The following is a 568,296-nucleotide window of genomic DNA, read 5'->3' as shown; positions in this document are numbered from 1 at the left end:
GTTCATTATCTACATAGCTTCCCAACATTTTGCTCAAAGCGCCGGAAACATGTTCTCAATAGCCATGTTTTCAAATATCCCTTAAAAGTCTCCTCGGACTTGATTTCCCCAAGATGACACTCTACCTTGTAAGAAAACTGAAATCAGTGCATTCACCAGTGGCAAGAATGCTATCAATCTGGTTTTACGCCCTTGCGGTACAGAAAGTGGGCGGGAACCAGAGGATCCTTGACAATAAATGCATCATTAGTACTTATCAGTATAAAAAGAGACTTCGGGCAACGTGGTCAATTTTGCAAATTGACCCTATTTATGTCTCGGCCTGTGGGGACAGCACATGACAAGTGCCAAGAGTATCAGGCACTGGCCTCGAGTTTCATGTTGAAAGTTAATAGAAAAAACAATGGGCAAGAACCGGGTAAGACAGAGTGAATTTCACGAAGTCGACTGGATGTGTCCCCACTATCACGGATCTGCTCTACATCCGTGACACTATGTGCATGGTTGTTTCCGAAAAGGGGAACAGTAATGGAATTTTAGGTCAATAAAAATGAGTAATTCAGCTTACCAAGATAGCAGGGTAGTATCATCATTACCAAAATAAGAGTCACAATAACTGAGCATCCAGTGCATTACCCCGATTCTCCACCTCTCAGAAATGTGACTCTCAGTAAAAAGAGTCAATTTGCAAATTTGGACAAATTGGCTGTAATGTTGAGTGCGATGCAGCGAGTATCTTATCTTTAACATTATATACTGCAGGGCATGCTGTTTGTTGCAGATCTCGAGATGGCGAGGGACGTAGTTAAGATTTCATCTAGTTATCCGACAGGGTGAAGCAAAATGATGGTGCAGATCTGCGAATTACACGTAAGGTAAGGTGGTGTATACAATAGACCTGCTGCAAATATGCCGGGCCGATTTGATAAAACATCATCAGTCCCAAAAACTGTTTGGCTATGAAAATTGTTCAGAATTTTGAACTTGTGAAAAAAATCCATGACTGGCCGTGTTACCGGGGTTCCACTGTATTTCGATGAACCTTTCCAACTGGATAGTTCATGGAGTTGTCAGGTCTTGAGAAATTTAGAAGGCTATTCCACGGGAATGGTTTGACTGAATTATATTTTAAACCATAAAAGGTGTCCAAATTTGTTTTATCTTTGACATGTTTTTGAAATAATAGTGTTACAGTAAGACCTTTCGACACATTATTCTGGTTTCTTCATGAGAGACATGAGGTCGATGACAAGGACGATCTCCTTCAAGGAAACATCTCACCCAGAAAATGGTATTAAAACGGTATCCAAAATCCTACACTGAACGTATTTTGTAAAAACGCAGATTTTACCACTACATATCGCAGAGATCTTTCTTTTGGCTGGTGACTCTTCTTTCTAATTTGTTTGCATACAATAAGATTATTACGAAGAAATAAGATGGTCTTTACCTTTACCGCCCCTTGACCGTGTTGACATATTTCCCCTAATCTGTCCCCAATGATCGTATGACCCACTAAATCTGGTACTCGCTGTTCTGCTCGGAGATCACAGGGTAACGGTAGGTTATCTTTTATAGGCCTACAATTCAATTTTTCATTATTTATAGAACATTCTTGTTGAATTTCATCATTTGATAGATCCTACGTGACTGTTTTAAAGCCCATTTGTGTCTAATTTATTGCAACACGGCAATTACTTTGATATTATTTGAAGCTCTTAAAACACCGTCACTGCACTGACACTGGATAGCCGGCTTATCTTGTCAGCAGGGTTTTGGGAAACATGGCATAGTAGGCAGAATTGTGTTTCTCAATACATCCATCAGATGCAAGCTCTATCCTTTTTGCCCCATCTAAATTTGTGGACTTTTTATTGGGCGGGATCCACCATAGTTGGACTTGTGAGCTATCAGGTTATTTCTAGCACTGGCCTGCATGGTGTGATGGGACATATCACGTTAGCAGCAACAGACAATGATATTGGCCTCAGTTCTGTAGAATATAGGATTGAGGGCTTCTGGTTAGTTGATGTGACAGGAAGTCTTAAAACGATTGCTCGACTGAGGAAAGTGTTGAATTCAAGAACTGGGAACTCCAAGTTCAAACTGGTTAAATACACATGAATTTATATCGATTTAAGCAAGATCTTGAGTGGCGCCAATGTGTCATTGACATTTGATGACATCTGTCTGTCAAACACGTCAATTAAGCTTCGATGAGTAGTCCAAAGGTGACAACGATAGGTCTTGTTCGATGATATTACTCCATCAGTCAATCTAAGACATGAAAGCTAAGGCCCTCCTAGGGTTGGGCGGGATGTACCTTTGAATCAGTGTGTGATTGAAACCGAGAGCCATTTAAATCACATCATCCTTTCTCTATCGCCATCGGTGATATACTATACAACGCATCGTTAAACTGTAGTCATTAGTCCATAACTGAGTGCATCCTTCTTTTTCGGTTTTATAGAGAAAAATGTTGAAAGGCTCGGAGCAAATTGTGATTTTTGCAGAACTTTGAAACTGTTATCGATCTACTTTTTATGAAAAACCAGCGACTACTTTTTGTTTATGCTGAAATTTCTCACAGAATAGCTCTCTGAGTGATTAAACAAAGCACAAACACAAAAATCTGATGATCGCATCAAAGTCATATGCAATGTCACATTGATTAAAAGGCTCTTCTTCTTAAATGTTTTCTTTGAATTTCCCTGCGTGACTTTGATACGAAATCACCTGCGGAGGTTTCTTTGTGCCTAGGATTGCAGCTATCATTCGCACCTTTCTTTGATCTTTACTGAAAAGTTTCATGTTAATTTGTTTTGCTGCATTTAGTAGAGGACGGCAGTACAACTAATTGAAATGTTGGCACCAATTCGACGAAATTTTGAATAACTATAATAAAGTAGTGCGACTTGATGTAATTTTCCTATCAAAAAAGCTTTCACTACGCCAACGATTCGCAAAAGTACATTATTGTGTGTACATTTCGATCTTGTGAGAAAGATTTTAAGGATTTTGTTCGGTGGTTTTGAATATTTTCAGGTGAAGGCTGTTGATGGGAGTGTCTGCTTGAAAGCAGAGTAGGCGTCTTGCCTGGAAGCGGTCGAAAGAAGAACTCTACCAGAAAAACTAAAGATGGATGCAGACAATAAGACGCTTCTTCCTGCTAACCAGAATGTCAAGGCCACTGAAGCGGGCGTTGCGAATGTAACCGCCAATTTGAATGATTCGACACCTAAAACACCAAATTCAAAACTATTGAATACAAATCATGTTGCTTCCTTTGGAACTTTCGGCATCGAATCTTCCTCAACCCAAAGAAATACTCTTAAAGACTCAGATGAAATCTTAGAAGGGATTATAAACAATGGATACTCGCATAAGGGTGACATCACATTGCAAACTGAGAGCCTGGATGTAACTACAGCGCCCCGTAGCGGCAGTTTTGTAGGCGACGAGGGGCCATGTGCGAGATCAAGTTCGCGTCGCTCCACCCTTGACTGGTATCAAGCATCTGCTGGGAATGTCAACCTCGCCAACATTCAAGATGGCGGGCCACGTGAGCGTAGAACGAGCAGCAATATCAAATATGTCGTCTTGAAGGAAGAGGATGGTAGCGTAGATTCTCTACCGTCAACAGAGTCAACTAAACCACCATTATTGAAGAAGTTCAAAGTGCGTTGGTAAGTCCAAAGACGGCAAAGTCTTTGAAATGAATCATGTCAAGTTGAGATTGTCTTAGATCGTAGGACAGTTAAATTACTCGGGGGCTGAAACTAGCCCAAATTTCGGACTCCGGTTAATGAGGAATATAAACCTCTTCAAGAAGATCAGTGGCATCTCTCCTGGAATACAGCTACACATAAAGACTCAACAAGGTAATGCCAATACGATTATGTTACAGGAAAACTGAAAGCCGGGTCGGTTAAAGCCCACGGGTTCATTATATCTTTAGATTATTGTATTATAGTAAACTAACGTGATTTTTCTTCAGGTATATCATCTTTGTTTTCTCAGTGGCAAACTTTTGGATAGGGCTGGCGTTTTCTACTTGGGGACCGATAGCGAACTCTTTGGAGTTCGTCTTCAACTTTACCGATGCACATGTGGCTGCCATGTCCTCTCTGGGCTTGGCTGGGTTCATCCCCATGTTCCCGATATACAACTGGCTTTTGCAGAAACACGGTGAGTGGCCGAGTAAAGCAGTTTCTTAATATCCTCCAACAACGCAAGGCCATACTTTGTTCTCGGAGGGCGGGAGGGGATGTACTGATGGCAGAGCGTTATGTAGTTACGGGTAGATCAGTCCCTTGTGTCACGGCTCAAACCTGTATCTGCCCTCAGGCTACGCCCACTGGATAACTGGCTGGTGCGGATTCTCTGGCCATGACACCAGGACTGATACGGCTCTGCTCATATGATGCCTTGATATGATGCACTGTTTTTGCTGGTTTTCGGCACCCCGGTAGGCTCAAAGCCTCTATTTCTAAGACCGATGGCTTCATCGTAAGTGTGGGTGATGGTGGTCAAGTCGTGAACATGACCACCTCTCCTACTACTTGTTTTGGGAGGAGGCCTATGAACAAGGCAATGAACTGACAATAAATGAAGGGAAATCCTGCTAAAGTTTCAGCTACTGCCTCAACATGTTCGAAACGATGCTCAAATTTGCCCTACGGAATTGGCTTCTCACTGAATCGATTTCGGCGTAGCCAGGTACAGGTAGGCCTATCGGATGGAAATATTTGCTCAGGCGGAACATGAAAAATCTGTCGCACCTGCATTGGATATTAACTGGTAATAGGACAGGAAGAACATTTTAATAGTTTATCTTTGAGTTTGAAAAGGACTTGTAATGGCAATTTGCATTTCAAGGTTGCGATTAGTTTTGCATGGTTTCATGAAAACTCTCGAGAACGCATCAGCTTCCAGACCTTTACTGCGCGGTTATTGTCGTTTCTAGGATTGCGGGCCCCAATGTTAGTCGGGACAGCTGCTATGGCTTTAGGAGGACTATTTAGATGTGGTACCTACATTAATATAGATTTTTGGTGGTAAGTCCAAAGTTACGTTCTGTCAAACAGCCACGGAATATACTAGATTCCGTGGCCATGTTCGGATGAAGCTCCGACCTCATATCTAACAAAATTCAGAAAGAATTGTACTTAAAACACACTTGTTCAATCTTCACTTCAAAAAATGGAGGAGGTAGGCTTTGAGCAGGGTGACCTGGAAAGGCGCTTTACAAATTTTTTTTTTTTTTTTTTTTTTTTTTTTTTACTAATGAAAATAGTCGGTTTGGTTTGTCGCCATAGTCGGTCAGATTCATTGCAACAGTCGGCCAGGTTCAGTGCAAGAAAGCTGAGGTAATACGAACAGTGGAAATTCGAATATGATAGTCGATTTCCAACGATATGGTTCCACTTCAGGTTGCTCTTTGTTGGACAAGCAGTTACGAGTTTAAGTGTAGCCATCCAAGGCACTCTCGGGGCAAGCCTTGTTGCCCAATGGTTCCCCACCGAGGAACGGGTCCTAGCTACAGCGCTGATCACACTCACGGCGCCTCTTGGCCAAGCGGCTAGTTCTGTTATTGGTAAGTCTCTAGAACTCCCTCGGCCGAGTAAACGGCAAAGGAAGGGGTCAGGCCGGGTGGAAGATTACACTTGTTCGAAGACCTAAGTGGCGATTATAGTCATGCCGGAAGTCATACTAATTGACAACAAATACGAAACGCCATGTCTTTATTCGGACCAGTCTCAGTTGCAGTCGCGCCAGGTCCGGCTGTCGTGTATGATGAACGAATCAAAAACCATGATAACACGAAGTAACTACCGGTTAAGTGCTTACTTTAAAGGTTAGTTTCCCACAGGCATTTCGGCAAACACAACAAAGCCTTTATCTTAAATCTTGAACATCCTTTCCCAGGGCCTTGCCAGATACCAAGCCACCCTGACATCAATGCCCAATTGGAAGTGGGCTCATCGGTACCGAGGGAACAGAAAAGAAAAACATGTTTCCTGCTCTTCCTGTCGATCGGAGGAGGTTTTTAGAGATGAACCACACATAATTATACTCAGTAAACATTACATTGATCACAGTCATCAATTTTCTCTTTCGTGTAGGTCCCCAGGTTGTTCGTGATCACCTCAAAACTGTTGTGACACCTGACAATTGCACGGACGAACTCCTAAAACAATACAGGTGAGGACTTATCTTGTGAGGTTGCACGGCGTTTACTGTGATTCATTTAGCTTTCACTTTTAACTTAAAAGTCGTTGATTAGATAATAGTTTCCTTAGGCGGTCCATTCGTTATCAAAAACATAATCTTCCTTTCTTATGTCATATTCAAGTTTAAAAGTTTCCCTGACGAAGCTGGACTTTCGTAGAATTGCTGGGTGATGGGCTATCAAATTCTGAATTAATACTAGCAAATTCAAAAGCCAACTGTTTTTTCCAGGAGCAACTTTGAATGCATTCAGCTGGGTCATGATCTTCCTTCAGGTATTGTCGATTACATCAAATATTTGTCAAGAATTCCAAGGCATTTTTCAAGAAAACAAGCTTTTGTTTTCAAAGCAAAGATTAACCACCGGAAATGCAATGTATTTTAAAGATAGCAATGTTCTACAATGAATACACGAGCACTTTCTACTAATGACAAGCCCCACCTTGCTAACGATTTCCTTAAATGAAAATGTAACTGAGGATTACAAGGCGTATTACTCTGTAGATGTTGGCGATTTAAATTTAAAGATACTATAAATCCTGCCACTTGGGGTATTAAATTGTCACGAGAGCATAACAGCAGTATGATACAAACGTACCTATTTTTGTTAAAAACTAGTCAAATTGGATTAAACCAGTTAACTGACATCAACGATTTTTAAAAAACCAGTTGCATGTAATCACTTATTTCAGTGTGTATATACTGGTACTTAGAGAATCCCTTTGCCAAAATGTGCACGGTTACTTGGGCCATGCTCTTTCGCTTCCTTTCTAACTACAGCATGCGCATTCTACGTTACGTTATCATTATTTCAATTATTCCTTCCTTAAGCTGAAGTTCACAACCGACACGACCTTTACATGGATATCAACATTTTTCTTTTTTCTCGTAAGTGACACTTCATACATAACAATTACAGCTCTTTAACAAAAACTTATGTTCATTCGAATTGCAAGTTTTAGAATCCATTATGGCCACTGGCTCTTAAGGTAAATTTAACGTCCCCCCATCCCAAAGAATACCTTCGCATTCCCGCCCCTAAGGCGGCGTTTATGAGAATGATCTCTCACAAACAAACAGCGCAGTTATCCAATATCCAATATCAGAAGATTGCTATAAAGAAACAGGTGTTTCTTCTCTCAGTCGTCTCGTTCTACATCTAATTATCATTTGTGTTGCAGAGATGGTTTTAGCTGTCCTCATATTCATCTTAACCTTGGTTTACTTCCCTCCAAGACCTCGCCTGCCGCCAACAATGTCTGCAGCCGGAGATAGACTGAACGCAAGGATCGGTATACGAAAAATGATAAGGTACATGTACCCTGTATGACATCCTGACAATATCAGGCCATTTCACTCGATACATACTTACTTCCTCATCGCGTGAGGAGAAGTCGTGTTGTAGGCCCTGTTTGCAAGAGGATGCCTATATGATAGTATTGACATCTTATATATAAGATGTCAATACCATCACATGGTAAGAGTCTAAAATCCCCATCTTACCATCCTGGCACCAATGGTTTTACTCCGCCTCTCTAACGAGGTAGGGGTACCAAAAACCTGAATCTCAGGATGCGGCATCTTACAGACTTACGATCTCGCAGTGCAGTGCATTTGGACGTGCTTGCGTCGCAAAGTACTTTGAAACGATATTTGCCAAACGGCTGCATCCGGTACGCGGTTCATTAAGAATTTGAAAATGAAGTTGATGTTTTGCAAGTACATAAATACACTTTGATATATATATATATATACCGATGAACGACGTTGACATTTGTGATGAAAGTACAGCGGCATCGTTTATTTTTATTCATATGTACAGGAAAGGCGACAGGCATTTGTAATTACAAAGTCCTTTATTGGCGACAGGACAAATAACAACGATACTTTATTCTAAAACGTAGCTTAGCAACCAATAGTTCATTTGAGGTTGTCGGCCGACAGTTTGTGTCCTTTTCATATTTTATATAATTTGTCAATACAAATGTACGTGTCTCAGTGCACCTAATGTTTTGTATTGCCTTTAGATTGTCATCATGCATTCCATTGGCACTATTCTCTGTCAATGATCATTCTTTTGGCCATGAATATCATTCCATTGTTTATTTACACAGATCCATCACCATTTAACAAGATAGAGAGCGGCTTTCATTAAACGCCTGGATTAAAAGTTTCCGCGTACTTTCATCTCGCGCTATAAAACATTGTGCTTTTTTCTTCAGGGAACACGTGTATCAGAATATATTGTAAACATGACAAAAATAGTCATCCAATCTCCCCTGCTCCTTTACATGTAAGAGTTCCGGTAAGAGGCTGAGTGCGCATTTGAAAGAAAATCCCCGCGGGATGACCTCGGCCTTGACCCACCCTACATGTAGATGGATGATGTTGCCGGACGATACGCGCTAGTCATAGGCCGGTCACCCATCCAATCGGTGACCGCGCATGAGCTAAGTTGGTGTTTGCGTGTCAATTCGATATTCATTTCAGAAATCGTGACTTTTGGTGTTTTTGCATTGTCGCCTCTCTTCCGTATGGATGCTTAACAGGGTGGATACCGTTACTGGAACCGAACCTACGACCCCTTGGTTACTCGCAGGTGAGCCACAGAGTGCTATGAACAAAAGATAAATGGATCCGCTAGCACTTGATTACATGCTACAGGTAGCCATGGTTGGATAGCCCCCAAAAGTAGCAGTATTTTTACGTAATACTCATAGCAGTAGCTCGGACACTAGGCTATACACACCACTAATAGATTTTAAGCCGCTTTCCTTCAGACATCAGCTGCCATAACATTTTCCCAATATCTCACTCGAACCTACTACTTTCCCAGGGTATAAATCCAAACTGACCGGTCATCACCATGATAAATTCATAATTCAACCACGGGGTAGTTCTTTATTAGGGGGGTTTGATGACAATAACCGATTGAGTGGAAATCTTCTTTTGGCTTTCCAGAAAGAAGCTGGTCTAATCTCCTTCTTCAGTCTGACTGTTGGCGCCGTAATGGGCATATGCTCAGGATAGTAAGTTGATTTCACCAATTTTTATCTATAAAGGTCGCAAAATGTTGGCCGTGGTAGAGGAAAGTAGAGTAATTGTCCCAGATTCTCATTATGAAAACCAATCCTCTCAATAGTCAGCAGGTTGTTAAAAAACACCATTGATTGAGGTTCGCAACGAATAAGTGTTTTGTCTTTTTTAACGCACGGTTGGCCAGATAGACTTTGTATTCTCTTTGCGATTCTCGAGTTGACGTGAGAATGACTTGACTAGATAAGACCAGAAAACAATAGCAGAGGCTATAGCCCTCCCCTTCATTCAACATTTTCTCTCTCTTCAGTGTCTTGAGTCGTCTCCGTCGACACACCAAACGCATCCTTCTTCTCCTGCTGATCCTCGCCGCAGGGATGGTCACATGGTTTACCCTCCAGTGCTGGGGAACTGCGCCTCACTCTACGGGTAAGTTTACTAAAAAAAGAAGCTCGGTCTCGGGATGGCTCATCAGAAATTGGGTGGCCACACTCCAATCTAGGTTACATTCGCGAATGAAAGCCCTGCATGCCTTGTACCTCCACTCCCAAACTCCGTTTGTGCATCTGTGAAGCCCCACCAGCAAGTCCACTTTTGGGGAGGACGTTGTTGATACTGTAGTTGGTCATGCGGACAGACGATGTAAAACCTTTGGCTTCAGCGTACCAACCTTATTCTTGAGGTAGATTAAGATGGCCCACCAATATAGTATTCTTCAGAGTATTGAACTGGTGCAGCCCGAAGAGGAATAAGACGAAGCAAAGAAAATAACCTCCGTTTTGGTTGAAATCAATTCAAAAGGATATTACTTCTCAAAATATATACCAGTATTTGTTTTCCAGCTACCCTCTATATCTCGAGCATATCTATAGTAGTCTGCCTCTATGTCCTGACCACCGCGGCCGTGGACGTCCTATGCGAAGTCTCCTACCCTGTTCCCGAGAACTTCCTCATGACGGCCAGTCAGCTCATCATTGTAATGATCGCCATTTTGTTTTTGATTGCAACTTTTATTCCCGGATTCGGTGAGTAGAGAGCTAGCAGTCAGAACTCATGTATAAGCTATACATAAATCATGTCAGAAATGATCATCTCGCAGTACAGGCTGGATGTCGGGTATGTCGTGTTTGTATATGTATTAGCCTCCCAATTGGGACTCGGTTGCATGTAATCATTGACCGCTTCGAAGAGAAGTTAAAGTATGCTTTTGTGTGTGCTAGTAACCTTATGATACTTCTTATAATGTTTTTTTCATTGCTTTCAGTCATTGGAATCACCAACTGGGTTCTCCTCGGTGCAGTCGGTGTCGCCATTCCTCTCGCTTGCTTTGGGCGAGCCCGGCTGCTGCGGTTAGAACTAGATTCACAACAAATCGCCACCTCAGATAAGATTGCCACTGCGTGATAATAAAGCTTTGTCCTATTTTGGTGAACCTATTCATAGGTCTTCGTAGGCGTGGTGCATATCGTCAAGAAAGTGGCGAGGGCTCCTGAATGATAATAGTCAACTCCAACTGACGAGTACACAATAAAAACAAGACCTAGATTTCAACACTAATAAGTTAAACGATTTAGAAAAGTATGAGTTTTTCTTAGGCAGACATATGCGCACGCGCGACAAAAGGAACCTTTTCACGTGCAGAGGTAATAGAAATCGACGCTCATAACAATAATCATAAAAATAACTCATAGACAGGGACTGTGGCCTTTCAGACGTTCCTGCTCCTTTAGGGTTCCAGATCATTCCCGCTTGAACTTGAACTGAAGTCTTCTTTGTCAAGGCAAGCATAACACTTCATCTGAAGAAAAGAAGAGCACCGGTAACACTGCTTGCTGTGCACAGCATCAACGCGACACCGCGTTCAAGAACCACGACTACTTTCTAATCTAGTATACCAACAGCTTTCAGATTTGTTCTATTTGTTGACTGACACGTAACTTGCGGCGTGGTACATGTATGTACCCAGCTGCATCAGTACATCCGATACTCTGTATTGCATCCATTTTGACCACAGTAAACCAGGGGCAAGCAAGGGGCAATCTGGTATTGATATAATATATGCATGATTGCTCGTGCCTTGCTTCGGCCAGGAACCAACCTACCTTTAGATCTTCCCAACATTCCTTGCAGTAAACGAAGTTACATCCCTTCGTCTCGCAGAAGTAAAAGTCCTTGTTCTCCGGCTCCTTGCAGATGAGGCACTGTTTCTTTCCGAGGCCGAGGACTCGCAGGCAGCCGCAGAGCCGGGGGAAAGTGTGGCGCCATGACATCAAAAGACCCGTCTGCATCTATACAGAGGAATCAGTATATTACAAAGTGCTCCTATGTAGCCTCGCTCCCTCAGCCGGGCGTTAGCAGATGGGTGTTTCTGATTTTTGTATGCCTTTTTGTTTGCCTCCATGCCACAATGGCATCAACCTTTACCAACCAACGTAGGGGATTTTGAATCGGCATTTGTTTTTGTTGCTACTAGAAGCTCCAAGTGGTGTGTTGACAAGGAAAGATTAGAAGAGAAAGACTTACCGAGAGCTTATTTTCTTTCGCCAGCGACTTGACCATGCTTCGCATGTGGTGCACATACCCTCGGCGTTTCTTCAACATTTCGTTGTAAAGGAATAAGACACGTTTCTTCTCCCGCTAAAAACGGAAAACAATGTAGTGCTCAGGGACATGAAGGAATAGAAGACTAACAATATAAAATGTTAATTTGGACATTTTCTTGTCTAGATAAAAACGTATGGTCAATGATAAGTCTGCTAAGCATGCTTTTCACCCATTCATCACACATGTAGTTTGAAGAGTAAAGCCACTATTTCATGGCAGGATAAAATGCTTTGGAGATTTTCTACATTCGGTTTTCGGAAACCTTGAGTTAGACTTAGAGATGGCAGGATTGGTCTTCCACTCTCTTTGCTAAAAACTTACTAAAACCTAGCTGGATAATATTCCTAGGTTTGGGCTAATCATTTTAAAACACAGAGCCGAACCTGTGACATGCTTGCTCATACCTTTGGGTAAAAGAATCCAGCGACCACTCTCCGAAGTCTGAGTCCAAAGGCCTGCACAAGCATGAGGAGCCAGATCCCCCCGTAGATTGCGAGGACTTTGATGAGGTATTCCGTCGGCAGTTTGTGGGGACGGGGAAGACATTCTGTTGAACGAAATGATGGTTCGAAATAAAACCTTATCGCGCCAGGTTCCCTACCTCAGGTGAGTAAAAGACAGGCGACCCTTGCTTTTTGCTGTGTGTTTGCCGACGTCGTAGTAAGTTAAACCCGAGTTCTGGTATCTCTCGACGTTCAGTAACATTACGAATATTTGCCCCTGCCGATTTAGGCATATCGACCCCGGTCAAAGCGGTTCCGTGGGGGTCGATGTTATCAAGATTTGCTCTGATAACCCTTTGGTAAGACAGTTGAACAATGGAAATTTAGGCCTACATGTAGGTGCGAGCGGGCTTTGTTCAAAGACAATAGATGTATTGTGCAAGGCCTGAATTCTTTGTACTGCGATGTGGGGGCGAATAACGTTCATGTTCTGTACGTGTGAATACCATTATCTGACTGATTTCGCCCCGGACAGGTGGCCTACTTACTGAAATTGGACGTTATACTGTTGATGGCGTGTTTCTTGTTGAAGCCGCGGAACAGCGTACGGACCAGGTTGCCGATAAATCCGTTGCCGTAAATGGTAAGTTTAATATGGTGAACGCCTGGAAGATAGTATCCTAAGATTGAGGGTTTTCACTCATAAGTCATGAACATATTGGAAATATCGAGAGAAATATATAGAAAAAACCTGGGACATGCGGAATACCGGGTACGAAGATGGGAAGATTGCAGTGGAGAGTATTTAGGAAAATTGAAAGAGTCTGAATCCGCAAATTCCTCTTTATTTGAAATTCCTCTTTATTCAAACTTCTGTCAATCATGGCGCGGATTCATCCTGGAACTGACATCCAGGATCATTACCTGACAGGAATATTTGTCACGTACCTGTTTGTTTATAATCCACTCTGCTGTTAGAGTAGATTATATTCATGATCTCCCAGATGAGATGATCCACGAAGAAGATCACAAGAATCATGATCAGGCGGAGAAAGAGGGCAGAAGATCCAGTCATCTGAAGGAGATAAATATAATCATCTGTAATGACGTCAGTTTAGGATATTTAGTTTGGCGCTGATCAAATGATGTTGATGATGATGGCATAACGACGATCACGAAAAGGAAATCGTACTCACAAATTTGGACTTTTCGTCACTTGTTAGGCTGCATCGTGTCGACGCAATGACATCCTTCGCCTCGATCTGCTTGAGCGGAAGTAAACCGCGTTTCTTTTGCAATATCCGGCGCTTTTCAATATGGCGGAAGTATGACGTCATGTATTTGTTGTCGAATTGTATGAGGCTGATGTAGTTCTTGTGATACTTGAACGATCTACGAGAAAAGAGTCATGCTTAAAGCAATGCAGGGTCTATAAATAATACGATGGCTCACAGGAATCGTCAAGCTACTGACAATTTGGATTTTTCGGTGGCGAATTTAATATAACATTAATTGATTATACTCATTGTCATGTCATCAGGCTCAACTTCACATCGGGTAATTCCTCCGCCTTTCTAGAGTTTTGATGTCATACAAGGATGGGCACTAGTTCTAGGGTATACAATACGTAATCGATATATATATATATCGTAATAATACATGTGGCCGTTTTTCCGACTTGCCGAACCTATAGTTGATACTCACGACATAAATACGCGAATAAACAAAAAGGACATGAACTGCTTGGCCAAGAACACCACGAAATAAAACCATTCACTTCGTGCCTCAAACTCGTGCGTAATCGCTTTAGAGACATCCTGTGAAGTAGTGACGTCTATAGGCTCTTCTGGCGTTTCAACCTTGTATTGCATTTTGACGTCAAAGTTCTTATCGAAGCCTTTGGCGGCATCGTCAGCCGCCTTGTAGCCCTCTCCGAAGCCTGGGTTTACGGCCTCCATCGAGTTGCAGTTGACACCCGTAATCGACGGTAATACTGGAAAATAAAAATTATACGCAATAGAGAATATGGCTCATTTAAATGATGAATTGTATAACTGAACGCACTCGGTAGCTGAAGAGACGAATGACCTTAAACTACTTGACGAACTACTAAAAAAGAATGACGGCGTATTATTCACCCTTCTCAATACGAGTCCTCTTCCTTTTGCTCATTCCTACCTCTCCCTGCAGGCTGCAGTTTCGAAGCGCCCTGACTGATACTTAAAATTCAACGCTGATGGTTATCAAAGTAGCGTCGACGCACCTTACGCGAAGTACTTCAATCTCCCAATGAGAGGATAACTAGCTTTTGCTGCAGAGCACACGGTGCCAGTGTCACCAAGCAATCGTTATCAATGGCGAGGTTTGGATATTGAAAATACTTACGTCTTGTGATTTCGCAAATTGCCGTCATCTTCATTGGCAAACAAATAATAAAGGCGAAAAGAGTAAACGTCATCTTGCAGCCTTGTTCGGCGTTTTTGAAGAACTGTCTGCATTTTAATACTCCAACATTATAGACGTCTGGAAAACAGGAGTACAAAACCACGTTAGCTTAACAGAGTTGTGCAAAGGTTTATTTAAAAGAGAGGCATAACAACTTGGAGGACGTAATTATTGGAGACGAATTTTGTGCTTTGAACAACCTGTACCAACACTGTGACTTACCCTCGCATCTGTAGTCTAATTTCTTCTCATAGTTTTTCTCATTTTTCGTGGCGACGTCTGCACTTGCGAATTGTTTATACTTTTTCTCAATTCCCGAGGAGCGGCTAAAATCCGAGCCGGCAGCGCCGCCATCTACCTCCCCAGTTCGCCCCTTCAAGAACTTGACCTCTTCTTTGTTTTCCACTTCATTTTCTATCGGCGAAAACTCCTTCTTGACCTGCAGACTTGTGTTATGAACAACTTCTGTCTGGCCCTAAAAACAGAAATTTCAAAACCGTGTTCATGCGTTCATAACAGGTAAACGCCCGAGGCAGTTAATTCTTCAAGGTCATTCCAGGACGGATGTCTGCTCCCGATCCACTGGGCGAGAGGGTTTCATCAAGTTTCTCTTGGTAGTCCGACAAGGATCCCCGAACAGCAAGTTGTCGCCATAATGCGGGCGGAGGTCCCATCCCATGCAGACTGCTATCAGGCACCGTCCTATACCTGAGCGCCAGAGCACCAATAAGAGCAGTTAGAGACGATCGCTCGGCGGTGACCGTTGCCATTCCTTTATTAGAACCTCGACGTATAAATTCACCTCTCGCTAAAAAGTACCCTCGGGGTATCTATAATTGCCTCTCGATTCTTAACAAATAGCCTACCCTCAGATCCATCATGATTTCTTGGATTGGCCGGAGTTTTAGCTCAAGCCTCGTAGCGCTATGGTTAGTTGACAACTCTGTGGAACAACCAATCGATCTTGGGACCTCTCCAGCATGGTACACAATGTTCGCGATGGGACCTGCAAGATCACACGAATGTCTCGAGACAATGAAGATGCTTATGGAATGAATGTTAGAATGAATTATAATGGTGGGACAGGATGTACTGAATCAATTGAGGTAGGTTTAATGAAAATCCAAGAGCAGTTGTGAAAATGAGAGCGATTAGCAACATTTCTCAATATCTTGAACCAAACTATAGGAGTGATTAATCGAAGAGTTCCTGATCCCTAACTTTTACCAAACACAACAATCATACCTGACAAAACGAGTGCGATCGCAAACGTCTGAATATAAGCCCTGCCGGTCTTGCCGCAAAACGTAGGAAGCACCAGCAGCGAGATACAGCGAACCTGGGTGGACAAGGAGTAACCAGTAGCAAGGGAGATACAGATCACACCCCCTAGCGACAGTCGGATGAACCTCGGTAGCAACATTCCGTCGATGACGCCCCAGTAGAGAGCTGAAAAAATCGAGGTCATTGCCAAAAACAACAAGAAAGGTTTGTTTGTTAATTGTTACAAACAGAATGTAGATAGAAATAGGATGCGATTTATCTCGGTCTCCTATCGACAGAAATAGGTACAATGTAGGCCCTATTTTATTTGCATACTCTTAGGTTTGATGAAAATGATGAGAGTAAAGTGCAATATTTCTGAACATCTTGAACCAAACTACTGTATATTGTGTGCCCGGTCAACTCTCCCCTGCATAGAGACTCCCTTTAATACAACATACCGACGCCAAGAGCTAGTCCGAATGGAAAGCCGAGCAGTCGCTTAAGGCAGGCGAATTGATTCTGTGGACTGTGGAGGAACTCGTGGAGTTTGGGACAACCCCTTTTGAAGCAACGCCCCACGGCTGGAAAGTTTTTTAAAGAACGGTGAAATTATACATATATATTATATGCGCCAAAGAATAACATTCCGTTTTACAAGAAGGAAGAGACTTAAAAGCTGCCCAAAAAATCGGCATGAGGAATAGTGGCATTTCAGTTGCACTCGGGGTCAGAAAAAAGCCTAAATGGATGGCGTGATGGTGTACATAATTTTGTCTTCTTCTGACTTGTGTCGCCCTTGTGAGACACTAATCCATTCACAATACCCAAGCAACGGACAGATTTTTACAGGTAGAACAGAATTCGCTGTGGAAATATGTCTACAATTCACGTCTCACCTGGCCACCAAGTGTCCGCGCAGCTGATGCAGGGCATTATTTATTATATATTCTTTCTTCTTCAAAGAATTGCCAAAAAGAGCATTTATTGTGATGGAAAATGAGCAAGACGTCCGCGTCGGTCATGAGAAAAATGTTGACTGGCGTTGGCATGGCACAATGTCATGGAGCCTGCAACGTCGTGACGTCAGTTATGTCATAGCCAATCGTGATCAGTTGATACGATGACGTCATAGATCCTGGTGGAGAGGGTGTTGTTGGCAATGATGGTCACGCACCTGTATTAAAATACGAATTAAATAGTTCAGTTTGAGATCAATTCGTGGTCACCATACCAGTTGAAGATTTACCATGCTCATCATGGTAAATATTTCTCACCGTCCCAATTCACCATGGTAAAGTGCTGTCAGTTTACCTACCATGGTGAATTGTGGATGTACCATGGTAAAATTGAGACACATTTTTCGTAAAGGATATCAAGAGAGAGACCAGGGACTTATTCACGTAGTTGGGGACCGGTAGGATTCGAACCAGCGCAAAAAGACCCAAGCAGCGTCGCCCACCGCCAAACCCCCGGGCTGAATATGTAGCGGCTACCGCTCTCTCAATTGCAACTGTACTTCGGTAGCTCTGTGGTCTGAGGCGCTGACCTGATCGATTTGTTTTTCTTTTTGCGCTGGTTCGAATCCACTGGTCCCAACTCCGTGAAATTGAGCAACTTCAACGAGTCAATACACGATTCTGATAAGACCGCCCAAGGATTTTATTTTTTATTCCAAATCCTAGGGTCCTCTTTATTCTACATATGAAGTGCAACTTTTTGTTGGGGATTGAGAAAGTACGTGTAGTCTCAATCCCAACAAAAAGTCCCAGGGAGCGAAACGACTTGGGGCGAAAAGGTCAGGGAGTGAAACCGGATACCTTCATTTTGAAGCGCCATCTGTCCGAAACTTGTTAAACTATTACTTTCACATGCAATGCAATCGCATGTGTGTTCACATCGTGTCTTTGAAACTAGTCGGCGTTATTTTCCTTTTTGCCCTTAAAACCCGATAATTATTGACCGATACTACTTGGTATGTATTATACATTTTCTAAAGGAAATTTTCTTTGCATTGATTGTTTTAAATCATGTTATTGGCATCGTTTGTTTGCATTCTTGGGAACAAGAAGAGGTATGATGTTCCATCAATAAATCCATTGTATTTTGTAGGATGAAGTGTTAGTGTACTGTAACTGTAACACAGAGAGTCATAGTGTAGTCAGTGTACATCTTGCACTGCACAATGCTCCTCTGGCACTGAATAAACTGTACACTGCATCTCGTACACTGATTGTTAAAAAACGTTGGTGTCTTACTCTTTAGTAATAAGTACCACTGTACTGGGGTTCAGTAAGCCTATGGCTATAGGCCTACATTGATTTGACTGCATCCTCCAAATTAGGGCATGCATGCATGCTGACACTCATTATTCCCTAAAAAAACAAATTTCCCAAAAGTTAAGCCACCCGTATTCAAACTGAGTGAGAGGCAGTGACCAAGCCTCAGCAATTGAAGGCCTTTGACTATACAATCTAGGTCAGACGAGAGGATTAGGCCTATAAATAATGGTTAAGTTACCTTGGCTGTGATAACGGGTTAAACTTTCTCTCTGACACCTGTTGTGTTCACCTGTTGAATACATCCTCAGTTCGTTGGTATCATATCATGACATTCTTTTTTAAAAAAAACCTTAACACCTGCACCCTTTTTCTGGACTTCTCGTAGCTGAACAATGCCAATTTTCAATAATAACTTCTTTTGCTGTTCTATTTCAGGTCTCCTGTAATGAAACTCCATGTTTTAGGTCTGTTATTTCTGGTCTGGATGCTGTGCTTTCTGCCTAGCCCAGGGTAAGTCCCCTCGTTCAATAACAACATAATCAGATGGATAAGCAAACTTTACCAACAATTTGTGTGCTCAAATCCAACATTTCATATTTTCAGCTTGAAATATTCAGACCGATGGGTCGTCCAAGTGAAGGCCGCAGCATCAGCCAATCAAATAGCTGGACGCCATGACATGCAAAACCTCGGTCAGGTCATGAAAGACCATGATTATTACACATTCCAACAAACGAATTTTGCTCAAGATCCGTCCGATAATTTGAGGCGAGATGTGGAGGTATGTATTGAGTCAGTGGTACTGATTAGCATGTCAGATATATCTTACGAAAACAGTACTGTGTACTGTCACACTGTAGATCCCTTTCAGCACCCAAACGAGATAATGAAAGGGACTGTGAGATCTCGACTTCAAAAAGACCTGTTGAGAATTGCTTTCTTTAAAATACTGTTGACACAGACTTTTAATGAATGCTATTTCGTTGTCCAAATCTGTAAATGATTTTGTACATTTCAGGTGCTATGGTTTGAACATGAGGAAGTGCTACAGATCGCTAGCCGGGGTGGAGGGGGTGGTGGCGAGGAAACACCGTCAATCAATGCTGGAGGTCGCAGTGAAGGTCTCCAACTCAACGATACAAAGTGGTTAGACGGGATGCAGTGGTACTTGGTAGGTATCCGCCTGGCTTGATCCAATGTGCATGAAATCGGAACACATTTCCAAGTGCAGGCCTTTCGATTGCACAGACTTCGTTAACACCCTCTATTTTTCATTTTGAATTTGAGCACACCTGTGCCCTTGAAAAATCCATTCATAGGTGAGTAAATCATAAAAGTATTTTAAAAAAATGATTCCGTATGATTATGATGTTATAATATGAAGCCAGATAGAATACTCTTACACTGTTATAGCCTCTAAACATGTGAAATCCTGTATTTCTTTCATTTTTTCTCATTTTCACCTTAACTTGGGCATATTTTAAAAGTACTGTAATTTGGGCACCAGTCAATTTGGGCACACCCTAGAGGGTGTAGCCAGAGTGCAATTGAGAGGCCTGAAGTGGGTTTCCATCTTTGGTATCCTTCCACTGCCACCAAACTATAGATGTCCATTTCTTGTTTCCTAGGATAAATCTTCTCAAGGTAGCCTTCCAACCATGAATGTTCGAGCAGCATGGGAACAGTGTGTTCGAGGTGGTGGAGTCACTGTTGCTGTCGTAGATGATGGAATATTCTATGAGAATGAGGACTTGCAGGACAGGGTGGTGAGTTTCCGTTATGTGCACTTTCCGAGTTGTTCAGTTTTTCCCACGGTTAGTCGATGGTTTCATGCCTCAAACTAGGCATGAAATGGCTTGTAAAGGTGACATTGTTGTGCTGGGTGTTGTTAGAGTCCTTCTGCTTCAGGTTGAACGAGTCTTTGTTTTCATTTTATAGGACCTGGAAGCCAGTTATGATGTCTACACCAACAAGAACGACCCAAAACCACAATCAGAGGAGTGAGTACCATTAGTGGGTCCTCCAGACTCACATTCTTGTTCACTCCGCAAATTTAACTGACGTCAAAGGAAGAAGGATGAAGACGAGTCTGTAGGTTGGCTGTACTAAAAAAGGCAGCCCACTTGGTTAATTCTGATCAGTTTTAGCTTGGTGTCCTGGGGCCTTTTCAGTGGCAGCCATTGATTTTCATTGTCGACTCTGACTCTGTAGCCGTCTGTTATATTTCATCCATACCTCAGTTTTGTTAGTCTTCTCTACTTAAAACAAAGTGCCCGTATTGTTCACTTGTTGTTGACATTCCTTCATGTGGTACCATGTTCTGTTTGCAGTTATGATCATGGCACCAAGGTGGCAGGGATTATCGGCGCCGAGGCCAATGGATTTTGTGGAGTAGGAGCAGCCTTCAATGTCACACTGGCAGGTTAGTATTGTGAAACCCATGATTTGCACTCTTCAGAAGGTCGCCATTGAGCGAGGCACTTTATACTATGCATCTGATCGACCGCGTTTTCGCATGTGGAGTATTGTGTAAAGTTGTTCTACATCCTTGATATTGCGCCCCCTTTGCAATCAATGTGCCACTTCCTCTGTATTTTGCTTCCCCTTGCAGGTATTCGTTTATTAGGAGGTGAAATTACCGACGACTTGATCGCAACTGCCTTGACCAAGACAAAAGATAAAACAGACGTTTATGTGAATAGTTGGGGTCCTGTGATGGACGGCACCATGTTGGGCATCGTTGGAGCAGTGACACAGAAGGCACTAGAGACGACATCAAAAGAGGTCAGTACCGGCTACTCATCTCCCTTCATTAACTCTATTGCCTGGTTTATCTGCCACAACTTTGTTCAGGCTTGAAAACTTGCAGTATGTATCTAGTTCTTCTCTTGTCTTTCTCCAGGGTCGTCAAGGAAAGGGTTCCATCTTCGTTTGGGCTGGCGGGAATGGAGGCGGCACGATCGGCGACAGCTGTGCTTATGATGGCTACGTAAACAGTCGCTACACGATCGCTATCAATGGTGCTACAAGATTCGGCAAGCATTTGGCAACGGGTGAAAGTTGTAGCGCTATTATGGCAACTGCGTATAGCAAGGATGAGAAGAGTAGAGATCCTATTGTAAGTGGTTTGTCTATTCTAAAAGTTATTGATTGTTACACATTAAAGTGTGTTGATCTCTGTCAGCATATGTGGCCCCTGAAGAGAATCTGGTGTTTGACAAAACCAAATTTCTTCATAGTACCTTGTTTTATCAGAAGTGTGTTTCTTTAAGGTAACTACGACTGGGCTCGATGGCTGTACAAATGATTTTGGCAAGTCTTCTGCTGCTGCCGCATTTGGAGGTGGAATCATCTCATTGGCTTTACAGGCAAAGTGAGTAACAAAGGCCACACAAGTTTAAAGCTTTGGATAGGGGGCAACCAGGCAAATTTTCTTCGTCAGAAGAAAGGAAAAGACAAAAACATGCATTCATTTATATCATGTTTGTGAGATCTTTTTTGTCTCGCATCAGTTGTTTTTTGCCTATCCAGGGAGGCATGATTGCTAGGTTTACCAAGGCTGTGGTACCTTATGCCGTGGTCACACTGGGGTTTTAACACGAATTGAATTCGAATTAAAACGTTGATACGTATTGGGGCGTCACACTCAATTCGGTTCATACCGATCTCAATTCGCTTTAACCAACACGGTTCTTAAACCGAATTGAATGCGAATCAGCTAATCCGAATCAACGAAACCGTATTGAGATTTCAAGTGTGACGCGCTTGATACGAATTAAGGTTTTCGATCGCACTGCGCATGCGCCCGGCGCATGGAAAGTGACCTTTGACCGCGGGAACTAGTGCTCCGAACTAGTTAACTGATGTATTTAAATGATCTCATTAACTCAAATCGTTTTTCGTTATGCCATAGAATAGGGAAATATCAACTCCCTTGCACGTGACTTGCATTTCCATTTCCTGGCAAGGTATGTTGCCGCCGGTTCATTGGTCAAAGGTACGCTGGTCAGCAACATCGTCGCGGCGGGGTTTTCCCCGGTTTTGGCCTCGTTTTTCGAGGGCGAGGCCGGGATTCTCCGCATTTAGCGACGGTGGTGTTGACTCGCTGAGGACACTCCTCTTTGACCCGAACTTTGGCAATATATGCATGGCCAGGAGATGGAAATGGTCAAGCACCTTACGCGATTTTAACTTGTTAATAATGACTGTGTGATACTGTGATATTATATACTTATATGTTTTGTACTTGTAAATTTTATTCTCCCATATGGGAGGTTAATAAATAATAATAATAATAATAATAGATGGCGCGTTTTAAACCGATTTGAATGCGTATTCGGGCCAGTGTGACGCGACCGTTCTGAAACTGGATTAACCAATTCGTATTCCGGAGAGCGCTCTACGGAGTTCGGTTTCAATTCGCATCCAGTGTGAACACACCATTAGAGTAGACCCTGCAACATATCTGACTTATCACCTGCTGTGAAACCTTTGAAATTGTTGCTGTAAGCTGATATTTATACCGCAAAACAAATTGATATTTTGACCTTTCAGCCCTGCATTAACATGGAGGGATATCCAGCATCTGATCACAATGACTTCTCTCGCAGTTGAGAAGTTTGAACCAAATGATTGGATTACCAACAAAGCAAACAACAAAGGTATGTGCTGGAGGACCAGACATTTCAATGTTTCTTTTATTTCATTTTTTGGGGGATTTCCTGCTAATTTGAAAAAGATATGGCTGAACAAATGAAAATCTAACAGAATATGCTGTCAGAGCACTTTATGAAGGTATGGCCTCGTTGTGATTTCACAAAACCATGAAATAAAACAGCCAGTGGTCATATATCATTGCAAAGTGCACCCCGTAGATGTGTAATCCTGTAATCCGGTGATCTGACCCTTGTATCAGTTCATATTTATACTTCAGTGAGTCCAACCTTTGGCTTTGGCCTCCTCGATGCTGGAAAACTTGTGCGGTACGCCAAGGATTGGAAATCTGTGGAGCCGGCAATTATGTGTGAGGAGGAGACAACATTTCCCAAAAAGTAAGCGACGACTATCAGTCTTTGAGCTCCTATCTATTTCTTTAGGTCGAGTCGGGATTTTTTACCGCCAGTAGGGTGATTGGACTGGTGTCTCTAATTTATGTTCTTTCCAACATTTTCTTCCAGAACTGCAGTAGGCGTCCATGAAATAGAAATCGGCATTGCCAGTTGTAAGAGCGGCAACATTACATATCTCGAACACGTGGAAGTTTCCTTCAGTCTGAACTACACTGCTCGAGGCTACCTGGCAGCTACGCTAACCTCACCATCTGGAACTGTATCGGGTATCGTTCCTGGACGGCGCAAAGACACAACGGAGACCCAGTTTGATTGGTCGGTGACAAGCGTCCATTTCTGGGGAGAGGCCGGTGATGGGAAGTGGAAGGTCGAGTTCAGGGATGCCTTCAGTGATCTTAAGGGTGAAGGTTTGTGTCCAATATAAGTTTAACCTCGCCAGGATGTGTCAGACGCGTATCGAATTTCACAGTGCCCAATCGAATGAATATACTGGTTACAGGCATCAATAGATTCGCCAAGATACCTTTAACAGAGGTAATGCACTCCTTACACTCAATTTCGCCAGGCACAAAACATCTGGCGTCAAAATATAGGGAATCTATTCTCTCCTCCAGTACAGTCATTCTAATGTTAATTTCTACCACTAAAGTACGACGATTGTTTATTTCAGGCATGATATCAAGTCTAAAGCTTACCCTATATGGAACACAAGCCAACCCACGTGCTGGACAAAACACAAGTTACACGGTCGTCAACAATGGCGAAGCAGCCTGTCCCGTCCTTGCCCCATTTGAGCGGATTCTTGGAGAGATGGACTTCACCCCTCTGTATATTTTTATAGCCTTGATAATCATAATAGCAATAAGTCTCATAGGTTATTTTGTTTGGAAAAAGAAACTGCGCAACCAGAAAAAATGTGGTATGTGCGGTCCCAAGTATCAAGTGGCAAAGGAACATGATAGACAGGTGTAGTTCAGGCTCCAGCTGCAAAAAGAATAAAGCTCAAAGAAATTTAAAGAACATCCTAAAAAAGGGCCATTTCAGCCCCTCTTGAGATTGATCTTGTTGTGTATTAAGATGTCCATTCATACGTTATCGGTGTCCAACTTTCGTCATAGAAACACTAGGTTTTATGTAAACCCAGAGTGTTTTCAATAGCTTACAACACATTTGTTACAGCTAAGAATGAATGATTAATATTTTCTCAATGTGAATGGTATTCTTGTTAGTGTGCTCACCTGATCACGCTCATATCTATTGTTGCCATGGCAACTAACGCTGTTATTTTAAGTTGTACCATCAAATCTAACATAACAGTGAATGATCAAAGCACTCTACCTGTGAGAGGTAGACAGAAGATGAAGTAAATCTGTGCCATAAGTGTTAAAACATCTCACGTGTCCAGTTTACAAGGAAAATGTAATCAGGTCATTTTTGACCAAGGCCAATTTTTTTCACTGTCAAAAGATAGTTTTCTATACCGGATGAAATAATACCCCATGTCCATGCCATTAGCTACATTGTTGGATAAATGTTTGTATATAATAGATCTTAGAGTTGTAAGTTATAGTTTAAACTGCCCGATTATTTTGAAATCTCCCTAAAACATTGGGATACTGAATTCATGGTTTGTTTTTTGACCTAATTAGTGCAAACTTTCGGCCATCTTGCTGCAACGTTATCCCAGGGTGGTGTTGGCCTATTTTTTCCTTAAAATTCTTAGGTTTTGCTATGTAATGTAAATATGTGTGTGCTACAGTGGGACTGGTGAGTGACATTTTTTGGACTTTGACACGCTGATGCTCATGTACCATCTCTTATGCACCCTGTATGTATGTTTATCTATGCAGAATGGGGTGTAATTGTATATAATGCTTCTTTAACATGCATGTAGTGACTGTTTCATGATATACTGTTTCATTGGCAGCTACCAATACAACATTATAAAAATAGGTACGCGGTTTGGGAGTTTTCATTTGTTTTATTTTCAAGCATTTATGTTATGAATCTCAACCAGGGACGGCAGCTCATTGAATAGGTAACCAGCCTTTAATTCTTGGACTCTTGGTGGTTATTTTCTTCATGGCTTTACAATTACAAACTGCTTTCACCTGAAGGCCTTGTGGTGAGTGGTATTTCAATGAAATGAGTCGTAAATGTATCAACTGGTTTTCATAATGAATTAGCAGGGTTTTTTGTCAACAGATTACTTTAAAATTGTTTATCTTACAGCAGCAGTTCCCTGCTTAGATTCAACCAAATGTGTATTCTATTTTTTGAAGAGATTTAACAATCAGTTATTGCTTTAGTTGTACGAATGTATCTGTGTATCTTTATTAGGTGGCTGTAAATTCTTTATCGTGTTGTTTTAATTTCGTTGAAGTGTGTTTTTGCGTGTACATAGTGCGTCATAGTAGAACTGTAAAAAGTCTATGCAAAATGTGTTGATCTTTATCCTCCATCATGTCACCATAACTTTAACCCCGAGACCTGAGACCTGATGTATCAATGTTTACGGTGTGTAATGCACTGTGCCTTGTTTTGGTGGCAGAGGTGGCGGTTATGGAATGGTAACCGATGTTTAATTGGAGGTGTTTTAGAATAGAAATTGATAACTCCCTGTTGGGTATTGGTTGGTTCACTAATCAACAGTAAGTTCAAACTGTCATTTTGCCCCAAAACCCAGGGAAGTGTCTCAGTTATAGCCAACATTATTGAATATTAACACCACCCTTGCCGAGTTTGGTGAGACAATCAATACCTTCAGTTCTGTATCAATTCCTAAATTCAGGGATATCTTATCAATTTGTTCCTTAATGAATGTGCTGTCAGGTGTTGTTGTGTCTTGGAAATAAAGTCACTTTAACTATTTTGGCGTTCATTGAATTATTTCATTGGGTATCTCCTGTTGAAGGCTTCAACAGTAATCTGGAGCTTCTTAAGTTCCTTCAAGATCCGATAGGTGGGCAAATGAGAAAATGATGGCGCTTCTTCAGTTCCTTCAAGATCCGATAGGTGGGCAAATGAGAAAATGATGACGCTTCTTCAGTTCCTTCAAGATCCGATAGGTGGGCAAATGAGAAAATGATGGCGCTTCTTAAGTTTCATCAAGATCCGATAGGTGGCCAAAGAGAAAATGATGGGGCTTTTTCAGTTCCATCAAGATCCGATAGGTGGCAAATGAGAAAATGATGGCGCTTCTTAAGTTTCATCAAGATCCGATAGGTGGCCAAAGAGAAAATGATGGGGCTTTTTCAGTTCCAATAAGATCCGATAGGTGGGCAAATGAGAAAATGATGACGCTTCTTCAGTTCCATCAAGATCCGATAGGTGGGCAAAGAGAAAATGATGGCGCTTCTTAAGTTCCTTCAAGATCCGATAGGTGGCCAAAGAGAAAATGATGGGGCTTTTTCAGTTCCATCAAGATCCGATAGGTGGCCAATGAGAAAAATGATGGCGGACGATGGAATGGAAAGCTACTCCCCCGAGCTAAAAATGGGGGGAAATGATGATGATATGGACAGCCCAGCTCCCGCAGGAAGAAAGGTATAAAAGAGTGATACCACAGGCTTCGAATAAAACTAAAATTAGAGCGATCCGTTCTTTTACACGGTCACAAAAAGCCAGAAACTGTCCGACTTCCTGTCCTATTTTACCTTTTTCTCTTCATTTCAGTATAAATATCTGCGTCAATGGATGGATATTACTCTGACAGAACCGGAGAAGAGAATTGGGACGTCAATGAAACTCCAGGAAACATTCATAGTATATCTGGTTGAAACAAGGTATGATTTGAAACTGTGAAATTGGTTCCTAAACAAGTGGCATAAGAGCTCTAGCTGTCCTAGTACTTGTCGTCGTGGTTTGAACTGGAGATCAGATGGACTGGAAGTAATGCATCCTAAATTATGGATGTGATTCTCAAAGCATCACACCTAGTATACTCTACTCTTGGCTAGTTGTCCTCAATGGTTCCATTCTTTTTCTTACAAGGGTGAAAGATCCCACCATGAAGTTCATTGGCGAACCCACCTGTGCCCTCTGGAGGAGATACAGTGAATTTGAGCTGCTAAGGAACTACCTGGACATCATGTATCCTTCCATAATTGTACCTCCGCTTCCAGAGAAAAGGGTATGTATGCAACTGTAGACACAAATAAAGGAAGGGGTGGTCCAGCTGTAAAATTCAAAGCTATGTTAGAGCCATTATTCCATTGATGCAGCTCAATCTTCTGGTGAATAGTTTTGTTTATCAATTTCCTTGCATGGAATATTTTCTGCAGAATCAAGGTGGAGAAATAAGACAAACTTGTGACTTGTTGTTTTTTAGATGTGTTGGAATGGATGAAAGTTTTATCAGATGAAGTGATGTCATTGCTGTACAAGTTAGGCATTTCTCATGCGAGGAGTTTTCTTGCTGTTGATTGTTACCGGATGTACTCTATACTGCTTTTCTTTAACTTTTGTGTTTGCTTTTCTAGACCCCCAATTTGGTAACTCTTACTCTTTGCTGTTTGCATATAATCCCTCCCCCATAATAAAAATAATACCATCGCCTAATGATACCATACCCATCGCTTCCTGTGGTGATCTAAAGCCCATTTGTAAATGTTTTGGCTGAATCGAAAAAAACCTGTTTTGTTACAAAGCACAAATCAATAAAAACCAAATGTCAAAGAAATCCAAACAGTAGTTCACACTCCAGAACCCAAAATGATACAGACAAACCATTTATGAAGGGACTGCATGCATAGTATCCTCTACCAGTTGTTTTTGACTGTCTGATAGGTTATTAGGAAGAATCTTTCGTGTCATTTTCAGTGGAGGTTACCCGCAGGAGGGCATGATAGCTTGGTTCGTGTTACATCATATAGTTGTTATGCTTCCAGTTCAACTTCTGCATTCTGCTTTGCAATCATCGCATTGGAGAATCAATTCCCCAGCCTTTCGAGAATCAGATTGGCCTTCCAACTTGCCGAGCTGGTCTGTCTGTCGAAGGAAAACGCTTGCATATTTTGACTGCTTTACATGTGATCCGCACAATTTCCAAGGCACCATCCAGGGGAATGCTCAGCAAGTTGGAAGGCTTACCTTGAAGACACAAGAATAGGATAATATTATCCATTGGTTGGAGAACTGATTCTCCTTGTTGATCATGTATACCTGCAGGTGTGGCCAGTGTTACAATAGTCGTCATTGTTAGTCTAGTATTCACCTTCATCCCGTTCTCCCCACATCCGTTGATCCCTTTGAAAACGTAAAATGCAATGTAAAAATGCAAGACTTTCGCACTAATGTATTTTAGCGATTTGTGAAAATATCTAAAACATTGACTCATCTATCACATTTAAACCACCAAACACATGTCAAATGAGTATAAGAAAGTCTATTTCAGCCTCAAATTCATCCTTATTTGGACTAAATAATGCATACAATCGATCCCAGAAAGTGTCTTAGGGGTCGATGTGCATTTTTTGCGGCATTATCTCTACATCAGACAATGTCACTTTCAGACACCATCAGCGACAACCCGCTTTGAGGAGAAGTTGGAAACCCTGATACTCATATACGATGAAGTCTTCAGCACCTCTTACTAAGGTGGAAAGTATCAGTTCTCTAGCTAGAGTATTCTAATGTATGTTTCTTTTCAGATGAGTTATGCCTGGCAGAATGTCTCCTCAGATAAATTCGACCCTGATTACATCGAGAGGCGGCGTTCTGGTTTAGAGAACTATCTCGTCCGAATTGCTATGCATCCGACCCTGAGTAAGGATGAGATGTTCATGGCATTTTTAAGACAGGAGGAAGGGTGGAAGGAGTCACTTTATGCTACTGATTATTACAGCAAGGTAAATAAATCAACAAGGTTTTGAGCGCTATTTACAGCATTTTCCTGAATAATCTCAAGAACTTTCTTCAAGATATTTTACATTTGACACATCCCGGCCTCACACAAACTCTCTGCTCCTGCTCTCAACCTCCCAAGAAAACTACACTTGCCATCTTCTGATCTTATGTTTCTTCTCCTTTTCCAGGCTGACTCCCGATTAAAAGCCATAAGTGCTTCATACAGGATACGTAAAGCCGACCGGACATTTGATGAACTGAAGAACTACGCAAATGACCTTCAGACAAATACATCAAATGTTTTGAGAATACGAGCTGTGAGTTGTACATTTCATGAAATAGTATTTCGTTTATCAGTCTAGTGTTTCTCTCCAACCACAACACCTTGCCGCTCCTCATTCCTGGCGAGGCCTTTTATCTTACTCTTCCCACGACTGATGGTATGTTCATTGCTACCTTCATTGACAGGCCTTTCGATTACATCATTTTCACACCGCTATACGGTGTAGGAAATTTGACATGTCCCCAAATTAGGCCCTGAAAAAATGTCCCCAAAATAGAAAAAAAAAAAAAAAAAAAAAAAAATTTTTTTAAGGGGTAATTTGACCCCTGAAGCTTTTTTTGACACCTTAAATGACCAAATCTCATCCTAAATGGCCTAATTTGATACTTTTCATCTTAAAATTATGAGTTTTCAGGTGCATGTGACAATGTCAGTCAATAAGGACGTCGATGTTCAAGCAAATTGGCACGACGAAATGTCCCCAAATTAAGCTAAAAAGCAAAAAAACATGTCACCAAAATAGGCTAAAAAAATACAGGGTGTAGAGGTCTCCATGTAATTGAAAGGCCTGATTGATATTATTTCATCACTTCAGAAAATGGCTGACAGCTTATACGGTATCCACAAGGTTCATGCAAACTACGGCCGAGTGTTTAGCGAATGGAGCGGGATAGAGAAAGAAATGGGAGATGGTCTTCAGCGTGCGGGACACTATATGGACGTGTAAGTTGGGAAAAAATACTGATGAAAGTTACAGTTCAGTTCGGTTACAAATACTGTTACACATGTTGTTCACATCGAAATGAGGCAATTTGACGAGTCATTATAAACCACCTTAGGTGGGTTTCATCAACACAATGCTAGACACTACTACTATAGATCCATGCACTTGATTGGGAACAACGTTTACATGACGTAGTGTTGGCCGTCGTCACGTCACCATGCATTTTACATCAGTGTAACGTGACGTGACGCGACGTTTTCGTAAACGTTGTTCCCAATCAAGTGCATGGATCTATAGTAGTAGTGTCTAGCATTGTGTTGATGAAACCCACCTCTCCTCAAAATTTCGTTTCCCAGATTTTAGTATCAATTGTTTTCAGTTTCTCCTCCGCCATAGATGGAATCCTGGAAGACGAGGAACAATTCGCCGACCAGATCAAGGAATATTATGCATACGGAGATGCACTACGGACGGTGTGCCGAAAACAAGAGCTCATACAACTGAAGTTAGAAAAGGCAGAAGATGCTTTGTCTTACAAAAATACACAGAGAGAACAAGTGGTGAGTTTATTTTAGGTATTTCAAAGCATAAACAACCGGCTTGATATTGTAGTCACTTCAAATGCAGTCCATAAAAGAAACTTTTCTTGGGATCAATTTGGAGTGTAATCTGTACTTGCACAAGCACCTGATGCTAATTTACGTAAAATGAGATTTAAATTTTATTCCAGTCGACTGGTAAGCATGGGTTCTCCTTTAGCGGGATGAAGTCACGAATATTTGGTGGGGACACGCCCGAGGTTCGAGAACAGAAGTTACAAAAAATTGAAGAGGAGATTGATGAATGTGAAAAACAGTTGAAACTAGTCAATGAGGAGGCACAGTAAGTGTTTGAGGTTTTCTGTTGATTTCAAGAACTTGGTCTTCTTCAATGTTCACTCATAGAGTTCCACAGTTGAACTTAGTGGATTAATGTTTAGTCAGGGAGAAGTCAAAAGTGTACAGGGCCATTGTATCATCAGCGGCTTCCATTAGATCTTCACAAAGACTTGCTACCGCACCATCTCAGTTCACTAAACTTATCTTTGAAATGACTTTTCCAGGCTGTTCACCGAGTTAGCCCTAGCGGATATTGAGCGATTCAGGAAGCAGAAAGTCAAAGATATAAAAGAGTCCTGTACCAATTATGCTGTGATGCAAGTTGAAAAATGTAAAAAGGTAAGAGTGACAAGCGCTGGCTTTATTGTAGTTGCAGTCAACTTCAAACAATTGAAGAAATCAGGTCTATCTTGTCCATTATTTGACTTCACTTTGGGGTAGATAATCAAGTCTAGATGACACAAACATTACAAGCATAATTTACATGAAGAACTTTGCACTAGCCCCCTTCAGCTTTCCTTCTTGGGAACCTCCCTTTGCTGACATATCTTCTGGCTGATTAAGATCGCATTCTTGATATCTTGCTACTATTCCATATAGTAATGTGAACTATCTGTTTTTCAGTCTATCCAGATTTGGCAAAATGCTCGGGAATGTTTCCTAAAAATGTGATTTGACTCTAAGGATTCCGGAACTTGTGCAAACGAAATCGATAATTCGATCAATATTTGGATGATATTCATGCTGTATTGTGCTGAAGCTGGCCCTATTTCAATTATGTGCGAGTTGTCAAGATGAAGTCTCTGATGCTGTGATTCTTGGAGTTGTGATCCAAAAACTGACGATAGGGAGGGCGGACTCGGATTGGTCCTCTGTAAATCCCTCCTGGGAAGTTCCTAAGTTATAAGACTGTTATCTGTATTTAGTAGATTTTGTTGGATTGATCCTGTCACATGGTTCGTGGCATAACCGATAGTTACCATCTGATGCAGGCCTGTTGGCAGGGCCTTGGGGCAGGGTTAGGGAGTTTCCTCAAAAAGGTCATGCAAAATCATACGCTTAGTTGTACATGTTCATGGTGTAAATTAAGTTGGTTCTAACTTTCTGGCCTTACAGTATTACTTTGGCCACAATGGTTTTAATGAGTCTTTAGAACTAACCTGTTCTTCTCCAGAACAGAGTTCTTCTTTGGCATGTGCAGAACGGTTTATTTTTAAGCTGTTAAACAGCTTAAAAATAGTCATATTCATAATGATTGCTAAAACATATTGTGTATTGCTAAAATATATTGTGTATAATATTTATCTAATCATTCCATTGTTAATTAGTGCAATACATCTTATGTGCTGTCATTCCAACCTTGACTATTGTACATCAACTCGTGTACACAGTAGGGGGCTGTCCATAAAGTTTGTAGTGGGGGGGGGGAGGGGGGCAAGGGGAGTTGATGCCAGTTGTGTACAGGGGCGGAGGAGGGTCATTCATATGTAAATGAATTTAGACCAAAACTTGTATCGATTAGATATAAAGTTGTATTCAATAAAACATATCTGTAATTAGAAGAACTATTGATTCCATTTATTTTGTTGCTCATAATTTGTAATGAATATCAGCAAATTTCAGTAGTCTGTGCCGTGTCAGTTGAAATGAAAGTGTGGCGACGATAAGCCTGGAACCCAGTGAAGGGATTGATGCCCCTGGCCTGCATTGAATAAGAGGTAGACTCCCTTGGCAGCCCATTGCGTCTCCTAATTTGGTCTCGGTTAGGGTGAGGAACGAGGCCAGTCCACTGCGTCCGGAGTGTACCAAGAGGTGGCTTTTGGATTTTGTCTCCACCCAACTCTGCCTACCATTTCGTTACTGCAGAATGGCAGATTTATTAGAAAACTTTAATTTTGGGCTGAGTCACAGGCACGTGGAAGTAGGAGCTCAATAGGCAACCAATTGACAGTTCTTATTTCCACTTGCCTGTGGCTGGAATAACAGCTCTAATAACTTGCACACTGCCCCAAGTCGAGACCATGTCTCTTGAGGATATGGGTTGAATGAGTCATATAACTTGAGGAGGATATGGTTGCATAATAACACCATTAGTGAGACCTATTGTGAATTGTGAGATAGTCCCTTTAAATCAGGGGTGTCAGAATTGACATTTGTTGCCTACCCCTCTAGGACAAATTGAAAACATAGGCTATCACGCATGCGCAATGTTAGCCTCCTTCCGAAAGAGAGCCCGGTAGGTGTTTGGCGTTGCAGACTCTTGAAATAATCAGTCTTATTTCCAATTAAAGACGAATCATCATCTAATATTAAAGTGTGCATTTGATAGAATACATTCATATAATCCTTTCCAACACTCGATTTTATTGTTACAGCTCTTAGATTTTGTGACGTTTGTGTCAAAACTTGAAGGTCATTTTCGCCGGTTCGCTGTATAAATGTATGTGTAATGTATTTTCAGTGTACACAGTGTAGCGACCGAGAAGCTCCAATAAAACTACCAAAATGTACGGTTTAGCCCGCCTCGTCGCCCCAGTCTCAAGGACCATGGTAAGTTGTTAATCAACGCTGTCTACTTATTTATGATTGAACCTCATCTTACGCTGTAGATGCCTGCAACAACCGTTCGTTTGATAAGGCGGACATTTTTGTTCTGACCTTCACCTTGAATTTGTTTGCCCTTCGGATGCCGGACCGGTGCTGACTGTGCTGTCCAAAAAGCTACCCCTTGGGCCTAACGCACAGCCATGTCAATGCAAAAATATGACTCCTGCCATAAATGGAGATGTATGGTGATGACTTGACTGATGTGGCGAGATGATGAGCTTCTGTTCTGAACTGAATTGTCTCGTGTCACCGTGTGGACGTGATACTTTTCAAATGTCTTAATAGTTAATACACCAACCGGTACTCAACCCCTACTATTACTAAAAGATAAAATATTCTCTCTTCCAGGTTGCCAGCAACCGTGCTGTCCTTCGACCTCTCGGCAGTGTGATGACAACACGAACACAACCAGAAGAAGTACAGTCTAGAAGTCTAATGACCGTCAGCAACAATGTCTCGGGCCTCAATTTATCATTGAACTCAAAAGTCTTATCAGTTCTTAATAATCAGGTACACTATGTCACTATGTTTGTCAGACTCAAACTAGCAATATGGAATTAGTTGTACGTTTTCTGAATTTCCTCAATCAATCTGACGGCTAAAACTCGGGTAAAATTAAAATTTCAAAAAGAGAGTAGGCCTACCCTTCCTGAGGTTACTGCATATTGCTTTGTGGTCTCTTTGAGTTCAATTTATCTCGAAACTATTCACCCCAATTTATATTTTTGTGCATTTCAGATCGCCAATTTCCAGACAACTGCAGCTCAACGAGATATCGATCAGGCCGCAAAATACATTGGTGCTGGTGCAGCCACAGTAGGAGTAGCTGGATCAGGTACGTAGGAGATGTGTTGATAATTTAGATATTTGGAGTGGTGGGAAGGACTACTACAGAATACTCCAGTGATCAATGAACAGAAGTTTACCAATAAGGCAGCCCATATTTGTGAAAGACTAGGTGGCACCATGGAGGTACCAAATCTTCTTTGGTGGTACAATGTTCAGTAATAACAAAATGACTTATGTTTTCCTTTTTGAATTGCAGGAGCTGGTATCGGCAGTGTATTTGGTAACTTAGTTATTGGTTACGCCAGGAACCCCGGACTAAAACAGCAACTCTTCTCCTACTGCATCCTGGGATTCGCCCTGTCCGAAGCCATGGGTCTCTTCTGCCTTATGATGGCTTTCTTGATCCTATTTGCCTTTTAAGTATGCGACTTCTTAGGAAATAATAATTTTGGACGGTTGAAAGTGTGAATATTTAACTATGTAAATGACACTAAGGATCGTAGTTGTCTTCACAATCTTTGGACATTTCTAGTTTGTGCTCTAGAAGGATCCTGTTACAACCAGTTGAGCAGTCACTGATTTTGATTCTTTTTAGTGGACCATTGCCTGTTGGATGTGAAATTTCCTCCTCTGGCCAGCCCCCTTGTCTTGATGAATGCTACCTCAATTCATGGCATGAATGCTACCTCAGTCAGGGGTGCTTGTTGCTTATAAAGACCAATGATGGCTTACTGTTGCATGTCAAGCATGACTTTTAAAAGGGTGGGGGAATTTCCAATCTAACTTGTCTGTAAATTATTATCATGTACATATTGTCTCTGCTCTCGAAGTGGCTGTCGACAGCCCTCGATTGAGGGAGTTTCAACAGTCACTTGACCCTCAATTGAGATTGCCTACCTTAAACTGGAGGCCCTCTCAATTCATAACTTTCTGGGGGTTGTTCTCTCCATGTGCTAAATCCTGTGCAGAAGTCAAAGGATCGAAATCTGTGATTGCACAACATGCCAATTCCAATATTGAGGAACAAGCTGGGTCGATATCATTGTACAGAATTTCTAGAAAACGTTCCTGGTCATAACAAAAGGTAATAAATTGGTTGATTCTGTAGATTTTGTCTAAATACTTCGTTGATTTTCATTACTATGAGAAGATCCAATACCTGCTCGTCCGACCTGAGACAGGTTGGTGGAGCTGAAAGCATCAATTTGGCCTGTGGTTGGGACCAGGGGACAACCTGATTTTGTTAGGTTGTGACCGTTGTTTTGGCAAGACGGACTGCCTGGCCCAGGTCTGTCTGGTTGTGACAACACCTGCTCTGCAAGACTTGCGTCAAGGGCATGATCGGTCTGATTGTGACTGTCCCATCTTTCACTGTTCTGGCAAGACTGGGGCAGCCTGGACACAGAAGGTCTGCTCGTGTCTCAATTCTCACTGTGTTGCAGTCGGGGGCTGACCAGTCTGGTTGTTGTGACATGTCTCCCTCATGGTGGCCAGTCAGGCCTGAATTTGTCTTCCGTGGAAGACTGTCATCGCCGCATTTTGTCTCGGTGGTGGTTGTCCGTTCGTTCCTTCAGAGCTAACCTTTGGCTGGGAAGCCTTGAAGCTTCGACTGATGGGCAGTTGGATGTATGATTATCCCAGTCTAAAATAATATGGAAAAAAGTTCTTGTCGATGCTGCATGTTCCGTACTCAAGATTAGGGTGATGTGATAAATGTAGTAATTCCCAGCAGCAGCCAACCTAAGAGATCACACCTTGACCCGAATGTTATAAGATCGCTAAATCACTCTCGATAGTGGTGACGCAAACGCATGAGAGTCAGGATGAAGAGATCACTACGTGTACCTTATTCTGACTGTCTCATCCTGAGCTGGTTGCGGGTGTTCCATCTCTCTCAACGTGGTTGGCAAGAAAGTGGAGCTGCCAGGTCACAACATACGGCAGCTGATTGCGACTATTCCATCTCTTTCGCTGTGTTGGCAAGAGAATGGTACAGCCATTGTCGAATCGATCTGGTACAGCCATACTGAGTTCGGTACGTCGGGCTGATGAGACGGTGAGGCAATGCGCAATCACGCCCCAATCTTTGGTGGTTTTGACTTTTTCATCGACAAGACGGTGGGGCTCTTCTGTCTCTCGTTGCGACTGTCTCCTCTTCCTCTACATGATGGGGCAGACAAGCCTGTTTCGGTCTGGTTGTGTCTGTCTCACGGCATCTCTGTCTTTGTTTCGGCGGCACGGGTACTTCCCCAGTTGCGGCCGTTTCATCTCTCAATGTCTTGTCGACATGGGGGAGCTATACTCGGTCTGATTCGGCTTGTCTTTGATGTCCAGTATCGATCACCGCGTTGACAAGAGCTGCCATGGCCGGCTCGATCGGTCTGCTGGTCGCTGTCTCCTCCTCATAACTGTGTTCATAAAGGGGACAGAGATGGGAGTCAAACAGGCTCCATTTTGCCTGATTATATGACTGTGGGGGGCAGGTAGGCAGGTGTCAGGCAGGCAGGCTACATTTGGTTTCGTTGTGACTGAGTAATCTCTACCATGCTGTAAGATAGTTGGGCAGTCAGGCTCCGGCCATTCGGCCTGGTTGTGATTGTCTCTTCGCTCTTTCACCGTGAACATGTGTGTTAGCACGGCGGCTGCAAGGCTGGATTTTGACTGGTTGTAGCTTTCCCATTGCGTCGGTAACACGTTGGTGCAGCCTTGGCCGACTCAGTCTGGCAACTGGCACAATGTGTCGTCGACACAATGGAGCGCCCAGGTCTGATTCTGTCCGATTTTGGATGAACCATGTCGCTCACAGAGTTGACAAGACGGAAGAGCTGTCTGGTCCGACTCGGTCTTGTTGGAACATCCCTTCCTCCGGATCCTCCACACTCTGTTCAAAAGACGGTGGAGCTGGCAAGTCTAATTCGTTTTGGCTGACTGTCTCATCTCTTTCCCCTATCTTTGCAAGACGGTGCAGCTGCCAGTGCAGGCCTAATTTGTTCTGATTGTGACTGTTTCATCTCCTTCACTGCGTTTACAAGATAGTGGGGACAGCCAGACTCCTCTTAGTCTAGTTGTGACAGTCTCTCTCTCAGCCACCGTGCACGTTGTGAGGGTGTACAGTGAGGTAGCCTGGATTCAATCAGTTTGGTTGAGATTGTCGCATTCATCTTTCTCAGAAGGTTGGCAAATAACAAACGGTGTGGCAACCAGGTCCAATTAGGTCCAGCTGAGGTAGTCTCGACTAACGTTTTGGCAAAAGGGGTGATGGTGGTGCTGGCTGCCATGGCTGACGTGGCTTGGTTGTGACTGTCTCATCCCTCTCACTGGCTCAGTGGGAGGTGCTGGCTGCCATGGCCGATTTGGTGTGGTCGTGACCGTCTCATCTCTCTCACTTGGTCAGTATCAGAGAAATGTAGGTGCTGCCATTGCTGACTTGGCTTGGTTGTGACTGTCTCATCGCTCTCACTTGGTCAGTGGTGATGCTGCCATGGCCGACTTAGAGTGGTTGTGACTGTCTCATCCCTCTCACTTGGTCAGTAACAGAGAAATTGTGATGCTGCCATTGCTGACGAGGTTTAGTTGCGACTGTCTCATCCCTCTCACTTGGTCAGTGACACGGTGATGCTGCCATGGCCGATTTGGTGTGGTTGTGACTGTCTCATCCCTCTCACTGGCTCAGTGGGAGGTGCTGGCTGCCATGGCCGATTTGGTGTGGTTGTGACTGTCTCATCCCTCTCACTTGGTCAGTGACACGGTGATGCTGCCATGGCCGATTTGAAGTGGTTGTGACTGTCTCACTGGCTCGGTGGGAGGTGCTGTCTTGGGCGACAAGGATAGGTTGTGATTGTCTCACCCCTCTCATGTGTGATAAAGTGGTGCCAACAGGTTCAATTTGATCTGCTTGGTCTGTGAGATTCTGATGAGATTGTACTGGGGAGTCTCTGGGCCTCGGCCACTGCAGTCACATCCCATTTAAACACTGATCCCTCCACAAATGGGTAAACTTGTTGAATCAAATTCAGAACTTTTGTGGATCAAAGTCGCAAAGATGCGAGTACAGACTCAACACGACAAGAAGTGTAGTACATCTGTTATATTGATACAAAGTACTTATATTACAAGCTGGCAGTGAATCAGAGCCTAAAACTAGATGAACTGAGACTATTGCACGGCTCAGTCTCAAATCGTCCACAGCCCTTGGGATTGGAATTAGCGCATTCAAAACAAATTACAATGTTCCAGTTAGCAAGTGATACTTAATAAGACACAAGTGGCAGTGAATAATACCAGAGATAGTCAAACATCTTCAGTCAGATACAGCAGCTTATATCAGCAATTTCTTACTAACTTTGTCGATTCCAAAGCATTGCAACTATGTATGTACGTATGCTATTGCTTTCATAACAAAGTACATGTGTATCACTAACCTGATATTGCACCCCCCGCCCCCCCAAGAAAACTAACACATCTGAGCAAAGAAGCTTTCCCGTGACAGACTTTGCCATTATACAGACAATCATTTATGTACAGGATCAATAGCTAAGATAATTGCAATAATCAGAACTAAATTCTTGATAGGAATGCCTCTAGGATTATGTCGTGGCCACCCCAATCACCACAGAGGACCAGTGAGGCATCAATTTCTCTTCCAATCTACATGTAGTCAAACTAAACTAAATTAAGTACAAAACATCACCCATCACAACTGAGGGGGTCGGAATTCACCACCCCTGACACAACATACATGTATTACAGTCCCTCTGCCTCAGGTCAAGATGCAGTCCAACTGATAAGGATCACAGAGTCGAACTGGACCACACAGTCAAGCACAACACGAATGATTACAGACAGTGAAAATATTCGTCCATTTATTTACTCTCTGTTAGTGTCTCCTGTTTCTTTGCTTCCTCGTCGAATGCCGATCGTCCGAGTTCACTGTCAATGACCTTATAGACTCCCTCCAAACCTTCATCAGCTGCCACATCTGCAACACTTCGTCCTCGCCGTCCACGAATTTTGTCAGCTGGAAGAGTAAAATGAGGCAATTACTCTTTGGGCAAGTCACTTTGAACCTTGACTGACCCCTACCTTAGAATGAGACGAGCAATTATTTGTAATGTACAAGTACTTGGTGTCTGTCGAAGTCGAAACTAGCTTCTGACCGACTCCCTCAGGTTGGAGACGGAGACACTCAACCAACACATTTATTGGCGTCCTACTGTTGTAACGAAAAACCAACCCTCACAAAAGGGACCAAAGAGAGGACCGATGCTAATCAAGGTGCATTGACTCTCGTACCTTCTTTCTTGTCATCCATGTTGTCCAACCAAATATCGTACAATTCCTGCCGATCTAACAGCTTGTTCAGAATTCTATTGCTGATGACATCATGGCCTGATTTGCTCTGTCCGTCAACCACGCTCTGATAGTCACTCGATTTCAACAGTTCGAGGAGCTCCTTTGGGTCAAGCGCGCTGAGTTTTTCCGAGTAGTCCTTCATCCCCTTCTTGAAGCGACCTGTGATACGAAGAATTGTAGACATTTTGGAATCACCGGGGCTTTTAGAGGTGGGCTCGCTATCAGGTCATGGCTACAACATTGGCAAAGACCACCAGTTTTATCTTTGAGTCCCAGAACAATTGAACCAAGCCTACACTCCTTCATTCTCCAAAAGAGATGGAAAACCAAGGCTTCTTGTCCCACAGCAGACAAAAGACCAACACTTCATCACAACAATATAAGAGTAATCAATCATGACACCATACCTTTGTGGATGACCATTTTCTCTAGTTTCCTCTTGGTGGCCGCACGTTCCACTATTTTCTGATCTATAGTTTTTGCTGTAACGAATCTGAAGACTAGGACAGGTACGGTTTGTCCAATCCTGTGACACCTGTCCTGAGCTTGGAGATCTGCTTGTGGGTTCTGCATGAAAAGAAAAAAAAAATTTGATAAATATCAGTTCCATTCTGCAAGATGGTACAAACTCCATTTAGGCTAAAGTGACATTAAAGCGAACTGGAATCGCCAAGCCAGTTCGTATGACCTCGTTTTCATTTCCCGCGTATCGGGTGATCAGAACGAGGCATGAATGAAACATGGCGCCTAGCTGTCAATCATTCAGTGACGTCACTACTATGGAATTTACTATGAAAATTCATGAATGAAAGATCGCATGACTCACGTGATTCTCACATGATTCTCAATAATAAAAAATTGAACTGCGCATGCTCGGGCACTGGGGGCGGAGCTACAAATCTGAACTCGAATAGGAAGTTGGAAGTTTGACTGTCTCGGGCGGTGAAAGTCGAAAAGTTGAATAAATCGCTCGGCGGTTCCAGTTCGCTTTAACCGTGTTCTTGCACGCAGCCCTTCAATTCTAATGAGTCAAGACGACCATCTTACCCAGTCGCTGTCGTATATGATACAGGTGTCCGCAGCTGTCAAGTTGATGCCAAGGCCACCAGCCCTCGTACTCAGCAAGAAGATGAAAACATCTTTATCCTCATTGAACATCTCCATCTGTGTGACAAGGAACAAAATATAAGTAACACGAAAATCACAAGCAGGCCTGCAATTCCTCCAAGAGAAGGGGGTTGCGAAGTTGACATCTGCAAATAAGGGAACAAAACCAGCATTATAACTCTTACAGACTAATGGATCTTACAGAATCAAACTCACCTGTTCTTTCCTGTCCATCACATTCATACTGCCGTCCAACCGTGAAAACTTGTATTTGCGTAGATAACAGAAATCCTCAAGCACGTCCAGCATGCTCGTCATTTGGGAAAATATTAGCACCTGAAACGAATGAATGCATATGAACTACAACCACCAAATTTTTCTTTCTTTCTCTCCAGAGAGCACTTTACTGCAGGCGCCAGGGACTGACACCATGGCCTTACCGACTCACATCTTTGGCCAGGGAGAGTGAGTCTATCACAAGCTTCTCCGGTTTCTGACTTGTCTTTCTTTCTAGTTCTAACTGCTCAGCAGCGTACAAACATCAAAAGGTTGTTCCCCATTACTAACCTTGTGACCTCCTTTCTTGAGCTGTGCCAGCATCTTGTCGAGCAACATCATCTTGCCACACGATGCAACCAAAGCTTCATCGACCTTGAACTGGCCAGCATCATTCAGAGGGTATTCAACGAGATACGGGTGATTGCAGATTCGTCGCAGCAGCATCATCATGTTACGCATTTGCAGGTGGACCACCGATTTCTTGAATTCAGGAGCGGACCTCTTTGAAGAGCTGCAGTTCGAAGATATAATTATTTGAGAATTCGACTTCGTTACTTGTAGTTGTAGGCGACTTGATATGCAGTTACATGTGGGAGTCAGAGATCAAAACTACTCAAGCTTGATGTAAGATATGAGAGACCCCTATGGCAACCCTGTGCAACTTAATCTGCCCTACTTGACTCGTGCCTCTGGTGTACCTTTAAAAGAACAACTCACCTGTTGTTGCTAAACTCAGCCACCTTGTTCACCCAAGATTCAAACTCATCATCATCATCATCATCACCTTTGGGATCAAATTTCGCCCGCCCCTCCCGAGCCTTAGCTTCCTGCGAATTTTCTATCATCATATTGTAATCGATTTCTTTCCTCGACGCTCTTTTTGGACGGCCCTTGTCGTCATATTCGATATTGGTAGCCTCTTCCTGGAAGTAGGGGAGCAAACTGATGTAGATCAAGTGAGGGAGTGTGAGCTCAGCAACAATATGATCTACCCAACACCATCATCAGAAATTTGGCAGGGCACCAACACCAAGGCCACTCCAGCAAAAATAGCCTTCTGAAGTAGGTTACTGACAAGAAAACTTAAAAGGCAGAAGGGCAAGTAAGGCAGACAGCAGGGGCCAATTGCCTACGTGCCTGGTCTGTGTCAAGGAACGCCAGTCTTACTCCAAATAGGGATTTGTAGGTGTTCTTTTTTATCGGTGACCAATGACCGAGGTTATTGTGGAAAGAATGCATTGATAAGAGAAACACCACGTACACACCTCTTTTTCTTCAACTAAATATCGGATCGACTTGTCCACAGCCATCCCATAATACCGTGCCTGCTCCTTGGCAAGGGGCGCATAAACCAAAATTTCACGCTTCGGCGGGATGACGAGATCAACATCGCATTTCAATCTCCGCAACATGAACGGCGTCAAGATTTGATGGAGCATGGAGAGGATGTTCTTCTGTCGTTCTTCGGCGACGATTTTTTCATTGGCGCCTTCAGAGGCAATGGCGTCGATGTCGAACCAGGCTTCGAAGCTGAAATACAGGAGGAAAATTCAAATAGAAATTTAGGAAGAAGTATATTAGACTCAGTCGGTCGGTGATGACGGTCAAAAAGAGAAATATTACTCAAAAAGCATACTCGTTGGCAGGTCTAATAAATTCAACAAGATTAGGCAACAAAACACTTTTTCACAACCGTCTGATCATATGAACAAATGTTAACTAACCTCCCAAGATCATCAAAGATTTCTGGCAGGAGAAAGTTGAGCAGGGACCAGAGTTCTGCTAAGTTGTTCTGCAGGGGGGTACCAGTCAACAGAAGACGATGGGTCGTCTTGTACATCTTGAGCTCTCTGAAATCAACAATGGCAAAACATGTCAATATCTTGCTATCTCTTTCACAACAAATACATGTATCCATCGGCAATAAAGTGTGAACTTCTCAAACAGGCACATAAGTATAGAATGTTAATGTTTAGGGCAAGTTGGCAGAGACACACAGCTGAAATATGCACCTTTTTTATAATACGATCAATAACTAGTTTTCCACTTACTTGATCAATTTGCATTGGAAATTTTTGATCCTGTGTCCCTCATCAATGATCAGGTATTTCCATGGAAAGTTTCCCATGTGTTTCCGGTCGTTCATTGTGACTTCATATGATGTGACTACCACAGGGTAGGAGACGATATCGCCACGGATTTTGACGGCTTTTACGATTTTCTCGCGGAGGATTTCTCGTTGGTCTGCGGTGCCGTGATACAGAATCACCGGGACCTGAAACATAAATTGTAGAAAAGTTGTAAAAAGCAGACTATAAACGCCAACCTCGCCCAAGGGCCTGAATGAGAAAACTGCTGAGAAAAGACGCCATCATATTTCTAATATCTTACACACAAAATCCAATTTACCTTTGGAGCAAATCTCTGGAATTCCGACACCCAGTTTGGAATGGTAGACAAGGGTGCTACAACTAAGTATGGTCCAAGAACCCCCATATTCACGAGATGGGCCACGGCCGCTATACACTGGATGGTCTTTCCTAGACCCATCTCATCGGCCAAGATACCATTGATACCATTCTCATAGAGACACTGAAATTACAAAAGAATAAAATATTTAGAACACAGGATCGAATTCATTCCAAAGAACTTGCAATTGTTGAAACCTACTGACAAGACAACTGCCGAGCTTTTGATCAGCGTTTTTTTAGTGCCCCGTGGCCCCATCTGTGTCACAAGTGGTGTCAGCCTCAGGAAAGCTACCACATTCATGAAAACAAATCCAAGTAAGATGAAGGTTTTCAGTAGACGCGTCACTCACCCTGAGCCACATGTATCCATCCACCTGATAACGTCTCAATACGCCACCAACAAACAAGTCCGGCTGCTCTTCCGGTGCGACTTCCCCATTTATTATCCGGACTGTCTTCTTCACTGCTTCACTATAAATGGCCGTTTTGTCGAACTCCACATCATCAGCATCAGTACTCATTGGGATCTTTCCTCCATCTACTTCATCAACACCCAATTTGTCATCAGGCTTATCAATACTGTCCAATTTGTTATCCTCAAGATTACTCTCAACAGAATCTGATTTGGCAGGATCTTTGTCGGTATCTTCTTGTGAAACTAAGATATCATCAGATTTTTCACTTGTTCTGTCAGGTTGTGATTCCTCCGCCTCCATTTGAAGTTTTGCTCGTTTTCGTAATTCCTCCTCGTCGAGAAAATCCACAAGTGTTTCAACCTTCCTTTTTTTCCCGCGCTGCTTTTTATTTCCCGAATCACTACTCTGACTGCCCGGCACACATAAATCTTTGGCCCCATTGGCCAAAGAATTGCGTGTCTTTCTTCGAGGAGAAAATATCGGTGCTAGTTTTACTTCTTTTTCAGTCTCAGGTTTTGCATCAGGAACGGTAGCGTCTGTTCTTGCTAGTGACTTCCTCCCACTCCTACGAGGAGCTAGCTTTTCTTTAGGTTGTGTTTTTGGTTCCGGTTCCAGACTCGCCACCACTGGTTTTGGATCTGCAGCAACTGGTTCTGGCTTCAACGCGCTACATTCATCTTTCTTGGTGTGATCACTTGTCGAGTCTTTTTGGACTTTTATTCCGGCCAGGCACTGAAAAGTTATAAAAGACGAAATTTGGACTTGGCGAAATATACAGTATGTACCCTAGCGCAGCACCAGCAGTGCCACGAAAATGTTAGCATCACAAAAGTTTTCAGTGCAAATGGCCATGAATTTAACCTGCAGCAAAGAACACCCACCTCTTTCCTCTTCTCCTCGAACTCTTTCTCTTTCCTCTCCGCAACCTTCGCCAATCGTTTCTTCAGTCTCTCCGCTTTTCTTGTCTCCTCCTCTTTCTGTCGTTCCATCCGAGTCAGCAGGAATTGCGTGTACATGGTGCTCTTGTTGAGTAAGAACTCTAAACGCCTGTAGCGCTGTTGGCTGATCTCATCATTCAGGTTCATCAACGCCTGCAAATAAAGTTCATACTCCTTGTAAATGCAGTAGTTGGGTTGAATGAATACATAAGGAATACAGACAAGAGGCACAACAGGACTTAAGCTAGTTTCAAGAGCGTGAATGAACGACCAAATGTCATACCTCGTCCCTTTTCTTCTGCAGCTCTTGCTCCTCTTGCGAAGAGATCTCGTTCATTTTCTTCTCCTCCACAAGCATGGCATCAGTCAGCACAATGTTTTCACCACTCGTCCCATCCTCTTCCCCAATGCTTGAGATTCGATCCTCTGTGCCAGAGCCTTCACCCTCCTTGTTAGGGGTTCCATCCTTGATGGTTTGAGCACCATCCCCTGTGCTAGTGGCTACCCATTTGTTTGGCTCAGTGAGGGCTTCCTCTGAAGGCATCTTGGCCTCATCAAGGACCGGCTGGAATGGAGACTCGATTCGCTCTTCTAACACGGTAGCCCTAGAAGAGAAATACATGACTGATTCTGGCTATAAATTTAACCCTGGATTAATAATGAGAAACATTTAGAAATTCTTAGTTTGAATGAATCTTTGAGATGCTTTCCACAGCAATTAAAGAGGTGTAATTACGCTTCTAGTCCCACTTCACCACACCCCTGACTGAGTGAATCAAATATCCCGCAGGAGAGCTCTCCGGCTATTTTCAAATATGAAATCCTGCTTCCGAGTGGTATATTCTCATCTCATGTCTCTTAATGATAACAAATACTGCCTACAGTTACTGAAACTCACATATTTTGTCGTTTTCAGAAATGGTTTCCTGCTTGTCGATTCCAAATCAAGTTGCAGCCCACTCGGCACAAATCACCAGAGTTAGAGTTGACACTGCTGGACTGCACTGAAACAGAAGATTCACCCGGATCAATTAAAAAGGCCTAGGCCTAAAATGATGCAATAACAATATAGGCCTACATCTCAGACTCACGGTCACAGGTTAGGATCGTTGGCATTGGCAATTGAATCAATGAAAAAGACTAAAATCAAGAATGGAAATGGGGAAATGACCATCATCATTTACATTGTTGCGCACCGTGCGGCCTAACTGCAGAATAGCTGGGACAGTAGTAGTGGAGACATGCGGAGCACACATGGCGGGTGTTGCTGTCAGTGTCCGGTCACAATCACCACGCAAGCACTTCTCTGGAGTGGAAAATCCAGATACTGAACGCCGACCGCAAAACGCAGTTTCAACAAAAAACGAACGCTTCAGCAGGGTCAAAATTATGTCAGATTTGTTTCAGAATATCATAGGAACTGTTGGTACGAATATTTAGAAAATCGGACCAAGGGTTTACCAGAAATTTGACATAAATCGTTCCTGTTCCGCCGACTTGTCACTTCCAGAAATTACGTAAAATTTCCCGCCATGCCCATGGAGTGATTTGCGGCCGATGCCGACTGATGTTTAAAAACAACGTGGTGAGTAACGACGACGACGACGACAACAACAACAAAAACAATATTCTCACACTTCCGGTTTACAATTTTGTCAAAACACGTTTTTTTACCTCTAAATAAACTTGATTTTCGCCCTTAGTATGGGCTCTTGAAGGCCAGCATTGAACCCCCTTGTCAGTTAGTTTGTATATATCGGCCAAAATGCCGCCAAAACATAGGAAAATCGCCGTAATGGGCTTCCGAGCGGTCGGTAAGCAACCAGATTTTTCCAGTTTTTCTGTTCACGATCATGATGATATATACAGTGGAACCCCGGTCGGCGACCACCTCAGTAACGCGACCACCCCGCGAACACGACCAAAATTCTCCGGTCCCGAATGGTTTTCTCTCTAATTCCCATTAACTGGCCCTCGCTAACACGACCACCCCGGTACCCAAACCGCGACCACCAGCTTGGTCGGTCCCAAACTGCAAATTAACCCCGCTAACGCGACCATGAGGCCTAATTGCCGTAATCAACCATGACCGCATCGTATCAATTGGCACCTTCTCGCAAATCCGTGTTGATAGTTAGCACCTCGAACACAATGACCATGGGAATCCATATGAAAATAAATGATGTGTAAGTGAGTTTGATCAAATGTAAGCGCAAATAAAATGAAGAATAAACTTTCTTTTCGACTCACGGTTTGTTTTTCATCATTTAGTATTAAATGATGTCAAGAGGCATGCACACGTAGTTTTTAGGACAAATAAATTATGTTGATTAGTAAGAGTACCAATACTCAAAGTAAAGAATGCTTACTACGTCGTAATATTGATAAAATACGTTTTTAAAAAGATGATTTAATCAGTACCGGTTCAAATTGGCTGAAGTTAAAGCAGGAAGACATCAGGAAGAATTCTCAACATCTTCTCACATCACCTCTCTCAATGTTAGCGGGAATATTAGCTTGACATCAAGAAGGGCAGCTGCCGATGGTGTGAATAACATGCTTGCTCTAATTAGCATGCTCAAGTTTTAATGTAATGTTTGGTCTAATTAGCTCTCGTCCGTTTATTTACTCATTTACATAAGTTGTAAATTAAACGCAAAACACTCAAGAAAATGATTTTTTATTCGTAATATACACACAAAATTATCGAATCACCCGGTGGCGTAGTCATTAATGCATGTCAATGTACACACAGCATATCTGCTAGGACGATGTTTTGGCGGGAAAACCTACTTATGATTCTTAAATTCACTAACGCGACCACCCCGGTAACACGACCACTTCGGCTTAGTCCCTTGGGTGGTCGTGTTACCGGGGTTCCACTGTAAAACATGTTAAAGTGAGTTCGTCGTAGTCTAGGCCTACCTCTCAGTACTCGAGTATTGTAAAGCCTAGATTCTAGATTAAGATTGATTGAGAACTGCTGCATGGAGTGTTATGAAATGAAGGCTAAGTTTCATATCTTGGAACTTTCAATTCATTGCCTCATTTCTATTTCTTTATCTTTGTCTTAGACTTAGACTTAGTATTTTTCTCAGTAAAGAACTTACTGTAAACTTGTTCACTAATTAATAGGCTATTGAATTCATTCACCAGTTCAAATTGGTGCTATTTCTTTGCAGGAAAGTCCTCGCTGACCATTCAATATGTGGATGGATTGTTTGTGGACTCGTATGACCCAACCATCGAAAATAGTAAGATACCATATTTCTGTAAAAGTCAAGGAGCACACATTGTCCTAGTAGTACTACACTCGGCCATTTCAGGCCAGTTGCTACCTTACCAGTCCTAGATTTATATGTGAAATCCCTTTCTACTCCTAGAAAAATTAGGATCCAATTAGACAAGGAATATAAAGCATAGCAGTTGAGAGACCCTTCTCTACATCAGGTGACAGTCAGTCTTTTATGTTTATTGTAAAACCCTTTCGTTGTTTTTGTTTGCAGCCTTTCAGAAGCAAGTAAAAATTCGAGGGCAGGATTATTGTCTCCAGCTGGTGGACACTGCAGGACAGGTGAGCATTTGTTTTTGCTTCACAACTTTCAGGGTGAAAGTATACATGTAAATCCTTCAAATGTTGAAGACTTTGGCCCATGAGTTTTGATTTACTCTCTAAAAACGGTGTATCGCAGTGACTTACACAGCAGGATTCTCTCAGATGTGTTGAAGCTTTTCTCATAATCCCACAGTCAGAGGCCTCGAGCTGTAGTATCCCATGAATATTTCAGGATGAGTATTCCATCTTCTCCTCTAACTACTCCATGAACATTGATGGATATGTTCTTGTCTACTCTGTCAACTCAAAGAAGAGGTAAGATTATTGTTCACTGTTCATACGTGACCGAGCAAATTTTGCTAATATCGAAAGGCTGGACGGCATCTAGGAGGTCATGTGACCAATAACAGAAGCCCCAGGGGTGTCAAATCAGAATAGGTTGCACTTTACAACTTTACGCACATATGGCATGGGCCCACTAGACTGCTGATCCCTTAACACTTTCAGCGCCCAGCCATATTTAGCGTACTTCCCCCAGGGGCCAAGGTTACGCCCCTTTTTACCCTTTTTCAAAATTATGAAAACAATAGAAGGAATAAAGATAATTACATGAAATTTTCTGTGTTGGTTCTTCTTTGTTAGATCTCTTTACAATGCTAATTTGGAATGATAGTCAGCAAAGCACTTGATTTTGCACAATGGTACCCCACACATAGAACAGTAATATCTGGTGTCTTTCCGAATACCCACTTTTTGGCATACTCTCGGCTACATCTGCCCCCGTCATCAATCTTCGACCCGCCATTGCGCCTATTCGAATGCAGACAATCTTGGCTATAAATAGCACATTGGCTGAACATCATACTATCACTTCAAGCGCTGTATAGTTAAATTGTTTTCCCCTATACTGCGCTGCTAGTCGCCTCGAAGACAAAGCGGGAAATTTAAAAACGCGACGTAATATTACGTCGGATGGCTCAACCGTGTGAACTTGCAAGACGTAAAATTACGTCAGATGGCGCTGAAAGTGTTAAGTAAGGGTGTCGGTACTGTCACCTTTGTTTATTGCTGAAAGATGCCTAATCCTGAGAACTTTGCTCTAATATTTCCTTTTTCCATTGCAGTTGGGAAGTCGTTAAAGTCATCCATGATAAACTCTTGGACCAAAAGGGAATGAAGTAAGTTTAAATCAATCAATAAGTGTGTAAAATCCCCCTGAACACTCTGGGAGGATAAAGCACTGTTGAGCAAGGACCTGTCCATCAAAAAACGTTATAGAAATGGAATTTCGAAAGCCCTGGTAAACTTGAGTTTTGAAGATTTTGCGGATTAGCATTATTCTACACGTGTGTTTGTGTTATTTCCAGTGTCCCACTTGTTCTCGTTGGCAACAAGACAGATCTTCGTATGGACAGGGTCATCAGCACAGAAGAGGGCAAGAAAGTGGCCGACTCGTGGAACGCAGCATTTCTAGAGGCATCTGCAAAGGAAAACCATGTGAGCATTAATTGATGTGCTGGAGTGATTTGGTCAGTTTTTTGACATGGTCAGATCAGACTTGAATAGTTTCGATTTCCACTAACCCCAACTTCACAGCAACCCCATATTGCACAATGAAAATTGTCTACTAACACCGTAGAAACATGACGAGAGATTACGTGGTTTTAGAGCCCTGTCTTGATCTTGATGACAATTTCTCCATCTTGTTGCAGAGTGTACCTGAGATCTTCCAAGCCCTTGTCATGCAGATCGAGAAAGCTGAGGGAAATGTGCCGGAGAAAAGTGGCTGTGTTGTCTCGTAAGGCAGTACCCAATCAGTTCAGTGCTGCGGATCTCTCATCTTTTATAATGGCTTATCATTCTGAAAAGGGCAAGGGCAAGATTAAAGTGTTCTATTTTACAGCTGTTTTGATTTTAGAAGGAAAAACTAACCAAAGCTTTTTCAAGGAATGTAATTATTAGTAAATTTTACTCGCAAGTTGAACTTATGCAAATTTCAACATGTATCTTATACCCCCTCCCCCCTCAGTAGTAGATTTGCCTTGATTGTTTAGAGAGTCTTTGATAACCTTTCATGTACTTGCAGTGATTATATGGTGAAATTTCTGTTAATTTTGGTTGGTGTTACATTGATATTTTACGTGGTTGTGGTTTCCTTTGCGGGTGTTGCTAATTTGACGAATTGTAATTGAGTGACGAGTTGTCGATGCTTGGCCCCCTAGAAATGATATCAAGATGAGAAGGTGTCAATCCCTTGTGGGGGAGGGTATTAGATACACATTGATACTTGCATAATGATTTAAAGGAAAGAACTTGGATTGAGAGGGATTCGAAGTATAGAATGAACATGTGTGGCACACATCACCTCGGGATCATCTTAAATGAATGGTCAGCAAAGCAACGCGCAAACAAATGATTGAAGTCGCTGCAATCTGTGATTATAATCAAGTAGCTTTTGTCTCGTGCAATCATGGTTGCTGGTGGCGGTGATTTAAATTGTTTGTTTGCATGGAGCATGCAGAAGAGAAGAGTGATCTCTTAGGTGGGCTATCGTTCCTTGAACTTTTTATAATATTTGTCTTGGCTTGTGACTTGAAGGGACTGCGCTGGGAGAAGATAACTCAAGTTTGGTTATTTATCATGGGCATTGTCATTGCTTAATTCAGCTGCTGTGTGGCCATGAGAATATATCATCGCATTATCAATGCAACATTGAATGCATAATGTATAGTATGCTCAATTTTTAACAAGTTTTCTACCTTAACGTGGTCATTTTCTGAGCTGCCATCCTGTGATCATTACATTGTTAGTATGGTTACATTGTTACCATATACCCTGTACTTCATTCATAGAAATAAACCCCTATTAGCCATGCTACTTCATACCCTGCTGTCACAAGCTATTCTTCTCACAGTGCAGTCTCTGAAGTGTCAATCGCCAAGTTACGTTTTTAACTGAATTTTTCTTGAAAGTCAGTTTGAGCAAATACTATGTCTGGTATAGTGCATTGGGTATAGTGTAGTAGGCGTTCAGAGCTCTCATAGTTTGTAAACCTCAACTAATAGGAGAAAACTATATTCTTACAAAAAAAGTTGTTTAAGTTACAGCCAATGGACAAGACTCTTTTAAATGAGGACTGGATCCAGGGGCGAGGGCGTACAATTGATCGCCTCCAGGTGACTACTGTAGAACCTCTCTATTAAGGACTCTCTTGGCTCCTGCCTTTAGTCGCTCTTTAAACCCGATCCCCTAATGTGAACCTGCTTAAATATCACAGCAGATTTTACAACAACTACAGGGTCGTGATGCAAACGAATTTGACAATCTCTGCGACAGATATGCAACATATGTATGAATAATACTTTCATTTTGTAGACCATGAAATCCCTCTCTTTGCACTTCTTTGGATATTTTATCGAAATGAAGTGGCTTGTGAAAATGAGAGATGAAAGAGTTTTGGTCATTGAAATAATTTCATTGGTTGATTTCTACTGTGGGTTGGCGAAGTATGACTTTTTACATCCCGAGCATAGTTATATTACGGGATTCAGTTATTTGATTTATCAGTTGATTTTGTAGCTTATACATACGTATATCCCTGTGTATTGTTCTCGTTTAGTGATATTTCAGTGTTTGCATGGCCCCTACTTCTGTCACATGAAACAGCCAGCTATTTGTTTTGGCCTGTACACACTTGACAATGTAGAATGCTTCAGAGGAGCGTGCAAGTGTTCAGTACTGCACTGCCCCCTCCTTTCAGCATTGAAATTGACCAATAGCTTTCAACAACATTTTGAAATCAAGTTGAAGATGTGTGGATTGCAAAAACAGTTGTAGGGTTTGGAGTAATCTGGCGTATTGAAAACTAAAATTCCCAAGCTTCTATATTTTTGAAAGTCCCAAATATTTCTTTTTGACGGCTAAGTTTCCAATTTTCCAATCATAAAATATCTTTTTGTGTTGTTTTGGCAAATTGTCATTGTTCGTGCAGTTGCAAATCTAAAAATGAAAATTTCGCAATTGGCAGTAATTGTTCAGTATGAAATATTTAACTACACTAAACTCATGTGTAAATTGCCATCGTTTTGTATCATATCATATAAACATGTGTATATTCTGTAGCCCTACATGTATCATAGCCCATTGTAACTGTTATGTATATCAAATGACCTCAATAAATTGTGCTATGATTCTAAATAAAGGAGATACCATTTGTTTGTTTTCATATGTTTCATGAAAATGTTAATGAAAGACTGCTTGGGGCCAACCTTGCCTAGTCAATGTTTCATGTTCGCATTGCTAGTTATGTCCCTGAAACCTCAAAGATGCCTCTTTTGACTACACTCCGGAGGTAGTGGGCCGACCTCGTCCCTCACCATAAGGAGATCTAATTAGGATGATGCAATGGACTGCCCTGGGAGTCCTCTTTTGACCCAAAAATGTGTTGCCTCTCCTTGGGAACTGGAGTTCCTATATCCTAAACATTCGTGTGTCATTGTGATAAAGTCACAATCAGGCTGGGATAAAGACACTTATGCCACCCTGAGCTTCTGAGCCTTTCACTTGGCACTTGGTGAATAAATGCCCCTTGCCAAATTGTCGAAAGATCAGTCCGGCCTCATCGTCTCCTATGAATACTGGTCTTATATAACCGGTTATTCCGTTACACACCGTCGCAGACAGCTGGTCTCTAGTGATGTGGTCCCGTCACAATCTGTCCCAATCTTGATTGTGACAGGGCCCGGATGTCAACTACGTGAGTGACGTAGCCAATGGAGCTGAACGTTTTTGGAAGCTAAGTCATGCATAGTTCTAAAGCAGAGCACAACCCGCATTATCATTCAAACATCGGATTCAACTTCATTTTATGTACGTATTGATACAACGATCCAAGCTAATAATCCTTTCAACTTAGGATGAGACTGTCCTGGTTTTAATGCTGGCCAATGATGTCATCACATCGATGCCGCCTGATTGGACGCCCTGAAGACAATGTGATGACGTATATCATAATTTATCCACGGATGAATTGCTGTGAGGAACGAATGGTGTTAGATGAGTATCCATAGTTGAGAGCACAGGAGTTCGTTTCCTTGGAGTCTGCAGGAAATTTTTACGCGGAGATATTCGGAATTCGTCGGATATTTTTCATCTTTAGACACCCATGAAAGAAAAGGTGAGGCCATTTTTTTCACAGTCAGACCCCTCATCATCAAACTCTCCTCATCAAGCGCATCTTGTCATAAAATATAACATCAAATATAAAGTCAACTGTGGAATAAAACGTCCCCTACGTCTGGGAAACATAATTTCATTTTCGATTGGGACGAGCAGGTCTGAGCAAACTTGATGGAGACTTTTTTCCTCAAAGGCCGGTACATCTGTCTGTGTGGCAGAAGGTGGTTCCTGCATGTTTTTTAAGTAATAGTTCTTAAAGATCACTTGAAACCAACATATTAGGTCTAAAGATCATTTATAACTACAATGTTCATTAATTTTGGGTGCAAAATCAGTTTTCTTCGCAATGACAGCTTGGATATTGGGTGGTTGTGCATTTCTGCAGTTGGTCGGCAGCCATCTTGCGTTACACACCTTGGTTGTTAAAACAGCGGTCATGGAAACCCATGATCGAAGCCGCATTTCACAACCTGAGTGGTCGTAACTGTTCGTACTAAATTCGCTTCATGCAATGCAATGGATCACATTGCAGTCAAAATCGGACTGGGACAGATACTAGACATGATTGAAGCGAGACAAACTCGTCGCATCCTTTGCACCTTTAGTTTGAAGTCCGTGTTTGTCCAACTTCATAGACATTTTGTGATAAATTCATTGAATTAACAACAAAATTCCATTGAAGAAAAATGTCAAAATCATGATGGGTATACCGGCATGGATATCATCTAATCATCTCTGTCGATGACATGTCCCAATCCTCATATTGTACAAACATGACTAGGTCTACATGACTATGGTATAAAACATTGAGGAAATAATTATAATTGACACAATTATCTGACTATTTGCCTTCCTGTACCCATTACGATCATGCCGGCAAATTATCCAATATATTTGACGAGGAAATAAAAGTAGAGCAAGCGAGCAACCAGGAAAGACAGAACCATTTGCACATCCGAAAAAAAATTGATTTCAATTCCCAGACATTCTGAATGCTCAGTCTCATTCTTATCACTTCCCTTCTTTTTGTTTCGATGAAGTTTCTCAAAAACCCGCTCAACGCATGGGGGAATGTCGGCAATCTTTAGTCCGAATCTTTAGTCAAGACAGACGTCTCATCAGTGTTTTCTTTCTGCTGCGGCAATACCTCTTTTCTGAAGATTCCATCCATGGCAGCCATTTGCAATTTGCCATGGGTGGGGATCAATACATGAAAATATATGTACAAATGTGTTTAGCAAACAAAATGCTTACAACTAGACTGAAAAACACTTATTAGTGGCTATACAAAACAACCTGTAACTCTGTCTTAGTTCTTAAATGATCAGGGGGGGGGGGGTGAGACACTTCTTGTGTCCATGATGTGGCAAGGCTAAAGATTGTGAATTAATTATGCGAATGACAAGTGGTTGCAGCCATACGGATGAAAACAATGATAATAATGCTGCATTCCATTTATATTATTGTGCAGGTGAATGTAGTTTATCAGTGTGAAAACGTTTGTCAGTTCAGTTGAACCGAAGTTGTCATTAGACGACGAATTCACTATCAAGTCAAACTTGAAGTCGGATTTCGTGACTAACAAAAGGCTTAAAGACTTGATATCGGACAAGCGCTTGAGTAATTTATAGATTTGTCTCATGTTTTCATTTTGAAGTGTTGCTTTTTCGACGCCGTGTTATTGGGACACCCTGTTATCCTAAACTCCCATATTGCAGCTGCACTAATACTTGCATAGGCCCTGGTGCACAATTATTCTAGCACAAGTTTATAGATGAGGAAGTGATAAATATATTACAAAAACACCCACTGCATATACATTGCTATTTAAACAGCTACAGGGCGCAGTTCTCACATAATTCATTCTGTTCAAAATAATTTTTCTGTCACACATACCCAAAAGACCTCTATGCATCATTTTATTGATATTCTTTTAGGCTTTGTTATCTATCCAATTAATTTTATCTCCCCTTATAGGCCTTCTATTGTACGTGTTCACATCATCCCAGACACCACTTATTCAGGCCAATTATGGCCTTTTTGTCGGGATGGGGGCCCCAGATCAGATCAATATGTGTCATAAATATAAACGTTTTATGTAGAGGTTATTGAGTTGCATGAATCAACCCCCATCTACTAATATCAACACGTAGATATCTTGCCGTCAGGAATAATTTCACAAATTACTGCAAAACCGTCTCTGAACGTCTATTTCGAAGATGAATTTCAGCCAGCCTCCCGACCCCGTTGTTTTTTCATTACATCCGGGGTGTTGGTCTCATAAACTGCTTTTGATGCAGATTATTGGGTCAGAATAAGAATAACTTTTTCCCTGCCTGGAAATTTATACTGCAACACTCATCAGTAAATTCCCAATGGTATCTCTATCACATTTTATTCTATTTCTTCTCCATTATTACACCCGGTTATAATCGAATAAAATATGCAGCCAGTGACACTCGGGATGATGGAGCCGACAAGCCATGCGGCATGATACAATGATTTGAGCGATTGTGATAATGTCCTCTCGGACGTATTTGCTGAACGTCATGGTCCTCCTAAACATTACCTTGGCAGTTCGGCGTGGGGCGGCACGAACATCACCATGGTCGCCTTTCGATACTCGGCAGTAATATTACCCACCCCTCAATATTCTGGACAATAATAAAAAGAATCATAAAAGTTACTGGGGACTCCACGATGAGTGGTGATAATTCCCCCAGCGCATCCTGTGAAGTCTTGGTCAGATTTCACTGATAGGTCATTGTGTTAGCACGTGCCCTCAACACGGCCGCGTGGGCACGTGGGACATCCCGGGGATTCTCGCTCCAAAAGAGATATCCTGCGTGAAGGGTGTGGTGGACACGTGCTGATGATGATCTATCATGTTATCATGTGATTTTCAGTCATTTCAGTCTTCCAGAGAGAAAAACGGGACAACTTGGGAGTGGGATTTAGGTGTAAGGAGGATCATACCTCTGCTCGCCAACAAGCGTCGCCACATGTGGCATCACACTGAATTGGTTGACTATGGCCTTTAATCTCATAACATCATTGCGACAATCAATGCATTTGGTGCATTGTCTTTGGTGTTCACACGACTGATATCAAATATTAAATATTAATAAGTGGTCTGTGCATTGCAAGAATAACAAATCATAGGTCGGCGCAAAGACGATCAGAGCGTTTTGGTTACATGTGTAATTGCTCAAGATAATGACTATTGGCTGACAAAAGATGGAATTGCACTGTCAATAACTCAAGTTTGTCTCCGATACATAAAACATGAGATGACAATTACCGTTATTGTTTCTCTGACTCACGTCCGGTAATTGTGCATTCTTTGTTTTGTGTGATTTCTTCGTAAGGCGAAATAACTTTGTTTTCGCAGATGCAATGTCTTCGTTAGACAGGTTTCGCAAACCCGATGAAGACGTACGAACTGCAAAGGTCCGTCTTGTATCCGATTCATGTGCCGTCTATTGTGTCGTGGTGTAATAACGGCGTTCTCAGTGTTCGTTTCGGAGATTAGTCCCATCAAATCAAATACTAGTATAGTTTGACGTATTTCACTTACATTACAATCAACTTTTAGAATTATCAATAGTGAGTACTAGGAACATTACTCCCGCTTCGAAATCAACCTGGCATGGACATCTCTGCAAATCACTTGGAGCTTATAAAGGTGCTATCAAAAGAAACTATTCCACATTTAATGAATGTTAAAGGTGTTTTCTCACCTTTTGATGATAAATATCGAGGTGTGGGCCTCAAGCAGCCACATGTGAGAAATTAACCCCTTCTGGCTTATCCCGCTAGAAATGCAAGATGCTGGTTTTAGAGTGATTTGGATTCCACAAGTTAACGTATGCGCAGACGTAAGCCGGGACGTAAAAATGTCTTAACCCTTCCCTATATACGTCATTCGTCAAAACTGTTGGTGTGGGAGAGATGAGTGCGGTGGGCTCGTGAGGGTATATTTGGGGATCAACGATTATCCCTCACACTCTGAAGGGAGTCTATAGACAAGGGCAAGAGCAAGATAGGTCAGATTAAGTTACAGCTAGTAGCCAATACGGGTCTCCCCCACTGACAGTTCAACGAAACTATTCACGCGTGTACGAGGAATATTTGTTATGCTGAATCAACCATGACCCAGTCCTTGACAATTCTTAGTTGTCGCATGGAGATGACCAATTTGACCCCCTTGCAGAGCACCTGCCAGTAGTCTCCATTTTAAAGCTTTTTTGATTTAGTCTTCGAAGGGATGCTGCACCGTTGTATGTGGGTCTTGACTGGATCTTTCACCCCGGTCTCTCACAGTACACCTGCCGGAGTGCAAACGTGTTGAAAGAGTCGATTATCGCCCCAAACTATAAATCATTAGCATCTTTAACACATTAGCCTGCCTAAATCACCTGTGCTTACGGCTTAACCTCAGATAAAAGTATCAAAAGCGAATTAGTGTGTTCCTCAGCAAAGAAGAGAAAACATGCAAAGTCAGCCTCTAGCGTCTGCACTTGGTTAGGTCACTGTCTGAGGTTTCTATCAGTGGATATAGATGGATAGGCCTACGAACCACGTTCTTGATAAGTTAGGAATTTCGATAGAGTTCGGTTGTGCCGGTGTTATTTCAGAGTCCAGAACAACCGACTGACAGTAGAGACATCTCGTAGAGAAACCTAAAACTACACTCCTCTAAAACTTTGCAGACAACACACTGACACTTAGTGACATCTAGAAGAAAAACCAATAACTATACGTTTGATGAAGACTGTTGGATGCGTCTTCGTTTCTCGGTAACACCACCTACCGTAATGATTTATCTCCCCACCCAAATTGCAGGTAACCGGTTGATAGTAGAGACATCTAGTACAAAAACCAATAACTAAACGTCTCATGAGGACGGTTGGATGTGTCTTCGTTTCTCGTTAATAATTTTCTCCACTCCACTATTTTGCAGACTCCAAAAATGCCAGCAGGAGGAGTAGTCGATGTAGAGGATATCATTCTCCAATACGCTCGCAAATGGTTTGAAGACCTTGAACAGCGTCCGCTGGAGAAGAAATTTGGGAAGCTCCCCTGGGAGCAGCTGTCTGTGGAAGTTGATCGGACTCGTCTCATTGTTGAGCACGACAATGCCCTCCATGAGAAGGAACAAGAGGACCAAGCCGTAGGAGAATACTCCCCACGCCATTCTGTCCTCTTCAAATCAAATTATGAGAACACGACGGGCAGTCCTCTAAATTATCAAATCTGTACAGAAAGGCGCACCAGGACAAGTGTTGCACTGACTATTACGAAAGGATTCTGTTTTGGTGCAGGTTTTGAGATTAAACTCGGACCCCCTGCCCTGGAGGCCAACCTCGGGCTTTCGTCCGAGTTAAGTTTCGAGAAGAGCGTCCAGACGACTAAGGAACAGGAAGTCTCATGGACTTTGAACACTCAAGTAAACGTACCGCCTCATACTCGTACAACAGTGGAACTAGTCGTCAAAGATGATGAGTACAAAGGAACTTTTGGTATCCGGAGTTATTTTTCGGGAAAGATTTACGTGGATGTGAGCAAGGACAACACGCAATTGACGCGGTTGATTATTGGTGATTTGAAACAGATTTTCAAGGAGGAGATGGGATTTAAACGATGTCCGAAATCAAAGAGGATTTATTTTGACACACATGGCATTTGTAATTGTCGCTATGGTGTTGAACAACAGGTGAAGATAAGCGAGACGCCAATACCCATAGAGGGCGAATGAGAGATTAAGAGCAGGAATTTCAATTTGCTGAGCTAGAACTATAAATCGAATTTAAACTTCTTGGTTTAGCTGTTGTCACCTCTATCATATCGGGGAGATTTGAGAAAGACACATTTATGACTGGGACTGTAACACACCCAACGATGTGTCAAAATACCAAAAGGGACATTTCAATTCTATTTTGTCCTCCAAAGCTCGGACACCTCTCTTTTTCGGACCACACACAATCAGTGATTGTGAGGTCAAGACCACACTGGAAATGTCCGAGTATCAAATCAAAACGGCTGACATAAAGCAGGTTTATTTTATTTAAATAAATTAACAATTTCATTTAGGGAGACCTTAACCTCCCCAGAATCATAAATAAGAAGCAAATCAAACAGAACTACAGATATGTCTCTTAAAATAACTATCCTGTAGACTGTGGATCCACACTGCCGTGTTGTGAAGGAAAACCATCCCTTCGAGGACAAGCAAGTTTTGGCAGATGATAATCTGAAAAGATGTTCTACCCTTCCCTAATAGAGACAGAACTGTGAGGACCGTTAAAGGGACTATAGGCAAGAGCTAGGGGGTCAAATTAGTGATTGCTCACCATCTGTTTCTGCTAATATGCACACTTAATGAATGGACCGAGTTTTGTACAGCGATGAATATATTCTCTGTACAAGCATCAATAGTTTCTATACATCATGTAATAGGAAAGACTGGCAACTCTGTGCAATCTAATCAGACCCAACTGGCTCCTACCTAAGGTCTCCCTTTAATTACTAACTTGATTCCCTGGCTAATGTAAAGTGGACAAAAATTAGATATTCTCGGACCAACCACTTTTAAGAACAGACCGTTTGCAATCTGCATTATAAAATGATGATAGAAAAAGATATGTGAATTTACAGTCTACTGCTACATAAAATAAGTCCATAATGAATCAAGGGATTCGTCAGCTGAATTTCGATTACGGGTTGGTAAAGTTGTGTTATCACAAGCCGTCTTTGAAACAGCGGCCACCACATCCTTTGTTAAAAAATCCGAGATGACAGTATTTAGACAGCTCTGCACAGCACAGATGGTGTCAGCACCATAAAGATACACCCCTGATATTGCCACACAAATATCATATCCGATCAAGTCCAGTCTAACATTTCTTCACAAATATTCGAACAATGTTGTCCTCCACCTGAAAATATAGAAAATAAACAACATTTTATAAGTCATTTTTATTCAAAATGTACTTTCAATAGAATTGTTCCAACTGTCCTTGTCACCTTGAGATAGGCACTTTCGCTGTAAGCTGATTATCACCACCAAGAGTACAAGGAAAGAAATGAAATAGAATCAAATTTGTTGAAACCTCACAGGGATACATTTTGTTTTTGAAAGGACTTAAGATGTTTTGGTCTGCATTTTCGGTCTACTCTGGGCACACTTCGTACTTGACAGCCAGCTGGGTATTAATTCCTTAATCCAAGATGATAGTTCACTCTAAGATCACATACCGTACCTCGTATTTACTAGCAGGCTCTGGCCGTACATCGGTGACATTAAGGTCCTCTTTTTCAATGGAGAGTTCGTACTTCGTGCCAGCTTTTGTCCCCTTGAGGATTTCAGCACTCAGGTCTAACGCCCTGAAAAGATGAGTTAAATAACTATATATGTAGAGTAGAACCTATCAGTTTCTGCATAATTACTTTTTGGACACACACAGTAGGCCAACTGACATATGCTCTTTATATTGAAGTTACAAAGTTTAAAGGAATATGAAAAACAAACTCTTCTTTGGTGCGACCGAGGATTTCTCTGTGTTTTGGGTATGAAACAATACCTAACTGTAACGAAAGACAATTTAATACTTACATGTCTCCAAATACTATTTCGAGGCTGCAGAATTTTGCATCAACAATTCTTTTTCCACCAACCAAGCCTTTCTTTTTTGTCTTCAAGTCTGGAATTTTGACTGTCACTTGCACAAATCCATCTTTCGCATGTTGATTCACACCTGAAGTAAAAAATATACAGGGCAATCAAGAGGCGAATGGTCTCTTTCGGAATGTGCTACATCGCCAGCCACCTTTTTGATTCACCCAGTACATCACATGGCCACCATAGCATAGGGACAGGGATAACAAACTCTTAACAGTAGCGTCCAATGCCTGATGGCCAATAAATTTGACTCCTCAAACGCTCAGTCACTATATCGAACGATCCCCGTCAAGAAAACTGCACAAAGGTTTCTGGGTGGGTGGGTGGAGAGATCATCGGCCCTGCTGGAGGTCATCAGTTTGTAAATAAAAGAAATTTTCCCCCAAGTTTAGACATAGAATTACGAAACATTTAGAAAACGCAATTAAGTCAGACTGAGCTTAGAATAGTGTTGAGAATACGCACTATAATTCGGACTAATCGGTTCATTAGAAGTAGATGCCATTGTGGCGAAATTTGAGATATAGCATGAAGTTATGCTCTGGAATTTGACAGAAACAAAACGAAACTGAAAAAACAACAATGTTGTGGTAGTCCCGAAATATTGATTAATTCGGTATTCCCCGGGCTTTTCTCATTTCTCGGCCGCGAAGACAAATCTCCAGGACGCGTCGAAAAGAGCGACATGGACATATCAGCTTTTTGTGCAGTGGTGGTGGTGTTGGTGGGGGTGAGTGCAGGGGGTGCAAGCCATTCTTTTGCAGAGTCCGCGCGTGAACATAGGTACGGTAATCTCTCTGAGAGTTTTTTCCAGGCATTGTCTCTATTACTCAAAGGAGATGCGGAGGATTTATTGGCACAGCTTGACCGTTCTTGAATATTCCCGTTACGATATACATTGATGATCTTGCATCACTCAACAATCAACCAACTTACATCTGCATGAACCCTAGGCCTACCGTTTACCCAACGAGCCTTTTACCCTACAAGTCCAATCCCCAGTGACCAGAGCTCGGGGAAGGGACCTGTGGTAGGTACAATGAAGAGGCCGTTTTGTAAACAATACTGTAAAATCGGCCATGGACAGATTATGAGCTTCGCCTCCCAAGTGGGTTTAATCCAATAGACTATAGAGACACTCATTGAAATACTTATCTATGTGTATTTATCAATAGCCAAAGGCGAATTGGGGTTATTTTCGAAAATAAATAACTCACTGCTTCGTGCGCTAAGAGGCGGACTCAGAAACCTTGGACGGGGAGAGGTGCAACCCCAGACGAAGTGAACCGAATAGGTGTGATCTTTGAAATTCGGGTGTTATGAAGAGCCTTTCCCAGAATGCAAATGGAAACAAAGCATAGGGCTTAAACTTTCGGCAACACTTTTACGTTACCAGTAGGCCTACCAAGAAAAATTGAGTTTTTCGTCAACATTACGGAAACAATGGTTAACAATCATGTTGCTGGACTTTTAAGCTCTGAAATCGCTGTATTGATTGAAACAAGTGGATGGGTAAGACTGCTGTGATGTCCCCAATACCCGCACTTGTGCATCTACAGAGCGGACCAATCACGAGTGAATACGATGTCCTGTTTCTTTGATAGATTCTTCTTTCAAAGTTTCGAAGTAGGAATGCATATTCACGAAAATACAATGACAACAAAGGGATCATTATGGAAATCCGTTATCACCAACAACATATTTATATCAACAACGATTCATGGCCCACAGATTCGTTTAACATTTGCAAATCCTCCCTTTCGCAAATTCAAGAGTATTTATTACAACACCAAGTGTGCCTGTGGGATTCTGTCCTCCTTAAACCTTTCTTCACCAAAAAAGGTTTATTGATGACCAAACCAAAGGTTCTTCACAGCTATCTCAAAGAATACTTGTCTCCACAGTTTATGCCGAACCCTCATTACTTCACTAATTTTTTGACTATACACATGCCACCCGCAACAGTGACTTCAAACACCTCCAAAGGACAGGTTTGAGGATATCTTCGTCTATTTTCGTTGGCATTATCGGCTGTAAAAGGAATCTGATCCACAAAGGAATCCGATCCATAAATGATTGATCCGTGGCTAAACCGTTAGGGATAAACTAGTTATTACATTATTCGCGCGCTTCTCTCGTGAATGTCCTTGGTACAGCTGTGCTATAGCCTGCTCAAACTGTACCGGTACTACTAACTTGTGCTGATTTGGTAACATTTTAAAAACAATTTGTTACATTTAAACAATATTTTGCGCTGATATGATTACAATTTAACAAGAATTGAGCTGTATTGGTTATATTTCAACGATAATTGAACTGATTTGCTTATGTGTCGACAAGAATTGTGCTAATTTGTTCATATCTCAACACGAATGGTTACATTTCAACAATAACACAGCTTATTTGGGACATTTCAACAGTAATATTGTTGATCTTGTTACAATTCAAGAAGAACTGTCGTGATTTGGTTAAGATTCAACGAGAATTTTAATGCTCTATATGGTTACAATAACATAATTTGTGATTGGAACTTCGCAGCAGAACTCTCACAATGGAGGCGGCGTCCCTAGTTTTGGTCGTGATAACCCTGTGCAGCGTATTCCACGGAGGCAGAGCGTATAATATTACGCCGCACTTGCTGAAGTTACCACGTAAGTTTAAAGCTTTTTCGCTATTTGTTGAGTTTTCGCTTCAAACAAGGGAGCAGCTGAACAGAAGTGTCGAACATCAGCTGATATAAGACGAAGGGACAGGTGGCAAATAGTAAAGGCTGTCCACCAAATAATTTGAGTTTAAACCATCATGAATAGCATTTATCCAAAAAATACACCAGCTTGGTTCGATGATGTATCATTATTTTATCACAATCAGTCAGTACTGTGATATTTACCTCGGATAGAATGTTTCATCCATACACTATGATACTGACGAAATCCTTGGTGTATATGGATAAATTTCCTAATCAATGTCCATTTTCTATTGATTGTGATAAAATAGCTGCTATATAATGATTATCATGAGTATCAAAACATTGACCGTTCAAACAATTAAACTTTGATGCTATTCCTTTACAGATATCGAAGGGTTCGAATGGCGATATGGTTACTGTAGCGGGTATTATTATCGTTATTATAAAACGACCTTGGCCACGTGCGCTGCAGAATGCCTCAGGACTGCAAAGTGCCTTGTGTTCACCTACAGGAGTTACGATACTTATTGCTTCCTCCAGTACAGGGCATGCACCACGCCATATACTAGTGCAGGTCAGGATACATTTTACAAGATTGGTAAGTAGTCTGCAGCAAGATGGCAAATATATTTAAGTGCCAGACGTGAAAGAATGGCCTTGTGACAACACTATAATGTACAAACCGTTAAATGTGAACCTTTATGTAAAGACTTTTAACGCTTAATGTTAAAATAAACAATTAATAATTAATCACATTGCAGTATTATCATATCATCAGTATCAATTTTAATTATAATCACAATTTCACGAGCTTGTCCCGCTTTCAGCCTGGTCGGCTGTTTCCTACAACATCCAGTCACCCGAAGCAAAAAACGGTAAGTGGAAGAGCGTCGGCCTCATGATCGAGAGGTTGCGGGTACGACAGCAGGCCGAGTCACTTCTTGGTTCCCATACTATAGAAATGAGCGCTTCATGGCCCTGCATTGATATTATGGGATGGATTTCTGTTGAGACCGGGGTAACACTCATTCCCAAAAAGCGCTTTGAGCAAGGTTAAAGGTACATGTACCACAGGAAAGCGCAGTACAAGTGTGAAAGCTATTACATATTATTATTACCGAGATATCGAAAAGTGTTGAAATATTTTGTTAGTATCTTATCTCTTTCAGTAAACCTTGCGTACCACAAAGCAGCCGGAGCCTACAAGTTATATACTAAGGACAGTGGTCCTAAGACAGCAGTGGATGGGTATAGAGAGGGATTAACTACGTACAAGTCGTGTGCCCTCGGTGGGGCCAATTGGGGATCAGACAACTTCTTTTACGTAGATCTTGGAGCTACGTATGATATTGACAGAATCATACATACCAACCGACTCGGATATGGTAAGAACATTTTTTTATATCACAAATAGGACTGTTTGTTTTAGAAGAGTTTATTTCAAAAAAGTGCTCCAATCCATTTTGAAAAAATCTATCAAATTTATTGGAAATTCAATCAAACACTACAAAATTTCATACGAAAATCAAAATGGCCGAGATTGTTCAAGATGGCCGCTTGCAGATCACGTGATGACCTTATTGCAAAGCCGCTGTGTCTTGTACTGCACACAATCAACTACACAAAATCCCGCAATTTTGAAATGAGTCCCCACTTAGTTACAATTTAAGGTGTTTTTTATAGCGTATCGCGGAAAAGACTTCTGGATACTGGCGACAGACATGTTCTTTGCTCACGACACCCGCAAGGGGAACCAAACACGCTGCATCTACCAGGCGGAGAAACTGAAAGACGGCGTAGTCACCCAGTACAAGTGTCCCCGGAACGTGAAAGGCCGGTATATCGTCGTCTTAAAGTACCCAGGCAATGATTATCTTCAGGTGTGCGAGTTGGAGGTTTATGATAAGAACACCTTTGGTAAGTTTATGCCCAATTCGGGCGCTGGAACATCTGTATCAATAGGGAGTTTTCGCAAATCGAAATTCCAGATGCTAGCTATACCTGTCCGCAATTTCATAGTTACATGTATGGTCAAGTTAGCACCCAACCTAAAGTTGATCGCATGACGCAGTCCTGAACGGCTGAGAAGTCTGACCAATCCGAATAATACATAATACTATATGTATATGAATGAATAAAAAAGTAAACGAAGAGACAAAAATGTTATGGATACACGGAGAGTCGAACCCGTGACCACCAGATCGAAAGTCCAACATTCTAACCGTTGAACCACTGAGATTTTGATGTTAGGGTGGAGATTTTCATTGCCTGTAATAGCCAAGCTATTACAGGGGACAAAGTTGCTTATTTATCCCAAGCTTATCGGAAAATCTGTAATTTCAGAGAATCTTTCCCTTGATAAACCAGCCAGCTTCAGTCACACGTCTACCAAACCAGCCTCTTACGCAGTGGATGGATATTGGAGGTAAGCAACTGCCGACCACTATGCTCAATCTATAAGCCTTTATCGTGCTTCTTTATTTTGCGATTCGCGCATTAGTTTTATACATCCATTATATCATTTTCGCCAATTACGGTTTTTCTCTCTCCAGTTTTCCCGATTTTTCCCAAACGCTCACAAGTGTGGGTGCAGAAGAGAAGAGGATTAGTCTCATTCATAAAAACATGGTCATCACGGCCATCTACAAGCGGCCATCTTGAACGATCTAGGCCATTTTGGTTTTTGTTTTGAAATTTTTGCAATGCGATTTTCAATGAGATTGATAGAATTTTTCAAATATGCGTTTTGAGCGCTTAACCTTTTTGTGATATACAAATATAACCTGAACATATACATGTATACGAATCGATCGTAAGATATAACTCCTCCTTTAAAGGTACTCGACCACCCTAACCCCTGGTTGTGCCGTCAACGACAACAAGCAGATTAACCGGCTGGAGTGGTGGGCAGTTGATCTACAACAGATGTACCATGTCAGGTATATGCACATCGGAACTGCCGATGTGGCCAGTAAGTATCATGACGTCACGTCCCCTTAAAGGGATACGCCGTTCATACTGTTGGTCGAGGAAAACAGAAATGCATACCCAATGCCACCGTAATCCTGATTGACCAATCATCTGTTTAATGATGGTTCGCTCTCTTTGTCTTTGCTTCGTACAGTGCCTCCTTTTTGCGAAATGGCGTATAGTGATATTCTCCTGATGAAACTAAAATGACATAATACACATTTCAGAAACACTTGCTATGAATAAGTTGAAGATTGCGGTGCAAAAGAAATTCCAGAAGGGCATGCTGGATTCTGATTTTGTCATATGCCTCACTGTGACCAAGGCGCTGACGGCGAAGACCGCGTATACTGTGTTCTGCCAGGACCGGGCGATAGGCCGTTACGTGGTGATTCAGAAGGACAACGCGGCCGCAACTACTATAGTCCCGCTGACATTGTGCGAGGTCGAGGTTTACGGTGATGTTCCCCATGGTAAGCAATCAGCCAATGAGAGGGCGAGCTCCATTTGCCCCTGAAACCGGAAGAGACTAGATGTACGCTTGTTCCTCTCCCACATTTTGGCACAAGATTACCGGAATACAGAAATATAGTGTGCATACTTGATAACAACAATGATGTGTCATTTTGAGTAGCCAAAATCCCACATATAACTCTGTCGACATTGCCAAGCCGTGTCGTCTTCTTCGCATATTACCGTAACTATTCTCTGATTGAGTCTTGAGTGAGCCTCAAGCATGCAAACATGCTTAGATAATTATATCTAAAAATTGTTTTAAATATCCTTTCCAGAAAATGTTGCGCTAAATAAGCCAACGACGACAGTGGGCGGTGGTCTTAGAAAAGAAATAGCTGTCGACGGAAGCCATAAATCTGGAACATCCGTGTGCTTTGCATCGCCAAAGAAGGCAAATAATGAATGGTGGGCGGTGGACTTGCTCGATGACTACATTGTCAACACAGTAACAATCTATTTCCGTGAGTTACCCACTTCTGTCACAAAATGTCACATAGTAAGTTTGCTAGCGTTTTTAGAACAATAAAGAATTCTATTATATGTGGTTTAGGATGTCTTCATTTTTTGTAATTTTCAGAAACCGACCAGGACAATTTTTCTGTCTACGTCAAAGCTGGTACTGTGAACCAGCTGTGCCACAAACAGACCAATAAGTTAAAAGCTGGCTACGTGTACCCGATCCGCTGCGCTAAGCCTCTGGTTGGTGACGCGGTGTCTGTCGTGAAACACAACTCGGGCAGCGCGGCGCTGACTCTATGTGAAGTCGAGGTATACGGGGATATCTTCGATGGTGAGTAACATGTATAATTTTGTTAATTATCGTTAAGTCTGGACTCTTGGATCGTCCATAGTCCGTGCAACAGCCCTGTAGGATTTTTCAGAAGTAAAAGTCCCTTGAGCCGCTGTGCGAAAACTCGGCGGCCGATTTCTTCAACGTTTGTTTAAATGTCATCCGCAGGCTCCGATCGATTGCAATGGGCGTATATTAGGCAGGTGAAGGCGCACAAGCATCGATTGCAGGCTTCACCTCAGATATGCTTGGTCTTAAAATTGAAATATTTCTTACTGTTGATATTTTCGACAGGCAACTTGGCCTTGGGCAAAACGGCGTACCAATCGACAACGTATTGGGATTACAAGGCCGACCTGACCAATGATGGCTTGGCTCTGCCGAACCTAGCAGATGGCTCCTGCTCGCAGACTCTCTCTATCCAGATGGATGATCCGAACAGACCAAATTGGTGGGCCACGGACCTGGGAGCTACTAGAAAGCTTTACAATATGAAGATCGTTAATAGCGACAACTGTGGGAGTAAGTGAGCGTTCCCATCCAGTAAGATACATTAAGGGCTGCGTGCGCGTTCCAGGTGGTCATTTGAGTTCCAGATAGGGGGTAGATCCCCGAGAAAATGAAAAAGGGTACTTTAAAAAGATTTCTTACAACTTGAGAACATGGGTGCTTCTTCATTAAATGCAACCACTTCCAACTCCATCTCATAACACTAAGTCGTTTGGCCACGTTTTTCTGTCGCCGCATGAGTCAGTTTGCCTTTAAAACAACTGTATAGCATTTTGTTTTCGATCCATCACAGCCAACTGCCTCCGTGACTTCGCCGTCCTGGTAACGGACAAGTTCGACACGACCAACTTTCACGCCAACAAATATGAGACTTGCTACGATGAGCCGATATCGCTGATGGGAGGTGTGGTTTTCTCGTTCCACTGCCAGAGACAGATGTCGGGAAGATACGTCGTGATAAAGGCTCCGTCAAGTTATCAGCTGACCATTTGTGAAATGTTTGTCTACGATGTGAATTATCTCGGTAGGTGAACTCAGGGTTGACCACCCTTGAACTTGGCATGTGGGACCTATCGGTGGTCAAGACACGACACGACAAGACCATACATTTAATGCTTCGTTGTCCCATTCAAAGAAAGTGACCAAACGATTCTAGAACTACTATCTCGAGTTTTTTCTTGTTCCGACATGCCGTCAAGGTCTTGTTGTGCACTCACTAAATCGTACATTTGTGCATACTACGCCACGTGTTTACGTACTTGATGACTCAGAAGGACCTTGGAGTACCGCCCTTTGCTCCGGATTCATCAACCTATTAGCCTGACACATACTAATTTTCAAGCATATTAACAACATCGGGATGTCAGTTATTACAAAATCTGATCGGGGAGTTCTAGATGTTCCTCTTTCTTCAGTTAACGTAGCCATGGGAAAACCGGCAAAGAGCTCACCAGAAGATGTTAAAAACCCCGCGTACAGGGCAACAGACGGACAGACTGACGGTAATATGGCGGGCAAGGCCTGCAGCGCCACCTGTGGGTGGAATACAGAGGAGTGGTTGAGCATCGACTTATTGGCGAGGTACAGAGTGTGGGAGGTCGTTGTACACAGCAAAATAGATAAAACAGGTAAAAACGACATTCACATTTGGAAGTTTTGTTTTACTCAAATAGATGGCTGGTCCCTGTATGATAAGTGGTGACGGAGTTCCTAGTTATCTAGTCTCATTGACTTGGGGAACACAGCTAAACGACTGGAATTATGTAGGCACTCATATCTACATGTGTATAGTGAAATTGGGGCTGGGGTGGGGTGGGAGCTCGTCCTTACATCGTGTTGTATTCTCGACTGCGTCGGCGAACAATGGCGTGGCTACAACTTTCCCCGGGGTTATATTCTCATCACCTAACGTGCCACACGAACCATTAAAACCTTCAAAGGCTGTCCCCACATTTGTCAACATCAAAATGCGCAGTTTGTAGCACGCATATTTCTATTTGGCATACAGGCACTGGACTCCAAGACTTCGACGTGCACACCGCCGACACATTCGACTTGGATACCTTCCAGAATTCGCCACACAACTCCTACATCTGCCACAGCCAGAAGGAGGAGCTCGACATAGGATCCAATAACCTCCGGTGCCAGGGTGAAGCAAGTGGCAGATACGTGGTATTTTGGAAGGACAATAAAGCTAAATCGCCTTTGGTCTTGTGCGAGGTTGAGGTGTTTGGGACTCTTTTGCAAGGTATCACTACGCTCGTTCATCTTGACCCGAAATGTCTTAACTTCGCCCATCGTTACTTTACATGCTCTCTCAACTCGGCGCGACGACCTTTGAGTTGTTCTTGAAAATCGCAAAAATTACCTCCACCCTGATTTAAAATACGCCTCAGAATCGAAGTTAAAGTAGGATGGTCCACTCTTGTATTGCCATTGGATCCTGACGACATCATTAATATTTGCTATCTAAGTAAGGGTGTTCTTGGTAGAGTAGAATTGTGACCAAATGCTTGTATACGTTGCTTTACATTCATCTTCAGCTGGACACAACAACGTAGCGGTTGGAAAGGCGGTCACCCTGTCCGACAAGGGAAATGGTGCTCGTGCGACAGATGGACGGACCCACCCCAACGATGTATTTGTATGCGCCAAGACCTCTGGGGCTCTTGACACAGAATGGTTGGCTGTCGACCTTGGGCAAACATATGAAGTGTCCGGAGCGGCTATAGTAAACAGACACTCTTGTTGTGGTAGGTTGCTGAAAGTGTTTTTAGTTGATCAAAGTTAGGACGCATCTGACACAACGGCAGGACTGGGAGAATTTGTAATTCTTCGAGGCTCTTCCATGTTTATCCGGTCGAAGCTTGATCCGGAGTAGTCGGGAATACTGGTTGACATGTGCTACTGTTTCGTCGTCGTTGTGGTTACGGGATATACTTGCAGATGTAAATGTTTCGGTCATGTTTCTCGTAGACGCCACGAAACCTCTTTTTATACAAACGACAAGAACAGCGATGAGACACGTGCGTTTCTACATATAATCCGTAGTAGCAAAAATTGGTACTAGTTATCTCGCACACATTTCGTGTTCAGTTACCACTGACTTTCTACTTTTAGACAAAGCACAACTTGGAGACATCGAACTCATAACGACCCGTGACCTTCACATCGACGATGTGAAGAAGGGTGCCTATTATCAGTGCGCGGAGCGGACACACCCAATGGGCAAGGGTCATGTCATGAACTTCCCTTGTGGGAGGTTTGTCAGGGGGAGGTATTTCATCGTGATCAAAACAAAGGCAAAGACAGCACCACTGGTGGTATGTGAGGTGGAGGTTTATGGGAAGGCGGTTACTGTCAGCGGTAACCAAAACCTCGCACTTAACAAGAACGCCACCCAAAGCTCGGAGGTTTCCAAAACGGCTCGAACTGCCGCCACGGCCGTGGATGGTAACCTGAAGCCTGACATTGCAGGCGGAGCGTGTGCGAAGACTTCTGGGAATCAGGATTTCGAGTGGTGGAGCGTGGCTCTGAATGATACCTATATGGTGGAGAGGGTTGTTGTCGTGGCGGGTAGGTGTATGTTCACATGCCGCTTTCGTTTTTTTCCATCATTTTCCTTGCTACTGAAGTTGATGTCAAAACGTCATGTAAACTCTAGCAACCTACCAGGTAAGAAATGAAATACCATGATCATCGAAACGGTAATTTGAGTCTGAATGGCAGGTTACTATTGGAATGCATGGAATCCGTGTGTAGTTAATCAACACTGCATTATCTATGATTCATTACGTTGTGTTGTCCTGCAGATACCGCCTACAACAACCTTACAATCCTAGTGGCCTACGACGACTTCGAGCCAAGGGACCTGAACGTCAAGTTCCCTGGTGCATTTGTCGCAAGTAACTACGTATACGGAGCAGTCTCCGCTGCAACTACGGCGGGGCCAACCACTGCCGGTTCCACTGATTCTACTGCTGCTTCGACCGCTTCTACCGCGGCTGCATCTACAACGACCACGGCTGCCCCTACGACCACGCCATACGTCCCTGTGACCACGTTTTCAGCCTGCGGTGTTATGACTTTCACTGCAAAACTAGGCGAAATTAGAGAGCTAGATTGTAAGAGTGGCGTTATCGGAAGGTAATACATGATTTATCATCGTACTGAACTCAGTTCGGAAATGCGCTGACGTCACGCTGGCTGATCAGGGAGACTTCACGGACAATCCAATGTAGTATGACGTCATGAAGACACGTGATGCCCCTTTTCCTAACAGTCTGCGCTGGCCTCGGATATCTTTTACCGAATTCAAATGTAAATATACAATGCAGCATCAAACAAAGGTATCACGGGGTTTGCTATAACAAAATTCCGACATGTGTTGGTGTGTTTCTTTCAGGCATATTATAGTGGTGAAGGATAAGACAAAGGGAAAACCATTGATTCTATGCGAGTTTGAAGCTTATGGAACAGTGCCGCCACCTACAACGACGAGCACCACGACGACCTCTTCGACAACAACGATTTCAAAACCAGCAACGACAACAACGACTACTGTCAAACCCCCGGACACCAGTGAGTATGGCACGAAAGATAGAGAAGCCTTAACATAGTTATCTCTTGAACTCTTTGTCAACATATTTCTCCTTTAAGAAAACGCAGTCATCTTAGTCTAAGAATGATGATAACTATTCTTTTGAAATTGAGGCTTTTGGTGATCGAACTGACAATGTACGGCATGTTTGTGAGTGGGGCAGTACGCGATCGGCAGAAGTTCGAACAAATTTCATTTTTTAAATTCTGGAACTTTGATCATTTCATTTCAGCGCCGGGTGGCCAAAGGAGTGGGCAGGCATCTGGGACAAGCAGCAACAGTGTGGCTATCTTCATTTTCCTTGTCGTCGCTCTCGGGTTTGGCTGTGCTCTCTGACAGAACGTCAGTTCTGACTCTTCCCTTGATGCCCGGAGTGTTGAAAGGTTTTCATAATGGACTGGAATGATAGCTTGCCAAATGTGTACCAGGATTGATCTGTGACTTCGTGTACTTTTGTTCTGTTGCACTATTTCAATAACAGGGACTCAATCACCATGTAACTACATGTACGTTTGGTTTTCCTCACCAAATTTTCCTTATTAAATAACAGATCCTTGTGTTTGAAAACTGAACGTGTTACTTTTTACTTTTTGAACCCCACCTCAGTGCGCAAGAAGAACAAAAGTAGTGAGGAGGTTTTTAACTAAAGTTGATTCAAGTGTCTGCTACAGCGAATGGCCGTTGGGGTTTTTCGGTTCAGGTATCCACCATTACATGCACCACTCGGCTTAACCAATAGAGCGGAACGCCCTCCGCCCACCGAATGCTAGTGAGAATCGAGTGATAAGTGACATTTGTTTCATTGCCACGAACCATCCGAAATATGTGCCTGACCAGCGTGGTGGTGTAATACAGATATCTATTGCAACACTTCGGCCTGATCTTCCTGAACTTCAGGCCAACACTCGGGCACAAAACGACCGAGCTTCAGTAACGCGTGCTGTTCTGTATCATTACGACAAAGGGAGGTATCACCAGCCATACGAACGACGAAATAAAACGTACGAAGGTCTATGGTCAGTCTCCTAATGAGAGGATAGTTTCTTCCTAATCTGCTGGTCTTCTCCCAATTAAAAAAAACAGCGATGCTGAAATAGAATTTGAACCACACTCTCCCAGGAATCAGGTTGCTTCCCTGCCTGATACACCCCCTCTCATATCGATATGTCTCATTTTATCTTCAGGGTCTTGGACCAACTGCCTTCCCACGACTGACGCCGGCATCCTCTCATCGATGTACACAAGACGCCTGTCCTACTCGATCCCACGTTACGAGATCCCAGTGGAGACGAAAATAACTCTGGACCAAAAGTACGGATAAGTCAGACCGAGGAATGGTATTGAAGGTCATTGGTCTCAGTTGACCAATGGGGAAGGACTCTTTATTTCCAGAGGGACATTCTGAATTGCGAAAGGAATGGGTAATGTACACATCGAGAGATCAAGACATCGATGTGTCAGGATAGTGACCATTCGAATTTGCCCCGAACATATCAAATAAAGAACGGAAAATTTCACAATTTAGGTTAATGTTCGTTGTTTATAATCTGGGACAACATTTGATACGTCATTCCTGGGGCCGGTTTTGCAAAACAAAAACAAATCCACTTCTTTGATGATAGCCTTTAACGTGGCGTTTTGCAGTCCATCAAAAAGTTAAGTAAACAATTCATGTGGTCCTAATGATAATTTATCAAACATAAAACCAAAAACTAAATCACTCGTGCGGACTGCGGAAACTTCCGTCTTTTGAAATTCGTTACGTTGTCGCTTTCCGATACACCTGTCTACGGGACTCCAGCGGCGCCGTCCTGCCCCGGCACAATGGTCTTCACTGACGACACCGACCTGGGCCGGTCATCAACACTCTCAACAATAGATTGCTGGTCCCCGCTGTTGTTGGGCTTCACATTAATGGTCTTGGCTGCTCCCTTGTTGGCGAAGGGTCCAAGCTGCTTTTTCTTCATGACGAAGACAGCGGCACCTGCGCCACCTCCGATGACCAAGAGGCCAACGACCGCCCCGATAATAGCCCCGAGGCTACCACTGCCCGATTCTGTAAAACATATCATAGATAGTATCATCAGCAAGCAATAGTTGAAGGGCTACAAGGCAAAACGACCTAATCATATGTAGTTAATGCATAGGACTTGGTCATCACAGAAGCTGGTTTACCATACCCTGAACATTATGATGAAAACGCTTTGCCCAATTTCGATAGCACATGAACTTCATCCCTCAACACTATGGTTTACCTGGTTCTGGTGGTGGTTGAGTCTTCTCTGGCTGAGGCTTAGGTGGGGCGGTGGTGGTAGTTGTGGGTGGTGGCGTCGGGGAGCCAGTAGCACCACCAGGTGGTATAGGTATCTTCGTTGCAAAGACCTTCAGATCACACAACTGAAGGGAGTTACTGATGGCGTTTGTTTTGGCAATAACCAGGAATCGGCCGGTGACATTCGCAGCGCAGTTCATCTGCCTGTCCTCCCCGACCATCAGGGTGAAGGTCTGTTTGATGCACGTATTGTGTGTTATTGGTGTTGACCGTTTGGTGCCCTGTGGAAGAAGAAATACGCAGATGATCAAGTAGGTCTATTTGGCTAACAACATACTGTGGCCATGGACTCGATAGAAGTTTAGGGGCAGCCACATATTTTGAATAGATGCAAGTCGACTTTGAAGGGCCCACTTACCGTTCCAGTAAATGATCCAGGGTAGATGTCATTCATGTCATCGGGTTGAAACTCGTCGAGAGTCAGAATATGAAGGTCGGATGTGATCTTCTTGCCTAGGAAAGGAAACACCAGTGTCCATTACCATTGCGGTCAATATGTATTTTCCATATTATCTTCAACAACTTCAAGTCCCCCCACAGCTAGTTTGGAATGTGTCGGGAGCTACGACGGGGAGAACTAGTTGACGACTTTGCGCCTTTAAAGCCAAGGCGCCATAATCCTGATCGTCAGTACGTCCTTTTTTTAGTATCACTAAATCTTCGTTGTTGCTTTGCTTTCTCCATACACTGAGCTGTTGATTTTTACACGACTCTGGTCCACAAGAATGATTGCTTCGTAACAGGCTCGTATCACTCCATGATCATGCCCTCAAACATCAACCTGTCTTCCCCCGAAGCGCTAGAGGCCTCAAGTCCACCACTTACCATACGTGCCTCCTCTTGTAGTAAACACCACGCTATGTACGGTCCAAAATGTAAATAGATCTACGGCGTACCATTCCACTTTCTGTACGCCTGTGGTGTAACCGCAAGGATAGGGCGAGGGGAGGCGGTTACTCATGTACACGCTGGCCCAAGGATGCTTTGCGTCAACTGTAACACAAAATAACCCTTATTACAGGTCTCAGAACTGGAACAGAATTTAACATTATGAACAGCATAGGTGCATCTTAAACACTTGAGACGGACATACACAGAGACATACAGGAAAATGTACACATTGTTGAAATTTCTACAAGATTGACTCAGCCAACCAAGATAGTGGCCAACTCGATCGTGTACAACTTTGAATTTTGGAAAATGGGCCTTGGATGCTAGTTCTCTCTGTGTTGTCGTGTCAAACTTTAGCTTCAGCTTTTGATGAAGGGAAATGGAAGTTAAATGACCAATCACATGGTACTGGAAAGCGATCGTTCGGTTACGGCCTCATTTCTTACCTCGTGACTCAACGTAAGCCTTCCCATAGACCTCTAGCTCGCAGATGGAGAATGGGCTATCAATTGCGTTAAACTTCATCAGGACCACGAAACGACCTGTCACGTACGGATTGCAGCCAAACTGCTTGTCCTCGCCTGGCTGCAGGTGTTGGTCTACTTCAGTGCAGAGGAAGTAGGACTGTTCTTCGTATGATTTCGGACTGAAGTCATTGTATGCTAGAACTTTTGTGTCGGCGAGGCTCCGGTCTGAAATTAAGGCAGAGGTATTTCAACAAGGGTTTCCAGCACGTATTGAAAGCTTACATGCATTTGATAGTGAATGTCCCAGCAAACACAAGAGACCAGCTCCGCTGCAGACAATTGATATTCATGTGTTCATTACTGTTGCAGGCAAGCGTTGCCAAAGAGAATGCTGCATTATCGAAGAAAATTTCTCCTTCTCCATTTACGTTCCCATCTTATTGCTCGCCGGTTAGGAATGCCCTTGCTTGCGCCGCCCAGTGTAACATCTAGAAGAAAGTATCGAGGTAGTCAGTTTGCACTAGCTGGCCGTTTTACTGAGCCAGCAATGATGGATCCATGCTACCAAAATAGCTCTACGACATAGACATGTTTCAGCCTGGGAGAAATCTCGAGATTTTGACAACACTTACTGAAACGTCCTTTGCTGTTGAGCAGAACCACCTTTTCAATGGTGTAGTTCCCTGTCAAGTCAACAGCAAACCATTCCCTTTGTAGAACGCCGGCTGTGTTGGAGCAGTGAGCCAAAGCAGTACCCGAGACACCGTCGACACCATTGCCATAGGTTAGTGCTGTGGTTAGTTCATTACTCTGTACGGATGTCTTGTAGGCGGCCAGATTATCTATGAAATGGAATAACGCAGTAGTTAGCTTGCCCGTTGCTGCTTAGGATGAGTAGGCACATTTGTTAGTTTAAGGTTAATTTATCTACAGTGTGACTCGATCCTCTTGTGTTCATCAACTATAGTTGCTATCGCCGAGTGCAGGGGACGAATCTGTTCACTTAAAGAAGATGTCTTCCCGGGGATGTCGCTTACCTTGTGCCAGAGTGCCATATATCTCAACCTCGCACAACCAGAGTGTCTGTCGCCTGTGGTCGCGCCTCAACAGCAATACAAGCGCCCCGCTGTGAACTCTGGAGCACAGGATATCTTGTGTGGCAGGGCCATAGTCTTTGTACATGCCGCAAGTGTTAGAAACTGTTTTCAGAGGCTTCGTCGTGACGAAATCGGCCTTCTTCTTTAGAACGTTGATTTCAAGAGTGGACTTCTTCTCTAAAAAGAAGAGAGACTACTTGTTAGTATTCAGCTAAAAGTAGAGATATGGTTAGTGTAACAACGCTTACTGAGCATTTTGTTGCCCAACAGTTTGTACAGAGTGATGAAATAAAAATAATTTGAAAGTCTTAACTTACTCCATTTATTTTCAGGCTGTGTTATGAGCACCCTCCTTATATTGTGTGCCTTCACCAGATCTGCGTACCACCATTCGGCATTGGCTGCCGAACCGTCAATAGCTGCTACGTTGGCAAGGCAGCTTCGACTCCCGTCATGGGTGTACCTCAGGTCCCAGACCGACTTGTATCCACTGGCACTGATGCCTTTCTTGCCAAAGGCTAGGTTATCTAAAGTGTGAATGGGAAAATCTTAGACTGAAATTTCAGCTATCTTTCTTCTAGAATGATGTCTTAAGCAGTATTATTGCGAAGAGGCTATCGTTATATCGGTACTTGTTAACACGTTTCCGAGGACTATTCACCCCGTGGCAAAGAGTAGCATTAGGTAGAGTAGCATAAATAGCGTTCTCCCTACCGTACATATAAAAACCATAGACGCCAAGTTCACATATCGTCAGAGAAATGGCCGCCGAGCTCTGAATGACTACGTGACGTCCAACACTCTCTTTGGTGCAGTAGAATGTATTGGTGACCTGGTAATCCCCAGCGGCGAGGGAGGGTTGTTTGGTATGAGTGTAGCATGTGGTAAATTTGGTCGGGTCTATCGGAGTTTTGAACGTTGCACCCACTAGGATCTTGAAGTCGTTTTTGACGAGGCAGGCGGCTGAAAACGCGAGGAATTTATATAGGATGATATCTCCAAAGGGATTACTGTGTCATAGCCATGTAGGTAGCAGTGTTCAGGACGGCGAACTCATAACGCTAAGCATTTTACCTTTTACGCTGTTGGGTGTTGCTTACATGTAGATAATACACGTACTAAATAACCCGAGTTCAAGATCACGCACAGAGGTTAAGAGAGGGTTTGGGGTATATTAGTGATTAGGGCTCGATATATGGAATAAAGGTAATTAAGACTTTCGCGAAGGCTAGTTTTTCAACCAAGCATGAATCTCCTCTACTACACTAGTGTCCAAACTGACGGAGATACATACTTCCGCACTCCTTTAGGTTTGACTGTATGCTCACAGCACTGACATTATAGGATGCACTAAGGTCGACCTGGAACCATGAGTTGGCTGCAGCAGTTGTCAATGCGCATGAGCGGTATCTCAGTTCCCAATCCCACTTCCCGTCGACGGCTAGATGGCTCTTGTAGTCGGAGAGGGTGGCGCTGTGGGATGTTGCTTTCCCCAGTGCCAGATTATCTGGAATAGATCAGGTTGAGAGTTACTGATACCCGACAAGTTGAATTGTCTGCTTCCTTTTGTGATGTCATTTCGTCTCAATGTTAAGCACGTATTTAGGTAAGCTCATACTTTCACCCACAGTGATGAATAGTCAAAGAATTGACACGTAGGAACATGTGTTTGAAAAACCTACCTAAATATCGAGAACCAAAGACCCCAACGTGGCAGAATTGAAGTTTTTCTTTCAAAGTCTTCACCAGGATGACATAGCGCCCATACACCCTGGCGGCACAGTGGATTCGTCGGCCGTGGTTGCGAGCTATCTCTGTCTTCTGTTCATGACATTGCATGTAGTTACTTTTCATAATATCAGTCGTAATAAGATCAGTTGAGGCCAGGATTTTGAATTTTCCAAGGAATTTATCTGAAAATTGGAACACATGTATTGATATTAAATCGCCCCTATTGATGTCGTGTGTACATGATAACAACTTGGAGTGTTATTGTAAATGTGTTCTGTTTTGGCCCCCTGCTGGAAAAACCAAGAATCTTATCAGCCCGAAATTTAGCTGATCTTCGGGTTTGAGGACAACGCCGAGATTGGGGTTACCTACATGTGGCGTCATCTATGTTCACAACGTTTATGGCGGTAATCGTATAGAGGGCGCCAAGGTCGACCGCCCACCAATCGTTATTGGAAGTCCCGGATGTAGCGAGGCAGGTCTGGTGCAAGTTTCCGTCCACGCCATATTTGGCATCCGGCGAGTTATCGATCATGAAAGTCGGCTTGCAACTGGCAAGATCATCTGAAAAGGTAGATCCATCACTGTTACAGTATTTGTTCACGTGTGCGGCACGTCCAGTGATCGGGAGTTTGAATTTACCAGTTAGTTGACATCTTTCTTACTAAGCCTTAGTAAGAAAAGAATTACTCTTCTGAAGAGAGTCTGCTGAGAAATTCGTGACACAGATATCACTGAGAAAGGTCTTAGTACTCAGAAAGATTTTACGAAGAAGGAGCTGACCAAGGAAGACAGTTCTAATAACTAAAGCTCATGGTTGGCAGGTTCGATTACCATCCTTCACGCCCTTTGCAAACTACGGCAAGAAAATCATACCCGCTACTGAATAATTTGTTTGCTTGATCATGAAGCTTAACTTCACTTAAACGCAACTGGCAATATTGACCCTCACGCCCTCACCTCGCTCACTGTATTGGAGATCATAGCCAATCACTTCAATCTCACAAACAACTGGTGGATTATAGACAGCGTTCTCTTTCAGAAGATAAACATATCTGCCAACTATTTCCCGGGGGCAATGAGCCGTTATGGTCTTGGTCCCGGCAGGAATGTTCGTCTTCTCGCCGCAAACTGTACTTGGGTCCTCCAACTCTGGGTCGGAGGCACTGTTACTGACGATCAGCTTATAGGTCGATAGTCTTTTCGCTGAAACAGTTGAAAAACATGCTGAAAATTGTTTTCGCTCCAATACTGACAATACTTTAAACATCTTTGTACGCAGATAATCTATTCCTGTAGATGTTGCTCAATTCACGACAGCCGCTACCTTTGTTTTAAATCCTTAAGGTTGTATTGAAAATGGAATACCAAAGGACACTGAGCTGAACTGGCGCTGGCCTTCGTCTTTCACATACCATGTAGATCGAGCAACTGGGCCCTCTATAGTTCTTAATAATCCACGATATAACTGCTGTCTTACCATCAGTCGCTTTAGAAGGCACTATCATGGTGATCGACACGACTCCTCGTTGCCGTTCAAGGTCAATCCGAATCCACTGGTCATCACTGCTGTCCGTCAAGTCAGCGGTTGTGCATTTGGCTTGGTCGGGTAGGCCGTCTGTGACCACCGCGGCTGCGGCACGGGTGTGGTGGATCGCCTCCTTACCAAGGGCGACATTCCCTGAAGCAGAAAGAACGTAAGGAGGAAATCTCTTCTACATGGTAATACAGACCCGTCTTTTATTACTGCGTCGATTTGGCAAAAACAATTAAAGCAGATATCTTTGTTATGCTAAAACCAATACTGATGGAGAGAGACGTTTGATTTTTTTGTTTGGCAAACATGCTAAATGAACTTACAGTACGCGTCCGGCTCATAGGCTTCCAGCTCACATATCTGAAGGTACTCCGTGGCAGCGTTCTTCGTTTTCTCGACAACGATAAACTGCCCGATGCACTTATCTTGACACTTGGCATGGGTGACTTCCTCGGGTCCGAGGGCATTGTCTTGCAGCAGACAGGTGCTGAAAACATTACTGGACCACTTTGTTGAATCGAAAGTAACGGCGCACATGATTTTGAAGTTTCCGGAATGTGTAGCTGAAGTATCAAAGAAAGAAACGAAGTTAGATACATGACCTGTTTTTGTGACTGGCACACAGTACTGTTGTTCCTTACTAGAATAAATCATGCCAACTAGATGGGTAAACTTACGATCCTCCTTTCTCCCAGCAATCACCACCCTTTCGATTTCTTTGACGGTCTTGAGGTCTATAGACAGCCATGTTTTGGTCGCCTTCTTGATTACGGCGCAGTGTTTGTTGGCTGTCATACCATCTCGGAAACCGTCGACTGCTTTCGCTGAAGCACTGTTGGCATTCAGTTCCCCCGAACTCTTGGTCGTCATCAGGCGGGCAACATTATCGACTGAAATGTAATGTTATGAATATTTCCCTTTAATCTGAACCATTGGCAGTTCTTCTTTCAAGGTGTTTTTTTTGCGAGACCACTTTTTTCGTAGTTAGTATGCTTTCTGCTAATCAGAATAACGCCAAAAAGAAGAATCCAAATGGTATTTTTCCAAGTTACACTGGATGTAATTCTTTACTGCCATGTGTGATCAATACATTTATATAGCAAATTAAGAAGATCGAGTATATCAACTTAGATTGTAAAAACGGCCACTTACTTGGTAGAAATGCTTCCACAACGTTTAAGAACACGAGATAGCCCAGTATCCAACACGATAATGAGAATTTTATCATTTTGTAAGTCAAAGTGGTGCCGAGGTTACCCCAGAAATTGTTGTAACCAATCTTCTTGCCTGAAAGCGTTTTTACAGGCACCACCTAAAAGCCCCCACAAATTTTTAATTTGTCGCGTCGTAATCAAAATATGATATCAAAAAAGACCACGATGTAATATAAGATGGATATCCAAAGTTTTTTGTGGGACCGCTGTTATAGATATCAATCCTAGAGAACAAGTAGATGCCTCCTGTATCCTACTGGTATCGTAATTACGAAATATAATATCAAACGAATTTAAAAATCAATGTTTTTTCAATGACGCAAAAAACGGCATAAGTCTCGTTTCTATCGCTTTTCTATATTATGGTCTCCACGAAGGCATTGACGCTTTAGGCATCACCAGTTTAAAATAAGCTTGATTTTGTATGTAAAGTACTTCTTAACCATTATATTATTTTTCACACAATTTTCATCTGATTTTGAACGGTATTTTGTCTGCATTTCATGCACAAAGGTATGTAGAAAGTTTAGGTCAGGTCGATTTGGAAATATCATGTCTTCAAACTGAGGAATCGGTTGGATGTGCTCAGCAGATACTTATCGAAAATTCGGATTTAGAATTCTCATATTGTCCGTTGGCAGTGTTGTCATCTTTGTACACATATAGATAATCACTGTTTAGAATTTAGAAATCGTCTTCATTGTGTGCACACTTCAACCATGGATACTTTCAGTGTACCTGTGTTTGGGCAACAAAGCCTCAGAGGTTTAATGAATTGTCAATATAACCCTAATGTGCCGATCAAGTCCTGTGCCCGGCAATCTTCAGGTTCTGTCGTGGCGAGCAAATCCAGATGGCGGCTGTAGTTATGGCTGACAATTTGAAACCGAGACCTTATCCGACATCAGCGCTCTCCTCGCAATCGCTGTGTACAAGCGTATCGGGCAAAGAGTGATAGGCTTGTCAACAGTGCCAATGAACAGCTGAATGGGAAAGAAATGAGGATAACAGATTTACAACGAATCATATACACTTTATTTGATAAAATTGAATTCAAAATCAGTATCTAAGCTAAAACAATGGCAAGTTCGTAATCACACGACTGTTTAACGTCCTAATTCAGAAAATAAGGCGTATTTTGTGTTATGGACTGGGCTCAACAGATGTTCTATTGACCGGCTCTACACAAAAGCCTATGCCTGGATCCAGAACACAGTATACGCACTGTATCATTCTGAATTAGGTATACGTTGTGATAATATTCAACAAAATAAAGCTTTTTTCTTTACAATATACATGTATTGGTACATTATTTACAGGATCTAACGGCTATGTTAATGAACATCCCTGTTGTGATACGGTTTACTGTCGACGTCTGACTCCCTCCCGTTCCACACCATAAATACTATTAAATCTACATTTCGAAGGACTAATCTACGAAGCTAAGGCAGTTATATATTACCTACAGACAGGAAATCTTTTTGGCGAATCATAACAGCAGTTAATTAACTGTTGATATTAAGAATAAAATCATTTTTTGTTTTGTTGGGTATGCATCTGTGTGTGATGGGTACGCCATGGGCATACCTTAATCCTGTGATGGCGTATTCATCATTATACAATATCGCTATGATGACGAGTTTCCGTTTCCGCTCGTTGAGCTTGCTGACATCACAGATAGAGGGAGCATGTGTAGCGATCGAAAATCCGCCATGTTGTAATTGAATACTAGCACCTCGTGAGCCTGTCCGAGATTCGATTGAGTCAGCACTAGATAACCAGAAGGTGAAAACGCGATACACTTTGGGGAAGTTACACCTTCCCTCGGTAGGATAATCTCCCAGAACCGGCCATTTATGGCAAGGATATACACTGTATTGTTTCCAATGATGATTATATTGTTATCAGAGTCTATGCATAGACCCTGGAGAGAAATAAAGTGCTCTTCGTGCAATTTAAAATCCGCCATGTTGAATGTTTGGATAGGTTGGCCATCAAATGTGAAAAACTTTACACATGTGTTCCCATTGTCGGACACGATAATTTGCTTATTTTTATCGATAGCTACATAGTATGGGTGGTCGAACTCCAATGGTCCATCGCCGTAGGAGCCAAACTGAGTATAGACACCACCCTCGGGATTCAAAACCGTCACATTATGTTTACAGATGTCCGTGACGACGAACCAGCCGTCTGAAGACATGGCCAGTCCATACGGAAAATCGAAAACGCCATCGTCGCCATGTTCTCGCACAAACTCGCCTTCTTGACTGAATATTTTCAATCTCGCGTTAACTGTGTCCGTGACTGCAATGTTTTCATCGGGAGTCATAACAACGCACATCGGGTAATTCAGTTTATCCTGATCGGGTCCCTTCTGGCCGAATTTTAATTTGAACAGGCCGTCGTCCGTGAATATTTGTATCCGATGGTTCTCAGTGTCTGCGACAATGATGTCACCTGCTCGAGAGAAAAAATAACTTTGCTAAATTGAGAAAAGGGCCCAGTTGTTCAGAGAAAGTCAAGTCACTAACTTGCGTTTACTTTGGCTCTGCGTTATCTCGCCCAGTTAAGCCCCTTAATAGAATTAAGCCAAGTTAATGACGAAGCTTGTCTCAAACAACCGAGCTAAGATTAATATGTTGCAGTGCAATTAGTGTAATGCATTTTACGTGTATTGTCAAGGCAAGACTGAAAGCTAATGCATCTTTTCATGACGAATCAATAGCGTGATTGCTTCACCTTGTGGTTTAAATGGCCGCAAATTAAGGGGCTAGAAATAACTGTATGACCTTGTATCTTAATACTGCGTCCGAACTGATTCGTCTAGCTCTTAGGTCTATAAACTGACGGTCCCCTACCTGTTTTAGTAAAGGTGACCCCACACACCATGTTAAATTGACCCTTCGCAGGTCCTTTCTTCCCAAACTTTCGGACCAGCTTCCTCGGTCCTCCAGGTATACGGGTCTGAACACTGTCGGCACCAATCAAACGACGTAGTAAAAACATGGCGTCTGTTTCCATCAATTCCATGTCAGATGTGACTGGAAGTAGAAAGAAACATTTTTTTTAAATTTCTCAAATTCTCAAATCGTACCAGCATCAATTCAACAGAACTTGGTTCACTATCCCGACGTCTTTTTGCTCCTTCGTATCATGTGCAGAAAGTCAATTATTTCTTGTCGAACACTGGAAATAAGAAAGAACGACGTACTTTTTTACGGACTGCAAAATTTCAAATCCACAAATGTTGTTAATTGGATGATGAAATCGAGTAAGTAAAAATTACCATTCGCCACTTTTCAAGCAACAATTGGGAAATGTATGTCAGGTCTTGGCCAATCGAAAGCCCTGTACCTAATTATGGCCGTGCTTCCTTCAACGCACAAGCATAGGACGTGTCTTCTCATTGGCCAATGATTGCTAGGAATCATGACTTGAGGAAAGTGTCGATTTGAATGTGAAACTAAAAAAACCTAGTTTTGAATGCTTCACATTCAAATCGTCACATTGAACCCAAGGGAATAACTGCCCAAGTGCTTTAAATTTTGAAAATGACGCCCACATCACGACCCCTTAGAATGGAGAAGAGTCGTGGCGTATTACATCTAATTTTGCATATTACCCGCTGGAAGCCAATATCCACATTTCGTTTATAAGTTAATAAGATATTCAATCATGATTCAGAAACTATAACATCGCGCTTCTGACAGCCACAATATTGATATCGATTTCCTGACAAGATTTTGGAATCGGTGAAATGTAGTTCTGAGTAAATATTTCGATTTTCGATTTTTCTATTCCAGATATTCCGATGTCTCTATGCAGTAGAGTAAAGCAGATCCAATAAGGTCTTAGAGAATATAAACCAATCAGTTTAGTTTCTCTATGATGGGATGGATCGTAACCCACTGTGACGACAATTCTAGTTTGACAGGCAGTGATTCGCAACCTTAGCGAGAGTCGTAATGAGAATCTCTTAAGCAATGTGTTGGCAGTGGTACACGAAGGACGAGTCCTTTCTCATAGGTAGAATGCCATGCCACACAATGACCGCCCATGCCAGGGTTCGAGCATTACATCCTCGAACCTGCTCAATCGATACCGTAGAAGTCTCCAGAGGAGCAGCAAAATACAATCGTTGGATCCATGTTAGCTTCCCAACACCACCATCGTCGTCAAAGCAATCACCGAGAGCTAGCGAGCATCAAGAACGCGATAGACAGATGAGGGTGGACACATAACCCGAGGCAAGTGTCCGAGACGTTGATATTTGTCCATACCCTGACATCTATCATGCCACTCGGCTCCACACGATGATAAAAATAATGTTGTAGTTGCCATATTGATTACTTCTACGTCAGAGCTTCGTTTGCTCGCAGTCTACATGGCTGGCCACCTTGTTAATCAGATTCGTTTACAAAATCTGATAAGACAACAAACCAAATGTCAATATCCTCATAATCAATTTTCTGTCGCACGTTGTCGAAAGTCAAGATTATTTTGAACTCTGTTGGTGAAAATGGTCATCACGTAAATTCATATCGTTGCCATTGACTTTCAAGTAAGGCAGAATACAAAACAACTGACTACACCCTCATCACAAATTCGCAAATCACGGGCCAGATGCAGAAGACCACAGGCCATTCCGTGACCGCCAAGCCGCTTGATCAGCCATTGATTGTATAGCATGAAGCGATCCTGCTAGAATCAATCTCATCGCTAGGACCAAATCATTTAAAAATCAATCACGGGTGCCATGATTACTTCATCAATCACTATATTCTGTAATCATGGCTTGGGGCACGAACATCTAATCAGGTACGCTCTTAATTACGCACGAAATTAGTATCGACTGAATTCTCACGGTTGGTCGAGTTCTATCGGAGATTCTTCTGCTACGTGTCTCGGATCCGGAGGGGCTGGTGTGGCGTGCTGATTGTCTACGAAGCATATATGTGGGGATAAATAGTCCGCAGTGACAGGTGGTTGGCGTGTCAGAGTAAACGTGTTCTACATAGCTTGAATTAAGTATCATCACGTGCACGAGCTCATTATTCAATGGCTCAAAGCCCGAGCACTCTCCGGGAACACACTTGCCATGACATCCCCAAATCGATTTGGAAGGCCTGTGTGACATGATCACTCAGGCACTTACCTGTTTGAGCTCCGAAGTTTAAGAATACGGTTTTTACAGTAGACTCATCTATTCCCCGAGAGAAACTCAAAAGGAATGAGAGTGCACTGTATGGTAAGGGCTTTTGTACCTTTAGCGATGCTGTTGACCTTCAACGAGGTCTCCCACTGGATCTACACTACAGACAGAGTTTTCAATTCCAAAGCTCATTACCATCAGCAAGCGCTAATGTGATTCTGCCAGCTTCAGCGTCCGTACCAGAATGCCCTTTGATGATTCCACCAGGCACCCTGGGCAATGCTCGCAAACCATTTGAAGGCAACGCATCTCTGAATTGCGTTTGAATGGTCCCGGGGCTGAAAACAAGTAAGTACCACACGTAGATTCAGTGGAACTATGTCTGAAGCAAACAAACCACAGAGAGTTTGAATGTGAATATACCTGCAGCTCAAAACTAGTAGCTCATTTCGACCCTATCATACCCGTTTTTAGATTATCAAGATATCATCTAGCTGAGTGTGGCTTATCACAGAAACCAAACTTTAACAATACGTTGGCTAATTCTACAGCATCCGGTTCTGTGATATTTTGACAATGCCCTTAAGTAATTGCCATAGACTGTTGTCAGTATTAGTAGCCCTTCGAATGAGATTAATGGACATTCGTCTCACTCCTGTATTTTAGCCTGGATCTATATGCCAATGTTTCCAAGGCAGTATGATACGAGGGCGGTGTATTGTAGAGTATAAGGTTTACTCGTTAGCGTATGATGAAATGAATTCATACGGATTAGTAAATAGCTAAATTATACTGATGGGGACAATTTTATTAGCTAGAAAGCTGGAGAGAATCGAAAATCGAAAGAGGCCGTTGGTATAATATCGATTGATGATGAACAACCTTTTCGACTTGAAAAGGAAGTTTGCATTAACTGATGCCGAGGTACTGAGGATAAAGACTGGTGATCTCCTTACACTCAAAATTCCATATACATTTACCTTTAAGTGGGAAGACGTGTTTTCAAAAAACGACGTTTTCTATGCTATATTTCACCTCCCTGACCCTCAAATGAGACAAAAACGCCCTTTCTGATAAAAAACCCAAACTTAAGTACGAAATTTAAGTAAATGCATGCACTGGGATTCATTCAGACCTCTCAGTATCACTGGTCGTGATCATCTTCGCAGCTTCATAGTGTGACTGAGACATTGTAACGTGAACATTTTACAATCAGAATTGCCTACTGATTCTCTGGCACGAGGATAGCATTAGCCTGCTCGCAGAAAAAACACCATTGTCACAGCAATGGTTGGTCTAATTCATTACGGAATTGGACTTTTTTATCGTCTTTTCGCCTGATCCCCCAATCAACAGACATGGCAAAGGCAATATGATCGGATGATCACCTATACCGCCTGGGAAGTATGATTTCCACTGTGGAAACATCTTAGCATTTTCACTGAGAGTGACCTTCATTGTTGATGGTACGACACTGGCAAAGACAGATACTGTATATTTTCATTGACGAGTGGGTTTCGGTGAATATATGTTGACATTCAAGTGCATTATACGTAAAGTCGACACGGCTCTGTCATTCGAGATTGTTGCGCAAATTGAACATAAATCATCCCGACATTCATTAACGTAAGTGTTCCGGAGTTCGGGGGAGTTTTATAATACGGCATAAAAGAGATCACAAGTCTTTAAAAGAAGATGCTCTTGACATTTCAATCTGAAATTGAGTCTAGCAGTATAAATTGGAACCAGCTTTATTACCGCAAGGTCTTCCGGAATTTGGGGAGATGAAATTGAACGGAACGATCTCTCTTTTTACCCAGTCATTGAGGCTCCGTATGAATAAAGATAGACTCAGGAAATGAGTTAACTTCATGTGCATTCAACCAGGCAGTTCTGTATAAAACTGAAATAAAGCATTTTCTTTCATTATCCATTGTTATTATTATTGCTATTGTTAACTATTTTCATTTATAGTACTATTCACATTACCAAACGTTTGAACCATACAACCTATGCTATGTTGGCTGATCAAATCAAGCTAACACGATGTTAGGACAAAATAGAATTGCATCTCGTCTCTGATTGTCTGCGACATTTGACATTCCGTGGATGCGAAGCGCAAATCAGATCAAACACGCCAGACATAAGTCAATTATCATGGCGGGTTAGATTTCATTGTTCAGGCTGCGGTACTATATATTGTCATTATTTATGATGGAGAGAGGTTAATCAGCTGTTCCGATCCTATACTGGCAACGGTTATTAGCTTTTGCACACTAGAGAAGTTTCCTGCACCTTCATATACTACTTTCAATATGGTCTATGTGCTTTTCACAGATTTTGACATTGGCCATCATCCGCAAGTGTCACTGTTTAGCTGGACCGACAATGCGTCAGAATTCTCCATACCGAACCTATTTGCACCAAAGGCCTTGCTAGAGAAGAAAGACATTGTGGTGTACCGTGCTCTGACAAAGACTTTTTACCTCTGTAGGCATTGCATCTTTTCCTCCTGAAGAATGACATACGCCAACAGCAGAGCAAGACAAAGCGCTCCATCCAGTTACTGCCTCTCTGCTATAATTGATCAAATTTTCCGGTACGCCTGCCTAAATGGCTGGTTTGTTTACGTGACAACGGATTCCCTTAAGCTAATAGGTTTTTGTGATTTTTGTGGTTTGTGTGATGAGGCAAACCTTCGCGGACTCATTAGAAGCTAATGTTGTAATATGAAAAAGTGGATAATGGAGAGGTCTTTCTGTTTGCCAACGCGCTGAAAGGAATTGTCAACGTGTAAATAACATAACTAAACGCTCAGTGTTTCGAGCCATTGTCTACAACCCGTGGAGCAACCTTTGTGCATGCATTCTTTCTGACAAGTGACATAATACGTGTAAAGGGAATTCCGCTTTTGGAGAAAAAGGGGTCGCAAAACAAAAGTTCAATCTACAAGGTCATATGGTTTACCGTCAAAAACCTTATTTACTCAGTGCCTCTACGGTGATACCATGTCTCAAATTTGTATTTTTACGGAACTTTCTAAAACACAAAGTTCAAATCATCCCCAGAAAATCTTCTCTCTTCTAAGCTGCCTGCCGTTTGGCTGCTTATCAAACATTCAGTTTCCATTGATACACGCATGCCTCGTTTTCTGTGAACATCATTATTTTTTTCTTTCAAGCCCTGAATGCATAAACCTAGTCTGATTACCCTTCACACAAGTGAAAAATATTCGCCGTCAGGCACACGGCCGGACAGACAGCGGAGAAAAACAGCTCAATCAGTTTGATCAATAGACGAAGGAAGATGTCCTGTTGATTGGCGAGAGGCTGTCGTGCTTACAAGAATGCTCTTGTACACATAGGAAGGCTGTGTTTTCCCGTGTTGGCGCTAGGCTATCGTGCAAGAGGAATGCACTAGATGCTGTAGAAAAAAGCGTGTCCCTGCTCTCTGCTCGTGCTTCAAGAACGCATTGAGTTTGAGGAAGAAAGAGTGTCCTTGACTTGGAGCAAGGTTGCCGTGCCGCAGTGCGACAAAGAAGATGGTACACCCCGCTTGGTATATGTAGTCAGAAAGAATAGCCGTGATTGATGCTGGGATATCATCGACAGGAACACGCCTAGTGCAGAGGATGGGTTCCGGAGTTGCCGCTTGCCTGTCGTGTCGAAGCACAACAAATGGAGAAAGTGTGGCTGTACACCCCGCTAGGAATAGTTTGAAGGAATAGCTTTGGTTGATGTTGGAATATCGTGCAAGAGGAACCGCGTACTTGTTAAGAGGACTGAAGGATTTTTATGAGTAGGCGTGCTGCAGCACGACAAACGAAGAAAGCATGTTCACTCTGCTTGGTAGAGTTACAGAGGAAAGAAAAATGGCTTTGATTGGTGCTAGGATGTCGGGCTACATAGACGCATTGGGTACTTCACGTGGAATGAAAGAGTGTTTCTGATGTAATCGTACACATGTTATTACACTGCATGTAAATTGATGCTCGATTACTAGAAGTTAGTAATGCGAATCTTACAAGAATCGTAGTGGAACTCGGTATACTAAGCACAAATCATGCTTCATCATATCAATACCACTTCTGCCTGTATCTTCCTTCTAACTGCTCACGCCATCCACCTTCTTCCACACAACTGGCTTAATGATATGCGTGACTATGTCGATATTAAGGATAGGGCAAAGTTATCATGACTTCATAACAAATAAGAACGAATAGACGCTAATCAAACCATCAGCGATATTGACACGGTGGGAAAGAATGTAGCGACCGGTCAGATGGGTTTTACTCTGATGACATTGAGGACTCAGGATTGACCTAACCATTCTCACAATTCCCAGGCATACAGATACACTTCGTTGCCTTTACCTAACCATGGCCCGTTACGAATAATGCACACTTCTACCCAGCAAGGAAACAACCTTTTCCTTTTAGCCATGTGTTAAGTCAAGCACCATCCGTCATATTCCTTCCGAACATCATGCCCCATAAGTGTCAGGTGGCTGGGTATTGAGCATGTTCTCAGAACACTCAACGCTCTAAGCACATATGAGGACCCTGGTGGGAAAACAAGTAGAAGCCAGCCGAAATCTCCCTGCTAAGTTTACTCAAGACTCCTGGTATACTGGTGTATAGGAGAAAGTCCACCATGAAAATTGTTGTCAACAGCACAGTGCTAGCTGAGCAAGCATCCAATATCTTGACATTTCTACGAAAGCGATCAATGCATTAACAACGCAATTTCCTGCCCCAGTTCTGTACATGAGGGGTTGATTAGGCTGCTCCGCTGACCCTTCTCTAAGTAAATACCCAGACGTGATCTATACCAAGGCTCCACAGAAAGGAACACTTCGTAAGTGCCTCAGAAGGGAAATTTACCCTTAGTTTCAGCCTTCTACCGATTGAACATCGTAGATCAATATGTTTTAACAACACTATTTCCTGACTAAGATCTGTTCGCGAAGGTTTGCTGATCAACAGACCCTTCACTGAGAGGAGACAAAGAAAAAACATCAGGATTAGGAAGATTCATATTCTCAAAGGGCTATTTCTTTCAAATCAAAAGTTTTCTGCGGCTAAAAGCCGTCGTATCATAGATGCAGACACATTACAGTTCCGTCGCATCTCAGAGCAACCAGACTCTAAGATCGCATGATGTGCTTAGCGAAAATGATTGAATTTGCCCCCATCACAAACGGGTTGTGGCTCAAACGAACCATAAGTAATTCGCCTAGTATTTGACACCAGATCCTATACTAACCTGTCATGCTAGCTACCAATTTCGTGGTTCATTCGAGTGTAAAGCCTCAGCAGAATAGCAAGCTGATGACAGCAGCTTGAAGCAGTCATCGAGGGACGATCCCATGAATGTCAACTAATGAACTAATTCTGGAGAGATGTAGGCTAGTTGGAATATTGTGCCGCCAGCGTGTGAATATGGACATGATAAATGTTTATAAGAGGTTTCAGGAATAGTGTATACCAACGTGGATGATCGCTACTAGCTTCTTAAACGGTAGGCAGGAGCTATATTGAACCAAGTCAGTCATCAAGACTTATAGATATGCTCAGTTTGGGGACTGGGTCCTGTTTGATTCAGTATTTAATATATTCCTCGTACAAGCGTGAATAGCTTCGATGTACCACGAGATGGGAGAAACCCATTGCACCCCTCCAATGTCCAAAATGACTTGGCAGGTTAAACCTGTGCTTCATTAACCATTCGAGAAAGCTGCCCTGGAGTTGGCCATCTGCCGTCCATGGGAGGATAGATGAATATATTCAGTTTGCCTAACCTGCGGTTTCCATAGAACCAGCGAAATTATCAAGAAGGTACGCGACCAGCCATATTCAAATCACCCAGTGCGGTTCATTTACCTTCCAAACAAGGCAAATTTATAGACATTTTCTCGCTTCATGCATAAAGATGAACCCGCCTGCAGACACTGTAATTTCCTTCGGGGATTTTCAATGCAACTCATGAATATTATCTTGGATAGAACAGGCTGCATCACCATGGGCCAAATGTCTCTCAAACTGAGGGACCGATCCTGCAAGCTAATCCAGCACTCGCAATCAAATTTATTTTTCTCGCTAGTTTGTAACAGAGTATGTGCATCTGCTGCAGAACCAGGTTCAGTACTTATGAGAAGAACATTTTGCTCTACTTAGCTAGTATAAGTACCAAGGACAGGATTTGTCATAATCATAGTATAGACATAAACAGTTCTAACTAATCCGCACCGAAAAACCATTGTCTCTAGATCCGACTCAGTTCCACAGACCCGCATTGCATGGTTGTTGCACTGTCAATAGCGCATTTGCATCATGTAACACAATCGTTCTAACAAAAGGTCATGCTCGCTCGAGCTCGATGGCGTAACGTATTAAACGCGTGTATTCAATGTTAGTTGCTGGCTTGAGGAAAAGGTGAACACACATTCTGTGTGGTAGCTCCCAAGCATACGTCTTCTCGAATTTTCGAATTCCTTGTGATATTTAATTCAAATCTTCCTCTGTGTACGCATGGTTTTGCGTGGCCTATACATTTTCCTCGTTAATCTTAATGATATAGTGAACATGTTGGATTTGCTTGGTCAGATTCAGTGATATATAGGGCATGATAGGCTGCTATTCGGTAGGTACTATATGTTTAAGGGCATGTTGTATTGTGTTGTAAACTGCATGTGTGAGTGATATTTCTCAGTATGGTTATAAAGGCATCTATGGATTGCTTATGTAGATGAACAGGTGGCATAACAAAGCCAGCAGTTTACAAAAAAGGTGATACGATATCTCTGTTTTCATAGCCACGGACACTAGAATGTTACCTCGTGTCAGTAGTTTAGCCTGCCCATCCAGCCACGGCCTCAGTGTCTCACCGTACTTTATATCAGTAATGACAGGGCGGAATACATAATCTTTAGATGGGTTGATCTTGTCATAACACCGCATCTGATTGCCAATCTAGAACCACTAGTCCACTTTGTGTGCAGTCTGCACTAGTCATGGCACTGCTGGAGCTTCAACAATATTCTACACCACATCAATCTCATTTCGTCTTCTTTCACTCTCACCAAAGCCTTTCCTAAGCCGCTCTAGGGTCATAGATCGCCTGCTATAATAGTCGAGGTCTTCCGTAATCCCTGGTTCTCTATTATCCCCAGTTCTTTTGATTGATGTGGGAGTTCAATATTGCCCCTCCCGCCGCCAGCAACTGGTGAAATGATTACCACGGACTCCTACAGCAGAATTGCAAACTGAGAAGTCGCGAATACATCCGAATGAACAGACGTTTTACAAACGACAGGAAATTGATTTGGCTCCTGGCTTCGGAAGGCTGATGGAGACAGATGGTTCATGCAATACTCGGGAATTCACCATTTTCGCTTGCCGGTATATCAATGTGTATGCATTATTTCTTCACCCACAATCTCGATATTTCGGGATGCTTTTTTTTCTGCAGCAATATACCTGGGCCTCTGGACGAAGTCACAACCAGAAGGCAGGCCCGGTGTAAGCCTTTTTTGTTAACATTTTTCTCAGTGTTTAACCTCTTTGTTTGAGAACGACAAATTGACACCTTTCTCTCTGTTTCCTCGTTTTGAAAAGTCATGGTCGTTCTAGCTGCCTATCGTATGGAAACACTAAAATATGGGGAACAACCAAAAATGTTAAACCGGTGTAACATCTGTGGTTGTTTCCCATGTGTCAGTGTTTCAAAACAATAGGCAGCTAGAGAGACCATGACTTTTCAATAGGGGGAAACACAGAAAAACTTGTCAATCTATCTTTTAGCGTTCCCAAACAATGAGGGGAAACACTCAAAAATAGAAACACTCAAAAACATTACACCGGGATAAGATTACTGATAAAGACCACAGTAACTGCTATTTAAAATGTCAGAGTTGCTTTGTTCTGACAGAGCTTTGGAGGCATTCTGTCTATCGTGATCTTGCCTTTGTTCATCGTTTCATTGCTTGTTAATTGCTTTTTCATCGTCGGTAATGTTTAATGTCATGAAATGTAAACGCTGTATCCTATTTGATCAACCACCCTGCATCTTTTCGAAACAGACAAACGCCCACATCCACATTCTAGTCTATCTTACCACTAAATGCTAATAAAACAATTTTGAAATGTCACTAGACACATTTCGAAGAAAAACAATACGTGGGTGTTAAAGTTTAGAAATCCATTGGCAAGGTATTAAAAACAGTTGGAACAATTGTGATCTTCGCAGTTGCCAGTTGATGAATTAGTCCATGCAGACTGTGTGTGGGATGTCCTGATTTTTATCCCAAAAGACTACCGATTGAAACGTCTCTTCCTCAAATACTTTTTTGAGGACTTACTCGAAAACGCAATCGTTTACCACAGACTCCACTTATCGATCATAAATTGACCCTACCATGCACAGGGAGCAAACAACTCTGCCAGTTCGTTGCACCCTTAGAAGTGAACATCCCTCGATTACCATCGGAATCTCGTCACAGAGCTCTTCGAGGCAATACATGTAAATCTGCCAATTGAGAAAATTACTTGGACATGTCCACGTAGATTGGTTCGCGGTCCGTCTTTGAAACCAAAGAAGTTTGAGAAGCCGTAAGCCGGCTTGAATCAGAATCTCCCTCTCAGACACAAGATGCCAGCTAAAGAAGTGGCCGCGGCTTGGCAGACTATCCGCTTTGCCGTTCCCACTTTGTAATTTTCTACCAAACGATCTTCTTCTAGCCCAAAGCCATACAATGTACTCTGATACCGCTCCCTTAGAAATTGGATGATGTCTCGTCTCAAAGTGATACCTTTATGCCAGACCAATGAGACTTAGAATCAAATTCTAGGCACATACAATCGTCAAGTGCAATGCAATGTACTTCCTTTGTATCTTTAGTCATGCCATCGAAACCCCTTACCTAGAGTAATTTGGCTGACTTTGTACACTACTGGTTCCCTGTCTCAATTTACATACATTTATGGTAACCGGATATGATATTCTAAGATGTTGTCACATCACAAAACATGATCAGGTGTCTTGGTTATAACTCACCTCCGCCATGCTATCTTTATCATACCAGAACTGTCTAATTTGTTTGTGATAGCGTATCAATTTCATTATTGGGTTACCCTGGACGCCCGAAGCCCTCCCAGGGGTGAGTAGACGCTGACATTCGCCTCGCCATTTTTTTCTTTGACTGTCTGCATTCCCGGGTCTGCACTGTAGGCAAGAGAAAGAGACTCCGGCCATATTTCTCTGAAACCTAATGAACGATAGGCTGGGATTGGTGCATTTGACTACGTGTAGTTTGTCAGTGGGGACGACATGTAATACTGGCTAGATAAGAAACCGCGAGGACACAGCAGCTTTACCGACCACACTCCTCACCGATTCGATTCACTACCCCGGCAAAAACCAATGTCATCCTTAAACGGCTTGGGTCACAGATTGCCTCATATTATAGTCGAGAGCCGTGATAATCCCGAGCTGTCGGGATGAGCAACTTGTGTGATTGATGGCGGGCCACATCAATATTGCTCCAGCTACTGTTGGAATTTCTGATGCGGAATCCGACTCCGCTAAACAAACGGAGAAGCCTGGAATAAATCTGAATAAATAGACGTTTTTGAAAACGAAAATCGTTTTCGTAACGAATGTGTAGGTTACTCTTTGAGTCAGTTTGGTTTGATCTTGGCGACTTGCAACACTGAAGTTCAGATGAAAGCAACTTCTGTTGTTGTCACGAGTCTAGTGAAATGTAGGCCTACTCAAAGTCTTCGTCGTATGAAGGTGCTCAACAGCTTTGCTCTGTAGGTATCATGCATTTTACCCTTATCACTTTGAATAATGTCGTCGGTTCAGTTGGGATTCGCCCCATATTGTACGCACTATGCGTACCCTAGAGCTCGGACACATGCGTAAGTACGCAGAACGATCGTCAGTCGGTATATACAAGTTTCTACCATTCCGCTCAAACATAAGATGAGCACACCATTTGTCTTTTGGTTTCCCATTTGCCTATGACAAGGCCGATTTATCATCTGATTCTCATTCAACATGCAACTCCGCCAGATCCTAGACATGTAAATGGTAATATTAGACGGGATGACCCGCCGTGACGTGGTTTATAAGGCCATGCATTGATTGATGGTCAGCAAGAGACCGCAAAGATAATGGTCAATTTATTGCAAGTACGCTTCAGTCCTGTGGTTGAGAGGAGGCGGTGGTCTGGTCTGTGGGACTTGGTCGACCAGAAATAGGATATCGCCTTTGTTCGGAAGTGAGCAACGGTTTGGATGGTGCTGCGACCATTTGGCATTGCGTCCCATGGTGTTTAGGGGCCGACGCCATGATCTGTAATCCCAAGGCATATAAGAGATTGGCAATGGCCATGACTGAAGCTGCATCCGGTACTGAGGAATTGGATTAATAGTCTACAGTACTGCAGATGGGTTAGTTGAGTGGTAGGTGCACGGCCCAGAGTTGCTCTCTGAGATCTATTGAGATGACACAAACAAGAGCAATACTGTAGACTAGCCGAAGCTAAAGCAGTGATCTTTAAAATATGGATTCATGAAATCATGCTTTATTGAGAAGAAGGGCAGGCAACAGTTGGCCACTATGGATAGTGCCCGAATTTATTGAGAATGATCAGCCTCACATCTTTCAGGATCCGATGTTTTAAAAGCAACAGATAAAAGGAATTCTAATATCGATAGTAAAAACTTAAAGTTGCCTTGCCTGATTAGGCCAGGAAAGAGTTGTAACCCATCTGTGTCAACTTTTAAATGATCTTCCTGATGAAAGAAAACACCTTGCTAAGCTTACGGCTTCATTCATCAAAGACGCAATTGCTTCCCCAATTATTATTGATTGCCTGGTTTCGACTTTGGTAAAAACAAACAAGAACTATCATCAGTCGTCGGAAGTAGACGCAAATTGCAACCTCAAGCTAGCTGATCTGGGGAAGCGAGATATCAAAATCCTGTGGTCGCATGTCGTGTGCGAAAAATAAGGAAACGTCGAAGCTATATGATAGCAGAGCAAACATCCTTTGGTAAAAACTGGCTAGGCATCAGACAGGCTATTGTGCCAAACATAATTTTTTTCTGTACACATGTTTTTTTTCTGTACACTTGTGATCGGGAGTGATAAAAACAAAAAAAATACGAATCCACATATAGTGATATCGCAAATTGCACCTTCAAACTAGAAGACATGAATAGTGTGATTACAAGTAAGCGGGAGATATGAGGTCACGTGACAGCCGCTGAAAGCAAATAACCGGAGAGGAAGCCAAACTTTGCTTCCGCTGGCAAAACAGGCAAGATATTTATCAGCCATCTTGGCTTTGGAAATTGGCTTGGAGAGAAGATATAATTCAGATGATGTACATCATTGATATGTATTCATGCAAGGCCCGGCATCGCAGCAAAAAAACCCAGACACGTCCGTTCCGGCTTTGCGTGGCATCAATCTACAATCTCACCAAGTATTTTTTACCATATCCGACAGCAGAGACGAAAACTGCAAATCCGGCTCTATATACTACGATAAAACCATCAGCGCCCAAGGCTCACACCAGTGTTTTTCTGTCGTGGGTAAGGTACATTACTCTCATTGTGATGTATGTTGGTTGACGGGTGGTGTTGTATCGGCTCAGCCTTCCAGGTACTGGAAACAAACAAAAGAAAGCAACCATATCTGATTGCATTTCCATTGGCCGATCGCATAAGTCTGTATCACCGTATATGCATGTCTAGTCAATATTTTAGCCATCAACTACAGTTAGTCGCCCAGACGTGTCGGTGATACAGCCGGTTCTGACGATTTTTTAATCAAGCTTCTGCCCACGCCTCAGGCCCGCTGGTTATTACTTTCTAATCGGCAATCTTATCATCTTATTTTGCTTTTCTGGTGATATTTCCAAAGTCTAACGTTACGGAATACCTTTTACGAACACCAGATTATGAAAGTTTCTTCGTTTTCTTCGTTGTTTTAATTAGCGCAAAGAAATGGAACCCAGTGGATTTTTCTCACAGAACGATTCATCTATCATCACGGATATAATTCATCAACACAAGCCGCTTATGCATTTCACATGGGGAGCTACTCAATCATCTGTTATGGTGTATCAAATGATGATCACTAATGATCCAGATTTAATTCAAATCACGTCGTAGACAATCAATCTCCCTTTTATAGATCTGATTAGATTCGTTAAGCGTTATTTCAGAAAAGATAGATTGAGATCATTAAAAAGTAAATTCTGAGATTGAGCAGACACACACATGGGTCTCTTGCCTTATAGAAACGACCATATGCAATACTCAGAAGTCTTGTACTCAATCTAACGGCCAATACGCCGCCGCGCTCCCAGAGTGTATTTCTCTTTGACAGCGCAGGCTACTTAATCTGTATCAGTCTCCAGTTTTCTCCTTCATTCCATTGCAAATCACCCGATATTGTTGGTTGAGGGAATACTGCCCCAGCTAACGCTTTCTCTAAACCGAACATTCAAGTACCACACTTGAGTGCCGTGGCAGCTGCCCAGGAAAGGAACTAATATCCATCAACAAGCGGATTGCTTTTAACTATTCATTCGGAGCCCCAATGGGCTTATTCAGCTCTCTGTTGTACATTAAATATCAATGATTGTTATCCACCTTTTCGCGACCGAGACGAAAAGGCTTTGGTTAGGAAGGAAACATTTGAGATTGTCCTCTTCGTAGTATGAAGGAAAACGCCTACATGTATCTCATTTGATCTATATTGAATACGAGACATCGGGATTTTCCGGCGGGTTGGAAGGCTTGGTCCTTCTACATTACAAGCTCGAGGTGATTCAAGAAAGGTCATCAAAGCACAATAAAAATGCTTAGTGCACAAGATCTTCGCAACAGTACTCCCTTTTTAAGTTGTTACACGATTGTCCTCTTCATCAATACTAAGTAAAACATCGCCTTTCACCCATTATTCCGTGATGAGGCAGCCGAACTCCCCGAGAGCGTTTGGCACTGTTCAGCCAGGCAGCTGATGTCGTATCGTCTTACACTAAACTGTCGCATTGTGACTGTTGACTCGGAAGAGGATTAGTCAGCACTGTTCCCCTGGGGTTGAGAAAAAGATGTTTAATGTAGCTCATCGCATATCGCGTGATAGAAATAATATGTTTGTTGCGATGTTTATGGCTGTATCGCGTGAACAATTAAAATGGGCGTATTTGTTGGCGGTGCCCACTCTAGAATTATCCTGTGTAGTTAAATAGCTCTGCCTTATGCATGGTAAAAGGCAAGGGAACCTATTGTATTGAAATGTCTACGCGGGCATAGATGGTAATCAGCACTCAAATTACAGGCTCAGAGCAAAGAAACCACTACGCCTTTAGTTCCATCGAGTTTCATACCTTTTATATGCACCCCTATAAAACGGCCATCATGGTTTCAAACCACTGCCAGGAATGTATCAGCACGCTCAGCGAACACAGACGCGCTTTTAGTGCCTTGTGACAACCCATCTTGTCTTAAACCGCTACATCAAAGAATTTGTATTTTTACGGCGCGTTTGATTCCCAGCAATGTGGGCGTTTTGTTTATCCAAACTAACACAGTCTTGAGCAACGGCGCTTAATTGAAAAATACGCATCTCCACTCAGCTTGCATGTGTCATTTGCATGGTAGCAGCAAACACGATACATCACAAAGCAGCATGACAGTGTGTATTGCCAATGTCTTCCTGGAAGAAGTGTCCAGCCCTATTGTATCCCGACGGATTCTTCTGAATGGTTGTGTAGACGCCATGACCGTAATTAGCTCGGAGATCAAAGCGCATAATAGAATCTTTTGTTCCCTTTGTTAGTTCTTCGCTGATTGCCCTTGCACTATTGTCACACACAAGCGACTGTTACATTGATTGTCTAAATGCCTTCAATTACGAAATAAGCAGTCATCCATTCCTGTGTAAAATTCATTCAAATCTGATTAGTTCCCAAAGCTCCCATTATTGGCTTCCTTTTAGCTGTAATCTATTGAAATTGCAATTCTGCCTCCTGGTTGATACAGGGATCGTCTTCTGGTTTCTACTCTTGAGATGTAAGGCAGCTTTTTAATGAAATTGCCTTACCTCACAGAAGGCAATGGTTAGCAACTTACATCAAGCACTGGTACGCTGTATCGCGCGTCAGTGATGGAATGTCTATAGAAACATTTATAATTGTGTATGCGTCACACATCGTGATCCTAGTTTTTGTCAAAGACTCTTTTATATTATAACCAATGGCGTATGTAAAGTTCCGTCATATCATTTGAAAACACAGAAAGGTTGTATTGCAGTTTTGACCATTTTGCTAAGGAGATCCTTGCAGCAGACCTCATTCAGAGGCTGGAATTTGGGAGTTTTACACATTTAAGGAAATCGACAAGCAGTAGCCAGGCAGGACAGGTTAAGTTACGGGGAACTCGCCAATAGGTGTCTCTCTTATCTCACAGTACATCAAAACCATTCGTGCTTTCACAATGAATATATTTGTCACTAACATTCCCCTGTAAATGTGCATATTATTCGGCCAAATATCACAAATTCTACTTTTAGTTCCCGGTTTAAATATTGGCTGATCTGACCACAATCACTCTTAACGTAGTATGTATGTATCATCTTTGGTACATGGTGATCTAGTACCTGGTGAAAGAGTCTTGAGACTGGATACGTGACCTGTCCAATTGGCCATTAATGCTTGGCCAATGACCCATATATTCCTGTTATTGCTGCCATTACCATCACGGCATGGGTATTCGCTCCTCCATAGATGTTCTCAAGACAACGAATGCATGCAAATGACCAAATTAGTCGGACTGGTTCTGTTACAAGATAAGAATGTCACTGATTGAAAACAATTCTGGAATGTCTGTGGTCTCCTTTCAAAGAGAAAGGTCCTATGTCTCTAGAATTAAAATCACCAAACTCTATTCCCGCGACGATGGAGATGCCAAATAAACAGAATTTCGTATCGATTTCCCCTGACAACGATCTTACCCCGGGGGAAGCTGTCCTCATTTACATAGTTGTTATACATGACACAGTGCGTAATCGGTTCGACGGGGATACCGATCAGTGAGCAGGGTGCAAAGGCAGCAATCTGAGAGAGGATGTCGGCCATCGTGTTTTTTGTGCCACCATGCGAAAACTGTTGATAGCGTAGGCTAATGAGATACTAGAAACAGGTGGTTTTTCTGGACTGTATCAACCAGTCTTGAAAACCCTATGGCGGCCATTCGTGTATATGTTATGTTATTAGATGCGATATTGACGTTTCGTCAAAACCTGTTTTTACCCGCACTCCTTACGATACGATATTTGATACTATCCGTGAACCAGATCAATCCTCTCAATTTCAACCAAGGCAGTCGATCGCAATCTTCAATGTCGATCATTCTCAAACCTCCCAATATCTTAAAAGATCTTTCAAGGGGAATGTAAGGTCTATCGTGGAGTTTTGGTCGATTTCATAGCGTGCACGATCACGCAACGAACCAGCTTCTTGTGAATTGATCAAAAGTAGAAACCGATACTCCAATTATAGCTTCAGTTCTATTAACCTTCGTCTCCAATCTTCTAGTTGAGTGAACATTCTCATACACTGATTTTCATATCTGTCACACTGTAATGCATAATCTATGATATTAATGTAATAACCATCATCCCGTCACCTTTCTTTGGCTTCTGGCTCGATGAAGTCTCGTGACAAGGTGGAGTTCTTTCAGGGAGGCGCTGAGATCACGGCATACTGCGTCGTGATGTCTTGAGGTCCAGTATAGTCAGACTAGTTACTAGTATCTTCAGGCATCAACATTGTCAGTATATTTTTTGTTGAATGCCAAGAGCACTCGTAAAAAATTAAGACAAAAATTAAAAACCGTAGCTTTTCACTTCTGAATAATATAGAAATAGCTTTGGTGTGTTTGTAATGTAATCGAATTGCACTTAACTGATACGTGATAAGTGAATCGATTATTGCACATTGATGTCGTACTAATTTTTTTTAAACTTCGAGCATCCTTCTGATTGATATATTGGGTTTCCCGATCTGTCTATTTGGTAATCAATAACCCAATAAATGGTTACCTGAACACTGAATATCAGGAACCATCTGATCGAAATTTTCATCCCGCGTCATCCCGAGAATACAACGCGACATGCAAAAATCCAAATTCCCTCTTAGCCGCGTCATCGCATTTCGAACACGAAACAATCCGATGAAATGATTGACTGTTATTGAATGTATCAATCAATTCCGATCGGTTTACCTCTCTACCGCGGTCAAATCGGGAAATGGTACTATTTCTCGAATAACCGTTACATTTACCATATTAGGCTGCTCATTCTTCCACTGATTCTCTGCTTGAGGTAGTCTTGTTAAGTCAATATTGCGGAGTCGTAATTAAACAAAATATTTTTTGTTTGTTTGAGCATCAAACGTAAATTTTCTTGATTAGTTAATTGCAGCATGCTCAGCCAGTATCTTTTTTGCTGTGTTTAGCTTGTGGGCAAATTCGCACCCATCAGATTTCACGAATTGTCACCTGAAAGAGTTAAGCCGTTCGTCGAAAATCGAAATCGAATTTTAGAGCTTCCGAATTTGAAAATGCGTGATGAAAATTGAGTTGTTTAGGCATGCGTACAAATACTATGCGTATTAAGTTTCATTGCATCTCCGTTGATTATAACTACACAACGACCATGCTATGATATAAATTACCTGAGGGAAACATTTAAGCAGAATGTGCGAGTGAACCATGCTTTTAGTACATTAACCTGAAGACAGCTGCAACACGCCATTAGTAGACGCCGACGGAAATACGGTCACTAGCTAATGGGCTCCGCTGATTGTCCTGGTAACCTTTACTGCTCTCAAAATGACTTCAAACAGTCTCTAAAGCACTTCTTCTACTTACAAGTTTAATGTTTCCGCAGGCACGCTTGCCTATTAACCTTTCAGGAGCACGGTTTGCGTCTAGTTTGTGTCTATAATGATGGCAACGTAAGACAGAGTTAGAGACCAGGTTCCTTGAGGCAAAATCGTCTATTCGATGAAGGATTCCGGCCTTTTCGTATACTGCCTACCAAAGTCAAGAAGAAACCCGAACCCATAACACTCTTCGTGGCCCTTGAAGTATATTTACACCAATATTTATTATCTGGGTCTAAAACTGAAGTGTTAAATTGGTTTAGGATGAGCCTTCGGAGAGTAGAACAGAGAGGCAATGCATCATATCTAGCTCAGATATGGTGTCGATGACATTAAGGTTGGCGACAGACTAAAAGCTCTGACCTCCCAACGGACAAGTGTGTCTTTCATGTATAGGAAAGTATCTCTCTCACATTTGCAAGTTCCTACTAGATCAAAGTTACCACGACAATCCATTTATCCTACTTATCCTCTTATTCCCTGATGCCCATGACCTTTAGTCTGCCGGCCAATATATGATTTAGGCCATGAAAAGGCTCCTGGAGGTTATGTTGATATACCAGGTAACCGTTTGTCAAAACGAACGTTGATGTCAAGAATCGAGCTAATATCAAGAATAGCCTTTATCATTCAGAGAGTCAAGGTCAAAACTATTGCTGTGTCAAATATCAGTAGAGGTTTGATCGAGGATACGTGATACTTTCAGTTTATTTGATAGTTATCATAAAATTTAAACTTCGAATAACCAGCTTCAGGGTTGTAACTCTAAGATAAACGTTTTGGCAACTTGTCTTTGCACAACGGCATGTTCTGGCTCATAATTACATGTTAGCACTCTCCCTGATAAAAATCAACGTCAAGGACTTTCTTTGCTCTCGGACCGTTGACCAATTCAGCGACCTTAGAAATTTCTCGAACATGTCCACGAGTAAACTGTTCTGACTGACAAGCACTCTTTCTAAATGACAAGCTACGCAGGGACGACAAGTAGTGTCCTTGTGGGATTTATCTCCACAACTCAAGCACATTACCAATATCCACGCTGATGTAGTAAATGACGACCTACGCTCTGAGACCGCTCGCACCAGCGCAGAAAGTAGTAGTCGTCATGAGATTTCTCTTCGGAGTCAAGTGAATTATCCCCGATGCTACTGACTTAGTTAGTACCGTGGGCATTAAGTAGCCAGGCAGCGTTTTCCTTGAGTGGCAGCGAGAGGTATTGATCCTGCTGAAGAGACTGTAAAGACATCACGAATCGCTTGGTTTTGCTAAGATGATATCATAGAATGACTCTCACCCTCAGTGAGGTAAAAATTGCTCCATTGCTCCACCATAGAAAACAATGAGGCTCGAAGATGTGGAATATTGGTATACTACTTATTAGACGTAGATGTAAACGATTTGTTCCAATTCACCTTTATTGATTTAGCGCAATAACGATGACTGCACTACCTTTCCACGTATTTACAATATGTATTAAGAGAATCAAACAGAGCATGCACATATTGTTACATCGGGAAATTAATCAGATTTTCCGTATAAGATAATCAAATTATCACGTAGTGTGTGTGTGTTAAATGGTTGAACGCAGCGTGCGCAGAAATGGCTTAGGGTTGCGGAGGGATAGACTACAAGCCTAATTCTCTAATGGTCTACACTAAAGTATATCATGGATCATTTCACGTTCTCTTTGCCCCTAACGTGCTAATTCCACGGATGAGTGAAAAGTTGTTGATTCGCATGGTAAGAACAATGTGTTAGCCACTGGTGACGTTCTTGATATTGAACCTGTTGGTCTATGTGTATGCGACGCAGGTGATTCTCAACCGGGAGACTATAGGAAATCGACCAGGCACACGATATATGAGTACGGGAATCAAATAGGCGTCTCTGAGTGATTGTGATAATCTTATCCCGGAGGAGGACCCTCCGAGACCATAGTAAACACGACAAGTATGCCAATTCGCATTCTGCAGGGTTGGGTGTTTGGTTAAGGTGTACAGATCAGATCTACTTCGTCTAGGCAAAAGGGTAAGGAGTTCGAGACTATCGTGCTGCCACTTCGGATTCTGCAGGGCTGGGTGCTTGGCCAGAAAAGATAAGACCATATTTGCGAACAGGAATCAAATAGATCGGAGCCTCTGCACACCAATGAGTGTTAGCCTACTGTGATTATCCTATCCCCAAGGGACCCTTTCCGACTCAATCAACGTCAAAAGTATTGCAATCGATGGTCTAGGTGTCAGTGACCAGGTGATGCTTTACCGGACGAATATCGGTAATCGACTCCCCACGATACTTGAGCAGGAGAATCGAACACGAACTTCTGGGCACGAGAGAGTATTACTTAATTGTCATCGTATCCCGTGAGAACCCTAAATCAACTTTACAAATATGCTACCGGAACGCAGACAGGTATATGAGTTGGCCGAGGCGATACAAATAAGCTCATTGACGCCTGTGTCAGTGGTTTCATTGCACTATGACACCCGAACTTCAAAGTTACCACGCCTTCCTCCAGTTGCATTCAGTCAATCGAAAGAACTGTTACTTCGTAACAACGATCATTGCTAGGTTTAAAACAAATCACCGTGCTCCCAAATGAGCCGTTATGCGATATTGCTTCTAATAAATGATGCAATAAAGCCAAACAGTGACAGCGAATTGCGATAGCTCCGGTGACAAATTACACAGGGGAAAAATATGTGTCGTGTTGCGGTCGCATTTATCAGAATTACCGATAAATCGCAAAGAAATAGGTGCAAAGTGGGAAACTTCATAACAATGGACAGTTTAGAGCTCGTTTTTCACCAATGAATTCAACAGAGACTCCGCCGATATGAAGTAGAAAAACTATTCATTCGGAGGCATGATATGCCACTCACTCGTCATGCACCTCAGGTGATCGAAAACCGGCAACGCGTACTGCTGTCCTCAGTATTGAATCTTTTTTCTGTAAAAGCTTCGTACAAATCTTTAATTTTAAAAATGATCAACCTACCTGTAAAAACTGCGGCCTAGCCAAGGTAGCCATGAAATCCCATAAAATGACCACTTTAATTCGAATTCATAATCCACCTAACGTTAATCACAGCAAATTCGAAGCAATATTTCCTGCAAATATAAGAAGTTAAATGTCGATTTGAAAAATTGTGAACGTTGATTTTTTGGCGCAATGTACTCGGCAATGCTCACTACCACATAATGGTTAGAGGTGCCGGCCTGTCGGCCTGACGCCCCTAAGTAAACATGGTCCGATTCAATTGTGTCTAGTGGCGAGACGTGAATCTGTAGACCACAGGTTCAAATGCACTTCATCATCAATGAATTCGTATCGCTAGATGTCTCAGATTCATTCCAACTGCAGACTACACTGAGATGATTCAACAGGGTTCAGGCTGGATGGCGGCGAAGAGGCAAATGCGCCTCGTAGCGGTTTATTTGATCTTATATAAAATATTACCTTCAATGTACTTTGAGCAAAAAATTATCTCTGCAATATCGTTATTGGGTCCTCGGTAGTTTGATCAGCATTTGTGAAGATGTGGGTTGGTGATGATAGACACTTAGAAACACTGCAGCGGACCTAAGTCGAAACTAAGTACACGACCATTGGGTTGAGTCATTCTGAACAGTAAGCCACATCGTTCTGGATAAACAGCAATAAAAACATCGGATATACGATAATGTACTGGTAAACCACTGCAACCGCCGCCCTTTTAATGATTATCTTGATGGATCTAAAACCATGAGACAGGAAGTCACCTCGCGTCCCCCTCAAGGCAAATATGGTTTGATTGCAAAAACATCGTTAAAATCCCCGGGGAAATCATTGTTGGCAGGTTGGAAGCAATAGCGATGGGAGCTAATACCGCGTACTGAATAGAAGCGAGTTTGGTCACCCTATCTCTCTGCGTTTCTCTCTTTATCATGCCTCTTAGCCTTTGAAGAAAGGTTCATGAAAAAACCGTCTGTAAATCTAGATTTCAACTTTCGCGCTATGAAGTAGTCTCTACAACAAAACCGTATGCGCTGATACCCGCGCAGATACAACTGTAAACAGCTTAATTTAAGAGACTTTTTGTGATCCGCGAAAATTTCTTAAAAAAAGATTATTACAAGAATTAACCTTTGGAAAAGATTTAGTGATTTCATATTGAATTGAAAAATGAAACCTACAACTCCTTCTGAAGCAATAACTCCACCAAGGATTATGTGTGTGACGACAGCTTTGACGCCATTCCACCATGCGCACCATCAGAACTAATCATTGTCATCTAAAGCTTCTTATGTTGGCGCTAAGTTGTCAATACCTCATGGAACCAAGGCCGTGTGTGTTCCAGCTTCTTGGCGATAGCTCGTATGTTCATTATGCTCTTAGTCATAGCTGAGAGTCATAGATATGTTGTCGATTTATTGCCCTGTCAGATACGTCTTCTAAAATATCATCATAGGTGCGTTCATGGCCAGGCCATGGTCTTATCCGTTCGAGGTTCACAGCCTACGCTGATGACGTTCATGTCTGGAAACCAGTTTCTGAGCTGTGTTCAGATACCAGAACCTTATTAATACCTCCCTTCCAACTTCATATCTAATTGTACTTTATAGATAGATTGTTCAATCAGCAAAGTTTGATAGATTACTGTCAGTGCCTGTCTTAAGAGCTGTCAATGTTTCTCATGAGTATGACAAGAGCCTCGACAGCGGCTTCAACAAGTGTGGTTCTCTTGACATTTCTGACGTTTCAATCGATTTATGTAAAGAAGTCCTCTATCGTCATTTGCAGTGCTCCGTTTTTTTGCGTTGCAATAGATTTCTGCCGAGATAGAAAAAAGTTCTAGACATTGTTATCAGTTTCAAGCCTCCTGTTTCTCCTGTGTATTAGGAAAACCAATAAATGGCTGCATCTAATGAATAACTTGAAAAAGCATTCCAAGAAATCGACTCTCAGTAAACTCGTAATCGTTTCATTTCCCGCCTTATTTATCTGATCGATTACCATGGTAACAGAACCATTTCCACTTACCCTCTGGTCTTACGTTCAAATCTAGGGATTTTTGCAAGAGGAAGAGCATTCTATTTCAATTATTCAAATCCTGTTACTTGAAGCATCTCATTTATTTAAGTGGTAGGAAGATTGTCCGTCTCATTCTGAAAAATTCGAATTGACTTGTCAAAAACGTGAGGGAAACAGACTTATGTTGCGATTTATTGAATTGGTAGCGATCTGGAGGTATTGATTGTCTCGCCAAATATCTTAAGAGTGGATCTAAAATGTACGCCAAGACAGGTTTTCGCCAAACGCTTGAGCTTCTAAAACCCTTGGCTGCTTTAGGGTTAAGTCTTTTGTTAACTGAGTTCACGACCAAAACGTTCCTGAATCCCACCCCATCGTTGATGATGGATGTCTTGGGAGGACATTAGGAAGGATTCGCTCAATGAGTTTGATCGTGACACGAATAGCTAGAATCAGAATGGGGGCACATGTTGTTTCTAAACTACTGGTAAAACAGGTTATCTGCTACAACATGGTATAATTCGCCCATGAATATCGCATGTAATGTTTTCCTATTTGGAATTGGAGGCTACATTATACATGTTATACGATGATAAATTGCCTGAAGTAACACATTGGGCGCAACACTCGCTTGATTTATCTCAGCCGTGAAATAGCTTTTCTTTTCTGTGCAATCACCGTTATCATGATAAACGACTTGGACTTGTTCTGTTAGGGATATTAGCATTGCTTGAATCTTCGTATACCTAATATGCGCATCAGTTATCCGTAACCGCAAATGCCCCCCAAGCCTCTGCCCTGCCTGCATGTTGTCCCTCTTAAAGGAACATGATAACACAAATTGATAGTTCTTTATCCACTTTCCAAACGTAGCTAAGGGAACAATATAAACAAACAAATGCTAAAACACGATTTAGGCAACGCAATCACTAAGGGTTAACGTGCGCTGATCCAATATTTTTAAATGTAGCTTCCGTCATTTTGAATTCGCCATGTGATCTCAAAAGAACATTTAGTCTATTATTTCCTGCCATCCTTCGCAAAAAGGATTGCAGCTTTCAAATCATTATCAGCTTGTCAGCTACAATCAGTGGATCTTTTAGAAGCAAATCCTCAAATTGCTTTGAGTGCTTGAGCGAAGAAGACGCATGGCAGGCGATTGTTAGTAGGACTTGGAGGTGATGCGTCTGGGTTTATGAGCGGACGTTTACAGTAATCAGTTTATGCAACTCTTACGAATGACATAGGCTAGTGTATACAACGTAAAACGCCTGGGGTGTCATTGGTACCCCGTTAGCCACACTGATGCTTAGTAGTAAGGCGAGAAATAAGGGAACGCGTCGCCGATATAATACATTTACATAATGGATTATACTTCATCGTTAATGACCAGAAAACGGAAAGATTGATGTGTACTCGGTCTAGACTATTTAACAGTTACACATATTATTGCCAATGGTGATTGTGGGGAAAACAAGAACGAAAAAAACAATTCACAGAGATTTTCGATCGATGAATCAAGGGAATTCAACACTGTGCCATATCAAATCGACCACCGAAAACGATGTTTTGTAAAAGAGATAAAAATCTATAGAATATGTGGCATAAACATAACAATGATTGCGATCAATAAGCATAAAACGTTCATATATGATTCAGTAATGTCTCTGATGTTGGCTGCTTACAAGTTCCAAGGAGATGAAGATTTGCAACTGTGGTATACTGAATGAGACATGTAGTACGCTAACGGCACGAGCTTGCAGAACGCAACCTTCTTTGGAAAGCGTAACCTTCTGACGATAGGAAGATTGATGGGAAAAATTCGTTGCTAGAAGTTTAAATACCGTCAGCACCTCTTAGCCGTAAAGTGAGTGATCCAACAATCGAAACGAGAAGGCTCCATCTCCAGGGGAGTTGAGCCTGATAAAGATTAAGAGTAGCCCACTTCGATCCCTAATCCGGACGTCATTCTTACATGTACCCAGTAAAACGATACACCTAATGTTACAATCCTTTCAACAAAAAAACACACCATCCGACGAGTGACCTCAACGCGGTCCATCATAACAAATAAGATAATCGAATGAATCTGGTACATCGATATGTTCAGATTGGTGGTTCTCGCGAGACTCCTGGAAACGATAAGCACTTACTCGAGAAATAAACCTTCAACAGGTAAGCTCTGCACAACATTTTAAGGACAAGGCCCTGAAACGATGACCCTGGGGCTGAGGATGGTCTTTGACGTATTTCGGGCCTTTGGCGTATTTCGAAGACTCCTCAGTCGCAGCCTCTGGTGTGAGAAACGAGACGAGACGAGTCTGTAGTATGCATTTCATGAATGTAGGGCCGACCAAATGAGATTATTTCGAAGGCTTAATGGTGAACAAGCTGATGTCCACCGCCGAGGAGAAGAAGACATTCGACCTTGGGTCATGTTACCAAAGAATAAGGAGCTGCACTGTTTCGTCGTACAATTTCAGTTGAACACCGATTCATTTTACAGCAACTACGAACGCCATGTTAAACAAGACTGAGGAGAAAATCTGGTACAATTTTATCAACCCTACTTTCCCAGTTTTACAAAATTGAACCATTAAATAGTGTGTACCCTGTATTGCTGAGGAGTAAGACAGGGTGATGACTAAGATTAGACTGCAGAAAATGGCTCTTAAAGGCCATATATCAAGGTTTGAAAACATGCTTGATACTCATGAAATATGTTGAGGGTTAAAAAAACAAGATCCCAGACATTAAAAAAATTCTAATAATAAAGTCATTATTTAGTTATTTCAATTTTCAATTTTAAACTATTTGAATTTCCCACCACACACAACTTTAGATTAGTTCCACATGTGGCCGCTAGGGATTTTTTGATGACGTAGATCAGGTCGGTCAGAACAAAGCAAGATGGCTTCCGCATACAGTTCAGAGAGTGAGAGCAGTGAATTTGAGGATGTTTTGGTCGATACAGAAGGATATTTAAACGTTGAGCCGTACATGTTCGAGCCATTAATATCACTAGATCATAATGAGAGTGATCATTCGGACGAAAGTGATTAGAATTTGTGGTTAATCAATTTGCATGGCAGACCTGCCGATATAGCAAAGAAGACATTGATAGACGGTTGCAGATGCATAACATGTATGATTTTTGAACAGACTAATGTTGCACAATATTGTTTCGCCTCGTCAGTGTTGTATCGCCAGTTATGTCATGACGCTGAACTACTATTGAAAAGTGACGGTATTATGCACAATCATCTTGACGTGACGATCAACGTTAGATAGGCCTAGATGTCAGATGACAATAATCTGTCATTGACAGTGGCTGTCACTGACACTGACCTGTGTCGCTGTCACCTTGCTATGGCTGGAACACAAGAAGACACTATGCGGTATCACAGGCCCCAATAGGGCCTACACGTTATGTATAACAACCGTTCTCAGCAGCCTCGGGCATTAAATGCAATTGACATGGTTGGAACAGCTGTTTTTAACAAGTGGCATTTAATATTCGGTTGGATGCAGATATCCGGCTTCATGTGATAATCCGTATCGATAAAGTGATCACTGCAAAGTTTGGCCGAAGGCCCAGGCTTCCAACACTCCAAACGTTTGCACTTCCGAGTTTCCTCCTCTCTTGTTCAACTGACTTTGGAAATTCATGAAAATGGGTCCCATCCGTCAAGGAGGATACCGCGGTGACGTCACGGCTTTTCCAAGATGGCGCTGCATATTGTAAACAAACTCGATCCACGGCCAAGGGAAAATCAAGTCATCAAAAAAGTTAGATTTTTCGCATCAAATCAGAGTTATTAGTACTTTTCTGCTATGAAATAAGTCTTCAGACAATAAGCTATCATTTGAATAATGAAAAGTGCTGTTTTGATGGGGAAAAATAGGGTTTTTTAAACCAAATAGCCGGCACCGATCTTCCAAAATTAGCGATGGTTTCAAAACAGTCTCCCAGATATGGGGCAATCTCTTCATTATCATAATGGGATTTGGAGGCATGTTTACAGATTTTACAAGTTCGAGACCTGTAATACCTAAAACTCGCATAGATCCCCTCTATTTGTCGAGTTAGCGCCCCTGTAAGATCATGCATTTTCGGACACTAGAACGAAATCTTCCTGCGGATATCGCGGTTTCGGTGATGATTTAAGGAGAAATAGACTGTTCTTAGAGTTGTATGGGACAGAAATGAGTTCATACTTCATGAATACATGAATATACTATGATATGGGCGGGCTTCTAAGTCAAAACAATAACAAACTCAACTGCATCTCTACCGTGTATCGCGTAGTGCATTGCCTAGTGTATTTCGTAGTGTATTTTAGCGGAGACATTATTTCCCATTATTTCCGCACTTTGGCCACGCCAAACGTCTTTTTTATTCGTGGAAGTTAATCTGCTCTGTAAATTTTATTCTACACAGGAAGAATCCATACTAGGTATTGCAATATTTCATGTCTATTGGTGTTTTTGTGTACAGGAGCGCACCAGACAGTGAGACGTGGAGATGTGTTCAGTGCTGGTGCTGTCAGTAGACTGAATCTGATTGGCCATAGCGATCACTAATATGGGTCGGGATCACGTGATGTGACGTCACCGCGGTATCCTCCTTGCCCATCCGTTATTCGATTGTTCTTTGTGCTATCCTTGACACAATTCGGAGCCACACAATACACCATAGTGAATGAAACACAATACTTCCAGGTGTGCATAATTAATTAAGGCCCTCCTGCTTTTATGATTGCATGACATGTACAGATAACCTGATCTACATCACAACTTTTGCTGAACCCGCCGCCTGGCTCTAACAAGCCAGTTGCTAGTCTGATTAGGTAATCAAGTTGTCAAACACATAATTGGCTATATCTTCAAAATGGATGGAGCTAATTGCATTTGGTTTTCTGTATTGTATAAAGTGTTAGGTACACTTTTGAAATCGTCTTACAGCAGAAAATGGCAAAAAACCTTGATATATGGCCTTTAAAATTATGATGCAGCTGTTATTTTTCGGGTTAAAGGTGCCATTTTCTACAGTATTAGGAACAGACCCCTCCGAGTGTCAACACCGAGCAACTGGCGTTTGTTCAGAAACAGCCTTTGTCAAAAGAGCTGTGAGAAGAACAACTGTTTTTCAATTGTCTCCTTCAGCAGTGGACTCTTGGTAGGGAAAGCAAATGCATTCACGTCTTCCTAAGCCACAATCCACTGGCCGTCTCCCAAAAAGTAGCTGCGGGGTCAGTAATACACGGGCTGCATATCACAATATTTCTGATTAGACAGCACGAACGGATACCGCATCTAATATGCTATCAAAAACTCCTTAATGGAGAGCACCGGTAGTTCATGCAAAAGGATGAACTTATATCCTTTACATTTTCGCGAGTTTTCTAACGCGCCATTTCACCTAGGTTTTCATACGAATCGGAGGTGCACTATGTTCAATCAGCGGCGTTTGGTGATGTATTGTCATTTTCATGGCAGACAGCCCAGTTAAGAAACCTCGACTTTCATCAAGAATTCACTGTATCCTTTTATGCGAGAATGCGGTGTCAGAAGCAAGCGTTTCTCTTTGCGACGCAACAGAAGTCATTTCGAATTACTCTAGCAATTTTGCATGGTCGGTTAGTAATAACTTATAACGTTGGGCTGGTCACCAACAGGAACGACTTGAAGAAAATACTTATTGCTATCATCAAAGCTACGTATAAGATTCCAACGAACGTATGGCACTTTTTTTCGGTAATTTTGTTTGTGCGTCGTCAGTTGAATATCGTTGTACTTTTAGTAAACGGTTTACTGAAAAAGACACACAAGCTTTTTAACCACTGGGACAGACCAAGGCCGATGGAAAAGAATACAATGCGTATAGGGTGTAATTATAAAGGAGAGAAACGTTTTCTAGGGGAGTTTTCCACCTTTCGATTCTTTCAACACACGCTTACCACAGAACAAGTTAGATTTTTGTACAAAATTGGTAGGTTTTTTCTTTGATTAATTATCATGTTTAACACAATGTTTTGGCACGATATAAAGAATAAGTGGCCACAGTGGCGTGTGGTAAAAACAAATATCACTCCCATAGTGGCCGCCATGTTTTTCTTATTGTCACCACTAGAAGAGTCTGCATATTAGTTTTGAATAATCATAATGTACATGTATTGTTCTCCGGCTACGGGAATTAATGAATCCGTATGCCTATAGCATCTTTCTGGATTATTCCTGTACAAAATTTTCAGAAGTTTTACCAGATTCTTCTTTGATTAGGGCCCAATTTATACGGAAACAACAATGCCACCATCAAACAACTGATGTTTTATCAGTTGAAATACAGTTTTGACATGATAAATAAGGAAGACTACAGCATCGGAGGAGTAAAGTCAAAAATCGAATGTGCAACCCATAGTTTCGTCAGTAAAGAAGAAACTGGGACCCAATCATTCATCCTCAACATTTTCTCGATGTCATGCCATTTGGTGCCGAATGATCACTGTGCTCGCTATGGACCAGGGCTCCCATGGGGCACTCAGTACAGACTAGTTCCATAGCTGAACAGTGATGTACAGCAGTGGGTAAATCTTAAGAAACTGATGTTCTATTTGGTCCCAGAGCCTTGATTTTACTTTTCTGTCATTGCAAAAGGTAAATGCAAAGATGCTGAGATCTAAGGATTTATCTGTCCAGTCATTTTTTTACATTTTACTCTGATATTTAGTATGGCCTTCCTTGGCAGCGATCAATGCAGTGCATCTTTCTGACATTGTGTCTATGTACATGCCTTATTTTATTGGTACTCCTAACAAAGTACTGCATATTTCTGTTGGAGGTTTCCTGGATACGATGACTTGCCTTCCAATACCAGTTAAATGTAAACAAATAGCTACTAAACAGCTTAAGTCAGCTAGACAGATTATGAGTTCAATCCAAACCCAGCTTGCAACTCACGTTGTGATGATTCCTCCTCCAGAGGCGTTGGCGAGCATTGCGTAGAATCAGAATGGAGGGCACATGTTGTTTCTAAACTCTTGATAAAAAGAGATTTTCGATCGATGAATCATGGGAATTCAACACTGTGCTATATCAAATCGACCACCGAAAACGATGTTTGTAAAAGAGATAAAAAACTATAGAATATGTGGCATAAACATAACAATGATTGCGATTAATAAGCATAAAACGTTCATATATGATTCAGTAATGTCTCTGATGTTGGCTGCTTACAAGTTCCAAGGAGATGAAGATTTGCAACTGTGGTATACCGAATGAGACATGTAGTACGCTAACAGCACGAGCTTGTAGAACGCAACCTTCTTTGGAAAGCGTAACCTTCTGACGATAGGAAGATTGATGGGAAAAATTCGTTGCTGGAAGTTTCAATACCGTCAGCACCTCTTAGCCGTAAAGTGAGTGATCCAACAATCGAAACGAGAAGGCTCCATCTCCAGGGGAGTTGATCCTGATAAAGATTAAGAGTAGCTTCCTCCGATCCCTAATCTGGACGTCATTCTTACATGTACTCAGTCAAACGATATACCTAATGTTACAATCCTTTCAACAACAAAACACACCGTCCGACGAGCGACCTCAACGCGGTCCATCATAACAAATAAGATAATCGAATGAATCTGGTGCATCGATATGTTTAGATTGGTGGTTCTCGCGATACTCGTGGAAACGATGTGCACTTACTCAAGAAATGAATCTTCAACAGGTACAACATTTCATTGACAAGGCCCTGAAACGATGACCCTAGGGCTCGGGATGGTCTTTTGTCGTATTTCGGGCATATTTCGAAGACTCCTCAGTCGCAGCCTCTAGTGTGAGAAACGAGACGAGACGAGTTTGTAGTATGCATTTCGAATGTAGGTAAAAAAGGTACTGGTAAAAAAGGTACAGTTAAAAAAGGTACGGTAAAAAAGGTACAGGAAAAAAGGTACAAGTAAAAAAGGTATCGGTAAAAAAGGTACAAGTAAAAAAGGTATCAGTAAAAAAGGTACAGGAAAAAAAGGTACAGGTAAAAAAGGTACAAGAAAAATGGGGACTAGGTAAAAAAGGTACAGGTATGGTGTCTTTGCTGTCAAATGTTATAAATTGCACGTCTTGTTTATTGTATATGAAGTCAAATTTTGGGGTTATTATGATTATTATGTAGATGTTGTGTGGTGGAGGTAACTTATACTGAGATAGGCAAAGTTTAGATATGTTTTCAATCAGTCAGTCAAATGGAAACCATGTTATGTGTTGGTTATTTGTTTTTTGTGTATCCAAACTAATTACTTCCTTGCTAGAGTAAAGTTGATTAACTTCTAATTGCCAAAGCATAATTATGACTACTGTAATTAATCCAATTAACAATCAATCAGAAAATCCCTTGAAATGAACATCTTTAGAGAAATAACTAGAATGTGAGAATCAACGAATTTCATACAATAACTTTTTAAAAAGTGTCTGTACCTTTTTTACCTAGTCCCCATTTTTCTTGTACCTTTTTTACCTGTACCTTTTTTCCTGTACCTTTTTTACCGATACCTTTTTTTCCTGTACCTTTTTTACCGATACCTTTTTTACTTGTACCTTTTTTTCCTGTACCTTTTTTACCGTACCTTTTTTACCTGTACCTTTTTTACCTGTACCTTTTTTACTGGATACCATGCATTTCATGAATGTAGGGCCGACCAAATGAGATTATTTCGAAGGCTTAATGGTGAACCAGCTGTTGGCCATGCTACAAAAGGATAACGAGCTGCACTGTTCTTCGTACAATTTCAGTTGAACACCGATTCATTTTACAGCAACTACGAACGCCATGTTAAACAAGACTGAGGAGAAAATCTGGTATAATTTCATCAACCCTACTTTCCCAGTTTTACAAAATTGAAACATTCAAAATAGTGTGTACCCTGCATTGCTGAGGAGTAAGGCAGGGTGATGACTAAGATCAGACTGCGGAAAATGGCTCTTAAAATTATGATGCAGCAGTTTTTTTTCGGGTTAAAGGTGCCATTTTCTACAGTATTAGGAACAGACCCCTCCGAGTGTCTCTCAACACCGAGCGACTGGCGTTTGTTTAGAAGCAGACTTTGTCGAAAGAGCTGTGAGAAGAACAGCTGTTTTTTAATTGTCTCTTTCAGCAGTGGACTCTTGGTAGGGAAAGCAAATGCATTCACGTCTCCCTAAGAAAAAAATTAATGGGCGTCTACCAAAAAAACTAACTACGTGGTCAGTAATACACGGGCTGCATATTACAATATTTCTGATTAGACAGCACGAACGGATACCGCATCTAATCTGCTAACAAAAACTCCTTAATGGAGAGCACCGGTAGTTCATGCAATAGGATGAACCTATATCCTTTATATTTTCGCGCCATTTCACCTAGGTTTTCATATGAATCGGAGGCGCACTACGTTCAATCAGCGGCTTTTGGTGATGTATTGTCATTTTCATGGCAGACAGCCAAGTTAAGAAACCACGACTTTCATCAAGAATTCACTGTAACCTTTTATGCGAGGATGCGGTGTAAGAAGCAAGCATTTCTCTTTGAGACGCAACAGAAGTCATTTCAAATGTCACTATCATTTTTCCGTGGTCGGTTAATAACATGTTATAACTGTAGGGTGGTCGACTTCAGGAACGACTTGAAGAAAATGTTTTTTGCTATCTTCGAAGTTTCGTGTAAGATTCCAACGAACGTATGGCACTTTTTTTCGGTAACTTCCATTGTGCGTCGTCAGTTGAATATCGTTGTACTTTTAGTAAACGGTTTACTGAAAAAGACACACAAGCTTTCTGAACACTGGGAGAGGCCATGGCCGATGGAAAAGAATACAATGCGTATAGGGTGTAATTATAAAGGAGAGAAACGTCTCTCGGGGAGTTTTCCACCTTTCGATTCTTTCAACACACGCTAACCACAGAACAAGTTGGCTATTTGTACAAAATGGGTAGGTTTTTTCTTTGATTAATTAACTATCATGTTTAACACAATGTTTTGGCACGATATAAAGAATTAGTTGCCACAGTGGCGTGTGTTGAAAACAAATATCACTCCCATGGTGGCCGCCATGTTTTTCTTATTGTCACTACTAAAAGAGTCTGCATATTAGTTTTGAATAATCATAATGTACATGTATTGTTCTCCGGCTACGGGAATTAATGAATCCGTATGCCTATAGCATCTTTCTGGACTATTCCTGTACACAACTGTTCAGAAGTTTTACCAGATTCTTCTTTGATTAGGACCCAATTTATACGGAAACAACAATGCCACCATGAAACAACTGATGTTTTATCAGTTGAAATACAGTCATTTTTTTATATTTTACTCTGATATTTAGTATGGCCTTCCTTGGCAGCGATCAATGCAGTGCATCTTTCTGACATTGTGTCTATGTACATGCCTTATTTTATTGGTACTCCTAACAAAGTACTGCATATTTATGTTGGAGGTTTCCTGGTTACGATGACTTGCCTTGCAATACCAGTTAAATGTAGACAAATAGCTACTAAACAGCTTAAGTCAGCTAGACAGATTATGAGTTAAATCCAAACCCAGCTTGCAACTCACGTTGTGATGATTCCTCCTCCAGAGGCGTTGGCGAGCATTGCGTAGAATCAGAATGGAGGGAACATGTTGTTTCTTAACTCTTGATAAAAAGAGATTTTCGATCGATGAATCATGGGAATTCAACACTGTGCTATATCAAATCGACCACCGAAAACGATGTTTTGTAAAAGAGATAAAAATCTATAGAATATGTGGCATAAACATAACAATGATTGCGATTAATAAGCATAAAACGTTCATATATGATTCAGTAATGTCTCTGATGTTGGCTGCTTACAAGTTCCAAGGAGATGAAGATTTGCAACTGTGGTATACTGAATGAGACATGTAGTACGCTAACAGCACGAGCTTGCAGAACGCAACCTTCTTTTGAAAGCGTAACCTTCTGACGATAGGAAGATTGATGGGAAAAATTCGTTGCTAGAAGTTTAAATACCGTCAGCACCTCTTAGCCGTAAAGTGAGTGATCCAACAATCGAAACGAGAAGGCTCCATCTCCAGGGGAGTTGAGTCTGATAAAGATTAAGAGTAGCCACTTCCGATCCCTAATCCGGACGTCATTCTTACATGTACTCAGTCAAACGATATACCTAATGTTACAATCCTTTCAACAACAAAACACACCATCCGACGAGCGACCTCAACGGGGTCCATCATAACAATTAAGATAATCGAATGAATCTGGTGCATCGATATGTTCAGATTGGTGGTTCTCGCGATACTCGTGGAAACGATGTGCACTTACTCAAGAGATGAATCTTCAACAGGTAAGCGCTGCACAACATATCATGGACAAGGCCCTGAAACGATGACCCTTGGGATCGGGATGGTCTTTTGTCGTATTTCGTGCATATTTCGAAGACTCCTCAGTCGCAGCCTCTAGTGTGAGAAACGAGACGAGACGAGTCAGTAGTATGCATTTCATGAATGTAGAGCCGCCCAATTGAGATTATTTCGAAGGCTTAATGGTGAACAAGCTGTTGGGCTACAAAAGGATAACGAGCTGCACTGTTCGTCGTACAATTTCAGTTGAACACCGATTCATTTTACAGCAACTACGAACGCCATGTTAAACAAGACTGAGGAGAAAATCTGGTATAATTTTATCAACCCTACTTTCCCAGTTTTACAAAATTGAAACATTCAAAATAGTGTGTACCCTGCATTGCTGAGGAGTAAGGCAGGTTGGTGACTAAGATCAGACTGCAAAAAATGGCTCTTAAAATTATGATGCAGCAGTTTTTTTTTCGGGTTAAAGGTGCCGTTTTCTACAGTATTAGGAACAGACCCCTCCGAGTGTCAACACCGAGCGACTGGCGTTTGTTTAGAAGCAGACTTTGTCGAAAGAGCTGTGAGAAGAACAAATGTTTTTTAATTGTCTCCTTCAGCAGTGGACTCTTAGTAGGGAAAGCAAACGTATTCACGTCTCCCTAAGAAAAAAATCAATGGGCGTCTCCCGAAAAGTAACTACGGGGTCAGTAATACACGGGCTGCATATTACAATATTTCTGATTAGACAGCACGAACGGATACCGCATCTAATCTGCTAACAAAAACTCCTTAATGGAGAGCACCGATTGTTCATGCAATATGATGAACCTATATCCTTTATATTTTCGCGTGTTTTCTAACGCGCCATTTCACCTAGGTTTTCAAATGGATCAAAGGCGCACTATGTTCAATCAGCGGCGTTTGGTGATGTATTGTCATTTTCATGGCAGACAGCCAAGTTAAGAAACCACGACTTTCATCAAGAATTCACTGTAACCTTTTATGCGAGAATGCGGTGTCAGAAGCGAGCATATCTCTTTGTGACGCAACAGAAGTCATTTCAAATGTTACTAACACTTTTGCGTGGTCGGATAGTAATAGTTTATAACGTTATGGTGGTCACCATCAGGAACGACTCGAAGAAAATCCTTTTTGCTATCTTCAAAGCTACATATAAGATTCCTACGAACGTATGGCACTTTTTTTCGGTAATTTTCTTTGTGCGTCGTCAATTGAATATCGTTGTACTTTTAGTAAACGGTTTACTGAAAAAGACACTCAAGCTTTCTGAACACTGGAAGAGGCCATGGCCGATAGAAAAGAATAGAATGCGTATAGGGTGTAATTATAAAGGAGAGAAACGTTTTCTCGGGGAGTTTTCCACCTTTCGATTCTTTCAACACACGCTAACCACAGAACAAGTTGGCTATTCGTACAAAATGGGTAGGTTTTTTCTTTGATTAATTAACTATCATGTCTTAACACAACGTTTTGGCACGATATAAAGAATATGTGGCCACAGTGGCGTGTGTTGAAAACAAATATCACTCCCATAGTGCCCGCCATGTTTTTCTAATTGTCACTACTAAAAGAGTCTGCATATTAGTTTTGAATAATCATAATGTACATGTATTGTTCTCCGGCTACGGGAATTAATGAATCCGTATGCCTATAGCATCTTTCTGGACTATTCCTGTACAAAACTTTTCAGAAGTTTTACCTGATTCTTCTTTGATTAGGGCCCAATTTATACGGAAACAACAATGCCACCATGAAACAACTGATGTTTTATCAGTTGAAATACAGTCTTGACATGATAGATAAGGAAGACTACATTATCGGAGGAGTAAAGTCAAAAATCGAATGTGCAACCCATAGTTTCGTCAGTAAAGAAGAAACTGGGACCCAATCATTCATCCTCAACATTTTCTCAATGTCATGCCATTTGGTGCCGAATGATCACTGCGCTCGCTATGGACCAGGGCTCCCATGGGGCACTCAGTACAGACTAGTTCCATAGCTGAACAGTGATGTACAGCAGTGTGCAAAAATATTAGAACAGTGGGTAAATCTTAAGAAACTGATGTTCTATTTGGTCCCAGAGCCTTGATTTTACTTTTCTGCCATTGCAAAAGGTAAATGCAAAGATGCTGAGATCTAAGAATGTATCTGTCCAGTCATTTTTTTACATTTTACTCTGATATTTAGGATGGCCTTCCTTGGCAGCGATCAATGCAGTGCATCTTTCTGACATTGTACATGCCCTATTTTATTAGTACTCCTAACAAAGTACTGCATATTTATGTTGGAGGTTTCCTGGATACGATGACTTGCCTTGCAATACCAGTTAAATGTAAACAAATAGCTACTAAACAGCTTAAGTCAGCCAGACAGATTATGAGTTCAATCCAAACCCAGCTTGCAACTCACGTTGTGATGATTCCTCCTCCAGAGGCGTTGGCGAGCATTGCGTAGAATCAGAATGGAGGGCACATGCTGTTTCCAAAATCTTGATAAAAAGAGATTTTAATCGATGAATCATGGGAATTCAACACTGTGCTATATCAAATCGACCACCGAAAACGATGTTTGTAAAAGAGATAAAAAATTATAGAATATGTAGCATCAACATAACAATGATTGCGATTAATAAGCATAAAACGTTCATATATGATTCAGTAATGTCTCTGATGTTGGCTGCTTACAAGTTCCAAGGAGATGAAGATTTGTAACTGTGGTATACTGAATGAGACATGTAGTACGCTAACAGCACGAGCTTGCAGAACGCAACCTTCTTTGGAAAGCGTAACCTTCTGACGATAGGAAGATTGATGGGAAAAATTCGTTGCTAGAAGTTTAAATACCGTCAGCACCTCTTAGCCGTAAAGTGAGTGATACAACAATCGAAACGAGAAGGCTCCATCTCAAGGGGAGTTGAGCCTGATAAAGATTAAGAGTAGCCACTTCCGATCCCTAATCCGGACGTCATTCTTACATGTACCCAGTCAAACGATATACCTAATGTTACAATCCTTTCAACAACAAAACACACCATCCGACGAGCGACCTCAACGGGGTCCATCATAACAAATAAGATAATAGAATGAATCTGGTGCATCGATATGTTCAGATTGGTGGTTCTCGCGATGCTCGAGGAAACGATGTGCACTTACTCAAGAGATGAACCTCCAACAGGTAAGCGCTGCACAACATTTCATGGACAAGGCCCTGAAACGATGACACTGGGGCTCGGGATGGTCTTTGTCGTATTTCCGGCCTTTGGCATATTTCGAAGACTCCTCAGTCACAGCCTCTAGTGTGAGAAACGAGACGAGACGAGTCTGTAGTATGCATTTCATAAATGTAGAGCCGCCCAATTGAGATTATTTCGAAGGCTTAATGGTGAACAAGCTGTTGGGCTACCAAAGAATAACGAGCTGCACTGTTTGTCGTACAATTTCAGTTGAACACCGATTCATTTTACAGCAACTACGAACGCCATGTTAAACAAGACTGAGGAGAAAATCTGGTATAATTTTATCGACCCTACTTTCCCAGTTTTACAAAATTGAAACATTCAAAATAGTGTGTACCCTGCATTGGTGAGGAGTAAGGCAGGGTGATGACTTAGATTAGACTGCAGAAAATGGCTCTTAAAATTATGATGCAGCAGTTTTTTTTTCGGGTTAAAGGTGCCATTTTCTACAATAGAGAGGTTGCGGACCGTCACCACTCCCACTCCCACTCCGAGGTGATTCCGTTTTGGCGTATTACGTCATCACTTCACGAGGGATTTCCCCGTCTTGCTCCATGAACTCGGACGATTTTACGAGTTGGAGGCCGCAAACTCGTAAGTGTTCTCCCACTTGCATTATCTTAGCTTTTAGACATTTAAATCAAGTGACAATGAAGAAGCAATATCCCTTACACACTGTTCTAGCACGTCACCTAAGTTGTAACAAGCTTTTTGTGTAAAGGACGTAGAAAACTTGTTGTTTTTGAAGTGTTCAAAATTGTGTAGAACGGCCGTGCGATGCCAGGTGGGCATAGGCATCACTACGATATTGGAGACCAGGAAGACTCGCACGTCGTATGCCTGTCGCCCCAAAATATAGTTTCATGAATGAAACTCTGTTCCCCTCTGTACTTTTTGGATCTAGTTATCTTTTGACTGAAGTAATTCGTAGTTTTACAATAGAAATACGCACATGTTACAGAGGAAACGGCTTTTTACTAGCTGTAAATCACCAAAATTGTAGAATATTTCGTTTGCTTTATTTACTTTTTTTCTCGTATGTCGTTAATTTGGTTGATTTCCAGTTTGGCCGAGTGACTCGCAAGCTGGCCGAATGACGTCTCCCAACTCGGATCCCGTTGGTGCGCGCAACCTACTTTTCGACGTCACGAGTTCCGAGAACGACTCGAATTAAACTCGGAGTGGGAGTGGGAGTCGGGACGGTTCGCAACCTCTCTAGTATTTGGAACGGACCCCTCCGAGTGTCAACACCGAGCGACAAGCGTTTGTTTAGAAGCAGACTTTGTCGAAAGAGCTGTGAGAAGAACAACTGTTTTTTAATTGTCTCCTTCAGCAGTGGACTCTTGGTAGGGAAAGCAAACGTATTCACGTCTCCCTAAGAAAAAAATCAATGGGCGTCTCCCAAAATAGTAACAAAGGGGTCAGTAATACACGGGCTGCATATTACAATATTTCTGATCAGACAGCACGAACGGATACCGCATCTAATCTGCTAACAAAAACTCCTTAATGGAGAGCACCGATTGTTCATGCAATATGATGAACCTATATCCTTTATATTTTCGCGTGTTTTCTAACGCGCCATTTCACCTAGGTTTTCAAATGGATCGAAGGCGCACTATGTTCAATCAGCGGCGTTTGGTGATGTATTGTCATTTTCATGGCAGACAGCCCAGTTAAGAAACAACGACTTTCATCAAGAATTTACTGTATCCTTTTATGCGAGAATACGGTGTCAGAAGCAAGCGTATCTTTTTATGACGCAAGAGAAGTCATTTCAAATGTCACTAACACTTTTGCGTGGTCAGATAGGAATAGTTTATAACGTTATGGTGGTCACCATCAGGAACGACTCGAAGAAAATCCTTTTTGCTATCTTCAAAGCTACATATAAGATTCCTACGAACGTATGGCACTTTTTTTCGGTAATTTTCTTTGTGCGTCGTCAATTGAATATCGTTGTACTTTTAGTAAACGGTTTACTGAAAAAGACACTCAAGCTTTCTGAACGCTGGAAGAGGCCATGGCCGACAGAAAAGAATAGAATGCGTATAGGGTGTAATTATAGAGGAGAGAAACGTTTTCTCGGGGAGTTTTCCACCTTTCGATTCTTTCAACACACGCTAACCACAGAACAAGTTGGCTATTCGTACAAAATGGGTAGGTTTTTTCTTTGATTAATTAACTATCATGTCTTAACACAACGTTTTGGCACGATATAAAGAATTAGTTGCCACAGTGGCGTGTGTTAAAAAGGAATATCACTCCCATGGTGGCCGCCGTGTTTTTCTTATTGTCACTACTAAAAGAGTCTGCATATTAGTTTTGAATAATCATAATGTACATGTATTGTTCTCCGGCTACGGGAATTAATGAATCCGTATGCCTATAGCATCTTTCTGGACTATTCCTGTACAAAACTTTTCAGAAGTTTTACCTGATTCTTCTTTGATTAGGGCCCAATTTATACGGAAACAACAATGCCACCATGAAACAACTGATGTTTTATCAGTTGAAATACAGTCTTGACATGATAAATAAGGAAGACTACATTATCGGAGGAGTAAAGTCAAAAATCGAATGTGCAAGCCATAGTTTCGTCAGTAAAGAAGAAACTGGGACCCAATCATTCATCCTCAACATTTTCTCAATGTCATGCCATTTGGTGCCGAATGATCACTGCGCTCGCTATGGACCAGGGCTCCCATGGGGCACTCAGTACAGACTAGTTCCATAGCTGAACAGTGATGTACAGCAGTGTGCAAAAATATTAGAACAGTGGGTAAATCTTAAGAAACTGATGTTCTATTTGGTCCCAGAGCCTTGATTTTACTTTTCTGCCATTGCAAAAGGTAAATGCAAAGATGCTGAGATCTAAGAATGTATCTGTCCAGTCATTTTTTTACATTTTACTCTGATATTTAGTATGGCCTTCCTTGGCAGCGATCAATGCAGTGCATCTTTCTGACATTGTGTCTATGTACATTCCCTATTTTATTGGTACTCCTAACAAAGTACTGCATATTTATGTTGGAGGTTTCCTGGATACGATTACTTGCCTTGCAATACCAGTTAAATGTAGACAAATAGCTACTAAACAGCTTAAGTCAGCCAGACAGATTATGAGTTCAATCCAAACCCAGCTTGCAACTAACGTTGTGATGATTCCTCCTCCAGAGGCGTTGGCGAGCATTGCGTAGAATCAGAATGGAGGGCACATGTTGTTTCTAAATTCTTGATAAAAAGAGATTTTCGATCGATGAATCAAGGGAATTCAACACTGTGCTATATCAAATCGACCACCGAAAACGATGTTTTGTAAAAGAGATGAAAATCTATAGAATATGTAGCATCAACATAACAATGATTGCGATCAATAAGCATAAAACGTTCATATATGATTCAGTAATGTCTCTGATGTTGGCTGCTTACAAGTTCCAAGGAGATGAAGATTTGCAACTGTGGTATACTGAATGAGACATGTAGTACGCTAACAGCACGAGCTTGCAGAACGCAACCTTCTTTGGAAAGCGTAACCTTCTGACGATAGGAAGATTGAAGGGAAAAATTCGTTGCTAGAAGTTTAAATACCGTCAGCACCTCTTAGCCGTAAAGTGAGTGATCCAACAATCGAAACGAGAAGGCTCCATCTCCAGGGGGGTTGAGCCTGATAAAGATTAAGAGTAGCCACCTCCGATCCCTAATCCGGACGTCATTCTTACATGTACCCAGTCAAACGATATACCTAATGTTACAATCCTTTCAACAACAAAACACACCATCCGACGAGCGACCTCAACGGGGTCCATCATAACAAATAAGATAATAGAATGAATCTGGTGCATCGATATGTTCAGATTGGTGGTTCTCGCGATACTCGAGGAAACGATGTGCACTTACTTAAGAGATGAACCTCCAACAGGTAAGCGCTGCACAACATTTCATGGACAAGGCCCTGAAACGATGACACTGGGGCTCGGGATGGTCTTTTGTCGTATTTCCGGCCTTTGGCATATTTCGAAGACTCCTCAGTCACAGCCTCTAGTGTGAGAAACGAGACGAGACGAGTCTGTAGTATGCATTTCATAAATGTAGAGCCGCCCAATTGAGATTATTTCGAAGGCTTAATGGTGAACAAGCTGTTGGGCTACCAAAGAATAACGAGCTGCACTGTTTGTCATACAATTTCAGTTGAACACCGATTCATTTTACAGCAACTACGAACGCCATGTTAAACAAGACTGAGGAGAAAATCTGGTATAATTTATCGACCCTACTTTCCCAGTTTTACAAAATTGAAACATTCAAAATAGTGTGTACCCTGCATTGGTGAGGAGTAAGGCAGGGTGATGACTTAGATTAGACTGCAGAAAATGGCTCTTAAAGTTATGATGCAGCAGGTTTTTTTTCGGGTTAAAGGTGCCATTTTCTACAATAGAGAGGTTGCGGACCGTCACCACTCCCACTCCCACTCCGGGTGATTCCGTTTTGGCGTATTACGTCATCACTTCACGAGGGATTTCCCCGTCTTGCTCCATGAACTCGGACGATTTTACGAGTTGGAGGCCGCGAACTCGTAAGTGTTCTCCCACTTGTATTATCTTAGCTTTTCGACATTTAAATCAAGTGACAATGAATAAGCAATATCCCTTACACACTGTTCTAGCACGTCACCTAAGTTGTAACAAGATTTTTTGTGTAAAAGACGTAGAAAACTTGTTGTTTTTGAAGTGTTCAAAATTGTGTAGAACGGCCGTGCGATGCCAGGTGGGCATAGGCATCACTACGATATTGGAGACCAGGAAGACTCGCACGTCGTAGGCCTGTCGCCCCAAAATATAGTTTCATGAATGAAACTCTGTTCCCCTCTGTACTTTTTGGATCTAGTCATCTTAGGACTGAAGAAATTCGTAGTTTTACAATAGAAATACGCACATGTTACAGAGGAAACGGCTTTTTACTAGCTGTAAATCACCAAAATTGTAGAATATTTCGTCTGCTTTATTTACTTTTTTTCTCGTATGTCGTTAATTTGGTTGATTTCCAGTTTGGCCGAGTGACTCGCAAGCTGGCCGAATGACGTCTCCCAACTCGGATCCCGTTGGTGCGCGCAACCTACTTTTCGACGTCACGAGTTCCGAGAACGACTCGAATTAAACTCGGAGTGGGAGTGGGAGTCGGGACGGTTCGCAACCTCTCTAGTATTTGGAACGGACCCCTCCGAGTGTCAACACCGAGCGACAAGCGTTTGTTTAGAAGCAGACTTTGTCGAAAGAGCTGTGAGAAGAACAACTGTTTTTTAATTGTCTCCTTCAGCAGTGGACTCTTGGTAGGGAAAGCAAACGTATTCACGTCTCCCTAAGAAAAAAATCAATGGGCGTCTCCCAAATAGTAACTAAGGGGTCAGTAATACACGGGCTGCATATTACAATATTTCTGATTAGACAGCACGAACGGATACCGCATCTAATCTGCTAACAAAAACTCCTTAATGGAGAGCACCGATTGTTCATGCAATATGATGAACCTATATCCTTTATATTTTCGCGTGTTTTCTAACGCGCCATTTCACCTAGGTTTTCAAATGGATCGAAGGCGCACTATGTTCAATCAGCGGCGTTTGGTGATGCATTGTCATTTTCATGGCAGACAGCCCAGTTAAGAAACAACGACTTTCATCCAGAATTTACTGTATCCTTTTATGCGAGAATACGGTGTCAGAAGCAAGCGTATCTTTTTATGACGCAAGAGAAGTCATTTCAAATGTCACTAACACTTTTGCGTGGTCGGATAGTAATAGTTTATAACGTTATGGTGGTCACCATCAGGAATGACTCGAAGAAAATCCTTTTTGCTATCTTCAAAGCTACATATAAGATTCCTACGAACGTATGGCACTTTTTTTCGGTAATTTTCTTTGTGCGTCGTCAATTGAATATCGTTGTACTTTTAGTAAACGGTTTACTGAAAAAGACACGCAGGTTTTTTAACCGCTGGTTATGGCCATGGCCGATAGAAAAGAATACAATGCGTATAGGGTGTAATTATAAAGGAGAGAAACGTTTTCTCGGGGAGTTTTCCACCTTTCGATTCTTTCAACACACGCTAACCACAGAACAAGTTGGCTATTTGTACAAAATGGGTAGGTTTTTTCTTTGATTAATTATCTATCATGTTTAACACAATGTTTTGGCACGATACAAAGAATATGTGGCAACAGTGGCGTGTGGTATAAACAAATATCACTCCCATAGTGGCCGCCATGTTTTTCTTATTGTCACTTCTAAAAGAGTCTGCATATTAGTTTTGAATAATCATAATGTACATGTATTGTTCTCCGGCTACGAGAAATAATGAATCCGTATGCCTATAGCATCTTTCTGGATTATTCCTGTACAAAATTTTCAGAAGTTTTACCAGATTCTTCTTTGATTAGGGCCCAATTTATACGGAAACAACAATGCCACCATCAAACAACTGATGTTTTATCAGTTGAAATACAGTCTTGACATCATAAATAAGGAAGACTACAGCATCGGAGGAGTAAAGTCAAAAATCGAATGTGCAACCCATAGTTTCGTCAGTAAAGAAGAAACTGGGACCCAATCATTCATCCTCAACATTTTCTCAATGTCATGCCATTTGGTGCCGAATGATCACTGTGCTCGCTATGGACCAGGGCTCACATGGGGCACTCAGTACAGACTAGTTCCATAGCTGAACAGTGATGTACAGCAGTGTGCAAAAATATTAGAACAGTACGTAAATCTTAAGAAACTGATGTTCTATTTGGTCCCAGAGCCTTGATTTTACTTTCCTGTCATTGCAAAAGGTAAATGCAAAGATGCTGAGATCTAAGGATTTATCTGTCCAGTCATTTTTTTACATTTTACTCTGATATTTAGTATGGCCTTCCTTGGCAGCGATCAATGCAGTGCATCTTTCTGACATTGTGTCTATGTACATGCCTTATTTTATTGGTACTCCTAACAAAGTACTGCATATTTCTGTTGGAGGTTTCCTGGATACGATGACTTGCCTTGCAATACCAGTTAAATGTAAACAAATAGCTACTAAACAGCTTAAGTCAGCTAGACAGATTATGAGTTCAATCCAAACCCAGCTTGCAACTAACGTTGTGATGATTCCTCCTCCAGAGGCGTTGGCGAGCATTGCGTAGAATCAGAATGGAGGGCACATGTTGTTTCTAAACTCTTGATAAAAAGAGATTTTCGATCGATGAATCATGGGAATTCAACACTGTGCCATATCAAATCGACCACCGAAAACGATGTTTTGTAAAAGAGATAAAAAACTATGGAATATGTAGCATCAACATAACAATGATTGCGATCAATAAGCATAAAACGTTCATATATGATTCTGTAATGTCTCTGATGTTGGCTGCTTACAAGTTCCAAGGAGATGAAGATTTGCAACTGTGGTATACTGAATGAGACATGTAGTACGCTAACAGCACGAGCTTGCAGAACGCAACCTTCTTTGGAAAGCGTAACCTTCTGACGATAGGAAGATTGATGGGAAAAATTCGTTGCTAGAAGTTTAAATACCGTCAGCACCTCTTAGCCGTAAAGTGAGTGATCCAACAATCGAAACGAGAAGGCTCCATCTCCAGGGGAGTTGATCCTGCTAAAGATTAAGAGTAGCCACTTCCGATCCCTAATCCGGACGTGATTCTTACATGTACCCAGTCAGACGATATACCTAATGTTACAATCCTTTCAACAAAAAAACACACCATCCGACGAGTGACCTCAACGGGGTCCATCATAACAATTAAGATAATCGAATGAATCTGGTGCATCGATATGTTCAGATTGGTGGTTCTCGCGATACTCGTGGAAACGATGTGCACTTACTCAAGAAATGAATCTTCAACAGGTACAACATTTCATTGACAAGGCCCTGAAACGATGACCCTAGGGCTCGGGATGGTCTTTTGTCGTATTTCGGGCATATTTCGAAGACTCCTCAGTCGCAGCCTCTAGTGTGAGAAACGAGACGAGACGAGTCTGTAGTATGCATTTCATGAATGTAGGGCCGACCAAATGAGATAATTTCGAAGGCTTAATGGTGAACCAGCTGTTGGGCCATGCTACAAAAGGATAACGAGCTGCACTGTTTATCGTACAATTTCAGTTGAACACCGATTCATTTTACAGCAACTACGAACGTCATGTTAAACAAGACTGAGGAGAAAATCTGGTATAATTTTATCAACCCTACTTTCCCAGTTTTACAAAATTGAAACATTCAAAATAGTGTGTACCCTGCATTGCTGAGGAGTAAGGCAGGGTGATGACTAAGATCAGACTGCGGAAAATGGCTCTTAAAATTATGATGCAGCAGTTTTTTTTCGGGTTAAAGGTGCCATTTTCTACAGTATTAGGAACGGACCACTCCGAGTGTCAACACCGAGCGACTGACGTTTGTTTAGAAGCAGACTTTGTCGAAAGAGCTGTGAGAAGAACAACTGTTTTTTAATTGTCTCTTTCAGCAGTGGACTCTTGGTAGGGAAAGCAAACGTATTCACGTCTCCCTAAGAAAAAAATCAATGGGCGTCTCCCAAAAAAGTAACTAAGGGGTCAGTAATACACGGGCTGCATATTACAATATTTCTGATTAGACAGCACGAACGGATACCGCATCTAATCTGCTAACAAAAACTCATAATGGAGAGCACCGATTGTTCATGCAATGTGATGAACCTATATCCTTTATATTTTCGCGTGTTTTCTAACGCGCCATTTCACCTAGGTTTTCAAATGGATCGAAGGCGCACTATGTTCAATCAGCGGCGTTTGGTGATGTGTTGTCATTTTCATGGCAGACAGCCCAGTTAAGAAACCACGACTTTCATCAAGAATTCACTGTATCCTTTTATGCGAGAATGCGGTGTCAGAAGCAAGCGTTTCTTTTTATGACGCAAGAGAAGTCATTTCAAATGTCACTAACATGTTTACGTGGTCGGATAGTAATAGCTTATAACGTTAGGCTGGTCACCAACAGGAACGACTTGAAGAAAATGCTTTTTGCTATCTTCAAAGCTACATATAAGATTCCTACGAACGTATGGCACTTTTTTTCGGTAATTTTCTTTGTGCGTCGTCAGTTGAATATCGTTGTACTTTTAGTAAACGGTTTACTGAAAAAGACACACAAGCTTTTAAACCGCTGGTTATGGCCATGGCCGATAGAAAAGAATACAATGTGTATAGGGTCTAATTATAGAGGAGAGAAACGTTTTCTAGGGGAGTTTTCCACCTTTCGATTCTTTCAACACACGCTAACCACAGAACAAGTTGGCTATTCGTACAAAATGGGTAGGTTTTTTCTTTGATTAATTAACTGTCATGTCTTAACTCAATGTTTTGGCACGATACAAAGAATATGTGGCCTCAGTGGCGTTTGGTAAAAACAAATATCACTCCCATAGTGGCCGCCATTTTTTTCTTATCGTCACCACTAGAAGAGTCTGCATATTAGTTTTGAATAATCATAATGTACATGTATTGTTCTCCGGCTACGGGAATTAATGAATCCGTATGCCTATAGCATCTTTCTGGATTCCTGTACAAAATTTTCAGAAGTTTTACCAGATTCTTCTTTGATTAGGGCCCAATTTATACGGAAACAACAATGCCACCATCAAACAACTGATGTTTTATCAGTTGAAATACAGTCTTGACATCATAAATAAGGAAGACTACAGCATCGGAGGAGTAAAGTCAAAAATCGAATGTGCAACCCATAGTTTCGTCAGTAAAGAAGAAACTGGGACCCAATCATTCATCCTCAACATTTTCTCGATGTCATGCCATTTGGTGCCGAATGATCACTGTGCTCGCTATGGACCAGGGCTCCCATGGGGCACTCAGTACAGACTAGTTCCATAGCTGAACAGTGATGTACAGCAGTGTGCAAAAATATTAGAACAGTACGTAAATCTTAAGAAACTGATGTTCTATTTGGTCCCAGAGCCTTGATTTTACTTTCCTGTCATTGCAAAAGGTAAATGCAAAGATGCTGAGATCTAAGGATTTATCTGTCCAGTCATTTTTTTACACTTTACTCTGATATTTAGTATGGCCTTCCTTGGCAGCGATCAATGCAGTGCATCTTTCTGACATTGTGTCTATGTACATTCCCTATTTTATTGGTACTCCTAACAAAGTACTGCATATTTATGTTGGAGGTTTCCTGGATATGATGACTTGCCTTGCAATACCAGTTAAATGTAAACAAATAGCTACTAAACAGCTTAAGTCAGCTAGACAGATTATGAGTTCAATCCAAACCCAGCTTGCAACTCACGTTGTGATGATTCCTCCTCCAGAGGCGTTGGCGAGCATTGCGTAGAATCAGAATGGAGGGCACATGTTGTTTCTTAACTCTTGATAAAAAGAGATTTTCGATCGATGAATCATTTGAATTCAACACTGTGCCATATCAAATCGACCACCAAAAACGATGTTTTGTAAAAGAGATAAAAATCTATGGAATATGTGGCATCAACATAACAATGATTGCGATTAATAAGCATAAAACGTTCATATATGATTCAGTAATGTCTCTGATGTTGGCTGCTTACAAGTTCCAAGGAGATGAAGATTTGCAACTGTGGTATACTGAATGAGACATGTAGTACGCTAACAGCACGAGCTTGCAGAACGCAACCTTCTTTGGAAGGCGTAACCTTCTGACGATAGGAAGATTGATGGGAAAAATTCGTTGCTAGAAGTTTAAATACCGTCAGCACCTCTTAGCCGTAAAGTGAGTGATCCAACAATCGAAACGAGAAGGCTCCATCTCCAGGGGAGTTGAGTCTGATAAAGATTAAGAGTAGCCTCCTCCGATCCCTAATCCGGACGTCATTCTTACATGTACTCAGTCAAACGATATACCTAATGTTACAATCCTTTCAACAACAAAACACACCATCCGACGAGCGACCTCAACGGGGTCCATCATAACAAATAAGATAATCGAATGAATCTGGTGCATCGATATGTTCAGATTGGTGGTTCTCGCGATACTCGAGGAAACGATGTGCACTTACTCAAGAGATGAACCTCCAACAGGTAAGCGCTGCACAACATTTCATGGACAAGGCCCTGAAACGATGACACTGGGGCTCGGGATGGTCTTTGTCGTATTTCCGGCCTTTGGCATATTTCGAAGACTCCTCAGTCACAGCCTCTAGTGTGAGAAACGAGACGAGATGAGTCTGTAGTATGCATTTCATGAATGTAGGGCCGACCAAATGAGATAATTTCGAAATCTTAATGGTGAACCAGCTGTTGGGCCATGCTACAAAAGGATAACGAGCTGCACTGTTCTTCATACAATTTCAGTTGAACACCGATTCATTTTACAGCAACTACGAACGCCATGTTAAACAAGACTAAGGAGAAAATCTGGTATAATTTTATCAACCCTACTTTCCCAGTTTTACAAAATTGAAACATTCAAAGTAGTGTGTACCCTGCATTGGTGAGGAGTAAGGCAGGGTGATGACTAAGATCAGACTGCGGAAAATGGCTCTTAAAATTATGATGCAGCAGTTTTTTTTCGGGTTAAAGGTGCCATTTTCTACAGTATTAGGAACAGACCCCTCCGAGTGTCTCTCAACACCGAGCGACTGGCGTTTGTTTAGAAGCAGACTTTGTCGAAAGAGCTGTGAGAAGAACAACTGTTTTTTAATTGTCTCCTTCAGCAGTGGACTCTTGGTAGGGAAAGCAAATGCATTCACGTCTCCCTAAGAAAAAAATTAATGGGCGTCTACCAAAAAAACTAACTACGTGGTCAGTAATACACGGGCTGCATATTACAATATTTCTGATTAGACAGCACGAACGGATACCGCATCTAATCTGCTAACAAAAACTCCTTAATGGAGAGCACCGGTAGTTCATGCAATAGGATGAACCTATATCCTTTATATTTTCGCGCCATTTCACCTAGGTTTTCATATGAATCGGAGGCGCACTACGTTCAATCAGCGGCTTTTGGTGATGTATTGTCATTTTCATGGCAGACAGCCAAGTTAAGAAACCACGACTTTCATCAAGAATTCACTGTAACCTTTTATGCGAGAATACGGTGTCAGAAGCGAGCATATCTCTTTGTGACGCAACAGAAGTCATTTCAAATGTCACTAACACTTTTGCGTGGTCGGATAGTAATAGTTTATAACGTTCTGATGGTCACCATCAGGAACGACTCGAAGAAAATCCTTTTTGCTATCTTCAAAGCTACATATAAGATTCCTACGAACGTATGGCACTTTTTTTCGGTAATTTTGTTTGTGCGTCGTCAGTTGAATATCGTTGTACTTTTAGTAAACGGTTTACTGAAAAAGACACTCAAGCTTTCTAAACAATGGAAGAGGCCATGGCCGATAGAAAAGAATACAATGTGTATAGGGTGTAATTATAAAGGAGAGAAACGTTTTCTCGGGGAGTTTTCCACCTTTCGATTCTTTCAACACACGCTTACCACAGAACAAGTTGGCTATTCGTACAAAATGGGTAGGTTTTTTCTTTGATTAATTAACTATCATGTCTTAACACAACGTTTTGGCACGATATAAAGAATTAGTTGCCACAGTGGCGTGTGTTAAAAAGGAATATCACTCCCATGGTGGCCGCCATGTTTTTCTTATTGTCACTACTAAAAGAGTCTGCATATTAGTTTTGAATAATCATAATGTACATGTATTGTTCTCCGGCTACGGGAATTAATGAATCCGTATGCCTATAGCATCTTTCTGGACTATTCCTGTACAAAACTGTTCAGAAGTTTTACCAGATTCTTCTTTGATTAGGACCCAATTTATACGGAAACAACAATGCCACCATGAAACAACTGATGTTTTATCAGTTGAAATACAGTCTTGACATGATAAATAAGGAAAACTACAGCATCGGAGGAGTAAAGTCAAAAATCGAATGTGCAAGCCATAATTTCGTCAGTAAAGAAGAAACTGGGACCCAATCATTCATCCTCAACATTTTCTCAATGTCATGCCATTTGGTGCCGAATGATCACTGTGCTCGCTATGGACCAGGGCTCCCATGGGGCACTCAGTACAGACTAGTTCCATAGCTGAACAGTGATGTACAGCTAGTGTGCAAAAATATTATAACAGTGGGTAAATCTTAAGAAACTGATGTTCTATTTGGTCCCAGAGCCTTGATGTTACTTTTCTGCCATTGCAAAAGGTAAATGCAAAGATGCTGAGACCTAAGAATTTATCTGTCCAGTCATTTTTTTACATTTTACTCTGAATTTTTGTATGGCCTTCCTTGACAGCGATCAATGCAGTGCATCTTTCGGACATTGTGTCTATGTACATGCCTTATTTTATTGATACTCCTAACAAAGTACAGCATATTTATGTTGGAGGTTCCTGGATACGATGACTTGCCTTGCAATACCAGTTAAATGTAAACAAATAGCTACTAAAGGGAACTGAAACCGCCAAGCCAGTTCGTATGACGTCGTTTTCATTTCCCGCGTATCGGGTGATCAGAACGAGGCATGAATGAAACATGGCGCCTAGCTGTCAATCATTGAGTGACGTCACTACTATGGAATTTACTACGAAAACTCATGAATGAAAGATCGCATGACTCACGTGATTCTCACATGATTCTCAATAATAACAAATTGAACTGCGCATGCTCGGGCACTGGGGGCGGAGCTACAAATCTGAACTCGAATAGGAAGTTGGAAGTTTGACTTTCTCGGGCGGTGAAAGTCGAAAAGTTGAATAAATCGCTCGGCGGTTCCAGTTCCCTTTAAGTCAGCTAGATAGATTATGGGTTCAATCCAAATCCAGCTGGCAACTCACGTTGTTTTGATGTTGAGGAGCATGTGGTCAGAGATAGCGTCATTATCAATACTGACATTAACAAAAACAATAACGGCTTGGATGCAAACTCGCACAGTGCCGAAATTAAAATTCAATTTCAGACACTGGAATTGGTAAAATTCCGCCATCTTGGATATCGGCATCCTGAGATTCAGGTGTTTTCAACACTGCGTCACCACCACTTCAAACTCCAAAGTCTTATCCAGGCCTAGTAAGTGCCACCTTCTTTCATAAAATGGCTTGTTTTATAAATAAATAACAAAATATGATCTTTGTAAATAAAACCCGAGATGTTCTGGTGTGTTTTAACGTGAATTTATTGCAAACTATCAATGCAGCGTAGTGCAGCCATCGTGTTCTCGGGCGTAGTGGTGATGCGATAGCCTCTTTGCAATTGTAAAGATTCTTTACATTTCCACATCCGCGGTACTGCTTTTCAAGATGGTGGCAATTTAGCAGTGCTAGAGCCGTTGTTTAGGAACGACATCAGCGCCTCTAGTGTCAAGATTGGGCTTGGATGCTGTTAATCAATGTATGCTGTTAATCGATGTAACGTATTCCCTAATGACTTTGTCTTTGTTACGAAAAAAAATCACGAGATAATTGATTGCTTTCCCGTTGACATCGACACGACATACCATACTTAATACCATCAGCCATGGAATGAGTACTTCCCGCGATTTGGCATGTTGATTGATACATAGACTCCTAATTGATTAATTGACAGGTAACGTGACCATAGGTAGATTTATTGGATTGACCAGCAGGTCCACAATGAAAGTTATGTTGTAGTGTCCTACGATGACTATATTGTCGATATTTCGAAATCCATGCAGGTGGACTCCGGATCCCCGATAGCCTTTATAACGATTCCCTGCTTAGATTGTCCTACTTTATTTCAAGTTATTGTCCTGATTAGGGTGGTTTCGATGACGTACGATGAACGTCACGACGACGATTAGTGGCGTGACGTCATCACTTTCTGTGACGTCATGACCAGCGATATTTTACGACTACTCTCTGGTTCAGTGATAGCAATCAGAAAACCTGCTGATGCTGTTTAGCAATTTGTCTCTCTTCCAAATTGACATATGCCCTATATATCTCCAACAGCATTATCGAACAAAACTGCCATTTCCCGTCCAATGACTACCTCCTGCATGATCAAGCACCGAGTAAACATAAAATCAATCAAGCCTGAATCAACATCCCAGGTACCGGAAATTGACCATCAAAGATGACTTCATTGGTTTTATTTTTATTTGTCAATTGAAAGTGGGTTTTGTGCATCATTATAATCCTGTTCAATTAAGTATTCTTACTCAGTCCGGAGCATGTAAACCACGCTATTTTACATAACTCGTTGAAATCCAGCTTTTTGATTTTGCAAAAACGAAATGATCTTCTAGCGACTTGATGAGCGAATTGGCATGATCGAATTTCCTCTTCCTTCAAAGCTATTTCAAGAACGCATACGACAGTTCTATTTGTTACGTGAAGCCTTTTCATGTTAGGATGAAATTCGATATCAAAAAGCCATTTATATCATTTGATATAAAAATTTTGACGTAATTAGTTCATGCATAAATGATTACAGTGGTAAGATACTTTGATCATATGATGCGTCAAAGAATCCTTTCATAATTTCAATTTATCATTAACCATGTCAGATCAGTAGATTTGAAATAAACAATGGAATTCAGAATAATGCTAGTAACCAAGTCCTTCAACAATTCAAACTTTTCAGCAATAAAAGTATATGTAACCAAGCTTTTCAACAATAAGAGTACATGTAACCAAGCTTTTCAGCAATAAAAGTACATGTAACCAAGCTTTTCAACAATAAGAGTATATGTAACCAAGCTTTTCAGCAATAAAAGTACATGTAACCAAGCTTTTCAACAAAAAGAGTACATGCAACCAAGCTTTTCAACAATAAGAGTACATGTAACCAAGCTTTTCAACAATAAGAGTACATGTAACCAAGCTTTTCAGCAATAAAAGTACATGTAACCAAGCTTTTCAACAATAAGAGTACATGTAACCAAGCTTTTCAACAATAAGAGTATATGTAACCAAGCTTTTCAGCAATAAAAGTACATGTAACCAAGCTTTTCAACAATAAGAGTATATGTAACCAAGCTTTTCAACAATAAGAGTACATGTAACCAAGCTTTTCAACAATAAGAGTACATGTAACCAAGAGTTAATAAAGACAAACACGTAAATATCAATAAAACAACAAAACCTACCTTCTTATTATACCTCCCCTCATGCAAACATGGCATACGATTATCCATGTATAGGTAAATCCGATAGCAAAAGTGATTTACAGGTTATCCTGGCGAGGTGCCGCGACTGACTGAATCAGCAGCAACAGGAGTCAGCGCTGGCTCGATCAATACGGCGGGGAGTGTCTCAGTCTTGGTGAGAGGACACTCTCACTGGTGTCAGTGCACCCTGAACCTCATGGTCTATACTCCCTTTAAACATTAAATCTTGATAAGATGCAAAAACCTTGGTGGTCAATATATGGTTTCAGTGTAATTATAAGTAGTTACCGGTAGCTACTCTTATACGCATAAACTGACAAGAGACCTTCATGATTTGACGAGTGATTCACAGGTTATTCTCACTGGCGAGGTGCCGCGACTGACTGCATGAGACAGCAACAGGAGTCAGCGCCGGCCAACAGGTAATTGAGTGAGCGTTTTCGTGTGACCAAGATTGGTACACAAGTCATACCAGTGAGGAGTTCGCCTAGATGGTAAATTAGAAGGCAACTTGCATAAGGAAGATAGGCTAGGCAACAAGTGATGCAACTCCATCTTCAAAGCAGAATTGGCACTGATGGATAAAATTGAGCGTATGATGTCGACGACCATCTAGTGGCATTTACTCACTAACAGTTCCATGCTTTATCCAGAAAGACTCTGCTTTATAACAATCTATCAACGTGTTTTAACTGCCAAAATCTACCAATAAGTCCATCACAAACGCCTTACAAAAACACATGCTGTTTTTGCAGCTCTACGAAAATTGCTATACACCCAAACAAAAACGGACACGAATTCAATCAGTCTCGGTCTCCGTGCCGACACTAACTCCCCTTGAGACGCCTGAACCAGCGCTGCCTACCCTCGAGCCGATTCCTCCAGAGACCACATCACCTGAGATGGTCACTGAATAAACTTATGATTCACGACAAGGATTTACAATAAATGATATAAAAAATGCTTCAATCATCTCACTAATTTATTTGCTAAAAGTAGTTCACACTGTCTATCGAAGTAGCAAGTCACCTTTATCAGTCACCAAGATCAAAGCAAGCAAGATATATTTTGGTTTAAAATTGATTACCAAAGTCGGCTTTTCACCAACAGTAAATGTGTATTGATAAGCATTAAACGCGTCCCAGAAAGATTCTATTCAATACTGACTCCCCTAAGCAACAAGGTTGGTTTTAGAGGTCGTCCTTCCCGCCATGGTTACCGAGAAAACACCGCCATTTTGTACCGGAAGTCTGTTTTTATTGATGATGGTGACAGCAATGGCGGTGATGGCAACAATGACCAGAAATGCGGCCCCTACACCAATGAGGATAAACTCCCAGGTTGCGAGGAAGTCATTTGAGCCGGATGCATCGTATGGTTTGGTTGGTTTGAAGTCCTTGGTTGGAATGTCGAAGATGGCCTTGCAGAGAACCTCGTTGCCGCTGATGTCAGCAGCGGCAATTATCACTGAAGCGTCACAGCAGGTGGAACTGCAAAAATGATTATATTTATCGGATTTGGTGATCTCGGATCGATGGTATCTAACAGGCTATATATGCACCTTTAAGGTAAGGCAACGGTCGTGTTAAGCAAAATTTGAGATAACTTGATAGGGTCTCTTCCCTTGATGATCCTCAGTTCCTTTGTCGTGTTAGTGAAACAACCACAGGTAAAGTATTAAATCTTAGAAGAATGACAACTAACACGCATTACCTGTAATTTGTCACTACGCGCGTTTTCGTCCCAAGAATGAAGGGCGACACTGAGATTGAAGAATCCTTTCCGGCGTGTTGTATTCTGACGAGCTGGATGCCAGACTCGTCGTCCTGGACTGCAAAGCTACCAGACCATCTCGTGGACTGGAAAAAAGGATAAATTGAGATATTTAGCAGTGGTGAGCAAGTGCCCCCTCGAGGAGGAATACTGTCGGAAGAATGATACCTCCTAGGAAAGAGCGAACGCTGAAGAAGAGGAGGAAGAAAAAGGTGAATAAGAAGGAAGCAATTAAATGCCATCTACATGTAGGCAGAGACCCAGCGTTTTCTCTTCAAAAGGCCGCTCAAGGCTACGAAAACTCATTCGGTGACGAACTTCCCTAGTGTGCAAAGCAATGGTTACTTGTTCATACCTTGCAATGCGTATAAGTCGTGCATCCTCCCTTGACAGCCAAAAGGGTGCAGTATGGAGGGGTGAGATCCGCTAGGTGGGGTGGAGCAGCCACGACGAGGTTCTTCGTGACATAGTTGAAGGTGGCTCCTGACTTACTAGTGACGGTGAAGGTTGCCATACTGGAGTTAAACAAAAGATATACCAAATTTACACATTCCCGTCCCCCAAAACCTTTCTATAATTGCTTGTCTCAGTGTCAGCTCTCTCCCCAGATGGCGGTGTCAAAGTCACACTTAAAGAGTTTGGCACGGGCTTTGCAATCAGTGAAAGAGTAATTTCATATGGAGATCACCTTGTAGTTCCCGGCTGTGTCGCCTGACCAACTGAGAAGGTCACTTGGCCACTTCCCTCCTGGCCTTTCTTGAGCGAGAACGACACCCTGGTCACTGTCTGAACAAAGTTCTGTAATGGAGAATACTCAGCTACGACATTATGTTTTTATTCTCTTAATATCCCATTCAAGCAAAAGTTTGAAACACCTACAGTGTAACGTTGCAGCTGACATTACTTCCTTTGCTCCTTGCCTCTTGCAGTTAAAAGTGGTTAGGCCTCAGTCCAATACCCGCTCGCACCTGGGCCTAAATTCCCTTTGTTCCACTGTCTTACCAAAGTGTTACCATGGCTAATTTTGATACGATAGAACCCACAAAACAGCTCTTAGGGTCCGATAGGCATAAACAGGCGAAAGCAAAGCAACGTGATGGAATTGTCCGCTTGGGACACTTGGCGCATGCTGACGTCAATGTCAACACTCACGTTTTGGTTAGAGATGTTCACATCGAAGTCACCGTCCGCCCCGTAGTTTTTGATGTGGAATGGTACTGTCTGTGTGCTCCCGGCGACCAGATTGTCTGGAATGAAACCCGGTTGACGGAATGGCCGAATTCAGATACATATACTTGAAAACATGGACTTGGTGAAGTCCGTGTTGAAAATAACCAGACTCTGATTTACTATTATTAAAGTGCTAACTTGAATTAACTAACTAACTGATATCAACAACGGGTGGTGCATTCTATGTTCTAACGTAACGTGAAATGCATACATTGCAATCTTAATGGTTCGCAATGTACTTTGGCTGCTGATAACCAGTGCATCATGGACGAAAAAGAACCGCAGATGTCGTATGTCAACTTCAAAACAAACTCAATATTGGTCCCAACCTGATTGTGTGAAGAAACCTTTTCTAACCCGGCTCTACCCTTCCCATGATTACCTGACTGTCTGACTTTACCTGTGTCGGCCTTCAAAAGAGTGAGCATAACATTATCTGGGGTGACTGGCTGGGCAAGGGTGCGGATTACGTCATTACTGGCATTGTCCTTTCCGACCAGCATCAAGCGAAAGTCCTGAAGTGTAAATGGTTCTCGAGTTTATATAAGCGCAGGGTTAAGGCAGGGGTCCCTAATGGCAAAATTAGTATGACGATCACCTCATATAAGACGGAACCTTTCTCTATCACTGACGATTCCACATTCACCATCAGAAAAGGTTAAGCAGAAGGCGACTATCATAGATCTTGTGTTGTCAACAATGGAACATTTCAGATCGGACAACCGAGTCAAAACACTTAGTAGAATGATAGCTGACAAGTAGTTTGACTAGATCTTCGAAGCGTAGGATTGAAATTATGATTTTTCTCTCTGATTCAGCAGTACTTTTGTCACTGTGCGAATGAATTCAAACAAGCCTATACATATACATGTACCTGAGTGGGTAGGGTGAAGACCCCCTTGTGCATATTTGAAGCCTTCCCTGTCCCAGCCTCCAGCGCAACATTTGACAATGCATTTCCTTGCATATCAGTCAAAAAGAGCGTATCTACCGACTTTATCCTGTCCTGGCCGATTGTCTCGATGATGATAGTGGCTTGTTCCCCTGATATGAAATAGAAGGTGGTCATCAATTTTTTATATTCATTTATATGCGCTGCTCCCACCTGGAGCTCTATAATCCACGACATACAGATACAGTCGCGAAGAAGTGTCTAAAAGATATGTTACGTTAACCCGGTAAAAATGATGGAACATTGCTGTACACGTATCCCAACCTGGTCAGAAGTCACCGATGATTTGTCGTAGCACTGATGAGACAAATAATATACGGCCATCAATCACTACCAGTATTAGGTCAATCGCTTTCAAAATAATGTACTTTCTGTTCTTAGATAAACGAGGAACGAGGAAGTGAGGGGAAAACGATACGGCCATTACCAGAACCTCGTCGCCAATGGTTAGGTATAGATTGCTTGATATGGCCACAGCAACCTAGACGGACACGGACTCAAAGAATAAGTAGGATGAGAACTGAGTTATTTACCTGCAATGGGGTTTCCGCTGATAGGGTACGTAAGGCCAGAGGGGAAGACTTTCACAAACTGATACTTGAAGTTGAAAGGACTGTTGCCGGTGATTTCGACAGTGTACGTTTGCGAATCGTTAAACTGGAGTGAATATGCGCCTGAAATCACCATAATTTGTTTTAATTCTTTATACCTATATCAAGAAGTGAAGAATAATATCAAAATGTTGTTCTAATATGTATTCAAATTTAACATCATGATGAAAACCAGAATGCACTAACTAGCGATGGTAATATTGACATGGATGTCTGCGTGCGATGTTTCTTAGACGGGGTTGTCACAAACGTCCATTACAATCATAGGGTTGTTCCGGCTCCTGCGGCAGTCGCATCAACATATTTCTTTACCTGCGATAATTGGTTTAATTTTCATCACCATGAGCTTGTCAATGTTGATGTCAAGCTTGGTTCCACCTGTGCCGAATATCACACGATTAGCTGAAACAAAGAAGCTAAAATGTAAGTAAAGAAGAGATGATTGAGATAGTGATGTGCTCCAACAGACTTCCTTACTCTTAATGCCCTCTACGTAAGTATTGCATGCCGTTGCTGTGGCCGCTGGCAATAGTTTTTCTCTTCAAGTTATTATTTTGAAGTGACTATTCATGGCCATTGTTTTGTTTTAGTTCGTAACATGAGAAATTCCCACGGGGGGCTTTCGTTTTCAGTGACCGAGAAAATTTGTTTTTGACGCCACATTTGGCACAGTCTTACGCCTTTGGCCTCGCAACTCTTCACCCCCTTTTTGCCTGGAACGGTTACTGCTCTCACAGACAACAATACCTACCGTAAATACCCCCTTGATAAAGATCCGCCATGATCTTGCCACTCTCCCCAATGATTTGAATAGATGCTTCCGTGATGGTCTCATCAAAACGAAGTTCAACTATATGTCTAGAAGTTGACACTGTCATTTTGTATAGTGTGACTGGAGAGCCCTGAAAGAAGAAACACTACATTTCATTCAAATCACGATTTAGTGTTACAAGGAACATTATCGGAATGATGATAATTCCGAAGCGCCACTTAATGTGATTCACAGAAATATTTTTGGTATCTAACTCACCACAACATGTTCCGTGATGACACTGGCAGCCGAGCCAATATTATCCTTGTCCGTGGTGATGATTCCTCCTCCAGAGGCGTTGGCGAGCAATGCGTAGAGAGGGTCAATCGCCCGTGTGTTTGATCTAAAGTTATAATCAATAGGCAATTTGAAGCATCAATTTTTTTTCTATCAATTTTTGGCAATAAACACACGAGGTCATTACAGATTTTTAGGTGAACTCAGATTGTGACACAGTTACTGATTTAAAGGTGAACCCAAGCTATACACTGGCTTACAGGTGACCTGAAGCTGTTGTACTGAGGTGTAGGCGAACTCATATTGTGACACAGTTACTGATTTAAAGGTGAACCCAAGCTATACACTGGCTTACAGGTGACCTGAAGCTGTTGTACTGAGGTGTAGGTGAACCTAAACTGATTATAAAGTGAATACTATTCATAACAATAGTAAGATCTTTCTCAAAAGAAGAACTAAACGTGATGGGGCAACAGTACCTAAATGACTGAGTCTGCTGCCCCGCGCTTCTTGACGAACACTGTCCTGTCAGCAAGAACTGAAGCTTGCACTTCTTCGTAGCGACGAGTGAAGCAATGGTAGGGAACCTTTCGGGGTCTTTCGCGCTGGCGTCGGTGAACACATAGATGTCGGAGCCGGGCATAGCGGCCTGCAGTCCTGTACTCGCGAAAATAAAGATAATAACCTGGGGTTTTTTTTCCTGCAATATTTTATGATTTCTTCATGATTGTGATGGAGATCGTCTGGATCTGTGCTCTTTAGAGATAGCCATTGGTTCTTAGATCTGTGAATGTGATCATGACGCCCATGAAAGAGAGATGTTATGTAGAGGGAAGCCATGTGAACATATATTTTCTGCTGAGAAAACTTACAAGTTATCTAATTGGCTGTAAGAAAACCGTCTCAACTGATAGACCAATCACTGCCATGCTGTCAATGTGAACCAATTCACCCTCCACTGAGAGCATGCTTTTCAATTTGCATCTGATGCAGTTTGGCCCGCTATAAAGTTGAATGTTTAGATGAAAGAAATCCAGTTACTGCGTTATTTTGATATCATTTTTAGTTGAGACATTCTAGTCGCTAGAAGCTACCACTTTGTTGGTTGAAAGCCCTTCAGGAGAGTTTGAGAAATGGGTGATGCCTGAAACTGGACACATCGATGTTCCCGACGTTATTACCTCTTTCGATGCCCAACATGGAGAGTTCAGGACAGTCGCCTCCACCGCTGACAGTCAGACCGTTTACCCAGCTCAGGAACACGTTCGCATTCTTGGTCGTACGGACACTTCCCATGGAGGCTTGAAGTGAAATCATAAAAAGGTCAGGTACTTTGAATTGGCATCAATAAGTGAGAGTCGTAGCTAGACAAGTTGTAGAGAGTTTAAAAGGTTAAATAAATATGACTCTCAAGGCAGAATGTGAGATGACTTCGCATAGAGAACCCTTTACCTGGATCACCAAACGTGGACAAGACATAATTGTACGGGGCGTTGACTGTCCCCTGCGTGAGTTTGACTATCTCTGCTGCCTTGGTCTGCACAGCGATGATGTCATTTCCCATTGAACCCGTGATGTCGATGACGAGGACCATGGAGACACCGGTGCCGATGTTGAAGAGCTGTTTCATGATGTCATCGCCAAATTCTTCCCGGAGACCACCACCTGGTGAAGATAGTCGGTCCAATTGGAAAAACTTCGAATTAGTTAAGAGTGAGATCGCTCGGGCAAAAACTTTCATTATATTTTTTCCAAAACAACATCAAGAAATTTTAGACGCGGCATAGCGTTTACGCTTGCGGAACACCAACCGTTAAACGAAGGGCCAGTTTTATAGTAAGTCTGCGGAATTGATAACGGAGAGTGGAACCTTGAGGGTGGAACTCAATAGCAGCCGAGGACGAAGCTTTGGAGGAAATGGATGCTCTACCTGAGGCGCAGCATCCTGATATGTGAAATTGATTCTAAAGCAGTTTAAATTATACGATAAATGCATTCTTTAAAAAGTCATGAATTTACCAACTCCATCAAGGAGAGCTTCAGAGGCCATGATGGCCAGTTGCCCGGCGTCTTCGTGAAGATGATAATGGGGTGATAGTTTAGGGTCGCTGGTCTCTTTGTTGATTCCTCCGATAGGGACAGACGCTGCACTGTTGTCCCAGGTTCCCCCATGACTACATTTGCCTTGGTTTGCAGCAGTTGCTGAAGATAATGATTGAGAAGATTATGCAAAAACTACAATTCATTAGCTCAAAGATTAATGACATAGACATTACACTTTCAACCTGAATAGGCCCTGGTGATTTGCATCGGAGAAGCCAGTACACCTCTTGAAGCAGAGCGTTTGGTGACCATATGCTCGGAAACAGAAGATGGCAACCGTCTTAATTCCTTTGGCGTATGTAATATCTGGGCATCGTCAGCAACAACTAAAAAAGTGATGACGCGCGGTATACATCATGTAATAACTCTGAGGGTTAACACTGGTTGGGACTCAAGAGGCTAAAACGTATACATTTGTGGTCAATAATTGTTACACCAGGACTTGAGAACTGTCTTTGCAACACCGAATAGACTTTGTTGATGTGCACGAACCATTTGGCTTTGCGATATCTTGTGCTGCTCGGTAACCGCTGGTCAACACCTGGCCGATGCTGATGAGGTTCGATGTGCAAGGTGCTCTGGAATCGAGAAAATTTGGGTCAAAGAATTTCCTTCAATGCTTTATTCCAAATTTCATTTTAGTTGTGTACTTTTTTCGGTGGCTTACCACCATGCAGTTGAGGAACTTACGTTGATGATCCAACGGAACAACTCGTACAGGTGTCCATAGAAGGTGGAGGGACGGGCATCATTGGGGCACCAGGGAAACCTGAAAATTGTAGAGAATATTACAAATTGGAACATTTATTGGAGCTCATTATTATGAATGAGGTTTTTGTCCCAAAGTCTCCTCGTAAACTATAAGAGGTCGCATCAGGATCTTGCGTAACAAAGTCTCCGTGCGAGATGCGCACGAACGTGTAGCACATCTGCCGTGCTTTAATATACGATGCTGATAATTTCTTCCTTAAAAATGTCCAAACATTTTGTTTTGACTTTCCTTTATGTGATGATCAAAACATGCCTCAATGAATAGCTTTTGAGAACGATAATCTTTTTAGGATCTATTTATAATATTACTACGCGTGTGCAGGGAGATGCGCATGTGCATAGAAATGTAAAAGCCGTAAGCAGGCAAAGGTGCGGCCTCAGGTTCGGTAGTGCTGAAGGTCTGTGGATACGTGTTGCAATACGCGAAGGCAGACCTTTCATTTTCGAACCACTATTACAAGTGTAGAATGATCGTGCTCTGGCAGCAATATCTGGGAAATTCCCGCTATCACTTTTCTTTTTTATGGGGATGGCCCAATGGAATTTTCCACGGATAATTTTAAGATTAAGTTCTATATCTATGGCAAAACAAACGATCATGATACACTCATCTTCAGTACTTTCTTCGAACTCGAAAGTCGAATAAGTAACTTTGTGACTTTGAAAGGAATTAGGGAGGACATTTTGTGTTAACACATAACATTCGCTCGATTTCGACAGTGTGGCTTCATTATGGCGACCGGAGGAAAAAAGCGGGGACAGATCGTCAAAGAACTGACAGCAAAGGAGCTTCCTCCGCGGAACTTCGAGTTGGTCAGCTGTTACAAAACTGACATGGAAAACAGCGGTCTGGACCCGAATATTTTAAAAAGTGCCATCGTGGATGTCATTGTGAAACTTCAGTTCGCGTTGCTGGCATTTGCCGCTTGTGGAGAGTGGGAAGATCGGAATAAAATATACTACATCGGGTGCGACTCTGCAGCAGTGCTGCGTAATATTGAGAACACGTTTTTCAAGCTTCGCCTCTCGTGTCAGAATGCCAATGAGTACTCAAGTAGTGGGTACTGTTATGCGGCAGATGGTGTGTACGACTTGGCTCAGAAGAACTTTGTTTTGGCTAAGAAGGAGATGGAGAAGTGCTGTGGGCAGTCTACGAATAAATTGTTGACCAAGATCCAGGATGTCTGTAAGAAGATTAAAATGCTGCGAACTCAGTACGTCAACAAAAGGCAAGAGATGCATAACGATTTCGGAATTCTGATCATAAGTAAGAAGGAGACACTTGAAGAGGAAAGAAAAAAAAAAGACAAAGAGTTTGAGGGGAAGTATGAGAAGTTTAATTCAGAGATAAAAAAATTACGTAACAAATGGTTCAGAAAGGACACTTATACCAAATTAGCAGATTATGTGGAGAGCGAACGGTCACAGTCTGAGAAAGACCAACTGGCCAGTAACGACAAGTTTAAGAAGGCCATAGCATCTCTAGACATTGAGCCAGATGAGATGATCTGCCAAGACCCTAAGGGCCGGGCACTCAATGGTGCCATCCACGCATTCCAGGCCTTGGAATTGTATCTTAATGTGCTCCAGGGCCTGCTGACCTCGTTCCAGGCCCACTCTGAAAATGCCAATAATAACGAAGTCATTGGTTTGGGATATTGTGGTGACCTCCAGAGCCTCATCCGGAAGGATTCTTCCCGAATCGAGATCATAACTGGCTACTGTCGGTATGTAGAATTTGCTTTATCTTCTACATCAATAGTTGATAAAGACTCATCATCAATTCTTGGTTAAATGTAAATTTTGTTGGTGATGTTTATCACAGATTTCGATTATTTTCACCACGGCGTGGGTAAATTTTTGTTTTAACAGTCATAAATACCTGTCTACTCCAATTCAATATATGCAGAGTTTAGTTTCGTTCCTTTTCTGTCAGCCAATTTGCTGATTTCATTCAACTCGGCAATGTGCTGGACTCTCCATCCTCTCATGACAGCAAATACCCAACAATCGATATACTACGCATTTGTGTATTGATCTATATTCAATTGCGAGTCTATGTAGAAATTGTAAATATCCGACCGCATTTCCCGCCATTCAATTGCTGAAATACAACGGCCATACAATTGGATGACAGGTTTTGAGATTTCCTGGTAACAGAAGCGATACGAAACTCGGTTACCAAACAAAAGCAGTTTTTTAGCCGGTTCGATTATTCGCGTCGTGCTTCCCCTTGCACTCATCCAAGATTTTTGGTACATGCGCCATAGAGGCGACTTTATGCGCAGCATCCATTTCTCCTTTTCCCCATCATATGGGGAAAAGATCAACTTTGGACGCGGTTTAAGACGTTGCGAATCGCGTCGTCTGCCATGTCGTCGCATGAAAAAGTGACTTTACCGAAGTAGCCTAAACCGCTCGATCAGTTACTTCGGGCAGGTTCCACTGGCCCTGATGTCACGGGTGAAAATGGAAGACTGTCGTGGCCAACAAGTGTAGGCGCAGCGCAAGCAAACGCGCTATTTGCTAAAACATTGTCACGCCCGGCCCTTGATAGACGTCTTGGCCTACATGTAACTCAAACTCATGCTGATGGTACAGTGTAATGTTTTTTAAATCATAATCAAGAGCAACTTTTTTCTACTGATAGATGGATAGCCCTAGGGGACCTCTTCCAAGAGTGTTTAGGTCGAGTCCAAGACCACAATAGCAAGTTGGGTGAAGAGCTGATGGCTAATCCAACACAGGCAGAAGCTCAACAGAAATTGAAGGACGAGGATTGGGCCGAGAAACGCACTCAGTTACTGAAATCGCTTGAAAGTAGGTTAAGGCACAGACTGCTTCTACATCTGTGGTTGAGAGTTGAAACCGTTGCTGTCATGGCTACGATACATATGTTAATGGAGCATTCGATCTGTTATCAACATTACCATGCACGTAGCTTGTAGTGGCAGTGTAGAATACTTGACATGCATTTTTGCGTGTTTGCGTGCAGTAAGCGAAAGCACGAGTTTTAACAAGATATATATTTCTTGGAGAGTTTTTGGTTGTATTATTTCACAGCGGAATCATTTGTCATTTTGATATCGTGATTAAGATTCAGAATATACATGTATACTCATTTCGCTGACATTATTTTCCAACAGAGCCTGACAGGTTGGTTGAACCTCCATCAGGCTATGACGCAGTGGTAAAATATATGCAAAGCATTGATGAAACGCCGGGCACTGACGAAGAAACAGATGACGACCAATCAACACCGATAGAGCCAGCTACCTTTGACCACAAGAATCGAATACAGGCCGCAGACATCCAAAATCTAGGTGAATATTTTGCCATTTACTTTTCCTGTGAGGTTTTCGATGATATTTCTGCAAGTGGTTGCGATGTTGTACTATTTTGCCTGAACAAACAGTTCCCTACAATACAGAACAGAGTTGACACAACCGATACCTCTTTGATACCGCTAAGCTTCATGCAAGCCTTGACCGAGAGCCACCATGCATGAGATGATAATTTCAAGTACATGCATGAATCGTTTCGTGGGCGGCCGTGACGAAGTCCCGCAATGACAAAAATCGTGAGGTAACCGATGTGCACCATCTGGTCAAACTGTATGGAAAAGCAAACCGATCGCTTAGTTTAAGTCATTAATACAGTCAAATTTCATGAAAAAGATTTTTTTCTCTTCTTTTTCATCAGGTTCCGACAGAGGCAAACACGTGAGGCGTGACCCTGGTGACAACCAGCCGCCTCGAGAACCGCTCCGGCCAGATACACTGGACCTGCTGGTGCCCCCTGGCCCTTCGCAAGTTTTCCTGTCTGCTTTCATATTAACGCTGCTGGCAGCTGCGTTTATTCAGTGGTTACTTTCCAAAAATAACGATGTTGGTTTACTGACATAGGGAAAATATATTATTCCCCGTTTAGCCCGAATCGGAAAGTGTGGCCACTGCGGACCTTCAAAGAACATCTCAAACCTGGCTGGATGTTCCTTTTCCTGAGAAAGGCCACTGGTTCTATTTCCTGTCGCGATATAACTTTGGATAGCTTTTAGATGTGATTATCGGTGCGGTAAGCCTATATAAACAGCCTTAACTGGGGTACCTTTAACCGCATTAAGAGGTCAGTTTCGCATCCATATATTCCTGTCTCACACCATACGCAATTTGTATTCTTCCTCGTCGGTTACAAACCATATTGCGCCCATTCCTTACCAAGAGTAGAGTACACTACATTTCCCTTGAGCTCGAGGTAGTTGGTGTTACTATAGAACATCTGCATGGTGTGCATGTAATGTCCGATGGCCTCCCTGGTCGCATCCAGGTCAGGGGTGGAACTGGCCAGCAGAGAGTAGAGGCTGATACGGAGATTCTGGAGGATAGTGTTGCCTGAAAAAGTTACATAAAGAGTTGACCCTATGCACTATGATTTCGGCTAGAACTTGAAATTCAAAAGCAATTAGAATTCTCTTAAAACGAAGTGAATGCCAACATCAAGAGTGGCAGTATGTTCTTTGTTTTCCAGAGACAGCCTACCAAGTTTTTATTTAGCATTCACTTAATTTTGAAGGAGTTCTAATTGCTTTAGGATTTTATGTTCCAGCCAAAATGGTGGTACCAGTGGTCATTGAACTCTTCTTTCAATCGATTTGATGTTACGTGGCTATTTTTTTGATATTGACCATCAGGCTGGGGTAGACTGACTAATTGTTTTTACAAGAGAGTTCAGTCAACTTGTGGCCATAACTTTTTATAAGGGGGGGGGGGGGGGCGTGACCGACGGTCGGACTAGTCTACCATATATGTTTATTGCACCGGCCAATATATACTGATATACACTTAATGTTTACACAGTGATATGCTTTTGATGATAAGATTTGTTTAAACAAGAAGTGCTTGCTTTATTTGATTTTGGCAACGTGATCTTTTGGGACCAAAACTTGGACTCTGAAAACGGAGGGCCAAATTCATAAAGGGTGTTTAAGGGTTAGACGTGTGTAACTTCTCTCTAATCAGTTTCAGGGCCTATTCATATTCTGTGAAGATTTACATGAAGGACCTGAACCTGTCTATTCAGTAGTTAAACACTGTTTTGAGCTAAACGCCCTTTATGAATTTGGGCCTTAATGTTCTTAGATTACTTTTGTGTTTATAGGATTCAGACAATAAATGATCAGTTAATTTTTGAACTTTGCCTTTTTATTTTATTTTATTTCATGTGACAGTGACATTTGGTTCCGTTTATCATGACCAGCAATGAGGAAGTGCAAAAGTCTAACTTAGTCAAATATATCCGTGGGACCGGTGTCAGCGTTTCTGAGTGTTTTCCCTAATGTATGTGGACGCTGAAAGCCATATTGACACGTTTTTCTATTGTTTCTTCCATCGGAAAGTCATCGTCTCTCTATCAACTGTCTATTGTATAAAACTCTGAACTGTGATGAGCAAGTAAGTACACTTTCGTGTCATCTTTCGAACTCACCCTCAACGATCTTTTCTCCATTGAATTGGTAAGCCGCCAGTCCGGGAAACTGGATGTCTACGTCATTGTTTGCCTTCACAATCTGATCAATGGCTGCCTGAAGCTTGGTGGCAGAAACGCCACCTATTGGTCAAAGAAAAACAAAACAGGTAACATAAACATTTTGAGACTTAGACGTGTGAAGTGACTACGAAGAAAACACATCATGGGGTCAGTTTGACAATACGTCTTTCAATCGCTCTTTCCCCCAATGCATCGCTAACTTCGATAGTTGTCGTGCGTGATTCGAACACAGTGGTCTATTTGTGCTCCTTTAATAAGATCAGTGACAGTCTCTAACTTGTCGATTGGACTCGCAAAAGCAATAGGCTTTTTATCCCAAAGCAAGGCCTTCGAAGTTGAGAGAAAAAAATGGTGGCTCTTACCTCCATAGTATCCATCGAACAAGGCCTGAGCCGTCAGCGGGCTGATCCCCGTCAGCGATCCCGGGACAATGGTCGCCCCAGTTAGTGGGTTGTCCTCCAATAACCGGGCAACCATTCTAAGGATAGCAGTCTCCGTGATGTCAGAATGCGTGTAGTCGTTGGCTGTTGCCGGACTCAGGCTGAGGTGGTTTGGGAGGAAGGCCTCGCTACAGAAGGCCTGCAGGAGAACTGCTAGCGCGATGTACGACCACGCGATCATCATTGTCGTATTAACTTAGCTTATTGCTAGTACGCGATATCGGATTGATATTTTGTTAGATGTTATCAACAAGGAAGAGGGGTGACCAAAGGGATAATCATGGCCAAACCTCTCTCTTGATTTTCTTATGCATGGATTAGGGTAATTTGAAAGAGCATCTATCAATCAAATTAGATCAGTCTTGCTTCTTTTCGATTCCGATCGCATTGGCCTTCTGCACTCAACTCGTACACAGTACACCGGTCATAAAGCTGTAGTCATCGTATATGTATGTATTAACATGGTAAACAAAATTAAGATAGCGGTAACCGCAAATCATTTTGATATTAAACAGGGGCACCCCTTAGGTGCCACCATTCCTGATCTCCACCACAATGTACGTTACGTAACAATGATATGTACCAAATGATAATAGTACGTTATCTGAACTCTACTTCGGACCATGTCTTATTGTGGGTCGAAAACGGGGCCAATTCGCCAAAGTATTGTTGGTTGAAGCGCTTGTTGTTGTACATAAAACATAGGAATATATGATTAACAGACACTAAGCATGGTCTGTCTTTGTCTGTGCAAATAAAAGGCGTGCAGGGAATAGCTGGATCGGTTATTACCGCTAATCACGCGTGTACATGTAATCACTCGCACAACGTAGTGAGTGTAATGGTTACGTATGTATAAACTGTATGTAAAGTGTAAACAAAATTCATATAGGCCTATCCATCATGTCCATCGAATCTGAAAAAATTTGTGCAGACCCATGACAATTCTGGTTCCGGTACAGTTTTGTCTCATTCCATATGGGCCGCGCGTTGGCCGATCCTGCATTCATGACGTGCCGCACCCACAGTTACGACGTCGGACGTGAATCCCATTGTTTCCTTCCTCGTGATGCAATTATTTCATGACGTCATCAGCCATTGACCATTCACACAAGTAGATTTATTCACACCGGCGCCACTGAAGTGCGGGTGTGGGACATCATGTATTTAAAAATCGTCTGCTAGGACAAACAGTTGTGTGAGTTCACCAGAGCTTGCTCTTTACATATTATCACTCACACAACGTAGTGAGTGTAATGGTTACTTATGTATACACTGTATGTAAAGTGTACACAAAAATTCATATATCCATCATGTCGATCGAATCTGAAAAAATTTGTGCAGACCCATGACAATTCTGGTTCCGGTACAGTTTGTCGCATTCCATATGGGCCGCGCGTTGGCCGAACCGGCACCCACGACGCACCGCACCCACAGTTACGACGTCGGACGTGAATCCCATTGTTTCCTTCCTCGTGACGCAATTATTTCATGACGTCGTGAGCCATTGACCATTCACACAAGTAGATTTATTCACACCGGCGCCACTGAAGTGCGGGTGTGGGACATCATGTATTTAAAAATCGTCTGCTTGGACATATAGTTGTGTGAGTTCACCAGAGCTTGATCTTTACATATTAACTCACACAACGTGGTGAGTGTAATGGTTACGTACGTATACACTGTATGTAAAGTGTAAACAAAATGCATATATCCATCATGTCCATCTAATCTGAAAAAATTTGTGCAGACCCATGACAATTCTGGTTCCGGTACAGTTTTGTCGCATTCCATATGGACCGCGCGTTGGCCGATCCTGCATTCATGACGCACCGCACCCACAGTTACGACGTCGGACGTGAATCCCATTGTTTCCTTCCTCGTGACGCAATTATTAGGGGGGGGGGGGGGGAGGCTTCACGTAACTCTGCCAAACTCTAAAATATTCTGCAGCGAAAATATTCTGCAGCGGAAATCTCTTGTTTTTTTACCACACCCAGACAAATGGCTATTAAGCAGACGTTGCCTACTACATCCGTAGCAACAGGTAAAGATAAAATGGCAGTCATGATGATTTGATTTCAAAATCATTTCGAAACAGTGCCTTGGTATTTTTCCATCCTTGGACGTTTACTCCTGTTTTGATAAACACATCCTTCAAGATCGTTCTGAAATCTTTATTATTTCGTTCATTTGAAACATCCAGTAGAATGGTTTGTTTTCCTCGGGATCAGGCAAGAGGTCATTCCTATGACCGATATATCAAGTCGAGGAGAAAAGACTGTATTATTTCCCGCGAAGAAAGGAAATACAATGTATGTCGAACCATAAACGATGAATACGTATTGTGATTAAACTCTTTGAAATACACGACTTGTATTAAAGTTTATGGTTTCTGAATATGAACGCGGTGATGATTTATTCAAATTGCTACATGAAGATAATTTAATGTCGGCATATATAGGCTATATATGTACACCATGCTTAGTATGTATGATGTCAAATGTGTCAAGAGAATGAAAAGATGATGTGATCATAATCTGGAATGTTTATCACACGACTATAACAAAACTTAGAGGAGTGTTATCTGAGGATTTGAATTTGCATTCCTATAAAACAACATGTCAAAAGGTCAGACTCTGCATAATAAGTCACATCGAGGTATGTCTATTGAGGCGATGCATGATCGTACAAGTTTGAACCGAAGTAAATGAAAGGGTGTTTTCGCAACTTGACTCGAAACAGGTTTACGCACGTTGGCGTTTGCTCTGTGTTGTTGTTTTTTGCAGACGCGAAGTATGTGTACACCTCCGGTCAAAAGTAAATGAATACTTGAAATTTCCATATTGTATCTCCTAAAATATACACTACCCGCAAAAAGTTTGGAAACACTTACGCCACATGTACAGTGCATTTTTTATTCCGTATAAAAGTATGGTTTGGTTGAGTATCACAGTTTGGTATAGGCTTTTACAAACACCACATCAAAATGTCCATTTCAAGAAAAGTCTTGTCAATTAGCACGTATGATTATTACCCCTGACAAACACAAATTCCACACCTCTTGAACGACCGTTGCATAATTACTCGTATTATATACCCATTTTTGTGTACTACATTGGCCTACCCGACACAATGAGACATGTTTACAGTGGATTTGAGTATTCTAATATAGCCATCCAAACTGCAACGCCTATTCACTATAAGAGCTCTATGTCAAAGCAGACAATTTAAATTTGATTAGAAAAGATCTTGATTCGCGAAAATATTCTGCAGCGAACATTTTCCGTTCTACAGTACTCTATAGACTGACCGTTCTAGTCATACCGTTTTTGAATATGCACGCCACGATATTATGCGCATTGTCGTTATATGCCATTCAAAATTGTTTGAGTGAATCAAAGATGGACAATGGGTTGGCGATACCAGTTTGTCTAATGGTTGTACCATTCGCCTTTGCATCAATATCTGTAAGGGTTCAAGATCGGCCGATACGGCTTTTATTTTAATGCGATTTATTTTATTGGAGATCGTCAATAGACCTAACAAAACCACACCATTGGCCTAACCACTAATTAGAAGTTAGGTCACAAGTGATCAGTTGATTCGCAATGCCAACCACTGTTCATCAACTTACCACGACCTCGCTACAGGCAGCGAAAAGTTTTCGCCAATCAGTGTGAAGGGGCCTTGGCCTGATCAATGCATATCATACTGGGGACGGTCATGCCTCAAGTTAATGAACTGTCCAATGTAATCAATGCACGCCAACTGTTCTTAAAGCCCCCGGTTACAGAGGGGGGACCCTGGTTATTTGCTTTCAGTGTATGTCTACACTAGACCACAGGCGCAAACCCTACACTTGAAATATCTCATATAGCTATTGAACAGTTTGTCTTTTACTTCGCTTTGCTGGCAACTTTCCAATTTGGCAAACTAACCAACAATTAACTTAGTATCGTATCTAGATTACCCCGAAATCCCTTTGCGAAGTAACCATTCATCGACTAAGTACCGGTAGATAGAGATTGTTCGTATAGTTGACGTCAATGATTGAATGAACGGGAAAGAAAGGAAACTGAATTCTTTGATGAATTATTGACAGACGTGAAGCATAATATCTATTGAATACCTCTTCGTATAACGCACGTCCCTTTCGTTTTCTCTTGTTAAAATAGGTATCTGTCATCAATGTTCGGTTTGTTGTGCGGATATGTATATTTACTATGAACTCAATGCATGCCAACTGGTTGCTAACTGGGAATATCCCCGTTTACGGAAGGGGGGGGGACTGGTTATGCTTTTAGTGTATGTAGGCCACAAACGAAAACACCCTACGCTTGCAATAGCCTATACATATATGAACAGTTTGTCTTTACTTTGACAACTACCATTAACTTGGATTAGTTAACTTCCTACGTCGAACACTGCAGCAGCAATCTGTTTGAGTCTTAAAGGGACAATATAGGCAGCAGCTAGGCAGGCAAGATAAAGTTACACAAAGTCACCAATAGGGGTCTCTCACATCTCACAGTACGTCGAAATGATTCACCTTTGTACGAGGAATATATTTAGTGCTGAATCTGACATGACCCAGGGCCCTCACTGTGTATATTAATCACCTGAAGATGGCCAAATTAGCCCCTCTGCTCCTGCCTATAGTCCCCCTTTAATGACAAGATGCATTTAATTTAAGAAACATACACAAATAGGCCTATCTAGGCTAGCAGGTGGAAAATTCAATCATCATTTCACCACAAAGAGCTGCTTCTGTCAGCAGATATGGGACAGCTATACCGGGGCGGGCGGGGACTATTTCTTGTGGGGCCTTGTGGTTCAACGTCTCCAAGGAATTTTATTTTTAGAGTCCAATGGGGGGGGGGGGGGGGGTTGGGCGCCTCCCCCAATGTACTGGCTAAACCTGTCACTTTCAGAGAACGGGGGAGGGGGTTTGGGGGACTCATCCCCCAATGTACTGGCTAAATATGTCAGAAGGACCGGCTGTTATAAAACGCGGATTCCGCAGAAATCCGCAGAAAAATCTAACTTGGCTACAGGGTGGCTACCTGAACCGCAGGTGAGAGTTTTTCATATTAGTAGTGTGCATTGTTGTGCGCATGAAGTACTCCTGGTGACAAGGTCTTTGGGAATCCCCGTTGGTGCGCTGTATCCGCCGTAAATCACAAGCACCTTGTGGTTTGAAATAAACTAATATACTTTGGACGGGCCGCGAAGTAAGTTTTTGTGATTGCTTAAAATAGACTCCAATGTGCAGTCGCATATGGTTGGTTAGGTTCGAGCTGCAAGGAGATTGTCCTAAAAAATTTTCGTAGACCAGAATTCAGTTCGTCATCGACTTATATTTGAAGGAGGCATATACCGTAACGTACATCAATCCGGGCATCAATCACACTTGAAAGCATGCAGCCTCGTAATGTGTTCCGTTAGGGAAGGAACCACGGTGGTGTCGAAGATAACATGCAAAGTTTATCAACACCAAGAAAAAAAGGGGGAAGAGTCGATCGGAATGGCATGAATGGCGCTCCAGAGGATTAAAATCTGACCGATGAAATGTGCAGATAACTGGTAGTTCTTGCCTCCGATTTATGATTTATGTTGTTATTTGTATAATATAATTATCATTAAATATTATGCGCGTATTTACTGGCGGCTCTGTGATTTTTCCGAGGATTTCCGCGGAATCCGCGTTTTATAACAGCCGCAGAAGGACGGGGGTTTGGGGGAGCTCCCCCATGTCAAACAGTTGTGTGAGTTCACTAGATCTTGCTCTTAACATATTATACGTATATCTGGAGCGATATTATTCGTAGGGTATTGAAGCTATCAATCGCAGGGCGAGGTGCTTCGGTAAGGCCTTTGGTGGGCCAATTTGAAGTTAAAGCACCAACAAAGTGGAGACGGGGAGAAGAAAGAAGGGAAAACTCGTGATTGACGTCATAATTTATTTCATTAAGATATGCATAGTAGATCCATTGCATCATCCTGGTCGTACAACGGTACCATCGGACACAGCCCTCCTTCACTACTCTGTATTTTCATTCATCTCTTCTTCTTCCGATTCTGAAAATAGTAACACCATCATTATTCAAACTATAGATCGATGCACTTATAGATCCATGCACTTGATTGGGACCAACGTTTACGAAGACGTCGCGTCACGTCACGTTACAATAATGTAAAAATGGGTAGTTGATAAAGTATGGAATTAGTGAAACCTTGGAAACACTGATAAACCTTGGAATATTCAATGTAAACCATGGAATCACTGTGCAAATAGCGCGGGAAATCGGGTGCGTTCCTTCCACGATTTATACCCTCCCAACTGACAGTCTCGTCCCAGCTGACTTTATTGATAGCAATTTGCCAGTTAGTTCAGAAGCCAACATTTTTAATGTGGAGGATGACGTCATCAATTGGCAATGCGCTGTGGTCGTTAAAATATTTTATTTCTCTTCAATGGAAGCAAAAATTAGTTTTTATGATTGTTTTGTATTCCATAGACGATAAAGTATTATGCTCGGTACTAGATGCACGAGATCATAGGACAAACACACACGTGAATAAAAAAACCCGCTTAGAACTGGTGACGTCACAAAGATCTCTGCATCCCTCGATGCGTACTGGAAGATGTAAGAAATCGCTCACGGCGAAGGAAATTTTCATCCGCAAACTTCGGTAATAAACATACATGACTAGGCTTCTTTTATTCATCGTTTGTTATAAGATATCAGTCAATCATAGACAATTAGGCCTATACATAGTCGTCAACTTTATCCATGCATAATGCATGACAGGCCCCCAACTTCCCAAGCAACTCGTCTGATCGAAAAGGCCCCGTGTGGTGTTGGCGTATTTATAAGCGGAGCGCTATTGGTCCATATTATGGGTGTGTGGTGGGCGTGTCTTCCCATATTTGGGAGATCGGTACTGTACACTGGAGGCGAGGTACAACTGGGTTGTTTTAAAATATAGACTATTGAATCGGATATGCGACAGATTTCTAAATTACCATAAAATTCCGATCTGATCATGTAAGAATAAGCTCCAAATGTTGATTCGTAACCACGTTAGGTTCGAATGGCATTATTTCATGTTTTTATGCATTTTTAGGACTGATTCCAAGGTTTATCACTGGTTCCAAGGTTTCACTGATTCCAAGCTTTATCAACTACCGTAAAAATGCATGGTGACGTGACGACGGTCAACACCACGTTATGTAAACGTTGTTCCCAATCAAGTGCATGGATCTATAGTATTGAAGTGCCCGTGTTAGATTATTCCACATGACATTGATCAGCCAATAGCTCCATCTCTTAAAATGCATCTGAACGATATATACTGAATATGAAAACGTGGATTACTTCTCTGATACATTCGACAACGTTGGGCCCATATCCATAGTGTATGGAGTCACGTGGGCTTAATAAAGGTCAAGGGTAAAACAACTCTCCTTACAATGTTGCCGTGTATGCAAGCTATATCTATTTGTCAGTCATACCCGATTCAGATGTCGTTGTTTCGTCCGAAGATACGGTAGAATCATCATCAACGTCCTCATCTTCAGGGGCTGCAGGGGTTCGAGGAGTCCGTGGCGTCAGAAGCGGCGTGACTATCTTTCTGTGTCTACGGTGAAACGTGAAAGCACCATTATTGGTGTAAAAAACAAGCGATCCTGAGATCGTGTGGTGGCGATAGCAGCCCATGACTTTATATTCACACCTTTACTGTCTTTGCCTTGCCACGTGCTGACTTATATAAACTCAAAGGTTAAGAGTGGCGCTAACTGAATGGATTCGTTTACTCGATGGATAGGCCTACCCTCGTATTACCAAACAAAATGTATGGATACCCTCGTATTACCAAACGTAATGTATGGATACCCTCGTATTACCAAACGTAATGTAGTTTTTGATGTGTTTTGTGATCAAATTGCTCACCTCGTGTCTTTCTTGCTGATGTAGATCTCCAAACCAACCGCACCAGACACAAGTAACACGAAAAGTGTTATTATGCAGGCAAGAACTAGAAGAAAGAGATGCATGAATCAAATCTATAATGGTATTTGGAATTTAAGACAGCCTGAAAGAATCCTAGCTGTCGCTATTTCTGTAATTTCTCAGGTTCAGGTGGATACGTTTACTCGAAACTTACAGGTTATACGCTATCACAATGTCTTGATGTCATATCCCAAGTTCAGATTGTTTGGTTTCCTTGCAAAGTAACTTACATATCGTTCTGTCTCTACAGTCTCGGTAAAAACATTTGTCTTGGAGTGTCGTTGGGTCAAATGGAGGTTCCGGTACTGCAAAGTAAGTGAGAGCAAAACAATTGATAAATGCTTGTATCTACGTGTTGCATCAAGTAAAAAACACTCAAACAATGATGATGAAAAGTCTTGTTTTGAACACATTTGCTCTTTGACGCTGAGAATTTGACCTTAAAGGTGAAAATCACCGGCCTTCGTATAGACTGACCTGTTCTTGGTAGTTCTTTGAAACCATTTGTCGATTCACGTTCTTACCTTCTAGGCAGCCAGTCAACTCGTCCGAGGGGTAATATCCTCTAACGCAGGTACAATTATAGAAGTCACCACAGGTACTGTTGTTGATGACGGTGGAGCAGTCTTCATGTGTGAGGCAGGCATCTCCGATCAGACCTGGAGAAGAATAACAAGTCGTGCGAACGATGACCAATGTGGAAGATGACCAGTCGGGGGTCGCTCAGTAGTTCTGCAATGGCCCATCAGGACCTGCCACACTTTATTAAACGATGATCGAACAACTTTCGACTGCTACATCGGGAACGGCTACCCAACCAATCCTAAGTGTGATCATATCTTCCTCGGTAACCAAGCATAAATGTGGGTGACTCACGTTTCTTGCAGGTCGTCCCGCTGTCCTTCGCATAATGGCCACTCTCGCATTGGCAGATACCCTTCGGGCAATAGCTGGACCCAACTGCTGCAGAGCAATCCACATCAACTTCACACTGGTCGCCAATGATACCTAACGAAACAATGTCTTTAAACAACTTTGTGATAATCGTTCTGAGCAGGTTTTCCGGTAATTGCGGGAAGGCCGAAATGAGAGAGGTCATTTGAACGGTACTTACTGATGCATAAAGCAAAGAAAGCAGTCCAAAATGGGTCGGGGCCCACTACATAACAACCATTTTCTTACCCCAAAGGTCGTACTGGTATGTTTTTTTGTAGTGATTTCAACTTTCAGTACGCCGACCGACTGACAATGGCTTGTAGCAAACAGAACCTTGTCAACGATTTCTTGAAATCGAAAAAAATAGGATGTCATACTCACGTTTTTTGCAGAATGTACCATTGTTCCTTACCAAGAATCCATTTTCACATGTGCAGTTGCCTTGGTAACACATGCTGTTTCCTACCGCGTCTGCGCAGTCAGTATTCAGCAGGCAAGCGTCACCAATGATTCCTGTAGATTGCGTTAGTTGTAATATCTTAAACTAGATTTAGACTGATTAAAATGTCAAAAGGGAATGAAACAGTTCAGCTTTAATACGACCTCTTCATAGCTGACCTATTTCTGTTCAGCTGACCTATGTTGACCTACATCTGCAAGGAGAAATATTGATTAGTGACCTAGACGGGTGCGCAAGAATTAGAACAAACCTGCTGTATTTTCCGAGTTGTCTAACGAATCTTTGTTCTGTACATATGTGATATGTGATGGTGGAGTTTTGCTCCGATGCAATAGCGTTTTAGTCGGTGCACCACATGATGCCCCGAAAAAAGTAGACAGCATTTGATAACGCAGGTTTGTTCCATTCCTTTTTGGTAGCGCAGCTCATTTGCTTGTAACTTAGTGGAGTGCAGAAGTGCGTATGACGTCACATGTTTACATACAAACTTACGTTTCAGGCAGGCTGTGCTGTTACCCTTCTCCTGGAACCCACTGTTACACTGGCAGATGTTGTTTGTGCAGTTGCTATTGGTTACGGCATCCCTGCAGTCTGTGTCAAGTGAACACGTGGCATCTCCTATTTTTCTCAACGTGCACGTGGTGTTGTCGGCGCTGACGTAATATCCGGTGTTGCAGAGGCAGGTTCCGCCTGTGCAGTTGCTATTGGAGACGGCATCGGAACAATCAGAATCAAGGTTACAAGTAGCGTCGCTGATTTTTCTCAAGACACAACTTGTGTTAGCTAGGTCGACTTGGTAACCGCTGTTACACATGCATACATTGTTGGTACAGTTGCCATTGGTAACAGCGTCTGAACAGTCAGTGTCAACGGAACATGTTGCATCGCCGATCTTTCTGATGACACATGTGTCATTTCCAGTATTAACTTGGTAGCCGCTATTGCACGCGCATGCTCCGTTCGTACAGTTGCTATGGGCGACAGCATCGAAACAGTCACTGTCCAAACCACATGTAGCATCACCTATTTGTCTTAACACACAAGCGGTACTGTTCAAATTCACATGGTAACCCGTATTGCAGGCACACATGTTATTTGTACAGTTGCTATGGGGAACGGCATCACTACAATCTGTATCGATTGAACAGCTGGCATCTCCGACCTGTCTTCGACTGCATGTGGTGTTATCGGCACTGACCTGGTAACCTGTGTTGCACATGCAGACATTTTGTGTGCAATTGCTATTGGCAACCGCATCACTGCAATCCGTATCCAAGGAACAGGGCTGGTTGCTAATCAACCGTTTTGTACACGTGTCCTGTCCAGCGTTGACATGGTAACCACTGTCACACATGCACGTTCCGTTGGTGCAGTTACTATAAGTAACAGCGTCTGAACAGTCCGAATCCAAACTACACGTTGCGTCGTTGATCTTCCTCATGGTACAAAGAGTATTGTTACCGTAGACTTGATAACCGCTATCACAGAGACAAACACCATTGGTGCAGTTACTATTGGCAACTGCATCACTACAGTCTGTGTCTAAAGTACACGTGGCGTCAGCAATTTTTCGTTTAGCACACGTGTCGTTGCCAACTGATACTTGAAACCCTGTGTTACACATGCATACGTTTTGAGTACAGTTGCTGTTGAGTACAGCGTCACTACAGTCCGAATCAAGATTACAAGTGGCGTCACCTATCTTTCGTAAAATGCAGCTGCTGTTACCATTAGCAACGTTGAATCCAGTGTTACATAAACATATGCCGTTTGTGCAATTACTATTAGTAACAGCGTCTGAGCAATCGGTATCTATGGTACACGTCGCATCTGATATTTTTCTCAGAGTACACATGGTATTGTTGGCATTCACATTGAAACCCGTGTTGCATTTGCAGATTCCTTGACTACAGTTACTATTGGCGACAGCATCAGAACAATCAGTATCCAAGGAACAGGTGGCGTCACCTATCGTCCGTCGATAGCAAAAAGTGCCGTTGCTGGCATCCTGGTACCCGGTGTTACATTGACAAACGCCCCCTGTGCAGTTACTGTTCGAGACGGCGTCGCTGCAATCAGTGTCAACAATGCACGTCGCATCCCCTATACTTCGTAAGTCGCATCCAGTGTTGTTGTTTCCAACAAAATAACCGGAATTACATAAACATGTTCCGGAAGTGCAGTTACTATTGGCAACGGCATCATAACAATCGGAATCAAGAATGCACGTAGCGTCACCTATTTGTCGCAAAATGCACTGGGTGCCGCCATTCTGGACGAAAAACCCAGTGTTGCAGAGACAAGTCCCGGATGTACAGTTACTGTTTGCGACTGCATCGCTACAATCCGTATCAACGGTACAGGTGGCGTCTCCAATTGTGCGCAGTATGCACTGCGTCCCATTTCCGTTCACATTGAAGCCGGTGTTACAGAGGCACGTGCCTGATGTACAGTTACTGTTGAAGACTGCGTCGGAACAATCAGAATCTAATGTACACGTGGCGTCGCCGATTAGTCCTGAAAAAGAATGGCAGTAGGGTTACAGACTAAGTGTGTGACGGCGGAGTTCTTTCCGCATCTCAGCCATCACCAGTAAGTTGTCCGCTGTTGCTGTTTTGGTAAAAGTATCTCGTTCAGTTCAGTTCAGTCATACAACAATTCTCTTAAAATGTTTCTTGATGGTTATTCATAATTTGATACTTACTTTTTACACACTGTGTCTTATCAGCACTAACATAGTACCCCGTGTTGCAGAGACACGCCCCTCCTGTGCAATTACTATTGGTTACGGCGTCGCTGCAGTCAGTATCAACACTACAGGTGGCGTCACCTATTAGTCCTGAAAAAGAAAGAAAATGTTTGGTTAGATTTTGAGGGAGACCTTAACATCTTATAAGTGTCAGAAGGGCCCTTCCATACTAAGAAATCCGTTGTTTAGAAAATACAGTAAGGGCCTACATACTTCTTACTTCGTCTTTCGAAACCTACCGACTGGTCTTCACACCGGACAGAATGACGACATAATCTTCCCAATTTCGCTTGGGTTCATGACTTATGATCCTTATAAAGCGGCATCGTCCATACTAATGAGACAATTATGAGATGCGTAGGCCTAAGACATATAGTCATTGATTAACCGATGCTCACAGCTCTAAAAATACTAAACAGCCACATTTCTAACGTCAGAGCGAATCATGCCGAAGTCCCCGTCGCCCAACGACAGCGATGAAACGCGTCACCACCTCAGCAATTATCGATTCTCGTCGCCGGTAACACTGATACCTGATTTAGTTATTAAGTCCGAATTGCTGAAAATTACTAAATGAAACATCTCATAATCGAGACGATAGGGTGGACATGTTTAGGCTCCGAATGAGACATTAGTTATCACGCTTTATAAACTAATGACCTCTGGTGCGAGCCCGAGGCGCGAAAAACACTTAACGGTTTTTCGCCAAATAGCGTCGAAATTTTAAGGCGTCATCATAACGTTTCCAACACATTTGAAAAAGTATATGACACAAGTATAACTTAGCTGATTCGAATTTGTACACTGCGATTTAGTTTACCTTTTCAAACATTCTGTATGTTTCAAATCAATATCAAGATATTCTTAAATTCAGGACTATTACATGTATTCAGAGCGTAATAAACTTTAAATACATGAACATAAGTCGAAATCGTGCAAGTGCGTGCGATTTATAATAGTGAGGTTCCGCACAGCTCACAAACTACGCTTAATTACAAATTCTTTGTAATCGACGAGGTAACATGTACAGATACAAAGAATTTGTCTTTGAACCGTAAGTTGTGAGTGATGAGGAAGCTCACCATTATGGCAAACAAACAAGCAAATGAGCATTATGGGGAAAGGAAGGATTATTAGTCGTCATTCTGTCCGCACCTGAAAACATTGGCGGACTTAGAAAACGATTTAGTTAATTCACAATAAACACCGCTAGAAAAAGGAAAATACCTACTGGTATAATTATGACATTATTTACATTACACACAGCGAGATGAGAGCAATGAGTTTCGGATGACATGAATTAAAATCGGACTCCGTGGAATAGTAACAAACATCATTGAAAATATATTTGTATCTGTTTTAACCAATTTTTCTTTGAACATTTTGCATTTTCGACTGATTTCTTGAGTTAAGTTGAAATTATTCAGTCCTGACTATCGACAGAGCGTCAAATGTCCATTTCAAGTTTATCTCATACGTACTTCTGACACAGCCTGTTCTATTGGCGTTCGTGTAGTAGCCCGAGTTACATGCGCAGTATCCCTGGGAGCAGTTACTGTTCGAGAACGCATCGAAACAATCGGCATCGACGGAACAGCTGTCGCCAAGGACACCTGAAAGGAGACATTTGGAAGCATGAGAGATATAAGCAATATACACCTGGCGTTAGCTTTTAATTTCCTTTGTTAGATCTTGCGGCAAGCACTATGCTAATGCAGATATGACACAGTGCAGTAAAAGTACTAAGTAAAGCGCTACCAAGAGGCAGTGTTCAAACTAAGTTTCACAAGCTACATGTACACAGCTCGCAATGGAAGATGATACTTACGCCGTGTACAGTTGGTCAGCAGCGCATTGTCGTAGAAGCCAGAGACGCATTGGCACGTGTCTGACCTGCACTCGGAGTCGGGGACATAGATGGAGCATCCACAACACGTCTTCACCATGGAACAGTCGGTAGTGATGATCTTTTCTGCAAAATTTAGGAAAGATTGACAGAAAATTCTATACGTAAATCATTTGTCTTACATGTATTGCCTTCGACGTTTGAAATGTGACGTGTAGCATGCAGCGTATCAGCCATGCTCAAACTATGAAATGAACTAGATGCAATGACGCCTTATTTGATTATCATCATCTGAATTTGTTCCGCCCCCAGTCAGAACTAGAAGTCAACTTACGTTCATCACTACCATCTCCGCAATCGTTGTCTCCGTCAAGGTACCATTCCACATTGATACACTGGCCCGTGTCGCACGTGAAGGCGGGAGCTTTGCAGGGTTCAGCAACTAAAATTTAGAATGGAAACAAAGAATTTAGACATCAGTTTGTTCTCGTGAAGTGTGATGCATTGTGAAATGTATGTGTCCTGCTCATTGGAAATGACTTGTTCGTTCTACACGTCACAAGCGACAGGCTTAAGGGCTTAAGTGTTTCCAAACAAATGGGGAAACATTTCCACCGGATTACTGATATCCTAGCTTCAACAAGTATAAAGCAGACGGCGCTTCCAAATAAATTGGGAAACATTTACACCGGATTACTGATATCTAAGCTTCAACAAGTACAAAGCAGACGACGCTTCCAAATAAATGGGGAAACATTTACACCGGATTACTGACATCCAAGCTTCAACAAGTATAAAGCAGACGGCGCTTCCAAATAAATGGGGAAACATTTAAACCGGATTACTGATATCCTAGCTTCAACAAGTATAAAGCAGACGACGCTTCCAAATAAATGGGGAAACATTTACACCGGATTACTGATATCCTAGCTTCAACAAGTATAAAGCAGACGGCGCTTCCAAATAAATGGGGAAACATTTACACCTGACAGCCGATATCCAAGCTTCAACAAGCAGGCAGACGGCGCTGCCCTTACGGTTTATTCCTTGATGAAAGAAAGAAAGCCTACACGAACCTTCGTCCGAGTTATCGCCACAATCGTTGACCGTGTCATTGAACCTGACCCACGGGATGCACACCCCGTTGGCACACTCGTACGACACCAGTGAGTCACATTTTGATGACACTGAAAGAAACGAATAAGTTATTTCAGTGATCTACGTGAGAGCCGAACCGTTCAAAATCGTGAAAAAGTCATTCTCGTCATCGCAACTCAGCCCCGAAATTAAGATAAACGCACTTACCTCTTTCTAGACAGGTTAGATAAAATATTGAGACAAGGAATAGGAGAGAAATGTTGTTACAAATCATTTGTTGATTGAGAAATATCTTTGGAAGTAGATTCGTTTCGCTTCTTTCTTTCTTCTCAACTTTCCGCTAAATGTCTTCAAGAATTCCAAGTGGTTGGGCTCAATTCACACAAAGGGGTGACAGGTCCTGTATCTTGGCGACTAGAACTTATTATGTTGCGCTAGGTAAATGATCACCCCTCTTTTTTGTAATAAATTCGCCCGACATGGAATTGTCAAAAAGGTGTATTTCACACGAAAGGTTCGTTGAACAAGCGTATGATTTTCCTGTGGTAAAGTGTGATACACCGTTATAAACTTGACTTATGCAACTCTCGGTCATGTATGTACTGACATGTTCAAATTATATTGTCAGAAACAAAACTTTGGCTAAAGTGAAGTTTTCAATTTTACGTCATCTATGCTGCTATTCAGATTCTTTTTTTGGCCACGTGACTGATATAACAAAGCCTGATCACCAGTATATATGTATTTCAAAAATTCAAAAACGAAGACCAAGTCATTTTTTCAAATCTCCTTGACACATCGTCTTGAACACGTTTAGCACTTGATATCTCTGAAGGGTATGTTTGAGGCAACCATGACTACGAGATCAACGCAAAAGATGTGTTATACACACCAGAGTAGATTTCCATAATAACAAATAGTGTGAAAAACTTGAATAAAATCTCCATTGTATAACCTCATAACACTGCAAAGTTGATAACATGTCTATGGCTAAAGGGTCAAATGATTTTATTAGTTTTGGTGTAGGATTGAGAGGATGCTAGGATTAGATATTCTCAATAGAGCGTGACTTTAAGAGAGTGTGTCTGACAGATATTGATTTGAAAATTGGTGTTGGATTCGGAACAAATTCACCATACCTGCATCCTTCGCTTACAATTTTTGTGGAGTATTATTTTCTCAAATGACGCTTGATCCGGACGCTATATTACACTGGAAGTTGTTGGCACGTGTGTCATCAACTTAGAAGGAACACTTAGGAGCCGTCATAAGTTGATAACCACCCGCGATGGATGACCTGTACTGACAGAATATAACGAGTAGGTGATCAGATAAGTTTATTTGAACAGATTTGTAAGTGACAAATCGGATTACACAGCTTCGTGTCTATATCTTAGCTTTTGTTGCGCAAATTTCGAGAATGTGTTTACTGTTTCCGGACGGCAAGGAGCTACTCCATGGCCGAGTGCGACCGTAACATGTGTTCACATCATCAGCGCCAAAATAATGCTCGCACGCGGATAAGATAATATAATCAGATTCAATACATAATTTTTTCAACCGTATTCCTTTAGTGAATTGAGATGTGTTTGGTTTATCTTCAGAGTTTATTTCTTATCCGCTCATTGTCATTTCAGGTCGCCATGTTACCGGAAGTAGCTGGTACCAAAGCGAGGCTCCTAAACCAGAGTGAAACACAGAATAATGAGTCCAAGGCCAAGACAAAGGTCAAAGGAGAAGAACCCAAGGACGATAATGGTCACTTTGAAAAACCAAGCAAGAAATCAAAGAAGAAATTAACGATAAAGCTACCGGCCCTCGACAACGAGCTTACGACGAAACGCGAAAACACTTTCGAAGTAAAACAAGCCCCTCGGTCAGGAAGTCCAAAGAAAGACTTCAAGATTCGACTTCCTGTTCTAGTTGATAGCATTGTTGCGACGGAACGGGGTCTCCGGAAGTCTAGGGATTCTCGTGTTTCACAAAGTGCGCATGTGCCAGACAATGACATCAAATCGAGGCAGGCTTACAGCGCACATGTCGAAGGTTTCAAGGACTCCGATTCATCCAAGGTTGCGTTTAGTGCTAGAGTTCGGTTCCCGGAGCCCGCACGACTTGGTTCGACTTGCGGTCACGGGACGGGCGATGCAGCAGGTCTGAATATTGGGTGGAGTAGTACAGGGATGTATTACACGAAGAGGCAAAAGCGGGAACACAGGCATAAACATAAGAAGCATGCTTTTAGGGAGGTCAAGGTACAATCAGATGTGCAACATTAGATATGGACATGATAGAGACTGGTAGACCGTTGTAACCTTTTTTGATGTTCCTTTGTCTGAGTAGTACCAAATAATAGATATACCTGTGGGAATGTTGCTGCTTGTTTGTTCGCATGAGAAAGGGGACTTATAAAGGAACATGTTGATATATTTTCAAGCTCGTTCTTCGACGACAGAAAAGATTTGACCAAAGGGAATACGCGAAGATACCTTTTGGACGATTCGTTATATGGTAGGCCACAGTGAGTCGCGATTTTGATTTTCGCATGTCTGTAAAAATTTAAATAGATACAAAGCTTCTTATCAAATAGTCTTTATTAACTTTCGAATTTTATCATGCAAACCAAATACAGTATGCACATCAACACACAATTCATAGAAGAAAATGATAATAGCAATTACTTTAAACTCTTATCTAGAAACAATAACAAATGAGCATCGCTTTTTTACGAGTAGGAATCGCCGCAACTAGTGAATGAAACCTCGCCGAAACGAAACTACAGAGTGACAGCGAGACGAGAAAGTAGATGAGTCTCTCGAAACCCAAATATCGCAATATTGGAGTTCACACCATGAATCGAGAAGATCACGAAACTTCCATTCAAGTGTGACGTTTGAATGACAATTCCTCGGAAACATCACCATCTAAGAATCACGGAGAGCACACAACCCGGACTCACACGCACATACATTCCTTCGATGCATCCATCACACTGTCAACCTGATGCTACATGCATCATGGTTCCTTGCACATCACCACGCATACGTATTCGGTGCAGTGGCGATGGAGCAGTGAGCTACGGAACCCGTGATATCTTCAGCAGGTGGCTCACTACTCGCAAACCGCCTTCAAGTCATCAAGTGCTTCTAAGTACCTATGATTACAAACAAATCATTACACTTGCCCCGGTGACCATAATCATCGAATTTCGAATGGGATATTCTCTCAACCTACGAATCACGGAACAATCATTAAAAAGCATAGAACAGTGCTAATTCTCAATGGAGATGGAGACTAACTTTACCACCGCATCCGAACGCGGTTGAATAGGTAATGGCTAATTCACGTTTTATGCTCGATGTCATCTGGTCATCCGTAGTCTCTAATGATGGGATGACCCAGCGCGAGATTACAAAATATCGCGTGAGAGGCATGTCCGGATATCGACAGGAGTATTGACCATGCATAAAAATGCCAGGACGATTGATACTAATGTCCTAACGATATCGAGAATATCATTTGTTGCCGTAATGATTAAATGCCTCGTCATTACTTATCTGTTGACTCCATCAAATCGACAATTTTCTGCATTTAGACTTGGTCTCAAATAACTATTGGATAGGGATATGAAGCAATACAAAAAAATAATTCAAAAGGGGAAAAAATATCCTGCACCCTGGCTGAAACATAGACAGACAAACAGACTCATACGCACGAACACTCACCACCAATACTCAGGCACTCCCCCTCCATCAGTCAAGAAAAAGGTATGCATGATACGGCCTGAAGTGTTATGGTTGCTTCTCGAGTCGATATAGGTCGATTGTCGGATGAGCGCACTCATTTAACGGACACTCTGATACTCGATTTATAGGCTTTCGCCCTCAATATAAAATCAGAAATTCGAAATGGAATCGGCGATTACATGTACGCAAATACACACTGAAGAGATTTCAACGTACTGTAGTGTACGCTGATATGATAGATATACTCTGTATAGGTCAATTTTCACCACGTTGACATGAGTAGTTTTAATACCGTACAGTAACACGATTATTTTATTTCGACCAACAGCGTAGGCCTTCAATGTAAAACATGTTATAACAATATGGCCGTTAAAGGCAGCACACTAACAGTATGACCCGTATAGGTAGTGCTAGGCCTATAGGATCCCTACAGGCGGCGCTACGATACTATAGAATATGTGGCGTGTAAGCATTATACCGACAGGCCATAGCATCCGTATCATACATATGTCTGCTGACAGTTATTAATACTCGTCGCCGTCAGTTTAGTTCTCTCATTGGCGTCGTTATCAACAATAGTGCTTCCTTCCTTGTCACGCACTACAGAAGTCCGCGCTTCACGCATTGCGCGCTGTTCATTTAACTTCTTTGTAAAGCACTTCAGGAAAATCTCTATGAATATCCCTCGGAATATCGTACTGAAGGTACAGTACAAGACGAAGTTAACCGCTGAGTTGATCTGAAGCAGAAGGTCCGAAATCTCACGTATTCCGCGCACTAAGTTATTCGCGTCGTAATATCCAAATTTGAAGAACGTCGACAGGATTGCATCTGGCGTTATACAGATTAGAAACACGAAGACCACAATGATAAGCATTATGCTTATTCTGTTACGGGAAGACATGGTTTTACCTTTGATGCGTGATTGCCACAGGGCGTAGATTATACAAGAGTTAAGGATGACCAAGACGAAGAGCGGTATAATCGATCGCAATAGGTTCTGTATCCATGTGTATGCCGTTTTGAACAACTGGTGCTGCCCAAAGACACTGAGTTCTATTGACACAATACTTTGATTGGTTTCATTCGAGATTGACCAGCGGTTTTCGTAGCGTAAACCTGATGGTAAAGCTAGAATACTCATGCCTATAAACACGCACACACTCACAATCCGTGCTCGTTGGATAGTACACATGGTTTTAGCTCTGGTCGGATGACAGACGCTGATGTATCGCTCCACGCTGACTGAGACTGTCAACCACGCAGTCACACAAACTGACATATTGAGAATATAGTGCGCGGAAGGATACAGCAAAGCCATTGCACGTTGGCCTGTGACTGTGTCGTATCTTTCTATCACAACAACAATGAAATACATAACGTCATTCACAAGTTTTATGAGGTCAGACACGGATAATGCACTGAGAAACACATTTGTTGATGACGACATCTTTTTATGACTTAGCACAATTAGCGACAAAATATTCCCTGTTATTCCGAATGTGCATAAAATCGGGTAGAGAACAATTCCTGTAACGAATTTTGCATTCCTATAGAATTCTGCGTATTCCTCGTGAATTGTTTCTGCTAGTGTCGTCACTTCCGGTCTGTCGTCGTAACCCGGATGTTGTATGATATCCAAAACGTGGGTGTTATTTTCGGCGACAAAAGGCCCCTCGCCAGCAATAGCGTACGCCATTACATAGTCCTAAAATAAGAAAAAAATGAAATTTCAGAAATAATTGATGATTTCAAAGACAAAGAGAGGCTTGCAGATGGAGATGATGGAAATTCAAACTGCAATGGAAAATATGAAAATTTGACCCCGATGTTAACCTGTCAACAAGAAAAAAAGGGTAGGCTAAGTAAGATTCATGCAAGAAGCGAATGGACGACTTGAATATAGGGTAGATAACTACCCGCCCGGGAAACTCCATGGACAGTGGGGTCACTGATTCGCCGATGATATCCAGATCCTCATCTAAAAAGTGAATTATACCTGGCTGGCGTGCTACTGGAAGAGTGGCCGGTGCGAATAAGGAGATGATATGAGAGTCACAAATGGCAGCCAGACTGCAAGGGCTCATGGGAAATAAGAATAAACTGGATTATATCGTCCAATTTAGTTTGGTGATACTGTTCAAAATATTGGTATTGTTGATGAATAACAGTGAGTCAATGTACTCTATATCTGGCGTTTGTTTTGTCATCAATATTATTACTAACAATTTGGACGTCCGAAATGTGGATCAAGCTCCAAAATACTACCACGCAGGCGAGTCTACCGGGCTCGGATTGAGAGTCATTAACAAAAATTGATCGGAACCTTTCGAATAATTGACCATGGGGTCACACCGACTTTTGTTATTCTTACTGAAGAACAAATATCGGTGACCACTCAATAACACTTATCAGTACCAAAGATATTATTGGATAAAGCTCGCTGATAGCTAGACGGCCGAGGCCGACACTAGCTAGTATCACGGGGATACATCCGTACTAACAGTGTTGTATGATTATGGGGTGCAATGCTGCGCCAATGCTATGGAAGGGCATGTGCCAAGGAAATGTGTCGTCGGCGTGCATCAAAGTTGATACATGTACTGTGCTTTAAACGTAATCGCAATAGCGTATCGATATATCACAATTGATGCTTGAAGTTGCTGTCATTCTAATTATGAAAGCAGCTGTCGGCGTTTTGTTATCTTGTGGTTTTCACGCGAACTCCACTCGCACGCACTCCGGCAGACTGGTGAGCTGCTTTTAGCGCCATCTGTCGAGGCATTGGATTGGTTTGTTATCCAAAATAAAGTAACTCTTCCGACCGGAATGTGCAAGGTTCACCTCCTCACCGACGCTATGGTCTGTGATCTGTTGTACTTCAGACGTCTTTCAGTGAATTTAGGATAGCATTTACCCGATAGAATGATCGGAGATGGAGTGGATAAAAAGATTGGCGACCTAAGCCACGGCTAATATCCACCGGAAATTTAAGCCGAGGGGACAATCCCGAACCGCCAGCTTGGTGTGACAGCCCTGGTCTGCGCGGTTAAATAATTTGATTATAGCTATTGACCGCCGCGACAAGACGTGTAAAGTGATATAAGGAGACCGTCGGCGAGAAAAGGAAGATGAAAAGGATATAAAACACGTTTGCCACTGATAGAGATCGATGTCCTGTGCCGGACATATACGGTCTTTCTTCTTGGTGAAACATCGACTTTTGACGGCATGATACAAAAACGGCCTGCTCTCAACGACACGGATGTACTGAGCGACTTGTTCCAATAGATAACATTTCTTTGTAAAGTTGGTTAGTCAAGTTTGTTTTAAAGTTTTAGAGAACGAGCCTCTCTCCCTCCTTTCTTATTCTAATATGTTCTCATAACTTTACAGTTATGTTTTATCCTGTGCCGTTTTACTAGAATCACTGTATGCAAGCAAGACCCGGCAGATGTTTCACCGGAACTTTCTGCAGGCGCTTCAATTATGATCTTATGTAACCACTCTGACAGTAACATGCAACCACCTCGAGACAGTATCAATAATGCAAAACTAATATCATCATATTCCATCGACGAAATTACAAGGCATTGATCAGGAAAGGAAGGAAATTAATAATTAACACACCAGTTCATGACACTTTCATCCAAAATGTATAGATTATTTGCTGTCTATACCCGAAGGTGTTTAGACAGTGGCTCACGGTAGAAAAACGTATATGTTTAGTTCTACCCTGAAAAGACCTATAAAAGAGGCGGAGTTTACCTCAAGGGACGTGAGGCTGCCTGCAGTTCATTTTTATATATTCATTTATCCGCCTCTAACGCTATAATGAGAGGACCTAGTTCTTTTGTATTGTAAAGGTAAATCGATACATTTATCTATTGACGATGTTTTCTGGCTGTAACGCTGGAATTCTTGTTTTACTTAAGCTGTGTTGTGACATGACATTTCGTATAACGCTAAAAGAACAATATAAAGTGCAAGCTCCAAGTACTTGAGTAAAGCATTCCGAAGGAGTATGATGTAAACTTGTTTTCTTTCAAACAACATTCTATAAGAATCTTCTGATGAATTCTATGTCATAACAACAAGGTATAAGCCACAGTCAATGCATTGTTAGAAAAACTGTCTTGTAAACGCTGTCAGAAATGATCAAAACAAGGAGTGTTACGTCACTGTCCATCATAAGTGTCGAAAATTGCAATGTGCACAGGTCTTGCATTATTCTGATACTGACGCATTTTAATTATCAAAATCAATTATATTCAATTCCTAAAATGTCCGCTGATCTAATTGGAGATGACGTGAATTTGGCAGCTGTTCATTTGATTACAGATGGCATGAATTGATAGCCTGCAAAAATTCAATTTTAATTAACCAAGAGACTGTCAAAGCTTCAAGTGTGATTATTGAAACTGTTCAAACCCTTTTTTCAGACCGAAAGAGATAAAAAGAGATGAACGATGCGACCTTTTTTAAATCGATCATTCCAAACCTTCGAAACGTTGGTCTCTTTTGTCCAAACGAAAAAAAGTTCAAACACCATAAGGCATTGGGTGGTTAGCACCCATTGCCAGCACAGCGGCACTTCAACAGCGCAGCAGTTTTGAATCATGATAGCGTATCTTCAGTAACAACAGCCACATAATTACAGTTACCTTCCTGGCAGTAAATCCAATTTCAATCTAATCCTCTTGGTGTTAATAAAACCTATACCTAAGATTGGTTGCAAAATCGAATTCCCCTCGAAAAGACATCCACACGAATTGCTTTAAATTGAATGGTTCAAATCGTAAAAAACAAGTAGTGACGCTCAAGCGTGTACTTGAAAGATAACAAAATGGAACATTCGGGCGGGCTCGTTTGCTTCCGCTGTCAATCACGAAGACAAGGTCACCTGCTTCCTGGATATGTCTTACAATCCTAACATACAGCGGTTCCACTTTTTAACGTCAGGATTCAACTTCCAAGTGCTATTCCTGTGTGTGGCACCAACCCCGCTTGTCAATCCCCAATGCCCTATCACCAAGAAAACAAAGGTCATGATTTGCAGTATCTATATCAACGATAAGGCAGAGTAAGATTGCAGGCAGTTTTCTAAAGGAGATACACCACGTACACTTACATGTACTTCTGTTTTTAGTAAGATTAGCTATCAAGGAGAAAAAACCTACCGCGGCGATTTGTATCAGTTTCTCTATTTGCTCGTCAAAGCCGTATTAGATTTCAAGGCTGAGCTTAGAATATAACGGGTGGCACCTTTCATGTAAACACAGCCCCAGTAACAATCAAATGATGCCGGTTTTGATTTCAAATGTTGTAGTTTGGAACATCTTATTACATCAATGCATAGTCATTGGATTGCTGGAATCAGGGTTTGTGCTGTGGTCGCTGTGTAGCGCAGATGGGAAGGCGATGTGTAATTACGTGACTGCCAGGATGCAATCTTCGCTAATAAAGGTGCACTGCTAGGGCTTCACTCCAGTCACATGGAAAGAGGGTCTTACTTTATGTTGTGGCTTTGGCTTCCGTTCTATTCCAAAAGACACACGGGCACGCGAAACACATGGAGTGCACAGCTCGTTTAAAGGATTCGGCGAATTTTTACAGAAGGATCCATCTTTCTTGATGGAAAAACTAAACAAAAAGTCAGATAAGCCGGCAATTAAGCGAATTATTCTTTAATAGCAAAACCACAAACGTATAGATTCGCTGCGTTCATACTGGGTTTTAAATTACTTGGTCAAAGACTGTTTCACCATCTTTTAAATAGGCATCATGTTTTAATAATGACTTTGTCATTGTCTCTCTGCGATGACTTGAATTTCAACATGGGACAACCTTCTCAGATTATTGAAAGCTATTCATTCTATAGATACTTTTCACTGTATCTCAATTCCTGAGCCTCTGGAACATATGCTATGTACTACTAGTACCCAGGTAAACCCAATACATGATGTCGTATTCGAAGCACATTTTCAATCCCGGCTTGTCCTTTTAAATGCCGCCAGTAATTAGCTAGCGTCTTGTCGATTTTTCGAATGATTGAAGTGTGAATTCAAATGTCAGTCTCGGGAATCATTGGAAGCTTACTTAGATGTCCGGACAGTTCCAATCAAAAGCAAATGAACCTATAAGTTTTTTCTTGCCAGGCTTCGAAAAGTTACCTTTTCGCCAAGACAGCCTTGTTTCCTTTTTCATGACATTCTGATCTACATCTTGAAATGAACATGAATCATCCCATGATTTAATCAATGAGATATTAATTAAGGGGGGGGGGGGCAAATAAATATTTCATCCACAGACAATAGATTCTTCCATTGTAGGGAATGATTCGCTGATATGCTAAAACATATGTGACTCGTCACACCAAAACCAGGCGCATGTCGCACAGAAGATGAGCCTAAATGACACCAGAAGATAATGGGAGAAATTGATGTGCTCATATTTCACAAAAGGCAGACAATAGAGAAATGAACAAACAGTCCGTCTCAACCTGCCAAGCTCAGAGCGACATGCGCCTGGTTTTGCTGTGACGGATCACATATTCACTTTTGACCTAGAGTGCACAGCTATTGCTATTAAATCGTATAATATGCGCAGCGCTTTTCTCCGTTTGGGTCAACTCGTAATTTCCATAAATGTTCACTTATTCGGCTTTATCACGCCATCATGCGCCAGTGTGAGACATTCCCTGAGCAGTCTACAACAAGGAGGTGATAAAACATTATTTGATATCGATTTGAAGGCAAGTCGAACGAAATGGGCGGATGTGGTATTCATTCGTTTGGTGTTCTCGTTTGGCGCAATGCGATACATTACGTATTGTGACCAGAGAATTGCATTTCATATTGCATGTTTCTTGACTATTTTTCGCCTTCACATATTTGAGAACTCGATAGAATTTTGCCGACGCCAAATTCACAGCCTCTTATATTAATTCCTGCCATTGTTGATGTCTCAATGGAACAGGAAGTCAGTAAGGTAGGTTGGTTTTTCCTGCGACGAAAACGGCTTCCAGCAGGACCGTGACCTTAAATACCATGGACTATGGTACAATTGTTATTACCGGGAAGAAGAGTCCATTGACCGCGTCTTTTGTTGTTTAGGGTGGTTAGTTCCAATCTGCTCCAAAAACCTCCTCCCTCAATTATGTTTTTAATCTCGGCCGTATTGTTCCTTTTATTTAACACAGTAATCTCGTTAAATGCTAGACGTCATTTAACTGGATATTAAGCTCATCGATGCGGTAATGTACATGGAAGTACATGTATATGCACTTTTCACCGACTCGTTTGCTTGTAGTGAGTTTAAAAAAGTACAATTCGATTCACCTGATACAAAATATCGCGTCGTAGGTTATCTTAAAAACAAAATTTATTTTGAACAATGGATTGACGTTACTTGCACACTGATACTGACATAAATGAATACTGAGAGCTTTCTGTGGTCACTATACTACGTTCTACTCATTCTTCTAGGTTCTAAACACAAAATCCGGCCTGAAATTGACTTGAAGACTGTCAATAGGGGGGCACTTATCGAGATATTTCAAGGGACCGTTTCTGAAATGTTTTATAAAAGGAACTCAACTTTCGTATTCAAAACACTTCTCGCTACTTTATGGCCGAACCCCGAGGGAATGGTGTATGGCATTCATGTTTACTAACGTGTGCATGAGTTCGCGTCCTGCGTCAAAAGGCTACTTAGTATTACACACGAAAGTTATCACAATTCTTTACAATTTCACTGGAGTGGTTCCTACCAAAGTTCCGCTTAGCGCAAAGTTGGATGTAATCTGTCATGAAAAATTTCTAATCGGAGCAATTGATATCATGATTATGCGAAAAGCCTGCCTTTCACTAGCAATCTTGTGGAATGGAGAGGCACTCTGTCATGTCTGCCAGAAAACATCAAGACTTTTCAATTAGAAAATTATGTTTGGGCGGGTAGAAAGGCTCAATGAAAACCTGGCTTCAAAGATTTCACCATTCAGTTCGCACCCCAGAGCCCCAAACGATGCGGACAATCGCGGACGCTTTAGTCATAATGGCTTCAGTAAAGCTATAGAGTTTTATACCCTTGTCGTAATTGGTTTCCCTAACGTGAATCCTCGACAAACAGGATATTCGTATTCATCTTACACAACATCGAGGAGAAGAATTCCTTCAGGTCCGGCGGCCAGAAATAATTAGCCGCGATGTTTTATACGAAGAATTCGATGAGCGCACCTCTTTTCTTCAAACGGGAAACCCTTTTGGGAATTAGGACCCATTAGGGGAGATAGCTGCCTAATCACCCAATTCTATAGGACATGTCGATAAGTGGTAAGCAGGGACTTCTTTTGGACTGATATGTCGGGCTGCTTTATAGCCTGGTTACTAAGCCCAAAAGATATTCGCTAATGTTATGTCGATTGGGAAAAAAATCATGCGGCTGTGGAACTGGAATAGACAATCGAGAGACACACCACTAATGAAAGTCTCAATGAAAGGCTTTTCACGATGGTTATCCCTTTTACGAAGCCGATGTTGGTCATTCCCTCTACACCTGCTACAGGATCACAGACGTCGTACGATAGACAACAAATGGCCATTATCAGAAGACAGATTAGCCCTCCTTCATTTACACTGAGTCGTGTTGTGGTATCGAACACAGATAATCTGCAATCACGGTTGTAAGGACTTACGGGAAATGGCCCCACACGAGCAATTAGGCCAACACAGATGAATTGCTGATGTGGTGCCATGAGAAAGAGACAAAGAAATCACTACAGGTGATTGCATATTCTATATGTTTTGCTTTGGCCACGGCGGTGTTTTTTTGTAACCGGTGTCGGCGTTGTAACCTTTTACGCGAATCTTCATTAGATCATTTCATATCCAAAAAACGGGTTGCACAATGACATGCTCAATTCCAAATCAAACCTGTGCATAAGGGGGGGGGGGAAATGGAGTCGTATTTTCCATGTTTTAGGTCGTGCATGGTGATGGCCTTCGACTTGGAGAAAGACTACGTTATTTCCGTATCATGCACATATCCAATTTGAAATTTAAAGTACTATTGTGAAGTTGCAGGTGAAGAAGCAATATGAAAACGTTCGCCAATTAAATGAAATGGAATATATCACTTGTTCTGTAATTAAACATCGGTGATGACGTCGGCGTGTATGTGGGAGTGAGCAGGGTGGACAACCTCTCGCTGTAAAACAAGATTACGGGGTAAAATTAACTCCATGTGTAATTACTCATCAGGCAAAGAATACCACTGTCCTGGAAGAACACAATATTAAAAGTAGGAAATTGGGTTTCACAAGCTTTCATCATCATTGCACCCTTTGAAAACATAACTCTTCTCTGACAAGTTCACTTGCATGAAAGCGATGTTTCTTTTACCCAGCCTAATTCAATCTTGCTGTCTCGAGCGCAGCACATTTTGGCCCAGAATGGAATTAACAGGATGAAAAACTCACTTTGTCTTCGTGATGGAGGAAGCCACTCAGCAACGACGAGATGTCATCTAGGTGCCGAAGGGTGTTGGGATGTAATTACCAGGAGGCGTCAGGCATGCAGACAGAAACCAGATGGGTATGACATATCACACGTATGCATATTGTCAAGGGTAAACGATATGTGTGATAACTGAGTTTTAGTTTTACAATGTAGTTTTGGTGAAGATGATATTGAAGTATATCATTGATACCTTAATCGGGGTTGAATTTAGGTTTTCATCACTTACTCCAAAAACGACCTAGATTTTAGCTGTCCCAGCTGAATATGATTGAAGGGTATGTTTCTGACAACCTATCGCCAATTTCCATCAAACTGCAGGGTTAAAATATCAATCTCTAGTCCAATTCACTGGCATTATATACTTTTATTCAATAAATCTTTCCACCAAAGAAAAATCGCTAGTTATAAAGAGCTCTTAACACTCAATAACGCCCGTGAGGCTTTCACGCGACAAATTTCCAGCAATTCAAACAAAGTTCCAGAACACTAAGAGATTAATGAACCATTTCTCACAATCGATTGAAAAGCATGTGTCAAGATCGAGAATCAATGTCCATACTTTCGTAAGCAATCGGACATAGGATGTGACCAGCTCGCCCGCACCATTGTTCGAATACCATGAGCTTGAATAAGGAAAGATGATTGGGATCAAGTAAACTCAATCCGTTGGGATGCGGTTGCTTAGAAACATTTGTCGGGTCTAATTCTACATACTTGGTCGTATTCCTTTGGTTCTTTTGGCGCTAAATGGCTTTTCGTCTGACGTCTGGATCTGACAATACTTTGGTAAACATCGTAAAGATCATGTTGTTGAAAGGAAAAAGTCAAGAAAAACCTAATCTTTTTTCCAGTCAAGGTATCCTGAGGCCATACTCTTTCAAATATGTTTTGGAGCCACCTTAGAGTTTGCCTCAAATCCAAGATGGCCACCGAAATCCAAAACGACTTCCAAATAGCATGAAATTGAGTCGTGGTAGAAGATTGGTTGACCGTGAGACTTCGTCAGTAAAGTGATTTATGTAGCACGCGTAGTCTGCTTTTATAGTTTTCCACCTTCAATCGCATGTTGTCGCTACCACTGCGCCAATTAAAATGAAACGATGTTGCAGAAGTGTTACTACAGTCCCAGTGGCCTACTCGTGGTGAGCTGACTGCAAATATGTTACGGATCATTCCCTAACCGTAATCCTTGTACTGGTCATAACCGCAACCCGACGACAATCAAACTTTCCTCGACAGCCATTAACCGTATTAAAGGGGTATTTCCCAACCCTTCTGTCACTTCGTGATAAACCTTCAATAAATCAGTGCCGGACCAATCTCTCTAATCCATTATGATTCCGCATACTCTATTGCCATGAAGACGTCTGCATTGACCTTAAGGGAGAACTTAAATCCCCTCAACAGATTAGTCTAGAAGTTGCTGATGCAATTTACCATGTTAATGTCCATTCACCGATACCCGACCTAAGCTGCATGAGCAACGAAAGTGACCAGTCAAGTTTTATCTCAGTCAAGTTTTACTAACTACAAAATTACATGTATGTGGTGTCGCAAAGTTCATGAAACAATTGCTCGGGCTATGAATGGGTTTTTAAGGCGTTGCGCTGTGGAAAAATGAACACTCTGATCTGGGAAAAATCTGGAGACATTTAACCATTACTTTTAACAACTTATTATTGTAAGCGCATTTATGTGGCAGGCGCGTTTGATATTTTCGTTTTTCATATTTTTCCTCTTCATCATTGGTAAATTACAGGTAGGAAGAGTAGGACAAGAGACACGTTGAAAATGTTAGTGCTGTAACATAGATGTTTAAAAATAAATAACATGCGGTCGTGTCTTCATATAAAAGAGCACCTGGGTAAGGATATGAGGTGTTCGTTCCTAAGACTGGTCTGATGACTTTTATGATTAAAAATACGATATTGACATGAACGCCAAAGCTCGGCAAAAATTCCACCTGCGGCAATACATGGTGTATTAACAAAATTGTTGCTCTCCGCTCCGTTTTACCGAGCAGTTGACATTATGGGTGATGTTGCATAGTAGTTTTTTGATCAGATGCTAGGCTGTTAGCAGTGCGTTTACAATAAGCACCGTTCGCTTCAAGCGCTATCATAACAAAATCATGAAAATGATTCACTGTCATATAAGAATACACTGGAATTGCTTTCAGCTTTGGCCAAGAGCGCAAGCGTTTGTCGCGATTTCTATACATGCTGGCCTACTATACAAAGAAACGAACAATGCAAACGATAACAATGTCTGTCTCATCAGTACGATTTGCTGTTAAGACGCTACAACTGATTCAACGCAGATAATGTTCCTTGAACAGCCGACACTTTAGGTGCGTTTTATAACATCCTGGATCCCCCATCGCCGTTATGTTATGTGTTGTAGTTCCGGTAAAAGTTCCATAAACAAAAGCAAAGTTTACAGTAAAAAATACCCCTACAACCTTAGAGTGTCAGGTACAAAGGCGATTACATATTCTTTTAATTAACTTCGCCTTAGGTGCGGAATTGTGACACAACAATGTGAGGTATTATTTGTTTGTAAGTGTTTACATAAACAATAAGTAGTACTCGCGTGGTATTTACGTAACAAGCGATGATGCTGTAATCGCATTGTCAATTGTTAGACTGGGTAAGTATAAACGAAGACTCAAATACCAAAGGTCAGTCAGAATTGGCGTATTGTAGGGTAAGGGTATAACAATATATACGTGACATTTACCAGGAAAAAATAGTTGACTAGAGCTCCCCAGATGACAATTACATCAACCCATGTGGCGCTGGGAACCCAGCCCCATGTCACTATAGAACAACATGGCTAATTAATCAGAAAAACATCCGCATTAATTGGAGTCTCGAGGCGATAGCTTTCTAAATCTAACTATAAAATGTGGCACGAAAAATAGGTGTGCTAGAGGGTTCGATTTGAACATTGCGCTGTCATGCTTGGATGCATTAGGAACAATTAGCAGGCAATGCATCCGAGATAAGCTTAGTCACTTTCTCCCCCACGGCTTCTATCCGTCTTAAAATGTAATTAAAAAATCAAAACCCATTAGGTTCATTAAGCATTTCTCACCTGAGGGTGATTATTAAGCGTTTTGACCCTGGGCTGGATGAGACTGCGACAGGCTGCTAAGATATCATTAAGAGGAAAACACCATGCCTAATGTTGCAATTGCCGTAAGTTCATAACTGTGCGGTTGGCCTTACAGGATATATTTCATTGGAGGTACCCTGCATACAAGGACTCGGCTACGTAATCGCAATCATTATGTCAATTATCGACCCCCATGAAAGAACTCTCTCCACTCCACGTAAAACATTATGTAAAGTACCACTTACATGTGCTAGGTGCTTCCCCACAAAAGGGTAAATGCAATTTATGCAATTAGCCGGAAAGGGTTGTTTGACAGCGTGTGCATTGGCGACAAAGCATGCCATTTTACGCCGAACTGCACGCAAACAAAACAAGGATCGCATGCGTTGTGAAGTATATGTACTTACATGTATACGCATTCCGCACGTCAAATCGCATTCGGCATGTTCAGTGAAGCAAATGTGGCGTTTGGTGTGCGTGGATATATATACATACAAGCCTAATCACTTTCTAGAGAAGAAGCGCTTAGCATCACATTCACATCCGATCATATCGTTCGTATCATTGGTGAAATATTCAAATAGTTATACAGAACAATATACGTAATCATACAGGCAGAGAAGTAATGGCGTTATGGCCATTTCGGGGGAAATTTACTGCAAATTGAGTGACCCCTGTGTCGACTACATGTATATGATAGTCTTGCTTCTAAGTATATGCATTACCAAGCGGAAGGAACATCAGTAGGTCGTTTCTAAATCGATCCCGGCGTCTCGAAAAAGGCAACCCATCCGCCACATCGGCCTTTTTCGCAATTGCTGGTGTAACACCAATGGTTATTCCATATTTCAGTGTATCATATAACAGACGGCTAAAGAGACCACGGCTTTTCAATACGGGGATACACAGAAAAACGCATCAATCTGTGTTTCTGCGTTACCAAACGATGAAAGGAAAGACTCGAACACGGAGACACTCAAAAACATGACACTGGCAAGATGGCGAATTGATCGATACTTAAGTGTCAGGTGTTCTGCCCTCGACCTGGCGTATGCCAAATGTAGACTGCGCCTGTGATTTTAGCTGCGTACCTGTACAACTGAAAAACAACAAGTGATTGGGAAATACGTTTTTTCTCATCGCTGCGAGCACGAAAGTACCCGTCAAATTAATCAGCTGAAAGTAAACGAAATATACAATGTCAAAACCATTTCCGTTCGAATATATCAAAAGAAGAATGTATGTCTTTTTCTGAAAGGCTTACTGTCAATCATTTACCATTTGCTTTTCTGTATTAAAAGGTTTTAGACAAGTATTTCAATAGTTATTCTTTTGTTAAGGTATCTCAGGGTCTTTTACCGTTTGATGTATTTTCAAGATTTTATTTTTCTCCTGAACATCAGAAAATCTGATTTGGTGCGTGGGTTATCTTAAGATAGTGGTGAATATGGTCAACCCATAACTTGACGATAATTGAGGCATCCTCGCCACACCCGCACACACAGAATGGTCAGCCAGCCGGGTCAGTGGCGGCCAGCCGAGGAGATAATTTCGCACGCTATGTGATGAAGCCGTAATTTGACTGTCACTTCGAGGGAGCCGAAAGTGTCTGTCTATAGCTACCTTTGTCTCATTAATTACAACTGGTTAGCTTTCTGGCATGGTCAACAGCCCTTAGCTTTCTTTGCATCTATCTGGCAGTTTCTATCCATGCTAAGGTAACTGAAATTAGATGATAGATCAGCACTTATATTGTAATCATCAGAGCCATTGACTGCTTAGACGATAAAATTATGCATGATTGAGATTGCAAGCCTTTCTCAAGGTGACGTATGCGTCAATCAACGTCAAACCTCTCATCTTCCTGCTGTCCAGTCTTAAAAATAAAGGTTTTTGAGGATTTGAAAAACAAATATTGGTTTTTCGGCCAACATAAATATATGCACCTTGCAGAGGTTTTTCGGTGAAATCAAAAACTCTCTATGGGTTTTTCATATTCTCTACGGTGTTTTACCCAATACTGCACTACTGAAAGCCTTTGCTGTCGGTCCCGTATTGCATGCTCTTCGAGTCAACCCAAATCACCTTCAGCGCGGTCTCTCACCCATATAATCGGCGAGCATCTGCGACCTGACGCATAGGTACAAGGACAAGCATGATGGATGGTGTGGACATTCGATCCATGGCTGCCACCCCCATTATACTTTCCGTTAGTGAAGTACAGCGCATTTTAGGTACTTTGTTCCAGGCGAATATAGTGCACTCCTTAAACGAGGCTGTGATCATACGAAGTACCGGCTGCGAATTTTCCCTCAATAATCACTAAAAAAATAACAATGTCGGCGGGAGTCGGCAGGAAATCATTAGTGGTTGAACATGGTCGATACCTGCAGTGATACCGGCAAACATAGGTTTGTCGTTGTAAATACACGACAGCGAGGCGCTAGTGGATGTTGACGCAATGATTCACTGAGAGTGATAAAAGAGGCCGACTGGGCCTTTTATCTGCATCAGCGTTGTTTTGAGCAGCAAAACAAAAATTACTGACTTTCCAGAAATACTTTCTTCTTGGACAAGGTTATTGGTTGGTTTGTCGATGCCCAAGGCATGTTGATGTTGGCACTGGGCGGTGCTTTGTCAATCACCCTCACATTGTGAGTCTAGGCTGACGTTACATAGGCCTCATTCGTTCACTTCCCACATGTCACGTTCCCCTTAATGCGTTCGTTCCTCACTGAATGCATGCCACGAGGCCGTGCATTCACCGAGGAACGTTAAGTAAAGCTGGAACGTGACATGTGGGAAGTGAACGAATGAGGCCTATGTAACGTCAGCCTTACGACTGTTTCCATGGTCATTGGTCGATTAAAAACAAATATCAAAGAAATCCAAACGGAGGTTTGCGCCCAAGACCCCAAAGTGATACGGACAAAGCACTTACAAATGGATTCAGTTTTTTGTGTTTGTTCTTTGTTGATAATAATCCATCTAGACTAGCTTTCTTTGTTCTTTTTGGCAAAGCGTCGTGGGTCGTGAAAAATGGTGAGACAATGCATTTTGTTACTGTTGTCCGGGAATCGGCTTCTTAAAGGAAGTACCTTTGACCCCTTATTTCAACAGTTGGCGCCAAAATGCATCATTCAAGAGAATAGACAACGTACAGTGTTGTCCTCGTGAATGATTATTCCAGAAAGGCACCATAGTCAGGGCTCATGACTATTTTAGTATATTTGCGTTCGTGCGGCGGCCATATCGAGTTGACACGTCCTTGGTTCTGTCCGCCCATGTTGTCAGCCTGAAGGGTTGAGTACCGTCTTCGCCGGCCGCAAACGCGACCTCAATTACTTCAAAGCCCCGATGTAGCGCACTGTTGGACTACAAATTTTCGTCCGGCTCGGACTCAAGAACAGCTTAACCTTTCTTTCGTACCATGTCAATGGTTGCTTTTTGCGTTCATGTTAAAAACGGGCCGGCGACTTTGGGAACTTATCAATAGTCATCGTGTATGATCGGTCTAAGGCATTGGGGATAGGATACGTTAAATATTCAAATATCGAGTTGAGAGATGAGCGCCGTCTGAGGCCAGCAACGAACTTTCGGGGATATATATGTACATGTACGTCATTATTGCACGTCATTATTTCAGTCCATTATTATTCGACTCTGTTATCTATTCCTGCATCGTCGACCAGTGCTTATAAGTCAAACAGTGATGTTTATATTGGACCTTCTGATCAACAACGATCTCAAAGACCAATCTATCATCTTTACCTCAAAGGACCTTATCTGGCTTTGTTGATACTGACTTTAAGACGACACAGCAGAATACGGAATGAAACAATTACAAAGAGTAAACATTTATGCTTCAGTTCGGTTTGGCAATTCGCTTGCCCTTGATTTGCCGGTGTAACAGTTTTGAATGTCCTCTGGGATAGAGTGTCTCGGGAACAAATGATTCCATTGTGTGCTTTTGATTTGACTAGGTTGCTGAAAGCCATTGGCCACTGAGGAACCATAATGGTTTCTGCCACCATGCAATAGAAACAGACAGTCACCACTTCCATTGCACGGGGGCATTTTAAACATAACATCAATGGCGGGGATGAGGTGGGAGGGCATATTTTGTGAGAATTGACAGCAAAGGAACACACAGAAGGCTGCGAATTGAAGTGTTTTCCGGTTTTTCCTAACCAATTATGGGAAATACAGAGGAAGGAAACAGAAACATGACACCCGGCCATCGCTCCAAGCGGAAGGAGCTACCGAGTACGATACACCATCGGTCCTGAGTAATAGCCCCACAAATCAGTACAATTCCAATTAATCCCCGTAGCAGCCGTAATACTTGAGGTTATTAGGACAAATTGGAGAGCAGCCCAGTCACTCCAACACGCGAACGGCAATAAACATAGGATATCTTATCAGGATGCGAAACTACGGCTTATCACGGAAAGTACAGCCTGGAGAATCATAATTGGCGGCTGCTTGTCGACTGACGGACTCGTCCTGTGCTGATGACGATCTTCAGTCGCTCATTCAAATGCAGCAGCACATAAGACCGTATTGATGGATTTCGGTAGACATAACATTTGCAATTCTTACTACTGTCCTGCACCGAAATGGTTACAGCTGTTAGCAACTTTGCTGGAGTGATCAGCAGTGTCTACGTGGATTGGTAAAGAATTGGTAAAGATCTACGCCACGCTTTGTTCAGATGCCTTAGCCTGCACTGCATGGAAGGCGAGACAACGCTGGAGCCCAAAGTTTACGGGGACAGTACAAAGAAGATGCTTTGAATCCTCGATTCGTAGTACCATCACACCGTTAAGAAAGTCATACTTTAGAGAGAGCATCTTTAGCCATAATTGCCACTTATAGGCCTAAGTAGAACTGACACTTAAAGTAGCCTCATGGACATTTTTTTAATACTCTATATTCGCAAGAATTACCTTGGTCTTTTAATGATATCATCAATTGGTGCTCAGGATCAATTATTTAAATGTAAGACGATCAAGTGCAAAGCGCAAGTAGTTGACATATCGTTTTCCGTCTGATAAGTCCTCATGCTTGTGACGTATGGCTATCGTAAGACGTATGGCGAATAGTTAAGCGAAGATTAACTGTCAAATCCTAAGACAATAACTTACCTCCCGGGCTCATCGGTCATGCCCTAATGGGATACACCTGTAGCAGTTTTATTCCTGCAACATTTTTTATGAGGTTTTCTTCGTGAAATTTTCTTCAATAAAGTGAAAATCCAACTCGTAAATCTCGGCTCTAAATTGCTGTTTTATGTGACAAAGGTAAGGTATTAAATCAAGAAATTTCTACTCTAAACTTCTTAATCGATCCCTATTCTTTCTATTTGAGTGGGCGTAAAATTTATAATTCGATAGCTTTCCATCTTGCAAAAAGCTACATTTGTAACTTGCTCGTGTTTAACCCTAATTTAGCCAGTGTGACAGTCAACAAAATCTCCATGGAAAAAGAGTCAACATATTTTCCTGCAGACAGAATTCTTTTCACACCTTCCGTCAGTTTCCGTGATCCCACCAGCCCATCCATCAGTCAATCGTACCGGACATCTAGCTATCAGAGACGCTATTAGAGGCGTCTGTTGCGGATATCAGCCATCTATCACTATACCCTCACGGAACAGGACGTCTGAATGACTGAGTCTTTCATGCTGGAGACAAATACTTCTTTGGCATGTTTGGCTAAATAATGGACGTCAACATGATCAGGGCTAGATCCATCAGAATCCGGATTAGAATCCGACCTCCATCTGCACTGCGCTCAACTCCTTCATAATGCAATCTCAAGGTTAACCTGAAGGCTGTGGTATCGAAGCTGAACACCCTCGAGTATCAGCGGCCTCGGAACCTTTCTCGCTATTCAGCTACCAGTCCAGGGCGTGTAGTACTGTCAGCTTTCTCTCAGACATGATGACACGTTTCAGGGTGATGCCATTATCATGCAAATCAGTGTTTTATCGCGTAGTATTCTGCCGCCACTGATCAAGACGATACGACTTCATTGATATCACCGGTCTATTGCAACTTCGACGATAAGAGTGAGCGGGTTAATGAATGCAAACATACAGGGAAGCGCATCCTGGGTTTTATCACTGACAAATCAAATCAAGTCGAATGAGTTTACTGACGCCTTCATTTAATCAGTAAAAGTTTCAATTAACTAGTGCAAGTACCAATGAAATGGTCCAGGGACCATGTGCTCACCTCAGGTAATGCTAATGCATGTCATTTGCAGTGGATATGGGGAGAACAGTTTTGGTTGATGTCAATTTTGCGATCTTAGAGGAAGTGGTGTGGTAGTACAGCTTTCTTTCCTGGGACAGGTTATATCAATATTCCGTCACAAAACTGAGCTAAAATGGTTTCCAAGATGGCCACTAGCCAAATTAAAAGAAAAAGAGGAGCTTTGCTCAGTCCATCTGATTGAAAAAACATGAAAAATGAAATCATGAATATCGCGCTGACGAGACACCGTTGAGACATGAGCTGGACACCACACTGATTGGATTTATCCAGGCGATTGGCAGAGCACAACAAGACTCATTTGGTTTACCGACTACTTACCTCAAGTTGAGATTGATCATGTCAGTTGAGATTCGGCTCGGTCAAGCATGACATAAAGCCAACTGTTGTCCAAAGAAGACAGTTGATACGATCGCGTGTACTCACAAAACGGGACACTCTTTGAGCTCCCTTTTAGGAAGTTGAATGGAGGGAGCTAAGGGAACCTTTCTCAGACAGTCTCTCATCCATCACCGCACTGGGAATTTCGGCGGATGACCCGTTACTGGTGTATTCAATCTGATGAACCTGGACACTGTAACGCCAGCTTCCCTTACAGTTAATTCGCCATGGCAATGTTACGGCTCAGTGACAGACAGTCGGACAAAGTCAGACAGGCAGAGTGGCCGACACAACCCTATACTTGCGAGATAATTGGCTATGCAAGTGATGCAAACAAACTAACCTGTCTGAATGATTAATTCCATATCGGCTCTAGTCAACTGGAGCTTGATAAGATGAGATGTTCATGATTTCTATTTTGGCCGGTTAGAAAATTCGGCTATTTGCGAAATCCGCCTCATACATAAAACGCCCATGGAATTATAGGTTATTTACAGAGTCAGAAAGAAAGCAGCATCGTTAATTCAGATGAAAAGCTCTTAGAGAATTGCTCTTACTTTCAAGTTGAGTCTAACAAGATTACGAAGTAAGACGAAATCTTTTCTAAATCTGAAATCAAACTGTCTTATTGGATTAATCATTCCCGAGCAACCCATTTATACAGTAGATAAGCGAATTTCAAATCCACAATCAATCACAATTTCAAATATCTCGCCGCTTTCAATTTTACTACATGTAAATATCTTCGAAAACACGTCGATATTCGTTGATTATTTGGGCGAAGTTTCATGATCAATTGGAAAAGCGGTTTAGCTCTCAGTGAAATCAGTGTCTACCAAGTCCTTAGAAGCTTCATTCTATTATCAACGCGGGTTTTAATGACCTCTACTGACAACATAATCGCGCAGACACTACATCTGTGTCGACCGAGCATAGAGAGAAGTTTACATCATGTTTTTGTCCGACATTGCGGACCAGGAAGCTACATTGTATACATGCTTCCCGAAATTGGTGGCTTGCATTGGAACTAATTTTTCCCCCCTTGTCCGTCATTAAAGGCATTCAAGTGTGTTGGTCAACCATGACTGTCTCCTTTGTCCCTCCACCATAAGGCCTAGTTTCCCCTTATGACATCACTATTTCGGACACTCAGCGCCCCATTTCTGGAAAGGTGTATAGCCTACACGTGCATGCGTGGTACATCAGGCCAAGTACATGGGGTATGAAGTGGTATACACGTGTATGTAATCGACGATTTAAAATAATTCCCAGAGTCCTCCTACAACATGATGTACTAGTTTCGGGTAAGTGAATTTACACTTTACTTGATTACACCACAAACCATCCTACCTCGTCGTTCGTGAGGGTCGCATTATATAAATTTAACTTTGAACTTCACGTTCGCCTCAAAATAACTCAAGTCATTGACGTTTATAGGTTTACATGTCGTCGAGGATTAGAGGATTGTACTTTGATCTTGTCAAGCAATGCTCATCAATCTTGTCTTAAATATGATCTATGATTGTTGGGGAAGCTGTGAAGTACTGCAAATGTCCGTGGGAGGATTCCCAATGGAAGAAATCATGATGTCATATACGCCATTACGTATATTTGCCCCGGCTGATTTAGGCCATTCGACCACTCTGAAAGCTGTTTCGTGAGAGTCAATGTCATCAAGATTTGCCATGGTAACCCTTTGATAAGACTGGAGAACAATGGGAATTTAGGCCAGGTGCGAGCGGGCTCTGTTTAAAAACAATAGACTCTGCTTTGGACAGGGCTTGACTCCTTTTAACTGTGAGGTGCGAGCGGGCTTTGTTTGAAGACAATAGACTCTCCTTTGGACAGGGCTTGACTCCTTTTAACTGTGAGGTGCCAGCGGGCTTTGTTTGAAGACAATAGACTCTCCTTTGGACAGGGCTTTACTCCTTTTAACTGTGAGGTGCCAGCGGGCTTTGTTTAAAGACAATAGACTCTGCTTTGGGCAGGGCTTGACTCCTTTTAACTGTGAGGTGCGAACGGGCTTTGTTTAAAGACAATAGACTCTGCTTTGGGCAGGGCTTGACTCCTTTTAACTGTGAGGTGCGAACGGGCTTTGTTTAATGACAATAGACTCTGCTTTGGACAGGGCTTTACTCCTTTTTACTGTGAGGTGCGAACGGGCTTTGTTTGAAGACAATAGACTCTGCTTTGGACAGGGCTCGACTCCTTCTAACTATGAGGTGCGAACGGGCTTTGTTTAAAGACAATAGACTCTGCTTTGGACAGGGCTTGACTCCTTTTAACTATGAGGTGCGAACGGGCCTTGTTTGAAGACAATAGACTCTGCTTTGGACAGGGCTTGACTCCTTTTAACTGTGAGGTGCGAGCGGGCTATGTTTAAAATCAATAGACCGTGCATTTGGCTAGGCCTGAATTCTCTCAACAAAATCAGAAAATAGAACATCAATAGAAGTACAGCGGTGCTGTTTTAGATTACGACCCGACCGAACAGGAGGTTGAGCGAATCCAGCACTGACCTGTTGAAGTAATTGAAACAAATGGTTTTACAACTTTGATGCGATATCGAATAAGTTCTCCTCATGCCAACCAATTCAAGTGGAAACTCAAGTTTCACATCATTTGCTGAATTTCCCCTGGGCGCGACAAATTGGAATGGTTGAAATAATAGTCTGCTTTTCTGCGTATTGGTAATTCCATTAACCTTGAGAGCACATTTCGACATGAAATCATTGCTTTTACGACAGCCTTATTCCTCTGGTCTGGCGTGCCTGTTAATGTGGTTAAATAGGTACAGTCGTTAATTTTGTTTGGAAAGTTCAACGATTTTGAACCATGAGGATCACTATCACGAAAGAGCAAATTACTGTGCAACAACTATACAATATACTGGTTTAGTTAGGTTGTTAACGCTGGCGTTAAACTTAACTTACTTAAGTTAACGCCGGTGTTAGTGACAAAATTTGTTTTGAACAACCGAGTCCCGACAGATACAATCAAGGTAGGATCAAGTTGAGACAAGTACAGGGAAAATGGGTGGAATACGATCATTTTAGACAACCAATTAAAATATACCTAAACGTTTACTTTCTAGACAAGAAGAATCGAGAAATTTGAAGTCTCACATCGTCATTAACTGCGATTATATTGTTACAGGCTATTTCTAACATGTCTTCATAATCTTCAAACAATACCCAGTAGCATTATCGGATTTATCGTGAGGAGGATTAGAGTTTAGGATGCTGAAATCCTAGTTATTTTCAAAGTTCAGACGCCGGCGGGGGCGAAGGTATTGTCTCTTTAACAGTTCAAACCTGATGGAGCAAGTTTATTGTATTAGACTCCTCGGCATCTTTTTAAAGACTTGAGAGACGAGATGGAGAACGATTTTGTAAAGGAATTTTAAAAATAATTTTTAGTCATCAAAGTTCAGAAAGGGAAGGGGACCCATTGATATCCACATCTCCAAAGGTTATGGAACTCAGAATTCTGAGTTTTGGTTCATTGTTGTACCAGCTTTGAATAAGATTCTGATAATTTACTGAACGTCTATCCGATTTCAAACTACCGTGACGTATAATCTCTTGCAATTATGCTTATTACATCAAAAATACTCCCTTTAACGATAACATGGCAATCCCATATTTGGCAATTACACATGTTCGTATAGAAAATGCGACATTTGAACAAAACGTCATATTCATCTGAAACTTCAAAGTCCACCGATTCCACTAAAACTTACTTAACCAGAATCAAATAGATGATAACCTGGATCAAGCCATTTGAAGAGCGAATTCCTTTGAAGAAAAACAAATTCTTTAAATAACCAGACTACACTCCACTTCGCGCGTGACAAAAAAAAGATTCTGGATGAGATGACCGATAACATAATATCTCCAGTTCGGTAGCAAATCCCAAAATTATAAATAGAAATAGCTAAGGGATTGCGACAACAACCATGTCAATTACTCACTTAGCTTAACGTAAAAAATGAAGTGATCTGTAACTAATCATTTATTGATACGACATCGATCAACAATAATCTGCATCCGTGTTCTCAATTGATTGAATTTATGTTATCATTCGAATCAATTACACCGATACTACCTTGGAATCATTTAATTGAAAGTAGAGATTTGCGATAGATAACGCATTCATCATTGGAACTAAATGTAATGGGTACATACATTCAACTCTGGCAAACAAACAAAAACTGAAATACATTTCAATATGAATTATAGATTATCTCCTCGTATTGAAATATTCATATTTTGTTCACAACCCTTGATTCCTTTTCAAACAAAATATTTTTACAGTTTGTTCGAAGTTCAATAACTGGTATTGGATTCTGGGCCCGGCTGATGATAACAAGTTTTGTCACTACTGCTGGCGTTAAGCTAATGACTTAACTGAACGAGATACACGTAACGTCAGGTTAATTTAACGCCAACGTTAGTGACAATAGTTGTTTGGAACAACAAGGTCATTGTTGTTTAGCAAAAGAGACAAGACCACAATTGATTTTTTAAGCCTTTTAGCAGTTAAATTGTCAATGTTTGACCGCGACGCATCAAAGAACGCGTCAAGTAGTGAAACTGAAATTCGGATATGATATACGGGTTAGTCTTGCGAGTAACTGGTGCGATGGAAATTGGTGATTGACCACGGAAATTTTTTTATAATCGACAAATTAGACAGACTTTGATATTTCCACTGTTTTCAGCCAACTGGCAGAAAAAACTCAAAACACGCCCCCTATTACCCAAGTAGCAAAATTCGAAATTAATTTTTTCATCAAATAATTTCTTTATATCTGTAGACTTGCCACAGCAAATATTTTTTCAATACCTCTCCAAATATGTACTTGAGAGTAAAAAACATGCACTCGTCTAATTGATAGGCCTCGACCCTCCAACCTATGAATATTCATTAGTGGTCTTGTCTCAAAATGCTATAAGCGTATGTACAGCGAATACGCCACAATTTGCATTGTGAGGTGGTTATGCAACACCCCTAATCATGCCCCTCAGAAACAGTCAGTAAAGACCCCTATCCACTTCACCTACGCGCACTGATAACCTTTCAAAAAGACAATGGAACAATGGCAATTTAGGCCTAATGCAAGTATCAATTCGTTTCTTGTACACCCCCCCCCCCCTCCTCAAGGGTAGTTAAGCTATCACCACTAATCTTTGCCGATGCTTGAGTAGTATTTATTTTTCCTTTAGTGAAAATTTGGCGAAGCTGGAAAGAATAAGGATGCTAATGTGTCGATGTCTTGTCGAACATACAGCCTTACCCAGTAAAATTAGTTCGGTTACTTTATATGACGGTGATAACTGATATATTGTTGATGGTGATGTCTTGACGAAAGAAAAAGTAGCATTGGTGAAAAAAGGGTGATGCTTGAGCCTTAAGATGTCGTTATAGGGTGATAAGGTGTCGTACCTTTGAGGAGGGGGGGGGGGGTACAAGACACGAATTGATACTTGCATAAGTGCGAGCTTGCTTTGTTTATTGACAATGGTGTTGTGAAACCATTCTTCAAGTGGTATAGCTCCATCCAAGCGAACCTCGATGTATAGAATATAAAGCTGACTTTCCTGTCCGTTTAGTCAGATATTTCATTAATTTATAACGAATTAGGTAAGAGACTCTTTCAAGAAGACCGACTTAATTGTTTACCTTTTATGTGTCGTTTTCAATCAAGATCCTGGAAAGAGAAGACGTAAAGAAGTAAAGAGATTGAACATTATCGATCTGTAAAGTGATGCCTCGGTTCCCATTAGCTTTGTCATTCTCTATTGATATAATATTAAACGCCATTTCACAATCACCGACGTAACCATTGCCTATCTGAAGAAAAGTGTCAGCATCGTAAAAAAGACTGATGCAACTTTGTCACGCCAGAGAGAAATCAGCTGCTTATCTCAGCTGCTAATCCGCACCAGCATCCCTTCGGGCAGTTACAGATGCATGGAGAACTCCATCAGTATTGACTGCCCGGCCATCTAAGCATGCCTGATGTAACACACCAGAGTGCGGTCAGATACCAGGGGACAGATACGCCCGAATCGTCCAGTGATAAGTTAACGGGCGTTTTATGGGCGTAGATGCGTTGTTTAGTCTGTTTCACATTTACTGACACGCAGTCAGACTAGCCAGACAGATCACTGACTGTTGGCACTTGATAACTCATCTCACAGGTCGCACCATATTGATGGAGGCCATTCTTCTGAAGCATCGACATGTGATCTACTTTTTTCTTTAACGCCGGTCAGCGAGTTAGTGTCAGATGTTTTTCGGAAGCATCAGTACATGTAATCAAATACATTTTTTCCCGAACTGTGGTTAGTCTCATGTTGCAGGCCAACATCTGACATGAGAAGGTCGTCGATATTTGACATTCCTCGTGCCGACACGAACACATCACGATACCTTTACCGATATCTCTTAAACACCTGTTTTTACCGATGCCGTACGAACTAGCTGCCTCACTGATAATTCCTCGCATCAGCTTGAGGGAATCGAGAAACAAAAACAGCAATAGCTATAATCTGATAAGACTAGAAATCCGAGATGGATTTTGTCTCACGTTGATGTTAGAGTTTCACGGGCGCGGTAATCGATTTGACGATAGCAGGGAAGCTGTGACAATGGAGACGAGCTGACGATAGTGACCGGGTAATGAGAATGCTATCTGGGTTCTTTCATCTGATTGCTATCTGAATTTTTTATGCAAAGGGAAAGACGGTGGGTGAAGTTACAGTTGTCATTTAACACACAGGGCGTTTCCAAAGCGATTCACTGAGACTGTACCTGGTTCTGCTGAATTAGACATTGTAACCACACTGCACAGCCGCACACGATGTCAATTTTCTCTGCCCGGTGATCGATTAGACTAATCCCTGACTAAGAGCCATCGCCAAACAGCGTATAGACAGTCATCCATCCCTGTAGCGTAGGTACACCTGCGTAATAAGAGGCGAACTGCTGTTCATTCGGAATGTAAAGTTTGAACTTGTATCGGAGATTTTTTAAATTTCATGTATATGTATAAACATGCATTGTTGGAGAAAAGTTTCAACAGCGATGTTGTGTCATAAAATCAGTACAAAAGCCGTGGACTCTCGGTCTACTCAAATGGCTTTCGCTGTTTGAATTGTCAGTGAATTGGTAAAATTGTTTAGGAGGGGTCCACGAGGAGCAGTACTCAATGAAATTCATGTATACTGTTGACTGATGGTCAAGGATAGCGCTGAATGGAGACGGTGGTGATGTGGGAGTAGTCGATTGCCAGGCAATAAGCTATTACCTTGGAACGGAGAACCCGATCGTTCCATTTAAAGCGAATTCCCTTCTTGAAAGATATATCGCATTTCTCATTAACAGCTTCTGTATAGGTTGCGATAGGCGTAATTTATTTAAGGGTCTTTCTCAGATTTTACTGAACACGGTACGCTTCAACCTACAAGATAAAACCAGCTTAGCTCAGTTCCTTCCGGTATAATCAGATAGCCTGTATCAATAATGGGTGAAGGACTTACCCAAACTTGCAAATGAACTTAGGAAACCATCTTGGCTTTCTTCACTGACACATTTTTTGTACTGTCATTCGTTCATCACTTATAATCCTTTCCAAAAATTGCAATTTGTTGCTGAAAATTTACAAGGATAAAACTACATCACCGAAAATGGCTTGATATACGCGATGATTCGTTTGGGATTTGCCTCCTATAATTAACTTCGTCATCCCCTCGGAATTATACTATCACACGATAGCTGGAACTGCTGACAGAAAATAATTCTCTTTTAATGAAGATTGTGCTTGCGTACCAGAAGGTTGACATTGAAAAATACCGTTGTCACAATTTTGATGGCTTAAACCATCATGTTGACCTTAAGAAGAACAGAAGACCACGAGGTTGTTCAGCCGTGCTTGGCGACATTCTCGTGCTCTGGCATAAATTTCCATTGTTCTGCTGTTTTATCAATGGGTCATCATGACAAGTCTTGATAGCACCTACCATCCATGAAATAGCTTACATGGCGATCGATGAGCATAAACTGGCAAGGGCAAATCAACTTAATGTTGACATTTTTGTTCATGGTCATAATTGCTAAATTCAAATTCAAGGTCGTGAAAGGTAACATCACACCGAGTATGGGCGAAATCGATGACCACTCCTCTTTTATTTGTCACGCAACCCATAACCAAGTGCATATCGAATTCCCTTAATTGCTATAGCTATAATTATAGATACGATTCACGAGCTATCATATTCTACCCTTGAAACATGATCAATTGATAAAAATCCGTTGGTTGTGAAGCCATTAGTGCGATCAAAGTAGTATAATTCCAATTGATTAGTCGTATTACCTTTAAATACATTAGCAACATAACAAAGCGCAATTAAGCAGGCATTCCATTCTATTAATGTTTGAACTGTCAGTACAAGCTGAATCAATTGCATATTTTTCAATGTTAACTCTTACACATTTCCGAACTTGTCCAATTACCAACATTATTTTCTCAGCCTCATCGATTCCCAAATGGCCAATGGGCAACTTTGATATATTTATCACCTTTTCCCCTTGTGCGTACTTGATATTTTGTTGAAGAATTTCAGATGCCGTGTGTGACAGTTAATGATACATTGGTGACCTGTAGCCCTAATGAAAATGGACGAGCGAACCATAAACAACGTATGTGATAGATGAGAGTTTGATAAGTTGGCCGTCATGGTTAAGTACGTTGTGTTATTTTGCCTCAGCCGAGGCAAAAAGTATTTGCCAAGAGACGACTGGAAAACCGAGTATGATAAATGAAAGAGATAGCCGTGGTTTATGTTGCTGTCGTACTTTTGTATAAGTCTTATAATATTGCGTTTGTGGTCACTGGAGGCTACAACCTACTCAAAGCAGAAGGATAAAATTACTGAGAGAACAATCACTTTATGACATACCCGCTATATCCACAATATTCGACCCTCAAGCAACAGGTCGCTGCAACCAGAACAGACAACAAACCAAATACATTGTAGAAGTTTAAGAGAAACACTAGTAATACCAAGCAGACAACCGTGCAGGGCACAACCTACAAAAGTGTATCCTATACCGTACGCGAGAAACAATCTGCCCTGGAGACATCGATGTCGAAGATAAACTTTGAGGATCAGCCCAGCAACACTTTTATATGACAAGCCACTTTGTCTCCGGCAAGAACTGAAGATAAAACACAGACAGTTAAGACTGGACGCAGGAGCAACAGAGGCAGAAAGCAGGTAGCCATCCAAAAAAAAACCTTGCGCCGATTAGCAGAAAAGGAGATGAGGAAGCTTTGTCCGACCTGCGGAAACATCCACAGACAGGCCGTCGATCGGACTGGCTCAGTGGAGAATGGAGAATGGAGATAGAAGCATTTTGTGCCCTCCCCGGGTGCCCTAAAGGCACGCAGAGGACTAAGTAAGTAAGTTAGCGTACAATATAGCTGCGATTTTGTTTCCTTGCAAGAAGCTGCTCGGGGCGGGATGTTCTAACTGTTAGTAGCCATGCCTAACTAACTCGATAGAGTTTTTGAGATTAACAACGTTATCATCACAACGGCAGTGGGCATATCATAATTCAATTAGAATTACAGAGGCGAGATTAGGGGAGTTGCTTCAGTTCGTGCGTGTAGAAATCGAACTAATTTCAATAATTGTATAAAGTTGGATCGCAGTTCAATGCATTTTAGGTTTTTCTCACGTAACAGGTGATTTGTTGCTGATGCAATAGACTGGGAAAAAAACTGCATCGGCAAATAATAAAGAGCTATCACTTCGCGAATAAAAGGTTGACACTGGTAGCATATTACTGGGCGCCTGCTGATAGGTTTTCCTGTTGGCAGACGTTTCATTTTTCAGATTTGACGAGGAGATGGATCATGGCGGTTGTGTGTGGCAAGATGGCTGCGGCTGCTTATTGATCCGACCTCCACTGGTTATTTATGACGGAATCAACGCTTGCGTAAATAAAGGTTAATCAGGATGCATTTTTTTCTTATTAATGTATAATTGCCCCTGGGAACAACTTATCAATGTCGGTTTTCCTTCAATAACTAACCATAGTAATCTATCATGGCACCACAACACTTTGAAAATCGAAAAAAATCCGTTCAATCAGTACCGGCTATTATGTTTAGCTCCATTGCCTTTTCCTCCAGACGCTACTGAGCGATCGCCTCCTCTCTTATAAATCATTTATAACGAAGTTATAGATCACTATTAGTAGTTAATATGCCCAATAAAAGCGAAGCTGGTTTGATACTTTCTTTGACGGTGATCCTATTATGATTAGAATTTTAAGAAGACTAACTGTAGCTCTTTATTTTCACCCAACCTGGCACTCTATTAGGTGATAAAGTCCCGCGATTTTGCTTTATTTCTTCAATCATAATGACTACAAACCGCTAAATATTCGAGTCGCGCGGCTTCATCATCGAACAAATTGCCAGCACAGGACGACAACGTCATGAAATCTCTCTTAACAAAGGAGGCTGTTGGTGTTTTATCAACCTGCTGGGGTGGTCTTTGATCAATTCGACACCAAGGGTTAAACCTTTAAAGATAATTACAATTTGTGGTAAAATTAAGTCAACCGCGACAGACACCACATGCTATGGTGTTATTCCCATCGCGTATATTGCCAAAACTCAATTTAGCGGCAGAAACTATGAAATTCATCATTCACAGCTGATTCCATAGACTTGGCAAGACTGAGGTTTTTCAAGGGGTTTGATGGTGAAATTGACTGCAGCTAATATGTACGTGTGTGTGTTATTGCTTAAGAATATAACTAAATGTAATAAAGAACTATTTCAAACTCGGCACTAGATGGGATACCGATGTTTTTCCCGAACGGATGTCCTCGTGGCATCGCTTTCCCCGGACATGTCCTTGATCGAAACACTTGATCATCCGGGAGCAACTAATTCAGTTTTGAACTCCAACGTGCAAGGAATACAGAGACTCCGAAGTGGAAAGGGCATTCGAACACACGACCTTTAGTTATTTAGTATTAGTATACCGCACTAGCCGCTCCGCCACTGCTCCCAAACCTTCGCTCTATATGCCTCTTCTGCGTTCAACCTACCAAAACTTCAATCCCGTGGCGTAGATGAGCTCTATATACAAAATATTCGTAATTTGGTTAACCAACTCCTTAGTTATGGAACACGGAACAATATGATTGAAAATTACCATAATTTGACCTTGACCTTTGCCATTTGATTTCCTCATCCATCTTTGGTTTATCACCCGAAGACACAACCCTTCACTCCAGCGATTCTTTTCAATTGATTTATAACTTTATTAGGTGGAGATTATTGAGGCCAAGGTGATATTGATACGAGTTTCTTTACGTATTACGTGTGGCTTCTATCGTTGAGCTACTCTTATATGTGGGATTGGCCAAGCCGATGATAATCCATGTCTCTTTACTCGAATTACCCTGGATCTCTGTCACAACAGTTTAATGAGGAGAGAAATTTTTGAGGCCAGGCTGATAGCAATACGTGTCCTTTCACTTTAAGTATCCGGATCAGTGCCTGAAGAACTTTAGAAGGTGGGGATTATTGAGCCTACGCAGATACTGATACAGGCACGAGTTTGTTAACCTGAATTACCCCGGATCAGTGTCTGAACAACAGTTGGTGGGGATTATTGAGGTCACGCTGATCACTCTGATGTGTGCTTGTTCTTCACTTAAATTACCTTTGATCATTTTCGGAAATAAATCTGCACCTTTTTCAGCTTCTCTGATACGTGTTTCTTCACACGCACGTCGCCTATCATTGAGCAGTCCTGCCTCAAACAATTTCTTCAGCCAGACTTTATAGTCAACACGCCTATTGGATAGGATATCAAAATGGCCATGTTTGAAGTCGAACAATATGAAGAAATCAACGAAGCAGTGCAATCAATCTACGCGACGTACATTGTACACAGATAGACATTGAGATAGACAAACAATAGTACATCCTCAATAGCTTTGAGATTACATAGCCACTATAACGACCTATATTAGTAGGGATTGCCTCTTAAAGGTTGGGATTGGGCTCATTGGGGTATTGGATGTGGCACAGACAATACACGGCATGTATTACTGATGAAGAGATTATCAACATTGGCGCTTACGGAGATGAGGCACTGGCCGATATGACGAAGCCTTCAGATAATACCCATGTATCGAATCTTCCGCATTGGGACCCTATTCTTACTTTCATTTCTTTCAGAAAATATTTGCTTTCACATAAGTTGGGATTCTAGCCCGTTATCTATGCATCTCGTTATTCAAAGGTGGCACAAGCACAACTGGTGAATCGTGCACTCATCTTCAGAAACTAAGTTGCAGCTTTCACGATTTTGATCAACATTGTCGGTCATTTGATTAAATCGCTAAGAGGACTTGCAGACGGGCTTGATGATGGCAGATTATATCGAGTCATCACATACTTCTATTGGCCGGTTTTATTTTTAGTATGTACTGCGTTGTCAACGGGCCGTGTTTCGTTCGAACTGACGAAGGGGTCGCATATGACAAACTGAGGAAACCTTTGTCTACATCAAACCATGTAAAGGAAAGTTTCAGCACGGTCATTCGCACTGTGTGCCATAATAATGTAGCTGACGTAGCGGACAATCACCACCTGACTTGGCGGATGAAATCCTACCATTCCGGGCGAATTCATTGGATTATTGGTAAGGAAACCAGATTAGGACACTCCTTGAAGTTGGAAAGTGCAAATGACTGCGACATATCAACACTATTTTTGTCCGACTTCAAAGTAAAAGGTGGGAAGAAAACTTAGGTGCTGACATATCGTTGACTCGTAAACTCTCAAAAGAGATCGTCTATCACAAATATTTACCCGTTATCTGACTGGAAACTACGGTTTCAAACGGAAGAGTATAGCTATGCAAAAAGCTCCAAGTACATTTAGATGCATTGTTCTATCGAAGGTAGGATATGCGATGTTTTTCATCGGTCTTGTTTATCATATAGTTGATTCGCGCGTCATATAAGACTTGATAATCCACCAGGAACTCATGAAGGCGACACCCACAATTCATCTTCATGCCACTTTAATGCCATGTTTTCATCGCATGATATACTGCATTCTGCATGCAATCAGCTACAAAATCTCATCACCGTTAATCAGCTTAAAATGTGATTACTTTGTCGGCACAGTGTCTACCAGTTCCAAGCCTATTTCAAGCACTCGACAACCCGATGAATCAGGACATGTATAACGTCAATAAAAATCTTCTTTGATTACAGCTGGAGGGGTTGAACATTTTTTTTTGAGATCAGGGGAATAGTTTCGTCAAAGTTCAGTAGGTGCGTCAATGATGAATATTTCATACGTCACCTGTTCCGTGCCAAATTACAATTATGTTCAAGGCCACAGTGAAACAGAGACCTGCGATTTTCAGGTTCAGTTAACAAGGGAGAAAAAAAATTCGCGCCTTTTTGTTTAAGCAAGTCCAGATTAGTCCAGATAAGGCGAAAATAGGCGAAAATAAAACAAAATTTACACTTACGGAAACATTTTCAAAGTCAAATTACAGGCAATGCAAGGTTGTCTATTCAATTTTTAAGTCTAACCATCTTACCGCAGACCAATCATTGCCGCAACCACCCCGGGCCCGAGGCATGAGACGGTTACTAACAGAGAATTTGATTCCTGGCTCCATATCGCATGCATGGGTTCTGATTTAAGATAATGCGCTGGTATGTAATCACATCAATAAATCAAACGCGTGCGACCAAACATTACAGTATCAATCGTCTTGGACCAGTGCCCGCAATCATCCCCGGTTTGTTATTCCCAGGGATACCTGCGTTGGCTCCTGGTGTCCAGTCTCTCAAGTCACGTGCATGAAAAATATTTATTGACAACACAAAATCGGACAGTTTGAACCTCATTTCGGCGTAAGTATATGTCAAAATCAAGCATTATATTTTCCGAATCTAATAAAATGTACATTGCCATGATTGTTTGCTGTAATAACAATATTCACGGGTTGAAGGGCATCATCTATTTAGGCTTGATGGCAAGGTCCGCTCTATAACGTGATCTGTCCTATCTGTTTGTCGACTTTTCCTTCTTTTATGACTTTCTGCAAGGGATACACGAAGTCGATTTGTGTAACAACTGACTTGATTGTTTGATGTACAACGCGATATCCCGCCCGTACCCTGGTGTAGATATCACTCTGTCAACACGCATCCAGCATTAAAGGTCATATCCCATGTCATTCCCCAGAAGAGTCTGCCATAATTGGAGCTCTTTTTCACAATCAAGCGTTCTTTGTTTAAGGAGGCTATGTTACTGTTATTGCTTGACGATGGCAAATATCATGAACATCGCTGTTCCTCTCGGTTGGGATTACAAGGTCAACCTTTTCATGCATTATTTTTTTTTCCGTTACCTCGCAGTAAACAGAATTCATGCCTAGCCCAATACGCGGCCGTCTATTGTCCATAAACAAAGTCCGCACGCACCAAGGCCTACATTCCCATTGTTCTCCTGTCTTATCACGGCGCTATCAGTGTAAATATTATAACATCGACCCCCATGAAACATGGCATTACACAGTCTGCGGACAAGGTTCATTGTCGAGTTTGTTTACTCCACATGAGTCCGATAACTTTATATTGTTTTTATGACGACTTTTATATTGGTTTGGGCAGACAAGATGCACACGACTTTACATTTTGCAGTCAGCGTAGCTTTTGACACAAAATACACCGCACTGTCTCAAATATAATATGTTGGTAAAAGAAAGTTGGGTTGCGCAAGCTTAGGACATACAGGATCAACATGTATATTAGATACAGTAGGATGCAATGTCAAGAATAAATATTTAACCATTTTGTTCGGCACTTTTTGTGTCATGTGGCATCAGCGTGATAGTGCATAGAAACAGGATGCAGCGAATCCCGTGCACGGATGATGTCACCTTCGTAAGGGTGTTTACACTCCATTTCACGAAGGCAAGATGTTAATTGGATTTTTTTAACATCGGAACCTTTCGTGTACTTTCCAAAAGTAACCTGAGCGGTTTAAGTAGTTGGAATGGGTTTCTAAAAGGTTGAAGCTAATGTTGACGGTATGCGCTACTCATTAAAACTCTGTGTCTTGGTTAAATAGAATGACTTGTGAGCGATGCCTTGATAGCTCTCGTTTCATTTTATTTTAGGGTACAAGAGCCAGTAAGTAACACCAATGCCGGCGACGTGGTGTAATGGCGGAAACGACACCTTGTCGGGATAGGTAATGGGCGAGCCGAGTGTGTCAGTGGGGAAGGAGGTGAGAAAAGTTGTGGTGAACCAGGAGCAACGACCTCATTATCAAGCTCGGCAAATGTTTGAATATGGATGTCATAGGAAAAACTCTGTACTTCCTATCAAGAGCTGGTTTTGTGGCAGAGACTTCTGCCATTTGAACACTGAATACTTGTTTTAGGCAACACATTGACTAGTTATACGCACTTCTTGAACTGCTGCTCCCACAGAGAATGGCATGTAAAGTGGTGTCTTACTATCTGTTTATTAGGGTTACATCCGCCATTAAGAAATCTCACTGTCGGCGACATGCAGTAACGGCAGAAACGACTTCCGGTTTCTAGAGGTTATGGGCGATGCCAACATTTGTTTTGAAGGGTAAGGAAGAAAAAAATAAACACCACCCAATAGAGCCCGCGATATTTTGATGACCAATCGGATGCTTTTCCAGTGGGACACCCCATAATGCAATCAAGCATCTTTTCTCATGAGAGTTCTAGATTATGTAAGGTCAACAACATAGGTACTAACAGACTCGGCCTTCAAGATTCTGGTATTGGAACAATGTTGCGGACTTTGGCAATGTCTCACCGAATTTTGCACTGTCACCAATTTTGACACGGTCACGGTCACGAGGTTCCCTCAACCGTGATTCTGAGATTGGTAGTTAATACCACACGTAGAATAAATACCTCTGTATATTGCATTAATCCCTGTTCTCGAGACCCCTCATGTGATGCCAATGTACCATTGTTGGCATGTGGAAATGTGATTATAGATAGAAGAGCCATCAGTGACGGGAAGCCCGAGTAGTGAGATGGATAATAAGAAAAGCGGCTTAGTTCATTCTGGATGGTGGTTTCCCCACATCCGCCCAGGTATTTACGACGATGATACCGTAAGCCGCGTAATGTTTTTCGGGATTCCTTACTTTTGCGATTCGGTGAAGGTATATACATACACTGTTTAAAGGTCATGGGAAGAACAGGAGTGATCCGAATAGCTATCGGCCTATCACATTGTTACCAGTCTTGTACAAGTTATTTGAAAGGCTACTGCTGACTCGGTTGCAAAACTGGACCGCAGACAATAATATTGTCTTTCCGAACCCACAACAAAGCGCCTATCAGAAAAATCGCAGTTGTGTATCCACGTCATTTGTCATGATGGAATCGATATACCATCAGATCGAAAAACATTCTAAAGTGTACGCTTGCTTCTTGGACACCCGTAAAGCCTACGACACCGTCTGGATTGAAGGTCTCCTGTATAAACTATTTATGTTTGGTATAAATGGGAAATTCTGGCGAGTTACAAAGAATTGTTATGCTGAAATAGAAAGCTGTGTCACAGAAAACGAATTCTCCTCGCCGTGGTTTGCGCTTAAACAAGGCGTGAGACAAGGTGGCGTCTTGTCAACGTGGCTTTACTTGTTGTTTATCAACGCGCTAATAGACGAGCTCGATGACACCAGAGACGGATTAAACATTGACAATATAAACTGCAGCTCACCGTGTCACGCAGACGATCTCACGTTGCTCTCTCTCACAAAATGTGGCCTTGATAGGATGATGTCATGTTCCTTTCGGTATTCAGTCAAGTGGCGCTATGACTACAATGCCGAAAAATGCTGTGTTATAGTTCTAGGGGAAACCGCTGCGCAATGGAAGCGAACAAAAAATGAAAGGAAATGGGCGCTAGGTAACCAGTCGGTCAATGAAAAATCCTCTCATGTTCACCTCGGGATACTAGTTGATAAATACTTAAAGTCTACGCAGCGAACTATTGAAGCTGCTCAGAAACTGAAGAATACGCTCATGAGCATAATTGGGCCAAATCAGCAGCCAAGTGGTTTCAGCCCAATAATAAGCCACAACTTGTACAGAACGATTTGCCTTCCCAGAGCTCTTTATGGAGCTGAAATTTGGTGTCAGGAAATTGCTCTCTCAGAGCTGTTAATTCTAGAAAGAGCCCACCGTTACTGTCTTAAAAGGATGCAAGGATTTAATCGGCTAACGAGCACAACCGTGTGCCAAGCAATGATAGGCAGTCCTACGCTACAGTGTTACTTGGACAGAAGGTGTTTGCAATTTTTCAGGCAACTTGCAAAAATGTCTGAAAATTCCCTTCCTTTGAAAGTTCTAAAATGCCGATATGCCAATATGGTCGAACGTGCGGGTAAAGACAGTAATAAAAGTTTAGGCTATGTTCCAAACCTCGTAAAGCTTATGGACAAATATAATTGCCGTGAATATCTGACCGATTACTTTGAATCGGATACATGTAGCTTTCCAGATAAAGGAATCTGGAAAATTATAGTGAACGAAGCAACATTACTGTTTGAAAATAAACGATTTGTGTTAGACTGCCAAGAAAATGGCCATCAGAGAATACTGAACATTGAAAAGTCTCTAGACTTTCCGTCTATGCTCTGGATTTGTGCAAAGAACGATCCGAACTTAGCATCAAATTATGCCTTTCTGGCAAAGTTGTGTACACTGCGTGTCGAACCAACCGAAAAATCCTGCGAACAATGTAACAGCGTCTACACGGACCCTCAAGTTCACTTTTTTTGTCAATGCACTGCCTTTAGCAGTAACAGGGACCGGTTTTGGGACAGCATTGAGCAAAAATGCGACGTTAATGTTAGTAGCGAACTGTGGAATATGATGGACAGTGATTTGGTCGAAACATTGCTGGGGAGGCAAACAGATAGCCTCGATTTTGACGAAATGTCACAAGTTCTGGGTGTTACTGCCGCCACCTGGCGGCCGTGAGAAAATGTTTAAGGCGAAATAGTTCAGAGACACCTTTACTTTAATTTCTTGATTTGTCTCGTGCAATTTTGATTTGTTGCTTGTTGTAAATAACTATACATTACTGTTGTTCTGTAATCTTCTAACAAGGAGGAAATAAAGAAATATATATATATTCCCACCCCTCCAGGACAGCTCTTGTCATGCCAAGCTGTATCATGATATTGCGTGGAATCATAAAACCCTATGTCGAAAAAAGGAAATCTGCCATGCGAAACAACTTGTTTTTATTTCATGTCCATGTTGACTAATGATCAGATTTAGTAAGGTGATGCCGAATCGGCGCCTGGGGTCAGATTCAATTCACCTTCATCACATTAAAGCTGGCGAAGGTGACTTTGTCGCGGATAATGTGGCATCGGTTTCCAGTCATTAAATTCTACACGCCTTTGCTTTCTCCGGCGGAAGATAAAAAATATTTTGCCATTCAGTGTAAAATAAACCAATATCTGTCTCCTCATTGGTAAAAATAACAATAATACGACGAACTAGCGTTACGATTTTCATTAAGTTTCACTGGGAATTCTAATCAGGGACTTTCAGTGCAAACTTTCATATGAGTTACGTTACATAACAGTTGTGTTACCTTTTCATTGATGAGAGCAATATTGGTAATGGCGTACGCAATATTGTTATTGTTGCACAATCAGTACGAATATTTTTATTGCGGTACACCTGCGCACGGAAGCGGATGATTGGAATTTTTGGCGGCGTGAAGGTGAAGCAAGACGTCCCTGTGAATGGAACAAGAGAAGGAACTAAAAATTGGATGATTATCAGGCTGAGCGTAATTATCCGTTCTATTGAGGATTCAGATTCTCGGACTCGGCGTAAATTAATATCGCTTTAGGTTTTTTGATCTGAAGCTATTGCAGCCCAAACGCATTCCTTCCAAAGAAAATGATTGAATTTTAGGAATAAGAAACGACAAAAATACAGATTTTTCGCACAATATGTATACGTCAGATGAACTTTAAACTGAGAATCTTTATTACAGCTATAGTCTATCCGTAAATGTTATGTCCGCATCGTTTTGGGCGCTGAAGTGCAAACTACAGGTCGGATTTCTTTGGTTTTTATTGATCCTTGATTTGAATGAAACCAGAGAGGTTTTTTAATGTAAATTACCCTGGCAAAGAAATAATTTGTTGGCGTATTTGTTTACATTGAAGAAGGGCATTTTGGTTATAAGCTTATATTTCCGCTCTAAAAGATGCGGGCATAACATTTGTGACCCGCTCTTCCAAAACTAGGCGCTTGTCGCATCTGAACTTGACAGGTTGATACGGACTTGTTGTTCATTTCCCTATTGTGGACCTTTTGTGAAATGTGACCAAATCAGTTTGTAATAGATTTCACAAAAGGTCTACAATAGGGAAATGAACAACAAGTCCGTATCAACCTATCGAGTTCAGATGCGACAAGCGCCTAGTTTTGGTAGAGCGAGTCACATTTACAAAAAAGGTTGACTACCGCAATCCAATCAGAAACAATATCTGACCTGATAAAAGTGCGTCATTTTCAAATCCAAATCTTTCTAACCTGTGATGAGGTAAGGTTAGTCAGAATGTTGAAAGATATCTTAACTTACGAGGACGCCTCGGGAAACACAAGGCCAAGTGATACTCGTGGACTAGGTGCCGAGCACGAGTAGACTCATCGGGTGAATTTGCTCACACGTTATCTCCACAGTAGTATCCTTAATTAGGGAATAAGACACGTCCACACCAGTTGAATACAAACCAATACGAATCCTAGAGATTGCGGACTTTGATAGTGAAAGCCGAACTTCTAATTCTAATTAACTATACCCTGGGTTTCATCTAATATTTAATTGATAAATTACACACGAACGTGTTTAACATCGATATATATTCATAGTATGGAGCTTGATTGACAGGACTGACACATCCAATCGCATCTGCTTTGAAATATGATCATGGTACTTCGATGACACATCGCATTTTCAAACCAGCACAGCAAAGCGACTAGAGAACATTGATTTTACAGCATCAAAATCGTGGCGCTAAATATATATGAATCTGATGAATTCTTAACTTGAAACGGGCGGATACGTCATACGCTGCCATTTTAGCTGACCAGGTGTCTTCCAGAGAGCCAGTCAATTTGACCTACAAAACAAATGGGCTGGAATCCAATCCCCGCTAGTTTTGTCGACATTTTGAAAGTAGGTCAGTTCAAGGGCGTCATCGTCGAATGAATTGGCGTGCCAGTGCAAAACAAAACGTGACATTTGATATTTAACAGTCATCAGTTGGTTACAGGACTAACTAAATGTAGTTACCGCACCTCACCAGGATGAAATAAATGACAGAGCAATCTGAACCCGTTGCATCCGAAATAAAATAATTCGAACAAAATGATAAGTTAATCACAGGCTATGAATGGAAAAACCTTCCAGAAGTGTTAATCTCATATCCGATGCTGACTTTTTGCCATGGCTTTATGCGGGCCGTGTAAAAACAGCCACAATGCTACATTTTGTATTCTGCACAAAAATCAACCGCCTGCTGAAGTCTAGGCACATTCCTCATTTTCATTTGGCTTGTCTGAACCTTTTTGATGATCGCTTCCAATGACTGATGCGACCGAGCTCTTCGCCCATTCAAATGCCAATGAACAGCCTTCGGCGCGTCTAAAATGTTTCAGCATCATACTTTTTTCTGCCATTTGTATAGCACTGCTGTTAGTCGTTAGCATGATTTTCTCACTCGCTAGCAAATTAACAGATTGGATGGATCGTATTCGTACTGATGGGGAACATAAAAAAATGTCACACCGCTGTAGCGATTTTGAATGTGTCCGCGTTGGATTGTACCCCTCATTGTTTAGGAACACTGAGCGACATATTGACACGTTTTCTCTGACCATCTCACAGTCGGTCGTGTCCGGTTTTTTCTCCCTTAACCCTTTATCCCCTCTCCTCACGAACATCTTTATAGGATAGTCAAACACATAACAAATTCAAATGACGATCCCCAATAGAAAAGAATCCACAAAATTAATGACGTTCGGCTGGAAGTAGAACATTCCCATCCTAACTTTTCCTTTCTCATTACCGCTTGCGTTATTTTGCTCATTAAAGATTGATTCGGGAAAGCCTCTCGCGGTTGGTTTGGCGAATTTGCTGAGCTATATTTTCCTACTTTTTCTTGCCATATGCAGGAATTTCCAAGTTAGTGCGGATTTGACGATTTGCTTTTTCGAGAAGAGAAAACACATCGTATCAAGTCGCTCAAGGAAAGGCATGAAGTACATGGAGTTCCCGAGAACTCTGGATGATGATTGCTAGGCTGTTGTTGCCAGAAACGAGACCGCGAGACGTGCAGTGTTGCGGCGGCCATCTTGGATGGTAAACACGTGACCATGGACGGCAAAAATATGTACATAGACGCTGTAATGATTACCAATGGCGATTCCTTTGCCTCTGGCCGGACACAAAAGTATCGAAAAAGCTTCCTTACCAAAGTTACAAGCCCTCAAGACTACAACACACGCATCGTTATTGACATGACTGAGGAGAGCTGGACAGGAAGTTGGCATCCAACTTTACAAATATATGGGGAAAGTATTTCTTCAGCACCGACGGCCAGAAATAATTACCACGAATGTTATTCTAAGAATCGTCACGAAGAAAAAACGTAGGGAAATAGGAACACTGTCACGTGGAAGTGTTGCCGCTAAATTACCCATCATAGGACAATTAGTCGCACACATTGGTGGTGTCGCCGGACTGATATGAAAGAAAACTTCGGGCAGAACGTACGAATCAGTCAACCGGTTGATGAAATCGAAAAAATATTTCTTCGGAATTGGCAGGCTCTATTTTGCCTCCGGCAGTCTGATAAAGTTTTACAGTGATGAGGATTGTTAACGCTCATTAAACGCGTGGTCTGTTGGTGTTAATGCCCAAATTGAATGTCCCGTTGATTCTTAGTTGTCCAAGTCCAGTTGTTATTCAAGCTAAGCGATGAAATTTGCCATATTTTGTGTGTCAATCTCACGGCACAGACGCATTTTCATGTTGAAGTTCTTATTCCGGAGGTAAAGCCTGCAGCACACGGTGAAAATTTGCGTGATGCAAGTGACACGCGTGCATGTTGCGACAGGCAAATTCTCACTGTGTGGGGTCGTTTTTTGCTGCGTATCTTCCCTCGCGAGTCGAGACGCAGCCGATCTAGCATGTTTGATATTTTCTCGACACGCGAGGAAGTCAATCACCGTGTGGGGGCTACCTGCAGCAATGTTGCGCGAGTTCGACGAATCACAACAAGCAGATCGGTCACATGATTTATAGGTCAGTCACATGATACCAAAATGGCAGCTCTGTGGAACTGGCGATACTTCATGGGGTCCTCCTCCCGCAATTCAGCAATTAGATTTGCATAGGCCCCCTTATCCTCTCTTTTCTGAATCCATGGCCTTGTCCAAAGACTACGGTCCACGCGGCGCCGCCTCCGACGGAGTAACAGCAGGAGAATAAGGGCAATTTGGTCTTCTTGGTCCATAATACTTCTCATAGGATTTGACAGTTCCCGGGCGCTGCCATTTTGGTATCATGTGACTGACCTATAAATCATGTAACCGATCTGCTTGTTGTGATTCGTCGAACTCGCGCAACATTGCTGCAGGTAGCCCCCACACGGTGATTAACTTCCTAGCGTGTCGAGAAAATATCAAACATGCTAGATCGGCTGCGTCTCGACACGCGAGGAAGATACGCAGCAAAAAACGACCCCACACAGTGAGAATTTGCCAGTCGCAACGTGCACGCGTGTCACTTGCATCACGCAAATTTCACCGTGTGGTGCGGGCTTAAGCTTACATGAATTGTCATAATTAGAAATTCTCGATGGCAAATCCAACTTCAAATTTCTGATTGCTCAACGAAGGAGCCTGGCCTTTATAAACGGCATCAATGACTGCGACTCACGTCTTCAAACTTCAATATATCTGTACATAAGCGAAGGCTACAGTGCTTTGTCCTCAGAAACACTATATGATTGAATAGCAGATGAAAGCTGAGATAAGACTAAAAGAGCTGCATGTCAACAAACAGAATAAAGAAACACTCCTGCCTATTTCTCAATGCAGCCCCCGCCGTAATTGAAGTTCCCTTTTTATTCCCAACCCGTTTTGTTATAGTTGTACGCGGTGTAACATGAATCCTTGCGTGCCAAGCAAGGTCGCTTGTTCCAGTCAAGATTTGCACGAAACACCCATGCATTTTACACAGGAATTAGGTTACAATGTATAGGTTTAATCAGGTAATTTTCTGGTGGTATTAGTTGGAGATGGGTAATTGTGCTCCCGTAGCAAGGAAATTGGAAACATACTTTTCATTGCAGGGATAACAACCTAATCTGCTGACATGTATTTGTGGTCTATTGAGCAAAGCCAACGAGATGATTAGGGCTTTTCAGAACTTGCCTTCAGTGATAGTATTCTACTGAATGTACGGGATATCCTCGTGAATACCAATAGCCTATCCTTTCTGTACTATAAAAGTGGGACCATACATTTCGGAGGTCCACAAAAGGGTACCAGTAGGACTAAGTAGGCCCTGGTCCCGCCCTTATTGTGACATGTCATGCACAATCTGCAAAGCACCGCTTCCCATACCGCCCTGGAACATTGACTAACAAAACAATAGAAATACCCGCTGGTGTGGCTGACAGATCTTTAGCCAATGGACTGTGACAACCTGTGCATACCATACAATAACATTTTGAATAACACTGTTCATGGAGTATAAATAGCCAATTATAATACATGCAATACATGGCACCCCAAGCGGCCTCTTCAAAAGAGCACCCGATACCAGTATTCACGAGTACGGAACCATTACGGGTTTAACATCGGTCTCGGCGATCCGACGATACATGGTCAAACAAGCAAAGGTCAACCCGATACTGCGTTAATCTAAAACATTTTCGAATAAAGAGTATTATCAAAATCATCGACGATAAAAATGATTTTTAAGGTCGCAATAACATTCCCTGCTGCGAAATTTAACCTTTGAATATTGTCTTGAAAAGAATAATCTTGGAAAAAAAATATATATGAAAAAATTATTTTTAAATCTTTATTTTCCGCTAACTGATTATTTTATTCATCATCGTTTCAAGCTATGTCACATTTTATACCCGGCCGTAACCTTGACCTTTCTAATGACGTGTTTTGTCATTCCTTTGTAGTGTTTTTCTCTCATTTTTCTGGTCGTCAATCAAAGAATAACTTTATAATTGTAATGAGGTTCTGCGTGATTATCGCAAGATTTAGTGCTCTGTCACGCACATTAAAAGAATATTTATTGAGGTGTATCAAGCGCATCATCTTGAAATGAGATTTCTGAGTTTTCACTTAATTAAAGGAATCTATAATGTGCGAAATGCAATGTACTGTGCACAGCCGTGCATTTTATGTTGGCAGTTTTATTATTTATAATGACAGTAACTTTTTAATGTGATGGGTATAAATGGTTATGTTGGTAGAGGATCACAAAAACATAATAAATATTCATAAACGTTGAAAAGAAAGGGTTTTTTTACGTCAGAAAACTCAATAGTATTATGGAAACCGTCAGACCGTGGCATCATCTGTTCGTTTCTTTGAATTTGTTGGCATCAACGATCACATAAAAAAAACTGTGACATTGCCAGAGTACAACCTTGTTCTTCTTTCTTGTCATAGATGTCCAGGGAGAGTCGAACAGTGTTCGTTTCTTTGGCTACTGTATGACACGCTCCCTTACATGCCTTACCTTCAAGCAGGCGATGGCGGGTTGCGAGATAACTAGGCAAACTCCTAACGCGTTGACTATTATAGTGCGACAAAGTTGAGATGTTTCGCTGAAGGAAATTAACGTCTCGGTGTCTTGGGCTACCAACTCTTGAAGTGAGGCATCACAACAGAGTACATGATCATACAGTCAGTACATCGATTTCTACCTGTACGCTGATCACAAATTACACGGTAGTCGGAAGTCATCCCTCTATCACCAGCGAATTATCGTAAATAATCGCACGGAAATGATTATTTCTGGGAGAGTTATTGGCTGAGAAGTAGTAGGGCAATAGATTGAGGGGAGTGAGTGGAGTGAATGAGATTGAGTGCCCGTAGTCAATGAATGGGCGTATTTCCGTGCGGGAGCGCGGCCAGCGTGAGATTTCACATCAAGGCAGCAGCGTATCACCGGTCGTACACTGCTGATAAAGGTGACATATTATCCAACCTTTCCAACAGACCACCAGCCGCCTGTCGTGTTCTAATGCAATAGTGAACAGAACAAAAGATCCACGTGGTAGTGATTTTGTAATCTGGTGTAAGAGGTTTTCAGAGGTGTAACTTACAGTAAGTTAGATAAGCAAAGCACCGATCACTCATCAATACCTAGATCCACTAATTTGTTTGGTCTGAAATCAAAATTTGTTAGATTGAGATCTTTCTCTGCTTTTAAGCTCTTCATAAACATTGCAACATAAGACGAAGCTCTTAGGCATAACAGCTTGCTTCCGTCACGTAGCTAAAAACGCCACTTTTGCTTCATGTTGGCGGAAATTCATTTGAATCAGTATGAACAATGGGTCACATCAAAAGTTATGTAAAGCGCAAAGTTTTCGCGGGTGTTTTGCTTTCGTGGATTTGGCAAATACATGCACCTCAAATTCGCGGAAATGAAACCAAGGAAAACATTGCTTGATTATGAGGAAAATCGAATACATTTTCGTAATCCGCCGGGGCCAAACTAGACATTGTGAAATTTTTATCTTATCAGAAATTTTCTCAAATTGCAAAAATAATGAGACGCGAAAATTAGTGGTGGTAAACAATTTTGATTTACTTCATCATGTTGCCTAAGCACGTAAGAAACATTAGCACAAATGCCGGCTAACGTGATCACATTCGTTTTAATGATTGATGCAATCATATTATCAAACGTGTGCGACCAACATTTGGTGATGGTCTCACACGTTTGATAATCTGATGTGATTACCCTTGCTCAGAAGTTCAATCAGTTGTTTTTCGCACCCATACAGTAATTGAATTTCGAGCTACATTAGCGGTTCGGGTTGTGCCTCGGGTGAAGTCAGTAGAATCAGCTGCGCGGGAAGATGTAATCAGTCATCAAAAATAAGACGGATAAAGAAGCCGGTGACATTGCAGTGGTCTTTATAGAATAATGATAACTCTGGTCTGACGAGATGGCTAATTTGCGAAAAATAAATTTACATGTGGCCTGCTGGTATACGCAGTTGTCGCATCTATTGGGTGGCATTTTAGATATTGTTTTTGTGTGTTGAAAATAATCGGACTGTTTTCCCAAAATACACCAAAATCATGATCAGCTCATAGCGTCCATATAGCCGTATTATAGAAAAAAGCGTTGACGTATCGCATTTACATTGGGCGTTTATATCCATGATTCAGTGGTGCAAGCACTAACTAATGATACACCGATAGGACAAACCAGTTTTACTGTGAACGATATGCCTTCCGTCGATCTGGGCTTGAAAAATATGAACTTTTTGGGTTCGAGGAGAAATATTTTTCCAATAGGAAATTTGTGTCCGCCATGGTTACCTACAGAAAAAAAGCGTTGGTAGGACCAGTGTGATAAATGTGCCCACGGGGTGACTCCTTTCCTTTGAAGGGAGATGTCATATGGAACGCCTTGAGAAAACAAACTACGCCAGGATCATCAGTCACACCAATAAATCTCTGAATGAACACGTCTGCCGAGTCATGCATTTCCGGCTTTATTGAAATACTAGAAGCAGTCGTCAAATAAATTGACAAATGATTCTGTATGATGGAGTATATATGATGCTGATAGACGTTTCTTTTTCATGCATTTTCAAACCTGAACTTGTTAGGCACAGGAAACCTACCAAGCATTCTGTGGAAAATACGGAATGAAAAGAAATACAGTTAAATCCTTCTTAGAGGTCAATGATCAGGTCTACGACTTGAAAACCACACGCCCGAACACTAAGCTCTCAGAAAAGGTTTAAAGTACCGATATTATGGTTACACAGATATAGAAAGGAGCAAACCAATGTGGTTGAAATGCACAGCGTAAACATCTTGTCGCCCCAGGCTGTACAGAAACTGTACACGTTGTCAAGTATCATAACATTCAAATGCCGTTCCTCTCGGCATGGTAAGGTTTTTACCTGTCATGTTTTCAATGTAGAGATTCTTGAAACAGCCACTTGCAATGTCAGCGTTCTCCCAAGTGTCATTGACGAATTCAAGATCGCGACAAGTCTCCTTCATTTTCCCTCCGTAAGTACTTAACTCGACGTGTACCGACAGCTCCTTCGTAATGCTCATTACACAGACGGCGCTCCAATATTACATGAAAGGTATGGGGTTTATTTCTAGCTCCTGGCCATCAGTTTTGCATTGTCCCTCGGAGGCAGCAGTGCCTTGAATCACAGGCATTATTTTCAGGAGAAACACTAGTTCCTAACTCTGCAGTGCCCATTCTTCCTGCTCATCACGATTCCACTAGGTTACGAGGAGAGAGCCCCAGATGATTATTGAACCACATGCATGATTAAACCCATTGCACCCGAATTCATGAACCCCGTTCTTCAAGGCGAGATTAAATTCACCAGAGATCAAGAAATCGACATTGTTTGATCTCAGGTTATTCAGCTAGCTGATGTAGCGTGGTGCAATGACAAGTTGACGATGATGCGTGCGGGTCTACATGTTCTGTAAGAGTCTGGCATTGCCTGCAGGGGTCAGTGTCTAATTGAGAACAAGACAATCTGACGCACGAGAATCCAGTCGTTGGCTTCTTAATGGTTTGATACCTGGCCGTTTGGCATTATATCAATCTTCTTTAAGAGGTAGACTGGGGAGGGGTGCGTGGAGACACGCCGTTGGTTCTCCATTATTGCTATACCGATTAGAATCGGAACGATGTATTTTCTCCTTTCAGCATTTAACCCTGACGCAGCTATGGCTAGACTATGTGTATTTGGTGTTCACAAGGCAACGCATCTGCCTTGTAAAGAGAGAAAAAGGACACACTTTTTAGCAGAACCATGCATATTCTGTCTTTTGACAAGATTTTCGCGAACAGAACAATCACTGTGTCTTTTATACGTCAGAGATGTCTTCGCCAAAGTCTCTCTCGCATGCAACCTGGCGCTAGACTCTTTCATACGACACGCAGACGCCACCAACTTTATTTCTTGTTACATGATACCCTTCCTCCAAGGAACAATAAAGAACAATCATACATTTTTTTCAAACATGGTTCTTTGAAGTTGGATTACAATCTGAATGAACACGCTGAATGCTGTCTTGTGTTTTTCCCGATATCAGATGTCGTTTTTATCCAAATTGTTCATCTTGGAGACACTTGACATTCTTCAACCTGCGATCATCACAATACGAAGCTGAGAAAGGACACCCACGCCTCAGCTTATCCAGCTTGGACCATCGGGAGACAGAACAAACAGCTGCTGCACTTGCATTTGTACCGTGTAATCATTCCGCAGTAACATCAACAACTAGTCGAACTTTGCATTTTAGATCTCATTACGTTTCTTTGACCATGACGGTGTAGGTCCATTGACCTCGTTGAAAGCAGTTTCGTGGGGGTCGATGTTATTAAGATTTGCCCTGAAGTGTTTTTGGATAAGACAGTAGAACAATGGAATTGAGGCCTAGATGAGAGCGGGATTTATGTAACGCGGCGTATGTTTTTTCCGGCAAGAGGTTTTTAGATTTCCGAAGAGGCTTTTGGCGGCTAGGTTGGAAATAACAACTACACATTTCCGTGACACCCGAAAAGAGCACTATGACCAGGCCATAACGTGTGAGATTGGTTTGTCAATTGCCGCCTGTTCAACATGGTGGTTAAATGTGACTGAAAATCATTCGATTTCATATCAAATGTTGGCGGACCCAGTGCTGAATCACTTTCTATGCGCCAGCGGAAGAGATGAAAAGATGACTTCTCACAAACAAGTTTCGATTCATCAAATAGAAGTAGATCAGTGCTGATTTGAGGTCACAGCAGACCAATGAGCCAATGTGTCTGGCTAGACTAAGATATTAAAAGGCTGATTTGATTGACTTGCGATAAAAACACCTGATGTTACAAATTGAACATTGGAACTTGGCTCATCAAAAGCCTCGTTTCACTCGTTAATTGTTTGATGTGAGGAAATGAAGCCGCACGTATAAAATTGATCCGACCACGACAGGAAAACGTCAGATTTCTGGCGGGAAGCGGAGCTATTTGCGCTAATACGTCTGAAAGAAGTTCGTGGTAGTTTTCATCAAATGTGCACAACGTCTTGTTTAGGCCAATCATTCATAAATGGTCTGCTGAGGATGGTTGGCGACAAACTGTCTCCGCTGAGATTGTTTGCGGATGTGTCGAGTTAACATGGTTTTATTGCAAGCACACTCTGGGGGCATGCACTCATAGAAATAAAGGTTCTCGATCTTATGATGAGCGCATATTAGAGTTGACCTAAAACCCGTGTGTTTGAGTGGTAGATACAGGTTGTCCTCATGAATACCGGTGTAACATCTGTGGTTGTTCCCCATGTGTCAGTGTTTCTAAACAATAGGCAGCTAGAGAGACCATGACTTTTCAATAGGGGGGATACACAGAAAAACTCGTCAATCTATTTTTGAGCGTTCCCAAACAATGAGGGGAAACACTCAAAAACAGAAACACTCAAAAACATTACACCGGTACCGGGTGCCATTTTGAAGGAGCCTCTTGGGGTGCCATATTGCATGTCTTATAGTCAGCTATTTATACTCCATGAACAGTGTTATTTAAATGTTATTGTATGCACAGGTCGTCACAGTCATTGGCGAAAGATCTGTCAGCCACACCAGCGGGCATTTCTATTGTGTTGTTAGTCAATGTTCCAGGGCGGTATGGGAAGCGGCGCTTTGCAGATTGTGCATGACAAGTCACAATAAAGGCGGGACCAGGGCCTACTTAGTCCTACTGGTACCCTTTTGTGGACCTCCGAAATGTATGGTCCTACTTTTATAGTACAGAAGGGATAGGCTACCGGTATTTACTTTAAGAAAAATAGGTTACTAAAGGAATCAGCGAAGAACAATTTTACTGAGGGAATAATCCTTTGCTTAGAAAGAACTGATAAAAATCTATTTGCATCACCTTGCAAGAACTCGACTACGCGTGCAAGTAAAAAACAACACACCACCCTATAGCCTCAATCAATGAGGCATCTGTGAAAGCTGGTCGACATGTCATCTGATAACTTTATTGCCGCCAAATTGAGTAAGAGCAACGAAGACGATGAACGCTGGATATAGCTGGTAGGTGTATGTAGCGGTTGATTGGATTTTGCATCAACTTGTAATTTTCTTTATAGATTTAACCCTGAAAGGCTGCGACGGTGGCTTGCCATTTATGTTGTTCAACTTCAGGAGAATTAGTAAACAACACCAGCCAATAGATAAAATCCTAATCCCTTCTTTTAGTATACTGATGTAACTCGGTTAGAATCATTTGTGGGATATATGTAGTACTAATGCAAGTATCAATTCGTTTCTTGTACCCCCCCCCCCCCCCTCCTCAAGGGTAGTTAAGCTATCACCACTAATCTTTGCCGATGCTTGAGTAGTATTTATTTTTCCTTAAGTGAAAATTTGGCGAAGCTGGAAAGAATAAGGATGCTAATGTGTCGATGTCTTGTCGAACATACAGCCTTACCCAGTAAAATTAGTTCGGTTACTTAAAATGACGGTGATAACTGATATATTGTTGATGGTGATGTCTTGACGAAAGAAAAAGTAGCATTGGTGAAAAAAGGGTGATGCTTGAGCCTTAAGATGTCGTTATAGGGTGATAAGGTGTCGTACCCTTGAGGAGGGGGGGGGGGGGCGGGTACAAGATACGAATTGATACTTGCATAAGACACCATTCTCACCATCGTGAAAATCAGGCGTTAATGTTCGCTTCCTGCAGAAGCAAACACTTAAACCCTGCTCGTTAGGATGCAACCCAAGGGTAAACCATGTTCGACAGGTAGTACGTAATGATCTCTCATCATTAATGTTTGTTTCTGCGAAAAAGCGAACAAACATTAAACCCTGATTTCCTCAGGGTGCATACGTCCCGAACACCTCATCTCCAAACACTGATCAATGAAGAATTGTAGATGCGTAGCGTACTGCCCGGAGAATGTAGTCATTTCTATACATCCTACCTTAACCTCTGACTTGTTCTGTAACTGTTTCAACTGCCATAGGGACACAACCTCATTGATAATTTAACTGTGCAGGTATATCCGCAGGGATCGATGATGGCCAATGCCATTAAGGGATGCCATGAGATATGTCAGGGATAGTATCGAATCACTGTAATTGCACACTAAGCAGGTAAGCAGGGGTACTGGGTTACATCATGTCCCGCATACTGAGTGGTTTGCGGAAGAGAATAACACTTGGTCGCTATACCAACGCCTGGATGATGTATTCGAAACTCAGCACTCGACTCCGAAACTTGAAACTAAACGCCTTAGATGTAATTTTCAATGAACCAATCAATCAAGGCGTATCATTATCTGTACTTCTGTACGACAACCATCCTGGTGAATTTCACCATAATTTTAGGTATTTTGCGTTTAGTGCCAGTGCAAACTACTATTGGCAGAGAGTTTGCTGCGACATTCACATGTCTATATAGCCGATCGATCCAACGGACAGTTTTGCAAAAGGTGCACACAGAAACAAAATAATGTTAAAAAGAAGCAACCAGTCACCGTTATCCGGCTACGCACGCATTTACAATACCCCAAGGGAATCAAGGGAACCACGAAAGGTGTTTGAATCGGAGATTATCGACCATACATCTAACACTTTTGATATAGCTATCAGTCATTTTTATGCAGCGAATGGTGATCAGGGCATAAGACACATAACACGTCAGACATTGTGCATTGCGTTTTGGGTAAGCTCGTACCGCATAGCCCAAGGGTATGTACTGAACAAAGGAATCGCTTTGCAAAACCATGCTCTGTTGCCATGGTGGTGACCGCCATTTACGTAACGTCGGTTGTCGTCGTTACGAGTGTCCGTAAGGGCCGCAAACTCCCTCTGTACATGTTTAAAATACCAAATATCTGTTGATGAAATTAAACTCATTCTTCAGAAGACATAGTTGGTAATGAATTTTTGACATATGGATAGATGACAAGCAAACAGTATGACCGCAGCAAGAAAGTCATTTTTTCTTAAACATGAGTGAATTTGTAATACATCGCGAACATTCGAGCATTGTACAGAGAGCAGAAGAAAAAGAGATTCGTAAAGTTTTCGACGATCACTTCACGCTCAGGTGCGAAAGGTTTATCTGCATCGCACACACCGGAGAGTTTGATTCAGATGAACCAATTAGGCCTACAGGAAGTCGTTTTGATTCTCGCAAGAAACAGTCAAAATGTGAGAAACACGCGGCCGCCCGTAACAGGACGCCAAACAGGAACTGGTCTCAGATTTCGGATGCAAGTTATTACTAATAAAGAGAAACGGTTGTTGGTCAATCAACTAATTTGTTGTGGAAGGAAGCTCGAGGAGACATGCACTTTAAGCCTACAGAAAAGGATAAGTAAGTGCTTGTCTTGGATTTTTCATACAATTAAGAGATATGTAGATTAGTTGTCAGTTTTTGACTGACTTCTACTACTCCGTGTCTGTTTTTGTGAAAATTCTCTCAAAACCACATTGTCATTCGATCGCCCAGGTTGCTTGAGATGTTGCGTGATAAAGGTAATGTCAGGTTAAAAACACGGCTGAAGAAAAACGCCACAAAAGGAAATACAACACCCAGATCTACCTTACGACATATCCCCTACCGAGTTATCAGCTTACAGCTAGGAAGAAACAGTGAATTAGCTTTGTAAATAACAACGTTAACTAATAAATCATTGCTTTCGGCTCTGTGTTTCAGAAATATGATGCAAAAACGCAATGATGATTTTTTATTCTCAGGCTTGTTCCTATTCAGAGCCTGAGTAGCGATATTCAAACTAGTGTGTTTTTTCCATCGATAAGCATTCTTTTTTTAAGTTTCCAATTCAAAATACACGTAACGTTAGTAAATACACTTTAAAAACATATTTGAAAATACAGAATGTTTGTGTGTGTTTTGTTTTCTGTTTTCGGGAAAACACTAGGATGATGAACTTTTCAAGAACGCCCACATTCGATTGGTTGTGATTCGAGTAACTCTTAAAAACGACAATTTGTTACGATTGGTTTTTATTTTGAATATTTTCAATCACGTACGAATCTAGGGTCTGTTCGATCCTTGTAAAATAAACGGCATGAAATCTATTATTGATGATGTATAAAGTGTGACTATCAGCAAACTCGGGTCTGTTGATATTTGAACGGTACCTCAAATATATCGGATAACTGTGTTATTTGCTGAAACGGAATAATGGCAAAGTTTGGGAGCTATCAAGGTTTCAGGAGCAAAATTTGAAAAAGTTTATTTCAAGAGGGGATTATTTATTGAAAATGTTTATAAACTTTACCAGGAGTTTCGACCTTGAAACAGTCGTTGATGGATCGCCTTCCCAATTCTCATTAAATGGTGTAGCGGATGACTTTAGGGAACGCCTCTTGAAGCCAGCCACCCCATACCGGAAGCCTTTAAAACCAGGCAGGAACTAATTCCTACTCCTCTTCTCTCAACATATTGCTACTCTCAGAGACGAATGAGAATACTCAATGATTCTTACGAAAACATTGCTGAAGATCTTCGTTTTCATTGGCAAACAACTTCCATAGCTCCAAGGCATAGTTGAGATTTGAATTCGTCAGCAAAAGATTTTCAACTCGAATACCCGAGTTGCAATATCACAAATGACGTTGTTGAATTACATGTCGGTAGATATTTTTCCTCAAGTATAATTTGAACACTACAGTCAGCTGAAGGATCTCAAACGAGCTGACGCAGCAATAGTGTTTATTTGAATATCGTCGCCTGTAGGTAGCATGTTTATAGCTTCATCTGTATAGTAGGTTAAATTTAATGAAATGTATAAAGTACACATTTTGATACATAACTGACGTACGTAGCAAGAGATTGAATAGCATTCCGCGAAGATGACGTCACTGCAGCTGCTGCCCTCTATTTCCCCATCGCTGAATTACAGGCTATGTCGGACAAACATGCGGTTTCGTAATGGATTCAGGCTTTCTAACTAGGGCAGTTAGATTCAATCTGGCACATGTCCGAGTGTTGGAAATACTGCATAATTGTTCTGAATATTTCTCTCTCTGACTCTATGGTATCATTCATGCTAAAAACAATGCAGGGTCAAAGATAATTGACTTTGAAATAAGCTCAAATGCGTAGAAATAAGTGTCGATGTCCGACTGTCACGTGACTAAAACGTCATCAATATCTTATGCAAATGACCTTGTGAGCTATAAATAGTAACTTCGCGGAATGCTATTCAGAAGAAAAAGAAGAAGCTCTACTAGCATATCGTAATTTGGATCACTATTAGGAATACATACATACAGACGTGATTGTGAGTGTGGTCTAGGACACACGACCTGCTGTGGGGGGGGGGGGGGGGGATGTACTGGCATACGCATGATCGGGACGAGAGCGATTTTAACAAAAATGGCGACGGAAAAGTACGACAGTGATGATATTTCATAGCTCTTCTTTTCATGTATTTCGTAACTCTTTATGTAACGTAGGAAAATTGATGCTTAATCCGACCCAAGGTTTTACCATTAAACTAAATCTTGATATTGATGTTCGTCAGGTATAATTTTAATCCATCGCAACGTCGACTACCTGATGCAACTCTCGCATAGGAGCTGAGCCAGGAGATAAGCTTCCCCGGCATATATGCTAGCATCGATATCGCTGAAATAACTGTACCCAACATAGAAGGCCAATAAATATGCAAGTCAATTCTACCGGGGGAAGGGATTGGTTCTTTCTTGTCGATGATTGATCGAGTTACACTAAACATCAAAGGCAAGTCCTCTTAATTGTATTTACTAGTATCTGAAATTTTAGTGGACTAAAGTTAACGTCACATATTTCATATTGATACTTATTCGAATCATATGATTTAAGTTTTTCTTGTCGAGTCCAGTCCCTCTGGAAATATACGCAAACCTGTTACAAAACAATGCTAATGGTGCCATTGGTGGAATATTCGAGATCATCCTCAGACGATGCATGCACGCATCGGGAATCGAGCTATACATCTCGTAAGCAAATACCTGCATCACTCCGTCACGATCTACAGGTTGTTTCTACCTCAGTTCTGGATAAGTCCGATATCGGAAACGTTTCCGAATTCGGAAGCCCACCGCTTCCAAATTCGGAATCCGATTCCGATTTCGGAAGCGCTTCCGAATTCGGAAGCATTGAACTTGCAGAACATCCGGGTCTTAACCGCTTCCAAATTCGGAAACGTTTCCGAAATCGGACTTATCCAGAACTGACCTGCGTTTGGAAAGCGATACAGCATTCTGCAGCCTACTTCTCTCATCATCAGGAGACATGATACCGACAGCAATTTAATCGTCTGTGGTGTAGACCAAGGTGTGAGAGGAGAAAGTCGTCAAAAAACTAGTAATTAATGCCCCTCGAGAATCGGTCGTCATGGTTTCCGCCCGAGTCGTTTGCTTTGTCATGTCTGCATCCATTTCTCTGGTGCCCAATTTAGATAGAAACCCGCCAATACAACAAATCTATCATCGATTGCAATTATAACATAACCAAAAAGTCGTTCCCCTCAGATTTGGTCTTTGAAAATTAATTCAGTTTATTTGATTTATTTGATTTTCCAGCGTCTTAATTTGTAAGGCTATTTGTTCACATTATTGCCATCAAAGGAGATGATTTATTTTGTAAGGCGACAACCAGACAATGATTATAATTTTCCTTCGTTCGTTTGATGGCTAAACTGCTCATTTGTTTATAAAGGAGACGGCGATAAAATCTCACCTATCATTCCAAACTTTAACAAAACTGCTTCACTCAGAACTAAAACCTTTTTTATCCCCCACTAAACTTCACGGTGGACTAATTGACTTTTTGTCTATTCGCTTCATCAATATCGATAACCAGATACCGTTGAAGAAGCTACCTTGAAGAAGGGGTACTTTGTCCATATTTAACCGTACCCCGCGGCGGTATCTTCTATTACCAAAGAAGTGATCGATTTCATTAAAAAAGGGACTTCCCTTCGATAATTTAGTATTGGAAATCGATGTAATTACTACGGGTTTAAGCGCCGGCGATGAACTCAAAACTGTTATGACAGTGACGATGTTCTGCAGAATGTATAAAAAAATGACAGACTTTGAAAATTTACAGCTGCAGATGTTTGTTTCTTACAGGGACATTACATCCCAGAAAATCTGGCGATATAATTCCATGGCTGTAACTGCCACCCCGCCACTTGTTGTTGAAGACATTCTGCAGAGGCATTCAAGACATCCCTGGCTTTGAAAGTTTTCTGTTGGTTTGTCAAGTCCAATAAACCTAAACGTGCCAGTAACAGAACATCACTGATGAAGTACTAGATAGTTGTAAGAAACGAAAGGCTATGCATGGTAATCTGTCTAGAGGAAACTGCCCTTTATGAATGGCTGTATTCTATAAGCCGATGATTGCCCCCTGCCCGGGAAAGTGTCACCATACAATCACTCTCGCCGGAAATAATCACATTCGATCAAATCTAGATTTTCTCTGGCTCCTCATGAAAGGTGGCTCCATAAAGGATCCTTAGTATTTATGTATATACTATAGAACTAGCTAAAGTAACAGAAGAAGTAGACGAAACTAATCGTTATTTGAAGCTTAAAGTAAATTATATCTATGAGTTTCTTCGAGAAATGATATTGTGAGTTGTCATAAAATACTACAGGCTTACACAATGCTTAGAAATCAACAGAAAAATCAACAAGTAAGTAAATTATGTGTTTGAGTCACTTTTCGAGTCATGTACATGTATCAATGTCATCTCTGTGACTGATTTACATTTTCTCCTCATATCATCTATGCTAAAGTCAAAGGTACCTTGCATGTACCTTGTAGATCGCGACTGAGCTCAGAAAATTCATGAAATGTACGAAGAAAATACGATTGCGGGATACAAAAGTTTAATAAAAACCTCTAAGGCGCTAGTTTTTTCCGCTGTTGAATAGATCTTGGTCTGTGGTATAGAAAAAAGCCACTGATGGAGATTTGTGGCTTATGTCGTCGTCAGACATTCAAAAGAAATTTCTAATAAACCACCAACGGAAAATTGTATGGCATCTTTGTGACTATAAAATGATGGTAAGGCAACAAGAGATGAATCTCAACGCACGCGCAACCTCGCTATCAGAAATATCGCTTACAAGTGCTGAGAAAATTGACATGAAAATTAAAATCATTTCTTAAACGTTGGGTTGGTCGAACAACCTGACAGCTGTTTCGCGTGGGTTCGGTGTTACCAAGATTTCCCCTGATGGCCCTTCGATAACAATGGGGGTTTAGGCCTGATTGGTGAACGGGCTCTGTTCAAGGACAATAGACAGGGCGAGGCCTGAATTATTTTAGCTGTGAGGTAAGGAGCCTAACATTCACTGGAACAAAACTACCTGAATACCTCAAAGAGCACTCTCTTACATGATACTTATTATACACTATCTCATGTCCCTATCTACAAAAAGAGCACTCCGACATGCCCAATATATACCTAAATTCACAACAAAAATCGAACTAGTTCAACATGTCACGATGCATCTGTCACTACAAAACAGTCCAGCATGTTCACTATATCATTAAGATTCACGAGACGATCGTACTAAAATACCGCTACAGCAGAAAATTCGGAAATTCGGGTTTATATCATCCGTTAGCAGTCGGCCTGTACTTGGCCTGTACGGAGCGAACACACACACACATGCATTCACCTTGCCACAAATACATCTAAAGCCGCCCCAATAGAGGGATAATCCGCCACGGCCCACTCATGCATTGCATGACTGGAGATGGAAGTGGCCTAATTGTATTAGGCTTCCTGTTATGTAATGTAATGCTCAAGTCGGCGCTGACCCTGTGGCAGATCCAAGCGCTGTTTTGAATGTGTAGTGAGCCCGCTCCAGATCCCCTGCCGTTGGCAAGTCATACTACATAGTACACACATAAAACGTCCAATGGGAGTAATGCTGGTAGAATTTGCATTTAGATGAGTGTCTTCAAATATCAATTACTCTGTGGTCCATATATAATCCTGGGGTTGACGTACCGGCGTCCTTCAGAAATGACCTCTGCCAAGGGGACAATAATAGATGAACCTGGTTTAATCAACAGCTTATCTTAACTTAACTTTAAGTTTATTTTATTCTCCGACCATGTTGGACATAACTTGAATTGATTATTAAACCCTACGATACCTACATAAATGAAATCTATCGATTTTAGCCCACATATAATTATGAATGAACTGGATTTACACGTAATTGAAACTAGCAACGATTGATTGTCGATTTTTAATCGGTTGTCTTAGAGATGGATATAGGAAAGGGGGTGGGCGGAGAGAAGATCTTGCTGGTTTAGATAGGTGTCATCTGAACCAAATTATGACTGGGACGATTAGTCTTCCAACATTGAGGTGGTTGCTAAGGTGGAGAGCGGAGCATCTATGGGCTTGCCCGGAATGCAGTGATGCTAATCCATAAACTCAAACTCAAACTCAAAGAGATGGCTTGCTCTTCTATCAATAATTTATAAATGATACATTTTGATAGGATTTTTGAATGATCTTTTTGCAATCGTTTTACTTGTGTCGAGGTTGTAGCGTTGAACTATCCTACTTGTATATGAAGAGAGGTCTCAAAAGGACAACTATTAGCTAAGCAGACCCACTCTACAGATGAGAAAAAATGTATTGGAGTAGTGGTAAGATAGCAGGTGCAGTGATACTTTAGTCTGAGTGATTGAGTGAAAAGATTAAGAAACGAGGTACTTGGTCGGAAATATCACCAGCGTTCTCTCTCCCGAAGGGACAATGCTGTCATTAAGATTTTTCTCATCATTACAGCCAGATGTTCGTGTCCCCGATGTTATCACTTAGCGCCGACACAAAAACAACATCTCTTGCATGGCACCAATATTGAGGCAAATATTGTGCACCTTCGGCTGACATGTGGCGATGGGGGCCAACATGTAACAATGATGTTAAAAACAAAACAAAAACTGGCCCGGTTATGTCTCGTGGCACTTCATTTCCTAGCAAGTTAGTTCGAGTAATACTAGCTTTGCGATATATTGCCAGACACTTCACCTAGCCCTATCTCTGTAACACATGCCATTATATATTGCGCACGACGAATAGACTTTTCGATCCCTTGCTGATCAGTTATAGCTCAATGACACAATGACAACCATCTCAAATGTTCCCATTCAAGCGAGGCGATTTGGACATGCAGTGGCAAAATAATCGATGTGGTTTTTCCCTTTCCATTTGTCGCGTGTGACCTTGTGACACAACAAAGAAAGAACCTAAGGTTGGCCTATTGTCTATATTGGTTGTAACATGGGGCGTGCTATGGACCCCACTAGTCCACAAGTTCACAAGGGAACAGCCCAGGGCATGAATTGTAACGCAGCTAACACTCAACATGTTTCTATGACGAGCCAAATCAAAACACTTATACTATCGCACCCCATATCAACGAAATCAATGCAAGCGTCGATACACTGTCACACATATCAGAATAACGATTACTGCAAACATATTTACTCTAGCGCTCGGTATCTCTGATAACAACAGGATTTTCGATTTCCTCGTCGACCAGTTTAGCAGAACTGTAAAGCTTTGTGAGACATTGTCAATCATATCACAACACCATTCAGGCGGGGCGACTTGGACAGTGACAATGATGAGATTTGTCCTACAGCACATTGGTTAGCTTGATTACATTTACATCTGTTGGGACAACAACGACATTCGAGATTAGCCGCAGAGATTCGGTCAATGATTGCTTTAATGGGATATGTTTCAGTTAATCCAGAAGCTTAGGATCATATATTAAGTGTATAAGGTGTATAAATGGGTACCGGTTGGAATGATCAGCGAGTGCGCTGAATTGACGGCAGCCTTTCTGAGTTCTACTGAAAGGTTTCAGGAGAAACCGGGGTAATAATGTAAAGCGCTTTGAGCGGGCAAACGGCCTGGATACTGCGCTATATAAGACGCATCATTATTATTATTATTAAGGATATATAAGGGTCATCGATATCGACATATGGAATGTCATTCAATGCTAGTACTCCTTCGCAACTACATACAGAGCACATGTACCACACATACTTATTTGTCTGATAATTTCAAAGAAATTGTTGCCAACCTTACATCTATTGAACTGACTATTCTACTCATTAAAGATGTCATTTAAGCTACTGCAGCCTCTGACATTACGTCAACCCGAAAGGGAAGCAATTCCTTGCAATGTCCCATGAATGTAAATCTCTTGAATGTCTGCATGGTTTCATCACATTTTAATTGAAAGTAGTCTTGTTCAAATCTTTGAAAGTGTATATATCAGTGATCGAAATAGACAACAAGAGAATGTCAGCCGCCAATTACGGTTCCTCCAGGCTGTGGTTTCCGTGACGAGCCGTTGTTTCGCATCTTGATAAGCTATCTCGTCCTTCGCGTGCTGGAGTTAGACTGAATTACCCTCCAATTTTTCATCATGATGGCTGTTCGGGGAAATGAAATGAAGTACAAGTTTTGTATCTTTCTCAATTCCTCTATAGGTCACGAAGGATGTCATTAGTCTGGCTTCAGTCTGGCTTGATTCTGTGCTTCTATAGGCAGTTTTAGTATCAGCGTCTGAGAACTTCGTTCAATTGTAATGGAAAGTGCAGTATGGGGCCCCTGCCATTTTGATAGTTGCTGAATGGCCTTTGTTGCAAAGAATTGATCCAGAGATTGTAATTCAAATGGTAAAGAAATACATAACAATCGTCCTCATATTCTCAAAGTTAGATCTTTATTTTTGATAGTTCAGATATCAACACCTTACTTGTCTCGACTGTGACAACAGCCGTGAAGTCAGCAATCAGCGTTCAAGTTAGAAGAGATGTAAAAGAAAAGTGCTGACTAGTCTAACGTTTCAGCGAAATATAGCCATCGGACATCAGTTTGAACAATGTCCGTCGAGCTATGCCCTTTCGGTTTCTGCATGCCAATATGCCTCATCAGACGAGTCGTTGTCAATACTTAGCAATTCGAAACTACATTGTAACACGTCGCTTGTCGCAGATGGTGTGTCTAGCTATAGCTTATTTGAGTCAGATAAACATCAACCAAACATCACATAAGTTCTTAACTAAAAGTGTTACAAGTATCTTATCGGGATTTTCAACATGGGCAGTTATTTATCCAATTACAATGTATATATTGATGGCCGGAGAGAAGAAAGTAGGGTTAAGTGCCTTATTCAAGAATACAAAAACGAAACAGCGGCGATTATTCGTAGGGTAGAACCCACCACCTTCTACTGGACTTCAGACCACTACGCCTGCCGCTCTAACCACTTTGCCACTGATCTCTTCAAACTGTCTAGGGCAAAATAGACAATCACTTGATGAGTGTCCGGGCATGGCTGCCTGTCAATATTTTGATATGTCTGATCCAAATGGAATCAGATGAATACCAAACAATTGCGAACATTATGAGATCGTCTCAGTCAAGCTAGACCTTCACATCAAGACTCCTGATTCCTCACAAGGATGTGTTGGTCTCCAGGTAGCTAAAAATAAAACAGTCAAGACTGAGTCGAACCCAAACAGAGCGTATTTGTCAATTGGGTGATATGAATAAAGACTAGCAAATGCTTTTACTCCGGTTTTGTACAGGAAGGCCTAGTGTAAATGTACATGGAGATTTAGATAAAAGCATTTGCTAGTCTTTATTCATATCACCCATTGTTTGTCCTCAGGTAGATGATTCTTTTAGAGAAACCAAGGTTCAAAGCCAAAGCCACAATAACCGTCCACCAAAATATAGCGTAAACTGGGAAGGCTGTGTGTACAGGGTAAACATCAGTATGTGCGTATAAGACAGCCAAGACTGATGAGGATTTTGTATTCGTGGATATTGGACACTCGTGATGGACGAGATGAACCCAATAAACATCAAAAGAGGTCGATGTATGGCGGAATAATGAATCGAAGGAACCGCCAGGGCATGCCACTCCTGAGTAAACACTAGTTTTCTCCAGACAATCGAGACAGGACCGTAATCGAGTTAACCGCGGGGATACCGCGGCTGGGGCACACAAAGTGTGACTTCAATCAGTGATCAGTAGATAACGGTCAATCAGCAGTGGTCATTTGGAATAAAACGACCGCAAGCTACCGAAACCACACGTTTTTTTCCTGTCGCAATTTGCACCGAGTGCTTTTAAAGGCGTTGGCATAAAACCCGCTGTAGCATTGTCTATAAAAAATATGCGCTGTCTTGTTTCCTGAATACGGTGCCGCGAAAGACGGATAAAGCTGATGATGTGGACACATGTCAAAAAGAATCTGTAGAAAGCAACTAAGCTTTCCGCAGTAAAAAAACCTGAGGCTTATGTCTTCCTTTCTAGGGGTTACGCGAGCCCGTACTCATAACGCCTGGCTTAGACACCTCCATTGGCCTTGAAGAGTGCTTAAGTTGAGGTGAACATTGTCTATTAGCACCGCGACAACCGCTTTGCGAGAAAACATATTATTCGCTTCTTTGGCTGGCCTGATCGAACAACTCGAGAAAAGACGGCTTAATGAGAAGATCACGCTATTATCTGGAGCAGGCCGCAGCCAAATGGCTTAAGGTTCCTGAGCCGTTTTGGCGACAGAAATGGTGGTTGCTGGTGGCGTTGCCGCGTCACCTTGTTCTCGATTGTCAGGTAGTGGTCACCAGGGAATATGGCATTGCGAGTGACAGAATGTTGAGCATGGTTCCATTTGAAAAGCAAAGAGCTCCCTGATCTAGAATAGAGACCATTAACAAACCACAAACCACGCTGTCTTTGCCGTCATTTAGATTGCTGACGATTCGCGGCGGATTCTGAGGTTCCTGGCCGCCATGGCTGAATTGGAGCCTGTGATGTACATGTGAAGTTTCTCCTCGGCGTTAAGCTGCGTTCACTCAATAAACGTTTGTGTCTCGATAGATTGTCAATTTATGTAGCCACAATTCAACCGCTTTATTATACAGGGGTGATTTAAAGGGAAATTACCGGTTTTGATAGAAGATTTACGTCCATTAAATATAAAAGTTACGCGAAATGCCCCAACTCATATTTTATAAATTGATACGTCTGATAACCTGTCAGACGCATGCAACTGAGGGCTGGCGTAGACATTTCCTCAGTCATTACAAAAATGATTGCCAAAATATCATCTTACCATCAATCAGTGAGATCGGAAGATAGAGTCAACTATTCAGACCACGGGGAGAAGCTGCCTCCGATGAGATTGCGTGGGTACACATCATCATTAGGCAGGTATCAGTCATCCGGCCGCCTGGCAGTTTTGCGACAATTGCAACGAGAGACCGGTATTGCTTTCGGCGTAGGTAAAAGCTGACCTTGGGCCGGGAAGCAAAATGTTTCCGAAGCGCTTGAAGCCCACCTAATCCTTCTCAAAGTCTAATAGCCTTCAGACCAGCAGTGAATAACTAGCTCTGCCGCTTCCACTAGGCCTTCCACCGTTCCTCCTCATCACCAGGCCTTGCTAAACACCGACCACATTGAATGCCAACGGACGGCATCTTCATTCACTCTAAAGCTTCTTCATTCACTTGGCGGAGCTTAGCATGCCTTGAAGTCGACCGAAGCGGCCTTGCTTTAACGGCCGGACGGCTCCATGATGGCCGAGCCAACAGGTTAATCAGGTGTAATTAACGAAACTGCCGTGCCTATAGACAGACACCGTGGCTTTCATCAAAATGACAGTCAATGGCAAATTACGGCTTCATCGCGTGCGAAATTATCTTCGTGCGAGTTTCGCCGCTAACGGGTTGAATGACCAGTTTGTGTGTGAGGTCATTGATGTGGCCATTTGCTATTGACTGAGAGATGCCTCAATTAGCGCCAAGTCGATTTGCATTTAGGAACTCGAGAAAGTCACGAATTTTGTATTGTCGGTTGTGACCAGTAGAGGCGCAGGCGCGTATACATTGACAGAGGAAGAAATGGGTTTTACTGCATGCCAACAACAACAACAGATGACGACAGCCGAGCCATCTAGATGCATACATGCAAACATTCCCCATCCCACATTGGTATGGCTGGAGGTCCAACGACGAACATTAGAAATAAAACTAGCATCGAAGAGGTAAAACCTAGCAACATGTTAACTTTTTAACCGTCGTGAAAAGAAAAATCCTACTTCCATCCCATTTCGTTCCCTTTGCCTAATCTAACCGAACGTTAAGATTCGTAATCAGTCAGAAATCTAATGGTTTAATTTTTATAGTACCGTTTGAAACAGATTTGAACCTCTGGGGTTGAAATTGACGAAGCTCATCATAAAGTTATCAGCTGCGCATAAACCTAACCGATCAAATGTGGTTGTTTAAATCAGGACCCACAGCGCTCTTCTCGTAAACTTTCTTTAGAAAGTGAAAACGAGAGACTGATGGAGGTTTTCACGGGTTATTTGCGGTACAGACCCGAGGCTTTATGATGATTTTTTGACAAACGATGTTTAATTAATACCCGGAGTGCCTCACGATAACTGTCTGCATTGGGATTGTTATAATAACCGTGCACGGAATCAATGATTGGTTTTTGTTGTTCTTTCGTGGACAAGAAAATGCATTTGCTCTTCTCTGAAACAAGGTATTCAAAAGATGCTTCAAAAGCAATACGTAATGCATAAGGGATGACGGTAAGCGCGAATACGCGTTATACACCTTTCCAGAAATGGGGCGCTGAGTGTCCGAAATAGTGATGTCATAAGGGGAAACTAGGCCTTATGGTGGAGGGACAAAGGAGATCGTCATGGTTGACCAACATACTTGAATGCCGTTAATGACGGACAAGGGGGAAAAAGTTAGTTCCAATGTAAGCCACCAATTTCGGGAAGCATGTATACTCATTGATTCTGAGAATTTATCTGGAGAAAATGTTTTTAACGTAGAATTGCTAGACATCTAAAACCTAGGTCAATCCGATAGGCGTAACCAGACGCAATTCGGGAGTGCAACGCATCCCCTTTTAAGGAAAAATCGTTGAAATTGTCCTAAAATCTCTTTTCCAAACATTTGAGGTGTCAAAATTTGCCGTTAGTTGCCAGTGGCAGATTTCGCAAGCCTTACGAAGAAGTGCAAACGGACAGCGAACTATGTAAGAGAGAGACGAGAGGGAGACCCAGCAGGTTCAAGGAGATAATATGCGCGCATATACTTCTTACAAAATATTGATTGAAACAATCCAAGGTATGGTGGTTGAAGATGCGGCGTGACTGTTATCTTTGGCGGATAATTCCCATCATTATCCTCATACTTTTGTATAAAACAGAAAGAATCGCATGCGGGTTTTGTACAGATTGCTTTTTATTGTTTCCACTGTTTTCATGTTTCCGAGGAAGGCCGCATGGATAAAGAAAGGTAGATAAGAATCCTTTTATCGATGCCGGAGTTTTCCCAACTTTCTTTACTGGGTATTTTTCATGATGTGAGTAGTAAAACGAGTTAATATAGAACAGAAAATGAACAGGATCGGAGCCGATACCAAACGGACGCGTCACGTAGCGGGAAAGGGATCTATAAATGTTTTTTTGCGACACCGAGGTCATGATATAAAATCAAAAACCAGGGTTCCATTTTTCTGTCTCATGCGATTCGAGATGGCCTTTGCGTTTTTGTTTTTTTCTACAGGAATGTAAAACGATAAATTGGGGAAAAAACCCTCTCCGCGTGGGAATGCGCATTTCACGTTTATTATAATACGCATTGTCAATGCGTCCTTTGCCAACTAGCTATGGAATCGCAGTAGAAACCCACCCAAAAACATTTATTTACTCCGTTAAGAGTTTTCAAAAACCAAACCGATTTGCACAATTTTATCGAATGAAATATTTAAAGCTTGTCGTGTTAAGGAAGAAAAATGGAACGTTAACAACTTCTAAATTAATCTCTCGCGTGATGATCAAACGGAAAACGAATCCTTGCGGGAAATATTCAAAATCTCTAAAGTTACCAAACATGACAACACAAATTATCATCGATCATAACTTAAGTTCGCTATTTGCTGAAGCTTTATTGGTTCGTTCTGTAGAACTGTCAAGTCGGCCACCAGAGATTTCAAACCATAACGTTGGCACTTGGATTGCCAACATTGATGGGACTGGATTTGAGATTTGTTTTAAGTAATTTCAGTAGTATTTGTTTTGCCTGAGCAGAACTAATAATGAGCTTGTAGTTATTTGAAATTGTAGTGCGCTAAATGTCTTCAATCCAATGCCAATAGCGTGAAGGCATACCTTAAATTGGTAGTCGAAACTTGGCGATAAACTAACCCACCGCGCGAGCTATCTTCTCCAAACACATCCAGCCGCGAGCCTAAAAAGCAAGATTGGCTTCCACATTGGAATGCTGCTCGAAAAAAATGTCCGCTCGGTATAATGTATATTCCCGCCCAAGGCATGTCCAATTTGTATCAATTGTATGAGAACAGAGATCAACTATATAATTCATACATGTACATGTCAGCCATCTTGCATCAAGCGGTATAGTTGCCGGCAGCAAATACGGGAAAAAGGATGGAATTTACGAAGCAGATCTCTATATTGGTACAAAAGTTTCTATCAACGGAGGAAAAATTGTTCTGGTAGTCGTTCGACGTTACTAACTGAACCCCAATCATGCGATGTCGGAAATTCCAGTTTGTCCGATTTGCAGGACCGTCTCCACAATGTGTTGCTGATTAACTGCAAACACTGCCTGATTGGGCGCGGGCGATTACAGATCAACGTCGTATGGTCATCATCATCTGCTTCCCATTTTTCCAACAACTGACTTGATAGTTATCTGCCAATATATATGGTGACTTATGGACGTTTTGTATTTCCTGTCCAGACATTTGCCCTTATCGCTTGAAGTTCGACGTGGCTTACGCGGGATTGTTGTGAGTGGTCAACAGGTTGACAGCCCGTCTTAGCCTTCTCGAACTGATGTCATTCCCTTCCTCTTCCGAGGATGATTACACAATGTCAGGAAAAACCGGCTGCCATTATCATCCGTCACCAAACAACCTTCCTCTTCCGAGAATGATTACAAAAATATCAAGACAAACCGGCTGACATTATCATCCGTCACCAAACAACCTTCCTCTTCCGAGAATGATTACAAAAATATCAAGACAAACCGGCTGACATTATCATCCGTCACCAAACAAGCGGTATAGTTACCGACAGGAAATACGGGAAAAGGGATGGTATTTTCGACGCAGTTTTCTATATTGGTATATTGGTCAAGATGACTAGGCAGTTTGACAAATACTCAAATGCGATTTAGGCAGTTTTATTCTGACTTAGGCAATTTGAATAGAATAAAATGGTGTTTTCTTGAGTGTGCTATTTCCGGCGGTCATGTCGCTTGATGTAAAACTGCCCCTGTCACATTTGTTTGATTTAGGCATAAGGTAAATCTGCCCGAGTCCCCAGCCTAACTTAAACAGTTATTCAATTGACTTCCTACACACCAGGAGATGAGACATTGAGTTAAGCACTTTTACCAGAGGCGCCTTTTATGGTAAAGAGCTGACTTAGGCGAAAATATCAATTTTGCCAAACAATGACTTATGGGCTTTATTTTATGAGGACGACGATACATAACATTTATTCAATGCATCATATCGGGACGGCCCTTAATAATTCCGCAATGAACAACCACCCATTGACTGGCTGTAAACCAGACGGGCTCGTTATGGAAGGAAAATAATATTCATGTTTCCTCTCAGTTGCTATAGATAGGCTGTAATTGAGGAAAACACGCCAGGTCCTGAGGCGAAAGGGAAAATGAGTATTCTTTACGATGCAGATGAGTAGTGTTTTTCGTTTGAAGAAGTTGTCTGGCATTTACAGGGTTGGCATAAAATTAGATCAAGGAAGATAAAATTGATATTCATCATTCATTTTTGATGTTATAAATGGTCTGAAATTATAGTGATTTCCCTTCACCATCTCTCATCACGGTTTACAGCCTCTTTTAGATTTTTAATACCCCATTCGAACTATAATTTGTACCATGTCTAATTAATCAGCAATAACGTCCATAATAAAGGTAATGGGTGGATTAGTCAATGCAATCACGTTTCATTATACATGTAGGTAGAAATGGCCATCAAATTATTCCCTTGCCAGAAGTGATCATGACTGTGATGAAAGATCGCGGATGCTGTCTGAAACGTCCAGTAAAGTTTCTTACTATCAACCACCGTAGTATTTCATCAAAAGCATTCCTATTATGAAGATGCCAAAGCCAGTTTCCGTAATCAAAGTAGAATAATCCAACGATATTATTTGATGGATTTATTACCTTTCATTACCATTCATTACATGCCCTAATGGCCATCTAAAGGAGCTCGATGTCACTACCTCATATCACGTGTCATTGCCCACTAACAATGAACAATTATAGATACACTCGATTATAGCCTACATCACATATATACTTGTCGAAACATGAGCTAAATATCCACTGCTCAACGACCCTCGTCAGACCTAATACATCTTGTCGACAATGATTAATTCTCTCAGAGAACACCTTAATCATACATGTGAGAACAACGTAACTTATCGAAAAGCTGTCGTGAACCAGCAAACTTAGTCAGAATAGCAAGTTTCCTTGACCAAATTGACAAGTCAGCGGTGGTTTGAAAAGGCTAGACATTTCGGCGAAAGGGCATTTTACTTGTATTTGATGGCAAGCCTTCAAACGCGAGATACAGGGAAACAAGACACTCACTTAACGCTGTACCGGGTATTAGCGATAATGGTATTATAGTGTATTTACTGATAAGCTGGTTTCTCTCTTGTGTAGCTTCTTTTGGTCGTAAGCCGTCTTTCTTCGAGAAATATCGGCTTATCCAGCTGAATATTCGGAAGACCATCTTATTCCAAAAGGTCCAAAATTAACAGTACATGGGATTAGATCGTTGAAGGGAAATCGCGACCTCGATGCGGAAGATTGACGGTCGATGCGTGATATCTTGGACGTTTTACTGAAGCACGGACCCAAACGTACAACTGGGACGGACACAGAACCCGAGACACGTGGAGCCTTACAAACGACTTGCCGCGAGGTATAAGTATTTAGATTGGTTACTGTATTTATGGAACTTATATGGTGTACAATGTAATCCATTTATCTTTGAGTAAATATCTGACCCGTGCTGATACGGTTTGTGAAGCCAGTTAGGATCATCAATCAGTTTGTCAACCCGAACGACATGTCTTGGCGGGGACATATCAAGTATCAGACAATTTATTAGAGCATTCGATTTATTGCCTTAGTTTGTTAAAGCACCTGACCCGTCTAGCGGAGGACACGAGTGAGTCAGGTCATCAGATTCGGAGATTTATCAGCAAAGTTTGTTTTGACCTTAGCCGTGTTATGGCGGTATGAGTTTCGTCACGGACAGCTTGTGCTTAACGAGATGAGATGGTCAAATAAATCTGTATCTATTCGTAATCGGGTCTTTCGGCTTTAGTCAGAGGTCTCTCCCTGTCGTCAAATTAACCCTGCAGCACCATGCAGGTTATCTCGGCATCAAGCAATGCATACCCGGTGTGAACGTACATTCGGTTCCCGTTTTGTGATAGTGATCATATATTGTTCACGGCCTGTCATTCAGGAATAGCTACATGTAAAGCTAGAGAGGCCCTGGCTTTGAGGCCGCCCAATACATCAGCTTGGACTTCCACAATTTGGTCATTGATCCCTGTAACATCAGCGGTTATCACGATGACCAGTTACCACATGTACTAAGTTGTTTTTGAACTCTTTCATCATGCCTTCGGAAGAAATGGATGAAGAAAAGCTATACCAAGGCGTGCAGCTGACAAGCGTTGGAGCATTCTCTCATTTCGAGCTCAAATGTACCCCACACAACCTCTTATTTCAAACACACATTTGTAAGAGTGAAGGATTATCTTAAAAATCAACTGCAAATATTTTGCTGATAAAATGAGATCTACCTCAGAAGGATAAAGAGACAATGCCAACAATTCCCAATAATCTGACTACTTTGCGAACGGCTTATCGTGTTAAAGGATAACCTCGCCAACTGATACCGACATTCTTTTTGGTTAGTTTTCAGGTCTTTAACTCTCCAATGCCCGTGTTTTAATGACGCCGTGACGTTGTAGAGTCGTGTAGGTTAAAAATGATTCTGCAGTGCTGGAGAATCGTGGCGTACTGGAACAATATCAGTATAAAGACAAATGCTAGCTACGGGCCTGTTCAACGCACTTTGGAAAAGAGGAACGCTACTATCGGCATCTGATTGAATTATCCCACACTTGAAACAGATGGAAACTCAAAATAAAGACCATGATCTCTCGCTGATGTCTCCTTTACTCCACGAAATGAAGCCTTTCCGTCAACCTCTTAGCTTTCAGAATTTACGAATTTATTGACGGCCCGAGGCGATCAAAAGTCAATGAACACCGTGAGGGTAAGCCACCTATCATGCTGAGCTCTAGCGTAATTTTTTGAGTTGCCGCCTAATTCGCTCAAGTTCGCGCGGAATCCATCAGTGTTTTCTCTTTTCTTTCCCTGACTTTTGCAGAACGAGTTGCAATCATATTTCTTCATTCCAAAGCGATCAATGGGTCCTGAAGATGCTCTTGAGCGCGATCCCCGGCGGCGATATTCATTTGAAGAGCTTATGTTAGGAATGGAAATAATATTAGGCTCTGGCGAACGCTGATCGATTCTTTCATAACAAGACTTTGAGATGGGTTTTATGTCTTCGTAAGTACTGACAGAAATCAAAGAAAGAAACGAGAGCGTTTGACTCGCTTGGGGTTCTTTTTGGCTTTGAGTTTTTTTTTAAATGATAAAAATATACAGTCATACAAGGTCATGTCGGTCAATATATGGTGACAGGATGAGAGAGAGCGAAAAGCAACTTCCAATTATATCAGAGAAGAAATTGAATAGCACTGCTTGATCTTAATATCTGTGGAAGGTTTCCAAACGAGTTTATGCAAATTAGTACTCAAACTGTGAATGACTGCGTAAAATAAACCTATTGATATGGTTGATGTAATCAGATAGGCGTGGATTTTAAAAAAATCATATTTACTAGGCCTATGTTTTACTTGATTCGAAAACTATAAAACCAACAGCAACAATAAGGACTTGACTTTGCCTACAGACACGCATGGTAAATACATCATCATCCTTCAAAGCCAAAAAAGTCAAAAAAAGTCGTTCAATGCCCGTAAACCACTAGAACATGTTCATGAATTTGCAGGAAATAGTCGCTGTTCAAAGCCCGAAACTATGAAAACAATTATTTTGCTACCGCCCTCCCCAGAACTCAACCGCCCAAGCCTTTTGTATGACATGCATGTTTTTCCCAACATGACGAACGCCTCTTGGTAATTACAGCCCGGAACACTTTTCGGCATTACATGACAGCCAGGTTTTCACCAAGTCGCATTAAAGGGCTTCCCATCAAGAAGACAAAGTGAGCTTTTCATTCTGATAATTCCATTCTGGACGAAAAATGTGTTACGCTAGAAACTGAGAGATCGAATTAGGTTCGCGGAAAAAGCATCGCTTTACCGCAACCAAAGTAAAGACAGAGATGGTTCTCTTTCGATCAAAGCGCTGCGCAGGATGTCTCTTCTGCCCAATTTAGATACTCTTTGCTTGGCGTTGTTTTCATCCGAAAATGATAAGTTTTCTCTCTTACTTGGTCAAAAAATTGACGTTCTACTGGACTCTTGATAATTGGTAATCATAAAAAGCAAGCAAGCTCCGCCTTGGGGATGTTGCAGGGATGAAGGAATATGATACTTCTGTCAAAAATATCTTCTATAAAAGATTTAGAAGTAATTTTGCCCGAGTTTGATCAGCGACTGAGTGTCCTTTTACGTGTACCAGATCTGAAAAATTCTGCCAACGATGGAAATACATCCTCCGGAACTCTTTTTGATATTGGCGTTGTTGCATCCCTGCCTGAATTGGCCGCCATTGCCTCCAAATAGCATCCACTAGGCCATTTCGTTATCATAAGGCTCGTAAGGGCCACTTAGGCTCTTCTCAGGCGAAAGTTTGTAGCAAGGTTATTCAACATGGAGCCTTACACTGACACAGTGAATATGCTTGAACTTTGTGTCTACTGTGGAGAATGATGGAACTAATGATCATGATTGCATCAACCAGCCCAAAGTGGTGTCAGCGAATCTTGCGCGATAATTGGAACTGCCGGCAATTTATAGAAACTGCCATGATAACGACGCTATTAGAAAACTTACACACATGTAAGATAAAGTGGTTGGTACCAAAGATGTCAGCAATGGCGGATTTGTACTAAAGTTCGAGTCGATTCTCTTGGAGTCAAGTCTGCATACCTAGTTTATCGTAGAGCTCACTGTCATTGAAAGGGGCAACATGAATACTATCCCTAAGCTCAATACTCACCACGGCGTATGGACTGATAGGCAAGATGGATACCACTAATAAACTCCTTGAACATGTAACAAGCATTCTGATTAACTTACTGCCATTAGTCTTAGTAAGATAAAAGCACTTATCAAGACATACACACACAAGTATCGACAACCAGCGGCTAATCGGACTCGAGCATAAATCAAGTGTCTGTCATCGATGTTGGACAGAATGTGAGGGCTTCATTTAGCGTGCCATTCACTTGTCAATGAGGTCGTCTTTATTCTATGAGGGGCGTATTGGGTCATTGGTGAGGTGACGACGGCCCATCAACTGAGATTGGAATGACCCTTTCTTTCAACCATGGCATATCAGGAGAAACGAACAGCAATCGGAGCTGTATCGTTTTGCGATTGTTTCTACGGTTATCTGGTTTTCGCAGACGTATTTTAAATTGGAAGATTTTGCGAATGACTAGATTCGCTTGACTACATGTACCAATCGAGAAATGGCACATATATGCTTGACTGGAATACCAACGAAAGTTCCTACGGTAAATAATAGAGGATTAATGGCCCTGTCGTGCCTTTGTCTCCTTCATATTTAGCAGTTTAGAGCTTAAAATTAGGTACCACGTTGTTCGTCCTGATGATAACTTACAGCGGATCAATAGATAAAATCACTTTGTCAGATCAAGTCACGAAATGTCGGCCGCCCTTTTGGAACAGAAGAAGGTTGTTGTGGATTTCTGAACTTCAAAAGTTCTTAGTATTTCTTAATTCTGTGTAATGCACTGTTTCATTATGCAGAGAGCACGTTACCAGAAGAAACACTCAACTGCGTCGTAATACAAAACATACTTTTTTCCGTAACAACTTTCGAGATTTCTCACTCTTCAAGCTACGTTCAGACACGATACGGTTGCTAATAACAAAAGTCCTCCGACGCATAACAACAAGTACTGAACTCAGAAGACGTGAAAGCCTGTCATTCTATATTCAATGAATCTTATTCCATGTATTACTAATCTATCAACCGAAGATGTCAGTGAACATCCTCGATTTGAATACCACGGAAACCCGTCGCACTTCCAACAAAAGCGGCGCGATATTCTGACGGAACATTGTCAGATGTCTGCGATAGGATTTTCCGGCTGGAGTGGAATATGATGTGACATTCGTCACGAATGTGACACCCAGTCACCTGTGTGACAATTCCTTCTTCATCAGAACAAAAAGCTTGATAAGTTCTATACATGTGTCTATTATGGCCATAAAACAGCTGCCTTTGGCGTGTTATGCGAGTGGCACAGGGCAAAACGAAATCGGAAATCCAGATTATTAGATGAAACTAGTTTGGAACCAACTATTCATGATCTAATTGTATTGGACAGTACATGTTTTTATATTGTGCAAAAAACATTTCCGATCATCTGACTGTGACACTTATTCCAGAACTTGTTTGACAGCTGCGATATATATTCACTGTTTGCAAGATGTTTGGAGCAACTGACCAAGCGATGGCTTGAAACTGTCAATCACAATTTGGCCAAAGACTTGACATTGTCAATCAAGTTGACCGGTTTGGAAGTTCTTATCATGACGACGTTGAAAAGCCATATTGAAACTTAACTATCGGTTGTGGGTGACCAGAGCGCTAATCAATATTCTTGCAAGGCAGCATCTGGCGGCTAAACCAGGGGATAAGGATGTGCAATTCTTCAGTGCGTTTACGGAGGGGGGGGGGGGGATTTGGCATCCCACTACCTTGTTATTGGACAATGATATTGCTTGTGTAACTTGGACTTGCGGCTGTTAATATCCATTGACAGAAACCAAACATAGCCGGGAAATAGGACAAAGATTTTACAAAATAACCAGCGCATAGACGATGTCCCCCGTGAGCAGAGACAATTGTATACTTCGTAGTAGGAATAGATATTGTTCCTCACTCAAGATTGCTTTGGTCCGATGTTGTCTTGTGCAGGATATGAATTCTCCAGGGTGGCTATGCAATCAGTGGCGCGCATTGGCCTTTCAGGCAGTCTATATTGTGATAGCGCGAAAAATTGTCCTGACAGGTGAAACCAAGATGAAAGCCAGTTCTTGAAATAACAAGAGTGCCGATTCCTATCAATCCTGCCATAGGCCCTGGCCTAGACATTCATGTTATTCCTGAAAAAAGAGTTAGCAGCATCGTCTTGTGTATTTCCTTGACAGTGTCACTGACAAAATTATACAGATGAAGCCTATGTCCCGTATTGTAAAACTTGAAAAAAACACACGGGTATCCTGTCAGGTTGAAATGAACCGAACAAAAATCTGTTTCCGTTATAATTTTACATGTTGTTCTTGTCCGGGTTAAGTCCACAAAACAGAAGGCTTGGTCAGTTTATTTTTTGCTAGTTATTGACATCCAATAAGACACCCTTGGCCGGTTTGTCGAGAAGTAGAAAGAAGGTTGTACAGGAAAGATTTATTGACCTAAATGCCCACCGGCAGCCAAACTGTCCCACTTCTGCTGCCATGCATGCAAACTGTGGGAAATGGCCCTTACAAGGATTTACGATCTCAGAGCCAAGGGGATAATCAGAGTTTATGTTTCAAGGTCATTAGGGGGCAAGTTGTTGACGATCAGCAGTTCACATTTCCTCCAATCGATCAAATATATGTATGTCTGTTGACCCGATGTATGATCTTCATCGAAACGATTCTCCAGGGGCAGAAGTAAATTACTACGCCAGACACAAGTTTTATAGTGACCAGTTAGGCAAGGATCCCAGAAGACGCGCTTTTTCTCCAAAGCGACGTATATTTAGCTTGGACACCAGCCGACTCACATACCCGCGCATTGTCTGGGATCTTGACCGCGCTCTCGTCATAACCCGCGTCATTTCTAAAGTATTCACACAAAGGCGCAGTGTCCTTGTTGATTCCAACGAACGATAAATTCTCAATGTTCTCTTTCAATTTTCGTTACAAGTTGACAATCGGTAATATTTAGCTAAATCTAGCAATCTTGGTAAAACTCTCTGAGCTAGCTTCGCTGATGGTATCTCCTGGCGTAGTAAAATCGGGGAGTTTCGAGGGGCACTTTGCTGCTCTACTAATTTGACGACAACTCGCCGCCGTCCGTGGTTCCCTGACTAATAAGGATTCCTGTGCATGTTTTCTCGGGATTGGTTAGCTGACTAGCTGACTAAATGGGATATCGATGGTCGTCGCAAGTAACTGAGAGAAGGATGCAATCGTACCTAGTCTGATTGCTTTCATGCCACGCCTTAAAATGGTTACTCCTCCCGAACATCCAGATTGGTCATATTGAAAAAATCACAACAAATGAGCCACCTGTCTGACACTTTTCGTGCGAGGATGACAAATGTAATGACAAGCACTAGCATGACTGTCATAACCATCATTTGCCCATTTGTCTGCGGTAGACCCCGCATCTATAGCTAATGGTCCCCCAGATTCTCGTGCGGTCACTGGTAAGTGTGACCCATGTTTACAAACTAGCTGGAGTGATCTCTGAGGGAGGGTCTGCAGACGTATCGGACTGGTCTCAGCTTGCTTCATCAAAACCACGTTTGCTGGAACTTAACTGAGTCGTTCATCGTAATGTGACAAATTTTAAAGGATTACATGTAACTGAAAAAGTTTAATTGAACGTTTTTATTGAGACTAACATATAGCGTAAACGTTATAAAAATAACGTGAATTTTCGCGGATATGGCAAACGAATAATCCAACATGCAAAACAATACTGGACCTAAACCTGACAAACAATATAGAAATTTATAGGACGTATATTCGCGAGAACAAATAGAACGAACGCGCGTTATTAATCTCAATAAAACACATCAGCGCCAATCCGTCTACGGCGCATTAATATCATCGGGGAAAAAACATGCTTGGTTGGCGTGTTTCGGAATATCAACTCGTCAAAGCGGATGCGAATCAGCCAGTTGAAGAACACAAAGATTATTTTTATGGTCGCGGCGCTCTGGTTACTGGGCCTTGTCGCCAGAGAATGCTTCTCTTTTACGAAAAGGCCTATCAGGAAATGGGAATCTGTTCGGGGCCTTTGGAGCGGTTTGCTGAGTGCAGACACATTGTCACCAAATACATTTTTATATCGTTGCTTCGCTTAATGCGAAACGGCATATCAGAAAATGGAAATATCGGTCATGAGGTACGTTCGGAACCAATTCACGGCCGTGGACCTGACGCCCAGTCTGACCTCAGCTTGTGAAATAAATACGTATTTCGTGGCTTATAGTATCGAAAGCTGCCGATATATGGAGCAGTACAAGTGTAAGACAGAAACCTCACTCACATCAAGTTTGCATGGAAACTTTACCATGCGAGATTTTCATGAAAGTTTCATTTACGACCACTGTAATGTCTCATATTACGCAAGGACAGGTATAAAAAAATGTCATGATGCGACGACTCACAACCATCATGCTGCGAAATCACAGTTCGTGATCTGCCTGAATGTTAGAAAAGTAGCTTATCTCTTTCTCGGTGATGCTTCAGCCTTATTGAGTTATGCTCTTAGACATTTACGGGTGATGTTTAAGGGATTATCCACATATGTTCATGGTCACAGTGACCGTAAGCGAGGATCTCGTCCAACCGGTGTGATTATGGACACATTATAGCGCTTTAAGCACCCCGCAAAGGAGCAGCTGCTTCGATTGATCAACTAACACCTTGGGTCGACGTGCATGTACATATATTCCTCACGGATGAAACCTGAATAATTCAGCTTCGCCCCAGCAGTCTTGATTAGACGACCAAGGACCACTATCTCGGTATCATTTCCTTTTAAATGTAGTAATTGTAGCAAGCTTTTATGTACTTTTTTCCTAAAAGTGCCATGAAATTGATTGATTGACAGAAAGTGAATCTCGTTTTGTCACCAATTTCATTATTGAGCATGGGCTCTGACAGAGCAATAACATTAGTTCGTACAAAATACAATCAACATAACATGTGCGTAAAAACATCCAGTTATTGGTTTGGGGACAGTCTCAGAATTACATACTCAACTTCCAGTGGTGTTGCCTCCGTTGCCTCCGCCCATTAAGACACGTTGGTGATTTAGACTGGATACGCTGAGACAAACACCAAACGAGATTAATCAACAGTTTTTTGTCATATTTTATTTTTATTTATTTATTTATTCGTGTAAAATACATGTACAATATTTGATATAACATGACAAGACATTGGATTATGAACAAAATAAAACGTACATGCATTACACTGGTAACCATGTAGGTCGAGACCTATTATATGGCACCAGATAATATGAGTTGTGTCGTCGGGGTGCCGGCGACATGCGCACTAAGTGGGCCGACAGTTTGCACAACGGCAGAAAGTGACGAAAGTGCACATGTCGTCGACATCCAAACGATCCAACCTGTCAAAATAATAAACATTAAGGGACGATTTAAAATGCATTTTTTTCAAATTATGTAATTGGACCGGGAGGCTGTTCCACAGCTTCGGTGTCCTCACCCAGTATGAGGCACCGAACGTCTCCGAGTGGAATCTCGGCTGCGCCAGTCGTAAACCGTCGCCCCTTACAGCCGGGGTTATATAAAAACGTGCATTAAAATCCAGGACATTATAATAAGAATCGTGCATAAAAAAATGATTTCATCACGAACGCAATTTAGACAATAGTAAATGAGATTTGGAAGGTAGAGGATGATCCGGATCCATTATGGTCGCATGAAGTTATCGAAGAAGAAGGTTTTAATGCCTAACTGCTACATGTACACGTAGATGAACACGGTTTAAGTTTAAACTCATTCGAAAATGCAAATCTGACAACTGAAGTTAAAATTACACGGATTTCAAATGTATTTCCCATGGGCACCGTCACCGTGGTGCGGCGCAATGAAGATTCCTATTTGGCAGTACGAGGTTATTACAACTAGCAGATACATTCTATGGGAGCAGTGGAATATTAATGTTCCTGCCTCAGTATTCTTATCAGCGAACTCAAAGGGTTTTCCGCAAGATGACACATTTTTTTCCAACCGTCCGTTCTCCAAAGGTTTTTTTTCGAGAAGCCAATTTGTATGTCTAGAACCCATGATACTGATCACAGTCCGGTGAACAAAGCGAATGGCTTTTGAATACCAATACAACTCAAACAAGAACAGTCCGTATCAAGTCACCAAACGTCCGGAGAAAAATACAAATGTAGCTTTAATCACCGAAACTGTACATTGTAATCAACGACTCTAATTGCTGCTTGCGATAGAAAATCAAGGAAAGTCAGGTACCATGTTGTTACTTCAAAGAGCCCAATGTCTAAGTCATTAGTACGAAATTATCAGCCAGCGACTAGATTTAGCACCAGTTCCACACGGAGGGCCCGGACAAGGACATCCCGCAGGCTGACAACAGGCCTCCGACCCCAGTTATTCCATGACCCTCGCGATCAGAAGGAAACCGGCAGTTTCCGTTTGTACTTTCATACACCCACCAACAAGTGATAACAACTTACATCGTGACTCAATGACTAACGCATAAAATGGAAAGAAAGTTACCATAACTACGATTACTAAAACTGAAAAAAGAAATCGTGTTTTACGGATGATATCTCAGGACGCAGAGAAAATACTGACTTACCTTTTTACGGCTTCAATGAACAAAACGATATCGTTTTATCCTATTCCGTAGAAATCCAGTGATTTTCTAACTGAGTGTTGAGTCTACTGTCAGTCCACTTCTTGGGTATGAATTATATAACTTGCCCAATAGCAACGACAGCACAGTTTAAAGTGTCTTCCTTTCAAGTCAGTACGCTCGCCTCCGAAATATATTGATATCTACTCGTCAACAGTTCCATCGAGAGTTGGCGTTCGTTCCTTTAGGTTTTGTTATGCAAAATAGTTTATCTCGTGTTCCTGATATGAACTACCCTAGCGTCTATCATAGTTTATTTTGATAACCATTTATGGTCCTAGCCCAATCTGATCAGTGAGTCACTATCTTCAGTTTCATCTTAGTCAGGTCACTTAACAACTCGTTAGGATCAGTCATCATGTTTAAGCTCAATGTACCATACAAGTTCCTCTATATGTCGATCATTCCGATAAAGAATTAGTGCTAAGATAGTTACTTTTAACTAAATCAGATGATTATACAAGAGTTTATCTCGATGTAACAACAACATTTCCGATTGTGTTTTGTAGGATGAATTCCTTATTCGACGGCCACAGAGGGACTAAATCTGGTATCGTCAGCCTTAACTCTACTTTGTCTTATTGCCTTTCACTCTAACTTTGTCAGATTCCTTTCCGTATACACCATACCCCAAAAAATGTCTCCAACGAAAACATATACGTGAAGCTTTTCCTCAGAGATTGCTCAATATCTCGCCAACGACTTGGTGGCGAACCCCGGTCTCCAATGTCCTAAGATTGAAAAGCAAGCTCCAGTCCAAAGAGGCGATCGTTCTCAAATATCTGTATCCAATGATCTTTCTGGGCTTTTCCTCTGGCTCATATACGACCTGAATGCCCCTTCCGATCAGAAACACAACACATGGCTGCAGATAAGAACCGCTCGCCTAACATTTATTCTGATCGTTAGAACCCAAATGCCGACACTGGTAAGCTGTTCTTCGTTCAGTTGCTGACGGTATAGCACCGAGCAAGTCAATATAAATAACGATAAATCTAGCCCAACCTTGTTTTGGCGAACCCGGTGACTCTTGGTCGATTCCGTCCAATAATCCTAAGAATAAAATGCAAAGTGAATCATGAGATATTTTTCCGGTATCGTAACTGAAATGGAATCGACGACCGTAACAATAAGGATTATTGCAAATTCGCCTTGGCGCCACATTTCAATTACGAGTTAGACAGCAGATGTGCAACGCATTTCTGTGCAACAGAGTTGTCCGGACGATGGCATTACATAAAGGTTATCAAGCAGCTGCTAGGTCCTGATTTATCTGTTTGCCTATCTAGCAGCACAATTCTTCTACTATGTGAAATCCACGTGGTTAAAAAGCGAATAGGTCTTCCAAATCGACTTCGCCAGTTCTTGGTAAAACTCGTAATGAAATTTCTTATGATATCTTCAACTGCCCGTGACGAATTCCCTCTCCTCACAAGCAAATGCATCGAAATCAATCGCAGCCTTCAAATCGATGGGATCCATGTGAGTCGTTCTTAGACATCGTCAGCTCGACTGGAGAACAAGCTCTCGTCGGCAGATAACGATGTCTTTGAATCATTTCCAGGCAGCGCTGATCGCACGTGGAGGCAACCAGCTGATCGGTTAAACATATAGGAAAACACTGTCGAGCCAACATTACATCGTGTTAGAATGATATTTTTTATGGATTCCTTGATGCTGCTGAATATTTGGTAAGGAAAACAAAGGAAGGCTTCACCGAATACGCCCTTCAACTTTACGGAGTCAATAAATTGGGTTTTGTTTGAGGTTAGGAGATCATTTTCATGATGTTGAATCGATATTAGATTGTTATGACCGGGTTTTTACTGTTTCGTTTAGTAAGCTATATAGTATACTCGTCCCACAACACAATTTTACATAACTAGGCCTCTCCACGTCGTCTCCTTCATTCTCAATCTTCGATAAACAGTCCTGGCCTGGAGATTCAGACCCAACCCGTGCCGGCGTTGTGCGTATCCATCCTCCCTTCCTTCCTTGCAAGGCGGAGACTTTAGGATTGACTTTCACCGCCGGCAGGTCGGCAAGACCAAACCCTGTCTTGAGTAACCAATCAACGTCATAACCTTCAGGTAGCCCCATTACAACCCGTCATCCTTCCACGCAATTGAAGCCCGGTGCTCCTCGCCTGAGCTCCCAGCGACATGTAGGCCAATTATATAATACGCGAATGATCTCGGGACCCGCGGTGATAGGGTTTCATTAAATTGGACCTTTCTTAATTCACCACGGTAGTAGGAGGGGACCTGTAACCTTTACTGACTTCAACATGCACGCTATAGGGCTTGTGGTCGCATGGTAGGACTCTCATGCAGTTATCTTGGTGGAACGCGATGGAGCGGTGGTTAGATTGCCGAACTCCCGTAGATAAATACTTGCTGGTGCAAATATCAAATGGGACCGAAAGTAAATTTGCCCGCGGCGCTGACCTCAACGTGAAAACTGATGAATAGGTCATTATTTTGACAGTTACACGTTCATTTCCTCTATTGATAGAAAAACGGCCAAAACACACGAAAGGCCCTCGAGATAAGCTTCGGACTCTTCGTTCTCTTGCTGCAGCCAATATTATCATAAATGAATTAGTGCCAAGATTATAATATTATCGTACGAGGGCACGGTGGAGTAGGCACGTTAGCCGCCACCGCCCTGTTGAGTTCTCGTGGGTAATAGAATGCGCCTAGTATGGATATATGGTAAACATGGTGTGATGAGGCAATCCCATGCGAGTATGTTAGTGTCGTCTTTAGGAGCAGTGTCACCAGAGAGATGAAGTCTGATTTAACCTAACAAGTTTGCATGTAGTCGTACACTACGGATGGCATCCCGGCGTATCAATTCATAACACAGACGACGGATCAAATGAAAAAAGAGAAGAGAGAAACAAATCCAATATTTTCTCATTATTAGAGTTTTTATCCTTCGTTCTGATATCATTTATCTGCAGCGTTCAATTTTTCTGCGTCCAATGTTTTATGCGCAGGTCCTCGATTAGTTTTGTGAGTTTGTTTCCCGCGACAGATGCACTTGATCACAACGGCGACGTGAAGGAGAGCACATGTTGTGGCAAAAAACGTTGTACGTCGGCCGGCCAGATAACATTAGTTTCTGAAAACACTTGGTGTTCCCACTTGCAGCAAACCAAATTCAAATCTTTTGGAACCTATTACGCAATACCCAAAACGAAACAATGCGACTGCTTCCATTTACAGAATAGAACACCATTCCATCATGCCCACCTCGTGCCAAGATAGAAGTCAACGTTTAGTGGTGAAAAGTTAGCTCTGGCGCGTTCAACTAGTAATTGGTGTAAGGTATACTTTTGGTCCTATCTAAAACCTTTGAAAGAAATATACATTAGTGTTTTGTATGATGGCTGAATGTTTGAAATCTGAGGAGCATGAGGCAGACAGAGAATATTCATTGACATCTTTCTAATAATGTCGCAAGCCAATACGAGTCTGGCCCCAATATCATCATTGGAACCGCCGCTGTGGGTGACAGATCAATCATGAGAAAGCTTGCGCATGCCCTTTCCTAAACGATACAGAGAGTGTGGATTCCAAAAGGGTCTCAATTCAAACCCAATGTGTAATCTTATATTAGATCTGATATAAATCAACGCCAGTTTCAGACACGGTCAGGATCAATCGCCAGACCGGCGGTGTCCCGATAAGGCTGCAACAAAAAACTTGACAAATCAGGTTTCTTGCCTAAAGGAATGAAAAAGGATGCCCTTTATACCTTTATGTTATCAGAGACAAGATTGCCTCCTGTCTAGACAGAGGGTTATATTGATTGTTCCCAGTTCAGCTGTCCCCAAATTGATACTAGTCTTGTAGCAGTATTGATTAGAACCATATCACTGAGAAACTTTGACTTCGATGAAGTACCAACTGGTGTTCCACAACAGAAATTCGAGAATTCGTCGTTGAAAAAAACACAGATTAATCTGATGGAACTCGTAAATGTATTGCTACGGCGGACATGACTTGGATGCGGAGTGGCGCAGCAGAAAGTAGCGACGATAGCGAAAAGTAGCGACAACTCGCCGTGAGGGGACCGTTGCTCGACTGGTAACTGGTGAAGGGGTTGCTTGAAGTACACTTCTCCAACCCACTCAGTCTAGGCTCTGATTTGGCAGGAGTACTTCCCCTAGCAAGTAGCCAGGTGAATGGAACAGATCCACGACAATGAATGCTAATGACAAGTCAATTATAGAGAAATGTCATTCGTGATCGAGTGAAAGTCAATATTTGTATATCATATTGGATCTATGTTATGACAACGGCCGGGAAATGTCCCTAGCCCAAAAGCAATTTCGTCAGCTTTGTATTACCGGAGTCAAAGTTAATCAATGTTGCCTTTATACTAATAATAGGGTGTTCTCGAAAAGGTTGTTATTCTGATATATATATACATGTACACGTACTAGTTATTATTTTCAAGTGCCATGCCTTATAGGGAAACTATAGGCAGCAGCCAAGTAGGTCACATCCAGCCTTACGACAACTTTACCCCTTTTGCGCCTATAGAGGTTGGCTACACTGGAAGCTCGAGAAGCCAGCAGTGCACTTGAGCTCGACCTCTGAAGGACGAAGCCGGGGTAACCAGACCGGGAGTCGAACCCCGACGACCTTTGGCTGAGAGGCGAATTTACCAGGTGGAAAATGTCACAGAAGTTTATAAGTGTGCCCTTATCAGCTTCATCGAATAATACGACTGTAAAATGTTCATTGGCCTTCGGATATGTCAGAAATACAATTCTTTGTCGATAACAACCGATTGTCTACACGTATCAAAGGTAGAGCATTGGTAAAGTACTTTGACATAGGACTAGGGCGTGTAAACCGAGTTGAACAGAAGCTTTGCTTTCGGCGGATATAGCTTTAGGTACATGGGAACCTTTGAAAGAAGAATTCGGAGTGGAAACTGGGTGAAAAATAGGTTTTACTCCCTTTTTCGTTCGAGGGGAAATGAGGGGGCAATAGTGTGCTTCTACAGTTTCAGAAGGTACCTTATCATTTCTGTTCGAGGTAGGTTGGAAAAGGTATTTGTTATGCGTATTTACACAATTACAAATTTTCAGAAAAAGAATAGCTCGCGCGTATATTTCGATACAAAGCCAGCCTTAGTCGTTTCAATCACAAACCCCCAAAATTTTACAACACTACGAATATCTTGAATATGCGCCATATTTGGAACGAAATCCTCCGAAGTAGTTCACATCGTTTCAGTGGGACAACAGCAGGGTTTTCACGACGATTCTTCATTCACCTAGACATTTGTGGTGATTCAGTTTCAACCTGGGACTACATTTTTCTCCGGGCTGTTACTAATCTGACCTGTTGAGGAGGGGTTATTCTACACATACCACATTGGGGAAAATGACAATTGGCCATCTTCTTATGACGCAGTAACATCCTCAATTAGACGATAAATGACCTGCCAGGTGGAGATCAACGAGTCCATGATGCAATTTGAAGGGAAAGGGGGACATTGAACTGCCACGCTGCAACCTCTGAAACGACAGGCGCTGATGTTTCCGCTGCAACGGTGGCCATTTCGTTGATGTTGACACGCTACACAAAACAAAGAAACAACACTTTTGGTAACATAATCTTTTTTTAGTAACATACAGTAAACACTAAAATAAATGCAGACGACATGGTTATTCTCCGTACATGCCATTAACATCGAAAAAAAGGAAATAATTGTCATTATTTGCAACATTGGGAAACACATTATTCTTCAATCATATTTGCAAGGAGGGGGTTCACCGACAGATAATTATACTGTGTGTTGAAAAGAAATATTGTACAATTCAAAATGTTTTCCAAACTTTGATTGAAATAAATGAATTCCAGAGCTCGAAGACTAAGCTAATACATTGATTATTTGCACATTTTCATTTTTTTCCGATTTGATAGAACAAATCCTTTCGAAGATACATGTACAACGAGTTTTAAAATGTACATGCTATTGCTACTGCGTGTTTTCGAATGGGCTTGCCACTTTTGATTTCTTGGGGACCTGGGGACGAATAAAGCGGAGGAACGTGACGTAGTCGACGGTCACCGCCTGATATCATTTCGTGAATGTTAACCCTAATATGGACCAGGATGACCCAGACTTGGATCGTACCTACTGTTTCTATTGGCCGCTGTCTTTTCAGAGTTTTTATGATAAATGCCATTGGGGAGTCATATACAGCATTTTACATCATGTTTACAGAGGAAGGGGTTATTTACAAATAAAACATTAGAATACAAACACCAGAAAATAAAACCGAAAAGCACATTCTGCAAAAGTCACATTTTAAACAAAAATGTAATATTTTTTCCTTACTTTTTGAAATACGCCATGAACAGTCAAAGACAAAATTTAAACAACCCACTCCCTAATCTAAGATTGAAAATAATTGTAAAATATGATGTAAAACAAAAAAGAGGTTCCACTCTTTGCAAAATTTCTAACTCAAATTAAAGACCAAGAGCTTCAATGATACATTAAGTAGTCTAAAATACTTCTTAAATGGCTCTTGGCCATGTAACGCGGGGCCTTTCTGTTGAAGCGGCGCAATAATATACCTTTCTATTGGCCAAATACTTTCGTTTATTCTCAATCTGAAACTTTGATTGGGTGCCAAGAGGATGTGATCAACCAATCAGAATGCAGAAGAACTAGAAATTGAATAATGTACATTATTGTTTCATACGACATCATAGCACAGTATTGAGATTAACCCTTCACATCAAACATACATATGATGTGACAATTCCCAATTTGAAAAATGAGATTGGTACATTTACATTTTACAGTCAGTCCATGAATTCACGAGACAACATTTTTATTCAGTGAAAGCGTGTCAAAATAGCCCACATCAAAATTCATGGTTTACATTTGTAAATACAAAACGGTTAATTAATTGATTTGACTCACTCAGTCTTCCATAATCGTTATAATGTCCAATTTTGTCATCAAAACTGAACGCCCCTAATTAGAAAACTTCGAACGAAAACGGGGCACAAAACGTAGGCTTTTAGCCATTTATTTTATACACCACAAAATATCGCACTTATTTACAAATTTTTTCACATGAAATTCTACGGAATGCAATAGACATGATTAAATGCAAAACCAAGCTACAATATCAGTTCATTTCAAACTTTTGACAACAGTAACGCGAGGAATAGAAATGCCGATCATTTTCCACTGGTACAGAAATTCAATTGTGTTTGGTGGGTATTCATTGGTCCATTAAGCAATCAAATACGCGAATTATATGCAATTTAGGAATAAAACAACATTGTGAAGCATACACACAGCACAAACATATATCCACATAATGAAATCAAATAAAAAATAGTAAAATAATTACAGAAAATTTCAAAACAAATCTAACTCAATTATTTTAGCTCCCCGGAGCAATGTCGAATCGATTGCAGAAACAAACTAAACTACCGCGCCAACTTTGGCTTCATCAAAATACAAGAATGTTTTCATATGCTGTACATTCCATATCGCATATATCCGAGGTTGCAGTAATTTGCAACCAGCGTTGATTGCATATTAGGGAGTTTTTGCAAATCCTCCGAAACGCCAACGTGAACGCCTATCTCATTGTATGACATCCTGATAACGAAGACGCACAAATGGGATAGGCGCGGACGTTTCGGGGGCTTTGCGAAAGTCTATGATCATGATCGATGTACTCGCAACCCGCATTGATCGCATAGCCAAGGTTACAGTATACATGTAATTCGCAATCCCCGTAGAATATGCTGCACATTACCCGAAGTTACAGTTTACTTGGAACCCAGATATTAGTTAGCAACCCCACAATCACTTATTATCTGATGCAGTGACAAATTAAAATATGATATTATTTATATGAAGAAAAATTTAAAATGATTGACCTACACGAATGTTTTGTGAATAAAACGAGTTGGTCTTTTGAGGTTTCGCGCTCGCTCTTCTTCTAGCTCAAATCTACTCGTCATCACCGGAAGTCCTTCAAAGGCAGCTTTTTTTAGCTTCTCCGAATCAGAGCCGTCCGAATCTATCATTAGCACAATCTAAGAACGGCAACGCTCTGGATACCTCTCAATATCCCATGGTCACTTCTTTGAAGACAAAATGACTTCAAGGCTGAAAAAACTATTGGGAAAATAGTTTTAAGTACATGTAGGCCTAATTACTAAAATAACGAGGCGGTGAGTTCTGTGTCTGGCCCACTGACGGAGGTTTCTTCATCTTGTGAGCCTACAATATGCCCGCTGCAAACACTATACACCGGAGTTACATGTACTCTCAAAACACTCCGAGTTTACTTTTTAAAAAGTTCGAAACTGGAAACTGGATTGGGTTAGCACTGGACACACCCACAGGAAATCAGAACAAGGTATAGTTTGGCAACCATCATTGGAAATCTGAACTCATAAGCACTGGCATAGCATTGGAGACACACACTAATACAACACTGGAAGAACAATGAAAACCCACTGTAAGTTTGAAGATTTAGAAGGATTTGTTTATACTTCATTTGATCACTGTAGCTATAGGTAGGCACCCGCAGAAAGTTTGAAATTGGAGGTGGATGTAGATGGAAGTCCTGGGAGACGCATAGCTTACCACTGGCTCTCTACATTATTTTCGGCCCTGGACCCGGTGCCTTGAGCATGCCGCTGCACGACACTGGAATGGGCATTTGGAAGGCAGGCGTGGGCATCGGACCGCTGCTCATCTGGCATTGGCTCATCATGGGAGGCGGCGGGCCGGGGATCATGTGGCGATACACCCACGTATAGGTCACTGGGACGAATGGGACGTATTGGACTCTCATCTGTGAGCATCCTGGTGTCGGGATGGCCGGGGTAAGGTGTCTGGTGAAGGTTAGTGGTGATGCTTTGAACGCTTCCAATAACTCCTTCGTCGCCTGCGGGCAGTATTTCTTGGTGTGCGCGCTGTCGCCGGTTGCGCCACAAATAGGGCAGATGTATTTCCTAAGAAGTGGACACGTTATTTTACCATCTGCGTTCCGTAGCGCGTGGCTTCTGTAGACTGTTGGACACTCCCCATTTTGGCGGCAAAATGGGCAAAGTATGTCCCTTTTTCGAATGGCGTTGATCTTGAAAGTCTGCGTCACATTTTGCTCCTGTATTTCTGGTGCGGCTTTTAGTTCCTCCGCTGGTTGGACTGGCATGACTGGGCGTGGTCGGGACACATGGTTAGGCGAGGGGTTGGGTGGTGAATTCACTTCTGTGGTCAGACCATTATGTTCAAATTCGTCCAAAAATGATTGTGTCCTTCTCGTGTTGAAGCGTATAGGTGAATCTAAATTCTCAGTTAGTTTCAATAGTTCCATAGCAATGTCTATCCCTTGGTCGCCGCCACCGGAGACCGAGTTGAGTGCCTCCGGGCTGGAGCCAGTTAGCGGGCTCTGGACCGCAAAGGGGTCAGTCTCCGAGTCCACACTACATGTCCTATCTCGTTGCCACAATGAGAAATAATCAGAACTCAAATCGAAAGGACTTTCACCACGCGCATAAAAATACGAATCCATGCTGGAGTTTCTAGTGCACACCAATGAGTATATCAAACATGCGAGTACCTGGTTCGTACCGCAGATAATGAAGGAATAACTGACAGCACATTCAATACAAAGTGATTATTACCGCAGAAAATTAAATCCGCACCACGTAATAGCGAGACAAGGCGCAAAAGGGGCAAACTGGCCTCGTTCCCAAATCCGCAACGCCCTGGTGAATCAAAGACAATTTATAATATGTACATAGTTTGAAACAGACATCACCTGCCGTCTGGCCGACTACCCCTCATGCATGTCGTTGTCACCTGAATGTAACGATAAGTGATCTGACAATGAAGGGACATTTACGCGGGGCGTTTTTATATATTGATGCACCTCACATGGATGTAATATTTATCAATTGACTCAATGCTAGTTAACGGGGTCTTTTACACTTCGGTACCAGAGCATCGGCGTCAACTGACATCTGCAGAAGGTGTGAAAGGAAATAAGGTCCCTCAGTGTGATTGAGGACAACTTGGGACCACAGTCATCTTAGAAGACTGGTGAATCCTCCCAAAGTCCTTTCTCTCATGCAGAACGTGCCACCAAAAAGACATCAATATCGACATAAAATACTTTATTTGATCAATCTGTCTACAGTGTAAATTTGGAAAGAAGCCCTCAAATTCGTTGTCAGTCCTCGTTTGCTTTTGAAGCACATCGTCACAAAGTCCTTCTCAAAGTATCTGATGACCATCCCCACTGTCTGTATGTCGAGGCTGCACTCCGTCAAATACTTGTTATGCTGTTGCTATGGTACTGAAGCTTCCTAATCCATCGAGAAGGACTGCTCACTCTGGCAAGATTGGATTAAGGATCACTCATTTTTCTCACCAAGTTTTACCAAGGAGACAGGAGTGTTTAGTGGACAACTCTAAAAAGACGCCACAGGCAAGGACCCTATGAACCATGTTGTATGCTTGGTTGTAGGAGGAATTGGGGAAATGATAAAAAATCGTCGATAAAATGCATTTACGTCGTCCGTTGGCTTACGAAACCTGCCTAATGCATTTCCACAGCTCGGCATAATGTACATGTACAAGTATGTATGCTTAAGCCAAGCCCACATTATGACAATGCCTGTCATAATTGATCAATTGAAAGAACAAAGGACTCTCTAGAGCAGATAACTGCTAGCCGGCCTGGTTCAAGGGGGGCCTCGGATGTATGACGTCAAATGTATTGTCTTTGGTCATGATCGGTCGCGGTTGATTTGAACGCCAGTCGGTTGGTGTGTGAGCTGAGGAGGACATCGCGGGAACACTTTTTCCGATTTCAAACGTTAAAATGGCTTCAAATTTTCCGGAACAAATCAAAACGGCTGCAGCAGAAGGTAAGGCACAGTATCTATTCCTGATAAAGATATGGATCGGTTTCAAAGGGTTTATATTGTAGAAATAGCCATACAATCAAGGCGGGAATGAACTGCGCAGTTTGAAATTTCAAGCCAGATCTGTGTGAATTATGTACATCACTGTACTTCATGTACATGTTCAACGGCAATTTTAATTGCCATCCCTAATCAAATACCATTTGCTCAAAGAAACTAAAGGCGCACGTCCAAGTCATGATGGTGAAGATGGAAGTGATCATGTTAAATCTGCGAGATGCCATCACTGCTGTTCTATCCTGTGATGTGAAACTCCTCTGAATTCATGAAGGTTTGTCTAATTATATGTAAATTGACGTAGACAGTTAACAGTTTTAAATTCAACAACGATTCATTTGGCGGCCACTATCCCGACTGTGGTGTAGCACCCGACTGTAACTGGCATGAAAAGGGGATACGCTGGTTATGGATGTCAGATCGTGGTTCCCTGACCTTTGCAAACAATTTCACTGGACGTAACCCACGCGGCGACACCAAGGACCACTGGCTGATCTATTGATATGTTCGCAGTAGGGTGTCAAAGTCGGAGAGAAGAAGAGCCACTCTTCTCTTGTAGGGGGTTCACTTGGAAGTGTTTGCATTTGTTAGCCTATAAACACAAGATTTTAATCCTTCAGTCTTGGGTTTGGCGGAGAGAACTAATCTTACATAAGTCCCAGAACAATATCATATGTCTTTATGGCAATATTTATTACTGGGACCCAGTATAGTGCCGTTCTATCCAATATTCTTTGAGGCTGTTGATGAGACTTCTTGTTTAAACAGTGCCTTTCTGCCCCCTCTAAGGCATGCATTGGTAACTAATGCATTGACTGCGAAATGAACGCAGTTGAACACAATGTGAATAATTCAGTCTCGGTTTCGCCGAAAACAGGGCAATATGTTATTATTTGATAATGAATATGATCATGATAATTAGGAGACCCTGTATGGGTGTTTGATCCAACATACTTTGATGTGATTGGAGATGGAAGTTTGCCATAGTGCCTTTGATAGAATAATAAAGACAGCATTAGTATGCTACCTGGCGCTATTCTGATGGACCATATTGCCAGGAAAAAGTAAGTGGCAGGTCTCTATACGATTGTCCAAGTGAAAGGTAAGTCTTGCTGAAAACTTATTGAAAGGAAATCTTGATCTTTGCGTTCCTGAGTTTGACCTTTAGCTTGATCTGTCTCATGATTTCATGATTTTAAATTCAACAACCATTCATTTGGCGGCCACTATCCCGACTGTGGTGTAGCACCCGACTGTAACTGGCATGAAAAGGGGATACGCTGGTTATGGATGTCAGATCGTGGTTCCCTGACCTTTGCAAACAATTTCACTGGACGTAACCCACGCGGCGACACCAAGGACCGCTGGCTGATCTATTGATATGTTCGCAGTAGGGTGTCAAAGTCGGAGAGAAGAAGAGCCACTCTTCTCTTGTAGGGGGTTCACTTGGAAGTGTTTGCATTTGTTAGCCTATAAACACAAGATTTTAATCCTTCAGTCTTGGGTTTGGCGGAGAGAACTAATCTTACATAAGTCCCAGAACAACATCATATGTCTTTATGTCAATATTTGTTACTGGGACCCAGTACAGTGACGTTCTATCCAATATTCCTGGGGCTGTTGGAGAGACTTCTTGTCTAAACAGTACCATTCTGCCCCCTCTAAGGCATACGTTGGTAACTAATGCATTGACTGCGAAATTAACGCAGTTGAACACAATGTGAATAATTCAGTCTCGGTTTCGTCGAAAAGAAGGCGACATGTTATTATTTGATAACGTATATGATCATGATAATTAGGAGACCCGTGTCGGTGTTTGATCCAACATACTTTGATGTGATTTGGAGATTGAAGTTTGCCATAGTGCCTTTAAAGGGATAATAAAGACAGTATGCTACCTGGTGCTATTCTGGTGGACCATATTGCCAGGAAAACTTAAGTGGCAGGTCTCTATAGTCTTAATTCACGTTGCGATTGTTCAAGTGAAAGGTAAGTCTCACTGAAAATGCATTGGAAGGAAATCTTGATCTTGTATTCCTGAATTCGACCATTAACTTGATCAGTCTCATGATTTCAGAGGTGACTGACCCCGCGGCCCATGAGGTGTGAAAGCGAGAATGATTAGTGCCAGTCTTCAGAATGACGAAGTGGCAGTGCCCAGTTTAAGCAGGTAGGATGCAGAACTTGTGTAACAAAATACGACTCAGATCCAATTGCACCATGCATATGATCGTATATCCAGAGCAGGCTAACGAAACGTCTCTCCCATCTTGACCCTCAAATATATTGACATCGCTCAGCTTTGAGACAACGCTCTTCGGATCGATACCCCAGGGTTATAACTGCAATTTGTGCAGAATCGTAGTGGCATGCAAGAAATGCACAGGGGAACAATCAAGCTTCTGAGACGCTCCCTATAATATCGATGTATCTTGTTTCATTTTCAGGGTCATGGAACAACTCTTCCCTCCGTGAAAAAACTTCCAGACGAAAAATAACTCTGGGCCAAGTCTCAGTGGAACCATACCTTAACCCAACGTCACCAACCAAAAGGGACGGACACGTTTTCCAGTGGTCATTCCATTCTGCTACACCAGGATACGACTCCTACCAAACTGGAGCGCCACCTGTTCACACATGTAGTACCTTCATAACTTTTTGTTAGAAATATATTTTTGTAAAACCTATTAGTGAGATACCAGTTCAAGTTGAACATTTGAATTTGTCCTAAACATATGAAATGTAAAATTGAAAGTTTCACAATCAGTGGTTGTTTGTACATTTCATCATTGGTGTCCGTTCATTATCCAAGACTGCATTAGCCCGTTGATGATGTCTTTTAACGTGGCGTTAAGTTGATTGGACCTAACTGCATGAAGTAACGGCCAATAAGTGTCTTGACTTTGTCAACAAGCGGCTCCTATTGTAAATTCTACTCTTTATAATCTATTGTTCAATAAAGATATTAAAAACAAGATCGTGATAATTGTCATCCTCTTTTCCTCGCTGACTCTTGACGTCGCCAATAGACGGCGTTCCGTCCTCTCAATAGAAAGGAATCCACGGCGCCGAGTTCATGAACAAAAAGGTGATGATCGGGGACTTTATCCATCGATAACACCTCTAAATAAGTTCGCGGATAGGCATTACAGTAACACCTAACTTTCAGATAGACCAGTTTCAGTTTAAAACCTATCCGCGACCTGCAATACTTGACTTGCCAAACTCAGCTCGACGCCGAACTGCAGCGCCACTCGCGGACAAAGATAGAACAACTCAACATTTTTTTCACCGGTTTTCTTGCTGCACATGCGTACCAGGGTCATCTTTTGTTGATTTCCGCTGGTACGCATGCGCAGCGAGAAAACCGGTGAAAAAAATGTCGAGTTGTTCTATCTTTGTCCGCGAGTGGCGCTGCAGTTCGGCGTCGAGCTGAGTTTGGCAAGTCAAGTATTGAGATTGAGAAAGTCTCAAAATGCCTATTTCATCAGCCAAAAATGGTGAGTACGAGCACCATGAAACTGACGACCTGATATGAAGAAGGCATTGATAAGCTCGTAGAACTGTTGATGCTGGAAGCAAATTTGCATTTCTTGTCATTCGGTTGGTCAATGCAGAAGTAATGTTGAACGGACCTGAAAAACATAAGCATAATTTTTAGACATCGGTGAGCACGGCTGGTCTTCTTCGGCCTCATGCTGCAGGTTACCATCGGTTCAATATCTCCAGATTTATTAGTTTCTAAAGCTATTCTGATAAGACATTGGACACATTCAATTAAACGATAGGCTGAGAGACCTACGGAGGGTTGTCGTGGCAAGTCCACTCTAGTTTCCTCGCGTTCAGCTGTGCCTTGAGCGTATCTATGGATGAACCTTTTTCACACGTTTCCCTTGCACTCTGCCCGATGGCATGGGTGACGATGATGTCGACCAATTTCACCCTCGGGGGCTCAAGTTGTGGGATTTCGTCAGCACCGAGTATGCTGAAACAGGAATAAGTGTGTAGCCCCGCGTAACATCGATGTGCATGCTCATCTTCTGCCTATGGTGTCCCTTTAAAAGGGCTAGACGCTGTAGGTAATGACAGTGTCCACCGCATATAATACTATTGACACAACCCTGAAAGTAAATAATAGGCCTATCTGTAGTCAAGGGTGAGTGGCTGTGGCGTTTTGTTTCAGTTTTGGAAGCTAAGTCATGCCGTCTGAACATCGAAGTGCAGAAAAGTAAGCCTTGATGAGACGACATTCAGAATCGAGATCAACCACACAGTGTTTGCCCTCTCTCGCATGCGTTTCTGTTACACCGATTCTAATACCAGATTTTACCTGTTGGGGTTGTATGGTGGCTGTGGCCCGCTACCGTCCAAGAAAACCTTGACTGTTCCGTTTAGATTGGCTGCGTACTGAAAACAAAAAAAATCCGACATGTAGTTCACCATTCGAAAGACCACCGAGGTTTTTGCATTACCCTGGCTGCATATAAAGGGGTAAAGACCATGAGGTTCAGGATGACCAATGCCGACTTCGCGGTTTTTACTAACCTCCACTCTGATTGATGACAGTGACTTGACTCATGACAACCATATTTTTGATGTAAAGCGCGGAAGACAAGTTACTCTGGACATGACTGAAGGAAGTGTACCTTTACGGAGACCTCCCTCCAGAAAGAATTCACCGCCTCCTGAGGACAGGTGGTCGTGTTTTCGCCAGGACAACGGTTATCATAGTTTATACCTTCGCCAGTGGTAGAGCCGCACCAAACGATTTGGTCGCCAAGGTATCCTTGAAAACAACACAAACTTGTTAAGCTTGATATCTCGCAGCGAGAATAATAGAAAGAAAAAACTGCGTTTGGAAAGCGGGCCCAGGCCTAAAGAATCCAATCCTGAAGTACACCATAAAATGGACAAATCGATGTCTTGCTTTCGAGATTGGGTTCGTACCTGACAACGTCAGAGCAAGGTGAAAAACTCTCTTTCCTCGTTTGGCATAATCCGTGACGAAAGAGTATAGGTTACTCCACAGACACGCCTAAAAGGAAAAAAAACAAAAGAACGTCGGTATCTCTTTCAAAGAAATCTGAAATAAGGGGTCTAGAATAGACATGAACTTTTTACTCAAGTGTCTTTCAAAGGTTCTTCCGAAAAAAGAAACCAGTGAATGTATGTATGAAAAAGAACCTTCCTTAAGTGTTTCAACATGCAGGAGAAAATGCAGATTGCCCCGTAACGGCGTTTCTGTCTTTTTGATAAATTCACTACCCGATCTTGAAGAGACTACCGGGGCAGTCCATTGCGTCATCCTCTTGGATCTCCTTATGGTAAGGGACGAGGCCGACCCACCGCGAGTGTTTTCTTAGACTGAGTTGACGGTGAAAAATCACACGTCTACCATCAGAGTATAGAGGTGCATGGCGTACTTTGTCGGAGCGTAAGTCATGGTATGCCTCTTTGACAAAAGCAGCGTAACTGCTGGGAAGGACTTGACACGGGTCCTTTCCCACCCATGCTTGCGAAAACTTCAGCCACAATGACGTGCAATTCTTCTCCTTTCTGAAAGTATACAATTTGACATGGACGAATTGTAATTAGAACAGCAAGGGCGCGTTTTCCAGTTGGTCAGTCGTCTCATACTGAAATTCCAGCGGTAATGCCTCCGTAGCCTCTGCGCGTTGTCTGGAAGCTGAGCAATGTCAATACATTGAGGGTCAAGATGAGTCGTCTTGGCTCTTTGAAGATGCCCAGCCCTGTTTTCCCCTCATACCCTCTTTACCGCATGCCGATCTATCGGCGTTGTGCGTAGGTATTCCTCCTCCAGGAGTTGCAGAACGGTTCGTCGCGGCGATGCCACCCTTCCCACTGGGTAGCCGCAACAGACAATCTACTTTTGTAAGGCTAGCTCTAATCACCCTGGCATGAACCACTTGTTTCCAATATACTCCATCTGTCGAATTTGATATGATGGAGGAGTAAAAAAAGCCTGATCTCAGAATGGCTCTAAATCTACGCTGAATTTCTACAGATCTACATGATATTATGACTTACCCATTCCTAAAGGCTTCCGGGTTGACCACCTCCTGGTAGAACATACATCTTCCAATGAAGATTTCTCTCAAGTTGCGCGGGGTTCCGCTTGCAGTAGTGCTCTCGGGGGACACTCCTCCCAAAGACCCGCCGACCAGTCCCAGGACCACCAGGCTCAGTAGAGTCATACTGATATGAACAATCTGTCTATGTTTCCATAACTGGGCGATAATGAGACGAGACTTGTCAATCAGACTTTTAATTAGCTGGTGATAAATATAGCACGTGACCAGCTTCTGAACTCTCAGCATTGTCCAACCAGACTTTACTGTCAGGTTGGTAAACAACTGCATCAAACACTTTCTCACTCACTGCGAATCCAAGTGGTCTATGTGTAGGCCTACCATTGGAAATTACGGCCAATGGTTAACGGTCATAACTTCCTGGTATACATTGTACACATCATATACTTATCATTGATCGAGCATGAAATGTTTTGTTAGAAATTGTGACCCGAAGACATGAACATGATGGTTGAGACGGTTGACACACTTTCTCAAGAAGGTCACGTGACTTGAACCAATGGCCGCGACGAAGGAGGAAAAATAAAGTGAGGTGCCAAAGGTCACAACCGATGTGATCGTAACGGGTAACGAACCAACGATGATTGGAAGATTGGAGTGTTCAGTAGATAGCAGACATAATGATGTTCATGAACTTACCAGGTCTGGGAACATACCACTTGCAGAGCCATTTATATTGGAGCAAGTAGCGGGCTTTCCCTGGCAATTACGCGCCCGCATTCATTTAATTTCGATTTTATAGTGCCCCTCAACAACATAATTTTGATTCAAAAAGGGATGTGTGTTGCTGCAAATATAATTCGATTCAGTAGTCCCCTGTATTGTGGTCGACAGGTGTAAAAATGATTTGATATTCAAACAGGTGTCATGTATATAATTCGTTTTTCTATGTCTGCAGCCACAACTGGGCTTTAGTATGGGCGGTTATTACCGCAAATAAAGACAGACCAAAGCAAAGACACTTGTGTATATCAAGGACACGTAGATTGATACTCCTATGTGTGCCACATCAAAGACATCTGGGATGCATGTTTTGTTTTTGTTTGATGAGCCATACACAGCAACACATATTTTTATTACACCACGAGGTGATGCTGAGTCTGGGCACTTTCATTTAATCATCTTGCCACCAAAGCACAGCACAGCATCATGGGGGTAAAGATCCTGCCACTGATGTGTGACTCAACATACTTGACGATTTGACAGTGGCGCCACTATCGGGAACACCGGGTAACTGGGTTCATAACTGGGTGTGATTTAACCATTGACCATAGATGGCAGCAGTGGTTTACGAGTACTTCTGTCATACAACTTCAAAATCGTTCTGCGAAAAATGTGGAATCGAATTTGTTTGAAGTTTGGTGTTTATTGACCCTTACTTTGCAATCAAGACATGAATTTCTCATTTCAGCAACTGGAAGATTCAAGACTCATCTGGGCTCAGTAGGCTGCAAGATGTTAAAGCGCATCTGCTCACCCGGCCCCCTTTGGTTTCCTCACAAACACTTGAAAAGACTTATATTTTCTTGGACATCTTTGGATACCATGAATAAGACTCCTTACAGTGTGGTACATCCTGGTCGGGTCTCCCCAGTGCTGTCAGTGCCGTCGCATATACAAAGACCTCCGTATGTGACAGAGAAAAAATACCCCACCCTGTCCGAGATTGAAGTGAAGAGTAAAGAGCAGGTCGAAGGAATGCGACATGCCTGTCGGATGGCACGGACTGTTTTAAATACTGCAGCATCTCATCTCAAGGTAGAGTTTACCAGTCAAGAAGAGGGGCTTCATGCCAAACGTCCTCAGGTTCTGATAGCCAAAATAGTCCTCGCTTGTATTGTAGGTTCTGTTTGACTCCACAGTCTTTTATGGTTTGTCATCATTGATATACATTTCAACCTACTTAGAGACACATTTTCAGTCTTCTTTCCTTAGTCTTAGAGATGAGAAATACAGCGAATTGAGCTGTACATTTTGACCTTAGTACAACATTGGCATATTTAGTTTCGTTTCTTCTTTTAGATTGGCATAACAACTGATGAAATAGATAAAATTGTCCATCAGACATGTACTAACAACAACTGTTACCCCTCACCTTTACAATACAAGGGATTTCCAAAGTCTGTGTGTACATCTGTCAACAATGTGGCCGTCCATGGCATTCCAGACGACAGGGCACTGAAGGATGGGGATGTCATTAACATAGATGTCACGGTAGGTATGTTTGGTGGGGTGTAAGGGGATCAACCATAAATATCAATTTGTTGGTGTTGTCGGAATATTGCTATTTGTGTAATCAATGTTTCACTGAAAGAATCGATCTGAACAAGGCCTTGTTATTCAGGTTTACACTGGAGGTTTCCACGGTGACTGCTCTGAAACCTACACTGTTGGTGAGGTGGACAAAAGAGGTCGGGACCTGATTAGATTGACGAAGTACTGTAGGGACGAGGCAATCAAACTGTGTGGACCAGGAGTTGATTTTGCTGAGATTGGAAATGAAATAAGGTAATACACGGATAAATCATATAGAGTTGTTAAGTCCAAATGTCTTCAAGTAAAGCGTCCCCTAGAACGTAGCAGGATTCAAAACCACCTCGCAATAGCATATTGACAGACAACTCTTGATCCGGAACAGTTTCTTATACAGCTCTTGAAAATCATTCTCAAACTCTTCTAAGGCCATAGGAATGATTAATCCTGTTTACCGTCCGAGTGATTTAAAAAGATGATGAGGCTTTTTTTCATTTTTCATTATTCATTATCGGTTTACAGTCTGATTTACTGGTCAAAACACGCGATTCAGCAAGTTCCAGTAAATGGAAATCAGGTCGGTCATCAACATGAGGCATTGAAAAAATGTCATTATTATGATAAAGAGCCTACCCTGCCAAGTTTTTATTGTGTTTTTCAATCATTTAAGGTAATGATGAACCACTGGAAAGATTATTTAAATAAAAAAATGGTGGCAACAGTAAAATAAATAGATTTAAAAAAAAATAATGAAAATATTTCATGTTCGCTCAGAACCCATGCGGGAGGTGGACGGTAAACAGGATTAATAATTCCCATGGCCTAATCTATATTCCAGTAAGATTTTAAGAGGTGGTAACAAGTTTGCAGTCATGCCAAATCTGTGTGGGCATGGAATAGGAAGTTACTTCCATGGACCTCCTGATGTCATTCACTGTGGTAAGTGACTACTACTCACATACATGTTTCTTCATCTTCATCTTCATCCTTATAATGATCGGGTTCCTTTCGGGACGTAATTGATCATATGGTGCTGTGTGCATGCGGAGCGAAGTGGTCCGACTTTGAGAGATAGAGTCCACGCAAGCTACTCATGTTTCTCACTTGGTGTGGTCTTAGCTTGCCCTGGCATAGACACCAGGTACAAGGAACCTCGGTTTTGAGTCTCATTCGAAGGACTGTGAAGAGCCAGGAATTTTAGTTCCTTGAAAGCCATGCCGGTTCATCCAGACATACGATCCTGGGTTCTCCCCGGGATCGAACCCGGGCCCTATTGCGTGGTGGCCAGCAGTGTAAACCACTAGGCCATGAGGCTCCCCATGTTTGCATTAGGAAAACACTGTTTCTGTTCTATAATATCGTAGAACTTTACAGATAAAAGCACACAGGGGTTGGTTCCTGTCTGATTAAGACTTCTGTCCCCAAAATTTGTAGTTTCTCTTTCAAATTCTTGGAAGCAATCTTCTTTTCTAAATGTTGACAAACCTGTAACATGCCAGTGTCCTTTTTTCAGCATATACCCCAGAGAAAAAACAAGTCATGGCACCAGGAATGACATTCACTATAGGTAGGTCGCAAATACAAAAGAATCCGTTAGTGGATGCCTCACTATTGAGGACACTAAAAACAGCATCCTGCAATGAAAGTAGTAGTGATAGGATTTTGGTCTTCTCAATATCATTGCTTAATCATATCAGATCTATTCAACTTTGGAACTAGTAACAACCTGTACATACACAACTTCTTTGGAAATTTAACATGGTTACATTTCCATTTCAGAACCATGTCTTTCAGAAGGTGCTGATACGTACAAAATTTTGGACGATGGTTGGACAGCTGTGACAGTCGATGACAGCCGGACTGCACAGTTTGAACATACTGTGTTGATAACATTAACTGGAGTCGAGGTATTGACCTGATCGAGTTGATTATCAATACTAGTGTTCTCGGGAATTATTCAAGCTGTTGAGGGCTATAACTGGCTTTGCCCTGCAAAATATCCCGAATAGAGGGAAGATACTGGCTTCGCCCTACACGAGTTCTTAAATAGAGGGAAGGTTCAAAGGCAAATGCTATATTTTTCTCAGTCAGACAGTTGAATATCTAGTGTCGAGAACCTGCGAGGCGGAACCTTCTACAATGACATCTTATGTGTGCTTGGTAGGCCTTGTAGGTGAGAAGGTTGTGATAGTAATCAATATGATTACAGAATAAAACGTTACTTAAGTAATTAAACTTGATTAAGTTTTGCTTTCTCTATCATGTAGACAATCGAGTCAATGTGGGTTCAACGTTTGGACATTATTGAACTTCCAGCGGTATTGCCTCTGTACATGTATCTTCCACCGAGTCGACTCACTTTGGTCAAAGGAAATACCTTCCACTAGCTAGAATGGCTTTCTGCTTTAGACACCGGCAAGACTAAACTTGACAAGTCGTCGTTTGGCAATGGCCCAGTTGAATGGGAGACAAGTATCTTCAATAGATGCCAACCACAACAGGCCTAGAGGAATCATCAGTCCTTCAAAGTTCATCGAGAAGGCTGCCCACAAGCTTGCTGGTCAGTGGATGAACGTAGGAGATTCTATGGCCGATACAGAAATATGGGAAGGGGGGAGGTGCAGTCCCAGGTGTGATCCTGGGAATGATGGGGTGTCTGGGGTTTCTCCCAGAACAACGTGTGCTTTCCAGGACCTGTTAGCCGCCATTTGAGTAGTCATTTGGGTCTTGGCCAGAGGTGTCCTGAAATGTGTTTTCTCTGCGACAAAAAGAAGTAAGATACTGATTGTTCTTCTTCCCGTCTTTATTCCAAGTTTTAAAACATGGTAAGTGAATTAACATGAAACACATTCAACTATCCAACAACATCTCGAGACCAACAGCCTTTCTTTCTCAGCACTATTACTTAACAATAATCAATCAACTTATTTCGATCATTTAAACAATATTTAGATTATTACTTTTTATTTACATAATTGCAGTTAATCACACGTACCTGTACCTCTCTCACAGTATATTTAAATCACAATTGTCAATAGACTATGTCCTGAAAGACATGGCCAGCCTGAGACAACAGAATCAGAAAATACATGATCATGTTAGGAACTGACAACTTCACGAGTCCCTTTCTTGAAAGGGTTTTCAGAAGCAAACAATTTCTAACGAAATGAGTCAGTTTTATACAATCAATTCATATCAATCTCTAGCATAACAATCACAACGTGTCACTCCCAACTCCCATTCAATGTTTATGTTCAATTAATTAATCAGTCTTTTTTTCTGGGACGGAGTCCAGCGGAGATGGGTGGTGGTGGTGGGGCTCCTGCCAGTCGTGGCAGATCGTGGACTGCCTCTGCCAGCCAAACAATCGTCTTTCAATCTGATCAAGTTCAACGTCACTGAAACGGAAGTTGGAACAATAAGACTCAGCCAAGGGACACTCGGTACTATAACTGGCATGAAATGGCCAACAGCTGCATAGTACATGCAGTCTTTGCTTTCTGAATCATTTCTGGATTAGTCTGGAAATGCTTTGAGACACTACAATTTAGTATAATTGTACTACATACATGGAAGACCTTACATGAACTTAGTTGTGGTGTTTCAACAGCAGGCCATTGATATTTGACATTACATGTATTCACACATCTCTATTGAAAGAAGATAACAGACATTTCTTTCCTGTAGAAATTGAGATATCTTACCTTTTTGAGCCCGGGATTTAGTAGGGAATAGGGGAATTTAATCATTTGGAAGGGTGTTGGTGTGTGCATTGCTCTGATCTAAGGGAACTTGGCTCAGTCGGCACACACCGCCTATACGAGACGGCAGCAGGGGCTGTGAACGTCCTGTGCCAATTGGCAGGGATGCCAAATGTGGCCAGTACTGTACATATGGACTTTGTTGATGGCGGAATGCAGACAGATCATTATAATATGTGGGAAAGGGTTAAAAGTCATGAGGTATCAAGGGTGAGGGAAGTTTTTCCTCCCATTAAGGCAGGTTGCACACTATGAACACTAATGTTACTATGGGTATGTTAGTTTCTCATAAGCGTAAAGGAAGGCAGTTCCGTTGTTCACTAGAAACATAACACGACTGGACAAAGGAGGAAAATAGATACACAGATAGGTCAGACATGTCAGAGATTTATTCATAGGGAATTGAAGAAGCAATAGCAGCAAACAGCAAAGAGGCAATGTGCAGAAAATCCATTCCCATGCAGTGTGATTGGCAGAAAAGCTTTGGAGACGAAGAAAGGTAAGAGTTTCAGATGTAACGTACTACATTCATTGCAGGAAGCGTTGGGAAGTATTATCAAATCAAAGGTTGCTTGCTCTTGAAACCTTAGCTTTGTCGGTTGGGTTCCTGAAGCAAAGAGAATAATGCGATCATGCAAAGCAAAGCTAGAACTGTTAGATATGTGAAGAATCGATTTCATGACAGAATATTCTGGTTTACGGTGACGACATTTGTGTTTCATGATGTTATCAGAACTGCAGACATATTCTGTCATAGAAATGAAATACCGTATTGAAACTTATCACAGTTGAAGCACAGGTTTTGGCAACAAGACAATAGAGATCAAAAGTTGGGATGTGAACATGCAGACAATACCGGAGTTGCGCACCATTACGACACCCACTCGACTTAAACCTCAAATTAAACTTTAGTTTCTCAGGGGGCATTGGGATTATATTCCAGTTATATATCAGTTATTTGGGCAGAAAATGGCTTGACCTGGGTGACTGACTTACAACAGTACTAAATCTAGCATGCAATATGAAGAGATGAAAATTAGAAAAGGATGAGAAGAGACTGTGTTATTTTTCGAACTATGTATTAACAAATTTACAACATTTTCGATCACCATATCATTTCTTTCGGAATGTATATTAAATATATTAACAGAATGGAAAATTCAAGTGAGTCAGTGCATATAATCCCATGGAGAAATGACATGCAATAAGGAACCAGCATCCCGCAAAAAAACCATGAGTGTGAAAGTTGGGGATCAAGGTAACAAGGTTTGTTTCAGCCGATTGTCAAGTCAAGTCACATGCAGCCAAGTGTAAAGAAAAGACAACACAGCTGTGGTGTTTAGTACATGCGTCACAGTTTTGAATATTGTACCTCATGCAAGAATCCATGAATTTGATTGGCTGATCTGAGACACGTGAGCAGGCAACATTTTGCTATGTGTTTTCCTTGGCCCCACAAATGCAATGTTCACACCTCTGGCTCACCAAACGCTTGACAGCTTGCAGTTTAAAAAGATTTAGAAGTTCTAGGCTTTTACAGAAGCAAAGGTCAACTTCCTTTTGGGCTGATGTGCAAAATCCACTCAACCGATTTCTTCAATGTTTGCTTGTTGTTGTAGCTCAAAGTTATCAATTTGCAAATCAAGTAAAAACATTTCTTCCTTGGAGCCCTCTGACGATTTTTTGGGTTCTGGACAGGGGCTGACATTTATTTTGCATCCATGGACCTTAATAAAACGTTAAAATCTTCTTGGATTCCAAAATTAGATAATACACAACATTTACAGATAGCAGCCCAATAGATTTTGCAAAGCAGCCCAAAATGACGTTCACTTCTGAAGTTGACTATAGGTAACATTCTTGTTGTTATGATTAGTCACACGAGGTAGAGAGATAATACTACGGTGAAAGATGTTTACATGTGCTCTGGATGGTTCTTGAGACATTCGATGAACTGATCGCACGGTAACTCCCGGGAACAAATCTTGTGGATAGCAGTAAAAAGAGGATATCTGAAATGAAAAAGAAATTGCTCGTTTAAAAGCTACGCAGGAGTGCGAGACTGGAAACATTTTACTTCGAGCTGAGTTCAAACAAGGCTTTTTCTTTGTCTTCTTCCAAGTCCAATAAGCATTTGCAGCATTCCTGGACACTTGACTTGAACACCGATTCCAATAGACCAGGGCTGTCGCTAAGAATCATTCAAGGTGGAACCTTGAGTGATGACTTTCTCACCGATCTTCCAAGCCTTGTTTAGAAAGTGCTTCATATATCTCTGCTGCCGTGGGGGGACCCTGTAAACTCTGACCATTCAACATTTCTTGTTCTAAATCGACAATGGACTTGTCTGGGTTCTTGACCATCGCCTCAGCAACTCGACGATTTCGACCTCCGTAACAAGTTGTGACTAAATCTGCAATGCCACAGCTCTCGAAGAACGTATCCCTGCTTGAACCTGAAAAGTGAAGGAAAACAATATTAAATCTGTTCAAATCCTGTTCAAAGTGTCTCCTTGTACCTCGCTCAAAATCAAAGTACGGGGATCGCAGTTTCTCCGTGGCTGCCCCTTATCTCTGGAATCGACTCCCCAAAGCAATTACATCTGCTGAGACCCTCAACCAATTCAAATCCCTTCTTAAAACACACTTGTTCAATCTTCACTTCGTAGCGCTTTGAGCAGGGTGACCTGGAAAGGCGCTTTACAAATTCTATATTTATTTTTTATATTTAAATCTGTTCAAAACAGATACTTCTGGGAATGATGCAGATGAAAAGAGTTCAACTACAACCACTGGAAAATGATAATGGATATCTGATGACAGCCTCATGTATATTCTAGAGAGAAAAATAAACATTCTTTCAAGCTTGAAATGGTTGGTTTACCTAAATCTGAATCGAATGTAACGACTGGGGGTTTATACATATGGCAAAGTAGAAAGAAGGTCACATCTTTGGTCATCACAGGTCTACCAGGTAGGTCGATCATAAGATTTAACCATAGTAATACTGCCTAACAGCAGGGTTTCCGCCAGGAATTTACGTTAGGGGGGCACAATCCAGGAAAAAAAAAAAAAAAAAAAAAAAATTTTTTTTGGCTAGATGCCCGGAGAATGCGTTTTCCGAGCATTTCAGAGCCAAAAACTCACGTGCAAAAACACCGGTTTTCCTACATAAATTTTTGAAAATCGGCCCCCCTCAACTATGCTGAGGGGGGGGCTTGTGCCCCCTTGCCCCCCCCCTCTGGCAGAAACCCTGCTAACAGTGGAGCAGCATCATGATCGTGAAGGTTTTGACATCGCCAATCACTCCCCAAGAAAAGATCTTTAATCAACGTCACCATGATTTGAGGAAAATATGACTTTAACACACAAACCTGGATAGAAATTCTCAATGAAAGTAATCATCTCCATGAGGCCTAATCTGATAACTGCTGCCTTTGTGTTGTCACCGAAACCCAGGCCGTCAGCGATCCCTGCACCTACTGCTACGACATTCTGAAACAAAAAAACACAACATGACAGCAGTATATTTACCACTGACTACCCTCTACATGTACCCGAAAGCTGCCAACTGACAAATTGTGAATGGTGTTAGTGATGCATTGAAATTATGAAACATGAAGTACTCACTTTTAACGCACCACATAATTCTACTGTTTTGACATCAGTGACGACTACGATACGGAAATAGCTGGTCTGCACCAAGCGTTTCAGTATAGCACCTTCTTCTAAGATTTGGCAACCTGGAGAGATAAAGTGAAAAATCAAACCTTGTGGTCAGAAACTGAGGTTTAGAGCACCCAATATGTGACCCGCCATGACAAAACAGGTCGCATGTCGCTCTGAGCTTGACAGGTTGAGACAGACTGGTTGTTCATTTCACCATTGTCTGCCTTTTGTAAAATCGGAGCATATCAATTTCTTCTATTATGTCCTGGTGTCATTTTAGGTTCATCTTCTGTGCGACATGCGACTCATTTTGTCGTGGTGGGTCACATATGTGTCTTGCAACTTTTGTTCAAGACTCAATGAAAGCAATAAATTGTGTTTCAGGGCCAATAAACTTGATATCACATGACAATTCAAGCACTGCGTGATGTCAGACACATCGTATTAAAGCACCTTGATCGTGACAAGTCCCATATTCACAATATTACCAAAAGTGGTTTGCCGAGTCTTTGCATCACTAATTTAAAGACTCAACTCACCGATAGTTGCCTCACAATAATTTTCACTGGCTACCTCTGGGGCCAGGTTGGCTCCCATAAGTACATTGCATGGCGCTTTAAGTTCAAGGGTATCATTGATCACTTCCGAGATCAGTTTTAGACCAGTGCCACAAACATCTAAGCCCTGAAAAGAAGCAAACAACACAAATATGAGATGGATTATCAGTCAACAGGAGATATAAAGCCAAAACCGTGTAGGTTCAAAAAACTAGTTATGACCAAACATCACTGTGCGTTAAAAAACAAACAAGTGAGACAGACAAAACACAGTGTTCAGACTCAGAGAGCAAGTTGAGTTCACAATAAAAAACAAAGAAGAACGTGACTAAACCTAAATACAAAAGATATCAGAATGTTAGTTATGAGTAGTTTTTTAACAAATTTTACTTGGAATTATTGCCAAGTTTGAGCATTGTGCCACGGTGTCGAGTGTTTCTATTCTACAATGTTGCTCTTTAAACTTGCCAGCTTTCCATCAAAATTATTCAAATCAAACTCAAGATGTCCTTCAGAAGAAACCTGAACCACTTCTATCAACTTGGTCTACCAGTTGGTAGCACCATAGAATATCTGAGAGTACTTACATGGAAGTTACATGTACGACCTTGATGTACAACAAATGACATTACAAAGTCACAAGATATTTCAGAACAGAATGAAAACTCCACCATATGACATGCTATCTACATGTAAACAATTCTTTAAAGAGTTTATCATTCCAACTTGATCAGACTACATGCTCAATGTCCAAAGAAGAAGCACTGGTCACACCAGGATAGTGGAGAATGTTAAGTAGCCCCTATCACCTCACTAAGTGATGGACAGATTAGGTTTTTAAAATACTACCCGGGGGGGGAGGGGTTTGGATTCAACTTCAAGTCTACGAAATGCTTGACATGCCTGGTGCCGATGAAATGGTCACTTATTTTAGGGGGATTTCATGCAATAACCAATACCGTCAACCAGGAATTTTTTCGACGCATACACGGATGCCAACAATTCAACCAATCAGGCTTGATATCATTCCGGATTGTGAAAATCACGAACTTACACATGACAACTTCCCGGTTTGTAATTAGTTGACAGTTAATGAGTTAGAAACAGACACACTGTTGTTAGGGAGGTCAAGATTGGCACTGATACCCATCTGAGAACAAGGTGGCCTTTGTGGGTGACATCCTCAATGTCGGGGGCCACCAAGACAGATGGCGAAAGCCACAACGTTACAAGTGCTTTCCCGAAAACTTCTCAACCACAAATGCGTGTCACGACTTTTGAGACCGACTCTCCATACTGTCTCTGGAGCCAGGGCCAATCTCTACCTCCCCATTATCAAGAATTAATGAAGACTAGTCTTTACTAATTCTTGCTTTTATCACACCACATGCTAGTCTTACTGGCGTCTCCTTACAGTTAGGAGACAGGGGGCTAACATCTTCATGCTCCTCTGCTTCATCAATACCCTGAAAGCCAAGAATACAAGCAGGGCGTTGAGACAACTATGAGACATGTAATGTTGTGAAATTATTCTCATCTTCCTTTAAGGGTTTAACCTATGCAGGCTTACTGTAAACCACAGAATTTTTGTGCTGGCTTTTTTTTCGTGATATGAGAAATGTTTAAACACTGAAATTTTGTCAATTACCTTTTCAGGCTACAACAAAAGAGAAAATATATCATCAACTCAGAGTAGGGTGTGATTTATGGGTGTGAAGTAAGACGGTGGGCTATTTTGAGGGGCAGAGCACACACCGGTGGTTATTTCCAGGTTTTATAGGGTCCTTTGCATGAGTTTCCTTCTTAAGAAGACAAAGAAGGGCCTATCCTGTTAATAAGCACAGTAACCCAACCCATCTTACCAAGCACAGAACATGCTAGAAGGCAGCTAACATAAAAAAAACACTATTAGTTCAGAAGCAATAGATAGAACATTAACAATAACTCTCCCTATGCAGGTTAGTGTCGGGCTTTGCATGGACAGAAGGTCCTGATAATTTGTGACAGTTTGACAGAGATGACATTTTTGTACAAATGTGAAGAGTTCTTAGCAAAAGCTGCTGAAAAGTAAAAGCCATTGAATGTCATAAGATTGTCACTATCAGCACCTTACCATGTCTAAACCAACTAAACTAAGAAGCATGATTGAACAAGATGAGTCCAGTAGTACAGCGGGGTACCGCCTTGGAGACTGAGGCCTCGAGGATAGAATAACGATCATATAATTTCAACACAACTTTCTCTGAGTTTGTGTTTAGGCACGAACACACATTACATTGTTGTATTTTGTTTTTGCTCTGATTGAAGACATTGTGCACACCTTTTTTTTGGAAAGATCGAGCTGTCATAGCTATTGACAAGTCACTTGTGTCAATGAGTGTATGAATTGAAATAAACTCAAAACATACACTTCAAAGCCGAGCGAAATTTTGCTGTGAGGACTCGTTCTAATTTTTCTCAGTTTTTCTCCCAAGGACTGTGTACTCCACTGTGTGCTGTGAGTGTATGGCCATCGCTACCACATGTTTGTTTGATGTAACATAAAACTCCTCAGAAGGCCAGTAGCTAGGGAAATGTTTTCATAAAAAGCAAAACAATTTTTTTTCAAGAAACTCAATCAATAGGCCCCTCAAAGAGGAAGAAAATATCAAATTTTATAGGAATAATATAATTTCAATGAAAATAGTGTTCCTAGTCTAATTTTTTAGAGTAGGAGGAAAAGTTGGGTACCATTTATCATCAAACAAACAAGCAAAGGTCGGCCTGAGTATTGCATGCATAATGGGATGGTGAGAACGTCGTTGAGCCACTAAGCAGGGACAAAACAACGTACCTCTCCAACTGAGTGCCTTTTGATGCATTCATTGCCCTGAAAGATAAACAAGGTGTTTTGACTTTTTTGTCTGACTACATATCGACATTCAGTCACTTGACCTTCAAATGCTGTCAGTGTCAGACAACACACAAGTACACCCAACTCACTTGCACAGGCATTACAAGCACCCCACTGTTCGATATTTTCTAAAGCTTTGGCTAGATCATACATAGGATAGAATTAGGAGTAGGACCCTCAACAATGATAAACGATAAGGGAATCTGAAAAAAAATAAGTATTTTCCGTATAAACCAGGTCAAGGTGGAGACATATGGGTAGTTCAGTTAGATATGTTCCAATTGATTGTGATGTTTGATTATCACACTGATGTGCTTTGATATCAGGTACTGGCCTACATGTACTGTTAGACTACGCTGCGAAGTGTTAGGTCAATTCTGATCGTAGCAACTATCGAATGTTTGAATCTATAGAAAAGATTCTACAGTCTGGTGCATGTTGTATACTGTAAAGCCTTTTATTTGGCTGAATTGTCCTGGGAGTACCACGGAATCGAGCCCCAGAAAATATATACCCACCTTCACAGACTACTACTTTCTACCGATGAGACTTTTTTCAGTGTTTCCTCTCATAAGATGGAAGCACTGGCTCGTTGAGTAATCAAGGTCCCCCAGTTTTTCACACTGTGTGACACTATTATCAACGCCAACTGAGATCTTATGATCATATCTGGCCACACAGACTATTTTTTCATATGTGAGTCTTGACAAGTAGTCATGAGCACTGTCAGGTGTCTATACACTAATACATCAATGCATGCAGTGGACACTGTCCCACTGTCCCACCTCTCACTGATACCAAGAATTAGGATCAGGATCAGGTCCTTTGCTGGACAAAGCAACTAAGAGATGAACCAGTGTTTGAAATAACTGCTAGAACATGAGAAACGTCCACTCCATTCTAGATTACGTAGACATCAGTGAACTTCACCGGGTGCCTGTCCAGTCAGGATGGACTTCATGGACTTTGGATAAAGGCCAGAAGTTATTTTTAGAATATAGACCATGGGGAATATTATATATCTTTTGTCTGTCATGTTTGTTCACCAATATCTCAAGTCAATAATAGACAACAAAATAACTGGCATATGGAACAGAGAAAGACATCAGTCAGACATGGCAGAGCAAATAGGCGGGGATTTTTTATGTAATGCAAACTTTGGTCTTCTACTTCCATGTGAAAACTGGGGGCTACTTTCCATGGAGTTCTCCGTGGAAGACGTTCTGTCCTTTTCTGGTGGTATGCTGAAGTAATTCGTCCCTCTGGTCACTGTGAAGCTGGTCCTGCGCAAACTTGGACAGGGGCCTTATGAATGTGCCCAAAACTTTTGAAAACAGGCCATACCTTAATGAGCGATACGCCGATCACCTTGTTTTTGACATGTCCTTTCATCGTTGCACATATTCTCCTGATGAATTGATGCGGCAGCACAAAAACTAGGATATCCGCAGACTCAGTCACCTTCACAAGGTCGGACTCGGCATACTGAAGTTAAAATTCATAAATACACTTTTATCATACGTTAGTGATACCAAATAATCACTACTTTAAAGTTTGTCTAGTAGTGGTAGAGTCTTGATGTGGTACATGTATTGTTAAATGTGGCAAAATCTATTATTGTTTTTGTGAACTTGGGTCCTTTATTTTGTCTCAATTAAGAAGACATTATTTTTTATAGCTGTTTACAAGAATTCAAGAGCATTCTAAATATACTTGCTATTTTAAAATAGTTAGCTAAGAATTACTAGTGTTCATGGCAAAATTATTGGGATCTGAATATAAATAATGACCCCTCAACATTACCAATGACAAGACAACTAAGTAAGTGAATACTCGCCCGCTGTAACAACCCTGCAGATAATTAACGATGCACTAAATCTAACAGAATAACAGGAGTAATGCCAGAAACTATGCTAGTTGTGCAGCATACCTGCTGCTACTTGCAGTGCAATAAACAAGGCCAGCGATAGATCAAGGCCTGCATTCCCTTGCTGTATATAATTTAGTATAGTAGTCTAGTACACAAGGCATTCAAAAAGAAGGCCTAAGCAAAGTGACACAATCTTTTTTTGGAAGGTACCACTACCATTACAACTGACTGTATGCTGTCTCAGTTGAGAGGCGTCCAGATTACAGAGGTCAAATTCAATGGGAATGGCAAATTTGGGACCAAACGCATTGGCCTTGATATAGAGGTTGTCCTTGATTGGTTAAATGTAAAGGGAGCTTCCAAATAGACTGCACAGGTAGTCTGTAAAATAGAAAAAATTCTCACCACATTGTCAGGCAGTATGTGCCCTGGGAGGTACTTCTTATTCTCATGCTCCAAGTTGATGATGTCGGTGAGATTTTTTCCTTCGAACTGTTCTTCAAAGACCCACATCTTGACTTGATTATCAAAAGCCTTGTCTTTCTTCACATTGTTTCCAATGATTTTGGCAATGGCTGAGCCCCTGTGAAGAAAAAAACAGGACATCGGTACAACATGGCTATTTGTATTAATAGCTTAGATAGATGGGCTAAGCCCGTGGTTTGATCAACAAAAACATATACAAGGTAATAAATGATATATTGACAGCACCAACGGCAATAGCCAATCTAAGGACTGATCACAGATCAGCAGGGTCAGACCCGGGAGGCAGGAATCATGGAATTGTTACAAGCATAGCAACGGATAGGCCTTCATTTGAATTGATTGATTTGCTGAGTCAGCGACAGTTGCATAGCCTATAGGCCTATAGGCCTAGGCCTGGATTTGATTCGTGAAACCAAGATCGATTCAAGGTCTGCCGAGTCTAGTGGGCTACTGACACACCAAAGCCCAGGGCAGGGGCTTGCGAGATTGACAAGTACTTTATGCACTTGAGAGGCTGGAACCCTACAATTATCTATGCTTCAATACTGAAAATTGGGACTGACTTTCACTTCTTCAGGACTTCACTGTCCTTGCATTGATTGCCTTGAGAATTTTGAGACTTTTTGACGAGTTGACTTTTTGAGGAAATCTTTTTTTTCTTGGAAAAAACACAACCAGAGCAGTGCACCTACCAATTTCCTGATCCGATGACTCCAACTCGTTTCTTCGACATGATGTCAGTTGCCAGAAAACGATTCCCGAAAGCGTTACGTAAACTTTGGACCCTTTTTTGGGAGATAGTCGCAAAGACAATGCGAGCTAAATGAGTGTTTCTGCAGAAATGCATGGAAGAGTGTACAGTGGTGTACAAAATGCACTTATTGACGTAGTGACCAAAATAGACGGCCTCGACCTTTGACCTTATAATTGCCACGGAAACGCACGAATCGACATAATTGAAATCTAAAATTTATGAGGTGAAAGATAATACAACAACGTAATATGAATAGTAATGTATTGAAAGTTAATTGGATTTGAGTTTCATTATTCTCAAATTTGATGTATAACTAAAGTCATTGCATTATTTTTTTCGATTCGGTAATTTCCGTAAAATGACATCAGACCAAAACACATCATCAAGATTGTGACATGTTTCGATTTGTTGACAACTTTCGGATGCTATTTTAACTTCATTGCGATCAAAATCAACTTCATTTAGACATTCTAGGTAGTAATGATGTATTAAATTTTGTGTGGGCTAAGTGATTGTTCGAGTATTTTTTATGATTGTGCCTAAAACATGCATTCTTGTTTGCGTCTTCTCAGATCCAGACAGAGCGACAGAGACTTGTTTTTTTAGATAAATGCGGAAATAAGTACTTATAACATTCATGACATGTTCTACACCGGATATATGTTTCATATCGACAGATTAATTAGATGTTAGTTTGTGAAGATCTTAGGCTTATCGAATGCCCCACTACTTATTTGTAGTTGGTAGCAGAAAGGAGCTAGGGTGAGGGCCCAGTCCTGTAAAAATATTTTGAGATTCAGTCATGTCATCATCATCATGGGGATTCCCAAAGTGCACCTTATTGTTTGTTCATGTGTGACTAAAGTTGTCATGATATCATGAGTTAACTCGAATTATATCTGTTATGTCACAAATTCCAAAGCACACTGATTCATATTGTTCGTCTCTGTCATGAGTGGTTGTGAAAAAGAGTGACTGTTCGGTCTCCTAATACTGTAGTAAGTATGTACTCGCAGCACTGTTGGGACTGTTAAACCTGGCTAACTTATCTACCTCGGTGTCAATTCGTTTAAAAAACGTGTGACTTGAATATTTTCTCCTTCCTTGGTTTCAGAAGTTCAAGACCACAGTTTGAGATCATCATCAAGTGAAGCATATCAAGAGATGTCTTCTTTAGACACTGTTGATGTCAACCCAGAAACGTCTGAAGTAAAGTTTGAGAAGTCAAACTTTGCTCAAGTTGTTTTTCACGGGGTTTCTGAGACTTATCCAATAGATGCTCATGTCGTGTGCAAATACACCATTCAGCCATCGCTGAAGCCAACGACGAGTGACTGGATTGGTCTATACAAAGTAGGCTGGAAGTCAACACGGGATTATTCATACTTTCATTGGGTTGTCATCGCGAACAATCCAAATAGTTCAAGAGAGATTGATGGAAATGTTTTATTCCAAGGTAATTGTCGTTAAGAAAGATTCAACCTTGTTGATGTCGCACTGTGCTTGCTACTGGATCTTTTCAATGGTACCTACAGGTTTTACATGTACCTTTTGAAAACTCTAGATCCAAACTGATTAGAACGTAGGTGTGTGCAAGTTAAAGACTGAAGGCACTTTCTAAGTATGACCATGGCCTTACTTTAGGAAGTTGACTGATGTTAAGAAACCGGTGGATCCAGGATAAACAGGAATCACTGTACCAACTACTGCCTGTGCCCTGAATAAACCTTTTCTGATTTTCATCTTTTCCAGCCCACTGTCTACCAAAAGATGATGGCGAGTTCTACCAGTTCTGCTACGTCACAAGTGGTGGAAACGTGCGTGGTGCGAGCACGCCATTCCAGTTCAAAAAGCCTGGTGCAGATGACTTTGTGACAATAGAAGATGATGAGACAGACATGCTTGTTGTGACGTCACGGACTATCGCTCTGGAGAATGATCTAACGCATGCATTGGCGAAGAAAGAGGAATTGGAGAAGGTAGATTGATTCCCAGTATTATTCATATGAGCATGTTCTTCTTGTTCTGTGGCAGCCTTGAAACTTTCATATTTGCAGATGGGAGGATATGAGTTGTAGCTATCAGGTGAGCCCCATCCATTGCGTACTTTGTATATTGTAAGCAATATGTAAGTTCTTGAAGCTGTGGCAACCTATTACTCATTTCCTCTTTTCGTGCTTCAATAGGCCAGCCAAGTATTGGAGACAAGACAAGAGGATCTCCTTCTGAAGCTGACCGAAATGTCAAAACAGTTGTGTTCAGAGAAGGAGACCGGTGAGAGTCTTCGCAAGGAAACTAAAGCGCTAACAGAGAAGATAGAAATCATGTCGTCAGAGGCAAAAGATATGGTGCAGTCACAGGATTCCCTCCGAGAGAAAATCAAGTTCATTTCAAAGGTTTGTGTCTTACATTACATCTCTGGTATGGACACAATTTGGAAGTTCGTGCTAGAAGTAAAGGATTCGCAGACTCAGTATGTGGGCAAGGTTTTAGGCAGAGGAGCTGTCCAAATGGATGTCGTCTCCTCTGTGTGCGAAGCTTGTGCTTTTCCTGCTATAGTCGTTCCTTGTCTTCTTGCAGGAGAAGGATGAAATCCTAAAGCGTCTTGAGGAGAATGAGATCTACATCAAAGCTCTACAAGATAAAATCAAATGTTTGTTAAGTGAGAAAGATTCACTGACCGGCCGCCAGAAGATGCTGGAGGAAGAGAAGGAATTGTACAAGGTAATTTTCTCAAGACTTGATTTTAAACTTCGTTCAAATCAAAGGTTACGACACCATAATATCTGACTTATTGCAACAGTCTGGCTCTTGGCAACGCATTATTCCAATTACCTGTCACTTTCATCAGCAAATTGAAAGTAAATAGACTTCATACTGGATATTTTTGTTCTCTACAGAGTCATTTCACATCGTCTGAGGGAACCATCCACAGTTACATGAAGGAAATCGACAACCTGAAACAGACCGTCAAAGAGCAAGACGAGGGAAAGATAAAACAAGACCAGAAGATCTCTCAGCTGGAGACGCAGCTTGATGCAGAGAAGAGGAAGATGACGCGTCAGTTGTGTGTGGCAGACACCGAAAAGGTAAAGTTTTGCCTGATAGGGAGATTACGTATAGATATATCAGAAGGAAATCTTCAACTTGCCTTCTTCATTCATATGTCTACATTCAGTCTCTCCTGCTGGCTTTCTTCTTGGTAAATGTCGTAGCACTTGCAGTGTGTTGCTTCGAAGTTATTGCTGTCGGTTGACGCCATTAGCTACCTGACCTTTTTGATAGCTTTATGCAGTATGCGTTCTCATAGAACATGGCACATTCTCTGCGGTCACATTTTGCAAGAGCAATGTTTGATGTTTCTGGCTGGGCACTTCAGGGCTCTGTGGAGGACATTCTGTTGTGCCTGATTCAGAGTCTGCTTCAATCTGAGAAGCGTCACACCAGCCTGGTAGGAATCAGATTGATGAAGTTCCCGTGAACTATAAGTAGACACCACTAGTACAAGTTTCAGTTATCTGAGCCGTGTGAGAACATCATGTCACTCATTCAGAAGCAGAAATACTTCGTGCCAATGAATTGTTTCTCTAAATTTTAGGAACACATGCAACACTTGAATGAGAAATTGAAGAATTCGGAGGACAAGCTGTGTGCAGTAGAACACTGCAAGAAGATGTTGAATGAAGAGGTGTTGGCGGTGAGAGCAGCTCATGATAAGATGGCGCAGACACTCGAGGTACTAAAGCTGGTGTATTATTTGTGATATTTGGCAATTTACAGTATACGATGTATACAGTACATGGAGGGTGTGCCACGTGGGTTTTCATCACCAGCCATGCGCTGCTGCACTGTCCAAGGTCCTGTGACTGTACTCATTGGTCAAATCTCATCATAAGAAAGAAGAGACGTCGTCTAATGTTTGTTTGTAAAGCAAGAACTAACCAATTTTCTTGGTTTGTCTTTCAGAGAGCACGCTCCGAGGCACACAACTTGAAATCGCAGGTTGCTCGTCTAGAAGAGGACAGCAAGACGGAGACTACGACACTCAAGAGTGAGATCGTCAAACTGCAAAAGGTGCGTGTTGCTCTATTCATTAAACACACTTGGTGCTGTAGTGTCTTGTAACATAGTCCCAACCCTCTTTATTCACTGAAAAAAAACACGTATATTGAGCTATTTATGAAGTTTTAGGACACCAGAGTCTGTGCATCTTCAAGTCAAATGGATAAGGGAAGAGTTGGAAAATGAAAAAGCTTGAGATTTAGGCATTGTTATTGCAGGAGAACGACATCCTTGTTGCTAAGTTAGCAAGTCTACAGGAGAAAGTTTCAGAACTTGAAGAAAAGTGTCAAGAGGCTGAAATGCTGCACACAGAGGAGGAAAATGGCGCCTTGTACGCCCTGAAGACTGCCCAGCTACATCTGGAGAAGAAGCTTGCGCGGGGTAAGAAGCAGACTGACGATCTGCGTGGACAGATGGAGGAGTCAATTAAGACACAAGTGAGTTTAAAAATGTTAAAGTTTATGGTATGATGGTTACTATGTTTAAGGCCTTTACGCTTTAACCGTGGTTTATCATGCGTGTCTTGAAACCTTTCAGAGTAACTCGGGTAAGCTGCTCAATCGGCCCAAGATCCTGAACACTTCTGACTGGTACCGATTGGGTTGATTAAAGGGAACTGGAACCGCTGAGCGATTTATTCAACTTTTCGACTTTCACCGCCCGAGAAAGTCAAACTTCCGACTTCCTATTCGAGTTCAGATTTGTAGCTCCGCCCCCAGTGCCCGAGCATGCGCAGTTCAATTTGTTATTATTGAGAATCATGTGAGAATCACGTGAGTCATGCGATCTTTCATTCATGAGTTTTCGTTGTAAATTCCATAGTGGTGACGTCACTCAATGTTTGACAGCTAGGCGCCATGTTTCATTCATGCCTCGTTCTGATCACCCTATACGCAGGAAATGAAAACGAGGTCATACGAACTGGCTTGGCGGTTTCAGTTCCCTTTAAGGTCTAAAGTTTTGCATGGACTACCGGTTCAAACCAGGGTGTCTTGTCACCAGCCAAGAGCCCTAGCCGCATGTTTGACAGCTAGTTCTAATTTGTCTCGTTTGTGTTTTAGCGGCTACAACAACAGGTTGAACACGACCTCCGACGGGAGATTGCCGATCTGAAAGAGCGGCTGTCGATGGGTGCGGAGGAGTACCGGACGAAGTATGTGGAGTGTCGCCGACTTCAACACGAGCTGAAGAAGATGAGGAAACATTGTAAGTCATCGCTGTCTTTCTTGCTGGTGTTATTTTCATGGATTAGGAATGTAAAAATCCACTATATTTCTATCTGAAAAACTTAAGAGTTTCGTACTCCGCTTTTCAGCCTCCAAGACGCCACCCTCCACTCCAGAGCATCCCAGTATGATAGAGAAGGAGTTTGTTCAGACATCGGCAAATTCATCCCCAGAACGTAAGTTGTGGTCATCCATTCGGGACAAGGGGGCACGGCCAGGGTCATGACGATTATTGCACCATGCATCAATTCAAAGCTACCAGATTCTCCTCTTGCCAATGAAGTGTCCCTTACTGTTTTTCGGTGAGGAAACTGACAATACGCACACTTCTGCTTAATCTGTGATTAATATTGTTGCCTAGTTTGTAGTTCTTCATTTCTGTCTAAAGCTCAAACCTCATTGCAGTGACCCAACGTGTCCATTTAGTCCAATTTCAACCATCTTCAGGTGATTCTTACTTACTTACTTACTTAGGACCCTTCGTGCCCCAGGTGGCACATGGGGCGTTCCCCAGGGTCCTCCACTCAAGTCTGTTGGCTGCTCGCTGTCTGGCTGCCTCCCACGTTAGGCCCTTCTCTTGAAGTTCCTTTGCCATGGAACGCCGCCAGATCTCTCTTGGTCTGCCTCTATTTCGTCTCCCTTGTGGTGTCCATTTGAGTGCTCTCCTTGGCAATGCGTTTGCAGGCATTCGGAGCACATGGCCCAACCATTGCCATCTTCGTTCCTTCATCTTCAGATGATTCTAGCGTGTAAGTTTTACAATTTTTCCAGGAACGAGAAGAGAGAGCTGCACGCAGGTCGATCTTGAAACAGTAGATTTCGAGCTGCAGGCCCAACTTGACGACCTTGGTAAAGACTTTGAAGCCTGTCTGGCAAGGAAACAGCGCTACAAGCACATGTTACAGGTAAGAGGCCAGGCCTGTCAATTACATGATTCCTACACCGTATAACGGTGTAGGCCGTACAGGATTTCCCCCCGGCAAATTAGGTTTTTTTTTTTTTTTTTTTTTTTTTTTTTAATAGTATGACCCCCTAAAGCGTTTTTTGACCCCTAACATAACCAAATCTCATCCAAATGGCCTAATTTTATAGTTATACCCTAAAATTATGATTTTTCAGGTGTATGTGGTGATATCAGTCACTAACTTTGATTTATGACGTCGCTGTTGAGGCAAATTGGCGCGATGAAATGTCCCCAAATTAAGCTAAAAAGCAAAAAAACATGTCCCCAAATTAGGCTAAAAAAATACAGGGTGTAGAGGACTCCACGGAATTGAAAGGCCTGGAGGCATAGTCTGTGGAGGTAACACAGATTACCAATCAGAGATTAGGACTCTTGCTGAGCCATTTGGGTGATGTTCTCCCATTGTTTTCTGTTGTGGCTGCCATGTTGAATTGACATTCTGTTCTCTGGATCTGATATGGAATTTACCATCTACCCAATAGCTTTATCAATGACATCAGTTTTCTTTTCTTTGCAAAGGTTTTTCACAGCTCTGTCAAAGGAATGTATGAAAGGCCAGCTGAATCTAACCATGACCTCCAGACTAACTCATCGTTTTGTATTACAGGAGCAGAAAGAGAAGCGAGATGCTCTCACCAAACAACATGGTGAAGAGATCAAGAAGTGCAAAGACCAGTTGGAGGTCTCCCAGAAACAGATGGTCGACTTGAAGTCGGACTATGACAGGAGGGTCCACACACTCGAAGAGACCATCGAGAAGCAGAGAACAGAGATCGGTAAACTAAAGTCAGAGAAGAGGAAAGGAGAAAGCGAGGCTATTCAAATACAGGTGAAATGAGTGGCAGTCTTTCTCTGTGCTTTTTGTCCAGGTGCAGCACCCAGATGAGCTTCCAATCCTCGAGGAGCGATAGATCCTGTATGATTATTTTGCACAGAAGAGCAAAAGATAGCACTACAGACTACTCAAAAGTACATTCCAAATCTCATTCTCATCTTAATGACACTCCTTCCAATTATTTCAGCCCAAACCAGAATTCTCTCGGCTGGAGCACATCTACCCGAATCCGTACATCACAAACGTTGGACCAGTTGCTGCCTCTCCCATGCCTATCTACGTCTACGGGAACCCATACGCCCATCTTATGAAGACAGATCAGACTCTGCCTGAGGCCCCAGCACCTGGCAAACTGCCGTATCCAAACTTTGGCCAGACAGGGGCGAGTGGAAGCTGTGAGTCGCTCGAGAGACTCCCACTGGATGAAGAAGTGGAAACCGTGACTCGGCTTGATACGCCTCTGAAGCCTTTACCACCCCCAATGACACCCGAGGTCCTACCATCGGCAAAGCTTGCAGCAATTCGAGCTGCCACAGCTACACCACAGCAACATGGTGAGTGGTCTGTGACACAGAAACTTCCTGGTCCTCAAGAATGTGGTACTCGGTCAAAATGCCTACCACCTGCTGTGAACGATGTACACAATTTCATGCATTTGTACAAAATGGACGATTTTGGTGCACACAGGTTGATGTTATAGTTCCTGTTTGATTTTATCCTGTCATGATAATCATTTCTCCTTGCAGACGAGGACGGCGCACCACTCCATGCCTTGCTGGAGGAACCTGAAGGAGATGAAGACAGATTCCAAGACGCCGCTGGTGACCCCCAGAAAATCTGCCCCGTCTGTTTCACGACGTTTGCATCAGACCACCCACAAGCGATCTTCGAAGATCATGTTCAGTCGCATTATGGCCCAGTCTGCCCAGTTTGTAATAAGCAGTACGACTTAGATTACCCGATGAGCAAGTTTGAGGAGCATGTGCAGACCCATTTTGAAACCATGTAATTTAAGTAGAAGACTATTGACGCTCTATTCTCAAGACGATTGCTCGTAAAAGTTAAGACTGTGCTTAAAAGGGACTATGACAGTTGGATAAATAGATCAGGTGAAAAATTCACCGATTCTTGGTGAACTTGATGTTTCAGGTTTGAAAGGGGCACATGTAAATTGAAATAAAATGTCTCTTGATTCAAAAATCAAAGGATTGTGAGGTCGAATTCTTGCTTGGGATTTGCAAGGTGAGAGTCACACCTGAGGAGCTAGGGCCAGATAATCGTGTTAGCAGGAGGTATATCAGATCTGATACCCAGACGCAAGTGCAGAGTTGCTACCTCCGATTAACCTACCGGTAATTTTCACCACGTAATGCCCGTTTGTGGTAACTGATCGGATTACAGCTGTACTGATGAAATAACCTAGAAATTATACCAAGAATGCAATAATTGGCATCTGCAAGTGTTTGCCTAATACAAAGGATGTCGTAGCATCCATGGACATTGTGATATAATTAAGGTGATAGGCAGTGTATATCTTTACATTATTATTCTAGATAAGATGCACTATATTGAATATAACTGTTTCACACTCGTATTATAATGCCATCATGTGTTTGAGTTGTCATCTATAGTGTGTTTCAAAAGAATGGCACAACTCGATAAAGTCTAAAATGGCTGGAAAGATAGTCAGTATTTGCTTCAAATGGCTCATCTTTGGTCTGCTTGGTTCGATTTTTGTAAATTAGTATTTTCAGATAGTTTTAGATGAAATATGAATTGAAAAGTTCTGAAAAAAGCAAAATTTCTGTTTTTTTTGGGGAAGCCACATCTATGCTGACTACATGTCATATTCCATCATGTAGTGATAATTCACATTCATCATTCTACACGACATGAATAATTATGCATGATATATCGGTGTACATAGTAGTTACACAAAGGTAAAAAACATATAGGCCCAGTGTGTACTTGTATGTCATAGGATACCAGTGCTCTCCAAGGATTTTTCTAAAGAGAGGTGGAAACATCTGAAATTTATTGAAAATGGTGGATATTCTAGGACGGGTGGCAGTGAGAATTACTTAGTGGGTGGGTTCGGGGATATTCTTATGTTATGAACTGTATCAAAGTGGAAAAGTTGCAAAATTGGCAACTTCTGCTATGGCTAATGAACATGGGTCCTTCCATGACCACTCATCTGTGTTGCCATGGTTGCAGGCGGGGATCCAATAGTGGGGGGGGGGGGCAATCCCACTGAGGACCTTGATCATGTTGGATGTTGGTGTTACAAATTATAAACAAACTATCTTGAAGTGAAAAGTGCCAAATTAAAAAGACTTGTCTCGTCTTTTTAATGCTTATGTAGTCAATTTTTCTTATAAATGTTTGTACAATGTTATTTTATTTTAAGATTTTTGTTTGAATCCGCTTATTGTCGACTCATTCATGTACATATAGTAAGCTGTTTCATTCACCAAAAATTTCAGTTTATATTGGCATTATCTTCTTAAATTTACGTTTTGAAGTTGCTTAAGCTTTCTCCCGAAAAACAAATGACACTGATCAGATTTACACACATTCCTGTTTGGTAGTGTAAAACCACACTGCTTTTATAGTGGGAGATGGCGCTCTGGGAACATCTTGTCATATTAAGTTCTTCAGTGCAAATGTTTTCATATATATATAATTGTGACATTCATGACACTTGGCTTAATTTGAGTGCCACTTTGTAATCTTGAAGATTGTGAGAAAATTCTATTCTAGTTGACTTGGAAGACAAGCGTTGACAGGGTGTTTTGCGGTGTGATTGATGTTTGAGTTGCTTTGTAATCTTATTCGGGGTAATTGTATTTAGCTGTGTACATAGCGTGTACATGTTTATGTAGAATAATTACACTATATATCTGAAAGAATAAGTTGTTGTTGTTATTTTATTCATTTTGCTGAGGGGTGTTGCCGGACATGTTCTTGAATGAATCATTCAACACCAAGAGGATTGAGCTGAACATCACTCACAAAAAAGATCTCAGATTCACCATGGTAAATTCACTTTCGCTCCGATGTCATCTTCGAACAGGGTGACAAGTTCATGTACTACAGGGTGGTCCAGAATTATTTCCCCTCACACAATGGAAACGCAGTAGAGTTCTATTGTGCAAGGGAAAACCTTTCTGGGCCACCCTGTAGAGTTTCGTGATTGACCTAGATCAGCCAAATCACATGACCAGGAATTCTCTTCTGTGATTGGCTCAGCCGCCGGACGTGGCTGTAGTGTATGCATCAATATGGCGGACGCCGGTAGCAAGCATGATATTCGGGGTGCCCTCGCAAATCCTGGAGGTTGGACTAGTTTGCTGACATTTTTTATCCTCACACTAGCCTGCCTAGCTGGTTTCAGCGCTCGGCTTTTTGCTGTCATAAGATTTGAGAGCATAATCCACGAGTTCGATCCATGGTAAGACAAAAATTGATGAGGGAAAATTTCTCTGTCCACAGAATAGTGTCAGTGACTCACTGTACAAATGCACTACAAGTTGTACATACAATACATGTATGTAAATTTATACAGCGTGCATGCATATTGCATGAGGGCTTTCAAAATTCTCCCGATGAGTGAAACTAACGTGTTATTTTTTTGCTGATCCCAATGTGTTAAATCGCTAATAAAAATTTGGTAACTCGCCCTTTTGTTAACTTGGCATGTATGCTGTAGTGTAGGCCGCGGTTGCGTGGGAGTGTGGTTCACTGACTCCTTCCATCCCAGACGATTGTGATAGGCCTACTGATAGTGATAGTCTGATGTCCTGGCCTCCGCCTCTTGAAGCTGATAATTTGCTGTCTGAATAAGTGAATTGTTCAGTTGGCTTCTGCTTGAGTATGATAGGAGTAACTCGATCACTGACAGACTACTGTACATTTTGGCAACAATAGAAATTTTCCCCTACAGTAACAGTTGCTATAAATTTGTTATTTTTAGGTTCAACTATCGTGCCACGCATCACATGGTCACACATGGGTTTTACAACTTCTTGAATTGGTTCGATGAGAGAGCATGGTATCCACTGGGAAGAATTGTTGGCGGCACGGTAAGTCAGTTTGTGACAGGGCCAGATGTTGTAAAATTGATACAACTCAATGCAGCAATTGAATCAAAGTTTACACTGAGACTGATGAATAACTATTGGGAGTGATTTGATGTGCTATTTGCTTTTCGGGCTGTGTAATATCAATGGGCAGCATGGTAGTCCAGATGAGAAAGGTAACCAGGCCACTTTTACAGGGGGGGGGGGGCATTACAGACATTATACCTCCATCACCTCAGCTGTGACGCGAACAAAATATTATCAATTCCATTTTGCTGGCTGCAGTTAACAAAAAACAAGTCAGTTTGTTCAGCATTTGCATGTAAACACATCCATCATGTTCACAATGGAATTGATCTATTCCATGTTCAGAGCCCGAGGTGATTTGTCCTGATAGCTTATCATTGTTTGCGAGGCAAATTTGCTGTGTTGACTTATAGTGTTCTGAGTCCGCGGAGTCTGTCCACATTACAAAACCCTTTTGATCCTCGGAACTGTAATGGATGTATCATTAAAAAAAAGGCAAAAATCTTAAATAGATGATCATCATCATGAAAGCCTTATTTGTAGCATAGTGCTCATTATGAGCCAAATGAGATGGATGTTAAAATCAATACCAAACTAATTTACGCGACCTCCGGCCATGCCCTGCTTATAGATCTTTGTCATGTGTAATTAATTACATCGTTTGCATCATTGGATGCCAGGGCAACCTCAGTGAGGCTGAAAGAATTGATGACGGTTGTATTTTGTTTGGGAATGATAGTGCTATGGTGCAAATCTTATTGAATTTTATACTAATTAATCTTGTTTCGTTGTAATTTGCAGGTTTACCCCGGCTTGATGGTCACATCTGGGGCGATTCACTATGTTCTCGACCTTCTCAACATCCCTGTTCACATCCGAGACATCTGTGTATTCCTAGCTCCAATATTCAGGTGAGAATCATACTGTTGTATTCTTAAACAGCACTGGTCATAGGTCAGTAAACTTGCCATAAATAGTGTTCTGATCTTATCAAGATCAAAATGTAATTTTTTTCCTTCCCTTTCAGTGGTCTCACGGCCATCTCGACATACTTCTTGACAAAGGAGTTATGGAATTCTGGTGCTGGTCTATTCGCAGCTTGTTTCATTGCTATTGGTAAGTTTGAAAAAGGGTCAAACTTCTAAGACTTAAAAAATTTTAGTACGTGTTTGTCAAATCAAAAGGGAACCTTTCCCATCTCAGGTTATTGATCAATCTCTTTTTGTATTTTCAGTTCCGGGTTACATCAGTAGGTCGGTTGCTGGGAGCTACGACAACGAAGGCATTGCTATCTTTGCTCTCATGTTCACATACTATTTATGGGTGAGTAAAGCGTGTTCAATCAGGTTCTTCTATTTTCTGTGCCAGTTATAAAATATGATCTGTTAAATAACTGAAGTTCATGAGAGAAGCATTGCTGTGTTGAAAGGCCATTTAAAATGAATGTTTCTGTAACATAACTTGATATCCATATTAATCTAGTATCAAACTCTTTTATTTGCAGATAAAATCCATAAAGACTGGTTCTATATACTGGGGAGTCTTAACGTCTCTGTCCTATTTTTATATGGTAAGTTGAAACTCATTTTGGACTCGGTAACATAAAAGCTGAAGAGCGATTTCAAGGTGTGTGTAGAGGAGTGTTAACTTCGGCCCTTTTCTTAAAAAAGGTCTAAAACGTGTGCACCAACTTAGCCAGATTAGGCTATAAACAGAAGAACAATAGCTCTCATTGGATTGAGGTAGAGATTGGCTGTTTTGTATTTCCTGACCTCTGGTCAAAGTGTGATTTCCTAGTGACGCGTGTGACATTCTCTTTCAGGTATCAGCCTGGGGTGGCTATGTGTTCATCATCAACCTCATCCCTCTTCATGTATTTGTCCTTTTACTCATGCAGAGGTATTCTAGAAGGATTTACATAGGTGAGCTGAACAATCTGGGTAAAATCTACTGGGCCACATATTCAGCTAAGAACAGCTTATTCTAGGCACTGGATGAGTAATGACAAGTTTTGTTAATATATATGTTCAGCCCTAAGTCTCTAAGGGATCTTTGTAACCTTGACAAATCCATAGAATATCGTGAAACTTAAATATAGTGCTATCTCCTTTATAATAATGTTGTTCATCTTCTTTTTTTTCCAGCTTACACAACGTTTTATATCATGGGATTAGTGTTGTCAATGCAGATACCATTTGTTGGGTTTCAGCCACTCAGAACCAGTGAACACATGGCTGCCGCAGGTAAGTTTTCTTAAACTTCATAATTCACATTTGCTTCTGTGGGCCATTGCTGCTCGACACCACAGTTGAGTGATGTAAACCGTCAAATTTTGGCCTGACTGGTGTTTAAAACTGTATCACAAACTTGCGAGTACAGTAGAAGTTCTCTGTAGGGACACCCTTGGGACTAACAAGTGCTGTCCTTAGAAGAGAGGTGTCCTGATTACAGAAGTCAAATTGTATAGAAACGACCGATTCAGGACCAAAATCACTGTCCTTGACAAAGAGATTGTCCTGCTAACATGTTTCTGCTGAGAAAGGTTCCACTCTGTCTGGTTTCTGACAACTTTAAACGTTTTGCTTTTTTCAGGTGTGTTCGCCCTGTTGCAGGCCTACGGGGCATTGAAGTTCACTCAAGGATTCCTGTCCAAAAAAGAATTTAGAACGTTTTTCGTCACTGCCATAATTGGAGCTGCGGGCTTAGTGTTCCTTGCAGTTGTCGGTCTCACATATGCAGGTGAGTAGTGTTTTATGTATTTGCTCAAAATTCCTTTTTGAAATTTCTTTGGAATGTTATCTGACGTTGCCTTCACTTTCTCTGCAGGTTACGTAGCCCCCTGGAGTGGGCGCTTCTACTCCCTGTGGGACACCGGATACGCCAAGATTCACATTCCTATCATCGCGTCGGTGTCCGAACACCAGCCGACCACATGGGTGTCATTTTTCTTTGATCTGCACATCCTGATCTGCACGTTTCCTGCAGGTGTCTGGTTCTGCATCCGGGAAATCAACGATGAAAGAGTATTCAGTAAGATATTTTCTAATGCTCAGTGTTCTCCAAACCATTGCAAAATCAGGAGCATCCCTCTTGAAAATATTATAGATCTGTACATAGTCACTCTAAGGTGTGGTAGATGATACCCAAGCTTGGGGGTCTTATTGTGACCCGGGTGACCAAGAAACTGTGACCCTTGGAGTGGGAGTTGGATACTTAAACAAATTCAGCTATTGTTCAACTGTTTGCAATAAAAAGTTCCAATTTTTTTCAGTTGTGCTGTACGCAATCACTGCCTCGTATTTTGCCGGTGTGATGGTGCGACTCATGTTGACGTTGACCCCTGTGGTTTGCGTCCTATCGGCCATCGCATTCTCCAAGATCTTCACCATCTACTTGAAAGATGAACCGGTGGTGAAACCGACAGATGAGTTAGAGGAGAGCAAGGATGCGAAGAATGACAAATATTATGATAAGGTATATAAACGCAATGATGCAAATTCAATGTATTTTTGGCCTCTCAGGCCTTTCAATTACGTGGAGACCTCTACACCCTGTATTTTTTAGCCTATTTTGGGGGACATGTTTTTTTGCTTTTTAGCTTAATTTGGGGACATTTCATAGCGCCAATTTGCCTGAACAGCGACGTCATAAATCAAAGTTAGTGACTGATATCACCACATACACCTGAAAAATCATAATTTTAGAGTAAAACTATAAAATTAGGCCATTTGGATGAGATTTGGTTATGTTAGGGGTCAAAAAACGCTTCATATTATTAAAAAAAAAAAAAAAAAGTAGACCTAATTTGGGGACATCCTGTACGGCCTGCACCATTGTATGGTGTAGGAATCATGTAATTGAGAGGCCTGCCTCTGTGTCTGGGATCTTGACTACATCAAGATGCACTAACAAGCTATGCGATGAGAATACTATAAAATTACATTGACTGACAACATCTCCTTCTCCTCCAGGTCGGCAAGGCAAAGAAAATCAAAGAAGACAAACCTAAGGAGCAGGAGGCAATCGGCATGAATATCAAGAGTGTGGTTGTCATAGCAACACTGATGATGCTGATGCTGTTTGCGGTGCACTGTACCTGGGTGACCAGCAACGCCTATTCCAGTCCCAGTATTGTCTTAGCTTCTTATGGACATGACGGGTATGTATACGTGGACATAAGGAGCCGTTTACACGGGACTAAACTGATCTTGACTGATCTCAAATATTCCAGGGTTTGCATTATCATGAAAGACATTTCTACCTCTCTACAGGTCTCGCACGATTCTTGATGATTTCCGTGAGGCCTACTACTGGTTGCGACGGAACACCGATGATAAGGCCCGAGTCATGAGCTGGTGGGATTACGGTTACCAGATAGCTGGTATGGGGAATAAGACGACACTGGTTGATAACAACACTTGGAATAACAGTCATATTGCGTTGGTAAGGCTGATCAATTCATACTTTGCTGGTGTACAACATGCATCTTGTAGGCAAACTTTACCGAATTTTCTTTCGTTGGACACTTGAAACCAGAGACTTGGTTAATCTTTGCTCGGCTCTTAGAAAGTTGTTGATGCACATCAGTTGTGTGGTGTCGTGTTAAAGGCTTATATCTCCATGTTTGCAGGTTGGTAAGGCGATGTCCTCCAATGAGACAGAGGCCTATAAAATCATGCGAATGTTAGATGTGAATTACGTCCTGGTGATCTTTGGTGGTGTGATTGGCTACTCGGGTGATGACATTAACAAGTTCTTGTGGATGGTTAGGATTGCTGAGGGGGAACATCCCAAGGACATCAAGGTAGGCTGCAGTAAACATTGGTTCCGTAACCGTAGGCCGTGTATTCTTGGCCGTTCCTTGTGGTCTTGTAGCATTGGGTGATATGAATAAAGGCTAGCAAATGCTTTTACTTCAATTTTGTACAGAAAGGCCAAGTGTAAATGTACATGGAGTTTTAGATAAAAGCATTTACTACTCTTTATTCATATCACCCATTGTCTCCATACAGGTTGTTCTCTGTTAAGCCCATTGGGAACATCCAAAACATGTGAAGGGTTCATGTCTTATTGCCCATCTTCTGACCATCTGATGTGTTGGACTTGTTCTCAGTCAATGACCTCCCTTGTCCTCTAAACGAATTTTGAGTGGGAAAAAACCTCCTACCAATCATGACGAAACCATTTCTCAGTATTCTATTCTCACGTTTCCAGGAATCTGACTACTTCACCCAGCAAGGTGAATTCCGAGTGGATTCAGCCGGTTCACCAACCCTCCTCAACTGCTTGATGTATAAACTTAGTTACTTTAGATTTGGAGAGCTCCAGGTGAGATTGCTTTTCTTTCTTTGCTCGCTTTACTTCTGTCATTACAAACTGCTTTATTTCGTGAGCATTTCACATTGTCAAGTACAGTGGAACCTCCCTTAGCGGACACCTCTCTATAAAGGACAACCTCTCTATTAAGGACACTAGTTTTGGTCCCAAACTGGTTCTTTCCATTCAATTTGACCTCTCTAATCAGGACACCTCTCTATAAAGGACAGCATTTGGCAGTCCTGATGGTGTCTTTAATAGAGAGGTTCTACTGTATTCTGATTCTAAATCTTACTTTCAGCTTGACTTCCGAACCCCAGCTGGTTTCGATCGTACCAGAAACGTCGAGATCGGCAACAAAAATATCGCGTTGACACATTTGGAAGAGGCTTACACGACTGAACACTGGTTGGTGAGAATATACAAGGTGCTTGATCTACCCAACAAGGACAAGGTGTCGGCCCCGAAGAAGCCGGCGAGACGAATAGCATCGAGAAAGGTGAGTTCGATGGAGATGATCAGACGTGTTGAGCGCGCGTCAAGGTGCCTAACCGATCTTGATCAAATCCTGGTCTGATCTCGGCAATGCTTTGTCCTTCGAGCTTGACCTCTAATGATCTATTAGCTCATATATCTTGTGATCTATATCATCATGTGTCTCAATATATCGTGTTCCTTTTTCCAGACCCGGTCCAGAAAGAAAGGAGCTATCAAATACAAGCCAAAAATTATCAAGGGCAGGAAATCAAAAGCACGAAAATAAACGTTGGCAGAAATATATAAAGAGTAGATAGAACATTCTTGAGCAGTTATATGGGTTGTGCAAGTGTCAAGCCTGGTTTGGAGGAGACTTGACTAGAGCCTGGTATATGAATGTGACTGTGGAATACCTTTAATGTGAATTTCTTGTTTCTGTTCCATGTTATTGCATTTGAAAAGTAGTGGTACCAATGTACAGGGCGTGTCAAAGTAAAATGGTAGTTTTGTTCACCAACAAGAGTTCAAGATTTGGCCGATTGTTTTCTCATGGTAAATATTTGAAAAATGCATGTAATTCTTTTTTTGGCTACCATGCAAAATATGTGACTCGCTCTACCAAAACTAGGCGCTTGTCGCATCTGAACTCGACAGGTTGATACGGACTTGTTGTTCATTTCCCTATTGTAGACCTTTTGTGAAATCTATTACAAACTGATTTGGTCACATTTCACAAAAGGTCTACAATAGGGAAATGAACAACAAGTCCGTATCAACCTGTCAAGTTCAGATGCGACAAGCGCCTAGTTTTGGTAGAGCGGGTCACATATTTGCACTCCTGACATTGTATGTAAACGATTTACTTTGATGCACCTTTGAGAATTTGTAGGATAAATGAAAAACAGCGACGACCATGTAAAGATTATTACCCAATGTTAACTTTGTAATGTATGTTGCCATACATTTTGTACTTGACGACATGAACGGTTTCGTTATTCTGTAATTTTCTTATGATGCAACGAGGTAAATATGTGACCCGTCACAGCAAAACCAGGTGCATGTCGCTCTGAGCTTGGCAGCTTGAGACGGACTGTTTGATCAATTCTCTGTTGTCTGCCTTTTGTGAAATATGAGCACATCAATTTCTTCCATTATCTCCTGGTGTCACTTTGGCTCATCTTCTGTGCGACATGCGCCTGGTTTTGCTGTGACGGGTCACATATATCTAAATCTTTTCAACTGGCTATAAACAGTCATAGAGAAAGCTAGTTGTGAGTTACACGGAAGAAATCAAAAAAGTGGTCCCAGTCCAGCTTCTTCATCTCAAGTATTTCGTGATTTGGATTATAGGGGTGTTAGTCTGAGGCTCGTATTCTCTGAAATTCTGCATCTGTGTAGAGTTTCGTTCCTGTGACTCCGGGGATATTTTCTAAACTTGATACCAATCTTCATTGCATAAAATTACTACTTAAATCAAACTGCATAGTATTTTCTCTGAGTGGTCGTACTCAAATTGTGACTGTTGTATGTGTATGTAAAGGGTTGGGGAGAAATTAATGTTCCAGAACTTAAAATATTTAGATTATTTGTGTTTACTTGTAGAATCAAGTGCAGTAATTGGCTAGCTACCTTTGCTGGTACCCTGGCTAGACATTTCTCCTGTCATGGGAAACGCTTCGTTGTTGTGAGATTATGATTGTTCTGTTGCGCCTTAAGTCATGACGCCTTTCCCTTTATGCTGTGTTTTCTGTGTGCTGCTGTCACCGTGGTTACTGAACTGTGAAAATTGTTTTTGGTCCGAAAATTGAAAGCCAACTTGGAAGACGGTTGCCCCAAAAGGATGTGCAAATTTTTTTTCTAAAAACCCTGTATGTTATCATAAACAGAAATAAAAAAGTCATAGGCCTACTTAATTCATCCATGACAGAAAAAAAATTGTTTCAAAGTCACTGCTTTAGAGGTGAACTGTCAACTGTCTGCTGTAAACACCATTATTTTCACAGCCTATTACCATGTATGTCCATCTAACGAATCTCCTATTAGAAACCATTTACCATGTTGTGTCGCAATGATTACAATACTAGACATGTATATCTCCCTAAGCAGACACCTCTGTCTTTATGCAAGTATCAATTCGTGTCTTGTACCCCCCTCCTCAAGGGTACGACACCTTATCACCCTATAACGACATCTTAAGGCTCAAGCATCACCCTTTTTTCACCAATGCTACTTTTTCTTTCGTCAAGACATCACCATCAACAATATATCAGTTATCACCGTCATATAAAGTAACCGGACTAATTTTACTGGGTAAGGCTGTATGTTCGACAAGACATCGACACATTAGCATCCTTATTCTTTCCAGCTTCGCCAAATTTTCACTAAAGGAAAAATAAATACTACTCAAGCATCGGCAAAGATTAGTGGTGATAGCTTAATTACCCTTGAGGAGGGGGGTACAAGAAACGAATTGATACTTGCATTAATATCAAGGACAGCACCTCTCGGTCTCAAGAGTGGGTTCCACTGTAATTGTACAATTATCAAATAATGGTACATTCATTATGTACATGTACCAGTGGAGAGTTCATAAAAAGGTAGTGTATGTTATTAAAATGGCATTGGTAATCATGGTATTGGTATATTTACAAGGACCGTGTGTACCATTAGAGTTGACTTTATGCTTTAATGTTACCATCTCATTGGTACACACCATTATAGTGGACACATATTTGTACTATTAGAGTGCCCAAGAGTCAGTGGTGGTACTTCACAGAATGCATGTACATTTGAAATATTTTGTAAATATGGCAAGAAGACTAGCTTGAAACAGTGTATTGATTTATTTCTTCCATAACATCACGAGTTTGTCATCTTTGCGGCCTGGAGCAAGACACTCAACCCCCAATTGCTTCGTCCTTAGAATGAGACGAATAACTGAGGCCACTTGTAACTTGTGTTTTAACCAGAGCAAGCGAAATACCCCCATGAGCCAGAAACATGTGACAGGACCTCTGGCTGAGGATGGAGTCAAGGCCAAATTAAACACGGCATCCGACCAGTTGCACGTTAAGACGCTTATCCCATCGATCCTGGTCGACGAAATTTTCTCAATCCGTCCTGACTTTGTTTGGGGATCAGGTTGTGACAATATTGTCTCTCGTACACGTCCCGTGGTGACTGGAACTGTGATGGGGACATGTTCAGGTTGTGACAGTACCGTGAATATACGACGATATTGCGACATGCAGAAGAATATGCCTGTAGATACCATGTCACAACCAATCTGATGACAGTAGCTGCTACAATGTCCAAGATCTGAATATTAGTTACCAGCCGGCTTCACTCGTCCTAGACACTGTCACAACCAAACTGATGACAGTAGCTGTTACAATTCTGATTTTACCACGGCGAATCCAAGAAGTTTTTCGTTATAGGCCCTTGTGCCTGCGGTATAGAAGAGACGGCAAAGAACGTTGTACCTGTCTTCACAAGCATGGTGAGATGATAGCTAAGCCTCATGAAACAGCGTCGGCATCACTGGCACCGGCACATATCGTACCATCCTGAGACACAGGGTTTTGGTACTCCGACATCGTGTAGAATAAAGAGGATCCCAAACTTACAGCGTCAAGGAGAAATCGACATTCGACCACGCCCATCCCGAATTTGGCGAAAAGAGAGTAATTTTCAAACATTTCCCAAGTACGAAAGGGTTAAAGACAAGAATCAATCTCTCTCATCTGTGTCTTTGATCGATTCATTTTGATTGACTGTGACAACACATGTCTATCATTGTCTTTACATCGAGACATCACTGTCGACTGACAGTTTTTCTAAATACTATACCCAATGACAGTCCGTGCAACTGGGCAACCATGCAGCTCGCATATACCGCTGGGATTTTTTAACGCTCAGCCTCTCGATATCTACTTTGTTGCTCCGAGTAAAAAACCTGAATCTCAGGGTGGCTTTAAATTTGCGCCAGGCTGTCCATTGATTCGAGTTTTGATTCCAGACCTGAGTTCTAAAGTGTCACAGGGCAGGTCGTCTCGCATACGACCAGTGCACTTCGGGCGCAGAGGACCGGCCTCGTCCTCAATCGTGGGGACGATCAGGATGTTAAAGTTATCAGGATGTTTAAGTTATACTTCACAATGGACTGCATACGACTGTAACGACGGACTGCTTTGTGTTTCCGATGCTACGTACCTCGGACTCAATCAACGTCTCGCAATAGAAGTCAGATCAAGTTACCGATCGTTTAACGGTACTAAAATAGAGGCGTTTGGAGTGAGTTGATGATGATACCAGCGGCGGGAAAAAGGTTAGTCTATGTTCTATAAAACTGATTTCTACGTTTCCCAAATGTGATCGATCACTGGCCTTGATCGGTTTGCATGTGCGATGGGGGTAGCCGTGGGATCTTTTGGCTTTAATCTGTCTGTCCCGAGTTCCATGCGTTCTTGTGGGGTCTAAATGGCAGGTCTATGGGTTTTAAACGGAAAGTAATTAGGCATTTCGATGTTACTGCCTCTCCAAATTACGTTTTTACAATATTTGAGATTGTCTTCTTTTCAGATTCTGTGATGTTTGGGGGCCAGCGAAGATGACTGACAACTTGTATACTTCCGAGTCATCTTGTATTCCAATAACGTTTACCTTTATTCATTTTACATGTAAATGCCTGTCTCCACATCAGCACTTCACGCGGCGTTTATCGCCCATGTAACTATATATATTTAGTTCCTCGTGGTCGCCTTCGTGCAAAGCCATGTGCAATACACGCCGCGTGAAAACCTTCCGTGGAGATAAACTTAAACGCCTCCATTTTCCTATCCCTCGTTGCCGACTTGTCTTCTCACAATGATTGTTATAGTGTTAGACAATAGAACTGAGTGTAGTTTTCAATAGAACTGAGTGTAGTTTTCAATAGAACTGAGTGTAGTTTTCAATAGAACTGAGTGTAGTTTTCAATAGAACTGAGTGTAGTTTTCAAGTTTAAACTCGAGTTCAGACGTGATGCCTCCTAGCTAAACGACCAGGTGTAAGTACAACAGGTAGGTGTGGCTATAAAATGAACAGTTTTTATATTGTCTGTTTGGCCCGGGATTTGCCCTAGTTATACTGCCATAAGTCAGGCTTGTCAATTTGCCTACGGTAACAAGGCCACTGTGTGAATTTGCTCCTTACTCAGGCCACCATGGCTTGTCACGCGGCCACTGCCAAAAGTCCTCTCACTGGTTGCTATGGGGAAAATGGCTAAACGTTGTCAACCACTGCTTATTGTACATGTTTTGGCTTGTCTTCCTAGGTCTAACCTGCGCTAGTTATGACTGCGTGCGAGGTTACGTATGTCGGATGGAAGGAAACACGCCAATGTGTGTACCAGGTTAGTAAGGACTACTTATCTCAAGACTCCCAAGGCAATTAAATTTCGTCATCCTGATCATCTCGACGAGGCCGGTCCACTGCGTCCGGAGTGTAGACTCTGCTCTCATGTAGCCTCTCTAAAAGCTCAAGGATGATCAATTATGACTTGATTGTCAATCTTTATTTCTAGAGCCCGTTATAACATGCGCTAACGTCAAGTGTTCGGCTGGATTGGTATGCAAGATGGTAGGGAACTTGCCACGGTGCTTAGGTTAGTATGGTACTGACTTTCAGAGAGACTGATATTCACGGGACCCCGAAGAAGCAGCACCACATTTCTCGAGGGTATGCCTCGGTTCGAGGGAGGATTTGGGGTGCATGAGGAATCTGGCGCCCCGGTATCGGCGCAGACCTCGGTGTATCTGCCATCAGTAATACGACTGAAAATGGTTTACGGGGATTTAGCGTTTAACTTCTCATAAACCCACGACAAGAGAAGTGCTGAAATTTTGAGTTTATCTTTTTTAGGACCATGTGCCACCATCAAATGTGGATCTGGTGAAATATGCAAGATGGTAGATAACAAGCCAAAATGTGTAGGTTCGTATATTTTTATTCAAAATGAAATGAAAGGGGGATGAAAAGGTATTATGATGTTTCTTCATTTTGAGCAGAAAAAAGGCCTACCACTGATGTGAGGGTGTCGCTAACGAAAAAGAGAAAAGATACAGAGAGCGAGGGACTGATGTTGGCTATATTTTCAGATCCTTGTGCGAATATCACCTGTCCCAAGGAGATGATGTGCGTACTGAAAGAGGTCCAATGTATCAAAGCACCCTGTTACCCACAGCCATCATGCGTGTCAAAGCGTACGTATAACACCTTGCTACCCCAGCTAACTTTCTAGCTTAGTGGTTTGGGCAAGGACGAATCCGGCATTGCGTCAAAGCTAACATGATATTCACCTTCGGCGTTTCCTATTCATCATGTCTGCGTCATGTACCTCTTCTCTGTCGAAACGGCAATAAGTTGTAAGCCGCGTTATCTATTTCCTAATTAAGTGGCTATTATAAGTGGCTGCCACGTTATTTATTTCAAAATGAATGGCTAGTGATATGTCCCATTACATATTTCCTGATGTAGAATGCCCTGTTCCTGATGATCAGCTATCCTAACAGTTGATAGCTGGGTCAGTTAAACATCGTGTTATCTATTTCTGCAGCATATCTAGGGTGCACCGTGTACAAGGACTCCGTGTGTCATCAGAACGCCACTTGCGTTGAGGTCAGGAACAAGACCAAATCCGTTTGTCTGTGTCCCAATGGAACAGTCGGGGATGGCAAGAGAACCATCGCCAACAGTGGAGAGAAGCACATTGGATGCTCTGAACGTAAGTACATCTATAATGCGACTGCGTAGACCCCGGCTCTCATTTAGTTAGGTGCACGTCCTAATTTCCCCTAGAAATCCTAAATATTGGGGAGTTTTCCAAAGGTGCTGAGTGGAAGCCGCTAGGAAACTACGATATGCAGGATAAGGACGGGATATAATAGGAAGTGACTATTTGGCAAGCCCGGCTTACCAAACAGCGACTTTTTCTTGTCCTGAATGGAGAGCCGAACTCATTAATATTAAAGTAAAGTCTCCAGCTCGCCAAACAGGGTAGATTTTTTACCTGTTTGGCAAGCCCGGCTGGCCGAACAGGGTGGCTTTTTAGTGCTGTTTGGCAAGTGGCTCTCCAAACAGGACAAAAAAAGATGCCTGTTCGGCGAGCGGCTTTCCAAATAGACCCGGCCAATATAATAAAAGAATCCCATTTTTAGCACATATCTGCGGAACCACTACCAACGGGATTAAAATGCGGCAATGGTGTATATTGGCGATGGGGATAGATGTTCAGTGGCATTTTCCTTACATTTAAGATTCTTTTTCATCTTGCCTCATCAGCCAAATGTCCCGAAGGACAGATCAAGGTTGACTTACAGTGCCTTAGCTTCCCCAAGGACCCACAGACCCCAGACAAAGCTGAGAAGAAGTGTGAGCTCCAGGGTGGCCATCTGCTGACCCTGTCCACGGACACGCAATGGAAGGCGATGAAGGATGAACTGGTGAAGGCAGGGCAGACAAAACAGGTCCTGATTGGATATACCGACGCCGATATAGAAGGTTCGTTTTCTGTTTCACCGCTTACAGAAATTACATACTTCAGTATTCTAGAAATCAGCGAAAATTTGGTGGTTACAGTCAATAATGTACTAAAAAGTTGTGTTTTGGCGAAATCAATTTCACGTCGTTTTATGCTCAGCTGATGTTAGGGAATGTGTGTAAGATGCAGTCTGCAAAAGACGCTTTGATCTTGAACAAATGTCTCTTTTTTTTCTCTCCAGGCCAGTTCGTCTGGGTGGACAACACGGCTTATGATAAATGGGCTCCGGAAGAACCCTCCACAATAGATAGCCAGAAAAAGGATTGTGTGGTGATTGATCCTTCTAAAGGCTTCGAGTTTGTGACAGTCCCTTGTGATGGGAAGTACGCTTATGCTTGCAGTCGAGGTAAGAACAATTTGTTTCAGCCGCTGCGAGGCTCAGATCTTCGGCAAATGACTCTTAGGAATATTTGCATGTGATCACATCACCTGATGAGCTAAGCAAAGTCATCAAGGCTGAATAAAGGGGCAAAATTAGAAAAATCTACCTTTCCACTAGGTATCTTACTGGCCACCGAGGGGAAAATTGGCATCATACGTTGTAAAGTGTAGCACAACATAGGGAACGCGGTATTGCTGTCGTACGCCATTAGAGAAGTGCTTATAACAAAAGGAGACGCATTAGCCGTGTTTGGTATACCGCTTAACTGAAAAGAAATACGATGATGTTAGAAGAAATCGATGTGTATTATTTCGTTTCTTTTCAACGGAGCATAAACCTGGTAACATCTTGGTACCGATTGTCTTCATAATTCAGTAGCTGCACGGAGTCGCATTATTAAACTGTCAGTATAGAACAAAACAGCTGAGAACGTTATTCAAAACTAGCTCTAGGATCCATATTTTAAATATCATAAAACTTGCCAACTGTTTTCATGTTTATGACAAGCTGTGACCTTCCACAACCCCCGTGACTCTTGCTATCATGAAAAAGCATGGATTCTCTAGCGAATGCTGCACTGGAGGCATAGTGTGCGTATATCAGGGGTGGGTTGTTCAAAATCACGTTAGCTTAAACGGCGCCGTTAAGTCTTAACATGAAAATATTAATGGGTTTAACTGAAGGCGATAACGTCCATAAGGATACTTAACGTAACTGTTAGGGATAACGTGACTTTTGTGCTTTTGAACAATCTGGCCCAGATGAGTGGAAAGACGAAAACATGTTTGGAGAAGGAGGGGGCAGCGTATAACCATCTGAGATCTCGGCTGTATAGCCTTTCCTACAGTATTGATTTTGGTCAAGGTTAAAGTTTTACATGAAATTCTGAATATGGAGTCAATGTCATTCGCATTTTCATACACCATTATTGATTTTGGTCAAGGTTAAGGTTTTACATGAAATTCTAAATATGGAGCCAACGTCCTTCGCCATTCATCATTCTTGTCAAGGGACGAGTAACACAATACTTCAGTTGTTGTCCTCTATATTATGATCCATCAACATCACATGTAATATTTGAATATTGAAAGAATCCTAATCTCGCGCTCATCCCGGCTAATTCCTTTAGTACGGGTGACAGATGGCGCCAATGTCGTCACAGATACCAAGAAGTTCAAGCGACGCATCTTGCCAATTGTCACAACACAAAAAAAGTTGATAGAATGCATCTGCCATGTCAATAAACAATCATAACAGATATTAAACAATCGTTATTTGGGGCAGATATCATTGTCGCCGTGATGATGGCACGTTTCAATAGGCCCAGCCTGGCAGAATTAATGAGAATAGACGTTTCTTTTCATAGTATTGAGCCTGAGAGTTCTGCCAGGACAGTGATTTAAATCACGGGGTGTATGTTTTAACGGCCTGGCGATACAATATGGGGCGGGAGAGGTAACATATTTCCGTAAAGAAAACAAAATATCAGGCTGCGAACATGTCAAACAAGTACATATATCGACCGGGATTACTGTTCTTCAATCAGCATGACCTAATTTGTGTGGGTGGTATAATTGTTATAAAAAAGGATGTGACTACTTGGCAAGCCCGGCTTACCAAACAGCGACTTTTTCTTGTCCTGAATGGAGAGCCGAACTCATTAATATTGAAGTAAAGTCTCCAGCTCGCCAAACAGGGTAGATTTTTTACCTGTTTGGCAAGCCCGGCTGGCCGAACAGGGTGGCTTTTTAGTGCTGTTTGGCAAACGGCTCTCCAAACAGGACAAAAAAAGATGCCTGTTCGGCGAGCGGCTTGCCAAATAGACCCGGCCTATAAAAAAACTGCGGATAATCAAGACAAAAACATATTTAGAACTTCACTTGGTGTTATGTCATATTGGGGTCGTTTAGGCTTATCGACCCCCGTGGAAGATGTTTCGTGGGTCGATGTAATCGGAATTTGCCGCGGTAACACTTTGATTAGAGAGTAGCACAATAGGAATTTAGGCCTAGGTGCGAGCGGGCTTCGTTCACCGACAATAGACAGTGTATTGTGTTAGGCCTGAATTAACAGCGAGGTACGGGGCAAAATAACGTAAGGTTCGCCGTGTTTTGAACGAGCGGGTCCTCCTTCCTTACAGGCCATACCGTTCATCAACCTGGTCAAGTCTGAGTATTCAAGTAATTGCTTTCTTTCTTCAGACCTGAACCCTTACAGGCCCTGTCCACCAGGTTGGGCATACGATTACGAAAAAGGAGGCGAAGACTGCTACTTTGACAAACCCGGCAATAAAAGCTTTCACGATTCGTACATGACTTGTGTCCAGCATAGCGGTGACTTGATTAAGATAACAAGCAAGGAGGATGAAGAAAAAGTTAAGGCAATGTGAGTTTTCATTTACTTTTTTTAATCATTCAAACTTTGCTGGTGGTCATCAACGCCTTGTAAATTATTCATGGGTAATTTCAACCAACCAATCAATCAGCTACCCTCTGTCTGTATTAGTATTTGCTTGTCTACAGCTGGTACTGTTAGAAACCAGACGGATTTTTCTTTTACTCGGTTTGATGGGGTGATCTATTCATCGATAATAATTTTCAATCTGTTGCATCGAAACAATGGGTGATATGAATAAAGACTAGCAAATGCTTATACTTCAATTTTGTACAGGAAGGCATAGTGTAAATGTACATGGAGATTTAGATAAAAGCATTTGCTAGTCTTTATTCATATCACCCAATAACACAACTGTGACTGAGAAACTCTATTAAGAACTGGGACGACTGCATTGTGTGGCAAAGAGACAATTTAATCTCCAACCACCTCAAAGAATGTATGATCAAACATCACACAGGCATGCCAGGGTCTCGTGGTAATTGACATATCATATTGGAAGTGACTACTTGGCAAGCCCGGCTTACCAAACAGCGACTTTTTCTTGTCCTGAATGGAGAGCCAAACTCATTAATATTGAAGTAAAGTCTCCAGCTCGCCAAACAGGGTAGATTTTTTACCTGTTTGGCAAGCCCGGCTGGCCGAACAGGGTGGCTTTTTAGTGCTGCTTGGCAAGAGGCTCTCCAAACAGGACAACAAAAGATGCCTGTTCGGCGAGCGGCTTGCCAAATAGACCCGGCCTATCATTCATATTACCGTGTTCTGCTATATAAGCGCCCAGTGAAATTGTTTGCAAATGCCAAGGAACCACTATCTGACATCCATAAACCTGCGTATTCTCCATCAATGCTACCTTCCAGTCAGATGCTACAACTCATATCCTCAGATATTGTTCACATGCCCCTTCAAAGAACTTTTGATAGATCACTAACAAGAAACCATGGTCTCTATCCTTCAATTTAATTCCTTTGACAGTGTTATAAGGCCTACTTTTCCCAACTGTAAAGAACATGTATTGGTCAACCGAAATGAATTGCTAAGTTATATTTTAACATTTGTTTTTGTTAAGACTTGTTTTGGGTCTGTGTAAGGAAGTCCGCACAAACCGGGTGATAGGTTCCTCTGCATTCGCAGTGGCGGGACCAAAGCTATGGAATGAGCTGCCAAATAGTGTTCGTGGCCAGAGTACCCTGGGTCGTTTTAAAACTACACTAAAAACTCATATTTTTAAGAAATTCTTTTAAATTTTTTTTTTTTTTTTTTTTTTTTAAAATCCCACTTGCACGTTTTCTTTAGTAATGACTTTTATTCTATCATGTATTAGTGTTTTATTGTTTTATTGTAAATTGTAAAGCGCTTAGAAGTTTTAACAACGTTAAGCGCTATAAAAATGTTTTTGATAATGATAATAATAATTAAAAGGTCCATGCTAGAGTCAACAAATGATTCTCTCATTAGCCTTCAGATATTTCCAAACCACACCCCATTGGCTTTCATTGGTTAATTCACATCGTTTTGTTTTGACTTTTCCACTTATACATTTCCTGTCCAGGCTTACGATGCCCGAAGGCGTTAAAATGTGGATCGGGGTCCGCCTTACTACTAGAGGCCGCTGGGAGTGGCTTCTGGCCGGCGAATGGTCTGAAGCAACCTACACCAACTGGGCGAAAGACGAGCCCAGGGTCGGCAACGAATGCGCCGTGATTGACAGCGATATGAAATGGTACAGCATGCACTGCAAGAGCGGGACTGCGATGGTGAAGTGCGAGAAAGGACAGAATGGTGTGTTCATTTACATCCGCAGACGTTAGAATTACATGTAAACAATGGGTGATATGAATAAAGGCTAGCAAATGCTTTTACTTCAATTTTGTACAGAAAGGCCAAGTGTAAATGTACATGGAGTTTTAGATAAAAGCATTTACTACTCTTTATTCATATTGGGTGATATGAATATTGAATAAAGGCTAGCAAATGCTTTTACTTCAATTTTGTACAGAAAGACCAAGTGTAAATGTACATGGAGTTTTAGATAAAAGCATTTACTACTCTTTATTCATATCACCCAATATAAATGTTTAGAAATTGAGCTTCAATTTAAACATGTTAGAAATATCTCATGTTTTGAGTTTATCGTTTTCAATACATATGCCAAGAGTCAACAAATCTGCCTTCCTGGCAACTACATAACGGCAATTTTGATTTCTGTTTTACCTGAGCCACAATATAAGTTATAACCTCTTGCCAAATTCTTCTTTTTTTCAGAGGACGAGTCTTGCCCTGAGGGCTCGCAGCGCTTTGGAGGGTATTGCTATCACTCCAGCAAGAACCAGCTAGGAGGGGGAGAGGCAAGCGCGACATGTGAACAAAGAGGTGCCAAGCCAGTCACCATCAGAAATGAACAGGAACAGATATTCATCGCCAATTATCTCTCAAGTCAATTCACTGGCAAAGACTTTTGGATAGGTAGGGCATAGTTGTGTGTTGAAGTTCGATTTCTCGATAGCGTTTTTCCACTGACAGGCCAAATGGCCAGGGGATGTGTGTCACCGTTAGAGATGAGTGCCAAATGAGGCCTGGAATTAGTTGACGGTATGTTCTGAAATGTAGCTAAATTTTAGTAAATCTTGCATTTTTACATTTTCACTTTCACTCCATCAAAAGTTGAATGCTGGTGACCTTACTTGCTATACTAGCCTTAACAATGCTTATATTAAGTTAGGCCGGGTCTATTTGGCAAGCCGCTCGCCGAACAGGCATCTTTTTTTGTCCTGTTTAGAGAGCCGTTTGCCAAACAGCACTAAAAAGCCACCCTGTTCGGCCAGCCGGGCTTGCCAAACAGGTAAAAAATCTACCTTGTTTGGCGAGCTGGAGACTTTACTTTAATATTAATGAGTTCGGCTCTCCATTCAGGACGAAGAAAAAGTTGCTGTTTGGTAAGCCGGTGTGCAAGGGATAGTAGTCCTAGGGCTGATAGTCCGTGGTTAGGGTTAGCGGTACAATAGATCTTGCTGCTTAATTGATCAAATACATTGCTACCGGACTATGACTCCAGGGGGACTATATCCGCTGTCACACCGGGCTTGCCAAGTAGTCACTTCCAAAGTTTGATGCTGGTGACCTTACTTACTATAACGTCCTTAACAATGCTTATATTAAGTTAATCTAGAGTGGCAAATCACCAAAAACGGAATTATCCCTTTCTTACTTTTTTTCCCCAGGTCTTACTGAAGACAACACGACCGACGGTGCATACACATGGTCTGACGGAACAATCTTCGGAAATGGAAGCTACTCCAGCTGGGGTTCGAAGCAGCCAGATGATAACAATACGGGAAGCTGTGTTGGTCTCGACCATAGTGACGGTTTCAATTGGAACGACGCTGACTGCGCGGAGAAAAAATACCCCCTTTGTTATTACAGTAAGGTTTTTCTCTATGAAATTCTCTCACCAGGTTCAGGGGCCTGATTCCAATGCGACAGGATATCGTCGCGGTTTTGTCGCTTTGTGGTCAGTTACATTGACATTAGTTTGACGCCGGTGAAAGCCGTGCGGTTTCAGTCCTTCTTCCGGTTTCCGCCTGTGGGTGTACGAACAATAGTAAATGAATAACAAGTCTTCGTATTAACACCAAGATTTTCCCATGACATTAGAACCAAACCAGATCTATTATGAGAACATAGGTTACACCCTATTGTTGAGATCTTGGGACATCGTACAGCGTGCCAGTGCTCTCTTACAGGAAACCAGGCCTGCGCAGCGGAAGGCGAGTGTCACAAAAAAGGCGATTGCAAATTGGGCCAGTGTCGATGCAGAGATGGGTACGCCGGCGACGGGAAGAAGCTGTGCTTTGGTAAATACTAGTTTAACATCAGCCAGCCCTATTTTCATACCTCCTCTCATGGTTTTGGCCTCTTTTCTCCAAATAAGCGCGTTTTTCTGCTGCAGCATAAAGCCAAATGTTTTAACAGTATCCTCGGCCATTGAGTAATCATTCATTTGTTATATACATTTATTTCAAAATTTTTCAAGACTTAGCAAAAATTTAGAACAAATTACATGCATATAAACTTATTGACACATTCAGATGTTGACGAATGCGAAGACGAAAAATTGAATAATTGTCACGAACACGCTAACTGCACCAATACAGGCGGTTCGTTTAAGTGTACGTGTATGGAGGGATATGAGGGAGATGGCGTCAAGTGCAAAGGTAAGTAAAATATAAGGAGCATCAAGCTATTTTGCACCTTACCTCACAGTTAAAAGGAGTCAAGCCCTGTCCAAAGCAGAGTCTATCGTCTTCAAACAAGGCCCGATGGCACCTCACAGTTAAAAGAAGTAAAGCCCTGTCCAAAGCAGAGTATATTGTCTTTAAACAAAGCCCGTTCGCACCTCACAGTTAAAAGGAGTAAAGCCCTGTCCAAAGCAGAGTCTATTGTCTTTAAACAAAGCCCGTTCGCACCTCACAGTTAAAAGGAGTCGAGCCTTGTCCAAAGCAGAGTCTATTGTCTTTAAACAAACCCTGCTGGCACCTCACAGTTAAAAGGAGTCAAGCCCTGTCCAAAGCAGAGTCTAGTTTCTTCAAACAAAGCCTGATGGCACCTCACAGTTAAAAGGAATCCAGCCCTGTCCAAAGCAGAGTCTATTGTCTTAAAACAAAGCCCGTTCGCACCTCATAGTTAAAAGGAGTCGAGCCTTGTCCAAAGCAGAGTCTATTGTCTTTAAACAAAGCCCGTTCGCACCTCACAGTTAAAAGGAGTCGAGCCTTGTCCAAAGCAGAGTCTATTGTCTTTGAACAAAGCCCGCTCGCACCTCACAGTTAAGAGGAGTCAAGCCCTGCCCAAAGCAGAGTCTATTGTCTTTGAACAAAGCCCGTTCGCACCTCGGTAGAAGCTCCCATTGTTCTACTGCCGTAGGGTTCTACTGATGCAGGGTTATCAGCCCCCATACGAAACAGCTTTCATAAAGGTCGCTAGCACTAAACTGGTAAGGCCTAATACATGTACTTTGTGAGGGATGCGGGTGTTTTCACAAAGTACGCTTTTATTGGCTATAAATGCAGTGACAGAATTCATATATTTTCATCACGTGTATTTTTTCAGATGAACGTATTTGCACTGACGATTCAAAATGCAGTTCGAAAGGAAAGTGTCAATTCAACGAGACCGGCGGTGACAATAAGTGCGTGTGCAATCCTGGCTTCGAGGGTAATGGCATCGATTGCAAAGGTAGGCGTCTTCAGTTGCTACAAAGTGATAACGGATGTAGAACTAGATAATGTTAGTCACAAACTCGGTTGAATTTATGTCATCGCGTGACTTCTTGGGTTTTCTTGGGATGAATACATGAAGGATATGTACTTATGAAGTGCTCAGAGCGTACATGGAGTCGGACCCTCTTTCGCCACTTTCTTTCGCAATGTGTCAAGAAGCTGGTCATTTTAACATCCTGAAAGGTCATTTGTTGTCGAAGCGTGTTGAGTAGTTCTTTTTAAAAGCGTTTTGGTGCATATGGGGATCTGATCTTCAGCTACAGAAGCCGGAATCCTAAATGAAGGCTGCTCCCTTTTTCAGACACGAACGAGTGTATTCCAACGCCAGTATCTCCGCTAGGCCCGTGTCATCCCAGTGCATCCTGCGAGAACAAAGAGGGTAGCTTCGAGTGTAAGTGTAAGAACGGATTCAAAGGCGACGGAGAAGTCGGCGAAGAAAAAACAGGATGCGAAAGTAAGGAGGATTTTCATTCATTTTGTGTAATTTCCTGATAAGATTTCGTCACAAAAAGCAATACTCATGTCAGGCCAACACATAATAGTTATATATCATTGTGCATGCCGACTTTATGGGTAGTGAACATCAATCGTAAAGTCTCCTCCTTTCACTATCCGCACATTGATGGAAGATCGGCATGTATATTATGGAGTTCATCTTAGCTTCATGTTATTGACAAGTAGCCCGTAAAAGTGTTATTACTTGGACAATATTTTGCCACCTGCCTTTCAGAGATACCAATGACTTGTGACGAGGTAAGACTAGCTAAAGGAAAGCCGGACGAGAAAGAAAATCCGAAGGAAGAAGACCGCTACACCATTGACCCTGACGGTACCGGTGACCTTGAACCAGTGAAGGTCAAATGCATCATGCGACCTGATGACGACATCGGCATAACAGTCATTGACCATGATAAGGAAAATCCGAACAACGTCCCACCCAATAATGATGATCCTCAAGAGGATAAGTCTTCCTTGAGATACATAATTGATATCTTGAAGATATTTGCCCTTATTGAGAACTCTAAGTACTGCTACCAGGAAATGTGGTGAGTAGGCGTTGCTGCCCACATATTGCACTATTTTGGCGAGTAGCAATAATTCGGGACATATGAGGGTACTGTATAGTACCCCAGGTATATGTCACGGCTTAACCCGCCGGCCATGAGGGAATTCCTTTATGGCCCAGTGGTTGGCGCGTTGGCCCCAGAGTGGAAGTTAAGCAACGTTGAGCGCGGTCAACCTTTGGATCGGTGACCGGCGCGTACAATACAGGTACCATTAGTTTTGTACCGAGCAACATCAGATTTTAGGATCCGGTCACATGACGTTGTCTTGTCCAATCAGACGGGGATCTGCAATGATCATGTAATAATCACTTTTGGTACTAGTATCACTCGACATTATGTGCTTTCGTTCCTTTTAAGGCACAAGTGCCAAACAGGTCATGACTTCCTTGTCAACAACAACACCCTTTGGAAAGACGGCAAGGGAAAACTTCACAATAGTTGGTCCGGTGCGCTGACAGAAGGAAAGGTACGACAGGCCTTCAAGACTCTATGGTGCTTTGTTTCAAGACTGGTGTAACGAAAATTACAATCCCCGTTTTTCATTTAAAATATATTTTCAAAATTCTTATTTTCGCGAATCGAGGTTATTCGTAAAATCCGCCAAAATAAAACGATCGAACATTTTTCATTCGACAGTGTGTGTGTGGTGAACTGTCAGCCTGTAGAGATCCCTCTTCACACTGTAACTGCGACGGCACTCAAGACGGTTCCGCCGAGGACGCTGGCTTCTTGACAAAGAAGAAGTTTCTGCCAGTGACGGAAGTCTGGTCAGGCGGTATCAAAAATGGCAAGTCTACCTATTGGAAAGTAGGACCTCTCAAGTGTGGACCAAAGCCATTCGGTAAGTCTATAAAAGAGCTAACATTTACATTTGGACAGTCGACGTTTCGACTTTGCTCAGCTTTCATACAATTAATGCACGTGTGAGTTCGGAGGCTTCGGGGGGAATAGTATAAACGTGTACGTCATCTCAGATCTTATCAGGACAACTATTGCTGAACGACATCGTGTTTTCTCTGCAGACATCCCGAAAGATTGCCACGAGGCAAAATTCAAACTTGGAATGAAGACCGACCGCATCCTCCTGATAGACGTTGACGGACCGAATGGGGTCACAGAGCCCGTCTATGTCAACTGTGACATGACGACCTATCCTCAAACAGGTGTTACCATGTTACCCCATGACAAGTACGTACACTTTCACAATCTTTGTCACAGAGTTCTGACCCCATCGCTGTGAGAGATTATTGTGGTCGCCACACATATAAAAACACACGCACAAAAAGGTAAAACAGAATACTTGAAACGTGCTGTGAATCTTTCGCTTCTAGAGAATCCTTTGGCTAATTCTCAGCCTCACAAACTTCATTTCCATTTCTCCAGTGGCCACGGGCCCCCCAGCAATCCAAACAAACCCAAAGGGAAGACAGGGCCAGGCGAACCACAGGAACCGACCTCACCCGACGACATACCACTGGTTTACCCGGCCTCGCCAGAGCAGATAAAGAAGCTCATTGAAATATCCCAGTTCTGTTCTCAGTACGTTGAGTTTGAATGCACGGTGCGTATACATTATTTTGGCCGGGTCTATTTGGCAAGCCGCTGGCCGAACAGGCATCTTTTTTTTGTCCTGTTTGGAGAGCCGCTTGCCAAACAGCACTAAAAAGCCACCCTGTTCGGCCAGCCGGGCTTGCCAAACAGGTAAAAAATCTACCCTGTTTGGCGAGCTGGAGACTTTACAACACATTAGTAATGAGTTCGGCTCTCCGTTCAGGACAAGAAAAAGTCGCTGTTTGGTAAGCCGGGCTTGCCAAATAGTCACTTCCTGTTTTAAATGACATGTACTGGTATATCATATCGCTGCTTGAAGGCCTGCTTGTACTTCGGTTAGAAAATTTTATGAATTTAAAATATTGCTTATTATTAGACGTAAAAGTATTTAAAACGCATTTTCAGAATCACCCGATAACCTCGGATACCGAATGGTATGACATCGACGGCAACAAGGTAGCCCACTTCCCCGGCGGTAATGCGCAGAGGCAGTGCGCCTGTGGCGTAGTCGGGCGATGTGAAGACAACAAACAATGCGATTGCGACATCAAGGACGGCAAAACCAGAAAAGATTTCGGCTTGTTAACAAAATCTGGCCCTCTACCAGTCGGAAAGCTGAAATTCAAGAAGGTTGGGAAGGGTGGTGCGAAGGGAAAGTTTAGCGTTCACATGTTAAAGTGCGGCCAAGCCCAGTTCGGTAAGAAGGCAAATTAATTAACAATACGAAAACGGCCCGTGATTCAAATCGAGAGAACATGTGTGATGAAACGTATCTAACAACGTTTCTCTGGTTCAGTACTCGGCAAAATAAATGAAATGCATTCAGATCCGCTGCTTCGAAATCTTTCACGGTGATTTCAAAGTGTAATTCGGTTTTACAAATAACGCGAGCAGCTGAATCTCAGATATGTGACCGTGAAGATTTTTTGCAATATTAGCACAGTCCAAAACTTCCAAAATTTATTATACTTCAGGCATTCCACCAACGTGCCAAGAGGTTCGCAAGAAGTCAGATAAAACGTATGCATACCTGATAGATCCGGATGGCAGAGGCAAGGTCTTGGTCCCCGATAGTAAGTTCAATCGTATGTTACCCTTTTATGTTCGATCTCTTGGGCCCGTTAGTCTTATAAAACTGTTTTACTCATTTTCGTCGTGTGTTTTCAGATACTAACGCCCCTTTCATGGTCTATTGCAAAATGGTCAAGGAACCGCCACTAGGTATCACTGTTATTGGTCACCCAGATGACGGAACGGTAAGTTCACAATTTAAAATAGGCCGGGTCTATTTGGCAAGCCGCTCGCCGAACAGGCATCTTTTTTTTGTCCTGTTTGGAGAGCCGCTTGCCAAACAGCACTAAAAAGCCACCCTGTTCGGCCAGCCGGGCTTGCCAAACAGTTAAAAAATCTACCTTGTTTGGCGAGCTGGAGACTTTACTTTAATATTAATGAGTTCGGCTCTCCATTCAGGACAAGAAAAAGTCGCTGTTTGGTAAGCCGGGCTTGCCAAGTAGTCACTTCCTTGAAAATTTTATGTACATTTAAAATCGTAATTTAGGGAAATGTAACTACTTGTAGCCTTAATATTTGTGCAACATCGGGTTGTTGTGAATCGTGCCTGGGAAATGCAACAGCAGCCGTATTCTTGATACCTCTCTCAGCACGACTCAAACACCCTGGTATGATAATTTCTAGGCGTTTTGAACTGATTTGTAACTTTTGAAACATTTCAGGAAAAAGGCCCAGACCCAGGCCCGCAGACCGATACACCCACATACTATGACGCCACCCTCAAACAGATCAAGGGTCTGACTAAGATCGTAGCATACTGCAAGCAACGCATCACCATTAATTGCAAGAAATTCAAACTCCATGAAGGAGGTGAGTGAGTTTGGTGATAAAAATATTATTTTTCCCATTTGAAACGAAACGCTTAAAGAACAAACAACCCACAAACAATTTTAGGTTAATAAAAATGTTTAAGGTAAAAAAAGCCGGGTCTATTTGGCAAGCCACTCGCCGAACAGGCATCTTTTTTTGTCCTGTTTGGAGAGCCGCTTGCCAAACAGCACTAAAAAGCCAACCTGTTCGGCCAGCCGGGCTTGCCAAACAGGTAAAAAATCTACCCTGTTTGGCGAGCTGGAGACTTTACTTCAATATTAATGTTCGGCTCTCCATTCAGGACAAGAAAAAGTCGCTGTTTGGTGAGCCGGGCTTGCCAAGTAGTCACTTCCAAAAATGAAAGCAAGTTCTTATACAGCGCTTTCGTGTATATTCCGGGATTACCCGAGAACCTACCAAGAACTGGACGGCTGTGGCTGGGTCCAAGATTTTCCAAAATCATTGCCACTAGTCCTCCTGCAAAATATTTTCTTTGACTTTTAGCATCACAGTTGGTGTCCTGGAAGGATGTAAACGATAATACCAAGTACTACTTCTCTGGAACGACTGGTAACTCATGTGAAGACAATAAATGCAACTGTGATACACGGTCAAATTCATGGGTGTAAGTATAAGGCCCGTCATATTAGTATAAGAATTGGTTACATAGAGTTCACGTGCATTGTCACTTGCCACGTGTCATCCCAGGCCGAGTTTACATGGAGCTACATATTGAACGGACACGCCGGCGAATAGTGGTACCGTTCGCCCATTCGTCGTGTCATGTCATGTGTTCAAGCCTAAGTGTTGTTTTTGGAGCATACTTCCCGGGGGGGGGGGGGGGGCTGCCTATCCCTATGTTCCCTGGGATGTGCACCGCGTTTCAAAAGCAACATTTCGCCCTGATTAAACTATATGATTTCTTTTTGTCGCAGTTCCGACAGTGGTTTCCTCATGGACAAAGACCAGCTCCCCGTGACGAAGGTCGTTGTAGAGAACCTCGCGGCGGCTTCGGCGCAAAATGGAGGAGCCAAGATCAAATACAAGCTAGAGGCCATGGAGTGTTACAGTCAGTTGATATTTATACAGCTTGAGGGGAGGGGGTTACAACCAAATAACGCAACTAGAATAATCAAACAAATTTAGGTCTGTACGGGAGGCGTCAAGACTAGTGAACAGCAACCTTCCACAGAAAACTCATTCGGAATTCCATCTTCAACACTTCTGCGAAACTTGAAATTCAATTTCGAAACTCTCGTTACTTGCTACACTGTCAGTGCATCCGTCTGTTTCTGGCGTATAGTCGAACAAATTGTAATTCAATGTGGTGATACGGCTATGGTGGCAACAAATAAGGTGCGATTCCATGAAATTTTTCGTTCTGTGATTGACTGGTGATTCATCCGTGTGCTTTCACATGTTTCAGGTCTGTTCCCGACGTGCTATCATCTACAGCAGAGGTATCCCTCATATGATGACTTCAAGATAAGGGATGGATATTACGTGATTGACGCCGATGGTCCCGATCCTGTCGAGCCCTTCCGAGTGTACTGTGACTTCCCCCTTACACAGGTCAAACCTGATCGTAAGTTGAATGACTGTATCGTCCTAAAGCAATCCTGAGGGCGGTCCAAAATTGTCTCCTAAAAAATCGCAGGGAGAATAATTCACGTATAGCATGCTCCAAAAGCAAAATATGACCCAAAACACGCTTGCATCACAATGTATGATCTTTCAAAAAATGATGGAGCGCTGAGAAGATTTTGGATATTTTATGGTGAATTTCGTCACTTACACATGTCTGTTTATTTCTACATATGAATTGCACAGGTGGAAACAACGTACATGTACACGATCTGGTTGGCCTTTAGATGAGTTATTTTATTGTTTAATGCTAAATGATTGCTGTTTTCAGCTAAAAATGCTGAGAAGGTGAACTCGAAAGACGATGAAGCAGAGGCTGTTGGTGATAAGACAAAATGTTTCGACGTTAAATACAAGGATGCTACCTATGAACAACTCAAGGTGGGTGTCCTAGATGCGAAACACAGGCATTTCTAAGAATCAAAATATATTCCATTTACGCCTTTCGTCCGCCTGAAAGGTCCGCCACTGGAAGTATTTATAATTTTGTCTGTTGCAGGCTCTGACCAAAGTTTCTGGCTTCTGTAAGCAGTTTGCCGTCTACTGGGGTTGGAATGCCCCGTTCACTGGTCATATGTACTGGGAGAATACAGCTGATGGGGTAACGTGGGCAAAACAGCCAGGTAAGATGATGAGACGTATGCCATTCGAGGCTCAGAGTAAGACATCACCATATCTATGCCCAATCAGACTGGTGGTGAAATTATAGATGCACGAAAACAACGATACCCCATTCGCACCCTAAAAACCTCTTGATTTACATAAATCACCAATTGAATGAAATTCCGAGTTGCTCGGGTAGAACAACGTACATGCAGCCAATGGATCACTTACGCTCCTGGCACTAGTTTGGTGATATCCACTTTAACTGAGTTCTATCGTCGAGTTAAAAGAATACACAACCCCAAGTAGTATGGCTGTTTCGAATAACCAGTCCCGCTCGTTCCATGATTAACCTCTCATTGATTTATTCTAAGGCTGGGCTGGTAGTCTCGGGGCCCCAAAGTGCGCCTGTGGCCCCATCAAGAGCTGCACTAACGGCCGCGATAAGAGCTGCAATAGCGACGCGGAGTCCGGCAAATGGGAGTCAGACCACGGCGAATTCATTGACAAGAGCATCCTTCCCGTGAATAGGTTCTGTCACAATTACAAGGACAACAAGAAAGGGAGATGGTCCCAGCACAGAGTTTACAAACTGGAGTGCAGCAACAAGCAATTTCGTACGTAAATGAAGCAAAGACGGTCTTATTCCTCATCACCCCAGGCAAATAACGCGGATCAAAAGTCCCTCTCCTAACCATCTTGATCTCATTCCTGAATATGAGTAATGCTGTTTTACTCATATTCATTCAGGAGGTCCTACACTTTTCAACCAATGAGTTGGAGTCATTCGTGAATATGAGTAATTTTTTTCATATTCAAGAGGCCGCACAATCTTTGACCAGTAAGTTGGAGTCATTCCTTGTGAAAATGAGTACTTTTTTTTCATATTCAGGAGGCCGCACAATCTTTGACCAATAAGTTGGAGTCATTTCTGAATATGAGTAATTTTTTTCAAATTCAGGAGGCTCTACACTTTTTGACCAGTAAGTTGGAGTCTTTCCTAGTGAAAATGAGTACTTTTTTTCATATTCAGGAGGCCGCACAATCTTTGACCAATAAGTTGGAGTCATTTCTGAATATGAGTAATTTTTTTCATATTCAGGAGGCTCTACACTTTTTGACCAATGAGTTGGAGTCCTTCCTTAATATCTCACCGCTACTTAAGCTGAGCTAAGCTTTGCCTCGGCGACGACAAAGGGTTTAAATATTATTTTGGAGTTTGAGCGTAATGCAGCACCAGCAACAAGATCAATAAAGCAATCATCCAATCCTTCTTCAGATATTCCCGAATCCTGTCAAGAATTGAGGGACTGGAAATACTGGACCTACGGGTACTTGCGGTCGCTCAATGCTGGGTTTCCAGGGAAAACGCCTTGGCTGATCGACCCTGATACGCAGAAATCAGACAAGCTCAAACCATTCATTGTTCTCTGCGACTTCGTGCATAATCCGCCTATTGGGATCACGGTGAGTCGTCTTGTCGAGCCAACTTCTGGTAATGATCTCTGTTTTAACAAAAGCAAGATTAACGATGATAAAGCAATTGCCCAGTACTTAATCCTTGCTAGATTCGAGAAACCTGCTGGTAGTATGTTGTCTTCGATGGACCCCGCGAGTGTCCTTACGAAGCCCTTTTGATTTTCATGGAATTTTTGAAAAAGACACTCAGTATCTACAACCTTGAAGCGATGATCACACTCTTCACCGTATTCACCTTTCCCCTGGGTAATTTTCTCACCAACGATGTATTATAAAGGCACTAAGAATTAGTACCCCACTAGGCCCACCATTTGTTTGAAACCATGGACTTTACTGCTTTACCTGGGATGTACCGAATCTCTCTCGTGATATCATATTACAACCTTAATGCTGTTACAGATCATCAACCACAATGACGAAGACTGCGAAGACATCAAATCGACAGAAGTTACAAAGACATTCACATACCTCGAAGCCACCAAGGTAGGGATGATAATTTTCTAATAGAAATTCACTTTATCATCATGGTATTGGGCAATTAATTTCGTTTTAAATCGTGGCTTGAAAATTGCCATGCCATGGTGTTTGATCAAATTAACAACGCTTTATGCGAACATCAACATTACCCTGTATTCATCCAGCTTCTAACAACAATATATTTCCTTCACTCCAGGCCCAGATAGTAGGCCTGACCAAGGTCTCCACCTTCTGCACTCAGAATGTGAGATACGAGTGCTCTAATGACAAGTTAGCACTCGAGAAGGACAAGTATGGCTGGTGGGACCGAGACAACAAGTGGGTTGATCATTGGTCTGGAAATAACCGTGAGTTTTTTTCCAACCGTGATGTTGTCCAATCACTATGTTTTTTCTAATCCAATCTAAATTTTTTCTCTTCAATTTCATTGTACCGTTTTTAAGCAGCAATATTTCCCAGCCACCATTCCTACATGTATGCCTTACAGATGAGCCACGTTAATTTTGCAAACTTCGCGAAAAATCTCCATTTGCAAAAAAACAAAAATGATGCACTTTTTTTACATTTGAAAAAAAATTCGCAATCTGGAAAATTAATTCAAAAAAATTGCTGACGGAAATTCTTGCGAATCGCAGAAGAGGTGCAAAAATGAGGCGTTTTACACTTAGCACTTTGTCCTTTTCTGCATGATACTTCAAAGTCAGTAACTGTAAACATTGTAACCAAAAACATTCCTTTTACTAGATGGAGTATCTTGCAAGGGGGCAGACTGTAAGTGCCAGGGTACAGGTCACCATGTCGATGGCCAGATGGTTATGGATAAGGAAATCCTGCCAGTATCAAAGGTGGTAGCCAAGGCCACGAGTGGAAAGCGAAAGCTCTGTGTTGAATCTCTCGTATGTTATGGTAAGTCCGACACGACTTGTTTCTCAGTGTTAAGAATATCGAAAGAAATTACAGTCCTTAGAATATGTCTGTTATAATTTGCTTCGAATGTATTAAAGTTTTGGTCAACGTATAACAATAAAGGTGTACGGAAGATATCCATGAAGAGCAAAAATCTGTAGGGTGTTAAATACGGATATGTAAATAGGTGTATGGAGGACATAAGTTTGATCGGACTGAGTAAGAAGAAGAGAACGTGTATGGAAAGGGATGTTTGAAGACCAGAAATTGATATGATGTCCATTCAACACGTTCTCGCTGTAAAGTTTTGTGTTGAGTTTATAATAGTGATAAATAATGCCCTGTTTATGGACATGACCTAGTTTGACGTCAACACAGCGTTACGCCAGGCCGAGAGACTGCCTGCGGATGTACCAGTTTGTTTTCTTGCTCCTCAGCGCTTTACCGCAGTTGCCACGAAATCCGGCGCTCCAACAATCACTGGAATCCACTTCGCAACAACATCTACGCCATTGATCCCGATCGTGCCAAACTCAGGAGGCCATTCGCCGTGACCTGTGATTTCAAGACAGACAAAGGTTACGGCATAACGATCGTAAGTCATTTGATGACTATCTATTTTCAAATTGAATGTTGTCACTGTTGATTATTTCGTCTTATATTCGATTTACGTTAGTCTATTTGTGTAAAATTATTGTTATAAGCATAGATGATCCTAATGCATCATGCGGCCCGAAATTTTCGATTTTTTGTAGGCTAGGTGTTTTTCTAACTCTTTTGAATGTCTTTTGTCCTGTAGGTTAATCACAACTCAAATACCTTCAAACCTACCAAAAACGGAATAATCGAAATCACCTACCCAGCGACAAAAGACATCTCCGCACCACACCTTACCATCCAAGGCCTTGCAGAGATTTCTGGTTACTGCTCACAGGTTGGTGTCATTTGAAGGGCTTGGAAAACACAGTACCTGAGTGCAATTTGGAAAAAGGTTGTTGACAAGAGAAGATAGAGTGTCGCCATCCATCATGAGAACTATGATGGTGTATTCAAAGGGCTTGGAGCACAACGGATGTAAATGCACTATCAATGCATCGATCTTGTCTCAGTTTGAAAAGGACCACTGCTATTGCAATATTGTATTACAACGTAACGTCTACCTTTTGCACTTATTTTCAGGAGCTGAGGTACAAATGCACAAAAGCGCCTCTCCTGGGCAAATTTGGAACCTATTTCAGCGACTTTGCTGGCAGGTATATCAACCTGTGGTCTGGAGCGGACAACAGCGGTGCTGCAGACACCTGTGGCTGTGGTCTCTTCAATACCTGTCCTACCCCGGGAGCAAAGTGCCGCTGTGACGGCTTAAATACGTCGCCACGATCTGGTGATGGAGGCCTAGTCTGGAATCGTGACTTGATGCCAGTGAAGAGCATCCATGTTGGAGGACTTGGGTCTGGATCCAAGGTTGAAATTCTCTTGGGGCCCATGCGGTGCAGTCCTCGACCATTCAGTAAGTAAAGGCCCATACACACATTTGGGAATTTGGAGAACGTCCGAGGCCCTTGATCTCTTCTTGTCGGCAGGGAGGCGTAAAATAAGCAATTAGTTAGCATCAAACACCTTCTACAATGGGTATGGCCTGAGAACTTAAAAAATGCTTAAATATTCATCCGGCAGCAACAGGTCAGCATCTTTCGTACAGTCGAACACTTGCCCCTACTTTTTCCGAGCTAAACATAAATCTTGGACAAAGAAAGATTCCCGAATGTAAAAAAAAGAAATTGAAATTTGTTTGTGCAAAGAAAATTAAAAAGCAGCGCCGTTTTTGATTTTAGACCTGCCAAAAGACTGTCAGGAGGTCCTGAACAAGGGATACGGCACCGGCGAACACCTAATCTGGCCAAAGAAAAGTTTGCAACCATTCTTGGTGACATGTGACATGGATATCAAAGCAAAATTAGGTAAGAAAGAAGGTTTAAGGTCTTGAGAACGAAAACGTAGTGCCATTTTGACGATGGATGTCAGAAATTGCCTGTTGTCAGAAATGCATTGAAACAGTATGTCTTCAATGTCTGGTCTGCCAAAAACAGCAACAGTCGAATTGATGACGTCAAACACCTTCCACAATGGGTATGGCCTGAGAACTTAAAAAATGCTTAAATATTCATCCGGCAGCAACAGGTCAGCATCTTTCGTACAGTCGAACACTTGCCCCTATTTCTTCCGAGCTAAACATGAATCTGGATACAGAAAGATTCCCGAATGCAAAAAAGAAATTGAAATTTGTTTGTGCAAAGAAAATTAAAAAGCAGCACTGTTTTTGTTTTTAGACCTGCCAAAAGGTGTTAGAATATTTGATTGTAAGATTAAAAATAACAATCATTGCAGCATCGTTTTTTACAGGTGTAACAATATTTTTTCCTGAGATTGAAGAGACATTTTATTGCCACTTCATTTTTTCAGGGGTTACGATATTTGTTCCTAAGATAAAAGAGAACAGTATTCCTAGTCATGGAAAGGTTCCAGTAGTCTACAGGGAAGCCACTATTGAGCAGGTCCTTGCACTGGTCGAAATAAGCGAGTTCTGCCTTCATCCCCTCAAGTACAAGTGCAGATCATCTAATGTACGTTCAGGTTACAACAATTTTCCTACTATAGTTTATTGTATTGGCTGTTGGTACTGCATGCCAAGAAGTAAAAAGATGGCGAGAAAATTTGCCAGGACATGTTGTCACACAGACTACATACAACAATGCTTTGATGCAGAGGCGTTGTATGACGGTGAAATACCGTTTCATTTTGCTTATTGAAGATTTAACAAACTCCAAAACGTTTTTACTATCGGCGTAGGGTTCCAATTTTGCGTCTTGATATTCCGTCACAACCAGTAAGCAGTTTACAGTAAGCAGTTGTGCTGACTTTTTTTTCATTTGCAAACCAATTTTCGTGATTTCCTCTCTCCCCAGATGTTTGCAAACTCCGACAAGGGTCGATTCAGCTTCAAGAATGCCAAGGACCAAGAGAGACGGAACTTCGCCCACGGGGGAGATGGCAAGTGTGGCTGTGGGAAGGATAAGCGATGCAGCGGGCCTGGCTCACCCAAAGATATCAACACTAGGCAAGTGTACAGGAACTAACCTAGCGATTTGTTCATAAAATAATGGGAAGTGACTATTTGGCAAGCCCGGCTTACCAAACAGCGACTTTTTCTTGTCCTGAATGGAGAGCCGAACTCATTAATATTAAAGTAAAGTCTCCAGCTCGCCAAACAGGGTAGATTTTTTACCTGTTTGGCAAGCCCGGCTGGCCGAACAGGGTGGCTTTTTAGTGCTGTTTGGCAAGCGGCTCTCCAAACAGGACAAAAAAAGATGCCTGTTCGGCGAGAGGCTTGCCAAATAGACCCGGCCAAAATAATGAGCCAATTTGCCGCCGACTCCACCAAAACCACAAAAGGAAGCAGTTGCCTGGAAGTAGACCAAATAATAAGTTGTCGGTAATGTCAAGAAGAGTCAGGCGCTGATGTTTCCACCTCTCCTACAGCCCGACCATTCTGCACTTCACTATTCCTTCAACGTTTTTGTTTTTTCCATTTTCTTCAGAGTATGCAACTGTGATAGTGGCGATAACGTTACCCGCTTAGACGCGGGCTCCTTCAATAATAAGGCTGACTTCCCCATCAAGGAATTTAACTTTGGCAGTGGTTCATACGATTACAGTCTCTTCACTCTAGGGAATCTTTATTGCGCAAGAGGCCAATTCGGTAAGCGGATAACAATAATTATGATAATTATGAGACTTTTAGCGCTTTATCTAATTGGTTCAGTCGCTCAAAGTGCTTCAAACGGACATCTAATCTATTAACCCGGACATAGGATAATTCAAACTCCATTCAATCCGTAAGATGAAACATTTTTAAAAAGATTTTTCATTTTTTTCAATGAAAAGTTCTTGATTATTGATGAAGTGATTTGAACCAAACTCATCAAATATTTTCTTCGATGTTGCAGACTATGATGAATGTTCCGAGTTCAACGATTGCGACCAAAATGCCAAATGTGTTAATCACGACCCTGACTTCGATTGCCGGTGCAAAAAGGGCTGGCAGGGCAAGGGAACTACTGCCAGTGCCACGGGAAGGCAATGTCCAGGTTAGTTACCATGTTTTACCTGCTACTTGAAGTAAATTACTTTTCCTTGTGTCCCTTGTGTTCACCATCATCATCGACATCGGAGCTGTCGGAGTGGTGCAGTGGAAACCAGCATCTTAGGTCCCGTGTTCGATTCCCAGTTGGCCCCAACAAACTCATGATAGAGAGGACGAATCTCAGCTCTCAATATTTTTCTAATATCATTGCGTCACATTCATTCGTTTCACCTATAGATGACGATGAATGCAAGATGGCTCCATCTCCATGTCCACAGGACCGAGCGAACTGCACCAACACGCCCGGAGACTTCATCTGCAAATGCCATGCAGGTTACGAGCAGACCGGGAAGTCAACTTGCGTTGGTGAGTCTATTCTCCAATTTTTTTCTGAGAGTGTTTAGACAAGATTACATCAGTTAATTCGTTGAAGGAAATATTAATCAGAAACAAATGATAGCATGGTGTTGGCAGGGGGAATGGCTTAAAATACCAACATTTTAAATGCAAAAACCTGAACAACTTGATAAAAGATTCTAAAATACCTTTAACATTTAGCATCCTGTATAGCTCATTGATATACCAGCTCATTGATATACTGGGTTTCTGAGGGTTTTTCAATCTCAGCGCCGCGAAACAATAAGATTTCAAACGTGTTTCTTATTCATCAACTGTTTCCACATTGCTTTTATTGCAATTGCAAACGGTATATTCTCAACAACTTGCGATGGATAAAATTATTCGAAGATAACTTTTTCCAGACATCGATGAATGTGCCAACAAGACCCACAACTGCGATGAAAATGCAAACTGTGTTAACACCATTGGTTCTTTCTTGTGCCGCTGCAAGCAAGGGTTCAGAGGAACAGGTATAAAGGGAGATTGCGAAGGTAAGGGTCAAGGTCGTGGGTATGGGTCAGGGTCATTGGTAAAGTGTCAAGGTCATTGAAGAGGACGTTTTTCTCCTGAGTCAATCACAAGTTCTCTGTCATATATACGGAACATATTGAGTACATTGAAATGACCTGACCTTATAAACAAGCCTTAGCATCTCAACTCCTCCTTTTTTAGAATTCGGTAGTTGCGCCTGCTATGGTGATCCCCACTGCAGCTCATTTGACAAGAAGTCACTGCATTTCCAAGGAGCGTGCACCTACACGATGGTCAGGGATCGGTGCACCGAGGGCAGAATACCAAACTACGAGGTCGCACAGAAGTCTTCTCGGCGAGGAAACATCCAAGCGCCACTCGTGTCATGGGTAAAAAATGTCATCATTAAGATTGGAATGGCACAGGTAATAATCTGAAAAATTCCTCCACACCGGCGTAAGCTGCTGATAACCATTATATGTCCACTCCTGAATGTCTATTGCACAATAACTGACGCAGACAATGAGATCAGAAAAACTCGAAACTATAATTCATCTCAGAGCTATGTGGCCGGAATTTGACAAGTATATGATTGAAAATCGACCGGGTCTATTTGGCAAGCCGCTCGCCGAACAGGCATCTTTTTTTGTCCTGTTTGGAGAGCCGCTTGCCAAACAGCACTTAAAAGCCACCCTTGTTCGGCCAGCCGGGCTTGCCAAACAGGTAAAAAATCTACCCTGTTTGGCGAGCTGGAGACTTTACTTTAATATTAATGAGTTCGGCTCTCCATTCAGGACAAGAAAAAGTCGCTGTTTGGTAAGCCGGGCTTGCCAAGTAGTCACTTCCTTGAAAACATAGAAGTTATTCAAATCATGTCATCTTTTACATGAAGTCCCGGTAAATGATACCAAGACTGGAATCGCAAATCCTAATGCAAAACGATCGTCATCTTTTTCAGAATTACCTAATATGGCTAGACGAAGGCAAATCTGTCTATATTAACTCAGAGGAGGTGACTTTGCCTGTTACTGTCAGCGACCTAATAACTGTCAATGGAGTGAACATGTCCTACACGATTAAAATAGAAGGAAGCGAAGTTGTAAGTACCATACAGAAAATGCAGGAGAACAATCAGAAATGAAAACTGTACGGCCGGTGTAATGTTTTTGAGTGTTTCTATTTTTGAGTGTTTCCCCTCATTGTCTTTGTTTGCCCTGTTTGGAGAGCCGCTTGCCAAACAGCACTACAAAAAGCCCACCTGTTCGGCCAGCCGGGCTTGCCAAACAGGTAAAAAATCTACCCTGTTTGGCGAGCTGGAGACTTTACTTTAATATTAATGAGTTCGGCTCTCCATTCAGGACAAGAAAAAGTCGCTGTTTGGTAAGCCGGGCTTGCCAAGTAGTCACTTCCAAACTGTACTATAAAATCTTGGAGAACATAGGACTTGTGATACCGTATTAACAAAGCTGTAAAAGCAATTTTAGTGTGCACATGTGCTGTAATTGTTAGGCAATAAAATATTTCGGAGGTTCTATAATTTTAACAAATTTCGTGATCATTAAGATAGGTTTTCTATTTTTTGCGACTGTTTAAATAATTGACATCAAAAAGAGTTCTTTAATTGGCAGTTTGATTGTTTATCATAAATGTTTCTTTAATTGCTACTTTGGCAATGTTCGTTTCATTCTCTCTAGGTGGTACGCTTTGCGAATAAACTGGAAGTGCGGTGGTCAGGGACAACTCGAGTTGATGTCATCGTGCCAAAGGAATTTAAAACCAAGACCTGCGGACTTTGTGGTAACTTCAATAACAACGAAGCTGATGACTGGACCATTGGGCCGGCTTGTAAAGATGCGGGAAAGCTGGTACGTTTGTTTTGTGTAACGGTTTCGGTTAGGTCACTTTATCGGTTGATTTTGTGTGACTTATTCGGTTGGGTAAAATGGAATTACTCATATTCAAGAAGGACTCCAGCTTAAAGGTTGAAAAGTGAAAGTTCTCCTGAATATGAGTAAAACAGAATTACTCATATTCAGGATTGATTCCAACTTATTGGTCAAAAAGTGTAGAGCCTCCTGAATATGACTAAAAAAAGTATTCATATTCAGGAATGACTCCAACTTACTGGTCAAAACGTGTAGAGCCTCCTGAATATGACAAAAAAAGCATTCATTTTCACTAGGAATGACTCCAACTTACTGGTCAAAAAGTGTAGAGCCTCCTGAATATGACAAAAAAAGCATTCATTTTCACTAGGAATGACTCCAACTTACTGGTCAAAAAGTGTAGGGCTGCTCATTTCTTTCCCACAGACAACCAACAATAATAAATTTGGTAACTCCTGGCATACAGACAACCCGACCTACATGCCTTGCTTTTCTGACTGCGACCCCGACCCTACTCCTGATTGTTCAGGACCTATGCGAGTCAGCGCGGAGGCCAAGTGTGCTATCCTCAAGGACCCGAAAGGCAAATTTAAGGTAAAATATTCATTTAGATTGATTGCCTTTACTAAACTTAGATCTGCCATGGGCCCAGTTGAAAAAAGTTTACTTGGCATAGACTCCGCCAGCGGTAAAGAGCGTAGGTTTTTAACCAGATGGTTGTAAGAAACCATCATGTTATCTGTACCTCATCGCGCAACTATCGACGTTTCATGTCTCGTTCAAAGACAGCATTATTTTAACGATACATGTGTAATCAACAGGTGTGTTTGGATGCTGTCCCCGCGAGATTTGGGGATTCATTTGGGGAAACCTACTATTCGGCTTGTGTATATGACGTGTGTCGAGCGCCAAATAAGGCTGAACTCAGTATTTGTGAGGCTGCATCAACGATGGTCGAAGAGTGCATGCGCGCATTCTATGTTGAAGTGAAAAATTGGAGAACGAAGGACTTTTGCGGTAAGTTAATGTAAAGTAACATTCAAGGGCTGCACCGTTTGTGATTATCGTATTTTCGCATGTCTCGGAGAATACATTTGATAGGTCGGTAGACTGAATACTATATGACATGTTTCACAGAATTTCATTTCATAATAACTGCATTACAGCAATGCATTTTTTCTAATCGGTGTCCAAAAATCCATGATGCACAATTCATTAAGTGGACTTAGTTTTTGGCTTATCAAAAAAATGTCAGTTTTTCTCCTCGATCATTGTACGTCTTGCTGCAGGACTGACTGCCAAAAAGACTTCCGAATCTGCCACTTTCAACCTTTCTTCCTTCATTGTCAATTACCTATTGCTGTTTAACAACCAAATACGACTTGAACTCGCATCGTATCCTGGCAAATGAGGTTAAACTCACTGTGGTGACCCTCCACTTTCGTTGTAGAGATAACATGCAGTGAGGGTATGGTCTACAAGACGTGTGGGAGCCCTTGTGAGATAAAGACGTGCACTTCGGCCAATTCGTCGAAGCCCGTGTGCATTCAACTGTGCAAGGAGGGCTGTTTCTGCAAGCCTGGACTAGTTATGGATGGAGATAAGTGTATTAAACCGGAGGATTGTGGATGCACGGAAAACGGGAGATATTTTTCAGTAGGTCTTTGTTTACTCTCGATTTCGTTTCTTTACTCTCGTTTGCGGTGGCCGTTGCGGGTAGCTGCGACAAGAATCGGCGATCGCTTCTACCTTGAATCAAAATGAAACCCAGGCAGTCTTATCCAAAGAGAAGCAATGTTTTAACGCTTAGCGCAGCGAAACCCAGGCAGCTGTCTTATCCAAAGAGGAGCAATGTTTTAACGCTAATAGCGCAGCAAAAACCCAGGCAGTCTTATCCAAAGAGGAGCAATGTTTTAACGCTTAGCGCAGCGAAACCCAGGCAGTCTTATCCAAAGAGAAGCAATGTTTTAACGCTTAGCGCCGCGAAACCCAGGCAGTCTTATCCAAAGAGGAGCAATGTTTTAATGCTTAGCGCAGCGAAACCCAGGCAGTCTTATCCAAAGAGGAGCAATGTTTTAACGCTTAGCGCAGCGAAACCCAGGCATTCTTATCCAAAGAGGTGCAATGTTTTAACGCTTAGCGCAGCGAAACTCAGGCAGTCTCATCCAAAGAGGAGCAATGTTTTAACGCTTAGCGCAGCGAAACCCAGGCAGTCTTATCCAAAGAGAAGCAATGTTTTAACGCTTAGCGCAGCGAAACCCAGGCAGTCTTATCCAAAGAGAAGCAATGTTTTAACGCTTAGCGCAGCGAAACCCAGGCAGTCTTATCAAAAGAGAAGCAATGTTTTAACGCTTAGCGCAGCGAAACTCAGGCAGTCTCATCCAAAGAGGAGCAATATTTAACGCTCAGCGCAGCGAAACCCAGGCAGTCTTATCCAAAGAGGAGCAATGTTTTAACGCTTAGCGCAGCGAAACCCAGGCAGTCTTATCCAAAGAGGAGCAATGTTTTAACGCTTTGTGCAGCGAAACCCAGACAGTCTTATCCAAAGAGGAGCAATGTTTTAACGCGTAGCGCAGCGATATCTCTCACAAGTTGCATGGTCAGATATCACTCGTTTAGTGCTGGGTGCATGCAAAGCTCCATCCGCACAAACTCATGAAAACCAACTCCATGCTACATGTATATCTATTTCAGGCTAACGAGACATTCGTCAGACCTAACTGTTCGGAGTCGTGTATCTGTGACAGTAAAACAGGAAAGTTGGTTTGTACCAAAATTAACTGTGACAAAGATGCAAGCTGTGCTATCAAGGGTGGAAAGAAGAACTGCTACTGCGACAAGGGCTTTGAAGGCGACGGACAAGATTGTGACGGTGGGTAGACGACTTCTAAAACTTCGATTATACACGTTGTGAGAGTTCACGTTGACGCTGTTCACCTTTCATGGGTCACATGAAGAACGAGCAAGTCTACACTGAAGAGCGAATATTTGTTACAGTCAAATTGAGCAGTTGGAACTTGAATCGAGCAAAACTGTTCATGAAAACTTTACACTATAATTGCCTCATTAATGAGATTTACCGATATGTTAAAAAATGACTTCAGAGCGTTTTGTTAGATTCAAAAAAAGTAACTTTTCAGTGTTCCGACATAACACCTGTTTAAAAACACTGATAACGGCGTGTATGTCCACGCCATTTGTTACCCGACAAGGAAATGTCGAGGGCAGCACTACTGGCTCTGCTAATGTTCGTGATGCATCGAAAATCTTATCCTGCAGATATTGACGAGTGCAAGAATTCTGCCAAGCCCGTCTGTGACAAGAATGCCTTCTGTAATAACACGTATGGTTCATATAACTGTACCTGTGAAAAGGTAAGTAGTCTAGATTCATCTTTATGAGGTAAGTGGAAACAGTCATCTCTTGCCCCTTTTTGTTGTCTTACAGCATAGATAAATCAGTCCAACAAGTGGCAGACCTTACGCGTTAGAATCTTTCTGGTCCTTGAAATACCTTCCATCAAGCCCTGCTGAAATTGAGTGAGATATCTTGGCCATTACATCATCCACTGTCCCAGCCTGGACTGTGATCATGGTACTAATCAAAACACTGAACCGATTGCCTCGCCAGCCACCACGCAAAGCCTAGTTCCCGGTTAGAGCTAATGGGCAATTACATCTACAAAAAAATATTATATTTTTCACCAGGGATTTGAAGGCGCTGGCCGTGGTGCAGGAAGCTGTGCTAATATCGACGAATGCGAACGGAAGACACACAATTGTCATAAAAATGCTGAATGCTCCGACACTACTGGATCATTTAACTGCGACTGCAAAGAAGGTTACTCAGGGAACGGCACCAATTGTGATAGTAAGTGCGGTGTTAATCGGTAAATTTTCACGCGTCTTAATATATGCGATTCGCGAACATTTAAACGATATCCGCGAAAAAAAAAGTTAAATCCCTGAAATTGAGAAAAATGTATACTCAGATTGGTCGGAATGGTCGTTGTGATGAGATATCATTGGGACACGGATTTGTGTTTGTCAGTCACTGATCTGGAGCTTCCACCAGCCCTACCCTCATTCTCCCCCTCCCCAATTTGAAAATGTTCTCACAACACTTGTGGAGGTCTATTTAAAAGTATCTATGCTGTACACAGTGCCGCATGTTCCCATATTTTCATGGAAGTGACAACCCGGCTTACCAAACAGCGACTTTTTTTTGTCCTGAATAGAGAGCCGAACTCATTAATATTAAAGTAAAGTCTCCAGCTCGCCAAACAGGGTAGATTTTTTACCTGTTTGGCAAGCCCGGCTGGCCGAACAGTGTGGCTTTTTAGTGCTGTTTGGCAAGCGGCTCTCCAAACAGGACAAAAAAAGATGCCTGTTCCGCGAGCGGCTTGCCAAATAGACCCGGCCTATTTTCATACCTCACAACACTTGTGGAAATCGTTTCTTAGTGATCAGCATTTAGTCTCATACATTGTAATTTCAAACTGATTTGCTCCAGACATCGATGAATGTACGACAGGCAGAAACCGGTGTGATAAGATCGGCACGACCTGTCGAGACACCGATGGAAAGTATGCTTGTGACTGCAAGAATGGATTCTCCAGCAGAGTCGACGATTTTGAGTGCAAAGGTACTGCATTAGTGATAAACGTAATCTAGAATGGTGCCGATACATTCTTATGACTGAAATCCTTTTCGAGTGCTTGTCATCATTATTTATCGGCGATATAGGAATCGCCATGAAAGAATCGGTTGTCTCACCAATTACTACGATGGTTTTTTTTATAGACAACCAGTAAGTCTAGATTTCAATTGGTTTCAATTCCTGAAAATAGTCATTTTCATATTGTTTTTGTTCCATTCACACTATTAAGTAGCGGCGAAGTTGTATTTTTCCAACATCTTGGAAAAGGACTCAATTCCCAATGTCCATTTCTTCCCAACAGACGATGACGAATGTACTGACCCCATCTATAAAAACAACTGCCATGAAGATGCTGACTGCAGCAATGCTCCCCCCGGGAAATTCAGTTGTAAATGCAAGGAAGGCTACATCGGGGATGGAGTCAACTGCACAGGTTGGTTCACAGGGGTGATGTTTTGTTCAGTAATTAGCACCAATCCCCCTCCTCCTGGAGGTAAAACGTTATTATACCCAGCCGAATCGTTAGAACTGTAAATGTACTTGTTCTCAAAATGTAAGAGAATGTGATGTTTAATGAAAGTGGTGATAACAACGGTATGAAATGGCAATGATGATATTATGGTATCTTATTGACTGATAATGATAATGATAATGATAAAGGTATGGTAATTTAAATGACTGATATGGTAATGATGATGATAATGGCAATGATATTTCAGACAAGGACGAATGCGAGGACCCCAAGGACAATAGCTGCGACCCCAATGCAAACTGCACCAACAGCATCGGCTCATATAGCTGTAAATGTATTGCTGGTTACAAAGGAGATGGCTTCACCTGTGAAGGTAACAATCTTTCTCTGCACCAAATATATCATTTTCAAGGTTTTCAAATTGGAAGTGACTACTTGGCAAGCCCGGCTTACCAAACAACGACTTTTTCTTGTCCTGAATGGAGAGCCGAACTCATTAATATTAAAGTAAAGTCTCCAGCTCGCCAGACAGGGTAGATTTTTTACCTGCTTGGCAAGCCCGGCTGGCCGAACAGGGTGGCTTTTTAGTGCTGTTTGGCAAGCGGCTCTCCAAACAGGACAAAAAAAGATGCCTGTTCGGCGAGCGGCTTGCCAAATAGACCCGGCCAAAAAAAAAATCGCAACTCTTATTTCGTGGATCGAGATAATTTGAATTTGAGGAGAGGCTACCGAGTACGTTTGGAGTTTTAAGAAGTCTGTTTCAAAAAGAACTCACAATAATAACAACTAGTACATGTACATGTATGTGTGGTATATCATGTTCAAATAAAAAGAGTAACATTTTGATATCTTGCTTCCGCAGACATAGAAGAATGCATAGAGCAACGCTTGACAGTAATATGCAATCAAGATACTGAGGTTGCAGAATGCATCAACACAGTTGGTTCGTACGAATGCGAGTGTAAGGACGGCTATGAGGGTGATGGGGTCACTTGTGTTGGTAAGTGAAAGAAAACTGTGAGAAGAGAGACATCTAATAGTGGGAATAAATTAAGAAAATAATTAGCAATCATCGTCACCTTTGACTGCACCAGTAACAAAGTTGCACTGATCTTTATAAATTAGTCCATATGTCACTCCTTCTTCTGACTCTTCGACTTTATCTTATCTTTCTTCTTCTTATCTTTTTAACTTTAGATATCGACGAATGCATTACTCTAGGCCCTACAGCATGCGGCGATGACTCCGAGTGTAACAACACTCGTGGTACATACACCTGTGAATGTGAGGATGGCTACGCGAGTGCCACCAACGATGGCAAAAATTGCGAAGGTACAGATTGAATTGGAAAACCCGAAAGAAATTGCAAAACTCATCAAAATAAAAGCTTGGGCTATATCGGCTAAACACAAATAGATGACGACTTGATTTCACCAATAACATTTTAACTCAATCGCTTTAACCATCTCTGCAAATACTCCTGCTGCTATTTCTAGTGGCTCAGGTAAATTAATAGAAATAAACTGTTCATTAGTGCTGTTGTTATACACGGAAATAGCTGGAATTCGGAATTGTTTTTTTTAATTTGGCCCAGGATATTTGTAAGCCAGCCGGTCAATGGATTTTTTTATATTCGAGTTCATTTCAACAAAGTAGGCCTATACCTTTAAGGTATGTCTTTCAGTTTTGATTTCATCTTTTTAGCTATGCCTTTTTTCATGTATCGTATCGGTAATCTTATTGGTATGTTATCTTCAATTAAGACATTGACGAATGCAAAGATCCCAAGAAATCGCCGAAATGTGATATCCGTGAGACAGACAATGTTTCCCACGGCTTCTGTGTGGACAACCCTGGAGACTATGAGTGCAAGTGTAGTCCAGGCTTCATAGACGTGAAGGGGGATGGATCGTACTGTAAAGGTGAGTTTTGGCCCCCAGTGCATTGGCGTTTGATCCCCTTTTCTTCCCACCACTGTCATTTTAAAACGAACAAGGAAAAAAAGAACAAAAGGAAAATAGGTAGGAAGAGTCCATTGAACATTTTCTTTGTCGTTGAGGGCGGTCGATTCCACTGTGGTGTGTGGGATACATAGTGGTTTATTACAGGAAAGAAAAGTCCATTGACCATCGTCTTTTGTCGATTAGGGTGGTCTGTTTCAATCGGCCAGGAAAGTATACGCCCTCAATAAGGTTTTTTCTTGGCTGCATACCTATGTGAAGTTGCTTCCCCTACAAAAATCTTACTCAATAGACTTATTTTTCTGTAATACAACACATGCCTCATCGGCAACAGGCGTCCCGAAAAATCTCATTCTACCCCGTCTTTGCTTGCAGATATCGACGAGTGTACTACCGTCCCTGACACTTGTGGTGATGAGAATGCCTTGTGTAAAAACACCCCAGGCTATTTCAAATGTACCTGTAAAGAAGGTTACCGGGACAACGGGGCATATTGCGAAGACATTGACGAATGCGCAGAGGATATTGATGAATGCGACAGTAAGGCTGATTGTGTTGATGTGGATGGAACGTACGTTTGTACTTGTCAGGATGGCTACAAGAGTGCAGGAAATGGCGGACGCAAGGGCGATTGCAAAGGTAATGCAAAATGCATTTAACTTCGTATTGTACATGTATTTTTATTATAAAGTGAAGGCACACTTATGACTATTGTTGTCACGTTAGTAATCACAACCATTGACGATTAAAACCGTCGTCGAGATTGTGATGAAGAAATGCTGCAAGCTCACAATTTGTAGCACATTCTTTGACAAAGCCGCCAAACATGACAAACAGCTGAAAACGTGGTAAGATGTCAAGCAACAAATCACTCGTACAGCCAAAATTACTGTCTTTTATTTGTAATGTAAAAGCATCTTTCCCCACGTGACCCTGAATGGCGCAAAGTGATTGGCGGACAATGAGGTACGATGAATTACAATGGAAAGGATGAATTTTATTACAGAGGTAGACGAGTGTAAAGACAACCTCATAGGCTGTGGCCCCAGAGAGGAATGCATTAGGAATGGACCAACCGACTACTCGTGTAAATGCAAGGAGAAGTTTGAACCCAGGCCGAACGGTCAACTAGGCTGCAGAAGTGAGTAGAGGAGGCGGCGGGGGCGGTTAATTCACGTCCGACATTCCGAGGGCCATTGGTTCGAATGCCCAGCTGGTCGTTACTTCGAGTGTCAGAGGTTCAGCTAAGTTAATGAGCTGTTTGAGCAGCTCGGTTGAAATTGATAGCATATTCAATGTAATTATTAGTGACAGGAGTTTTAAAGCGTTTCGAGAGGAAGATAACTCATGACATGTGAAACATGACAAGTGAGAGAGTGAATCCTATGTAAGTCCAGTCTAACCGGTTAGCCTATACTTTCCAGAGCCTGACCTTTGCAAGAACATGACAAATACTCCTTGCTTTGATGTGACAGAGTTTTGTATCCCTAAAAAAGGAGGGGAGTTTGACTGTGGCTGTAAGGACGGATTCAAGAAGAACCCAAGTAGCAATTCCTCCAACGATCGATGCGAAGGTATGTTCGTCAGTCCTGGGGCATACTCCAAGGGGCTCCTTTGTCCTGATCGGCAACCAGCTTCGAAGAATGAAGCCAAACCCGGGTAGATCTCGCTTGTCAGAATTGGATGGCAAGACATCCAGGAGAGGGAGACTCCGAAATCAAACCCAACAACCAAAATCGGAAGGAGCCAGAAACTTTGGCAAAAGCCCTCTTTGGTGAAAGCTTGAATTAACCTTATGTTTTCAATTGCAGACGAAAACGAATGCATTGAGGGATCTCATGTTTGTCACAAACTAGCCGACTGTCACAACACATTCGGAGGCCATAGCTGTTCGTGTAGGAAGGGATATGTTGGAGATGGGCAGAATTGCAAAGGTACGTAAACAGTCTTGTGTCTATACTTTGGGATACGAAACTTTCTTAATTGGAGGTCATAGTTCGCAAGGCTTACGAAACCACTCTGTTAAATTCTTTTAATTTTTTTCACTAAAAAAGGCAATTTACCAGCAAACCGGCGGCCGGCTTTCACCATTTGAACTACTGTGCATGTAACGCCCTTGTCTTCTCAATATTTCCTTTTAGATGATAACGAGTGTGAGAAGAAACCAGCACCATGCAAAGGTCCGAAGGCGAGGTGCATTAACACACACGGCAGCTTCAAGTGCAAGTGCGGCCAGGGTAACAAGCTGAAAGGAGACACGTGCGAAGGTATGGACAAATGCGACGAATGAAGAAGTGTTGAGAGATGCACTGCTTTTCGGTCTTGGTAAATTTATTCCCGATACAGTGTAACTGGCGGATGACAGTATTGGGTAATTTTAAGAATTGTAATAGAATAACGATATCGAAACTATTATAGGACCACATGTACAACAGTCTAGTTTCAATCGCTAGAAGCACTTCACACGTACTAACGCTATAGTTAAGTAAGACATCTCATGACTGTTCCAATCCTCTGCTTGTAATTATTTGTTTCTTTCTCACAGATCGCGACGAGTGCGTGGAAAAAAGGCACGACTGCCGTAAGAGTGCTGTGTGCAATAACACGGAAAACGGTTTCCAGTGCGACTGTAAAAATCCAGCCGACCTCAAGGATAGAGATGGAAAGGGTTGTCATCGTAGGTTCTTCTTTTCCTCTTTTACCAGTTCTTAGCTGAAAATCCTGGCACGCTTGAGTTTGTTTTGTTTCAAGGAGTACAGAAAAAACTATTTACGCAACAATGTGTGATACTAGTATTGAACAGGAGAAATGGCGAATAAGCCTCCAAGATGCCTTGAATCCCGGGTCTATGTCACCAGTCTAACCATTAGACGAAAATTATATTTCTATGAATGTAACATCACTTTGTCCCTTTAGGTGAACCTTTAAATTCTGTTTTTGTCTTGGCAATTCTTCCAGCAAACAACGACTGCTCGGAAGATCCAACGATTTGCATTAGCTCCAAGGAATGCGTCCGAAAGAATGGGAAGATGAGATGCGAGTGTAAGGATGGATACAAACCAGTTGGTATTACATGCAAAGGTAAGCGACTCAGCAAATCAAAAATGCAAAATAATGTTTCGTTTTGCCAAGGAGGTTTCGTGATATGTTGGTTTTGCCTTCAAAAACTAGTTTCCAGCGGAAAATTAGCATCTCAAACAGGATCCACGGATTTTTTTTAGGGAAGTGACTACTTGGCAAGCCCGGCTTACCAAACAGCGACTTTTTCTTGTCCTGAATGGAGAGCCGAACTCTATTTGGCAAGCCGCTCGCCGAACAGGCATCTTTTTTTGTCCTGTTTGGAGAGCCGCTTGCCAAACAGCACTAAAAAGCCACCCTGTTCGGCCAGCCGGGCTTGCCAAACAGGTAAAAAATCTACCCTGTTTGGCGAGCTGGAGACTTTACTTTAATATCAATGAGTTCGGCTCTCCATTCAGGACAAGAAAAAGTCGCTGTTTGGTAAGCCGGGCTTGCCAAGTAGTCACTTCCATTAAAAATATGAAAAAAAAATCATGCCTGAATTTCGTTTCATATCCATTCCATTCCATTACAGATATTGATGAGTGCGTGGAGTCTGGAATACCACCCTGCAATGGCCCACACCAGCGCTGCGTCAACAAAATACCTGGGTTCGAATGCAAGTGTGACGATGGCTATAGACGTTTGCAAAATGGCAGATGCAAAGGTGGGCTGTTAACTAATGCCTTATCCAGTTGGCTTCCTCTTCAGGAACACGTATCCACCACAAAAACAAACAGCAGCAGTAGCGCCATTGACGCATAGGCTGTGGTTAATCGTCTGCTGGTTGTCTGCAGCCTAACGGCGGGTCAGTAACGGATTGGAATTGACCAAAGGGTTTGTCAACAGACATTTTTTTTGGTAAACTGAATTTATCATTATCTTCTTTTTGTTTTTCCGATGTTGCAGATATTGATGAATGCAAAAGAGACAAGCCCAAGGCATGCGGCACGAATGCAACATGTAAAGATACTGAAGGCAGCTACGAGTGTTCATGTCGTTTGGGGTTCAAGTTACTGCCAGACAAATCCTGCGAAGGTAAACACTTAATTTCCTCTTTTGCTACTGCCCGTGTTCTCAATTTTAAATGGACAGTCAAAACTAGTAAAACTAAGTGAGGAAAATGTATTTGGCATGCATAGTGTAGGATATGGTCATTACCACCTTTTTGATAAAATTTAGTATACGCTCTTACACAATGCGTGATTTGGCCGACCAAAAGACGGAGTCGGTTACGTGACCACTTCTTTTTCAGATATTGACGAATGCCGAAACAAAAAAAAAGCCGGCTGCGATGATCTAGCTGACTGCATTAACACAATTGGATCACATATTTGTGAATGCAGAGAGGGCTACTCCGGCAATGGAAAACGATGCGAGAGTAAGAGTTTTCACGATTTTTATGTTGGCAGAATGGGAAACTTCCTTTGATTTTTCTGGTCAACATTTTTTTCATGATTTTAATTTTTCTTCGCCAATACTAAATTTTACTACTATATTTGCAAAATGTGCAAAAACAAAATGCCAAAAAAATGTATAGGTTGGTGGTATAAATGGACAGATGCCGTTTCTGAATGCTTCCAAATGTCAAGTGAGTAAGTAGAAGAGAGAATGAATGGAGAAGGGGGTATTTCTTATGGATGAAGAAGGCTGTGAGATGAAGAAGTGTACTGAGTAAGAGCAGGAGAACGTGTATGGAAAATGAGGTGTTATAGTACCGGTATTATATAAAGGCCGGGTCTATTTGGCAAGCCGCTCGCCGAACAGGTATCTTTTTTTGTCCTGTTTGGAGAGCCGCTTGCCAAACAGCACTAAAAAGCCACGCTGTTCGGCCAGCCGGGCTTGCCAAACAGGTAAAAAATCTACCCTGTTTGGCGAGCTGGAGACTTTACTTTGATATTAATGAGTTCGGCTCTCCATTCAGGACAAGAAAAAGTCGCTGTTTGGTAAGCCGGGCTAGCCAAGTAGTCACTTCCTTATATAAAACATGTATGACGTTTTAGATATCAATGAATGCAACGAGAAACAGCACAAATGTCACGAGAAGGCTGTATGCAAGGACACTGTTGGTTCGCACATTTGCACGTGCATCGACGGTTTCACGGGAAATGGCAGACATTGCAAAGGTGAGGAACTTATGGCCAATTTCACGGAAACGGTGATCAGAGTTTTGGTGATTTACACAGAAAATCGGTATTCGAATTAGAAGTATCTGAAAACACTCCCTTTGCCATAATCAGAATACGCATTAAAAAGAAAGAAAAATTGTAAATATAATGCTTTTTTTGCCATTTACAGAATTCTTTTTTTGTAATATACATTTCCCTAGTACTTTCTTTTTTACATTTTACATTTTACACTTTACATTTTTTTTAACTTTTTTTTTTTACATTTACAGCATTCTAATATGATTTTAATAACCATAATATATTTGTATAAGGTTATATTTGCACTGAAATATTTTCATTCTCACCTCCAGACATCAATGAATGTGACGAAAATCGAATTCGTCACAACTGTGGCAAGCATGCGAAGTGTGTTAACTTATATGGAAGTTTCAAATGCGAATGCGAGGACGGATTCGCTGGTCACTGTGATCAGTGTAGAGGTATGAGACTTTCTTAAAGTGAGAATATTTCTAGGGGGTCCCCGTCGAATTCGTCACTGTCAAACTCCGCGATCATAAAGACGATGTGTTGTATGGTTTCATCGCAACTGGGTGTATTGTACGCGCCGGTCACTGATCCAAAGGATGACCGCGCTCAACGTTGCTTAACTTCCACTCTGGGGCCAACGCGCCAACCACTGGGCCATAAAGGAATTCCCTCATGGCCGGCGGGTTAAGCCGTGCCATATACCTGGGGGTACTATACATCATTCCCCCTTCGGACAGAGATGGATCGTCCGCGATCCTACTTAGCGCTTCATGCGTCTCAGTACCGCCGGCGGGTTAAGCCGTGCCATATACCTGGGGGTACTATACATCATTCCCCCCTTCGGACAGAGATGGATCGTCCGCGATCCTACTTAGCGCTTCATGCGTCTCAGTACCGCCGGCGGGTTAAGCCGTGCCATATACCTGGGGGTACTATACACTGGTGTTATGACTGGCTCACACGTGCTTACCTATCAACTGCAGGATCACTTACAAACCCAAAGAAATAGGCTTTTGAGTAGATTACTGTATTTGCTTGCAGTAAACAACTCAAACCACCAGACAAAATATATTTCGAAGTCGACAGTACAATAGTTTAAACATAATCGTATCTTTTTCAGACATTGATGAATGCGTTGAGGGTAAAGCAAAGTGTAGCACATATGCAACATGTACAAACTACGTTGGCGGATTCAACTGCAACTGTAAGAAAGGCCTCTTTGGAGACGGACACAACTGCTGGGGTAAGATTTTTTAAACGTACATGTAGTTGTTTTTCTTCATTTTAAAGTTATATATATATGTTTATTCGTATAAGATTACAAAATCAGATACACTTGATAACTGTGCAGTGCTCAGATTACATGGTGCAAAAATTTACAATTCAACTGACAATTGTTACATTTTGTGTCTTCTCCGCTGGTAAATAAAAAAAAAAAAAAAAAAAAAAAAAAACACATGAGTCCAGGTTACAGCTATGAAACGCATAGAAATTCTATCATATCCGAAATCTCGTCCTAACTATGTACAGGGACAAACCTGGCCTTTAGAGCTGGCATAAAGGGAACCCATCCTGAGTACCAGCTTTAAATCATTATGGCAATTAAATTAATTAGTTTCAACAAATTGCCTGCCGTGGGTGACAATGTTGCATGTGAGCCAGCCAAGATTCCAATTTGAATTGCCAACATGTAAGGTACTGTGAGTTTTTTCATGAATTTAAATCAGAAATTTGATTATGAAATTCCAGGTCAGTGACTCTCGTACATGTATTATGTTTTATAGATTTTGATGAATGTGCCCTTGGGATCCACGAGTGTGGTGACCAGTCGTTTTGCGAGAATACCTTCGGTGGCTATATATGCGTGTGCAACATTGGATACAAGTCTGTTGAAGACTCTCGCAAGGGCCAAAAATGCATCGGTGAGTACATGTGTACCTTACCAAGAGTCCTTTTAGTTAAGATTTATTATTTGGCCGGGTCTATTTGGCAAGCCGCTCGCCGAACAGGCATCTTTTTTTGTCCTGTTTGGAGAGCCGCTTGCCAAACAGCACTAAAAAACCACCCTGTTCGGCCAGCCGGGCTTGCCAAACAGGTAAAACATCTACCCAGTTTGGCGAGCTTGAGACTTTACTTTAATATCAATGAGTTCGGCTCTCCATTCAGGACAAGAAAAAGTCGCTGTTTGGTAAGCCGGGCTTGCCAAATAGTCACTTCCTAAGATTTATCATTTTCTAAACACGTATAGACTTGATCAGCCCCGAACTTCCAACAAACAACCAAACGGGCACAAGATGTCAATACGAAGTGACATTTTTAGTCTACTGATGACAAACTGCATGTTGTGCTGAAACATTTGAAGAACATTTCCAAGATAGCTTGGGATGACATAGAATTGCCAACTTAAAAAAAATTAGTCATTTACACTTTCTCTCCTTCTAGATTTTGACGAATGCTCCAATTCACTTGGAGGTTGTAATGAGAATGCCGAATGTATCAACACAGTAGGCTCCTACATTTGCCAGTGTAAAGTAGGTTTTTCAGGTGATGGCAAGGAGTGCAATCGTAAGTTTCCTAAAGTTTAAGATCCAGTGATTGCGGTAGACTCGGGGCATTTTATTTTCGCTTATGAGCTCAATTCTTGAATATGAAAATCAAATTGCAAAAACAAGAGCAACGAATTTTTTTTTGGTTAACAGTGTTTGAATCCCAAATAATGGCAACTTCAATATATTGAAAACCGCCAAATTTTCAAAAATAAATATTTTGACAGCCCGAAATTTCATAATCCGCCAATACATTTTTTTTTGTGGACAGAACAGATTTTGAGAAAGATTTCTTTAAACTAATGAATAATGCTTTCTTTGGGAAAACTTCCGAAAATACAAGCAAAGAAGAAAACGTTGAGTTGGCGATGGACCACAAGGCTGTCTCAGATTTTGAGGAGGATTTCTTTAAACTAATGAATAATGCTTTCTTTGGGAAAACTTGAGAAAATACAAGCAAAGAAGAAAACGTTGAGTTGGCGATGGACCACAAGGCTGCATCAGATTTTGAGGAGGATTTCTTTAAACTAATGAATAATGCTTTCTTTGGGAAAACATAAGAAATAAGGAAAAGAAAAAAGGTTGAGATACCATTATATTATGATACACATTAGCTAATTAGTCCATAGGTATGCTACACATTAGCTAATTAGTCCATTTGCAGTTCACTGCAGTAGGCGTTTAATGGGGTTTCTTCCAGTTAAGAGTTCCTAGCATTTTGATTATGTTCCAGTCGTAACATGAACAAATAATACCAGGATATCTTTTTTACTTTAGCCAGCAATGTCAGAAACTGTGGCGACAAGACGTGTCATGAGATGGCAATGTGTGAGGACGGTGTATGCAAATGTCGAACAGGCTTTACTGGAAATGGTGTATCTTGTACTGGTATGTACAGTTAGACAGACCTGAATAGCCTATAACCCCGACATTCGATTCTAAAAGACATTTTTTTTGCGCTGAATTTGTTTATAAATTGGAACGGAAATGCAACATTATTGATACAGGTGTAGTGTCTCAGTGTGTTGCCGTGTGTGAGTGGTTCCCTTCAGTAGATCAGGCGGTTGTTGCTCGGTTAGTGGCTACCTTATCTGTAAATTGGAAAATAATAATGGAAACACTGAAATAGGGGATATACCTGCACAGATGTTGCACTAGTTTGTTTTGCTAATAATCTTATTTTCCATACATGTAGATGTTGACGAATGTAAGACAGGGATGGTATATTGTCATGCCTCGGCCGACTGTATCAACACACCAGGGTCCTTCCTCTGCAGATGTCGATTCCCATTCCTCGGAAATGGTGAAATCTGTTTTCCTTGTAAGTACCATTCTGCCACTACAGCACAGCATTCGTGGTAAAAATCATGGGTGTGACCAAATATTCATGTATTGGAAGCACTAACTAAGTCAAATCGATATTTTAAAGAATACTAATAATCCTTTTACCCTTTCCATACTCCGCCTCCACAAAAAAGTTTTTTTCCCGTGAAATGTAAATATAGAAAAAAAAAAGAAAAAATGTATAAAGTAAAATTAAAATGTAAAAAAAAAAGTACTAGGGAAATAAAAATATATATTACAAAAAAAAAAAGGCAAATCGATATTGAAATGCTGACAACGTAATCTTTTATATACAAACGTACATTTATCTATGGTGTCGACAACTGAAGATGAATTGACTGTTATGAATTCCGGATAGAAAACATCTTGTTCTATAGAGTTGGTAGAGTTGGTAGAGTAAATTGGATGTTGTCATAATGGGAATTTTCCAAAAAAATATTCAAAAAAATAAAAATAAAAAATTCGAAAAAAGCTTTTGCGAAACTTTTTGTATTTGCATATTTGGAGATTGTGAAATGTTACTTGGACATTAGCACAATGATCATGCCCAGTTCTATTTTTTTCACCCAGTTTGGAACCCCTGTATGGGAGGTTTGGCATGTGGCAAAGCCGCCTCGTGTAAACCTAAGCAGGTTGGACGCTTTGGAAAAGGATCTGTATCAATTCCGCAATGTCTCTGCCTCGATGTCAACAAGAAATTGGACTCAAGGGAATTCCACTGCATAGGTAATGACACTTTTTCACACAAGTCATCTTCAGCATTGCTTTAAAGGATATCCTGATACCACTGACGTGTGTAAGGTACTAAGGTACAAGTAAAGGCAAACAGAGAGCTGTTGGTCAAGATTATGGTATATAAACGAGCAGTCTGTTGAGATGACGGGGTACAGAGAGCTGTTGGTCAAGATTATGGTATATAAACGAGCAGTCTGTTGAGATGACGGGGTACAGAGAGCTGTTGGTCAAGATTATGGTATATAAACGAGCAGTCTGTTGAGATGACGGGGTACAGAGAGCTGTTGGTCAAGATTATGGTATATAAACGAGCAGTCTGTTGAGATGACGGGGTACAGAGAGCTGTTGGTCAAGATTATGGCATATAAACGAGCAGTCTGTTGAGATTACGGGGTACGGAGAGCAGTGCGTCGAGATTAAGTCATAGCGAGAGCAGTAGTCTGTCGACATTAAGGTATAGAGAGAGGAATCGGTCATGATTATAGTTTAGGGAGAGGTGTCTGTCGTGATTAAGGTATACAAAGGCGATGATAAAGTTGCTAATGTTGGTTCATATAAGGAAAGAATGAAATTAGTACAGAAAAATCAAGTTGCTTTGAATGCGGTGATTCGAGTCCCAGTCAAGGGAACTTGATTTTTCTGTACTAATTTCATTCTTAAGGTATACGAGGAGCAGTCTGATCTGAGATTCCAAAAAGTCAAGAAATACTTGTTCGACCAAATGATTGATTGAACAGTTCATTGATTGATTTGCTTTCTTTCAGACAAGAATGAGTGTCTGGACCCGAACTACTGTGCCGTGAATCAGGAATGTCTAGACTACACTAATGGCGCTGCCTGCGTGTGCAACCCTGGATTTGAGAGTGTTGACGGCGTTTGTACAGGTACACAGGGTCATATTTAGAGGGGGCAGTGTAGAAGTCCTTCCCCCTCACTCTAGCTAGTATTTTAACCCGATTTGAGGAAGATTTTCCGACTTCTTGGCTTTCTAGAGTGTCTCCTACATTTCTGAAAATTAATTATGTTACAGAAATAAATGCTTGTGACTCGAAGCAACACCTCTGTGATCCAAGTCAGGAATGCGTCTTCCGTGGCAATGGAAATGGTTACCTTTGCGAGTGTGGCAGTGGTATGAAGGAAAACCCAGTTACCAAAACGTGCGAGCCAGGTAAGCATGAGAAAAATGATGAACTGTAGTGCATGTAAATATAATTTTAACGATTTTGTCTTCACTGGCGGATTATAAAGTATCTTTTAGTTTTTCCAATCACAAAACTTTTTTGACATGTTTTATTTTCTCATGCAACGAACTTGGGGTTAGCAGCAGATTTTATTAGTTTCATGATCACCAGGGCCTGTCAATGTATCACTATATCTCTTGCAGTGCCTCAATGCATCAAGGATTGTGGTGAAGGAAAAACCTGCAAGATTGTTGGACCAACGAACGAGGAGACTTGTGTATGTCAAACTGGCTACACACTGGCACATCCAAATGGACCTTGTGTTGGTGAGTTTAATAAGCAACAGTTTGTTCAAATCCAAAGTCGATTTTTATCATGAATCATATCCGGATCATATCTCATATTTCCCTATTTTGCTGATGCTGATTTTCTGTGTGAAGTCACTAAACATCCGAGCAACACCCAGCACCTCTTTTTTCTTCTGAAATTGGCTATAACAAACAATGCATGTTACAATATAATTAGGCCGGGTCTATTTGGCAAGCCGCTCGCCGAACAGGCATCTTTTTGTGTCCTGTTTGGAGAGCCGCTTGCCAAACAGCACTAAAAAGCCACCCTGTTCGGCCAGCCAGGCTTGCCAAACAGGTAAAAAAATCTACCCTGTTTGGCGAGCTGGAGACTTTACTTTAATATCAATGAGTTCGGCTCTCCATTCAGGACAAGAAAAAGTCGCTGTTTGGTAAGCCGGGCTTGCCAAGTAGTCACTTCCATATAATTACAACAATCTGAGGAACATCTGAGCTCTTTCTTCTCGTTAAATTGGCTATATTAATAATGCATGTCACAACAATTTCATCTTTAGATGATGACGAGTGCCAAACCTGGGGAGCTCGTGAATGTGACTTGAAAAATGCTAAGTGTGCCAATACTGAAGGGAGTTTCAAGTGCAAATGCAAGGACGGCTTCCTTCTCATCAGCGGAATGTGTCTTCGTAAGCAAACGATATATTATTATTGCTCAGATCTTAAAGTAGGAAATGAGACATTGGTTTTTCGTACAAAAAATGCTTACTGCATGACCGAGATTTCTCCAAGCAGGATCACTGAAAAATCATTTTAAAACTATGAAAAGAATGGGTTCACTTAACAACAACAGAATGTAACTGTGTACCTATCTATTATTAATACATGTATGTACCCGATATTTAGAAACATAAGGGAAATCTTTATCAGAGATTAGCATTAGTTTGACACTAGATGTGGCGATGCGTCAGGGGAGGTCTGATCGAAGTACACGAGCTTGAGTCTGGTCTCCACCAGACCCCTATCCTCTACCTCTAGGTTACAATCTTTAAGGCTATCGCACAAAAGGTTATACTTTTCCACGTTTTTAGTCGAACCGTGTTTGGATGGTAAAAATGCTTGTGAACTTGGAGAGAGATGTATTCCCGATGATACGGAGGCGAAGTCCTACCGCTGCGAGTGTAAAACAGGCTACAAGAAGGAAAACGATAAGTGTGTTGAAGACAGTAAGTCAGCTTAAAATCTTGGCCATCGCCGAAAACAACGGAATGCTTTTGTCCAATGCTAATTGTTAATGGCTCGAGATATTCTTTCGTACTTAAAAGAAATACATGATGATATTTATACTTTTTAGAAATACCACTCCATTTCACAGATGACAGAAAATCAGTTCATTTTCATACTTGACAGAAATACCAGTTCATTTTCATTATGACAGTCAATTTTCATACTTGATTGAAATACCTTTTTTTGTACTGAACAGAATTACCTGATTGCAACTGTGGGCCACACGGTGTCTGTAAAACATCAACAGAAGGGGCAGCCCTTGGAAAATGTCGATGTGACAACGGTTTCAGAATAGACCCGAAAGCCGTTAAAGACATCTGCGTCGGTAATAATCCTTTTTACTTATTCAAAAAGAAGAATATCATGAAAGTTTATTTCGTAATTCAAAACATAATCTGGCAATAAATTAAGTGTTCTCTTCGATGATGCAGTCATTTTACTCTTAATGATGGCTTTTACCTGATCATATAAGCATGTACTTCATCATACATGCATCTTCTTCAAATCATTGGTGTCTGTAACATAAGCCCAACTTCGAATGAGTAAGACTAATTTCTAAGCCTTTTCTCCTCGCCGTTCACGAAAGCCTCACTACAAACTAAGGTATTTTATCCGTCACTTCACTGCAGCCAATGACAAACTAGCTTGTATGTCATGAATTTCTTGACAAGGGCTGTGCTTTCCTAACGAGGCTAACTACATGCTTATTTCAGATGACAACGAGTGTAACCGGCCTGATGCATGCCATCCTCTTGCCATCTGCACCAACACGCCCGGTAGCTTCACATGTGAATGCCTGAAACCCAACTTTGTAGGGGATGGTGTCCAATACTGCGGTGAGTAAAGCAAGCGATTTTTATCACTACGACCTTTGCCCATGGTCATTTGCGACGAAAATCGCTCGTGGATTTCCTATTTGTAAAATTCTTTGGTTGATTATTTTCGTGATTCAACTCGATCCAAATCGCAAAAATATATCACCATTTGCAGCTTTTGACTTCATGTAATTGACGCCATTTTTCTCTCCAGATCTAAATGAATGTTTTTATAAAAAAGACAACGTATGCCATGAGAAGGCAGACTGCATCAACGAACCTGGAAGCTACAAGTGCAAGTGTCACGAAGGTTACAGGGGCGATGGAATCACTTGCGAACCCGGTAAAGGTCAAATATAAGATACAGGCTGCTCTAGACACTTATCTTTTGCGGGCGTTATATCATCGCAGATTTCTCGAATAATCATTATTTTCCAAAACTTTCGTGAAAGAAGAAATTAAAAGGTGGGAGATTTTTCGGTTGACAGTATACTGTAGGCCTACTTTCGAAACCTTCGTTTGACGACTTGTGGTAAAAAGATTGAAAATATTTCCAGGGAAATCCATCAGCCTAAAATATGAAATAAAGGCTGATGCATTTTATTCATACATGTAGCACATTGGATTGAACATTCAAGTAACAATCGCTTTGCTTGAATACATGTGTTTACATCCTTGTTTTCTCAAATAAGCGGCGAACGTCCTACAGACACATACTCAGTGACAAGAACATGTTAGAATGATTGCAGAATTCTTTAATCGCTTCAGCTGCAGATGATTCAGGATTTGAGCAAAATAGCACTTTTAATCATCCTCTATATTTCACAGAGCCTGACCCATGCCTTATCAAAAACGGCAACTGTCCTTTAAACAGTTACTGCCTAACTAAGAAATTGAAAGCAAAGTGCGTCTGCAATAGAGGCTATCGAGGTGACGGCGGGAGTTGCGTCGATGTCGACGAATGTAAAACTAAAGGTAAATCTTCAACAAAGTTCTTAGCATAATTCTCATATTTCGCTATTTGGCCGATTTCGCCCGTTTTCAGTTATGGTCCGTGACACTACACACAAATTTTTCTAATTTGCAGGATTGTTACAAAATAAGTGCGTTCCGAATTCCAAATGCCAGAACTATCTTGGAGGTTATATGTGTGAATGTATGACTGGTTATGAAGGGAATGGATGGGAGAAATGTGATGGTAGGTTTAAGAGGTTTCAACCAAGAGACACTTAATCTTTGTAGATTTACGTTTTCAACAGCCTGGTCGTAATCTGCTGATAATCTGTCCCTTATGCTAACGACGGGTCACTTTTTTCAGTTCTGGTCAGTTGCGTTCATTTCAACACTGGTAGCACGAGTTTTTACTTATTGTTCCAGATATTGACGAGTGTGAGACTGGAAAGCACACATGCCATGCACGAGCAGACTGTAGCAATACTGTCGGCAGTCACAAGTGTACATGCAAAGAAGGATTTAAGGGCGATGGTCTCTTCTGTGTCCGTAAGTATTTTAAGAGCAAATGCTGTTGGCTAAAAAACTGATAAAGGACAGCATCTTATATAGATTTATAAGGAACCAACAGTTCAGGCGTGCTTTACGAGGACTATATCGAATTTGGCCAATGATGCTCTTCGTTCTCTTCAGCTGATGCCAGATGCAAGAATGTCGGTGGATGTGGGGCTAATGCCTCGTGTGAACCGAAGGACGACGGATTCGTATGTAAATGTGATGAAGGGTTTACAGGCGATGGACAAACCTGCAAAGGTAAGCAAGTCGACCCTGTCATCAGTTGAGGGGTTAGTCTTAGCTCATTTCAGGAGTAATTGCCTGGCCAAACTAATAGAACATTCGAGTGTATGTCCGGCATCAACTATCACTATCAGGACTTAAAAGTCCTTGTTGATATGGGCACATGCTCTTATAAACTCAATATTAAAGTGAATCTTCCCGCTGTGCAAACGTTCAGAATCTCGAAAAATCCATATTGTCTGAGAAAAAGGGCTTCCTTACTTGACCACCCCGAATTTTCGATACGTCACTGCAGATTTGAAAAAGTTCAATGCAGCCTTCGAACCCACGGACGTGACGTTTGTTTATAGAGTTGTGAGTTATTCCAACAATCATATTGTGATTATGATTTTTTTTAAATTTCATTTCAGATATCAACGAATGTGCAAACAAAAAAGACAATAACTGTCACAAGAACGCCAAGTGTAAAAACAAAGACGGTGGATACGAGTGCGACTGTAAACCAGGCACTGCTGGAGATGGAAAGCTCGTGTGCAGAGGTACGAGATTGATGCCTTCCAAGGGTCATCACATTCGCATGGCTGGTTACTGTACTACGGCCATGTTTGTTTTGAATTACCCTCGGGACAGACATTGGGAAGCTTTTGCAACCCCTGTGAATGACGAAGTAGGAAAGTCAATGGTGTCACCAAGTCCTGTTGTCGATGATGCACCATTCCGTCGCCCAACCTGACGTCGGATGTCAAAATTAAGCCGCTTCAATATTTCTGAGATTCCTGTCTTCCCTTCTCTTGCTGCCACCTTCCAAACTCAGTAGAATGAGGAATCCAGAACGTCTTCAAAAACAGTCTTTGATAAAATACATTACATCGTACTGCATAGTTCTCAAACTTTTCCAATAACAGCAATTATACGCGACCACACTTGCCACACCTTCAATGAAACACCTTCATATTTCAGACAAGAAAGAATGCGTGGAGCCTGGTGGCAAGAAGTGTGGCCAACATGCTCACTGTGTAGACAGGTTCGAAGACAGAGCCGTCTGCAAGTGCAACAAGGGAGCCGAACGGGTTGGGGGAAAAGGAAAATGCCTGCGTAAGTTTGAAAGGACATTTGATCTGGTACCGTAAACCACAAAATGTTCCCAGACAATTATCGTAGCAGATTTGGCCAATAACCTAAATCGTAGGTTCTATATGAAATTTTGTAATAAATCCGCCCAAATATATCCCAATCGCCAAAAATTAGGAGGCATAAAAGTGACTTGATTATGTGTACAGCAATTTCGGTTCGGTTTTTTTTCACAGATCAAAAGCATTGTACTGAATGTGTTAGAGATGTACTACAGAACCTAACTAAGTGGACATGATAAGATATCGAAATCATTTTGATATGTACATGTATCATTAAATTTACAGCCATCAACGAATGCGCTAATGACAGTTTGAACGAATGCGACAAGGAAAATGCAGATTGCGAGGACACGACAACGGCCTACACCTGCAAGTGCAAGGATGGCTTCCGTGGAAATGGGGAGAATTGCAACGGTAGGTTACTTTACATACCTTGCGTTACATATGTAGGCACTAATGAAGTTGCGTTTCTCATTTTCTCGACCTGCAATAATCGTTCTCATTAATTTGTTTATCAAGACATTGACGAATGCAAAGAAGGCTTGGCAAACTGTGACAAGAATGCCCTCTGCATCAACACGCCTGGGAACTACACCTGCAAATGCCTCAAGGGATTTCTCGAAGGCAAGGAGAACTGTACTGACATCAATGAGTGCGAAGATCCGAAAACAAACATCTGTGCTGAGCAGGCTGATTGCGATAATAAGGATGGGTACTATGAGTGCACGTGCAAGGATGGGTTCGTCGGAAACGGACAACAGTGTGTCAGTGAGTATTATAGCACATCATCACCATCACCGTCGTCGTCGTCGTCGTCGTCGCCGCCGCCGCAGCGTCATCGTCGTCGTCGTCGTCGTCGTAAGCGTCATGATCCAGATTTGGACCTTTGCCTCCTTGGATGTGTTTCGAAACTTTTTTGAACACTTGTGAGTGTTCACCCGAAATAAATAAACATAATTTGTCTAAAAGGAAAGTACAGAAGAGTTATACAAGCTATGTATTATTTTTAACATTGATAAGTGTGCTCGTGGAAATATACAAGAGTTATACAAGCTATGTATGTTATTTCTAACATTGATAAGTGTGCTCGTGGAAATATACAATAGTTATACAAGCTATGTATGTTATTTCTAACATTGATAAGTGTGCTCCAGGAAATGTACAAGAGTTATACAGGCTATGTATGTTATTTCTAACATTAATAAGTGTGCTAATGGAAATATACAAGAGTTATACAGGCTATGTATGTTATTTTAAACATTGATAAGTGTGCTAATTGAATTACATACAAGAGTTATGCAAGTTAAGCGTATCATTTCTAAAAATCGTGTTCAGTGGAATGAATATTGACGTTACATGTTCAAATGTAAAGTTTGTTCATATATTATGTATTTACAGTCTTTCTGGTTGTAATTTTTTCTTCTGTTATTCCCAAGAACCAAACCCTTGCGATGCTAAACCAAAACCGTGCTTCAAAAATGAGGAATGTTCTGAAGAAAAGGGAAAGGCTGTGTGTGCTTGCAAGGAAGGACTTGAGAAAAACTCCACGGGAAAATGCGCTCGTAGGTCTTATTTCAATTTTTTAAATCGGTGCACAGAAGGCGTTTGTTTAATGTGTTTCAAGAAAGCTCACAGGTAACAAGGTGAAGCTCTCAGCAATAGAGGCAATTCTTTACCGCTCCCTTCCCCATTTTCAAAAACAAACTGATATTTCTTTCGTTTTTTCACTGTTTTTGTATCACGTCTTTTCCATCGTCAGTGATCATGTCCCGCAAACCATACTCGTTCATTGAAATCGATCCTCCTGCAAGCAGAGTTGGAGGTTCAGCAATATTTGTTGGAAGAAGTTTAGTTCGGGTGTAATGAATGATCAGATCCCAGGCAGTAGCAGTGAGCTGTCATTCACGCACATCATCCGTGCCTTTTGTTGGACCACATGTTTCTGGGTAAGTTAGGTTGTTACCTGTGGTGCCTCAACTATAGTAAGGTTTAGGAATGATTCTTTAGCAATGTTCATCTTTAAACATGTTCAAAACTATTGCCTTGCAGCTGTTAATGAATGTGCAAATGGGACTGCAAACTGTGACCCTAATGCTGACTGTATTGATAAGTATTTTGGCTTCGAATGTAAATGTAAGAAGGGATTCACTGGCAATGGAACGAAGTGCGACGGTGAGTATGGACGTATGTCATTGGCTGACCTTGAATGTATTGCTGTCTTCAGGCTTTGGGGCGTATGGGTTCAAATCTAAAAAAGTAAGCTTGAAAAAGTATGACCTTCTTCATGGCTTTAGGATGTTAGAAATTGGGAACTTTAACGGCCCCATTAAACCCTTACTAAGCGGAATGGACTTTTATTGATAAGTTTTAGCAGTTTTGAGCCAACAGGAAGCTGATCACGTGAGCTTGGATCTGGGTCACATTGCATAACATTTCGTCGTAGTCTTTCAATAAAGTGCAGAAGAAGTTATCTCCAAACTAATGATGTTTACTACGATGAGTCCCAATAAGGATGTAGATGGCCGATATAGGCCATACAGATAGGAAATCCTGGTATGACCTTTTCAGATATCAACGAGTGTGACCCGAGCACACCTGAGGGTGGTGGTGGCGGATGTGACAGCACTGGTGGTGTATGCGTCAATACCCCTGGAGGCAATTTTTGTACCTGTGACAAGGATTTAAAGGAAGGCCCGAACAGCTCCTGCGAAGGTAGATTTCAAGATATTCTTACTTCAAGGGCTGATTTGCTGGAAAGCATGGTGATTTGGTAATTGAAACCCGTTTAAGTGCGTCGGCATCTTTCTCTGTACGGTTTCTCTACGAATCCGGATGATATTTCGGTTTATTTGTTTGTTTTCATTTACTGATCATGTGCCAAGTTTAAATGAAAAATATCCCGAAACAAACTAACTTCGCAAAAAATCAAAAAGAATGTACCTAAAATATTTCATGTGCGCGTCCGAATTGGTGCCGGTAATGGTGACAAATAATTTGTATCTGTATTTTAGGTAACCCCCTTTGCGATAAAGATAATGGTGGATGCGATGGGAATGCCAATTGTACGGACGGTCAAGGTCGATCCGTATGCGTATGTAAGGAAGGATTTGATGGTGATGGAAAGAACTGCACGGGTAAATAAACATAGTTTCAGGAAGTTTTGCCGATTGGTACAAAAAGCAAAATGGTGATTTATCTTTAAAAGGAAATGGGCGCCTGGTCCTCAGTCTAAAGGTTCATAAGTGCAACACTAGGCAGCTTTCCTAGCTGTCAACAGCAACTGCTTTAGGGATGGTGTCATCTTAACTGTTTTGATAAAAAATTGTCTTGTCATGTATCTGTACTTTTTCAGACATTAACGAATGTGCACTCAAGCAAGATGAATGTTGGGGTACACGAACCTGTAAAAACAAGGAGGGTGGGTACACGTGTGACTGTAAAGAAGGCTTCAAGGAGAACACTACCACCAAAGAATGCGAAGGTAAACGTTTGTAAATATCTTGGCCGGGTCTATTTGGCAAGCCGCTCGCCGAACAGGCATCTTTTTTTGTCCTGTTTGGAGAGCCGCTTGCCAAACAGCACTAAAAAGCCACCCTGTTCGGCCAGCCGGGCTTGCCAAACAGGTAAAAAAATCTACCCTGTTTGGTGAGCTGGAGACTTTACTTTGATATTAATGAGTTCGGCTCTCCATTCAGAAAAAGTCGCTGTTTGGTGAGCCAGGCTTGCCAAGTAGTCACTTCCAAATAATATTTTCAAAACTCATGCGCATTTAAGCTGTATTGACAAAGTGATTAAAGCGTTCACGTTATCAATGCAAAGAAACTCTCATTGACTCTTAAGTTTATAGACGTTTTAAAAGAATCTGGGGTTCATGTTTGAGAGACCGAGCAGATATGAAATTTGGAAAAAAGACAATTTCATTTCAATAGTAGCATTATAATGACTTATGGCGAATGCTACTGCTTATCCGATTGAGCATCAGGGCCCCGATCATTGCATATTTCTTCTTCTACTTCGCAGATATTGATGAGTGTGCAGAGAAAACTGACGACTGCAAAGGGAATTCAACCTGTGTTAATCTTCAGGGCGACTTTGCCTGCGTGTGCATGCCTGGCTTCAGGGGAGAACCATGTGAAGGTATTGTAAATGTGTTTAATGCATCTTTTTCGTTTTTGTTGCACAGAATGTTTGCATGTGACATTCAACTTTGATGTCACTTGCATGATATATCCGTTTATTTATCATTTTTCAGACATTGATGAGTGCAAAGAGGACATTCACCCATGCAGTGAATACGCCACCTGCACAAATACAATTGGTAACTGCACATGTGACTGCAATCATGGCTACAAGGGAGATGGAATAATCTGCGAAGGTGAGTATATTGCTGGAAACCGTGTGGGCGTTTTATTTTTGTGAATTTCGCGAATAACCTAACTTTTGCTAAGAGAATTAATATCGCGAGAACATATTTGTGATTTGGAAAAAAAATGAAGAAATATTGTAATCCACAATGAATTATACTGTGAACATTCTTATTTTCATGAAATTTGTGCAAATTGCAATAGAACTAGAAAGAAAGGAAGGTATAGATACTTATTGGTTTTGCTGAAAACAAGTTTTTCCTTGCAAATTACAGAGGAGGACGAATGCAGGCTTCCATCAGACTGTGATACCAAAACCAGCTTCTGTAAAGTCAAGGATGGCCAGGACATATGCGCCTGCAAGGCCGGGTATAAAAAAGTGGGAGACAAATGTGTTGGTAGGTATAGATGTGTTCTTTTTGATTTGAAAACAACCTTCTCTGACCATGTGCTGTACTGGAGCAGGTATTGCGATTCAGACCCGTCAGGTGTGTTTTCGTTCCAGGAGTCTTAAAATATATATCAGGGCCAGGTTGCTCAAGGAACAAAACTTGTCTTGAACAACCAGACCCTGGTGTTCGAGTAAGATGCATTTTTTTATTGACTACCAGTTTTAATACACAATACATATATATCTTATTCTTTAGGCCGGGTCTATTTGGCAAGCCGCTCGCCGAACAGGCATCTTTTTTTGTCCTGTTTGGAGAGCTGCTTGCCAAACATCACTAAAAAGCCACCCTGTTCGGCCAGCCGGGCTTGCCAAACAGGTAAAAAATCTACCCTGTTTGGCGAGCTGGAGACTTTACTTTAATATTTATGAGTTCGGCTCTCCATTCAGTACAAGAAAAAGTCGCTGTTTGGTAAGCCGGGCTTGCCAAGTAGTCACTTCCTATTCTTTACTTGCAGATAAAAATGAGTGTGTACTGAAGAAGGACAAATGCCATCCCAAGGCCAGCTGTAAGAACAAGGAGCCAGGGTATTCATGTACATGTAAAGAGGGATACAAGGGGGATGGCTTCAACTGTGTTGGTAAGTATATTGGATAAATGAAAATAGGAAAATGAATAAAATAACAATCTGAATATAAGTAATTCTGTTTTACTCATATCCATTCTATCGTAAAGCCATGAGTATGAGTGTGTTACGACAAACCTCATCTACATCAAACGTACCACTGAAACTAAACTGACCATTGAAACCATTGAAAATAAAAATAACCATTGAAACCAAATTTACCACTTAAACCAAATTTACCATTGAAACCGATGAAACCATTGAAACCAAATTTACCATTGAAACCAATGAAACCATTGAAACCATTGAAACCAATTAAACCATTGAAACCAAGTTTATCATTGATACCGATGAAACCATTGAAACCATTGAAACCAATGTAACCATTGAAACCAAATTTACCATTGAAACCAAATTTACCATTGAAACCGATGAAACCATTGAAACCATTGAAACCAATGAAACCATTGAAACCAAATTTACCATTGAAACCGATGAAGCCATTGAAACCAATGAAACCAATGAAACCATTGAAACCAAAGTAAGCACTGAAACCATTGAAACCAATGAAACCATTGAAACCAAAGTAACCACTGAAACCAAAGGCTCTTGCATGTAGTCACCCTTCAACCTGTCCACTTCCAGATGTTGATGAATGCAAAGAAAAGAAGGACAACTGCCACGCAGATGCCAAGTGCAAAAACAACGATGGGTCCTTTAAATGTAAATGCAAGAGAGGATTCACAGGAGACGGTGTCAAGAAATGTGACAATGACAATGAGTGTGATAAGCTCAAAAGTCCCTGTTCACCTAATGCCAAATGCAAGGACAAGCCGGGATCATTCACTTGCAAATGTAAAAAAGGCTACAGAGGTGACGGCAAGAATTGCACTCGTAAGTTATTGTTGTGTTTTGTATACTGTGAAATTCTCTCTCGGAGGCTCAAACTTACGTCTCCCTACATTTGGTCGAACAATAAAATGTTAATTTAATTCTAATTTTGGTAATTCCCATACTCCAAAAACAGTACACATCCCTGTAGTCATCTCGAATCGGATCGATCTTTTCTCAATGTTTCAGAAATTAACGAGTGTGATGAAGGCCCGCATGACTGTGACGTTCTAAATGGAAAATGCAAGGACCTTCCTGGGTCATTCGAATGCGAATGCAATCCTGGATTCACAGGCGATGGAAAGCGCTGTAAAGGTCAGTCGATACGATAATACTCATCTAAGATGGTGCCCTTCCATGCCCCCACATCTTAAGAGATTACCTCGACCCTCTACCTAATGATTTGGATTATTGGCCTTATTCTGCAATGACCGAATACAGCGTGGTGGTTCACTGGGGTAACAGAGAAGGTTCGCCCCAACGGCAATGCTGCCGTCTTCGATGACAATGCGTTTAAGAGAAAATTAGAAAGAATACTTTGAGGATGAGGTTGCTGCAGGGCATGCAGGGTCGACCTAATACAGTGGTACATGCCTGCTGGACAGGATGATGGTGCCCTATTTGCAAAAGAAACTTAATCTCAACTTTTCTACTGTCGTAACCAGGTAGAACGTTTGTCTTTAATATTTCTGCAAATATGAACTCTCTCCTTGTGTGTTTACGGCAGATATCAACGAGTGTGACTTGCCTGATAGATGCCCACCAGAGTCTAAATGTATCAATGGCAGGGGCTCATACACGTGTCAATGCAACATAGGATATGCTCTTGTAGGAAACTCATGTGACGGTAAGCATGGTTGGGGCAAAGAACAACTATGGCATTATCTTGGTTGAAACCGATACATTTGTAACAAACATTCGAGGCCCTGATGATCATTGTTTTTCAAATGTAACTCTGACTCTTCGAAATAAGCCCGGCCAGTATTTTAAACAAGAAGGGAGCAGAGTAAATTTAATTACCAAATAACCGCTGGGGCCATGTGCTGTGGAATGAATAAAAGCACTTCGAGTATGGCGACCTTGCGAGGCGCTACATGTATGTCAATATTCTATTCTATATTCTAGTCTAGTTTGCTAGTTCCTCGTATCTCAAAACAGAAAAGCTATGTCTATTTTCCAGATATTGATGAATGCGAGGGAAAGCCGTGCGACTCCACGGCCAAGTGTAGGAACACGCAGGGCTCATTCAAGTGTACCTGTCCCCGAGGGCACTGGAAGACGCCATCAGGGAAATGTGTTGGTAAGCATGAAAACCATGAACGAAAACATTAATAACTTATCTTTTGTTTTCGAAAGACACATCTTAAAAAATACGACAAATTTGTCTTTATAACTCGAATGACGTCTTTGTAATTCGAATGACCTTTTTAATAATTCGAATGACTTATCTTTATAATTCGAATGATTTCTCTTTAATATTCGATAATTCGAATGAATTATCTTAACAATTCAAAATTGTTCTGTGCTTTTCTCTTGTAGATATCAACGAATGTCTTAAATACACGCCATGCAATGGAAAAAAATGTCACAACACACCTGGATCATATGAATGTGTCTGTGAAAACGGATATGAGCAAGCCGGGATATACTGTGTTGGTAAGTCCGGTTTAAAGATTTAGCTAAGTGAAAAAAGATCATTGTGTTGATATTTTCGTAATGAATTTATTATGATGTTCGGGCCCGGAACCTGGGGTCCGGACCCCCTCTCCTTCTCTCGGTGAACATCAGTTTTTCACTTCTCACATGCTCTTGATTATTCAAAAGGCCGGGTCTATTTGGCAAGCCGCTCGCCGAACAGGCATCTTTTTTTGTCCTGTTTGGAGAGCCGCTTGCCAAACAGCACTAAAAAGCCACCCTGTTCGGCCAGTCAGGCTTGCCAAACAGGAAAAAAATCTACCCTGTTTGGCGAGCTGGAGACTTTACAACACATTAGCCAATCAGAGAGCTCTCCATTCAGGACAAGAAAAAGTCTCTGTTTGGGAAGCCGGGCTTGCCAAATAGTCACTTCCTATTCAAAAACTGTCTTCCATCGATGAATCTACAGAGTTACGTATTTTCATTCGGGGAACTGAACACTATGGCAAAAAGTTCACTTTACATCATCAACTTTATTGCAGATGTTGACGAGTGTGAAGACGATCCATGCATAGTAGGGGAGTGCATCAACCAGCCTGGCGGATACCGATGCAAGTGCCCAGGTGGCTTCCTGGAGGTCCGCAAAAAGGAAAATGGTGTACTCAAGTCCGCATGCAAAGGTAACTTTAAGCTTCCTCACAGAGCATGTTCTGTGGGTAAAGAAAATTCAGAAAAGACTGACAATTTTATATCGCCGTTTCAATCTATTTCCCTCAGAATTGCGCCGTTGTTATGTACTAGTCGGACTGCTGGAGTAACAAAATAACACTTGAAGTCATTTGTAAGATACCTACCGTTTATAATCCTTTTTTTATTATCATTCACAGATATTAATGAGTGTATCCAGACTGGCCACAATCCTTGCGGAAATAATGGGACGTGTAGGAACACGCAAGGCCATTACAGATGCCGATGTGATAAGGGATTCTTCTTTTCAGCGAGGCAGGGAAAATGTATTGGTAAGTTGCAAAACTGTCAGTTCGCGCCTCTGAACTATTGGAATTTGTAAAATTTTTACGATGACGAAATTCCTTGAGGTGCTGAAAGGGAATCGAAGTATGAATTGAATGAAATGCATTGGCCTCGACCCGCACTCATGTTAATGCGGTCAGATCTTGAAAGGTTTCTTTTAATACATATGTCGCCAATTTTTGTCTTGCACCTTTTTTTAGACATCGACGAATGCAGACTTCCAGAAATCAATCTACGGTCCGCTAAGTGCGAGAACGGCAAATGCACAAACACAATTGGGAGTTACACATGTGATTGCTTATCTGGTTACACCAAGGTAAATTCAGTTAAATAATGAGAAATGCGCACATCAAAGAAAAAAAAACCACTTCTCCAAGAAAAAAAACACCTCTCCTCCCATTTACGAAAAGACAGTTCCTCCGGTGGAGGCCCGGTTTGACTGACTGGATTTCATCATCAATGATTAATTGGTTTTGTGAACATTGCTGATCTCAGCTCCCGGACGAATATCACTTATAATTGATAAAAAACCCAGATATTTTTACTTACACCAGGTTGATGGCAAATGTGTTGACATTGACGAATGTAAGGAGAAACCATGTGACCTGGCTGCAAATTGCTACAATACTGACGGTTCATTCTATTGTATTTGTACGGAGAATTACGCCGGTGATGGCCGCTACTGCGAAGGTTTGTACTCGCAAGACTCCGAAACGTGACGCATTCTTCACTTGTCGATCAATTCATTCTTGATTATTTACTGATGAATGATGGTGATAACAGTTTAGCTATAGTAAATAAAACAGGTTGAGTATTATTCCCTTCCTTTTTTGGAAGGTTAATGGATGAAATCAACGTAGGTTAACCAAACGTTATGATTGCTTACTAAGTGTTCACGTGGAACTCACTGTCCAGGTTCTTGACTCGACCTGTATATATGGCTTTGCTGTAGTCGTTCCTCTCACTTTCAGATACCAATGAGTGTTCAGTGCCAGACACTTGTCCCAACCCCAAAGGCTCAACGTGCGTCAACGAGATAGGGGGCTACACATGTACTTGTAACCCTGGATACGCTGGTGATACTTGTGATCGTGTGTATTGCTAACTTACATAACTGGGTCTAGGTGTCCTTGCACTCAAATCCTTGTTGATTGCTCAGAACTGACATGCATGCATAAAAACCCTAACGGCCAAGCTAGAAAGCACTAACGTTTTGAACGACCGATTAGCCATGTTTATGATAGACCACCAGCAGGCCGCAGTGGCGCTACCGTATTCACCAACAGAACACTGGTATGAGCATCAATTCATACGTCTTCATACTATAAGTGACCATTGCGACATAGAGCGACTGCTGTTAATCAAGTGCCATTTACTCAAACAGTTCCTCAATACACGCATGGTTTTAATACTAGCAAAGAGGAAAATTGTTTTGCATCTTTAAAACTTGAAAAGCTACTGCGTGCTCCTATAATCATTAGAGAGTGTCATGTTCATCTCCTGATAATGTTTCTTATGAATTCACTTAGCCAATATTGTAACAGGGCCAATTTTAAAGGCCACTTTGAAACTGGAAATGGCACAGATGGCACAAAAGACGCCATTCTGTCCAGCGTGGTCGTGGAATGAAAAGCAGAAAAATATATCCATTTACAACGGCTTCATGGCATTGTGGGTAAGATGGTAGGGATCAACTGGCTAGGGTTCCTAGTTCGAACCCGCGTGAGGAATTCTTTTTTTTTTCACGCGAGCATCTCTGTGACCTTTCTCGTCAATGAACTTGTTGCTTGTGTAGTCGAGTGAGACCAGTCGGTGGGAGTCTATCATGTTTCAAGTGCAGTTGGTCGTTTGATGGTCGGGCGTTTGTGTTTTCCTAACTTGGCCGTTAGGGTTTTATGCATGTGAAGTCTTATGAACTCATTAAATGATATAAGACAACGTTTAAATAAATGACTTGTCAAGTTGATAACAAGTAGATAACTTGTCTTGAACAACCGGGCCCTTAACTTCTCAGTTCTACCCTCCAGCAAAAGATGAGTGTGCCAATGTCAATTGCACTCAAAACGCCTACTGCATCAGTCAAGTGATGGACAGTTATCAATGCCGATGCAACCCTGGGAGTATAGCCCCGTCCTGCATGGGTAAGTAAGCTAAAGCTGGGGGCAAATTGTGTCTCCTACATTCTGTAAAATGCTCAAATAATCGGAAACATTAGTAAGGAGAAGTGGTGTTGTAGGCCCTGTTTGCAAGAGGATCTTTACAGTAGCAAAAAGTATATCCATGTACGCACCATCCATATCTCTATTGGCGTATACCTGTGTATATCCAGGTGGGCGCGGCACGGGCAGCGTCCGGGAAGTTCATCTAGCGATCCCACCAGCTTGGGATTCAGTTCTTCTCCCTCCGACAATACGATTCTAACCTCGTTTTTTTTTCATTCTATCACTGTGAACAGATGCGGACGAATGCAAGAGCAACATTGACAACTGTGACATTAATGCAGAATGCTCAAATACCAACCCCTATTTCAAATGTAAATGCAAATATGGCTTTGATGGAGATGGACGGAACTGCAAGCGTAAGTCCAGTGTAAACTAGATATGTGGTACGATACTGCAGTTTTGTTTTGCTCTAGGCTACAACTTAGTTTTGAGCGTCACTTTTTCGAAACCATTATATTTACCTCATGTACACCTACATCATTTTCACTCTAGTACTTTCAATCGACAACCTGTATTTTGACGTTTTTGATCATCACGTGTCGCTGTCTTATTCGTTTAGCTCAATGCCGCCCAAGTCTGTGCAAAGCGCCCAAACGCTGCGTGCTTAATGACGGAGTTCCAAGCTGCGTGTGCACCTGCACTTCGAAGGGTTGCATGGCATCTGGCGAAGTGTGTGGCACGGATGAACAAACGTACCTGTCCTACAAGGAGCTGGTGATTAAGTCTTGTGAAGCAGGCAACAGGGTTAAGGTTCTACATGAAGGTTACTGTGCAAGTAAGTTGAGGTTTTTAAAAATATTCTTGTTACCTTTTACTTTAATTTTGCGCGTATAAAAATGTACGAGAACAAAGACTGAATAAATATGAAAAAACTGAAGAATTTTCGAAATGTTTACACTTTATCACCATCTTCTTCTGTCTATTCCAAGGAACTTGCAACGACATTCAGTGTCCTGAAAGGAAAGAATGCTACTACGATGAGATGAAACGTCCAGGTTGTCGCTGCCCTGCCTGCAACCATGAGGACAAGATCTCAGGTACAGGCCCTGTGCAGGGTTGGCGTAAAAAAAACGGAGTGGTCTAATGGGCAGAGACATGTATTCATCCACGACCGGAAGCTTATCAAAATGTCAAGTTGTGGTAAATACATGGCTGGGATGGACCAAATTGGAATTAATTCTCAATCTGTGGCTGATTCTTAATCTACAGAGTCGGGCCATCACAGAAATATGCTTTTTGATAATATATTTAAGAAAATGTGGTCTCACTGGTCAGTTTAGAACTTGTACTTTGACAGGGCCATATCAATGCGCCAGTGACGTTTTGATGGATATGGTGTACGGAAATCTCTTTTTCTCAGGCAATCGGTATTGGAATGTTTTTAAACTTTATTACGCTATTGGCAAAGGGTTCTTCTTGACACACATAAAATTTTGTACAGATTGATTGGTCCAATGTGTACTTTTTTTACCAAAACTTATGCACAACAATGTACACGTAATGTACACAGGTTTTAATAGAGGTCTCTGGCCTAATTCCAGTATTCCGTGATAGAAATAACTAATGTTGATCGACAGAGAATCTTTGTAGGTGAAAAATAACACCAAGATCATCCGATTTGGTCAGGTATATACATGTAGTGGAACAAGATTAGTCTGTCCGTTCTGTTTTCTTGCATTTCACATTGAAATTAATTTAAACGCCCACACTTGATAATTTCGCCTGTTTTTTTTTTGCTTTTTGGCAATCATTGCCGATGACCACTCATGAACCAGACTCTCATGTTTTCTCTTAATTGGTACAGGACCAGTCTGCACTAAACGAGGAAGAACTTTTAAATCTAAATGCGCGTTCAACTACAACAAGTGTAGCAAGGGAACCGATGACGAAATCGCCCATGATGGGCAGTGCACGACCAGTGGAAGGGGTAAGGGCCTGTGCTTCATGGACGAGAAACATGATATCTCGTGTTATTTCAAAGTTGGAGACAGTGGACTTGAGTTCCTTCGTTCTCTGCCCTGCGATAAAAAAAACCCAGCAATAACCAGTTGGAGCCACAAATGATAGGACTCTTTGTCAACACTCATCACAGCCACAAGTATATTATATGGGCTGCAACAGCGCTAGTAATCTCTAAAGTTGTTTTTAGGGCACTGAATGTTATTTAGCACGACATGTGAATGATCATGTAATATATTGACCGATTCCTTCATCTTCTTAGAATGCAAAGTAGGAGAGTGGACACGATGGACTCCCTGCACCATCACCTGTGGTAAAGGTCAACAGTCTAGGACCAGGGTCATCACCAGGTCTGGTCCGAACTGCCCGAAGTTAAAGGACATTAAGTACTGTTACAAAGATGTCTGCAATAACAGTAAGTATATACGATTGTATTGAGAATCAATGCCGATTTGCTTCGTACGAATAAATGACTTAGGCCCTCCATCTAATCCATCCAATTGGACATTTTTATAACAAGGGCTTGTTTTACTCATTTTCAATTATGAAATCTGATATCGTTAAATAATCTGGCCTGTCTAGTTTCTACGCTTTTGCGCATCAGTAGGCCCCTACTAACATTTTCTCGATATACAGATGAGCTGCGCCATGCAAATACCGTTTTGCTGTCATCATCGTATTATATACGTTTAGTTTTCCTTTAAATGACTGTTTCGTAACTAATATTATCATCATTTGTCTGTTTAAAGGTCCGTGTGCGAACCATACGTGCCCAGGATTGGAACAGATATGTGATATCAAGCGAGATGGAACGCCGGGTTGCTTTTGTCCTAATTGTACTGAAGAAGCAGATCAGGAAGTCTGCGCTAAATTGGGATCCAATAAGATGACATTTACCAGCATGTGCAAGCTGAGGCAGGCTTCTTGCAGGTTCCAAAAGAAAATCGTTGTTAAAAACCAAGGCCAATGCAAAGGTACATGTCGTCGTGGTCGTCGTCGGGGTCGTTGCGTTCGTGGTCGTCGTGGTCGTGGTCGCGGTCGTGGTCGTCGTGGTCGTGGTCGTGGTCGTCGTAGTCGTTGCGTCGTATTGTCGTGTTGCCGGTGGGGTGTTGATTATGTTTGGGTCTTCCTTTGTGGCCATTCCAAATAGCATCCTGGATAATCCAGAGTCAGTCGTATCCTATCCCCTCGCACACGTAAGCTCCGTCAATATAGTGCCGCGTGTTGGTCTGAATTTAACGATTCCGATGGCGGCTGTCTCTTTGCTCGGCTCCGAGACCCGTAGGATTAATCGCCACTTGTACATCAGTATCAAGCTGGCGAATGTTGAACATTGGTAGAAACTGCCTTCTGCTCTGGAGCTAACCATTGCAATAAGCTTTTGCATGAACCCTTTGAAGCCAACGAGTATCTATTGCTTGGGTACAACCTCAGGGTAAAACCGCTCAATCTGGTTCGGTTCCACAGAGAATCCTATTTTTATGCTTTAGTTTGTGAATGTAGTCGACAACGTAAGCTCTCGAACCAACCGTAGCAAGTGCTCGAAGTAAACTTCGTCATCATCCTCGCGATTGTGATTTTGCCGAACTTCTCGTGTTAATCATTTGCCTTCACTTTAGGTGAGCAACCCAAGTCTCCCTCATCCTGCAAGACGATGCCCAGATATCGCCCCTATCGGATGTACCACAATGGTGAAAAATTCATAAGCATGACGGTTTTTCGCGATGGCTACTGTGATGGAGGCTGCGGCAAAGAACTTGGGGTCTGTTGTAAGCCGTATAAACCAAGCGTGCAATATAGAAAATCTTATTTCATAGGCACGTCTGGTAAAGTCTATTATGCCAGAGTAAGTAGACATTAATTTTCAGAACATTTTCAGATACATGTATTATTAGTAAGTCCCAATCTGGCAATAAGTGGAGACACGGTCGTGTAAGACTGTGACGTCTGTAATCACGCTGTCGGATCAAAGACAAAATTATTTCTCTCGTAATATACGCGATATCTGATGTTTTCGTTGTTATTGTTATTCGTGAGTGATGCGGAACCTCACTGTCAGTATGCTGTTTTAAGGGCTAATGAACGTATGAATAGTATCACATGTATTATTTTCACTCTACATCTATTTTCAGTTTGGGTATTATTACGTCACGAGGTGTAAATGCATTGACACACGAAAGCCGCCCTCAAAGTCGGGTGCGCCTTGAACGCCTAAATGATTCGACCTGGGAGCGATGGCAAGGAAGTCATGTTCTGTTACATAAGAATCGACACAGGGAATGTGATGCGTCACGATTTTTTTTCCTTCTGATAGAAATATTGAATTCCTTTTTGAAAATTCCTTTTTAATTTGATTTTCTTAATCATCGTTGATCAATACTTTGAATAAATTATCATATATTGAAGAGAAGTATCGACGACACACTGAATAGTAGAAATAAAGGTTTATGACCTTCTGAAAAACCTTTTTGGCCAACACAATATTATGCACCCCGTATAGTTTTTTTCCGCCAAGTAGTTTTTCAGAATCACAAAAACAATTAAGAGTTTTTCATATCACTGAAAACCCGGCTGTACATGATGCATATCTGTAAAGGTTTTTGACAACCTCAAACAAACTTTTCTCTGGATTTAAATTGTGACGTTGTAAAGATTTCCTATGTAACAATACATTTTCCATTAATGAACTCCAAGAAATGGCTCGATGCAATCTGTCGATGGCTTGATGCTATTCGACATCAAAATATTTAGGTTTTTTTTTAGTTTTTAGTGGAAAAGACTCAGAGATACCGTTTTGCCCGTTTTTTTTAACCACCCTGTATTAATGTACATGTATGAAAGAAAGAAAGGTAAAGAAAAACGATTATTTGAACAGAGTAAGTCAATATTAGTTGTATGAAAGAATTATGTTTACTAATTAAAACGCCGAGGGGCGCGGGGCGCTACCGACAATATAGACAATTTAAACATACGGGCAATGGTTTTCTGTGTCTCTTTCCCCTGAGTACACTCCGGCAGATTTTTATTCTTACATCTTAGTTCCTAGTCATTGTTATTATCAAATGTCTTCTGCCGTTAAGAATGAAAAAGGTCGTCTTGATGCAAAGCTCCTTCTGAAGTTCGTTTGAAATAACTGCCATTGAACCTCCTTCCCAGGAAAACGAATCGCCGGAATTCGGACAGAAACACCACTATTTCTCATAACTCCAAGACACATTTGTGTCCTTTTACGAAATTTTACTTTAGCATTCAGTTTACCTGGGTTTATGATGTGTGCAGGTTATTTCAAAAGAACATGACGGTACATACACTTAAGGATGATATTTTAAAATGGGTATTCAGTAAACTCTCATTCTAAATTTCTCCTCTCAATTATAAGTCCCTAGTCTTTAAAGCTATCAAAAACATGCTACCGAAATATCATCCTGACGTAACTAGCGATTCTCAATAAAAAACCTGATCATATCAAATGACCTTATCTCTTGCCTGTTGTGATCGAGCAGTGAATTGGCTGTGTAATTTGACATTCACGTGAAGAAGTACATACTTGCAATTGTTTTAGCATTGTGTGGGACGGTGGCGAAGCTGCTAAATGACTTGCGTTTGTTGAAGAAAACACCCTAAGACTCATTGTTCGATCTTGACATCAGGCAAAGATCAGTTATTGTAGGCTATCATGCCTGACTGACTGAGTAGTTCGAAATATCTTGAAGTAATTAAATTCCAAACCTAAGGTATCATCCTAGTGTACCTACCAACATATGACGGTCGACCCCGGGCTTGTTAAGTATTTCATGAAGAGACGAAGGTTTGTCTAGATTTCTACGGTTGGATTGGCACAAGGAAACAGGGTCATTCAATAATAAGATAGAAAATAAAAGCGCAGTCTGCCTGAACTTGTAGATTCTTTCTTACTTCCTTGTCGAGCTGTTTTGGTAAGTTCATGACGTGATGAGGTTTTTCCGACCAGATGGATGAGACGTTGGGTGTCACACGATGGAGAAACCATGTTCCCCTTCTTAGCTCTGGTTGTTGCACCTGGCCCTCACGGCGGCCGTGGCAGTCGCACGTGGCCGCAGGCTAGACCTGTGCTGTCCCCCCCCCCCCCCCATCCTAACCCACCACCACCACCACCAGCTAATTTCCTCAGCCTCAGGGACCAAGCCAGATGCGCCTGCACCTTCTAGAGGTTCGAATATGTCCCACGCGGTGGAGCAGCTAGTCATGAGAGCAGCCGACACTGAGCCACCGACCGAGAAACGACCACCTGCCAAGGCTACCAAGATGCGAATGTAACTTTTCTAACCGAGGACGGTGATATTTATCAAGATTACCGGTAATTCCTTCTCTTACATAAGGAAGACCAAGTACATCTGCAGTTTCCTTGCCGTGTTTTAGCTAAAAGGCATCATTCTATACACTTGCAAGACGGTCAGCAGTCTGATTGTGACTGTCTCATCTCTCTGCCGGCAACACGGTGGAGGTGCCAGGTCCCAATCGACAGGTTGGGACTGTCTTCTCTCACATTGTTGGCAAGACGGTAGAGCTAACAGGCCCGATGAGTTTTTCTTTTGGCCGTCTCTCCCACCGTGTCGGCCCAAATTGGTCTGACTGTGTTTGTCTTTTCTCTTACAACGCGACAAGACGGCGGGGCTGCTGCCAGGCCGATTAGGTCTGGTTCTGATAACCTTGTCTCTCTCCCAGTGTTGGCAAGACGGTCGAAGTGCCAAGCCCGATTCGGTCTGGTTGTGACTGCCTCATCTCTCTCGCCGCCTTTGCGAGTAGGAAGAGAGACCAGGCACAAGTTAGTTGGCTATGACTCGGACTCACCAGTCTCTCTTAGCATACATTGGCAAGACGGCTGTGGCCGTGCGAGACCCAATTTACAGTCTAGTTGTGACAATCGCATCTCTCTTACCATGCTGGCAGCCGTTGGAGATGCGAAGCCCTTTAATTCGGTAAACTTATGGCGAAGCAATGGAGGTGCCAAGCCCATTCGATCTGGTTGTGACTATCTTATCAGTCTCACATTATTTACGGCGATCTGCTGGAGGTACCAGGTCATAATCGGTCTGGCTGTGTGACTGTCGCACCCCTCTCACCGTATTAGCGAGGCAGTGGAGGTGACAGGCTGCTCTGGTCTCGTTGTGACTGTCATAGCACTGTCAGTCTGTTTGGCTAGACGGTAGAGGCAACAGTTCCGATACGTTTATGTTTTGGCTGTCTCTCGGTCGAGGTGTCAGGCCTTATTCAGTCAGGTTGTGACTGTCTCATCTCTCTCGCCGTGCCGGCAGCCGTTGGAGATGCCAGGCCCAATCTTCAAACTGTGACAATCTTATCTCTCATAATGCTGGCAAAACGGTGGAGGCGCCAGGCCCAATTCAGTCTCACAATACGTTTGAGCTTCCGAATCGGTCCGCGGACTGACTCACCTCGCCGTATAGGCAAGGCGATGGAGATGACAGACTGCTTATTTGGTCTCGATGTGACTGTCGCAGCGCGTTGACGATCCGGTGGAGGTACCAGGCCCGAAACGGTCTGGCTGTGACTGTCGCACCCCTCTCGCCGTATTGGCGAGGCGGTGGAGATGACAGGCTGCTTAGGTCTTGTTGTGACTGTCACATCACTCTAGCGTGTTGGCAAGACGGCAGATGTGCTACATCCGATTAGTTCATGTTTTGGCTGTCTCATCTACCACACCATACTTTCTAGATCGTGGTTATCTCTCTAATGAGGTGTTTAAGAGCTAGTGACGGCGGAGATACCATGGCCAATTCGGCTGAACGTGACTGTCTCATCTCTCTCACCGTGTTGGCAAGACGACGGAGGTGCCAGGCACACTTCGTTTTGGATTGGCTATATCGTATATCGCGTAGTGTTCGCAAGGCGGTTGTGTTGCCAGGCTCAAGTCAGTCTAGTTATGACGGTGTTATTTCTTTCACCCTACTGGCAGGCAGTGCAGTGCAGACAGACGCTAGGCCTAATTCGGTCCGGTTGTGACGATCTTAGTGGAGGTGCTCATAGCTCAATTCGGCATGGCTGCGACTGTCTCATCTCTCTCATCGTGTTTGCATGACGATGGAAGTGAGAATCCCAATGCGTTCTGGCTTTGACTGTCTCTATTCTTTCACCATATTGGCAAGACGGGTGAGTCACTCGGCCAAATTTGGTCGAGTTGTGACGATCTTATCACACTCACCGTGATATCAAGACGGAGAAACTGCCAGGCCAGGTTTGGTCTGGTTGTGACTGTCCTTTCTCTCTCAAAGCGTTGACAATACTTGGTCGCGAATATTGTTGGATCGCAGGTGCTGTCAGGATGCGGCTGGAGGTACTGTCACGTTTCAAGGAGAATGCCTTCAGAATAATTATGTTGCCCGTTTTACGAAACTGCTGAAACAGTGCTCAGGGAGACAATAATGTCACCTCTATCAAGAACAGCACAAGACAGTTTTTAATCAATTTGAATTTTGGATTTTATTAATAAATAAAATGCATTTTTACAATTGACTATTGCATTCGAAAATAAGGCGCAGGGATAAATGCTGAGAAAATGGGGAGAATTTGTAAGGGAGGAGAATACCAAGACTTTCGTTGAAGAATTATTTGACTACAAGAGAAGTAGAGAAAAATGTGAGAAAACATATGATTTTTGATATTAGACCAAGACACTGACTAGAAAATAGAAACTCGGGGTTATCAAATCCACAACCCCATCATCTTCAGGTCAGTACATGTACTGCAATTTTATCTTTCAATATATTTACGCATCAATATTTTCAAAACTTTTTCTACAACAGCACATATCCACAGACCAGTCCATAAGAAATTACCACGATGACAGTGACACTACATCCCTTTCCAAATCATACGCATTATTTATGTACAAATTAATGTCCGACACTATAGATTACATATATGGCAGTAATTTGTTCTAAAGATTCACGATTTTTGAATGTATCAACTTCTCATTTCACGAGTATACTTCATTCAGTTCACGCCAATTATAAATGCAAATCAAAACTTAATAATTTGTCTGGTTAAACCACCTGATACAGAAGAACTAACCACATGTTTTCACAGGGATTTATCAGTCCTCAACCTCTTATCAAGGCCAGGTTGGTCATCTCCAATAACGGACGTCAACAAAACAATACAGTGGAACCTCCCTTAGCAGACACCTCTCTATTAGAGACACCCTCTCTATTAAGGACACTTGTTTTAGTCCCAAATTGGTTGTTACCATTCAATTTGACCTCTCTAATCAGGACACCTTTCTATTAAGGACAGCACTTGTCAGTCCCGAGGTTGTCCTTAATAGAGAGGTTCTACTGTACTTTCAAAACTACAGATTGGGAACAAACCCAGTCTTATCCACACTAACAAAAAATAAGCCCAGGCCTTCTTATTCAGCCTCAAATGAACAGATGCAGTATTTTCCTAATGATCATGTTCATTTTGCTTTCATTGAATCACAGTTTGCTCGAAGGTTCATTGTCAGGCAGGAGGTTTCTACTGCCAAATATGTTATCAGGGTCGATATATTCCTTGACTGAGCGCAACATCCCCACACCGACTGGCGACACCATTCTCTGAAGCCATTTCCGTCTGATCTTCCCAACTGAAAATAAACAACAAGACATGTGAATGTGAACCAAAATATCACGATAATCTTGTTCTTTCTGAAAGTTTCATAAATTGCAAAAATAAAAAGCACCAAAGTTTTGCAGAGCCAGTGCCAGGTGTCCACTGTGTATTAGTCACACCCCCCTCACAAAATTTGATTGTCAATTGTACCACATCATTTTTGGAGGGTCCGTAAATATGCGTGTAGTGTCGGTTATAAATGAATGGCCCCATGAGCAAAAGTGTTATAAGAAACTGTAGCCTACCTCCATGATGGTGGGAGAGGCTGCCCCCATTCGCTAGGATCTCTTCCCGTGCACAGTTCTCCACCTCCTCATAGACATGCACCGGGTTGGAAAGTCCACGGTAGTTGTAGGCGAAGTAGAAATATATACAAGCACCGGCATCGTAGGTTTGGGTCACCCTGGAACAATAACAAGAACATATTTTAAGCTATTTTGACCACGAACCCAGTCTTTTGGACGTAACAGAGAAATCAAAGTTTTAACGTCCATAGACTACACTGGTTTTGTCAACTTAACATCACATTCAAGGAGTGTGACATTCATAGAGAATCTTGGCTTGAGTTGAAGGTAGACAAAGAAGGAAAACCTCAGACTGAGAATGTTACTTTCGTATCAACAGAAAATGACCAACCTGCATGTGGCATAGGGTGGGAACTGAACCCCTCGCTCTTTGCATTCTCTGTGGATACGGTCCTTGACGTTCCTGCACAGATCTAGCACCCTGTCCCAGGCGACGGACGTCTCAAATGATTCTGCCACAACGTAATATTCCAGGCCAACATCCTAAGAAGATATAAGATATCGTATATAAACATAAATGGATTTCAAAATCCTAGCAAATTTGGGAAGGGGCTTGTCCGGATTGTCTCCTCAGGTAGAGCATAAGTCCATTAGAGTTCTAAGATACTCGGTATTTCAAAATGTTTCATGTTTTATGCAGTGAGGGGGAGGCGCTCACATCTATTCTAACACTGTTATAAGTGTGACACATTATGATATGGAGGAGTGCTGTTTACATATTAGTCCCTGAACTGCCCTGAGAACACTGTGCTCTTAACTTTTACATGAGTTCTTTCAAATTCATCACCAGGCTATTAACTATTTGAGTGGCAAAAGGTCATTTAAAACAAGTTCACACTGGTGTTTGATTTACACTTACTCTAAGATAAGCAATGACAAATGTCAACATATATCCACGTTTGCCATTGTCCTCGCCTCCAGGTAGACCGCTAAAAATCAAGATGATGATAAGGTGAAATATACAACTACAATACAAATAAGAAAACATTTACATATACTCTCAAATATTTAGCTATTTAGCTTTTTCATCTTCTCAAGTGTACTGTCTATGACAACAGTATCATTTCTGAGCTTAGTGACGCTGACTTACTCCAATAATGACCCATAAAACTCAAACAACTCACCCAAATTTTGATGCGATGTTGTAGACGCGTTTTTCCTGAGCCGCAACCTCCTCTTTTGTTCCTTCAAACAATAATGTCGCCACGCATAACTTCATCGGGTCGAAACCTTTGATCTTTGTCACATATAACTTCTTTATACTGTCGACGAAATTTGAGAACATGGATCCTTCTTCGCACTTTAAAGCCGCTCCTGAAATTCAAGAAAAATCCATGAAATTTGGAAACAGAGAAATGTTTGCACTTTAGAGCATCCTACTGTGAAGTATGGAAAACAAGAAAAGTCAAGCCTTATCAATTTCTACATAATTTGACCTTACAATGCATTACAATGCAATACATGTACAATGACCTACAATCCTGCCACATCCTATTAAAAGGCTCAAGTTAGTAAGAAAACTTAATTACCAAATTGGAACTGGTCATTGTCCATAAGTCTGATCGAAGCCGGGGCACATCTCTGCCGAGCAATTTCTCTGAGGCAGGCCACACCGGGCTCAAAGTCTGGGAACACGATAGAGCCATACTTCTGACATTCAGGGACTGGCCGGATCTTAAGAGTGACCTCTGTGATAATGCCCAATGTACCTGAAGGTTTATACAGTGATTTTAAAGAGTAAGAATGGTTATACTGTCAACTCAACCTTAGGCAAACATGACTGAACGTGTCTGAACACAGTGAGGGCAAGTACACGGTAGATGCCACGATTTGATATTTATGCATTGGATGACATCACAGCTCCGTAAGGCTGACGTTACATAGGCCTCATTTGTTCACTTCCCACATGTCACGTTCCCCTTAATGCGTTCGTTCCTCACTGAATGCATGCCACAAGGCCGTGCATTCACCGAGGAACGTTAAGTAAAGCTGGAACGTGACATGTGGGAAGTGAACGAATGAGGCCTATGTAACGTCAGCCTAAGGGCACGTAAAATTTGATCGATGAATTTCTCAAAAATTACCAAATGTGTGTAACCGGGTTCCGTTAGTTCTGTAATCAGAATACTGTGATGACTGGGACTAGTAATTCCTAGAGGTTGCCACATACCCTCCGATCCCATGATGAAATGATGTACATCTGGTCCAACAGACATCCTTGGCACCTGACAACTCTTCTCCATGGTGCCCCTGGGCGTAACAGCCTTGACATGAACCAGCTGGAAATAACGACACCATAAAAATGAAAATTGGACAGGTAAGACATCATGAAATAAAGACCTAAAGGCAAGGTCAGTTCGTCCCAGACACTGTAAACGCCCATTTTTTTCTTATTCACATAAACTTCAAGTACTGAGTGTAATAAACCGAGCCCATTCTACGGTGCCCCTGCCACAGCAAAGACATTTGTTCAGATATATTCTTACCAAGTCTTCAATATTGCCATAGATGTTTTTCTTCATTCCTGATGCCCTTGTAGCCACCCATCCACCAAGGGAGCTGAATTCCATCGAGTCCGGTTCATGGCCGGTGCAGTAACCTTTCTCAGCCAACTGAAAGAAAGTTTTTTAATTTGTTTCTTAATTCTCGATTTTATCCACCTTGAGTTTCCAAACTATCCCTACTCTCATGTCACAAACTACCAGTAATAGAAAAACTGTTGATTTCCACAAAATGAGTGCAATGGCACTTATCAGGGTCTTACACCCATCCCTTCAACTAAGTAGACAAATAGGTGTAGGGAGGTCAATTTGATCACTGCACATTCTTTGAAATTCCCCAATCTTCTGATAACTACTTTCTTACCCTAACTTCCAGGTCTTGTCCTATTATTCCACACTCTATATGGGCAGTTAAATTCTTTTCATCAATCCAGAGGATTTTGTTCTGAAAATAAATATTTGGTCAATATAAAAAAGAATCCTCCTGTTTGTATGCACTTGAAATGTCTGAAGCATCATTTGAGCATAATAAATCTAAATCTTAATCGGCCATGAATGGTTCTTGCCCAATGAATTATATGACTTACCATTTGCGAAGTATCTAGAGAGACTATCATCCTCTCCTCATCCAGGGGACATAATAATGCTCCGGAGACGCTGGTCCCACCTGAAAATAATATCACATCAGCAACAGTTCAAGGAATTGCAACCGTAAATTTAGTGTCTTTGAACAGCCAGGCTCTGAAAAGCTTCCACTGATCATGCAACTACAGTAGAACCTCTCTATTAAGGACACCCTTGGGACTGACATATGCTGTTCTTATTACGGAGGTGTCCTGATTACAGAGGTCAATTTGAATGAAAATGCCCAGTTTGGGACCAAAACTAGTGTCCTTATTAGAGAGGGTGTCCTTAGTAGAGAGGTGTCCGCTAAGAGAGGTTCCACTGTACATGTACTTGTAATGAATCCCAGGACTAAAGGTGGGTCAATGTGGAATGGGAAGGGTGAACTAACTCACTGTCAACTTACCACCGAATGGAATGATTACAACATTGTTCTGGCAGGCAAATTTGACGATCTTTTCACAATCGCTGTGACTAGCTAAAGATGAGAAAAAATACAGTACTTTTAGTATGAGACGTGCACGTAATTCAGAGATTGCTAATGTTAGGTTTAAAATGTCTTTTGCGGCCTCAGTTTGGCTCTAGCAAGAATTCTGTTCGATGCTGCTATGATTGGGTGTGTTAATTAGGGTTATTGGCCTAGTGACTATGTCTGCAGCAAGGGAGAAGCCTCAGAAGGAGACCACCACATGCTACTTATGATGAAGTCAGCTGCCTGCCTTGACGGTTCATCCCCATTTCGCCTACACCCATTTCGCCTACACCCATTTCGCCTACAAAATTTACCCATTTCGCCTGCATTTGTTTTTAAGGAATTCATTAAGTTTGATTTATTGTCTCAGCCTGAAGTGAACTCAGTTATAGGTGAACACAGTGGTGAGTAGGCGAAATGCTGAGTAGGCGAAATGGTAAGTAGGCGAAATGGTGAGTAGGCGAAATGGTGAATAGGCGAAGTGGGTGTAGGCGAAATGGTGAGTAGGCGAAATGGGTGTAGGCGAAATGGGGGTAGGCGAAATGGGGGTAGGCGAAATGGGTAATAGGCGAAATGGGTGTAGGCGAAATGGGTGTAGGCGAAATGGGGATACACCGCCTTGACATAGAGGCAGGTAGTGTACTTACTTGGCCAAACCACTAGATCAGGAATGCGTTCAAAGCAACCTTCTCTCAGAGTGAAGATCTCACTCAGTGTGTGACCTGAAAATTGTGTAAAAATAAGAAAATCAATCAGTGACTAAGAGAGTGAATCAAATATCATTCTGGGTCATTGATATCAAAGTAAGCTGAATGATAAATGTATGTGGACTTTTTGAGACAAGCATTACATTGCTGAATGTTTACAATTGCGCACAATTATTTACGCTTAAGCAATATTTTCATGTTGATTAAATACAGCCCAGTCAATTCAAATCAAAGTATGGTGCATTTTCTTTCGAGTGTCTTCTTAAAGGTAGTTTCTAGAACCTACCATGGGCTCTGAATAGTCTGTCCCTTTGATCATCCGTGTAAGTGATACCCGACCTCTTCATTGCATCAATGAACGCATCGTTTTTGACTGGGGGCGGTATCTTAGATGCACTAATCTCTGCTTGGGCTGGTGACCTGTGGTCCAGGCTGGCACCCATGGTCCTCTGCATCCAGTCTCGCAGCAGAGGCATATTTTTACCACTCAACTGGTACCTGTGGTGGTTATGGTACATGGTAGTCAAATATGCACAGAAAAACATGGCCAAAACTCAGACAAAATTGATCTCAAGTCACCGTTGCATAATCCACAACTTTTTCTGTGATCTGGAGAGGAGTTAACTTTGTTTGTTATGCCACGAGTGCAGAGCGCATTTAAGCCATCCCACTATGACTATGTGTAGCCGTTTCATGTCCACACACTGGGTAATAGATTGGAAAATCTGACAAGCAAATTGTGCTGTGAAGCTGATCACTGTAGTGTTGGTATTCTAATATTTTCCTTTTCGTCTTACCTTTCTCCAGTGAATTCAATCAAGCCATTCTTATTCACAACAAACTTGGAATCTTTGTAGCCCCAGCCATTCCACTTGAGAAGCTCTTGTCTATGAAATGAATAGTAACTTTGTTGTCAGATCCATATATATATACGATATAGTCCTTCTTCTGCCTATAGACAGTGCCTTCTGAGTCAGACTTCTGTAATTCTGTCTGGCAAGTTTTTAAACATTTCTCGAAATCGAATCCATGAATCAGGACCATTTCCCTCAAATCCCTGTGCCTCTGGGCCTGTGCTGTGGCTGTCTGTCATCAGCTGTCCTAGACCATGCGCAGTTTGATGCAAATATAGGCCTATTTTTCGCTTTCAAGCAATCAAGGCAAGGGCTCGCTTTGCCTTGACTTTGATTTGAGTTCGATTTTCAGATTTTTCCAATAACCTACCTTCTCCTCGGAATCGTGGGCGGCTCCCTTTCTACGTTTATTTTTCTTGCAGTTTCAGCACAGGGGTTAAGTGTAACCCCACAAACACGTTGGGTAACATGGGCATGCATCTGATCGCTGAAAACAGCACTTTTGTCGGTGAAATCCAGCGAAGCTTTCCCCTTGGAAGCCATCTTGTATTGCCTCTAATATGGACGGGTCCATAAGAGGGGTTGCCCATTTTAACCACGTAAGAAAATTATACTTTTAGTAAAGTGAGATCTTTTTAACAATACAAGACATCATGAAACTAATCTAATAGTATCAAATATTAACCAAAGCTGATTTTTGAAGCCAAAAATGCACAACTTTTATGATTGGGGTAAGCCTCTTCGCCCTTTCACCAAAAATAGACTGGTCTGCCACTTAACAGTTAGTGTAATTCTATATCGGTAGGGGCGCTGTAGCCATCACGCGATTTGATAAGTTTTATAATTGATTGACACCTGTGCAGACTGATTATCATTGTGACAGACGGCCCGTGTCAGACATAGGCCTACCAATGATCAAGGCCAATTGAATAACAATACTTGTGCACTTTCAATCGACGGCATTTTGTAATGAAGTGCTTTGATAACCTCTTTAATAAATCTCTTGGCGGACGGTAAACCATTATCATTACCATGGGCAGGGTCTATTCTACAGACCAAAGACTCCACAGACCTCGTTTTTTGGCTCTCACTTTTTTATTAGTGGAGATTTTCATGCAATCTTGCAGAATTTTTTTTATTTCGGCGCTGGGATGAGGTTTGGATTTACTGGTCAAAACGCGTGATTCGGCAAGTTCCACTAAAGTTCCAGGCAACAATAAAATAAACGTACTGTCTAGAGGTACGGAACCCAAACTCCAGTGCCGGTGTGACAGTGGATATAGTCCCCCTGGAGTCATAGTCCGGTAGCATTGTATTTGACCAATTAAGCAGCATGATCTATTGTACCGCTAACCCTAACCAAAACATTTAGCAATGCGGGCTATTGTTACACGGACTATCAGCCCTAGGACTATTATCCCTTGCACACCCGAATTGAGAGAGATGTTCCTTGTTGTCCTGTCAGCAGTTGTTGAAGGTATCCTCGGAGATGAGAATGGATGATGCAGATCATGCTTCTAGCGGCCAATGGTAATGAATGGGGTGTTTGCTGCACAGGAAAAAAAGTGTCCACTGACAATCCGACAATGTCCATCCTAGTTTTATCTCAGTTGTAGAAGTATGCGCACCTGCTACCCCTACATGATAAATAACATAGTCCATGGAATCGTCCTTCCTGTAATACAACAAGTACCCAAATGGCCAGAGTGTATCAGGGCAACATCATTCACACAAGACAAAAATCATTTATATAAAATATTTTATTTACACCCTCCTCTCAGTCAGACTTATTTAAGTTAATATTTTCATCACTGAAATAGATGTCTAGCAACAACCATCCTGAAATCAGGGGTTAATGTTCCCTTCTCTGGCTTTGCAGGCAAACCTCTCTTAGACATATCCCCACATTGGCCGAGTGAAATACAGGTACATCACCCTGAAGTCAACATACAAGACTTGACTGTTAGCACCTCTTACTTCAGTCAGTGATGGAAAATATCTCCCGGCTGGGGTTTGTGTGCAGGGCGGGAGAAGCCAACATTAACCCCTGATTTCCACAGGCATGGTAACACATAGGTGAGCATCCCAATACAATCGATTTGTAGAAAAAGCATTACCAATAAAGGCACATCTAGTTAAACAACAAATAAAGCATTCTGACATAGTCATTAGCGACGTCACACAAAGCTGGACAACTGTGCAATCATTGTAAGTGTACTGAACTAAAAAGCCTTGGTGATGATGTAGTATTGTTTACTGTCTATTGTATTTAACACTGCACCATTTTTCCCTACAATGGTTGTGATGTTGCAACCATAACTGCTTTGGTTGGTACATAAACCTAGGCGATATGAACACATACTAGTACATGCGTTTACTTTACTTTTGTACAGAAAGGCCTGGCGTAACTGTACATGAAGTTTCAAAGCATTTACCAGTCTCTATTGATATAAGCCATGGATTCAGTCGATAGATTCCAATGCTTGAGTTTGAGGTTTTACTTTGCATGTCAAAGTCCCTAAAACAGTATACGAGACAAGGTGAAGAATACTTGTAATACAGGCATACAACCTCAGGTGACAAGGTTCTTCCAAACAGAGCAATGGGGTCTTCAAGGTGAAAGTAGGCCTGCTAAAATTTACAGTGAATTATTAACAAAATCTATATCTAATACATACAGTGAAGAGAGGCATCTAGAATATCTTCTACAATGCTGGAATAATATTAAACAACTTACGCTTAGTATAATCAGATATAGTGTAACAAAAAATAACAAATATATAACATTGATTATCAAGTGGGCCTTCATCGATCCCATCTTTACCTCATTCAGTTATGTGTATACCGTGCGTGTGAATGAAGAGAATTATGAGAATGGTTATCGGTGACCTTGTTATCTTCCAGAAGACCCACGTTGGGCGACCGTCGATATACAAGTCATGTAGTGGAATGAATTTTTGAAAATATTTACATGAATATGAAGCTAGTGAAAAAAGTTTTCATTGAATGAATGATGAATATGGTAAAGCTAGTTTTGAACAGCTATCTCTTTCATGATTTTATGAATAAATACAACAACACATGTATCTTTAGTAGGCTGGGTTTGCTGGTATTAATGATAACTCCCCCCCCCCCAAGACTACCTTTAGAGGTTCAGATTTTGATCTGAGAATGAGGTGGCATTGAAGGTGGTTATCGCATTGCCTGTTGCCAGAAATGCAATGAAATAGTGTGTCTAAAAAGTCTAGTAATAGAAAATCAACTTGCTTTGATGCGGTCAACGACAGAAATGAATCACCTCATTCTCATTCTCAAATCAAAATGTGAACTTGACTTTATCCAACACCAGAGGCCTAGCTGGGGTACATTTCTACCCCACTACGATGATTATAGTCGTAGTTCCACCTATCATAAAACCCCGTGTTTTTTCAAGACCCGTGTCTTCGCCGTGTGTCAAAAAACCCGCGGCGCACTTACACCTATCAGTTGTGTTAGATAATAGCCCCGGCGACAGGTGCGCTGTAGGTAGGGAGCTCTCCTGTGTTTCTTTCCCGTTGGAGGGGGCACAATACCGAGGCAACTACACCGCGCCATCTGTCGCCGGATCTTAGAACTTGCAATTGCCGTGTCTATTCAGATTCCACCTATCAAAAAACCTGTGTTGAACACGGGTCTAAATTAGCCCCCGATTAGCCCCATCGAGCTCGATGGGGCTAATAGACATGGGGATTTGACACACGGGTCTATTTAGACACGGCAATTCATAGGTGTAAGCGCGAAAGACACAGGGATTTGATAGGTGGAAGTACGACTAATGCCGATGTGTAGAGTGGCCACCTCAATCTGCAATGAATGGACCTCAAGTGTCTGCGAGAAGTCCTGTAAATGGAGAACTCTCAAAATAATTGGCATATGCTTTGCTGCATAACTCAGTGATTTGACTGGTGGAGCACTGTATGCAGAAAAGACCCATATCCCAAAACACCTATTAATGAGTAGAAACTTTCCCCCCCATAAAAGTTTTTATTTCTTTCGCTTTGAATGTGTTTTCTTTTTTGGTTCAGCTTTAGTCTCCCTCCTCCTCCTCTCAACAGTTGTGGTGGTGTTCCTTGGCATTAAAACCCAAGCACCATCCGACGTCATCTGTAGTGAGTACAGATCAGGGTTATAGGGGTCGCCGTCAGAGTCTTTCAACGACTTGAATACCTCGGCGTAAAGATTGTCGTATTTTCGTCTCATGGCCGACATCTCGTCCTCCATACTGTGCCGGGCCACCTGAAGCTGAGCACCGTTCTCCTTAAACTTATCGATCTCCTCCTGCAATTCATCAATCTCGTTCATTTTGCGCTTGCGACAATTCTGCGCTGCGACTTTATTTTTGCCACGGCGCCTTATATCTTTTATCAGCTGTAACTGGTCCTCAGTCAGGGGCTTCTCCTGCATGTACTGGTTCAAATCATCGACAGGCATCTCAACAATCTCGTCAACGGACAATGGTAATTTTAGACTCTTGATACGTTTCTCATCTCTTGTCTCTTTCACCTTGTCTTTATCCTTCTTGACATACTGCTTCACCTCCCTCGGTGGCTGCCCTGGTTGTGTATGATATGTGTGATTATGGTTTACGTTTCGTATATTAGTAACGGACGGGCGGCGACCGGTATCGTTAGAAGAGCTCGAGTAGTTCAGCTGGCTGTCGTGACGACTGCTGCTGTAGTCGCTGAAGCTTCCATCGCTGTCGTAGAAATCATCCCTGGACTTTCCACTGCGGGGGGAGGATTGGTAACTACCGCCCGTTGCACCCAGGAGAAAGTCATAAGGGGAATCATTTCTCTCGACATCTTCATCCATATCCTGGAAAGAGACAAATTAGGGAATACTTTCAGATTTTTCATGTCTGAATAATTTCAAATGTGGTGTGGAAACCGCCAAGGGCCAAGTAATAAAAAATCTGGATTTTTTTTATTTGCATATAATTTAGGCAATAGGTAGACAAAATATATTTGCTAAACACTGCATGTAAGTTACGCCAATTGTGTGGACTGGTTTGGACTGGCACTATACCAGTTATGCAAACAAGGGAATGAGAGCAAGGGTTGCATGTTTCTTTACACAATGCTTTCAATTCATTGAATGAATAATAGTCGCACTAAAACTAGACAGAGGTACACTGGTTTATGTTATGTAAACCAGTCATATAATTGTACAAATGAAAACATTACCACCAGGATACTGACACAGTGACAACTAATTGGCTTTCAGACCTCTCCAAATGGCTTGTATAATGTTATTTCAAGGCCAGAATTACACTGCCATAACTCGTACTGTGAACACATTTCAACTTGTGTAAACAAAAAGGATATATGACACACACAATGAGTGTGGATCAATCATGTTGCCAAACAGGCAGCAATGACAAAGGAACAAAACAACTCACTATCACCGATTGGGGAGCATGAACAGTCATGGGTACTGTCCGTGGTTCAGGAAACAATTGGTTTGTAAACCGAGAGAAAACCAGGTGAATACCTGTGTCACAGCTGGAAGATCTCTCTTTCCACCTTTGAACCAAGTGACTTCGGGAGGACATGACAAGGGACAAGTCATACTCAGTCCAGGACCTTGACAACACCAAAGCGAAGGGAGGGTAGCAAACCAAGAAGAAGAGCCCCACCCAACTCCGCCCTCGCACTGGGTGAAAAGTGAACAAATCGGAACAAGTGCAGGCAAAGGGATATTCCACATTTTCTGACTGACTGTTTCCATCAGGCCAGGCCATCTTCCTCCATTATTAACAGGAAGTGGTTTCAAAGACAATTGTAGTACTTACACAAATGAGTCATTGACCAAAAGGTCAACCTCCATTTTCAAATGATAAGGTCATAAACGTGATTGTTACATGTATACATCATGTAATGGACGATCATTCTTGTCATATTTTCGCTTATCAATGACTGAGGTACAACGTGACATTGTGACATAATAACAACAGCTGATTAAGCCTTATGCAAGACAACTATACCATGTAAAACCAGAGAGAGGACGAAGGTTCCCCAGGCTTTTTGTGCCACAACGCAGACCTGACCCTGAGGATTTAATTCCTACAGCAAACGCCCAGTGTAACACCAGTATGATAAAATTTACATGTTGGACAGCACCCATGCAAAAGTGTAGGACAGACCAGAGACCCAGATCCAATGCCCCTTGTAAGAGATTTCAGAAGGCACATTCATGTCAAGTGTTTGAAAAGATCCAAGTACACATAGACTCTGAATGAATTGAGGTCATTCTGATTTCTTCAATGTTGCTAAACTAACAGTCTACCACGCTCCATTCATAGCATCAAAGAGAACTTCACTGAATAGAACCTTACCCCGCATGGTGATGACATGCCACTGATGGCAGAATCGGCGTAACTTTCACTGGTTGTAGTACACAACGACATCTGTCTTGATCTTTTTTCTTCAGTAGCTGGAAAAACAGCGAAAGAAATAAAAGCTCTGGTAATGTCTTTCGTACTGAGGTCTTGAGTTGCATCACTTTTTACAAAGATTTTCTGCTACGAAATAGGTTTTCCATTTAAAACCATCAATTAATTTCTTTTGACACGACTGTCTGTGAGTTTCAGATACCTAGGGGAGCCGAAGTTGGATTCAATGGCTTTGGCATTCTACCTATTTGAGGCTGTAGTCCCCTCAAAATTATCGAGAAGTTTTCAAAAATCTGGCCTACGTTTATCTTCAACTATAACAACAAAACGAAGTCTGAACTTACAATCTTCAGGACTGTGGTCAGCCTTCATATCCGCATCCACTTCAGGGAATTCATCGAACTCCATCTTCTCAATGTCATCTGATTTCAACAGTTCAATCAACGACTCGTTCGGTTCAGGCAGGGCAGGCTGGATTGAGGAAACATTCGGAAATAGGACATCATTGGACCCAAAGTCGTAGTTTGTATCGTTTGAAGAGGTGGGCAGTGAAGAGTTGAACTGGGGCAACAGGTTGCTGGCTGGAGAAGAGAAGTTGAAGTCTAATTATTCAATAAAACTTTGTACTCGAAACTGTCTATCATACAGGCATTGAGAGGACATTTTCGCACCCCTAAATTGCGATTGTACCCCGTGTCACAAAATTATTGGGCTCGACAAAATAAAGGGGCATACAGTCTTGTCTAAATTGGCCAAGACCCAAGTAGGCCTTTTTTTGCTGTCGGTAAAGTGTCTGACAGATCAGGCTGATTACGGAACACCACCAATCTTTGTTTCGGTCACCAAAAACCCAACAACTCAACTGTCCTAACCAGAATGGTAAATTCTCTTACCAGGGCTTTCTGGTTCCAGGGGGTAACCTGTTGGGCGAAACAACTCTGTATCATTTATTTGGCTGACATCGTCTAACATAATGCTGGTCAGGTCATCCCATCGCTGCTCCATGCTCATTATCCGGCTGAACATGGGTGGTGTGTGGTGTGGCTCGTACTGAAAGAAACAGTAGAGGTACAGTGTAAGTTTTCCCTCGAGATTTGTGAAACCACATTGGTCCTGACTCCTATACAGAATGACTGTACCAAGCCTTTATAGGAATGAGTCATTTCCTACCAATTCTTACGAAGTCTATGTTTTGTATCTCGGCTTACTAAAGAAATAACAGTGCTTATAGTCTAGAGCCATCAAGGCATCTATAGGTGTTTATGAGAACGGGTCATGATAGAATACACGGAAAATCATTTTGCATCAAGAACTCACTAATCGATCTACCTACCATCGGACGAGCAAAAGAAGGATCGGGAGGAGATATTTCATTTGGCACAACATCATCTGTCAAAAACCTCCCCTCATTGACCAACGGTTCATCTTGGAGGGAATTTAGAGCATTATTCGCAACCATTGAATTCAAGTTTTCTATCTCGTCTACGAGAGGACCTGGTATTGGGTCAGGGGTGATGTCAGATTCGCCGAGTTCAAATGATGTTTGGGCTGGTTCCACCGGATCAAGGGCAGCTTGCTCGGCCAACTGCGCCTCCAAGATTTTCATTGCCTCCTCAATGTCAAACTGAAGTGTAAGAAAGTAGAATAAGAACTGGAATAAGATATTAGTATTACAAGTCAGGCGACTGTCTTCTTTAGTATAATATTTTGGCATGATTAATGGATTGATGACATCACATACATAAGATACATGAATAAGGGGGGGGGGGGGGGGACTTACAAATGCTACAACTACAAGTAATCTGCAGAGCCATTTTGTAAACAAGTGCATGATTGTGGCCATGAACACAAACAGCCCCAAGAATGGCGAGGGCAAGCAGGTAGGCCTAGTTTGGAACTTATTACAGCCAGATGTAATTTCTGTCAAAGTAATTCTAAGGCTATCCACAATTGAGTTGAAACTGAATCACTCAAAGCTCTAGAGGCTTATGCAAGCCACTTTGAAATTAGACTGCAAGAATTACAGACTTGGGTTCAATTTGAAAAGGGTCCATGAATAATTTACAATCCTGTGCTGTGGCCAACAACCCAAAGAGAGCTACATGTCTCCCCTCGGTTATAGCAAATCGTAGGACTGTAGGAGTGAAAAACAGCTCTCGATGGCCAGCTATTTTCAAATTTGAAAGCCTGAAACAGAACATGATTTTAACATATTATGATTAGGAACCGCCCATACACACAGATATTTACCGTTTCATCGAGTGGTGCCACACTGTTCTCCACATCTGAGGTGTTGGGAATGATGAGGAGTGGTGCAACATCTTGGTTTTGGGGCAGGGCAGGAACACTGATCCATTCACCTGGAGGGAGAGATCAACAAAGATTGGCATAGGCTAACTGGAAATGCAGCTAGAAGTGAATTTGACACAATTCAATTCCGTCAAGAGCTACATGTGTAGTGATATTAACACTACTCAAAAGACTTCACTGGCATAACACTAACATTGAACAAAGCCTGCCTTCCATATTGTTTTACATTACCGCACACATAGCACACACAAAAACAGAACATGATCATTCAACAGAACAGAAGTGGGAATTATACGATTTTCTGTACTACATCCTTGGCAGTTACATCCAGACACAACTTATCAAACCACATTGTCTTTTCAACTTCAAATATCCAAGGAAAAAATGTGCATAAACTTTGAAACTTACCAGTCTCGCTATCCACCGAGAATCCAGCGGGTGGGCTGTCATCTAGCGGTTTCTCCACCAGCTCCGGCTTCTCATGCTGCTCTATCTCATACGCCTGACTCTTCTCACGCAGATTCGCATCAAACGCATTTCGGCTGATGCCGAGGTCAATGTCCTGCTGCCAAAGGATTTCAATCAGATCCATGTCCTGCAAAGAGATGAATGAAAATCGGATTTTAGATTAAGATGCACTCATTTTCTTACCGATGTCAGGAGAGAAGCAGGAAAATAATGTTGGTTTGCAATGCAGATCCTCAGCTTCATACACTGCTATTGCACCGAGTAAAGCTGTAGCCATAAGAAAGAGTGCCAAGTGGCATGCCTACCAGTAACAATTTCAGCAAACGTGGCATTGTATACCCGTAATCCATGTGTTTTGTCGGAAGTTGCCAGCTCTATTCAGCTGTTATCAACAACAAATCACGGGAATCACACGCCAGTGAGTTCGTATTATGATTTCATTTCATAAAACTCCTGCAATTTCTATCTCCTCCAATAAAATGTGTGGCCTGGAGAGAACTCAGGCACAGCCCAACCACTGCCGTAGACCTTGCATTGAAATGGTTATTGATATTCTATAATTACACACAAGGATAGGTGTTGTACACTTGCACTTGGGGTTAGTGCCTTTTCCATAAACTAGTTCTCAACCAAGTTGAACAGGCAAACAGTATACTTTGATAACACAAGAATTTGCCATTAATTATGACAATAAATGTTTACCCGGTCTACAAATTTAATAAAAAAAAAGAAGTGCAAACATTCACAACAGTGGCCTAACCCAATTGTAACTGTGGAATTGGGTCAACGACCTTCATCAAGTTGAAGAGCTGAATGATACATGTTCATACAACAAATTTTTTATTTTGGCAAGCACAGAAGTTCTGTGACCATGTACTTTACGTAAGACTTTTTAAGACTTCTGGAATGACTACACTCCTGCGGGAAACCTTGCTTTAATAGATTTAGAACCTCTTTAAGGACCCTGGGACCGACAAATGCTGGCCCTTATAGTGACGGTCCCACTAACTGAGGTGTTTGCTTGGGGACCGCGAGGTTCTACTAGACAAATTTGAAGAAGACGAATTTGAAGAGGACGAATCAGTGCCAAAAAAATCAAATGTGCACACTCAGAACACTCCAGAAGGCCTTAGCCGACATCGGACAATGCCTAGAGATACGGCGATCCTTTATTCAAGGTGAAACGCATGACTGGTCAGTGCCAGAACAAACTTCTTCGAATTCGTCTATTTAGAAAGAGAGTACAATGAAATACATGCCAAAAATTATGTAATAACCTGGCCTCCTGAAAAATAAAGCTTAGAATTCTTTCAGAATCATTTTTATAGTACCTCCTTTGTTAGATCATCTGCCTGGCCAAACGAACTTGAAGTAGATGGCTGCAGAATTCCAGCAGGCCCTTCCGATGATTCTGAATTATGCTGATCATTTCCACCAGTCAATGCCCCTTGGCTTGCCTCTGTGCCACCACCAACAGGACCAGAGACCCTTTCTGCAACCGACCTCTCAGTTATGTCACTAACTAACCATGCATCTAAGCGAGTGTTATGATGAGCATGTATTTGATGACGATTGTCTTGGAGCGCCTGAAGATCTCTCATAATAGAATTCACAAAATAATCATTGTCCACTGCTTTGGGTGAAATTATTTGGCCATGGTATCGACTGTGCCATGAAGGACTGTGAAACTGCGTTTGAGAATAAGCAAGACTTTGTCCAAGAATAATTTCCGTAATTTCAGGAGTGTCGATTGCGTTGAAATAATTGTTAATATCCGTCCTCAGCAAGCTGAGCAATATTGCAACCTGCACGATTCCGTCAGCGAATCCTCCTTTCCTCATGTTGTTGTTATTGAGCAAAATCGCGAAATTGAGCACTTGATGTCGAGATCAAATGAAGGAGGGTACGAGTACCCCTCACCAGCCACCTGCAAGCTGCACACCGCTGTTGACGTGCAACGGATGACACCGTCGGTAGACGGTGATCAAAATCAAGTTCAAAACCTCGGAATGTTTGTGTGGTATTCAAAGCCAACGATTTACGCCGTACAAACACACTTTGGCGATCAGCTGAACTGCTGTAGGTGTTCAAAGCGCTTACGTACACTAGACGGGGATTCCCTCAGTTCTAAAAATAGAACAGTGATTCATCGGTCGCATGCATTCGAGATGGTTCCCCGAACAATACAATAAACGCAGCGGAACCTCCACAAGAAAGCTATCAAATTACACCATCACAACAATATATAACAAAGTCAAAGGCCTCGGTATAATCTCTGATAATGGAACTATCAATATATCATTAAGTTATCAACATCGCTTGGTATATAAACGTAAATACGGAGTCTTTTAGGCACCGGTTCGATGTTTTTCCGAACAATGATTCAGCAACATTCCGATAATTGCGCACGCGTACTACGGGTACCGGAACTTGCGTAATATGGTCACATGTGTGACCCAATTTAAAGCTGAACCGTACGAATATCAATCACTGACTCATCAGGTAAATGTCAAGTGAGAACACTCGAGAGAATTACACTCTTGAGGTACCTGCACTAAACTCTCAATATGAGTTATGGGATATTTGAACAAAACTTAGGTCCAATTTACATTTTACAGTAGCGTCCATAAAAATTTGCAAAAAGTGATGAAGACGTGCTGGGCCTCATGCTTTGTAACTTAGCTCAGCCTACCTGAAGCCACAGTGACGGCCGAGAACACCGACGCCTTCAGGAAGATGCTCACCACTTAGACCAGCGCTGATTTTAACTATTTTACCTTGCACGACCTTACATTTTATCAACTTTTACCATTCACCAACCAAGCTTTTATCTGTTCAACAAGCGCCTGGGACTAATGGTCTGCTTAGACTGAAACCCAGTATTGGAAGAAGAAGAAGAAGAACTTTGTATTATATATTTTGTAATTACTGCATTGTTCATTTGTTGTCATTGGCCCCCAGTGATTTGAACTTGCTCGATATTTGCCCTGAACACCCGGAATAATGACCAAACTGTTCACTTGGCGTTGACTAAAAATATGTTATCATGGCAACCATAAAACAAAGGAAATAAGACCAAGCATAGGATGCCATTCGAACCGAAAGGGTGAATACACCACTTGGGCTAGCTTAAAATAGAACAGAAATTTTACTCACCAGACGAAGAGGCGAATTCAACAACTGTTTTCTCGCCAAACTCCAACTGATAGTTGTTTCAGCTGGTGTGAAAATATAGCTTGTAGTTTATTCTTAGGTACACTATTGGTGATAACTCTCTGATATCGATGAATATCACAGAAATCGAGATAAATTACCAGAGAAAGAATTATCCAAAATCTAGGTTGAAAGGAGATTCTAGAATTTCCTAACAGATGGCAGCACTGTCCGGTCAAGGTCGTTTTGGCTTGTGCTGACGAAATTCATTTTCTGACATAAAACATGAAATTATACAGCAATCACGGGAATTTGCAGGCTCTAAAGATTTTAGTAGCCTCTCATGTAGGAAGTCAATCTGTAGATTACACAGAAGTTCCCCACGATGGTGAATATTATGAGAAAACTAGGATCGGCTTTATCCTTCATACCATACAGTGTACACTTGCAGTTGCACTACACTGCTGTACTACATGTACAAGATGTCTCAAAAAATCCACCCAACTTTTTTGTTGAATCTAAGTGAATGTTTTATGAATCGTTACGGTTGAAACTGTATTGCATACAAGTATACCCAGCCTACCATACCATGCAGTTGAATTAATTTGCTCTATCTTTCTAGCAAATCTGCACAGCCACAATATAGAGTATCTGAAACGATGAATATATTTTGTTATTTTCAGCGAAAGTAACTTCCTTCTTAGCAAAGAATAGGTTACCAGTGCTTGAATTATGCCCCAAGAATGTGATCTTCTCCTCCAACTCTGCCACCAGGTAAATTGAATTAAGCCTTATAAAATCTGAGACAAAATCAGCTAAGTTTTGAGACTGACCAAATGCCTGATAGGTGTTCAGGTTATGATGAAACATTCGTTCCAAATTACACTTAAGAAGAGTGTCAGGAGAGCAAGGCCTGTTGTTTTTAGGCCCTCAAGAAGCCATGATATATTCCTTACTTTGGAAGTCAACAATTTTATCACCACCAACAAATACAAGGCCGGGAGTCCTGACTTTTTCTGATTTCAGGTACCTCATGAAATTGTCTAACAAAGATTCACCATCGTCTGAAATTGACAGCTGGCTTGAGTGGGAATCGACAAAATTTCAGCCAGTTTTGGTGCCCTATCTGATCACAACGATAGGTAATGGCAAATTGGACTCAAATCAGGAGGGGGCGGTTAAGAAGTGTTTAAAACATCTGGAATTGTCACTGAAGAAAAAGGATCATTTTGTAGATGTAAGTTATACAACCCTGTCCTTTAGAATTAAAAAGCTGGAGAAATATTTTTAAAATAAGACCCAAAACTTTGAGAGCAAAAAGAGATGTTTATTCCGTATTCACGCCTCTCCCTGTAAGCCTGAAAAATAAAGTCCTTTTGTTACATGCACTCTGTTTATTTTTGGTCAAAGTTCGCGGCTTTAAGATTGGGAAAACCAATTTTGACCTTCACACTGACCCTCTTGTCTAAATCTTTTCACTTCAGAACCAACTGACGTCTGCTGACATTGTCTTGTGGTCGTCTGTCTACCCTTTGTTCTGCACAAAGTCGCCACTAAGAGGTGAGAAGAAGATAAGTGCTTTGGGAAAACTAAATGATAAAATACTGATTATATTCAAAGCCTCTGAATATTTTGCTCAAAGGTATAAACTGAGTAAATACCCACCCAAACAACAGCCTGATCTGCTTTCTTATGACACCAAGAAATACGTGCTAATATTAAAGTTTGTTTTGAACAGTGTCTAGGCTGAATAGCATCAATGTAATTTGAAACACCTACCTTGCTTGTACTTTCCTATATGTAGTCTCCATTTTAAAAAGCGTCCATTATTTTTAGATGCAGGATCTGAATTCCCCACCCTCGCGTCTTGGTTCAAGAAACTTGAAGCTGAGCCTGCCTTCCAGTCCGCAGTTCTGAAGATCACAGGAGGAAAAGATGTTAAATGTTTTAAGGTGAGAATTGTGGTGCTGTTGGTATGTTTCTTTCTTTCCCAAAATGATATGTCATTGAATGTACAGACACACAAAATCGCAGTTTAATAATGTCTCGAAGGATTTCCAACTTTGGTGTGTTTTTCTCCGAGGTTTTGAGAGTCTTTAAAAGAGAAATTTAGTGATGTCGTATCCTCAGATTTCCTTGAAATATATTGTCTGTTTTTCTCAACAGGAATCCTTGTTGGCCCAGCCTGTCCCACTACCTGAAACAAGTTCTAGTGGCACGAAATCAAAAGATGCTCCCAAGGCTGCAGGGAGTACAGAAGAGGTGAGATTGGTCGAGTCATGTCGTGTGAAAGTGATCACGGTTGCGATTCAGATTATGTCCGTATGTGGTCGCATTCATTCACTGGGATCTTTTGTCAGGAGCCTTTTAGAGGGGTCAAAGGTTCTTTTTGCGCTTCAGTTTCAACAGCCACGAAGGACTCTGGTGAGTCTATTACGGCCCGTAACCGGTATATTAATTTTGATCACCACTGTGGTGATAGGGCAATAATCAGTTGTTGTTATAAAGTTTTATTGTTTGTTAATAGGAGACACCACCTGCCAGCGCAGAAGAAGTGGCTGCGGCCACAGAAGCTTGGGTGAATGGGAGGTCAAAGGTCAAGCCACCAAGGGAGCAGAAACATCCCAAGTTGCCCATTGCAGGCGAACGAAACATACTGATAACCTCTGCGTTGCCCTACGTCAACAATGTGCCGCATCTTGGTAACATCATTGGCTGCGTCCTCAGTGCAGATGTATTCTCAAGGTAAGCATCACATTTCCTTTCCCGATAACAAAAAACCAATTCATATCCTTGTCTCCTCAAAATGGATCATTAAGCTCTCTTTACTTTGGCCCTCTGATAGTGTTTCCAAAGGAGCGTCCTTTGTGCTTGAATTGAATACTTTATTTTTTCAGGTTTTGCCGCCAGCGAAATTATAACACGTTGTACATCTGTGGAACGGACGAATATGGCACTGCGACAGAAACCAAAGCCATGGAGGAGGGTATCACGCCCATGCAGATCTGTGATAAGTACAACAAGATTCACACCGAGATCTACAAATGGTTCAACATTGACTTTGATTACTTTGGCCGCACCACAACTGAAAAACAGACTGTGTAAGTTAAATACCAAGTCCAAGTTCATGTGAAGAACGAATTTGAAGATTTGTAGTGTTCAGAATAGTTCATCTTCAAAAAGTCATGACATCTTTTTGTTTATTTCAGGATTGCTCAGGACATCTTTTGGAAACTCTACAACCAGGGTTTCATCTTGAAAGACACCATCGACCAACTCAAATGTGAGAGCTGCGATCGTTTCCTCGCCGATCGGTTCGTGGAGGGCACATGCCCATTATGCGCCTATGAGGATGCCCGAGGTGACCAATGTGACAAGTGCGGGAAGCTCATCAATGCCGTCGATCTGAAAAAGCCCAGATGTAAAGTGTGTAGCAAGCCACCGGTGGTGAAGACTTCTGAGCATCTTTTCTTAGATTTACCAAAGGTATGGTGTAAAATATACCGTTTTTCTTGGCGTACACAATGGCAGTGATGAAATCTATATCCAGTGTTTCTTTACGCAGGTGAAAAGTCTCAAATTCAGTTTCAGATTTCCAATTTTTAACCAAGGGCGTAGGCCTTTAATAGTTGTAAATTCCTATTTCCAGTTAGAGCCAGAACTGAGTAAGTGGCATGAGAAGACATTCTCTGAAGGATTGTGGACATCAAATGCTAAGTTGATCAGTAAATCATGGATCAGGGACGGATTGAAGCCAAGGTGTATCTCAAGAGATCTGAAATGGGGCACACAAGTCCCTCTTGAAGGCTTTCAGGACAAGGTTGGTGTTCAACCAGATCAGTACCATTAGGTTTGAACCTATTGAACGACTTGCAGTTGCCTGCATAGGCCCATATTCAAAGGTATTGATCTCTTCAAGGCAATTAATATGCTGGTCCTGTGCTTTTGCCTGGGTTCTAGGCCCTACAGCACACTCGGAAGCAGCCAAGTCCTCAAAGAAATATTTGTTATTCAAGGCCATTTTGGACGACTTACAGTTGTCAACTGATAACTCTAATTATCTAAGCTTGTTGTCTTTCTGTCATATGCGTTGTATTGAAGTTACTGGTTTCCATCTGTAGGTTTTCTATGTGTGGTTCGATGCACCTATCGGGTACCTCTCCATCACAGCCAACTATTCCGACCAATGGGAGAAATGGTGGAAGAATCCAGAACAGGTGGAACTCCTCAACTTCATGGCGAAAGACAACGTGCCGTTCCATAGTGTCGTGTTCCCGTGCAGTCAGATTGGCACCAGAGATAACTACACATTGGTGAATTCTCTCATTGCAACTGGTAAGACAGACAGGTCTTCTGTGTTTGTGTGTATATGTCGATGGTGCATTTCCGGATGCCGTCAGATGTTTGTGAGGTCATGCAAGTCATCTATTGGGCAAGAAATAGTGTCCCTGGCTAGTTCTGGAGAAAGGAACCACAGCCGAACATACATTCTATCCCTCATGATGGGTCATTTCTCTGGCCCTTCAAACAGGCTCCAGTGGACATTGAGATAACTTATACAACCATTGATAATCATGATGACATTTTTCTTCAGAATATTTGAATTATGAAGACGGCAAATTCTCCAAGAGTCGAGGGATTGGCGTCTTTGGTAATGACTCTAAGGACACCGGGATCCCAGCTGATATATGGCGGTTCTATCTTTTGTTTGTTCGGCCTGAAACAATGGTAAGACTCAAGTACAGCAGTTCTATGATGTCTCTGAGTGCCTCATTGGGGACCAATCAATAGTTCCTTGATGACTCGGAGTGTCTTGTTGAAGACCTAACTAAATCGGAAAACCAGTACCTCCTACCTGTTCAATTTTCATTGCATGTAACCATTGAACCACTGACTCTCTGCCTGCACATGTTCTGATTTATTTTACAGGACAGTTGTTTCTCATGGGATGACTTTGTCCTCAAGAACAACAGTGAACTTCTCAATAACCTTGGCAACTTCATCAACAGGTAAGAAAGGTATTAGTGGGGGAGAGGCCGATTGAATCTTCTCGAGTGCGCAGCCACTCGTGTTCCTTTTGAGGGCTCATTAGGGGGTCAGAAACAAGCAAATAATGAAAAGGTCATCACCGTCACACCTTGCTGCACCATCTATTGGAATTTATTAGAAGTTTGCAACCCAAACATTGGCTCTGTGCGACTGAAAACGTTCCGAGAGTGCTTCAAGCGTTATGAGTCATGTCGTCCTCTCACGAAACATCTTATCATTTCAGAGCGTTGATGTTCTGTGCCAACAGCTTTAACGGCGTGGTCCCCGAAATGGTGCTGCAGGATGAGGATAAGGAATTATTGGCTCAGATAAATAAAGAGCTCAAGAAATATGTAGAGAATCTGGAGGGCGTGAGGTAAGGAAAGTTCAGTCTGTTTACTGTACCAGTTAGCTGTTAGGTAGGAGGCGTCCATTCAGAGTGACCGCAAATGCAAACGCTAATGACGAATACGAGTGGCTTTTTTGTGCCAGTGAGCTGAAGATCATCTCGGATCTTAAATTCCTGACTCTACCATGGAAGGTGACCAAACAAGGAATACCATATCAGTGAAGCAGTGACTGCACATCACAAATTTTTCTATGTAATTGTATCTTTCCAGAATTCGTGAAGGTATCAAGAATGTATTGAGTATATCCCGCCTGGGCAACGGGTACATCCAGCTCCACAAACCCTGGGTGCTGGTGAAGGGAACGCCAGAAGAAAAGTAAGCAAAGCACTTTTCCTTTTCTGTTGTTGTGTTCTTCTTCTGTGACATCTCAGTGAATACCAATCGAACCACTTGCCAGAGGGTAAGTCACGTCATTGAGGAGGTAAAAAACAATGTGCTGCTGATGACAGTCAGAAATTTAAATGTCTCAGAGAAAACTCCTTGCTTGAAGTGTGGGTTACAACAAATTTCGTCTTTTCAATTCTAGAGTTAGAGCTGGTACAATAATCGGCCTGGGTGTCAACATTTCTTGTCTGTTGTCTACGCTGCTCTCGCCTTACATGCCAGAGGTCAGCCAGATGATACGGACCCAGCTGAATGCACCAGACACTGCCATGGTCATCACGGAGGAGTTGGTACCGTTCTTGGAAAAAGGACACAAGATTGGCAAGGTGGGTGTGCGTGAGGTATTATATCTGTCACCAAGGAAAACCCAATTTCAGCCATTGGAGTAAATATGGGATGTGGGAGGTGGTCTGGCCTCGAGCGTACAGATGCGTCCAACGGGTTGGCGTGCTGAAAAATCTAAAAGTTATGTTTACAAACGGAGTGATAGGCCCCTAGTCACTATTTCCGTCAATTCACTTTATCCATCTCTCTCTCTTCAGCCAAGTCCTTTGTTCCAAAAAATTGACCCGTGCCGTGCAGATGAACTGAAAAAGAGGTTTGCAGGAACACAGAAGGAGCGAGAAGACTCGCCCAAGAAAGCAGCGTCCAAGGGTGATGCAGCAACTACAGCGTCATCTGTTGCAACTAACGGGCAGATCGACCCGGCTAAGGTGGACAAGTTGACTGCTGAGGTCACACAACAGGTACGATTAGTCATAAATGTCGAAGTGTCAGTGATGTTTGAGGTTCACAAATGATTGAATAAATGCAGCTTGTGCTAGTATATTGAAGTCCTAAAATGTGTCCGATACTTGTAAAGCTTTAACCTGTTGCCCATGAAAATGAGTCAGGTTATCAAAATTCATCTTGGGCTGTGCAATGTTTGTGTATTCCTCTGTCAACATGTTTAGGTTGTTGTCATGCCTTTCAGGGTGAATTGGTAAGAAAGTTAAAGACAGAGAAAGCCGAGAAGGCGATGATTGACGGTGCTGTGGCAAAGCTGTTGGAACTGAAGAGGAACTTGTGTATAGCGGAAGGAAAGAACCCTGATGCCCCGGCCGCAAAGGGCGGCAAGAAAAAGAAAGGAGGGAAGAAGTGATGATTGTATACTATTAGGAAATAAAAATTTGATCACCTAGGTCCTCTCACACAGCCTTACATGATCATGATGCATTGGGCTCATTTTCTTCCAAGAGCTGTGAGACCTTTTTACCCAAAGTCTAATGAATTGAGAGTTGATATCATTTATAATTTGATTGATGCTATGAGGATTTTAATAAAATTGAAAAAATGTAGACGGTAGTTTTGAGTTTATCATTTCTCTACTCAATGCTCAATGGTTCTTGTCGCAGGTACAAATGTACCATATCTCTGATGACCAGGAGAGAGGTCGAGTCCATGCAAGCTTCTCAACGTGTTTCTTGTTCTGTTAGTCACAACCAGTGTCTTCAAGGCCCACCACGGCCCCTCCGGAATTTATCATTCTCGCGTTCTTCCTACCCTATCAAGAATCAAGAATCATATTTTGTTCATAAAGATCGTCTGCAATCTCAATGCTTTTGACTCCTCCTGACACGACATGGTGTCAGAAGCGGTGCTTAGATGTCCAAGAACACTCTGTACTATTGATTTTCGTTATCCAACTCTTGTGGCTCTGAAATATGGCAACTTTTAACCACGTTTCCTTCCCGGAAAAGCTTGATCTCTCGAATGACGGCAACAGAGTTGCTGATTGGGACCTCTTTGAGCAGGTGTGGGCCTACTGTGAACTCTCAGCAGGACTTGCAGACGAGGACAAGAAGACACGTACAGCCACACTGCTCACCTGTTTCACAAATGCGGCTTTTTCTCACTTTTTGCCCTGGCAATTACTCCATGCAGGTGCAAGAAACCTCGGCTTTGTGTGTCATTCGAGGAGTGAGAATAGCCAACAGCCACAGTGGTTTATCCAGAAGTGCAAAGAAGAGGAAGAAGTCTGTTGTTCAGTCTAAGACTTGAGCATAGTATCCATGACCGCATCAAAAGTGAGAAATGGTGCAGCTTTGAGTCAATTGATGGGCATTAGATTATTTTGGAAGTACAGAGGTGGAAAACATGGCTGGTAACCAACTTCGTGGAATCCAACCTTGCCAGACCAACTGATAGATTTGGACAGCGGGTTTGCATCGTGTTCATATCAAAAGTTAGATTGAAAATCAGCAGTATCCAACCAGTGAATGACGAGAAAGATGGATGCGCAAGCAAAAAAATTAACAATGGCTCGCTTGCTCATCCATCCTTGATAAATGGCTCGCCAAGTTAACTGTAGTGTGTCTATCTCCAAAGTTAGATTAAGTATCGGCAGTTACTGACCAGAGAAGCCAAAGATGGATGCACAAGCAAAAAAATTAGCAATAGCTCGCTTGCTTATCCATCTTTGATAAAACCTTGCAGTAAATCCTCATCCCCCTCTTCAAAGAACTCGTCATTTAATAACTTTTTCATGGTCTCCTTATTCTTCTCTTTCTCCCATGCCGGGATTGGTTTCGGTGCTCCTGGCGGGTTCAGAATACTTGACAAGTCATCGTCAACCTTCTTCTCCATGTCTGCGATCATCTTTTCCATGGCTCGTGTGTCTAAGGAGCTGTGGCGATTCGGTTTGTTCGGGATGTCAAGCTGTGATTTGTTCCCGTGTGGTTGACTTGTTGAAGGGCGTTTCCTTGGGGGTGATGCCTTGGGAGTGAGAGGTTTTACCACCTCAACCACTGGGCTTTGGATTGGCTCATCCTCCTTTGGTGTTTCTTCCTCCTTGGGAACATCCTTGCTTGGACTAGGGCTGTCGGCATCCTTGGCTCCTTCCTCTTCAATGGGAACCTCCTCCTCATTGGGTGCTACCTCTTCGGTTGAAACCTCCTCCTCCTTTGCTAATTCCTCTTCAGCGGCACCGTCCTTCGTATCCGCAGTACCTTCCTCGATTGGTACATCTTTCTCAGGCACCTCCTGTTTAGAATCAACATCTTCCTTAGGCATCTCCTCTACTTTGCTGACAACAGTCGGCTCGGGGGTAGCATCCTGCAGCTCCTCCATGGTTGGTTCAGTACCTGGGCTGCTGTCCTCTCCATCCAGTGATACAGCAAGATGCAGGGACACCTCTGAATTCGACATGGACTGTGACTCTGAGTCTTTGCTTCCTTCTTCATCGTTATTTGGTTCTTGTGCAACAGCATCTTTCACCAACTCCGTTTCAATTTCAGTGTCCTTGACTTCTTCTGGCTGAGGTTCAGGTGCATCTTTTGTTTTAACAGTGACGACCTCATTTTCAACATCTGCAACAAGTTTGATATCCACATCTTTTTTATCCTTCTCCATATCCTCCGTCTCACCCTTCTCTGTTTTGATTTCAGTTACATCCTTGGACTTCTCTTCTGATTCCTTTATCCACAGGTCAATTTTCTCATCAGTTGTGTCATCAGCTACTAGAATCAATTTTGTATCTTCCTCAGTTATTTTTGTCTCTGTCACAACCGTGGAATTTGTTTCAACAACCTTGACATTCAAATCAGTTTCAGTTGGCCCTTTGTTTAGCTCTGATTTGGTGGTTTCTTCATTTTGTGCAACAACGACAGATTCATTAGCAACCATGTCCTCTTCCTTAGCGACTACAATAACTTCCTTGGCAACCCTGTCTTCTTCCTTGGTGACTACAATAACTTCCGTGGCTACCCTGTTCTCTTCCATAGCGACGTTTTTTTCAGTCATTTCTGCAGTTTGCTCTGCCTCAATAACAACAATATTTTCAGCAGATCGTTCTCTTCCCGTTATCACCTGAACTAATTCCGTCCTGGCAACTGCGACGTCAATACAATCACAACATTTCGATTCAGCAGCATCAACATAGTGTGACCTATCTATCTTGATCTTTTCTGTCTCTTGATTTGCTTTTATCACATTTGTCTCAGAGTTGACATTGGAATCACTCACAACCATTGTGACACTAGAACCCCGCTCAACCGTCCTTGAACTCGAGTCCTTCACAACCAATTTCCTTGACGCAAGATTCGGCTTTGAGCTTTGGATGCGCCTTACAAGCATATCATTTCGCGTAGGTATCACAGCCGTTTTTGGACGCTGATGGGGATGAAGCACATACATCTCCTCATAACTTCTGTATTGATAATTATTGCCCTGTCCCGCAAAGGATGTCTGCTCATTCATTCGAATGCGTGCCGTCTGCTCTTTGGGAGTAACAGCTGTAACCTCAAAGGAACTTTTGGTCTTCCTCAGGTCCACGCATCTCTGCCTCATTGTGCTTGAGCTGCGTATCCTGCGATTAGAAACATGATGCACCGTGCCGTCGATCATCTGGGTCGTGCACCCCGTCGTGACGTCGTAGTAGCCAGGTTCCATTGGCGCAAAATCCGGCGCTCTTTGCATTTCTGGTGTTTCTACTGGTGTAAGCGTTCCGTTCGCATTGTTTTCTATAACTGGTGCAACACTGTCCTCTTCAGCCACTGTCGTCAACAAAACGTCACGTGATCCTTGACCTTCTTCCTTGACCTCTTCTAACCTTGACCTTGAATCAACGGCATCTAATTCGGAGACTGCCAAGCTCCCCAGGCTCATGTTATAGTTGGCATTCTGAAATAGCAGGATGACAAAATATGAGAACAAGATGGTAGTATAGATGCTACGGGTGGTTCACAAATTTGATTCATACAAAGTCTTGTGTTATCCTGAAACTGCACATCTCTCCACATTCTTTGCCATCAGAACGTTTCTGTCTTGCCAAATTAACAAACTCAAGAGTGTGCAACAAAGACCTAACCGATGTATATTCACCTCTTCTTGTATCTGTCGGTTCTGCTCCTCTATCTTCCTCTGCACCTGTATCCTATCCGCCAGAGACAGACCTGCACCCTCCGTCGTCTTCTTCTTCTTCCTCCGCAGACGACGCATCAGCTCCCTGCGTTCCTCCTCGGTCTCCTCGCGGGGGATGGCAGGGGGTGGCCTGAAACATACAAGATGTTGCAAGTAGGGATCTACGTAAGGTTTTTTCAAGGGCGAGACCTGATTTATATTGCTGTAACCGGAGAGCAGGGCCCAGTTGCTGAATAGGCGTTGGAGACAAACGCCAACGTAAGCTGACGTTGGAGAGAAACGCCCTCCAGCGTTAGCTCAACTACTAGTAAGCGATATCTTCGTGAATGTCACTTACGGTAGTAGCGTTTGGACCTTACGACGCCGTTACTGCTATAACCCTTATTGAGCAATCGGGCCCTGGCCATGAGGGTGCATCATCAACGGTCGGCAAGTCGATGTCATCCGAATGACCCGCACTAGAGATGGACATAAAGATGTGATGATGACGACGACGACGATGATGCTCTACAAAATCAGTGAGCGCCCCGTGGCGACAGCGCTTCTGGCTTAATTTTCGGTCTGTATTTACTGGAGAGACTTCTTTGCGAAGCCACATACTGCGATCATTATTCTACCCCGTCCGTCCGGGTATTCGGCGCTCGAACAGTAAATTGTTTATTATTGCAATGTCTCCTAATGGACGGGTCTGATCCGGGTTTACAGTAAAGCAGTATGGTTAATAAGTGCGACGAAAACTCATTGATACTGGGTTGGATAGATAGCTCAGATTATTTACAGTGAAAGGTACAACCTTGAAACTTTAATTAAAATATTTTCCGCGAAACTTCACGTGATGGATATCAAGAATTGTTTACAAATCAATTCAAAGCCGCCAAACCAATCTATGCAACAGAGTTGTTTTCTGCGCGTGTTGCTTTGGTGACGAAATAGCTGAGTGATTAATTACGCCAGTAGGTTTTATCAGCACCTTAGAACACGATGTGACAATACCAGCATTATTAAAAACTGAAAAGAGTTATGGAGTCTCGAAGAAAAATGCGCATTACTGCGTGTATGGTCCGTGTGAAAATTCTAGTTGAAATGAAAAAAATAGTATCACCGGCAACTTATCGTAGGATTCCTTTCCGAACCAAAATAGTCGATGGGTCAGCATGGCCGCGGTTGACCAATGACACTTCGTGGAACAATGAGAGACAATCAGAATTACCGATTTTTCATAAATCATCATGTCAAAATTGCCAATAACCACGCTATTCGCCCAATAATTGTATTTGCAGTTTCATCGAAATTAAATGGTTAGCAAATACTCGCGTTTCGCCGGTCTAAGACTGGGTCTGAACATGCTGAATGTTCAACTCGACATTTCACATGGTAGTGCAATTACGTTGGTCATCAGATGAGAATGAACAGAAAGATTTTACACACAGATGATAGGAAATTTACAGCATACATGTATATCCGGTATACTAGTATTGGAAAACACACGGCCCAGCAAAGATGGATAGAAAGATTATCAGCAACTCTTCGTGACCAATGGCAACCATGATAACAAATGGCGGCCATTAAACCCAATTGATTTGGGTGGATGATTATCCCGGTTGATTATAGCATGATTAACTTGTGGTTTCACCAGACGCTCGGAAATATTGTGCTTTAAATATTGCAATTTAACTGTGCATGGGGAAATCTCCGAGCTACAGCATTACTTTTCTTTGCCCATGCCAGTTTCAGCCTTTCGACCCCATAAAAGTTGTTTCGTGGGGGTTGATGTCATCAAGATTTGCCCTGATACTCCTTGATAAGATGCGATGTAAAGGGCGAAATAACGCACTGAGTCCCCATTTGAGTCGCAAAAATATAAATTTGTGTGCTCTAATATTCTACCTCAAGGTGTTGGTAATCTACCGCATGTTAATTTAATCAACAAACATATCGCCCCGCGTCCATCGTGATCCGGACGACGGATAATCTGTCACGCTGGCTGATAATTCACCAAGATCTATAGCACGCGCACCACTTACCAGAGAGGCAAGGATCCCAGAACGCAGGGCGAGTCGGTTGTCGCCAATTCGGGCAACAAACCCTCGGAACTCCCCCATTCAATCTCGCCAGCCTAGATACACGTACCACGGTCTAGCTATTGGGGAGTTGGACCGGCCTGGCCCGTCCCAGTCCAAATATTTTTTTCACTTGTTTTTTTCTGCTCAAAATGAAGTAACATCAGCTCCAAAAAAATTTTGGCTTTGAATTTTTTTTCCGAATTTTGAATTTTTGAAGTATACGTTTCTAGCGACAACTCCCCGTCTGGGGATCTTTGCCTGGTATATACCTGCTAATGACTTCAGTTGAATGAACTGAAACGCACCGAGAGAAAGTTGAGGAACCATGCAGAGTCTGGTCGATTAATGGAGTCTGATAAGTTATAGATTTTATGCATTTGCTTGGATAGCATATTTTAAAGGCGGACAAGCCTGACTGCTTCTGCATGTGTTCAGCTTCGAGTCATTCTGTTTTCCTTTTACGTTGCCAATGTTGAACTCTTATACATGTGGTAGAAACAAGCGTTTTCGCAGTCTTAATTTCACTGCATGGACTCTGTGTTGTTGACACACAGTCAGATGATGACATTACGACGAAAAGCCTACGGAGCTCTGTAATAACATGTTCCTCTCCACAGAGACATTTTACAATGCCTAGTTGCATAAGACTATGGGTGATATGAATAAAGTCTAGCAAATGCTTTTACTTCAATTTTGTACAGAAAGGCCTAGTGTAATTGTACATGGAGTTTTAGATAAAAGCATTTGCTAGTCTTTATTCATATCACCCCATACCTTTTGTTGTAATAATACTTACTCTGGTTTAGGTTTCTTCTTCTTCTTCTTTCTTTCAGAGCGCCTGCCATTTTCATCGTGGTCCTCTTCTCGATCGGCTTTGTATCTTCGAGGCATTTTCACATACAAATGCGAGCCAGAACTAGAGAGCGTCCTTCAGATCAGTCTACACTAAAGACCAATCTTGAATTCGGGCACCTTTCATGTTTGTGCATCTTGCCAATCCCTTTTCTTCTGCTCCGAATCCGGTTACAAGTTTCAAATCATACGTCCACCACTGATAAAAAACGTCCGGATAAGAACACAATCGAACAAGTTGTCCCGAGTCAAGAGTTTATATTTCTCATGGGGCTTCCTGTCGTCTGCATCTACACCAGACTCAACTCATATAACAACCATACTGACATCCATTCACTTTCAATTTATAATACGATTCTTGACAAAATAAGTCATTTTGTTCTCCGATAAAAAGCGTCACTTGTCCCCTGTCGTCTGCTTGTCAGCTCCAAGCAACATTAGTCTCATCTCCTAACAACCTCACACCGTGACAAAGACTCAATTCCGATTCGTCTTACGATTCTTTACATAAAAACAATCATTTCGTCACTTTTGCCAATCCTGACTCTGCTCAACCAATACAACGCGTCACGAATATCGTCAGCTGCTTGGCTCCGATCTACACAAGTCACATCTCATAACTCCACTACCTTTCTCATCAGTCAATACCTTCGTTGACAACTAAAAAAATCAATGGTATGCAGAGGTAGTGCAGTCAATCAGGACAGATACACTACGACGGTCTATTACTAACAGCGTGACCGGATTTCAATATCCTTATTTCCTGAGTTTTTACTTTTTCGCTGGGAGAAGTCAGTCAGTCGATAATAAACCTCGTCATCAGCTTGGGAGTATGGTTTCCTGATGGAGAGGTTCTTTATTCACTGAGTTATTCTGTTTTCCCCAAGGGAGGTTAGACTTTCGCCAGAACTCTTCTGTAGAAGTCAATAAACGTTTGTCGACAGTATCGGTCGTGGTTTGGGACGATTTGACAAAATGCATCAACGGGGGAAAAAATGTATCACCGGTCGATTACTAGTCCTACGGCTACATGTAGCGTCATCGGATACCCCGCAAGATAATTTTGCCTGTTCCTTTGCGGATGAGGCCATCCTTTAGCTGTACTCTTCCCGAAACCATATCACTTTTGGGCCAGGCGCACAGATAATAACACCATACTAGACCATCGTAATCCTACTAATTTGGGTGGATTTACTATTTGGACATAATAGCTATATATGTGTTCATATGATAACGATTCATACTTCTTTGCCTCTCATCATGAATTTACTAAACAGAAGGAGATCCCCACTGAGAGAAATCCATATTTTTGGGTAATTATTTAGGCCTTCCAATTATTCAATACATACGACCGGGAACTCACACACAGATCCTTACTAAATGACGTTTTCCTCAGAATTCCACGCATTCGCATGACAGTTTGTTCTTAGCCAATCAAAACTATGTTTATCCCAAGCATGCACGGTAAACCCACATTTAAAGGCCGACGTTGTTAGCATACACTGTGTTTACTTGTGCAACATATAACTAGAAATAAACATTGCCTCTGTACAGTAACCAGTGGTGCCAGCGTGATAAAAAATGACGCGTAGAGTACATCTACATCGGTGCATAAAACAGCAATGTTGAAATTCCTGTTCAGTGTGTACCCGTAGTTACAAAACTGAAAAATTCCCTGTCAAATTCAGTTTCAAATTTTTAGCAAACGGTGTATAGCAGGCCTTTATTAAACCTGAATAACTATGAATTCAAATGTTCAAGAAGAAAACGACAATAAAATACCATTAGTAATAGTTTAAGACATGATTTACTTTAGACAACAATACCTCAACCATGATATTCAGCTGATGCAAGTGAAATACGCATTTTAAAATGACACAGTGGAAATCCGAAGACCAGGAAGTATGAAATAGGCCTAGGTCATGTATCGGTATTTTTTCACAGAGAACGCCTCGTCCGCCTACAACACATTAGTCTACGTCCTGTGCGTTTGATAAAACAGCTTATTAGAGATATTTCACGTAAGTACATGTATCCTATGTCCCGTTATATATGAGGCTACACCATAATGCATAAGGTTGATGCGCTATAAGAACCTATCTCTCTCCTACTCTCACAGAGAACGGCTGGCTAACTATACTCAGCCTCCGTTTATAGGCGATTGGAATCCTTAACCGCTTAGCCCTGGCTCTATTGAAACGCGTTGGGGAAGCGCGGTAGCGCAGTGAAACGCCATCCGACTTGTGGTCGGAAGGTCGTTGAATCGGCCAGTTACACTCGGTAAATTTCAACTGGCCTGAATTGGCAAAGTCGGGGGATCCTTTTTACTATGGCGTTGATTTCGTCTAACATTATCTTGTTAATAAATGAAATAGTTATCAAAGACATATAGGAATTGAAGATAACTCGCTTGTTTTATATTCGAATGTCTAAGTATGCATTATACATGTATGACTGCCCGCCGAATGTAGCCTTCAACGTATCTATGCGGAAGTGATGATACCGTCTTATTACAATTATTTTCCATAGACGTGCCTCTCAAAAAGTGGAAACCGGTTCAGAATATTCAAGTCGAGTACACATCGCCCTTCGATGCCACTCATCATCGTCTATTTGGATAGACAGTGGACGGGGTTGGCGACCCAAGTTATCCGATTGTCATCGGGTCATGTTCTTGCTTCTCCTCGTTTCGATGTCGTATTAACATCCGGTTTTAGATCGATGAATCTGTGGTACAGTTTTGCACAGTGAAAAGTTATGACGTCGATCAACTGAACGATAGTTCGACTTGGTGCATGTCGAAATTTGATTACAGGTAAGTCGAGGCTGACATTATATATTCGACTTGGGCGAGGAAGTTGACCGTCAATTTTAGTACATAACTATTGTGTATTTTATTTTCAGCATGTCAAGCTTAGACGAGCGAGCTCCACTCTTTGGGCCCACGGGCATTTCACCACCGACGCACAGAGGCCTCCTTGGCCCTGGCATCGGCGACTCGCAATCACACCGGGGCAGAAAACGCGTGGGAATAGTATGCCTCGTTCTCGTGATTTTCCTGCAGGGTTTCAACATCAACCCAGGCAAAATCCGTTTTTCCCTCGCTCACTTCCTCCATATCGAAAACAAACAATTCAGGCACGATTTCGAGGGACTGACCGTGATAGCTGCCGGTAAGTCGCATTTGCTGATCTCTCATGATTTTCGCTAGTGTTGCGAGGCTGTTTTAAACATCGCATACGAATTTCAGATCGGCTTAATTACAAGTGTTCAATGATATTGCATTGATCATGTTTGGACGGGTGAAGTCACGATCCTGCCGGAAGCAATTTCCGTATGCAAAACCAAGAGTGCTGACAGGAAATACTAGGGAGATTGGTAACAGTGAGTTATCACGGATCCTTGTACGTAGGCCTGAGGATAAAACTCTGCAGAAAAAGGATTACTTTTGTGCACATTGCGATCCATATACGTAAAGTGATCCGTGAAAAGTCGCTGATCTCAACCATCCTTCTCTGATAAGTCTTATCCGAGTCCTCACATGAAATTAAATATTCCTTTCGACGTCTTATTAGATATGTTAGATTCATGAAGGAGTATTTTCTGTCGCAAATACCTCTACCCCGGTGAATAGATTTGTTCTAAAATCTTGCCTTCATTTACAGTACTGTTGTATTTCCTGCCAATGGTCGTCGGGTTGTATGCAGACACATATGCCGGTAGATACAAAGCTCTCTTCCTAGGCATAGGTTTAAAGCTCACAGGTTAGCAAAACTTTGTTCGGTATTTTTGCTACGAAGTTTCCTTCTTTTCTTCCGACCTCGTGAAACATGTAGCTGGCCTTATCTGTATCACCTATGGCTTGCCCACGCAAAACCCTTACATTACTACAAGGATCGCCGTATAGTTTATTGATAACGCGCCGCTGCCACACAATAAGGCCAGGGTTTGATCCCAAGGAGAACCATTCCTGAACGTCTCTGCTAGGAGAAGTAAATGATCCCGCACACCCGTGAACAGTAGCCTAAAGTGAATCTCATACCTCAGGCGAAAATCCTATTTGGTTACGACGCCGGTACATAATGATGATATGATGATGAATATAAACCTTTCGAAGTTGGCCGACACATCTGGGTTGATGTATTTCTGATTTTATCACTAGTTGTCATGCCATTCTTTCAGGAAGCATTCTTGGTTTTATTCTCCTTCTTGTGTTTGAGGCTGAACACGCTAAAGGAGGAGCTGGCGCCGAGTCTGTCCATATCATGAGCCAAAGTGCGGTAAGTCGACATGTACATCAAAAGGTATTATATTCATAGTCCACCACACGAATGGTAGCAACAACTAATGTAGCAGGTCGCTGCAATAACGATCTCTCAGGGGTCACGGTTTAACATCCTGGCACCAATTGTTTTAGATATACTCCGCCTCCCGATATTGTTTTGTATATGACGTAGGAGTAAAAAAGCTTCGCCTCAGGAAGCGTTTTAACGACAAGTTTGACTTTTTCAGATCAAAGCGTTATTTGCCATCTTCATCGTGAGCAACGTGTTCACCATGGTCGGCTTCGTCGTGATTTTACCGTCAATGTTGAGTTTTGCTGCCCAGCAATTGGAACCCACCTTCTATGGTATATCCTCATTTGTACGATGGTGAGACATTTGTACGTGCATATGCATGTGACATCATAAACTATCATATGATAACAACGTCATATTATTGGGATATGTCAAAAAGTCAGCATCCGTGTCGTGCTGCAATCTTAATTGCGTATGACCCTTTTAAAAAAGATTCAAGCGCTGTGACCTGTGCTATTGTCTGCTTTAATACATATTAGGTTAAAGATCACGTTACAGTCAGCGCATTGCAGAGTGGTCCTCCACTTTTTACAGGACAGCATTGGTGACGGCTATTGGTGCGACAGCATCAAACATCCTTTGGAAGCTTTCGAATCGCCCAGATGTTTTACCCATGACTTATGATTATTACGAGACCATACTCTACGCAATTGAGTTCGGGTGTGATGCTCTCTCTATTGCCATATTCCTGTTCGGGAAAATACAATACACGATTGTGTCAACGGAAGAAGGTAGGTTGCCTTTCCTGGCCCCCTGGCGTCAGTACGGCCCAGCCAGGCTATCAGTCGTCAGTGGAGGTACCAAACGCTATGTTTGGCATGCATTCTGTAAGAAAATTGCGGAGAACACGAAACATTTTGACCTTTTATGATGAGAGATGTCAGCATTCATCACAAAGTATCACATCGTTATAATTTTTGTTCAGGTGAAACTTCATGGAAGGAAGTGGTGAGGATGGTTAAGACATACATTTGCCGGTCAAAGCCTCCGATGTTGCAAGGCGACGACTTCTATCGGAGCATCGTATCAGGCGAACGTGAGCAAACCCTAGATAAACTGAACATTAGGAAAGCAGTTCTATTCGTCGTTTTGATATCCTGCTTTGCCTTGGCAATCACACTGCCAGGTGTGGTAAGTATGATATTGAAGTAATCTTAACAATAGTACGTCCATAGTAAAATCAAAAACCGGCATGGTTATGGAGAACATGCTTATCAAATAAGCCCTTTGTCGAGAGCAATATGGATTTTTCCGATCGTATTTCCAGGTTTCGAATGACCAAAAAAAACATATTGCTCTAGAAAAAGTACATTTCTTTATGACGTGACGGTGATTGTGTGACGTGGGAACAAAGGATATGTACGTTGCCACTTCTGGTGTTGAAGGTCAGGGGTTGTGAAACCTGCATAATTGTGTTGATGTTTCAAGCGAACTTTCCGACAGTGTTATTACCTTAATTTTCTATTTCTGAGCACTTAATTTACAGCTCGACTTTGTCTTCGATACATTCGAACGTCAAGTCGAAATTCGGCAAGCGAGTTGGGCACGAAACTGCAAAAACATTGGGCTCATTCTCGGGGCACCAGTCATGGAAATTGTGTTCAGAAAATATGGAGGCCAACTGAAACCAGACACAACCGCTAATCAACTAAGAACAATAGGTAAATGATCGTCAAAATTTGATGCTAAGATTTGAGGTGCGTTAACTGATTAGATCGATATATGATTCCTTAAGACTAGCACCATCAGCTTGAGTCCCCCAAAAAACGAGGGGATCTTGTTCGGAATGCAAAACTTCGTATTCCAGAAGTTATTCCAGAAGTTCTTCCAAGGGGCTCATGAGGCACATATTTGCTTGAATGCAGAGACGTTCCTTCCCGTGCGTGGATCAAAACCCGAATGCACATATACCCCGATTCTAGCTCCGTAGGTGAGTGGGTCGAAAATTAAGATCTTCTAAATACATGTACTGGTACATTGGAGTCTCTTCAACATACATGTATATATTCAGAGGTCAAGTTGTTGCCATTTCCATGTATAGTGCTGTCGATTCCAGCTTTCTCAGTGCTGAGGTCTTCAGGCCTATTATATCTGACACTCCTTTTTAAAGAACTGGTTATCTTAGGTAAACCGATTGTCAAAAGTGATATAAGTACTTTAATGGGCACTTTGAGAAATTAAATGCAACTTTTCATTTCGATTACAGCGGTTGGTACAGCTCTTGGGGTGACTGCCATTACAGTTGGGGGGATTGTGATCGCCATTTCCCCTTCAGACAGCGCTACAACCGTCAACGCCTGCTTGCTCATTCCTCCCTTTATTGTCATGGGTTTCTCTGGCTTCATTATATACACCTCCAGTAAGTAGCCTTGTCATTCATTGAAAGTATTTTTTGTTCATTCTCTCGATCGACAAGGGGAATCTCTAGCACTGGTTATATCTCAGTTAATATGCCTCGTGGTTTTCATTGCACAACTAAAACAGTTAGACTGAAGTTTTGACCATAGATATTCTCATCACTCTCGTCTTCTTAGTTGAGTTGGCTGTGGATTATACCTTGTCAAAGTCACCACAGACCCAGTGGATCTGGCCCGGAAACTGGATCCTCTGGTGTTACAATAGTCATTGTCAGGCCTGGCGTAAGACATTCTTCATTCTTCTCTTTCATTATATTTCCAGCGACCATTCTCTGCTATTTAGTCAGCCCTCGAGGCCTCGGCACATTCCTCTGTACAGTTCTGCTCTGTCTATCCGTGCTGATGTTCGTTATAGAAGGTATCATCCAGAAATTGATAGGTAAGTTTAATAAACCCGTAATACTGCCAAGGTACATGTAGGTCAGGTTGGCTATCATGCCAATTTTCATCTGTGAACTGTGAAGTAATTTTGAAGAAGTATGCCTTCGAGAGCCGGCGCGGAAGTGATCTCAAACCAAGGAAGGAGGCCCCAGTCTGTTTCACGAGAAAATGGCAATCTGATACCTCGCGCAGGAACTGATAAATCATAACCAATAACGAGCCATTAGAAGCGAAATACTGACAGCCTTCCCAGCCAGTTAAGGCTTTTTGCGTTCAGTGGCATATTTTGTGAAATGGAGTATAACGCAATATACCTTGTATGGTATATATGGTAATGTTAATCCGTCATTGAACAATTAAATATACATGTAGTTATGGTCGAACCTATTGTCGCCCACAAGAAATGTTGCTCATGATGTGTGTGCTGACCCTCTCCAAACTAACTTGTAAAGTTTGATTTCCCTTCAGACCTGACAAAGGATGCCCGTTTGGAGATTGCGTGTTTTTCCGTGGCTGGCGTAATTGCCGTGGTCTTCCTCGTGATATTTTACCCCGTGTCTCGCCTATACCTGAGGACAGAAAAAAACATCAATGACTTCTTAGAACCGGACGATCTCGATGAAGCAACTTCCATTAAGCTGACCGAGTCCTTGCAGGAATCGAGAGAGATATCACGAGATTGAAAGAAGGAGTCCCGAATGTTGTAGAACACATTGATTTGTGCCCTTGTCCTTTCCACGGTGATCAATCGCCCGACCGTATAGCGTTGGGAATAGATTTGGCTTCCATAGACCCGTTAGCTATTTTCTCAAACAAACAAATGTTACACTTCTTAAATTCCCAAGCACATGAAAAAAAACACAATTGACTTCGTTTGCTTGCAGATAACTCGGTGCATGGTTCTTTCGACATGTCGCTTCGCATGTGTAAAGTGATAAGGTGAACGAGGCACATGATGAAGCGCCTTTTGGTCATTGTTCGATTGTCACGAATGAGGAAATGTCATGTTGCCAGCATGTATACGTTATAGAGAATATTGGCAAGAATTTTTTTTTTCCTTTGAATACGTGCAGGGCTATCATGATTTGTCGAACGTATAATAAAGTTCTACTGAATGTACAGTGTCAAGTTTTATCCAAGTGTTCTGTCACATGACGGAATATAATTCTAGCTTCTCTACTGTGTTCTTTGGAATAGATATAGCTATCGTACACTTCATTTACTGTATATTTAAACTTACTGTAATTCATTATCTATCCTTGGTTGTATTTTTGATGTAACTAACGTATGTACTGTAAATCGCCTAATTTTTGCGGTGAGTCTTTTTCTCGCGGATTTGCGAATAAGAGGGACTAATCTCAAAAATAAAGAGGCCCGAATTGGCGGTGTGAAGAATTGGGTGGTTATTCATATCGAGTGAGCAATAAACATAAATTCCATAAATTGTACATTGTACTTCAAATATGCCGTTCTCAAATCACTACTCAACTACCCGCGACTACGGCGAGATCTCACCGATATTACCAGAAGAAACGAGACAACGTCATCATCACCACCGATGGGCCTCTGATGACACAATAAACATTGTATTTCAAGTTGAAAGACAATACATGTAGCAGGAGCAAAGATAATGCTTCACTGACATCGCAAATGTGAAAAGAGAGTATTCCTTTCACGGAACTTGCTCGCTCACTTGTCCGTTTCGAACAAAATCAATAGCTCAAACTATGAACTGGGCCAAGTTGACAAAAGTCATTCACGTATACACACCTCTTTCTTCAATATACTACTTCACTTGTATTGGTCTACGACAGTAATTTATATACAGGACAACCATGCTATGCATTGAATAAAACGTGACTGAATATCGTTGTGATCTTTAATACCATTATACGAAAAGGATCGAATTCTTGGTTGGGCGTTTACACGTACTTAGACATGCGAATACTTCAACAAAAGCTGAGGTGATTTTGCGTTTACCGAAGTTCGAATACGTACGCATGATTGTATGGATATAGCGTTCTCATCTCTCACATCATTTCATCGATATATATTGGATTTATTGACTTCTTGATCTTATAAGTGGTACATGGTAAGTATCGTATAAACTACGAATATGGATAGTACATGTATGTACAAAATGATATACATGTGTACATGTATTCTACATGCTCAAATCTCTACTGGATAGATACAGGTTTTTGATACTCCTACATCATATAATTATATATACATTGAAATATCGAGAGGCGGAGTAGTATATTGAGAACAACTGGCCTTGTCAGGAATGCCAGGAGGGGGACAGCGCCTGTCATATTACTATTTGTCAAATTTCTAGTATAAAACATGCAGATGATTGGCATTTTTGGCATATTTCCAATGTGCATTTCCCTCGAGCTGCGCCATTTCAGATTGTCTATAATCGTTTGCGATTATAATGAAATGGCAACTTCTTTTCAGATAAACTGCAACAAAAGCCATGAACACCAGCTCAATCACCGCTAATATCTGTGCAGTATTCATCTGTTTGGTTTCCGCAGCTCTGGCCCAATCGGGTGAGTCGCCACAGAGTTAGCAACAAAAATGGCAATAGCATTCCGCGAAGTTACTATTTATAGCTCACAAGGTCATTTGCATAAGATATTGATGACGTTTTAGTCACGTGACAGTCGGACATCGACACTTATTTCTATGCATTTGAGCTTATTTCAAAGTCAATTATCTTTGACCCTGCATTGTTTTTAGCATGAATGATACCATAGAGTCAAAGAGAGAAATATTCAGAACAATTATGTAGTATTTCCAACACTCGGACATGTGCCAAATTGAATCTAACTGCCCGAGTTAGATAGCCTGAATCCACTACGAAACCGCATGTTTGTCCGACATTGCCTGTAATTCAGTGATGGGGAAATAGAGGGCAGCAGCTGCAGTGACGTCATCTTCGCGGAATGCTATTGAGACTCCCATCAAATTTCACGGTCACGTGACTAAATCGTCATCAATATCTTATGCAAATGACCTTGTGAGCTATAAATAGTAACTTCACGGAATGCAATTCCATTCAAGGGTACAGATGACTTTTGTCTACATTTCTATTTGCGTCAACGTGACCATCAGACTCACACCCCTGTTGTGGGATGTATACGTTTTAAAACCACTGAGGTATGCTGTTTGACTTTGGGGGTCATGTGGAAGAAGACATACCACGGGTAGAAATAAATAACCTTAAACAATTGAATAGATAATGTTATTTGTTTTTCTTTTCGTTGCAGAGGACCCTTTCATCAAACACAAATGGTGGCCAGCTCTTGGTTTCGCCGTGCCAATTTCTTGCCTGTTGGTTGGAGTCTGCATTGGAAGGTGCGTATTTAAGCAGGAGAAAGAACGCCAGCGCGCTGATGAGGAGAGGTTGACCAACGAGCAACAAGTGTCTGATAGTACAAGGGAGATGCAATATACATCAGGAGAGATGAGTTGTGAGGATGCTGTGCATAGATTGTAAACAAAATTGTACAAAGTACTCGTTATAAGCATTCTGGGGCACAATAAGACATGTAACCCAAAAGGTTCAAAAAAGAACTCAAAGAACCAACGTACGGAGTTATAACTTGTGTAAAGAGTATTGTTACCAAGCTGTTGGCTGCCTAGTCACTTCCACTCTTCAGCAGTAGTTTCCATCATCAAATTGCACGTAAAATTGTGACTAACTCATATAATTAGATGTAATTCGTACAGCAGTATCATTTTTCGGTATATGTATTTTAGCTTAATGTATAAATATCATTTGTAGAAATATCATTATTTTATAAAGAATACAAAAAAGTCGTTTTTTATGTAAATTGACTATTTTACAATGTATCAGTAAATACAGTAGCACCTCTCTATTAAGGAGACCTTTGAGATTCTTCGGATGAAATATCATTTCCCTTCTACCTGTGTTTTAAGTTCACTATACATGCTTCCCGAAATTGGTGGCTTGCATTAAAACTAACTTTTCCCCCTTGTCCGTCATTAAAGGCATTCAAGTGTGTTGGTCAACCATGACTATCTCCTTTGTCCCTCCACCATAAAGCCTAGTTTCCCCTTATGACATCACTATTTTGGACACTCAGCGCCCCATTTCTGGAAAGGTGTATAGGATAAAGGTTTCCTTCAAATTGCGCCACGCGGATATTATCTATTGATCGATGAATCAGTATCACTGTGACCCGAAATTGTTTAAAGGTCAGTCCTACATTCTCCATTATTGATTTCTAGAACTTAATTAGAGCAGCGTACATGTATCCTCGAGAACTTTATCCGTAATGTGTGCAATAAGAAGTCTATGTTCCTTCAAATGACAAAAGGCATGAACATTTCACAATGAAAACAGGAGAATTATTTACTTTGATTTGGCTAACAACTGTCGCTTATCACAAAGCATTTGCTCAAGGTAGGCTCAACACAACTTTTTTTTAAACATCTTAAGCAACATGTCTTCTTAAAATGATTCGAATCAGTTCATTGTGCCTTGCCTTGACTTAACATGACTCTGGCATGTGCCTTGGTCCTCTCCCCTCTAGCATCTCAAGTAGAATTTCCATGGTATTGCTGCGTACTGTCGCTGCACTCATGTTGTTGCTAGGCTAGGGTTGGAACTTGACTGCCAGAGGCTATGTGGTTCGCTGTGCCTTTTGAAGCATTAAATGGTCAAAGAGCTTCTTAGCCACCCAGGTGTGCAAGGGATAGTAGTCCTAGGGCTGATAGTCCGTGTAACAATAGCCCGCATTGCTAAATGTTTTGGTTAGGGTTAGCGGTACAATAGATCATGCTGCTTAATTGGTCAAATACAATGCTACCGGACTATGACTCCAGGGGGACTATATCCGCTGTCACACCGGCATTAGCAGTCCATTCTAAGAGCATTGTGCAACCTGACCAATACTTTTTTCAGTGCATTTTGCAGGATATTAAGCCAACTTAGCGGATATTGTCCCCATCGGCACTGATCAGTGTGACTAAAAGCATATCTCTACCTGTGTGACAAGTGGATTTTGCTGCCAATGGAATATTTTATTTCGACTTCCTGCATTCTGATGGCGATCAGCATCCAATCCTCATTCTTTCTATTTTCAAAAATTCACTTTCACAGATTGCAGCGAAAGAAACGAAAAGGTTTTCAATGGGTACTGCTATTCCTTCAACCTAAATACCTCAAGTGTATTGGCTAAAGAAGCTATTTCTGCCTGTAAGGGTCAGAACGCAACCCTAGCAGATATAAGGAGCCAAGAGGAGCAGACTTTCATCTCAGATATAGTAGGAGAGCTTGTCACGGGGAGTGAGAAGATGTGGATTGACGGCCAGGCTGAATTCACAAACTGGCACTGGGCTAATGGTGCGTACCAGATTGCGTTTGATAAACTATGAAGCAATTTTAATGATTTTCATACTCGCTCGAGGAAAACAGTGACCATCCAAATGTCTGGCCATATGTTGGTGTTACCATATTTGGTATCAGTAACTATTAAAAGCGTCTGGTTTGAATTGCATTTCCAAATACATGCATGGTAAAGTGGTACAGTCACAGCCCTGGTACATATACTAGCACAGCCAAAACATCGTAGAATACACTGTTGGCGATGCACGTGGACGCTATAACTGTTCCGGGTATGTTGTACCACCTTAAATATACTTTACCTATATACAGCGGTATTCATTTACCTGCACCCAGTTAGTTGTTCGAAACAACTTTTGTCACTAACGCTGGCGTTGACTTAACTCGGCGTTAAGTCTAAGGGCTGAACTGAAGGAGATAACGCCAATAACGCCATCGTCAGTGACAAAATTTGTTTGGAACACCAGTCCTGGTATTCAGCCAATATCTGCATCTTTTCCAGACGGTAGTCCGTTGGGCGTACAAGGATGTTTCAAACTAAACTCCGAAACCCAATTAATGCAGGCTCACCCTGACAGTGTCTCACCAACGGAATGCGCCAAAGAATGTCTAAAGAAATGGTCGATTTCAACACTCCAAGTAAACTTCATCTATCTTAAGGTAGGTTCGTTGCTCCACCGCGCAAATCACCGCTGTGTGTACAGAACATTGCCTTTACACCATGTGTAAAAATACCTTTTCAGAATAACACTATCAATTTTGAATATCTTGATCTCATAGAATTTATCTAGTCCCAGGCTTTATGGAAATACTACGAAAACTTGCGTGAAGTCTTGTTTTATTGCCAAAATCGAAACAGAAAACACATTAAGTCCTACATTAGCAGTACTATTGGTTACCATAGAGGTCACTCAGAATCCCCATTTTCATTGTGAACTGCTTTACTGATGAAACTACATGTGCTTCATTTCAGGCTGTGAGTAGTGTTTTGTTCTGTTACTGCGTTTCTGACCTAAAAGGACAAGATGGTTATTACTCCGAGAGCTGTACCACACCTTGCGATGATGGCAACTACACGTGTGGTGCACGAGGCGCAATAGACATCCACGCTATAAATGGTAGGATATTTGGCGAATATAAACTTATTCTGAAGAGTAGTACAATGTCATGTACATAGATGTTTACATTTCCTGGTTGGTTGCAGGAAGTTCGCAAGCTCACAAGGGAACAGTCTATGGATACACCACAACCTTGGTACCTTGTATCGAGAAAACGCCTTCTCTGGACTTCCTGACTACGCCTATGTCACCCGTGCTCATGTACCTTGTATATACATGTAGTTAGTTGGCTATTGTATGGAAATACATGGCGAACTTTAAATACACGATACGCCGGTGTTTCTACTTCTGTGCCCGAGTGTTTGGTGTTTGCGGTAGGTGACACGTTTCTCTATGTTCGCTTTTTTAAAGGTAATGGTTTTTCTAGCTGTCAATTGTATGGAACCACTCAGGTATAGGGAACAAACGTTACACAGATAGTAAGTTACCGACATCCTTTTTCTATTCTTCAGGGACCTACTCTAACTGGATAGACGCCGGCCGCGGCAATGAGGCAGTACATGCCACACCTTGCGCCATGATGGATGGATCAGAAGACTATCGGTGGGTTCGGGTACCCTGTTACGAACAGCATGCGTACATCTGTGAATATGGTAAGTATTCGTTCTGCACATATCCAGATAAGTAAAGGCAACAATATTGAGAATGACTGACAGTTGTGACATTAATCAGATATAAAATTGTGATATGAATTATCAAAGTTTCTTAATTGTTTCAGATTCACAGTCATGTCCATCAAAAGGAGAAACTGTCGCTGAAAAATGCATCACAATCTCCGGAACAAATGAGACGTGGTTCAGAGCGCGATACGATTGTATTCAAAATGGCGGTGATCTCGTCACCGTCGCAACGGAACAAGCCCAAACAGAACTGATGACGTACTTCACAGGATTGAATCTGACATTTTGGATCGGGGCTACCAGCTTTGAATGGAAATTAACGAATGGTACGGTAACGAATTAAACTACAGTTTTTAGCAATGGCCCACAAGCTCAGTAGCGCCGTAGTGGACGTGGAACTTTTTGACCGATTTCTTTTAATGGGTTTCACTCTTTAAAAACTTGCGACGAACCATGCATGCTACACTGATTATGATGATGACAATGCCCGATTGGGTTGAGGTGGGGGTGGGAATACGAATAGGAATCAAATGCAAACTTTTTTTCATCGATTTATTTTCCTTTTAGGCGATACAATGATATTCACGGATTGGGAGCAAGGTCAGCCAAGACCGCCAGGCAAATCCGTACACACCCAACTTTTTAAAAAAGAAGGTTCCCATGACCTAAAATGGCAGCTCCAGTTTAACCGTGCATTTCTTGCCAAATATATTTGTAAAAGAGGTGAGTTGACTGTCTCGTTTGGTTTGAACTATCATACCGACAGAATAATATCCATTGCTTTCCGCCAGGTGGTGTACATCGGTCACGCCACGCCAGTTTTTGTCACGGTCGCAAAATGGCCGGAACCGATATACACCACCTGACTTTTCGCGGTGTTCATTGTGTTGTGTGCTTTTCCAGTGAGTGCTGAAGTAAACAGATGGTTTCCTATTACTTTAGTTGACCGTAAACAACTATCTCAAGGGCTACGTTTTATCTATTTCATTTTCTACACTTTAGCCGCTCAGGGCAGTGGGCCGCTCACCACACCGACATTACCTTTCCCAAATTCATCGCCGGGTTCAACCAGCACCGTAATACCGCAAGATACGACGGATGGAGATGATCCCAGTGGACTGCAGCAAGATGAGATCCCTGTTGGTGAGTAATCATCATGGGCCGATATCCTGGTGCTCACATATTGGAAGAGAACGGGAAACTTTGTAAGGCAATGAGCAGTATTAGTGCGAAAGACCCACATCGGATGTTTCATTATAATTTGTTGGTTTGCAATGGTAAAAAACAAATGAAATATTGAAATTTCTCATATCTGGGTAACCTGACTCGCCAACTGATGATAACGAATGATCTAACAGAACTTTTTTTAATTCCTGCTCTCATATTAAATGGATCGCTTTTTTCATTTCAGTTAAAATTGTTGTAGTTGTCGTCATTATCCTGGTTCTTTCTGTCGTTTTGGCAATCTGTATTATTCTCATCAAAAAAAGGTAACTATCAACAAACACAGGATGTTCGCAGTTGGGCAACAGCGTTGTACGAGTTGTAGTTCTGAGGATTTCTCGTCCGTATTGTTTGCCCTGATAGGAAACACCAGAGCACAAAAATGACAATATGTCTTTTCCCCTGGTCTTTCCAGTTGTCTTTTGTATTGGGAACATTTAAAACGCTTCCCTGGTCTATGGTACGAACTCCATTGGAGATTATGTGAACCCTTTCTTCGTCAACTTTTTCAAACCAGGCGACAGCGCCCAGACCTCTACAGCGACACTGATAAACTCTCAGTAACGGGTGACATAGAAGACTACACCAACCCAATGAACCACGCCAACAGCTACGACAACGCAACGACGACCACAACGCCGATTGCAGTGCCACCAACGGAGACATTCAAACCTGCGAAAGCTGCCAAGATCGACGGAGTGGAGTACAACAAGGAGAATGAAAAGGTGGGAAATGGCAATGAGGTTTGTTTAGGTGGAGTGGGGGGGGGGGGGGGGGTTATGACCGGGTGGGTACTGATAAACGGTTAGAGCATTCTGTATGTAGAACAGTTGTCATGAATGCATTTCGATGCATTTCCTCTAACAATGATTTTGAGTGACCGTTCGGTTTAATCGGCTAATACCATGTATGTGCCCAGCGAAAAAAGTATCAAATCACACGATCACAAATCACTTATCCCCAACCATTCAACGTAGGTATTTCCTGTCTCGCATTACAATTAAGACAGTTGTTGGCCTTCTTCTACCTCCAGGTTCGAACTCTTTATCGGACAGCTTCCGGTCGCCCCGTGAACCGCACCTCAGCTGGCGACACAATAGGGTCCGAGAGTTCAGGTCTACCATCTTTCGACGAAGAATATATCGATCCTAAGGAAATGTCACAGCGCACGAACCCATCCACCAAGTCAAGAGAAAGCCGATCGAGTTTCACGAACCCGTGCTACCAAGGTTGGGGTGAGGCTGACGATGAACATTACGAGACACCAAATGAGCCAATCATGACGAAGGTGTTTGATTTCACCGGGTCGATGAAGAGCAAGGATCCATCTGGAGACGGGGAAACACCCGGTTTGGCGCCAACAAAAGATGGTTCAGGCACATCTGATAATACGCGAGACGCGCGCAAGTTGGACTCGGTGCGCGACAGGCCGGCTCAGCCGCTTCCGGGTGATGACCCAACAGGAGACTCAGTCTATGAACTCGAAGGAGATTCGCTAACAAAATCTCATGCAACAAACGATAAGGCCATGAAAGAAACTAATGATGAAAATATATACGAAGACCCTGATGACAATAATGACCCTGATGCGTATTCATATACGTATATGCAATTTCAGCCCAAAAAGTAGTCAAGTTTCCTGAATAACTCAAATGCGTAGTATTCAAAGTGAAAGTTATGACAGGCTTTTGGATGTTTACATACACTAACAATGTACATCATATACCTGCATCATCTCTAAATTAGGAATGATCGGAATTATCAAATCGATTGGTGATCAGAGGCCAAGTCATGTATTCTGACTTTTGACCGAAACTTGACTAGTGTCAAATCGATCGAACCTATGTTATAGTGATCTATATACATGTATGTATAGGGTAAGTAATAAAATAGCATATTAACTAACTTTGTGTGTCAGTATTGTTCCGTGTTAGCAAGCTAACATAACTCGTTACCCATCAGTACGAAATAAAACACTGATTTGACTTCCGTACGTCTATAGCTAATTCACATGTTCTTGTGACATCATGCTGTGCTCAGCTTGGTGGTCGAATATACCCGCCCGAGGGGGCCCAATATGGCGGCCGATTCAAATTTGGGAACTTAAGTTTCAAAGATGGAAATGTGGCGTCCACGGAATTCGTAGGGGTTCCTTATCCATTGATATATTGGGCGATTAACGGCCAGTTTTCAACTCGGCTAATAGAAGGGCGTATATCGGTCAATTGTGAGGCCATTTTTCCAAAAAGGGAGGTTCCTTTCGGCCCTCCTCCCCGGACCTCTCCTTTTTGAATCGCTCACATCATGAATAAATGAATCGTGTTGTTGCATGTAGTGGAATCATGTGACCTTACTTTGATTGGGTCAGCGATGTCAAGCATTGCGGGTCAAGATGCATGTCGACGCCCTGATCTAATTCACTATCAGCTTTAACCGACTTCTTCCGATCCAATTGATAGAGTGTCAACCAATTGTTAAAGTGAATCCACTTGTACACGAAGACGTGTTGTCTTTCTTGAAGCAAGCCCGGGACAATCCGCCATTATGATACCTGAAAATCTGTTGCGTATCGTACTTAGTCTTTTGATTGGTGCGCTTCTAGCACAATCTAGCCAAGGTGAGTGATGTATGCAGAGACCACCCTACAGCATGCAATTCTGTCGTACACCACATATGTTGTAACTGCATTAAAGTGAAGAAAATAATTTATTTGGGTGCAATAATTATGATACACGTACATGCGTACATTTCCCTGTCTATAAATACAAGTACACAATTAATAAGTTTTGTTTTTGGTGTAAATGGCTAACTTTCCACTGTTCGCAGAAAACGACATTTACCTACCAAAACCTATATACATACTTTTTAACGTCTCAATGTGGTCATTAATGGCCGTAGAAGGTCTTCATGGATGACTCGGAATACAAGTTAAACCTTTATGTTTCATCCTCTGCCCCGTATTACACGTTTTTCGTGTGTTCTTAAGATTGCGATGGCGAAAACCAAGCCTCCTTCCAAGGTTACTGCTACAGTTTCTTCGTCAACGACACTGAACATGCCGCCAGTTTGGCAGAGGCAAAAACCATATGCAATCAGTTGAATGGGTCGAGTCTAGTCAGCGTGGAAAGTGCTGAGGAGCAGAGGTTTCTTGAACAGGCAGTGACATCACGGAAGGGTGACAAACAAACATGGCGGTTCTGGACCAGCGGTGAAGGAAAGTTAGACAGATGGAAATGGATAAATGGTAAGTTGAATTTGAGGTGTACTATCACGTGACATCGTAGAATTTCTCTCGGTAGAAAATCACTACCTGCCTCTTGTGCTGTCACTCTCAATGCCTCAGGAACAGGGAAGTGACAGTAGGGGCCCACTAAGACCAACTGCAAGCCATTATAGATAATATTACGATGATACGTTGTCAAGCTCGTAAGAGACTCCATGTCGTTGAACTACAGCCATCAACCATTGCCTAATTTCATGTAACAGTACGGCGATAATACCTTTCAGATAACAAACCGCTTGGGCTGCAGGGCTGTTTAACCTATCGGAAGGGCATGTCTCCGAAAAGAAGATGCTCAATCACACATACTTTCGTTTCACCGGAAGATTGCCAGGAACGGTGCCGCCAGAACAGAAACTGTTACTTCAGTATTTCAACGGCTGCTGTCTATAAGGTAAGCGAGAATGAATTACAGTGAAATTAGGAAATTAGGCCTTTCTCGCTTAAGTAATGCTTTCTAAAGAAGTTTGATGAACATGCAGAAGGTCAACACTGTACATCGGCTGGCCAGCAGGACAATATATAAAGGCCGCTTAAATATTTTGAAGTTGGGCATATTACGAAATTTGATCCAGAAAAAGGCAACTCTTCATCAATTTTAAGAGGTTTCAACTACAACAGTCCGAATTGCTCTTGGTTTCGGTCCTGGTTTTGGATTATATTTTGACAATTGATAAAATCCAAACAAACATCATTCCGAAAGGTTCGTTTCAGAATAATGATGCTATCATGTGCGTGTGCTTCGATGACAAATTTTGGGGAAATGCAAAATATTCGGACACGTGTACCTTTCCTTGTCCGGGCGACAACTCAACTACGTGCGGTGGCAATAAGGCGTACCATATCTACAATATCAATGGTATGTACGTATACGTAGCGTTCATGAATTATTAACTTTCCATTTTTAAAGGTAAGTTGAGTCTCGAGAATCAAGCCACTGCACAAGAGTATGCATTGCATGGTCATAGTCACTAGGGCCTGATTTTTTTCTCGACATCAAGGTTGGGCAGATTTTCCCTTGGACCTTGGTCGTAGTTTTGGAACGTTCAACGTAGGCGGTTCCAGACTGCTTTTGGAAATATAGTTGACTGGCGAAGTTTTGGAACGTTCAACGTAGGCGGTTCCAGACTGCTTTTGGAAATATAGTTGACTGGCGAAGAACAATTTCATTCAGGGAATAATGTATTTTACGCTTACATTTGCTCATAACTGGAATTGATAACCACATGTAGATTGACTGTATATTTCTATGCTTAGTTTCTGTCTCAAATATCTACTCGCCTTTCATTCAAGGGACCTATACTGCTTGGAGTACCACCGCCGATTCGAGCATCCTTGCTCGAACATGCGCTAAGATGGACAGGGACGCTGGTTACCTCTGGGCAAAGGCAGATTGCAACGATAAGATTGGATACATTTGTCAAAACGGTAAGTAATGTTACACTAAAAGTGACCTTTCTGCATGCCAATTACCGACACTCTGCACCTCCCTCTCCTCATCTGTTACGGTAATTGTGACTGCCGTTACCATTTTCATAGGGAAATTGTGTAACAAACTAAATAATAGAAGGCGGAGGCGCAATGAGAACATTAAAATCATTCCTGGCGAGATATTTTCTTTCTACTTTCCTCCGACAGACATACAAAATGGCGAAATCTGCCCAGCGTCTTTTATTGAAGTCGGCGGTTCATGCGTGCAGGTCAACACGGAACCGACCACGTGGTTTAACGCCAGGATGGCGTGTAATCGGCAGGCGGCGACACTGGTCTCAATCCGCCATGACGAAATGCAAATGGGGCTAGTCGAAAAGCTGTTATCAGGAAACGGGAACGGCAGCTCTTCGTTCTGGATTGGTGCCACCAGTTTTACTTGGAAATGGGGAAATGGTACGTTTATTGATTGAGTTGCATTCATATTCAAGTGTATGTTATGTCTACGCCGATAGACACTATTGCATAACATTGGCTCAGTGAAGGTTCGGATAACTGTTTAAAACACTTTTCAGTTCACCAATTGGAAATAACAAAACACAAACTGCCAAATAGTAGTGCGCCACTGCAAATCAATCAGTTCTCTCTTGTTTTAAGTTAAAATGGTATAAATATTCGACAACTTGAAATCTTCAGCAAAATTTCTTTTTTAGGCAATGACATAATCTACACGGACTGGTTGGGCGATATGCCAGTTTTGTCCGACAGGAACGTGTTCGTCACCATGGTTTATGATCCAAGCAAGAATGAGTCGAATACTCTTGGCTGGCGAACCTTGCCGAATCTTAAAGACTCATTATTTAAAGATGGCTATGTATGCGAAAAAGGTAAATGCCCGGCAGAGATGCGGTGCAATTTCTTCAGAACTCTCAACTCCCGAAGGTAACAACAAATTTAGCTGAGAGTTGTGCGACAATATTGGGCGATTAGTAATGTTGCAGGAGGAAACCAGAGACCCCGAAGAAACGTCCGCTGTCAGAGACAGCTAGCTGATGTCTAAATACACATCTGATTATCTATTATTTTGATATCTATCTAGAATAAACATCACCAGATTATCCCTGCGTAGTATTCATTCTTAAAGCGGTTCCATCATGTCATTTTCTACCCACAGAAGTACCAAAGATCACCACGACAACAACAACACATGTACTGGTGACAACTTCCAGTCATACCGGGAAGCCACCAATCTCAGACGCAACAACTTCATCACCAAATGATACTCCAATAGATCCTGGTTTCCAGACGGGGGATAAATCAGGCGGCACGATACCAGGAGGTAGGCGTTATCCGTTTTAATTGTGCTTAGCTTGAGCAAACAGAAGGGCTAACCGGCCAGGAATTATGAATAAAAATAAAATCATCTGACTTTAGAATGATGCATTGAACTTTTATTTCCGATCCGAGAAACAACTACTGTACATGTTCATTATACATGTTACATTGCGTAATAATAAACTTGGTACGGAAGTATGAATGATCGTCACGATTCGCACGTCTGTTCTTGTGTTTCCAGCTGCCATTGGCGCCATTATTGTTATTGCTATAATCATCATCATCGCCATAGTGGTCGCCACCATCATCATCAAGAGACGAAAGTAAGTTAGAAGCGACCTCATCCTGTTCGATTTAGTTTTAACAAGAAAGTGTGTGGCTTTATAGAGATCGTGTTCAATAAAGATGGCAACTGTATTGTATTTCTAAATTCACCACATTCCTTGTGAAATATATCGAATAAACAGTTACAGACATCTTGCACTGCTTGCATTTATGCTGGGCTACGGAAATTAATAAAACTCGTGTGTGCTTCAACTTCAGGCAAGGCACTGAACTGACAACCCCCAATGGCTCGGTCTCCACCGGCTTCGGAAACCCCGCGACTGACCCCAGCATCAACCCTGGCGACTCGAGAGCTGTACCAGACGACTACGAGGTACCATCGTCCATATTGAGAAATCAACCAGTGGATGATGTTGTTACGTACAGAAAGCAGGACGACAAGGTAGGCCCAAATTAGATTCATTTGAGTTCTCCCTACATACTTGCGTTGTTGATATTCATATTCAGTGCGTACATGTATTTGCACAATGGGAAACATAGAATTTCAATTTTTGAACGAACGGAGTCAGACTTTAAACATTTTCCTTCTTTTTCATCTGCATCAAGGTCGAAACTCCAACCCTACAGAGATCGAGCTTTGAGAACCCTTGCTACAGAAGCTATGACGACATCCTCGACGCAACCGGAAATGACGTATATGAACTTGAGATGCCGGAAGTAGACATCGATGGTGACCTTGCCCTTTACGACAACAATCAACCAGATGGCAATGTTTATGATAACAACAATCGTTGATTTCGAGTCATTGATGACAGAAACGGAATAATGAATTTTTCTTTTAATTATCTACAGAATAAGGCATGGGCATGGCGATGAAACCAAGCTCTGATAGTTCGGGTTGATTAAAAGAATATATGATATTGTGCGATCGCGTATCAAAGTCAAGGTCTTTCTCATGTCGCTAGAGATAAATCCTTACACAAGACAGAAAACTGGAGAGAATACTGTCAGCATCACTGGTCCTTTTCAACTTATTCTGATACCAGCAGTGGACCGGCCTCGTTCGACCAAATTAGGATGACGCAATGTGCTGCCCAGGGAGTCTAACAGATGTCGATTCCTTGGGGTATTTTGAACCTGATGAAGTCTGTTTTCACAAACAAAAACTTTGTAATAGAACATATTTCACCTGTGATTATTTGACACTGTAAAGTGTACTTTGAACGATTGTTCCTGATCGTGGCGGTGTTTTTAAATGTCGACTGTGATGTTTACAGCCTGTTTTGGGGTAGACTTAATATGTTGATAGCACCGAAAACTTGATGAATTCATCTGTGATATTTCCATTAAATAAGATTATCTTATTCAATCAAATGAGCTTGAATTTGTTGTTCTATTTTCCGACTCATAGCCACTCTGATATGCTACACATTATTCCAGTGCCAATGAGGAAAATAAAGTTTTTAGATGACGCAGAGAGTCACCGAATCTTAGTTTGCATAGCTCAAAGACGTTTTGACATTCTTCGTTACCCAAGGCGATGTACCCGTTTGGCCACAGAGGGTCTGAACCTACCATACGATGTACTGCCGTGTCTATCCCAGAGCCACAGATCAGCCTGTGACAGCTTTCGTTTGGCGGAACAGCTCACCTGCCGGTGGTAATGTCTGTCAAGACGGAACCATAACAGACAGTCACATGCTTCTCTGTTATATGTGCGGGAATTTATATGTGATTGCCTTATATCCTAAATGTGTTCGCCGCGCAGCTCTGGGCCAGTTGCACACTTAACCGGCGCAACCATCTGGCCCGCCGTTCACTAGCAAATGAGATAGTTCACAGTGCACATGAATAAAACATATAGTGATGACAGGGATACACTTATATGGAGAGTAATAGATTCCCCGTACATTTCCTGTTCAAATAGCACTGGATATCTTGCTTCACCGCGGTAATGCATCCCGTGATGTGGTCGGTGTATTTTCTTATCTACATGTAGGAGCGAATTACAACGGCAAAAGCTGAAATTACATGTAAGTATGTCCCGCTCTCATGAAACACATAATCATTGAACGCCTTAGTTTAATATCATACTTTACATCATGCGTGTGTGTGCTGTCGTCCTCGGAGTTGACCTTGTCAGGTCTGGCACTACTTGTTAAGGCGTGGGTCAACGGGTGGTGTAAAACGGTTTTCTTCGTTCCGGAGCTCCGCGACGGCTGCAAAATTCTTCAGAGTTTGGATATACACACACGATATCGCGATGTATTTTAGCCCTTACTTCAGGAGTTATAGTCATGACATTTTCACAGATGAATTAATGATAGGTGAACTAATGGATATATGTGTAGCAGAAAAGTCCTTAAATCCCCTCAAATGAGTATATATTGACTACAGTTGTGATTGGGTCACCAAACAGAGATTTTTTCGAGCTATCTAATTCCATATTTCGATTTTAAATGAAATTCTTAGCATTTTCTGTGGGTTCGGAATGAATTTTCCAGGAATTTTCTGTAGGTTCGGAATGAATTTTCCAGGAAGGTGCCTCAGACCCGCCGAGCTAAACCGAGGAATGGCACCCCATTTCTCGAGGGCATCCTCAGGACCCAGCCGTTCTGAAACTAAACAAAAACTCCTCAAAGTGGCTAAGTGGCAGCTTTTATTAACCTGCTGCTGCTGCATCAGGAAGTGTCACACTTGTGTCACTATAAAAAGTGTTACAGGTGTAATTCTAACCCTCTCGATTGAATTCCATTTCGAGAGCCATTTTTCAAGTGTTCGTACGTTACCAGCATTCTACATAGGCTTATATATGACCACATACAGTATGTTTCTGGCCTGCCCATATGGTAGTGATCTCATTCTGGAACATGCACTTGGGCCTTTAGAACGACCATCTGTTCACACCTAGAACAAGACGTGACAGTGGTGCCTTGTTTAATAAATGACAAGTGGCAATGCATCAACTGTACATTTACGTGTGCAATGCATGTACATGAAAACCATCACCGATTGAATGTTGCAAGTTTTAGAATGTTGAAGTGTTTTGGTCAGGGACTTGTATCTACAGGGATTGAAGCCACACTGGAAAATCGAGGTGAGAGGCAAACACTCAGAGCATACTCAGAGTGACCCTAAGTGTGAATACTAATCAGGTCACTCAATTAGGTTACCTCATTAAGCCCATTCAACATGTGCCTTTGATCTTTAATCCCCTATTTTCGGAAGCCCTAGTATCTTTCACAGGTTTTCTAGAAATCCGATCTTGCAGGGATAAGTCGGACAATGTCGGACTTTTGTCGGATAAATCAGAAAAAGTTAGAGAAACTGTTAAGAAGTCGGAAAAGGCCTCTTAAACGAGTGTATCGAGTTTCACGGGCTATACGATTGAAACCCCCTCGAGAACATCTTCAAAATCTAGCGATGTACAGCACAAGTCATGTTCCCAGATAAAACGATATTTCGTTCGAATAAACATTATGTCGTTCTAATATTGGCTGTAGTGTCAGTGGAACTAGTCTACGATAAGATTTCTATTGACGTTTGCTGTAAAAATACTATAATACATGTATTCGAAAGAATTGTTTTAAGTGAAATTAGAATAATGCGATAGATGGCTAACGGTAAATAAATATTTTTTATCGGTTCAGCCACCAAAATTCTGTAACTTTAATCTAAATCAGATTAATTTTCATCATATTTTCGTTAATAAATTGGTAACTCTATACATCGTGCCATAATCGTAACATTGAAACCTGTTCTTCGTTATGCACGATGCTAAAATCCGATATTTACGTAAGGAACAGCTGACACTGGGGATGTGCAGTCTGTTTGTTCAAATGCGAGCCCCATCACATTCACTTACCAAGTACATGTATTACCATACCATACATCCTTATTTTCAGACTTTCCTCACTCAACTTGAAGAGCCCACTAGCTGATGTTCTCGCCTGAGGAAAGAGCCCATGTCGTGCATGCTGTCAGAATCCGGTTCGCTGAGAACTCGTCCAGGGAATAGTCTTACGGTCGCTTGAGATCAGATATTTCAAGGTCTGTTCAGTCTGTTACTGCTTCGTGGATGTTAGAAATAGAAAGAATCCGTATGAAGGGGTGAATGATTTCGACGGTATTAGCTCTAGAGGAACGGTCTGTTTGAGTTTCCTTAAACGTATTTTTCTTCTGGGACAGAATAGTAAAATGCGACTGATCATTTAACGCGACCAAACCGATGAAACTACCAGACAATAAGTACGAGCGTGATGAATTGCTGGATCATATCAAATGCGCCATAGCACGATTTTACATTTGTTATTGCAGTTAATATCGTGAAATACATTTGTATCATCTGGTTCACCTCGTGTGGACAGGCGCCGCTCAAACGTTGCCAGATTTATCATTGCACATGCACCAAGTCAAACATAGTTCCTAGTCCGATGCTGATACCACTTTCTATTCGTTGTTGGCCGGCACTAGCAACTCGCTATCGGGACGTTTTGCCAATATACCGGGCTAGTGATGCCAACATTCACACAGGAACAGTGAAACCGTGAGTGCGGGATGTACTAACTATTCAGTTTTCAGTGCATCATTATTGTTTCAGTGGAGGAGTTACTGCGAAGATGTTTTGTAAATAGCAAAACCGTAAGCAGGATTAACAAGACTCAGTCTAAAGTTGTGAAAAAAAGAATCAGTTGTAACCGCTGTTTGCCTGCGCCGCGTTGGCTACAACCCTCTTTAACATTTTCTTCGACCTGCAGCCAGGGTTTTTCGCGCGATGGTTAAATAACTTCTCGAGGCGATTTTCCTCAACCAGACGCCCGACGTGCCAGAAAGGTTTACATGGTGATCAACCGCTGCTTTTGGACGAAAAGCACCATCAGTCCAAAGGATCTATTTAATTTACCTTTAGTTGACTTTGGCTGGGAGTTTCTTCGAGAATATTGACATCCTTGGACGGACCAATTCATGGATCACACGAGACACTGGCTGATGAAATCAGAATATTCATTTATTAATGATTTGGTGCCCCACACTGCGTAATTTGAAATTAATAGATAGATCTTTTGGGGAATTAGCCGGATTTTTGTAGAGTTGCACTCAAGGAGTATTGTTTGTGCGTAATAGTTGTTCACCCTGTCATGGTGGTGTGAACACCTTTTGGAATGGCTATATATTTTGTTTATTTCAGTTGACGGGAAGACAATCTTGCTTTCATTGGTGGATCTTCCGCAGAATATATAAAAATGATTCACAACCACCCTTTACTCTTTCGAAGATTTAGCAGAAGCGATGACGTTTTCAGAAATTCGCAATAATGCTTGATAAATAGAGAACAAAACCGACTCTCATTAAATGTATAACGATGATCATAAACTTATTTAACTAACTTAGCGCAATTAAAAACGAAAACATACACGATGAATCGCAAATATCCGTCGCCGATTTTACCGCGGCAGTACAGACCAGCAGATAGTGGTTCGACATATTCAGGAATACCCCTGCAAGAGTCTTATTCCGGTGTGAATATTCATGACGAGGGCTTCGGCAGGTTGACAATGACCAGGGATAGTGAGATGTCGGAGGAGAAGAAGAAGGCGACAGCCTTTGAAACTGCTCAACAATTCAGTCAGGAATCGTCTTTTCATGGAATCAAATACGTTGGAGACACGTCCATTTCCAAGTGTCGGAGGTAAGGCGATTCTTACTCCTACTTTCAAAAAAATTACGTTATTAGCTTTCATTAATAACCATTTCAACGAAAGTCTTAAAAGCTTTCATTGAAGAGGACAGAAACAAAATATTCATACATATGTAAGTCATCAATGTCGGTGTAACGTCTTTATTAGACAATTGATTGGGTGTGTAATACATACATGTGTACATGTACGTGACGTGATAACAGAATTAATCTTTGCTCACTTTTACTCCGCTTTTAAGGTTCGTTTCTATATAACCATGCTTTCTCTGTTTAGCGGGCCAATGCTGGATGTATTCCTCAAATTTGCCAAAATATTATTTTGTTTCGTGGGACCGAAAGAAATTTTGTAATCCGCCAAAATGAAAGTCGTCAAAGGAGAAAACTTCATTTTTTAGAAAGTTCAAAGAGTCACGAAACTGTACAAGAACATGCATACTTTTCTCTTTTCTCAAGACCGTCTTCAACTTGATTTGTGACGCAATAGGTTATTTGCCATGTCTATGATATTGAATTACATTCTTCTTGTGGCAGAAGCAGTATTGAATACAATTGCAAGCTTGGAAAGGAAGAACCTTAATGATGTTTTGAAGAGGTGCCATTGAAAGAGCTCCGTCTTTCTTGCGAGTATTTTTCGATATGCACGTTCACGGAAGTAATGAGCGTTAGAAAACCGGCAGTGACACTCGAAGTCACACAAGAGTTTATGGTAACTCATTAAAACATAGCCGATATCGAGGGATATTTTACCCTAAAGTGCATTGCATAACCTTCAAAGCGACACAGACAGGCAAACTACAATGTGTAATGCACGACGATCACTCGCAATGCATCTATACTATCTACACTGCACTCCGGTCCCTAGAATACAGTGTGCATACCTCAAATTGAAACATGATTGTCTCATAATTACAGATAAAGTCTCTTCCTCAAAACATGAACAGGTTTAATTTTCTCCTCTGGGGGAATAGTTCTAGATTTCTAATTGTATTTATTCAATTCGGATTCATCACGGTTCGCGTAGTAGCGACGATGAACATCGTGCAGATCTTGTTTTTGATATCATGATAAGACATCTTGGTCTTGCTGAAGTTCATTATGATGATCGTCTGGTGATGTCAATCTATAGTGTTCCTATAATAAACAAACTGAAAACACTGATACAACACACTTTCGATAGTGTTAGTTATCCCATCTGCTCCCAGCTTTTGATGATACGTTTCCCAGAATTTCACGTGTTTATTGTTGTATTCTACCCCTGCGCATCATTCTCTAGTTAAGTTAGCTTTTTAGCGAAAGCTTCGTTTCATTTCAGACAACAGTAATGATAAAATTCTGCCAATGAATGAATAAATGTATCATAATGAGGTGCTTCGGGAGAGCATCTTTTGTTATGCACTCAGCCAGTCTCTCAATAACCCAGCCACTGCATCTGAAGGAAACATGTTTGTATACTGATCTGACCTAGGAGTAGTTTCAGCTGAAACCAAAAAGAAATTTATTACATCAATAATAACAATATAACAGCGCGCAATGCCAGCGCTGCTACATATTGCTGGCATGCATTCGGAACTATCAGAGGCACTCCTGATCCGTCCGTAGCCTCCCCTCATCTGTTTTTACAGTGCACCTCAACCTAATTACATAGTTGGTCTTACGATGTCCGGGTCGGCCTCGCGGAATCCAAAACTTGTGGGTCAAGATGGTGAATGTCAGATAATGCCAAGGGCTCTCTGTAATATGAAATGCATCAGAGATGCCATTGTATCAGTGAACATTATAAGCCGCCCAATGTTCCTGCACAGAAACATGTTATAACTGGTTGCAGCTAACGCTAAGCGGCACCATGAAGAAGACCTCACTACATGCAATGGGAAAATCACCAGTCTCCATCTCATTGTTTCCTGTTGTTTACCAATCGTCTGACAACTGCCTCTTCAAGATAGAATAGTTAAGGGCAGCTAGATTGATGGCGATAATCGCCTCTCTCAGATGGCCACTGAGCATCAGATATCGATGATATATCGCTCAGCAGAAAGACCGCTGGGTGAGCAGTAATCTGTCGTCGGTTGGACATTGTTATGTTCAACGTGGGTCGGGATGGGTGCTCTTCCTTTCAAATATGTTACAAATAGAAAAAAGCTGTTCTCGTATCACTTCAACATAAAAATATCTCGAAGGTAATGATATCGCCGCAAAACATCATGGTTTGAGATTGCATTGATGCGAAGCGAATCACCTTGCATTGCACTTAATTAACTTAGTTAGAAGCATGATACCTTTGGCAGTATGCTTGAGTATTCTTTAGCTGCAGCACGTTTCCCCTTCACCTTTCAAGCTGACCATAAAGCCCACTGGGATATTAGTAAGACCATGTTACATTCATCATTGATCGCCCACTGAAGTATTTTGTTCCATATCTAACGCTGAAAGCGAACCTTATCAAAACTTGGGAGGGGAGCCAAAGACTGACCTGTACTAGCATATTCTGTTACGTTTGATTGTCTCTGTTTGATATCAATGGGTGATATGAATAAAGATTAGCAAATGCTTTTACTTCAATTTTGTACAGAAAGGCCTAGTGTAAATGTACATGGAGTTTTAGATAAAAGCATTTGCTAGTCTTTATTCATATCACCCATTAACATATCATTCGTCCGGCTTGTCAAAGAGGCATATGACAGGGTACCAAAACACCCCGCGCTGTAGTCTATAGTTATTGTTCCATACTTTCAGATAAGTTGTGTAGAATACGTAGAAATAAATCATTTGTAATTTTTCAAAGGTTTCGCTATCTTTTCACAAAACGTTCGACGCCTCCTACTGAGACGAATAATTTGGGAGCTAAACGGCTTCGCCGTTCGTTTGAAATTTCTGTCATGGAATTTGAATATCATGATGCACCAGCATTTTGATACACCGATAAAAAACAACGCCAGCTGCATACCATGATACTAACATAGCAATACAAGAGTAAGTTAAGCATTGCGCAAAAACTGAAATTACTCTTATGTATTCATGATTCAAGTGTACATGTGTACATGTATGCCTACACTAGAGTTATAGTCTTGTGTAATTTATATCAATTACAGGGAAGGATCGGTAGATGTCTAGCATTGCAATACCATATAACAGCTGTCTTCATGATCTTGGTGTACATGCTACTTCCCATGGTAAATGGTGTCTGGCCAATGCTATGAGAATGCATTTGTTGATTAGACAACAATTGTAGTTCTTGTCCTCTGACATAGATAGAATACACCAGCTAGAGTGACCTGGTCGTCGTCTGATGGTCGTTGTAACTGTATTGATGACCAGCCACTGGATATGCCACATAAAATAGCGACAATGTCTAATTTTCAGTTCTCGATTCTAAAAGTTGTAAATCACCTTTTATAATCAACCTAACTGCTTTCACACGGTAATAGACTACTTTTAACAAACCAACACATCGCCAGAGCAGATTACTGAGCTTTGAGGAGACTCGTCTCATTCGAGTAGAAATGCCCCCTTGGTTCTCTTTTTAAGCACGTGACGTGACTTCCAGCACGAGATCTGAAACATGGCCTACCCAGTGCCAACATTATACGCAAACGAATGCGTTCTATCTTGTCTCGCAGGGGAGTTTAGTGATAAATATTTGATGACTCGCTATCTTAACTATCTATTTGTTATTAACACTTTAAACAGGAATAAAGACGTATACTGTATATCTCGTTAACAAGATATATATGCTAAGACACCCAATGAATACAACATATATGTTATTATGAAACTAGACAACAACGTAATAACTAAAACTCACATATAGGTATGTACTGCATGGTCTGTGAGGCATATTTTTAGAGTTGTGGACAGTTGTTGATGATGGACTGGATTGATTCCATCGTCTTATAGGTGTTGGTCTAATATCTCAAAGCTTCTTGCAACCATTCATTCAGGATAGCTAAACTGTCGGAATTCTAATACATAATAATGCAATGTCGATAGCGTCGTTTATCGTACTTTCAATAAATATGGTTTACTCTGTCGTTCCAATTGATGACAATTATCCAGCAGGGCGTGTCAGTTACAGGAAAGAACAACATAGTCAAAAATACGGCTGTCACACCGGTTATAAGGACAACTTCACGCCGACAACCGGTTTCTTTTGCCCGGTGGTCTCTATATCCGGACAGCTATGGGGATGCTGTCTAAGTCCATTATCGGAAGAAATACCCGGCCATTTCAGTCTCCGTCGTCTAATTTGTCTCATAAGAATTATATACACAGCGGAATGGCCATTTGGCTTCAACAACATTGTTAACTTTGCGGTTCTTCGCTTCCAAAAGACATCAAACGGTACAACAGGCGAAGTATGGCTTAATGAGACATTCTTCAGGGAGAAATGGTATCTCTTCGCGTTCTCAGTGTTACGACTAAAACTTCTGCAGCCGTGCTTCTGATGGCGTTGCGGTGCCTTTGTGGAAGGTTTCGATTGGTGGTTTCCAGGTGACCTACATGCACATGCGCAGCAGAGGGACGTTTATTTCGTACATGTACATGTGCATGTAATCTCATGTATGGCGTCTTCGGAGGGGAGTGGGCAAAGTCTATATCAGAGCATCCGTGGTATAAAGTTCTGAAGGACTCGACTAGGACAGATACATTTCGGTGGTATACCTGAAGCCAATGTCAAGATATCCTCAAGAACAGAGAATACAAAAGGCGATGCTTAATTGGCTGGACTAATACAATTATACAATTGCCATTACTGACACTTCCTGTACTCGTAATGGTAATATTCAGCAACTAATCGCGAACCACATCCATCTTGCCTAATTCAATTTCTGCGTATGACCACGATGGGACTTGACCACTGATATTCCAATAAGGAAGCAGGTTCAAGCGCACAATCAGCAATTCCGAACTTATTGGCTTTTACATCATTCATGCAACATCCCGCCCACAAATGCACTATAATGCGCAATAATGTAATGCATTGTAGTGCATAGGCAAAATGCATTACGATTGTTGATTATTTCCGATAGCAGAGGTTAATCTTTTGGTCTAGGATATAGTAAAATCATCTTTATAGGTTTGGTATCTCCCTGTGGGAAAGTTTGCCCCCAATGAGGACAGACAGCAGGACACCATTCTAACCCCATACCAGCAGCTTTATCAACAACTTAACAACATAATATAACATAATGAACAATATAACTGCATCAATTAGCTCATGCCTCATCTCATCTAGATTAGACTGTGACACACTTTGAAGTCAATCAATCCATAATTACTCAGTTCAAGCAATGTCCCCGTAAGGTTACGGATTACTTACAAATATCTCATCATCTTCCATGTGAAAAACGACAACTTGATTGAATGTTTCAGTTCAGATTGATGTCACACCACATGTGTCGAGTGGAGTGCGGTAGAAGTGTGCCATTGTTAAAGCTGGATGCGTGGTTCAGTAATCGTCAGGCTCTCGTGAGCGAAGCTATTAACTAGCCTAATACCATTGGGATAGCTGATTTGCCACTGCCGGTGTAATGTATGCATGAGTCTGCACGCGACAGACTAGTCAAATGCGACGATTTATTATGTAGACGAATCACTCTCTGACAATTCTGATTGGCTGCCTCTTTATAGTGGCAGTATCTCGCGTAGAAGGAGGGATGTGTGCGGCGGTCGTCGGAAGAGAGGCGAAGCGACCAATGACCATGATCGCCGGGAATCGGCATTGGGGCTTCGATAACAGATAAAATACCCTTTCTGTAACAGGCTGTACGGCACTTAGATTACGTAACAATACTCCATAAGTCAACAATCAAAGGTAGTATTTTGCCTGGAAGCTGAGGCAGTTAGCTATCAAAACACCTGGGTTCATAAGCTTTGGTACTACGTAAGGCGAGTGAAAACAAACCCGGGTAATAAAGGTCCCGCGAAAACATGCTGATTACGAAACTAAAGGGATTTCGTTCATCAGCAATCACCTATGATGCAAGAGACAATAGAGAGTATGTCCAAGAATACCAGTCGTGCAATAATGCATCCATCCTATGCTAATCTAAGCGTAAGGCCGCGGGTTTACAAGACCTACATGGACACGGTATACGGATACACCCGGCGAACAATGGCGTTACAAAGGCTTCATGACCATGAATCCATTGTTCGCCGGCCTGTCTGAGCTCTACGTAATTCCGGCTTATTGATGATCATGAAGCCACTTAACGTTTGCTAATCCGACAATGTTACAATCCTTATTATAAGACCGTCGAACAATAGGAATTTAGGCCTACATGTAGGTGCGAGCGGGCTTTGTTCAAAGACAATAGACAGGGTGTATTGGGCTTGGCGTGAATTCTTTTATTGCGAGGTAAATGGTAAACTAAGTTATCGCCTATTTCAAAGTCTTGACATGGTACTTTATGGTGAATAAAGGAATACCAGTTGAGCATGAGAAAAAACACATGGCATTGCGGAAAACATTCTGATTCAAAACATACTTAATGCTATCTGTTGCCTTGTAACATTTAATAAAACAATCGTGTACAGGTGGTTGTTTTATAGTTGATGCTTCTTTCATCTCTGTAACGGATACTTTAGTATCAGTAAGACAGTATAATACAGCTGAGAAGGTAGAATCTGGCCTAGCAACGATTAATAACTTTACACCTTGTGTACTCGGCTCAAGCTCTTGGCTAGCGATCAAGGGGTCACTGGTTCAAACCCATGTTCAGTCGTTCAAAATATGTGTTCTCATTAACCCAAAGCTTCTCTGGTTGAAATACTACAAAGAGAAATAATGTTATACCACGGCCTCGCTGTAGAAGCGGGATGTAGTTCACAAAACGTATCCCCAGGGCAAGTATATCAGCCACAACAATCAAACCTGGTGCTAACAAACGGGAACGTATCACTTCCCTCTGCATAGCACTCAACCATTAGGGAATAACGTTATTATGTCGTTGATCAACGAATGTTGTTTGTTTCACAATGGAATGGACGTCACTTGTACCGCCTAATGAGAGACAGCCCCAGAAGGAAGTGACCAACAGGTCATACTGCGCAACTCGTCTGCATGGACGTCACCTGCACCACCTAAAGATCAGATTATGGTGGACAGTACCAGAGGGAGTTTGGCCAATAGCTTACTGCTGCACAAATAGTCTGCATCCGAGTCGCCGCATCGTTGTGTCTCGTCTGCAATAGACCTTTTGTCGAAAACAAACACGAAAGAGCGCTAAACCAATGATATATTGTTCCATTGATTCATGTAGGTGATCGCCCCACCTGCTGTGGGGTGGGACATTTTATTGCACTCATAACTCCTTTGTTTTTATAGTCCCAGATATGCCCCGACCAGGATATGTCGTTTATAGAGATGAACATTAGTTTCATGGGATAAATTTCCCAACCAATATACATGTTTAATCAGTAAACGGCTGGTAATTTGTGTTTCGAGTCATCATCATTGTTCCACATATTCAGCAGTATTCCAACTGAAAGCCTGTTAAACTGCTGTGCTATCCATGCTACATTCACAGGCAAAAGGTTTTATCCTGTAGAATCGTTGGTGGGTTCATAATTGGATCTGTGATGATTATTGCAAACCACGTTTTACATACGGATCCCATCATTAGGATCTGAGCCCTTTAAAGTGTTTGAGATTTTAATAAACTTCCCTGAAAAACAACCGAGGGTTGCATATTTTTGTTGGCCGAAAGAAAGCCAAGAAACCGTTATTTCTAAGAGTGTACAGCACTTCATGAAACTACTACATGTTCCGAGTCTACAACTTCGTTCAGAGATCTATAGCAGTCAGGCTAATTGCTCACTGTTCTTTCGCAGCTGCCCCAGAGTCAAGTGGTAGGCCCCTTATTGAATTAGGCAAATGATTTGAGATGTCCCACTCAAACCATTGTCAACATGAATCGATCCTGCATACATGTAGCTTTTGTTGGCGCCGTAAACATAAATTATGGTAGGGTTTTGCATGCATGTTTCACATAGAATTATTAAGTACGACCACCTGGATCACAGGAGTTTACACTAGGTGATTGGTACCATGCACTGTCCCAAGAAGACGTGGCGTCTTTTAACCGATATATCGCCTCCTTATCGAGACTGAGCTGTGGGCCTCTGCGAGATCATGTTACAGAGGTTTTGGTCTTTCATTACGTTTCTTTTGCCCCATACATGTACAATAAGTACAGCGCGCTCTGGCTCGAACCCAGGCCTTAATGCCCATTGTTACAGTGTTGTCAAAGGGCTATCAGGGCAAATCTCGATGACATCGACCACCACGAGACAGCTTTCGTGACGGTCGAAAGGCCTAGACCGACAAGGGAAAATAAACGTGATGTTACACAGCTTATTCCTCTTTGCATTACTGCAAAACAAAAAAATGTGATTTTAGGAACAGGTTTACTGAATTACACATAAACATGGTGCGATATCAGTCTCGGCATAGAAACCCATTTTTATAGGATCCTATAAACTACCTAATGCGTGAATGTTTTATTCTATTGCGATACACTCTAAACGAAATTCATGAAATGGTTATGCGTTATTCTAGTTTTAATTAAGAGAGCTACCGAGAACGCCACTTGTAATGTCCCTCTAGTGAATCATCAAGATAGAATCGGCTCCGTGCATATTATGCAGAAGGATCTGTTTAACAGATGTCTTAATTCGATACTGTGAACCGCGAAATTTACGCACATTTCGTTTTCGCGAATTCTGTAAATAACCTTAATTCGCGAGAATAAAAATTGTGCCTTTTAACAGTTCATCATGGCACAGCATGGTTCATCAGTGTGAAATCGTTCTTTTTTTATGAAGTTCAATTAAAACTGTAAGTTGGTCTCAAACCGAGCCGTCAGAGCTGAAGTAGGAAATCCATCTCTATTGTCGGTTCAGCATACCAATAACAACACGGGCTAAATACCACTCTCAGGTATAACAGAAATATCACTCCTGATTTCTACATTAGGTACCTCAGGCGCTAGTCAAACACGTAATTTGGGGTAAAGCAAATTAGGTGTTATTTCATCTCTGCAGGTTTCGCTTTGATGTTCAGTAATACTGACTCAATGCCAGGTGTCAGCTATTAGTGCCATCCAAGTAGTTTTGAATCGTAATAAATGTAACTAGATCAATAAGTAATCAACGCGATTACGTACATACAATTACTGACTAAGCTAATTAGAACAGGAACTGAAGCCTGCTCATAAACTACAAATCCCCGCTACAAAAAGGATTATTTCAATCGTCCTTCTGATACAAATAAGACGTACTCAACAGGAGGAACAACGACCTGGCGTCCGCACACCACGGCTTCTACCAAACAAGTGATCCACGATCAATGCTCGTTGGGCAATGTCACTCGTGACCTTGATAAGACACACATTAAACTGTTCCTATGATGTATGTAAGTGTCCTTACCACAGTTGATCCACTTCGTAAGATCGACCAACTGGGACACTGTGTACGGAGTGATATCAACAAACACAAGGAGGTTCTTTCTATCCCATAATGGACTCTGGCACCATCGTGACCATTGTCCATCTTCTTCTCAAGCCCTGTTTTATAGAATGAAATGGATGGTCTGTACACAGTAATGCCACAAGCAATACATTACAAGTGGGAATAATCCCCTTGCCATGATGTATTTCTCTGGAGAAAACTATATCTTCAAGCCAACACTCTCGACCACTTTCGCATCTTGAGGAGATGACTTTGAGGTCTGCAACTGTGACCCATTATTTTGAAGTACGGCGAATTTTCGTCGAACCCATGCAAGCCATACCAATATGCTGCCACCTCTGACTGAATAAATTGGATACCATGGCATTTTCCTGCTCTACAAATTCCAGTCGACTTTGGCGATGCACGGAGCTCGATCTGCGCCGCATCAGATATGTAAATCGGCCTAGACGCTTGGCGACAAGTGGTCATCCTCATGATCGTGTGTCGTACAAGTCAGAAAGAAATAAAACTCAAGATTCACTGAAGAAATAATTCGCTCATATTGTCTAACTAAATATTGTTTAAGACGAGATACAAACGTCTTCTTCACTCTTTTTCATGATACGCCTTACAAAACAAACTGATACTCAATTTCAACCTCACATTATTGAAGCCTGTTTTGATTACCGGTGTGACAGCGGATATAGTCCCCCTGGAGTCATAGTCCGGTAGCATTGTATTTGATCAATTAAGCAGCATGATCTATTGTACCGCTAACCCTAACCAAAACATTTAGCAATGCGGGCTATTGTTACACGGACTATCAGCCCTAGGACTACTATCCCTTGCACACCGGTATCATTTTGTCCAACATGATATTGGACGGCTATAGAACATTTCGACTAAAGCCTCCCACAGAGGTGTTTGACATTGAATTTGTCGCGTCCAATGCCAAGAGTCGCAGTAATCACAAATAGCCAGTCCCGAGAGAGTCAGAATGATAAGAGGGATAATTCGAGACATCCCGGATAACAGTAAGGAAAATCGTTAACTGATCGAACAACCTTTAATCATGTTAAGAACAAAAGATAAGTGGTCTCCAACCATTCCCTGTTGTATTCTTGCTTTGGTATCCGGCTCATGAGAATATCATGATGACCTGTCTTCTTGTTTCAGATTTTGATTTCCCTTGGGTCTCATGTTAACATGTTACTCAAAGGCAAGCGAGCTTGGGATGGTCACAAATCACCCTAAAGTATCTGACCACGGACTGCCCAGGCCACGCTGTGCTCAAAGTCAAATCTAAACATGTCCAGCCGTCGTTATTGTTCTTGCTCAATACGTTTATATCCACCATTCGTACCTTGAAAAGCGTAATGTCGCACCCTAGCTTGTCAGTTGTGATTGATGCCTGGTCGAGTAACGCAATTTATCTGCAAAAGTATTGACTAACAACCGAATCAGGGAGGCATGATCACACGAGGAGTATTTGACCGCCTGCTTACATCATTTGTCATTGTTTCACCTCTAAATATACAAATAGATATCCAAAGTGAAGTATACATTGTTACTTTGCCCCAACAGGCAGTCGCACTTGAACGAATTCAAGCCTGGCCTAATTCACTGTCTATTGTCTTTAAACAAACCCCGTTCGCACCTCACAGTTAAAAGGAGTCAAGCCCTGTCCAAAGCAGAGTCTATTGTCTTTAACAAAGCCCGCTGGCACCTCACAGTTAAAAGGAGTCAAGCCCTGTCCAAAGCAGAGTCTATTGTCCTTAAACAAAGCCCGCTGGCACCACACAGTAAAAAGGAGTCAAGCCCTGCCCAAAGCAGAGTCTATTGTCTTTAAACAAAGCCCGCTGGCACCTGGGCCTTATATATAATTTCCATTGTTCTGCTGTCGTTGCAAAGGGTTATCAGGGCAAATCTTTATAACATCGACCCCCATGAAACAGCCTCTATGAGATCGATATGCCTAAAACCGACAAGGGTTGTACATGTAAGCCTTGTGCAGACAAGCTATGTGGTCACTCCTGACGCACTTGTTTCGACCATGACGTCATGCCTGTATAATATAGTGATCATTATGCACAGAATGCAGAGTTTTCGGATTATTTGCTCATCATGTATTCTTTACGTAGTCCAGTAGTAGTCCTCTATCCGCCACTCGCTGCTCTTGGGACAGGCTCGATGGTAATAATTGTATGAAAGTAAGTCGACTTTAATGAGTTTCGCGAATGGTTAAGATTGAGTAGCGCGTATCACAACTAGTTCGCTACGTGCTTTGCTTTCAGAAAGTCTACAAATAAACTGTGGGCGACTAATTGCCAGGACAAAGTTAGAGATGATGCTGTGTAGAATAACCGTAGGTCACGATGACGTGATGTAATGCTGCAGCCTGTAATACGTCATTTTCCCTTTGACCTCGCCGATAAAAGGATTCAGGTCAACCACGGGTACACTGTCTAAAGCCCGCTCGCAGGTCACGATGACGTGATGTAATGCTGCAGCCTATAATACGTCTTTTTCCCTTTACCTCGCCGATAACAGGATTCAGGTCAACCACGGGTACACTGTCTAAAGCCCGCTCGCAGGTCACGATGACGTGATGTAATGCTGCAGCCTATAATACGTCTTTTTCCCTTTACCTCGCTGATAAAATGATTCAGGTCAACCACGGGTACACTGTCTAAAGCCCGCTCGCAGGTCACGATGACGTGATGTAATGCTGCAGCCTATAATACGTCTTTTTCCCCTTACCTCGCTGATAAAAGGATTCAGGTCAACCACGGGTACACTGTCTAAAGCCCGCTCGCAGGTCACGATGACGTGATGTAATGCTGCAGCCTATAATACGTCATTTTCCCTTTGACCTCGCCGATAAAAGGATTCAGGTCAACCACGGGTACACTGCCTAAAGCCCGCTCGCAGGTCACGATGACGTGATGTAATGCTGCAGCCTATAATACGTCTTTTTCCCTTTACCTCGCCGATAACAGGATTCAGGTCAGCCACGGGTACACTGTCTAAAGCCCGCTCGCAGGTCACGATGACGTGATGTAATGCTGCAGCCTATAATACGTCTTTTTCCCTTTACCTCGCCGATAAAAGGATTCAGGTCAACCACGAGTACACTGTCTAAAGCCCGCTCGCACCGAGGCCTAAATTCTCATTATTCTCTTGTCTTTCTAAAAGGTTATCAAGGCAAATCTTGATAGCACCTACCCCCATCAAACAGCGTTCATGGAGTCGATAGGTCAAAAGCGGCAGGGCAAAGAAACGTAATGTTATATCCTCGGTGTTTGCCGGGTTCCGGACGTAATGATTAATGGGTTCCTCGCCTGTTGACAGCCTTGCCAAGCCATCAGCCAATTGTGTTTTGATTACCGTGTATCCTTACATGCGCGATAATGAGACAGCTAGTTGAATCTGAGTTATATTTTTGATGGTATTCGGTGGAAGTTGCGTACATGTAACATCAGTTGCAGTACCTCGCTCAAGTGCTAAAAAGGTTTGTTTTGACGAATATAAGGCAGGGTACATGGTAAGTAAGGTTTCAATACTTGGGTTTCGTTAGCCATTCTCACGTACAATAAGGTGCATTGCTTCATGCTGTACATTAGATTGTGAGACTTATTAATCTATAACTGGTAATACAGAAAGCACTTGCGCACGTTCTTGGATGAATATTGGGTATTTCGTTCAGCAATGTCCAACACTGAAGTAGCTTACGTGAGTGGGAATCAGGCCGGACGCCCGGCCAGTTCCTCATTTTAGATCTACTCAAGTGTTTCGCCGCCATTAAATTATATATCAGAAAAGTATCGTTTTCTGCATTTCCAATTGAACACTTGGCATGTTCTCAAAATGGATGCCCATGTTCAGTCTGGTCTCCAGGGCCAGTTTCTCAAATTCCATTGAGTGATAATGTACTTGCAGACAATACAGCGCATACTATATGCATCAATCCGGGGACGGGATTGCATCGTAGGAGATTCCAGCAATCAGATGCAGTTAACACTCACTGCAAACTATTTCACATACGCTACAGAGGCATCGATTTATTCGTCTTGCCGAAAAAATATGACAGAAGAATAGGATTGGGCTACAGCAATGATGTAACTCTTCTTTGTAGAGGCCTACACAAAACGTCAGGTCGTTCAGAATAGCCAGCCAATATAGTATGTACACTGGATGCACATGCACAGACAGCGTCACAGTAGATGTTGAGTCTATCTTAGCTTCTAATATCCGGGTCAGTGAATTACAAGTGACATTAATAGATATAGCGAAAATTGCAGTCTGCTCCTTTGCATAACTATCGAATAAACCATTTTTGTTGCGTTGCAGTAAATATATACTGGCGCTGTTTTTTCCGTGTGCTGTGTACTGAGCTTCGCGACTGTCTTAATAAAAAGCACATTCGAAGAAGAATGTCATTGTGTTTATACATTTATGATGAGCATGACGGCACGATACATTACAGTTACTGCCCGTAGGCCTATCGAACCCCATGAAAGCTGTTTTACGGTCGATATCGTCAAGATTTTCCTGATGACCCTTTGGTAAGAATGTACAACTCATCCATGGCTATACTATCACCATGTAAGTTCGGCTACAGTCGTCGAGATTGTGAAACGAACTGTTTTTTACAATAAAATACTGCTGTGAACGGAAGGCTGAAGATAAAAGGGAGTCCATCGGCCTTGGTATTGCATCAAAAAAGCAATATTCGTCACGAAACTAGGCCATGCCTCTGCAAGATATTTCCAAAACAAAATTTCCCGAGTAAACGGATTTCCCTTGGTAAAGGAAATCGTTCAGCTTGTGAACTAGACACGTGTGGCGGTTTCCGATTATTTTTGAATCATTGACCGCTATTTTGTTACATTTTATTCTAAGATATGCAAATCACGTGAGTGGCAAGTGCTATATGTCACCTCCTTACAGTATACTTGTAATTTACTCCAAGCCGTTCCCATTTATTTTTTTGCGATTCGAAAAAAAATTATAATTATAATTTTCAGGACTTCAAAATTTCTTCTGGTTCTTCCAATAAAAAAATATAGCGATTTTTTAGTTTCCCAAATTTGTCCAAGTATTATTTGCCGAAAATCTGCGAAAAAGTGCATCTGCTTCGAACTCGGAGGCACAGACATCTTGATAGGTCGCTGTGAGGAGTTGTAGGACATACCAGTGTAGGACTGGTATTGTTGCTGTGCATTCTCAGTTGAAAAATGGCGAATAGGCCGCAGAGAAGGTGACATTTGCCAAACTGTCGGATAGAACGCGTGAAACACTCGGAGCCTGCATCCATGCAATATATCTATAACCGAAATGACCTAATAAATCTACTTTGGACATCATCCGATGTAAAAAGAAAATTGAATAAAGTTATGGGACGCTTGGAGACTAGAATGACTTGATCGGAGGGCTAGTAGCAGTTGTAACTCGTTAAAAAGACAACTTCCTATGTCATTGCTTTCAATCTAATTGGACCGAGCTCGAATGATCTGGTCCCAGAGGGACATTTTGTGTCAAACTTAATGCAAACGACATTCGTAAATGGCTCGTACTGTACGAGATTACATCTTATTTATATGTTGCTTCAGAAAGGAAAAAAAGGTACATCTAAAGCTCTTGATCTTATGTATGACTATCATTGTGTGCCATTTATCTGATAATATAGGTTTAAATGGATCTGCTGGAAGGAAGTAGATTGAATATGTGTGCATGCTACCCGTATGAGCCGCGGTGGTGTAGGATATATTTCAAACTTTTACACATACCGAACAGGGATCTGTCTGAAAAAGATCAGACACCTATCAAGGTCATATCAAAACCGCGGCGCTCTTCACACTATCTCTTCAAATCCTATTGACCTAATTTTTGAAGTGTTGACGTTGTGTGAAATTAAAATACGTTTTCCAATATCATCATGAATATTTTCTGGTAGAAAAGTCTTTGCACAATTGAAATACTACCCTGGCGCCGGACCTGAGCCAACTTCAAGGATGCTCAAAGTTTTCCTAGTGAGAACCTTCGAGGACTTTCGTGATAACGTGGATACCCTCCACTCTGTGAGCTCTCGGAAAAGAATTGATTGACAGTACAAAATTGGAAGCATTGCCCACTTCGCATAATCTCTTATGTCTTACATAATTAGCTCTGGAACTAATACGTTTAGTCAAGACCAGACCGAGTATCTTTCTCTCATTTTCTCTTAGAAATGTTCTCCATCCACTGGTGCATATACTTAAACACGTTCTTCAAAACGAAATCTTGAATTGGTTAAACGATCCGATGGCAGAAATGGAGTTCATGGCCTTTCGTCTAACTGTAGCATATTAATATATTATCTACTTAACTTGTTTGATACTTCTCGGCCTCAATAAACCGGGTACTTTAACAGGTTAGACACACTCCTCCGTGTCCCCGTAGTTTCACCTCTAGAATACTGATGAAGAAGATAGAACACCATCAATGACCTCCGCGGCCCTGTCGGCTGCTGCGGTATTCTATATTTACGGCAGATACTGTTGAGAGGCACTAGGGGCCATAGACATTCCGATCATTAACTTTGAGAACTTTGAAGAAATTAGAATGTGATCTAATCATTCTTATGTTCAAGACAGACGATCATGGCTTCAGTGGTTTAACTGTTAACAAGAAAAAACAACTTAATGATTTTGATAGTTACACGTTCTGATACAGTGACAGTTTGCCCGCTTCATAGAGAGCAAACTTCCTATACGTTTAGGATCACTATGAATGGGCAGTACGGTTAGCGAGGTTGATATCCACAACATTTTCCTGCTGATTTATTACAGAACCTAATGAAACCTACAACTACATATATGATTGATAACTAGCTTCCCATTGCTTTTTTAGACCGTTTGAATATCTTAATAAGGCATGAACATCAAAAGGGATTGAACTTCACTGACTTAGTCATTTAAAGTTTGATGGCTGTACTGTACAGGCGTATACATGAATGTTGTCGTTTGTAATTTGTAACTGCTCATAAACCTTTTTTCTATATTTTTCAGATTAATTTGGACGTTATTTCTAATAGGGAGTATTTGCTTCTTTCTCTATGCCGTCATACCCCGGGTGGAATACTACCTACGGAACCCGGTTAGGACTAAGATAAGCATTCAATACAAAAAACCGTTAGACTTTCCCTCAGTGACAATATGCAATTTCAACATGTTCAGGAAAACCTTCGTCGAAGCGGATCCGGTATTGCGAAAGATACTCAACTATATCTTCCCGCAAACGGGATTGCCAGTAGAAAAGATAGATTTTAACGACCCTCTCATCAATGCTACTTTACACAAATACACTTCATACGAAATACTCAAAGCCGGCGCGCATACGCTAAAAGGGATGTTTAAAGACTGTCATTTTGGCCATGACGAGATCGATTGTTCCGAGTATTTCACTGAACATTTTACGGATTTAGGAATATGTTACACCTTCCATTCGGCCGAGTTTATTGAAAGGCGCGGTAGAACTCTGATATCTGACGCATCTGGGAGCGACTACGGTCTGCGGATTAGAGCAAGTATTCAGCATGGAGAATATTCACATGGCGTGAGCACATCCGCCGGCCTAAAGGTATATAAGAGCTATGCTACTTATTTTTCGTCTTGCCCTTCCCTACTTCACCTCTGCCTCTTGCTCTTACCGTCCATGAATCCTTCTTGATTGTAACTCTAAAAGACTTCCTTTGGCGTATCAAACTTTCAAAAAGCCGGGGTGGTTGATAACAAATTATCACTCATTAAAATATTTCTAGGTTCTTATTCACGCTCCTGATGACATGCCTTTAGTACGAGAATTCGGGTTTGCCATTCAGCCGGGCTCGGAGACTTTTGCCGCTGTTAAACAACATCAGGTAAGGAATCTCCTGCTCCCATCAGCTCCGACTGCTTCTGGTGGGAACCATCATTCAATCACCGCGGAAGTCGTAGGTTCCTTCTTTGGCTTAGACTTAAACATTTATACAACTAGACCAAATAAGACCAAATGAGTTCGAAAATACGTATGTGCACAGACTGTAGATACACAGTGGATTTGAAGTCCTCGGTATGCGTTGCGATTAGGCTTGGCCTTGACCTTGGCCATGACCCGGACCTGACGTATGCGAAACTAAGGACACGGATGAAACACCTGCACAAAACGGTGAAATGTTGCCATGATGTTTTCCAATCTATAATGTCAAATTACTTTTTCAAGATGTCGTTCCTTCCCTTCCCTTACGAGAATGGCCGTTGCAACGACACAAAGAGCGAGAGCTTCCGGAACCCACTTCGCTTCTTCAAAAATTATGACTACTCCGCCTGCCGGATGGAGTGTAAACTAAACAACACAATAAACATATGTAACTGCACATTTGGGAGTAAGTAGAGCAACATTTTTTCCTTTTTATCTTTGATGAATTTTGAATTTTTTTAATCAACTGTCGTAATCTTGGTTGCACCCATTTTGTTTAGTTCACTTTATGTTTTGCCCGAAAAATTGAGCAGAACACTTGTAGGTACATGACTGTACATTTTCCTATAAAGGCAGTGAATGCTTCTTCAGCCAACACATGAAGTGGACTCTACTATCGTTCTAAATTGAGCATGACAGATTCATGGAAATATCTCTCGTGGTGGGCCTTTTATGGCGATCTTAAGCATCATAAGCACGCGGTGGATGCACACTGGTTTACACACACACACACCAAATGTATCGTTCTCGCGAGACAAAGAATTATTCTCAATATCAAAATTAATTCATGTAACTGCCTGTTTTAATTTAATTTTTTACTTTGGATTTTAAAAAGAATAGTTTTATGTTGCAGTGCTTTATTAAAGGATCTTCACAAGTTTAAGTTCTTCCATATTTTTGAAGTACATGTACATGTACGTATACAAAAACTCAATTTTATTACTTTCGTGCGACATGGATTTACATGGCAGTACATGTAACAAAGAGAACATTATATCAAGAATGATACATATCAATAATGAGTCATCCAGTAAACAGAGTGTGGTAAAAAAGTTCTTATGACAAGATGATATAAGGAATTTGCATGAACCCAGATCTCCTTTGTAACTGTTACTATAATCAACGTAGATGTTTTTGTTCCAAACTTGCAGTGGTCGACGTCATGCCAAAAGGTTTGTCCGTAAATCCAATCTTTAGTGTTATCACTATTAGTAACACTCATAACTTGACCTTGACCTTTGACCTGGTGTTAGTTCAAGCTGCACTTGCCCTCTTCACGCCTTTTCTTTTCACACGCCCTAAATTGATGACGTCATTACTAATAGTACAACGAGTGGTGATACATGTTTTCAAATGAGAAAAGAAGATTATGATGTTTTTGGTTAATCTAGGTAGAAATGGTGTGTGATTGTCCTATAATCACACTTATCAAAATTTTCGTGCCAATTCGCCATTTTCCCTAAGCAGCGATGTAGAGTATTGACGAATCAGAAGAGAGCTATTACACTTCGGCGCAGGCATGCAGCTCGGCCATGATTACTTAGGGGGGTTTGATTGGTCAATACCTGTCAGCTGACTGGAAGTCGTCCCACGTGTTTCTGCTTGAGGAAGGTGGCTGATGTAGCCCGTCACCGTGAAGTCTTAACATGTCCTAGCGTGTATCCGCGATTGGTAATGGCCGCTCTTAATAAAGAAATGTTTCTTTCGTTTCTTTCAAGTGCGAATTGTTTACCATGCAAAGCAGGCGAATAATCCTCAGAATTTTGCAATGAAAGTTTAAAATTGTACTGACGTCATCAAGTACAGTAGAGCCATGGTGTGGTACTGAAGCCTTTCTGTTGTTCCACACCGACCTTCACCTTTAACCCCGTCCCTAATAATCGTTTGGTATTCAGTTGCAGAGCTTCCGAAGACATCATGTAACGGTACCCTTTCAAATCGGGCGGACTGAGATTTTGCTCCTGATTTTATTAAACATTTACGATGAATGAAAAAGTTAAGGATTGCATTTTGTGAAATCATTTGTGTCATGACTGTATATAAGTATTTATAATCGAGTTAGCATACGGTACACAGATTTTGGTAAAAAAACACATTGTAAATTTTAAAGAAAATCGACGAAATACCACTAACAGTTTGAGCTAGTTTCTGCAGAATGGCATGGCATTCTAAAAGTAAGCTTTATACATGTAGCATGTTTGCGCCGTGATATACATCCAATTGATTCGACATGAAACGTATCCCTTTGTCTTCAACGCATATCTTATGCACCAACATTATCATAGAAAAGTTGCTAATTGTTTTAATTTCTATTTTGTCGGCGGGACAGTGAGATAAATAGATGCATTTTCTCAGCATTTGACATGACAAAAAGCTAGCGAATTTTCCGATTTATTAAGTAATATACACGATACACGCACGGTGCACTTGGGTGGCGAGATGTTGCTACTGATATATGTAAGGGTTATGTGTGTGCATGGAATGTATTGAAGAAGAACCCTCTTTCAAGCATGGTTTGTTGTAAGGTGTTGTTACCGCACTAAAAAAAAGTACCTGTAGGTTATAGCCTCCATTGTTTGTGAGAAGTTTCTTGAGAAAGTATATACACGTATATCAATAGATTGGGTTCTACACTGGGTGTGGTTTAGGTAGCTTGGTCCTGTCTTACAAACAAGTTAGTTACAGACAACGTGCGTCCAGTATGGGCGGAGGCAATGGAGGCGATACCGCTGGAAGTGCAGTATGTTAATTACCTGAGACTCCAGAAAATGGACGGGGATGGCGCAAAGCTTCATAGATTCTTTTGTGGACGACTTACGGTAAAGGTTTGCTTCGGCACAGCTGGTGCATGATCAGCGGTGGCAGAACCTAGCTCAATATGTTGAAGAAGAAAAACACTTTTGGCCTGCATCTAACGGTTTCATCAACTCGAGTACAAGAACATGTATATAACTATCGAGAGAAAAAAGACTGACACAGACCATAAAAATGAAATGTTGTTGAAACATTGCAATTTTAAAATCGGCTTTTGAAAATGCAATCCTTGACAGCTTAAGCTTTTGGTGACGGTTGAGCTGTAAAAATATTGTTGTATCATTTGATACTGTACATAACTGTCTCTGAATTATGTAGAAATATGTATTGTGATGTTGTAGATTGTGGCTCCTGCCTCTTAGTTGACATCATTGGCACTAGGTCCTGTACATACCTCCTTTCCTCGTATCACCCTGGAGAATCAGCACCACATTTCTCGAGAGCATTTATCTGCTCGACACGATGTAGGATTCTCTGGAAATGTTAACCTGGTTTATTCCCGTGGTCACCTCGCTAACCTACAGAAAATGCTAAATTTGGCATAAAAATCCCAATAGGATGTACCGAAGTACTTACAATTTGGTGATCAAATAAAAACATCAGGGAATTCAAGTGTTTTCAGATTTGAAGCAATTTTCATAAGTTAATAAAATGGTGGTAATTTTCAACGAAATTTATGCGAATCAACAAACTACATGCAACTAGGCTCGAGAATTTGGTTTATAACACATGTATAAAAAACATTTGGCGTGTTTGCATGTTATTCCCAGCATGTGGTTAATTCCCCAACAGACCATTGTGCTGAATGCAAACAACCATATTGACACCTCATACATGAACGATGGCACGACTGGGAAATGTCTCCGTCTTCTTTATGTATTTGTGCAGAAGACTTATCGATATTGCTTCCTCACTTTCAATCTGTGCAACAGTCAATTTTACCCTGTACTTCCTTGGTCATTAGGGGTCACCACTAACTCACAATGTCGTGTCGAATTTTGAGCAAACAGTTTTTTACGCCGTCGACTCACGGTAGATTTGAAATATATGTGTCGAATATTTGTCGACCTCTTCATCATGTTTTATAGAAAATAACTTATGGTTGGAGGAGCCTTTGTTGAAAATGTGGTGAAGTTCTGACGACCTCATTTTCTCAAGTCCTGTGTGAATTAGTCTCGAATCCCGGCCCAAGAAAAAACACTGAGTGTCGATAGCCTTACCGTATAAGGACGGGTACATGGTTTACATTGAGCGTTGCACTGACATGAATTGTCTGACGTTAATACCAGTCGTGATCGTTGCTGTCTGCCATTGGGGAACGGGGCATGAATTCGGATTACAAATCCCTCCTCGGTAAAGTTTTGTAAAATTTTGGCATGACATGTTTTTGGCATGCGCAAAATGTCTATGACTCGATTTTAAAAAGTTTTACCAAAAATTCGAAGTAGTTAATGCATACAGTGGCGTTAGCATATGCGATGTTTAGTATGCTTTGGCTTCAGTGTACCATATCGCATAATGCATCAAATTGGTGTGATTAAGCAATGAAGTCACTGTTTTCTGACGGCTCTTTGAAAAACACGCTCCATATTTTACCATGAGAGAACAGTGTCGGTGATGAAATCAAGTTTAGCAGATGTTTGTCCATGAAGTGATACGCACATCCATGCAGGTGGATCGTTGGCTTATTTTATGTACACAGTGCCGTCGTCAGCTCTATATCATAATTTTAGTGTTGATATGGAGTCCGTGGTCATTGTGTTTACCTCCATACCACCACACTACTCTATGATAACTCTATGATATCCTTTTGAGCAGGGATTCCATGATTTAATTTTTGTACTATTTTCATTGCAGTCAACGGTCGGCCGGCCTTTCCGTTTTGTACACTTGCCCAATGGATAAATTGTGTTAAAAATGCAGAAAGTAAGTCAAATAATTGAAGATACAATATATATATTGTAACTAAAGATAAAAAGTAATTCTCCGTTTACAGTTTGTCTACAGTTACGACGGTTTTCTGCTGGAATGGAATTAGATCCAGGAAAGGACCAAAGTCAGTAGATTTGCTGTTAAGAGGTCTGATTGAGTGCAGATACGCTGTGACATTGAGGGGTGAAAACTTCATCATTACCTCCCCAGTTTTTTTTCTTGGCATGATCCATAACTATTTCAGAACGATACTACAACGATCATCACGCCGAAAAAAGGTGCGGGTGTTTCACGCCATGCAAAGTCGTCGAGTACAAAGTGCAAATATCGTCTGCTCTCTTCCCGGGAGATCACATCGTGCACGAGATTAAAGGAAAATACAACTTGACAGAAGAATTTATCAGGTAGAGTAACCGTTATATCTTTTTTCTGATGAGAGAACATGCAGAATTCACTGCGGAGCTACTCTTTCCTCGTATTCAAAACGAACTCGGTTACAGCGTAGACGTCAAAACCAAACAGAAGGAAATTCTGTGTTTGGTGATGTTTGCAATCAAACGTTTGGAGACGCGCCAGGCTGTAGAACGTATTTTTGCTGCTTTTCAGACACAACTTTCTCGATCTGAGAGTGTACTTTGAAGAGATGAATTATGACTTCATTGTGCAAGAACCCGACTACACGTGGCAGCAGCTGATTGGTAGGTTACAATCTATAGGTGGTTTTCACCAGCCTCATTACGGTCCGGCGTTGTTTGGGGCAACTCGCATGCGCAGTCTGCTGCGGAAGTTTGAAGAATGCTACACCCATGCAGCGCAGTGAGCTACTGCACATTCCCGAGATCCCTCTTGAATTGATCCTTCTGTCTGAGTCTAATTTGCTGCTCCGTTTATCTTTTTCAGCTGATATCGGAGGTCAGCTCGGTTTCTGCGTTGGAGCCAGTGTTCTAAGCGTATACGAAATAGTTGAGTTTATATCAGTACTTTTCTGTCGACTTGTCCGGAAGCTAGGGCGTCGAAAAATAGATGCAAAGAAGGAGAGAGAACGCTTCCGGAAGAAACAGTTACAGCGCATGCGTGAGACAAAAATACGAAGCAACAACGGGACGTTATGACTAGCCGACAGATTGGAAGGTCCGCCAATCAGAATCTCTACTGTGTAGAATTCATTGTTTGGTTTGATATGAAGGGGTCACGTGATGAATTTTTGATTCAATAGGTGGTACCACTGCTTGTGCCTACTGTTTGCCGATACTAGGTGGCGGTACTGATCACCTCTGCCCTGGGTGAGAGACTACGGTATGTGTTCAGTAAACGGTGCTTTGCAGAGATTCCATCTGTTGGACGGACAGAAAGTTTATCATTTATGGAATGCGTTCTAGGGTCTCCTTTGTGGCCTCTAAAGTACATAGGCTGTACATTTCGCTTCAGTGCGTACATAAGATATTTACAATACTCCCAAGATTAACTGGTGCATGGTCACCGAAATCACGCAACCAACTAAAATACAAACCCTTGCCATGTCTGCCTGGATATCTTACAATCCCCGATGTTCGCGACAATCCCCAATGTTCGCGAAAAACTTGTTGCCCAAAAACTATATAACTGATAAATAAGGCAAAAGATTTCCCAAAACGTCATCGCGGAGATGGTCATCATTTAAACAACATACTCATATGCTTTCTGACCGATAAGATTTGATTCCCCAGGGTGATGATGAACTGATGCGATCGTGATTTGAATCTGACTGTTGTATAACCAAGGAAACTGTGTACTGGTATCCCATGATTGCTGTATATAGGCTACGTGTAGAATGATGCCTGCCGTCGGAGTTTGACATTATTAACATTAGAGAATAGAAGCGTGTAGTAACAGTATTTCTGTTGTCAAAAATGCACAAGTGTCATGCTAATAACAATGTGCATTATATAAACTAGCATACCGACTATGTACGCTGACCTCAACGGAGTTGTAAAGTATATACAGAGATGTTATTTTTTTACCACACCTGTAGACATTGTCATCTGCTTGCGCATTTAATTGATATGTAAACAAATGCAGGGGTTTTCTGCGCTAGAGTATCAACTAAGGCTATTAGCTAAGTTATTAAAGCTTTAGTGTATAATAAGACTGATTGCCGATCCTCCAGCACCTACTCAGAGTGTATCCGCCATCTTGGATTCCATGATGGCTGTCATCTTGGATTCCATGACGGCCGCTATTCGTGATTTTTCAATGGCGTCGAGTCATTAACACTTTCACGAATGCTGTGATCCGTTATTCCAGTCGATCCCAGCGGATACAGAAAGATATCACTGATATGATAGAACGATGGTCCGGCGAGTTTTGTAGATTTCACTGGTTCAGAGTATGTATAAGCATTCTTGCCCATCATTTTCATAATTGTATACATTGCATAATTTTGTAACGTACATACAGGTACATTTATTTATATAGCGAGTGTACATGAAGATTATGTACTGATAAAGTCAAGTGTAAATTAAAACCAAACGATATATATAGGCCTATGGCATTTGTAGTGAAATATTGTAGGACAGTGGTATCGTAGATTTAACCTAAACTACTATAATTGTAATGCGAATATCGCTAGAAGTAGAAACATGAGTCTTGATATTATAACAGTAATTGCTTAATGCCTACAAAATGTGTCAATACATTGACATTCATGGCTTAGTGTTAGATAATACGGACGGGAGTGACTCTCCGTTCCGGTTCGACATTTTCTATAAGCTGTCATAAATGTAACGATGAGCGTCCGCGGTGCATGGTGTAACAAAATAGTACGTACATTCTGTGTCCGACATTAAAGATGTACAGGTGGCACCATTACAAGTGTCGTCGAAAGAGAAAACTCTGACCATACCAGTGTGTGTCGTTCGCATGATAGTCAGTATGCACTCTCTACCCAAAGTGGTGAGATTCCGAGGTTATCCTTTGGTGGGTGCCTCACTAACAAAAGTCCCGAAATATGACGATACACCATCGGTGAAAAAATAGTTCATAGGCGATAAAACGTCTTTGATATGCAATCATGTGAAGACGGTTGCTTGATATCAGACTTGTACCCTTTAACGAGGGTGTAACTCGAAACAATACGCCGTATTTCGACAGGGGACTGAACTGTGTCGATGTCGGAGTTCCATTGGTCTATGAAATAAGTGTTCTGCATCGAGGTTTAGGAATGAGGTTAATAAATTTGATAATGAGTTCATTTCTGGTTGTAGTTTTCAATTCTTTTTGCTACCCCCAGCCCCCAAACTCGACCCCACCTCGGCACAAGCTGCGACTGGTGGTGGGGCTGGAGATTTGCACAACTACCACAACGAGATTTGGCGGCGAACGATGCCGATTTAGATGTGGATGGACAGGGAATCGAACACGTGACCACCAGTCCGAATCCCAAGGCTCCAATTAAACCACAATCAGTATCCACATCTGTTTCATGGCACCCGGCCTGGATGTAGGGACGTCTGAATCTGTCCTCACGCAGCGGGACGGGGCAGTATCACAATCTGTCTTCGACACAAGCTTTTTCTATGCGGCCTCGAGACTGTCTGTCCTCACACAGCCGGACGAGGGAAGTTTCAGAGTATGTCATGAAGACATCCATCCGTGTAGGGACTGTCTGAATCTGTCTTCACACATTAGGACAGGGCTGCGCCTGTCTTAATCTGTCCTCACACAACAAGACGGGTCTCTGCCTTTATCATACAGCAAGACGAGGCATACACTGTCCACTATCAGTTATGCACTGACCACAATCGTGGTGGTCTAGATAGCCAGTCGCAACTGCTCTCTCCAGCTAGTCACAACGACTGTCTTCAGTTAGTCACAACAACTGTTCATTTGGCCAACAGAGACAGTGCACTTATCGTTGTGCTTAGAGAAAAACAGATGCTCATTTTACAAGAGAATAGAAAACACATAAGATTGTGACAAAAGACAATTCAATTTAATAAGCCATATTTCATTTAAATCAATATGAGACTCGTATATCACACATAACGTCAGTTGAATTCACTCGACAAATTTACTAGTAGTTGCATACCGTAGTTAACAGGGATACAGGGAAAGACATTGACACAATCCACCCTTGGTATGCGTTCGGAATGTGTTCAATGTTTTATTGCATTAGGCCTACAGCACCTGTTTTACGAGCATCATGGCCCTCGACGCAAACACAGCACATACTGGTATACTACTTCAGCTTGACACTTGGGGGCATTGGTAGGATGCCCATGTATTTACTGATAATGGACAACATCACCTCATCTGCCCCGGCTCCAATCGACACGAGGCGGAAATCCCTGGAAGAGACAATATCGAATGTTCAACAATACAATTGCGGAAAACAACCTCTTTGCTCTTGTGTCTTTATGACAGTGGCAAGTGACATTTTCATGGTAACAACCACCATAAAAAACGGTGTTTGCCTTTATGAGCGTATGTCTCATCTTTCCCTGAGCTTGAACAGGGCATCTTCGATTATAGTAAGTCTCTTTCCACCTTACAAAGATGAGTGTGAGAATAGTCGGAGTAAACAAAGACCTTTTTCAAGAAACAGCCACAGAACTGGCCCATCTCTCCAGGTTCAGCTTCGAATGAACTGCACTCACCTGTAAAACCTGCTGACGAGTACATCACTGGTGAATCCCATCCCACCCCAATACTGCAGACAGCCATCGAACACCTCCCGCATGAGACGGCCAGCTTTCAGCTTGCACATTGATGCCAGCTTTGTCACATCATTACCGTGGACGTACAGACCTGCAAGAGATAGCGTCAGTAGAATGTTAGGTATCAACTTATTTCCAACAAGGTAAATACGTCCTGAAGAAGTATTTCAATATTGCCGTCGTGTAGACAGTTATCCAAATAATATACTATACAGAGTCTCAGCCAAGTTACATGCCTGATGACTGCACTACGGGTACACCATCATGTATAACTGCATTTCTACTTTCCTGACCCACAATTATACACAAAAAGTGTTTTCACTGAATGAACGTGATACTTTCCTGACCCACAATTATACACAAAAAGTGTTTTCACTGAACGAACGTGATAGGTGAGTATAATGATCTAGGACAAATCAACTAACAAGTCAAAACGTATGTCTACCTATTGCTCTGTACAACAACCCCCTGAGTAGTTCGACTTCTGTCTGGAATTCTGCCAGTCTGAAGTGGACGGTTTGGTTGTTGAGGATAGGTTGGTTGAAGGCTTTCCTTTGTCGTGTGTATTCTATTGTTTCTCTGATGATTTTTTCCATCGGTACCAAAGCTGGAAGAAAATATCAATAAGGTAAAAGAAGGAAAGTACTTTTAACTAGAGGCCTGTCGAGTGTCGGCCTGGGAGCTTCGCTAGGGGGTGGCGGAGATCAAAGCCGTCAAAATGCAGACAAATACCGCTAAATAATGATATGACAACACACTGGTTACGTTCCTAAACTAATAATAATCAAAGTACCTAGCTTTTGATAAGATATTCCGTCGATGAAGTGGTAAATTTAGATGAAGTTTACTTCAAAACATTTCTAGGAATTTAACGATACGCCATTTTGACAGGAGATCACATATTCAAATTCAAATTGATTTTATGACCAATCGACGTCATCCTCGGTTCGGGAATTTCCGGAGGCGGCATTGGATTGTTGACGTTAAAATTTTCCTAACCACATCGAATTTACAGATAGTATCATGGCTTAAAAGCATCCTACAATTAGTGGAGAATATTCACAATTCCCTTCAGCCTGGTTCGTTGTTCGGTAGCGATTTTTCATGTGAAAAAGCAATGTATATATTCATACGTCCTGTACATCTATGCATTGTAGGCCTACAGTGTACAGCGAATCAAATTTTACATGATTTCTCAAAGTAGTCCGGCACTAATGGTTATAACGAAGAAAAGTGAGAAGCTTCGCTGGCAATTAAAAATTGCCAGCAAAGCTAAAAAGGCAACACCAGATTTGACCAGTGACATCTGCATCTCTAGGCACTTGTGTGGACTCGAAACCCACAACATTTCAATTTGCGCCATCATGCACTCATCAGTTTACTTGTCATGTGCTCAAAACCGATTATGGCATAGAGTAGGCATACTCACATCCTGCTGCCCCCCACATTCTCTCTTCCTGGAACTGCAGCATCTGATACGTGAATCCCATTCCCTCATCACCGATCCGATAACTCTGAGGAACCCGCACATTTTCAAAGAACAGCTGAGCTGTGTCTGAACTATGCATTCCAAGTTTATTGATCTTGATCTTCTGAATACCTGAAAAATGACCACTTATCAATCAGCAGAACATGTATAAGAAACCACACACAAGCCTTGCATTTCCACAGCCCTCGAAAATGCACTTTACTATGGTCAGAATTGTGAAAATTGCATATCAAATGACGTGATGGTGAAAAGTAACATCGCAGCCCACTCTTCACTGCAGCGTTACACACAACTTACCTGGTGAACTTAATGGGACACAAATGAGTGACTTATTCTTGTGAGGAGGTTCCTGGCTCGTGTTGGCGAGCAGACAGATCCAGTCGGCCTGAAGTCCTGACGTTATCCACATCTTACCACCATTGATGACATAATCATCACCGTCCTTCACGGCAGAAGTCTTTACACCTAAAACATGATCGAATGGAAATCTTTAGAACGTGATTTTACCTTCCAAATATATGTGAGTCTCGACAAGGAAAAACTATTGTATGTTATACTTTAGAATAAACATCAGGAGTACATTACAAGGGCGAGCAAAGAACAGAGTACTGTTCTTCCGACAAATCCAACCAGTAGTTCGTGCTCCCAAACAATGCAAACAAATATTTTCTAAATGGACTGTAGCCACATACTTGCTACGTCTGATCCAGCTCCAGCCTCGCTCACTCCTAGACAGGCCACCATATCCCCAGCTATGGTTGGAGCCAAGAACTGCTGCTTCAGTTCATCACTACCAAATCTGAAATTGTATTAAAAGTCAAAACGTTATAGAGGTGTTCAATATCTGGGCAACAGGTTAATTCATGGAATGAATTTTTGATAACATTTGTTAAAGGGAAACGCCTTGACCAGAGGGAAATTATTTGTGTTATAAACATAGATTACAACATAGGAGCAATATTCCCTTTGTGTTTACAATTCATTAGTTGCCTTGTTCACTTCATGGCATCCCTGCCGTCACACACTCGGTATAAAAGCCTTGGCTTGTGAGGTTAGAGTCCTGTCATACCTTGCCAAGGCCGGTGTGGCCATATCTGTTTGAACTCCTATAGCCATTGGCACACCGCCACAATTAATGTTGCCCATCTCCTCAGCAATTGCCATACTGTAGCTGTAGTCCAAGCCAAGACCACCGAATGCTGGAAAGAAGAAAACCAGAAAATATAAGTATGCACATGTCGGCTAATTCTCAAGCTCCTGCTTTTATTGAAACATGCTTAAAACGGGACTTTAGGCAGGAGCTAATGGGGGAAATTGGTTGTCGTCTGGTGATTATATTGTAGCGGGCGTGTACAATACCGGTTCTACTCAGAGATTGTATGACGGAATAAGATAATAAGACCGTGATTGAATATTATTAATAAGTGCATATATATAATTGGCCAGTTATTCACTGCACCTTTATCTATCAATTATCATCAATTATCCGGTATAACACACAATCGATAGATCTTCATTCACGTTTAGGCAAGTCACGGAAATCGGAAAGCGGTGCGTACGTGTCTGTTAACGTCAACACTATTCCAACGGGCCTCCTTTTATATCCGACGCCCTGCCCTTTATATTCTGCAACAGCAGCCAACGGGGACAGAACGTCCCCCAAAGAAGCACACCCAGAAAAGCTACCAATCCCTCTAAAAGATAGGAAACCAAGATACCCCTTTAACATCTAAACCCCTCAAAAGACCCCCATAAAACGACCCGACAAATACCTGAAATATAACCAATCCGACGCGCTCACAATAATAAACATTGGCACATGGCCGATGTTGACTTCATATGGGAATTCCCTACGAATCTGCATACCAATAATTGAATCTAAAACGAGGCTCCCGCCAATCGCCATGTTTTCTAGCAGAAGATCAAATAACTTGAGTGACGAAATGACATTAAATACTGCTTCCAGCTTGAACGAATCATAGAACTTATAAACAGACAAGTAAAGATGTTATCATAGCCTAACTAGCACACGAGGAGAAGTGGTGTCATGCCTTTGCAGGACTGATACATGCCCGCAAAGCGTTTGACAGGAACCCGAAACTATACACACGACCGATCCGATGTACACTGCACGGCTACAGTGCACGCATACATTATCAATACATAAATGACATTATGACAACACAGAAACGCCACAATGTAGTACTCACAATATGCACACTTTTGTGCCAGCTGGGTCATGGTCAATTCAGCAATTATTGCATTCCTGATACAGTTGTGAGTACATAATTATAGCTCAATGTATTGTATTGAAAGATAGGAGAGAATGGTTCGGAATTTTCCTTAATCCCGCTAAAATATGATGAGTGTCTGTCCCAAACATCCCGGCCATTTTTGGTCTATCCGGGCATCCCGAAAAAGGCTATTTCTCCTCCCCGTTTCTGCTCTCACTAACCTGGATCCCTGTTTACTCCAAGTAGCCCAGCCTCGCCAAGTTTCTTGAAGACCTCGTGTGCAGGAAACTGTTTCTGCGACTCCCATTGGTCCACATAAGGGTTGATATCTCTTTCAATGATCTGAAAGCCAAAAAGGAGAGGTTCTTGAATCACTTAGTTTGGCTTCTTTGTCAACTAGGACATTGTTAACTCGACAAAGAATATTGGGCAATTAATGTAAGTAGGAAGAAACCAGAGGCCCCATAGGAAACCTACACTGCCAAAGAGAGTCACTCTCCATATCACATGAGTGTCCCAGGACCGACTGGGAATCAAACTCGAGACCTCCGAGGTGACAGAGGTATACTGATGTTACCAGTGGGCACCTCCGACAGCCGGGGCTTAGATGTGTAGGCCTATACTGCTTCATCACAAAGCAGGGTAATGCACTGCACCCCACAACATTAACATTTCACTGGGGCCAAGTCATAATATAGCGTGATACCATATTTTAAAGTTTGCTTTTTTGTGACACACCCTGTACATAAACTTCAGTTGACCTCCAGTCCTACTGAGAATGAATATAAACACAATCCATACCTTGGCCAAAGTTCGCCTTATTTCCGCGTGTTCATTCGTAAAAAGGGATTCAGTGTTGGGTTCGACATTTTCTGGAGCGGCTGAACTCTTTTTAGCAACAGAAACTCTGTAAATAGAGGCAATAACTGGCCTTCTTTGGAGCAATCGCCAACCACTGTTGACAACAGCTACCATTTTGTTTACATTTGTCAGTTCTATACTTTATCGCGTGGAGGCGCTGCGGGCATTGTGGCATTTTTTGGGTTAGTCACTTTACTACATAGCGTCAGACTAGGTCTCCGACGGTGGCCGACTAAACATCAATGAGCCATGCCAATCAGAAATGTATGATGTAGAAATGCATATTCCAAGGTCTTATAATCAAGGCGCTGGGCGGGTCAGTACCAGTTGGTTATTGGCCAAGTTACTTTGTCTCAAAGAGAGAAAGACATATTCCGGCATTCTATCCCTGCACCTAGGAGCCACCGTAGGGTGCGTATCGACAGGACGAGTAAAATTTAGGAAGAAAAACAAGATTAAGTAGCCTTCTTTTTTCCATCTATTGTATATGAACATTTATTTTACAGTCCCCTCCAACATATACATTAAATTGCTCTGATATACACAATGATTGTACATTATTTAAACCACACAGAGCTCTGATTATGAGACGGTCGCGACAATCAGTCGTCCACTCAGAATTACCAACATTTCATTTTTAATTACAATCATTTACATATCATATCATCACAGCATGGTTTAGGAAATTGCAGTTTTATCGGCTCAGATGAATATTTTTAGTGAGGTCCAGATTTATATAAAACGCCCAAGCGCTAAACGTAGATGTAATCGTACACGTATGGTTCCAAATATCTTAATCTCGCTTTATAATGAAAATATTGGCAATATTTTGAACCACCCTGTGAAATATGTAGATCTACTCACTATATACACCTACCATATATCCAAATCAAACTTAATGTCTTCAAAACAAACAGCTAACGTGATTACTTGCCTCCAGAACTAAAAGTTCCAAACAATTCGACATTTTCTACTTCTATTCACATCACCTGTACTATCACACGTCTATACATAATTTTATTTCCAAAATTCGGAAGGTCATGTGTGGACCTCGGTCAGACTCCAAGTTCCATGTTAAGCTGATAATATCTATCATCTAAATTAGATGTTTTGACCATAAAACGTCTCCAACGTCGCGGGTACGGAGCATTCTCGCATCAGAGGTTTTCAATGCCTGGCGATATTCTCGAAATGCATCCGAAACCGCGATTCGTAAATTTCACCCTCCTCAAAACAGCGCAGGATACAGCCTGTGCCTGTGTGGGATCGGGGGGTCACAAGGTGAAACACCTCGAACTCCGTAATATGGCTGACTGAGACTTTTCACCAGTGCAGAGAACCTTTAGACTCCGGAGGAAATGGCTTCTTTGTAGAAGAGAAGGACGGCCAATCCACTGCGTCCGGAGTGTATGCAGCCGCTACGCAGCTAATGCAATGCTTGCCAAATCTCTCATCGTTGCAAGAAACCGCCTCTGCCACAATTAAAGGCAATAGACATGCATGCAATTATATTTTCTAAAACATTACGATGCTAGCTACATATACAACCATCGACCATCGTAAAAAAACCGAGCCAAATGACGTAAACGCTATCACAATTTTCCGTATACACCATCAACAACAAGTAAAATCAACGATAGGCTAGTTCTGTGTCATAGCCAATAATTCGTGTTCCCGGGAATATACATTACCCCCCCCCCCCCCTTCACCCACCACTCGACCCCACCCCTGTTTAATAAGGAACTTAACCTATTGCTAATGAAATAACCTCTTGACCTGTAAATGTTGCATTTTGATATTTAAACATCGGTTTACAACAGCCAGTCTATATTCGGAATAATCTACAAAGTGCACATTATAATTACGTGTATGAGAAGGCCAAGGGACGAGGGAAGACACCCCGCCTCCCCTGCATTGGACATTTACATGTACAGAGACCTGCATAGACTACAAAACAGTTCAAACTCTTTTCAAATATCCAAGCCTCAGTAAGACTGTTGTTTATCGTACTGGTTTGTGACTTGGACAATTCAAAAGTGTCTAGCTGATTACCAATAAAGAAACCTCTACCAAATACGACAGTTCAGAACTTTTGTCGCGGATATGATGATGGTACGATTTGAGCATAACTGACCAATCAGCTATCAAAGCCAGCAAATGACGTAAATCATGCATAATCAGATGATTTACGTTATTTGCTGGCTCTGTTAGCTGATTGGTCAGTTATGCACAAACCGTACCATCGTCATATCCGGGACAAAATTTCTGAAGTGTCATATAATGTCTTGTTTTGATGAGTTTTCTTGATGCAAAATTTCATACATAACATAGCATCTATCTCCCATCAACATATTCGCACACTGAGTCATATGTCAACACGGGGTGCTACCTTTACGGAACTTGTCAACGTACTTAGAAGTAAACGACGACTTGCTGTCTCATCAAACCAGGCGAGTTCATCGATGGCACGCGTAATGCGACCAATCGATCCAAAATAAGGCTGTCGGACACAACTACGAATACGTGTACACTACCACAACTACTGTCTTCTCATTCTACGATTATTTTGATTGTGTTGCTCTGAAATGCCATTATTCTAATTTCTATCATTCTGCAATGGTATCCTTTATCGGGCATATAAATGGTGTTACCCATGACCCATGACTGCATGCGACAGAAATAGTCGATCATGTCAGGTATCTCCGGCCTGTGACAAGAATAGGTGATCACATCCTCGTCCATACTAGCATGGTGGGAAAGTTGACTCGCCCCCCACACTCGTCAATAGATTGCAGCATTATTGACATGCATTTAACGCCTGGAACACCGGATCATGAGTCCAACTCCAGGAAAGTCCATCAAACTTTTATTTGGTCAGTTGCATGTTTGCCGCATTCAATAATCGCCGTAACCATCTTGGTCCCGACCTGAACTGTCTCTCCTTGGTCTCGTCTTGGGGACATCGCGGCGGCCATAACTGTCCTGTCGTCGGTACCCTTGATCCTGTTGACCTTGACCTTGGTCAGTACGGGCAGCCTGGGTGTACGGGTCCTGTTCACGTTGTCCGTAACTAGGCTGTTGTCGGCTTCCCCTATGGCCTTTGCCCCTCGCAGCGCCGTACGAGTCGACCTTTTTGAAGTCTTCTTGTTCATAGCCAACCTCTTGCGGTGGCTCGTAGGAATCCCGTCTGCTCCCTTGGCTGTCATGTGATCCCTGACGACCATAACCTTGGTAACTACCAGTTCCGGTGTCAGATCGAACATAACCCTGAAAAGAGGAAAACGAGAGATCGTCATCATCATTACACTCACCATACTATATTACAAACGACGGAGTACGAGGTACAAAAATCCGCCGTGTCATCAAGTCCATGGCTAATTCCTTGATTATAAGATTGTCAACCACCTTAGTGTTATTCACAAACAATGCTTAGTTTATACAGCGAGAACACGTGTGCCTCTCTTTGAATCCTTTACCAGTTTATCAAACGTACCCTTTGTTGCAGACTCTCCTGTCGTGGTGGCGGGGGTCGTGATGGCTTGTCAACGGAACGCTGCGATGCTACGGGTCCTCTCTGTTCTGAGCGCACAGCCGCTGAAATGGGCAGTAAGTTCAACGATAAGTGGGTTATAAACTGGAAGACTCGGGACAGATGCCGAACTCTCCGCGCAAGTTCGCTGCATGGCTTAGGCCACAGATGTGTTCATCATCATTGGAGTGCGAACAAAAGCCTCATTTTCAACATTGTGAACGGAAAAAAATGAGGCTGAAAAATGCAGAGAAAGGCATCGAAGTATACAGAGAGATTGCGGAAGAGAGAGGAGCAAGCAGAAGGGCACGTAAAAGGAAAAGGTGTATGTCAATCTTTCAAGAACGAAGATGAGCCAATCGGGATATACCTTGCATTGGGGCGACTGGCTTAGTAGATGCTGGTTGATCATAGCCATACGAGTCCATCTTGGTCGGGGGTAACTCGGCGACTTTATGCTGACCTTGAGGCCTAAAGCTTGGATCAGCACCACCTGTCGGGCTGAGCAATCCTTTTGCATCCGTGGAGCCATACTGAGGTGCTGCAAAAATAGATGAAGGGGTGATAATACACTATTTTACATAATTATACATTTAACTTCACCAACATGGATAGATATCTACATACCTTCGGTCAAAAGGTCAAACAAGTGGTTACCATTGGCCATATTTTTATCAACACGGTCCGCAGAAAATCCTTGAATGTGAAATCGACCTTAATGGCGTTTCTGCGCACATATATTATGGTACATGTATGTACCCAGTATCCGATTTACTTCGCATTGCCCCGTTCATGCTGTGTGCAATCGAATATAAAGCCCTTCGCTTTTTACGATCGATGAAATGAATGATTAAGGATATTTTCTTATTATAACATTATTACAAGGTGGTATACAGAGGTTACGTCAGTTTCCTCGTCGCCAGGTACACTAATATACCAGTAGACAAGTGCACGTATGCTCGAGTGCACTGTGCAGGCGGCCGGTGTAGAAGTTTGAATTGTCCTAGGTTAGATTGTCCGGAAAGGATTCTGCCAAGAGCTATTGAAGGCCATGGCCTCATATTATTGAGAGACATTGTCTACTTCTACATCGGCCATGGATCAGTGACCAACAATATAATTGAACCGGATCTGCTAGAACACAACATACGCCTATAGTTCTGAAGTGAGACATAGTGTGATTACTAGTAATACCTTCATTGGCGTATTCCGACAGCTTGGAGCTTGACAGGTTCCGTGACATGGGATTCATGGGCACGCCACATGGCGCAAGATGAGAAGTCTCCTCCAGGTATTCCTTGGGTTCATGGATGTCCACGGCCTCCTGGGATGTTTCCTTGATGAAGTAGTTCACGCCAACGAACAGGGCCAGGATGATGAGAGAGGCGAAGCCATAGCCGCGGAATGTGAGCTCGGAACCTGGGGAGGGAAGCTTTAAATGAGCACTTGATTTCTTTGTTCACCAATCGGAGTTTCTGTTGGAGTAGACATAATGCTGTCTTGTGCAGTCTCATCCTTCGTCAGCCTTCAGCCAAGTTAACGCCAAGGAAACGCTATTCCAAGTTGGTTTGCCTTGATCGGGAGCCGGCCAAACGTAGGATGAGTCCAAACCTTGGTTATACTTACCAAAATAATACACAAAAACACCGCCTAATATTGCGCCGCATCCCCTACCAAGTCCGTGATGGATGCCCTGTAGTACCCCTTGGGCCGAGGACCTCAGGTGATTGGGGATAGCTTGGGTGATATACGAACAGCACGCTGCCCACACTGCAGCATGGGTTAAACCTGAAGAAGAAATAGAGAAGAGCCCAATAAACATTATGTATATAAATATTGGAGTGACTATATTTGCCTTACGTGCGTGGTGAGTCATCTCGTGAGAGGTGGATGTATCATGTGATATAAAGATTCGTCAACTGAGGATTAAAGAGACAAGTCGAGTCTGTGTGTTATCTTACATACCGTAACAATAAGGAGATATATGTCTAACAATAAGATGAAATTGAGGCACCACACGGAATGGTTATCACCGGGATCGAATGTATCGTGGGCCTGACAAGGAACTGTATCTTGTACATTGGTATCAGAATTAAAGAGGAACGTAGAAGTGTGTTTATTTACTGATAGTTTGAGTCAAAGCTCAATCATGAACAAAATCATCCGCAAAAAGATGACATGGCCATGAAGTACTGAATTGGCATATGAATCTGAAGAAAGCTGATTGGTCACCGGTCAATAACTGTGAGTCACCTGACCAATGAGGAAGCTTGTAACATGCAACAAATTCCGTTGACCCTTGATATTCAAACCGGGTTTGGTACTCATGTCGTACATCGATCATTTTCTTATTCGTTATCAGTTCATTCACTGACGGAACATGATGGCTTGCCGGATCCTCTCCACCAGTCATGCAGTGTGACTCAGTGTCACTGAGATCGTAAATTTGACAGACCATTCTGTCAATACCCGGGGCACTGCACATGCTCCTCTTCTGGCCCTTAAAGCGATAGGGTGGAGCCGACTCGATTCGACTTTTGTCAGCCGATGTATCACCGCATATAGCTACATGAATCGGGGAGTTTCACGGAGACAGCTAGATCCAGCTGTGCGGCGACACGTGGCAGTGTATATAACATGTATGCAGCATTCACATATAGAAATAGGCAGCAGTCGAGTCGCTGGTATCCTCTGCGAGGCAAACTACCTCGTTCTGGCGACAACTCCCCGTTCAAGGATCCTTGCCTGACGGCTTAGTCACAAGTGACGGATCAAGCATACGGGCAATCGATTCCATGAATGGTGAGGGGGTGGGATATGTTGGTTGTCACGGCAACGCATAGTTTCCAAGATGAGCAGCAATATCACGGTATACAACGAGATGCAGCGGAAGTACTTTGAAGTTAAGCATGTCGTTTAGTTGCTATAGAAGAACTGTAGGCGTTGTCTATGAAGGCATTCCAAGGACGAACTATTGGTCCGGCCATGATTATGATTAAAAGAACAACTCTGATTCCGATTTGCATTGGATTCCTTTCGCCGTCATTTCTCTGAAACACCGCTCACTGGACTGAAATATAGCTCTATTGAAATGGCGTTTAAAGCTAATGCATCTTCCTGTGTTGTCTAATATATCCTCTCGTCCATGCTCAAAAGCGATCCCCCTGTTTTATTCTACCACTGTTATCAGAACCAGACGTCCGTCCCTGTCCTCCTCACCAAGCTAATCAACATCGAATCAGCAACGCCGTGTAATTAGATATATCTACAGTATCTAATTTATTAGCGGCGGGACATGATTGCGGACCGAGGTTGGATAAGTACCAAGAGACAGATCAGTAGTTTCATGAGAAGTTACCCTGGCCAGAGATACGAGGGAACCTTGAAGCAACATTCTCCTAAACATTTTTATTGTTGATATTAACAGCTTACCTTGTACGAACTCAAATGGTAGCACCCACCATGGATTCTTCAGCCAGGAGATGTAGAGGAATCGGGCAACATTTCCCGCAAGGCCGAGGTACAGCACCTTCACGTGACCTGAAAGAGAGGGCAAAGTTCAAGGTCAAGAAATCACATGACAAGCAATGGCGTCAAACTCAAAGAACGTTGATTGGTCTACCCTGATCAGGATACCGGTGATTTCTTTTATGGGAATTTTCAATCAACTGAGTACGTGATTGGGAATGGACTTTGTTTCTAGTCTTAGTGAGTCGTCGCGAATTGGATAAACTTGGTCTTGGTATTATAGTTATCTGTGACGAATGTCAAATTCAGGCGCTGAGCAAACTGACAACCTTAATGTATCATTTTAAGAAGATAGGAATTTACTGTACGTCATTGCCGTCGTATATAAAGATGCCTCAAGTCTAATTTCTAAGCATCACAAAGCGCTGTAACTGAGCCAGAAGAGATTTGATCGTCAATTATCTATGTATCCTTGATCAGTTGGTGACAGCATCTGGTCTCTTCATGTAACAAACGAGATAAAAATTTACAATCCCCGACTGTTTGATCGCATTCAACTATAAATCCATAACTGACGACCATTTTTTGGACCGCGATCGGGGATTGTAAGCTCGTTCCAGAATTGCTCCAGGACAAGATAGTAAAGGTAGGGAAACGCGAAGCTAGGGCGCAAACAGAGAAAGCTTGGCTGGCAAAAGGTGGAGCTGCAACAGTTCCGGAAGCGTCGATGCATGTGGGAAATAGAGGGGACCTGGAATGCAATATCATCATCAGCATGCATTCATTGATAAGTACAACACGCACTGATGGTATATTTTCTGCACTCATGGCTTAAGCAAGCCTTTCCAGTGAAACTTTATTTGACCTTTACCACTAGCTGGCCGGTCGTGTGCGAGCTTTGAAGCAGAAATCTATCAGAATGGGCCATCTGTAATATGAAGCGTAACAAGCTTTGTGTTGCTGTTGATAGATACTAAATGAAACATCACTCGGAAAGAACATGGACCTGCAAACACCTAAAATTTAACTCTGTGGTATGAAGCAAGCAAATGGTGGGTGAAAAAGTTGTATTTGTTGAGGTAATTTGCTTGCTTGGTTTCGTCCGCTTTGATAGATTTCTGCTGCAAAGAAATAAAAAATGATACCTGCAAAATTGTTGTGGCATCGGATTTAAACTACGTCTCTTTTAGGATCGCAAACACAAAAACCGTAGGAGCTAAAGATACTATGCTCCAAGCCAGTGTAGAAAGTATACCATGTCAGAAAAGCAAACGGGGTTGATATGCTGGGCATCAGAGGTTCATGGCTACGTACTAACAGGACAGAAAAACTGTCCATCCTTTATCAAGGCAGCCATGTTGCCTCTTTCTCCGTGCCAGATTGAAAAACCATCACCACGAATAAGTTCCCAACTAAATGCCGCATCCCATGAAGAGAACAAGATATTAAAGCCGATGAAATAATGAAAAGTTTGACAACACTCGGAGAGAAAGATGTCTGGATGTGAAGCTGATGTTTGGTTGTCGAGAACTGCTTGTTGTTAGTGTTGTGTGGGGTGAGATGAATGCAAACGAGGCATGTATTGACCAATCACATTGGACCTGGTAGGAAAAATATGGGGACATGCAATCGGGGATTCTTTTTGTTTTGACTTGGAAAATTGTAAACATTACTACTGCACTGTCCAGTACTGGATTGTGTTTCTCGAGAGATTTTCAAAAGGGAAGGTGGATCACCCTTCACCTTCTTTACACATTGTTTTAGCATGCATCATGTCCAAGCCTTTATAAAATTCAGTAGCCAATTGATAAGTGGGCAACTACATGTTTCGTTCACAACAAAAAAAATCTGAGGAAAGATGAGAAAAATCTTGATGAAAAGAGATGGCTGAAAGTCGTAGCAAAACCAACTCAAAACACAATATGGAAAATCATGGGCTCAAAATCAACAGCCTTCCAATTAAGGGTTAGTCATTGACGGTTACAGTTAATTTAGATGCGTTGTCAAAGGAATTAGTCACAAGTGATAATGAAACTGTTACAGCAAACTGACTGAAAGCGATACGAAATACGTTTAATTTGCATTAAAAGACGTTGTGCTGATTTTGAGCCCATCCGCACCCAAATAATCGATCAACTTGCTGCCAAGCTCCTGATCCTGGATTGCTTACATCAATGCCTAGTAATTGAGTTTCAACATCGGGGCTCCCCACATATTCATATGATTATATGGATTGCTCCACGCAAATTATCCAATGAAATTTCCTTTCAGGTGAAAAGATGAGTTAGACCTTAGGATCAAAAGCCAACACCCAGCAAAATATCTGAGAGTTACCCCTGGCGAACCAGCTAGTCCAGCAAAACGTATAATGCAGTGATGTTCAGCAATCAGGAACAAGCAATAAGAACCGTCACACCCCTGTTCTGCATTTTGAACACTTGCACAACCTTGTTGTAAAGGTTCATTGATGGATAAAAAGGGGTGACAGGTCATTCCGGCTGTATTGGTGAGATTAACACAAAGCTCACCGCATTGACGTCCTAGAATCTTAACTGACCCTGAAAAATAGACGAGATTATGCAAGATAACACGAGATTTGAAAACGATCGTTTCTGGTCATAAAATCGAAACAAAACTGCAGTGGTGTTACCTTAAAGCTGAAGGATCATAAATGACCAGGTGCCAAACCTCTTTATCAGTCGCAAGAGTCGTTGTACTTTTATAGCATCAAGTTACAAAGCTACTAAAAACTAAACAAGGAAGTTGCATTCGAAAGCTTTCATTACTCAGATCTTGACGGCTCGTTGAACTTTCTGCAGTATCTTGGCTGACCCCAAGCCCCATGCCAATACCTAATAGCGGCGCCAAATCGCTATCACGCCCAGATGTACCAGAGGCAATCATGTTCAGATCGAGTCCCCGCGCGAAATAGGAATAATAATCACTTTATGCAAATCAAAGAGAAGGTTAGTTGGCCCAGACAGATACTGTTTATCGCTTGAGAAGTGTTGCAGAATGAGATATTGGTTCCAATGTTTCAGTGACATGGCACGGTGGCAGAACTCCAGTGTGGACTGGAGGTGCTTAGGAGTCCAGACATCCGTGAAGGCGGTTGGCCGGGTACTGGCCTGGTCGATCAGTTCAAAATAAAGACACTCACAGCCCCCTCCTCTTTCCCCCATCAAAAACCGTGATGGGTTAACTCACCACATAGACCACATGGAGTAATCTTGTCAGATATACACTTCACAATCGCCACCACCCAAAAAAGCGCCAAAGTCTAGAAGCGAAACCCTTACCCCGTGTATATTTTGCTAGAAATATTAAAGAAGCAAAGCTCAAAATCATAGTAGTTCGTATGATGAAGATAGGTAACGAATAATGCTGTTAGTCAAGTCCGTCTTGCCACTATATCACAAGATAAAATAATCTATAATAATCTATAATTTTCAAACCTCATGTCTGTTTGACCTGCAAATAAAAGAGTGCACGGAATACAGCCTTGAAGTATGAAATTCGTTGATAAATTTCGACTATTGGTGTCAGAGAGACACGAGTGTATCCCACCCACGAGACTGTTTCGTCTCCCATCACAGTGTACCTCTGTGACTTTATGCCCTATGCCTTGACCGATGTTACAGAATAAACTTCATGAACGAATCCTTAAAGTCACACCATATGTAAACTCTGCTAAACCATGCGGGGAACCATCTGTGTTGCATATTAACTCGCATGATTGGCGCTCCCCGAAGCCCACTTGGTAAACGAAATCAGTATCTATCGATCGCTGCTCATGTCGAGCGAATGTCTCCGAGTGTCGGAAGAATTACAAGGATTTCCCATTTCCTCCACAGCTATGGTTCGCGCATAGATGTTGTGTTTTATATAGGGGAGTTGGCTGCACTATTTGTGGGTCACGGGGAATGGGAGTTTTTCACCTTTTGACATTTCGTCCAACTGGGTAAGGTCTGAGCTTCACATGGGACTCCTGTGAGTTGAGCTAAAACCAGACTCCAGCCCATGTGCTTCACAGACCTGTCCTTTAAAAGAACAGAAAGGACTGGACAAAGGAAACCACCCTGACTTCAAAGTTCTGGAGGATCTGTTGCGGAACTGTCTTGTACAGCAGACTTCGTTTACCGAAAAAGGACAGAGCGTCTAGCGTTTATCTCAAAGATCCTGAGCACAGAAGAAGACCCGGTACTTGCCTAGTCAGTATTTGTATGGAGCTCGACATCAACAGGAACGTTTTAATATGTTTTCTATTGAATGAACTAAAGAAAGATTTGTGGAGCAGCTAAGGCACCACTCTCTCTCTATATATATATGAGAGAAGGGATTCTCATCATCTGATTTTTCTTCACATGGCCTAATTCATCTACATGTGAGAATGACAACTTACATATCAGGCTATGGTAACATTAATCAAGGGCGTAGTTCATCAGTAAAAGACGCCGGAAGCATACTCGTATCTTGTCACTTTAATAAAACATGCGGTAGACATCGTCCTTTTCTCTCTTCTTACAAGGTCACATTTTTGTTCAGTGTTAGAAATCAAACAAAACAGCGCAAAAGCCATGACAATCAACGACGCTGTGACGTCAAGAACCCTCTGGCTATCATAGAAATTGTATCAAATATTCATGATATCATTAGCGGGATGCATATTTTATCGGAATGTTATAACGATGTGTGTGATGAATGATCAGAGGGTGAAGCAGTAGGAAGGCAGTCTGCGCTATTATTATAGTCAAATGGTATCCCGTAGTCTCTCCGTTGACATGGTTGAGCGAGTTGCCTGGGCACGCTGAAGCCAGGCCATGAGACGCCAACGCAAACACCTATCTCCTTGCTCGTTATTCGACATCATTGTATATCAGGACGTCGAACAGTGTGATAGGCGTTGGCCCTCACGTTGGCGTTGGGTTTTGCGGAATCTCTCTAATGATAAAACAATGTGAACTATATCTTCTCCCTTTTAGGCTTGAGTCTGACCTTGAAAATGTTCACTTTAAATCCGCCTACGTTTGTTTTATTTATATCACAAGTAGAGACTAATACAAGGCTCTCGGTTGATCAAACAGTCCATTATGAGGCTGGCTCCATAACGATTTATTGATCAATGAATATCACATTAAAATATACAAATATTGACGGAACATAAAATCAATGGTGTCTCTGTTGATCACGCATTAGTTCAGGGTATCGAACTGCATAAGCCCGGAGGCCAGGGCATTTACTTCAACCACACTGGTCATCATTTTTGTGTTTTCCGGACGATATTTTCTGCTATAACGCCCTGGGATTTTCCATACCACATACGGCGACATGCCCAACATGTATTTACACTGTCGGACGGAGCCAAAGCCCTAATGCAGGGGTGTTCAAAGCGACCATTGTCCGTCTACCTCATATGCCTATGCAAATGGTTGGACAAAGGTCTGGACGTGTCCATTTCTAAAATCCTGTCGGCCGCATTGTGTACGTTGGACTAGTGTGAGTTAAGCTGCGAAGCGACCTCCTGAAGATTATGCAATGCTAATGCGCTTTTTGTTCAAGGAACGATTCAGTGGGAAGCAAAAACACGGGCTTTCACTATATAGAATTGTCTGTAGATGAGTCTGTTAGTGGATTACCAAGCATGGAATATGGGTGTAATCAATTTAGCTGATAATCCAAGTGAACATAAAGATCAAGTCATGCTCGCTCGGGTGTACATGTACTTGATTGGGATAAGCTCAATTGATAAAAGTATTGTATTGACTGCGACAATCAATTGCATCAATCAAAAATAGATTGATTGCTGTGACTGGCAAACATGTTCATGTCTGTCCTGCGAACATGAAGTGAACAGCTACGGCAGATTTGATGCGTTGCAGCGCCATCAGCCAAGGTTGCGCCTACACCATGCATTCTGCATGTAAGCCGTTCATCGATATTCTAAGTATACATTTATCTTTCCTGGCGTAGCTTGCCTTTCCATCCTCAGCGGCAGAAATCAATAGCTACATTGAGCGAATGTAGCAGAACAAGACGCTAATGCTACTCGAGCAGGGATTCAGCCACGTTATTAGTGGAGAGGCAAACAATGGTTATTGGAACGCCGGGTTGACACGATGACACGAACGCTAAAGCTGGGAAGCAAACATCTGTTCAAGCGGGGATTGATCTTTGAAGGGATCTACATGAACAAGATTTTTAGCGAAAAGGTTTGAGATTTTTCCTGATAACGGTTAAGTACGTTGAAGTCAAGTTAAGAGTAGCAGAAAGCACATATAATGAACAGTAAAGGATTATCCTTCGGCGTAACGGATGCCAAAGCGCATACCGGGTATGAAGACTATTTCCAAAGTCCGGCGGATAGGGTATAATTGTTTCAGAAGTCTGCGATGCGTTTTTCATCCGTACATCAACAGCATACTGTCCATTGATCGACTTGTTAACATTAAAAATGAACCTACGTACGAAGCTGACATTTACAAAACCTGAATGGTGATAAAAGCAATCCAGGAACACTTCAATCAGTTCTATATTGGAATCCAATTTTCAAACGATTCTTAGAGAATCCATACAATTCTCATTTCGATATACAAAGTAGGTTATCAACTTTGAGAATGGCATGCATTTCGCCGATCGGCATTATAGTTCATGTACCTAGCTTTGTTTTTAAAGATTTTGATTCATCCTAAATGCTTCACTGACGTCCACAAGGTTTAACGTATGTGCAGGAGACAGATGGATATGATTCCTTTTTTCTTCAGAATTATCGTTTCAGCGCACACCAAAAGAGCACGTTATCTACATGTATCTATCAAACATATTTTATTTTATTTGAACTGTTCGTTGAGACCAAGAGTTTCCGTCATTTTATCCACGAGTTACAGTATACACCATTCCAGAAATGGGGCGCTGAGTGTCCGAAATAGTGATGTCATAAGGGGAAACCAGGCCTTATGGTGGGGGGACAAAGGAGATAGTCATTTTTGACCAACACACTTGAATGCCTTGAATGACGGACAAGGGGGAAAAAGTTAGTTCCAATGCAAGCCACCAATTTCGGGAAGCATGTATACCCTCGTTTAATACTTTATTTTGTCATTCCATGTGTCGAATAAGGACGCGGAAAGATCAGTCTCAAAGGGGCGAGAAAGACACGACGTGAATAAGCCAGCACATGGTTTATCTTGTCTTGTAATCATGGTGGCTTCAGTGTCAATCTTGGCCGGCGTTCAATCGAAGAGGCAAATGCCTTCCCCACGAAACAGTTGTGAGGGTGCTCGATAAGCCAACACCGGCAAGAACAAATAACGCAATATGCTTTTGCAGACTTTCATTGTCATCGCTGACCTTTTGAGAATTCCAGCCGAGTGCCTTGAAGAATAACATTCTCCTAGTCTAGTTAGCTAATTGGGTAACATAATAAAGGACGCACCATATGTGAAAATTTGCAACTTGTCTCCAATTCTGTTGCCATGGTAACTGTTTGCGTTATCGGTATCTTTCGATTTTGTATTCTCCTCTCGTCGTGATTAATCAAGTGTCTCGTCGTGGTTGGTGATCGACAATCGCAAATGGACCACAGCGCGTGCACCATGTTACACTCTTCGCCATTTTCATCATTCAACCAGTGGCCACTTGGATCGTAGGCTATGTAATCATGTACATGTACATGTACACTCCTACGTTTTCTTTTAGAAGTTTAAATCATTTCAATGTATTTTCCTTCCTCTTGGAGTGTCATATTGTCTTTGTGTTGCAGTGGATACTTCAGAAACAGCATGTTAACATGGTTAAAGTGTAACATGAGAGAGAGCGCTGACATTTTACATCAAGGTACTGCCTCCCAGGGAAGTCTCTTGTGATGTTTCTACCATTTCAAACACGAAGTGTTTTTACTCTTGTTACTTGAAGACGTGTCTGGATAGCTGGCCATCGAAGCGAGGGCAGGTAAAATGATAAAATGAAAGCAAAGCAAACCACTAGATATCTAACTCAGAGAGGCTAATGACTTTCTATTGAGCTTTCAACCACGGCTTCTCATAAGCTAATGCTCTTTATATCCTATCAACTCTCATCTCTGCAACATCTCAATATCATTTTCATTCCTCTACAGTTTCACATTGGGTTTGTACTACATCCTTTATTTCAGAAACAGCTTGTTAAATGGTTAAAGCGTAACATGAGAGAGAGCAGTGACATTTTACATCAAGGTACTGCGTTCCAGGGAAGTCTCTCGTGATGTTTCTACTAATTCAAACACGACATCGGTTTTTTCTCTTGTCACTTGAAGATTAGTCTAGATCTCCGACCTACGGCAGCGAGGGCACATGAACGGATCGGGAGAGAAACAAAAGCCGTGGTTGAAAGCTCAATAGAAAGTCATTAGCCTCTTTCAGTTTGATATCTTAGTGGTTTGCTTTACTTTCATATTATCATTTTACCTGCCCACGCTTCGATGGCTAGCTATCCACGTCTTCACACCGTGTTGATGCTAATGACAATCATTTAGCTACAATGATATCTGGCGGCCAGCACATGATACTAGTGGGTGAAAGAAATCGACTCTGCCGCAATCAATACGTATATCAGAATCACCATATCTGCGTACATATAAAGGGTACAAGTTAAAAGCCACTTCATGGAATCTGGAGAGCTGCTTTTTTGCTTTTGGTCGATCATGAGACTGACGCTCTGGAATATGATCTCGTTACAAACAGACAAAGCAGTCGGCGTGCTGAAGGTCAGATCTTTTCTATAAAAACTATTAAAAAACATCATCACACAGATTACGATACTTATCTGCTATAACATCTATACGAACGCGATAACTCACCAATATAGCCAATGAGTCTGTTGCTGAAGAAGTAGGCCACGATCTCTGATATATGATTGATGACGGAGGCAATACCGAAAAGAGTCGGTGATCCGCCAAGGTCCTGAAGATGCCAGAACAGGAACGTGAAGATCAGGCCAATCCCGAACCCCATAAACCACGTGACGTAGAGGAACGAAACATATCGAACTGTCCCGAACAATTTCAACACTGTAATCCAATTCTGTTTTGTTTCCTTTGCCGGCGACGGTGGCGCTGGTTTGTTTTGGACAGCGTCTGCCACCATGTTCCGGTCATTCTCGGACAGGGAGATTTGCAGACGATCATTTGCGTCTATTGTTATGGAGTCTTGTTGAATCGGTTTTGGTCCAGTTAGGGGCACAGGGCTTGTCCCAACGGGCTCGCCGTTGACCTTCTTGTATGACTGATCAAAAAGCTCGTCCTCGTCTTCTGGGTTTTGGAACTTTTTCCGGGGCATTCCAGGCAATCCGAGCAGACGTTCCTTGATCCTTCTCGTGATGTCGCTCAGTGGGATCGTCTCGCCCGCGTTCAGTTCGTACATAAAATTGAACTGTGTAGCCGCCAGCCAGGCAAAACACATGAGGACCACGAAAACTGCGAAACAGATTGTGTAGTTTTTCTCGCCTACTTCTTGTGTGGGGCAGGGATGATCCGGAAAGGTGGTCGAGTGATCTAGAGCAACACCGACAAAGAACATGGACAGGCCCCAGCCGAGAGAGCCAAACAGACGTTGTTTGCCGTAGTTCTCTACGTCGTCTCCAAGATAACCCAAGACGGCGGCGTCCGCTAAAGTTATGGCGGGGGCACTGAAGAATTCCCCAATGACGATCAGCAGCAGGAGAAGAAAGAACACTTCTGTGACCGACTTTCTCTCATAAACAATATTACTGAAAGGAGGACTTACGAGCCCTTCGGTTTCCCCGGCTTTTTTATTCGCCACGTAGTCGTCCTCTATGATGTATGGAGACTGGCCGATACCACCTTTTGGTGGTCGCTTTTTGATGTCTCTTTTTAAACGACGTAAGTCTTCCTCACTTAGGTTATCCACGATTACTTCATGGACTTCTTCCCACGGGGAATTCCCGCCGTTATCGGGGAAAGAGTCTGGCATAGTGATGCTCCGCTTGAACCTTGGTGCCTCAAGCAACATATGAGTAGAGTTGTGCAAGACTATACATGAGTGAGCTGGTGGTTGAATGAAGGCTAATGCTAGGGTGAACACTACCCAGCAGAACAGAGAAAAGAGCAGTAACAGTTTTGCCTTTTTGAATTTATCCGCGATGCTTCCCCAAAAAGGAGCACTGCAAAACTCCACGAAGGGTCTGAATCCTAGAAGAAAACCGCTCTGTGTTGCATTCATACCAAGTTGTTTGAAATAAACGGCCATTAGTGGGAAGAGGGACCCAAATGCCGAGAAGAAAAAGAAGTAGAAGGCTTTGGCTATGAACAGGTCATAGTTGACGTAGGTGAACAACTGGTCGAAGCAATCTCGGGTCTTCGTCTTCTTTGGCAGGCTCTCCAACATTGGCGCTTTTGGCACATCCAGTTTGGGTGATACTGGCCCTGGCGCCGGCTTCTGTGGGAAACGTGGTGGAGCCTCCATTTTGTTGTCAAGGTGATGCTGGTTGTTTTAGAGTAAACTAGATTCCTAAGGTGTCGTGGTGCTAGCTCGCAGATGTCATCTTTTCGATTAATGCCTATATTTGTTGCGGCAACATGAATTGCTCCGCTGTGGTCAATTAGTCATCTGCAACGAGCAAATAGAAAGAAAATATGCATCAGTCTTACATCACCCAAAATGTGTTGTGCCTCATCAAGGACTTATGAATTCTATACTCGCCGACAGCAGTTACGGAACTTCGAAATCTAGACTTGAGAAAACAGAATTCGATTTTTAATGCTAGACGGCTGTCCTGGCTGGGGACTCGGGTACTGGAAGTCGGTGGTCGTGTTTTTGAAAATACGTAGTTGAGTTTCATTCTAATTGATCTCATGCTCGATCAGCAGCAACTTAACCTACTACCCGTTTTATAAAATCAAGTGACACTCAATTCACTGATTCCATAATGGTCCCTAAGCACTCGAAGATAAATTGATTATGTTTCTACGCATCATCTACTGGTTCATTGAGAGAGTTTGACTAAATATTCATACATTAAGAACAAAATGATATTCATTCGCAAAATCACGGTTTACTGACTTATCCGCTCAATCGTCTGTGCTGCCACTTGTTGTATTAATCCACTAGTAACAAAGGTTGTTGATAGGTCGGTTCGTTGGTCTAGTGTTACGATTCTCGCTTAGGCTAGTGGTCCCAGGTTCGACTCCGTGCCACACATTTTTTTTGATAGGCTGACCAAACGTCTGTGCTTGCACATGCTGTATTCATTTTTTACACTGTGGGGATCTGGGGAGGTAATGTGGCTTGTTCCCCAATCTCCCTGGGTGCAATCGATCTTCTAATGAATATTAGCAGTCGGCTGTTATGTCAGAAAGCTATCTTGTGGACAAGACAAAACGCTTCCAACATGCCTAACGTGATAACATCTTGTCAGCAGGGACTCATTACGGCTGGGCAGTACCAATCAATTGTTGGAAAACTCGCGGGATCGACATCCCAATTCCACTGACCGACGCCCCGCAAACGTGAGCTTTATGTCGATGCAACTTGCGATGAGCAACAGAACGATCGCTTATCTGTGGGTTAAACCAGTCATCGCTGCGTTGATGAGTGTTGGAGGTCGCGAAAACTACCACATCTTGTCACGTGCACCTGCTGTACAATTGCCGCCAACGCAGGATGTGACTTCGGTCGCAGCGATACAGTTTGAGGTGACAAAAATATCCTGTTTGCGCAGAGCTTTGGTGTTTTTTGATAGTGCTAGATTCAGCACGACGTCAAGAAAACTCAGTTGTGTCGAGTGAATTTTGTAATCGATTTCTGAGAAAGACTTAAACTGTTATAGCCCTATTTTGTCGCCAACAATATCTATAAAGTAAAACCTAAATCAAAGAGAAATACACTTGTTTGTATAAACCTCTAATTTTGGTTTCCAAGTGGTTCCGCGTATTTACTTCAAGCTGTGATTATAGTAAAGCTATATCGTCGCAGCTCACGCTCATACATTCATACATAATATATATATACATGATACTCACTGATATTTCGAGGCGTTTACGACGACGCAGGGACACCTTCTACGACGATAAATCCACAGAGACACAAGGAAAACCCCCAAAAGACCGGTATGATAAAAGTTCAGGGAGAATTTTTATGTTTCTTCACAGTTATTCCGTGGTTAATCCGAAAAAAAACAGATCCTCTGCGATGTGAGAAAAGGAGCGATTCGGTTGACACGGCCGCATCCAAGGCTAAAAGATGGCGGCTCGCTGCATAATAATTTATTGATTTTTCTTATTGGGGCCTCCTGATCAATAGCCGCTACACGGTTTAGAAGCACTCAGCGCTACAGTGCTATCTGTCAAATAACCCGTGATTGAATGGTTTCGATCGATGGGTGGTGGTGGAGTTGAATAAGGATGGTTGCTAGCATGGCTAGGAGAATGTAGAGGGACTGCAAGGAAATGTACATATCGAGTTGGACTATAAGGAGATGTGCGAGTAGACCTATCTTGTATAATCACGCACACAACTGTTTGATATGGGGGGGGGGGCAAACCCCCGTCCTTCCGAAATGTTTTAGCCAGTGCATTGGGGGAGTCCCACAAACCCCCTCGTCCTTCTGACATGTTTTAGCCAGTGCATTGGAGGGGAGGGGGAGGCCCACCCCAATTGAACGTTGGACATTGGGGATACGACCCAGGCATGCGATCACCATCACCGTCCTCTCGATCGTATCCGTAGGCCGCGCCACCAGACTGTCAGCGCTCACGGACTCCAGTATATCGACCACCGGACCTTAGACGACCGGACCTTTCTTCACCTTCAAAAAATTATAACTTGGCGACTCACTTACATGTCTTGCTTTTTTTCACATGCATTGTTCTCGTGGTAGACGATAAAGTTAGCTATATACATGTAATAGTGTCTAGAAACAATATTCTGTTGATGGAATTACACTTTTTCCATTAATGTTTGTTTGATATTGCCTTACTGCCTTTTTCATGAATTTATTTAGAGCATTATGTTTACAACGTAGTTATTATAACACGAAATATGACTCTAAAATGCCAACTACTTGCAACTAAACGACCATCACTGAAATCTTAGTTTCCTAATTGCTCGCTATAAGCTAAGTCATTGCGCCCCTAAACCCACTGATTGATAACTCTACCTCCCTGGAACTCAAACTTTAACGTGAGTTAATTGTAATCTTACTCTCTACATACCGAAGTGATTTATCTAGGAATACAGTTGCACTTAATGGAAAACTAATGATGTGTTGATGACTTCAATGAATCCTTCAATTCCTTTTATTTTCTTGGCGAACTCACGTCCGACAATGATATGACCCGTTGACGTGTACCTGCAGTGCGCTGCCATTTCATGATTTGTGTGAAAACATATCTATTTTTGGACGAAACACAGCCCCTCACAAACTTTGGTCGATTTCGCCAGTGATGACACTGCTTCTAGGCTGTACCACAGCACCTTAAGCTGTAGCAGCGCCAAGCAAGAGTCAAGACAAATGTCCGCTGCTGGCCCAAGTGAGGTCCGACAATATATGCATAATATTGGCCAGCGCCAGTGCGATGTCAACTATTACTTTAGATTTAGCCAATGAATGGTGTTCCATTGGAGTGCACTTCTAAAGCAGTGACCTGTCAGCGTTCAAATGCAAGTCTTTTCTCATGTTGCTACTGCCTCAGCCTCTCACCCTTTTATCATTCTACCAAATTGCAGACTGTTGCATGACGTATTGATGCTGGACTTGCTGTGACAGACAACATCAAAAGATGGATGTTATCATGGCTCCTCTCCATCAGTGGGAAGTACAGATCATACAAGAATTACAGACCAAATTCAAGGTGAGAACACGCTGTTCGAAAATCTCAAAACTGGAAAGAGAAAGTGATAGTGTTAGCTGGATCCAATACTAATTATTTGAACCTTCTTACTACATGCCTGATTTAAGATTTCTTTCATTGTTTCAGAATTCAAGTGAGCTGATGTTGTTCCTCACCAAGCTTGGAGACCCTCGCTTTGCTTTCCTCATTTATTTTCCACTTGTATATTTCCTGAACAAGCGAATAGGGATTCAGGTCATATGGATTGCTGCAGTCTCAGAATGGCTCAACGCAATATTGAAATGGTAAGTGATCTGTAGAAATCAATATGAGGTCTAATGTCGGGAGGGCTTTGTGTGTGTGTGTGTGTGTATTTAGATGCAGTAGGCCTACTGTAGGAAGATATACCAGAGAATACTAATCAAGAATGTTCAAACAAAAGCTTGTGTCCAATAGCTTCGACAAGTTTTGACCTTTTGTAAGAATTATTACATCCCATGCTTAACAGTAGCTGCAGGTGTCTTCATTCTGTTCAGTCAGTCTGCATTTCGCTGGTGTGAATTGGTTCAAATAAACTTAGCATTTCTAACTGCAAGAATCTCCTCCCAGGGTTTTGTACGGCCATCGTCCTTACTGGTGGGTCCACGAATCTGGCCTGTACCAGGATGTTCCCCAGCTTCAGCAGTACAGATTGACCTGTGAGACAGGTCCAGGGAGCCCATCGGGTCATGCTATGGTGACAGCTGCTGTGTGGTATGCCATCATTAAGGCTTTCAATGCGTCTACAGTAAACCATAGGTGAGTATATACTGTGTCGACGTAACTTAAACCCGATAGACGGGCACTTGTACAAAAGGCCTGTTTTACCTGTAAGAGGCCGATGTGTATCGGACATGCCTAAACTGGCTGAAACATGTCAACACAAGAGGCGGACAACCATGCAGTATCGAGCAGGTGACTGATGTCAGAGACTCACCAAAACACCATGACTTGCTCTTCCTAATCTTTGTCACTTTTACCTGTTCCATGTACAGCCTTTTTATATTCCAGGATATTCTGGTCCTGTCTTTCCTGGTTGTTCTTTATTCTGCTGATGTTATCCGTGATGGTCTCCCGTTGTTTCATCGCTACTCACTTCCCTCATCAAGTGCTGCTAGGAACTGTGACAGGTACGCTGGCCTCTTCCGATTGTGTGTGTCTAAATTTTATCCTTGTATTACTAAATCAAGAAAAGCAGTTGCAGTGACAGAAAGTCAGAAATCGGAATTCTACACTCAACCCCTTGATATACATGTATTTGCCTGCGTGACTGCAGATTAGACAAGGCATGTCTGCAGTTTAGTTACGACATATCTATGCTATCCACTCTGAAATCTTGTTACTTTGTTCTCGCTCTGTTTCCTCCTCAGGTCTCCTAGTCAGTGAACTCTTCAGTCAGCACTTCAACCTCGGCCCGAATCTCAAAACATACATCATCAGCAGCATCCTGCTTCTCACCAGTGCTCTCATCCTTCATGGGGTCCTGGATGCATTGGTCGGCAACACAATGTGGAGTTTAAAGTCAGCAACGAAGTGGTGTGGTAAGAAGGCATGGATACACCTGGACACAACACCCTACTTTGCCTTTACAAGGGACTCGGCTTCTATCTTTGGTAAGTGAACTATCAGGTTGGCCACATTAAGGAGAGGTCAATCCGGGGCGACAGACCTCCTTTTCAAAGATACTGATAGTGACGTGTCATTGTCCACAGGAGACATGAGAATTAATCCAGTGATATTATTGCTTTTCCTTCATTGATGTCACAGTAGATTTGCAGAGTTTTCTGCATTGAGCGCTATTATCTATCAAAACCATTGCATTGATGTTCGTGTATGAGCAATGAATATGACTGCTTTATGAATTGTAACTTGCTAATCTTTTTGCCTTACAGGTGTGGGCCTGGCTCAACAACTCACAAAGAACCAAAAAGAAATAAAAAGATCATGCCGGAGAAAAACGGGCGAAGTTCTAATCGCTGTTGGTTTTGCCATAGTTACAGAGTCAATGCATATACCTCAACAACCAATCTCTGTGTTCTACTTCCTCTCGTGCATCAAGTGGACTCTGGTGCCTTGTTTAGTTTTGTGCGTTGTGCCGAGGATAGGACAGATATTGGACATATCGTCATATCAGAAACCAGATGAGAAAATGAGTTAGATTTTCTAGTCCCTTGTGTTAGTGTTTGTTCTATGCATGCATTTAGACTCTAGAGAATCAAGTTTTCATCGGGCTGTTGTTGTTTTCATTGTCTGGCCCTTTTACTGAGGACAGCACCCTATTGGATCAAAGAAGACAATTTGAGAATCCAGTTGGGTTGAAGACATTGTCATAATTTATTGAAGGCGGTATGATTTGTCAATACATTTATAAAGGTGAACTGAGTGCCTGGTAAAATAGAATACAATATACATAAACATATTGACCTGTGTATCTTGTTCTGTTCGTCTTTAGAACAACTCTTCCAGAATTTATCTCCTTGTAAGTCCTTACACTTGTTACATATTAGGAAATAAAAACTGTTATGACTTACATGTATCCAATCTTTTTCATTGTTTCCTGACTGGGCATATTTGTGTAGCCATAATAAGGAATGAAATATACAGCGAACATGCCTACACGATTCACCAGATCACGATGATATCCCATCAGTGTCTGCTGAGTTTCATGAGGGTTGAATGAGGAACTTTCCCTGATGTCCCATCATAAAAAGGCCTTGTCCCAATTCCTCAAAGTCGCTGCGATTCCTTGCTCTTCTCCAATCCTACTGAAATATAGCTGTCCTTGAAATCCATCTCTGCCTTTCAACACTCATGAGAAGACCATTCCCCTCGCAGGCTGCCAGCCGCACAAAACAACCTGTGGACCCGATTGATGTGGAGAGGTCATTGACACAACATCAAATGAACATGAAATATAAAAGTGCCTGCTAGTGAGGGTGTGGATGAGTAGGCATCTTAAACTGGCAGAATGACCCTGTGGACCATGCTAGTTCCTCATTGTACTCAACAGACTGGTAGCTTCATAGAAGTAATGACAATATGATAGGCCTTCATAGCTTTCAACTTTCTCTAATGGTTTTCCTAGGCCACAGAACAATGTCTATGTCTCTGATAAGCCTGTCTGCATTCTCTTGTTCCTCCATTGACCCACTGAGCTTTGTCTCAGTTGATGCACAGCACCATTAGGCCATGTGGCAAGTCACTTCGAGTCCCAGAGCGGGCACATCTCGTGCACATGCTCTGGTGTCTGATCTGGTGTGTTGCACTGGTAACCTCCGAACTATGATGGGACCCAATCATGTTCTGCGGGTTGCGGAGTGTATCAAGGCTTGAATAGTCACAACCATGTTGTCTTTTCTGAGTTACAGCCTGTCACAGCCACAGGTACAGATGTGCCCAGGGGGTGGCACATGAGGCATGAACCTTTTGGTCACCTCTCCAAGTTTCAGACCACAGACCACCCTGGCTTCCAAGATGGCCCCTTCGATTCTCTCTGGATGGGCGGCGGCCTCCCTTTTCTTGGCCAGAGCTATGGAACTGCCACTGTGGTTTTTTTATGCCACATACATGTCTATACTTGCTTACAAGTATTAAACAGATCAAGCCACCAAAACCTCTCCTTTTTTCAGGTAACGAGGTGCACCAGGAGTTTGTTAGGTATAGTGCCTTGTCAGAGACAAAATCATGCACTGAACAAGACCCATAAACCAATTTCTGTCATCGGTTTTAAACGGAATAGAATAAATAATAACTACATGTAATATTCTTTAAAGAAACCAAATTTATTACCTACCCAGTATATATACATATATCAAACTTGTTTGTTTAAAACAATTAGAGACTACATCGTATGGCTAGTTCAATCACGACCTGCAGTAACGTCAAAACATCTACATGTGCATGTATTATCGCCACAGGAGTCACACTATTCCAGTCTTATCAATGAAGTCAATGGGTGTTTTTACACGTTCGAGGCTTTAAAGTATCTCATGGACCAAGCATGAACCTGTCAGAAAGAACTGTATTGCGGAGTGTTAGAAATAGAAACTGCACCCACTGGAAGCAGCATTGCACCATGGAATACACAACTATTTTGTGATACTGACTGAATAACGAGTCCTACAGTTCATATGATAATGCACAGTACTCGAAATATGAATTTGAAATCCTGGCAGTGGTGCTATTCAAACAAGGGAGGGGACTAGATCATATAGAGCCGTGATAAGGCTCTGTTGCAGTGTCAAGGGAAGACCCCCAGGTTTTCTGACTCACGAGTCCCTTTTGACATTTTCTGAAAGCTCTACACTCTACAACAACATGGGCATATGAAGCTGTCTATCAAACTATCAAAGCGAAGCATGAGACAAAACTAGAGGATATAGCAGCTATAATCATGTAGTTACATGCATTTTACAAGTCCATCACAACCTATGAAATGTGAAATTTCAGGTATACCCTTGCCTTTTCTGTTTTCGGTAGTATGGTCATATTTCAAAATCTCATAATTTTTATCCATGTCTACAGCTTACCAGCTTTAAACATTATGTTCAAATCATTTGACAGAAAGACGCTATAGAAAAACCATTCAAATGCACTTCTAGCGAATTTCAAAACCTACAAGCAGTCCTGGGCCAATCAAATAGCCCAGAAGAATGTGATTTAGTTGTAAGGCTACATAGTGAATTCTAATCGTCTCCCAGCAAGTGGAGAGTCGTAAGGCTTCACTGAGCAGCAGAAAAACAGGGTATTCCAGCTATGATGGACTTGCCACTCCAATGGAAGGTATTATAAAATAGGAAGTCATGACAAAAACTGTACAGCAATTTACAACATTTTGGTATTATGATAAGACCAGTTGAGCAACATTCAAGTTTGAAAATTCACTTTGAAGTTTTATGAATCAAGCTACCGAAACAAACCAATTGCACTAATCAGGATTGGATTGCAAATCTTTTAAAATTGACAAGATATCCAAAACCTTCATTGTAAATTTACAACTTATCCCAAAATACCGCAATGCTTCTACATTTTGAACTCTGTTTTATAGAAAGAGGGGCAAACTGTTCCTGTATCCCAACAATCACCTCTTTATACAATCCACATGCAATGTTGCAGATAAAAAGACCATGAAAAGATTTAATATTTCTGCAAAATCATTTTATCTGTAGCCAAAATACTGGTCTGCATGGCACAATGCACTACGATGCATGGCACAATGCACTACAATGCATGGCACAATGCACTACGATGCATGGCACAATGCACTACGATGCATGGCACAATGCACTACGATGCATGGCACAATGCACTACGATGCATGGCACAATGCATGGAGTGACATATCCAGCCAACAGAATACCATAGCCGTTGCCTTAGCCAACAGAATACCATCACACAATGTCTCGTATCAAAGTGGTGAATCCGACATGGCCTCTACGAAATATCAGTGCAGCCTCAAGTTGAAGGTGCCAAGACTAGATGAAACCAGTTCTTTACCTGTATTAAATCCTATGCTAGATTCACGACTTAAGCAATAATACATGTACACGGACGTTGTATATCTTATAAAATGTCCTATTCTGACTAGAAACACAAGCAAAACTGCAAACAAACAAACAAATGCTCATATCTTTACAAATCCGATGTATAAATAAACGGCCGTAATTTAGCCATCTTGTATAAGGTGGAGCCACTAGCAGCAGCTATGGAATGTCCGGAGTGCAAGTAGTGACGGTTGGGGGTTGACGTTTTCATCGGGTACCTGGCACTGACCAGTAACGATAGCCGTGAAGTTCCAAGCGTACAAGAGGGGAGAGATATTCAAAGCTCTAAGAGGGATAACAAGCTATACAAAATGTTCCCAATAACTCATCACATGACCAGTATCATAAACACATAACACAACCGATATCGCACACACTTTAATACATGTTACACACTACATGTACATGATACGATTTACAACCCGTGGCATCAATCTACATGTGTACATGGTATAATTTAATGGCAAACCTTTTATACATACATGTATTGTAAACATGGTATATTTACAAGAGAGTATTGATGTTAGAATACTGTAAAAAACAACAAGGGAACCCTCAAAGGACTAAGGAAGAGAAACACGAAAGAGGGAGAATTTCAGCTCTGCTTAGTTTTTCAAAAGAACAATATTTCTTAAATGGACTTAATCTTCCATTGATTTTGTGATTTGCCTTACACGGATAACTGCTGGTCGAATCAGTCCTTTGAGGGTTTATATGACTCCAAGACAGGAGAGTCATTCTCTTTTTCACAAGAAATCATGAACTTTGTTCGAGGGTGCTGATCACAAAATGACAATATCCCAAGTGGCTTTGAAAGATGCCAATGTTATGACAAACACCATGAACGAAGATCACCAACATTTGATCACAACCTGGCCCTCGACATGTATGTTATCGAGACAATCATGTCCCACCACGCAGGTCAAATTCTTCTCCTAGTAGCTCCACCTATATGTACATGGTGGAATGATAATTTAACGCGTTGGAAGTGGGGTGTCTACAGAGGGTTAAAATCTTGATATTTTCATCATCTTACTCAATCATATAGGTTGATAGCAGAAGATCCACAAGACTATAGGAACAGCAGTTCCATCGTCAACATAAACTTTGTTAAGCAAAGTCTGTTTCAAAAGATCAAGTAAAAATAAAAGTTGTTTCTTATCTGAACCTATTCGCCAAATCAGGGTGGCTGAGAGTAGAAACTAGTATATATTTTTACCTGGCCTAATACCTATCTTGTAGACACCCCCTTCCTAAAGAGAACACTTGCTGTCGATGACTATGGACGTAGCTCAGCTACATCAGGATGACAGCATATTGGCACCAGCATCGCATGACTCACAGAGGTTCAAACTCTTTTTCTATCATGCCACAAGCACAAGCAATGGAAGCAAGCCCGCCAAATTAGCCGTGCTTTGCTCCCCAACGACAAGCCCGAACAAAAAATTGACAACTTTTTACAATTTTTTCTCCTAAATATTTTTACCAACCCAGTTCAAAAAGTGAAGCTTACAAGTGACAGAATTGCTCTGATGCTGGGCAAATATCCTGCCACAACGCACCCCCTTCTGGCAAATAAGAGCGTCAAGACAACTGCAGCAACACCCTTGTTGTATTCGCATAAGATAGGGTAATAGTTCTTCCAATTCTCATTCTGAAATCATCGCAGTTCATCCATAAATTCGCCCCATTGCGACCCTCTGTATTCTCTCCAAACATCCCTCTGTTCAGAATCTGCGAGCTGTATCGTGAATGTTGCAGTTAATTTTTCGCTCAAGGTCGTTATAAAAATGCGCTCGGGTTGGCTCTCGGATCCTTCTGATTGCGATATCGTAAAGCAAGCCACACGCCAACAATCTGTAAGAAAAAAACACTGGATATTAATGCCGTCATGGCACAACTCTACGGTCAAACTTCAACCAACCATGATAATACTGCGCAGGGCTTTAACTGGACTTCAACCTCAACTAGCTTCTAACTTAATTGCCACAATTCTGCATTAGTAATGTGAGAGAACATGTAACACACATGTAACCTAATTCCTCATTCTGCTGACAACACAATGAAGACCTTATACTTTCAGTCCGGTCCCTTCACCAAATCAACAAGGATTTCTATGAAACATATATCATGCCTGAGATTGCACTCTCAATTCCACAAGCCACCTTCAAACAATCGAGAGCCACACAGCCTAAAACTACTTGAAACTATTTCAATGGCAAAGGTCCAATCATGAGCCAAAATGAGACAATAGATGATGATGATGATGATGATGAAATGTCAATCAAAAGCAACACCGAATCATCACATACACGAGATGAAAGTTAAAAACCCTTGATTAGACTACAAACTAAAAGCTGAAATAAAACCTGTTTTAGAACTTAGGAAGCAATATATATAATCTATCTAGCTAAAACACAGGAAAATATCACCGCCACCACCACCGTAACCACGGAGTCCATGCCCCTGAACCCATGCTAAGGTGAGACAATATCCTACTGGTAAGAATTATAGAAAAGCGCTAGGATTGGCGCGTGGGTCTTTCTGGTTGCGGAATCGCACAGTTATCCAAACGCCCATAATCTGAAAAAAATCACCAGAACGTGGTCCACAATTTGCATCATTTAAAAATACCATGTTCACAATGATCAGGACCAACTAATATTAGTTGAGGACTTAAAAAGTCATAATCCATGACAGATTCACGCTGAACAACTACAGCATAACTTCCCAGCCTTTCAATACAATTAGCGCATCATGTATGGATTCCCAAGAGCAAAATTAAATAAGTAGAAATCAAATCTAAATACCAGGTGACCATTTGAACAAAACTAACTCGATGATAGACAAAAGTGGAGAGAAATAATGATTTCTTGGCCTGATCTGCTGGTAGTGAAGAATAGAGGGTACCAAATAAAGGTGTACAGAAGGTAGTTCTGCCAGTCTTATTCCACAGAGAAGTTCGCTTTAGGAGTCATAGCATATCCAGGGCTGCATATCAGCGGAAAGAAGGCCATGAAATAAATAACATTGAATTCTCATATGTGGAGTCCTTATCAACAGTAGGACCACACTTTTACTCACCAATACCCACACTAAACTACATTTACATGTTTAGATAATGCCACTTCTGACCATCACTTCCGCTATTCAAGAAATGTTTTTTAAATCTCTGGTGCTATATTTCAAAACAATACATTTTGAGATGAACTGTGGATAAAGGATCTGTGACCTTCTATCACAGAACTGTGTCCTGATGAAATCTCCTCAAGTGACCATACGTACCTCAGTGAAACTAAAAAATAAACCTATTCCTCCAGTAACTTTCAGAGCTTTGTCTATATGGGGAGCTAGGGTGTCGTAGCACGGAGCTAATGGACAAGCAACGGTTGAATTATTTGGCACTCCTGTGCAGCATGGCGCTTTTGAACCATCACATTTTGACAGCTACAAGAAAAGGATATTACAATTTTACAATGCAATAAATGCACGTCAAGCAGATGTGGCACCAGGGCCAAATGCTGCTAGCAGCTGGTCAGAAGGCAAACTAGACGTCTCAGTGTGGGAAATGCTATCAAAAAGTAGCTCAATACTGATGAAAAGGGCCTGATCAAGACATAATAGTTGCCTTGGATTGCACAGCAAGTCCAGTAGCAGAGGGCCCCACTGCTTCTAGGAAGGCAAGATCACTTTTACCGACTGTAATTTGGAGACAATGAGTCAAAACAGGAAAGCATTGGCTTAGTCCCCTCTGTAGAATTGATTGCTGGATATGGAGACACTCTGGTGCACTCCAGCACTGCAATCAGAAGGAGTGTACTGTACTGTTATCCCATGTGGACATTTCAAGACAACAAGCACTTACCGATTGACATGTTGGTTCAATGGGCAGTACATTCTGATCTTCAGCCCTAAATGCACAACATTTGAACACGTTCTGTGTTTCCTCTCGTGTCGTAATGCTGGCCAGCTTCCATCCTTGTTCAAGTAACTTATCCTGTTGATCGCGGTTGACGGCAATGCAGGCACATGCGATGGCAAACTGGATCAGGAACAGCAAGAACAGGATGATCATGTACTGGGGACCAGGTTAACGAAAATGTATGCTTTTTACTCTACTGTTACCAGGCCATCACTTTGTCAAATTTTTGAAGCTTTTGCACCATGGGAGTTTATGTGAGATTAGCCTTGTGTCATTCAATCTGTGACTTTAGTAGACAATAAATCTTCCCACAGCAAGAGCCAGCTGTCGTTATGGCTATACGTTCATACCAGCTGCCATTACAGTGGCCGGTATGCTGGCTGGGAAATTACACCAATCGCTTTCAGTTGATTATTGGCTTGATAGTAATTATCATACACGAGCATGTAGATCAAATATAGATTATAGTCCACAAAGGGGGTTCTGGGTGGCACTGGGCAGTGGCCAACAGGTCAATCTCTTATACAAAGGTTTTCACTATAACAACTGCCTACATGTATGCATGTAGATGTACATACATGTATGTCAATTGTTAGGGGACATGTATGTCTAACATTACATGAAATGGGCTAAAAAAATGTGATCTGTAAAGTGCCAAAATTTCTTGTTATTTAGTTTTTGCGGATTTGAATGAATAAAGATTGCAAAAAATGTACTTTTTTAGTAGTCAGGAGTTCAATAGTCTGCTACTGCGGTTGTGTATCATCCTTGATATGCTTTTGAATATTTTCTTATTGCCAAGACATACACACTTCGTACTTGTAGCAGCAAAGACCACACACAGACTCTGATGAACACAGTAGTTGTACATGTACATGTAGTAGGTTTCTTCATAACATCGCCACTAAAGGTTTCTTAGAAAGGATACAAAGAAGAGGAGAACTTGGTGGTGTTTGACGGCTCCGACCAATCCAATCAGAGCAATCAAGAACAGGAACACGCCACACGCGATGATGCCCCCAACAATGGCCAGGCTGGTTACTATGGCGATGGCCCGAGCATACGCCGCCACTCCGATCAGGATAAACGAAACCAACTGGAAAAGAAAATATGCGCTAAATTGATTGACGAGATTATGATTAAAATGATGATTGATTGATTACGACATCAAGTGAGGCATGAATAGGGCTGGGATAGCAGCGATCGTATGCAGCTAAAATTAGCATGCTATCAGTTTCGGTTGAATCATGAGTGAAGACAAGCTTTAGTGCTTTGGGCTAAAATAGAACTTGCACTGCAGGAACGCTGCAAATAGGTAAAACTGGTGTTGATACAGGGTAGGTATGTTGACATGAGAAGAAGCTTTACGCTTCAAAAGTTGTGAGTGGTGTGTTCCGCAGTCTCATTCTAGAACCTTGTTTTAAAATAAACATGATGTTATTTCAGGAGGCTCATTTATATACAGGTTGACCTAAAGAAATTGCAACCAATAAAAATGCCGGGCCAGTAAAAAATTCCATAACATGACGATCACTTATTATAGATCGTGATTGCTAATTACACAGTTAGTCTCGAACCACAAGACAAATGTGCAGTCTTATTCATATTTCTTTGGTTAGTTGATAGTTGTGCCTATATATTAAGGTTTGTTTGGGCCAGCAGTGGCTTCCTCCGCCTGGCCCTGTTGTAAAAATGTTTTCGACATTTATTTTTTTATTTTTGCTATGAAATTGCTGTCTTTAGACTAGTTATTTCTGCTTTTTACCGTTTCAGGCCCACGCTTCTCATTTCCCCTGCTCCTGTATACAGCTTATGGCCACTGCATACACACCAGGCCTACATGTACAGTACAATGTACACACCGGCTGTGCTTTGCGACACGACACTGAGTCACTGTCGGTCGACACGCAAGCAGTTTGCAGATTTGGACGCGAAAATCGGGGATTAGATTAAATTTACTTACAATATAGACGACATTTAATGCAGCAAGTGCATTCTTAGAACAGGAAAAACCACCACAGACCATCTTTGTTCTTTAATCTGCCTAATTTCGTGTATTTTTGGCAGAAAAATTGACAATTCGGGAAAATAAAAATCAGAAATTTTAAGGTCAAGGACGAATGACATCAATTATGGTCTAGAATAATCAATATATTTTGTAGCATCTAAAATTGCAATAACATCTTATTTGCAGTCAGTAAGGAATAAAACCCTCCGATTGTATGCAGTTTGTTATATTAATTACAATGATAATTTTTAATTGATTTTACTGGTGATTTTTTCTTACAATCCGTGTCATTTGTGACAAATTTATAAATGTTATTAGCCTAATTTGATTGCATAAAATACACAGGCTACACGTTTTGCAGTAGGTGAACCTCGATTTCTTCGCAGTTTAACACTTTTTGCAGCCTTATGAATCAAATTACAGTAAACTAAAACCAACAACTTCATCCCCACATCCTAGCCTAACATACCTTGGCTATGTTTCTTGTTGGTTCTGTTGTTATCGCATCAAACTTGACACCTAAAATGTTCACCAACTGGCAACTCCAGTGCATGCCCAGTGGTGTGACACTTACGAATGTCCCTGCGGCAAAACGTTCCCTATCAACTCTTTATTACATGTAGGTACAGAGACCTTGCCAGTTGGACTAATCTCCTAAGTTATTTTCATTTCTAGGACACTGTAGGAGGGAGCGTCGGGAGTCTTAACTGGCAATGCCGCTGATCCGCGGACCAAAGTCGTACATAAATGATGATTGACAAATCGTCATAGTCAAGCGAATTCGTCATAGGTTGTGACATCTTGCATGCCGACAAACATGGACAGAGTAGGGACGGTACCGGACATACCGAAGACGCCTGATTCAACCGAACTCGGAGACTGCAGGAAAATCCGACCACTACAACAGATGATTGCATCATGCTCTGGGGCGCTGCTAGTCTCCTTATTTGGTATGTATCATCGGAAGCCTGTCAGGCTGCGTTGTCTGCTGAATGCAGTGGCGCCCTTGGTGTATCTGGTTACAGTGACAGCTACATGCATTGTGCAAGAGTTAGACTGATCATACTTTAAGTGTACCATCAAAAAGGTTTGACGGCAGGAATTGGAAATGTGATTTATGTTGTCTTGACAAACAAACTGGTTTAAAAGAACTTTGGTATCGTTTCAGTCACTCCCTTAGACGTTGTGAAAATCCGCCTTCAGTCCCAGCAAAAGGTGTCGCCATCGATGGGACGACCCGATAGTTATTGCACTAGCCGACTCCTAAGAAACCGCCTTGCTTCTGTTCCAGTCACACCTCTTGATGTCGTCAAGATCAGACTCCAGGCTCAACACAAACCATTGCAGCGTGGACAGTGCTTCCTCTATTGCAATGGCCTCATGGACCATATCTGTATATGCGTGAACGGTCGGACTATCAAGCAACCGTGGTATAAAATGCCAGGGCGTTTCAATGGGACCCTGGATGCGTTTATTAAAATCACACGTGCGGAGGGTATCGGGTCGCTATGGAGTGGACTACCCCCTACACTAGTAATGGCTGTACCAGCAACTGTTATCTATTTCACATCGTACGATCAAATCAAATATACCATGGGATTCCGAGAAGGTCAGCGTGAAAAGTTATGGATTCCTGCCATTGCTGGTAGTGTGGCAAGAGGTAAGTTGAGAGATCTAAGTTCACCAGTTGGGGAGGTTATTATCCTTTGCTTCAAGTTATTAGCACATTGTTCAAAAAGTTTTATAGCTTTGTACCTCATGATGTTGTCCTCTTTTTCAGTTTTTGCAGCATCTGTGATCAGTCCAATTGAACTAATACGAACCAAGATGCAGTCGACTCAGCTGAGTTACAGTGATATTGGCGTGGCTGTGCGAGATGCCGTATCGCATGGTGGTATCCGATCTCTCTGGTCCGGTCTCGGGCCGACCATTCTAAGAGACGTCCCCTTCTCAGCAATCTACTGGTTAGGATTTGAGGCCATGAAATCCTACTCGGCCGAAAATGAAAAAAGAGAATTGACATTCACGCAGAACTTCATGGCTGGTGCTACTTCTGGAACGGTATGTCAATTTCTTTTAATTTCCGAGGAAGCTCTACTAGTGAGTAGTTATGTGTACGAATCACGTACATGTACTATGCAAGTTACTTAACTGGTAGTCTCAACAGAAATGGCTAAGTGTTGGGCTGTGTGTGCTATTTGGTTTCTGCAAAAATCTTCCATTTCATTTTCATTTCAAACTTCAGCTACGTCATTCCTCCGTTCTTTTTGCAGATTGCTGCTATTCTTACTCTACCATTCGATGTTGTTAAAACTCATCGCCAGATTGAACTTGGCGAGGCATCTCTGACTGACAGTAAGTTTAATAGAATCACTCGTGGATTTTGAGTTTTTGGAGGATGAAGTGATATCGACAGCGTGTGACATTGTGTGGAGATCCCTCACCATTCCGACAACCACTGCTCTGCACTTCACCAGGTCTGTCAACTTAGCATTTCGACTTGGAAAATTCTCTTCTTGCGTTACATTGTTGTCATTATCAAGTCATTCCATTCATTCTTTCTGCAGAGAAAACCACCAGGTCAACATGGCTCATGATGAGAAATATCTATAGAAGTCAAGGTCCAACTGGATTATTTTCTGGTAAGTGGTAGATACTAACTAGTCAACAACATTTGACAGCTGCCTGGAGTATTCATGTAAGCATGGTTGCATACAGATGCACTCACTAGAACCGTGCAGTTTTGATGGTCTGTTGTAACCAACACACATAAAAATCTATCCAGTGGTCTTTCCCTGTTTAGCCCCATTTGCAAAGAAGGATTGGAATAAATTGTTGAAGTCTTCTTGAAACGACAGCTGGGAGACCTCCCTCCTAATTATGATGTTTTCTAACCAACAGGTTTGGTACCGAGGTTGATCAAGGTCACGCCAGCATGTGCAATCATGATCAGCACATACGAATACGGCAAGTCTTTCTTCCGGGCTCGAAACAGTAGCACGCTGGCATTGTCAAACGAGTAAGACGTTATATTCGTGATAAAGTCTGCATTTGTGACATCCATATTAGTGTCGAGATGTCAGGACTTGAAGGGACACTGCTTGTGGTTCCTTGGGAACTTTGAAGCAGTGTAGGGCGGGGTGTTACTCCAACAGTCGCATTCTAAAGCCCGTTACACACGAGGGACTTCTCACCAACTTAGTTGGAATTTTAATTCATAACAGGAATCCAGACCAGGTAACTGATACTTTGCCCGATTGGTTGGAGTTGCTGGCTGCACTACCGACTTGTTCTATTTCTCGACGACATCTTTTGTTTATATAAGGATTGTTTTGTTTATTTAAGGAGTGTGGGGGAGAAATTTCCCGTGTGATTCAGTCAACAACATAGTTGGGCCGTATTTTGACTCTTTATCTTTATAGGCGCCAAGGCTGTACCTTCTCATAATCCAAGATTTTGCCCAAAACCTCCTATTATCCCATCGATTTCTCCTTTTCCTCTTTTCACTGATGCTTTTTACAATAATAATAGATAAAATTTTCTTTTTCTTCCTCTCATTGTACACAACAAAATCATTGGCAGCCATGTTTCTAGATCTAAGATTTCCCCGCCAGAAATAATAGATATTTGCACTCAGCCTTGATCAAGGTTTTGGCCTAAATATAGTGCAGGACCTAAATGTTGCTGGGATTATGTCTTTCGTGTGAGTGGGTGAACGACTCTCAACTTCCAGTCACCTGTGCACCTGTTCTTAATTTTAAAACCAACTAAGTTGGTGAGAAGTCCCTCGTGTGTAACGGGCTTTAGACAGTTAGACAATTGGACTTCAATCATGTGATGAAAGACTGATTCAAGCAGGATTTCTTGTGTTGTGTTGACATCGGGATAGCAGGACAAAGCTCATGAGAATGCTGGTTATGGTTTTGTGTATAAAGGAGATTACAAGTATTTGAATGTACACACGTAAGTTAAGCCAGTAAAGGAAGAGGAAGAATTCTTGAAAGGTGGTGTGGGTAAAACTAGTGAACACTTCCAGTGTACTGTACAATGTGCCTTCATCAGACCCACATGAACCAGATACTTGCATACAGCGTAACCGCCAGTTTTCCAAGTTCAGGTTCCAGGTCAAGACCAAGTTTAATATGTTTGTCAATTGAACCAATCATGTGTCTGTATCTCTGTCAAGTCTCCATCCATCCTTCGGTGAATTTTTCTTCTTTCTTTTGCGGTAGTTTGTTAATATTCTTGTGGAAGTGTGGATTAAATCAGTATGTTGATTACTAGTACGCTAATGAAATAAAGTATGATGATATTTTACTTGAATTGTCATTTCGTTTGTTTCAATATTCCCCTCATTCATGCAACACTTCCAATATTGCATGTACATTTTGGATCAGGATATAATCAGACTGCATGTGGTTCAGTTCAATACAACTAATCCTCAACTGGGTTTTTGACTAAGTGGACAGTGCAGGAATAGATGTGATGGTTCGATCCCCAGGCCCATCCAACACAATTGGAAGACGGCTCTCTGTAGGACTGTGCTGTCACTCTATATCAGAGTCCTTGATCAATGCACCAAACATTGCTAATGCAATTGGGTTTACTGATGTCCTTAGGCCAAAGGAATAGACGGATATGTACTCTTTGAATGCAGGATTGTGAGCCTTCTTGGTTGTGACTATGTCTTGATCTGAAGACAGAAGTATTCTTGTTAACCATACCATAGTCATAGTCGTGTGTGAAGTTATTCAACCCAGTCGGGTGCTGCATTCTTTCGAAGGCCGAGGATGATCGCTACTGAAAGGGAGCCGTGGGACAGACTATATAATGAGAGAAGATGCCAATCTGTCAGTCTCATCATCGAAGTGGAGTGTCTGGTAAGCTAAAGCTAAGCGTCGCTTAGCTTGAAGTGAGGCTTCCCTATTCTGTCCAACAGACAAATCCGATTAAGTAGAAGAAAAGACTGAATACAATTTAGGTCATTGTATTTATGATAAATATTCTACATGTATGAACAAGTAATAGTGAATGTACGTACTGACAAAGCTTAGACTACATGTATGCTTGAACCAGGAACATAATTTACATGTACCCAGTAGGAGGAGTCAAACAGGACCCAGGACACCAACTGTGCGGATTAGCCACCTGACGATGTCAGCTTGGACTCACTAGCTTTTGCCTTTAGTCTCCCTTTAAGATGCTGGCACGAGGCGACGATGTCAGGTGGCTCATAACTGACACACTGCCACATAAATGTCAGGACTATTTACATGGTATAAAGAAAGGATGAGGATAGAATGTAGCACAAACAACTGCGTACATGTATATGACACAGATGACAAAGAAAAGATTATGATAGCACTACGTGTATTAGACACTTATCGTATTTACATAGAATACCAAAATGATAATGCACAACTTACAAGAGGAGTTCCAGAATTACTTTATTTACATTGTCACAATCTTGCAGCTAACTAAGACATATTCAAGGATATTCTAAGATATTCCTGAGAATCATTCCAGATGAAATACGTACTGATCATCCTGATAGCTCTCTCTGAATTACTCATTGGCTCATTGAACACCCAGAAGCACTTGTTACAAATTATAACATCAGGCATACCATTTTCATCGATGCTGGAGGAACATGACTGACACCCTGAAAGGATCTCTACTCGTTGACTTTTGCTATCTCAGTCACAACCAACCAATGAAATGTGGACATCCACAGAAATTCTGGCAATCATATTATTTGATATGAAACTCCATTCCGATATTCATCATAGTCTTGAAGATTAGCCCTAACAATCTGGAGGCCTACACAGGCAAAACTTACCATCATCGAATCATTGATAGGCCCATGGTAGAATCTTTGATGGTAAATCTTTGTCATAGATTCTATGAAGGATTGATGGGAACTTTTGCCTGTATAGACTCCTTCAGTCCTGGCCTACTCAGAAGCCAATTTGAACACAATGTCTTTTGTCCTTTGAGTTTGAACTAAAGAATCTGCTACTGTGCTTTTTGTGGAATTTCTGGCAGACCAAACTCGTCCATTTTAACACCATCCTGAAAAGCAATCAGAGAGAAATAATATGAGGGCTTTTAAAACACAAATGAGGGATGCAAAAGCTACCCAGATGCATTTGTCATGAAGTTGGAAGCACTTAAACAATTGGGGTGGGGTTTATCTAAAAAATAAACATTCAGTATAGCCATTGTAAGGCCAAACAACTAAGTAGTGACATGGTAAGGCCCTACTCAACTTCCCTTGCTCTCGAAGGAAAAACCCTACATTTTTATTCAAAAAGTGAATAAATTCGCCCCTTACCGCTGCTACACTGTCTGCTCCTGGTTCTTTCGATGGTATTGATGGTGCACCAATCGCCTCGTCAAGATAATTTGAATCTTCGTCCAGCGCAAGCTCATCTCCAAGCGCATCAAGCTCCGCCTCAAGGTCATCTTCATCAAGGTCATCAGGACAGCCGTACTGTCGCCCCAGAGCTTCTTGGATGTCATTTGTCTGATCTAACATGTCCTCCATGTCGTCTTGTAAGTTCTGGAAAAAATGACATCCGGCAATAAGTTTCAATTTCTATCCACTCAGAATCAGAGTGTAATTCTGATGCTGTTCATGTTACTTTATTTACTGGTGGTTCAGGGAGAATGCTGTAGGGTAGTTATGCATGCAAATTTGCTGAAATTTGGTATTCATGGTATGTGTGTGCTTTGGATCTTCTATAGGTAGGACTGCTTTGGTCACCCCAGAGGGGTTTAAACTGTTGTCTTATACATACCTCAACTATAGGTAGGACTGCTTTGGTCACCCCAGAGGGGTTTAAACTGTTGTCTTATACATACCTCAACTTGATCTATGTTGACCTTTTTAAACTCCTTCTTGAATTCTTTTACTCCTAATTTCATGGCGTCAACCTGAAAACGAAGTCAGAACAAGACCATCAGTTGGCTGACAGAGAAGTCCTTTGTGCATTTATGAATTGATGCCCCATTTCACTGACGGAAACTGCATGTATACTGATATCTAGCCTGCCCCAGCATACCGCTACAAGGCATTCAGGCACAGATAACTTCAGTACTTCTGTGTACATAAAACTCACTCAAGGATACCTCTCAGTCACAGGATCTTACCAACACCTGAAGTCATAATTGAGAACTTACAGTAGTTTTTGTGTCTTTGACTGTCTGGATGGCAAAATTTTGCTGTTCCATGTTGAAGGATTGATTCCGTAAATTTTCCATCTGTGATTCATATCTGTGATGAGAAAACAACATCATGATGATACCTTCTCATAATCATATCTTCTTCTTTAGCTAGTGGTCCGAGTGGATCAGTAGAGTAATGGTTGGGGTAAAAATACATACTTTTAATCAGCACTGTCTGAAATATCTGCCACTTACACATGATCTTTTGAAGCACACACTATGCAGGCCTGTAATCCTGTGATGAAGAAACTTTCAGACTTACGTTTTTTTCTGTTTCAAAACTCTCAGTGCACGTTGCTTGACCATGTTCTTTGAAGGTCCGTCTCTCATTTTCTTCATCTGATCTTTATATTTCTTCAGCTCAGCATCAAGACGAGCAATCTTCTTATCTACAGAATCCGCTCGACTATCAACCTGAAACATGTTAGAAAATTCTAGTAATGAGACCTGAAAGTCCGGCATATCATGGGGGGGGGGGGGGGACTCAAGAGTCAGACTCCCACTGTCATCAGTTCATCTCCGACTCCACAGTCATGAGTCATCACTGATGGCTTCTGGCTTCTGACTCAGTCGCTGACCGGCCTTTTTTTATCATCACAACAATCATTCACCGCCACCGCCACCGTGTTCATTTCATTTTTTAATGTTTCATGTTTACCTACGGGACGGTTTCCCATGAGTATCGAGAGCGAGAGCCTAACTTCGCAATCGTAATTCAAACCATTAGCTGCAAAGTTAGGCCTATTCACAGTGTGGTCAAGCATTTCAACGCCATGATGACTCACTGTCACATGAATTTGACACAAACCGAACACTAAAACTACACAGCGAAACTGCTATTTTTATAGGCCTATTGAAAAATCACTAACTAATATTATTTTCGCAGCCACTAAAAACCTTTTTCAACCAATATATTATGCTTACATTGTTGATACTATCCGAAAGATTCGGTGGAGGCTTCTTAGCCTTTGACGTACCAAACAATCGGTTCATTTTGAGAGAAAATCGGACGAATGTTGACAAAATTTCGCACTTCCCGATATTTCGACCTTCACCTTTGTCTGCCAACCTCGTGCCCAGCATTAAGCACCTCGGTGCTGCCACCACATGTTTTTGTGTTCAACTAAACGTCTTGCGAAGACGGTGGTTGTGTCATTTTGTGTCATTTTGTGCCATTGTTTAATTGGTCTGCAAAACATGGATATTAGATCAATTATGATATCCGTACAAACCTAAAATGAACAGAATAGGCAAACATTTCAGAATATCATTATTTTTTGACGAGACACTTTACACCATAGACATACTTAGAATGTTGACGGTCGCCTGTGAGGGCACTAACATTGGAATAACGCAAAAAGCAGTAGTTGGTTTAAGGGTTGGCCGTTAGTCGTCGCGGCTGTCGTTCACACTCAGTAGGCCCATGGTACTATGGAACCGACCAAGGGCCGTCTATTATTTGAGTGATTATGGTCTTTGGTCCCTGTCCAGCGATGCGATACCTGTATCTACCAAGTCCTTTTAGGACCTTTGCGACCCTGGCCGAAACAGCAGCAACAACACCTCCCCGAGTCGCTAAGGCCATCCTGAGATACATGTTTTTGATACTCCTACCTCGTATAACTCGTTTGAAATATCGGGAGGCGGAGTTTATTGAAAATCACTGGTTATGTCAGGATGAGTCAAACACGTCAAAGGTTAACCACATTTTCGAGTGAATCCAGCCTCATGTAAAACTCGGCATACTGTGGACTTATTTAGCAATTCGCACACCTCAATACAACACATTGCAACTGTGATTAGAGTATCATGACAGTCATTGAGGGATTTTTAATCGGACACTCTCAATTCTCCTCACCACTCACAGAAGCCAAGTCATTGCTGTTATGCAGGGGCTTAATCAACTACCTTCACTCCCTGTGGGGTGACAAACATTACTGGTTGAGCAGCTGGCTGTAGGGGAATGATTGGAACAGCCTGTACCTGTTGACCTGCTGAACCAAGGTTAATGTTATTTTCAATCCACGATTTCAGGTCACCTGATCTTCGAGATTTCGCGGGGAAAGAAATTGTAAACAAACGTATGTGTCCAGTTCAAATGTAAACAAAAATGTATTTTTGGTACTTTTGGTTGCTTGACTTGGGTTTTCCCGCAGTAAGGATCTGGGGTCAAATTGGTGGTCTATTGTCTATGGTTGCTGTGTTAGCCAGTGCTAGCCCTTGATTATGAAGGGATTTTCAAATAGGCTTACCATGGTCAGTTTATGTGCTCACCACAGCTTTCAATACTTGATGTATCTGAAGAGGCACTCTCAACTTGGCATGGCCTTATCAAGGATCTGCTCACGGTGCTGAACTTATAGCTTGCCTGTCGAGTGCCTTGCCCGAGACCTTGCTACATGTAGGAGGAGCACGCATTTTAGTGAAATTGGTTCGATCCATTTGGAGGCCGACATTAAAATTTCATTGCAATTCAATCTATTCAAGATATCATCTTGACACTAGAGGCGCTGATTTCGTTCCTTCTCTGAAATTGAATTTTAATTTCGGCACTGTGCGAGTTTGTTCAAGGTATAGCCCATTTGAACCTGCCCGTACGGGTACAATGCTAGTACAGTGTATATACATATACCGCATATACATGAAAAGTCCAGAATGTTGAAAATCAGGGAAAATGACCCGTATAATGTCAGATGATTCCGTGTTTATCGCAATGAAAGATAAAATGGGCTTCATCCTCAATGACACCAATTCTTGCCAAAGATAGCCTATATTTTGCCCTGGTACACCCTGCAGTGGCGATCAACCTTTACTAATACCACTTGAGCTGGCATATTTTTGAAGTTGAAGTCCATCGAAATCCTGAACAATTGGCGAAAACAAAGTCGAAGCTCGCCAGAAGTGGTGATGAAGGAATAGCGGGTCCGTGGAATTCTCCTCTGCGCTGTTATAGTGTCTTCAAGGCCCACCACGGCCCTTCCGGAATTGCTCTCTCTCGTTGTTACCTTCAAGCTCTTGAGAATCAATAAATAATATATTTGTTCGTAAAGATCGTCTTATCTCCACTTGCTTCTGACTCATCTGGACACGACATCATCCTCTCGACTCTAATAACTGATCTTCCTGAACGGGTCAAGCTCAATACGGACCCTCCGTGTCGCATCTGCAGATTCTACAGCGTCAACAGCTGTTTCATCGTCGCCACCATCATCTTCGTCGTCATCAATAAACGTCGCGTTCGCCAGGCCACAAGGCTGAAAATGAATTTTGAATGTAAACCACGCGTGTTTGACGTCCATCAACCAATCAATCATTGAAATCGAGGAATAGGGCAGAATCCAACTGTGAGAATTCAACATAGTCACGTGAGCCTACCCAAGAAGATTCTGTTTCACCTGCACCCATTCATTAGAACTGAACCAAGAATAAAATGAGTGGAATAGTTTGCCTGCTGAAAGTGGTGAACAGTGAGACTGAGAGATTCAGATATTCGAACTTTTTCGACAATTTTCTTTTTTTCTGGGGTTTCATGACCTGACCCTTCGATCCCCTTTCTCCAAGATCGCGCCTTCTCTGGGTGATGCTGCCCCACTTTAGGATTCCGGATACGCCAATATCATCGGCGTTATAAATTACCTCGGGTTCTTGGTACGTTTGATAATGTTCTTCTTTACCGCCCTTGCTCGCTTTGAGTTCCATCATCACGTTGTCATTGGTGATGTCAAAAAACATGGCCACTCGGGCAGGCGCAAGTCGTCCCGCTATGCAGAGAACGATGCCAGCAAGAAATGTCAGTCCACCTAAAGCGAGTGAATGAGAAAAAAAGCGGTTCACAGATTAGCATTTTAATCAATTCAATCTGTTTTATCGGCAACAAATGTTCGTACTTGCGAGCCATCCAAATTGTGATTTTGATGCAGGAAGATAGCCACGGGGAGAGGGATGCTTGATACTTCCAGGAATACCTGGAACCAAGGAATGCCCTCGGGAAATGTGGTGCTGATTAATTGGATTGGATAGATTCATTCTGTACCAATGAAACAGGATAGTGAGCTTCTGACTGGCCACAGCGACAGGGAGACTTGGCCTGACTGAAGAAAACATATTGTACCTGCTACGAGGTTGACGAAGAAACACCATCCAAAGGTTAGCTCCAGTTTCGTTCCCTCCACATGGATGACGACAGGTTCGCGAGGTTGCCCGAAGTAGTACACAAGATTGGCCAATAGGAGGACAAAACCGGTCAAGATAAACAACAGGGCCGCCTCGGTGATGACAAGATAGACAAGCACATTTGTGACGAACCAAAATGAGAGACCAGTGCTGAAAATAGGGAGAAAATATCACATCAAGCCCTCACCTTCAAGTTCTTCTTCCTACACTCGCATGCTTGAACGTCGCTCAAGCTTTGATGAGAGAATTATGCTGTCTTCAAGGGCCCAGTAATGTTCACTCGGCGTTAAACGCCAACGTTAGCTCAACTAGCGTTTCCTCTCAGTAAATTTCATTTACAGCAGTAGCAGTTGAACTTGGATTGAGCAACCGGGTCCAAGGCTGTTGTTATGCTTCATACAGGTTCGCTCAGTATCTGTTTCTCTCCCGATGGTCGCTGGACAGGGACACTTTACCAGAATATACCAAATCCATCTTGGGTCTCTGTTCGATGGACTTATTCTTCAGGAAACAAAATTTATCGTTTGATAATGATAGACAGTGTTGTCGACTATCATAAGAACCATGTGTTAATAATGCAGTCATGCCCTTGGTGCTTTTACACTTACCACAGCAGTATGTAGGTGTAATATCCGGCTGTTCTTAGATCAATTGATTTGTTGATGTCAAACTGATCGAACCCAATACCAAACGTCTCCTCCATGTCCATCAGTGGGATGGGCAGGCCTTTAGACAGGGCAGCATCATATTCTTTCTCTGCTTGGTGAACTGCAAAGCAGACGTCAAAGCATACATGCACCAACTGCAACTGCACCGATAAGCGGACTGAGTGCTTCTGTTTGGCCAGAACGATCGGAGGTATGAAAATGCTGCCTGAGTGAAGGACATGTAGCCTACGAACACGAAGGCGGAAGCACGAAGTTGAAAATTATATTGTCACCTGATAACATTGTGACCAACGATATGGGAATGTCTCTAAACGATATGATTGTACAACATGTTATTCTTGGGAAAGTGGGGCAGGGCATACATTGTACAGATACATGTTACATTTGTACTATTTTTTACCATACCTCCCCACCACGATATTCTCTCATTATAGTAGACATCTCCACTCGAGTTCAATTTCCCTGCAAAATAATTTAGAGAGGGTAACTGCGGAAATGTGCGCCAGGTACGTCAACCTTGAATGATTCTAACTACGAGCACGAGGAGACAATGAATGTACTGAGATGAATCGCTCGTGATTTTGGTCATCATTTACTCGACAGTTACTAATTTGACTCGCACAAGTATACGTTTTCTCCTCTTTTGGGAGTATCAAGATACAGATATGCATGGATCTTTTTAACAAAGACTCCGCAACAGTGAGCACACTTACCTATAAGACTGATGTTGACATGGTCCAAACCGACGTGGATGCTGACGTCTGCGTCGATCTTCTGATCGTTTGTCAATCCGTACCATGACGTCACGTGACCACGAGCTACCAACCAATCGGAACTAATCATCGACACTAAAGAAGGAAACAAAGCATCATCAGCAAATCTATTGTAAAAATGGTACAGAGTTACAACGCCAAGCTTCCACACACATCTGGAAGAAATCGCGTCAGGTATTCTTGGTAGTCTCTCCGCCCTGGTCAGACCAGACCAGATCATTCGTGTGCGTTTATTTTTTAGTGCACGACAGATCAATTCGATCGATCCAGATCGGTCCCAAATCGGTTTGATCTCGTGTAAACATCCTCGAAAAACCAGAGTCAATCGTATCATTTTCCCTCTCACACGTTCGCCGGGTGTTAGCCTGTGTTCAGGAAGACAACCCTAATATGGATACTTACACAACACTGCAAATCCCACGTGCAAGGCCATGGACATCCGAAGGAGGGTGGAGAACCTCTGAAAGTTAGAGTAGAACATGATATCGAATGACGCAGGGTCTGCATTCACAGTTTTACGGTTCAGATGGTTAAAACAGAAAACATCTCCTGTATGAATTCATTTTCACCACCTGTAAGGAAGGTTCAGGCACATGCTTTTAAAGACGTCTATTCAGACATCAGAACGCAATGATTACAATATTGAATGCTACGAAATGTCTCACCATGATATGGCCAGGACGTTCAGCAGGGCTTGGGGATCATCATCGGGGAAATAGTGAAGGTAAAATTCCAGACTTGTCTCTTTTCGAACCTGGGCTACGGTGAAGCCGGGGTCTCGGAGAACGGTTGTTGTTAAATTCCAAAGAATCTTTATTAAGACTCATTCTTGCAGTATGTTTTTCAGACCAAATTTATATATAAATACACGCGTGATAGCTGACCTGATTTTGATATAATTTATATGCAATCTTCTGTTAAGTTTGAAAATTGGCATTTTCTTTCAAATTTGCTAAACTTCTTGTCACGCGGGTACTGTGTTATTGAACAATGAAGAGAAATCCGCCACGCTCAAAGACCATTTTGTAAAAGAAACCTTCATTAACTTATTTAGCTTATACAATGTATATATACGACCTGAGATTTAGCTAACAGGAATATTTACCACGCTGCCAAATAAGCGTCATGAAACTACATGTATATCACTGAAAAAATATCAACAAGCGAGACTCAACTATATGTAGCATTCGACGACATGAACCATAGACTAAGTTACCCTTTTATCAGCCTTGGTATTTTACAGATCCTCATAACTTAAATAATTACTGCGTTCACGGATGTAGAGCAGCGCTGCGTTGTAACCTATTTTATTTGTCTGATAGACCTTCCGATAACATGACCAATGGAGGCGCTTTAAGATATCTCCGGTTCGATTTCGGAGTTGGATTAATCTCGGTTTCTGGCTCTAAAACCACAGGCAAGGTATTATAGTTGCACAGTCAACCAATCAGGGACAACCACAGAAAGACGTAAGTTGAATTAAAGTACAATGTGACTTTCATTTTTTTATTATTATCATTAATTATTATTATTATCAAAACAATTTATATAGCGCCTTTTGTAAAACACTTCAAGGCGCTTTACATTTGATTTAAAAAAAAAAAAAAAATTCAATTCAATTCAATTCAATGCATCAAACAATAATATATAAAACTGAGACTATAAGACATTAGGTAAGACAATTAGAGACAAGATGACTATAACATTCTAGGGTGCATTGTCAGTGCTTACGTGTATGTATAGTGTCGTTCTGCGATGTACTGATACCCGATAAAGTCTTTTGGCTTACCTCACTTCTCCTCGTGCCAATGATCAACACACTGCACCCGAGTCCCATCAAACTCCACGAATACAAAACACAAACTTGTCTGAAGTCGACCGTGGCTGCGGTGCGTATCGGACCATAGTACGCGCTCCAGTCTCCATCCCTGAAGGCCTGGAACCACCCTGGGATGTTGGTTGGTTTGATAGGGGACATGGCTGGACCTTGAATAATCAAAAGCAGTTTTCATATTACTTACAATATCAAACTAAATGCGTCGACGCGTCCATCCCAACACGTGACCTCAACGTCATTTTCTATCAAAATTCAGTTCAAAGGTCCATCGACTCATTACTACATGTTTCGTTCATCAGTACATTTGTACTCTATGTCAGTAGAAGAGACACAGATATACAGAATTGTAACTGACCATAAACGAAAATTAAACCGCACATCACTGGACTATAAGAGTCGAAGCGGCTGAGACACATCTTACCTTGTTTATCAAATGACTTCCAGGTCGACTCTCAGATGAAGTGAAGGGAAATATTACCACATATCTCGGGAGTTCAAAAGAGAGTGGGAATATCAAACATGTACGTTTTTTTTGCTTTATAGTGTATATTGACATACATCACCCCGTGTCATAAGCGGGTTTTAGATGACACTGGTGAATGTATTCCTCGCTGTCTCTAAACTGTGACAAATCCTACGATGCAAGGTGAACAAAATCCATGTACATAAACATCAAATTCTGCACTCGGTTTTATTCACAGTTTATGTTGACCTACCCATTTGCCAAACGTGCCGAAGATGTTTAAAAACGTGGTCCTCATTGAAGAACAGCATTTCGAAATCGAGTGTTGGATATTTTATTGTACGAAAATTCGAAATCGAAGCATTTCGCGATCGTGATCATTAGGAGGTGGGTATGAAACCAGTATTTAGAACCCCATTTTGATTAATTTCTTTTTGTCGATTTTATTCATAAAGATTTTCGATTTATTTGATTCGTAAAATGGTACCATCGACTTAGATTGTTTTGATCTGTTTGGTGTGAAACGACGTACTTCATAAATCACGAATTTCCCTTATTTTCCATATTTGGACTTAGAAACTATTCCCGGCCCTGGTGAAGCGAACATTAACATCAGGATGGTTTTATGTGGAGCCACAAAATATGAATACATTCTGTTATCAAACTCTTCGAAATACACGACTTGTATTAAAGTTTATGATTTGTGCTTTTGAATGCGGGGACTTTTTATTCAAATTGCAATGAAAGTAATTTTAATGTCGTCATGATTGGTATGTCTGGTGTCAATATGTCAAGGATATCAATAGATGAGATTATTATTATCTGGAATGTTTATCACACGACTATAACAAGAGAGATTTTTCAGAATTTGATTTTGTTTTCTTTCATAATAATAGCATCTCAACCGTCTGCATAATAAGTAAGATTGAGGCATGTTTATTGAGGCGATGAATGATCGTACCAGGTTGAACATCTTGACGCGAAATAATGTTACGCACGTAGACATTTGCCTGTGTGTTGCTTTTTCAAAAACGAGTACACCTTGGTTAAAAGTAAACGAACACTTGAATAGTTTGACTCGATAAACTACATCGAACGGTCATTGACTACAATGATCTTTGTGCTTGATGCATTGAAGGACTACGCCGTTCGTCAAAGAAATCGACATTTGTAATTGCATTTGCAAATTTCCAGGCATGCCTTGCCTTCTATTGACTTCACTTTCCCTTCAGCATCTAGAACATAGCTAGGATGATTCTCAGGCACGTGTTCTTAGTGACGTTATGTCATCTCGTCAACGGAGGGAGTGTGGACTATCAACGTTATGATGGCTGGTACAACAACCTCGCAAACCCCACATGGGGTGCAACAGACACTCATCTGAGCAGGAAACTCCCTCCAAGATACGATGATTCAACTTATGCAATGAGCATGCGCAATCGGCCCAACCCTCGTGACGTAACGAATGGTATTTTTAGAGGCCAGGGTGGAATTGCTTCTGGGATGAACAGAACGACTCTGTTTGTATTTTTTGGTAGGTGTAAATACATTTGTGTCGTCGCATATCTTCTCTTCCAGCATCTTGTAAAACACGTTTTCAGACTGTCGTCTCGGTTGCGTATACTCCACCAAATCAAAATCCAAGATGGCTGCCGTGGCGGCCATATGTAAAACCGCGATGTAAATCCTTTCCTCTTGTCCCAAACAATGAGCAACAAAAGATAGAATCAGTCGTAACCAAGACCTTTTTTCCGTCAGTTTGTTTGCCGTTATTTCCTCGTGCTTTGGTGATCCTCCTTTTTCGAGTTTTTGGAAGTAAAAACAGCAACAACTACATGCATCTGCGCTATTATCAATGTCAACCTCCCGCACACCTTTCTTCTCCTTTTCATTAGGCGAGTTTGTTGCCCATGAATTATTTGATGTTACCATGCCATCCTGTCCAGTGGAGCTCAATATGGTGTCCATAGAAAAGTGTGACGCTCATTTGGATCCTGATTGCAAAGGAGGGCAATCTATGCCATATCTTAGAAGCGACTTTGATCATAAGACGGGCCAGCAACCGAACAGAGCTAGGATTCCGGTGAGTGAGTGCAGACATGGTACCACGATCGTCCACAAATTGGCCAGCTACTCGGGCTATTGGTCATGTGATTGTAGACTTCAGTGTGCCAAGGCTCTGTGGCCAAACCCAATGAAAGCCGTTGTGTAGTAAAAAAAGGGGTGGACGACGAGGCCATGGGACGTTGAATGAAGAAAAAGCGTTGATAATGTTTTAATCGACAAGCATGGTTGATTTGGTACCCATTATAAAACAAATCGAACAAACAAAGACTTAATAGAGTTCAGTAAAGTCTAAACGTTTCATTTCCTTCCCCAGCTAAACAGAGTCTCAAGTTGGATCGACGGAAGTTTCCTCTACGGTAAACATGGCGTCTGGTCATCTGTCTTAAGGTCAAGGTCAGATGGCAAGTTGAGTACGTCTGACGATAGAGGGCACTACCCAGGCCTTAACAAAGCTGGACTTCCGTTGAAAAGCTTGCCGAAACAGGAGGACAGAGAGATACAAAACATCTATGAAAAGTGGAGTAAGTGGGTTATTGGATATTATATATTTCTTTCTCCATTTATGCAGCAGGTCTAACAAAACTTTCTATTGGGTGACGCCTTTTGTGTCGCGGCTTCCAGGTAAGTGCGTACAACAAAAGCATCACTTTAAGCATTTATCCTTGAGTTGTCTTAACCCAGTTTTTCATATTGACTAATGAATCTTGTTTCTTGCAGTGTTTGGTAATCCATACAGCCATGAGAACCCCGCCTTAATGTCAATATCTCTCATTTGGTTTCGTTGGCACAATCTCATGGCCGACGTCATCAAAATGGAGGATCCAAACTTGGATGATGAGGCCATCTATCGGCGGGCGAGGAGGTGGACAATTGCTACAATGCAGGTCAGTTCAATCTGTCATCAGCAATCAGCAGCCTCATTCGAAGTGAGGCGGTCATCAGCAACCTCATTCGCAGACAAGGCTGTCATCAACAAATGCATGTGCTAAAGAAGAGAAACTAACGCTCAAAGTCGTTTATTGCATTCTATAGGTACCATTTGCAATATTTCAGAACATCATCATGTACGAATGGCTTCCGGTCTTCCTGAACGAGACGGCCCCACCCTACGATGGTTATTTTAACTCTGTTTACCCTGCGCTGTCACCCCTCTTTACCACGGCCATGCAGTTCTACCAGACATCAATCCCACCTGGCATCTACCTAAGGTAGTTATATCAACTTTCAACATTCAATTTTAAAAGCGAATGTAAGTAACTTCAGAAAGACTGAAGTAACCCATGATCTATCTCTAGTCCGTACACTACTCCCAAAGTTCTGTCATTAACGTTTCCAGGTCCTCTTCTTCCTATATCGATTCGAGGGAGTACGTGTCGAGTTGGGAGGCGGTTTTTTCGTCTTGTCTTTGTCTAAGCATCCTAGCCGTTGGTCTTGTATCTTATTTTAGGGATGAAAAATGCAACTTCCAGCCTCTCGACAACAAGACAGACAACGTAATCCGGCTTTGCAACTCTTACTGGAACTCCCAGGCTATTCTGCAGAGAAGTGGCTTGGAAAAGATCGTTTTGGGGCTCGCCTCACAAGTCGCTGAGAGAGAGGATCACCATGTGGTCGAAGACATTAGAGGTAGGCAGGTATACCAGACATGTGGCTTCAGACAACGCGATATCCGCCGTCAACATGCGGACGATTTTTTGTTCTCGTTCTCAACAATTTGAATCTCGCAAAGGTATGTCACGTCCTTTTCAGGGATGTTCTACGGCTTGTACCACTGCTCCCGCCTCGATGCTACAGCTATAGAAATAATGCGAGGCAGAGACTTCGGCCTATCTGACTACCAGACTGCCACAGCAGCATTTGGTCTTCAAACGCCTACAAAACTGAAGGATGTCAACCCAGAACTCTTTGCCAGGGAACCTGAGGTAGGCATTTCTCTTCCTTCGTTCGCTCGTGTTTTGGCATGCCTCCATGCTAAGCTGCCAAATTCAGGTTAGTTGCCTCGTTACTCATCTTCCTCTAGGGAGGAGACTGCCTGAAAGGTTCAGGCAGAGACAATCCGTTTGCGGTTTTCTTCATACCGTTTCAAAATTACTGTTATGACGAGATACCAAGTGCTTATTGTTACTCAGTTGCGGGTAGTAGTTGGAAGAGGTTTAGAACTGCTGATCGAATAGCGCTTTCTTTTTCTATCTTCCTTTCTTCAATTCAGCTACTCCAAAATCTGACCAGGCTTTACAACAGTACCATGGCTAATCTGGATGTTTTCGCTGCTATGCTGCTTGAAGCTGACGGTTCGAATCCCGGCCCACTTGTCAAGGCAGTTGTCATGGAACAGTTCATCAGACTTCGAAAAGCGGACCGATTCTGGTTCGAGAACCTAAATAATGGGTGAGCATGCACCCATTTGTCAAAATCTAGCTGGAAATGACCCACACAACTTCTTGACATTCGGTCATTTAGATTCAGTGTTTCTTCCTTTGATGAGACGTTCCGGCAATATTTCCTTTACCTTCGATATTTCAGCCTTTTCAACCAAACCGAGATTGCCAAGATAAAGGCAACAACGTTGTCCGACGTGATACAGAAGATTCTAAAAGTTCCCGCCTCCTCCATACAACAAGATGTCTTCTTTGCAACACATGCGCCTTGCCAGCAACCAAGACAGATGACCTCTGATGACCTTGAACCTTGTTCCCCTCTATTGGCAGTGGATTATTTTGATGGGAGCGAGATTACCTTCGTGACATCTTTCATTTGCGTTGCTGTTTTCCCGCTTCGTAAGTGAACTTTACCGAACTAGTGAGCAGTTCCTTTCTCCTAATCACTTATAAAAAATAACATTATTATTGTCGTGATATGAAAGTAATTTACCTTAATCGAATAGTACAGCACAGTGCATCATGTGAATAGGTTGCTAATGATAGACTGCTGTGTATAAATCAAGGCATTAGGCCGATGACCAAACCCAAAATGTTGTCAAAAGGTTTTGCGGGTTTTGAACTTTTGGAAAACCTCCAAGGTTGCGTATTTAATGTGTTGGCCGAAAACCCATTCAAGGTTTTCCAAACCCTCAAAAGCCTTTATTCTGAAGAGTGTATACAGTGTGGTGATTAGTCTCCTTGTTCTCAGTGTGCATCCTGATCGCCTACATCATCGCCAAGATCAAAATGAAGAAGCATGAGAAGTTTACCAAGAAGAAACAACCACCAAGGAAATCAATGGCGGTGGAGATTATTGATGCAGTCTTTCCTGACTTTAAGGGTAAGTGTCAGTTGCCAAGCCTCCTCGTTGGTCAGGGGTTGCTGTTGCTATGGCAAATCTTGCACCATTAGCAAACTCGAGCACTTACCGCTGAATTACTTCTTCGAGTTATGGGGTATTCGACTTGGCGGCGTCGCCAGGTGGAGTGCCGACGAAGAACCATCTCAGGAATCGATTTTGGTGGGAATCGCCCACATCAATCTCAAAATTCTATTTGCGAAAAGTAAATGGTGAGAAACGGTCTTTTTTCAGTAACGGAATGGCGTGGCAAAGAAGAACCCTGCCGACAGGTTCAACTGGGCCTTGACGTACGGAAAATGGAACTCCACGTTCTCGACGAAAGGAACACCACGCTTCGATTAATCGACCTCAGGTTGCAGCTCGGGGATGTGGCGATCATTACCACCGCGAAGAATAAGACAAGACAGTTCAAGAATCTGATCAACTTCCACGTGAAGAAAGGATACGATTTGGTGAGATGGTTTTGAGTGCGGGGGTTTGAGTGTTAAATTGACAATCATCACTGATCAGTAGGAGAACTCAAATGAATGGAAAACCTTCAGTTTTGGAAAATCTTGATTTTTATCATGTCATCTTCATATGTTGACATATTAGTTAGTGAGCTTGATTGTTTCTCTCCACTGAAAACATTCATCCCCTTTCCTCAGGTGATTGAAATGGCCAACTCAGAAGATCGTAACTCCTTCATCGCCCAGTTGGGACTCCACATCAACAAGATCGGGAAACGCTTACAGTGCAACTCTACCACCGTTGATGTTCTCCTCAAGAAGGCTGTCACAAAGCAGAAAAGGAAAGACCTGCTGGAAACCTTCTTCAGGGTTGTCTTCGCGCAGGTAGGACCAGGATAAGCGCGATGGTGATGGAAAGTTTCACCCTTGATGCCACCGCTAGGCAGTTCCGCTGTAGTCGACGAAATCATTCTCTTTCTTACATGACCTAGGACCAGCGGCGCACTTGTAGTCTAAGTAGAACTAGTTGAATATATGTGAAGGCCTTGCTACGTGTTCGTGGGTACGCTGCATATTCCTCACGAATGTCGGAGATGGTATACCGGTGGCCCAAGATAGTTGGAACAACAGCCTCCCCATCTCAACTTGCCATGTAAATTGACGTCGTTGTTGCTGCGGAGTTATCTGTAATATGTCAAGCAGTTCTTCAGGGGCTTCCAACCTTCTTGCTTGGCTACTTGGCATTTGGTACATGCAGTTCCGCTTTAAACGTGTTTAAACTTAACCGTAACGAGACTGTACCTTGCAGACTTACCAGACTGAACATGAACGGAAGGTTTCAGCGACCGCACGGGGAGAGAGAGAACAACCAATTCAACCAACTGCGATTCCGCCCACAGCTGCCGAAGGGAAGATATCTAAAGAAGTTTTGGCATGTGAACTTACGAAGGTATTTCGTCGGTTACTTTACACTTTTCTCGAACAAAATTTTGGAAGACTCCTTGTACGTGTTGTCATATTAAAAGAATCTAATCGGAAGCAATTCAAATGAACCAATTCCATGGAGAATACATTCGCTCCTCATGCAATGCTACGTGTTGACATGATGATGGATGTATTACGGTCGTCAGTTTGAATCCCCTAGATGCAAGAGCTACCTACCTTACAATTTGCTTGACATCATGACTATGCACTAAAAGTAATGAAGAGTCTCATTTTTCAGCACGAGTTTGCGGAATCACTTGCCATGGAAGATAACTCGTTGTTCGTTGAGAATCTCTTTTCGCTGGTGGATACGGACAACAGTGGATCAATATCCTGTATAGAGCTCATGAAGACCGTCGTGCTGATGACTAAAGTTGAGTCAATTTTCTTCTTCAGTGGCATTTGTTTAACATTACTTCAAGAAGTGATAAGGCTTTTACTGTTCAGTTGTTTAAACCAATGTGATAGAAAGCAACCTTGTCATACACTCCATCGTCTTCCTTGTATTCACTCAATGATATTGTAATTTCAATTTCTAGGTAGCGCAGAGGAAAAGCTCAGGTTGTTCTTTCGTATTTATGATGCTGATGGGGACGGGTACTTAGACAGGAAGGAGCTGGAGATGATGCTGAGGTGATTTTCGATTGAGACACAAATGTATCATGCCGTTATGATTTACGAACGAAAAACTGAAGCATCAAATGTCATGTTAACACTTCAGGCGGGTGAAACGTGCCTAATGTCGAAGGAGCAAAGCGTTGAACCATTACCTGAATACGACTTTCAGAGAGCCTAATAGGTGTACATGTGTCCCATTAACCATTACCTTTACATCTTCGACCATAGGTCACTGACAGACATGGCGAAAGCTAGACTGGAGACAAGCGATATGGCGGACCTCATGGAAGGCCTAATTGAGAGTGCTGGAGGGACGGAGAGGGGACAAATCGGATTCGATCAGTTTAAGATGTTGTTTCAGGAGCAGATTAACCGGTTCGGCACGCTCAGCTTTGACTGGAAAGGCATTGGAAAGGGTAAGTTCGTGGAATGCCAGGTCATCTAGACTGTTCAAGGTCCGTTTCTTTACAATGGCCATTCAAGTTGTGTGCGTCTGAATCGATGGTACCAGGGACAGAGAGCTTCTGAACGGCTAATGTATCGTGAAGTCCAACAAAATGCTGCATTTAGGGAAATGCTGGATCATGAAGGATGAATTATTTTTTCGTTACTTACAGAATCACGGGAACTTGGAAATCAGGCCACAGGGTCCAAATCTGACAGCAAGACTTTTGGAGAGCTAACGGAGAAGGAGGAATACTCCCCTGGAAAGGCAAGGTGGAAGGCCTTCAAACGGTATCTTCAGAACTACAGGCAACACATCTTCATCCTAATTATTTTCTTCGGGGTATCAATTGCTTTATTTACGGAGAGGTTTGTTCGTAAGTATGAGTTGCAGTATTGAAATTCTGATCAGACATTTAGTAGCCATTTTCTCATTGGTACCATGGCTTATGTTAACAGACCAAGCCCGTACCTGTAGTGTGTCGTGAGGGTGTGGGACTAAACTGAGCTTGATTATTCATAAAAAGAACAGTACGCCATCGCACATCCCATTGGAATACATGTAGATTATAAAGGAAATGTTTCTTCTGAGAAATGTTTCCTCTCTTTACATAAAATACAGCGAGTGTAAGTTTTCGAGTTCTCCCGCAGATTACCTGATATATTTCGAAGACAAGGGGCTCCGGCGCTTGCTCACGATTGGCCTACCGATGTCACGTGGCGGCGCTGCAGGAATGTCCTTCTGCTTCAGCGTGATCCTGCTGACTATGTGCCGAAACATCATCACGCTCCTCCGCCAGACGTTCCTTAACCAATTTATCCCCTTCGATAGCAATGTTGCTTTCCACAAAGTCATTGCTTGGACTGCTGTGTTTTACACTGGTAAGTACATTTGTGAGACGTTTTGCATAAGATGGCCGCGCCCATGTACATCGCATGTTGTTGTTGTCGCCGATTCCTTTTTCCGGACCAATCATACTCACAACCGAAGGTTATATTGTTGTCTCTGATCAAATCGAATGCATCACCACTCTAAACCGGCGTTGCATCTTAGAAGACAAAAAGTTACATATACTCAAAATCAGTCAATCAGTTCATTCTCCAATTGGGTTTACTCTTAATACCATGAACCTTCCTTTGACTGTTTTTGTTTAAACTTTCAGCTTTGCATGTTATTGGTTACTCCTTCAACCTCTACCACATTGGAAGTTTATCAATCGAATCCATGTGCGTCATGGAGTATTTCCACTTCAGGTAAGAAAAGAAACTCGGTTATTCATGGAGACCACGTTACATTTTTTCTTCCAATATACTGCTGCCTCCGTTCCTACGTTTCAATAGGCACATCACCAGTCGCAATCCAACAGCAATTGCTGTCTAGCTCCTTGTCTGCATATATCGACTTCGTCTCAGTCAGTACCGCGTTGCCACTGATAACAACAGTACCTCCAATAGTCCCGAGCTTGTGAAAACACGCCGAAAATTGCCGAACTGATGTAATGCCCCTTGCGTTCTATCAACAAGAACCTCTCTCTATCGTCTTCCCGCTTCAAGCAACGGCAGTCCAGTGTCACGATCACTCGTCCTTCTTCTGTAATATCATCGATAATTGTACCTTTCAGACCAGATTCGCCACCGAAGTTAGACTTCTGGTTCTACCAGAACACGTCTGGTCTGACTGGCGTCCTCCTCTGCCTCATCATAGTAGTGATGTACGTATTCGCCAGCCAGCCGGCCAGGCGATACATCTTCGACGCATTCTGGATGACCCACGTCCTCTACGTCGCGCTGTACATCTTGACCCTCATCCACGGTTTCAACAGGATCATCCAGAATCCCTTCTTCATATTCTACTTCATTGGACCACTCCTCCTGTTCGCGTTTGACAAGATGATCAGCACCAGCACCAAACACATGAGTTTGTCAGTGATAAAAGCGACACTGCTACCCTCAGGTGAGTACATTTGTGCTCTTTGCTTGGCGGAGTACGTTGCTGCCCTTTAGGAGCAGACTGCCACACCATAAATGAAATACACTGCTGCTATCCATGTGACTCTTCGTGAAGTTTGTTTGTGGCAACGCTACTCCCTTCCCTCTTCTTTTCACAGGTGTTACCTACCTCGAGTTCAAGCGCCCCCGGAACTTCACCTATCTCTCCGGGCAGTGGGTGCGCATCGCCTGTGTGGGTCAGGGGAGACGAGAGTTTCACCCCTTCACTCTGACTTCAGCACCCCATGAGGAAACTCTGGGCGTCCATATCAGAGCAGTGGGCCCATGGACGTGGAATATTCGGGAGACGTTTAAACCAGCGAAGCTGAAGACACAGGCGTATCCTAGGGTACGTTCGTAGAATTTTATAGCGTGGCTAAGCAGTGAATTAGGGGCCGGGGATAACTTCTCGAATCACACTCCCAGGTGTCCTCATGCTGCGCCACTACATGTACATGCCGGTTTGGCACAAGTAAAGGTTTGGGCCTGATGATCGTTTCTTCGGCTTGAAAGAAGAGAACAGAAGAACTCAATCACAAGCGAACCCTGTTTCGCACTATGGATCTGTGGCAGACAGACACGTTCAGGTGCCAATCTGGATCAAAGGGCTTGGCAAAAGAAGTTAAGCTACTCCTCTAGTGGTATGATCTTTACTTGCTGGATAGAATACCTGTTGCCATATTCTCCTTCAGCTGATCATGGACGGCCCCTACGGAGCAGGCCAACAGGATTGGTTCCAGTTCGAGGTGGCCGTACTGGTCGGTGGAGGAATCGGGGTGACGCCGTATGCCTCCATTCTCAAGGACTTCGTCCGCCTCATATCATCCGAGAATCACCCAATCAAGTACAAGATAAAGTGTCAGAAGGTAAGATGGCGTTCATTGGTTGAAAGATCCGAGGTGGGACGATCAGGTCTGGTATTGATTCCAAAAATGAGGAATGATATATATAAGGAATATGTTTCGAAACACTTGAGAAAGTGTTTTCCTACAAGTACATGTATTTTCCTGATGTTGTATTTTCTAGGTGTATTTCCTGTGGGTTAGTGGCTCCCACCATTCATTTGAGTGGTTTATTGACATGATTCGCGCCGTTGAAGAGGCCGACAAGAGAGGCATCATCACCACGCACATCTTCATTACCCAGTTCTTCGAGAAATTTGATCTAAGGACGACAATGTTGGTATGTAGACGCACACAAAACAAGGCCACACAACGGAAATACAACTCTACTGTAAGGAAGTGTATGATTGGCTGGTTAGTGGTCAGAGTGCTCTTACTGACCAATCACGGTACCTGTTGCTTCGAAGGAGATGTATCAATGGTTGGTGTACGGCCAGTGTGCTCTCAATGTCCAATCATCTACTTATCTGTTACATCCTTTCAGTACATCTGTGACGAACACTTCCAGAAGATCTCCGGCAAGAGTCTGTTTACTGGTCTGAGAGCGACCACTCATTTTGGTCGTCCACAGTTTGCCAAATTCCTAACGGCCGTCAGTCAGATGCATCCAGAGGTGAGACAGTGCATCAGCTCCATATATGACATAGGGCCTACATGTAGATATCTCAAGATATGTGACGGCTGCAGATGTGTCCAAAGCGAGCTAGAATGACTCGTTTGCCCTAAGACCCTTCTCTTCCTCTTTATTTCTGTTCATATTAGCATATGCCGTCGTCAGAGACACCTACAGCAAGGCATTAACTTCGATGATAATAATTAAAGCGGAAGTTCGTAACTATTAGCAGTTTTCCCGATTAGACAGTGATTTCGAACAAGAATGATTGTGCCAGAAATACGAGATGAATTCGATCTATCATATCATATCGTCTCATCAGGATCACATAATCAAATTTCTTTACAATATTCAGGTGTACAAAGTCGGAGTGTTCAGCGCTGGTCCTCCTGGTCTAACCCGTGGGATGGAAAAGGCGTGTGTCACGGCGAGCAAGACTTCGAAGGCCATCTTCAAGCATCACTACGAGAACTTTTAGGCAGCATAAGAGTAATACATGTATATCAGCTTTTATTAGTTTTAATCTTCACACATACAGCCTGAGGGATATGCAATGGTTTGACATTGAATACGAAGAATCTTGATGTCTGAGAGAGCGTTCATTAGAACCCAATTTGAACGCATTACGACATCTATTTGCCCCTATCGACCCACATAAAAGCTCTTTGTGGAGTCGATGTTATCAAGATAAAGACCTGACAACCCTTTGTTAAGACTGTGGAACAATGCGACTTTAGGCCTTAGGTGCAAGCGGGCTTTGTTTGAAGACAATAGATATGAAGGTGTATTGAGCTAGGCCTGATGTCTTTCAACTGGGAGTACAATGTACATGTATAAGGGGTAAAAACACGTCATGCGATTACTTCTGATTTTGTAATAAACACGCTGAAGAATCAGTGCAAACCAGCGGTGCATAATGCAAAGCATGCTTGAAGAAGTTTATTCCCTGATGAACACAACGTTATATTGTTGACGACGCCAACAACACAGTTTTTCCAACATCGTTGAAAAATTACACTTTCCATGGCAGGCTAGCTCGCCACGTTGAAAGGGCCGTTCCATTCTCGGCAAGCTGGTGAATTGATTCTCTTGGGTGATAAAGCTGCTAACTACCCGAGATACGTCATATCATAGGGATATTAACATGATTTTAATGTCCTGTTGGGTGACCTTTATCAGATATTTACACAATTATGGACATATGTATATTATTAGTAATTGGTATTCTAATGGGATTTTACCTTATAATTACCAACCTTAACATTTATGAGTCCTTCCCGTGGCATATATATCAAATGCTTTCTCAATGTTTGTCTATTATATTTTATGAAACACATGCACATTTCCCTAGTCATTTTTTGGTCTTTTTGCCTGCAGTATCACCGACTAAGGAGTTCACCAGACAACCGTCCATTTCTTAGATTTTTATTATTTTTTTGTATATTGTTACACTTTATTGTCATATATATACTGTAAGGATTTTAAAAAACAAATGTAGTTTAATTCATGTTTTACGCCGCCTTACGACCTTTCTCGCGCCACAAGGATACCTAGTATTTTGTATTATGTATCTTTATGTCGACACAGATTTTGTAAAAACATTTTGTAATTGTCAACCCACAGTCATGATTAGTGATTATATACTGCTAAAATAATCATAGGAAATTGTCTATAATGGGCAGATAATCATTATATTGTAGATAATTGAAATAAATACCAATGAGACAAATAAATAAATGCCCCGATAGCGTTCATTGCCCTATATTGGCAGCGGATGAGTCGTGAGGACAATCGAGGAATTTCTGAAAAAGGTGCCAAAAAACACAGTTTATATAAAACAGCAGATTTTCGGGAATTCGTAAGTCCAGTTCCAGATTTACTCGAAGAAACATACACAGAAAACTTCGCAGACTTGTAAGGCTTTTCTTCAACAAAAGCAGTTATCAGTCACAGTGATGTACAAGTTACTCGTCCTTTGTCTTCTCGTCGTCATGGTGTCCGTGGTCCTGGGCCGAGGGACATGCGGCCCTGATTTCTGCAAGTCATACTTGTGTCCGCGACTGAACAGCTGTAAGGGCGAGTACATGCCAGACGGGTCCGGGAGATGTGGATGCTGTCCTCACTGTATCAATATTTTAAGTAAGTTACAATCCAAATCACAATTGACATCCGTCCTGCTTTGCGTCAGTGACGCGTAACGAACGCGCAAGTTGCGCACCGAGTTGCGCGCCAATGATCGACGCACCAGTGAGGTCCTTACCGCTGTAACGTTACACCAGTGTGTTCACTCATAGAAGGTTTTTGAGCTTTTGAAAAACCATTTAGAGTTTTTTCAGCCAACAGTTAATGATCACTGCACCCGTAGATATTTTCAGAGAGATGAAAAATCCCTTGCAACACCTGTAACGGTTTTTACATTTCCCTAAAAACTCGCGTAAGGGTGCACATGTCTGTTAGCCGAAAAATGTTATTCAAAAGCTCATAAACCACGACTACAGTACAGTTTCGGAACATATAGTCTCATGATGTCAGTTGTTTTGTATTCATATCGCAGATTTTGTGGTATAGCAAACATTTTATGTGTAGGTCACCGGGTGATCGATCACTCCGGCAACAAATTTTGTCAAGTCTACATTAATGGATGTTTTCCTGGCCTTTCCACTGATTTCTATCAGACTGACAAATGTTTTTTATTGTCCCAAACTATCTCTTCTCCCAACTACCAACCCATCGTCGCCGCAAGAGCAAATAACAGCATAAACATTCATGATAATTACAAAACACAGTGAAGTGATGTTAATTTATGTAGTGCATAATGTAATAATTACTGTTCCATAAGTTCTTTGATGACAACCAGCTACTTAATACAATATGATGACCCAAAATCTGGACATGCAAATATTTGCAGCTACTCAATACAATATGATGACCCAAAATCTGGACATGCAAATACTCATTTGCTCGCCATTATTAGAAATAAGTAGTACTATATACTGCAACACAAGTACAAAATACTAGTATACAATAATTAGCACAGTTTTTTAAATTGGACTACATATTTCAGACTGAGCAAGCGGTTTTGATATCACGTATAGACTAATTTGACTGATTTGAACTTAGTGGCAGTCGCCAATAAACCGAACACTTTGGATGGCATCGATCACGGCCATGTACATGATATCTTAGATTTTTTACATATCAAACAAACAGAATTCATCGGTGAAACTAGAGGTAAGCTTATACACTTTTTCCCCCTTGTCCGTCATTAAAGGCATTCAAGTGCGTTGGTCAACCATGACTATCTCCTTTGTCCCTCCACCATAAGGGCTAGTTTCCCCTATGACATCACTATTTCGGACACTCAGCGCCCCATTTCTGGAAGGTGTATACTGTGTGTACAATGCATGCAATGGTTTACGCATCCTGGCATAACCAGTGGTTTTCAATATACTCCGCCTGTTGAATCAACGGGCGGAGTATATTGAAAACCGTTACATACATACATACAAATAGCATTTATATAGCGCAAAATCCAATTAGAAAAATTGCTCAGCTGCGCTTCACAAAAACACTGTTCAAATAGTTTGGTTTTTAATCATCTTTTGAACTCGCTGACGGTGGAGCTGTTGCGGGTGTTAGTGTCCAGCGAGTTCCATAATTTGCTGGCATAAACTGTAAAGCTTCTGCCACCAAATGTCTCAAGGCGATACCTGGGAGTCACCAACAACTCTTGGTTATCCGATCTCAGGGATCGCCCTGGGACATACGATGGCAGGATGTCCGAGATATATGATGGAGCCATGTTGTTTTTGGCTTTGAACACCATGAGTAAAACCTTGAAATCGATACGATATGGTATCGGAAGCCAGTGGAGAGTTCTCAAAACGGGTGTTATGTGCTCACGTAGTGGAGTCCTTGTAATTATTCTTGCTGCACGGCTCTGCACTAGTTGTAATTTGTGAAGGAGTTGCTCATTAACCCCAGCTAACAGACTATTTCCGTAGTCCAAACGAGACATCACCAGTGAGTGCACTAGCTCTTTCGTTGCTGCAGTTGTAAGGAGCTTGCGAGCGCGACCAATATTGCGCAAGTGGTAAGTTGCAGATTTGACGATGTAGTTTATGTGTGATGCCATAGAAAGAGTTTGATCAAAATACACTCCGAGGTTCCGCACAGGGCCACTGGACGGAGTGACCTGGACGCCAGCGACTACAAGTGATTTAACGTTCAGTGAATCGATTACTCTCTGTGAGCCAAAGAGTTCGATCTCTGTTTTAGAAGGATTTCCTTTGAGCTTGTTAACAGTAAGCCAGTCATGAATATCAACGAGACAGATCTCGAGGTCGATGATCCTTGAAGCGGCCTGAGTGACAGGAAGTGCTACATACAACTGATTGTCATCCGCGTATCCGTGCCTAGGGGTGCCAAAACCATCGATAAGGGGACCAAGTGGCAGGATGTAGACCAGGAAAAGGATGGGGCCTAATACTGACCCCTGTGGTACGCCATAATTGAGTGTTTGAGGCGCTGATCTCTTTCCGCTGACACACACATGTTGCGTCCTCCCCGCCAGATATGAACGAAACCACTTTAGCGGGATACCGTCGATACCAAGGAGATTTTGTAGACGCGAGAGGAGAACTTCGTGGTCGACCGTGTCGAACGCGGCACTGAGATCTAGTAACACTAATACAGCTGCACCATGTTTATCAACCATGTTGCGAATATCGTTCTGGACCCTCAGTAATGCCGATTCAGTACTATGCTTAGCCTTGTAGGCTGATTGGAAGGCATCGTGAAGGTTGTGAGTGTCCATGTACGTATTCAACCGGGCTGCAATAACACGTTCAAGTACCTTCGACAAAAAGGATAAGTTGCTAACTGGTCGATAGTTTTGTAAGATTTCAGGATCGAGTGACGGCTTTTTTAGTAGGGGTGACACTAGAGCAATTTTCATCTGCTCGGGCACGTCACCACTTTTCATCGAAGAATTGACAATGTCCCTTGACAATGTCCCTTGATGTCCGTTGATATTTTGTATATGAAGAAGCAGTAAAAAATGCCTGATCTCAGGATGGGGTGCACGTAGGTTCACAGGTCGGACAAGTTTTATCCTCGCACCCAAAACAATTTAGTAAATTGTTCACCACTTAATATGCGGATTCCCTGTTCCTTTTTCAGGCGAAGGTGAGGACTGCGACGCTGTATTCCAACCCGGTAGCTCCGAAAGTTATAAGTGCGCTGAGGGAACATATTGCGACATTGGCGACACGGCGAGATGTACGAGACGCAAGAGCAGGGGATAAACTGGGAATATCTATATGTATACACTGGCCAGCAGGTAGAACGGAACAGTCAAACAAACATGGCCTTATGAACTCCTCCTTAAACTAACTGCGCAGCATATGGGTTGGTCCAGACGCAGGAAGACAGCAACAGATGTATCAAAATCCAATCACCTGAGTTAAATTACCACAGGGTATTACTGTACACCGCCAACTTTTCTCGAGCGTATGAATAGGAGGCTCCCTGCCCTATCACGTAATGTACCATGTACAAGAGGAGCAAATAAAATGTCATGTCAAAAATCCATTGACTTTTAATTACGTTTCTGATATCGACCCCCCGGCGTGCCCAAGCCCTGTGAGTGCAACAAAATTGAAATTTTGTTTGGCAACATCAAACTCGCAAGAAGAAGAGGAAGGGCTAAATCCTACATTGCCATTCATCAGAACTGAGCCAGTCATCTGTCAGGCAAGGTTTCAACCTGTGCCGGCAGGTGGCCAAAATAAAAAACGTTTTTTTTTCTCCAACCCAAATGTACAGCACCTAACCTGCACGAATCGATACAGTAACAAAATACGTGCGATATCTTGCTGAATCTCACCGATTTTCACCTACTTCGAGACATTCATTAACCTCTCTACCCTGGGGCCATTTATTTGTCTACTGTCTCGAAACGAGTAAAATGAATGAACAGCTGTTGCTTTCGCGAGACTTCAATCAATTGAATAAATATAGATATTAATCAGATGTACATGGAACTCACAGTTTTTCATCTTCGTCTAGCCAATGCAATGAGACGGGTCCTTTATATCGTGTTCTTGGGTTGTCTTGTTGCTAGCGGTGAGTTGAGATTGACATTGAAATCCATGTCTTAACATTTTTGTATTCCATTCACGCTGTGCAGTAAATACATGTCTTGGCCACACTCCAACCATATCCATGCGGACAAGCAATCGGCGATACACCATCTCAATACAAAATTTAACATCTCCCATCGCGCGAAACAGTATGCAATCTATAGAATTTGCGTCTCGCGTTGCGTATAACGAATTCCCACTCGCTGATTCAGATAGCCTGTTGAACTTGTAGTTCGACCACTGGCGTTGGGATGTTGCTGTTTTCAGTTCGTTCCAAAAAGATTAAGTGGTGCCAAAGACTTCTCTCTGGTTTGTATTTTGTGACAATTTTATTCCTGCCCAGCCCAACATGTATCTGCCCGTCATGCAAACCAATCTCGGCAACGGAGAGTGGTAGGCGGCACCGAGGTCACAGAGAAAGGAAAATGGCCGTGGCTTGTGTCGTTGTTATGGAAATACCCGAAGGACCCGGAAGCCAACCCACCAACATGGCGGTATGGGACCTGTGGCGCCTCCATCATCAACAACCAATGGCTGATGAGTGCCGCGCATTGCTTTCATACGTAAGTCTGTAATTTGACTACTTCTAGGTTTTGCATTCACAGTTCCCCAACCATAACTTCTGCCACCAAAGCGAGGCACATGGCATAACCGAAGTGTTAGAATAAATAATGTACCAGTAACCTTTAGTCGCTCGCCTTAAAGAGTGTTTTACCATAAAAAGTAGGTCATCATCATCGTCAGCATCTTTCTTCCTGCGCAGGCCTGAACGTATCGGACCACAATACTGGACTGCGAGGATGGCAGCCTTGAAGTTTAAGGTAAGCATGGAGGTAGAAGCTAGAGAAATGTTCTCTTTATTTTCTCCGAAATAGACATTCTGTAGTCTTGTCCAATGACAAATTCTTTACAATTGTTTTCCATCTGTGGATAAGTGTTCCAGAGTCTTCCAATGGAGTGAAGTTGAGCAATAGAAAATCTCACTATGTTTCGTTCATGATGCGATACCCAGTATACGTTTTGTTCATGAGGTTTAACAAACAAGACTTCACATTTTTCACATGCAAGCCTATTGGACATGATGACATCTTCCCCTCTAAACGATAAAAAGATATCATGTTTGACATCAACACTTCACTTTAATTAAGGCTAGAAGTTTCAAAAATACGAACTTTCGGCAGGGAAATGGCTGCCTCCGCTCTCGAGATGAAAACATTTCTTTCATGGCGGCTTTAAGCAATTTCTGATGATCCTTGTCAATATGAAAGGTGCCTGTGTTTCTATTTGACAGTCTAGTCCACTAGATAAGTTTAAGGATCTAGTAGGAAAGGCCACCCTTACCCCAAGATGGATGCTATTTGAACGGGAGGTTGAGAAGATCATTGTACACCCGAATTTTCAACCCGGAGTAAAAGGTACCGTAACGTCAGGCGTTCACTGATTGATTGGGGTGAAATACAATAACACTTGCAGAGCAACTCAAGTCATCGCCAAGGATGAGTCCAGCATTGTATCGGATAACGTCATGTCGAACTCAAGACAGGTTGGCTGAAGCAAGAATTGTCACGATTAACTTGCGTAACAAAAAAGCTCCATCTCAATAGGCCAATCAAAAGCCATCGATCCTGCTTCACCGTTGCCTTCTTAAGAAATCAACCAATCACGATTCAATGGACTGTTTATAAAATACCACCTCTCAATGTTGTTTGAGAAAAGTGATGAATAAGTTCAGCGTTGCATTCTTTCGCCTGATAAATGATAATTAGACTTGGACTCTACATTTATTACACAGCACGATGGCAAAACGACATAGCCCTGATGAAGATGAAATACAGGATTCCCATTGGTTTGGGCTTCAACCAACTAAAGAATGTCACCCTGCCAATTCCTGGTGACGCATCCTTTCCCGCAGCGAGGCAGGAGTGCGTATTTGCCGGATGGGGGTGCAGCGAGGGGGGTAAGTTAAATAGGCGTCCTCGTCGGACGATTGATCCTCCATTTTATCAATACAATACGGTGATTTAACTACGGGACATGTATACATCTATATAGCCTTCGTCTCGATGAGGTTGTAGCCCATTCTCTGAATGTACACATATGTACATGGCTGTATCTTCTTTCTGTTTCCAAGGTGGACAACCGACCAAAGCGCAGCACGACGTCGTGCTACCAATTGCACGTAACTCGGCATGTGCGAGATTGTTTAAGGTGGACATAGAGACGAGGTTATGTGCAGGTTCGTTAGGAGGAGGTATCAGCACATGTCAGGTGAGTTGTTCGACTTTAGGAAGTCGTCAGGTAATGGCACGAGGTCACTTAAGTTACACGAACATCACCGAGGAGGTTACTCGTCATAGACTACTACCTCTCCGGTAAGACTCGGTCATCTGTGCAGGAGAGCGTGGGCAAGGGACTCATTTAGGGCATAAAGGTAGTGATCGATTTATTCAAGGTATCTCCTTCTAATTCTACTTCTCCATCTACAGGGAGATAGTGGTGGCCCTTTGGTATGTGAGAAAAACGGCAAATACATCCAAGTTGGCATCTCATCTTTCAACAACCCCAGGGATCCTGGATCCGAGTATGCAGCGTTCACGAGAGTGTCTTACTTTATGGACTGGGTGACGAGAACCATTGCTGATAATTAAATGTGACCGAGGCTTCCGCAGAAACCAAAACATATATCTTCTTTTATTTTTCCGCCTTAGTAAGTAATTTGGCTATATGTCGTCACCACAACAGGCTACATGCACGTGGCGCTGTTAGTCGCGGCCATTAACAGCCATTTACCACAGTCCAAACGGCCGATAACATGGTCAAATTCATATGTGATCGGGAATTGATGACGAGATTACACGGAAAATAGCCGGGACATCAAATAGCTGCTATCTAATTGCTGTAATGTTGACTATTAGCTATTGTCACATGTATGTATTTGCTAATTAAGGACGATCAGGCTGTGATGTAGTGATTATTGATATCGTGCACCGTATCTATAAGTCACATACTGCCGTCTCCGGGTAAGGTTTCATTGCGAATGATGTATTAGGATTGGTTTGAAAGCAACCATCACTTATTGCAGCTTATATACATACGTGAGCACCAGGGTGAGCAGGGGGAGTGTGCAACTGCCCCCCACACGTCGCCAACGTGTTTTTTTGCACGTACACAAAAAATGTATGATGGTTACCTCCTGAACACCATTTTGAGAAAAGACACTGGGAAAGAACTATCAAATTCACAGTTCTCCTAAATTTTCATGCACTTTCATTTCTTGTCGTGTATAGGATAGCTTTTTTATGCACGTAATTGTTGATTGACGAATTCTATGGTATAACGGGGTTAAACGAAACCTGAGGAAAAAGCATCAGATAACACGTATAATATCTTCTGGACACCCTGTATGAAATAAGACCATTTCTAGCCGTACAGCTGGCCAAAGGTGACCCTCACCCACTCAAACCATGCAATGATGCTATGGATTACTACGTCACAGTTTCAGATAAACAAATTCGTTCGGGCTTCATTAGTATTTGCGCGGAGAGTTTGTCCGTCATCCACTATTCTTTGCGCACCCACATTGTACATCATTCTCCACGCAGTGATGAATCATATTACACCTACGCATGCCCAATAAATCTGCGCGCGGTGACAACTCCCACCCTCTCGCGCGCGTGTTATGAGACTTGGAGGCGAGTTCAGCTGCTTATTACAACTCTGAGCGTGAGGCGACCACTTCAAAAGATATTCTCGATAAGGTAGGTGCTAGTTACATAAGTTCCTTTCATTAGAGTACTAATCGATCAGTTGATTGGTTGATATTCAATAATTTGACCAGTTCGAATGTAGGCTTGATTTCCTTATTTGTTTTGGATGTTCTATTTGATGATTTTTATCAATGTTTGTGAATGAATGATTAGTAGAGTTTTGTAGTAGAAGCTTATGCATCCATCTCAAAGCTTTGTTGAAGTCAAGAAAGATGAAAAAAATTATCAAGTCCAAATATTTTTTTCACTTGTTTTTATTCTACATCATCAACCCAAAAAAAGTGTTGGCTTTGAAATTTTTTAGAATTTTGAACTTATGAAAAAAATTCAACTGTGAAGGATTAAAAAATTTCTGAGTTCAAATTTTTTTTTCAACTTTTTTTTCGGCTCAACATGAGAAAAATCATCAACCCCAAAAAAGGTTGGCTTTGCGGAAATTTTTCAACTTTTGAACTTGAAATTCTGGTGCAAACGAAAACCGGTGTAAGAAGCGAGAACATCACAGTGCACTTGTAACTGTATTGGATGCCGTTACCAATATCTCAGCCTGGCATAGACTGACAGACTCTCTGCTTGGTGATATCAGAAACAGATAGGGAGGGACGATATTATATCAACACTTTACTACTTTTTTGCTGGTGATATCCAAGTATAGCTCATGGCATCTATTCCCTCGCCAAAGGAACCTGTCTGTAAGCTTATTCGTCCTTTTTATAATGAATTTCGTTGAGCAGGTGGTACTGTGAATATCAGTAAATTTTCAAGTTTTACATCATTTTTTTCTCCAGTCCAAAGCTGTTGCAGGTAGAACTATGTAAGCCAGTGCTATAGTATATATACTTTCCCTGCCCCTCCCGGAAAAATAATAAAAGATGCTCGTGCTGTATATACATGTCAGGTCCCTGGTCAAGTCCCTGTGCCATTTTAATTTGTGAAAATTGAGTCGGTCACCAAATTGACCGCTACGCAGTCTTCTCCAAGTCTGTCAGTGAGGAACAAAATAAACAGGAGACGTCTTGAACTTGGTTGCCCAACTGCCTTTTTTGTATACCCTCTTGGTTTTGCATTCTTTCGAAATTGAAAAAAACGACACCATTAGCGACTTCTACGGCCGTGAGTAATCATTGCCACCGTTTGCTCAGTCACGTCAGCAGGAGCTATAATGTTGAGTGAAACAATAACAGAAGCAATCGCTCTCTCTTAATGATGTTAATCACGTCTGCTATTTAGCAATCAATGAGTTTCAGAGTGCGGTGCGAGAATGATTTCTCAAAGCCAGTTGTACCACGAGTTGTCAGCGACACCTTGCAAGCAGGGTTTCTCCTACTCCATGAGAAGAGACCTGATATTTGAAGAGCAGATTGAGAATGGGCAGGTAACGTGCTGTGATCCGAGACTTTACTTTTCGCTGGTGAGACGCACTTAAAGTAATCGCGGCCGCTCAGTCGGCGTGTATCGTGACTCCCTAAGAACTCTTTGAGCGAACTGAGTGGTCAAGTGAAAAAAAACCCGGAGCAATACTGCGTGGAGATACCATAACTGCCATGAAAAAGCATCTGCCGAATACTTTTAACGGAAGTAACGAAATCCTATAAGCGCGGAGTCTGTCTTGAGCTAAGGCAAGCCTTTACCATCGGATCTGCCTTGTCTCATATACCATAGTCCACGACAACGGTATTAACGAAAAAATATCATACACATCAATCTCTCAGTTAGTAGTGCTTTCAGTCATTAATATCATTGAAATTGTAAGCCTAAATGCATTAGTTTGGGAATGACCCTAACATTGCATGTAGGTAGCATCAGAGCACTTTTTACGCCGACATATTTATACTTTCAAAGAAGTTCTATAGTGCTTATGAAATGTATATGTGGTGATTATTATGTTACTCGCTCGGTTTGACATGGTGATACAGTGGAGTGGTCGTGTATGTCATTGTATATCTCGACAGGATTAGCTTAGTTTCTTAGTTTGCTTTGTCAAGGAAACAAATAAAATGGCTGAGAAGTATTTATGTTGTTACCAGAGTTGCTCATCCTGTGTAACATGTAGAAGCCACGGAAATATATGACGAGTGTTCTCAATGGCCTATCCTTGGAGAGTCGGTTACCTTTTCAAAGTGACTTTAATGTGATAAAGAGAAGACAGTTTACGAAATCGCCTTTTCATGCGTCATGAACGTGGATGGCTGGCCGTGACATCATGTCATTGTTTACCTTAGAGTAACCAACGTGGCTACTCTTAGTCATTACCACCAATTGGAGCTATGCATCGAGCTTTAGGGTGCCAGATTGTATCTCAGTGTAGCATGGATCGTGACTGTCTTTTCAAGAAACATACATCTTAACATGAAAGGCTCTCGGGGTCGCTATGCTCTTTGTCTGCTCAGCGCTGCCAGAAAAGGAAGAGTTTTTCTGTCTGTTACCCTCGTGGGAAAATGAACTTTGGGAGAACGGCTTTTGTGATAGAAACCGAGTATGTAGCTTCTTGCAGCGTGAATGACCATGAAGCCATTTTTTCTCCCAATCTTACTTTTGTCTGTACTCTTTCAATTTCAGCTCAAAACCAAATTTTACTTCAAAGTTTCCAACATGACGTCGCGAGCCATTTGCACAGTCCTTCTACTCCTCTCTTGTCTGATTCTGACCGCCAGAGCAGGATGCAAGAACCAGTGTGGTCTGGACAGATTCAGCGACGCAACAATCATTACTTCATGTAAGTACCCCTTTCATCTCACGTCTAATTCTGACTGTCCGAGCAGGATGTTAGAACCCGTGTGGTCTGGATAGAGATCATCAAGCTTTCTTCAATTCTGCTACCACCGAATGTTCTCAACGAAAACCGGCGCGAAAGTTCGTCTTTCGCCCCTAAAAAAGGTATTGACCTTTTCTTGCCAGGCATTGAGAAAAGCAGTTTTTCAGCTAGTCGGAAAATAGCAAATTCGCCACCCGATAAAACAAACGGTAAAACAATACAGTTGATATCCTTGGCCAGCCTTTGAACTTCACGGTCTATATAGCTGTATTTGGAAATACTGAGATATTGGGAACGTTTTTTAAAATACACCGATACCACACCTGAAAATGAATCTTTCCTAGTTAACCAGGAATATTCTTCCATGATTACCCTCGCGCAATGTCATACGTGTTACCTCTCAGCATAAAACGAGGCGTTCTTCGAATATTGAAATAAAAAGTATCTGGTATCCAATATCAAGGAAGCGTCTTCCTTTAATTAATTGACAGAGAGTGCGCTCTAAATGTACACTATAAGAACGAGAAGAAAAGTCAAGTTAACATAATTTGATCGTTCTGAAGCAATACTCAACCACTCGGCGAGATATGGCGTGTTTTCTCGGTTCATTTGGTCACATCCGTATTTCAAAGCTTTAAAGATACTGAGATACGAATCGAACCTTACATGACCGTATGAGCAATAAGAAAATTATTTGGCGTATCTTTCCTCAAAGGTAAAAAGTGAGCAGACAAAAAAGATTGAAAATGATTTTGTGTAGATTGTGTAGAGGTCCGGATCGCATTGGCGATAGTGCCTTATTTCCGTAACTTTGAGGCTGAGAAGTGGAGCAGATGTGAAGGAGACGATAGAAACCTGAAAAAATCCGAAAAAAAGCCCATGGTTAATATAGTCATGCACCTTAATTCCTCATCGAACAATAGATAGGACTATATCTAAGAGACTAAATTTACTTTCGAACACTTGGGGCATTCTGAGTGTCAATTGAGTGAGTACTTCCCGTGATAAACTTTGGGCAGTGGCATTTTTGACCGTAAGACAAACAATAATGACACTTTGCACGAAGCTGAGCGTGGTGTGACGAGATGGTGTTCAAGTCACTCGCATATAGAATGTTGCTTTAAATGCAACCCCACACACGACCACGAGTAATGCACAGTATGTGCCATGTGGGCGGTTCACAATAATAACGACTGCTACATCACAAGAAAAAATTCCCGTCGCTTGTGTGTAATGGTAAGCGCTTTCCATCGACCAACGAATTCATTAATCAACTGGTATCAAACCAATCACTGGGGGCGGGACCATTACCATGATCCATCGGGGCTAATGTTTCACACATCAATTACAACAAATCACCCTTATTACTGCTGTGGTGCACGGAAATGTATTATGTTTAAATATGATATCATATTTCTATTTGTCACAAACGATTCACTTGAAGACGAAGTCACAATCATATTACTGGGACGAGATAAGTCCATTATACCATTTACAACTCCTGATTTGCAACACGTATGTATACATGGACAGCTAGAGAATTACCAAGTAACGGCCATGCACACAGCCAAGATCACTTTAGATTCGTTTTTTTTCCAGATTTCGACGATTTCTCCAATGCATACGACTGCTGGAAGGCATGCGAGATTGGCCGCAAGAAACGAGGGACATATGGAGCCTATTTCAACAGGATTTACCAACAAGGAGGACAAGGTAGGTACTCGAGGTGACAGCAAACAGTACGTGTAATGTTAGCAGGTGACCAGTTGGTGGCGCATTAGGCTGCGAAAGAGTTCACATGTTCACATGAAACGTGTCACTGTTCACTTTTCATGCGCGACACGAAAAACGAACAAGTCATGATCATTTCCAAAAAACGGGCTACATACGATTCACGAGGTCACTTTTCACCCTCACGTCTTGTTTTCAAGTCTTATTCATTTTACTCGTGACAGGCAAGTGACAACGTGAATCATATGGAACCCCGCTTCCTAATGTTGCTCAGGGCGCTGTTGATGAAAAGGAAACACGCGTGGCGTTTTGATGATCTATACACTGATTGGCACGTTTTCATTTTGCAGAAAAAGCCGCCGGGAGGAGATAGACATTCCTCAAAACAAGATCGAGCAGACGGCGTGGTGGTGACTGCATCGACTCTATAGATCATGCGAAAGCTAACTCGGGGGACTAGTTGACGTAATCTAGCGACAACTGCGAGCGCTTTTAATCGCAATTCTGGACTCTGGAACTGTCAGAAACCGGTGTCTCGATCTTGAGAAAACTTCAAATATGACAGACAATACTCGAAATGACGAATTACATGTAATTCCAATACATGGTCAGTTCTCAAAATTTGTACCGAATAGCAGAATATAAAAAGCATCGCAGGCCTACATTTACGAGGAGGAACTGCAATGATAACAGGTAAATGATAGAAGACAGACCAACATTGTATATACTGCATGAAGCTTTATTGGAGGTGACGACCACTTCACATACATTAGTGGTAGTTTGTATTTTGAAGTCGAAATAAAAATAATACAGAACATACTGATGTTTTGCTCACACGCCCTGTTTCAATTTATATACACAATAAAAGGAACAATATGCGACTACCGTCACTGACCCCCCCCCCCCGCAATTTTCTTATGATTACTTTTCGTTTTCTCAGGATGGCCTTTGGGTTTCTCAATATGGCTTTCGGTTCTCTATAGTCTATAGCCAAGGACCAGCCCGCATATGATATCAGCCCACTACGAGGTTACCAAAGCGGGGACAGCTAATGTACACAACACAATGTTCATGGTGTCATGTAGATTCGCTTCCTCAAGGTACTATGTAGACAAGGCATTTGTAGACAGACTTTCTCTCCTTGAAGCGTCGTCAAGCTGCTGACCTTATCACTGACAATTGTCAGCATGGTCATCAAATCGTACTTCTTGTGGTATTTTTCCAATACGTCGCAGATGGCTTGGATGTACCATGACCCCTTTACCTTGTCTCTAAACGCTTTGTATCCTGCAACAGAACGAAAATGCTGAAAGAAACATTGGGGAGCACGGTTGCGACACATTTGTTCTCAAACTGACTATAAGGCTGGATTGCGGCTTACCGGAACGATCGACCACCCAAATATCACGAGATATCGCAGGGAGGGGCGTGATTTTACCAGGCTGTGTTTTACCATGACCTACCAAGAGTTTGTGCATATGACAGCAGGATGTCGGCATCGTCTGGAACTAACGCCTGGGGAGGATAATCAATGATGGCATCTGACACTACAGTCTCATCGTCATCATCTTGATCGCCTGCATCGTCAGCCACCTCTTGGCCTTCTTGGAACGACACACCGCGGCAAGATTGCACGAAGAAAACCTTTGGTCGTCCTGCAAGAACAAAATACATTTACAATTATGGCGATTTTCGGCTATAGATGCATGTAGGTCACGATACGATATTCCGCCACGGCGAAAAATTCCCCTGTACATTTTGATACAGAATTCCTTTCTCGCTCGATTTCAACCCATTCTTTTGGAGACATGCATGAAGTGTTAACAGATTAATGAATGACCGGCAGACATATAAAACATATCTATGAATGGTTACAAAAACGATGTCTTCACAAAGTAGTGCTCTCCTAATACATTGCGTTCATTCAAGTAGTCTAGTTCTCTTGTCGTGTACGAGCGGAACGGAATATTTTTGAGTTTTTAAACGAACAACACTCATCATTCACGTGTAACGCTTTCCTCTCGGTAACATTGTAACTTCTCACCCGCCATTTGAGGTAAAACACGAGAGTTAAACATTGGCTGAATATCTTTTTCAATGTTTAGTCGAGCATCCCGCTCTCGGTCAAATTTTCGGCCAGGTGGCTTGCAGGTCAGAATTCCTTTCTGTAAAAGATGTACAGTTAATTAGCCATGTGTGTGCATTACGACATGGAATTACGATCGTTTTAAGAGTAATTTCTCATAGAGTGTTGAAGGTTGTCAACGTGTAATGAAAGCAGATCCGAGAAAAAAAAATTTAAATTAAGAGTAACTCCACATGATTGTATCAATCACGACTCGGAAGAACTAAAATTATTACCCTTATTTGCCTTTGCCAGTTTACACCTTATCGTTTACAACATTATCGTAACAACTTTTGTTCAGCAAAAATTACAATTTGCCAGCCAAAAATGGTTTGAATCGACAGTTGAAAGCATGATAGACTGTTATAGTTTGACGGCAGAAAGCGGCCTTACATCATCACCATGACTCAGCAGAACAGAGAAGAACCGCTGCACAGGGCTACTTCTCAATTCATTCGTCTTCTCTCTGTAAATATCAATGATTTCTTGTTTCAGTTTATCTTGATGATACTCGATCTTAAATCCAAAGACGGTTTCGAAGAGGGCGGCCATACGTTTCACATCTTCCCGGCTGCCTGAAACAAAATAAAATAACAAACTTTTATCAACACGATATGCCTATTATATGTACATGTAGTATACATTTTGACCACCAAGGTTTTTCCACCCCGGCTACGTTTAAGGGAATACCATGAGGTTCAGGATGACGAGTATGAGTAAGGACAGAATGTGTACATTTCTTTCTCCCAATAAATTCCTGACTTCCGGCGAGAGGTCTTGAGCTTTGTGGGGCAACTGTTTTCAGAGCCGAGACTGCCCTGTTCCGGCCTCGCCCCTAAGGCCAAGTTCACTGACCTTTCCTATGATGAGTGAACTCGTCGATGATAAGCAGAAGTCCATTTACTCCTCCAGGGCGGAACTGCAAGGGATACTTTAGTTCCGGTGGGCAGTCTTCATGCTTAGCAACCATTCCAATAGGCTTTGCATCAGCGGAGATTTGGGCTTCAGCGGAGATTTGGACTGCAACAAGAGCACATGATATGACGGTCTTATGGCTGAAAGGAGTTCCACCTTAGTCCATTCCAAAAATACGAACTATACCTTAGCTCAATGGTCGAGTTATAAAGAGAGAAACAGCGTCTCAATGTTGGATGAACCAAAGACTAATCGACCCCCCCCCCCCCTTGTTACTCAATGACCTCTACGCGTGGACTTCAGCCCTGAGGTGACTGCATCTTCGTACAACCAGAGTTGTTTTCGAAAGGCCCTGCCTGAAAAACGCCTAATTTCAGCAAGATGTGACTGGGGTTAACCACTCCCTCTGAAATCTTACGCAATATTCAAAATCGACCGATTCGAGAATGCGATTTAGCAATGGCAATGTTGAATTGTACCCTAAGATCTGAGCATGCACGACCCAAACCCCATCTTGACCCTCAATGTATTAACATTGCTAAGCTTTACAGACAATGCGCGGAGGTAACGGAGGCAATAGCATTCCGCGAAGATGACGTCACTGCAGCTGCTGCCCTCTATTTCCCCATCGCTGAATTACAGGCAATATCTGACAAACATGCGGTTTCGTAATGGATTCAGGCTTTCCAACTAGGGCAGTTAGATTCAATCTGGCACATGTCCGAGTGTTGGAAATACTACACAATTGTTCTGAATATTTCTCTCTCTGACTCTATGATATCATTCATGCTAAAAACAATGCAGGGTCACAGATAATTGACTTTGAAATAAGCTCAAATGCGTAGAAATAAGTGTCGATGTCCGACTGTCGCGTGACTAAAACGTCATCAATATCTTATGCAAATGACCTTGTGAGCTATATAAAGTAACTTCGCGGAATGCTATAACACTGGAAGTTCAGTGTGCCCAAACGCCTAAAGATGTTTTAGTACTGTTTTGACTCACCGGAGCTTCTCAGTAATTTCGCTTCTTCGACTTGCATGGGTTCATGTGGAGGCGGATTGGGTTTCACAAATCTTGGTGCTTGCTGCCCCATCATTGCTCTGATTTCCTGCTCCATCTTCAGAACCTCTTTGCTCACCTTCGCAGCACCGATGCTATCGAGAAGATTTCGCAAGTAGCTGTAGTCTCCTAATTGTACTTTCAATTGTCTGGAGAAGAAGTACGTTAGAATGAAAGTGAAAACTCTAACATTTGATACAATCAAAGACAGCATTACCCAGTCCAAAGGGTTTCCTTAAGAGAGGTTCTACTTCAACCTTATGTACTTGATCCTTGGTGGCCGAAACGCTTGACCTATATGCAAGGATTGTTTGCATGAGGAATATCTGTAAGTCACGGTAAGGTGGTACCATTAGCCCTAATACAATTATAGCCGTTTTTTACACTGTAGAGGCCACAAATGTACCTGGGCTACAGAAGTATTTGTACCACTTACCTTACCTTGCATAGTGATTATATGCCTATATCGTCAGGCAAGACACTAAACTCTGGATGAAGTCCAGTATTATGCACGGTTGCAGTTTGAGTCTCAAGAAAGTAATGTATCAACAACTCCTTCCTTACTTCTGAACAGTTTGGAAGTAGACGAGGAGAGGTGTACTTTAATACTGATTGACAAGGCTTAAGAATTTATGCAGACATCAGAGAAGAAACTGTCCCTATCTTGTTTTACATTTACTAACCTTTCCAATGAGGCATATATATCATAAAAATCGGCCATCTTCTCCAGTTCTCCCTCTCCAAAGCCTGACATCAACTGTTTCATACTCCTAATCTGTTGTGATGTTAGTTCTCTACCAACACGGATGCTAAGCTGCCCGTGCTTCTGTCGAGCATTGTCCATCTTGTTAACCTAAGTGTTAATGTCCTCAAAGATTTATTCGCACTTTAAGTAGATACCTAAAATATAAAGATAGGCAATGTCAGTATACCCAGCTCAAAATCAATCACTTTTTTTATGGACAACAGAAGGACTCGAAATTCATAGGCCTGTATTGTCGCTGGATCGCGGAGCCTGTGATACTGTAGGCCTATCTATATGAAGTGAAAGTGGTAGGCCGTTGTAATGACTTGAAAGCTTACCGAAATAACGCTTGTTGGCTGCATCAGTGAAGAGTAAGAGGATAACGAACATCTGATTCGCAGTGTTGTAGAAGAGAATACCATCTTTAAAAGGAAAATTAATAGAAATCCATTTTTACTTCCTCTTTCTTAGATGGGGATTCCCACATGATAAAAGTTCACATGCGCTGGGGACGAGGATGCGCTGTCTGGCGGAGCGCAGATGGCATTCGTACGGATGGTTATAGACACTAGGCACAACGCCGGTATCGTTGTTTAAGTCATTTTCCAGTTGTTTCAAAAATCAGCGAAAAATATCAAATCCGGGTTTCAAACCAAACCGCTTTAGGGGGTCAATATACATCATCCGGGCCACTTACCCTGAAAATTTTGCGTGGGGTTCACCACGGAAATTTTGAGAAATATTGATTTTTAAAAATGTACCCTCAGATTTCACACGCTCAGTCAAACTGTCTACTGGTACAGAAGCTCTCCTCTGTGCTGCCCCCTGGCATTAGTTGGACGAAACCCCTGCCCAAAATGAATTTTATTCTAAAGCTTGAATCCAGTTTAATATTTCAAATCCCTATTTTTCTACTTCAGCTAATCATTAACCCCTTCTATTCCAGTGTCTAAATTATGTTTTCACCCATTCCATTACAGGTGGCTCTGGTGTTGTGCCACTAAGTTTTTGATACTCCTATGTCGTATTCGTCAGGATGTCTCATTAGTATGGCAAGCCAAAGCGGAATTAATTCAACATGCAAAAATATCTCGCAACACAAAAGTTTCCAGTTGCATGTGATTTATAAAATCAATATGGCCTACCAGATGATGAAATTGGAATGATTATACAAGAAAGAAAGTGAAAGTCTTTAGTGGACCGACATCCCAAAGGCCGGTTTACACATGCAACTTTTTAGGAGAAACACATAGAAACTAAGAGAAACTTGACTGACAGGCTATGTAATTTGAACCATGAAACCTAAAAGTTTCTTCATGTTGCATGTGTGAACTGGTCAAGAAACATGAAGAAACATGATGAAACCCCTTTGTCGATTACATTTTAAATCTGTGGCCAATCAGACTGTGGAAAAAAAGTGTGATTTTTACTCCATATCCAAAATGGCAAAATGGCTAAAAGTGGCAATTAAGTCAAATGCATTATGAGTGTTTCATAATGTTTCTCCATGTTTCATTGGAAAAAGTTGCATGTGTAAAGCGGCCTGTAGGACTGACAATTAAGTGATGTCTTTAATAAAGAGACGTCCTGGTTTAGAGAGGTCAAATGACTATGACCAAAACTATATATAGCTTCCTTTATGTAATAGACAGGTGTCCGCTGTAGTTACCACCAGTCAAACCCGACGGAATTCCCCAGTATAGAATGCCGATTGCACAAGGCAGCGGCTATATAAATACGATCGATATCAACGTCTATCTGTTTATTCGGATCGCTGATCGCGAAGACTAAGCAACGCTACCAGGAGAATACCCGGGGAGAATACCTAGCACCAGAAGGTTTGAGAGAGTAAGTAACCTCCGTCAATTCTCAACTATCTGTTCTACATTCACTATTTCAAACAGGACGAGAACATTGTAAATATAGGGCCTACCGCTTTCGCCAAGAATGAACTGTCATGATCGAATCGCGGGGGGGGGGCTTTTTTGAAGAGTAACCAGCGTTTGATAGCCGTTTTAGTTAAGGTCTAAGGCAGGAGCTTAAAGGGACAAGAAAAACGTGTGAAATATCTTGCCCTCTGTAGCCAAGGGTACCAGATGGTGTGGGGTGGGGTGGGGGTGGGGGTTAGGGGCTGTGAGGTCGCTATCCAGAAAACACGTCTCACTTTCATGTTCAACTGGAATTTCAGCTAAAGGCTTTTCCCGCCTGGTCAGTGTTAAATGTTTAGCACCCTAAAGATCCCCGGCGGTCCCGCCTTGGTTTAAAAAGGGCTGAACGGTTAAGTCTTTGGGACCTGGGCATACGGGTAGGCCTACTCACTCCTTATGTACCTCGTGTTTGAAATATCGAGAGGCGGAGTAGGCCCCCTATATTGAAAATCACTGGTTAGGCCTATGTCCGATTGGGGATTAGGTGGCATCAGCCCAAGGAAGTTCTGGTTCTCACTATGACCCCCAAACCCCAACCCGACTCTTCATGTTTTTCCCATTACAAATGAGAGGTTGAGTCATATGATTCCAAACGCCTGCATTAATCACATACCAACGACTCATCAAACGTGATTAGGGACGAGGTTAATCGGGAATACCACTGGGATTTTATCGCGGACTTCCCGAGTCGCGTGACGCAACGCCCCCTTGTAACAAGGGAAGTGTGATATGCCTGGGAGACAAAGGACCCTTGATCGCGTAGCCTACTTGTTGCGCTTAAAATAGACTAATGATACAAAAGGCGCTGTAGAAAGGTCGAGACTGCATAGGACATAATAATATGCAAATTATCACTGATTGGCGGGAAATACGAATGGCCCGTATGTAAAACAATACTATCTAGTAGATACACTGTACACTGTACGTGTGAACGATGTGCATGGCGGGATAATGACCCTTAACAATTCTCCTCATTATCATCATTTTGCTCTTATCATTTCAGGTGAATTGAAAATTAAAAATGGGAAAGGGAAGGAGAAGCATCAGAAACCGTCAAATGCCCGTGGCTGCACGACCCAAGACAGGCATGGCACAGCAGAAAACAGCCACCAGCAGGCGCGGCTCCAGGTCACCACAAAGCACCATCAGCATGGAACCGCCCCAAAGCCAAAATCTTCCCAACCAGCAAGTTCAACAATTCATCTCTCATCTTTTGGTGCTAGGGTTTTCCCTGGCGAAGTTTGCAACTGGTGGGTTTGCTGGTGAGGGAAAGAGCCGGGGGGTAATGCAGGGATGGGGCAAGGTGGTTGCTGACTCCTGCTGCGACACCACGGAGACTGAGGTGGCGACTGCGAATGCTTTCAGCTTCGTGTGCAAGTCGTGCAATGCCGTGATCAGTGTTGTTCTTGGCGAAGAAGAAAATGAGGTGAGAAAAAAAGCCCAGATTCAATGAATTTGGCAAGAATATTCAAAGTAGGCCATTCGAGATTGAGATTGAGATTGATATGATGATAAAAATGTTTGCTATGTTGTCAATAAATGTATTTATTTGAAAACTACATGTATTTGATCACTGTAAGTTGCCAATGGGTTGAAGATTACTTGTCCATGAAGATATATACATTACATATATCTAAAGAAGAGTAGGCTACAGAAGCCGTTTAAAGAACTTGTGATGGAATTTTCAGCAGTTTTTTTTAAAAGCTGTTATGTCTTGCATTTATTTTGCAACTTGCGTCTTGCATCGGCCATTAAATATTGTTTTGTGTCTTCCCTTCAGATCATCAAGCGACATGACGAGCAGAGCCCACACTGTAGCCGCGACAATGCCAAGGAGAACACGAAGACCTCGGACCTTGAGAAGAAGCACACTGAAGACAACCACAGTGATATCAAGGAGAGGGAAGACGCAACGAAGATGCAAAAGCCCATTGGTGGTGGTGCGATTAAACGAAAGCCCGTCTCTATTTCATCCTTGGAACAAGATATTGTTTGTGACTACGACTCCGGTACTGAAGAAACAATTGATCTAGAAGCTGTGGTAACCGAGACCCGGATGTCCGGGAGATTTGCTACTGGAAGAGAAAAAGTTGTAACTGATGCGACTGCTACATCCAAGCACCTGGTTGCTGCGAAATTGACTTCACCGAATGCGGGTCAAGAGGGAACAGTCGGCGATCAGGAGCCTGTTGCGTTCCCTAAGCCGTCGGATAAAACTCGACGAGAAGCAAGGCCTTGGGATCCAAGGAATGCAAAGTATCCACAATTCATTGAAAAGGCTGAGCGTATGCACAGTTTGTATTCTTGGGACAAGCGGGGTTACTGTCTTGGAGACATCGCAGATGCTGGACTTATACAGTTAGAAGGGATTAATCGTGAACTAGTCTGTTTCTTCTGTGGAGTGACAGTACCCTGTCTAGAGAAACATGACGATGCTTGGATTGAACATGCGGTGCGGAGCCCAGATTGTGACTTCATCAGACATAAAAAGGGACAGGGCTTTCTAAATGTGATTATTGACATTTATCTTGATGGTAATATGGAAGCAGTCAATGCCGTTGCCGCGCTGACAGCTCCTGATATACGAAATGAAACAATTAGGGACAACAATAAAACATCAACAAACTCTGGTGCAACTGGCATAAGTCTTGGCGCAACTGACTCGCATGGCACGACTGACTCGAACTACGGTGCAACTGGCTCAGACTATGGTACAACCAGCTCAGGTCCTGCAACAATGAATAAAAGTGAATCTGTCGCACCTCCAAACTTCCGGGGTGGTCTGAAAGGCGGGGCACCGGTTACTGTAAACAACCCGCAAACATATAGCGCACCCAGTCAAAATATTTCAGGCGCTAGTTCAGCCTTCCCGGCTCAGAAGTCTTCCAACAATCCACAAACTGCAAAGATTACATCAAGTCAAAACACTTCAAACCCGGCTGTGCGTAAGTCTACTGATTCTAAACCTAAGGTCAGGGCATCTCAAGCCCCAAAACGTGAGGTCCAAGCAAGAGAGGTCAGAGCTCGACTGGATACCGAAGGAGCACAACGGATTATCAAAATGGGTTACGCAGCTCAACTGGTTGGCACAGTTATCGCAGAACAGTTGATCTACAATGGAGACGACTTCAAATCTTTTACTGCCATGATGATGGCCGTCATGGAAGCTGCTGAGATGGGTGATGCTTTCCCTGCCAATCATTACGACTTGGGTTTAAATTCGAACACTTCAAAGAGTACGCCTCCGATGTCGAAAAGTGAGCCCGCACCAATTAGATCGCCATCCCCAGCGAAACCAAGCCCTGCTCCAGAGCGGGTACCCTCTCCTAAACCCATCGGAGATGAGATGAGATCTCTTGAAATTGAGAACAGAAGGCTAAAGGAAACCCAGACGTGCACTGTTTGCATGGACTTAGAACGAGATGTCTTGTTTGTTCCTTGTGGACATTTGGTTGTCTGTCATAATTGCTCCACTCGGTTGAAGTGTTGTCCTTTGTGTAGGCGAGGTATCAAAGGTATTGTCAAAGTGCATTTGTCATAAATGATAGAGTTACGGAGACATGGTCGGATCTCTCGCTGGTCGAGTACATGCACAGAGTTCCAATCTATTCGTAAAGATGTCGCTACTTTCGAAGTTTCGTGGCGTTGATGTTTTATTGGTGTCGGTGTATTATCTGCGGTGCACTTTATTTTTCAGCGTTTCCCCTATTCACGGTTTAAGCGACCACTAACTAAATAACAACAGTCGAGACCTGAGACACTCGCAGACACACTCACCTCTTTTTGCTCAATTTTGGATCTCGAATTTGAAAGACTGAAAGATTTACGAAGGTGATATGATATAAATGGTGCTATAAACAAAACTGTTGGAACAACAGTACAGTGTACATAAACTGTAATGATAAAGTCGTCAAAATACAGTAGGCCTGTAAAATCTTACCACTTTGACCGTGGCTCCTTACGAGTATTTTTTGGGCTGGGACTGATTATTATGGAATGTTTTATTCACTTGTATCTTATTGTCATTCCCTTTTATAGAGGTCAATAGAATTTTTATTATTATTATTATTATTATTATTATTATTCATGTTGTGGTGGATAGCTTAAATTTAAATTAGCTTGCAATTGATTTCATAATAAACAATTCCGCCTAAAAAGTACTATACACTATTGACTTCGGTTTGTTTCTTCGATGCCCTTCAGATCTTAATGACCTGGCAATGATGTCTGACATAACGGACGCGGAGAGCTCTGTCGGTTTCGGTCACAATCGAGTTCGTCTCCAGATGCGACTGCCTCAACCCGCCGCTAACATTACGGACAAGATGAATTCATTACTCCGATCAATCCACGGCGGCCATTTTGTAAACATGATAGCTCAATTTGTAAGTGGGGATGACTTTATCACTCTAGTTTCAATCGATCATGCGTCTTGATCGCACCATCTCGACACATAAATATCCACCCGACGCTTAATCAACCATTTATTTCCGCGGCAATTTCCCCGCCGGAATAATCACAACGCTTGATCTTGATAGACCGAGAGAGATCGCTCACTTCTCGCGTGAATACGGTTAAGGCGCGATTTGATGGCTCGGTGTCACCAATCCGTTTTTAATCAGTTTCCAATATCTCGTTGATCTGTATAATTCGGCTTATCATGCTATTAATTTGCCAGTTAAAGTTAATAAAAGCCTAAATTGCATTTATTAACAGTTTTCCTTTTTGAGGTGCAGCTCAGCTGGTTTTGTGGATATGTTGATACATTATTTCAAGCGTCTCATAATTTGCATGTTTGAGTTCCGTTAAGTTACAAATACGAATGCTGGTAAAATTGGAGAAGAAGTAAAAAAATTAATGTATTCATCATTATTTTATCCACGGTCTTATATACAATTCTTTCGTCACAGGCCAGTCTAGGCGGTCGCTGTGTAGAAGTGCTACAATCCAATGAAACCAAAGTGTAGTTTTATCTAGACACCAAGTCATTTTCCATTTCGCTGGCCGTTCGCTGGCCCCTTTCAAACCCATCGCTGGCCCCACATCGCTTGGCGGCCATATTTGATTGTGAGATGGTGATTATTTACCCATCATTCCAAGCAGCGGAGCCAATTTTGGCGTTTCGTTTACCGGTAAATTGGTTCCGGGGAGAGATAAGCGCAGGGTCCCTGGTGGAGCGTCCCTGTGACGTTTAGCCTACTCTATCTGGGTTCACAATCAACGCTGCGTTCATCTTCCTCAACCAAGACTCTGCCATCAGATACAAACCATTTGAAATTGCTCCCTAAAGATTTACAATAACCAGTTATTAGTTTCAGCGTTCAAAATGATGCTTATTAAACGCGTGACGCTGTTCAATAACTTCTCGGTTTGAGATTGCCATCTTATTGATATTACATAGAAAAATGAACGCGGCACATTTTGTGAGTTGATTTGGAGATCATGTCGTGATTGTGAATGATGAGATGTTGTTGGTCCCGCGCATCGAAATGATGAGATTAACTCTTGATCGGCGAAAACGACGAGATTTGGGACAAAGATAAACTTCCTTGGACAGCATTTCTATGGCCGTCTTCCTGTTCACCAATCAGAAACGTTCTACCATGATGCTTCGGTGCAGTGTTCAGCGGATCTGAACCAATCACAAGCACGTAAAAGTCGCGAAGGCCTTGACCTCTTTAATAGCTCTGTTACCCAAATGATTTTGTGCTGGGGCACTTTTTAAACATTAGACTAGCTAGAGTTCTGCCACAGGTTTCATTGAGTTGACAGAAGGTCGCCTATTCTTCCTCTTGAGTGCGCATGATCAAATGGTCACTGGAGCATGCGCGCTGCTGTGGTCGTGGCTCATTTGCTCTCCATGTCGCTGAACAAATTGACAGTCACTGTGGGATCGTTATCTTCAACTCGTAACAAGTTATCTAACACTTCTAAGTGATGGTGGCATGGGTGACAGCACCGCGTTAAATCTCCACCGAAACTAATCAACATTCTCTTGAATGATACCTTAATTAATTTGGATACTCAGTTGCCTAGTTGCCTAAAAGACTGCTTTTTTGTTTCTCCGGCTAAACTGTCATTTTTGAATTAGAGGGTCTTCTTCGATGAGAAGGTTTTTTGTCAGTGTAGAAGGTTTACTGACCGGTTGGATGGGTTCTGTATGCCAAGAGTTCGCTTTTTGTGATTAAGTGCCATTGACTAGGCAACGATTCCGTATTGACAGTGACCTTCCAGACATGTGACCTTGACATGGTGTTTAACCTTGAACGATGAAGAGACCACTTACCGTCGCAACCGAGCTGTTTATTTAACTGAGATTCTCTAAAAACCGCTTGCGCCACGAGGGACGCGCTATAGACGCTACGAGCTGGTCGGGAAATTGCAACCAAATTCAGCGCCTTCTTGCCCATTTATGTCGATATCCTCAACTGATCCCTAAGGCGGGCAAGGATCATAAAGCCCTCACACGCCATATCATAACCAATTAAAAGACAGCTCCATCTCTCAGAGTCAATTCCAAGCGTTATCCGTAGATCCTTTAGTGCCCAATCATAGTCCAGCTATAGCCGGGTCGCCGTCGTAACGTCAGCTATAATTGAATGTTGACTTATAGTTTCGTCTCTATTGCCTCTGTATCTTATCACGGCGATCTTTCCCGTAGCTTGCAATTTCTCGCCATTTGGCCTATTATCAATGTAATATTGCAGTGCGTTTATCCGAGTCAATAGTCACCCATGACGGCGGCTTGTTGAAGATAAGCTAAATCGCTTGCCTGTTTTAGGAGTTCTTGGCTTATCTTCGTCCATTCATTAATCATAACATGCGAATCTGTGGCTGGGATGGGGGCTCTAAATCCCTCGACAATTTATTATATCAATCATATATACGATAGTTATATCCTGGAATTTAGTTCCTTTCTAAATGTTATCTATAAACGAAAAGTTATCGGTTTTGGCCACAAACATCTTTTACAAAATATGACATTTTGGTATCGGCAATTTCACCCGGAATTAAAGTAAGACATCAATACTGAACTTCATTAAAGATAAGTTCAATATCTTTTGGATCGTTTCGAAAACACTCACATAATTGATGTAGTATAGCAGCCTAGGTATGACACAAAAGCCTGCTGTAGGAGAATGGACCGATAGCCTGCAATGAACCGCCTTCACCCTTCAGTCTTCAGAATAATCAGCCAATCAGATGCCCCTGACCACTTTTCACCGGTTCTGTTTTCGAATCTGATAGAACCGCAAAGGAGAGACGACGACGCCATTTGAATATTTCATGAAGTTGGTGGAAACTGTTTTACCTGTGGATATTTCATTTTGAACTTTTATTGAAATCAAACCTCCCAGATTTTCCGTCGAGTGCTGAGCTGATAAGAGAGAGAGCCATCTGCGATGAGAATGTTGTTTGCAGCGTTCGTGAACAGACGTGGGTTTATCTATCACTCAGGGACAGATAAATCATAGCGGGTTATGTGTCTGTGCGTCCCCGATCGAACACCAATCACAACTAATAACCGTGATATATTATAACATTAGTGATGTTATTGGGAGGCTATCAGAGCTATGAGAGGCGCTCTAATGGTATGTTGATAAATGCATATCGAAATATTCCTTTTATAAGGCCACTTGCCCTAATGGTTCTATTTGCTGCATTATAGCTAAAGTAATGTTGTAGATGGATTATCTTAGCTGAAGGGTGACATGACGTGACAGGATGTTGACTCAAGTCAGTGCAACATTTATCAGTAAGTGGAGAGGTGGACGGGGGCAGATTCGCCTGATGAAAATGTTATGATGCAAAGAAAGGGTATCGTCAGCACTATGAAATGACGTCACAAAAGCCAAAACAACGCTTTACAAAAGCACTGGAAGTCCTTTGATACTGATTAATGATTTGAGCAGTGTGCGCAGGATCACCATAGTAACCACGCCAACACAGAATACTGACAGCGGTTGACCATCCGCCATACCGGAAGACCAGCTCAGCCATTACTAATCATTTGATGACCACTTCCTTCCACGATCGCCTTGCGCTCCAAATCACTTCATAACTGAGAAGGAGACATCGTCTTGTTTGTATTAATTGTCTATCAACCATTGAGGTGGTTCACGCAACCCAAACGAGGTTTTTACAGCCCCAGAGCGCTTGTTCACTGCCGATTCAATTATAGCCAAGATTATCAAATTATATCGCGGAATAATGTAGACAATAAAGAGAGTGTGAATAGGCACCACATGGGACGTATTACTCCGCGTGTTTGGCATGTTGTGAATATATAGGGACATGATTGGGTCGTGTCTACTTCCATTTGTCGTTATCTGTTACTGAACTGACTCCAGTATGATGCATCGCAGCCTCTAGTGACCACTTTCTAAGCCATCATTAAATAGTTAGGTCGTCAGAGACAATGATGGGCTGTGGTGCAGATATAGATGCTTGGCAAATTCTATGAAGAACACGACCTGCAAATGTATCATTCTCGTCTCGGATTTCTTGATTGGTAACTGAGAGTTCTTTTTGTAGTTTTCCTCAAAAATAGAAGAAGAATGCAGCTAAAGGTCGCCTTCTCACAGCATGAATGATCCGAGACATGGACCGAACACTGGGATCAAGAAATTCCGTGACCATGGCTGTATTCATTTGTGAACACAGTTGATCTTGGTTATGAGCTTAAGATGGTAACATTTTCACAAATCCTTGCAGCGTCTGCGACGCCAGAGCGAGCCAAACAATGGTCAAATCGCCCAAGAAAAACATCTAAATCATCCTGACGAGACTCCGGGGCCCGCAATAGTTTGTTGATCACGGGGTCCATTTAGCAACTCTGATGAGGAATAATGGCGGATGATGCGATCCCGAGGCTGGTAATTACGCATACGGCCACCAGGGGGCCGTCACTGATATCGTGGTAATTGGATTATGATACAGCAGATACAACTTTAATGATGCTGGGGTCGTCTGCGTCACCAATGGGACTGTTTCATTGCATACAGATGCGCGGAGATTGAGGGTAAATTGCCGTTCATAGGGGCAAGAGATTAAGCTGTAGGAACCAAGCGCTGGCTCGATGGTCGTTAGGCTGGTTGGCAGATCTTGGAGATTTTCAATGGTTATGAACGGTTATTAGGTTGTTAGGAAGAGACGCTTAAGATGGAAACAACTCATGTTTTAGTAAATGGCCGACGAGTAGGTCATACTGTCAGAGACTGAAGATTGGATCAGAAACAAAATGGAGTCAAGCAGAAACTATATGGTTACGACACGGATCTACAGGCCAACGTCACAGACGAGTTGTTTACGGTTGTACAGGAGTAATGGCAGTTTCAAACACTGATTTTTCGCCAGCAGATGACGACGAGTTCTAGGAAATTCGTTCGTTCAGAGATGACAGATTTCAGAATGGCTCCGAACGTGCCGCCGTGATTTTACGCTAGGCTGACCCTAACATTATAAGGAAATCCCCCTTCTTGCACTTTTTCACATGACATCTCAAGAACGCTGCCCCCTGACACCCTACCGGAGAATCTCAATGAAGAACGATAACACGCCATGATAACTCTTCTGTAAATCATCAACGGTTCATTAAAGTCCATTCAGGACTCAAAAGGATTTATGTTAGAGAGTATTTTTTGCATAATTGGTTCATTACGATTCATTGTTGTCGAATAATCTTATAAATCTTGGTCCTAAGTTGATCTCGGGATCCTGGTATAAAGGTTCAGCCACTTCTGGTGGATCCGTGGGTATTAAAACACTCGAGATGCCATTGTTATGATAAGGAAGGCATGTATCCCCATACATCATCCCCGTCACTATCACCAATGGAGTCGGGTCTCGTGACACCAGGCAAGCACGTGTCGCCATGGCGCTGCCACGTGTGCCACGGGGTCTCCAAGAGTGATAGGAGGGGCGGAATAGTGTCCCGCGCTCTCCAAGGAATTAACAACACCCAAGAGAGTTTTAGACATTTTGCGCCCATCACAAGTTTATTACAATAAAGTAATTTTGTTTAGATAGAGGGTGGAGATAATTTTCCAATTTGTTTTAGAATGATTTGTCTTTAGTCCGGCGTATGTACCTTTGGTTTATCTTCGAGGCATCCCCGCATGCCGAGACACCAGATGGCCATTTTTCTCTCTTAGGAAGGCGACAAGACAGCGTATACGATCATTCTCAAGAAGATGTAATTTAACTTTCGGTGTATACACGTACGATCATGTAATAAGATGCGTTGTCAGAGACAACAAGTCTTAAACATTCCGCAGCGTACCTTTTCAGCAGTCGTTATGAGAATAACGTGCATCGATCAGTCAACATCAAAAACTCTTCGGGTTTTAGTACTTAGTGATGTAACCTGGTGTGATTGACCACTTGTTCAATCGGGTTTTAGAGCTTAGTGATGTAATCTGGTGTGATTGACCAATCAGGTATAAGAAATGAAGTGGTCATGTTGTTGATCAAATATCAGTCGACAGGAAGAGGCATGTGACTAACTGCTTGACCAATCAGGTCGCCAGAAAATGGCCACGTGATGAACATTTGACCTAAAGAGAATATTTCACATGTATTGTTTACAGTTATGCCGGCTTTCGCACTAGCCGATACTGTTACATCGTGGGATCAGGCTTTTTAACTCAATCCTATGTCGTATACGAAATATAGAGAGGCGGAGTGATTTAAAAACAACTTTACTGGTGCCAGGATGATTTTGTTATTGTTTTGCACTTAATAATGAATAGAGAAATGATGCAATGATGCAATGAATATGATCAACTCGATATAACAGAACACCATCATTAGATTCCCCCAGGGTATGTTAGTCTTTCTGACTGTAACGCTGTAATGATAGTTTAATGAAATACTCAACAAACCTGATGGGGGATCAGTGGTCCGTCTCCTAAACAGATTGAAAATTGTGTGGGATATTTTGTGCGAAACAAAACCTGCAAATTAACATCCCATTTCATGACAGGTTTTATATTAAGTAGGACATGAAAATTTAAACAGAGCAAATTTCGCTTTTGTTTGGTGAAAGCATGGCAATTAGTGTTGTCACGTTAGACTACGTCAATAGACAGAAAAAATAGCCACGGATCAAAATAAAAAAGTTGCGTGCAGTTACTTCTATACAGTTTGGTACCACTGCACGAATTCAGCCAAAAAGGAAAAACTAAATTATACGACCCGACGGCAGAAAGTACAAATAATGAATCTCGTGTCTTCAGTGATGTCCCAATGGTCTGATCAGGCGCCTTTTAATAAAGGACACAATTTTCTCTTCCCAAGAGACTTAAAACAGGCCTGAAAAGCTTTTAGCTGTTTGTCCTCACTGTATTCCGCATCTATTTATTAGGGTTTAGTAGGTTAATTTGGAGTCGAGTTCCTACACTTTTGGGGGATGATGAGCCTCGTTTTATGGCTTTGAATAAGAAGGCTTCTTATCCGCTGTGGTGATTTAGACTCGCCCCTCGCCCTGTCTCCAGGATTCTCACATCTCAGAACGCCACAACAAAGAAATGGTGTTTGCGAGTAACAATCACAGACTGTAGAATCATTCAACGATCGTACCATTCCAAAGCATTGTTGCGCAATTTATAACATGTGATGTCACAATTGGGACAATTTTCGACCAGTTGATACAATTTTCATTTAATCTTATTAGTGGCTGATTGGATTTTATTACTTAAACACCCAATGTTTTGTTACAGCCACTTTGTGTGTTACAACCTGGCATTGTTTTATTTGATACCAAATGCAATGTTTTCTTTGCGGTTGACTTTCTGTCGTCTGCCTACTGATAAATAATCAATATTCTTGTGATTTTCTCTTCCGTATCATAAATGGCGGCGTCTCTTTTGAGTCACGTGGTGTCACGCAGACGATAAAGAAAATAACAAGGTTTTGGCCGGAAATATACCTAGTAATCAGCTACACGTTAAACTGAAGCGTGATTCGTTAATTTATAATCAACAAAAAGATAATTAGAAATTCTCTTGGTGCTCAGATCGTGATGTAATACCATGACGAAATATTTGGGGCACTAGACTATAACGGCCTGTCTGATATTGGATCCCAGACCGACACCAAGGATGTCATGTAAATCATTGCAGCAAGCACAGAACCTTACAACAAAACAGACGATCCAAGGTTTTCCGTAGAGTTCAACAGTGCCGCGAAAACATTCGTCCTTTTACTTTTCGCTCCCTGCCTGGTTCATCCTGCTCTGAAACAGAAATCTTCGAATACCAAAAATCTTCGGTTATAACAGTGCTGGGAAAACAATGGCCGAAGGACTGGATTTTAAATCTGAACCCGCCTTCTTCAAAAATAAAACAAAGCTCATTTTCCAATCTAAAATCACATTGTCAGAAATCAAAATTATTCAGTTGTTGATTCTGCAATCACGTTAGTCGCGCTGTCTGTCACGTGGCCTCTGAATTAGATTAGTGCGCCATTCCGGACTGGCGGCCATATTGTTTCAAGGTGATTGTGTGCCATCTGCACCGGCGCCTAGCACACCGGTGTCAAGTCGTTAGCTGGCCAGTAAGTGGCATTCCTAGCCACCAGATACAGGCTTTGCAGTATCAAGCAAAAATACTAGCTATTGCCAATCAAGGCGGAGACAGACCACTTCTGACTTAATACTAAGATTACCAATCCAGACCGTCCGTTTACTTTTACTTTGAGCGTCTCTATTATATGAAAAAATTCAACTCTGAAAGATGAAAAAATTCAAAATATTTTTTCACATGTTTTTTTCTGAATTTTGATCAATAAAGCAATATGGTGAAGTTTCATTTTTGGTTGCCGAATCGTCAAGAACTTGATCAATGAGGACGAGTCGCGAAAAGTCCTCTCATTGCAGAGGGTCATTTTGCATTCTTCTACACGCATCGATTTGTTCCCGATTCTTCACACTCTACACAGGAATTAGACCGGCCAGGCTCTTTCCCACTACAATTGGTAATTGTCAGCTCATTTCGACAGCCTCGGCGGACTACACAAGAATCAACTTCGGTATAGGTGCATGCTCTCGAAATCAGGTGCCTAAGCGCCTGCGATCGCAAGGCCGATAATGGATACTAATGGTACGGGGGACTCATCATCGGGCAGACCGACTCAAGTGTTCACCTTGTTCATCTCATTGCCATCTGTTTATGGCGCCGTTACCAAGGCCTGACAGATGAAGCAGCTCGTCAAACACGTGCTTTTACATAAAGTCATAAGGAAGCAATAATTTCGGTCGATCAAGATAAACATGTTTTCGAAAGGCAGTCGTTGGTTGTCGGCAAAGGTAGAATTATTGACTGGACATTCCGGTTATGATGTAGCTTTTTCTAACAATGAAGAACAGAAAGAGCTGAGAAAGTCGGACATGGAAGACTGATTCTAGGCCGACATGCTTGTTTACATCTTGCAGCTCTAGAAAATACATTTGCTGCATCGTGTGGCTAAAATATGTCAAAGTTACAACGAACATTCCGAATCTATCGGATTTTGAAACTGAATCCGGGCATCGAAAGTCACGTGACCTGCGAAGCATCCGACTTCCGTAAAGTCGTAAAATCAAACATATCCTTAAAATGCATTTGAGAAGTAAAGACATTGAGGGTCACTAAGTGCGCCTGATTCATCAACTTTGAGAGGCGGCAACCATCAGAGTAATTTGCCTTGAACCATTATGGCGTTAAGAAAGGATGCGATTTGTGAGGTTGAGGTCCTTCTCATACTCAATAGAATAGAGTCGCAATAAGCTGAGGTTTTCAGAGAAATTCAAGTTATTTACGCGGTTTTATGTCACAATATCACCTGTTGGCGCTTGAACGTTATTATTATCAGTGGTCATGTTTTGGCCCAGGACCTAGAAGACTGAGGTTGGCCGGTAAACGTATACGACTTTGAATATATTTCCCCACTCATCTCATCTCAAGGTCACTGTCGACACAATCCAGCTTCCTCTTCAATTAGGGCTTTGCTATTAGTGTCGACCTCTTAGTTTTACTTATACGTATCCTGAAAAAGCTGGCAAAATACGATGAAATTGTCGTAATCGAAACTGATTGTTCACTTTAAACGACACTAAACCGACCAATTAACCAATTAAATGACATGATGGGCGTTTTGTTACATTCCACATCTTCGTGCCAATTCTGGACGCCGGCCATTACGACCTACCCCCCGCAAAGATATCAGGACGCAACTTTGAGAAACGCTGGCCGATGAACGATTGGACTATAGCGCATTAAAAACACATCAATCGCCCACAACACGAAACAATCATAGCAATCAATGCCATTTCCAACTTTTCGCCAAGGAATCTCCTCAAAAATAAATATTGGTGTTATTGAGGTGAATCCCGATGTGTCGGTCACATCAAAGGAAACGCACAACAGACCAAAGGAACGCTGACAATAGAGGCGTGTTTAACAAGGTTAAAGCGATACGTTTTGACTAAAGCAGTATTGCATGAGTTTAATGATGAGGTTCTTTTAATCTCGTCAATGTTTCGAGTTGGATTGTTAACTGTCTCATTCAGTGTAAGATTGGCCGTAATTCAAGCATCAACACGAGGCCAGCTTAGGAATGATAATTATGCTCATTATTTGTTAGGGAAGGTCCGTGTTCCTGCAGAATTGAATGGAAAACTGTCGTTGACACTTCGCGAGAGATTCAGGTTTTCGTTGAGTTTTTTGTTAAAATGAAACCTCTCACAATACGCTCATTTATAGAAAAGTGTTTTAGACGACCAAGTAAGGGATCGGGAAGAAACCTCCCTGTTCTCAGACAGTGGCGTTTTGCCTGCGAGGGTGCCATTTCGGCTGATGACTGTCATCACACGAGACACGCGTACGTCTTGTTTTGTTTATTTATTCCACGAAATGAAAGTCCAGTCAACTTATTGAGTAGAATGTTAGAACAATCAATCAATAAAGGCACAAAGCATCAATATCGGTAAAAACAAAAAACTACCTGATTTGTATTGTCTGTTGGTTAATAAGTTGATTGTTTTTGTAGAAAGAACACATTGTGAAACTCTTGCAACAAAGGGCATTTCCCCTTTTAGGGCTTAATTAGGCTTTATCGTGACCAACCATGTCCTAACCGGCCAGTGGTGAGAAAGTCGCGACCCACCCGTTCGCACCATTTTGGCTCCAACTCGGTCAAACTCAGACTCAGAATGTTGTTTTTGTGATTTTATATTTTTTCCGGATATTTTTTTGGAAATGATCGAATTTACGTTCTTTGCTGACGAAACAACAGGATTTGTAATTATGGCGATTAATGTATTATGTACTGAAAAGATATCACTTTAGGCAAGCATTTGAGGCATTATTGATTTCTTAGGCCCAAAGATCACGCCATCGGTAGGCCTACCAATGTCACACCAGGGTGGCTGGCGCTCTCTGAAATCTCGTGTGGTCGGTCCATTCAGCCGATTAGTTATATAGGCCCTACACGTACCTGCGTCAATTACATGTAAAGGCTACGTCTTGAAAGAGAAAGTCTAAAAAAACTACATGTACGTTCCTCAGTCCGTACATGTATCTGCTTCAATGATGCGTGTTCTCTTAACAGAGAGTCTGGTCAGATGGTCCTCGATCAAAAACCTGGTCAAAACAGTAGGGTAATTACGTTTTTGTAAACTCTATACCAAAACAATCTCCATTAAGTGACCAGTCATGAAGATCCAACGGGAAACTCAGCCGTGTCGTCATATCTGATGCCAGAGCATAAATTATGACTGCTCCCCTAATCGATAATCATATTCAGTCATATTCTAATGATTTTCTAACATCGGCGAAACTGCAAACCACCACCCGTGGTTCCTATTATTTCAGGTGCTGCGAAGGTTCTCTAACCAGAGCAAAACAAACGCTTTCACTTTAAAACAATGACCGACCAGCAACGAAGCAAAAAAGGCGCCAGTGAGCCATCACACGAACGAACGGCATGATTAACCAATCTGCCATTGCAAATGAGCTCTTCTTGCTATTGATTCGTGCTAATCACAATTTGCTTTCCATCGCTCTGATTGGTCCGTTATGCGCCATAATGGCGGCAATGGGCGGCAAGATGAAAGCATTGTGTACGCCACGCCCCTTCTTTATATTGCTGTCGAAGGGGACATTGGTTGTGAATAAAACCAGTCCGCATGCCTTGGCTGCGACAATTACTAATAACCTTTGGCTGATCGGAACTCCGTAATCACAAGAACCGGTGTAATATCAACTCAGCACGTGCGACAAGAAGTCACTTCAAATCGAAAGTTGGAACACGAAACTTGCCATTTCTACCCTCGCGATTTTTCAACTTAGACTCTATCCCGGATTACTTCTTAAATTAGATACTCACTTTCTGAATATTCAAGGCCGGGGAGAGTTTCCCCACTGATTATTCTTGTGATATTTCCCGTGGTGAAAGGACAGGTAAAGCAGGTGGTCTTCATTAAGAACCATTTGCGAATTGACGGGGAACCAACGCATCTAGAGAAGAGCAGTCCTCAGTTGAACAGCAGCCAGTCGCCAGTTATTATCTAGTATTCGAGCAAGGACATTCCGATATCTTAACTTCAACGCTCTTCAAAGTGGTCGCCTTTTCTGAATGACAGCCTGAAGTATCATATTTGGACGATTTCTACTTCTTCAATAAAGACCATCAAAAACATTTATTCACCAATTTGTTTTGTCGGCACGATGACGAATACGCACGATATAGATATCATAGATCCGACGGGGGACTTCGACATGGGGAAGGCTTCGCCGGAGAGGCTGGACACATCTGAGGATGACATGGACCCAATGATGGACGGACGACCAGATGAGAAAAGGAAGGGGATGGATGCAAAGAATAAAGGTAAGATTGAACAAAACTATGTTTTTATAAAGAAACTTGCTTTTCAGTCCAGTCACAGTTTTCGTGAGGAAGCAAGGAGTATTCGTTTAGTCTTCAGATCACGTCAACATGGTCAATGGTCCCATTTGGATGGAGGGACTGACACCGTTGAAGTTCAACTTGAAGTTAAGTGTGTGTTGGGTTCATATTTCAGGATAAACTCTTCGTATATATTATGACCACGACTTCTGTATCGTATACAAAGAGGCCTGAGTGACCATGCCATTTCATGATAGAATCTTATTAGTTTATTAGTTTATTATGATCATGAAGACATTTCATGACTTTACTGTCTCTCATCTCGTACTTCGTAAACAGAGAAATGATTCGTCATATATAGTTTTAGGAAGTTTATAGTCAGTAATAATCGTTGAGACTTGAGATTCGCCTACTTTATAAACAGGTTGTATTTGATAAAAGATATGGTCGGATTCCTCGGAGTTTTAATGATTAGTTTTAATGCTAAAGAGAAGGAAATGACCCCACTTCAGAAGAATCATTTACAAATTTACTCAGATGTTATGACATACATCACTTTTGTAAAAGGTGGGCAATATTCATATCCAACACCAATAAAATCTTGTCAATCATTACTGGGAACAAATAATTAATCATCGTATTTTATAACGCTATGATCGGGCTAATTCATCCTCCTTATGGTTTGCAAATAGAACATTTCGCGTCATAAAATCTCACGAAAATCATGGGGGAAAAACTATATACATGTATAAGTTGGAGGCGCAACTCGTTGTCTATCCAAATAATTGAATGGTCACCCTTTGTTTAGGCTACTGACTTCAGTAATAATTTGATATAAATCCAATCGGTTCAAAAAATACATTTCGATAAGTTATTGCTTTATTTTAATCTTACCCGTGGTAAAAGTCAGCTTGTCGTCTGTGGAGGAATTATCGATCTAACAACATCACAATATTATCAAATATTGAAATTCAATAAACCATTGACTGATTAAATAAATAGCTTAAGACTGAATGCAATTGAATACTTTCTAATAGATGGCTGATTTGTGTTTTGTTAATCAATTCAATTCAATAAAAATATGAAGGAAGTTAGCTTAGGATTATGTATTTTCCCATGATCAAGTGGTCTGTAGTCCTAATGCAGGAACAACATTGTAATTAACAGTAATTGCTTAGGATTTATAGAGCAATTAAAAATCTCGACATTGAATTTTTCTCACGTTTCTGTACGGTAAAATGCCAAGTAAACATTGATTAATGACTGATTAGCCAAGACGAAATGATAATTTGACAATTTTTGACTTTGATTTAACCAAAACGAAGAAAAAGTACTCATGAATATTTTGGCATCGCTCGTTGACTCATGAAGCTAGCTTCACGGTAGTTTTGATAGAAATGCTGTCTAAAACATCCTTGCTAAAGCATTCTATCACGAACAAAATAAATACCAGATTTTACTTACATACAGTACTAGTGAATTTACATCAGAGAAACCATATGATTTCCATTCTTTTTTTCTCACGGATCTGAAGAGTCACGGAGACACGGTCGGGCGAACTCCGGAAATCTACAGGTAGAAGTCGATTTCTTCTCTTCTCCCGTTCCAAATTCTCGTGAGAACCTCATAATTATCTTCATGACATAACCTTGATTACTAATTGATGTCTAATTTCAAAATTGATACGTAGTTTACGTAATCATTATCTGCTCTACGATAGAAGTTACTCAAAATTAATTACATGACCTGAAAACAAAGAAACAGCGATAAACTTTAATGTCCTAAAGAAGGAAACTTTCGGGCCGAAATAAATTGATTACGTAACAGACTGCGCGATTACGTCATCGGCCATCTGGGTAGTTAACCAATCGTCGGCGTTCCTTTGTCGGCGTTCGTGTCCAATGATTGATGTCCTTTGAG

At 41.9% G+C, this 568,296-nt stretch overlaps 43 protein-coding genes and 2 long non-coding RNA genes across 69 annotated transcripts in view; 24 read left to right on the top strand and 21 right to left on the bottom strand.

Moving 5' to 3' along the window:
- Nucleotides 1-1,539: 1,539 nt before the first annotated feature.
- LOC135498173 (solute carrier family 49 member 4 homolog) lies at nucleotides 1,540-10,703 on the top strand. 2 transcript variants are annotated; one of them, XM_064788370.1, is made up of 14 exons: nucleotides 1,540-1,560; nucleotides 3,046-3,686; nucleotides 3,998-4,188; nucleotides 4,967-5,057; nucleotides 5,433-5,596; nucleotides 6,126-6,204; nucleotides 6,463-6,506; nucleotides 7,063-7,119; nucleotides 7,413-7,542; nucleotides 8,722-8,830; nucleotides 9,193-9,260; nucleotides 9,578-9,696; nucleotides 10,110-10,292; nucleotides 10,532-10,703. In XM_064788370.1, the coding sequence occupies exons 2-14, from the start codon at nucleotides 3,139-3,141 to the stop codon at nucleotides 10,669-10,671; spliced, it is 1,923 nt and encodes a 640-aa protein (XP_064644440.1). In that variant the 5' UTR covers nucleotides 1,540-1,560; nucleotides 3,046-3,138; the 3' UTR covers nucleotides 10,672-10,703. The 2 variants fall into 2 exon arrangements, with proteins under 2 accessions (XP_064644440.1, XP_064644441.1); XM_064788371.1 differs by lacking the exon at nucleotides 1,540-1,560 and having other exon boundaries at nucleotides 3,581-3,686; nucleotides 4,021-4,188.
- A 468-nt stretch (nucleotides 10,704-11,171) lies between these two features.
- Nucleotides 11,172-16,958, bottom strand: LOC135498334 (protein sneaky-like). The gene is made up of 13 exons (XM_064788588.1): nucleotides 16,922-16,958; nucleotides 16,484-16,606; nucleotides 16,005-16,208; nucleotides 15,626-15,765; nucleotides 14,982-15,234; nucleotides 14,700-14,837; nucleotides 14,019-14,307; nucleotides 13,511-13,706; nucleotides 13,263-13,389; nucleotides 12,863-12,979; nucleotides 12,276-12,418; nucleotides 11,791-11,904; nucleotides 11,172-11,555 (listed from the first exon to the last, which is right to left on the bottom strand). Exons 1-13 carry the CDS (start codon nucleotides 16,956-16,958, stop codon nucleotides 11,172-11,174), a joined length of 2,265 nt encoding a protein of 754 aa, XP_064644658.1.
- Nucleotides 16,959-17,902: 944 nt separating this feature from the next.
- On the top strand, nucleotides 17,903-26,242 carry LOC135498029 (proprotein convertase subtilisin/kexin type 6-like). Its single transcript, XM_064788158.1, has 14 exons — nucleotides 17,903-17,997; nucleotides 18,740-18,814; nucleotides 18,908-19,085; nucleotides 19,323-19,475; nucleotides 19,933-20,070; nucleotides 20,243-20,304; nucleotides 20,635-20,726; nucleotides 20,916-21,088; nucleotides 21,207-21,422; nucleotides 21,577-21,677; nucleotides 22,859-22,965; nucleotides 23,238-23,355; nucleotides 23,482-23,780; nucleotides 24,044-26,242. Exons 2-14 carry the CDS (start codon nucleotides 18,750-18,752, stop codon nucleotides 24,343-24,345), a joined length of 2,004 nt encoding a protein of 667 aa, XP_064644228.1. The 5' UTR covers nucleotides 17,903-17,997; nucleotides 18,740-18,749; the 3' UTR covers nucleotides 24,346-26,242.
- Nucleotides 26,243-26,822: 580 nt separating this feature from the next.
- On the top strand, nucleotides 26,823-32,521 carry LOC135498185 (sorting nexin-4-like). Of its 2 annotated transcripts, XM_064788386.1 has the most exons (11): nucleotides 26,823-26,919; nucleotides 27,049-27,158; nucleotides 27,367-27,505; nucleotides 28,195-28,227; nucleotides 29,025-29,222; nucleotides 29,409-29,537; nucleotides 30,099-30,226; nucleotides 30,607-30,787; nucleotides 30,958-31,109; nucleotides 31,330-31,444; nucleotides 31,730-32,521. In XM_064788386.1, the coding sequence occupies exons 1-11, from the start codon at nucleotides 26,824-26,826 to the stop codon at nucleotides 31,775-31,777; spliced, it is 1,329 nt and encodes a 442-aa protein (XP_064644456.1). In that variant the 5' UTR covers nucleotide 26,823; the 3' UTR covers nucleotides 31,778-32,521. The 2 variants fall into 2 exon arrangements, with proteins under 2 accessions (XP_064644456.1, XP_064644457.1); XM_064788387.1 differs by lacking the exon at nucleotides 28,195-28,227.
- Nucleotides 32,522-33,308: 787 nt separating this feature from the next.
- Nucleotides 33,309-35,621, top strand: LOC135497800 (ATP synthase lipid-binding protein, mitochondrial-like). Its single transcript, XM_064787722.1, has 5 exons — nucleotides 33,309-33,341; nucleotides 33,567-33,655; nucleotides 34,061-34,222; nucleotides 34,451-34,547; nucleotides 34,758-35,621. Exons 2-5 carry the CDS (start codon nucleotides 33,611-33,613, stop codon nucleotides 34,919-34,921), a joined length of 468 nt encoding a protein of 155 aa, XP_064643792.1. The 5' UTR covers nucleotides 33,309-33,341; nucleotides 33,567-33,610; the 3' UTR covers nucleotides 34,922-35,621.
- Nucleotides 35,622-38,595: 2,974 nt separating this feature from the next.
- Nucleotides 38,596-46,589, bottom strand: LOC135497798 (lymphocyte-specific helicase-like). Of its 3 annotated transcripts, none has more exons than XM_064787717.1 (16): nucleotides 46,526-46,589; nucleotides 45,963-46,068; nucleotides 45,348-45,669; nucleotides 45,008-45,217; nucleotides 44,061-44,858; nucleotides 43,649-43,831; nucleotides 43,291-43,514; nucleotides 42,964-43,089; nucleotides 42,505-42,769; nucleotides 41,957-42,162; nucleotides 41,528-41,750; nucleotides 41,177-41,296; nucleotides 40,901-41,017; nucleotides 40,261-40,420; nucleotides 39,794-40,012; nucleotides 38,596-39,518 (listed from the first exon to the last, which is right to left on the bottom strand). In XM_064787717.1, coding segments are annotated over exons 2-16 (3,330 nt in total). In that variant the 5' UTR covers nucleotides 45,965-46,068; nucleotides 46,526-46,589; the 3' UTR covers nucleotides 38,596-39,363. The 3 variants fall into 3 exon arrangements, with proteins under 3 accessions (XP_064643787.1, XP_064643790.1, XP_064643788.1); XM_064787720.1 differs by having other exon boundaries at nucleotides 45,963-46,063; nucleotides 46,526-46,565; XM_064787718.1 differs by lacking the exon at nucleotides 46,526-46,589 and adding an exon at nucleotides 46,249-46,332.
- Nucleotides 46,590-46,687: 98 nt separating this feature from the next.
- LOC135497965 (GTP-binding protein Rheb homolog) lies at nucleotides 46,688-52,826 on the top strand. The gene is made up of 7 exons (XM_064788024.1): nucleotides 46,688-46,878; nucleotides 48,247-48,318; nucleotides 48,571-48,638; nucleotides 48,853-48,935; nucleotides 49,745-49,798; nucleotides 49,988-50,117; nucleotides 50,333-52,826. The coding sequence occupies exons 1-7, from the start codon at nucleotides 46,830-46,832 to the stop codon at nucleotides 50,420-50,422; spliced, it is 546 nt and encodes a 181-aa protein (XP_064644094.1). The 5' UTR covers nucleotides 46,688-46,829; the 3' UTR covers nucleotides 50,423-52,826.
- An 834-nt stretch (nucleotides 52,827-53,660) lies between these two features.
- On the top strand, nucleotides 53,661-60,353 carry LOC135498142 (uncharacterized). The gene is made up of 2 exons (XM_064788318.1): nucleotides 53,661-53,796; nucleotides 58,762-60,353. The coding sequence occupies exons 1-2, from the start codon at nucleotides 53,785-53,787 to the stop codon at nucleotides 59,554-59,556; spliced, it is 807 nt and encodes a 268-aa protein (XP_064644388.1). The 5' UTR covers nucleotides 53,661-53,784; the 3' UTR covers nucleotides 59,557-60,353.
- On the bottom strand, nucleotides 59,847-62,061 carry LOC135498143 (uncharacterized). The gene is made up of 4 exons (XM_064788319.1): nucleotides 61,945-62,061; nucleotides 61,414-61,555; nucleotides 61,061-61,184; nucleotides 59,847-60,736 (listed from the first exon to the last, which is right to left on the bottom strand). The coding sequence occupies exons 1-4, from the start codon at nucleotides 61,982-61,984 to the stop codon at nucleotides 60,695-60,697; spliced, it is 348 nt and encodes a 115-aa protein (XP_064644389.1). The 5' UTR covers nucleotides 61,985-62,061; the 3' UTR covers nucleotides 59,847-60,694.
- A 2,580-nt stretch (nucleotides 62,062-64,641) lies between these two features.
- LOC135498333 (uncharacterized) lies at nucleotides 64,642-73,613 on the top strand. The gene is made up of 18 exons (XM_064788587.1): nucleotides 64,642-64,654; nucleotides 64,996-65,043; nucleotides 65,338-65,553; nucleotides 65,852-66,085; nucleotides 66,512-66,593; nucleotides 67,006-67,139; nucleotides 67,366-67,611; nucleotides 67,930-68,115; nucleotides 68,232-68,444; nucleotides 68,739-68,966; nucleotides 69,247-69,477; nucleotides 69,869-70,081; nucleotides 70,462-70,701; nucleotides 70,997-71,206; nucleotides 71,574-72,029; nucleotides 72,266-72,599; nucleotides 72,859-73,034; nucleotides 73,286-73,613. Exons 1-18 carry the CDS (start codon nucleotides 64,642-64,644, stop codon nucleotides 73,387-73,389), a joined length of 3,564 nt encoding a protein of 1,187 aa, XP_064644657.1. The 3' UTR covers nucleotides 73,390-73,613.
- Nucleotides 73,614-74,579: 966 nt separating this feature from the next.
- On the bottom strand, nucleotides 74,580-81,903 carry LOC135498331 (uncharacterized). The gene is made up of 16 exons (XM_064788586.1): nucleotides 81,786-81,903; nucleotides 81,432-81,671; nucleotides 81,052-81,252; nucleotides 80,532-80,777; nucleotides 79,944-80,135; nucleotides 79,523-79,753; nucleotides 79,135-79,347; nucleotides 78,555-78,803; nucleotides 78,158-78,367; nucleotides 77,781-78,017; nucleotides 77,376-77,585; nucleotides 76,723-76,968; nucleotides 76,211-76,378; nucleotides 75,744-75,838; nucleotides 75,309-75,606; nucleotides 74,580-75,109 (listed from the first exon to the last, which is right to left on the bottom strand). Exons 1-16 carry the CDS (start codon nucleotides 81,901-81,903, stop codon nucleotides 74,841-74,843), a joined length of 3,423 nt encoding a protein of 1,140 aa, XP_064644656.1. The 3' UTR covers nucleotides 74,580-74,840.
- Nucleotides 81,904-83,364: 1,461 nt separating this feature from the next.
- Nucleotides 83,365-140,647, bottom strand: LOC135498123 (E3 ubiquitin-protein ligase TRIM71-like). 2 transcript variants are annotated; one of them, XM_064788295.1, is made up of 4 exons: nucleotides 140,218-140,646; nucleotides 107,444-107,556; nucleotides 85,184-85,366; nucleotides 83,365-84,782 (listed from the first exon to the last, which is right to left on the bottom strand). In XM_064788295.1, the coding sequence occupies exons 3-4, from the start codon at nucleotides 85,353-85,355 to the stop codon at nucleotides 83,950-83,952; spliced, it is 1,005 nt and encodes a 334-aa protein (XP_064644365.1). In that variant the 5' UTR covers nucleotides 85,356-85,366; nucleotides 107,444-107,556; nucleotides 140,218-140,646; the 3' UTR covers nucleotides 83,365-83,949. The 2 variants fall into 2 exon arrangements, with proteins under 2 accessions (XP_064644365.1, XP_064644366.1); XM_064788296.1 differs by lacking the exon at nucleotides 107,444-107,556 and having other exon boundaries at nucleotides 140,218-140,647.
- A 569-nt stretch (nucleotides 140,648-141,216) lies between these two features.
- Nucleotides 141,217-155,001, bottom strand: LOC135498043 (von Willebrand factor A domain-containing protein 7-like). Of its 2 annotated transcripts, none has more exons than XM_064788192.1 (20): nucleotides 154,636-155,001; nucleotides 154,211-154,333; nucleotides 152,944-153,117; nucleotides 148,646-148,724; nucleotides 148,448-148,533; nucleotides 147,872-148,054; nucleotides 147,305-147,517; nucleotides 147,034-147,153; nucleotides 146,332-146,509; nucleotides 145,835-145,958; nucleotides 145,556-145,706; nucleotides 145,117-145,206; nucleotides 144,727-144,867; nucleotides 144,116-144,285; nucleotides 143,624-143,756; nucleotides 143,164-143,258; nucleotides 142,700-142,809; nucleotides 142,367-142,526; nucleotides 141,952-142,097; nucleotides 141,217-141,728 (listed from the first exon to the last, which is right to left on the bottom strand). In XM_064788192.1, the coding sequence occupies exons 1-20, from the start codon at nucleotides 154,895-154,897 to the stop codon at nucleotides 141,410-141,412; spliced, it is 3,057 nt and encodes a 1,018-aa protein (XP_064644262.1). In that variant the 5' UTR covers nucleotides 154,898-155,001; the 3' UTR covers nucleotides 141,217-141,409. The 2 variants fall into 2 exon arrangements, with proteins under 2 accessions (XP_064644262.1, XP_064644263.1); XM_064788193.1 differs by having other exon boundaries at nucleotides 143,642-143,756.
- On the top strand, nucleotides 149,187-153,917 carry LOC135498044 (uncharacterized). Its single transcript, XM_064788194.1, has 4 exons — nucleotides 149,187-150,453; nucleotides 151,377-151,546; nucleotides 151,873-152,049; nucleotides 152,429-153,917. Exons 1-4 carry the CDS (start codon nucleotides 149,459-149,461, stop codon nucleotides 152,629-152,631), a joined length of 1,545 nt encoding a protein of 514 aa, XP_064644264.1. The 5' UTR covers nucleotides 149,187-149,458; the 3' UTR covers nucleotides 152,632-153,917.
- A 5,730-nt stretch (nucleotides 155,002-160,731) lies between the features above and the next one.
- LOC135498045 (uncharacterized) lies at nucleotides 160,732-163,038 on the bottom strand. The gene is made up of 4 exons (XR_010448994.1): nucleotides 162,962-163,038; nucleotides 162,672-162,756; nucleotides 162,233-162,357; nucleotides 160,732-160,794 (listed from the first exon to the last, which is right to left on the bottom strand). It is a non-coding gene; the product is annotated as an uncharacterized LOC135498045 (long non-coding RNA).
- A 146-nt stretch (nucleotides 163,039-163,184) lies between these two features.
- Nucleotides 163,185-170,728, bottom strand: LOC135498330 (fibrillin-1-like). Its single transcript, XM_064788585.1, has 11 exons — nucleotides 170,713-170,728; nucleotides 169,799-169,909; nucleotides 169,057-169,164; nucleotides 168,705-168,848; nucleotides 168,358-168,489; nucleotides 166,832-166,966; nucleotides 164,402-166,644; nucleotides 164,049-164,211; nucleotides 164,001-164,014; nucleotides 163,608-163,890; nucleotides 163,185-163,390 (listed from the first exon to the last, which is right to left on the bottom strand). Exons 1-11 carry the CDS (start codon nucleotides 170,726-170,728, stop codon nucleotides 163,185-163,187), a joined length of 3,555 nt encoding a protein of 1,184 aa, XP_064644655.1.
- A 1,690-nt stretch (nucleotides 170,729-172,418) lies between these two features.
- Nucleotides 172,419-252,642, bottom strand: LOC135497943 (FMRFamide receptor-like). 2 transcript variants are annotated; one of them, XM_064787986.1, is made up of 3 exons: nucleotides 252,351-252,642; nucleotides 198,546-198,573; nucleotides 172,419-175,274 (listed from the first exon to the last, which is right to left on the bottom strand). In XM_064787986.1, the coding sequence occupies exon 3, from the start codon at nucleotides 175,263-175,265 to the stop codon at nucleotides 174,066-174,068; it is 1,200 nt and encodes a 399-aa protein (XP_064644056.1). In that variant the 5' UTR covers nucleotides 175,266-175,274; nucleotides 198,546-198,573; nucleotides 252,351-252,642; the 3' UTR covers nucleotides 172,419-174,065. The 2 variants fall into 2 exon arrangements, with proteins under 2 accessions (XP_064644056.1, XP_064644057.1); XM_064787987.1 differs by lacking the exon at nucleotides 198,546-198,573.
- An 8,427-nt stretch (nucleotides 252,643-261,069) lies between these two features.
- Nucleotides 261,070-261,990, bottom strand: LOC135498329 (uncharacterized). Its single transcript, XM_064788584.1, has one exon. The coding sequence runs from the start codon at nucleotides 261,988-261,990 to the stop codon at nucleotides 261,070-261,072; it is 921 nt and encodes a 306-aa protein (XP_064644654.1).
- A 1,238-nt stretch (nucleotides 261,991-263,228) lies between these two features.
- LOC135497837 (uncharacterized) lies at nucleotides 263,229-265,965 on the top strand. Its single transcript, XR_010448961.1, has 3 exons — nucleotides 263,229-263,350; nucleotides 265,482-265,574; nucleotides 265,852-265,965. It is a non-coding gene; the product is annotated as an uncharacterized LOC135497837 (long non-coding RNA).
- An 845-nt stretch (nucleotides 265,966-266,810) lies between these two features.
- Nucleotides 266,811-269,916, bottom strand: LOC135498056 (ADP-ribosyl cyclase/cyclic ADP-ribose hydrolase-like). The gene is made up of 7 exons (XM_064788206.1): nucleotides 269,453-269,916; nucleotides 268,828-268,960; nucleotides 268,352-268,439; nucleotides 268,051-268,190; nucleotides 267,735-267,811; nucleotides 267,207-267,389; nucleotides 266,811-267,039 (listed from the first exon to the last, which is right to left on the bottom strand). The coding sequence occupies exons 1-7, from the start codon at nucleotides 269,782-269,784 to the stop codon at nucleotides 266,892-266,894; spliced, it is 1,101 nt and encodes a 366-aa protein (XP_064644276.1). The 5' UTR covers nucleotides 269,785-269,916; the 3' UTR covers nucleotides 266,811-266,891.
- Nucleotides 269,917-270,014: 98 nt separating this feature from the next.
- Nucleotides 270,015-273,978, top strand: LOC135497981 (methionine aminopeptidase 1D, mitochondrial-like). Its single transcript, XM_064788085.1, has 7 exons — nucleotides 270,015-270,156; nucleotides 270,926-271,272; nucleotides 271,537-271,728; nucleotides 271,859-272,022; nucleotides 272,606-272,706; nucleotides 273,281-273,334; nucleotides 273,547-273,978. The coding sequence occupies exons 1-7, from the start codon at nucleotides 270,135-270,137 to the stop codon at nucleotides 273,684-273,686; spliced, it is 1,020 nt and encodes a 339-aa protein (XP_064644155.1). The 5' UTR covers nucleotides 270,015-270,134; the 3' UTR covers nucleotides 273,687-273,978.
- Nucleotides 273,979-274,552: 574 nt separating this feature from the next.
- Nucleotides 274,553-285,896, bottom strand: LOC135497615 (glycerol-3-phosphate dehydrogenase [NAD(+)], cytoplasmic-like). 3 transcript variants are annotated; one of them, XM_064787418.1, is made up of 11 exons: nucleotides 285,695-285,896; nucleotides 284,922-285,099; nucleotides 283,991-284,131; nucleotides 282,587-282,622; nucleotides 279,736-279,880; nucleotides 279,158-279,270; nucleotides 278,902-279,022; nucleotides 277,764-277,983; nucleotides 277,448-277,540; nucleotides 276,052-276,135; nucleotides 275,024-275,165 (listed from the first exon to the last, which is right to left on the bottom strand). In XM_064787418.1, the coding sequence occupies exons 1-10, from the start codon at nucleotides 285,847-285,849 to the stop codon at nucleotides 276,090-276,092; spliced, it is 1,248 nt and encodes a 415-aa protein (XP_064643488.1). In that variant the 5' UTR covers nucleotides 285,850-285,896; the 3' UTR covers nucleotides 275,024-275,165; nucleotides 276,052-276,089. The 3 variants fall into 3 exon arrangements, with proteins under 3 accessions (XP_064643486.1, XP_064643487.1, XP_064643488.1); XM_064787416.1 differs by lacking the exon at nucleotides 276,052-276,135 and having other exon boundaries at nucleotides 274,553-275,165; XM_064787417.1 differs by lacking the exons at nucleotides 276,052-276,135; nucleotides 282,587-282,622 and having other exon boundaries at nucleotides 274,553-275,165.
- Nucleotides 285,897-286,122: 226 nt separating this feature from the next.
- On the top strand, nucleotides 286,123-295,754 carry LOC135498465 (tax1-binding protein 1 homolog). The gene is made up of 15 exons (XM_064788739.1): nucleotides 286,123-286,230; nucleotides 286,871-287,212; nucleotides 287,509-287,735; nucleotides 287,943-288,152; nucleotides 288,337-288,480; nucleotides 288,657-288,845; nucleotides 289,355-289,492; nucleotides 289,723-289,830; nucleotides 290,037-290,255; nucleotides 290,880-291,024; nucleotides 291,134-291,220; nucleotides 291,816-291,949; nucleotides 292,616-292,837; nucleotides 293,031-293,397; nucleotides 293,590-295,754. The coding sequence occupies exons 2-15, from the start codon at nucleotides 286,921-286,923 to the stop codon at nucleotides 293,850-293,852; spliced, it is 2,745 nt and encodes a 914-aa protein (XP_064644809.1). The 5' UTR covers nucleotides 286,123-286,230; nucleotides 286,871-286,920; the 3' UTR covers nucleotides 293,853-295,754.
- A 373-nt stretch (nucleotides 295,755-296,127) lies between these two features.
- LOC135498466 (dolichyl-diphosphooligosaccharide--protein glycosyltransferase subunit STT3B-like) lies at nucleotides 296,128-305,575 on the top strand. Its single transcript, XM_064788741.1, has 17 exons — nucleotides 296,128-296,297; nucleotides 296,820-296,928; nucleotides 297,754-297,863; nucleotides 297,980-298,068; nucleotides 298,187-298,275; nucleotides 298,457-298,522; nucleotides 298,775-298,874; nucleotides 299,097-299,195; nucleotides 299,545-299,691; nucleotides 299,779-299,982; nucleotides 300,224-300,426; nucleotides 300,924-301,111; nucleotides 301,224-301,395; nucleotides 301,583-301,756; nucleotides 302,167-302,280; nucleotides 302,570-302,767; nucleotides 302,954-305,575. Exons 1-17 carry the CDS (start codon nucleotides 296,128-296,130, stop codon nucleotides 303,029-303,031), a joined length of 2,310 nt encoding a protein of 769 aa, XP_064644811.1. The 3' UTR covers nucleotides 303,032-305,575.
- A 2,737-nt stretch (nucleotides 305,576-308,312) lies between these two features.
- On the top strand, nucleotides 308,313-375,294 carry LOC135497618 (uncharacterized). The gene is made up of 120 exons (XM_064787422.1): nucleotides 308,313-308,389; nucleotides 308,647-308,718; nucleotides 308,883-308,987; nucleotides 309,341-309,508; nucleotides 310,066-310,284; nucleotides 310,506-310,670; nucleotides 312,908-313,091; nucleotides 314,653-314,882; nucleotides 315,366-315,566; nucleotides 316,322-316,522; nucleotides 316,844-316,954; nucleotides 317,189-317,314; nucleotides 318,207-318,332; nucleotides 318,678-318,830; nucleotides 319,107-319,422; nucleotides 319,801-319,909; nucleotides 320,080-320,284; nucleotides 320,466-320,631; nucleotides 320,827-321,004; nucleotides 321,400-321,691; nucleotides 321,969-322,067; nucleotides 322,162-322,250; nucleotides 322,728-322,875; nucleotides 323,380-323,500; nucleotides 323,811-323,944; nucleotides 324,302-324,460; nucleotides 324,791-324,900; nucleotides 325,019-325,142; nucleotides 325,497-325,739; nucleotides 326,402-326,589; nucleotides 327,001-327,084; nucleotides 327,275-327,425; nucleotides 327,823-327,984; nucleotides 328,422-328,579; nucleotides 328,784-328,918; nucleotides 329,164-329,494; nucleotides 329,820-329,945; nucleotides 330,448-330,608; nucleotides 330,951-331,102; nucleotides 331,584-331,744; nucleotides 331,992-332,132; nucleotides 332,366-332,494; nucleotides 332,890-333,018; nucleotides 333,200-333,423; nucleotides 333,957-334,097; nucleotides 334,693-334,863; nucleotides 335,311-335,478; nucleotides 335,706-335,901; nucleotides 336,335-336,540; nucleotides 337,579-337,756; nucleotides 338,164-338,258; nucleotides 338,592-338,754; nucleotides 339,397-339,528; nucleotides 339,845-339,976; nucleotides 340,263-340,388; nucleotides 340,878-341,015; nucleotides 341,213-341,347; nucleotides 341,779-341,937; nucleotides 342,352-342,615; nucleotides 342,983-343,117; nucleotides 343,401-343,550; nucleotides 343,788-343,910; nucleotides 344,118-344,243; nucleotides 344,522-344,653; nucleotides 344,935-345,057; nucleotides 345,569-345,700; nucleotides 345,943-346,071; nucleotides 346,289-346,414; nucleotides 347,037-347,159; nucleotides 347,513-347,641; nucleotides 348,310-348,432; nucleotides 348,974-349,111; nucleotides 349,632-349,754; nucleotides 350,513-350,623; nucleotides 350,931-351,056; nucleotides 351,650-351,805; nucleotides 352,579-352,698; nucleotides 352,845-352,982; nucleotides 353,199-353,321; nucleotides 353,858-353,986; nucleotides 354,389-354,523; nucleotides 354,781-354,909; nucleotides 355,298-355,420; nucleotides 355,614-355,742; nucleotides 356,228-356,374; nucleotides 356,487-356,597; nucleotides 356,777-356,899; nucleotides 357,044-357,163; nucleotides 357,559-357,687; nucleotides 358,109-358,243; nucleotides 358,567-358,695; nucleotides 358,801-359,049; nucleotides 359,718-359,843; nucleotides 360,331-360,453; nucleotides 360,850-360,993; nucleotides 361,293-361,415; nucleotides 361,634-361,762; nucleotides 362,302-362,418; nucleotides 362,534-362,656; nucleotides 362,921-363,043; nucleotides 363,552-363,674; nucleotides 364,305-364,553; nucleotides 364,740-364,865; nucleotides 365,278-365,397; nucleotides 365,731-365,850; nucleotides 366,090-366,206; nucleotides 366,728-366,865; nucleotides 367,073-367,204; nucleotides 367,418-367,533; nucleotides 367,772-367,907; nucleotides 368,189-368,308; nucleotides 369,245-369,358; nucleotides 369,673-369,795; nucleotides 369,999-370,214; nucleotides 370,369-370,476; nucleotides 371,244-371,366; nucleotides 371,661-371,813; nucleotides 372,148-372,372; nucleotides 373,018-373,244; nucleotides 373,531-375,294. Exons 1-120 carry the CDS (start codon nucleotides 308,362-308,364, stop codon nucleotides 373,603-373,605), a joined length of 17,661 nt encoding a protein of 5,886 aa, XP_064643492.1. The 5' UTR covers nucleotides 308,313-308,361; the 3' UTR covers nucleotides 373,606-375,294.
- Nucleotides 375,295-377,849: 2,555 nt separating this feature from the next.
- LOC135497627 (alkyldihydroxyacetonephosphate synthase, peroxisomal-like) lies at nucleotides 377,850-385,050 on the bottom strand. The gene is made up of 15 exons (XM_064787444.1): nucleotides 384,879-385,050; nucleotides 384,452-384,541; nucleotides 383,941-384,152; nucleotides 383,595-383,669; nucleotides 382,882-382,953; nucleotides 382,439-382,518; nucleotides 382,216-382,296; nucleotides 381,837-381,962; nucleotides 381,521-381,629; nucleotides 380,880-381,059; nucleotides 380,475-380,664; nucleotides 380,210-380,279; nucleotides 379,682-379,833; nucleotides 379,291-379,448; nucleotides 377,850-379,019 (listed from the first exon to the last, which is right to left on the bottom strand). Exons 1-15 carry the CDS (start codon nucleotides 384,986-384,988, stop codon nucleotides 378,871-378,873), a joined length of 1,854 nt encoding a protein of 617 aa, XP_064643514.1. The 5' UTR covers nucleotides 384,989-385,050; the 3' UTR covers nucleotides 377,850-378,870.
- Nucleotides 385,051-386,250: 1,200 nt separating this feature from the next.
- LOC135497622 (endoplasmic reticulum membrane sensor NFE2L1-like) lies at nucleotides 386,251-397,084 on the bottom strand. Of its 3 annotated transcripts, none has more exons than XM_064787431.1 (8): nucleotides 396,873-397,084; nucleotides 393,657-393,843; nucleotides 393,189-393,298; nucleotides 392,272-392,562; nucleotides 391,832-391,988; nucleotides 391,283-391,519; nucleotides 390,882-390,979; nucleotides 386,251-389,362 (listed from the first exon to the last, which is right to left on the bottom strand). In XM_064787431.1, exons 2-8 carry the CDS (start codon nucleotides 393,838-393,840, stop codon nucleotides 388,532-388,534), a joined length of 1,908 nt encoding a protein of 635 aa, XP_064643501.1. In that variant the 5' UTR covers nucleotides 393,841-393,843; nucleotides 396,873-397,084; the 3' UTR covers nucleotides 386,251-388,531. The 3 variants fall into 3 exon arrangements, with proteins under 3 accessions (XP_064643501.1, XP_064643499.1, XP_064643500.1); XM_064787429.1 differs by lacking the exon at nucleotides 396,873-397,084 and adding an exon at nucleotides 395,048-396,105; XM_064787430.1 differs by lacking the exon at nucleotides 396,873-397,084 and adding an exon at nucleotides 394,022-394,240.
- A 19-nt stretch (nucleotides 397,085-397,103) lies between these two features.
- Nucleotides 397,104-404,034, top strand: LOC135497621 (methionine--tRNA ligase, cytoplasmic-like). Of its 2 annotated transcripts, XM_064787426.1 has the most exons (18): nucleotides 397,104-397,257; nucleotides 397,553-397,643; nucleotides 397,896-398,106; nucleotides 398,354-398,429; nucleotides 398,706-398,821; nucleotides 399,036-399,131; nucleotides 399,397-399,614; nucleotides 399,767-399,970; nucleotides 400,079-400,355; nucleotides 400,519-400,689; nucleotides 400,991-401,204; nucleotides 401,464-401,597; nucleotides 401,799-401,878; nucleotides 402,142-402,273; nucleotides 402,518-402,622; nucleotides 402,834-403,017; nucleotides 403,234-403,437; nucleotides 403,665-404,034. In XM_064787426.1, the coding sequence occupies exons 1-18, from the start codon at nucleotides 397,155-397,157 to the stop codon at nucleotides 403,830-403,832; spliced, it is 2,784 nt and encodes a 927-aa protein (XP_064643496.1). In that variant the 5' UTR covers nucleotides 397,104-397,154; the 3' UTR covers nucleotides 403,833-404,034. The 2 variants fall into 2 exon arrangements, with proteins under 2 accessions (XP_064643496.1, XP_064643497.1); XM_064787427.1 differs by lacking the exon at nucleotides 399,767-399,970.
- A 1,105-nt stretch (nucleotides 404,035-405,139) lies between these two features.
- On the bottom strand, nucleotides 405,140-410,727 carry LOC135498328 (titin-like). Its single transcript, XM_064788583.1, has 3 exons — nucleotides 410,450-410,727; nucleotides 407,552-407,720; nucleotides 405,140-407,350 (listed from the first exon to the last, which is right to left on the bottom strand). Exons 1-3 carry the CDS (start codon nucleotides 410,542-410,544, stop codon nucleotides 405,140-405,142), a joined length of 2,475 nt encoding a protein of 824 aa, XP_064644653.1. The 5' UTR covers nucleotides 410,545-410,727.
- A 2,531-nt stretch (nucleotides 410,728-413,258) lies between these two features.
- LOC135497646 (uncharacterized) lies at nucleotides 413,259-415,507 on the top strand. Its single transcript, XM_064787475.1, has 6 exons — nucleotides 413,259-413,320; nucleotides 413,410-413,678; nucleotides 414,171-414,269; nucleotides 414,688-414,785; nucleotides 415,018-415,168; nucleotides 415,398-415,507. Exons 1-5 carry the CDS (start codon nucleotides 413,301-413,303, stop codon nucleotides 415,159-415,161), a joined length of 630 nt encoding a protein of 209 aa, XP_064643545.1. The 5' UTR covers nucleotides 413,259-413,300; the 3' UTR covers nucleotides 415,162-415,168; nucleotides 415,398-415,507.
- A 2,846-nt stretch (nucleotides 415,508-418,353) lies between these two features.
- On the top strand, nucleotides 418,354-427,887 carry LOC135497624 (uncharacterized). The gene is made up of 13 exons (XM_064787433.1): nucleotides 418,354-419,753; nucleotides 420,122-420,216; nucleotides 420,937-422,096; nucleotides 422,796-423,038; nucleotides 423,541-423,698; nucleotides 424,012-424,156; nucleotides 424,609-424,749; nucleotides 424,875-425,102; nucleotides 425,344-425,499; nucleotides 425,779-425,919; nucleotides 426,188-426,266; nucleotides 426,518-426,725; nucleotides 427,034-427,887. The coding sequence occupies exons 3-13, from the start codon at nucleotides 422,027-422,029 to the stop codon at nucleotides 427,628-427,630; spliced, it is 2,166 nt and encodes a 721-aa protein (XP_064643503.1). The 5' UTR covers nucleotides 418,354-419,753; nucleotides 420,122-420,216; nucleotides 420,937-422,026; the 3' UTR covers nucleotides 427,631-427,887.
- Nucleotides 427,888-428,469: 582 nt separating this feature from the next.
- Nucleotides 428,470-433,705, top strand: LOC135497628 (uncharacterized). Its single transcript, XM_064787445.1, has 11 exons — nucleotides 428,470-428,617; nucleotides 428,987-429,244; nucleotides 429,508-429,674; nucleotides 429,995-430,139; nucleotides 430,574-430,708; nucleotides 430,919-431,167; nucleotides 431,425-431,598; nucleotides 431,886-432,050; nucleotides 432,288-432,369; nucleotides 432,590-432,773; nucleotides 432,938-433,705. Exons 1-11 carry the CDS (start codon nucleotides 428,545-428,547, stop codon nucleotides 433,124-433,126), a joined length of 1,821 nt encoding a protein of 606 aa, XP_064643515.1. The 5' UTR covers nucleotides 428,470-428,544; the 3' UTR covers nucleotides 433,127-433,705.
- A 439-nt stretch (nucleotides 433,706-434,144) lies between these two features.
- On the top strand, nucleotides 434,145-463,452 carry LOC135497629 (acid-sensing ion channel 1A-like). 6 transcript variants are annotated; one of them, XM_064787448.1, is made up of 11 exons: nucleotides 434,145-434,364; nucleotides 436,237-436,877; nucleotides 437,520-438,020; nucleotides 454,529-455,099; nucleotides 455,281-455,379; nucleotides 455,721-455,883; nucleotides 457,373-457,402; nucleotides 460,149-460,217; nucleotides 460,468-460,627; nucleotides 460,830-460,921; nucleotides 461,124-463,452. In XM_064787448.1, the coding sequence occupies exons 3-11, from the start codon at nucleotides 437,749-437,751 to the stop codon at nucleotides 461,333-461,335; spliced, it is 1,668 nt and encodes a 555-aa protein (XP_064643518.1). In that variant the 5' UTR covers nucleotides 434,145-434,364; nucleotides 436,237-436,877; nucleotides 437,520-437,748; the 3' UTR covers nucleotides 461,336-463,452. The 6 variants fall into 6 exon arrangements, with proteins under 6 accessions (XP_064643518.1, XP_064643517.1, XP_064643519.1 ...); XM_064787447.1 differs by having other exon boundaries at nucleotides 436,237-436,972; XM_064787449.1 differs by having other exon boundaries at nucleotides 436,237-438,020; nucleotides 457,373-457,396.
- A 735-nt stretch (nucleotides 463,453-464,187) lies between these two features.
- On the bottom strand, nucleotides 464,188-469,615 carry LOC135497642 (probable acyl-CoA dehydrogenase 6). The gene is made up of 9 exons (XM_064787471.1): nucleotides 469,442-469,615; nucleotides 468,862-468,982; nucleotides 467,476-467,605; nucleotides 467,099-467,205; nucleotides 466,704-466,871; nucleotides 466,347-466,517; nucleotides 465,363-465,524; nucleotides 464,858-465,008; nucleotides 464,188-464,548 (listed from the first exon to the last, which is right to left on the bottom strand). Exons 1-9 carry the CDS (start codon nucleotides 469,613-469,615, stop codon nucleotides 464,440-464,442), a joined length of 1,293 nt encoding a protein of 430 aa, XP_064643541.1. The 3' UTR covers nucleotides 464,188-464,439.
- Nucleotides 469,616-471,810: 2,195 nt separating this feature from the next.
- On the bottom strand, nucleotides 471,811-488,756 carry LOC135497620 (major facilitator superfamily domain-containing protein 6-A-like). Of its 2 annotated transcripts, XM_064787424.1 has the most exons (9): nucleotides 488,512-488,756; nucleotides 485,332-487,099; nucleotides 479,027-479,056; nucleotides 476,463-476,570; nucleotides 474,657-474,818; nucleotides 474,225-474,449; nucleotides 473,401-473,571; nucleotides 472,995-473,095; nucleotides 471,811-472,768 (listed from the first exon to the last, which is right to left on the bottom strand). In XM_064787424.1, exons 2-9 carry the CDS (start codon nucleotides 486,953-486,955, stop codon nucleotides 472,397-472,399), a joined length of 2,793 nt encoding a protein of 930 aa, XP_064643494.1. In that variant the 5' UTR covers nucleotides 486,956-487,099; nucleotides 488,512-488,756; the 3' UTR covers nucleotides 471,811-472,396. The 2 variants fall into 2 exon arrangements, with proteins under 2 accessions (XP_064643494.1, XP_064643495.1); XM_064787425.1 differs by lacking the exon at nucleotides 479,027-479,056.
- Nucleotides 488,757-489,615: 859 nt separating this feature from the next.
- On the top strand, nucleotides 489,616-492,863 carry LOC135497636 (glucose-6-phosphatase 2-like). Its single transcript, XM_064787461.1, has 7 exons — nucleotides 489,616-489,670; nucleotides 490,217-490,341; nucleotides 490,468-490,625; nucleotides 490,930-491,118; nucleotides 491,371-491,489; nucleotides 491,730-491,972; nucleotides 492,252-492,863. The coding sequence occupies exons 2-7, from the start codon at nucleotides 490,270-490,272 to the stop codon at nucleotides 492,515-492,517; spliced, it is 1,047 nt and encodes a 348-aa protein (XP_064643531.1). The 5' UTR covers nucleotides 489,616-489,670; nucleotides 490,217-490,269; the 3' UTR covers nucleotides 492,518-492,863.
- A 1,257-nt stretch (nucleotides 492,864-494,120) lies between these two features.
- Nucleotides 494,121-501,948, bottom strand: LOC135497643 (tetraspanin-13-like). 2 transcript variants are annotated; one of them, XM_064787472.1, is made up of 6 exons: nucleotides 501,788-501,948; nucleotides 500,753-500,920; nucleotides 499,768-499,980; nucleotides 499,188-499,349; nucleotides 498,402-498,485; nucleotides 494,121-497,759 (listed from the first exon to the last, which is right to left on the bottom strand). In XM_064787472.1, exons 1-5 carry the CDS (start codon nucleotides 501,848-501,850, stop codon nucleotides 498,411-498,413), a joined length of 681 nt encoding a protein of 226 aa, XP_064643542.1. In that variant the 5' UTR covers nucleotides 501,851-501,948; the 3' UTR covers nucleotides 494,121-497,759; nucleotides 498,402-498,410. The 2 variants fall into 2 exon arrangements, with proteins under 2 accessions (XP_064643542.1, XP_064643543.1); XM_064787473.1 differs by lacking the exon at nucleotides 498,402-498,485.
- A 228-nt stretch (nucleotides 501,949-502,176) lies between these two features.
- On the top strand, nucleotides 502,177-506,149 carry LOC135497633 (probable mitochondrial glutathione transporter SLC25A40). 2 transcript variants are annotated; one of them, XM_064787454.1, is made up of 7 exons: nucleotides 502,177-502,192; nucleotides 502,508-502,782; nucleotides 503,124-503,492; nucleotides 503,613-503,893; nucleotides 504,106-504,187; nucleotides 504,400-504,474; nucleotides 504,734-506,149. In XM_064787454.1, the coding sequence occupies exons 2-7, from the start codon at nucleotides 502,638-502,640 to the stop codon at nucleotides 504,853-504,855; spliced, it is 1,074 nt and encodes a 357-aa protein (XP_064643524.1). In that variant the 5' UTR covers nucleotides 502,177-502,192; nucleotides 502,508-502,637; the 3' UTR covers nucleotides 504,856-506,149. The 2 variants fall into 2 exon arrangements, with proteins under 2 accessions (XP_064643524.1, XP_064643523.1); XM_064787453.1 differs by having other exon boundaries at nucleotides 503,001-503,492.
- Nucleotides 506,150-506,803: 654 nt separating this feature from the next.
- On the bottom strand, nucleotides 506,804-510,115 carry LOC135497645 (charged multivesicular body protein 5-like). Its single transcript, XM_064787474.1, has 6 exons — nucleotides 509,984-510,115; nucleotides 509,322-509,473; nucleotides 509,015-509,108; nucleotides 508,697-508,768; nucleotides 508,167-508,394; nucleotides 506,804-507,904 (listed from the first exon to the last, which is right to left on the bottom strand). Exons 1-6 carry the CDS (start codon nucleotides 510,050-510,052, stop codon nucleotides 507,848-507,850), a joined length of 672 nt encoding a protein of 223 aa, XP_064643544.1. The 5' UTR covers nucleotides 510,053-510,115; the 3' UTR covers nucleotides 506,804-507,847.
- A 1,084-nt stretch (nucleotides 510,116-511,199) lies between these two features.
- Nucleotides 511,200-534,448, bottom strand: LOC135497634 (dual oxidase maturation factor 1-like). Of its 3 annotated transcripts, none has more exons than XM_064787456.1 (9): nucleotides 534,371-534,448; nucleotides 516,463-516,659; nucleotides 515,076-515,133; nucleotides 514,614-514,748; nucleotides 514,306-514,362; nucleotides 513,841-514,000; nucleotides 513,171-513,382; nucleotides 512,696-512,859; nucleotides 511,200-512,313 (listed from the first exon to the last, which is right to left on the bottom strand). In XM_064787456.1, the coding sequence occupies exons 1-9, from the start codon at nucleotides 534,378-534,380 to the stop codon at nucleotides 512,167-512,169; spliced, it is 1,140 nt and encodes a 379-aa protein (XP_064643526.1). In that variant the 5' UTR covers nucleotides 534,381-534,448; the 3' UTR covers nucleotides 511,200-512,166. The 3 variants fall into 3 exon arrangements, with proteins under 3 accessions (XP_064643526.1, XP_064643527.1, XP_064643528.1); XM_064787457.1 differs by lacking the exon at nucleotides 534,371-534,448 and adding an exon at nucleotides 516,932-517,038; XM_064787458.1 differs by lacking the exons at nucleotides 516,463-516,659; nucleotides 534,371-534,448 and adding an exon at nucleotides 515,339-515,447.
- On the top strand, nucleotides 517,287-529,727 carry LOC135497866 (dual oxidase-like). Its single transcript, XM_064787845.1, has 26 exons — nucleotides 517,287-517,360; nucleotides 518,206-518,507; nucleotides 518,869-519,056; nucleotides 519,342-519,561; nucleotides 519,758-519,924; nucleotides 520,094-520,248; nucleotides 520,488-520,666; nucleotides 520,790-520,962; nucleotides 521,250-521,428; nucleotides 521,564-521,817; nucleotides 522,170-522,301; nucleotides 522,554-522,774; nucleotides 522,970-523,155; nucleotides 523,580-523,720; nucleotides 523,994-524,153; nucleotides 524,295-524,388; nucleotides 524,602-524,789; nucleotides 524,991-525,194; nucleotides 525,469-525,699; nucleotides 525,981-526,071; nucleotides 526,440-526,771; nucleotides 526,926-527,155; nucleotides 527,499-527,672; nucleotides 527,833-527,988; nucleotides 528,193-528,321; nucleotides 528,677-529,727. Exons 2-26 carry the CDS (start codon nucleotides 518,225-518,227, stop codon nucleotides 528,797-528,799), a joined length of 4,590 nt encoding a protein of 1,529 aa, XP_064643915.1. The 5' UTR covers nucleotides 517,287-517,360; nucleotides 518,206-518,224; the 3' UTR covers nucleotides 528,800-529,727.
- LOC135497635 (tryptase-like) lies at nucleotides 530,077-542,699 on the top strand. Of its 2 annotated transcripts, none has more exons than XM_064787459.1 (9): nucleotides 530,077-530,460; nucleotides 534,808-535,027; nucleotides 535,228-535,285; nucleotides 535,756-535,879; nucleotides 536,257-536,421; nucleotides 536,596-536,732; nucleotides 536,951-538,222; nucleotides 540,791-540,947; nucleotides 542,586-542,699. In XM_064787459.1, the coding sequence occupies exons 1-7, from the start codon at nucleotides 530,277-530,279 to the stop codon at nucleotides 537,110-537,112; spliced, it is 1,050 nt and encodes a 349-aa protein (XP_064643529.1). In that variant the 5' UTR covers nucleotides 530,077-530,276; the 3' UTR covers nucleotides 537,113-538,222; nucleotides 540,791-540,947; nucleotides 542,586-542,699. The 2 variants fall into 2 exon arrangements, with proteins under 2 accessions (XP_064643529.1, XP_064643530.1); XM_064787460.1 differs by lacking the exon at nucleotides 530,077-530,460 and adding an exon at nucleotides 534,367-534,447.
- Nucleotides 542,700-543,435: 736 nt separating this feature from the next.
- Nucleotides 543,436-548,728, bottom strand: LOC135497632 (caspase-7-like). The gene is made up of 9 exons (XM_064787452.1): nucleotides 548,710-548,728; nucleotides 547,903-547,986; nucleotides 547,503-547,719; nucleotides 546,763-546,968; nucleotides 545,698-545,862; nucleotides 545,236-545,417; nucleotides 544,762-544,882; nucleotides 544,181-544,372; nucleotides 543,436-544,004 (listed from the first exon to the last, which is right to left on the bottom strand). The coding sequence occupies exons 3-9, from the start codon at nucleotides 547,661-547,663 to the stop codon at nucleotides 543,787-543,789; spliced, it is 1,245 nt and encodes a 414-aa protein (XP_064643522.1). The 5' UTR covers nucleotides 547,664-547,719; nucleotides 547,903-547,986; nucleotides 548,710-548,728; the 3' UTR covers nucleotides 543,436-543,786.
- A 544-nt stretch (nucleotides 548,729-549,272) lies between these two features.
- Nucleotides 549,273-553,659, top strand: LOC135497623 (uncharacterized). The gene is made up of 3 exons (XM_064787432.1): nucleotides 549,273-549,412; nucleotides 550,496-550,918; nucleotides 551,273-553,659. Exons 2-3 carry the CDS (start codon nucleotides 550,514-550,516, stop codon nucleotides 553,031-553,033), a joined length of 2,166 nt encoding a protein of 721 aa, XP_064643502.1. The 5' UTR covers nucleotides 549,273-549,412; nucleotides 550,496-550,513; the 3' UTR covers nucleotides 553,034-553,659.
- A 12,033-nt stretch (nucleotides 553,660-565,692) lies between these two features.
- The window catches only part of LOC135497639 (segmentation protein even-skipped-like), a 12,123-nt gene continuing 9,519 nt past the window's right edge, over nucleotides 565,693-568,296 (top strand). For both annotated transcript variants that reach the window (XM_064787467.1, XM_064787466.1), the window contains exon 1: nucleotides 565,693-566,358. In XM_064787467.1, the coding sequence (XP_064643537.1) occupies nucleotides 566,199-566,358 (160 nt within the window). In that variant the 5' untranslated portion in view covers nucleotides 565,693-566,198. The remainder of the gene's footprint in view (nucleotides 566,359-568,296) is intronic.

Source organism: Lineus longissimus, chromosome 13 (assembly GCF_910592395.1).
Source record: "Lineus longissimus chromosome 13, tnLinLong1.2, whole genome shotgun sequence".
In the NCBI taxonomy this organism is placed as follows: Eukaryota; Metazoa; Nemertea; class Pilidiophora; order Heteronemertea; family Lineidae; genus Lineus; species Lineus longissimus.
This window is presented reverse-complemented; position numbering and strand designations above follow the sequence as displayed.

Excerpts from the sequence above, each read along its gene's own strand:
- LOC135498173 (XM_064788370.1), top strand. The coding sequence starts at position 3,139 with ATGGATGCAGACAATAAGACGCTTCTTCCTGCTAACCAGAATGTCAAG. Across the intron at positions 5,597-6,125 it reads AGCGGCTAGTTCTGTTATTG|GTCCCCAGGTTGTTCGTGAT; the intron begins GTAAGTCTCTAG and ends TCTTTCGTGTAG. Across the intron at positions 6,507-7,062 it reads GGGTCATGATCTTCCTTCAG|CTGAAGTTCACAACCGACAC; the intron begins GTATTGTCGATT and ends TCCTTCCTTAAG.
- LOC135498043 (XM_064788192.1), bottom strand. The coding sequence starts at position 154,897 with ATGATGATCGCGTGGTCGTACATCGCGCTAGCAGTTCTCCTGCAGGCC. Across the intron at positions 147,154-147,304 it reads GTCCACGTTTGGTGATCCAG|CCTCCATGGGAAGTGTCCGT; the intron begins GTAAAGGGTTCT and ends TTTCACTTCAAG. Across the intron at positions 143,757-144,115 it reads TCTTCACCCTACCCACTCAG|GACTTTCGCTTGATGCTGGT; the intron begins GTACATGTATAT and ends TTTACACTTCAG.
- LOC135498056 (XM_064788206.1), bottom strand. The coding sequence starts at position 269,784 with ATGCAGTTGTTTACCAACCTGACAGTAAAGTCTGGTTGGACAATGCTG. Across the intron at positions 268,440-268,827 it reads ATGACTTACGCTCCGACAAA|GCGTGTCTGTGGAGTAACCT; the intron begins GTACGCCATGCA and ends TTTTCCTTTTAG. Across the intron at positions 268,191-268,351 it reads CCTTGCTCTGACGTTGTCAG|GATACCTTGGCGACCAAATC; the intron begins GTACGAACCCAA and ends GTTGTTTTCAAG.
- LOC135497629 (XM_064787448.1), top strand. The coding sequence starts at position 437,749 with ATGAATCGCAAATATCCGTCGCCGATTTTACCGCGGCAGTACAGACCA. Across the intron at positions 455,100-455,280 it reads GCACATCCGCCGGCCTAAAG|GTTCTTATTCACGCTCCTGA; the intron begins GTATATAAGAGC and ends AAATATTTCTAG. Across the intron at positions 460,922-461,123 it reads CACGTGGCAGCAGCTGATTG|CTGATATCGGAGGTCAGCTC; the intron begins GTAGGTTACAAT and ends TATCTTTTTCAG.
- LOC135497965 (XM_064788024.1), top strand. The coding sequence starts at position 46,830 with ATGCCGCCAAAACATAGGAAAATCGCCGTAATGGGCTTCCGAGCGGTC. Across the intron at positions 48,936-49,744 it reads TCTGTCAACTCAAAGAAGAG|TTGGGAAGTCGTTAAAGTCA; the intron begins GTAAGATTATTG and ends TTTCCATTGCAG. Across the intron at positions 50,118-50,332 it reads CATCTGCAAAGGAAAACCAT|AGTGTACCTGAGATCTTCCA; the intron begins GTGAGCATTAAT and ends ATCTTGTTGCAG.
- LOC135497623 (XM_064787432.1), top strand. The coding sequence starts at position 550,514 with ATGGGAAAGGGAAGGAGAAGCATCAGAAACCGTCAAATGCCCGTGGCT. Across the intron at positions 550,919-551,272 it reads TTGGCGAAGAAGAAAATGAG|ATCATCAAGCGACATGACGA; the intron begins GTGAGAAAAAAA and ends TCTTCCCTTCAG.
- LOC135497981 (XM_064788085.1), top strand. The coding sequence starts at position 270,135 with ATGATGTTCATGAACTTACCAG. Across the intron at positions 271,273-271,536 it reads CTGCAGCATCTCATCTCAAG|ATTGGCATAACAACTGATGA; the intron begins GTAGAGTTTACC and ends TTCTTCTTTTAG. Across the intron at positions 272,707-273,280 it reads TCCTGATGTCATTCACTGTG|CATATACCCCAGAGAAAAAA; the intron begins GTAAGTGACTAC and ends TCCTTTTTTCAG.
- LOC135498123 (XM_064788296.1), bottom strand. The coding sequence starts at position 85,355 with ATGGAATTGATGGAAACAGACGCCATGTTTTTACTACGTCGTTTGATT. Across the intron at positions 84,783-85,183 it reads GGTCACCTTTACTAAAACAG|GTGACATCATTGTCGCAGAC; the intron begins GTAGGGGACCGT and ends TCTCTCGAGCAG.
- LOC135498185 (XM_064788386.1), top strand. The coding sequence starts at position 26,824 with ATGATGGCGGACGATGGAATGGAAAGCTACTCCCCCGAGCTAAAAATG. Across the intron at positions 27,506-28,194 it reads CTCCGCTTCCAGAGAAAAGG|TGGAGGTTACCCGCAGGAGG; the intron begins GTATGTATGCAA and ends TGTCATTTTCAG. Across the intron at positions 30,227-30,606 it reads GCGGGACACTATATGGACGT|TTTCTCCTCCGCCATAGATG; the intron begins GTAAGTTGGGAA and ends AATTGTTTTCAG.
- LOC135498328 (XM_064788583.1), bottom strand. The coding sequence starts at position 410,544 with ATGCCTCGAAGATACAAAGCCGATCGAGAAGAGGACCACGATGAAAAT. Across the intron at positions 407,721-410,449 it reads AAGAAGAAACCTAAACCAGA|GCCACCCCCTGCCATCCCCC; the intron begins GTAAGTATTATT and ends TGTATGTTTCAG. Across the intron at positions 407,351-407,551 it reads ACCGACAGATACAAGAAGAG|AATGCCAACTATAACATGAG; the intron begins GTGAATATACAT and ends CTGCTATTTCAG.
- LOC135497634 (XM_064787456.1), bottom strand. Across the intron at positions 514,363-514,613 it reads TGTCAACATCAGTCTTATAG|GGAAATTGAACTCGAGTGGA; the intron begins GTAAGTGTGCTC and ends ATTATTTTGCAG. Across the intron at positions 512,860-513,170 it reads CTTCGTCAACCTCGTAGCAG|GTGGACTGACATTTCTTGCT; the intron begins GTACAATATGTT and ends CACTCGCTTTAG.
- LOC135497627 (XM_064787444.1), bottom strand. The coding sequence starts at position 384,988 with ATGCATGCCCATGTTACCCAACGTGTTTGTGGGGTTACACTTAACCCC. Across the intron at positions 380,665-380,879 it reads CAATGACCAGTTCCAATTTG|GAGCGGCTTTAAAGTGCGAA; the intron begins GTAATTAAGTTT and ends CTTGAATTTCAG. Across the intron at positions 379,449-379,681 it reads CCACCCTATGCCACATGCAG|GGTGACCCAAACCTACGATG; the intron begins GTTGGTCATTTT and ends TTATTGTTCCAG.
- LOC135498334 (XM_064788588.1), bottom strand. The coding sequence starts at position 16,958 with ATGCCCTGCATCAGCTGCGCGGACACTTGGTGGCCAG. Across the intron at positions 14,838-14,981 it reads ATTAGACTACAGATGCGAGG|ACGTCTATAATGTTGGAGTA; the intron begins GTAAGTCACAGT and ends CCTGTTTTCCAG. Across the intron at positions 11,905-12,275 it reads CTGGATTCTTTTACCCAAAG|CGGGAGAAGAAACGTGTCTT; the intron begins GTATGAGCAAGC and ends TTCCGTTTTTAG.
- LOC135497633 (XM_064787453.1), top strand. The coding sequence starts at position 502,638 with ATGCCGACAAACATGGACAGAGTAGGGACGGTACCGGACATACCGAAG. Across the intron at positions 502,783-503,000 it reads GCTGCTAGTCTCCTTATTTG|TCACTCCCTTAGACGTTGTG; the intron begins GTATGTATCATC and ends GTATCGTTTCAG. Across the intron at positions 503,493-503,612 it reads TGCTGGTAGTGTGGCAAGAG|TTTTTGCAGCATCTGTGATC; the intron begins GTAAGTTGAGAG and ends CCTCTTTTTCAG.
- LOC135497615 (XM_064787416.1), bottom strand. The coding sequence starts at position 285,849 with ATGCATTTCTGCAGAAACACTCATTTAGCTCGCATTGTCTTTGCGACT. Across the intron at positions 284,132-284,921 it reads ACATACTGCCTGACAATGTG|TATGCCGAGTCCGACCTTGT; the intron begins GTGAGAATTTTT and ends TTTTAACTTCAG. Across the intron at positions 282,623-283,990 it reads TCGGCGTATCGCTCATTAAG|GGCAATGAATGCATCAAAAG; the intron begins GTATGGCCTGTT and ends TTTATCTTTCAG.
- LOC135497798 (XM_064787717.1), bottom strand. Across the intron at positions 45,218-45,347 it reads TGCAGAAGAAAAGGGACGAG|GCGTTGATGAACCTGAATGA; the intron begins GTATGACATTTG and ends CTTTATTTGCAG. Across the intron at positions 41,751-41,956 it reads GCTGAGTTTAGCAACAACAG|CTCTTCAAAGAGGTCCGCTC; the intron begins GTGAGTTGTTCT and ends TTCGAACTGCAG.
- LOC135497624 (XM_064787433.1), top strand. The coding sequence starts at position 422,027 with ATGAAAACAGGAGAATTATTTACTTTGATTTGGCTAACAACTGTCGCT. Across the intron at positions 423,039-423,540 it reads AAACTGGCACTGGGCTAATG|ACGGTAGTCCGTTGGGCGTA; the intron begins GTGCGTACCAGA and ends CATCTTTTCCAG. Across the intron at positions 425,920-426,187 it reads GCAAGATGAGATCCCTGTTG|TTAAAATTGTTGTAGTTGTC; the intron begins GTGAGTAATCAT and ends TTTTCATTTCAG.
- LOC135497646 (XM_064787475.1), top strand. The coding sequence starts at position 413,301 with ATGTCGAAATTTGATTACAG. Across the intron at positions 414,270-414,687 it reads CATAGGTTTAAAGCTCACAG|GAAGCATTCTTGGTTTTATT; the intron begins GTTAGCAAAACT and ends CCATTCTTTCAG. Across the intron at positions 414,786-415,017 it reads ATATCATGAGCCAAAGTGCG|ATCAAAGCGTTATTTGCCAT; the intron begins GTAAGTCGACAT and ends TGACTTTTTCAG.
- LOC135497643 (XM_064787472.1), bottom strand. The coding sequence starts at position 501,850 with ATGGTCTGTGGTGGTTTTTCCTGTTCTAAGAATGCACTTGCTGCATTA. Across the intron at positions 500,921-501,787 it reads CATTAAATGTCGTCTATATT|TTGGTTTCGTTTATCCTGAT; the intron begins GTAAGTAAATTT and ends TTTCTTTTCCAG. Across the intron at positions 498,486-499,187 it reads TATTTTTTAGTTTCACTGAG|ATTATGGGCGTTTGGATAAC; the intron begins GTACGTATGGTC and ends GATTTTTTTCAG.
- LOC135498044 (XM_064788194.1), top strand. The coding sequence starts at position 149,459 with ATGGCGACCGGAGGAAAAAAGCGGGGACAGATCGTCAAAGAACTGACA. Across the intron at positions 151,547-151,872 it reads GTTACTGAAATCGCTTGAAA|AGCCTGACAGGTTGGTTGAA; the intron begins GTAGGTTAAGGC and ends ATTTTCCAACAG. Across the intron at positions 152,050-152,428 it reads CGCAGACATCCAAAATCTAG|GTTCCGACAGAGGCAAACAC; the intron begins GTGAATATTTTG and ends CTTTTTCATCAG.
- LOC135498329 (XM_064788584.1), bottom strand. The coding sequence starts at position 261,990 with ATGGATTCGTATTTTTATGCGCGTGGTGAAAGTCCTTTCGATTTGAGT.
- LOC135497632 (XM_064787452.1), bottom strand. The coding sequence starts at position 547,663 with ATGGACAATGCTCGACAGAAGCACGGGCAGCTTAGCATCCGTGTTGGT. Across the intron at positions 546,969-547,502 it reads ATATATGCCTCATTGGAAAG|ACAATTGAAAGTACAATTAG; the intron begins GTTAGTAAATGT and ends CTTCTTCTCCAG. Across the intron at positions 545,418-545,697 it reads GTTCACTCATCATAGGAAAG|GCAGCCGGGAAGATGTGAAA; the intron begins GTCAGTGAACTT and ends ATTTTGTTTCAG.
- LOC135497866 (XM_064787845.1), top strand. The coding sequence starts at position 518,225 with ATGATTCTCAGGCACGTGTTCTTAGTGACGTTATGTCATCTCGTCAAC. Across the intron at positions 524,154-524,294 it reads GTCAATTTTCTTCTTCAGTG|GTAGCGCAGAGGAAAAGCTC; the intron begins GCATTTGTTTAA and ends TTCAATTTCTAG. Across the intron at positions 526,772-526,925 it reads AGCGACACTGCTACCCTCAG|GTGTTACCTACCTCGAGTTC; the intron begins GTGAGTACATTT and ends TTCTTTTCACAG.
- LOC135498330 (XM_064788585.1), bottom strand. Across the intron at positions 168,490-168,704 it reads GCTGACCAACTGTACACGGC|GTGTCCTTGGCGACAGCTGT; the intron begins GTAAGTATCATC and ends GTCTCCTTTCAG. Across the intron at positions 163,391-163,607 it reads CGGGACGACCTGCAAGAAAC|GTCTGATCGGAGATGCCTGC; the intron begins GTGAGTCACCCA and ends ATTCTTCTCCAG.
- LOC135497636 (XM_064787461.1), top strand. The coding sequence starts at position 490,270 with ATGGATGTTATCATGGCTCCTCTCCATCAGTGGGAAGTACAGATCATA. Across the intron at positions 491,490-491,729 it reads GCTGCTAGGAACTGTGACAG|GTCTCCTAGTCAGTGAACTC; the intron begins GTACGCTGGCCT and ends TTTCCTCCTCAG. Across the intron at positions 491,973-492,251 it reads GGACTCGGCTTCTATCTTTG|GTGTGGGCCTGGCTCAACAA; the intron begins GTAAGTGAACTA and ends TTTGCCTTACAG.
- LOC135498333 (XM_064788587.1), top strand. Across the intron at positions 67,140-67,365 it reads CGGAACTGCCGATGTGGCCA|AAACACTTGCTATGAATAAG; the intron begins GTAAGTATCATG and ends TACACATTTCAG. Across the intron at positions 72,600-72,858 it reads AAGAGTGGCGTTATCGGAAG|GCATATTATAGTGGTGAAGG; the intron begins GTAATACATGAT and ends TGTTTCTTTCAG.
- LOC135497645 (XM_064787474.1), bottom strand. The coding sequence starts at position 510,052 with ATGAACCGATTGTTTGGTACGTCAAAGGCTAAGAAGCCTCCACCGAAT. Across the intron at positions 509,474-509,983 it reads TTTCGGATAGTATCAACAAT|GTTGATAGTCGAGCGGATTC; the intron begins GTAAGCATAATA and ends AACATGTTTCAG. Across the intron at positions 508,769-509,014 it reads TCAAAGACACAAAAACTACT|GTTGACGCCATGAAATTAGG; the intron begins GTAAGTTCTCAA and ends CTTCGTTTTCAG.
- LOC135497800 (XM_064787722.1), top strand. The coding sequence starts at position 33,611 with ATGTACGGTTTAGCCCGCCTCGTCGCCCCAGTCTCAAGGACCATG. Across the intron at positions 33,656-34,060 it reads CCCCAGTCTCAAGGACCATG|GTTGCCAGCAACCGTGCTGT; the intron begins GTAAGTTGTTAA and ends TCTCTCTTCCAG. Across the intron at positions 34,548-34,757 it reads AGTAGGAGTAGCTGGATCAG|GAGCTGGTATCGGCAGTGTA; the intron begins GTACGTAGGAGA and ends TTTGAATTGCAG.
- LOC135497642 (XM_064787471.1), bottom strand. The coding sequence starts at position 469,615 with ATGGTAGCTGTTGTCAACAGTGGTTGGCGATTGCTCCAAAGAAGGCCA. Across the intron at positions 468,983-469,441 it reads TAAGGCGAACTTTGGCCAAG|ATCATTGAAAGAGATATCAA; the intron begins GTATGGATTGTG and ends TTTGGCTTTCAG. Across the intron at positions 467,606-468,861 it reads TGGAGTAAACAGGGATCCAG|CATTCGGTGGTCTTGGCTTG; the intron begins GTTAGTGAGAGC and ends TCTTCTTTCCAG.
- LOC135497618 (XM_064787422.1), top strand. The coding sequence starts at position 308,362 with ATGGTAGGGAACTTGCCACGGTGCTTAG. Across the intron at positions 333,424-333,956 it reads TTAAGATTGGAATGGCACAG|AATTACCTAATATGGCTAGA; the intron begins GTAATAATCTGA and ends CATCTTTTTCAG. Across the intron at positions 357,164-357,558 it reads CGATGGACAAACCTGCAAAG|ATATCAACGAATGTGCAAAC; the intron begins GTAAGCAAGTCG and ends ATTTCATTTCAG.
- LOC135498466 (XM_064788741.1), top strand. The coding sequence starts at position 296,128 with ATGGCGGACGCCGGTAGCAAGCATGATATTCGGGGTGCCCTCGCAAAT. Across the intron at positions 298,523-298,774 it reads CTCTGTCCTATTTTTATATG|GTATCAGCCTGGGGTGGCTA; the intron begins GTAAGTTGAAAC and ends ATTCTCTTTCAG. Across the intron at positions 301,757-302,166 it reads AACATCCCAAGGACATCAAG|GAATCTGACTACTTCACCCA; the intron begins GTAGGCTGCAGT and ends TCACGTTTCCAG.
- LOC135497620 (XM_064787424.1), bottom strand. The coding sequence starts at position 486,955 with ATGGAGGCTCCACCACGTTTCCCACAGAAGCCGGCGCCAGGGCCAGTA. Across the intron at positions 479,057-485,331 it reads CAGACTCATTGGCTATATTG|GGTCAGTTAAGATTCTAGGA; the intron begins GTGAGTTATCGC and ends TCTATTTTTCAG. Across the intron at positions 474,819-476,462 it reads ACCATTTGAGTTCGTACAAG|GTTTAACCCATGCTGCAGTG; the intron begins GTAAGCTGTTAA and ends TTTCTTCTTCAG.
- LOC135497635 (XM_064787459.1), top strand. The coding sequence starts at position 530,277 with ATGTACAAGTTACTCGTCCTTTGTCTTCTCGTCGTCATGGTGTCCGTG. Across the intron at positions 535,028-535,227 it reads GCCGCGCATTGCTTTCATAC|GCCTGAACGTATCGGACCAC; the intron begins GTAAGTCTGTAA and ends CTTCCTGCGCAG. Across the intron at positions 535,880-536,256 it reads TTTTCAACCCGGAGTAAAAG|CACGATGGCAAAACGACATA; the intron begins GTACCGTAACGT and ends TTTATTACACAG.
- LOC135497622 (XM_064787429.1), bottom strand. The coding sequence starts at position 395,557 with ATGAGGAAAGGAGGATTCGCTGACGGAATCGTGCAGGTTGCAATATTG. Across the intron at positions 391,989-392,271 it reads CTTCTTTTGCTCGTCCGATG|TACGAGCCACACCACACACC; the intron begins GTAGGTAGATCG and ends TGTTTCTTTCAG. Across the intron at positions 390,980-391,282 it reads TGACCACAGTCCTGAAGATT|CTACTGAAGAAAAAAGATCA; the intron begins GTAAGTTCAGAC and ends CTGTTTTTCCAG.
- LOC135498465 (XM_064788739.1), top strand. The coding sequence starts at position 286,921 with ATGTCTTCTTTAGACACTGTTGATGTCAACCCAGAAACGTCTGAAGTA. Across the intron at positions 289,493-289,722 it reads AGATGGCGCAGACACTCGAG|AGAGCACGCTCCGAGGCACA; the intron begins GTACTAAAGCTG and ends TTTGTCTTTCAG. Across the intron at positions 291,221-291,815 it reads GGCAAATTCATCCCCAGAAC|GAACGAGAAGAGAGAGCTGC; the intron begins GTAAGTTGTGGT and ends CAATTTTTCCAG.
- LOC135498143 (XM_064788319.1), bottom strand. The coding sequence starts at position 61,984 with ATGGCATCTACTTCTAATGAACCGATTAGTCCGAATTATA. Across the intron at positions 61,185-61,413 it reads GAAATAGTATTTGGAGACAT|GGCGTTAGACCTGAGTGCTG; the intron begins GTAAGTATTAAA and ends TCATCTTTTCAG. Across the intron at positions 60,737-61,060 it reads AGCCTGCTAGTAAATACGAG|GTGGAGGACAACATTGTTCG; the intron begins GTACGGTATGTG and ends CTATATTTTCAG.
- LOC135497943 (XM_064787986.1), bottom strand. The coding sequence starts at position 175,265 with ATGGCGTACGCTATTGCTGGCGAGGGGCCTTTTGTCGCCGAAAATAAC.
- LOC135498029 (XM_064788158.1), top strand. The coding sequence starts at position 18,750 with ATGAAACTCCATGTTTTAGGTCTGTTATTTCTGGTCTGGATGCTGTGC. Across the intron at positions 20,727-20,915 it reads CTTCAATGTCACACTGGCAG|GTATTCGTTTATTAGGAGGT; the intron begins GTTAGTATTGTG and ends TTCCCCTTGCAG. Across the intron at positions 22,966-23,237 it reads CAACAAAGCAAACAACAAAG|TGAGTCCAACCTTTGGCTTT; the intron begins GTATGTGCTGGA and ends TTTATACTTCAG.
- LOC135497621 (XM_064787426.1), top strand. The coding sequence starts at position 397,155 with ATGAAATTATACAGCAATCACGGGAATTTGCAGGCTCTAAAGATTTTA. Across the intron at positions 401,205-401,463 it reads GAATTCTCTCATTGCAACTG|AATATTTGAATTATGAAGAC; the intron begins GTAAGACAGACA and ends ATTTTTCTTCAG. Across the intron at positions 402,623-402,833 it reads AAGGGAACGCCAGAAGAAAA|AGTTAGAGCTGGTACAATAA; the intron begins GTAAGCAAAGCA and ends TTTCAATTCTAG.
- LOC135497628 (XM_064787445.1), top strand. The coding sequence starts at position 428,545 with ATGATACCTGAAAATCTGTTGCGTATCGTACTTAGTCTTTTGATTGGT. Across the intron at positions 428,618-428,986 it reads TCTAGCACAATCTAGCCAAG|ATTGCGATGGCGAAAACCAA; the intron begins GTGAGTGATGTA and ends TGTGTTCTTAAG. Across the intron at positions 432,774-432,937 it reads ACAGAAAGCAGGACGACAAG|GTCGAAACTCCAACCCTACA; the intron begins GTAGGCCCAAAT and ends ATCTGCATCAAG.
- LOC135498331 (XM_064788586.1), bottom strand. The coding sequence starts at position 81,903 with ATGACAGCCAACAAACACTGCGCCGTAATCAAGAAGGCGACCAAAACA. Across the intron at positions 80,778-81,051 it reads GCCTTCTAAAGCGACTGATG|CGAAAAGACTATCGACCTAT; the intron begins GTAAGACAGCAG and ends CAACTGTTTCAG. Across the intron at positions 77,586-77,780 it reads ATATGGCACTCTGGCACAAG|ATAATCTGGCCGCCTACAAG; the intron begins GTAAGCGACATC and ends TCCATTTCATAG.